This window comes from Arvicanthis niloticus, chromosome 26, assembly GCF_011762505.2.
Source record: "Arvicanthis niloticus isolate mArvNil1 chromosome 26, mArvNil1.pat.X, whole genome shotgun sequence".
NCBI lineage: Eukaryota > Metazoa > Chordata > Mammalia > Rodentia > Muridae > Arvicanthis > Arvicanthis niloticus.
The window spans coordinates 848,049-1,424,764 of NC_133434.1; the positions used below are offsets into that span (position 1 = coordinate 848,049).

The 576,716-nt window shown below is 43.0% G+C and overlaps 5 protein-coding genes, 2 long non-coding RNA genes and 3 pseudogenes across 21 annotated transcripts; 4 read left to right on the forward strand and 6 right to left on the reverse strand.

Moving 5' to 3' along the window:
• Window positions 1-9,127: 9,127 nt before the first annotated feature.
• On the reverse strand, window positions 9,128-49,179 carry St14 (ST14 transmembrane serine protease matriptase). The gene is made up of 19 exons (XM_076924567.1): window positions 48,895-49,179; window positions 25,039-25,198; window positions 24,607-24,734; window positions 24,353-24,423; window positions 23,218-23,375; window positions 23,004-23,039; window positions 22,530-22,770; window positions 19,822-19,961; window positions 19,044-19,141; window positions 17,638-17,747; window positions 17,394-17,524; window positions 14,768-14,872; window positions 14,298-14,408; window positions 14,078-14,191; window positions 13,707-13,829; window positions 12,889-13,075; window positions 11,088-11,362; window positions 10,116-10,252; window positions 9,128-9,768 (listed from the first exon to the last, which is right to left on the reverse strand). Exons 1-19 carry the CDS (start codon window positions 48,973-48,975, stop codon window positions 9,607-9,609), a joined length of 2,568 nt encoding a protein of 855 aa, XP_076780682.1. The 5' UTR covers window positions 48,976-49,179; the 3' UTR covers window positions 9,128-9,606.
• A 17,425-nt stretch (window positions 49,180-66,604) lies between these two features.
• Window positions 66,605-67,416, reverse strand: LOC143438922 (uncharacterized). The gene is made up of 2 exons (XR_013107454.1): window positions 67,278-67,416; window positions 66,605-66,755 (listed from the first exon to the last, which is right to left on the reverse strand). It is a non-coding gene; the product is annotated as an uncharacterized LOC143438922 (long non-coding RNA).
• A 118-nt stretch (window positions 67,417-67,534) lies between these two features.
• Aplp2 (amyloid beta precursor like protein 2) lies at window positions 67,535-135,781 on the reverse strand. 5 transcript variants are annotated; one of them, XM_076924573.1, is made up of 18 exons: window positions 135,543-135,776; window positions 101,708-101,881; window positions 100,833-100,956; window positions 90,348-90,460; window positions 88,807-89,003; window positions 87,357-87,565; window positions 86,200-86,367; window positions 83,400-83,530; window positions 82,202-82,276; window positions 80,791-80,949; window positions 80,280-80,408; window positions 76,761-76,860; window positions 75,967-76,119; window positions 74,465-74,500; window positions 71,798-71,883; window positions 70,891-70,965; window positions 70,416-70,571; window positions 67,535-68,949 (listed from the first exon to the last, which is right to left on the reverse strand). In XM_076924573.1, exons 1-18 carry the CDS (start codon window positions 135,645-135,647, stop codon window positions 68,848-68,850), a joined length of 2,292 nt encoding a protein of 763 aa, XP_076780688.1. In that variant the 5' UTR covers window positions 135,648-135,776; the 3' UTR covers window positions 67,535-68,847. The 5 variants fall into 5 exon arrangements, with proteins under 5 accessions (XP_076780688.1, XP_076780691.1, XP_076780689.1 ...); XM_076924576.1 differs by lacking the exon at window positions 86,200-86,367; XM_076924574.1 differs by lacking the exon at window positions 74,465-74,500.
• Window positions 135,782-154,729: 18,948 nt separating this feature from the next.
• Window positions 154,730-163,365, forward strand: LOC143438923 (uncharacterized). Its single transcript, XR_013107455.1, has 3 exons — window positions 154,730-155,023; window positions 157,665-157,718; window positions 161,856-163,365. It is a non-coding gene; the product is annotated as an uncharacterized LOC143438923 (long non-coding RNA).
• A 492-nt stretch (window positions 163,366-163,857) lies between these two features.
• Window positions 163,858-193,194, forward strand: LOC143438726 (nucleolar protein 16 pseudogene; annotated as a pseudogene). Its single transcript, XR_013107406.1, has 2 exons — window positions 163,858-164,256; window positions 192,506-193,194. The product of XR_013107406.1 is annotated as a nucleolar protein 16 pseudogene (transcript).
• Window positions 188,642-188,738, reverse strand: LOC143439455 (small nucleolar RNA U13; annotated as a pseudogene).
• A 4,837-nt stretch (window positions 193,195-198,031) lies between the features above and the next one.
• On the forward strand, window positions 198,032-304,237 carry Prdm10 (PR/SET domain 10). Of its 2 annotated transcripts, none has more exons than XM_076924579.1 (22): window positions 198,032-198,300; window positions 233,364-233,559; window positions 235,846-236,010; window positions 238,314-238,373; window positions 245,277-245,484; window positions 246,978-247,219; window positions 249,683-249,886; window positions 255,832-255,904; window positions 257,806-257,923; window positions 261,433-261,562; window positions 262,200-262,418; window positions 267,508-267,855; window positions 269,952-270,107; window positions 275,430-275,609; window positions 276,507-276,617; window positions 278,936-279,136; window positions 280,973-281,116; window positions 281,475-281,645; window positions 283,262-283,402; window positions 284,329-284,497; window positions 292,849-292,952; window positions 300,862-304,237. In XM_076924579.1, exons 2-22 carry the CDS (start codon window positions 233,491-233,493, stop codon window positions 301,063-301,065), a joined length of 3,417 nt encoding a protein of 1,138 aa, XP_076780694.1. In that variant the 5' UTR covers window positions 198,032-198,300; window positions 233,364-233,490; the 3' UTR covers window positions 301,066-304,237. The 2 variants fall into 2 exon arrangements, with proteins under 2 accessions (XP_076780694.1, XP_076780693.1); XM_076924578.1 differs by having other exon boundaries at window positions 198,033-198,300; window positions 262,176-262,418.
• Window positions 304,238-308,226: 3,989 nt separating this feature from the next.
• Nfrkb (nuclear factor related to kappaB binding protein) lies at window positions 308,227-339,584 on the forward strand. Of its 9 annotated transcripts, none has more exons than XM_076924580.1 (26): window positions 308,227-308,331; window positions 310,786-310,958; window positions 312,818-313,019; window positions 314,765-314,892; window positions 316,046-316,220; window positions 316,716-316,853; window positions 317,424-317,497; window positions 318,274-318,358; window positions 319,030-319,210; window positions 319,625-319,733; window positions 320,262-320,388; window positions 320,910-320,975; window positions 322,007-322,086; window positions 322,185-322,231; window positions 322,949-323,009; window positions 323,369-323,543; window positions 325,727-325,833; window positions 327,768-327,891; window positions 328,378-328,457; window positions 328,583-328,797; window positions 328,896-329,166; window positions 329,701-329,913; window positions 332,922-333,689; window positions 337,186-337,292; window positions 338,039-338,174; window positions 338,280-339,584. In XM_076924580.1, exons 2-26 carry the CDS (start codon window positions 310,824-310,826, stop codon window positions 338,403-338,405), a joined length of 3,930 nt encoding a protein of 1,309 aa, XP_076780695.1. In that variant the 5' UTR covers window positions 308,227-308,331; window positions 310,786-310,823; the 3' UTR covers window positions 338,406-339,584. The 9 variants fall into 9 exon arrangements, with proteins under 9 accessions (XP_076780695.1, XP_076780700.1, XP_076780698.1 ...); XM_076924585.1 differs by having other exon boundaries at window positions 316,752-316,853; XM_076924583.1 differs by having other exon boundaries at window positions 322,952-323,009; window positions 338,280-338,551.
• A 4,401-nt stretch (window positions 339,585-343,985) lies between these two features.
• On the reverse strand, window positions 343,986-381,154 carry Tmem45b (transmembrane protein 45B). The gene is made up of 6 exons (XM_076924589.1): window positions 381,049-381,154; window positions 349,334-349,533; window positions 347,158-347,367; window positions 346,444-346,628; window positions 345,864-346,009; window positions 343,986-344,267 (listed from the first exon to the last, which is right to left on the reverse strand). The coding sequence occupies exons 2-6, from the start codon at window positions 349,515-349,517 to the stop codon at window positions 344,156-344,158; spliced, it is 837 nt and encodes a 278-aa protein (XP_076780704.1). The 5' UTR covers window positions 349,518-349,533; window positions 381,049-381,154; the 3' UTR covers window positions 343,986-344,155.
• On the reverse strand, window positions 360,783-368,085 carry LOC143438925 (high mobility group protein B3 pseudogene; annotated as a pseudogene).
• Window positions 381,155-576,716: the final 195,562 nt, after the last annotated feature.

The following is a 576,716-nucleotide window of genomic DNA, read 5'->3' on the forward strand; positions in this document are numbered from 1 at the left end:
GTCTTCAGATCATTTGGGCATTTTAGAATCTGGTCCACCTAGCCACTCTTGTTGCTGCCGCCGCCACTGCTGCTACTGTTTGTCATATGTTTTGAGTACCTTATGATAGCAGTTAGCTTAGTAAGATGAGTAGCTGGTAGAATTGCCCTCATGTTGCCTGAGTCCAACATGAGAGTCATGCTCCTCCCTATGCCCACTTTCTATGTTATTTTGGAGTTCATGGCTGTACCCCAGTACTTTGGGGGGGGGAGGATCTGGTACCTGGTAAGAAATCAGTAAGTGTCTTTGAGTTGACTAAATGGGGAGATGGGAACTTGAGCCATAGTCATAGTAATCAAAAAGTCAACTAACATGGCACACGGCACAAATTTCAGTGACTTGGAAGCTGCAACATGAGCGTCACTTAAGCCCAGGAGTTCCAAGAGCAGTCTGGGCAACATAGCCAGACCCTGTCTTTGAGAGGGGCGAGGAGAGGACATTGTGACCCTCAGTATACCTCCTCCTCAGCCATTTGAACTCTCAGCAAAGGAAGACACCAGTTCAAATCTCGTCACAGAGCAGTCAGACTCCTCTCAGCTCCTGAATGTTCTTTGTAGGCTCCAGTGATGTCAAGAGATGCTTGCCTTACATGCACATGTGCCATATTCAGCTTCCTTAGTACTGTAGATGAACAGAGAGGCTAGAAAAAAGCAGGCCTAAATGTGTCAGATTTATTTAACCTTAGAGAAGTGCTTTAGGGATCGAAGGTGTCCAGATATGTTAAATAGATGAAATCCAAGACCCACCCTGACCCTAGGAACACTTCCAGGCCAGCCATAGGAAAAGGAAGAGCCCATTGAATGGCAGCAGGTAAAGGCATTTCCCATGAAGACTGACAGAGTTCTATCCCTGGGACTCACAGTGTAAAAGGAGAGAGCTGACAGGAATAGGGGTGTCTCTGATTCTTTTGCCAACTTCTTAGAGCCCTTTTCCTCCTACTCAGTTGCCTCATCCAGCCTTGATAGGTGGAGGGTTTGTGCCTAGTCTTAATTGTATCTTGTTAACGCTGTGTTCAGCTGATGCCCCTTAGAGGCCTGCTCTAAAATGTATTAAAACAACCAACCAAAAAAAAAAAAAAAGAAAGAAAGAAAATTTAAATGCCTTATTCTTCATAGCTGTGACCAAGCACCCACTTTCCTAGCCTCCCACAGACTAACTCCAACCAAGGCATCAGCATCAACGTGTATCTTTGTTTCTTTCTTTGAAGACAGGTCCTGACTATATAGACTAGGCTGGCCTCAAACACAGAGATCCACCTTCCTTTTCATGCCAAGTGCTGAAATTAAAGATCTGTATCACTTGACCCAGCGGAAGCCTGCTTCTTTAACTCTTAACTGCCTCTGTCACAGTAGTGAAGCTCCTTTACATGAACAGTGTTGGAGGTTCAGTTCAAGAGCTCAGGAAATCACTGACTGGGTCTTAAAAAGAATCTCCCAGGTTCCCTGCCCTACTGAAAAAAAAACAGGTAGCATATGATGCCTACCTCACCTGAGATGTTCACACACAAGGGCTGAATCTAGAGCATAGGAAAGCTGATAGTGCCAGTCATGGGAGACTACCTTCATAATGACATAATGTGGCCCTTGATGGAGACGCGGGTGGCCAACATCCATGGTTGCTAGAATTGCTTGGGAGGAGACTGCCCAAAGCTGCTTTCTGAACGACATTGTGCCTCACTGACTACACTTAAATACAGTGTGTGAGCACCCCCTAGTGTTCTCACCTGGAATGAACTGTAAGGTAGAAACTAAAGTGAACTTTCTGTATTTGTCTTTACAAAACATTTAAAATCCAATTAAAAATTTTCTGTTTAAGCACCTAATGAACTTGTTCAAACTGTCCAAATACCACGTGACTTTTCCCCCCCAAAATCCCTTAATAATAAAATGGAGTTGTTTGGTTCCATTACCCCAGTTCCATGAAAATTCTTGTTTCTTGCGTATAGAATAAAACCCATCCACATGGTTGGCATGTAGACCTTTGGAATCAAGAAATCTGACAAAAGGGACTGCCCTCAGTGCAGTGACACATTACTCCTGCCCCCAGCAGAGTTTCTAACCATCCTTTTCCCAGCCTGGCTGAAGGCACAAGTACCTGCATCATAGACTGCGGTCCTTTGCAGAAGCATCTCCTGAGGCCTGTTTTCCACAGAAGTTTAGGGCTCAGGGTTGGCTGGTGAGGAGCAGGGTCTAGTCCTGAACTTCAGGATGAAATGTGGTATTCTGCTGCCCATAGCCAAGGAACCATTTCTCCGTCCTCCCTGCCCCAGGCAGAGTAGTAAGAGGAAGCAGATGGTTTGGCCCCTGTGAAAGGGGAAAGCCCAGGAGCTACTGGAGGTAGCCAAAGGAACAGGAATGGGAAAGACTTGGAAACAGAGCCAATGTAGCCCAGCTAGTGAACGTTTCTTTTAGCCTTTTCTGCATGTGCCTCCACCAGTGGATTTATTACCTGACAAAAGAGTTCTGGCAATTTAGAGTCCCAGGTGGACATGGCCTAGCGTCTAGAGAGGGCCAGAACTCCACTGTTGCCCAGACAGCTGTAGAACATACTCCCCTTCCTGAAAAATCTTGAGCAGAGAACTTACAGGGCATTTCTGGGCCTGATGTTCCTGTGCAACGGGAATGGTTGATCCACTTCCTAGACATGTGGGGAATGAAGCAGGAGATATGTACAAGGTATTTGCCCTGGTTGTGCCTGTCACTCACACTGTTGAGCAGAGGAGCTCAGGTCCTGTTCATCTCTAATACCCAGCAGAGGACCCAGAGGGACATTCTAATCCCACTGGACAGGGGCAGGGGAACAGACAGAATGAAAGTACAGTGAGTCCTCCATCCAAGAAGCCTGAAATTTCACAGCTTGAAATCATTTGAAGTCCTCCCGGGAGGCTGCCTAGGGGACCTCCAGTTTAAGGTTCCTTCCTGCTGAAGTGGATGGAGGCTAGTATTCTTCCATGTCTAAAGGTTACATCAGAAAATACGTTACACTGAGAAGCTGAAAGGTTGTATAAAAGTCCCTGCAACACAGCCAGTGAGATGGCTCGGTCCATGAGGTCCAGTTGCCACCCACTGAGTTTGATGACTTAAGTTGTCCTCTAACTTCGAGTCATCCTGCATCAAGTCCCCTCAGTCCCAATCACAGTGGCCACCATGCTGAGTTAATGAACAAAAGTCTTTCCTTCTGCCGTGGCTTGCATGAATAACTCAGTGTTTCGTTATTGTTTTGCCACAGTTAAATCTTTCAAGCAGATTTCCCTTTTTCCTAAGTCTAAGTCCCTTTGTTCTATAGGCTGTCTAGGCTGTGACCCTCCATGAGGGAGAGCTAAGGTATGCTCTCCTTTATGAACTGGCCTCTGAATTTCCTTCTGTTTGAGGGAACCTCCACCCTTCCCTGGAGGAACAACTCTCATTGCCTCTACCCCTGCACACCATGTTCTTAGAGTTCCAGCTAGGTGGGACCTGAAGAATTTCCCTGGGGAGTTAAGCAGGACCACATGGAGTGGCAGAAAGCTGGCACACAGATAAGCTGTTGTGGATCCCGGGTGTGGTAGAGGAAGCTATGATAACCTCAAAGGTGAAGACGCTGTGTGGGGGGAAGCATATGAGCTAAGAGGAAGGGAAAATTGAGCCCACACCCCAGGAAAGCTGGGCGCTCCTGCTGGAAGATGCTGAGACAATGGAACAGACCGACAATGGAGCCTATCCACCTACGCCTGGAAACACCGGCTTTTTAGGAAATGAAGGGAGGTGAGTGGAAAGACATAGCATACAGCTGCAGGCACAGGATAACGGAACTAGAATGGAGGGATGGGGAACAGGGTGAGGCTCATTGAAACCCTGAGTTGAGGGTCTCTATTAGTCTCCCTGCAGGCCTACAAGTCCAGCAGCCGTTGGTGTGACATACACATCTGGTTGGAGCAGGACATTCTGTATACAGCGGGGCTGCTTGCTTCCTATTTCCCTCTTTCCACTGTCTCTGTCATGAGCTGGAAGGAATCATCTCAGAGCGGAGCTGGGTCACAGCTGTCACTAGGACTTGCTGGCAGTGGGTTCGCAAGCACCTATGTCACCTCTGCACCTGCCAGAGTCATACCTGTCCCTCTATGGAAGAGCAGCTTGAACCAACCATTCTTTATGCATTAAGATCTAAAACCAGGAGAGAAATAGTTGCTCTTACTATAGTGTTTGGTCTTATCATTCCCAGTGGTATTCAGTAGCTTCCCAGAATCCTTTGCTGATTGTCATCCCACTTGAAATAGCCTGGCTTGAGATACCTATTCATTTTATCCCACATCCACTGACCTTAATCTGAAAATTGGGGTGGCTCTAAAACTGCTGGCTTGGTAGGTGGACCCCTCTTCTACTCAGGAGGGCAAAGCCAAAGGCAGGCATGTGCATGGCTAACCTAGAGCAAGGTCCAGCCTCAAAATGAACCTCCTGGCTTAGAAAGCTCAGGGGGACTCATGTCTGGAAAAATAGTTCCCACATGCTGTTTCATGCCTTTCAGCTACCCTGAGGCAGTTTCTCCAACATACAGAAAAAAAGAAGACTCCCAAGTTAAATCATTTACAGACTTTTGTACTAGGCATATGAACACCTTCATTCACTCCAAGTGTTGGTCTCCTTTCTTTGTGGAACAGTGGTAGTTAGGTACACACACCAAGAACATGCTGGAGCAGACATTTGTGTCAGCACAGTAGATAGTGTGGGGCTTTTGAGTACAAGCCGTGGGGCTGCATCACCTGTGTTCAGATCCTATGTCCACTTTCCTCTAAGTGTGGCCTTTGGGAAGGTCGTCTAAAGTCCTAGTGCCCTGGAAAATGTGGACATAGGACTATTGTGAGGATTTAGTAAAATTGCATACATAGACCATGTAGGCCAGCATGATGTAGGGCACACTTGTAATCCCAGTACTTGTGAGGCTGAGGCAGGAGGATTAGAGATCTAGGCCAGGTACATATCAAGGCCCAAGGCCCCAACCCAAGGACAGAAAGAGAAAGGAAAAAAAAATAGGAAGTGGCATTTTTTTTATTAAATTCTGAATTCTCCCATAATTTTACAGCTTCAAGAAATTCTACTGCCTGAAGTCCATTGGCTGGAAGAACCAATTTCCCTTACACAGGTTCTAGGTGGGCAACACACAAACACCAAGCCTGGAAATGTAAAAGTTGTATGATCGATTCACATGGCACAGACTTAGAATCCATAGGCACCCTGCATGTTGCTTCAGAGGAGGTGCCCTGGGCACCTGTGCAGGTCTTCTGGCTTACTCTAATCCTAACATGCCTACCCCTATAATTTGTGTGTGTGTGTGTGTGTGTGTGTGTGTGTGTGTGTGTGTGTGTGTGTTTTCACACATGCTCATGTGTGGTAAGCACCAAGCTAAGCTGTGACAGGCCTGTTATGTCTCATGGGATACTGCTTTATCCCTGCTTCTCACCTAGACACAACATCTGACTGAAGTCACATCTGTGTTCCCAAGCTTGTCTGGTAATGAGCTGTCCGGATTCTAATGCTGAGGGTCAGCAGGTCCTCCCTGCAGACAGAAAGCTGGAAGACTGACTAGAGAAAGACAGTGCTGGGGCCCCGTGGATGCTAACCCTGAGACAGGCATCGATTCTACTGCACTGAAGGGTAATTAGAAACTGGAGGCCCCACCTCATGAGGGGTTCTCACTTCTGTGACAGCCCAATATCGCCACCATGTGGACAAAGACCTGAACGACCATTTACCAGCCAGTTCTGCGCAGTGGCTCTGAGTCTGGAGTCCTAAACCTAGATCCGGGATTTGAAACCTTCCCTTTTCTGTTAGGTTTTTGTTCTCTAACCTGTTTCCCAGTGTCTCCTGCAGGATGGAAGCAGAGGCAAACTGGATCTGAGTTTGTTAATTAAGCTTCTAAGGTTTTGATCAGTGACTAAAATAATTGAGATTCAAGGCAGTTTGTGAGGGACCAGAAAATGAATTGCTTTCAGATTCCCAGCATAAGATGGTCAGCCAAGGAACAGACTCCATTGTGTGTGCTAAGCTGATGAGGCCAGTCATAATACTGGAGTGTCTCCCAGAAGCCCAGCTGCACAGTTTTCTGTGAACAGGGAAACTACCAGCTTTGCATTGCCACTGCCTCTGCCACCTCCTCTCCTATAGATCCAGCTACAGCCAAGTAACCCCAAGCACCGGATCTTAAGGCGACTTTCATCTGTGTAATGTGACAGAAGCTATGTGGTTAGATATTAGACACCACACCACACCCGTCATGACCACTTCTTCCAGCCTGCTGGCCCCCAGTCATCTTTTATCCACACCAGGCTGCTGAGCGAATGGCACAGGATGCAAGGCTAGCTTCAGAATCCATGGAGCAAAATAAAATATATAGACCCTTGTTCAAAGGTGAGTGTGGAACATAGAACCAAGGACAGGGCACTTCTAGGCATGGAGCCCAGTGCTTTTGCAGGCACACAGGAGACAGCCCTGCATGGCTGCCTTGTGTAGAGTAGAGTAAAGGGCTCTAGATTTCAACACCTTCAGTCCAGGCTACAGTGGCAGGAAGTGGTCTCACAATGCATTATTTATCCCATGCCCTGCATGCTGGACTTGGCTATAGCTACTGCAGTCTACACTCATTAAACTGAATCTTCTGTCACACACTCGGTGCTGAGTTTGTGAATTGAAAACAAATGTGTGCAAACAGTTTGGGTCATGAGTCATGCCCTCCCCTCCCCTGCCTAGTAAAGCTAAGATGGGCCAGTACCCAATACCATTGCAGACCTATGTAGCCAACTGCTCCCCAGTGCTGTGGCACCTCTCATCTCCCTAGCTCTTTGGTGGTACTAGTGACTCCCCCCTATCAGTGATGAGTCTGCCTTTCTGCTGGCTCTAGGTTCCTAGCCTGTTTTAATCTATCAGCAGAAAGGCCAGACCTAGCTCTATAATCTTTATATAGTTTTATTTGTTGTTTTTATACATTTCTCTGTGTCTCTGCCATAGCATAAGTAAATAGTACAAAGGACAACCCGAGGGAGGCCTTCTCCTTTTTAATGTGTCCTCTTTCCTTCCACTGTGTGGAACTCAGATTGTGAGGTTTGGCAGCACACACTTTTCACCCACTGAACCATCATGCCAGCCCTCCGTAATCCTTTTTTGGGACATCACCTTTGGTTGATTTCCTAGGGATTAAATGTGACTGCAATCCAAAAAAAGGGTTTTCAGGATTCACCCAGCACTGTGGGAAACAAAAGCACCAGACCTTGCTCAGGGTACCACACGGGACCCTCAATGGCCATTAGTCCATAGCAAGCTCAAAGTAACATGGACCCCTGCTGACAGTGCTTCTCCAGCTCCAATGCATGTTGGTAACCCTCCGGAGGCCTCCAGAGTGGGCTGCTGCTGCCAGCACCTCCAAAATGAGGTCTCAGGAGCTCTATGTAAAGAGTGTTAAGTTGAGTCTGTGAATTCAGCAAAATCTCAAAGCTCCTGCCCAAGGACCACTCTTTGAGAGCCACTGAAGAGAAGGAGAGTAGCCCTGAAGGGTAGCTAGTTCCCAGGTGTAATATAGTGGAGTGACTTCATTAACCTAGGACAGTGGGGCTAGAGGAAGCAAGGTCAGGCAGCCCTGCCTATGTGTTTGCTGCTGGGGAGTCTTACTGTGGACAGAAGCTGTGGTAGACACTGAGGTGCTATGTGGGTGGCCCAGGTTGCATCATGTGTGTGAGCTGGCAATACACACATTGACACACACACAAACACACAGAATCAGCCCACACTTGTACCCTGCAACTCCTCACTTAACATAATCCCTGGCTTGAACCCCCGGAGCTCCTGGGGACTAGACCACCAACCAATGAGTACACATGAAGGGACCCATGGCTCTGGCCGCATATGTGGCAGAGGATGGCCTTGTTGGACATTATTGCAAGGAGAGGCCCTTGGGTCTGAGGGTGTTTGATGCCCCAGTGTAGGGGAATGCTGGGGTGGGAAGACGGGAATGGGGGGGGGCACCCTTACAGAAGTAGGGGGAGGGGAGATGGGAAAGGGATTTCAGAAGGGGAGACCTAGAAAGGGGAAATCATTTGAAGTAATAAACTATAAGAAAAAAATAAATACAAAAACAAAACCATAATCTCTGGCTCAATGCTTCTGTCCCATATCACTAGGAAGGAGCAGCCATGTCAGGAGGACAGGAATGCCGGTTACAGGGTGAGTTATCTTGGAGAATACTCTAGCTAAAATCAGAGACACAGCACAAATACCACACGAGCAGCAGTCAGAACGACTGTCTTGTCTTTGTGTTAACAAAGTCCATTGGTAAGTAACAGCATCGTCCAGGAGCACCATTGGGAGGCATGAGCTGGGGAAAAGTGATGGGAAGCAGAGCCAGCTTCCTTCATGACACTGACACAGTCACCTCCAAGTCTACCAGAGGCCACTCCTTCTTCATACAGGACCCCAGGAGCCTTCTAAGGGCTTTTGAAAGATCTCGAACCTTTCCCCAGATCTACAGCCCCACCTCCCTGGGCCACTCCAAGTAAAGAGAGAATATTTTATAAAGTAGAAAGAGGGACAGCACAGGAGGTATAGGCACCCATCACTAACACAGCATCGTTCCTCCATCTGGAACTCAACCACCCCCATGCTGGACCCGGTGTCCATGAGCACCCTGTGTAAGCATACATATGTGTATACACAGCATGTGTAGCCACCTCTGCACCGAAAGCAAACCCACAACACTTTGCAACTTCCTCTTTCTCTGATGTGTCACCATGACTGCCACCGCCTGTCCTCTCACCTCCAGCAGAGCAAGGCCAGGGTCAGGTCTGGACAGTCACAATGCCCGCTGTCTACATGATTCCTCTTCCCCCTAACTCCCACCTTCTGTCGCAGTCAGGGCCCTGGCTTATAAGTGAGCACGTGTTATAACCAAGGACAGACAGCCCTTGGCCTAGGGAAGACAAGGTGCTGTGTGGTCTGCACCCAGTATTGCACCAGGATCTGTGTGAAGGTAAATTTAGTTCCAGTTTAGTGCAAAGGGAACTATTTATAGAAGGGATTGGGGGTGGGGGAAGAGTATAGTAGTATAGCAAGAAAAACAAATTACCTAAAAAGAAATAAAATCTTTTACTCTCAAATACCCACCCCTGGCACCAGCAAAACAATTCAGCCTTAGATGCCACTCATTTCTGGAGTCCCTAGAGCCAAAGCTTCCTGAAAAGAGTGACCCCCGAGCCCTTCCACCCATAGGGCTCCCAAGAGCTCAAGGATAGTTTTTCTTTAGAGTCAGGAAGCAGCTCTCCAGGAAAGCATCATCTTCACCCAGCTCAGGGCTAGAGGGGAAGGCTGGCATCAAATCCTTGCCCCCGGCTGGGCCACTAGCACAGAAGCTCTCTCTCTCCAATTCCTGAGGGGTCCCACTTTGGGAACTCAGGGAAGAACTCTGAATCCTAGGGATGCAGTTCACAGTCTGTGTTGTGGGGAAGAGGGCACAGCATAAATGTCCTCAGTGCTCCTCTCCTATATCCAGGTGTGCATGTCGGGGCATCCCCTGTGGGTGTTAGTGGTCGGCTGTCTGTCCATGCTCCTATACCCCAGTGTGCTCTTTGATCCAGTCCCGAACTACAGGGATCCTTGTGTACACGCCTGGCTTGTTCCTCTGAGCGCAGCCTTCACCCCAGCTCACCACACCAGCCTGAAAGATTCGCCCATCTTTCTCCACACTGGACAAGGGGCCGCCAGAGTCACCCTATACAAAAATGAATCCAGTGCATGAGGCCCTTACCTAAACTCTTAGGAGCTACCTCAGCCAAACTGGCTTCTCCTGTGGCCAACTGACCTCTCCCTGCAGCTTGACTTCCCCTTGACTCCTGCTTACCCCTGCCCAGGCTCTTTCCAGCCCCACCTATCCCCATCTCCAGCCTAGTTAGGGCCCCCTTCTCCCCATCCCCTCCCTGCCTTTCTCTTTCCCTACCCTGCCTCTTTCCCTTTGCATTCTGCATGGCACTTCCTCTCCCTGGTCTGGCCTTTCCCCAGCTTTAGCCTTTCAAGGTCCCTTCCCCTCCAGCTCTGTCTCTCTCCTGTAAGCACACGCACCTGGCAGGAGTCCACACCCCCACTGAGGAAACCCACACACATCATTCGTGGGGTGATCTGCTGTGGTAGGAGTTCCTCGCAGGTGGTCTGGTTGATGACTCGAATCTCACCCTTCTGCAGGATCAATGCTCCAGTGCCTGGGGGAACAGTAAGCCAGGGACTGAGTGAGCCAGCTCCTGGGGCAAGCCAGTCTACATGGGGGAAAACTCACTGGAGATACTCCCCACTGGTCAAGTTCACAAGCAATGCTTGGAAATAACCCAAGAGTCTGTGGCTGACAGATAAATAGGTCAGTAGCCGATAACACATGGCAGGGTATTGTGTAGCCATTAAAAGTAACCAGACTGCACAGTGAAGCTGCTGCTGCTGGGTCAGATATACAGCAAGGCAGGGGATGGATGGAAAGCAGCAAAACACCAAAAATCTCACCAAACGCCACAAGGACTCTGCCCATAAGGGAGCACTGTAAGTCAGGGTTTTACCTTCTGTACGAATGTTCACCATGAACTATACCAATCTGGTAATGGGGTCTTTCAATCTAAAGCTTACCTATAAACTGCTTGTCCTCCACAGGGCACAAGGACGCACCATGGGTAACATCTGTGGGCCCAGCTCAAAGGCTTACCCACATAGGAAAGGAGCACCCCAGTTCACACTCACTGAACGTGTAGATGAATAGCCACAGTTGATAGATCAAGCAGCTGGCCACTCAGGCAGTTTAGCGGCAGAGTCAGGGCTTCAATCAAGAGCCCAACCTGCACATCCTACACTTTTTACTAGGAGCTTCCTTTTCTTTCCACCCCCAACAGCTTCAGCCTGCCGGGCACTGGGACATTGAGTAATCCACCAGCCCTGAAGCCAGGATGGACTCTGTGCACCCTAGACAACAAAAGGACTGCAGGTGTACAAGCACCGTGACCTTTAAGGTAAGCCTATGGTTCTCTGCAGGTCCTGGTCCAGCCTGAAGCTCACCTCCCTCTTGCGTGTGCCCCCAGCCTGTGACCCAGATGGCCTTGCCAGCAGGGAAGACATGGGTGGCATCAGGCAGGCAGATGGGGCGCACGACGGTGCTGTACTCCACCGGCTTCTCCAGCTCCAGCAACGCGATGTCATAGTCGAAGGTGAAGTCATTGAAGGAAGGGTGGCTGATGATACGCTTGAGCTTGAGCTCCTGCACCCCAGAGGCACTGCGCTTGCTCTGGTCCAGCAGACCCAGGAAGGCGGTCCACATCGTGTAGTCTGAGTACCTGGGATAGCATAGGGGAGGCAGAGCAGTCACAAGTCTGTGGGTGGCGATGGATGCACAGGCATAAAGACCCAGAAGGCTACCCACCATAAACAAGGCCTTAAGCAGCTGCCGCGGAACAGGAGGCAGAGGGAAGCTCTTACTAGTAAGAGGTGTTGGATCCCCTGGATCCAACTCCCCCGGAGCTGGTGTCACAGGTAGTTGTGAACCACCCAATATGGATGCTAGGAGTTCAACTCTGGCCCTAACCACTGAGCCGACACTGCAGCCCAAGGCCTTCCCCTTTCTAATGTCCTCCCATTCATTCTTTATTCTCATATCTCTATTCCAGTGATGCATTCATTCACCTATTTGTTCACTCATTCACTCAATCATGAATGGACATCTATGACATTCCAGAGAAAAGCCCTAGGGCCCATGTCAAGTTCAGAGTGTACCAGAGACAAGAGGCGTGAGAACCAATCAGAGTGTCCCACAGAGGAGAGGTCGGTGACAAGCACAGCATGGGAGGTAGGAGGGAATGAAGAACTCCTTGACTACATTTAGCCAGCCAAGCCCTGCAGGGTGGGAGCTGGGGTGAGCAGACATGAAGCACAAAGGGAAAGTTTCAGGAGACGAAACTGAATATGGAAATGGGCTTAAATTCTACATCCGGCTGGGAGTCTCCTCTATGCAAAATGGTGGTCACAGTAGCAAGGATCACATGCCCCTGAGCTGCCTATTGCAGAAGAGTGTGCTGCTGACAGGAAAGTCAAGGATGGGCAAGTCTTAAATTCCCCTGCGTCTGAATCCTCTTAGACCCCTGTGGCCAACGGCCAGAGCGCCTGGAGTCAGACACAAGTAGCCCCAGCGTCAAACCTACCTACCTGTTTCTGCTACTTCTCTGGCCTCAAAGACTCTGACACCCGCCTGCCTTGTCCTGAGAGACCATTCTGAGCCCTCCCTGTAGACACACACCTACTGTGTGCTGGGTACAGTGCTAGGCCACAAGTAAACTCACCTTTAGCTCTCCCAACTCTAAGGGTGAGAACTCACTGTATCAAACCAAATCATCAGGGACTAGAAAGGAAATAACCTGCCCCAAAGCCAACTGCAAGCCAGACCTTAGACTGAATCAAGGCTCACCATTAACCAACCCCAAGGAGCCATGAAAAGCAGGAAGTAACCAAATAGCTCAAGTCTGGCTCTACCACTGAGCCATGGAAACCCAGTCAAATGCCCCTTTCTCTTCAAACACTAGTATCTGTAAAGTAGAGGCACATATGGAACTGTCTAATTCGTTAGGGGTGGCACACAGTGAACCTGAGGCATGTGAGGCATGGTGCAACACGCCTTTAATCCCAGCCCTTGAAAGGCAGAGTGTGAGTTCCGGGGCCAGCCTGGTCTACATAGTGAGTACCAGAACAACCAGGGCTATGCAGAAAGTCCTATCTGGGATGCCCACTCCTCCATCACCCTGCTGTAGTGCCAGCTTACCCTGGCAAAAATTCAGACACAGGACACCTCCTTGCACACCTGGATACTTACTTGAAATTTCTTTCATCCTGAAAGCAATGAGCTGCAGAGACCAGCCAGTCAGGAGAGATGAGTGAGGCCCCACACAAGTGGCCCTGGCCCAGGGCGTGGAGGCTCACCTGCCAGGGCCACTCGCCCTCGTCCGCATTCGTGCCACCAACCACACGAGCCTGTTTGGTAAAGGATCGCAGTCCACATTCTGGAGGGGGGACAGAGAACCAAAGTGCAGCCACTCAACATCAAAGGGATGTTCCTTGTACTTGGCGAGACTCAGCTCAGGAATCTCCACTGGGTGTATTCCTTCTTCTTCCACTAGAGCAGAAGGGTCCCTAAGCCTCACAGCCTCCCCTGTCCTCTGCTCTCCCTGACCCACGCATAAGCACATCCAGGCTCCAGACACCTGCTGCTCTTGTGGGCTTGATGTGCTGTCACTAGCTAAAGGATATCACAGCTCAGAGCACAGTGCATGGAGACATGAAGGCAATCCTGCCAGCTCTTCCAGGACACACAGGCTTAATGCATGGGCAGGTGAGGATGAAGCTTGGGCAGCTGGACTCTGTCTCCTACAAGCCAGTCACCCGTGGCTATCTGTCTGTCTATGGAGCAACCAGTATGTTAGCCATGTCCCAGAGATGCTGACATGTTGGCTTCCCACAGAACTGTGTGTTTATGCCAAGGGGCGAAGCCTTTCTTTCTTCCAGACAGATGTGCCCTCTGAGTGGGTACTGGGCTGCGGGAGTGGGGTTCTAGTAAGATCTCCACCCCTGGGTGCTCTCCCAGATGCTGCACAATGAACACCCTGGCCCACCATGCACAGCCACCCTGCTTACCACAGTTTTTCTCATCTGAGCCATCGCTACAGTCCTTCTTCCCATCACATTCAGGATTGCCCTTGCTCAAACAGAGGCCATTTTGGCAGCGGTAGGTATATTTGGTGCAAGAGACGACATTCACTGTTTATGGGAGAGGACAGACATGTCACGCCACCACCAGCCACCTGTGTCCACTGTCCTTTCATCAAAGCCCTGCTCCAGGTTCTCCACCTTCTCAAAAATTCTCCCCAGACTTAATACACAGGAAACTTGGGTTTGCAATCTCTGTGAGCACTCCATAGAGCCTGAGACAGGCTCCTACCTTGGGGTGCAATTTTAGTTGGAAGAGTTACCATCCAAACAGGAAGGCAGCCAGGGCTGGGTCTTACCACTGTCACATGAGGCCTCGTCAGACCCATCTCCACAGTTGTCCTTCCCATTACACTTCTGGCTCTCAGGGAGACACTTCCCATTGGAACACTTGAAACTCCCGGCAGGACAACCTATGAAGATGCAGATTTTTTAGCAACCTCCAGCATACCCTGCCTGACTCACTGGGCTAAACGGGCACTGGGGATCCATAGCAGCCCCTCATCCCAAGGTACTCACTGCACCCCTCCTCATCACTGCCGTCCCCACAGTCATTGACATTGTCACAGACCCAGAAGAGGGGCTTGCAGAACTGGTTCTTGCACGTGAACTGGTGGGTGGTGTTGCATCCTGTTATGGGAGAGCTAGAATCAGCTGCAGGCTCCCAGGGGCAGCCTGGGCAGTCACAGTTGCCAGAGATGCCGTCTCATCTGGAAAACAGTGAGCATCTCTCCACCCTAAGCTGTCAGTGCTGATAGACACTCGCCTGCTAGCCAAGATTTCCAATGGCGTGGGGGGTAGGGGGGAATAAGGGTGAGACCAGGGTCTCATTGCCTCATGTCTTTCTGCCAGAATAGACAGTGCAGAACCAGGGAAGGAGAAGTTCATGCCACTGGACAAGAAAAGGGTAGGAGAGTAGGAGGCAGGAGGGGACAGGGCATGGTGTGAGGAATGGAGGAGGGGCTGGGGCAGGCTACAGCGGGACTCACGGCAGTGGCGCTCATCACTGTAGTCAGGGCAGTCTGCCCAGCCGTCGCAGCGCAGGTCCTTGCGGATACACCGTCCAGTCTTACACATGAACATCCCTGGGCATGCTGTAGGGATGTAGAGAGAGGGATGAAGTCCATGGCTGTCCCCTCTTTCCCTACCAGCCACCTCACAGCCCCACTAAGACATCAGCCTGCAAGCAGATGTAGACACCGAGAGCCTTTGTATCAGCAGCCAGAATGGGTAGCAGGTGGGTGGCCCTGACCACTGACTGCGCTGACTGCACAGCCATGGGGGAGAGAAGCCAGCTGCATGTGTAGTCCTCCACTGTCCTGTGTTTCTCCAGACAGAGGCCTGTGACTCGGCACACGGCCTGTGGAGTCACAGAGCAGTGCGCCTATGGGGTATGTGTCCTAGCCAAGTGGAAATGACATTAGTATTTCCTTGATGCTAACACTTCAGCGTTCATGCTAACAAGTTCAACGCTCCCAAAACAGGGAGAAACCTGACAATTATTCCTTGGGTGGAGGACAGAGCTGTTGTCACTGCCCCCACACAAACATAACTACAGTCACAAGTATGTTCTTACATCAAAGCTATCTAGTCATCCAGAAAGACTTTTGGAAGCTATCCAGTTGCATTGCGTTTTTAAGGTTTATTGATTTTCGTTTTGTGCGTATGGGTGTTTTGCCTGCATTTCATGTCTATGAAACACTTGCATGTAGTGCCCATTGAGGCCAAAAGAGAGTGGCATATCTTCTGGAACTAGAGTTAACAAGTGGGAAGCACACCTGGGTCTTCTGCAAGAGCAACAGTGCGCTTAATCACCAAGCAATCTCTGAGGGGCTCTCACAGGCCAGAGGATGGCAGACACAGGCCAGAGGATGGCAGACAGGTTTTGCCCTTTTACCCCTTTCCTTTTCCCTTGCTAAAAACCGTTACATTCCTAAAGCTAGCTCCAAATGTCCATTCCCTCATTTGGCTACTTCCTCCTCCTAAGGGTGACTACCAAGGTCCAGATATGAAAGTATTGAAGTCTAGCAATCAAAAGCCCTCTTTGGCTCACCTAATTAACATGCCCAATTAAAATTAAACACCTCTTCCTAACATGGAGTTTCCCCTTGGACTTTTATAAACCACCATTTGCCTCTGGGCCACGTCTGTCTCCTCTCAGTCTAGAGATAGCCCTTTTGTCCCTCCAAGACAAATATTCTTCCCCCCTCTCCCTTCTTCCTTTCCCCTGGTCCTCTATCTCCTGTCTTTGTCTCTTACTCCCTGCCCTTTGTCTCTCTGGGGCAAATAAATCCCTTTTGGTCTGAGAACTTGGTCTTGGGGTGTCCTGAGCCGACTCTGAGGCCCTTACAATCTCTCCAGCCCCTGAAGTTACATTTTAAATTAAATGTGAGTTTCAGTACTTAAAATGCCTTCTAAAGGATTATTCCATGATACAGGGTTGAAATTAAAAGTTGCAGCTTGAACAGCCCTCAGCCAAAACACCAAGGCCCAAAAGGCTGCAGAATCTGAGGCTTTTTCAGAGTTAACATGATGCCACAGGTGGGAAGGCACAAGCCTGACCTCATGTGACTTGAAAAAACACAGGTGTGCTGATGTGATGTTCTGATGAAGCTCACGAGAAAAATCTGAGCTTCATTTTGTATATATGTGTGCCATATGTGTACATATTCCTGTGCCTATGGGTGCACAACTGGCTGTGCACAACTGGCTGTGCACACGGAGGCAGGAAGGCAATGTCAGGTCTTCCTCAGTCACTCTCCACCTTTTGGGGTTTTTTGTTTGTCTTTGTTTTTTTTTTTAGTCAGGCCTCCTCATTGAACCTGGAGCACATCAATTCAGTTATACTGGCTGGCCAGCAGGCTCCTGTGTCTGCCTCCCGGGCTCTGAGTTATGGGCACACAACCCAGTTTCTATGTGGGTGTTGGGGATCCGAATGCAGATTCTCATGCTAGGTGGCAAGAACTCTACTATCTCAGCTCTCTCCGCAGCCCCAGATCTCATGTTTAGACTTGAGTCCCATTTTCAAGATCCACTGTGGATATGCAAAAATTTTTAAGTCCAGAGTCCACCACACTTCTAGTCCCAGGCATTTTAGATATGGGACACTGAATCAACACTCTCTAGGCCAGTGAATCACTGTTCACATAGCTAGTTGAGTTTTCTAATGTTTCAATACTCCAAATTAATCCTAAAAGTGCTAACAGATTCTCAAGGGAAGCACAGATTACCAAAGTCACTGCGACGCTGAACCAAAGAGGTATGGCCCCAGGAAGTTGGTAAGGAGGGTCCTAGGGCTCCTTTGCATCTCAGGGAAGCAGCCATGAGAAGCACAGACGTACCAGTGTTTGCTCTCATTCTCTTGTTTTGCCGGGGACCAAACTCAGAGGCTCACGATCTTTCTTAACACAGAGAGACACACACCCCTAGCCCAGCCTTTTTTTTTTTTTTTTTTTTTTTTTTTTTTTTTTTTGTAAACAGCCTTGCTTTCCTCTAAAGCTACCGGAGTGAGATGCACCTGACACTCCATCCTCTCGGAGGAAGCACATTGCAGGACAAAACAGAGAGTACTTCCTGCACCAATCCCACCAACCATCGGCAGCCCCATTCACTCACGGTCATTGGAGTCGTAGGACAGGTACTCAGCTAGGAACCCCGTGTCCGTGTACGAGTGATCAGAATGGAAGTAAACTGTAATCTTGCTGCTGTTGCTGCTCACCACAAACTGGGATCTCTCACCACAGTACCTAGAGGGCAAGAGTGGGGCTGAGGGAGATTCGGCTGGCAACCAGACAACTGGGGGTGCCTGGGGCCAGCCCTCCCAACATCCAAGATGGTGGTTGCACCCCTAGGGGCTCACTTCTCCCCGTTGATCTCCACATAGTCCTTGGTGCAGGAGCCCACTGGTACATTGGGGTCAACCAGAAAGAAGAGTTTGAAGCGCACCTTCACATTCCGGTTGTTAGGCACCTGGACAGAGAGATGCTTTGGGAACTCTGGCTTCTCTGGTACTTAACACAAAGGATATTCACAGGAGGGCAATGAAACAGGATGGAACAGAGTCCTGAATGAACCCCATTCATACTATGACTTTTCCTCCTACGTACATATGTACATACATACATATATATGATAAATGGCTCTCCTGCTTTTAAGTTTTAGTTATTTTAACTGATATATAAAACCATAAAATGATATACATTATTACTACATAATCCTTAAATCAGGTTAAATGTATTTACCTTCTTGAATATTTATGATGGTTTTTAAATAGTGAAAACCTTCCCCTGGCTTTCTGAGGTCTATAGTAGTTACCGGTACCTCTAGTCAGTGCCTCTGCAATACATGGCTGGGCCTGGCTCCTATCTAATTGAACATCATCCCCCAAACCTTAATCAGCTTCTTCCACCCCTTTTCCCTACTCTCTCAACCTCTCTGGTAACCATTACTCTCTCAATTTCTAAGAGGCCAACCTTTGGGAACTCCACCTATGAGTAAGGCCATGTGACCCTTGTCTTTCTTGTGTCCACCTTATTTCACTAACACAATGGTCCACAAGTTTTAATAACTTCAACATTTACATCTTTTCACCTGCAGGAAGGACTTTCTATCTTTTCTGTGGTCTATCCAAAGAGCTAATATTTGGGGGGCCGTTATTAAGTAAGAGTTCTTTGAATGCAAGCCCTGTGATGCACAACGGTCAGTGTGCTAGCCCGAAGGGTGTTAAGTAACTAACAGTCAAGAATCACATCCAGCGTAGGCACACTGAACAAACCCTTCTTCCCACCCATATTTATTTCTGGAGTTTCCCACCTCACATTTTCAGATCGTGACTGACCACAGGTAACTGCAACTTGGAAATGAAAACCATAAGCACATGCATGGAAATTTGTACCCCAGTACTTTGAAAAGCTAGGATGATGTCTTAGCATCTTTAAGGAAAGATCTCCAATTGGAAGGTGCGAGAGGCGCCCAGAAGCATTGCCGCTATGCGAGGGCTTGCTCTTGTCACACTTTCTGTGCGGTCATCGTGACAACACCCCTTAGGAACAGATCCTCGGCCTCACTTTATCCAGAAGTGAGCTGACCCAGAAAAGACAAATAAGTAGTCCATGTTCTCTCAGTTGCCAACCAAAGAGCTAGGGCATAAGTCTGAATGTGGCTAGTCTTTTGGGTCCCATTAACTTGGCTCTTTGAGTTGTTAATGTCATCTTCCCCTCCTGCTTTTCCTCAAGTCCTGTGGCACTCACTGCCACCCCCTCCTACCTTGATATTCCATGTGCAGTTGATGTTGGGCGGGTAGTGGCCTGGATAGTAGGGGCTGCTAAATGTCCCTTGGGCTTCACTCAAAAAACCACCACAGCCTAAGAGGAAAGGAAGGAGAGAGTGGTAAATTTAAGGACCATCTCCACCACAGGGTATAGGAAGAGCTGTACAGTCTGAGGAGAACTCAAGCTTCACACCACCAGTCTTCAAACAGAACACTGTACTTTAGCAAGGTGCTTAAAGCCAATTGCTTTTAAAAGTGGTCCCTTAGGGCTGGAGAGATGGCTCAGCAATTAAGAGCACTGGCTAATCTTCCAGAAGACTTGAGTTCAATTCCCAGCATTCACATGGTAGCTCACAACTGTAACTCCAGTTCCAGAGGATCTGGTGCCCTCACACAGACATGCAGGCAGAACACCAGTGCACACAGAAATAAATAAAACTTAAAAAAAAAAAAAAAGCGGTCCCTTAACTAGGCATAGTACATGCCTTTAATCCCAGAGGCAGGCAGATCTTTGAGTTGGGGCAGCCTCTTCTACCTAGTGAATTCCAGGACAGCCAGAGCTATACACTGAAACCCTGTCTCAACACCACCACCACCATCCCAAAATAATTTTTTTTTTTTAAAAAAAGGAGGCAAAATGCCCCTTGGTCTCAGTTTCCAACCTGTCCACAGAAAGGCCAGTCTGCCAACCTGCTGGGTTCAGGAGTTCCTCTCAGGCCTGCCCCCTGTCTGCAGCCTAAGAGCATGACCATCATTAGCCCTGACCGTTCTTACTGCTCATCTTGGGCAGCTGGAAGAAAGTGGCCTCAAAGCCAGGATGTCGCCGGTCAGTGTTGGTTATCAGCGTGACAAGGAAGACATTCTGGGAGGAGAGGAAGGTCAGGTTGTAGGAGGGCGAGAAGGTGCCACATAGCCTGCAAGGCAGAGAGATGGAGTTAGTGACAGAGACAAAACACAGACCTTTCACACACAACTTAGCTCCCAAGTAGAGAGGTCAGAGGAGTCTATTCCTAACCCCAGACCTGAACACACAAGGGCAGGGTCAAAAAGGCTTTGTATAAAAAATGAGTCATGGTGGTACACACCTGAAGCCCCATCAATGGGAGTCTGAGGTATGAAGATTTTGAGTTCAAGGCTAGCCTACTATTTTGGGAAGCAGGTCTCTCTGCATAGTGCCCAGGTTAGCTTCAAATTCTCATCCTTCTGCCTCAGTCTTCTGAGTCTGGAGTAGCAGGCATGCACCACCATGCCAAGCTAAAACTTCCTTCTCTTTATTTTATTGTTCTAAATTATTTATCAGCTATAAATTTAATCAGTATTACTTATTTTAGTGGCTACAGTGCAGATGGAGTACCTTGTGCCTACTGCAAGCTGCATAGTGAGAACCATCAGTCTAAATAGTGTTCCTGTCTCCAAAAAAAAAAAAAAAGCTATTACAGTATAATCCCTCTAAAACCATGCACACATATACCAAGTCAGGTCCAACCTAGCAGTGAGAGAAGAGGGGTCACTGATGATTAGATATCAACCTGATAAACCTAGAATCACCCAGGAGATGGACCTTTGGACCTGCAAAGGAGATGTGTCAATGGGGTGGGACAGCTGTGATGTCACTTTCTGGTGGGGACCCTGGACTGTACAAAATGGAGAGAGAGATACCAGACATTCATCACTCTCTGCTTCTTGAATGTGGATACAATGTAACCAGCCCCCTCCAGCTCTTGCCAACCTGACTTCCCTCCATGGTGGACTATGAGTCAGGTAAAGCCTTTCTCCCTTAAGTGGCTGTTCTCAAGGTGTCTTATCACAGCGACTCGAAAGAAACTAAGACAGTCATGGTCACTTACTCTCCTGCTAATATTTCCCCTCTGGGAATTTCATTATTATTATTATTATTATTATTATTATTATTATTATTATTATTATTATTGTCGTTATTAGTTCTTGTGTATGTGAGAGAAGAGAGACAGAGGCTGTTCTAGAATTCACTAGGTAGGGCTGGAGAGATGGCTCAGCGGTTAAGAGCACTGACTGCTCTTCCAGAGGTCCTGAGTTCAATTCCCAGCAACCACATGGTGGCTCACAACCATCTGTAAAGGGTGTGTCTGAGGACAGCAATGGTATACTCATATACCTTAAATAAATAAATAAATAAATAAATAAATAAATAAATAAATAAATAAATAAATAAAGTAGAAATAAAATAAATAAAAATTTAAAAAAAAAAAGAAAAAAACATTTGCTAACACCCATTCAGGCTGTTTCCAGTCAAATGCATACCAAGGCCCCCCATAAGGACAATTGTGGTGGGGCCCCCAAGCTCACACTTGTGTTTGAAAGAGTGGGATTTAAAAAAAAAAAAAAAAAAAAAAAAAGAATTCACTAGGTAGCCAAGACAATCCTCTTGTCTCAATTTTCTGAATGCTAAGACTCAGTTCAAACCACCATGCCTGGCTTTAGGCTTTTTGGGGGTAGGGGAGTACTTCTTTTTTTGTATAATTAACAGATGGGAAAATGTTTATAGAGAAATGAGGAAAGGGCTTAGTCTTGACTGTTCAGCTGTGGCCAAAGATGGTTCTGTCCTGGTTTGGGTCAAGATGGATAGAAGGCTTTGACCTGCACCAAGGAGAAGCTGAGCATCACCAACAGCTTTGAAAGGGTAAAAAGAACTCCACACCCTAACATGCAGCTTTCTGGGGCACCCATCTTGGACTACCCCCAACCCCTCCCAACAGGTATATTAATAACACCTTTATTTTCTGCAATTCTCATGCTCTGACAGCCTCGACTTTGCCTTCCTGGTACCAACCAATCCCTAGAGGCTACTACCAACTAGAGTCTCCTACCAACACCTTTCAGATGCCTGCCAGCCAGTCAGAGTCCCCAAACCCTCCCCACCAGGTTGTCACAGGTGGGGCCCAGTAGCAGACAGCTAGGGCCAACCCTGGCTCCAGAGTTCGCTGAGATGATCCCAGTGAGCCGGCCCGAGGCCTTTCCCCCATGTTGGCTTCATTTCTTAAATGAACCTTCACAATCTCCTTTACTCCCTCTGCCTCCCAGCCGACCTGGAGCTTCCAGTGTTGTCCTGCATACAGAGGTGAGCTGTGCTGTGCTGATCTGTGCTGTACCATGTTCTGTCTGCTTGGGAACTGTAGCAAAACTTTTTGATGGTAACTGTCTCCTGAACTGCAGGCCATATCTGCTTTACCATAATCCTTCCTTTCTGGCAGCAGTTAGGGAAGCCCAAGCTTCTCTGCTGGATATACATGTCTTATCACTGACAAAGCCAAGGGTCTCCTTGCCCACTCTCTGGAGCTCATGCAGGTATATCATGCCTGCCCTCCATTGTCTACTTCATAGGGCCTGTGCCCAAATGTCACCAACTATATCCCAAACCCATACTACAATCTGTCCAAATAGCTCATCCCAGCAAGGGCCAGTCTCCCTCAGCCAGCATCTCCCCTGCTTTCCGGGACACTCACCGCACCACAGCATGGGGCTCCATGGGGCTCAGGCTATCATACACTGTGACCAGGTCACTGCCATACTCATCACAGGGAGCGACATCAAAGCTTCGGAAGGTGAGGCTCAGCACAGAGTCGGCATCCCCCCGCAGGACCCAATGGCAGCGGGCATGGGCTGGGTAGGGACTGTTAGGAAAGCCAGGGGTAGTGAAGCGTGTCACCGCCCCACCACGGGCATGCAGGGCAAAACTGCAACTGTCTGCAGGAGAGACAAGACGGAAGGAAGGCGTGAACCCTGCAGGCCTAGCTCCAGCCCCAATACATCTCAAATCACTGCAAGCTCAGGTCAATACAAGGAAGAGGGTTTTGGAGGGGAAGGGACAAAGATGAGATGCTTGTTCATCAGCATCATCTGACTTCTGGGGACCCCATGGTTTAAGGGGCATCTAGCAAGACACCTTTTTCTCCACCAGAGGTCGACATGATACTTACTGTCCTGAGTCCTCTGCAGCATTCTGGGGTCAATGGCTGAAGAACAAGAAGGCAAACATTTTACCCAGACAATCTGTTTCCTTACTCTATTACCCAAAGGGAGGTGCCAGCAAGCAGAGTCCTCCAGGACACCCAGGCCTTTGAGTGTAGATATTCCAGCCACCCCTCTACAGGCTGGCCCATACATTCCCACCCTGGTCTGCCCCTTACTCACGGAAGGCCACCACAGAGGTCAGCACAAAGGACTTCAGTGCCCGTGCTCGGGGTGGCAATGTAACAACTCGCTCCACAGCCATGGCTCGATCAACCTCTTCTGCCAGGTGTGGAGGGATGCTGAACTCTGACCAGTAGTAGGCTATGACACTACCCTCACTGGGGAGAGATAGGGGAGAGCCTAAGATGGGGAGGGAGCTCCAGAGATCTACACTCTATATGACAGACAGACAGACAGACAGACACACACACACACACACGGCAGCATCATAGCCCTTGGCCCTCTGCTCTCTTGGTCTCAAACCTTGGGCTGGGGCTAGCTCAAGTTGGACTAGGCTTGAGCTCATAGCGCCTCAGTAGAACCACCCTGGCTGGCTCTGGTTGCTGATTTGAGACAGGGGTAAGAATCCACCTGTTACCCCGTATTACAGGAGCTTCAACTGAACAAGCAAAATAAAAGTACTTTGGAGCTGGGTGTGGTAGCACACACCTACAATTCCAGATACTGAGCCAAGCAGACTGCAGGTCTGAGGGCAGCCTGAGCAACTTGAGGAGGTGATGTTTCCAAAGAGAGAGAAGAGGTTGTTTGCTCAGCGGCAGAGCTCTTAGCAGCAATAAGGTCCCTTGGTCAACTCACAGGACCACACACACACATGTACACTGGGGGCCAGGCACACTGACTAAAGCTCACAGTCCCAGTTACTCAGGAGGCTGAGACAGGAGGATTACCCAAGTCCACAAGTTTGAGGCCAGTGTAGGCAACACAGTGAAAGCATGTCTCAAATATGGAGGGGAAGGGAACTAGAGTGTGGCTCATTGGTAGTTTGCCTGACATGGGTAAGGTGATGGGTTCCACCCCCAGTGCCTCAGAAAAACAATGAAAGCAAATGAAGTTTGCACATAGCCTTCCTGGATACCCCGACTCCAGCAAACCCAAATTTGGAAAATCAATGTCTTTATGAATTTAGTGCCTGGGGCAGCTCCTGTGAAAATGGTGTTTGTGGACTGCACCATCAATCCCTGCTTTGGAGACAGAAGGACCAGGTATTCTAAGTCACTTGCACAAAAGACAGACACACTGACCCTCTTCACAGACAGCCAAAGCCCATGCCATCACAGCAACCTCCAGAACCCACCTGAAGGCAGTTACAGCTGACTTCTTATGGTAGGGACCCAGGACAGGGATTTCACTGTACAGCAGCTTCAGCTGAGAGGGAAAGACAAGGCTTAAAGCTAGCCAAATAGGAAAAATGACCCCTTTCCTAGACTGCTCCCAGGCCCCAGCCCATCCCCAGACCAGGGATCTGGGAGCAGAGTTGAGCTGAGTCTTTATACATGGCAGGGTACTGGGGCAGGCAGGACAAAGGACTTCCCCTGGTACTAGACTCACCGCTTCCTTCACCTGGTTGGCCAGGCTGATAAACTCCGTGGAGGTGGAGTTCTCATATGCATCCAGAAAATTCTCATTTGTGATCCTCAGATGGCCGTTGAAGACCTTCTGGACCCGCACATTCCGGTCTGCCAGAGGTAAAGAATGATGGATGGTCACATGACTCTACCAGGCCCACCCTGCCGTCCTCAGCTGGGACAGACAAACACCAAGAGGGTGCCAGATCTGACCAGGCCCCCATCATTCACTGTCATGGTCTGAAATGGCTCAGGGAGACAATGCACTGGACCCCTCCCATATGTCCCTCTCCTCCTATTCCCCCTCATCCCTGACCTCATTCTCTCCTGTCCATCACAGGTGGCCCTTTGGCCTGCCCACTGAGGGAAGAGGGAGAGCTGCCACTATGTCGCCCTCCAAAGCCACTGTACTCACAATGAAAGTGCCACACCAGCAAGCCAGCCACGAGCGAGAGCAAGAGGAAGCTGAACAGCACGGCCACCAGCACCACCCAGCGCCTGGGGCCTCGCTTCTCCACTTTCTTGGTGTTGTTCGCAGGCAGGAACTCCACACCCTCCTCAAAGCCGTTCATGTTCTAAACGCAAAAAGTTTCCAGGACTCAGAAACGGTTTCACAATGGCTTCCCACTCAAGTTCAGTGACATCTGTGAGCTTGGGAGAACCAGAACTGCACAATGGAGAAGGGGCTTCACCCAGGAGTGCAGGACCTCTATGCCCAAGGGCTGTCACCTGTCCCAAGATACAAATCACCACCCCAGCAGAAGAAATGGAGCTGCTTCTATCCATACCCCACTGGCTGGTGAGCATGAACTGCTCCACATAACCCAGAGCAAGGTGCACTGGCATATTTCTACAAATCCAGCATTTGAGACGTGAGGGCAGAGGATTAGGAGTTCAAGACCAGCTTCAGCTACATAAGGCGTTTGAAGCCAGCCTGAGCTACATGAGACCCTGTCTCAAGATAAAACCAAACAAGTTTAAGACTTCAGGAGTCTCTACACCCAGCGCTGAGGATCTGGACTTGAGCATAATGTCTTTGGCATAAGTGGCTGCCAGGTATAAGCAGAGCAAACAGCCCAGAAACACAAGTGGCATTGTGGACCCTCTGCAGGACTTCTAAGGCCACCCTCGACTGTACCCAGCGCAGTCCTCTTGGTCACTTGGGCCAGGAACCTGTGGGCAAGATGGAACTTGCCCACCCTGCCTAGCAGCTTTACCCCTGATATTGCAAAGAAAGCAATGGCCCCACCTTGACTACCTCAGCTGCAGAACTGTTTCAGGTCTCTGAGACACACCTGCTGTCACCTCGGATCTGTACATCAAGCTCCAACAACAAACATGTCTTCTATTTTTCAAGTGTGTGTGTGTGTGTGTGTGTCTGTCTGTCTGTCTGTCTGTCTGTCTGATGTGAAGGTCAGAGGACAACTTGCAGAAGTCTACTTGCTCTTCCACTTCCACCACATGGGCTCCATTGACTAAATTCAGGTTCTTAGGCTTGGCGCCTAAAGCATTTAACTACTGGGCCACCTCAATGGCTGCTCTTCAACAATTTCATACAGGAATATGATACATTCTGATGACTCTTTTCCCACACCCTCTCTTTTCTCCCTCCCATCCATCAATCTCCCTTTGCTTCCTTACAGTCTCATTCCCAGATTTATGACTTTTCATTTTGTGACCCATTTACTCTAACCAATGCCATGTGTGTGAGTCGAGACCCTTGGATGGGAACTATCCACTGGAGACTTGGGAGTCACCAGTGGGTGTACAAATGAAGACAATGACTTCTCCTTCCCCTGAAACTATTGGGTGTATGTTCAGGAACGAGAAGTAGGGCCCATAGCCCCTCCTCCAACCACGCCTGACCACTGACTGTTGACTGTGGGGACCCACTGCAGGTAGTCACAGCCACCGTAGGATCATGATTGCAAAGGCGGTGTCTTGCCTAAAGATGGTACTTGGCATCCTCTGAATGTCTTCCAGCGCTTCTATGATTTTCATGCCCTCTTACTCAATGTTCCCTGGGTCTTGGGACTTACAGAAGAGCAGTTTTAGTGTCTTAGAGCTAAGCACTCATCCATCTCTTACTCTCAGCACCTAGAGCAGCAAGAGTCTTTGCATTCACCACTGCCTGAACCAACAACATTTGATGTGTCACGTCATCACAGTATTAACATTTATATGCATGGCCCCACCCCCTGCCACACTGGAATATTTATATCTCAAAGTCTCAAGCCTTTACACAATAGATCCCACAGATGCACGTCTCAGAGGCAGGGTCATAAAGGTATTTCATTCTACTTCTTCAAGAAGTCACTATATAGAATAGACTGACCTCAAATTCTCAGGGATACCCCTGTCTCTGCATCTCATGGGAGGTGGAATTAAACGCAAACACCTGAAAGGGGGTGATTCTGATGCTAAGGTCCTGTTCCCCAGTTGGTTCTTGATTTGTCAGTAAAGAAGGCCAGGGGCTAATTCCTGGGTGGAAGGTACAGGCAGGACTTCCTGGTCCCAGGAGGAAAAGGCAGATGTAAGAAAGGAGAGAGGTGTTTCTGCCATGCTTTGGAGGGAGAAGAACACAGCATCTATGGGAGATCTTGGGAGAGGTGGGGCCTGTGGCCACCACCACAGGGGGGTGGCCAGGGATGTTTGACAGGAGCTAGGTGGGATTAGCCACTAAAGTTTATGGCAGGTAGAGAGACAGAGATAATAAGTTGGTAAGGGCACACTTTTCCAGATGGGAGATATCAACACCTAGCAATTGTGCCAAGAAGGCAAGTTGTAAAGGAAGAAACTGTGTGTGTATGTGTTTTGTCTGAGGATTCAAGGGAAGTCAGGCGGGGGCTGGTAACACAGCAAAGGTGGTAGCTTAAAACAACACTCAACACACACACCCATACCTAGCTAATTTTTTTAAAAAGATGTATTTATTGTATGTATATAACTACAATGTCACTGTCTTCAGACACACCAGAAGAGGGCATAGGATCCCATTACAGATGGCTGTGAACCACCATGTGGTTGCTGGGAATTGAACTCAGGACCTCAGGGAGAGCACCTCTTTTTACTGCTGAGCCATCTCTCTAACTTCGCCTAGCCAACTTTTAAAAAGTTTGTGTAAGTGTGTGTATCTGTGTGTGGATATGTTCATGTGAGTGTAAGTACCCAAGGAGGCTACAAAAGGGTGTCAGATCACCTGGAGCTGGAGTTGCAAGCATTTGTGAACCACCCAAGGTGGAGTGCTGGGAGACAAATTTAGCAGCAACTGTGTCTACAGCTGAGCCCCGATTTACTAACTTGATAATGTAAATCATAACATTGTCTCTTCCTTTTTTCTCCTCCACCCTCCCAAAGCTGTAGAATCAATGTTTTTTAAAAAATTACATACAACAAGGGGGTAATGGTGAATATTTGTAACCCTAGCATTCAGCAGGCAAGGGACAGTAGGACTGCCATTTTGAAGCAAGCCCAGACTATATAGCAAACAGAAGGCCAGCCTGGACTACACATATACAAAGCAAGACCCTGTCTCAAAACAAAATAATTCTCCCAAACCACACAAACATTTAAAAAAATCCGACTAAATATATGTGTGTGTTATAAATGAGTGAATACACACACATACATACATTTTCTTGATCTTTTTATTAGACTATTCCACTCACTATTTTTTCTCTCCTATATAATAATTTGTTTATATTAATACACTCAAGTTTGAACATATTGCTAAGACCTTATAATGGTCTTCTCAACCTTCCACATATAAAATCGATCAAATAACTCACTTCATTTTCTCCCTATGAGCCTCTTTCCCAGAGCCCTCTGTCCTTTCTTATACCTATTGTGAACTGTCATTCCTCATGACCTGAGAACATCCTTTGCCTTTGTCTTGCTCTGAAGCCTCCGTTCCCTAAAGTTCCATCTTCATCTCTTATGGATCATTCTACTTTCATTTGGACTTTCTTGGTGGGGTTGTTTTTTTTTTTTTTTTTTTGGCTTTTTATTGGTTTTGTCCATAGCCAAGGCTGACCTGGAACTCACTATTTAGCCCAGGTTGGCTTGAACTCAGTGATCCTCCTGCCTCAACCTCTGAGTTCTGGGATTGCAATCATGGATCCACTCTTTCTAAAGCTTATTCCACTCTAAGAATCTTTCTGAGAAGGAAAAGTTTTGATACTTCCCATAGTTTTAAATATAGTTTTTATTTCTTCGTGTGTGTGTGTGTGTGTGTGTGTGCAACACACTTTTAATTCCAGCACTAAGGAGGCAAAGGCAGGTGGATCTCTGAGCTCAAGGCCAGCCTGGTCTACATAGTGAATTCTACAATGGTCTGGGTCTCATAGAGAGACCCTATCTCATATATATATATATATATATATATATACTTTTTCTATACTCATATTTGTTGATAGTCGGGATGGGTGTAGAACTACAGGGTTAAAATCATTTCCTTCTTGAACTTTGAAAGCACTGTGTTTCTAATTTTGCTTCTGAGAGCATAAGTCTGTTATCTTTCATTTAATGACTTGTCTTTCTCTGAAAAACCTCAAAATGAACCCTAAATTAGCTCTGAATTTCATTACACTGAAGTTGCCATATGTCCTCTGAATTTAGAAATTTCTGTGTTTCAATCTAAGAAACTTTCTTGTGATATTTATTTCTTGATTTCATTTTCCCTGATCTACTCTTTCCTCACTATATCAATCCTTTCTTATCTTTTCTCTGTATTAGCCATCTCATTCTTTAACCTTTTTTATTGTGGTTGTTCGTGTCTGCTACCAAAACTTTCATAAGGTTTCCATTCCTTCCCCTTTCACTGTATTTTGTATTTGTTTTGAGGAAGTATGCTTTTCTCTTTATATTTCTCTGAGTACCTTTTCTTTATATTGAAGTTTTTCTTCAACTGTTCAAGGATCATTCATTGTTCATTCCATTTACAGAGTGAGATCCTAAAAGCAGCTCACATTTCTGCATGCAAATGTCTAGTCAGATTTTTCTACTGGGCACTTCCAACAGTATCTTGGCCATGCTATGGTATGGTTTAATTACTCCAAGAAGACACAGCATTCTGATCTCCTGACTGGATTTATTCACAGCCCTTGACATTCAGGAACAGGTTGGGGGATAAACTTATCTTCCTTTTCCACTCCTCACTATAGCCTTTTCTGACTTTGTGTCCTGAAGTCCAGATGTCCTCTGGTTAAATTTTTCCAACTATGCTTCCCATCCACTATGGAGGTCTGGAGGGATAGATGTCTCTTTACTTGAGCAAAAGTAAAGATTTTGAGATTCTGGACTATACATTTCCTAGTCTCATTCCCATCTTCTGTAACATTTAGGCCTAGGGACTCAGTGGTCTAATACTTGCCCAACATTCATAGGGTCCTGGGAAGGAAAGAAGGAAGGAAAGGGGAGGGAAGGAAGGGAAGGGAAGGGAAGGGAAGGGAAGGGAAGGGACGGGAAGGGAAGGGAAGGGAAGGGAAGAAGGGAAGGGAAAGGAAAGGAAGGAAAGGAAGGGAAGGGAAGAAGGGAAGGGAAGAAGGAAGAAGGAAGAAGGGAAGAAAAGAGAAGGAAGGGAGGGTGGGTGTCTTAGTCACTGTTCTATTGCTATGAAGAGGCACCATGATCAAGGCAACTCCTGTAAAGGAAAGCATTCAATTGGGGCCTTGCTTAATTTCAGAGACAGTCTATTATCATCATGGCAGGGAACAGGGCAGCATGCATGGTGCTGGAGACTTAGCTGAGAACTACATCCTGACTTGAAGTCCCAGAGAGTGTGAGACAGCCTGGCAAAACCTTTTAAAAGCTCAAAGCCCACCTCCAGTTACACACTTCCTCCAACGAGGCCACACCTCCTAACCCTTACAATCCTTTCAAACAGCTCTACTCACTGGTGAGCAAGCACTCAACTATAGCAGCCAAAGGAGGGCATTGTTATTCAAACCACCACAGAGAGGAAAGAAGCTAGAGTCCAATTCTGAGCTGGCAGAGAACACATTGCCAATAAACTAACAAAAGGCCATGTCCAAGAAAAATCTGAAGATACAAACGCATCTTCAAGTTCAAAGGACTCACAAATGGTGAGCAAGATAAGGACAAAAGTATAAATAACTCAATACATCGTGATGACACTTCAGAACACCAGTGGTGAAGTGCATAGCACCTGTGTCTTGTCCTCCCTCCCTGTGTTTTATATCATTTAGCTTTTTCTGGGAGTGTTCTAAGCTTACTCCAGCAAGCCTTTTGAAACAGTTTCCCTGAGACCACATGACATACAATCAACAGCACCTGTTTAAAGCTTCTAGTTTGAAGAATTGTTATGGTTGGATCTAAAGTGTCCCCCCCCCCCGCCCCCCACAGGCTTGTGTTTCAGTGGTTGCTCCCCAGATGATAGGCTATGGGACCTTTGACAGATGGAGCCTTTCAAAGTGGATGGAAGCTCGTCATTAGGAGCTGGCTTCTGTCAGGTAGTCTGGTCACAGCAATGAAAAGCTAGCACATACAAACATGTATTTATACTTGTGAAACCAACATCACAGTAAAAAATAATGACCATGCCCCCACCTTTAAAAGTTTCCTTCTAGGCTCTCCCTCCTGTTCTTGCCTGACTCCCTCTCCTGTCTCAAGCAACCACTATTTACTATCACTGAAGATTCGTTTGCTCTTTCTAGAGTTCAACAGTTATTAATTATATTTCTAGTGCTGTCACAGAACAATGTGACTAAGGCACCTTATAGAAGGAAGGGTTTATTTGGGCTTCTGAGGGATAAGAGGAGTCTATCGCCATCGTGGCAGGGAAGCAATGTAGCAGGCAAGCATGGCAGCTAGAACTTTAAGCTAAGGATTTATATCTCCACGCATAAGCAGGAAGCAAAGCAAGAGGTAGAATTGGAAATGGCACACGGCTTTTGCTATCGCAAAATCCACTCCCCACCCCCAGTGGCATACTTCCCCCAGCAAGTCCCCACCTCCTCAGCCTCTCAAAGCAGTGCTCCCAACTGGGAAACACGCACGTGGAAATCTCTGAGAAAACAGGGGACAACTTAAACCACCACATTATGTTATTGGAATTACTCAGTAAATATATACACTGCTGTAAGAAATCTTTGTATTACACTACACATCCATCTCTGTAGGGTGATGATCTAACTGTGAAATGGTGCATCCGTACAACAGGAACGTGCTGAGTTGAGGAGCTGCCAAAGTGTTTTAGAGAGTGGTTGTGCCATTTTATACTCTCATCAGCAACTGTGGAAATTCTAGACGTTCACACCCTACCTAGTTCCTGGTGTGACCAACCGGCTGGTTGGTTTATGTCAACTGAACACAAACTAGAGCGCCGTGGGGGGGAGGGACCCTCAATAGAAAAAATGCCTTCAGCAGATTGGCCTGTGGCATGTCTGTGTGGCATTTTCTTGATTGCTGGTTGAAATGAGTGGACCCAGTGAGTGGTGCTATCCTTGGGTAGGTAGTCTTGGGTTGTATAAGAAAGCAAGCTGAGCTACCCATGAGGACAAAGCTACTAGGCAGTTTCCTTCCATAAAAAGCCATGCTCTTTGTTCCAGTTTCCTTCAGTGACAGACTGGGACTGGAATACATACACCAACTGAACCCTCTTCCCACCCACACTGCTTTGGGTTGTGGTGTTTATCACAGCAGTGGAAAGCAAGCTAGAACAGCCAGTCCTTTGAATTTTCATAGATGCATGCGGTTTATCTGTGTGGCTTTAAATGGCTTTTCTCTGATGCTTGATAACGCTGAACAACTTTTCATGTACGCCACAGCCATATGTTTGATCTTCTTGGCTGAAGTGTTCTCTCTAATCTTCTGCCTATTCTTTTAATGCCTTTCTTATGTTCCCTGTCCTTGGATTTGAGAATTCTTTACATATACTCTGGATGCAAGTTCTTTATACACTTCCCAAAGATTTTCCTCCCTTGTGGCTTATATTTTAATTTCTTAGCAAAATCTTTGATGACTGTGTGGGTTTTTTTTTTTTATTTGAGGATGACCAACTTGTCAAATATTTCCTTTACTGACTGTGGCTTGGATTTTTCCCCTATATTTTCTTCTAGAAGTTTTATGGTTTCAGGTTTTATGTTTGGGTCTATATACCCAAGAATTCCTGTGGGTCTTTGTTTTCGTGATATAAGGTATGGATAAAGTCCTTTTCATTTCATGGACAGATCTCCAATAAATCGCTCATCTTTTATTGACAAACTACCATTTCTCCCCAGTGCCACCTTTGTCAAATGTTCATGTAATTAGCTATAGCTTTATTTCCAGACTAACTAGTTCTATGAGGCTACCTGTCTGTCTTTGTGTGATTGATTACCATGCTGTTTGTGAGCCATCGAGACGTCACAGCAGGTAAAGACTCTTTGCCACCAAGACCGAGCACCTGAGTTCCAGCCCTAGAACCATGTAGTAGAAGGAGAGGACTCCTATAAGCTGTCCTTTGACCTCCACACACCACAGTGCCACGTATGCACCCCCACACCAATCAATTAATCAATATAATTTAAAATTTTTAAAGAAAAGTTACTGAAATCATTTAGCAAGAAGGCTGTAGAATTTATTAAGATCCATGGATAAAAATCTACTGTATTTCTGTATTTCAGCAAGGAACAATTGGAAAGTGATAGTGAAAGTTACCAGTTAAGGTAGTTCACAGAGACAAACTCCTCAGGGGCAAGTCTGACAAAGGATATTCATTCAAGATGTGCACACTGAAAAAACAGAACGCCAGTGGGAGGAACCCCAGAGAAGAATGAACTGGGTGATGTGTACCGTTCACCCCTGGAAGACTCAATATTGATAAGGTATCTAATTTCAAATGTATTCATAACGCAGTACAATCCTGATCAAAATACCAGTGTGCTTTCTAAAGACACTAATTGGCTGAATGTAAAATTCTTATGTAAATGCAAAGCCATTGAAAGAAAGCCAAACTGGAGGGCTCCCAGGGTATGACATCAGGGCTAACTATAAAGGCAATGTTTTGTTCCAAAAGCTGGACATTTCATTTCCAAGAATATTTTATTCCTTGAAGAGTAGCCACTTGAGCAGCTTTTGTTAATTAATCTGAAGTTACTATCTTCTTGCTCTTTCTTAGAATACAACTGTTTTTGTTTAGCTCATTTTTACTTTTCTCTTTCAGAAAATAAGCTTTCTATAGCTGTAGAACGGGTGTCGGTTGTCTAATCATGTTTATGAATGAAAAACAGGGGCTAGGGAGGAACACCAGTGGACAAAGTGCTTGCTGTGTAAGGAAGATGACCCCGTCTGGATCCCCAGCATCTGCACAAAAGCACTGGGGTGGAGATAAGACGTTGCCTTGGACTCACTGGTCAGCAAGTCTAGCAGAATTGGTGAGCTGCAGGTTCAATGAAAGAACCTGTCTCAAAAAATAGGATAGAGGGAGACTAGAGAGATGGCCCAGTGGTTAAGAGCACTTGCTGCTCTTGCAGAAGACCTAGGTTTGGTTTCTAGCACCCATAAAGAGGCTCACAACCACTCCACTACCTCCACTTTCAGGCAGAGCCGATGCCCTCTTCTGGCCTCCACAGGCACTGCATGCACATGGTACACATCTATACACGCAGGCAAAACACTCATACATACAACTAAATAATTCTTTAAATCTTAACTAAATAAATAAATACAACTAAATAGATCTTTACGTTAGAGAGAAACTGAGGAAGACACCACATATTGACCTCTGAACCTTTACGGGCATGTGCACACACATCGATGTGTACACACGTGTTCATGTGCACCTACATACATGAAGACACACAGAAATGGGGGGAAAAAACACAAAGGTTTCAGCTTCACAATCTGAAGAGACTGTGTATGAGAGACATTATTTAGAAAAGGCATTATGTTTAGATGTATTTTAAACTTACAGGTATTTTCCTACCTATTTTCCTCCCAGAACTTCACAATAATCCTAGGAACCTTTCAAGACTGGCATTGTCACCCTAATTTACAGAGAAGGCAGGGACAAACAACGCTTCTGCAAAGTTAGATAACACTTGGGGAAGATCCATAATTTAATTTCTGCCTCCCTGGGGGATCGCCTTCCAGAATTGAGGGAGCAAACAGATAGTTCTAGGGTTCTTCTCAACCCAGAAACAACTGTTTAATCAGTAACTTGCCAGCTCCCCCCCCCCCACCCTGTTTTTTATAACCATAGCTTTCTGGCTCCATTTTCAGGCATGAGAGAGGTCCTCTTACATAACTCCATCAATTTATTGAAGAGGAAACTGAGGCCACATGAGAGGGAGCGGCCCGACCAAAGGCTCAGAGATAAGTAAAGTAGAAACACTGGGGCAGGAGCCAAGCTCTTCCCAGCAGAGGCGGGATTTCCGGCAAGTGTGTGCTTGGCCCCAGAGTTCAGTGCAGAGACAAGTGGGGAGGAAGAAGGTGGACAGAGAACCCTCTACACCCTGCTGTAATTTACACATGATCTCTATACAGCCAGAGACAACAGAAGAGAAAGTATACCTGTACCTGTCTCTGTTTCTATTCCCTAGATGTAAACATACCTGCAGGTGTACAAACAACACAGGGCTGCGAAGCCAGGTGCTTGCTTACCACAAACAGAAGCCTCTTAACTATGGTGGCCTCTTCCTACCTACAGGCTCCAGTTTGGTGCGGCTGGAGTAGACTGAAACATAACATGGCCCCAGGGCACTGAGACAAAAGAGCACAGGGTAATTTCCAGGAAATCAAGAGAAATGAGTGACTTGAAGTGTGTAACCCAGTACTGATCCTGGGGGCACGAAAGGGGAAAGCCCTGGGCTCAGGTTGCAAGCATGACCTCAGAGTATCTATTCCCATTCAACTTCCTGGAGCAAGAGGGAGCCTGGTCCAGAAACCAGGAAAGGAAGAATACAGAAACCCTGAAGGAAATGGTTTCTTTCTTTCTTTGGAGTGTGTGATGTGTATATGTATGTACATGTGTGCATGCAGGTGCATATTCGAGTGGATGCATATGTATGTTCAAACATGTGAATGCCAGAAGACATCGGAAATCCTCATCACTCTCACCTTGTTTTTTAAAACAAAAATCACCAAAAGGAGCTCACTGCACTGGTCACCAAACTCCGGGGATCAGCTCATCCATCCCCTTCCCACGCAGCTGCGGGTAATGAGGATCCAAACTCAGGCACTTTTACTAAATGATTCATCTCCCTGGAAATCACATTTTCTATTATTTCAGACACACTGGTCCTCAAGACCAGGGCCTGTCAAAACAAACAACAAATAAAATCCTTATTTGTATATTTTATTTGCTTATGTAAACAAGAACTTTGCAACCACCTTACTCCATCACGTAGGGAGCAAAACACGGCTGGAAGCTGAATGCTGAACCAATAATACTGTTCAAATCGACTAAAGGATCCTCTCATTGAGAGATTCCCTCTTCTGGTTCAGACACATCGTAAGAGTACAGCCTATCTGGGGTTCACAGTATCCCATGTTCTGGGACCAGCAAGTCAAAGCCATTGTTAGCTCAGAGCGCGGTCCTTGTTAGAGTGAAAGCAACTAGTAAGTGATTTTATATTTAGAATCAACAATACTACTAACTGTAGAGAGGATACCACCATTTAGACACCAGAAAGGAATGTCCCTATCAGGGAATTTAAGTAATGTAATCTTGGTCCAGAGAGCACCCTTAACTGTGCCAAGGAAGAAATGGGAACTGGCCAGGCTAAACACGGTCAACCAAGCTAACCATGATCCTGCACTGCGGATATTACCTGTAAACCCAGACTTCCTCAAGTCAAATATCAACCAATCACGACTGTCCTCATTTGCATGTCAGGTGGTGGTTGGTGGGCTTCAGGATGGCTCTCAAACTGAAGCTACCAGCCAGTGCAACCAACTTGCCCAAGGCAGGTGCTTCTTCTGTTACTGTTTCTTTTCATTCCTGTTACATCTAGCAGTAGGTAAACTTACATTTTTCTATTCTGGTCTGATCTGGGTGAATTCGTTCACTCCCCTGCCAATTCCTCATCACACTCGACAAGGTTCAGAAGAGATTCCACCCGAATCATAAGAGGAAAACTAAATAAAATAAACCTTCACTCCAGACTCATATCTTACAAGTTGGGTGTGACATGTAGAAAAGACAGGAGTAATCAATCATGGAATCTGAAGAGGTTACTCAGACTCTCAGGGAGGGTGAAGGGCAGTCACATGATAAGGGCAATCCTGTGTCTGCTGCTGAAGATCAAGGTCAAGGGGCAGAGGTGATGATGTCATCTTTTTGGGAACACAGGTGTGTGGCTCAGATCTGGGATTGTCAAGGGTGGCTGATGCAAGCCTCTGCCAACTGTCACTGATTTGTGGCAGACAGTGTTCACTTAAATAATCTGTGACTCAGTGTATCGACTCAACAGGTGGAACAGATTTCAATTCCATGGTATCACCACCACTGTGCTGAGAACCGTAAAATATCCCTGTGATTCTCAAAGCAAGAAAGCATGACGGAGATGACCGAGCACTGGAGTGGCCAGCAAGGCAAGAAGACAGGCTACAGCACTTTGAAGACATCCGCTTGTCCAAGAAGGACCTACCCATAATCTTGCCAGCCAGCTTTGGGCATCCTGGCCAGAATCCCCAGAAATGCCACAGAGCCTGAGCCCACCTCAGTCAACAGAATAGAGAATGATCCCTGAAAGGGAACCCTGGGATTTGTTGTCTAACTGGGAAGAGCTAAACCTGGGGGACATCGGTAGCTCTGATAGACAGCAGAGGCGGAGTCAGAGAAAAGCCAAAGGTCAAGCTGCTGATTACGGGCATAGCTCATTTTATAGCACTTCACCTAAGATACGGTGCTACTTACAAACTGAAGGTAAGGTCACCTTCAATCTGTGGGCACCATTTTTACAGCCACTCAAACAATCATTTTAGCAAGAGTGTTCTTAATTAAGTTGGTACATTGGTTTTTGGTTGGTTTTGATTGGTTGGTTGGGTTTTGTCAGTTTTTTTTTTTTTTTTTTTTTCAGGGAGCTGAACTAAACTCACAATATCCTCCTAAGACTTTCCTGCCAGAATAGCTCTGCTAAGGACTTTCTCCAGTGAACCAGCAGGCTTCCAATATCAGACTTCACCCAACCATCACCGGCACAAACCGTCATCCAAAGAGGAACTTCACAACACAAGAGAAGGAAAGAAAAAGCACACAGTAGAAACCTCCCACCCAGCCATTAACCACAGCATTTGACCAACTAAAAAGCCCGCCTCTCAGCTCAGATGCCTCTGGTCCCTGTTGAACACACCAGCCAGCCCTTCCCCAGACTTGTCTAGTAAGAAGTGATTTAGAACAAACACATTGATCATTCAGCACCGGGATTCCCTGGGGCCTCTCTCCCAGTCTGCAGACCCCTGGTGTATTTCGCAGGGGCAGCGCCTGGGATCTGAAAAGGTTTTAACAAGTGCCTGGGTCACTTCGGCAGCTAAGGCTTGAGAAACTCCACCCGCACTTGCCAGTTTCCCGGCAGCCAGGTTCACTCATTTCTCATCATTGGTGAAGGAAGCAGCCTGGCTTACCAGCTCCAACCAATCTATTTTAAGCCACCCAGGATGCAAGATACCTGTGGTAATGGTTAGCTGTACTTCCTGCCAGGGGGGCCCTCCCATAATAGTTAAGGCATCATCCCCAAATTCCCTGGGGCTACCAGAAACACATACACCCCATTCACCCAGCCAGCCTCAGGCCCAGCCACATGGTGGGGGAGGGCTCCCTGGATCCTTTTGCCATTTTCCCACTCAGCACCAGCCATCTTTGCTCTCTGACCCTACCACTGGTTTCCACCGTCCCATAAGGTGTGAATGCTGGATGCACTGTCCACGTATCAACTACAGCCCATCAGAACAGAACACCAACAGAAGGCCAGTAGCTCTCACTGAGTAAAGTAAACAGAAAGTCTCCATACCTGATTTGATCATGAGGGAAAGTCCCCAGGACCTACCTGTCTCTGTCCACAACACATAGAAACAAGAATCTCTGCCAGGGAACAGCAGGCTCCTCCTATGTCTCTACTATGCCTCCCCTCTAAACTGAAGCCCACAGTGGCCGCTGCCAACACAGCCTGTGGACAGAAGCCACACATCCCAGCCACAGGACACCTTCCTTCTCAGAAGAGAAGGAACACAGTGTGGAGAGCACTGCTTGACATAAATCCTTTCCCTTTTTTTGTGGGGTGGAGTGGGTGTGACCTAGATCGGGATTCTGGGCTGAGCCCCTTCAGCTCGTGGGGCAAACATTTCTCATTGGGCCTCAGTCTCCCGCTCTTAAAACTGGGCTAATGACCCCTTAGAGAACATAATTAGCTAATTCCTGCTAATGACAGGGGCCTCTCTACTGTGTCCCTTTGATTTTACTTCCCCACCCACCTTGCATTCACCCACCCAGAAAAGACCTCACAGGCCCAGGGGGACCAAGCCCAGGTGTGGTGTGGGGTGCCACAGAAATAGGGAAGCTTCTTCTACCACCCCTCCCTCACAGCCTCCATCCTCAATGCCATCAAGACTTAACACTTGACTCTTTGATTTGGGGGGTGGGAGGGTGGAAGGAGGCAGTGGCTAGAGATTATACATGGTCCAACCACCTCACCACCCTCCCTGCTCAGCCAAGTGTAACAGCAGAGCCTGGCTGATCTAACTCACCCAACCCCACCCCAACCCTCAAAAAGCAAACTAAACAACAGAAAGGAGAGGTACGGCAAGCATCTCCTGACAATTCCTTTTCTTGACTCTTCACCGAATCTACACCCCAATTTCTCAGACTAGTGTGGTTTTTATTATTGCAATTTTTTGCTGAGATAATTTAGATTTCTGCAAAAATGTAAGAATTAATGAAACGCTTTGTAGACTTTGCCCGTGTCCCCCATAGGGTAGCACTTCAAAACACTGTAGTGGTATGCACTGATATACTCTGCAGACCTCCCCCAGGTCTCCCGCCATACTTGTACATGTGTGTCTTTCCACATGCTCTATCCCTGGGGTAGGTCCCTGTGCCCACTATAGACAAGGTTGTGTCCTGCTTCCAACACAAAGCTCCCTCACATTGTCTCCTTTTGGGGTTGTGTGGTAGGGTTGAGGCAGAGTCTCTCTACATAGTCCTGGCTGTCTGGACACTCATTATGTAGACCAGGCTAGCCTCAAACTCAAAGATCAGCCTGTCTTTATCTCATGAGTCCATTAAAGGAGTGTGCCACCACTGCCAGCCCATTGTCTTGTTATACCACACCTACCTTCTTCCTGTCCCCCAAGCTCTTCAGTCTCTCAGCCACTGAAGTATTTAAGCCCCACTGCTAGACTGTTTTTAAAATAAATGGTGTCTAAGTACACAGCATGCAGGATTTGGGGGAGTTTGGGCTTTTATTTTCCCCCACTATACAAAGTTTAGTGTATCCTTGGAGAATCATTCAAGGCCTGGTTTCTACTAAGGGATCAGTGACTCTCTTTTCTATGATTGAGGGACAATGCATGGCATATAGATACCACAGTTTGCTTGTGCCTTGGGAGGCCCCGGGGACCTGCAAACAAAACCCTCAAGCCTCTGCAAATTAGTAAGATTCACAAACATGTGCTCTGTGGCTCCCAGGCCCCTAATTAAGCTGCAGATCTGAGGATAAGTTGGAGTGAAAGGACTGAACATGCAAACAGGGAAGCCCTTTTGGCTGAGTTCATAATTACAAGCCAGACTCTCGGGAGGCAGCTCGGAGGATCTTCAGAGTTTCTTCCTCAGAGCAGGTTAGCAGATTTGAGGGGACATCTCTGCTCTCATTCGCAGAGCTATTTGCTTCTCTGGGAAATCTCGTTCTCACTGGACACCAACATTACCAGGCCTTCCTCTCTCCAGTGTTATCGGCTTAAAAAAAGACCACTTCACTATACCCAACCAGTCCGATTTCTCTGGCTCAAGGCAGTGCCTGAGTCACTCAGTGTTTGTGTGTGTTCTTGCTCTGCATTCTGTAGCTAACCATGCTTGATTCCCCCAATCAGTCAAACAGAATGTTTTCCAAACCTCTGACCACCTGACTTAACCTCCTCATCAGTCATATTCCCATGAACATGGTAGCACACAAGCCATCTGACCCAGTGGGTCTGTGGTACTGCTGGGGGTCAGGCACAACCCTCAGCCTGATCGCTGCATTTCCATTAATCATCCAAAACCACGTACAAGTTGCTCATCTAAGCAATCAAAGTTAAGAAAGAAGGATTGATACAGCACAAAGGGAAAGCTTGGGCGATGAAACAAAATATCCTTTCAACAAAGAAAAAAAAAAAGACGGACTGAAACAGAAGTCATATCCATCTGGAGTAGGTACTGGTCCCCACTCACTGAAGACAGATTCTAGGTTTCATTGGATGACAGAATCTGTAAGTCCCCAGATCAAGTCACTTGTATAAAATGAAGTACTGTTTGCATAGAACTTTTATACATTCTTCTGTATACCTCAAATCATCTCTAGATGTAAATATATGCAAACTGATGGTGTGTTATATGTTTCAGAGGATAAAAGCAAGAAAAGCCTATTACAGATGTACTTTTTTCTTCAAATATTTTCAGTCAGTGGTTGGTTAGATCTGCAGGACAGATACTTATGGCTAATTCTTATCCTTTTATAATCCATCAGATGAACTCTCTGGGGCAGATCCCGTCCTAAACTCTCAACATGACAGGAAAGAAAGGGAAATAAAGGCACTGTGGTTTAGTTCTATAATTTCCACATGATTTAAGAGACCACTGCCAAACATTAGCCAGGGAATCTTATGGAAGGGGAGGAAGGATTGATGGAGCCAAATGGGGTCAAGGACACCACAAGAAAACATACAGAATCAACTAACCTGGGCCCATGGGGGTTCACAGAGACTGAACCACCAACCAAAGAGAGTGCATGTGATAGACCTGGGCCCATGCACATGTGTAACAGCTGGTCAGCTCAGTCTTCACGTGGGACTCCTGGCAACTGGAGCAGGAGCTACCTCTGACTCTGTTGCCTGTCTTTGGACCGTTTTACTCTGGCTGGGCTGCCTTGTCTAGGTTCAGTGGAAGAGGAAGTGAAGCACCTGGTCCTACTGCAGCTTGATGTGCTGGGGGCAGGTTGAAATTCATGAGAAGCCTCTCCTCCTCTGAGAGAGGGGTGGGGGGAGGGGAGGTAGGATGGAGGAGAAACAAGGAGAAGAGCAGGGAGGGGAGTTTGCCGTTGGGATGTAGACTAGGATGTAGATTAATAAGGGGAGAAAAGTACATAAAAACAGAAGATATTTAATAAAGGCCAGTGGTGTGGCTCAGTGGATTAAGATACTTGCTGCCAAGCCTGGCAGCCTGAGTACAGTCCCTGGTACCCACGTGCTAGAAGGAAAGAACTGACTCCTGTAAATGGCCTCTCTACATCCACACGACCATAGCATCTCCCAGAAAACAACTATAGCACTACTTACAGGATTAAAACCTTAGGGAACAAGGGGCTAGAAAGATGGCTCACTGGTGAGCACCCACATCCGGCAGCTCACAAGCACCTGTAACTCCAGAGGATCTGATGCCCTCTTCTGCCTCTGAGAACATCCGCACGTACATATCTATATACACAGGGATGCACACACATACACATAAATGAAAATCATTTTGAAGTTTTTAAAATCATTACCCTGGGGAGCAAATTCCAGAAAAAAAAAATTCACTTTCTCTTCTGCTTCTTTCTATACTACCTGACTTTAAACCCCTCCCCTAACTTTTGTATTCACAAACAAACCTTAGGAGAACATAAATATCCAGTACTCTGGAAACAGAGGCAGAGGTAGATGGGTGTCTGTGAGTTCAAGGCCAGCCTGGTCTACACAGTGAGGTCCAGGATAGACAGATCTCCATAGTGAGACCATCTTAAAACAAACAAACAAATAAAACAGAGATAGGGAAGGAGAGAGAGGAAGAGAGAGATGGAACATGCATAAACAACAGAACGCTTCCTCTCATTTAAAAATTCTGACTGGCTGGAGAGACGGCTCAGCGGTTAAGAGCACCTATTGCTCTTGCAGAGGACCTGGATTCAACACCCAGCACCCACATGGCGGCTCACAACCATCTGTAATTCCTATTCCAGGGGACTCAATGCCTTCTTCTGCTCTCCACACAGAACACATACACACATACTGATGAGACACCCACACATAAACGGAATAAATCTAATTTTAAAAATAAAATTAAAATACAGACTATGGGGGTTGAGTGCATACCCTTTGAATGCATACTAAACCTTCTTAGCCTTCTGATGATATTTTACTTTTTTACTTATTAGTGTGGGGTGTGTGATGTGTGTGTGTGTGTGTGTGTGTGTAGATGTCCCTGTGTTATGTGCAGGTGTGTGTGTAGGTTAGAGAGTACAGCTTCAGGAGTCAGTTCTCTCCTTCTACCTTGCTTTGTCAGGATCTTGCTTTTTTTTTTTTTTTCTTTCCCTTTCTGCTATGTGATATGCTGAGGGTTAGCTGGCTTTCTAGCTTCTGGGCAATTTCCCTATCTCTGCATCCCATCTCACAGGAGGAATGTTAGGATTACAAGATCTGAGCTACTACATGAGTTTCAGGGATAAAACTATGACTATTAGGCTTGTTTGGCAAGTGATTTTACCTGCTGGGCTACCTCACTGGTCCTCAAAAATATTCTTTAACACATCTAGATAAATATGGTATGGAAGGGATTTAAAAAAAAAAACAACTCTCATCTTAGTTTTGGGACAGTCACTTAATAAATGGCAAGCCTGGCCTATGGTAAAATCACTGTCACCTCAAAACTCTGGATGTACTGGGGTGGAGTAGGTTCCTCACCCTGAGCCACGGAAGGAGGTGGTTTCTGTTTCCATCTGGGAGAATGGTGTCATGTGGGCAGCTTTTCCTCCAGACCCAGATGGACACGTTCTGTTTCGACAATCCACCCGGAGGGCCAGCTAGCTCCACCTGAGTCATCGTTAAACCATCAGTGGTATCGGCCTTTCCCTCCCAGCTTACTGACATCTCCAGAAGCCAAGAGGCCAATGTCCCAAGTCTGAATGTCCTGTAGGAATTGTCACTACAGAGGTAAAGGCACAGCACCCAGAAGGAAATGAGGGTGTCGTCAGAGAGACCCTCCTTAGCACAAAGCTCTATCATTCACAAGCCTACCAGACCTTAAGACTGCCAGTCCCCAGTCCTCCATGGGGCCCAGAGACAGGTTCGCTGCTATGCCTTTGCCTGCCTATTGACTTGTGCACAAAGTACTAGCTAACATTCACACACCAGCTGAAGGCTGGGACGAAGCAAAGGAAATGGACTGAGCTGATTTGTCAGCGAGGGTTGGGTGAATTGTTTTTCAGTTTAAAATTGCGCCATGATATTTACTGGTGCACATAATAAATGAAGGTACATTTCGTTGAAAGCCACGTTGCAATCACCTCTGCTGTTCTTCTGGTCAGCCCATCAAAAAAAAAAAACCAGACAGGTTTGGAGTGAGATGACTTAGGTGCACTAGGCTGGCGCCTGGTGATCACCACTTCTTTTTTTATGTGCTCACAACGCCCTAATGATGTGTTCTGGGATTTTCTGGGGATACGCATCAATCACCCCTGTCTTGGAGCCCAGTTTTATAATAGCATTGTGGTTAAGCTCATAGGCTTTGAAGTCACACAGATCAAGGTCTGAAATCTTTCTCTACCTCCCACTGCCTTTGGGCAGTTTATACAAGGCCTTTGAGCCCCAGAGTTTTCATCTGTAAACCATGCTTCTAGTTTCTCCATGTCAATGCCGTCAATGCCACGGCGAGTGAGACAACGGACTGAAGCTTCGTATTGAGGCAAGGGTAGAAAAGGAATCCTCCACCTTTTCTTCCACCACCATCTTGATAATCATTATAGACATAGGCACCACCAGCAGCAACCACAGACAGACAAAGGGATCTGAGATACCGACCAGTTAGACAACAGTCACAAAACCGCCAGAGAAAAACCTAGTGTATCCTTAAGCCCAGGCAGAAAGAGCAAAATAGGAAGACAAGCACCTGAAGGAATTTTCAGTATAGACCTGATTCTAGAAAAGTTGTCTGACGAGCCGGGCGGTGGTGGCACATGCCTTTAATTCCAGCACTTGGGAGGCAGAAGCAGGCAGATATCTGAGTTCAAGGCCAGCCTGATCTACAGAGTGAGTTCCAGGACAGCCAGGGCAACAAACACAAAATCCGAGTATTGCTCAGAGCCAGGACTGAGCCAACACTGCCTCCTGTGCACAAAGTTCTGGGTTTAATCTTTAGCACTACAAACAACTACTAACAAATAGAAATAACTAATAAGTAATTAAATAAAAACTGTATCTGTAGGAAACAAGTACAGCCATTTGTTTATGTCCAATATTACAACTATTTAACATTGTATTATATAAGTAATTTAGAGATGACCTGAGTAAGTGAGGGCTGTGTTTGGATTATATATGAATAGTCACACTCCACAAAACAAAAACCATCGCACACAACAGCATATAGCATACAGTTCCAATGTGTGACAGGCTACAACACGTCACCTTGTACAGTCGAGGTTTACAACATTGATCAGACCACCTAAGGACAAATTTCTCAGAATGTCTCCCTTCCGTGAATCCAATCAGAGCTGTACAATGTCACCTTACCTAAGGGGCATGAGTACTTTAGATTCTGAAATCCATGAAGCAATCACCCTTGGATACAGAGGAACGGTGTGACCTCTGAGACCATAGAGTAAGCTACCAAGTACTAGCAGCAAAAGCTGTACATGGTCCTGCCCAGCGGTCACCACAGGGAGCCAGATAACATCTTTAAGACCTGGCCTCTCTCCAGACTCTGTCCGGTTCTCTCTCACATTTCAGTAACACACTTCATGATCTAGGAGAGAAGAGCCAACAGCCTGGGTAGAACCACACACTAGGGAATGAACAGACACCAGGGGAACTCCAAGACTGCAACACTCTGAGGCCACTCTCCACACAGACCAGGTGAGAGAGGAAGCAAGATTGCTTCTCCTCCTGTAGCCTGTGATAATGACACCTTAGCCACAGATGGCCCTAAGCAAGCCCACTGGGAGCAGGAGACTCAGGCGGGCACACAGAAGCAATTCTCAAAGTTCAATGGTCTCCTCTGCCTCAACTTTCCAGACTCCTAAATGAGGATGGTAGGACCTGGGATAGAGGTGAAGGGTGGGTCTGCTAATACCCACTGGAGAAGAGGCCTTTCTTTCTCCTGACAGCCCCTGGTGTTCCACACCCACACAACACTCCCAGTCTCCCAGTGCCCAGTCCTTAGAGGTTTCTACAGGGGCACTTTGCCTGCTGAGAGGGAAAAGAATCTGAGGGAATCAGGGTGAGCAGGCCACTCATTTCTAGTCATAGAAGCTGGAGAGAGGGCAAAGTGAAAGGTGAAAAGGCTCAGAGAGACAGACGGGTGGGGGTGTGGCTCCCCAGCGCACCCTCTGTGGATAGAGCATTGCCCTGTGCTCAGACAGCCCAGGACTTCTGCAAAGTCAGGAACCCACTTAAAACAGAGATTCCTCCTCCCCTCCCCCCACCCCTCGCCATTTGCACTAAACTCAAAACCAAACCAAACCAAACCAAACAAACAAAAAAGAAACCTGACTGTTTGATTTGAAAACTACTATGGGTTTACAAAGGTTTCCTATGCAAAGTAATCCTTTGAATCCTAGGAATAAACCAGGGTCACACATGCCATCCCGTTTTCATAGCCTTTAAAACAGCTTTACTGGGATTGGATAACATCTCAGATCACCTGGTTAGGCAGTGGTGGCTCTGGGTCTTGGTTCCATGTTGTCCTCCCTTGTCACTGCTACATCACAGATGCCTGCAGCCCAATTCATCTGTCCTGAGGACCAGCTTGAGCTAGACAGATGTCCTTCTAAATCCCCACTCTGCGCTTGTCCATACTACCCATGGTGACACTGAAGGCACGGACTGTAACTTGGATCCTTCTCAATACCTGGCAAGTGCTTGGTCATTGGGTACTTAGTAAACACCTGCTGTGCAAATGAGTGACTGAATGAATGGGTGAGTGTTTGAGCAATTAGCAGATGACTCTAAATATTCAGGGCCGCAACCCCTAATATTGACCCCCAGCATCTATAAGTTCCCAACCTGTCTCTCTATTGTTGGGGAACCCTCAGTCTTACCTAAGGAAATCATTACTAAACATATATGAATATTTCATAAGCACACATGCAACTTCACAGCCACCGTCAAACAGTCCACAGCTTGGTTAAGTTTGACCTAACCAATCAGTGAGACAGACTTCTCCGTTCTCACTAACGGCCATTACAACTTGTATCTGCACACCTGCTCATACCTGGGCAGGGCACACACAGTCCCAGGATACATGAGACAGGGACAATAACAGTGGAATAACTCCAACCCTCTGTGGGAGCCATGAGGGACCCGCATAATCAACCTTGGGAAGGAGACAGACAAGTCACAACTCAAAAGCTGTGGTAGTGGTGCCCCTGGGACCCAGCCAGACCTCAGCCGGTCTCTGTAACAGAAGCTACCCAAGAGGCAGCAAGCAGCCACACAGACTGGTCAGAGAAAGTGTCAAGACCCCAACTGTAAACAGACATTCCTGGATGATGCAGCCAGGAACACTCAAGCCTGGGGTGAAAGTCATACTTGAAGATTTCCTGGGGGTGTGAAAGCGAGCTGCAGCTACTCTCTTGAGGACACAGTGCATCGTTCGGAACTGTGTGTGTGTGTGTGTGTGTGTGTGTGTGTTTTCACATGTCCCGAAAGACTAAGTTCCTTAAATGAACCAACTACATCCTAGTGCTCTCTGAGGGCCCCTTTGGGCAGTGAGCGCCTGGCCCAGCAGGGGTAAAGTGGTCGTTCAACCAAACTGGAAAACAAAACAGCACCACACGTGCGAAAGAAACGGGCAGAAGTGAGTAGGAGTAACCCAAGGGATGGAGACTAGATGAATGAGGACTAGGAGGAAGGCGAAGTGGAGTTACTGGTGAATAGTAATCTAGCAGGAGCCCCAGGGACCAGAGCGGTGAGCCCCACCCTGGCTCCGGTCGGGGAGAAACTTTGTGCGCCCTGCCCGGGGAGGGGGAGGTACGTAGCCTAAGCAGGAGACTGAGTTCAGTCACCAGAGGACCCACTTCCAGTATCATTATCAGTCTTCGAAAGGGAAGTCAGGAAGGGCAAACAGAGAATGAGAGAAAAACAGCCCTGAAGACCAAACACCAAACAGCAGGCTACCTGCCGAGAAGGCACGAGCCCCAAGCAGGCAATTACTAAAGACTCACAAACACCCCAATTACAGAAAGAAAGAGAAGGCGGCAGCAGGTGGCATCTCACAGCAGGGCAGAAGCACAGGTTGCGGGGACTCTGGTTACAAGCAGAGTCCTGGCTCACGGTCCCAATGAAAAAGTGGCGGAAGGGGAAGAAGCTAGGCTCCAGGAAACTGCCTCTGCCAGAGCAACCAGCCTCGTTCACCAGCCTCTTGCAGCGGTTCAGAAAAATGCCTTGCCGCTCGTCCCACCGGAGCACTGCACCATCACCACCCCGGTGCCATGTGCCCTCCCCCACTGTGTACTGCAAAGTGAAGTGCTTCTGAGGTTTTTCAAGAAACTTCTCATGCTTCTGCTTCCCGCTTACTAAAGGCTTCTTCCAGAAGGCTCAGGACACAGGCTCAACACTACCCACACAGCACCTTCTCTAGGGCCAACAAGCCCTCAGCTCCACACCCTGCGTGGACAAAGCTCTGCTCTGAGTTTACCCCTTACAAAAGATCCAAAGCGCCTTTGACCAGGAAGACTAAAACGAGTTTCTGCAGAGGCCAAGGACAGACAGGTCTCCAACTTGTCCTTGCCATAGCCCAGGTCACCCACTCGGAGCACTGGAGACCAATGGGGAGCAATGGGGACCCCCACGGAGGTTCTCTTTTCCAGCCATTGAGAGAAGCGAGAGGACAGGAGGCAGGAGGAGCGCCCCCGACGCCTCCGGGCCCTGGGGCTTCCCGCCTCCTCGGTGGCCGGCTCAGGGCAGACCTGGGGCCGAGGTCCGACCGGCCCCGCCCTGCCACCAGCGGCCAGGCACCCACCGAACAGGAAATTCCACCTGTGCACCCGCGCTCCGGCCACCCACGGGCCGTAGAGCGGAGCTCGGGCGAAACCAAGGGCCCCGCGCAGGGGACGGTGCGGGCGGATCGGGATTGTGGACGCCTGGCCCGGGGTCCCCAGCCCTCGCCCACCTCTAGCCGAGAGTTGTACTTGAGTCCCGCGCCGAAGTCCTGAGAGCCCCCTCCGGCCTTGCGGCCCCGATTGCTCCCCATGGTCTCCTCGGCTGGATCGCCGGTTTCAGACGCGGGGTCCGGGCGAGCAGCCGACTACCATGGCCCGCGGGGTGTTGGGGACACGAGGGACGAGGGGTGCGAGGAGAGGCACGGGCCAAGTTCCGGGGCAGGCCCAGCGCGCCCGGCCTGCGGCGGAGGCTCCCGTTCTCATCCTTCCTCCCCGCGCAGGTAGTTTCAGGGTGTGGCCTCCCGGGTCGCCCCGCCCCGCCCCGCCAGCCAGCCACCTGTTACGGCCAGTCCCGCCTTCCGCCATGCCCCCCAGGAAGCTCCTCCTCTCCCGCCAGAACCCCGAAAAGGAGCACCACAAAGTTCTGGCTCTTGTTCCTCTTCGTCACAGGTGGCTCTTTCTCCTGGAGCACAGCCCTTCAGCCCGGCCCTTTGATAAGGGCCATCTCTCCACCACCGCTTATACACCTTTAATCTCTCTCCCTTGGACCTTTCCCTACAATCAATCACTATATGCCTGTTATTGTCCCTCCAAAAACCCGCAGCCAGCTGCTGTAAGACCAGGTCTTCCCCGTGTGTCATGTCCCCTCCTGGGGACAGTAGCAGCCTCTTCTTCGCCCGTTGGAGCCACTGGCCCAGAGAAATGACTGCAGGTCCTCAGAGTCTTCTTCCAACTGTTTGCAGCATCAGATACTGACTGCACACCCCGTCTTGAAAAGCACCTTTTTTGTATTTTCGTAATTCTTTCTGACCACTAGACGAACCGATCGATCGTCAACCTCCTCACTTTTTTTTCTAAACTCCCTTCCTTTTTGTTGTTGTTGTTGTTGTTGTTGTTGTTGTTGTTGTTGTTGTGTTTGTTTGTGTGATTGAGAACAACTTGTAAGATGTCTGGTTTCTCCTTCCACCTTGTGGGTTCTAGGGATGGAGGATCAGTCTGGGCAGTAAGAGCCCTTACTGGTTGAGTCATCCTGCAGGGCCTACACTTTTCTTCTTTAAGGAAACCTGCCTTCCCAACACAGACATCAAAAAGTGTTCCCTCTACTTTAGCAATCACCTGGGTATTTCTCCACTGATATTCTGAGGTCTTGCATAGTGAACCAAAACTACTGAGCTCATAGTATGTGCTGTCCTAGCTATTGGGAAACAAGAATGAGCAAAATGAAAACCCCTACTTTGAAATTAACAAGCCCCAAGTTTCCACCTAGAACCCATCCCTTCTTAAATTAATATAATCCCTATGAGTCTGTGTCCTGCAGCAACTACAACAAGCAGAGCCCTATGCCGATGATGTATTCTGGACATAAGTGATGTAAACAACTCTGGGACTATTAGATCAAAGAGAGTCTACTGACATAGACTGGTCCTATCCTGATGGGCAGATGACTCTTCCTCCCTGTGAGCCAGGACTGGGTCCTCTTGTACTTCTATCGTTGCACTACTGTGCCTCACTGACCGGAGTCCTCCAAGTCTAAGTTATCACAATGCACAAGGAAATAACTCTGCCACCATACTGCATGCAAAGCATTTCAAAGCCAAATGGAGCCTATTGAAAAATAACTCCCCGATTTGGATTATCACTGGTACAAAACACCCTTTAATTAGTGAGTGACTGAAAGTCAGCCAGAATGGAGGGAGCAAAGACCAGAAGGGACTTTTGGTCCCTTCAGAAGGTTTGCCTTCCGAACCTGCTATTCTGTTGAGAAAAGAATGGCTCATTTTCTTTGCCAACTTTCTACAGTTTCATCCTTTATCTCAGAAAGCTAAGTGTGTATCTCGTCTGTGAAAGGTGCCCATCTGGTCATGTGGATGTAAGGCAATGCCACAAATCTGTTGTAAATCCATCAGAAGAGTCACCTTCCTGTGTCGTGCACATCCTATGTACGTGCCTATGACATCCCTATAACCAACAACAGGACAAAGTAAACTGTATGCTGACATCTTAAAACCTGTTAGGTTTAATCTTTATAAAGTAAGTTCATATAAGGCAGGTATGATGGCAAGCACATGGGCCAGCCTGGTCTACATAGTGAGCCCTGGCTCAATAAATAAATAAAATAAAAATATACATGATATTAAGTACTTTTGTCTCTAAATTTTCAATGAAGAACCCCAAGAACAGCCAGTCTAAAAACCCTAAACCAGAGATGGAGCTCGGTGATAAAGTATGTATCATATGAGTAGCTATGCATTGGATACCCACACACACTCATGCATACATGCATGCACATAAGTCTTCAGTCCATCTCATCTCTCACTGTACAAGGCTAACTCAGAACCAAATGAGCCAGCCTTCACCACATGCCATCCTCACTGCACGATCATGCCTCTCCTACGCTGGACCAGCTTAGTCCAAAGCTGCTATAGCATCTCTTCCTGATTTTCTCAGAACACTCTGCCTGCTGGGGAATTGAGTTCACGTTCCTAGGACCTTTCAAGGGTTTCTCTAACTCACTCATGTCCTTGGGGCAAGTCACTTAGAAGGTGGGCATATGTGGGCCTGACTCAGGCTAAAGCACCTGCGTAAACTGGTGATAATAAGGTAAGGAGGGGTCATGGCATGTAGACCTAGCTTAAGTTTAAAGACACCAAGACTCTTAAGATAGCAGGACCAGGAAGTCTGGGGGCCACTCCTTCAAGAAAGAGGAAAACCCTGCTACAGTAAAGATGTGTAGGAGAGATTTAGAATGAGCAGAACTGAGAATGTATCAGTTACAGACCCCTCATCCACGGACATCTTTGTGTCTCCTGGAATAAGAAAGGTCTATCTGACACAGTGCTCCTGGCTAACCTGTGCAAGCTGATTTGTATGGCAGGCAACACTGTACTTACAAGCGCCAACTGTGACGGACAGTGGTGGTGCACGCCTTTAATCCCAGCACTTGGGAGGCAGAGGCAGGCAGATTTCTGAGTTCGAGGCCAGCCTGGTCTACAGAGTTGAGTTCCAGGACAGCTAGGGCTACACAGAGAAACCCTGTCTCGAAAAAAAAAAAACAAAAAATAAATAAATAAAAAAATAAAATAAAATAAAAAACAAGCGCCAACTGTGCAAATACCTCCATGCTAAATGTGCTTGTCCCCTTCACAACACCCCTGCTCTGACAAGCCACTTTGTCAAACCTGTTTGTCTCCAGCTCCCCCCCCCCACCTCACCCCCCATTTATCATAACCACTTTGCCTACCCCTGGTGAAACCCAACGTCGTCATCTGACACATCACATCTGTGACATTCTCCCCTACATTCTCCCCTAGCATAACCGATCTCCTCTTCCCAAAACTACTGCACAGCTTATAGAATGTTTTTCTTTTCCTCCCAACTCTCAAACTGCTGTTGCAAAATGGAATGCCCGATGACAGTTCATGAAGCTAACTATCAGTTTATTAATAAAGCCCTTGCCTGAGCTGTGGTTGAGTTGTTTTTCAGTCACAGTTTGGAAACAAAAGCATACTGTAATTTTATGGGGATTAAGCCAAATGGGTTGAACTTAATTAGAGTTAGGCTAAACCTCTGTCATGCACAGAGTGTACTCAATATTTTGATCCCATACAGTGATCCCTAGGAAGGACTGTGGCCAACATCTGTAATGAGTGCACTGTGTTCAAGTTGCCACATGAGCGTCTTCCCTGGGTTAGACACCTATGTAGCTCTATGAGCTAAAGGAAAAAGCTCTAGAGATCTGAGGTGGGCTATGGAGTTGCTCGGCGCACAAAGAACAGCACTTCTGAGCAAAGTCTCATTGTGGGTGGCTTCGCAAGGCAGTGGCTTTGGATGGCCATCTCACCAAATGGTGTCTGTTCAGTAAGCCCGTGCTAGAAGCATTGCTCACTTCTTTCTTTACTGATCCCACCCACCTACAAACAACAAATGCACTAATCAATAGCCTGACGGTTCTACTTCCAAAATGTGCTTACAATCTATCTGCTCTGTCTTCTGCCACACCCCACCCAGGCTACCATCATCTCCTCTGTAAAAACCTAAATCAGTCCCGGAAGGCTTTCTTTATCCACTCTGCACCACTCAAATCCATTTGTTTCCTTGGTGGTGCTGGGGAATCTCAGGCTCTCTTATATTGTAGGTCAGCATTCCATCAACAGAGTCATAGTCCTTATCCCAGTTCCAATCCACTGGAATCAAAGTCCAAGACAGAGTGCATCCAGAGTGTGTTTGTGTTCTCAAAACACAAAACTCCCAAAGGCAAGGATTGGCACCGGTGTCCCCAGCACAAGCAATGAGTCATTGTTATTAAAAGGTGAGTGTGGAAAAAAACAATAAACACTTTCCAGTTTTCTGTCATCACCTAACTTTTCAGGAATAAATGTGGTTAAAGTACAGAAGACAGCATAAGACAGATATAGTCTACACCCACCGGCTAACCATAAGGCAACACCCCTGTGATGACTAGCAGAATAAGAAAATACAGGTCATTTCTCTCCCTCATCGGAAATACCTGGGCCCAGGATATTCTGGGATTTGAGAATATCTGCATACATATGATCATATCTTTTTTTTTTTTCAAGACAGGGTTTCTCTGTGTAGTCCTGGCTGTCCTGGACTCACTCTGTAGACCAGGCTGGCCTCGAACTCAGAAATCCACCTGCCTCTGCCTCCCAAGTGCTGGGATAAAGGTGTGCGCCACTACTGCCCGGCATATGATCATATCTTAAGGACAGAATTCATTGCCTTTTCATATATATCTTCTCTGCAGAGCTGAGTGTAATTTTATACACCATTCTCAGTGTATGTGCAGTCCATCCCAGGTGTGGAATTTTCCACCTGTGGCATATTGATGCTTAAAAACATATTTTTCTTTTTTAGAACAGGGTTGTATTCAACCTGGAGAGTGAGTGAGTTAGTAAGAGACAGAGTCTCACTATGTAGCTCAGGCTAGCCTGGAACTCACAGAGATTCCTCCTGCATGTTGGGATTAAAGACATGTGCCATCATGCCTGACAACCTGAGAACTCCATCACTTCCCCTCAAGCCACACACCTGTCCCCAAAGTAATCGCTTTTCTTTCCACTATGAGAGACTGCTGTACCATTTTTCTGACTACTTCTCTGGCTTTACTTAGTTTAGTAATCTGTACCTGAATATCTGTATACTAACATAGACCTTTGCCTTTTTTTTTTTTTTTAAAAAGACAGGATTTATTACAAGACAGTGTTAGTTCTGGCTGTCTTGGAACTTATTGCGTAGACCAGGCTGGCCTCGAACTCACAGAGATCCGCTTGCCTCTGCTTCATGCATGCTGGGATTAAAGGAGTGTACCACTACTGCCTGGCTTACTTGTTTTTTACCCTTCCCTTTAAAAAGGTTAACCACAGTTCCCCCATTGTTTTCTGTACAGACTCTCCTGCAGTTCCATTTTGTTTTTGCAAAATATCTTTCATGCTGGAGTCATTTCACTGGGCTCCCAGGACTGTGATTTTCCCTAAAAACCATCCTGTTCAGAAACTCACCAGACAAAGGCTTATTTTCTTTCTGTCCATATATATTTATTTACTTTTCTGTATATGTGTGGCCATGCTCTGCCTTAGTGGCACACGTGTTAAGGGCAGAGGACAACCTACTGAAATTTGTACTCTCACTAGATGTGGGTTTGAGGGATCAAATTCAGGCCACTAGGCTTGGCTGCAAGCACCCTTACTGAGTGAGCCATTTTGCATGCCCAAAGGTTTGCTTCCTTTCGTTGGAGGGAATTGATTTCACAGGGAGTGGATTGTTTTGCTTTTTTAAAATTTTTAATATGGATTCCTATCTGGTTGCCTCTTGTCTCCTAATGTAAGCTCTATACTTCAATTCTAAACTCATTAGGAAGTGGGAACAGTAATACTGAATCCATCATGCCTGCTTATTGACTTGTTGAATACTTAGAAAGTAAGACTTTACAACATCTGTTTATATTAGCGCGTGTACACACACACACACACACACACACACACACACACACACACAAGGCAGGAATGTAGGCACACACCTGACACAATCAACTTACAAAGACTTTGTTTGGCTGTTTCAACACATGCTCAATTGGCCACATTGCTTTGGGACCTGGAGTCCAGTATGGTGGAAGCACACATTGTAGACCAGAAATGCTCATCTCAAAGCCAGAAAGAAAGGCCGGAGTCCCACAATCCTTTTCAAGGGCATGCCCCCCAAGAGCCTGAAATTCTTCCTGTTGGGCCCCACCTCTTAAAAGTTCCACCACTTCTCTTTTCTTTCCTCCTTTCTTTTTATTCTCTCTCTCTCTCTCTCTCTCTCTCTCTCTCTCTCTCTCTCTCTCTCTCTCTCTCTCTCTCTCTCTCTTTTGAGACTGATTTCTCTGTGTAGCCATGGCTGTCCTAGAACTCGAGCTGTAGACCAGGCTGGACTCAAACTCAGAGATCCACCTGCCTCTGCCTCAGGAGTGCGGGGTTTAAAAGCCTGCACCACTATGTGTCCTCTCAACAGCACCAATGGAGCTCTGCCCACGTAGGGCCCTCTTTATATTCAAGCTATTGCAGACTAATTGGTTTTGGTTTGCTGAGTTTTTGTTTTGTTTTCTACAGTGTTGGGGCTGGGGCGTGAGCCCAGAGCTTCCTATTTGAGGGGCAAATGCTGCATCACTGAGCTACAACCCCAGCACAATCTGTTGCTTTTACAGGTAGGACTCTAGGGTCTCGGTTCACTGACATTGTGAAGCACATGTATGTTTTACTATCTTCTTTGTAAGCGTCGCAGCTTTCGTTTTCAGCCGCTGAGTCCTAGGCTTCTCTTTACATATGCTTACGCACACATTCCACACTCATGGATGTGAAGGTGCCTGACTCAGTCCTAAGTACCATTACATACACACTCCACATTTACAGGGTGCATTGCTCGCACTATCCATCAGCCATTTCTTTAATATATCCTGATGTCATTTAGAGAACAAAATGTCAACCTTCCCCTCAACCTCCCCTGGGGCTTCCGTGTAGCCTTGGCTGTCTTGGACCTCGATGTGTAGATCAGGCTAGCCTTGAATTTATAGAGATCCTCTGTCTCTGCTGCTCTGCCTCCCAAGTTCTGGGATTAAAGGCTTGAGTCACCACTACCCTGCTTGAAATGTCAAAGTCTATGCCTTGGTCCCTTGGTCATTGTTTTTTGGACTGTCAATAAGAAAGGTAGGGGCTTTTATGTATTTTTATATTGATGCTGGAGGCCAAACCCGGGGCCACACTCATGCTGAGCTGTGTGTTGTAACTCAGCAGTGCAATCTTGGGCTCTGGAAGCTGAAACCTTTAGAAGAAATGAGGCCCTCCACAAGTTCCAATTGAGACTTCCATTTACAGTGTAGGAGCCTATGATAGCAGTGCTCTAATTTTCTCTCCACTCAGAGAGCCCTCACGTGACTTTGTTGTTCTAGCAACACTGAGGATTAAACCTGAGGTCTCGTGCATGCTGGGTAAGTACAGCCCCAGCCCTCACTTTTTATCTTTTAAAAATTGATTTATTTATTTTATGTATATGAGTACATTATTGCTATCTTCCAGACACACCAGAAGAGGGCATTGGGTCACATTACAGGTGATTATGAGTCACCATGTGGTCGCTGGGAATTGAACTCATGACTTCTAGAAGAGCAGTCAGTGTTCTTAACCTCTAAGTCATCTCTCCAGCCCCTTGAGTATTTCTTAAACGTATGAAATGTGTTTTAGTTGGGGTCAGAGATGGCTCAGCAGTTAAAAGCACTGACTGTTCTTCCAGAGGTCCTGAGTTCAATTCCCAGTGACCACACGGTGGCTCAAAACCATCTGTAATGGAATCTGATGCCCTCTTCTGGTGTGTCAGCAACAGGGTGCTCATATACATCAAATTAACATGTTTTAGTCCCCCATTCCTTCCCTCTGATTGTTCCGCTAACTCTCCTCCCCCATATTCTCATCTCTAAATCTCATGTCCGGTTTTCTAATCCACTGAGTCCACTTCATGCTGCCAATATGTGCACAGGTATAGGAGCATTGAGCATGGGCAGACTCTGAGGCTGAAAGGAACTGCCTCTCCTTCTCCCAGGAGACATCAATTGTCAGTTAACCCCTCAGCAATGGGTGACCTCACGACCTCCCTCCTCTATACTGAGATTTTTGTCTGGTTTCATCTTCAGGAGGTCTTATGCATGCAAAATCACAACTGTTGTGAATTCATATGTGCAACAGCCCTGTTGTGTCCAGAAAACAGTTTTACAATAGCCATCTATGGGGCTCTGGCTTCTACAATCTTTATACTCCCTCTTCTACGACAATCCCAGGGCTTTAGGAGGGGTCTCTGTGTGTATGATATAGATGTCCCATTTAGAGCTGCACACTCTGAAGTCTCTCATTCTGTGCACAATGACCAGTGGTGAGTCTCCCATGTTACTCGCCATCTACTACAGAACAAGCTTCTCTGGTGAGGGTTGCGAGACTCAATAGTCGACAGCTGTAGTGATAAGCCATTAGGAGTTGGTTTAATATTATGTCCATTTAGCAATCAGTACTAGTAGCTCTTTCTAGGGCCTATGGTTTACCCTGTTAATGGTGACAGATACGAATTTCATCTTGTGCAGTGGGTCTTAAATTCAAATGAGAAAATAGTTGGTTATTTCCATAATAACCACACCACTATTGCCCTGGTGGCACTGTGCCAAGTTATTCAATTTCTAACTCACAGGATTCACAGGATCTGGGTAAGACTGTTGTTTTTTCTCCCCCAGGGGTGTACATAGTACCTATGAAAGCTGGCCAATAGGAATGAAGCTTCTAGGTCAGTACTAGTTTAATTTCTCAATGTCCTATGATGCAACTATTTGGTATCTGCAAAAATAGGATCTCCCCATCAAGTTCTGCAAGGTAAACAAGATGGCAATAGCCTATGTTTGGGGTCTACAGAACCCCATGAGCCAATAACTGGAAAATATGCAACCTATACCTGGCACTTTATTTTTGAGACAAGGTCTTAAGTAGCCTTGGCCTGAAGCTCGCTATGTAGACCAGGGCTGGTGTCCAACCAACAGAGATCCACCTGCCTCTGCCTCCCAAGTACTGTAGTGATTCCAGGTGTGAGTCACCAGCACTAGCATGCTGTGTCTTTCATTTGGTATTGTATGGTATCTAGTAAGAGACGTTGTTTTCCTGTTACAGAGTAAGGCCTTTAAGATCCACACACATATGTGTGTATTCTAGAAAGCTACAATATTCCATTTGCATATGGCGTTTTCAGGAGTCTTTAGTGTTAGTTATCCCTCCCTATACTTTCTCCTCTACCTGCCTTCCCATCTCACACTTCATTTAATTCTTCTTGTTTTGCTCTTCGGAGGTGGGAGGGGGATTATTAAATCACCCTAAAAGTTACACCCTGTCTTAAGAGAGTCAGAGAGGCAAGAAGGGCAGAACAGCCAAGAACAAGATCCATCACATTGAGAACTGCATTGAAAGCTCCTTCCACTTCTATCCTATCACTACCGTTCATCATGCAGAGTCCTGAATCTGGACCCCAGCCAGGATGCCACTGTGGGTTTCTTCCACCAGGGGTTTCTTCCTTTACTCTCAGAGCACCTGAACCTGCTCCCTCTTCAAAGTCTCTCCTGGGCATGTCTCATTGAGCCTGAGACCTACATATAGGCAAGCCATGAGTTTTTTTCTAGTCAGGACTCAGTTGGTGCAAATGCCCCAAGTCAAAGAGGGCAACTCAAAAGCCAGAATCAGTCCAAGGCTCTATAAATGCTGGTGCACCAAAGGCCCCTGGGCTGAGGTGTGTCTTTAGCCTGTGGTGCTATTAGGAGGGCTGGGACCTTCAAGGCATGTCCTTGAAGGGAATACTGGGACTCAGGCCCTGTTCTCTCTTTTACTGTCCAGTGAACAGGACCAGATTTCCTCTATCAGACACTCCCACCTTGATATATTTTGCTGCCACAGGCCATGAGCACAACAGTCAAACCACCATGGGCCAGAACAGTGGTTCTCTATCTGTAGGTCTTGACCCCTTTGGGGGTCGCCATGTCAGATATTTACACTATGATTCACAATAGAAACAAAACAGTTATGTAGTACAAGGAAATAATTTTATGGCTGGACTTCACTACCACATGAGGAACCGTGCTAAAGGGCCTAAGCATTAAGAAGGTTGAGAACCACAGGCTAGAAGTTCTGAAAACATGGACCAAAATAAGTCCTTCCTCTCTGCCACAGCGAAGAGACTGTGAATACACCTGAAGAGTGTGCTTGAGCTGCATTCAGAGCCTGTGTAGAAGCATCTCACTCTGCTGTTACCCTTCCCTGACTCGCCCTGCCCTGTCTACCTCATTAGCACACCTGAGCTCATCCTTCCTTCCAGGCAGTGTGTGTGGTTCCGGGCAACCTACTGCCTGGTCCACAGTGGCACATGGGATTTCATTAAAACCAAAGTCCACTGAATCATTCCCTCTCATGCTTCCATCAGTGCTTAGGTTAAACTGCTTATCACTCGATAAAAACATGGTCAAATCATTTCTTACATTTCTATTTACCAAACAAACACACACACGCACACACACGCCCAAAATTCACAATCATAGATGTTTTGTCTGTGTATGTCTGTGCATCAGACAGAGATGTCTGGAGCCCTGCAGAGGCCAGAAGGGCATGTTGGATACTCTGGGACTGGAGTTACAGTTATAAGCTACCAAGGCGGTGCTGGGCATTGAACCCAGGTCCCCTGGAAGAGCAACCAGTGCTTTTAGCCACTAAGCCATCTCTCCAGGTCCCAAATATTTTTTTTAAATCATAAAGACCTTGGAGCTATCTTTATAGAAGCCCCCACCTTATCCTCAATTTCACTTTCAGATGTTTCAGTTATCCTTGGTCAATTCTGGTCTGAAATAAAATAAATAAATAAATAATTATACAAACAAAAAATCATTTAAAATTGTATACCATTTTGAGTAGGTTAATGAAATTTCAAATTATTCTACTCTATCCCACCTAGGATATGACTCCTTTTATTTGTTGTAAAAATTTATTTATTCATATAGGGTTTCAGATAGCCCAGGCTAGCCTCAAATCTGCTAGACAGCTGAATGTGACCAGCTTTTCCTCTCCATACCATTCAGGGGCTGTAGTTACATATCACCACAGCTGGTTCATGTAGTGCTGGGAATTGAATCCAGGACTTCCTACACACTAGGCAGGCCCTCTACCAACCTAGCTACATTCTCAGCCAGTGACTCACAGTAGCAATGCTGTATGTATCACTTTCCCATTAAGTTACTTAGTAGCAGCTGGGCAGTGGCTCACGCCTTTAATCCCAGCACCTGGGAGGCAGAGACAGGCAGATTTCTGAGTTCAAGGCCAGCCCGGTCTACAAAGTGAGTTCCAGGACAGCCAGGGCTACGCAGAGAAACCCTGTCTCAAAAAACCAAAAAGTTACTTAGTAGCTACTGTAACTATCAGAGCAACTGTCATTTTATCTCGGGGCTTAGGTTAAAGTAACCCTTAGCCACTGTGTCTCTGATTTACCTCACCCTATCTCACCACATAGGCACTGTACTGTGTCACACTGTCTCAAGAGAAAGGGAGAGCACAGTAATGAGAGAACATTAGCATTGCTACAGCAGCTGCAACTGATCCTTTTTTTTTTTTTTTTTTTTTTTTTTTTTGGTTTTTTTTCGAGACAGGGTTTCTTTCTCTGTGTAGCCCTGGCTGTCCTGGAACTCACTCTGTAGACCAGGCTGGCCTCAAACTCAGAAATCCGCCTGCCTCTGCCTCCCAAGTGCTGGGATTAAAGGCGTGCGCCACTACCTCTCGGCGAACTGATCCATTCTTGTTAATCTCTTACTGTATGCAATTAATAGATTGAGCTTAATTATAAGTATGTTGGACAGCTTTCTAGCGCTGTAATAAATACCCGAATATCAACTTGCAAGGAAAAAAGGTAATCTACAATGGGTCAAAATTACTTACCCATGACAAGCCAGGGAGAGAAAAATGAGTAAGCCAAAGCCCCACGATCTCCTTCAGGGGCACCCCCTACTGACCTAAGTTCTTCCTACTAGACCCCTCTTAAAGATTCCATCCCCTCCCAGTACTGCCAAGCTGGGGACACATGGCCTTGGCGAGATATAAGGATCCAGACAACAGCTGGAGATCTACGTGAAAGTACTTGTAACTCATGACTCTAATGTCACTAATAAGGCTTAACAATTAAATGCTCCAGGGTGTGGTGGCCACACCTTTGATCCCAGCACTCAGAAGTAGAGTCAAACAGCTCTTGGAGGGTTCCAGGCTAGCCTGGTCTATATAGTTAAGTTCTGAAACACAAAAACAAGTGTAGAATTATTATTGTTGTGATTAGATCTGAGTTGCCCAGGGTGGCCTCCTAGTAGCCATGGCTGGCCTGGACCTCACTATGTAGACCAGGCTAGCCTCCTACTCACAGAGACCTGCTTCCTGAGAGTTCCACTGTATTTTAAAAGTAGATAGGACTTGACCAAGAAAACACTTTATAGAGTCACTTCATGATACAGTGTTTAAGGTTGTTGTCCAGGTGCTCAGCTTACTTTCCTATTGCTGTGACAAACCACCATGTCCAATCAACTTAGAAAAGAAAGTATTTCATTGGGCTTATGCTTTCAGAGGCCTGAGCCCACGATACTAGACCTCTAAGAACATGACAGCAGCCGAGAGCTCACTCTACTGGGAATTGAACATGGTTCCTCTGAATGAGAAGTTTGTGATCTTAACCACTGAGCCATTTTTCTAGTTTATCTTTGTAAAGAACATGACAGCAGCCGAGAGCTCACTCTACTGGGAATTGAACATGGTTCCTCTGAATGAGAAGTTTGTGATCTTAACCACTGAGCCATTTTTCTAGTTTATCTTTGTAAAGTACCTTTCTTCTTCTTCTTCTTCTTCTTCTTCTTCTTCTTCTTCTTCTTCTTCTTCTTCTTCTTCTTCTTCTTCCTTCTTCTTCTTCTTCCTTCTTCTTCTTCTTCTTCTCCTCCTCCTCCTCCTCCTCCTCCTCCTCCTCCTCCTTCATCATCTCCTTCTTCTTTTCTTCTTCCTCCTCCTGTGTGTCTCTCTCTCTCTCTCTCTCTCTCTCTCTCTCTCTCTCTCTCTCTCTCTCCCTCCCTCCCTCCCTCCCTCTCTCTCTCTTGTAGCCCAGGCTGCCCTCAAGCCCCCTACATAGCTGAGGATAACCTTAAAAACTCTGATCTTCCTACCTTCTCAGAGCTGGGAATACAGGCGTGTGCCTGACTTATGTGGTGCTGCCAGTGACGGAACCCAGGGTTTCATGCTAATCAGGCACTCCTCCAAGTGTGTTCTATAGAGTGTTACAGTTTAAGTATGAAATGCTCCCATGAGCTCACATGGTGGAAGATCTGGCTCCCAGTTAATGGTGCTGGGTAGAAATGTTATAGGAACATTAGGAGGCAAAGCATTGCTGAAGGAAGTATGTCATTGGGAACAAGCCTTGAGGATTTATTTTTGATACAGAGTATCACTATGTAGCTCTGGCTGGCCTTGAATTAACAGAGATGCATCTGCCTCTGCTTCCCCAGTGCCAGAATCAAAGGCATGGACCCACAAGTGGCTGAACTTTGAGGTTTCATAACCTGACTCTATCTGTCCACTCTCTACTTCCTGACTGCCCATGCCTTCCCCATCACAATGGCCTTCATCACCTCAGGAACTGTAAACCAGAACAAAGCCTTTCTCCTCCCAGTGGTTTTGTGTCTGGGTACTTTATAACAGCAACAGAGAGGCAACTAGTACACTGCAGAATCACTGTCAAAATAAGATGTGTATATGTCTGATCTAAGTCCCACATATGCTACCTGTGGGACTACTACCATAACCTAGAATGTTCTTTTAGTTTTGATGATCGCTAAGTACAATGTTGTAACAAACAGACCTTAGGACCAGGCTTTCCAACTGTTCTACTTCAAGACATCAAAATACAAGTTAAAAAAAAATAGTAAGAGAGTGCATTAGTCAGCCTGGCACCATTGTGACAAAATGCCAAGTGAACAGCTTATAAGGAGGAAGAACTATTTTTGTTGGTACTTTCAGTCCATAGTCACTTGGTCTTGTGGTGAGACAGCTCATCACATTGGAAAGCATGAGATCTGCTCACCTCCTAGAGACAAAGCGGCAGCGTGGGAAGGGAATGGGCTAAAGCCCCAATGTATCTCCCAAGGGCACTTCCCCAAGAGCCTAACTTCCTCATACTAGGTCTCAACAGTATTACATGCTGGAGGTCAAGCCTGACAAACAGGCCTTTAGGGAGACATTCGGGATCCAAATATGACACCAGTCAGGCATGAAGCTTCAAGGTTGACCTTGAAGCTATATACAAGAGTGATGGTACATACCTACAATTCTAGTACTTGGGAAATGACGGCAAGTTAAACATATAAATCCTTCTCGGCTATATAACAAATCTTAGGTCTGCCTGAGCTACATGAGACCCTGTCTCAAACCTCTCCCCTTTAAAGCTGTAACAGAGAGAGCTTAACTCCCTACTCTTTTAAGTGTAAGCTACATGTAACAGTATCTTCCAAGGACAGCACTGTGGGGGAGGGGTAGCATAACTTTTAAAGTAGATAAATCTGCCACCACGAGGCTACCCAGATAATCAAGGTCACTACCAATTGCATCATGTGGACAATGATGGGGGGGGGGGGGCTTTGTGATCATTCATATATATATGTGTGTGTGTGTACACACACACACACACACACACACACATATATATATATAAATAATGCTAGCTTGGTGAACAGCACTTGCTTAATGTGTGTGATGGTTTGACTACGCTGGGCCCAGGGAGTGGCACTATTAGGAAGTATAGCCTTGTTGGAGTAGGTGTGTCACTGTGGGTGTGGGCTTTAATACCCTTGTCCTATCTGCCTGGAAGTCAGTATTCACCTAGCAGCCTTCAGATGAAGATGTAGAATTCTCAGCTCCTTCTGTACCATGCCTGCCTGGACGCTGCCATGTTCCCACCTTGATGATAATAGACTGAACCTCTGAACCTATAAACCAGCCCCACTTAAATGTTGTCCTTCTAAGAGTTGCCTTGGTCATGGTATCTGTTCACAGCAATAAAACCCTAACTAAGATTGTATCTTGGATTTGATCCCAAAGAAATTAAAGTAAAAAACAAAACAGAAACAACAAAACAAACAAACAAAAAAACCCAGGGAGGCTTTTATAAGACAAATATCAAACACACTGTGATGTTGTAACAAGACAGCTAACCAGTACTTACCTGTCAGGACCACCAAAACAATGAAGGTCACATCCTAGGAGAAAAAAAATGGGCTGCAGATACAAAGCAAAGAAACCTGAATCAAGAATGGGCAAAGAGAGTTCGAGGCCAGCCTGGTCTGCAGAGTGAGTTCCAGGACAGCCAGGACTACACAGAGAAACCCTGTCTCGAAAAACAAAACAAAACAAAACAAAACAAAACAAAACAAAAAAACAAAACAAAACAAAAAAAAAGAATGGGCAGAGAGACGGGGAGAGCATGCACTTCAGGAATGCACAACATCACACAAGGAAGAGCAGCTAAGCAATCATTCTGGCCAGGTGTGTGCAGTGTCAGCACTATGGCTGTAATCCCAGCACTATATGGCTGTGAGCTTGAGGCTAGCCTGATTTTATATAGCTTTACACACGCACACACAGATCTTAAAGGCTTTATCGCCTCCTTATAAAATAAATTATTTGAGAAAAATTATTTCATGTCTCCCAGGTTTCCATTTTGGATTTGGTACATACCATAATTTAAAAATAACTGTAAATATCCACATAATGCTGCTTCCTTAAAAAACCAAAAAAACAAAACAAACAAACAAAAAAAAACCCACTCCAGGCCTGGGAGGTAAAGGATTCCCAGGCTTGCTGATCTGTCTAGCCAAAGGGGAGATCCAGGTTTAGTGAGAGACTAAGTGGATGGTACTAGAGCACTTGGCAATTCTAAAAGTACTTGCTGCTCTTCCAAGAGACCAGGATTCAGTGCCTAGCATCAATGTTGGACAGCTCACAAACCCTGTAACTCCAGCTCATGGGTGTCTGATGTCATCTTCAAACATACACAAATCCAGCATATACATACACAGAATCTTTAAGGTGGAGAAAGCAATTGAGGAAGACATTTGCCATCAGTTGGTAACTTCCATGTATATGTATATACACCCATCCATAAACAAATACAAAAAATATTTTTGAGACAGGGTCCTCCTCTGTAGTCCAAGTTGGTCATGAACTAAGAAAACGAGGCTGGCCTTGAGGTAGTCCTCAAGCCTCAGCCTCCCAAGTGCTGGCATTACAAGAGTACAGCGTTGTGACCCAATATTTGATTTTTTTTGTTGTTGTTGTTGTTGTTTTTGTTTTTTCGAGACAGGGTTTCTCTGTGTAGTCCTGGCTGTTCTGAAACTCACTCTGTAGACCAAGCTGGCCTCGAACTCAGAAATCCACCTGCCTCTGCCTCCCAAGTGCTGGGATTAAAGGCATGCACCACCACTGCCCAACTCAATATTTAACTTTAAACTTGTTACCCAGATTTGAATTTTCTTGGTGAGAAATCTACAGACTTTAAGTCCTCTCTAATCTATTTCAAAGGTTTTTAGGGAAAATGTAATTTACGCCTAATCCCTGGGCTGCTCAACAGAATTAATGACATCCACAACCAAGAACACAGAGGACAGACAGACATTCTTATTTCACAGGCAAAAAGGCAAGAGACATCACTGGTCTCTTCATTTTATAAATGAAGGGAAATAATTCCTTTTTGTCAAAATCAGACTCCAGCTGTGTCACTAGGTGCAGGTGACCCTGTGGTCATGTTTCAGTTATAATCAAGATGACCCCTTTACTTCTTTTTGCTCTGCCCTTGTTCATGACGTCTCCTACGAATCTGACAGTATGTTTCTGTGACTATGCCCCCTACCCCCATCCTCTGGAATCTCAGGGACTTACTGTACTTTAACCTGTGTCTTCTAAAATAAGAGTATGGATCGTCAAGCAACCGAAACCACAGCAGATTAGCTACATATATGGGTCTAGCACTGATCTCAGCCATTGGCCTTGGATATGTAATTGAGAGCAGGCAGGCAGATAGGCCCTTCACACTCAAATAGCAGCCAGCACCTTGACGTTCACTGCAAGGTGGGTAGGGCCACATTCCCCAGAGGTCACAGCTTAGTCATCCAAGCAGAAACCAGGAGATGAGTAGGTTTCTTTCTGTGCCCATGAGGGAGCCGTACTACGTGGGTGAGGTCAAAGGGCAGTTCCTGCTTTACATCTCTATGGGTGTTCCCTGACAAAACTTAATTACTATATGGCTACCATAAACACAACTACCTCTACAGTTTAAGGCAAATTCAATTAAACAAGTCAACGCCTTGCTAAGTGCAAAGCAAATCTGTACAGGGTAAGAGACACACAGGCCTGGCTGCAGTAATTCTTGTGTTCTGATCCAACCTCCACCATTACTGTGCTAATCCACTGTAGGTTATGCACTATCCTCTCACAAGCTCTAAACTCCCTCCCAGGAGTAGTCCATTGTCAACAGAGTGCTGGTGACAGTTCTGAGAGTTGACCAGTTGGATAGAATTGGATGGGGGTTGGCTTGCAAAGACGACCAAGCCACACAGTACTTGAGAATCAGTGAGCAGACAATAGGCACCAAATAAAGCTGTATTTTGAATTAGATAATAAATGGCAAAGTAGCTTCCCAGACCGCAAGAGAGGATCCAGTGATACCTCTTTAGAGTGCTCTGAGAGAAACACTTCAGATACAAAGGTCCCTCTTTGTGACTCTCTTGGGCAGCAACCTGAGGAGACATCATAAAAGAAGTTGGGCAGTGTTGACTCTTAACAGAGAATCAGACTGCTGGCAGTACCCCCACCCCAAGTTGTTTCCTGGCTTAGAAACTCATACAATATGACCCCAATAACTACATGTTTCATAACGTGTATCAACTCTTGTAGCAGAACATTTAAAACTGAGTGCCAACAGTGCTCAGGCACAAAGCCCTGGAAGCAGCTAAAAACCCAAGTCATTGAGCACAGGGGCCTCCTAGTGGCAAGTAACTTAAACTCAGACACAGCTGCTATAGACAGCTTCCTGAAAATTCAGTCATTAGCTCTATCAACATTATTCTCAACATTGGGAAGAAGTCTTGACTTAAATTTTGCAAAATGCCACAGGCAGGCTTTCCTTCGTCTTTAAGATAGGGTCTTGCTGCATGGTCAATGCTGGCCTCCAACTCAACAGTTCTGCTTCAGCAACCCCTCCCCCAAAGTGCTGAGACGAATTCCACAACACCCAGCTTCTTGGAGGTTGTGGGAGTTACCTGTATGATTGTTTAACTGCATGGAGGCCAGAAGTGGGTGCCAGATCCCCTGGAACTAGAGTTACCGATGGTTCCGAGACCCCAACCTGAGCCCTTTATACTCTTCACCAGTGAGCCGTCACTCCAGCCATGGTCTCGGTCTCCACTGTAATACAGACTAGTGACTCTTCACAGAAGGAAGATGCCCTTCATCCCCAAAAGCAAGACTAGAAAGCTCTCCATCGTCACAGATTGTTGCCATGTAGTAACACAGGTGCTCAGGGAAGTTAAAGTGTTTATTGATGTAGTTAAGTTCTGTACATTCTCCACAGATCATACTAAGGAGTTTGTAGGTGAAGTTTCAATCTGTGCATAGTGGGAAGAGGCATGGCTACGGCCAAGGGGGAAAAGGGAGGGGAGGGAAATCACAGAAAAATACAAAAAACAAAACAAAACAAAAAAACACAACAGGTTACCAGAACCTTCCGATTAAAACAAAGTAAGCAACAAGGTGCTGGGGCTGTGAGCATCGCCTCAGCTGCGCGGCTTTACAGAGTCATATGAAGGGAACAAGAGCTTCCAAAGACTTCCACAGTGTCTACAGATCCAATCCCATGTACAACCCAGGACATTGTCCTGTCATATATGAAGCCTCCCATGAACTCTCCTGGGTCCTCAGCCATGTTTATTACGGTATTCTCTGAGCAGACATCAAAGGGGCTTTAGAGCAGTGGAGGTGAGTGAGGTACAAAGGCAGGCAGAGGGTCAGTGCATGGGAAGGAGACATTCAAAGAGGAGGTGGGTGCACACCTGGATGAACCTGGTAAGGAAAGTGGATAGAAAAACGCTACTGTGAACAACTGTGGAAGAACACAGACTGACTATGGGCTGGTTGTTGTGGAAGAACTGGATCTGAAGGAAAGCACAGTGGATCTATGTTTGCATCCGGCTAGCTCAAGGTGCCTTATCCTTGCTCAGTGACAGCTGGTACAGAAGCACCCAGACACCCAGCACTGGAAACACTAGGCTTCCAAAGAGACCTATGCCTAAAACAGTCAGTAACTGTATACAATGTACTTCAGCTCCACTTACATTTCTCAGCAACCTGAAAAAGGGAAATACTGCCTTTAAACATTAAAAACAAATAATAATAAAACCAGCACAGCAAATGAGCCTGAAGAACTGACTTAACATAACGGGAACAGCCTGTGTATATAGTCTATCATCAAAAAAGAAAAAAAAAAAATCAACATTTTCCATTTTTATAGAGCATGTGTGAGACAATACAATAGAAGTGGCATTTCTAACTTAAAAAAAGAAAACTACATCCATCAGATATCTGCAATAGATTTTTTTTTCATTTCACTTAAGGTTTATATATCATATATTGTTATATTAACATCTTTTTAACCCATTTAAAAGAATGGAAATTGCAATCCTACAGTAGTACTTTATAGTCTTAACAATCCAGGAGAGCAGGATGTAGGATGAGGCCTTCTGGCACCACTGGTGGTCAGCAGTCAAGCACAGACACTGAGCCTCTTCCAGCCCACCTGCAGCAGCCTCAGCCAGGGTGTCACACATGCTGTCCTTAAATCTGCATCTGCTCCAGGTATTTGTAGGTTGGGTTTTCATAACCATGATTCTGCATCTTATTCAGGTGACGCTCTTCTGGGGTGAGCATTGGGTCAACCTGTAGGAACAAAGGCTGCAGGTCACTGTGGGATACTGAAGAGGCCTGCAGAGCATCGGGACGCCAGGCTATTCATGTCCAATCCCATGGGACTCAAAGCAGTCCAGCATCCTTTTTAACTGGACAGATCAAACAAGAGCTGGTTATCAAGGACATAGGGAAGGGAAGAAGGAGGTCAGCGAGGTAATGCTTCTCTCTGAAAGCTTGGTCGGTCCCAGTGAGAAAAACGGCCTGTTGACAAACTTGACAATTTCAGTTTGGTCCTTGGGATCCCTGTTTTTGTCTTGTTTTTTAACATAAGGTGGCAGTACTGTTCCCTTTTTCAAGTTCCTGTGAAACTGAAGCAAACTGTGACACATTTACTGGACTTTCTTTTTTTAAAGATCTATTTATGTATTTTTTACGTATGCGAGTACACAGTCGTCGTCTTCAGACACAACAGAAGAGGGCATCAGATCCCATTACAGATGGTTGTGAGCCACCATGTGGTTGTTGGGAATTGAACTCAGGACCTCTGGAAGAATAGTCAGTGCTCTTAACTGCTGAGCCATCTCTCCAGCCCTTTACTGAACCTTTAAAGGACCAGTTTCTTGGTAGCCACAGTGACAAGTGGCTTCCAACCAATTAAGCTCTGGGATAGTGGGTACATCACGTCATGTTCGCTAATAAGGAAAGGAGGCAGACAGCCTCTATTCATTTGCAGCTCAAACTCTACAGCAGAGGCCAGGTTCCAGTACTGATATGTGCACATATACAGTCCTCTTCCATAATGTATTACATTCCTTACATGTATTTATAGAACCTAGAAGCAAGAAACTAAACATTTTCCACCATCCACTAAAAACTGAGCTGCAAATACTCCAATTATGTATCAGCAGATAAAGAACACAAACAGCTTGCATTTGCTTTCTGTCTCCATCTAACTGTTATAATAGAGTGTCACAGACAACTATCTAGCATATTCAGGACTCCTGGTTCAATCCCCAGCAACATAAACAGGTGGACAGCACACACACTCACACTGCCATCAGATATCTGAGCAACCAAGTCAAACTAAAGCATACTGTAACATTTACTGAACTTTTAAAGGACAAGTTTCTTGGAAGTCACAGTGACAAGTTGCTCTCTGAAAAAACATTCCAAGAAAATACTGAAAACCCTTTTTATTTTCTGAAGGATATGACCTCCTGGCATTGACCCATTTAACTGATTAAAAGCCATGCTGAAAGTGGTTGACAGTCCCTTGAAACAAGAGCAACATAATTCAGCAATGGCTCATCTCCAAAATGTGACCTAATAATCCAATGATTAATACAAAGGACATCAGCAACATGCCCAGCACTCGGTAAGTCCAGGTCTTTGAATTACATACAGTTCAAGCCCTAACCACTCACCCCTGTTGACAGTACAGAACAAGCAAGCCCACATCCGCTTAGGCTGAAGGGAGAAGGTGGCCCAGCCCTTACCTCCACAATCCCATGGCTGATGGTCCCATACTGCCTCTTCCTCAGCATCACCAGGCTGATAACAATGACCGTAGCAATGGCCACTGCAATAACCAGCAAGCCAATAAGGGCATTGCTGCTCAAACTGAAGTCCTCTCTTAAAGGTCCCACAGATTCCTAAAACAACAAAGCACATAGGAAACAAAGTCCAGTGACTACCTGGAAACCAAAAGAGGACCATGTGCCTCTCGGCTGGTTTCAAACACTCAGGGCAACACAAAGATCCTGCTTTGTCACCGTATCAGGGAGATTGCCTACTTTTTCTAATCTACATGGACATTTTCATTTTTTGCATTCTTACTCAGAAATATGGGAAACCAGGACAAGAGCCCCTTAGTAACTGAAAATACCATGGTCTTTCCTTTCCACTTGAACTAAGATGACTGATAAGAAAAAGACATGAAGACAGCCCTTCCACTCTGGAGTGAACACATACCGGCTCTTCCTCAAGGCCCCCAACTCTCTCGGCATTGAAAATCATTTCCTTAACATCCAGAGTCTCATCAATGACCTGAAAGTCAACAAATATTAGTGAGTGGGAAGGAAATGAACATAAATGTCACTTCTTTATAATGCTATGGGGCACTGGAAAGCTGTTTTCTTCCATCACACTGATCTAAAGCCCCTTAGCAAACCTCCAAAAGGAGGGGTAAGTGTAGGCAGTCATGCTGCATGGTGGCCCCTCCAGTCTAGTGAGGCTCTGTACCTGAACTTTCCTGCAAGTAACTGTGGTGGGGACAAAGCTTAGGACAGATAACTAACAAACATTTAAACACTAAACTCAGGTCCAGCAAACACTCAGCAGGTAAAAGTGCCTGCCAGCAAACCTGACAACTTCAGTTTGGTCCTTGCGGTCTACATAGAAAGAAGAGAATGACTCCTAATCGTCCTCTGACCTGTATGCATACCACGGCACTCATGTGACAACGCACGCACGCACGCACGCACGCACGCACGCACGCACGCACGCAGAGCAACTAAAAAAAAAATCTCGTTAGCTGGAGGCAATTAAACAATCTAAATGGAGACAGCAAACACCAGGAGAACAAAAGAAGGTGTAAGAAAAACATAAAACTCAATTTTACTCAATTCTACACCTAATAAATATTTACTTACTTGAAAATAACCTCTGATATATACTTTTTGTTACAGGTATGTTTTTTCTACCATATACTAAGGAAAAAAAGCAGTTTCACTGGTCCCCTCATCTGCAACCTGTGGGCATGGCTGCTCCCCGATCATCTACTTGGAAGACTGGCACACAATGGCCTGGAAGTACTGCCTAGCATGCTTTTTGCTTCAGTGTACAGAAAGAAGTGTGCTATAAAAGACAAAAGGCTTACCATATTTTCATCCATTTTATTCTTACTGTTAATCACTTTTTCTTCTGCACCAATCAGTCCCCCATCTTGCTCTGCCATTCCAGATCCTGTGTAGAAAATGTTCACAGTTGAGTTTCTCTGCAGCCCACCTGAGGCCAGTCTCTTAAGCAGCAGCAAATCCCTGCCTGAGGGCCAGAGAGCGTCTTACCAGATACCCCCATGACTCTGTGAGCAGTCACTGTACTGGCACGTTTGAGGATGCACTGTGCTTTGCAAGGATGAATGATACAAGCATTTTCAAAAGACTGATGCGTATAATGAAGGAAGACAAAGTGCTTCCTGGTTTCCCACCTGAAGGAATGGAATGTAAGCTTTGGAGAGAAGCTGAGCCTGAGAGTGTTCCAGAATATAAAACATGTTCCATCCCTTACATATGACTCTAATAGAACTTGCTATGCAACCACACAATTCTTTGGTACCTACAGCCTACTGAATGGATGCATGTGTGCTTTGAGCATAATAGTTTACTCCAAAAGAAACTGTTTCTGCTTCAAACCCCTGCCACCTTCTACCCTTAAGTCCTATTTGCCCTTCAAGCTTCAGGTTCTCTAGGGACACATTTCTAGGTTGTAGCAGTTAACAGAAGTTTGTAATTATCTATTTCTGTCTATGTCTCCCATTGGATGTCTGATCCCTCAGACCTGATCCTAGAGTTACTCTCATATTGTAGGTAAGCCCAGGTGAACAGGAAGAAAACAGTTTATCCACATGGAGAATTTTAACTAAGGTGAAAGGAGCAAGAACAGCACCTGTCCTTTTTCCAAGGTCAGAAATGGCTTGAGCCAACATCACTCATGTGTGGCACATAGATGACAGCATCCAAATACACACCGTGTTTGGACTCAGCAAAGAAGCAGAAAGAAAAATCTGTTTTATTTTTAGCTTCAAGCATGTGATTCCTGGCTATCACAAGTTTCTTATTAATAAGAATATATATATATGATTTGAATCCTTTATAAAGAGACTTGGCAGCCAACTTGAAATGCTAAGGTAACTGCCTGCAAGTGAATGGATTCCAATGTAAGTTTACATTCAAGCACTGCTGTCCTGGAGATGTCAAAGCCAAGCAATGATACAAAGCCCAGCCACAGAGAAGTTTTTTTCGCTTCACAACTAGACTTGTTTTCTTAACACAGTCCAACAGGAGTGATTAATAATAGCCATGAGGCTGCTGAGCTTGCAGCCTAGTTAATTTATTAACTCGTTACACCATAGCCAAAGTGATGCATTTTTTTCTAAAGCATTTACTTCAAAAGAAAAGCATAACCTGATATCAGTTATTTGTGTCTCAAAGGAAACACTGCCTGACTACGATTCAAGAAAGAAGAATTTAGAAGGGTATTGATTTACTTAACACGAACGCTCATATTCAAGACTACTAAATTTTAATTCTTCCCACCTCATGCTCTCCTCAGAGTTTCAAAAAGTCATAAGGGAAGACTCTTAGAATACAAGGAAATACTGAATCAACTCATCTAAAGGCTTGCTTTGGTCCAGGCTATCCCAATACTGTTTCTGACTAAACTTACTTTGGTTTCATAATGTACAAAAATGACTTTAAGAGACCAAAGTTAGTAGCTGTCTCAAGATATTTTTTAAAGTAAGAAAGCTAGACAGTGTAGCTTAGTACCTAAGATGTATACCTGAGATGAAGATTAGCACAGTGACTTCCAAGAAGAGGAGGCACAGATAAAAGCAAACAATTTTCAAAAGAGCTAAATCACACTTTTTGATTCTAAGAATAAAATATGGTATAAATTTAAATACCAAATTCTGAGCCAGGGAATCTCACTTGGTACAGCCATGACCACACTACCAAAGCCAAGAGAGTACACTCATAAAATACACTAAGAACAGGCACTATTACCCCTGACTTAAGAGAGGGGACTGTCTAATCATCTGGGAGATTCTGTAGCTGTCACTAGCAACTCAAGCAACAGAAACCACATGGGCCGTGAAGACAGCTCTGGGCCCAGACCTTGATCCTCTAACTTCTTAACTTGCAGATTTGGGACGCAACAACATGTTCTCTCAAAGGCTTTTTTTCAACTGCCTAATCTATAAAAGTGAACCAAAAATCCTGCCCAAGAGGGAGGCTTGGTGAGTAACCAAGGTAATGCAACTGGCACAGTGCTTTCCCCACACAGTGTGTTTGAAGACTGGAGACTCATCTGTTTCTATCTCCTTCACCAACAGCATCTTGTGTTTTAGGGATGCTGCTACTCAGGAACATGAGATAGTGGCATGGACGGAAGGTAAGACAGCAAAAAGGGAAAGGCAAACAGTAATAATAGGGAAAAAAGAGAAAGGGAAATTACATTCTACCTGACTGTAAAAGTTCAGCATGTTCTTACACAGACTAGCTACAAACAACAATTTTGTTAAACTGAGCATCCTTTTTTGACATTTACCCAGACAAAGACTTAGGAAAGAAAGCATCTGCTTTTCCGACCACACTAGGAAAGCCAGGGAACTTGTTAGTAACATGGAGGCAGGCTACTCTAGCTCCACTCACAGCCACGGCTGAAGGAATGAGGTGGGGAAAGTCAAATGGTGGTATGAAACATAAAATGAGACTTCCAACACAGCGGGGAAGTGAGAAGGAATGGAGGTCTTTGACAAACCAACCTTTCTTCATTGGGTGGTACAACTCCGGTTGAGTGTCTAGCAGAAAGGAAAACAATAAAAAACAAAATAGCACAAAAGGAGATTAAGAAAGAAAATGGTTTCCTTCTAAGTTCCTCTCTATAATGTGACCAAAAGGCATTTTCCTTAAAACCATGCCTGAGATACCCATACACAAACTGACCATGATCTAGATAGCAATGGCTACATGTATTTCTGAGGAGAGAGAAGCGGGAAGTCAGGACCTGGTCATTTAAGAGACATTTGGAAGAGTCCCATACTATTTAGCTTACCCCATAAAACTATTCTTTTTTTTTTTTTTTTTTTTTTTTAAAGAAAACAGTAAAAAATGAAGTTAGTATTGTGGTTCAGAGACACAGCTTCCTTATAATGCTCCAATCCCAAACAAAGCAGAGAGAAGCTATACATGTATGGCCACCCCACAACCTCATGGAGGTTTGGAATCTGTGGAGTGGGAATTAGGAATGGGGTGACATCACTTTACCCGCTTGTTTCTTAGGTATTCAATAGAGGAAGGTCAGGTGCACGGAGTCTGAACCTCTGAGCTAACTAATTCCAAAGGGATTTCTGTTGAAGTCTAAAAGCTACCTTGCATGCACACCTTTCCACCGGTCTGGTACCTTCACTAGGCTCTGTATCTAATCAGTCATGTGACTATCCCAGAAGCTACAGGAACCCAAATGCACTTCAAATCTAAGCTAGGTGACACTCTGGACAAGTACTTAATCTGTTCAAATCTTAGATTCTCCAGATGGGACACTCACAGTATCTACCTTCAAAGAGTGTTCTGAGGATTTATTCAAAGGCATCCAAGCGCAATGCTTAACTAAAGCTGGCACAAAGTTAGGACTCCAAAGCCACAGGCCATTTTTATCCTTACCACCCTCACCATCAGAAATAGCAGGAAATAGAATCTGATTATACAAACTAGTCCTAGGGCACCAGTCTCAGCAGCTTGTTTATTTTTGGTACAGACTCATTATTTTCAGGGACACTTTTAGATAGCGAGAATCAGCAAGAAAAACATGCCTATGAATCAAAGGATACAACTTCTCACCCAACTCACTTCAGAGATGTGACCCTGAGCCAGTCAGGGCACCACTTCAGCCTCTCCCCCTAATCTGTCTCCCAAGAGTGTTAGAAAAAGACAATGATGTCATATAACCAACATGAAGGTTCTGTTCAAAGAAAAGGGATCCCCACATGTAAGAGACATCACACAAGCAGAAGGCTTGCTACAAAATGTGAGAAACATTCCTGATTTCCTAATGATATTACTTCCTCATAGTGTATTACTTCCTTATAGAATCCAGCACAATTCCTGCACGTAGGAGGTACTTAGGGAATCTATGCCTTCCCTTTCCCTGCCTCTCACAACAACACAACCTCCCCAACTCAATCAGGTTTTAAAAAACATATTCCAAGTTTCTAATTTTATGCTCTTCTTCTCTGCTCCTAGGGATGACTGTGAGGACCATACATACCTTCATTCTCAGACAAGGATGGGAAGGGATGGAAAGGGTGGAACGGCGGGATCTCCTCACTCTCCTCAGAGCTCACCCGGACATCCACAGGGTTCTCTGAGATGGAGGAGGTAAACTGGTCCATATCTGCTCGCTGTTCCTGAAGGAGCTCGTCTAACAACAGGGAGCAGATAAGCAACTTTTAGAGGCAGGTCTACGCACAGGATCAGTACTTTGAGAAAGGCCAACTCTTGTTACCCCAGACCTAAGACCTGGCAAGAGCCCTCCAGTCTGCAACCCACCTCCTGTCTATGCCTAGCTCCTCCTACTGCCTGACTTTATAGTGTATGTGGTCCACCTCTAGAGGACTCATCATATACAGCTGCAACTACACACCTTTGAATCATGTCACTATCTATCTCTACTACAGTAACAGGAATTCTAGCAGATATTGTCTATAGGTAAACCATTTTACCCTGGTGCACACAGCAGAAGACAGAATGATATATAATGACTACAGGGTAAATTGGTAACAGGAAACTTCCCAGGCCCCTGCAATTTCACACCCTAGAGTTTCTTCCGCTAATAAGAGTGAAGGTCAATGAAATTCAAGGCTCTGTGGCGCCAAGCCAGTACATCTGTCTCTGGAGACTCCTTAGCCTTGTCATGTAAACTTCTAGTCAATTCCAGGCTTTCTGAAAGCATGGTGTGCCAAGGCCCACCTCACCAGCCTTGTCTACTCCTTACATATTTCATCCTAGCCAGCCATCACTCCTTAGCCTCAGCAGTCTAGCTTGGATACAATTAGTACCCACCAATTTCCTCTTGAATTTCTTGAGCCACATAAGGAACTTTGTACAGCAGAGAAAGACTCTGGTTCCTTCTTTCTTCAATCACATGGAGGTGTGTCATCACCTAGAAGCACAATATCAGGAGAAGCCTTGTCACAGAAAACTATGAGGTCAGGAGGAAAAAAACACCTACATAGAGTTCCAGAGACCCAAAGGTTCTCTTTACTACTCAACGCAGCAGAGCAGGAAAGCCCATGACAGCACAGCACGTGAGTGATGTAGTCACTTGTCTACAGACAGGGCTACAGGCTAAAACAACATTCACTTTCAAAATATGGTCCTGAGGAGCTGGAGAGCTGCGGTCAGAGCATTTGCAGCTCTTGTAAAGGACTTATGTTAACACCCACATGGGAGTTCACAAGTGGCCATTACCACTGGGAGCAGGGGATCCTAAACAGCCTCTTTCTGGCCTCCACAGGTACCAGGCATACATGCAGGCAACACACTTATTCACATAAAGTAAATACACTTAAAAATTAAGAACAAAACACCAACAAGTCAGTTGATTTAGCTCTTATACAAGACAACTGTCACCCAAACAAACAAACAAACAAAAAACTAAAACCCCACTAAGTACTGAGCAGAAGCCCTGGTTTGGAAGTACTAGACTTTAGTAAACGTTTGCTGAGGCTGAGGAGGGAAAGTGCCGGTCACTTTTTTCAACTAGTAAGATTAGAGCAGATAGACAGACACTGAAACTATGGTGTGAAGTCATGGCTGTTCATGGACTTGGTTTAGTAAAACAACTACCTAAAATACTATGGTTAAGGTCAAGACTAATTCACTCCCTTTAAATTATGGTTCTTAAAAAAAAGATAAGGCACAAATAATTCATTTTCAAGTAAGTGTTGAAGAAAGATTTACCCATGGTAGCTCACTGCTTTTCTGAATGCAAAGGTTGTTAATCCAATGATAAGAACAAAAGCATCCAAAGTAGAAAAGGTGAAGTGAGCCAAAGACACAGGTGAGCTCTGCTGCAGCGGCTCAGCAAACTCACAGCCCCAGTACCCACTCAGGCCTAGGCCTGCACTTGCTAAGCTTCTTCTAAAGAGGGCACTCAAAACCAGTATACTGTCTGTGTGGCCTGAGGCCATTAACATGAAGGGTTGAAATGGAAGAAAAATTAAAGATGCTTTTACTGTAGACTGATGTGCTTTTGACCTTTAAAAGCAAGATGACAGTAATTTAATTTTCTATTTGCCATTCTGCCAATCAAATATACTGATGGGAAAGCACAAGTGTGAGTGCCTTGGCAAAAAATGCAAATGGAATTGCAGTGTGCTTACAGAGTCTGTGCACATGCAGATGCCATTATAGCTCCTCAGAGGAATTAGGGCTCTGTGACAGGATAAGAACAGCAGGGAGGGACAGTGGGAATTAATCATGATAGAAACAGAAACCTTAGCACTAAAGAGCCTGGGTGGCAGGGACAAAACACAGAAGTACTAAAAATATTACACAACATTAGTTTCAGACTATAAGGTAAATACGAAACATAAATCAACTTCAGGCTTAAACCTGAGTCTAGATTTTACAAGATTTACTGATTTTACTTTATATGTATGGCATTCTACCTACATGTATGTCTGTGTACCAATTTGTTTCTTGCGCCTCCTCTTAATCATCCAGCCCCCAAGAATTCCCCCCCCCCCCAGGGTTTCTCTGTGTAGACCAGGCTGGCCTCCAACTCAGAAATCCGCCCACTTCTGCCTCCCAAGTGCTGGGATTAAAGGTGTGCGCCACCACTGCCAGGCCCCCAAGAATCTTATTATGTACACAGTAAACATTTTTGAAAAGTTACCAATCAGAAACACTTCCATCCTGTTTTATTTAGGGGATACTAATCATGCAGCAAGGTGAGTGCTTACACTGAGTGCTCAGGAAGCACAGGGAACAGGCACAAGTCAGTGCAGTTCAGTGGCTCCATTTTGTTAGAATCACAAGCTGAGAACGGACTTACAGCTCCCAGCAGTCTGTCCGCAGAATGGCTAGGATTGGCTAACTAATTCTCCATTTACCTGCTGTGGATCTTTGTCTCAAGGATTTGCTAAAGTTATTTCTATACTGATCAGGCTCAGGGATGTATAGCTCATCTGTGGAGGACTTGCATGTGCAGGCCCCAGATTCTACCTTTAGCACCAAAAAAAAACCCAACCAAACAAAAAAACCCAAACAAGTCAAACCACCAAACCCAAACCCTCTCCATTACATTATTATATGTAATATATAGTATTGTTATATAAAGATAAGCTACAACACAAATATAAAGGACTTGGGTCAAGGATTCGTTTTCCCGCCTATCCTCCAGAGGCAGTCCCCGGCTCTTGGCATTTTCCTTCTTCCATCCATCTGGTGTAAAGTGAAACCTTAACTCCCCATTAGCTGCTCCCTAGGCCCCAGAAACATCCCTTCCCATGGTCCCACTCTTCACACATCAAAATTCTTTAATTCTCTCTAATATCCAACTAACTAATGTGAACTCTGTACCTTAAAGGAAAGTAAATTTATTTTAAAAGATTTATTTAAGTATTTGAGTACACTGTTGTTGTCTTCAGACATACCAGAGGACATCAGATCCCATTACAGATGGTTGTGAGCCACCATGTGGTTGCTGGGAATTGAACTCAGGACCTCTGGAAGAGCAGTCAGTGCTCTTAACTGATGAGCCATCTCTCCAGCCCCAGAAAGTAATTCTTCATCTTCACAATTAACAAAATTAATTTTCTATTACTACGTGAGCTGTACATAAGGAATCCAATTTTGCATCATGAAACTGTATGTGGAACTTCAGCACGTAGATGAAAACACATAAACTTCTGTTAGACAAAGGAGTAAACCTTAGCTGCAGGACTCCTAAGACTTCAAGTAAATTACTGTATCATCTGACTGTAAGAAGCTGGGAAGGAGGTTTCTGGAATGCACAGACCACTCACAGTCTGTGCACATTTACATTAAAACAGGAGGATAAAAGGAGGGTCATGATGCTATTACACAGCCCTCTGAAAAGCCAATAGACTATTAGAATAGACTATGTACACACAGTTCACTTTCTATGAATATATGGACAGTAGCAAAGAAACAGAAATCTTGTACAAATGACAGCAGGGTAAAGCTGGGTTCAGCCACAGGACAAACTCAGAAATGTCTGTCTGAATAAAAAAACTTCAATGGCTACAACAGGAATAAAGTATTTTGTTTTGTGGCTCTAGAGATCAAATCCTGGGACTGAAACACAATGGGCCAGTGTCTCAAGCAATGAGCCAAGATCAACTTTTAAGACCTACACGATGTATTTGCGTAGAAAAGGGAATTATACTAATTCAGGTGAAAAACTGAATCAAATGAACTGACAAAAAAAAATTTGACTTGGGAACTGGCTTGTCTCTTTTGACAAACCCCAACTCACGTATGAAATGTTGTCTTCTAACAACAAGCACAAACAGCAGCATATTTTTGTGCCCACTGGAAATCTGTCTAGTTTACCTGGGATTTCATCTGGGCAGCCTTTTCTGGGTCAACAGCCAACACATGTTGGTAATGACGAATGGTGTGCAGGCGGTCTTTGTTCTCAGCACGGACATAACGTCGAAGAGCTTGAAGAATTCGATGTGGCTGCAAGACCAGAAAATTCAAACTAGTGGGGGAGGACAGCCCACAGCATGCATGACATGTCTAGGGAATTCTGTGCTCTCTTCTTCCACCTTATGTGGGTTCTGGAGATGGAACTCTGGCTCTCAGGTTTGTGCAGCAAGTGCCTTTATCCTGTGTCATCTCACCAGCTTCCTGTCCAATACTTTCTAGGACCCTCAAAGCAAGGCAGCTTTGGTTTAAGCATTAGGAAAAGCTTGAGACCTCGTAACTCAAGAGTTCGCATATGAATTAGTTTATCTAACTCCTTCTGTTTGTTTAGTAGGGTAGCTTCATGCTTGAGACTCTCCTGCCTCTGCCTTCCAAATACACGCTTTAAGCAGGCAACACTAAGAACATAACTCACCCGAGGCGGGTCAGACTGCAGGGCAGCCAGGTAATTTTCCAGAGCTATGCGACGGCGGTCATTCAGCATGGCCTCTACTCGGGCCAAATGGGTTTCCACAAGCTGCTGCTTCTCACTGGCTGCTTCCTTCTCTAAAGCTTTAACCATAGCTTGAAAATGCTAAGCCAAGAAAGAAGAACAAATACTTTGTGGCATCTGCTGGAAGTCTAAGAAACTCTCACCCTCAGAACCCAATGCTTTTCTTTCCCTAGTGCCTCTGTGCTTCAGTTAGACAGTAACAGATTCAGTGACACAAGGGCTAGGCACACAATCTCTTATTTCTATTAAGATGCTTCCATTAATAAAAAACCAAATTACATTTCTGTGTTAGAGAGACTCTTGTGTTTCTATAGCTGACATTACTAAGTTTGAAATTTCAAACTGGTTTTTCAACGTCCACAACATCTTTTCCATGTTCCAAAAAAAACAAAAAAAAAACAAAAAAAAACAAAAACCAACTTCTAAATCCCGAAGCAGTAACCAACAGGACATGTGTTTTAAAACAAAACACAGTTCAGTAACATACTGGCTCACACGGAGTCACACCTACTAGAGCTGTGACGGGAACATCATTATCTGTGAGCTGCCTGGCCACATTCACTGGCAGCTTAAAGTTGCTCAGTTAAATATTCCTATAGATGAAATTGCTTGTTTAAGAATTAAAGGTCTGAGATTTTGACTGACTGATTAAAACAAGCCAAGGTCTTCCAGGACTCCAGGATACTTGAAGAGAGCTAACCTGACATATACCTACTTTAAAATGTGTGCTTAGACTGGGTGAGGTTTTTGTTCAATTCCCAAAACTACCCCCACTCACAAGTTAAAGGAATAACATGATTCATTTTTCAAAACCAAATCAGTCTTATAAACTGCTGTTTCTATTGCTAACCTCTCCCTTCTACAGAAGGATGTATCATCTGTTGCTATGATTTTGAGGTTATATTTTTCACAAAGCAAGGGGTAAACCTGCACTAAAGATCTTTGTTTTCTGCCTTTGCCTTGTCAGTGAGTCTGCCAGTTTCTTTTTAATCCAGTAGTGTTGAAAAACAAGCCACAGCCCATGAACAAGAGGACAGGGGCTTTGCCAAGAAAGCAGAATTAACCAACAGTTAAGCCAGGGTTACTTCCTGTACAAGTTAAGTGTTGGGTTTGGTTTCTTTCTACCACTAAAAAATACTAGTGGTGAAACTGAAATGGAGAGGAAAGGAGAAAGGAAGGGGCAGGGGCAGGAGAGAGGGAGAGAGACAACTTCCTTGTAATTTAAGTCCCTGACAAGAAGGAGGTGTTACATTCAAATTCCTCAGGAGCTCAACTCTGACTACATTTTCAGCAGGCCAGGCTGGACTCTTTGTCCCCCAAAAAAGCATCCTACCTGAATGAGAGTCTGTCTTTCTGCCTTGGGGAGGTTCTTGGCTTGAAGTTCTGCTTCTTCCCATTCCTTCTTTACCTAGAACAAAAATCAAAAACAGTCTTCAGATAATAATCCTCTGAAACAACTTCCCCATTTTCTAAAAATACTGCTGGGTGCTGAATCCAATGCCGGAAATTGTGCAAAAGGAAGCCATATCATATGATCCCTGAGTCCAGATTGTTGCTCAGAAATTTCTAGGCCTCAGTCATTCCCAGATCCCCTCGACACCATGACCTTAGGCAAGTTAATCTTTATGCTTATTCTCCCTTCACTTTAAAACTAAGGAGTAATGCCTGTTTCTATCAAAATGATATGAAAATAAAATAATGAGCATTTCACTAAGAATAAGTCCAGTGTAGAAGATACAAAGGCAGAGCACAAGTCCAGCAAGCAATCCCTGTTACTACTGCCGTTCTGAGACAGGCCTATGTAGTCTAACCTGGCCTCAGGATCTCCGTGTAGCCAAGGATGACCTTCAAGTTTTGATCTTCCTGCTGCTTCGTCCACAGTACAGGGATAACAGCTGTGTCCCTCTAACCTGGTATATGTGGTGCTTGGGACCCCGTCCAGGGCTTTATGCATGCTAAGCAAGTACTCTTAGAAGTAAGCTACATCCTAAGCCCCTAGGCAAGGCCAGCCTGGATTAGGCTAAACATGATCCTGGAGGATGAACTATGAAATCCCTCTACTTTTAGAATGCTTCCAAGTAAAGAAACATCCCTGAGACTTAAGACTCTTGCCTCTGCAATCAGAAAGTATTAATAACTGTTTTACTTCATCTAATTTACTTTTACAGTTTTATAACCCAAGTCTTCAATTTTAACAGTGACAAAAAATGGACCTTTAAAAATAAAAATTTAAAGTCAGCAACAGCAAAACAGAGTAACAAACAAGTGTCCAAAAAGTGTTCAGAAGTATCTGCAATGCCACTGAAAGCAATGTTATCACTGAGAGGCAGTAGGTGAAGAAAAGAGATTCACCTACCTAGGAGGTAGCTCTCCAGAACCTTGTGGCATTTTAGCCAACAATGTCCCTCTCTTCAACTATAAAAACATGCCTTACAGAAAGAGTACTTGCCTAGTGTGCACCAGGTCCTGGACCCAATCCCTAGCACTACAAACTGAAACTAATACAAACAGTATGAACTGGTAATGTTTACCCTGTCCATTCGGTTGCGATGTCGAATTTCCAGTTGCTCCTTAGCCTTCTGGAAGCGGGCGTGCTCATTATCATCAGCTGACGTCTCAAAATACACATCAACATCATTGGTTGGCAGGGGAGTCGGGGGAACTAAAACAAAGGCACAGAGGGAATTCTCTTTGGCAATCAGGTAAAGAGTCAAGTACAGGACCCACAGATGAATTCAGTATGTCTTGGGGCTTTGCAAGAACAAAGTACGGAGCACTCCACTGTTAGATTGCAGTGGGCAATCGTCTTTCCATAATATTCACTAACCATGTCAGTCCATGCTAGTACAGTAATTTATTGGCAGCCCAAAGCTCTAGCATCTTCAGCACTCATGAGGAGGCATTTACCTATAATTAATTGCAAGACAAAAAAAAAAAAAAAGAACTGCTTCTACAATCTTCCCTTCAGAACTTGAAACCTGAAAACCTAAAATAAGGCCACCAAGTTTATTCCTAATGGTATATATGTAATGTAAACCAGGACTGAAATTAGAACTTGTGGAGACACTTCCACAGAGGACGTGTCCATTTTTAAGGAACAGGCTCTTATCTCTCTTATGGCAATCTTCAGATCTTAATTTTGAAAAACTAGCTCAAGTGCACATTATTTGCATATAGGTTGAGTGGACAAAGTGCAAACCATGCTAGTTCAGCATCACTGAAGGACTCTTACACCTCTGTCCAGTAACAAGGCTAATGGTGGTTAAACTAAATGTCTACATTTGATGAGGACACCTTCTACTGATGGGAAGATGCCTTGGTGGTCTTGATTCATGCTGCTGACTAAAGATGCCTCCAGGTGTCCTCTGGAGCACAGATCCACTATAACAGAAACCTCTTACCTCACTGCTGGTAAGGCATGAGCTGTTATGGCTCCCAAGGCTAGTGATTATGTACAAAATGGACTGGGTGGGCAAGTTTACTTTGCATAGTTTTAACCCATTAGAATAGGTATGCAACTGATTAAAAAAAAAAAAACCTAGAAATTAGCCAACCACTCCACAAAATTATCAGATGCAACTTTCCTTGCTTCCCTTTATTTAGTGAGACTATAATTTTGTCATACTTTTTGTCTCTTTGTAATTTAAAAAGGATCTCAGTATCTAGCTTTCAGATCAACTAAATTACAGTATGTTTCTTAGGAAATTATATTCTTCTAGTGTTTACTCAAAGTTTGGTGAAATTTTCAAATCTATCTATGCCATTCTATTATACACAGTAGTCAGAAGTATAAAGCATTCATGCTGTGTGGATGGCTTTTGTGCTGGGCTAGGAAAATGCACACAAAACACTCCTAGCAACTAAGAAGGAAAGGCACACCGCTCTGGAGACTTACTTCTAGAGACACAACCCACAGATTAGAATCATGACAAGCTTAGCCTACCCACTAATCTCAGACCCCTTAAGAGACAGGATGTGATCACAGAAAACCTGGTATCTATAGGTATTTCAGGCTTTCCAGCTAAGAGCCCTGCAAGTACATCATCCTCAACAGGGCTCTCTGGGTGCACAGGAAATCTTGTTTCAAAGCACTATCTGAGCTTTAGGCAGAGACAGTATCTCCATATTCCGTGAGATAACTAAACTCCTGAAACATTAGCCCAAAACAATGTTTTGATATTCCTTAGCTAGGTCATTTTTAAAAGCAGTACATCAAAAAAATTCTTATCTCTAAATCTGTTCTAAATAAATTGTTTATGGATGGGAGTTCCAATGGCTCATTCTTTACCTTTAAGACTATTAAATAAAAATAGCTTCTCCTTAGTGTATTGAGAATGGAAGCAATAAAAGCACACCACACTAGATTAAAATCTTAAACCTCTTTGGAAGAGGAAGAAGAGTGACAGTATCTGGATAAAAAGCCATGAGAAGCTAAAGCAAACACCAGAGACAGGCAGCAACTCATTCCAGTAAGTTCCAGAGAAGAAACCAAGGCAAACTGCCTGGTCCGAGGATTTCCCTAGCACATGAATTAATACCACAAGACAGAGTCTTAACAAAGGAAGCAGTTCCTTCGTGAAAAGAAAAACTTTCTCTGTTTAACATCAATGCAACTGAAACACTGCCCTTCCTCAAACCAAATCACACACAAACAGAAATGCATTCATTTCCTAAAGCCCTGAACAACCCATGGGACCACAACACCGACAAGGCCGAGTCAAGAAGTTTAGAACACAGATTTCTTTCCACTAGAGTGCACAAAACAAGGTGTTCCAATATTCTAGAATCCCACAAGTATTCCTGTCGTCACTCCTTTTGATGGTAGGTATCCTAACAGGTAACATGTAGTACAGGGGTCAGCAAAAATTTAGGTCAAAGACAGAAACTGAGGCAAGGCCCAAAGCACATGGTCTAGCATGCTCAGTGCTATCGTGTGATGGCTCTATGGTACCTCTTACACCCTCCAACCAGAGGACATGGCTGCCTTTTCTACTGACACTAATCCCCAACCCTACAGCCTATGAACCCACAAGACCCACAAGAAAGAACAAGCCCCTGGTTGTGCTACCCACAGCACGAGAGTGGGCACACTACCACCACCAACCATCAGTAGACACACAGGGAACACAGGACACCAAAAACTGAGCTTACAACTGCTAAGAGGAAAGCAAAGCCTTGGTCTAGAAAGCACAAAGATGAGGGGAAAACGATTGACAGCAAACACCTGAGTCAGCATAAACATGACAGATGCAGTCACAAGGACGGCCAGGAGAGACAGAAGGCTGGACAGGATGGCACTGCTGTGCAGGGCCAGCACAAGGCGGGACTTACTCATCGCTTTACACACAGCCATACAATAATCCTCAGACTCAAAATTGTTCCTGTTGCCGCCGCAGCCGCCATATATAAAGCGTACGCATTTTCCCTTGGAGAGGTCGAAGTACCAACGAGGCATCACAGCCCGGCAGGGCCCCGTCATGGCCTCCTGGGAGCAGACAGCTGTGTGAAAATGGTCAGAGTGTCAGCAGGGCAGAGAGGCAGTGCTTGGGGTGCTTCACAGTGCTTCAGGCCAGCTGGGGCAAGGGTGGAACCACAACTGGCCCAGCAGGCCCTGCCTAACCTCACCAATACAGGCAAACAGAGTCACTTCCCACGTGATGAAGACATTTAGAGAAAGATAACTTTACTTTTTTGGTTTTGCACTGAGTCTAGATCAGTACCACAGACTGACATAAAGGATCTCCTTGTAAGCCTCACACTTGTGACCTGTGCAGTGGTGCCGGGTGCCTGCTTTGTTGGTTCTGATGGCTCCTAGGATCAAAGGAGTCAATGTGAGAAGAAAGGCCATTTAAATAGTATTACCTGCAGCAGGGGCTAAAGCACTTGCAAAGGATCAGTGTTTCCACTGACATAATCTCCAAATAAATCACACACTTCTACCTACACCAGCCAAGTATTTTTCCTCCAGCTGAGTCCCTACTAATTCTTCAGGTCTGACACACTTTCAAACATACAATCAGCTGTATATAATGGCTCTAAACTATTATAGCCTCTTCTTTTTCAATTTCATCTTACCCACTAGAAATGCCTGACAAGAAGGGTAGACTACAGACAGGAACACACATGGGGAAGGAAAAACCAAGCAAGTCACTGGCTCTAGAGAGCTGGTTCCTGAGCAGCACAGACATGGGAAGCACCTTGGGAGGACAGTACATCTTAAGCTGGCTGTGAGAAACCTGAAGCGTTGCTGCTGTTAATTTTCTAATTCAACCCTTATCATGCCACACCCTGCTTTCTGGCTCCACTCTGAATCTCTCCTGAATGTGCCACCTGCTCATGCTGACAGCTCCACTGCCACACTAGAGAATCTGTCTTCCTGATGGTACGGACACTGCTTTGCCTTCTGAGACTTACCCATGCTGAGTGATGAATGCAATACAAGCACCAGGTAAAGAAATGTGGATTTTAAGACCATTATACTGCGTTACCTTTAACATCGTGAGCAATCTCCTTGTCTGAAATTGTGCCATCGCTGCTGGGTTCAGTTGGGTTCTCCTCATTGTAATCATCTCCTTTAAAGGAGTCATAGTAGTAATCACGGTCTTCTACCACTTCCTCTCCTTCCTCCTCATCCTCATCTTCCTCATCTACAGCTGCTTCTGTGAAGTCTTCCAAATCTGCTTCAGTAGGAAATTCACTAGAGGCCATGAGCCAAAAAGCAAAGTTAGTAGCAACTTCTATGCACAAAGCATGATTCCCTTCCCTATTTTGTAACACAAAAACAGAGACAGGAAATAAGCTCATCTCACATGTAACTGTAGCACCAAAGCCCTTAGCCCAGCTTTATGTCAATACAGAACTGCAAAACCAGTAAAAGATAATGTGGCCCAGGCAGGCACTGCACGCTGGTTAAGAGCTCTTACTGCTCTTGCAGAGGACCTGGGTTCAATTCCCAGCACTTACATGGAGGTTCACAACCACTTCTAATTCTAGCCCCAAGGGATCCTGTGCCCTCTTCACGCTTTAAGAGCATAGGCATACACATAGCATACACACATGCATGCAGACAAAACACTCATATGTAGAATAATAAGTAATTAAAAAATAATGTGGTCCAAATTGATGGAAAGAAAAACCCACAGGTTTTTATATAGTCAGTTATAACTAAAATAAAAGGCTAGATGAAATTCAGCACAAGGGAACACTCCTGTCCTGGTGGTTGGGCTTTGTCACCTGACAACAAACTTTCTCTGGGAAGAGAAACTTCAATTGATGAACTGCCTCCTTGATCAAGTTTGCTCATAGGCAAGTCTATAGAACATTCTCTGAATGATTGATTTCAAAAGGCCTTAGTCCACTGTGGGTGGTTGTCACCCTAGACGGGTGGTCTTGGGGTACATAAAAAAGTAAACTGAGCAAACCAGTAAGCAGCGTTCCTTCATGGTCTTTCAGTCCCACCTCCAGGTCCTGCCCTCCCTCCACGAGGACTGGAAGCTGGGAGGTGAAAGCCTTTCCTTCTGGGGTTGGCTGTGGTCACTGTTGTATCACAGTAGTAGAGACCTAAGTAAGACTTCCCAGCTGGCTATCCCTTGCAGTATATTCAGTATCAATAAATTCTTTGTATTTGGGGGGGGAGGGAGAAACCTAACTATGACACTGACCTTACCTTATCCAGTAATGAGGGACCAACAGCCACTTTTACAGAGAGGCTAAAAACCAGACCTGCCATGGTGTCATTAAGCTTTAATCCCAGAACTCTGAAGACAAATGCAGGCAGATCTCTACTCCAAGAACAGCCTGGTCTGTATAAGGAGTTCCAGGCCAGCTAAGGCTACAAAGTGAGACCCCCTACATCACAAACATAGATTTAAAGGGCCCCACCCCTCCCAAATCAAATGAAACCAGATAAAATGAGTTCAACACTTTAAACAAATTTACCTTTTATCAAGATCATAGTCTTCCTCTTCATCCTCTTCATCCTCTTCCTCTTCCTCCTCTTCTTTGGACATAGTTGAGTCAGAGTCAACAATCTTTGTCTGAGGGCAGCACACATACTCGGTACCATGGAACTGGTCTACCCCACAGGGCAGCAGCATGCCATAGCTATATAAGGTCATTCCCTCAGTCAGACATGCCTACAAGAAATCCACAAATCACACCAGGACATTTTCACAAGCTCCCTCAAGCCGTAGCTTCATCCAAAAGAAATCTTTATCAGAGCACTTAGGTGGTAATGCATTATCTTCTAGACACATTAACTATTCTGTCAAAGAGTTGTCATACTATTATTTTAAAGAAGACTTGATGTTTTTCTTAATTTATAATTTCATCTTAAACAAAAACAACTGAAAGACCAAACTTAAGATCTAAGGAACAATTTAAAGAGTTTCAGGACTTAACAAGTTAAGGCTATCCTGGGGATAGCCACTACTCAAGAATCTGACAAAGGCAAATTATTGGAGGACTAATCTAACTGAAGGATCAATGTAAGAAAAGATGTCCCTCCTTACCAGAAGAATGAAATGGCACCCAAGCTTGCTTGCTAAGCTTGTGTGCCTGTACACACCCAAGCTTGCCTGCTGTGCTTGTGTGCATATGCACAGCTAGGTTTTCTGGAGTTGGCCAGTTCTGCACTGAGGAGCCAGGATGCCTTCTTGGGAGCTCTGCTGACAATGTATGTGATCCTTGATTCAACTGTCTTTAATCCCTCCTACCCAATTCTGTGATCCTAGGAATCAAACCCAAGGCTTGCACATACTAGATAATTGATCTTGTAATAAGCTCTATCCCAGCCCAAATGAAGGAAGAAATACCACTAAAGTAATTTCTGTTCCTTTTGTGGCAGTGCTAGGAATAAATTGAACCCAAGGCTTCAAACATCTTTGTAGGAGCCCTGCTACCTGTTTATATTCTTAGCTCCCTAACAGTTTTAACTCTAGAAACCAGACTTGCTCTGTTGTATCTCTGTTAAAAAAAAAAAAAAAAAGAAGAAGAAAGAAAGAAGATAGCTAGTCTTCTCCCAAGTATCTTTTTATTATCTTTACTTATGTGTCTGCCACACAGATGGAGGTGCCTGTGGATTCCAGATGAGAGCATGAGATCCAGGGACATAGAACTACAGGTAGTTGTGTGCCACACAATGTGGGTGCTGGGAAACGAACTCTGGTCCTCTGAGAGGGCAGGAAGCTCCTGTAACCACTGAGCCCTCTCTCTGGCCTCCTTCTAGGTATTTGTAACTTAATATAGACATATCTAGGTGTGGTGACACACACCTCTCTTAATTACAGCATGAGGGGGCTAAAGCTGGAAGATTGTAATGAGTCCCAGGTCAGTCTGAACTATATATATCGATCAAGTCCCAGGCCAGCTAGAGCTACACAGTTTAAAAACAATAAATAAAAATTAAATTGCTGGGGTTGGTAGAAAGAAATAATCCTCTTCTGACGACTGGTGACTGCCTGCTCCACATGAGCTCTTACCTCCTTGACTACAGTGTGCCAGCGCTGGTGCTTCTCACACACCTCCATCCGCTCTTGGTGGAAAAACTGGCAGTTTTCTGGAACTAGCAGAACATCACTTACAAATTCACCCACTGGGAGAAACAAAAAGCCTGTGTCAGAAGCAAATCTGGTTGTGATTCAGGGTGAAAACAGCCTTCAGTTCAGAGCCTCCTACTAATGTTTGCAGACAGCTGCACAGCCAGGCATACATAAGCACACATGGGCACCAGAAGAACTCCCTATCCCACCTGCAGCTTTGTCAGTAACATTTCCTAGCTAGCACCCTGTGCGGGAACTACTGCAATACAGTTCTGGAAGACTTGATAGGATCTCCCTCCGTGACCACCTCACGACCAGTATGCTGAACCTTTCTTTACAAAACTATTAGAACTGATATAGGTAAAATTTCAAGTAGATGATTAATCACAAAAGAGCGAGGAACCTTTTCAGTGGGAAACTACCAAAACTCAGTTACCAAGATAATGTTCCAATTCAGGACAAGCTGACATGTGCAATGCCCTGAGAGTATATCAGTATCATCTACAGCATGCCTGCCAAAATTAATTACTTGAATGTAATCCTAACAAAATAAATCCAAATTCCAAGATATTCTACATTTCAAAGGTTTTTTAAAAATGTGCATGTATATGTATATTTATATGCACAGGGGTGCAGGTGAGCTCAGACCCCCTGGAACTAGAGTTACAGGCGGGTTTGAGTTACCCAACATGGGTATTGGGAATCAAACTCTGGTCTTCTACCAAGAGCAGCAAGTGTTCTAAACTGTTTTGTGAATCATCTTTCCAGCCCCCGGGAACAGTTTATTAAACAAATAGTCTGGATTCAAAATATATTGTCATTTGAGATTTAAAAGACTGAGAAACTCTCCTGGTCAAATATAATGTGTGATTCTTTTTTCTTTTCTTAAAGGAAACTATAAAGATTGTTTTAACACTTAGGGAAATTTCTTAAAGTGTAGTGACTGTATTATCATTATACAGCAGATTGTCCCTCTTTTTAGAAGAAAGTTTACGTTGTTTAGAAGTGAGCTATTTCAATGCCCCAAATTTATTTTCAAATAATTTAGTAACCAAAGTGTATGTGGGAGGCGCTAAGGGGCTGGGAGAAGTCAGGCAAAAATTCAAAAATATAGATAAAAGGTAGAGGCGTTCGCTGTGTTTAGGAAGTCTGGCTTTCTTCCAATACCGTGATGGGGGTTCTTACACTGACTCACACAAACGGGAAAGATGGACGTGAAGATTAGTATCATTACTAACTTAAGTATTTAGATGTTTGTTAATTTTCCATAACTGAGAGAGAGGGAGGAAGGGAGTGAGAAAGAGAGAGGGGGGAGAGAAGGGGAGAGAAGAAGAGAGAAGGGGAGAGAGAGGGAGAGGGAGGGGGAGGGAGAGGGAGAGGGAGAGGGAGAGGGAGGGGGAGGGGGAGAGGGAGGAGAGGGAGGGGGAGGGGAGGGGGAGGGGAGGGGGAGGGGAGGGGGAGGGGGAGGGGGAGGGGGAGGGGGAGGGGGAGGGGAAGGGGGAGAGGGAGGAGAGGGAGAGGGAGGGGGAAGGGGGGAGGGGGGAGGGGAAGGGGGAGAGGGAGGAGAGGGAGGGGGAAGGGGGGGAGGGGGAGGGGAAGGGGGAGAGGGAGGAGGGGGAGAGGGAGGGGGAGGGGGGAGGGGGAGGGGAAGGGGGAGAGGGAGGAGAGAGAGAGGGAGGGGGAAGGGGGAGGGGGGAGGGGGGAGGGGGGAGAGGGAGGACAGAGGGGGAGGGGGAGAGGGAGAGGGAGAGGGAGAGGGAGGAGAGGGAGAGGGAGAGGGAGGAGAGGGAGAGACAGAGACAGACAAGCTTACTTTTAGAGATTCTGATTAAGCCTTGTATGGATAGACTCACTAACTTGTTTTCCAGGAGATTTTGATGTACCCACATGTCCACACAGGGTGTAAAGGAAAGAAAATAAAAACGGAACCATGTGTGCTTTCTTTTCTATGGCAAAGATGCAAGTAAAAAATATAGGAGAGCAAGTAAGCTAGCCTGAGGTTAGATGCAATGAATGTAACAGAAAAAAACAAAGGGGGGCCAACTTTGGTGGCACAAACCTTTAATTCCAGCACTCTGGAGGCTGAGGCAGGAGGATCTATGAGTTAAGTAAGAGGCCAACCTGGTCTACAGAGAAAGTTCCAGGATAGTCAGGGCTACACACTGAAATTTTGTCTCAAAAAAAGAAAAAAAGGAGAGAGAGTGTGTGAGAAGGTACAGGTACAATATACTAAGAAAAGATGTCTAGCTTAGTTCTGAGAAAAACTAGGTAGAACCATGACTAGTTCTGACATCCTGCCTTGAAGCCACCTTCAAGCCTCTCAGTTAAGAAAAGGGAGTCACTGATCTTATCAAGGAGGCTGTGTTGGTACAAATAAGAATGGCTCCTATAGGCTCACATATTCGAATGCTTAGTCATTAGGGAGTAGCACCACTCAAGAAAGATTAGGAGGTGTGGGCTTGGTGGGGGGACTATGTCACTGGAGGTAGGCTTTGAGGTTTCAAGAGCCCCAGCCAGGTGCTTTCTTCTTGCTGCCTGCAGATCTGGATGTACAACTCTCAGCTAGCTCCTCTTCAGCACCACGTCTGACTTTGTGCTGCCATCCTTTCTGTTATGATGATAATGGACTAAACCTCTGAAACATAAGCCAGCCTCAATTAAATGCCTCCTTTTTAAGAGTTGCCTTGGTCATGGTGTCTTTCACGATAATAGAACAAGGAGCGAAGGGAGTGCCTTTATCATACATTTCAGCAGTAAGAAGCCTCCCTATTCAGAAACAATGTTGTATATGACAACTAGGTTCACAATACTATTAAACACTTACTAGACAGAAAAGAAGAAATGTCAATCTAAGTTATACGATGGTGCTGTCTTTCAGGATCCTCAAGGCCTAGGTGAGGCTATGTACAGTAAGCTTTAATGCACTTTAATTTGTAACCTCTACCTTTTTACATACAATTGCAACATCAGAAAAAAAATTACATCAACAATTTCACTACCTCATATATATTCTATAAAAACCCTAAACAAATATATAATGGAATATTACATATCAGGTTTAACTGAACGAACTTAATCTACTTATATAACATTTTGAATAAACTCCAAAATGATGTCAAGTGCACTCTGGTAGTGGTTACTTGCCAAGAAAGAGGTAAAACAAATGAAGGGCTTTGAAATATTTCTAACCATAGGGGTGAGGAAGAGAAAGCATGGCAAAATATTAAAGACCTTAAGCAGGGATAGCAAGTCCATGAATACTGTCTTGTTTTAACTTTTCAGGATGCCTGAAATATTTCAATATTAAAATTTTATAAATATCAAGTCTTATGGTGTTATAAATTAAACAGTACCATTCTTTAGTTACTCATAAGTGAATCAAATTGAGAGAAAGAGAGGGGGGAGGGAGGGAGGAGAGATAAAGTTAAATTTCTAAATACACTAAACTCCTGTTTGGGGGAGACTGGGAGTTGAGACAGGGCCTCACTATGTATAGCCCTCGTTAGCCTGAAACTTGCTATGTAAACCAGGCTAGCCTCAAACTCAGTAATCCACTTGCCTCTGCCTCCCGGATGCTGGGATCAAAGTCATGAGCCCTGCTATAAACTAAATTCTTAAAAATGAAAATAATATGAATTGAATCAGTAATTCCAACTTAAAAATTGTACCCTAAGTAATAAAACAAATGTTTTGTATTAATAACACTGCCAGTGTTACTAATAGAGAAACAAGATAATTATCAAGGAATGAATTAAATGCTGGTACCTACGCATGATAGAATACTATGATCGTAAGAAAATCATAGTATTCAACATGGATTTTCTTCCATGGCTTAGTATAATTTTTAAAAACCCGTAAGCAGATGTTGGACACGGCAGCACACAAGCATACATCTTTTAACTCTATTTTATTTTATTTTATTTTATTTATTTTAATCTGCAAGTGGATTACTGAGTTTGAGGCTAGCCTGGTTCAGTGTGGTGCTGGCCAGGGCTACATAATGAGACCTGTCTTGGCAAAACAAATCAGTATCATTAAACAAAAGGAAAAAAAATATGGGGCTGGAGAGACGGCTCAGCCATTAAGAATACCGACTGCTCTTCCAGAGGTCCTGAGTTCAATTCCTAGCAACCACATGGTGGCTCACAACCATCTGTAATGGGATCTGATGCCCTCTTCTGATGTGTTTGAAGAGAGCAATGGTATACTCATATACATAAAATAAATAAAATCGTAAAAAAAAAACCCTACCCCTGTATTCCTATTCATTCTTCCTTCAAGTTGATTAACTTAAGGCCAGGCCTGTCTCAGGCAATGATATGCATAACCCTAAAAGTAGCATATACTAGCCATCCAAGGTCAATTTAAAAAGAATCTATGCAATCTTACCCCATTTAGAAAAAAAGATTTAAGCATATATATGTGCACTGGAAGAAAACTTGGCACTTACACAACAAAATGTTTACTATGACTAACTGAATACAGAAACTGGAATTGACCATTTTTATTTCTGGCCTCTATTGCAAGCTCCTTCTATTAATAAAATAAAATAAACTTTCCACACAGTGAACCTGGAGAAAGAGCATCTGAACTTCAGCACCAGCTCCATCATTTCGCTGCTCCTTGCCTCTCTTAGCAATTGCTACAAGACTCTATGGGGAAAACTTACCTAAGCAGACTGTTACTGGTCAAGTTTACAAACACTGAAATGCTTTGTCTTACTTTACATCAAGTTTGTAACAATGGTCAATTTACCGGCTTTCAGTATAGTACAGCAGCATATAACTTCCTAAGTCCTGTACAAACACAGACATGCACTGGCTAGGGCGCCCACACACAGCCCATGATTCAGACAGGCTGAAGCTCTGAGTTACCTTTGGAGGTAACTCAGTCTTCCTCACCACCTCAGTCCAGTCAAACTGGTGTCTTCCAAATTTCGACCCCTTTCCCTAGGTGCAGAAATCTCTTTTACAACAACAAAGGCTGTTTATCACGTGGGTAAGCCCCCAACACTACTACACACGTAAATAAATCTACAGCAGACATAGTGCCAGCTGCGAGTAAGAGGGGGGCTCCTGGAGGCTATAGCCATGTGGCAGAAAAAACAGTAGAATAAGTTCTGTCTAATAGATCCATTGGTAGACATCTTTGAGGTTAAGATGGTTCTGTGGGGTTGACTCACTACAGAAACACTGACCTTGCATAAAGACCTATTTTGGCAACAGAGAGAATGTTTAGTGGCTACAGTAAATTCAAAGGCTAAAAAGACTTGCAAAGGAATATCTGTAATGATGCACAAGCCACATAGTATCAGATATGACTAAACTTGTCCCCTACAGATAGCCTAAGGTTTACCTTTCCATTCATCATCAATTCTATTTATAATGTTGTATAGATAACCAAAAGCTCACTGTGAGGCAGGGGAAGTTTGAATTGCACCTTCTAACTAAACATACCACATACCTCTAAAGGAGTCACACTTGGTGACAGCATGCATGAGAGATGCAGTGAACAGGTATCTACAGACATTACAACACTAGACCTGATACAAATCTTGCTAGCAGCTCACCTTCAATTTGTTACCAAGACATTGTTCTTGGCACTGGAGATATAGTTGAATTAATAAAATGCTTGTTCAGCATGCAAGAAGCCCTAGGTTCAGTCTCTAGTATTGGGGGCTGGGGTGGAAAAAGAAAAACCAGGTCTATAACATGTGCCCATAATCTCAAAACAAAGGAGCTGGGAGCAAAGGATTAGAAGTTCAAGATCATCCCTGATTACACACCAAGTTTGAGGGTAGCCTAGGGTATACACCTAAAAACCCTAAAAACAAAACTAAAACAAAGGAAGAAAACGTAATTATTGTTTTCAACCTAGCAAAGCCAGTAAACAGAAAACATCACAACAGCAGGCAGGGCAGTAGACCCCTATCCTATGTAGGATACTGTATGAACTCAGATGCAGACTCAACTTTCAAATCCACAAAACAACAACAATAAAACAAAATGGGAGAGAGGGCTGGAAAGACGAAACAGCAGTGGGGAGGGCTTGCTTTTCTAGGACTCAGAGACAGTTATCAACAGGCACACAGTGGCTCACGTCTGTTTATAACTTCAGTTCCAGGGAATCTGATGCCCTCTTCTGGCTTCTGAAGAAGGAACCAGGCACAAATGTGGCAAACACACACATGCAGGCAAAACATCCCTACACATTAAACAGAGGAGGAAGGAAGGAAGAAAAGGGTTGGGTTGGAGAGATGGTCAAGAGTATATACTGCTCTTACAGAGGACCTGAGTTCAGCTCCCAGCTCCAGGCTCACAACCACCTGCAACTCAGCTCTGATGACTCTGACTTCCGCTGGCACCCACATTCATGTGTACATTATTACTCTCACCCCTAATCAAAAGTTAAATCTTAAAAAGAAAAATGGAACTAAGAACTCTAGGATATCCAAACCAATTAGCAGAGGTACCTAATAAAATATATAACTACTTTTCATTCATTTTCTTCATCTCCAATTTAGTAGGCAAAAGTTTGGGGGGATTTTTGTTTGTTTTGTTTTGAGATAGTGTTTCTCCACATAGCCCTAGCTGTCCTGGAACTAAATAAAGATCAGGTTTTCTGACAATCAAGAGATTCTCCTGTCTCTCTCTCTCATGCCAAGACCATAGTGGTGTAGCTTTTCAAAAAGTATGTATGATATATGTATTTATTATTGTGTGTGGGAGCAGATATGTGTGTGTGAGAGAGAATGAACGTGTGTAGTAGTGAGAAGACAACTTTTGGGACAACTTTCCACATACTGTATTTCCCATGTCAAGTGCTTTTACCTGAGGCCCTAGGCTCAGATATTGTAATATCTGACTTTTTTTTTTTTTTTTTAAAGATGTGGTGTCACTATGTAGCCCTGGCCTAGAACAATATAGACCAGCCTGACCTCAAATTCAGAGAGTCACCTTTTTCTGCTTTCTGAGTGCTGCCATCATGTCTGGTTCTAGGCTTTATCTAAAAGAGATTTCAGGCTAAAGCCAAACAACCTCTTTCCTATCATCTCTTTGCTCTAATATACAATATTCATCTCAGTATATGTAAAAGAACCCACTGTGACTCTTCTGGTAAGTAAGGGTATAGGAGTCTCACTTTTGACTTATAATGTAAAAAGAATTATCAAAAGGAGCCAGTGAGATGGCTCAGCAGGGGAAGGTATTTACACTGAGAAACCTTGTTGTCTGGGTTTGGACTCAGAGACACCTCCCGCCACAGTGGAGGGAGAGATCTACAAGTTGTCCTCTGACCTCCTTATATGTACTGGGGGAAAAAAATAGTAATATTATTATTATTATTATTATTTATTGATGTATAATACTGCTTCAGTATAAACCATCTAAATGAATTTTTCAAAGGGATAGATTATTTAGCAGATAAACTGGATCTTTTCAAATAATCTAAAAGAAGCAGAGACTGGTTATTTATAGGATACATAGAGTAGACTATCAGAACTGGCGCTCTCACTATGAGCACATCTGTGTTTCTGTGTGGTGAACTCACGTATGTGCACACATTCAGGCCAGAGGTCAGGTTAGAGGCCTTTCTCTATCCTCACCTACACTATGAGACAGTCTCTCACTTAAGGGAGAGGTCACTGTTTTGGTGAAGACTGGCAGTCCAGCAAGGCCTGGGGAGATCACTTATATCCCCAGTCCATTCCCAGCTGTAAGGTTACAGATACATGTTGCCATGCCTAGCTTTTATGTGGGTTTTTGCAACAACCACTTTACCCATTGAGCTCATTATTTTTAATACAGAAGTCAATATGAAAATGCAGATCTAAGTCCATGTAAGAAACACATGTTTCTTAGCTCTGTTTAATAAATGGGCCAAGAAACAGTAACAGCCTTAGTAACAACTAAGGACAACTAATGTCCATATCTCAGCTAAATACAATTACCAGTCAAAGAAACCAAGGCAAATTCCTGAAGAAATGGCTGCTTCAGAAGAGAAAAACCATAGGATGGACATTTTTTATACCAGAAAACATTTCCCTGAAGATAAAAGACATTCTAAACAGGCACAAGAAACAGCAACATAAAGGGACACACCCAGAGGCCATACCTGGGCAGCCAGCATATGATGACATGAATGCAGGCAACACCTTACCCAGCTGACAAGTTCTCAACAGCAGCTGATGTCACACAACTCCTAATAATAATGTAAGTTCTGATGTTGTTCTCAAAAATATATAAACCAGGGTTGGCAAGATGGTAACAGGTAAAGGCACTTGCCGAACAAGCCTAGTAACCTAAGTTAAATTCCAGAACCCACGTGAAGTGGAAGGAGAGAGCCAAGTTCACACAGCTTGTTCTGACTTCTACGTGTATGTGGCACTCTCTCCGCACTGTGTCACTCAGGCACACAGATAATACACTAGTATGTGTTCTCAAAAAAGCAGCAATGATAGACAAACTCAAGCTGTTCAATGCTGGCACAGTGTGAAGCAAGGGCCAGACAGTGTAGTTAAGACGGTAGGCCCGAAAGAGGATCAAATCATGGAGTTTTTTAAAGCCATGCTTAGTAAAGAGCTTCAACATTGTTTACCTGGATAAGGAATTGAAACCACAGAATTTAATGCTAGGACATAATCTGATCGTCTTATATCACGAAGGCAACAAACCGTGAACATGACTGAGAAATATGCATGAAGGTTGAGGTCACAGTCCAGACAAGACATGACAAAAAGTGAACACAGTAGCAATCGGATGAAAGGATGTGTAATCCAGAATTTCACACATTTTCTGATTCTCAATACCCTGGGTGTCTGAATGGTTGTGTTTCTTTGCTTGTTTTATCAAATCACTAAAACAACACAGCTTTTAAACATAAGTGGTTAGGTCCAATAGCAGCTTACTATCTATCAGGCCCCATCACCTTAGTACATGCTGGGCACTGGACAACCAAGCTCCACAATGCACTTAGTCAAAAGCTACCACTTTCATTTCACCTCTGGCAATGTTCAAGGGACTTACGTTTTAATCACAGAAACCATTAAAAACACAGTGATGAAGACAGAAGGTTGTTGAAAGACTCAAGACCAATCAAACTAAGCTGGGCAGTGGTGGCACAAGCATTTAACCTCAGAGCTTGTGAGGAAGGTGGATCTCTTGAGTTCTAGGCCAATCTGGTCTACACAGAGAGTTCCAGGACAGCCAGGGCTACAGTCACAGCTTCAATGCTCAAACAATCTGAAGCTGGAAACACATACACACAGAGTGGCTGTTTCAGTTACACTTGAGAATTCTACAGGTAGATTTCTCAGAACCTAATAAAAGGGGAGACCATCCTTAATCCATATCATACAAATATCTTAGCATACTCCACACTACACTGCAAGATGTCCAGATTTAAAGGAGATGGCTAAGCACACACAACGTCCCTCCTTCCTGCTGAGGAATGCTATACAGCAACACAAGAGCTGCTGCATGCTCTGCACTGCTTGGCTCTAATTCTTCCTCTTGGCAATACTTTCTCACTACATGTGAGCCTAATAAAAGCAACATACTCCATTTTGCTGCTATCTGTAGCTTAGGGGAAACTTTTAAAGGAGTAAGGGAGAGGAATAAATTTAATAGATGGCTCAAATTAGATCTAAAGGTCTCCTCAGGTTGTCAGCATTAGTGCCTTACCTATGTCAATATGACTGGACCAAGCACAATTGTTTCACCCTTACTAGCATCTGAGACTCAAGCTGTTCTTGAATCACCCAGACTATATATACTACTGTGAGTTAACCATTCACATGTCAGGCAACAAAGGGTTAAAAAGACTACATTCACTAAGTAGCAACCCCATTTCTGAGGAACACACTGTCACAGCTTTGTTCAAGCTGCCACTAAATGTTATCGCACCAGTGATTGAATGACAACATTTGTGTAAAGCCCCAGCCCTTGAGAATGGCGGGTCCACACAGCATCTGGCTCTGGCACCTGGCCACATGCTATGAGTCATGTTCCCTCTCCAGAGAACTACCCATTGCCTGATCTGACCAACAGTGCAAACGTGAACAAGATGAACTGTAGGGACAGAGGACCCTTTTCCTTGGCTGCTTTCTTAAGTGCTGCTCCTCAACTGTCTTTCATAACATTGATTTCAAATGGTTAATGTTAAGGGCAAATGTCCATTGCTTTGTAGGTAATGCTTCTTTCTATTTAGTGTCCTGGGAAAGGCTCATCCTCTAGAGGCGAAAAGAGGTTCACAATGGAGAGACAGTCTCAGAGACAAAGTCTACCACCAACACATGAAGAAGCAACCAGAACCCATAGGAAAAATCCCCCCATTAACTTTAACAGATGCAGATACTTTACTGGGATCCAAGAGCAACGTTCAAGGGGTGGGGAGGAAGACTTCTAAAAGGCAACCAAAAGCACTTACCAAGACACTTGAATGGTATAACAATGTGACTCTTGCACTGCTTTTTGTCCCTTCGGCACCAACTATCAATATTGACCGGCTGGTTTGCTTCCATCACATTTGTGATCTGCAGCTCTGGATATATCTGTTTAAGAACAACAACAATGAAATCCACACAATAAACCTGCCTGCAGACAGATAAGTACCTCCGAGACCACCCTTATGCTACATCAACCTCAAGTTCTATTACACTATTCCACATTCTAACAACAAAATAAAAACACACTGAACTACTACTTGTCTTTTGTTTCTCACTTTCATAACAGATCATCTCGAATTTCCTCCAGTTTTTTGAGACATCATCATCAGTCTTAGCCAACTGGAGAACAGAATCATCTGAGTTACCTATCTTTGATAGCATAGGTTTTAAACTGGTCATTAAACCTGCCTGTGACCTTGTCAACCTTAGCTGTATTCATCTGGATGGACATGGGATCCTTGGCACCAATGATCAGTTGTTCCTGAGCAGTTCTGCAGTGTATACAGATCCACATCGTTCTGGTTGTGGAGGCTGCACCTGATCCCTCCAGTTTCAGTGCAAGCAAACAGGGCGAAGGCTAGTTTTCTTTTGATTGCTTCTATTTCTGACTTCTCCCATAGATTATACTTAAAAATGGAGTCTATGTGTAAGGTAAATGCAGCAGGCTTTTAACCCAAAACATTTGACTGGGTATCAGGCGGCAATATCTCTGCAATATCTAAATCATACCACACGTATTTAGAAACAAAAGGGACTAGAGCTCCAGTTTTTAGTACCTGGGTCTTGGGCAGGGGAAGACAGGCAACCCTGACACAGAAAAGGGGGAAGAGGGGTAACTTTCTGGCAACACTCTTACCTCCTGGCAGTACTGAAGAACTTCTTCCTTTGTTCCAAGGCAGCTCTTGGTGCCTGTTGGGTCAGGCTCCCATTTCCCAGTCTGGATGTTCACATGCATATTCAGCTTCCCACAGAACATCGCAATCTGAGGCTCAGCAACAGCAAAACCTGTTCCAGCATTGGCTGCAAGAGCCTATCAAAAGATAAACCAGAGGTTACAGACTTATTTAAAAGATCTGCAGAGGCAGTCATTTAGTGATTCATACAGGATCAATCTCTACCTCGCTAGATTACTCAGTATAGTTGGAAGGTGCTGAGAATCCTGTAAAAATATTCTGATATAGTCTGGGGGAGATGGGGGTCACCAAGCTGGTAAGATGGTTTAGCGGGTAAAGTCACTTATTGTCAAGCCTGAGTTTGATCCCCAGGACCTACATGATGGAAGAAGAGAAATGACTTCCATGTGTGTCAAGACCCTTGCATCCACTCAACTGCCACCTACCCAAGGGGACAGAGGGACATAAAAGAACTACCCAAAACTATGCAGAATTGAAGTTCCGTCAAGTTTGAAAGTAATCATTTCCAGAAAATTAAAGGAAAATTCAAAACTTTGTATTTCCCTAAATATAAACAGGTTTATACAAGATCCACAATGAGTGTCTGTAAATTAGAGCAACTGAAAAACAAGACAGCCTTAGACCAGGCCTCTACTGGCCTGGCTCAAGCTCAATTTGTTAGGAATAGGGATAGTTCGGTATCAATGGGGGAGGGGGGCAGGGTGGGTATCTCTTTATAATCTCAGATGTCTCCTTTTTGTCTTTACCCTACTCTGGTAATGGAGAGTCAATCTAGGGTCTCACACATGCTAGGCCTGAACTCTACTACTGAGCTATATCTGTACCTCTTTTACATTTTTTATTTTGAGATAGCATCTTGCTAAGTTGCTCAGGCTTGTCTTAAAACTCACTTTGCCCAAGCGGGTCTTTAACTCTTCATGGCTCAGCTTCCTAAGTGGTTGAGATGATATGCCTGTGGTACTTTATATAAACAAACCTGTGCTGCAGAAATGCCAGAACTTGAAAATGACTTGTGGGTATATATGATGAAGGAAGGTGAGCACTAACCTTTACTGAGCACTTAGAATACCCCAAACCTGACTACCACCTAGTCTAATACAAGCCATTCATTCCTTCACACGCAAAGAATATCCCAAACCTGACTACCACCTAGTCTAATACAAGCCATTCATTCCTTCACACGCAAATCATGAGAGCAGAGACTAGCTAAAGCTCCAAATAATTTCCTTAATTCATTCATACAATTACAAAATCTCCACCAAGCAACTATAGTTAATGAGTATACTTCCTCAGTACCCCATCTAGTATCAAGTCAAAATTCACTAAAAAAGGAACTAGATTCACATTCCTAAAGAGGAAAATAACAGCACACAGCGAACATTAGGAAGACTGTGACTGCGGTTAGAGTGGAGGGCTAATAAAGGAAGCAGTAGAGCCAAGTCTACAGTCTGGCACTGGAAGAATCTCTGCCTTCATCACTGAGTGTTGAGAGATTTAAACACAGAGTTCCAGTTCCCAATGTCTCTCTGCTGATTACAGAGTAAAAGCAGGCTGTAAGTAAGTAAGGGAAGGGCTCAGAACGTAGAAGTGCATGGTCCAACAGAAAAGCAGTGGTAGCCTGGGCTAAGCTTCAGTAAGAAGAGACTCACGATCACAGAAAGAAAACAGTAAGACATGGTGATAGATTGGATATGAAGAATAGGAAGAGGCATTAAGTTAAGGTTACTTGCAGTATTCCCTGAAGGGAATATTGAAAAACCACATTTTATCTCATGCATTCACAGCAAGAGGCTCAAAAGTCACAGGGCTGAAGAAACAGAGCAGGAACTGAAGCCGCCAAACTTGTAAGGCAATATAAACACTTCTTTTTTAAAAAAAGCTGATTGTCTCACTTTGTTACAGCATAATAATACAAAAGTGGTTAACAAAGTTTGCAATATTCAGTATGTGGCAGCCTCAGTCATGGAAACAGAACACTGAAAAGGATTTTTTTTTTTTTTTTTTTTTTTTGAGACAGGGTTTCTCTGTGTAGTCCTGGCTGTCCTGGAACTCACTCTGTAGACCAGGCTGGCCTCGAACTCAGAAATCTGCCTGCCTCTGCCTCCCAAGTGCTAGGATTAAAGGCGTGCGCCACCACCGCCCGGCCTGAAAAGAATTTCATAAGTTATGTATGTGTCTATTGTCCCGACTCATCAAAAGGTTGAAGTGGAAGTCCACGAGTTTGGAACCAGTCTGCTCAACAAAGTAAGATCCTAACCTTTTCAAATAGAAAAAAAGGGATGGAAGTATTTCATAAACAAATTTATCTCATTCTGTATAAAAATTATTCCAGCCATTCTTTGGCAATATCCATGTTTTTTGACAAGACCTTAACCAGTAATGGCTCAGAAATAGTCGAGAAATAGTATTTAGTAAAGGCAAGGCTCTTTTCAAGAAATGTGCCCTTGAAGAACACAAGCATCTGTGTACATAGTGTTACAGTAGTCCTTTATCCATGGAAGTTGTGTTCCTGGACCCACAGTGAATGCCTAAAACTATGAAGTACACTGAACAGTATACATGCTTTTTTTCATGCCATAATAAAAGCTTAATGTATAAAGTAAGCATTGTAAGAAAAAAATAAACACTGAGAGGCTAGAGAGATGGACCAACAGTTAAAAGGATCAAGGTTCAACTCCCAACACCCACATAGTGGCTCACAACTATTTCTTACTTCAGTTCTCAGGAAATGGACATCATCTGGCCTCTGCAAGCACTAGACATATATGTAGTGCACAGATTTACATGCAAGCAAAACACCCATACACATAAAATTAAAATGAAATTTTAAAAAGAAAAAACAAATTTGAAAAAGTAAAAGAATTCTTAGCAATGTTTCAACTACATATGCCCTTATATGAATCTAACATTGAGGACACCTACAAAACAAATAGGATTTAGGGTATCACAACGAATCATACGGGAGGCTGCAAAGAGAGGGGAAGCGTTTGACTCTTAAGTCCTCAGCATGAACAGGGGTAAGAAGTGATTAGTTGTGTGAGCTCACTGAGCTATAACATTGAAATGGTCGACTCTAGTGCATTTATCAGCCAAGACTATGTTCCACATGTTACTCATTATGGTTTTTGGCTAGAAGACCACAGGAGTTTCAACTGTATAAATGCTCAGTTAATGGGTCAACCGCGGAGGTCAATACATCAGTGTAAGTGCATTTGATTTCTGCAGTGAGATGGTCAGTGTTATCTTCCCTAAAGAGTCTAAAATATCAAAGGTTAAAGCAACAGGAAGGAGAGCAAAACAGCCAGATCTCACATCAGTTACCACCAAGAAAGAGAGTAACTGGAATCAATCCAGACAGCTAATAGGATACAGTGATTCACTTCTGAGTTCAGAAAGATTAATCCTTGTGGTCATGAGAGACTCTCAAGACAGTATCCTCTGAAATATAAAAAGCCTCTATGGGCCACATGTAGGAATCAACTAATCAAACATACCCTGACCTCCCCTAGAGTGTGACAGGGTCACCGTTCTATGATGTTTGTACTGCTTTACTTGGAAATGCTCTTATTTAATGTGCTCTCCATTTTCTTAAGCACCGACAGCGCCTTGACCCATTACTTCAACATATAAATCAATCTGCTTCCTAAACTAACATGTTACAAATGGGACTTCACTGCCAAGTCAGCACTTCTGATATCCTGTGAACTTGGAATCCTCTACAAAAGAAAATTAATGCCCCTGCCCACATGCTGGCACTTAAGCCAGTCCCTGTAATCTCTGCACACGGCAGCACTTTCAAGGCTTTGAAAACAAACTGCATCAACTGCTTTCCTGGCCAGTGTCTCCACTTAATAATTCATTCTTAATAAGAAATCCCATTTTATTAATTTGGCTCAGAAAGAATTCAGCTATCTAAGGAAAGGAATTCAACTTAGTAGACAGTGCTCCTAATAATCTGTAGAAGCTTGAAGCATTTTCAGTCAATGTTTGAAACATGTAAGTCTGGGTCTGCAACAAGTCTGCCCTTAATATCACCTTAGGAGCCCAATCCCTGAGTGCAGCTCATAAACTGTCTCCCTTCTTAAAGCTTCTGGGACAGATGCAGCTCTCCTACCTCAGAGCTGGTATGTAGCAGTTATTTTTTTTCCTCACTGAAGCTACTGCCCCCAAATCAAATCTGGCCTTATAGTTTAATAAAGAGCCTATTGAACTGGTAGCATCTTCCCCAAGGGCAGGGTTTTCTCCTACAGCTGTGGAAGTGAGGTTTCCTTAGATGGAAAGGCACTGCTTAATGATACACTCTACCACTTTAGAGCCAACAGCTCAGTTCTCATAAAGAGTGAAACAGATCTCTGCAGCATCTAGCTAGGCTTACAGGCTAGTGATAAAAGACACTCTTATTCAAATGTTCTTATACCCTTTTCAAAAAGAAAAAAAAATTGAAGATATTATTTTATTTCTCTTCAAATATTGAATAAACCTTCATGATCACCAGGCAGTGGTGGCACACACCTTGGACAGAGGCAGCAGACAGATCTCTTTGAGTTTGAGATCAGCATGATCTATACAGAGTTCTATGACAGCCAGTGAAACCCAATCTCTAAATATAAATATAAGAATTTAAATATATGTCCACAAACTTTTCATCAAAGATTTACTTATCAAAAGAAAGTGAAATACATTCCATTCTGAGCACACTTCAATATATTTGTCTTAGGAGAAAAAACATGAAGTTGAGTTGGGAATAAATCTAGAAAGAAAAAAGAAAAGATATAATTAAACTATATTATATGCAAATTTTAAAAAATGATAAGAAAAAAATCTCTCTCAGGCTATGGCTAATCACAAAAGGAAGACAACTGGAGTGAAAACACTAATCGGACACTAGTGTAAATTTCACCAGCAACAAGACAGTAAAGGAAACAAATCAGGAAAAACAAAAACAAAAAAACCAGAACTGCTACAAATCAGGAAAGATCAGGCACAAACAACAAATCAATATGGGAGCTTGAACAGAATACTGGAACAGGAAAAGGCCATTGGTGGGGGAAACCAGAGCAATCATTTGCATAAGCTGTGTCAACACAGGCTCCTGTACTTTATCTATGGGTTATGTAAGATATAAATTCCACAGCTGGGCATAAGAGAATCCTGCAGTATTGTCAACTTTTACTTAAGGCCTAAAACACTCAAAGTCAAAGGACTGAGAGCTGATGTAGCTTGTCAAACAGCAGCCAATCAGCACACACAGTCAGTGGGCTAGATCCCAGCCCCCAATCAGCATGCACAACCAACAACACAACCAAGTGGTTTTGTTTTAATCTTGATGAAACTGCCTAGATCCCACTCTGGAGGGCATAGTTTCAATTTTACAAATCCAATCTGTCAAAAAGACAAGACAAGCTGCTGTCATGTACCTATATCCCAGCTCCTGGGAAGGCTGAGGTAGAAGGATTGCTTGAACCAAAAGCTTGAGGTAAGGGTGGGCAACACAGCTAGATCCTACCTCAAAGAAGGGGAGAGGAGTAAAAGGAGTGAGGGAAGGAAAAAGACACTCTTGTAGATCAGACAACCAGTAGCGATTATCAGAGCATACTCAACTCCTGAAAAGCAAATGTCCTAATACAGCATATGACAGATATTACACATATGGAACACTTTGGTTACTGTTAAGTGTGACTGGCTAAATCTGTCAATTTGATATTTAGATGCCAGTTCTAGGCATGTCTAGGAGGTCATACCAACCGTGTGCACATTTCAGAGGCAGGGGTGTCAGAGTTTGAACAGAGATGGCATAGCACAGCATTTACCTTTGCTTCCTGACTGAGAAGCCAATATAATCCCAAGTCCCAAAATCCTGCTGTCAACAGCGAGAGCTACTTTTTTTTTTTTTTTTTTGGTTTTTCGAGACAGGGTTTCTCTGTGTAGCCCTGGCTGTCCTGGAACTCACTCTGTAGACCAGGCTGGCCTCGAACTCAGAAATCCGCCTGCCTCTGCCTCCCAAGTGCTGGGATTAAAGGCATGCGCCACCACCGCCCGGCTACTTTTGTTTTTTTAAAACATTTATTTATATGAATGCTGTCTGCATGTACACCTGATAGCTAGTAGAGGCATCAGATCCCATTTCAGATGGTTGTGAGCCACCATGTGGTTGCTGGGAATTGAACTCAAGACTTCTGGAAGTGCAGTCAGTGCTCTTAATCACTGAGACATCTCTCCAGCTCACCTAGAGCTACTCTTAACACCACATGGTACCAATCATAATGTTCTATGCCTTCAAAACATTAACCAAAAATATACTCTTTTTTTCTTAAATTGTCTTTGTCAGGCAGGAAAGTAACCAACCGATATACTATGGTTTAGAACATTGGTTTTCAAATCTTCCTAATGCTTTCATCTTTTAATACAGTTCTTCATTTTGTGACAGCCCAACCATAAAATTATTTCATTAATAGTTCATAACTATAGTTTTACTACTATTATGAATCATAATGCAAATATCTGATATACAGGGTATCTGATATGCAACCCCTGTGAAAAGGTCATTCAACAACCCTCAAGGGGTCTTGACCTATAAATTCAAACAATTCAACTAGTTGATAAAAATTAACAGAGCTCTTAGGCAATATAAGAGGAGGGAAAAAAGACAAACTTGTCTTTAAAAATAACATTTGAAGAGGCCAGAGAGATTGCTTAATGGTTACAAACACTTGCTGCTCTCACACAGGACCTGGGTTCAGTTCCCAGCACCCATGTTGTTGCTTATAACTGCAACTTTAGGTGATCGGACGCCCTCTTATAGCCTCTGCATGTATATGGTGTACACACAAGTAGGCACACATTTATAGACATAGAAATATTTTTAATAATGGCATCACAGTTGATATTTTACATTTATTCACTGTGTGTGGAGGAGGTGTGTGCATGCACGTGCCATGGCACATATGTGGAGGTCAGAGGCCAATCTTCATGAGTTCTCTCCTACCAATGAATTAAGAGATTACCAAATTCAAAGGCCAGTGTAGGCTACAGTGTGAGATTAGGGGGGTTGGAGTGGGGGACAGCCAAATCGGGAAGGATGGCTTAGTTAACAAAGTGACTGCTTTGTAAGCATGAGGATCTGAGCTTAACAGCTAGCATGAAAAAGGCTGTGCAACAGCAAGGGGTTGTAACCCCAGCAGTGGGGAAGTAAATAGGAAGATTCCTAACAAACTGAACTGGAGAGCTCAGGTTTTAGTGAAACCCTGCTTCAAAAAGTGGGGCAGGGCACATTAATTACAGAAGAATAACACCTGAAGTGAGCCTCTGGCTTCCCTAAGAGTGCATATCCATGTTCCTATGTAAGCCTGCCCTCGACCTCCACAAGCCTCCACAAGCACATATGTTATTTAAAGCAAAACAAAATCTTATGATATTGCATGAGCTTATATATTCACCAAAGAAATATAACAGACTTTCAATAAATAGTTGTTTTAAAATAAATTTTAATACGTGTTTGAAATACTGCTTATCATACAAAAGGAGCTTGAGAATTTATAAAACTCATTATCAGGATTTAAATTTCTTCACCTGAAGAACAAGGCTACTAATATGCCTACTCCTCTCAGACCTGTTTTGGGGATTAAGATAATGTACAAAAGCACTATGTGCAATTCCTGGTGCAGAACAAGAGCCATTATCACTGTGCTCCTGAATACTTTGCTCTCTCCAGCTGCAATTACACACAACTGGGCTGAAATGAGAGACAATCAAGTGAAGAACACACGAGGGTCCCGTGTGTGTTTATCCATCTTTCCAAAACACAGGCTGGCATCAAACTGGTTTAAAAGACTTTTTTTTTATTTATTAAAGTTGGAAATGGATTTAAAAAAAAAAACAGGTTGCATTACTGCTCCATACTCTATTTTGTGGGAACTCAGTCATAAAAATATATATGAACAGCCCTGCCATTTTTAAAGAAAAGTACCAGAGCTGCTTGTTTCCTGGCTCTGAACCACTTTCCAGCTGATTCACAAGTGAGGTCAACATGAACCTGCTTCTACTACCAAGGCACATACATCTGAGACTGAGATATTACAGGGTATGGTAAGATGGCTCAATTGGCAATGCTTGCCACACAAGTGAGAAGATCCAAGTTCAATACCCAAAGCCTGTATAAGAGTCCACAAAGTTGTTCTCTGACCCCAACACAAGCACTATGGCTGCAACACCATACACACTACACACAACACACACACACACACAACTTTAACAGCAGCATTAAAAGATATGCCTTTATGCTTTAACTTTTTTTTGTAAACTTCACACATATACATGAAATACTTTGATCATATTCACCCCAATTGGTTTTCTTGATATCCTTCCGTCTACTTTTTAGCTACAAAATCTTGAAAAGTTAATCCTTCTCCATGTTCTAATTTTTTTACTTTGGTGCAATATAAGGGAATTTTTTTTTTATTAAAATAGGTAAGAAACCTACAATTTAAAGGGTAAGGCCTTTTTTCACACTATAACAGATAAAAGTCTACTTTCCCAAAACTTCCTCAAGGAATACCTCTTGGAAACTCACTGAATCACATTTCCCTATGATGACACAATGGCCATTTGCCAAACTCTGCAAAGCATGCCAGCTAGCTGCAGAGATCAGGAAGCCAACGGGCTTTTATATTAATATAGTATTATCTAAATTGTGTGGACTTGGGCTTAATCTTTTAACTCTCCAGCTAGTACTAGCATTCCTTAGGCTGTTACTAAGAGCTGCATGTGCAGGATTAGAGAGAATGTACAGGAATGAATGTACTTAAATCTTAAAGGAGAGAAATGATTTCAAGTAACAAACGCCTAGGAGATGCTATGGATTAAATATTTCATAATGCAATGTGTTCGAGATAAATTATTCTTCGCGAGTCACATTATAGAAATGATGGAGGGTTTTCTACAGAATATCCAAACACTAGCCTGGCAATCCTCTTACGTTATAAGCAGCCTCTGGATGATCTGATGCTCTAGGGTGTTTTGTTTTTATATGAATTGAATCACTAACAATCTAGTAATTGCAAGCATCTTCTAAGTTCTTATAAATCGTATTTCTTAAAATATTCCACTTATCAGATAATTCTATTGAAATGAAATTTTACCAGCATTGAGAAACTACCCAACATTCTGTTTTAGCCAAAACATATATTTACAGTGTCAAGACTTAATATGAATGGCAGTGTATCAGAGATTTGAAACTGGTTCCACATTGGTTCACTTATTAATACAGCTAGGAAGGGGTAAGAAAACTAATTCATGTGCTTTGAAACACTGAGTATTTCTCAAGAAGGATCATTTTTATATTTATTTTCACACGTGTATGCATCTTTTGCTTACATGCATGTCTGTGCACCATGCACATACATTAACTGTAAAGGCCAGAAAACGGGGGGGGGGGGGTCAGATCCCCCTGGAATTGGAGTAAAAGACCATTTTCAGCTGCCATGTGGGTGCTGGAAATTGAGTATGGTCTTCTGCAAGAGCAGCCATCTCTTCAGTCCTAGGATTAGTTTTACTGATGCTTTAAATCAAAAGTTCCCCAGACACCTACTAGGGAGATAAGGTTTACAACACATGTTTGGTGACATTCTAAAAAATGAGAAATACAGAGACATGGCAGAGCTAACTGGCAGAATGTTTGCCTAATAAACTGCATGAGGTCCTGGGTTCAACCTTCAACACTGCACCATGACTAAAAGCTGGGGTAGGGGACGCAGAACATCTTGCACCAATGTTATATACACTGTATATAAGGCGACAGTTCACTCTATACTATACTCAGTCTATAGCCTTCTCTCTAGACTGAGTGTCCAGAATTCTGAGACACCTTCTTTTCACACTTTGTTATTTAAAAGTCACAAATGACATCACTGGTAAGTAGGTAGCCCTTTTTTAAAAAAATGGTCTTTTTATAATGTGAACTGCAACCTTCTCTATCCAAACCATCCTTGTTGGCTTGTGAGGTGGTGAAAGGTAAAGTCACCTGCTGCTAAGCTTAAATTGATCCCTGAGGACCACATGATGAAAGGTTAGAACAGACTCTCAAGTGGTCCTCTGGTTGCCACATGCACACTGCTGTCGACAAAATAAATATTTTAAAAATTATAAAAAACAAATACTGGAGGCCACAAACCTAACTCTTTATTTCTAAGCATCTATGATACTGAATGGCAAGAAATTCTTGGGTGAATAATCTCTGTCTTTCTTTATAACTAAAAAAGATATTTTTTAAAATGACTAAATGATTTTCATAGTTCACTTTTTAAAAAAGAAATTAAATGTTTAAACAGTTCTGTTACATATTTCCCTAACTGCAAGCAATATTATATAGAAATCTTGATTAATAAATTTTAACTTTTAATGTCAGATTAAAACTGGGAGAATAAGAAATATATGAATGTGTTCCACCCTCTTCAAGTTCAAACAAGTCAAAAGACATCTTTCTCATGATTTATGTAGCATTTAAATTTAAAAGTAAATAGACTGCACCATCAGCATGCACCAGATCTGCTTTCAAACAATAATTCTCCCTGTCTTGGACCAACGCCCATGTGCATTACTGTAATTATCAGCAATTAAAAAAATAAAGTAATAAAGCTAATACACTCCATAAGTCTGTATGCTTGCTGCTTGCCGAATGGGCCACTAATTAGCCTTTCTTGGTACATGCCACCTAACTACTAAATAAATGCATAAAGAGGAACAGGAAAACATACATGCAATAATAAAAGGAATAAGTTAAGAATGAAGACACACATGAACACCCCTACTCGGCAGACAGTACAACACTTTAGCTCTGCTATTCAGGTGGCCACCAGGGAGCTGGTCAGTCTTTGCCCTCCAGGATCCTGTCTCCACCCAATTCTGGGTCCCAGAAACACTAGTTAGTTCCAAGAAATTAACAACATGACTATGACCTACAAGGCCCACAGGGGGACAGTCCCTGATTGAGTCCATTCCTACATGGTCCAGACCATTTTCAGTTTAGGCCCAAGCCAAGGTGCCTTGTTCCAAATCCTCACCTGTGATTCTCTTTCTCTGGTCTTCCTAAAGCAGATGTGTGTTCACTTTCAGGACTCTGCTCAGTGGATACCCTCAAACACTGTTTCAGTCCAATCCAAGGAAAGGCTCCTCCTAGCCTCTCTCATGTGCCTGCCACATCAGCACTAAACTTAAATAACTCTTTCTAATTTCTATCTAGCAATAGTACCTAGCATATAGCAGGTAATCAATTCTGTTCTGATTCCCAGAACAGAATCAGGCTCTAAGTCCAGAGCTCTTGAATTTTGTTTTATATATTTCCCTAAGCTACAGTCAGCAGTGATTTCTAAGTCAACACAGCATTAGTGTGTATATCAGCATATCCATAAATAAGACATGTGTGCTGAAAAGACATTTAACAGTACTTGATGCTCATGCAGAGTTCTAGCACCTACCTCAGGCAGCCACTGCACAACCACTGCAATTCCGACTCCAGAGGATCCAATACCCTCTCCTTACCTCCACAGACACTTGTGTGTATGTGGCACAAATTCAGACATACATACACTTTAGTTTAAGAAACATCTTTTAAAGGAAATCTATGCAAAAATAAATGACTAAATAAGTAAGAAGGAAATCTACACAGGATGACAATCTTCTTTTTTGAAAACTGTAATGTTTGCCAAATGACTTTCTTACATACATGGTTTGAGAAACAAGGTAGGATCAATATACTAGACACATACATAGTTCCCCCGGCCAACACAAGAACAACCCTCAGAGGTTGTACCTGAAGGCTGTCAGTCGTTCAGTTGCTGTTTACCTCCTCTTGTCTTAAAACACCCTTAGCATTTTTCTTGGTTTTTTAAGACTAGACAATAATTTTTTTTTTAAGTTTAAGAAGTCATGTTTTATTTGTGGAACAGGGTGTTTGTGCCATGACACATGTAGAAATCAAAGGACAACTTACAGAAGTCAGCTCCTCTACCTTTTGAGTCTCAGGGACTGAAGTGGGACTGTCAGGCTCAGCCCTTAGCATCTCTTTACCCATTGTGCCACCTCCCTGGATCTACACTTTGGTCCTCTGCAAGAGCAGCCAGTGCTCTTAACCCAAGCCATCTCTGCAGCCCCACAATTTGTTTTTAAAATTCTTTTTCTATGCATGTATGTTTTGTCTGCATGTATTTTGTGGACCACATACATGCCTGATACCCTCAGAGGCCAGAAAAGAGTGTCAAATCATCTGAACTGGAATTACAGATAATCGTAGCCACCATGTGGATACTGAGAATTGAACCTGAGTATGTTCAACCGTCTGTGATCTCAACTGCTGCAGACATTTCTCCAGCCCATACTTAGGTATATATTTCTTCCAAGATGTCTTAGTTACTGTTTTATTGCTGTGAAGAAACGTCATGATCAAGGCAATTGGGGGCTTGCTAAGAGTTTCAGAGGCTTATTCAATTATCATCATGGCAGGAACATGGCAGTATGCAGGCATCTGATGTTGGAGCAATAGCTGAGAGTTCTATATCCTGATCTGTACACAGGCAGAAAACTGGGACTGGCTTGAGCTTTTGAAACCTTAAAGCCCACCTCCAGTGACACACTTCTTCCAACAAGGCCACACCTCCTAAGCCTTCTCAAATAGTGCCACTCCCTGATGACTACACATTCAAATCTATGAGCCCTGTGCAACATTCTTATCTGTACCACCACACTGGAATTACCAATTGTATCTTTCCTTTTACCTGCTTGGTACCCAAAACAAAGACCGGAGACTGCCAGAAAGGCCCATGAATGCTCTGCAGTGCACATACTGAGGTCTCCTGCTCTTCTTTTCTCTCTTTCCTGAAGCCAACACTCCACCCTCTCTCCACAACCCTACTTCAACAGGAGCCACTATTTTCCAGCCCTGACGTAGTTAGTGTTAGTCCTCGAGAGTGCTTTTTCTGCTTTCCTCACTGTTTTGTCTTTCTTACCTGACTTCCGTTGTAGGAGCTGGCAGCTTTCTCAGAAAACACCTAAAAATTGAAAATTTCAAACATAACATCTAAACAGGCTTCTTATTCTATGTATGCACTTTATGGGTCATGTACATTAGCACTAAATTGTGGCTAGAAATTACATTTTCCCTCAGAATTTGAGGGATTTGGGCACTGCTACTGAGAAACTAAAGCCAATCTGACCCTAATGTGCTTTGCTATGGCCTTTGTGTCCATCACTAGACCTAGCTCTTAGTGGACTGAGCAATTCCCTATTTGTAATACAAATATGAATTTGTGCACACAAATTCATAAACAGCAATTCTGCTTCGTAAAGACCTTATCAGGCTTTGAGTCCATGCTTTATAGTCAATCTTTTTTTTTATTAGATATTTTATTTACACTTCAGATGCCATCCCCTTTCCCCATCCCCCCCCTTAGAAAACCCCTATCCCATGCCCCCTTTTCCCTTTTGCATTTATACATTTTTTTTTAAATAATGTTAATCATAAGCGTTATAAGTTTGGAATTGTTCAATCAGAGGTGTAACCCACTGATCAACCTAGATATAACAACTATCTATGACTGGTGGAGATACATGAATATCTGCCTCCCTGTCTCCCCCCTCTTTCTCTCTTTCATCACCTAGCTTCTCCTCTCCTCCTTCTCCTCTTCTTACTCCTTTTCTTCCTCTCAGTACTCCTCCTACCTTAACTCCTCCTACACATCACCCTTCCTGTTAAAATGAAACTTTTCTCTCAAAATACAATTAGAGCATAATTATGCCAATTTGTACCAGTGAGGTACAAGATAGTCCTAATACCCCATCCATCCTTTTGTTGACTAACCAGCACCTCTGTGATTTATCCTAACTAAAACATTTAGTTCTGAACCTGGCTTTAGGATGAATGTCAGCTGATGACCATCCACTCAAATCTTTTCTCTTATGGTAAATAGCTGTAAGTTTTCAACACCATCAGAAATCCAGAATGACTGAGTTAACTATAATTGTGGGAAGCACAAAGCATAGCTTCTAAAACTTAGCCAATTTATAGAGACCTCTTAACACCTGAAAAGCCCCTATACTACCGAATGTTGGAGCATCAAATCTTCAGCCTTCTGGCCCAGAATCATCTGACAGACCTTGGTGATGCAGGAGATTATTAAGGACTGATTACTCTGTCTAGGCAGATATAATCAGTCGACTATTCTGCATGTGTGTCCTTTTCTGGACAGTAATTTGTCTGTAGATGGAGAGAGGCAATTCTTGCCTAGTGGCTGTTACCACACAACTGGAATAACTCCAAGGATGCTCAATTTCTTCTTAGAATCCACGACAGGAAGCTGTCAGGAGCAGACAGGTCTCTAATCAATATGAACATTAATATATAAATATTTGTAGCGTCAGTTCTATGGACTTCTGATGTTTTGAAAACCAACTATCCATGTAAGGTAACCTGGACTGCTGTCTGTTCACTCCTCTCAGCTATTTCTAAATAAAATATGGGAAACACCCTAACAATAAACTCAAAAATATGAATTTGCTATAGTCCCTTAACTCATAGGTTAAGTGTCCCAAATCAGTTAAAAAGGTTAAAAAAGGGTTGGGTCTAGGCATTGTATTCCTAAATGTGTTATACAGGCACAATGCCCATGAGCATATCAATATTCATCTCATTTTTATATTAATAAGAGGCTTGTACCAATGAAAATCTTAAATTTGAGATCAAAGTAAATTTTGTACCATTTAAGAAATTATAACTTCATCTTGATAATAATTATACAGATTTCTACCAATAGGTTATGGCTATGCAATAAGTCCTAGCTAATCCCCCCTGTTCCAACAAAACCACTACTTGTCCCTAGAAAGACAGACCATTATTAACCACATTAGTCCCCAAGCTCAGGGAATAGGGGCGCTGACTCTTCTTTAACTTCTTCATGCTGATTAAGGGTGTTGAGATTTTAGAAGAGGGGTTGGGGGGAAGAGTAAGTTGATAAGCCTCTAATGCTGTGTCTTCACTGAATCCAGATGGAATTCCAGGACATCAGAGGTTTGGGCGGGTCTGCTCAGTATGCTTGATGAGTAGATACACCAAGGCTGTGTATTCTGCAATATACAATTCTCAGAACAAGTTTTAGTATCAAGAAAAAAAAAAAAATTTCCCACCCCCAGGGGGCTGACATTTTTTTTAAAGATGTTGGTTCTGAAGACTTTTTTTCCCCCCGCTTGTTAAAATTGGTTGTAGTATTTACATTTCAGATTTTATCCTCTTAGCCTACTTCCTCCCACCACCCAAAAACCTCCTATCCCATCCCCCTCCTCATGCTTCTATGAGGCAGTGACTGCACCTACCCCCCCCCACTATCCTCTCCCCACCCTCACATCATTCCCCCCCCCCACTGTGTGTTCATTTTTTTTTTTTTTTTTATGGGACCAAGAAACTCCTCTCCCACCTATGTCCGACAAGGCCATCCTCCCCTACATATACCTCTGGAGTCTTGGGTCCCTCCCTATGTGTCCATGTTTTGTTTCCCTATTTGCTCCCTTGAGCATTTTTGTTTCTCGTTCTAAGTAGAACTGAGGCATCCCCTCTTGGTCTTCCTCCTTCATGAGCTTCATGTGGTCTGTGGGTTGAGTCTTCACTAATCCAAGCTTTTGGGCTAACATCCGTGGAAATATGTTTGTGTAACTATCTTCTTTTGGGGTTTTTGGAAGATTACTTTCTTGCTTTTTCTAGGTTATAGTTTCCCTCCTTGTGTTGGAGTTTTCCACCAATTATTCTTTGAAGTGCTGGATTTGTGTTGAGATACTGTGTAAATTTGGATTTGTCATGGAATATTTTGGTTTCTCCATCAATAATGATTGACAGTTTTGCTGGGTATAGTAGTCTGGGCTGGCATTTGTGTTCTCTTAGGGTCTGTATGATATCGGTCCAGGATCTTCTGGCTTTTATGGTCTCTGGTGAGAAGTCTGTTGTAATTCTTCTTATAGGTCTGCCTTTATACGTTACTTTGCCTTTTTCCCTTACTGCTTTTAGTATTTTTTCTTTGTTTTGTACATTTGATGTTTTGACTATTATATGGCGGGAAGTATTTCTTTTCTGGTCTAAACTATTTGGAGTTCTGTAAGCTTCTTGTATATTTATGGACATCTCTTTCTTTAGGTTAGGGAAGTTTTCCTCTATAATTTTGTTGAGGATATTTACTGGTCCTTTTAGTTGGGAGTCTTCCCCCTCATCTATACCTATTATCCTTAGGTTTGGCCTTCTCATTGTGTCTTGGATTTCTTGTATATTTTGGGTTAGTAGCTTTTTGTATTTTGCATTTTCTTTGACAGTTGTGTCAATGTTTTCCATGGTATCTTCTGCACATGAGATTCTCTCTTCCATCTCTTGTATTCTGTTGGTGATACTTGTATCTATGACTCCTGATCTTTTTTTTAGGTTTTCTATCTCCAGAGTATTGTCCCTTTGTGATTTCTTTATTGTTTCTACTTCCATTTTTAGATCCTGCATGGTTCTGTTTAATTCAATTCCTTTTCCCGTTTGGTTGCATTTTCTTGCAATTCCTTAAGGGATTTTTGTGTTTCCTCTTTAAGGGTTTCTATCTGTCTACCAGTGCTCTCCTTAAGTTCTTTGAGAGCGTTATTTATATCTTTCTTAAAGCCTTCTATCATCATCATGAGAAGTGATTTTAATTCTGATTCCTGCTTTTCTGGTGTGATGGGGTGTTCAGGGCTTGCTCTGATGGGGGAGCTGGGTTCTGATGATGCCATGTAACTTTGGTTTCTGTTGCTTATGTTCTTGCTCTTGCCTTTTGCCATCTGGTTAACTCTAGTGCTGCCTGTACTTGCTGTCTCTGACTGAAGCCTGTCTTTCTAGTTATCTAGCTTGTGTCTGATCTTCTAGGGTCCAGATGTCTCTGTGATCTTTTCCAGCTGTACTGATTATAGTGGTACCTCTAGGATGCCTCAGGATATGGTGCCTCCAAGGTAGTAGTCCAGCTAGGTGTCTGCTGTTCTGGGTGCAGTGTCTCCTTTAGAATATCTCAGGATATGTTGTCTGAAGCTCTAAGTTCATTTGTTCCTCTGTGGCTCTGGATTGAGTGGACCTTCCAGTATGTCTCAGGTGGAATCCGGGGTCGACACAATGGCAGACCTGGCAGAGGTCTGATCCAGGCCTCAGATCTGGGAACTAGTTTCTAAGACACTGTCCAAGTTAGAGCGCCTGGGATCCCTGCTTCCTCTGGGTTCTTGGAGGTTGGGGACAGAGCTGCCACCCAAGATCTGCTCAGTGCTCTGGCCCAGACTGGAAGGAACCAGTGTTCAGGGCCTGGAGTGACTTCCTGGGTCCTTTTGGTTCCCAGTTACTCCCTGTTTAGGGCGGGCCCTGCTGACTGCTTACCTAAAATACTGCCTGAGTTCGAGCGCCTGGGATCCCTGCTTCCTCTGGGTTCTTGAAGGTTGGGGACAGAGCTGCCACCCAAGATCTGCTCAGTGCTCTGGCCCAGACTGGAAGGAACCAGTGTTCCGGGCCGGGAGTCTATAGTCAATCTTTTATGTCAATACTACAGATATTTTAATCTGTCCTGAGTATTATTTCTATTGCTTTAAAAAACACTAAACACCATTCAGCTTCTATGACTTTTATCAATTCATAAGAATAATCATTCAATATAATACACAAGATGTTTATTAATGTAGATCCCAAGAAAGCAAAACAAAAAAAACAAAACAAAACAAAAAAACCCTCAAATAACTTTCTCTCTAACAGTTTCTATAAAAGATAGTGGGAAAGATTTGTTCTAGTTTCCTTCTATTATGATAAAAACACTCTAACCAAAATCAACTTACAGGAGGAAACTATTTATTTGACTTACAATTCCAGATCACAGCCCATCATTGAGAAAAAAAATCAAAGCAAGAATTGAAACTAAGAACCTGAAAAAGCAGGCCTGCTTGCTATTCCGTGCAGAATTACCTTTAACCTCTGAACTCACACGCAGCCTAGGAAGTACAGCAGAAACCACGGATTACTCACGAGCACATGCTTGGCTTTTACCAAGCCCAGGACCGACTGCCTGGCTAGTGCAGTCCATTAAGGACTGGGCCCTCCCAGATCCATTAGCATCAAGAAGACAATCCCACACAAACCTGTCCACAGGCCCACTGATATGGGAAATCCCTTAGAGACTCTCTTCTCAGGTGACAGTTAAAGCTAACTACAACAAGGTTGCACTAAAGAAAAAAACAAACATGTAAAAATAAGCAGAAATATTGGTTAGAAAGGGACAAAGGAGTTAGCAAAGGCTCTGCTATAAATTATGGCTTAGGGTAGGGCACATGCCTAGCATGCTCAACAATTCAATGCACTGTGGAAGGAGAAAAATTACCAGCAGCTCATTACTCAGAGTTTCATTTTTCATGGTTTCTGTTATCTACAGAGAATTGTGGCCTAAAAAACTGAATGGGAAATTCTAGAAATAAACAATTCACATGTTCTGAATTGCTTACCATTCTAAGTTACAAAATAAAATTTCACTTTGCCCCACACCTAGGGCACAAATTATTTCTTTGTCCTATGTCACTACCCACCTAAGTCATTTAGTAGCTGTCTCAAACATCAAACTGTTCCAGCACCACAGCATGCATACTCAAGTAACATTTACTGTTCACATAACCTTTATTCCACCTAGACATGGTTGCAACTCAAGCCTGCTTTTTCTTTCTTCCTCCTCCCCTCCATCCATTCTCCCTTCATTCCTTCATTTTTTTGGGTGTACATTAAACCTAGGTTCTTCTTTCATATACTGTATTAAACTATCACAAAGGGCAAGTTCAGTTCAGTAAGATATATTCATGCCATCTTGATTACAGAATTGCTAAAACTGTCCTGCTTTATTTCTTACTAGTATAATTAGTATGCCTAATGTATTAATTATGCTGTATCATAGACACACACACAGAGGGTGTGTGTGTGTGTGTGTGTGTGTGTGTGTGTGTGTGTATTTCAGAAAAAACAGTAGAGTTAAGGGCTGAGTTCAGGAATCTAATGCACATTTTTGAACAGACTTCTCACAGGTTATAAATGTCAAGAGTGCATTTCTCAACCAGCTCTCTCCTCCTTCCTTTTTAACAAGGGTTGAAAAGCCAGATGCCTGGATACATAACAAATAGAAAACAGGATGGGTGGGCACAGCATTTCCTTGCCAACTAAGGAGCTGTTGCTACTTGGCCCCTGCTGTCAGATGTCCTCATTTCTTCAAAATCTGGTAATAACTTTATAGATTAAAACTATTACTTGAAAATGAAAATATGTACCTAAAATTTAATTACAGTTAAGTCTAACATGGTGAGGACAAAAAACAATAGGGACAGGCCACACACTATTTGCAAGCTGCATTTTTTTTTTCTTTTCTTAACCTAAATTTAACATAGTAGGCTTCAGAATAAAAAGAGATGACAATTTAAAGAACAATATTTGGCAAACCCAAAATGCAAAGTATAAGCTAAAATCTGATGGATCCTGTCAATTACAAAATTACTATAATAATTAATTTAAAGATCTTAGCACTTGTATGCTTAGACTGCATGTGGCCCTGAATTCATCCTCAAGACTGAAAAGATCTTAATACTGTTAAGATAACACCACTACCCAAAGCAATCTGCAGACTCAGTGCAATCGCCCATCACAACCTCGACAGAATAGAAAGGCCACCACAAAGGTCATTATAGAATTTCACAATCTTGGAAAGGAGCAGTTCAGAAATAAATCTTAATATATATGGCCAACTGATTTTTGACAAGATTGCCAAGACCATATAATAGGAAAAGGGCAGATTCTTTAAAACAAATGGTCTTGTGAGAATGAAATTGGATCCCTACCTTAAATTACATATAAAAATAAATTCAGCCGGGCGGTGGTGGCGAAGGCCTTTAATCCCAGCACTCAGGAGGCAGAGGCAGGCGGATTTCTGAGTTCGAGGCCAGCCTGGTATACAGAGTGAGTTCCAGGATAGCCAGGACTACACAGAGAAACCCTGTCTCAAAAAAAACAAAATAAATAAATAAATAAATATCAAAAAAAAAAAATTCAAGGGCCTGAGATGAGTCAGTGGGTGAGAGCACACACTGTGAAAGCAAAGGAACTTGTACTCTGTCTATCCCCAGCGTGGACACAGCTGCTCACACCTGTAACCCAGCTTTGGGAGGATGAGGCAGGTGGATCTCAGGAGCTCGCCAGCCAGTTTAGCTGAAACAGTGAGTCTCAGACTCATAGACCCTGTTTCTCAGAGGAAGGGACTAGACAGACAACTTCCTTTGGTTTCTTCAGGCATTCATGTATGCACACTCTCACACAAATTAACTCAAAACTATGAAAACTTAAGCTCAAAGCTACAACTCTCAGAAACCTTAAATGAAAAGCTTCATGGTATAACTTCTCAGATATGACATTAGAACAGATAACTATGGGACAGAAATAGAAAATTTTCCCTTTCTCAAATTTTAAAACATTGTACATCAAAGGACACTATGTCAATCAAGAGTGAAAAGACATGGGAGAGAGTACTTCAAATCACTGCTCTGATTCACACCCAGAAAAATAAAAAGAACTCTTGAAATTCAACAGCATAAAACTGTCTAGCTGGAAAACAATCATTTTGAAAAGACATTTCTTCAAAAAGCCAACACAGAAAGAACATTCAGCATCACTAGGTATAGGACCAATTAATGCAAACCGACACCACAGCAAGATGCTGCTCCACACAATCAGGATGCCTGCTACCAAAACCTAATCATTCTGAGGGGGAAAAAAAACTACTACCAAGGATATAGAGAACCTGGAACCTTGCACACTGCTAATGGAAATGTGAAATGTACAGTCACGGTGTAAAACAGTTTAACAATTTCTCAAAAATGAAAACACAGAATTAACAAAGACCTAGCAATCTCACATATGGCTACACAGCCAAGGGAAACCAGAACATGATCTGGAAGAGACATGCTGCTTGCTCACTGCAGAGCCAACAAGCAAGGCAGTGCACCCCACTCTGCTACAGTCACAAGGACAAGGAAACAAGAGATAACTATCAATTTAGACCTGTAATCCCATAGCTAGGTGAGTGATGGCAGGGAGACCAAGAGTAAAACCAAAAAGGGGCGGGTGGATGAGAGTGGAAGGAGGAAACTGTCCATGTAACTCAACATTAATGAGCAGGGGAAACAGTGTTCCGTAAGCATAAACCAGTCAGAACCAGTCCACTAGTGTATGTCATCCGAAATAGTAAAATTAGAGAGACAGACATCAAAATTGCAGTAACTAGAGGCTGAAAGGGAGAAAAGGTTGCTATGCAACAGGTGGAAGTTTCTTTATAGACTATTAATATATTCTAGAGATCCACTATTTAACCCTAGCCAATACTGAACAGTATATTGTGTGCTTAAAATTTTAAGAGGGTTGCTGAGAGAGCTTGGTAAGCAATGTTAATACTGCATAGAATATAGACCCAAGTGTGATCCCCAGAACTCACATAAAAAAGTGACAGGTGTGGTTAGCATACAGTATAAACCCCACAGAACAGATGTGGGGACAGACAGATCTCTGGGGCTCACTGGCCAGTCAACTTAGCCTACTTGACAAGCCAATGAGACCTTGTCTCAAAAACCAAGGTGGAAGGTGACTGAGGAACACATGCACTCACACACATATGCACCAACATATGAATATATATCCATAAACAAAACAATGAGGACCAAGCTCACTGTAAATGTTCTTGCTGACAATAAAAAGTTAAACTTTTAAAATGATACATTTTATATATATATATATATATATATACTACAAACTCAAAGATGTGGATTTTGAATTGTGTGATTTAAAAAATTTTTTTCATTTTTTGGCTGACATGTAAACTACTATGAAATAAACCTATATAACCAGTAAGAAGTGAAGATTATGATAGATTAAAACTGGCCTGGGTGATGGTGGTACATGTCTTTAATCCCAGCACTCGGGAGGTAGATGCAGCAGAACTCTAGCCTGGTCTACAGTGTGAGTTCCAGAACAACCAAGGTTACAGAGAAATCCTGTCACAGGAAGGAAAAAAAAAAAAAAAACAGAAAACAAAAAAACCCCACAAACCCCATGGACTAGGCATTGACAGAAGCATATTTTTCATTCATCTCAGGAATTACATTGTCATAATACCCTGCACAGCAATTCAACTCATTATGATTAACTATGCAGAACCTCAAATGAACCAATTACCATGCCAACACCTTCAACTTTTGAACAAGTTATATCCAGAAGTTCTTTAAATGACTGCCTAAATGTATGTCAAATGGTTACTTCAAATGAGGAAGAGTTCAGAGGATAGAGCACTTACCCAGTGTGCACCAGGCCAGAGTCATCATCAGCACTACAGAAACCAGGCACTGTGACATCCACCCAAAAGGTGGAGACAGGAGGACTCAAGCTCACTGTGCAACAAAGATGATGAGACCAGTCTGGGCTACCTGGCTTTTTGACTCAAAGAAAAAAAATTGCAACATTCAGTGGGGCAATGTTTTAAGATAACTTTAGCAATAAAACACCTAAAGGCAAGATTCAACAAACTTTTTTTTTTTAAAGAATGAAAATATTCTTGATAGAGGGTTTGGGGAGATGGCTCAGTCAATAATTGACTCATGTAAGTGATTTGAAATGTTCAATACCAGGAATAGACCATGATCTTTATGTCAAACAGTTTTACTGTATCTTTTTTAAAAAACATTTTTGCTTATGTATGTGTTATATGTATGTGGATAGATGTGCACGTGCCCTAGTACACCAGAGTCTGTTGCCTCCTACCACATGGGTCCTGCAGGTCATGAAGGCTCAGTGGCAAGAACCTTCTCCTACTAAGCTATCTTAATTTTCATTGTTGTTGTTAAAATAGGTTTGTAATAGAATTTCTATTTATCACTTTAAATTGTTGTTGTTGTACTTGTGTGGTGGAGGGTATGCACATATCATGCAAGGTCTGTGGAAATCAAATAACAACTTAATAGGGTTGGTTCTCTCCTTCCAACTTTGTGGGTTTGGGGGGATCAAATTCAGGTTGTCTAGGCTCGCATAGTAAGCACCATACCCACCAAGACATCTTGCCAGCTCCTTTACCTTATGAATCATATTTTGGAATAGGAGGGGTGACACCCTTTTAAGCACTTGGGAGGCAGAGGAATGAAGATCTCTGTAAGTTCAAGGTCAATCTGGTCTATGGAGCTAGTTCAAGGACAATCAAGTCTACACAAAGAAATTGTCTCAAGATACAAAAACAAAACAAAAAGATCCTATTTTTTTTTTTTCTGGTTAATGAAGGTTTAAGGGGGTTAGCCATTAGAATAAGATAATTCTTTGAAGAGGATCTGTGGGTCTTTTCTCTGGTCAAAGCTTTTTTCTTGAATTTTGTTTTCAAGCATGAGGAACACTTGTTGAATCATGAGACCTCATATAACACATGCTTGTAGTCCCAGCACTGAGGAGCAAAGCTAGGATTCCGAGGCCTAAGCAACTAGCCAGCCTACACTAGACTTTAAACCCAGGGCCCCAGTTAGAAGCCTATCTCAAGAGAAGGTGGACAGCTCCTAAGAAATGACACTTGAGGCTGACCTCTGGCACATGTGTGCACAGACACGTGCATGAATATGCACATACATATACGCATATGTACATGTGCAATAGATATTTCTTAAAACTGATAAAGGCAAAAATATTAATAAGTAAGCTGAGTTTTTAAATTATGAGGGAATTTTTTTTATTCCAGAAAGAGAAAGCAACACTTGTCAGAATAAAGGGGAGAGGTTAGTAAAAAAAAAAAAAAAGAAAAGAAAAAAGAAAAAGAAAAAAAAAAATCACAGAGGTGGCAGGGCTAGAGAGATGCCCCAGTGATTAAAAGTGCTTAGTATTCTTCCAGAGGGCCCAAGTTGGTTCCCAGCACCTATGTCCAACGCTCACATGTGCTTCATGACTCCAGGGGATCTAATGCTCTCTAATGGCCTCCTTGGGCACCTGTACACACATGGTGTATATACGCATACACAGAGATAAAAATAAATCTTAAATGAAAAAATTTTAAAAATATGCCTTTTTCAGTTACCCCCCCACACACATATACAGAATAATAATCCAAACGACATAAAAACAAGATTAGAACTTATATAAACAAAATGTATACCTTCTCTTTGTGAACACAAGAAAAAAATTATCATTAATAATGCATGTTTAGGGGCTGGAGCAATGGCTCAGGTCAAGAGTACGGCTACTCTTCTAGAGGACCAAGTTTTAATTCCCAACACCCACATGGCAGCTAACAACTGTCTATAATCTAGCTCCAGGGGATCCTACACCCTCCTACAGACAGACAGACATGCAGGCAAAACAGCAATGCATAAAATAAAAATAAGTAATTTTTAAAGGTGCATGTTTCAAGAAATTTCAAAGACAACAATCAAACAGACCACAAATACTCTGACAATACAATTAAGCTTAAAACAGCAAAGGCAGACAAAAAAACTCCACATAGCTGAAAATTAAGAAATATGAAGGCTCGTTTTGGTTGACTGGTTATATGTCAAACCCATTTTGGGGGCATGGAGGTGAAATCCTAAACAAATCTTTAGCAAATCAAATCCAAACTAGTAAGTAAACAAAGTAGGGGGTGAAAGGAGGACTCTGAGACATAATAGTTTGAGGGAAGAGAAATAAAAGACATTCACAGGGCTGGAGACTCAGCTCAGTTAAAAGTACTGGTTGCTCTCCTAAAGGATCCAGGTTTGATTTCCAGCAACTCCACAATGGCTCACAACCATTTATAACTCCATGCTGGGAAATGTGACACCCTCTGCTGGTCCTTGCAGGCACTGCGGTTGTGTGGGTGTGTATGCGCGCGCGCACGCACAAAAGAGAAATAACCATACACATTAAAAAAAAAACACTCATACTAAGCACTTTTGTTAAGTTTACAGCCAAAGACCTCTTATCTGATAGCAGGTGAGACCTGTAAATATCATATAAAAGGTAACCACAGCTTCATTCTGAGACCAATAATAGAAGATACTCTACCAGGCCTAACAGTTTCAACTACAGAGAACATTTACTAGAGTTCTCTAACCAGTACAATTAATAAAAAAGGAAAAAAAGAAGAAATGTTCTAATGCACTGGCCATTTAAAACAAAAACAAAAACAAAAACAAAAAAAGCAGACACCAATCATAGAATATACTACCTCCCCCCAAAAAAATTTCAAAGTTACAAGTAAATTATTTGAATTTGGACACAAGCAAAGTTGTTGGACAAAAAGACAACTTTACAATATCAAACTACAATTGAGGAAATGTCAAATTTGGTATTTCCCAAATTAATCTATAAACTCGGTGCAATCCCAAACAAATTCCAACAGGTATGTTTTTGGTGACATGTAGTAAACACACAAAGAAAGAAAGTTTAAAAAATAGAGAAAATAACCAAATTGCGAGGGCTTATTCTAGTAAGTGTAAAACTTATTACTTAGAGCAAGAGCAGAAAGGTCAATGGAACATAAGAAATTTAAAACAGATTCACAACTTAAAAAAAAATTAACAAAAGTAGCACAGTGGAGCAAAGGGAAAAGACATCTGGTGGCACAGAACTATAATTCTAGCGCTCAGGAGGCTGAGGCAGGAAAAGGCTGACTGACCTGGGTACTTTATCATCAAGACCCTGCCTCAAAATAAAAAATGAAAGGGCTGAGACTATGTCAGTCAGAAAGCCCCTGCTTAGCAGGTATAAGCCCTGGACTCAACATCCACCAGCACCACCCCAGTTAGAGATAGAAATAACAAGCCAACTCTGACAATAACAGCAGGCTCACTATCTGTATGATATGTGTTGGATACCTATGGAAAGCAGAACTTCTTAAAGAGACAGTATTAAGAGAGTAAGGGGTAGGTTGGAGAGATGGCTCAGTGGTTAAGAGCACTTGTTCTTGCAAAGGACTCAAGTCCCAGCATCACCTGCAGCTCATAACTAGCTATACCCTCTTCTGGCCTCACAAGGCACCAGGCAGAGGATGCACATACTTACATGCAGGCAAAACACTCATATACGTAAAATTTTAAAAATCCTTTGGGGGTTGTCTATTGATTAGTTCAACCATAGAGTCCGTGTTTAGCATGCTAGAGGCCTGGGTTCAATCACCAGAGCCTAAGAAAACAAAATTTTTAGTAAAGCCACAGAGAGAAAGCACATCTTAACTCCAAGTGAAAACAACTCAAGTGTCCAAGGGCAAAGTAAGTTGTGGTTTTATTCATACAGAACAGCAACAGAAATTGATGAGCCACAACTATGCTCAGTACAAACAACTCTCAAAAACAGGCTTAGTGAAAGACACCAAATAGGAATACATTGAGTAACTCTATTTACATGGATCTTAAAAAAAAAAAAAAAAGAAAAGAAAAGAAATTTTAATGAGGACATCTGTTAAGACTACAAAGAAAGGCAAAGAATAAATATGTAAAAGCTGGGGCACAGTTACTTCTGGAAAACAGAAAGAGGGTATGGCTCTGCTCTTCTTTTGACCTTGGAAGTGATTCATGACAATATGCTTGGCTACTTTCTTTTGTGGTTTGCAAACTTTAAAAGCTCAAAAATAAGCAACAGACAGCTAGGGCCATATCTCAGTTGATAGAGAATGTGTCTAGCATGGTCAAGGCCCAGGTCCATCCCCACAAAGTATAAACCAGGCCTGGTGGCATACAGTTGTAATTCTAGCAAAGAGAAATAAAAGCAAGTGGATCACAAGTTCAAGTTTGAGGCAGAGGCAGTGGCAGGTGGATCTCTGAGTTCCAGGCCAGACAGGGCTACACAGTGAGATTTGGTTTCTTCTTCAAGATTTTCTCTCCTACACTTGCTGTTGAGTGTAATCCCTAGGGATCCACATGCTGAAAGAGAACTGATTCCTGCTGCGCACGCACACACACACACACACACACACACACACACGCACACACACACACGTACGTACGTACGTAGGTACACATGCAATCTCTCTCCCTCTCCTCAAAAATGTTAAAATAACAACAAAAGGGTTATGAAAAGCCAGGTTAAGGAGGACAGCAAGTGAGTAGGCACCTTGACAGCTGAGTTTCACATTCTTACCTCATGAAATCCTCACAATAGGCTCAAATGAATGAACTAAGATTCAATCAATGAACAAAGATTACAGCTCAATGAAACTCCCAGGAAGTTTATGACAACATTAAGTGGAATGGGAATGCTAAATGATTAAGCTCAAGGAAAGAGTTATTTCTAGAAGTTCAAACAACCACTTCCTTTGTAATGCTTTATTTCTGTCTGAAACGTGTTAGTTTTAATTTTGCTGTTCATAGCCCAGGCTGGCACTGAGCCCCTAATCCTCCTGCTTCCATTCCCTAAGTCCTGGAATCACCGAGTTGTGACCTTGTGGGCTTTAACTTCCTATCCTCCTGCCTCAACCTTTGGGGTGCTGAGATTACAGGAGTATAGTACCATGCCTGGAGAATTGTTTTTAAGTCTAAAGCAAGCATTATAAATGTTAAGATAAACAAAAGCAGGTGTTGGCTACAAGTATTTTTAAAGATGCTTCACTGTGATTAATTAAAGGAGGTAAAATAAATGTTACCCTAACATTTCATCTCTCAAAATAAAAATCCTATTTCTGCCCTCCCAAGTCATAAATTTAGCATTCCAAGAGAAAAATGGTATTTGCAAACAGCTATGCTCTCATCACACTATTAAATCTTCCATTTTCTTCTCCAAGCCCATTTGTTTATATTCTTCCAACCATTCTGTCCTGGGTGATGTCTCTCAAAAATGAAGTATAATGTCAATAAAAGTCATCTGCCATGCTAGCACCAGAACCCAAGTTCTCGTCCTCAGCACCCATGTTTAAGTCAGGTAAAATAGTGAAATCTACAGTCAGCTTGGGATAGGAGAACAGAGACAGAGCCTCAAGTTTGCTGGCAAGCCAGCCAGGAAGTCTAGCTCTGGTTTAGTCAGAGTCCTTATCACAAAAATAAGGTGAACAACAACAGGAAAATTCCTGACGTTGACCTCTGGCTTCCACACCATGCACACACACACACACTCTTGTATTTAAAAGGAAATGGAACAGTGTAACATGATAAAGCTCATCAGATAACTTTTAACCCAGAATAACTCAGTAGATAGGAATTACTTGTTTCTCTTTAAACCAGCTCAGGTACAGAGCTTCCCAAGTGGAGAGTGCTTTAGTAACAGACGGGCAATGGGTTGCTACCAAAGATATCTCTGTTCAAACCAAGCCAGCCCATTTTGATTCAAGGCTGCTCCATTTTCCTCCAAAGCAGGTCCTAGAGACCCGAGACTATTCAAGTGGGACTATCCCTCCTCTATGGAGGAGCTTTGAATTGGTCAGAGTCTTGTGCCACCCAACTAGAAAATGTTTCCTCACCACAAAAGGAGACATACAAAGCAATTTCCTCTTCCTGGATATTACCATCTTCAGAAAAGTGAGTCTCAGGAGGGCCAAGTAAAAAGGTTGACAGTGAACTGCTCAATTAATAAGCTAGCCCTACTGCTGTCCCACACCAAAATCTAAGTAACTTTTTTTCTGAACCTCAATCTAGTAAGCACATAGCACACTGATGAAGATTTGTAAAATACACCTGGAGCTGGCAGCCTCTACTCTGAATAACGATATATCCCCGATTCTAACACAACTCCCGACACAGGATAATTGTTTTCTTATTAGAATACAAAGATAAGGACTAGACAAATGGCTCAGTGAGACATCAAGAGCACAATGCTTGTCTAGCATGTTTTTATATAGTCTTAATATTCACTTGTCAGCTGTAGTAGCATGCCTTCAGAGAAAGTTCTGTGAGGCCAGCGTGGTCTACATAGCAAGGTTCTAGGCTAGCCAAAGCTACATAAGTGCATAGTGAGAACCTGCCTCAAAAACAAAAACAAACAAACAAACAAACAAAAACCTCACTTCTCAAAACACGAGAATAGAAAAGTAATTATTGGTTATACTTGATATACAGGACTGGAATCCCTTCTATCTGAATGCATCTACAGAGTCTACTTTCCAATTTAAGCTATAAATCAAGGTACAGTATACTAAACTCAATTAAGTTTTGAAGTAATCTCGTTTATCTCACTAAAAAACAACATGAAAATTGAATTAGAGTCAATTTAGAATCCTCTTCTCAACTGGCCCTTCCATAGCAACTGCAATCTGCACAAAGATTAGCCCCTGCTTTTAGTCACACAGAAATGTTATTTTCTGTAAGTAGTTCATTTAAAAGAGAATTAAAAATAAGTGCTGATATTAACATCAATACACAGTGTGTGCCACATCTATAAAACTTCTACATATCCTACATCTAGAAATATGAACACCACCAAAATGTTTTCCAGGCGTCCTTGAATGATATAATTTCAAGCTATTTTTCACTTTTTTGTTACGTTTTTTAAATCTTACAATGACTATGCACCATCTATACAATTTTTCTTTTATTTGCTTTCAAAGGGAAAAAATGCAAGCCAGGTATAGTGGTGACTTGCTGGTAGTCCCAGCACACAACAGCCTGACCTAGGGGGTGGCAGTGGCAGAAGATATCATGACATTTAGCCCAATCTGGAATACAAGGCCATACATCTCAAATAAGCAAGATGTGAAATCCTGAGAACTCAGTAATAGTAAACAAAGAATCTTGAAAAGTTAAGTTTTAATTTTCCAAAGTTGAAACACTGTAAGTTAAAAATCTGACCTTTAAAATTACAGAACTTTTTACATACTAATGTCAATAGTTCAAAAGCATATTAGCTTTTTTTTTACAAAAGTGACCATATCAACTAACAGACTGATATATGTATCAATATTAAATCTCCCAGATCATAACTGTCCAGATGTAATAAAAAAGAATACCTTTGCTCTAGGTCTTCAGGGGCAAAGAGGGTGGCATACACAACTGATTTCCAGGCAGATAAGCAACAAATACAACAATAATAATGGTAACAGAACAAATGATAAATTCTATCTCCACTCCAGTGTGCTGGGCGCTCTGCCACTGAGCTACTATCAGACATGTGAGAGCCAATTCTAAATATTCAGAATGTGATACTGAGTGCAGGTAAATTCCATGAAAGTTGTTTGTGATTTTGCATTTTTGTAGGCTTGAAATCATTTCTAAAACAATTTGAACTGAAGAAAAAGGTAAGGGGGAGGGGAATATAACATTCAAAATAAAGGGAAAAAAGTCCACTGGCACTCCCCGCACCCCTCTCCCCAAACACACAAACAAAACTAGGGCTCATGTCAACAACTTGAAGCAAAACTATTGGGGTAAAACATGGCAATACACTCAAAAATTGTGCTAACAATGCATGTAGGACCGGCAGTGAGCAAATGTATGCAAGAGAAATATAAAAGGCTTATACAGGTAGTGTTTGTTCAGTTGTCTAGCAGCTACATCAGAGCACAAAGAAACTGAAAAAAATAATGTAAAGGTATGTTAGCTTATGCACTAATATAAAAATTGAGACACTTTAATTTTTTTCATACTAAATCTTCACATCCTGGTGTGTATGTAACACTTCATAGCACATCTCAATTCAGAAGCTACATTTTCATAAAAAAAAAAAAAAAAAATACATGATTGGCATTTTATCTCAAAAAATAGGCTTTTAAAAGCAGATTCTGGGCTGGTTGGTGGCGGTACATGCCTTTAATCCCCGCACTAAGGAGGCAGAGGCAGGTGGATCTCTGAGTTCGAGGCCAGCCTAGTCTACAGAGACAGCCAGGGCTATACAGAGAAACTTTGTATGGAAAACAAAACAAACAGATTCAGAAAATTCAGTTACTTCAGAGTTTGTTTCCCCAGCAGTGTGATGCCTCCATGGACAAAGACATCGTTACCATGCCTGACCAAATGAGTCTGCTCCACAGGGTCTACACAGTGGAAGGAGAGAAGTGACTCCCATACTTTATACGTTGTCCTATGACCACCACAATGGCCTGGATACACAAATAAATGAATGTATCTTTAAAGTATTTTAAAGAGGGAGCTGGAGAGACTCAGTATTTGAAAGCACTTCCCATTCTTCCAAAGTGGGACCTGAGTCTGGAGCCCATAACCTATATCAAGTGGCTCACAATCCCTTTTAGCTCCAGCTCCAGAGAATCCAAAACCTCTTTTGGCCTCCAAGGGCACACATGTGCCATACTCTTAACACAGATACACACATGCATAAATAATAAAGTACATCTTTTAAAATATTTTAAAGTCTTTCCCCCTAACTTTCAAATATAAAGGTCAATGAAGAATTTCTTCCTCAACCATTTAAGTCCCACAATGTTGACTGTTGAGATGGGAATGAAATAAATTCTTCTACAGAAGAAGGACCAGACTGATAAACTTAGTTTAGTTCCTCTGTTGCCAGCAGTGTCTTTAAAATGCACTTGTAATAGAAGCATTACCCTGATACAGCTCCACCTTTCACAAGTATCTCAGAAAGCAGTTTCCACCTCAGTTGTCATTCTTGAGTTTCCTGGACACTGCCCACCAAAGGATCACTTTCAGATGTAGCAGAGTAAATTCAAGTTCTGGCTTTCAGACGCTTAAACATCCATAGGAAAGGGAGCAATCTGGGCACACACTTGGAACTTGCACACAAGAGAATGTGCCCTGGGATTTATGAAAGGAAGTGCCCAGAGCAAAGAGGTGTTTAAAAAAAAAATAAAACAGGTGCAAAAGATTAATTTAGTCAACACCAAGCAACACTAAAGATCCGCCAATCAATAATTCTGTGCCAAGCAATTTGATCAGGGATTTGGCCAGAATCCCCTTGGCTAATCTCAATAAGGGCCTTCTCAAAGACATCATGATTTAAACCATTCTCATCTGAATTAAGGCTTTAGCAATTCTTTGCTTCACAGTAAAAAAAGAGTACACACATGAATAAAATTCTGCTAATCAGCAAAAAGACCACTTGAGACAATGACAGTGTGAACAAAAATATTATTCCAAGGAAGTGAAAAGTCCACAAAACTCCATTTCAAAAACATTCTGCAAAAAATGTCTTTTATTTTGTTTAGCCAAACTTCTCAATTGAACAATGTGGTGAACAGTCAAAATTAATCCATAACAACTAATTCTGATATTGGTACTTTTTCCCATCAAGACATTAAATATTAAATGGATTCTTTAAAACTGATGAATCCTTTGTTGTGAATTCACTAGTACCTAAAGTTTCTCACACCAATGGGAAGTGAGATGGAGTGTGAACAATGGTTTTTGACCCATTAAGACCCACCTAATAAATAAAACTCGTTTCCCCACACCCACACCCACCCCTTCTCTTCTTATCCTGCTCAATGTAGTTGTTTTCCAGTGACATCAGGGAATCACAGATACAGTCCTACCGACTGTGTGGAAGCTAAAGAATCTAAAAGTTCCTGTATATAAACATTAACTGTTTCTACTTAAGACTTATCTTTTTTCCCACCTCAGTCAAAAAGTTTCAAGCAAGATGAATACAAAGATTGTTTTGAGCAGTCCCATTCGGAGGACTTCTTTCTCATTAGATCTTTTTACCAGAAGAAATATTTACACATTCTGTAGAAATGAATTCATTCTGAGCCGGGTTTTTAATCAGAAGGTTCTCAGGCCATACCTATTAATCAAATGCAATCTCTGACACTAGCTCAACATACAGAAAGGCACGGTGGGTCTTTTTTGTTTTTGTTTTTTTAATACAACAAGCAAGCACAAGAAGAAATAAACTACACAAGAAACACACATTCCAGTCCTACAGTTCAAGCGTTATTTAGAGAAAGTAAGTAAAAATAAAGTCTCACGTCTCCCTAGGCGACAGAGGGTTCTAGCGGGGAGGCTTGGTGCAGAGCAAGCCTCAGTACCGGTTCCACACTCGACATCCTGCCTCTTCCAGCGGCCTGAACTACCGCCAACCACCTGGGACCCTAGACGACTTCACCAGGTTAACGGGGGTGGCCTCTGTGCAGAGCAATCACAGTGATCCCGATCCAAGTACCCCCTAAAAGGTTTCCAAATGTACTGGTGGATAGCTTCCCTAAAGGTTCAACGTCCTCCGGGAGCAGGAAAGCCGGGCTCCCTAGTTTGCCAGACTTGTGCAAACGGCTGGGCAGGGGAGGGCGCAGAGCGCCCCACTGCCCTGGCAGAGCCTCCTCTCCGGTCTCCCTCGGCATCTCGGCCACTCGCCAGGGCTGGAACCGTATCCCCGCTGCCAAGTCCACCTGGTCAACAACGGCTGCGCGCCGACCGTCAGGTGTGAGCCCGAAGCCCAAACTACCCGACCGCTGCGGGCACCAAGGACCCTGTGCGGGCCGCCCCATTTAGAGCGCCGTGGGGCCGCTGGGCGCACGGCCGAGGCGCGCACGGCCCCGGGGGAGGGAGGGCGCGCGGTGCGGTGTCCCCGAGGATGCGGCGGCGGCGGCGCCAGCGGGTAGGGGGCTGGGGCGGCCCCGCAGCCCCGACGCCTTTCATTTGGCCTCTGCGGCGACGGAGGCAGCCCGACCTCGGCGCTAAGCTCTGCGCAAAGCTGAGGCGCGGGGGCGGGGTGGGGTGGGGGAGGCAACCTGCCGCTGCGCCGAACCTCGCGCCGCGCCCCCGGCCACAGTCCCACACCCGCCCACAGGCCGCGCTCCCGAGCCACCGGAGGAGACGCCACTCCGGCGCTCGCCTGGTCCTCACCTCGATGTAGCCAGCCAGAGCCGCAACGGGCGCCGTAAGCCCGAGCAGCAGCAGGACAAGAAGCTTCCCGGTGGCCGCAGCGGCCGCGGTCCCGGTGGCCGCCATCCCTCTCCGGGTCGCTGTGGCGCTGGGCTCTCCCCTTTTCACGCACAGCTAGACTAGAGCGCTTCCCCACCGCGACCCAGAAGCGTCTGAAGCCCGTTCGCCGCCGCCCCGGGGGTTTTACACCGACCGGAACTGACTTCACAAAACCACGCCCTTCTTCGACAGGATCCAATAAGAACCGGCATAACTGGCCTAAGATACCGCCTCTTGTTTAGCCCAGGTCCAATCAGAGCATGGATGCACCGGCTCTTCTCCCCGCCCAGCGCGTGCCCCCCTCATGGCCCCGCCCCAAGCCACGGCCAGCCCCGCCCCCTCTCTGGACCCGAGGCTGGGGGCGCAGGAGTATTCGCGGGCTGACTGTGGGCCGCTGTTCCGAGGGCGGGAGACTCCTGTTTGGTTATCTGTTGGGGTGGCTCCACATCATCTACCTTCAGCCTCGGGACTCGAGGACGCCCTACTCCCCCAACCCTGCGGGATATTTTTCATATTCCTTTGGGTACCGCCCTCTTTGGTCTGGAAAATGTTTTAATTAAAAACAGGATGAATTGTTGGGAGTTCCGGACGGTTTGCAGAGGACCGACCCCGTCGCCCGGGAAGATGAACGCCGGCATTCTGCTCTCCCCAGCGCTGCACGGGGCGCGCTCTTCCCCCCCACCCCCCGCCCAGACCGCTGCGCCCTTGTTTCGCCCCTGAACCCCGCAGTGTCTGCACGCTGTTGACCTCTGCTCCTTAGGTCCTTTCCCAGCCCCTCCTCCTCGTCGCAACCCCTGCGGCACAGAGAGGCCTTCCGCCGAGGCCAGTGGGGCCAGGCCACTGGAACACAAGCCCCCCCACCCCACCCCCATGTTTTCAGGACAGGATTCTGGCATCATTTTTCTTCAGTTTAAGATCTCTAAGCAAAAGACACGCTTTCTCTCTCTTTTCATGCTCCCCAGCATCTTGGTTCCTGGGAAAGCAGCCTGCTGCCCCAGTTCACAACTGGCACCTTGTCCTCTCCATCACGAGGGCTCTGCTGGCTTTGTTTCCTTTCCATAGCGGGTGATTTATGTACCACCCTCTGCAGAGACCTGGACTCATTTCTTTAGCTTCAACCAAATCGAGAACCAAATTCCTCTCCACAGGAAACATCTTAGTGGAGAGAGAAAGACAGTGTCTATAGTGGGCAGAGTTGGACAGTGAGAACCCTGTATTTTACAGATGCATTCTGCAACTACACGCCAACGTGAGCAGTCGCAGTCCCGCTGTGGTCAAACTGGCTCTGCCTCATTCTCCACGGATGGCAGGCACCTTTCCATTGCACAGCCCTTCCTGCTGCCCCTGATCTATTCCCACAATTCTCCATTATCCACCTACAGGAAACACCTTGTGCAGATGTCATTTCACCCACCTCAGTCAGAACGCTGAGAGGGCTGAATCCTGTGGCGCTTTCCCCTGGCTAGGTCTCTATGTCTCTTACATCACTGACAAGACATGTATAATACTCAGTGCGTCTCCAAATGATAAATGTTACTACTCAATCCAGAGGCCCTAGAACTGGCATGAGTTTAGTGTTGAATTTACCTTTGCTCTCATACATTGAACAAATGTGGCACTTGTCAGTGGGGCCTTTGAAAGGTAACTAGGTTTGGTTGAAGTCATGGATGGGGGTGCATTTCATGACAGGATTAGTGGCCCTTAGAACAGATGAGGGCAACAAAGATCTTGCCCTCCCTTTCTATATCCTCCCCTCTCTTCTCTGTATCCCTGCCCTTATGAAGAAATAGTAAAGGCATCTAATGTGTGGGAGGGGAGAAATAAACATAGAAAATGACTTAAGGGGTCTTCAGCCTAAGGCACCTGTAGGTTTGTTCTTAACCCCCTTCCCATGATCTAACTCTGTAAAATCTCTAGTCAGTGATTCCTAGCATGCTTCATAAGTGTTCAGTTTCTACACTTTATCATACACTAAGAATTTAAACGAAAATCATATCCTCTGCTCAGCTGTTAATGCCAGGATCCATATTTCCTTCCATATGCTTTTCCCTGTTTTTAGTTTTGTTGGTTGTTTTGCTTTGTTGGGATTTTTTTTTTGGCTCGTGAATTTTATTTTTGTTTGTTGATAAAGGTAAAAATGGAAAGAATTTTAAAATTAAAAAGGGGGTGGTTAAAAAAGAAGAAGAAACAGTGCTTCAAAGTAGTGTAGTGGTTTCTCAACTCTTGGATGTGGTGGATGGGAATATCCCAGCAACAACAAGACCTAGCTACATTGTTGTTTTGTTTCTATGCAGTTCAGGCTGGTGTCAGACTTATGACTCTCCTGCTCTGCTTCCCAAATTCTGAAATTTTGCAGGCCCCTTGCTACAAACCTCAAAAAAATATTTTTTTAAATTGGGAAGTTATATTTGCTGATTTTTTTTTAGCTCTCTAGGTTGAATATTAAACCTACTAAATTATCAAACATATTAAATGATCAAACATAACTTGAACACAGAGGGGCCATTGCTTTGTATTTGCAGAAGGGTGAGTCAGGCATCCTTTGATTCTGGAATTGAAGGACAACTTCAGCAACAGATTAATACTGTTTTTTCGAATAAGATATAGCTATATTATTATCATATTTTTGTTATAGAGCAACTAACAACAAAAAGATAAGAATGACAGTTTAACATTTTACAGTTAGATAAAATGTATTTTCTGATAATTCTTACATGCCCTTGTTGTCTCAGCACAGGTCATGCTTGTGGATGCTTCCATGGAATATTCCTGTTTAACAGCCTGTGGAAACATTGGAGGAAGGGAATTAGATGGGAATGGGTTATACTCCTTGGCCAACACTGGTGGCCTTCACGCACCTGCTTCTTTCTATACATTGCCTTCTTCCTGATTATCTTTGACTGCATCAATATTTAAGATTTGGTTGGTGTATTGTTTTCTTTTGGGTAATTTGGTAATTGTCTTTTCCTTGCTGAACTTAGAACCCCTTCATGTCCACACAGAGGGCTGAAGTGTTTGTAGACAGAATATAACCATTTGTTCATACCACAAGCCTTTGAAGGGAGCTATCTCTACAGTCTAGCATAGGGATTATTACTAGTCGGTATCCCAAGACTATTTGCTAGGCCAGTGGCACAGCATTTGCTTAGCATGGATAAAGCCCTGGGTTCCATTCCAGGTACTCTTCCAATCAACCAGTTCAGACTGGTCTCAGACTTGTGACTCTCCTGCTCTGCTTCCCAAATGCTGAGACTTTATAGACCCCTTGCTAGGAACCTCAAAAAAAAAAAAAATTGTTTTAAATTGGAAACTTATACTTGCCAAATTTTTTTTGTTTGTTTGTTTAGCTTTCTAGGGTTGAACATTAAATTATCAGACATAAGTTAGGGACACATAAGTATTGTCCTGGCAGAAAGTTATTAACCATCATAAGAGGAAAACTGAAGTTTCTCAAGATGAGACTGTGAAGGAGGAAGTTAGTCACACATGTGTTGAGGATTTCAGCCAGAAATTATAAAAGAGATGGCGCATGAAATTTTCTGGGCATGTACAGCAAGCATGTACACAGGATGCACATAAGTGATGTCATGGAAGAATACGAAAGCATGGAAGAAACAATGCAAGCAAAATGTGACCCTGGGATGCCACCAAGTGTGTAAAGGAATGAGTGAGCAGCTTCCTATATTGGAGAAGAGAGTTTGTAATATAGCTAAGACAGGAGCATTGATGGGTTTACCCAAGACAGTATAGGTAAAAATGGAATAAGAGCTGGGTTGTTTCTTTTTTTAAAAAAAAATTATTTATTATTTACTTAATGTATATGAGTACACTGTAGCTATCTTCAGACACACCAAAAGAGGACATCAGATCTCATTACAGATGGTTGTGAGCCACCATGTGGTTGCTGGGAATTGAACTCAGGACCTCTAGAAGAGCAGTGGGTGCTCTTAACTGCTGAGCAGTCTCTCCAGCCCAGGTTGTTTCTTTTAGATTTATTTTATTCATGTATTTTATGTACATGGGTGCTTTGTCACCTGCACAGCAAAAGAGGGCATCAGATGCCATCATAGACAGTTGCGAGCTGCCATGTGGGTGCTGGGAATTGAACTCTGGATCTCTGGAAGAATAGCCAGTGCTCTAAACCTCTGAGCCATGTCGCCAGCCTCCAGAGTTGTTTTGTTTTTAAATCAGAACGAATGTGACAGCTACAAGAACAACCAAGTAGAGGCTGTGGGAGGGGAGGCAGACATCTACTGTAATTCTGAGGAAGGGATAAATTGGCATAGAGCCGACAGAGATGTATTGGGATTGGATGGAGACAGGTACAAAGGAAAAATTTCTTGTCTCGGCCAGTCGCCGCCTGAGAAATCATGTATACAATGGAAATAAAAGTGAGGGATAACAAGAAGTTCAAATATTCAAACATAGTAGCTAGGACAATGTGCTGCTGCTACCACCGACGCCACTGGCAGAAATAAAGTGTGATTATGGGATGGGAGAAGGTGAAGTGAAATCTCAGGGATGGTACCTATACAAGATGCCTAAGCTACTTAGAGAACAATGATCAGAGGGAAGTTGGAATCAGGGTTAGCATTGGGGGTGTTACCCACACAACATTCATCATTTAAGTCGGTAAGATAGCTAATGGGCAGAGCAACAAGAAGACCAGAAAGAAACCAGAAAGATGTCATTTTTCTATCCAATCGATATCAAGCAGGATAGCAGAGAGTTGACAACTAGACAAAGTCAAGTAGTGTGAAGACTAGGAAAGGATCACTGGCCTTGGAGGTGTGATCATTAGCTGTTTCTTTGTAAGGATAAAAGCTACTTGTAGAAAATGAAGGTATAAGTGGCTGTTCAGTGAAGAGAGTCAACAAGTACAGTCATCTCTTAGAAATGCCCCCCTGGAGCTCCCTGCCTGGTTTTTGATTTGTCAAAAGATACTCGGATAAATCCCTCAGTGGGCACATGAAAATATATCAATGGCTTGACTTTCTTTTCTCTTGCATTTTAATATGGCTTTGCAATATTCTGCAAAATCACACTTCTAATAATAAACAGAGAAACCACTATAAAGATGACTCATAGCTCTGCACTCTGACAGGATCACAGCCAATGAGGTTTCTCCCAGGAGTGATTACTGCTAATTAAAAGTGTGACTCAAGAGGCGTTAGAAAGTTATCTAGCTAGCCTATCTTTCTCTCAGGCTTAGAAGACCTCAGTGTTCCGTCTGCCACTGAGGCTAAGCAGGTGGGCTCACTCCTCCAGGAAACAATGGAAGCTGCTTGAAGCAAAACAGGTTTGGCCTCATGCGAGTCACAGCTTTACCACATGAATGGATAATTACGCTGTGAAGATTTTAATTTACAAAGCCTTTCTTCTAATTCCTGCTGGTCTAAACTAAAACAAGGATTTGTCAAACAAGACAAATATCAAATACTTTTTAACCAGGGCAGAGTCTCAAATCTGAGGTCCAAGGGTAAACAAATGAACACTGTTTTTAGAGATAACATGGCCAGAACAGGTTAGAGTCGGAGTATAATCTAGGTATGCCTGACATCAAGTGCTTGAAAATAACACTTAAAACATACTGAGAACATACTGCTTTGTTCCACTACTAAGCTGGCTTGCAGGTTTAAAGCAAACAGGTTTGGTTTGGTTTGGTTTGGTTTGGTTTGGTTTGGTTTGGTTTGGTTTGGTTTGGTTTGGTTTTCAAGGCATCTTGGGCAACTCTGCTCTAGCTCTAGCTTTTCTCTTAGTGTTGGCTAGTTCTACAGAAAAACTGCCTCCAGCTGTAAGTGATTTGAACAGGAGTGGTCCTTGTGGGTTGGCCCACCTGGTTAGCTTCCTTTATCTGCTGTTGTTCCCAAGTCTCCTTTGAAAAGAGCTATGTTATGCCTACTCTAATTGTCTAATTGGCTTAGTCAACCTCTGTGCTTTGCTTATTTTTTTCAGATGCCCATAATAATGTCCTGTGTGTATACATGTGTTTTTGTTTTTGTTTTTTTTCCTCCTTAGAATGATTCTTCAGCCTCCAGTGCAGAACTGTAAACCGCTGATGATAATCTCAATGCTATCAATGGGAGGGGAGGCCCTTGGTCCTGTGGAGGCTAAATGCCCCCAGTATAGGGGATGTTAGTGTGGTGAGGTAGGAGTGGGTGGATGGGTGAGAGAGCACCCTCATAGAAGCAGGGGGAGGAGGATGGTAAAGGGTGGTTGTGGAGGAGAAACCCGGAAGGGGAATAACATTTGGAATGTAAATAAATGAAATAACCAATTTAAAAAAAGGGAAAAAAGAAAAGAAAATCTTGATGCTAGGAGCTGCCTTCACTGTAAATTTTTATTGTTGGTGATCTTTATATGTTTCTTGCTTTTCAGAAACAGTACTGTGAAGCCACTCCATTTGAGATGCCCAGATAAAGAATATGAAAACATTTAGGGCATCTTTCTATTCTGTGCAGAAGTCCTTTCTATAATATCCATAATGAAGCTGGCATCAGAACTGAACACCGATAATCTTGTGGGAAGGGAGACTGAGAGATGAGAATCGCTTGATCCCAGAAGTTCCAGACTATCCTGGACGATGTCTCAAGACCCCAATCTAAACAGAAACAGTGAAGCTACAATATATGTAATGAAAGAATGGGAAAACTCACAGCTCTGTTGACTAAAATTTACAGAGTTGTTTTGTTTTGTTTTGTGTTTTGAGGGTTTTTTTTTTGTTGTTGTTGTTTTGTTTTTGGTTTTTTGGTTGGTTGGTTGGTTAGTTTTGATTTTTGGCTTGTTTTTGTTTTTTGAGAAAGGAACTTATTTATCTTCCCATGGCTAGAACTGACTATGTAGCTGAGAATGACCTTAAATCCTCCTGCCTCCATGTTATCTCAGTGCTGGAATTACAGGTATGTGCTACCACACCTGGTTTATGTGGTACTGGTCATTGAACCTCGGGCTTTTTGTGTTAGGCAACTATTCTATCAACAAAGCTACATGCCCAGCCTCCACATTTTAGTCTATTGAACAGATATTCCTCATACATCTGAAGGTACTGCTACTCTCCATTTGGCCTTCTCCTTCTCAGGGTCTCTCCTTTGATGTAAATATGACCCTTTCTTTAACTATTTTGACGGTGCCGTTGTTTCCAGATACTCTGGCTATCCTTACATCTCTACATACTTTCTAACCTGCTAATCATGCCTTACAGATGTGGAATTTAAAATAGAACAAAGCCATCTGTACAGACATTGACATGGGACATGAAGCAGCATGACATGAATCAAGAAGAAGAGGGGAGGAGGAATCCTTAGGGTCAAAAACGTTGCCATTTATTTCAACAGCTGTAGAAAACCATTAATGACTGCCAGATGTGCATATTAGAAAGATCACTCTGGGCCAAAGAACAGATTAGGGAGAATGTACAAGAGATTGCAGTAACCTAGGGACCACATAATAAGAATCTGAATCAGGATGGAGACGGTAGTCTTGTGAGTGACAGGAGCTAGAAAAAGCCCCTAGTGAAGAAATGCAAGGGCTAAGGGTCTAGTTGAGCTGAGAGTTGTGTAGAACACATAGTGGGACAGCAGGTGAACTTCAGATCCAGGTCAATTCAGAATCTCTGTCGCTGCTCTGTTACTCCTGGCCATGTGCATCTTCAATAAAAATCGGCATTGCCTCCACCAACACACATCAGATAGACTTTCTTTGTGTAAAAGCCCTGGAGATGTCCTGGAACTCACTTGGTAGACCAGGCTGGCTTTGAACTCACAGAGATCTGCCTGCCTCTGCCTCCTGAGTGCTGGGATTAAAGGTGTATGCCACCACTGACTATCTGACATTCTTTTTTTAAAAAAAATAGAATGTTATCATCTTTTAAACAAGGGTTTCATAAACATTAAACCTGATGATGTAGTGTGTAACTATCCTCCTAACCAAGCAACTACCGTCTTGGTGAGTTCAGCTAAATTGGTTTCAAAAGGATTATCCCAACGGGATTTGTCTGTTTACATACCATCATGGATGGGTGGGAAGGGTCCTAAGAACCTTGCTTAAGCTTTAAACATCTCCCTACTACCTGTTTATGTGACTTTGTCTTAACTGCACTTGGCCTTGGAGAGAAGTTAAGAGAGTCTCGGGGAGGAGAAGGGAAGTGTTATATGACCAACCTTTTCCTGGGGAGACCCAACACACCCCAGATAGGGAACCCACGACAGACCAAAGTACTACAGGCAGCTCCACAAGTTTAAAAGTGTCCTTTCCAGGTGCCTCAGATGATCTAAAACACTTCCAGCCAGTTTTGGTGTGAGTCTTTGTAGCTCAACTCTGCTTCCTTCTGTCTAAGAGGGACTAAATATGGCTTTTTTTTTTTTTTTTTTTTTTTTCCTTCCTCTGGCCGGAGGGGCTTAGTGAATCCGGTCACTTTCAAGGATATCCTGAAACTGTTTTAAATTGCTTAAGGAGCTTTCCTGACGGATACAACGTTTCAATCTGGGAGGAAACTGTTACCCTACAGGAGGGAAGGCTCCATCTATGCTGCTACAGCTTTTTCAGGGGAGCCTTCATCCTGCTGGGTCAAAGGTCTCCAGTTGTAGCCTGCTGGGGAAAGAACCCACACAGTAACCTCTTTCTATCCTTTGTAAGGAAGTGCTATAAACTCCCTGGGTCCCCACAGTGAACTCTGGCCTCATACCTCAGTTTATCATTGAGACTTCAGGAATGGAGGGTAGACCTTGTTTACCTCAATCCAAGGGAAGGAATTTTAGCTACATGTGTTTACCTCAGTACATAGTACTTAAGTAAGTGCTTGGTACAGAATGGTAGAAAATCATAGATCATTGTTTGGGAGAGTAGAAAGTTAGGGGCCAGAGATGGTAAGAGGACAATAATAGTTCATTCTGAGCAGTGATTTTTCAATTTACAAATGTCTTTTGTATACATTCTCATTTCATTATTCATATGTACCCTGTACAGATCAGTCACTTCATTCCTAGGACTCCAGCCTAGGAAAATAATCTAATATGAGAATAAATGTTTTAAAAATGCATTTGAGAGACTAATTATTTACTTACTTATTTTGAAGTTGAAGACAAAGCCCAGACTTGGGCAAGCACTATGCAAGTAAGTTCTCTTCATAGTCCTTGGTTTCCCTGAGACACAAGTCCTACTATGTAGCCAGGCTGAGCTTTCTATAAAACCCAAGCTGTCCTCAAACTCCTGTTTCTCCTGCTTCTGCCTCTTAGTGCTAGGATGGTAGAAGTCGTCATACTCAGGAAGATATGATAAATTATTTTAAAATGTAATGTAAATTGCATACATACAGTAATTTTAATTATGCATTTAAAGTAGACTAGAAGAAAATAAGTCAACATATTAATTTTTCTGGATAGTAAGATTATAAACAGTTGCTTTAGTCTTCTCAATATATTATATTTTCTTATAATGTGGGAACAGTGGATCCCTCCTCTTTCATTTTTGTGTGTCTTATTAACAATCCATTTTTAAGTAGATAGGGTAGTTGCTATACTCTCCACTTAAATACTAATGCTCCCATCAATGTAATAGCTTTTAAAACTTTTTAAAACTTTCTCATGCCAGCCATTACAATTTTTTTTTAGAATGAATTCCTTAAAATCATAGCTACCCCTGTCTCATTAGATGTTTCAGTATAAATAACAGAAAGGTCTACTCAAACTGACTTAAACAGGACCACATACTGAAGTGTAGCTCATTGGTTCAACCCAGGGTTCAATCCTTGGTACTGGGGAAAAATAAAAAGAAATTGTATTTATAGACTTACTTGTTGAGAAGGTCATACTTGAAGGGGAAGAAAACAGGCTTGATTCCCATCAGCATTTTTGTTTACATCTAAAACAATAAAATTATTATAGGGATTGGAGAGCTGACTGAGCAGTTCCAAGTACTGGCTGCTCTTTCAGGGGACCCAGGTTCAGTACCCAGCACCCACATCATGGCCTACAACCATCTGTAACTCTAGTTCCAGGGGATCTGATTGTGGGAAAAAACTCACAGGGGAGTCCGGTGGTGGGGACAAAGTCACAAGGGCCAGCAGCGGGGTCCCAGGTGGGCTTCCCACACCGTGGTGGAGGGTCCCACATTCACGCAGTCTCCTTGGGCTGGCTGGCGCCTGCATCAAGAAGGTTCAGGGTTCCAAAGGCTGGGAAACTGGAGGCAGGCCCAGGAGACACGTGGAGTCCAGGAATTTTCCAAAGCGTTTATTGTTCATGTCGTGGTGAATGGGTGTAGATGGTTCGAGCTCCCTGCAAAAACCAGGGAAGCCTGGCTTTTATAGGGAGGGGGAAAAGGGGAGGGAATAACTTAATTAGCTACGCCCCTCAGCCTTTAGATAACTCATTAATATTTTAATCTCTGGAGGTGAAGACCTGTTAATCATGCCCTCTACCTGTGCCCTACATGACTGAAGGGTGTAGGTTGAATGGAGATTAGACCTCGTGTCAGGAGCCTGGGTTCTGGGGGCGTGGCCGAATACCCACAACCCAAGAACCAGGATACCCTTCCACAGCCTGACATCTGATGCCATCTTTTAGCTTCCTCAGACACCAAGCAAGCACAGGTAAAACACTCACACATTAAATAAATAAACAAACAGATAAATATACTCTTGTTACATTTAGTATGTGTGCATGTGGTATGTAGGTGTGCACATGTGTGTACCTCAGAGCACATACTCATTTATGGTGGACATGTGAAGGTCGTAAAACAACTCCAGGAATGGGTCTCTCCTTCCATCATGTGAGTCCTCAGAGTTGAACTCAAACAGTCAGACTTGGCAATAAACACCTTTACCTGCTGAGCCACCGATACAGTCCATCTGCATCTATATTATGATTTTCATATCCTCCTAATGTGGCACTTCTTGGTGTGGCAGTGCCTGGTGCAGTAGGCTGTGTGCAGTTTCAGGCCCTGTTCTATATCCTCACAGGAAATAGTACACGGCTTCTTCACAGCCTTCTAAACAAGTCCTGAGATTTTTCTGGCTGAACAATTTAGGTCACATGTTCACCCCAATCAATAGCCAGGGGATAGGGTAGGAGAAAAAGGTGGAAATAAAACGTACTCCATATCTTAAGCCACCTAGGCACTCTCGGGAATTGGGGGAGACGCTGTGGGGGAAGGGTAGATAAAGGAATGAATATCAAACAGGAAAATCTCCTTGAGAAAGTAAGCAGTAGATCACATTCCTCGAGCTATCTCAATATTCTGTTTAATTTGGCACTTCCTGGTCTAACTAACATCACTCCTGCAACCCTTCTCTTTTAGTTTATTCTGTGATCATTGAATATACACGGCTTAAGTAGAGCTTATGAAATTCCTGTACTTAAATCACCTTAGTAAATCTCAACTTGAAGATAAAGCAGATTTTTTTTTTTAATTTGGCTCATATGGTCAGCAGGTTATTTGCTAGTTGTTTTTATATTAAGTCATTTTTATTGTTTATTATACTTTATATTAAAATATTTTTATTGTATGAATATGGGGTGTTTTACCTACATGTGTGTCTATATACCACGTGCATGCCTGATGCTCTTGGAGGCCAGAAGAAGGTGTCAGATTTCCTGGACCTGGAATTACAAATGGTTCTGAGCCACCATATGGGTGCTGAGAATTGAACCCAGGTCCTCTGAAAGAGCAGCCAGTGCTCTTAACTAAGTAGCCATCTATCCAGGCCAATTGTTATTTTATTTGTGAACACGTGTGCGCGTGTGTGCATGCGTGCAGGAGCTAGTGTGTGTGTGTGTTATGGAGAGGAACATGTTAGTTATCCTGGTCTACCTCCTCAGTGATCCTCCTGTTTGGGAGCTATTAAATATGATTTAGAACCAGGAATGTTGGCACATGCCTACAATGCTAGCACTTTGGCTGATTTGGGAATCATAAATCCAATGCCAGTCTGGGCTACATAGTGAGTTCCTGTTACATACATAGGTAGACTGGGAATGCAGTTCAATAGTAGAACATTCGCCTAATACTCACACATTTGATTTGCTGGTTCATTTGTTTGTTGTGACAGCATGTGGTTTGATCCCACTACCACACACGCATACATAAAAAGTACCATCTCAAGATGGGCAAGTTTATCTCAAAGAACTGTAAGACACATATCAGCTGACAGTGGAGTTACAGATTTCAGGAGCCGTAATGCTCACAAAAGCCCACAAGGAAATACCCCTTGCTCAAGGTATCTGAGAGCCTGAAATATTAACTGCCAACTTTGTTAGTAGTTTACTTAAAACCTTTTAAAAATATTTTATTCTTATTTATGTGTATGAGTGCTTTGACTGCATGTATATAGGAGCACTGCATGCATGCAGGAGACAGAACAGACTGTTGAATTTCCCAGGTACTGGTTGTTACAGATGCCTGTAAGCTATTATGTAGGTACTAGAACTAGACCAGGGTCCTTTGTAAGAACAGCCAGTGTTCTCATCCCCAAACCATCTCTCCAGCCCCCCATATTTTGATTTTTAATTAAATGTCTATGCAGGGTTTTTTTTTTTTTTTTGCATATTCATGTGTTAGTGTAGGTGCCCAAGGAGTCCAGAAGAGAATGGCAGATACCCGTGAATTGGAGTTACAAGCAATTGTTAGCAACTAGATGCCAGGGCTGGGGCCAAACTCTTTATCTTCTATGCAAGACAAGTTTAACTGCTGAGCCATCTCTCCAGACCCCTAACTGCCAAGATGTTCATAGCAAATTTCATACTTATAAAATGTTCTGAAACTTTTTTAAAAAATGAAATAATTTGCTCTGCATTACATAAAAGAGTGAGTGAAACTTGGGATTTGAACTCAGTTCTGCCTTTTTCTAGAGCTGCCTCCCGAGTATGAGTCCAGATATGTGCTGCCTATCCTAACTTGCTTCCTGTTGCCGTGACAAACATCATGATCAAAAACAACTTGGGGGAGAAACGTATATTTCAGCTCACAGGTTTTAGAGCATCATAGAGGGAGGCCAGCAGGAAGGAGCTCAAGGCAGGAACCTGGAGGCAGGAACTGAATTAGGAACCACGAAGGAATGCTGCTCAGCTAGCTTTTTAAATTGGCCAAGGCCTGTCTGCTTCTGCAGGTACCTGCAGAAGTCAGAACACATCAGAGCCCTCCTGAGTCAATCAGCAATCAAAATATCCGGAAGACCCACCCACAAGCCGATCTGATGGAAACAATTCTTTAGTAGCAGTTCCTTCTGCCCAGGTGCCAAACTGACTCTTAAGATTAACCAGGTACTACTACAAAAGCCTATTCTAAACCTCCAGATTAAACGGTGGCCTGGTTTCCCAGCTCTGGAGGGCTTCGTGTGGCTTTCTGTGTCCTGACTGCTGGGGAGAACTACTTCCGCATCATGCTTTCTGGCTCACTCCCTCAAAAGCGCAGTCAGCAGCATTCAGAACAGCCCCTGGACGCCTGCCCTGCAGGGACTTTGATGATGGCTGTTCTATTTTGAGATTTAAAAAAAAAAAAAAAAAACAGAGTTCAGCATCCAGTGGGCCAGAAACATATTCCAGCATCAGCTTTTAAAATCTCCTGGTACGTTTTACATGATGAACACTTCAGAAGGCTTGAGCTCTTTCCAGTTTGACTACGGTGAGATGGATTTCAATCCAACTGAGGAGAGGTGTAGATTAGACAAGTGTTCAATTCCCAGCACCCCACATGGCAGCTGACAACGGTCCCTAACTCCAGTTCCAGGAAATCCAACACCCTCACACAGAAACACACACAGGCAAAACACCAAGTCCCATAAAAATAAATAAATATGTATGTATGGGGTTTTTTTGTTTTTGTTTTTTTTTTTAAAAGAACAACCTTTCAAATCTGATAGAAATTATTGGCAAATGATTTGCATGGAGAGCAGTAAAGGCAGATTACGAGGCTCATGTATAAAGAACTATACATGTTTGGTGACAACACGTGAGGTTGGGATGTCTCAAGATCAAGTCAGTGTGACCAGTTAAAAAGATGCTAGCACTTCCAGGTCATAAAGTCTGACGTATAGCCAATCCTTACAAAGAGGAGCTATCCTCCCGTGTTGGTGGTTTTACCCTCCAGCTCTTGGATGCTTCTCAAGTCAACTTCAGGCTGAAGCTTTCAGTGTCTACAAGGCTGATTCTACAGTGACTTAGGCGGTGAGAGATATGAGAATTTTTGTCTTTAAAAATTGATACAGAACGGCTTGCCAATCCAGTTCTTCATCTCCATACCAGTTTGCTTCTTTGTGATAAAGTTCTCTGGCATTCAGTCGGGAGTTGTGTTCTTCGTGAATTAGGCTTTCTGTTGATTGTAACTGACTGACCATCATCACCCACCATCTACTTTATGTGTTGTCCAAGACCTCTGTCTTTGTCTCTCAGGCTACTCACCTTCTTATTAGGCATTCTCTTGAGGAAATGCCAGCACACATAATTTTTAACCCGAGTCCATTTTACTCCTGTTTGAACAGTCCTAGTAAAAGGTCATATGGGCCAGATGAATGCTCCAGCCGAAAACAGCACAGCAAGACAATTAATTATAGTGAACTTCGGAGGATGGTTGTGGTTTTCCATTATGGGAATTCTACCTGCTCATTGATTTTTGTATTTTTCAAAACAAGGTTTCTCTGCGTGGCCCCGGGCTGTCCTGGAACTCATTTTGTAGACCAGAGTGGCCTGGAACTCAGAGATCCATCCCCCTGCTTCTGCCTCCTGAGTGCTGGGATAAAAGGCAGGCACCTGCCTGACTAGAAGTTTACCTCTTACAAAAACGAATCGGTGCCATTTGTTTTGAGAGGGTCCAATAAGTCCTTTAAAATGGCCTTGGACTGTTTATTCTCCCTGACATGTAATCTCTTCCAGTCACTTGGGAGTTAATCAACTGTAAGGCAGGGCATGATACTGTACTCAGGAGACTGGAGCAAGAGGGTTATGATTTTGAGCTCAGCCTGAACAACACAGCCAGATACCATTTAAAAAAAAAAATTTAAGAACAACTGGAAATTTTTCAAAATTTCAAGCAATTGCTGATAACTTAGAGCCATGACTCTCAATCTTCCTATTGCAGTGGCCCTTTAGCACAGTTGTGGTGACCCCCCAACCATAAAATTATTTTTGTTTGCTACTTTGTAACTGTAATTTTGCTACTGTTACGAAGTGTAATGTAAATATTTTTGGAGATATAGGTTTACCAAAGGTATTACAACCTACAGGTTAAGAACCACTGCCTTAAGATGCTGGTCAATTATAGAATGTTTTGGGAGCTAAAAATATTTTCTATTGTATGTCCGATATGGTCTCATACACCTATAATCCCAGCACTTGGAAGGTAGCAGCCTGGAAAACCGGGAGTTCAAGGTCATCTTTGGAACTATATAGCAAGTTCAAGGCTAACCTGGATTAAATGAGAGCGTTTCAAAAAACAACAAATATTCTACATTTTTATTGTGATTATATTTCTTAAAGCTTAAAATTGAGACACACGATCTGATAATGAGATGAAATATTCTAAGATGCATTTATTTTAATTTTATGTGTATGAGTACCCCTTTTGTATGTAGTATGTATGTGTGCCACATGTATGCCTGGTACCTGTAGAGGCAAGAAGAGGGCATCAGATACCCTGGAACTTGAGTTACAAATGATGTATGAGCTGCTATGTGCATTCTAAGAATAGACTCTGGATCTTCTGCAAGAGCATCAAATGCTCTAACCACTGAGCCATCTCTCCAGCCACTTGAAATGAACGTTTTAAAAATACTTTAAAAAATGTTATGAGTGTTTTATCTGCATGCAGGCCTGTGTACTATGCAGTGGTCAGAGGCAGTTCAGATTTCTTGGAACTTGAGTTACAGATAGTTCTGAGACACCATGGGGATGCTGGGAATAGAACCTCGCTTCTCTCACATAGGAAGGGACCCATGGCTCCAGCTGTATATGTAGGGGAGGATGACAGTGTCAGGCATAGGTTCGTGAGAAAGTCCTTGGTCCAGTGAAGGCTGGATGCCCCAGTGTGGGGGAAATGGTGGGTGGGGAGGTGGGAGTGGGAGGATGGGTAGGGGCATATCCTCATAGAAGCAGGAGGAGGGGGAATGGAATAGGGGGCTTCTGGGTGGAGGGGAAATGGGGAAAGGGGATTACATCTGAGATGTAAATAAAATATCCAATTAAAAAAAAGAACCTAGCTTCTTTCTAGGATTATTCAGTACTCTTAACTACTGAGCCATCTCTCCAGCCTTAAATGAAATGTTTTAGATCAGAACACTTAACCACCATGCATTCTTGACAGTTAATATAATATTTCCCCATTATGCTCCTTGTTTGTAATTGCTTTTATTATTGTGTATTCAGCAACTTTGGCCTTAATCAAACACTTCCACTAAGAGGGGAATCAATAAAAAGAACATGTGTTAAAGAATAAAAGAAGTCTAAAATTTAGTGGTGCAAAATAACGGAAGATCACAGTATTCAGAAATTTAATATTCTTCCATTAACAGTAGGCCATTATTTTTAATAAGCCTTATTTTTGAAGTAGTTATTAGGCCATTTAAAAATTGCTTTACAGTTCTAGCAATTTGATTTGCAAGAACAAAAAAGACAGGAATATAATCTTGCTGTATCTGGATTATATGTATTGTGTACAGTTTTAGAAGAAAGATGTGCATAATTTTGGAATAGTCTCAAAAACACCAACTAAGAATATTCAGAGGCTAGAAAACAAGCCATGTGGACTTCATCCTACACTATACTCATACAAATGAATGCTAATGAATAAAGCTCACACACTATAACAGAAGCAAAGGATTGGAAGCCATCCATCAATGACGGCACATCTGTATAATGAACTCACCTCAAATATAATTAAAGAAAAAGACTGAGGAGTAGGGACATGTCAGTACACATCTGTATTCCTAGTAATGTCCAGAAACTGAGACAGGGATATCCAGAGTTCAAGGCCAGCCTCATCTACATATACAGACCTTACCTCAAAACATTGGGAGGTTCTAGTATGGAAAGGTTTCCAAGCTATATTGTTAAATTAAGCAAGAAAGCACAGAACCTGTGTGTAAGATGCTACCACTGAGTTAAAAAATTAAAGGCAGCAGAGGGAGGGTGGGCAGGGAGACTGTTTTGGGAGTACAAGACACTTCTTGTCAAGCCTGACAACCTGAATTTTATCCTTAGGGCCCACAGGGTAGAAGTAGAGTATCAATTGTGACAGGTTGACCTCTGACCTCAACACACTCACATACACGAACGCAAAACAAAAACAAAAGTGCAATACTTACTTTTAATGAAAAGGGGAGTCTCCGTAGTAGAGTCCTTGCTTAGCATGTGTGAGAAGAAAAATAAAAATAGAAGAATATATACATTTATATCTGTGTACAAATAAGATGAAGTCTGAAAGCATACTCATGAAATCAATAATCATGATTTTCTGTTTTAAAGGGGTGGGAACTAAACAAGGAGGTGTAGAAAGAGAAAGTGATGCTTTCTTTTAAAGCTTTGTATACTTTTTGACATCTCCTACTGTGCTACTAATTTTTTAAGACCAAATAAATAACATTAAATAAAGAGCATAAAAGAACCAATATGGAGAAAAATGAGGAGAGAGATGAGGGTTTACATTGTGTCTGTACTTATGAATGGTCCTCAGTAACTCATCTTGTGGGTATCTCCACAATCAGTGTAAATTACCACATGGTTAACTCAATTGCAAAGACAATGAATGGATTGTTCCACAGGAGAGTTCACTTGTGACTCAGACATGGTCCTAATTCACAGAGGAGAATATTGAATTTGTGGCTTTTTTTTTTTTTTTTTTATGAAAAAGCATTAGTCAGTGAAGAATAATACAATTCTCTACTCCCTAGACTTAATGGTTGTAAATTTATTGTTTATAAATGGCTTTCTTGTCTAACCCACATTTATAAAAACCATTCTGTAGTGCATAGGATAGAAATGTCTGTTTTCTGGTCTACCAAGTGAGTTTCAGGACAGCCAGGGTTATACAGAGAAATCCTGTCTCAAAAACCAAAAACAAAAACATTTTCTTCTATTTGCATATTCTAAAAAAGAAATGGACGTGAGAAGGCTGGGAGATGGCGTACATGCTTAAGAGTATTTGTTTTGCAAACACAAGGACCTGAGTTCAAATTCCCTGTACCAGTCATGTACCAGTCAGTGTAAAGTCCAGGAAGACTGTAAGTGCCTGTAACCCCAGCACTACCGGAGGAAGACAAGTGGATCTAGAGAGCTCACTGGCTAGTCTGGCTAGTCTGGCTAGTCAAACTGGGTGAGCTTCTGGTTCTCTGAGAGATCCTGGCTCAAGGCAATAAGATGGACAGAGAGAGAGGGAAACTCTCAGTGTCATACTCTGGCCTCTGCATGCAAAGGCATGCACATCTCCACATTCATGAATGCAACACACACACACACACACACACACAGGGAATAAGACATTAAAACTTACTGATGCTCCCAACTACCTGAACACAATTTTGTTCGTTTCATGGTACTAGAAATGGAACCCTAGGTCTTCTACACACTAAACAAGCTCTCTACCATTGAGCAACACCCTCAGCCCATAGAAGACATTTGAAATTGAGTCTAGCTTGAAATTAAGAGCTAAACCATCACTGAGGACTTGCCAGTTCACTGAATGCTCTAGAAGTCCTCTGAGTGTGCCTACTGCTGCTGTTTCTGGCACTGAATTATTGCATAGTAATTTTTTTTTCTTTATTCTGATCCAGAGATTTTGCTGAATTTCTAATTTGATTCTTCATAGTAAAGAACATATTTAAAAAAAAAAAAAAAACAACCTTTCATCTTGCTGGGAGCTGGTGGCCTTTAATCCCAGCACTGGAGGTGGGGTAGGATGGGACAAAAGCAGGTGGATCTCTAAGTTCTAGGCTAGCCTGGTCTACAGAGAAAGTTCCAGAACACCCAGGACTACATAGAGAAATTCAGTCTCAGAAAACAAAACAAAACCAAAATCTTCCATCTATTCAATCTTAAAATGTAATGTATCTAAGAATTACAAAGAAAGCTTATGCAGACTCCTAGGACATCTAATTATTCTGATTGACTGGGTCCTGGGTGGGGCCTGGGAATATGGTTTTTTATAAACCCACAACTGTTCTTTTTCAGGGGATCTGAGCATTGCCATAAAAAAATATATTCAACAAATGAGATTGCTTGTGGCTAGTGACTGTGCATGGCTGATTAAAATCAGCACAGCGCCTCAGAACCTCTCCCTGAGCTCATTATTGCTAATACAAAGAGGCAAAGATGAGGAGCTGGTGATGATTAGCCCCCCCGAGGGCTGAGAAGAGGCCATGGTAACTAACAGCGCATCACGCTAGTGTGTGTCTACAGTTCAGAGGAAGACACAGATTAAAACAGGCGAGTATCTCGTTTATTTCTGACACTCTGCAAGTGTGTATGTACTAAGCTGTCTTTGGAGCTTCCCGGGTAGGGGTAGGATGGTGATGGGTGGTCTGAAGTTGCCTGTTCTCTTCAAAGGACACTTGTTATATGTTGACCAAGCTAATTAGATACCTTGGTGGTTTGGGATTTCGTTACCCAGTGACTGCTGTCCTCTCCCCACCCCCAGCAGCCCTGTGCCCTCTGAGATTTGAAAGGGTACATCCACCTATGTCCTCAAGTTTCCCCTACAGAGGCCTCACTCTGGACAACCTTGTTTACGGAACTGCCTCTCCACTCCAGTCTTGTTGAAGCCCCAGCGTGGCTTCCTTTGCAGTTTGGCAGAGCCTTTCTTACTTCGTCAGTTGACCTCTCTGGCTGAGAGTATTTTGTGAAAGCAACTTTAAAATTATTTGAGATGGCTGGATGCCTAACGCACACATTTGTCATTTGCTGAAGGGTTTTACAGTTCCTGAGGATAACTTCCTGAGGGTTTTAAACTGTGCGCTTATGGTCCAAGGCAATTATTGCAAAGGACATACTTTTATTAATTGAAATCATAAATATTTTGTAGGTGTTCTAATAAAATGAGGTGATTTAGGGTTTAAATGGCATATTGAGTCATTCTAGAACAGCCCACCTTGGTAAAAGGCAATGGAAAAATACAGAAGCAGAACAAAACCATTAAACAACACCATAGGAGTCATAGGAAATATTAGAAGTTCAGTGTGGTTTGGTTTAGCTTAGGTTTTGTCAGGGAACTGGGATGGAGCCCAGGACCTTACACAAGCCAAGCAACCCTTCTAGCACTGAGTGACAACTACAGTCCCTCATTAATTTCAGAAAGATATTTTCACTGGAATTTTCATTTGCTAATTGTTTTTCCTTAATGTAAAAATTAGCAGGTGCTCTCAGCTTGTCCCATCTTTCAGGAGAGAATGCCCTTGTAGGAATGATTCTGTGCTGTCACCATTTACTGTCCTTATAAAAGGATGTAATACTTACTGGACAATCCCTGCTGTCTATACACTGCATTAATGACAGTCATTAACTTACTTTTCAAAAAGGAAATGCAGAGGCAATTTGACAATGTATAGTCCCATAACTCCAACATAAATTGAAAGTATCATTGGGGATAGGAGTATAACTGTCCATGGTGTGTGCTTCCATAGGATCTGTGAGGTCCTGGGCTTAATACCCAGAACTGGTAAACAAACAAACAAACAAAACAAAAACAAAAACAAAACACCCATAAGAGTGCAGGTAGAGAGCTGGATATGGCAGTGCACCATCTGAGTTGAGTTTGATCCTGGGAACTCACATGTTGGAAGCAAAAACTGGATGACTGAAACTTGTCGTCCGGCCTTCCCCCAGAAGCTGTCATGTGTGTGTATGTGTTTTAATGTTAAAAATTTAAAAATACTCATTTAAAGGCAGGTATGGTAGGATGTACTTATAATCCCATCCTTCAGGAGGTTCAACACTATCCTGTGCTACATAGTGAGAACTTGTCTTTAAAAAACTGCGAGACACAGCCTAGCTCAGCAGCAGGTAAACGACAGAGTTTGGCGATTTCCTCTCCTGATCTCAGGCTGACTAGGAGGTTCTCTGTGAGGCTGTTGTTCAGACTCACAAGACAAAATTATGCCTTGAATTGCTAGCTTGAGAAAAGATCAAAGTTTGGATTTCAAAGTATACACCCAGGATGTGCCTCAGCGGTACAGTACCTACCTACCTTGTTCAAGGACCTGGACTCTAGGTTTGGTGTCCTGTGTCAACAAAATAAATAAGTAAATAAATAAATAAATAAATAAGAAAACCAGAGATGAACTTACAGGGCACATGTAGCTAGTGGCTATGATAGTAGACAGGAGAGCTAATGTTTATACATGTTAAGCACTGAATCCAGACGCTGAGTATTCAAAACCTAACTTTGGATTAGCAGTCAACGTAAAGAAATTAGATTGTTAAAAACTCAAAGAATGGGGGAAAAATCCTCATCTATTATTTAGGTAGAAGAAAAACCACAGATAATTTTAAGCCAAATACATAATAAGGAAAAGTGTCGTTGATTTGGTATCTGTACAATACCAACAGATTATTCTTATCCTCCCCCACTTCCTTCCTTTCTTCCTTTCTTCAAATAAATGGAATGGAGTGAATTGGCAGATACATTTGGCACTGCGTAGCATGGTGAAATATAAATGAATAACAAACACCAGAAGGCCTAAGTGGATGTGGATTAAATTAAATATTTACACACTACACAGCAGATCTTTCGTGAAGGGCAAGTCTATGAACCAGAAGCTTCATAATAAAAGGGGGTTGGAAATTGTTTTTGTTTGTATGAAGCCTGCTGTTTGACACCTGGGCCAAAGACAGTCTAACCAGCTGCCAGCAGGTAACCCAAGTATCACAAAATAAAGTCTTCCAGCTGTTTTAAAACTACATGCGTGTGTTCAGATGAATAAAAAGATGAATAATATATATATACCAAACACATTGGTGGTGATTATTTCTGTTAAGTTGACTGGTTGTTGTTACTATTGGTAACCCTTTGTGCTTTCTCCAGGTTTTCAGTACTAAGCTGAAACTGGTTTTGTTTTATTTTTGGACACAGAGCTGCAGTATGAATTTGCAGTTGCTTCCACCCACCCGAGGGCCACTTTTCCAGGTATATACCATCTTTCCCAGCTCTGAAGCACTTCTTATAGGGGTGGGGTGAGGAAGTGGGTTTGGGGGTTGGATTGGGAAGATTGTTAAGTGGGTAAAGTGCTTGCTTTACGATCATGAGGACCAGAATTCAAATCCCCAGCACATAAAATAGATAAATACACAAACCCAGTTATGGTGACACACACCTATTATTCCAGGGATGGGGAGATGGATACAGTCTAGCCAGTTGGCGAGCTCCATGTCCAGTGCGAGACCCTATCTCAAAAAGTAAAGTGGAGAATAGAAGAAGACACAGATTGTCAACCTCTGAGTTCCATATGAGCAGACACACAAAAATAAAGTATTATCTAGAGGGGGTGGTGGGTTTGAAGACAGGGTGTCTCTGTATATCCCTGGCTGTCCTGGAACTCATTTTGTAGAGCAAGCTGGGCTCAGATTCATAGGTCTCCCTGCCTCTGTGTTCCCAGTGCTGGGATTAAAGGGATCTTCCACCAGTGTAAGGCAAAATATAAATTTCTTTAATAAAGACAAGCAGAAAAGAGACTAATACCCAGCATAACACACTCAGACTAGATTAATAATTCCTAAATTGTCTCCTTTGCTTTGAACTTTCCCTCTTCTCTCTCTCTCTCTTTTTTTTTTTTTTTTTTTTTTTTTTTTTTTTTTTTGGTTTGTCCTCTTTTTTTCCTCACTCCATCCATTCATTCTTCCTTCCTGCCCCTCCCTCTCTTCCTTCCCTCAGCTATAGCTGAAGTCTCCAGTCATCACTGCCCTTCCCTCCTGGGAGTGATTATTAACAAGAATGCCCATGCTCTCTACGTGTTTTAAGTGCTTCTTCTGATGTATGCCTGCACTTGTGAACAGTCTGTGAAACACATGTGTGCCTTAAAAATCACAATAAATTATATTGCATTGGGGGGGGGGAGCGGCTGGTTGTTTGGAGATGAGAGTCAGGGTGTATAGCCCAGGCTGGCCTCACACTCTTTAGACCTTCCCGCCCCCATTGCTGCCTCTGTCTCTTAAATAGCTGGAATTACAGATATATACCATTAGATTCCTATTATTTTCATTTAATTTTGTGTCTATGAGATGCTGAAATACATTAGGAGAGTTCTTTCTTTGTTTCTGTGTTTGTTTGCTTCTTTGTTTCATTTTCTTTTTCTTTTTCTTTTTTTTTAAGTGTTCCATCAAAACCACTATTAAACCAATGAGAAAGCTCAGTGGATAAAGGCACTTGCTGCCAAACATGACAACCCAGTTTAATCCATGGGTCCCACGTGGTAGAAGATAAGAATTCACATTTACAGGTTGTCCTCTAACCTCTACACACATGTTGGGGTGCACACATATAGTAAGTGAATAAATGTTAGAAAGACAGAGAGAGAGAGAGGGAGAGAGAGAGAGAGAGAGAGAGAGAGAGAGAGAGAAGAAGAAGAAGAAGAAGAAGAAGAAGAAGAAGAAGAAGACAGGCAGAAAGAGAAAAGAAAACAAGACAAAAGAAAAGAAAACAAAAGAACCAGAAGAACCAGGCAATGGTGGTGCACACCTTTAATTCTAGCACTTGGGAGGCAGATCTCCGAGTTCCAGGCCAGCCTGGTCTACAGAGAGAGTTCTAGGATAGCCAGAAGAAACACAGAGATACACAGAGAAACGTTGTCTCAAAACAAAACAAAATCTTGAGAATAATATAAAAACAAACCACTAGGACAATAACAAAAGGAAGCAAATGATGAGTTCTTATGGCACCATCTTGGGATTGAGAGAATAGCTGTGTGCTAGGACCCCTGGCTAGCATTTGCAAGATCCTGGTTTGATCCCCAGCACAAAGGGGGTTGAAGAGGGAGGGAGAGAGAGGCAGAGACAGAGACAGAAAGACAGAAACAGAAGGAGAGACAGAAAGAGTTCGTGTATAATATAGGTGGAGGCCAGAGGACAGCTGTCAGTTCTCCTTTTTTTAGAGGCAGGGGCTCTTCCTGGCCTGGAAGTTGCCAAGTAGGCTAGGTTGGCTGGCCAGTGAACCCCAGAGACCTTGAGCAGGATTACTTATGCATGTCACCCCAACTGGCTCGTCCTCAGGACTGCAAAGCAAAGTAAAAGTAAAGTGACTGAGCTGTCTTTGCAGCTCCTCCTGAGTTTTCATTTTACCCTTTTGCAAAAGTGCTGGCAGAATGACTCATTGCTAGACAAAGGCAAGAGTCAAGAAATGAGCTAGGAGCTTGGGCATGGTGGCACATGCCTAGCATTCTGGAAGCAGAGGCAGGCAGATTTCTGTGAGTCTGAGGCCAGTGAGAACTACATAATGAACCTCCTCCTTTTATGTTTTTTGTTTTAATAAAAATAAAATTAAAAAGAGGAGGAGAGGAAGAGATTGGCATAGCAATGTACCTGTAACCCCAACTGCTGGAGAGGCTGAAGGAGGTGACCAGCCTCCAAAACATAGCAAGAACTTGTCTGAAAAAAAGAAAGAAAGAAAGAAAGAAAGAAAGAAAGAAAGAAAGAAAGAGAGGGAGAGAGAGAGAGAGAGAGAGAGAGAGAGAGAGAGAGAAGGAGGAGGAGGAAGAGGAGGAGGAGGAGGAGGGAGAGAGGGAGGGAGGGAAAAAGGGAGGGAAGAAAAAAGAAGGAGGGAGGGAGGGAGGGAGAGAATAGTAACAGAGAAGAAAACTTGGGCTAGAGGAAAAAAATTGAAATAGAAAGAGAGTCAGGTGGTGCTGGTGCACACCTTTGATCCCAAGCACTTGGGAAGCAAAAGCAGTCAGATTTCTGTTTGAGGCCAGCCTGATCTACGGAGTGAGTTCCAGGAAAGCTGGCTATACAGAGAAACCCTGTCTTGAAAAATCAAAAACAGACAGGCAGGCAGACAGACAGACAGGTAGGCAGAAAGAAAAGGAAGGAAAGAAGGATAGAGAAGAAAGAAATGAAGGAAGAAAGGGAGAGAAAAAGGAAGAAAAAAAACCAATCTAAATGAAGAGAAAATGGCCATTTGGACCAAGCATGTGGAGGGACAGGTGTCCACAGCTTGGAAAAGACAGACCAGAGTTTATGGAGATTGAGAGGAAGCCAAGATGCTGGCCTGCTGTACCATTTCACACCCCAGCTGACAACCCCAGGGTTAGAGGATGAGGCTGTAAGCTGATCTTTCTAGCCCCTAAAACAGAGTTCTCAACACTGCAGCCACCAAAGATAATATTCATTGACTTCTGGGGTCAGAAAGTGAGATCTTTTGAAAATGTTTAATCCTTATTGATGCAGTTTAACGAATATTCAGAAGCAGGCACAGGGACAAACTGAGCCCGGGAGCCCTAGCCTCCACTGCAGCCCTCAGACTCCCTCTCTCACCTAAGAAGGAAAGATTATTTGCTTCCCATTTTTTTTTTTTCCCTATTGCTGGGATGTTACTAACTTAACAAAAGTAAATTTTTCTCAGTCACCTCTTGGGCAGAGTCTTAAATGCCAGGACAATTTTACTCAAAAGGAAAAGCCAATTGCTTGGTGTGGTTATGTGTGCCCTTAATCCCACTACTCAGGAGGCAGAGGCAGGGAATTCAGGTCAACATGATCTACATACCAAGCTCCAGGCCAGTCAAGGCTATATATAGAGAGACCTCCTCTCAACAAAACAAACAAAACAAAACAAAACGATGTTTAAGAAGAAAAGTCTGGTCATAATTATTGATGCTGTTGGCGGTGCTGGAGACTAACCCAGCGCTTTATTCCTGCTAGGAAAGTTCTACTGTTGAGTTAGAATCCCAGCTCCGCATATCCAAACTAATCCTTGCTTCTTGTTTTCTTTTGTATCTCTAGCTTCTTTTCTATGAAATGGGACAAATGTGTCCTCCCGAAATACATACTTGTACTTATAAGAGAAGTGTTGTATGGCCTTTCCTGGCTGTATGACTGTATGACGTCTCTGTCTCGCTCTCTCTCTCGCTCTCTCTCTCTCTCTCTGTCTCTCTCTCTCTGTCTCTCTCTCTCTGTGTGTGTGTGTGTGTGTGTGTCATGTGTTCATTTGGATGCAAGCATATGTGTATATGTAGGTCCATGTGCATATGTGTGTGCATATGGAGGCCAGAATTCAGTGTTACATATCTTGTATCTTCTTCTACTGTTCTCGACCTTCATTTATTTTTTGAGACAGGGTTTCTCCCTAAACCTGGAGCTCACCAATTGGCTGGATTGGCTGGAGAGCAAGCACCAGGAATCCTCCAATCATTGCATTCCCAAAGGACTTCAGGTGGACATCAATGTGAGCAAACACCTTGCCTGCTGAGATTTTCCCCTGCCCATTCCCATTAGCCTTTTTAAAAATAAGATTTATTTATTTTTATTTATGTGTATGAGGGTTTTGCCTGCACACCTAGATGTGTACCACATATAAGTCTGGTTGGTGCCTGTGGGGGCCAGAAGAGAGTATCGGATCTCCTGGAACTGCAGTTATAGATGATTGTGAACCATCATGTAGGTACTGGGTAGCTACTGGGAATTGAACCTAGGTCCTCTGCAAAAGCAGAAAATGATCTTAACTACTGAGCCATCTCTCCAGCCCCTCTTACTGGCCCTTGATGCCCTCTGGTCTTCAGTGAGATCCGTATTATTCCTTGACATGAGAGGGTTATCCCAGGTAGACCACATCAACTGTCCTAAGTTTCCATTTCCAGGTCCCACAACTAAAAATGTATACACACACACACACACACACACACACACACACGTATACACACACACACAAACTGGAGGGGCACACACTGGGCACAATGCCCCACTCTATTCCCTGGGGCAGAAGTGTTTTTTTTTTTTTTTTTTTTTTTTTTTTACTATCTTTTGTTTCAGCTCTGAACTTCCAAGCCATGCTCCCTCACACCTGTCCAGGTCTGACAAACCAGATCACTAAGTCCTCTTGGCAGACCATCTCTGGGTATCTGGGCAGTGCAATTCTCTTCTGGTACTGGTGAAAAACAGCAGAAGCAGGCTCAGGCTTTTGTGATAAGCCTTAAGTAGGCACCGTCCTCCATTGTTTGCACATCTGAAGGGAACGTGGGATTACAAGAGATCTACTGTAAGAAATTTGTCTAAGAATGGAGTCAGAGATGAGGTTCATTGTCACTTAGAGGAAGCAAGTTCTTCTTAGGCAACACCATCTAATTTCAGACTGGACCCTTTGCCTTCTGAGCGTGCTTTCACAGTGTGTAACTTCCAGCAAATGTTACTGTTTCTTTGTTACCATGGTGACACAGGTTACACTCACTTTTTCACTGAGCTAAAGATCAGATCGGAAGGCCTCACCATGAGCTCCACGATTGAGTCCAGCTTCCAGCATTTTGAACTTAGTAAGTTCAGTTATTTTGATCAAAATCAGATTAACAGCTGTACAGATGCCAGATATAGGAAAAGAGGGAAACTGGTCCCTTTTGCCTGTCCCTTCTCTTTGGGGGTGGGGTGGGGGGACACAACTCTCAAGGTGACATGGAGAAGCAGAGAGTAGCCCTCACCAGATACTGAAGCTTCATTACAGTATAATTGTATACCATAAGATCTCACCATTTTAAGGAATGATTCCTCAATGCATCTGCTATCACTCTTGGTCCCTTGTCCCCAGCCAGGACATGTTGTCTTTCCTAGGTAAATAAATGGACTCCCAAGCTGTGTGTTCTCCTTTGTCTGGCTTCTTTCACTTAGCGTATTCCTGCTGCTTAGCTATGAATAGGTATGGACATTTACACACAAGTTTTTGTGTGGATGTGTGTGTATTAGAGTGTGTGTGTGTGTGTGTACGTGTGTCAGAGAGAGACAGAGAGAGAGAGAGACAGAGTCATCTCATCTCAGAAGCTAGAAACCTGTGTCTGTAAAAGGTTAACTAACTTGCAGGCAGCCACTCTGCCCCTACAAAGCCAGCATTCAGCCTAATCTGATTCTACATCCCATCATCTTTCTACCGTGGGATGAGCTCTCGCTGGGTATTTATTTGCTTTCTTGATCAAGGATGGGTGCAGGGCACCAGGAGCTGCAGTGGCCTTTTTTTCCAGCCCAGGCTTGATCTTTGCAATAAATCAGGTGAATAATTGGGCCTCAGGCCAGGGAAAGAGTGGCTGGTCTTTTTGTCACCCAGTTCAGGATATCAAGCCCCGGAAATGACTCACATGACTCTCGTTTGCATCTTCTAGTTTGAGATGAGACTTCAGTCTAGACGTAGCAAACGCGGTGAATGAGCAAGCTGGCCACAGCAGAGGCTCCCACCACCGCGGACTTTGACAGTCTTGCAGAGTTCTTTGGGCAGTCGCAAAACTGGAGGAGAGTTTTACTTTCCCTCTTGCCTCTGAGTCAGCAAGCAGTTTCTGAAATCGCACCTGCTGACAAGTCCAGGCAGCCTCTGCGCGCATCGATCTCATTGACTTGTTTTGTATGATTTGTCATAACACCAGGGGCTGGGGTTCAGACTGATTCTAGGAAGACACAGGAAATGACATAGGTTGAAAGAATGAAGCAAAAATGTCCACTTTCTGGACATTTATGTGCCACCGTCTCAAGGGGAGGTATGCTGGGTAAGCATGCATGGCGTATGGCTTTCTCTCTCATTCATCCTTGACGCCAGGGGCTGTGTCTTGTTCAGCTTCGTCTTCCCGCAGAGCATGGCATGATGCCTTGTAACATCAGAGCTCCCTCACAGCTTTCCTAAACTAGGGCAATCAATCAGTCTCTCGGTGTCTGCTTTCCACACACCTTTCCTTGACCCAGTCTGGTTCCTATGCAACCTTAATTATCTTTCTGATGCACTGTTTTGTTTTTTGAACTTAAAGAAAAATGGCATTTTCCATTTACATTGCAAATAAGACAACAGCAATATAAGACATTTCTGTATGGTTTGTTTATTTTTGCAGGCTATGGCTCAAATTCAGGGACCACTGTGTACCATAGGGAAGTGCTCTGTTACTGAGCTACACTCCTATCTCAAACCAGTCTTTTAAAAATAGTTTTAATTAACTAGCCTATGTATTTATGCATGCATGCATGCATGCATGTATGTATGCTTTTAATGGTTTATTTATCTCTTATGTGCATTGGTGTTTTGCCTGCATGTTTGTCTGTCTGTGTGAGGGTCTTAGATCTTGGAATTACAGACAGTTGTGAGCTGCCATGTGCATGCTGGGAGTTGAATCCAGGTCCTCTAGAAAGAGCAGTCAGTGCTCTTAACTGTTGAGCCATCTCTCCAGCTCGTGTGTATGTGTTTTGAGACAGGAGCTCACTGTGTAGCCCAGGCAGTCCTTAAACTGAACCTCCTGCCTCAGCCCCCTCAGAGACAACATTATAGAAGCAGTCACTATGCCTGGTCCCAAACGCATCTTCTTTAATTATTTTACATCTGTAGTGCCAGGAGTCAAACCCCAGCTCTCACACATACTATGCTAGTGCTTTACCACTGAACTATACTTCCCCAGCCCTCTCTGTGCATTTTAAAGATGGCTACTGACTTATGGGTTGACCCACGGTAAAGAAACAAATAAGTTTAAGGCTGTCAGCTGCTGTGCAAGAAAATCCATTTTCCTTAGCAGATCCTAAGAGACCTGACTCACAACCTGTAGCTTGATGTCTCACTACTCACCTCCTCCTCAGCCTGAAAGGCCATTTACTCATTCTTACCCACTCTAGCACATGCTTCAGGCCTGAGCTGGAAGTGAGCAACAGAGACCTCCCGTTAGATTGATAGCTTCTTTGACCTGTCAAGAGCAACATTCCTTCAATAAAGCTTCCAAGACTTATTGAGGCTTCTAATTCCTCCATCTTTCTTTGTGCTGGTGGAGGTGTAAGGACGGCAAATGGATGATTATTTTTACTCTTTCCCAAGTGGAACCACTCATTCAGTCTGCCTACATCTTGACGTTTTTTAAAGGTCAGTCTTTATTTTAAGACTGTAGAAGTGTCCATGCTTCAGAACAGAAGAAATTCATTGAGAAATAACAAATCAGTGGATACTGCAGTGCACGCCTATAATCCCAGCATTTCGGAGGCTTCAGAAGTTCAGGGCTAGCCTGAGCTACACAGCAAGACCTTGGGGTTTGTTGTTGTTGTTTAAAAAATAAATAGATAAGAAAGTAAAATAAGCCGGTGGCGGTGGTGGTGTGTGCCTTTAATCCCAGCACTCAGAAGGCAGAGGTAAGTGGATTTCCTGGTTGGAGGCCAGTCTTGTCGACAGCATGAGTTCCAGGACAGCCTGGGCTATACAGACATACCCTATCAGGGGAAAAAAAACCCAAAACAAAAACCAGACAAACCCAAAAACAAACAAACAAAACAAAGCAGCAAAAAACACTGAAATAATAACTGAGTGCCAATTTTTATAATATTGGGCAGTATAGTGAATATAATTTGAAAGGGTTTGCTGTTATTGTTGTTTGTTTGTTTGTTTGTTTTTGGACAGAGTCTCCCTATATAGCCCTGGCTGTAGTGGAACTCACTATGAAGTATGAAGACCAGGCTGGCCTGGCTTTAAAGTTACAGAGCCCTGTCTGCTTCTGCATATACCACCACCCCTGCCCAGTTTAAAGGGCTTTTTTTTTTTTTTTTTTTGAAAGGTTTTATTTGTCATTCAAAGTTGAATTGCTACTGCTGGTTATTGTTTTCTGTCATTTTGGTTTTTCAAGGCAGGGTTTCTCTGTGTAGCTCTGGTTGTCCTACCAGTTATTGTTTTAAGAAAAATATAAAGAGTGGAGCTAAAGGTCTAAGTGCAGAATGGTTGCCTAGCACACCCAAGACCCTGAGTCCAACCCCCCAGTTTATAAAATAAACAAAAGAAGGGGCTGGGACAATAACTCAGTGGTAGCTCCCTTTCCTGGTGTATGCAGGGACCTGAGTTTGATAGATACTACAGAAAATAAAGTGCTAGGCTTTTGATATGCCGTTTAACCCCAAAGGTTTGTGTGCTGCATGCTGAAGCCCTCAGTTAGGTGTGCTGGAAGGAGGTGGAATCTCTCATCTGAGTAGCCTGTAGGAAGTAATGGCTCAGAGAGGATTGATGGCATTTCCTGGGGACTGGCTAGACCTGGAGAGGACTGGAATAGTTACCATGAGAGTGGATTATTGTGAAGAAGCCAGCCTACTCTCCGTTGGTCCTTCTGATGGTGCCAGTCTCAGCTCCCAACCTCACTCATGTGAAAATGCAACCCGAGGGATTGCCAACTTGATGAGACTCAGAATCGCCGCTGAAACACATCTCTAGGCTCATCTATGAAAGAGTATCTGCATTAAGTCAGCTGAGACGAGGAGGCACATCCTAAATGAGGGTGGTGCTTTTCCATGGGCAGGGGTCCTGGAGTGAACGAAAAAGGGGAAAGTGAGCTGAGCACAGATTCTCTCTCTCTGTCTCTCTCTCACATGTTCATTTGTGTGTGTGTGTGTGTGTGTGTGTGTGTGTGTGTGTGTGTGTGTATGTGTGTGTGTGTGTAAATAACATAAAACCTGCACAGTCCTTTTGGAAAGCAGTGCGGCAAAATGTCTCCCAAGGTCCAGCAGCTTACTTCTGATCCCTACACTTAGCAATGATCCTAAACAAAGAACAGATACAGTATGCTAAAGGTTATTTTATTTATTTTTTTACTTAGGTGGTTTCAAACCACCTAAATATTGGACAGCTAGAGAACACAAGAGAAAATATTAAATGTTTATTTGATGGGATATGAAGTAACAAATATGAATAGTTGACATGGGCAAGTCCCACAAGCATGCCTAGAAGGCAAGCAGAAGGATTGAAACCTGTGAATAGTATGACATAGTACTTAGAACCACATGAATATATTATGTCCTGAATGTATTTAAAATGTACTCCTGAAAAAAAAATAATAAAAAAAAATTAAAAAAGAAAAAAAAGAAAAAAAAAGAAAAAAAAAATGTACTCCTGAACAGTCACCAACTTCCAGAAAGTAAGGTTAAGTAAGACAGAGAAGGAGGGAAATGCAAGTAAGAAGGATTACACAAAAGGTAAGACTTTCCTGGTAATACCCTCCTGTCCTGCCACCCACCCACTCATCTGCCTCTGTCCCTCTCTGATGAGGACTGAATCTAGGGCCTTCTGTGTGCTGAGCACACACTCTACCATGAGCTGCCCCCCTAGACCCACAATATTTTATTTTATAATCTCAGTGCTGGTATGATGTTCATTTTATGATTATTTACAACTTTTTACATATCTGAAATATTTTGTGACAAATGCAAAACATTAAATGTTTGAAAGAAAGGATTTTTTGAGCCGGGAGGTGGTGGCGCACGCCTTTAATCCCAGCACTTGGGAGGCAGAGGCAGATGGATTTCTGAGTTTGAGGCCAGCCTGGTCTCCAGAGTGAGTTCCAGGACAGCCAGGACTACACAGAGAAACCCTGTCTCGAAAAACCAAAAAAGAAAAAAAGAAAAAGAAAGAAAGAAAGAAAAAGAAAGGATTTTTGAATGGTTTTACAATAAAGAAATGATGAATGTTTGAGAAAGTAGGTTATTTCCCCATTTGAACATTACAAAATGCACATGGATCCAAGCACCCTATAGCACACCATAAACAATGAGATTTTTTTTTTTACTGTTATAAATTGGTTTAAAGTGAACACACAAACTAGGGGGCTGGAGAGATGGCTCAGCAGTCAAGAGCTTGGTCTAGCAGAAGATCCAAGTTTGTATCCTAGTAACTATATAAGACAGTTAACAAATCCAAGGGAATAGTCAATCCCTTCTAGCCTCTGTGGGCCCCTAAACAGTTGTATGCACACAGAGACACAGACACACACATACAAGCGCACACAGATTTTTAAAAATTATTTTTTAAAAAATGGAAGGCTGTGTATGTAGCTGAATGATAATATGCTCAGGCCCAGGGTTTGATGAAGAAAAAATAAATTAAATTAAAAACTGATGCAGCTACCAAGTAGTTCCATAGAGAGCCAATGCACTAATGACGGAAAATATACATATAATGACATTCATTGTTAAGTAAATTACATATCCAAAACAATCACAACTTTGTGATGCTACCAAAAATCTTCCAAAGAAATATCCCATAGCTGGGTGTGGTGGTACACCATTTTTAGCCCCAGCACTTGGGAGGCAATGGTAGGCAGATCTCTATGAGTTTGAAGCCAGCCTGGTCTATACAGAGAGTTCCAGGGACCCTGACACTTTTCCTCTTTGCACATTCTGCTATTACTTCCTTGTTCTTTAAAAATACTTATTTTACGCTCTCCTATGACTGACCATGGTTGGTATTAATAGTTGAGAAATACTGAGCCCAACTGGACACAGTAGCCCATGCCTGTTACCCTGGCCTTTTGAAAGCTGAGCTAAAGAGTCCAAGAGCAGTGTGGGTTACACAGTAGGTGAACTTTTCTGATCTCTTCAATGATCTTTGGCCCCTGGGTCATCGGTAACAGCATCACCCTGAACTTTATTAGAAGGGTAGGTTTCCAAATCTTAGCCTAGGTGTTCTGAACCACAGTCTACATTTTAAACAGTGTGCCCACATGATGATGCTATTCAAACTAAGATGTAGAAAGCAAGCACTTGCCTAGCATGCACAGAAGCCCTGAGTCTCAACCCCAACATCACAAAAGGAATAAAAAGTGACCACAGCTCCCTGTAATCCCAGCATATGAGAGGTGAATGTGTGTGTGATCAGGGATTGAAGGTCATCCTTAACCACACAGCACGGGCCAGTATGGGTACATAAGACTTTGTCTTAAGATGAACCAACTAGTAACCCCCCCCCCAAAAAAAAAAAAAAAAAAAACAAAGAAAGAGAAAGAAAAAAAAAAGGAAAAATTACGTTGCTATATTAAGAAAGTTTAATGCTGTGTGGGCCTGGAGGCACATGCCTTTAATCTAAGAACTTGCAAGGCAGAGGGTCTCTGTGAGTTGGAGGGCAGCCTGGTCTGCAGGGTAAGTTTCAGGACTGCCAGGGCTACACAGAGAAACTCTATCTCCAAAAAGAAAACAGAAGGGGAGGGAAGGGAAGGAAATGGAGAGGGGAGGGAAGGGGAGGGGAGGAGATGGCAAGGAGATGGGGAAGAGATGGGGAGGAGATGGGACAGAAAGGGGAGGGAAGAAAGCAAACAAGTTTACAGAGCCAGGATGGTGGTACACCTTTACAAAGCAAGACTCAGGAGGCTGAGACAAGGGATTACATAGGCTTGTATATGTTACATAGGTAGACCCTTCCTGCCATGGCAAAACCAAACAGGGACTGCAAGATGGACTCAGCCTGTAAAACTGCTTGCTGTACTATCTTGATGGGAGTGAGATCTCTGAAGCCCTGTGAAGGGAAGAGAGATCTGCACCCCACCAGCCACCTTCACATACAAAGTTTTTTAAAAAAATAACAATGGTAACAAACACAACACACACACACACACACACACACACACACACACACACACACACACACAGCATCTGTGGACTGCAACACAGAAGTCTTGTCTACGGCTTTCCCTATGATAATAGTCTATAGGATCCTGGCTCCTTGGATTTAGGAGCCAATACTAGAAAATTTGAATTTACTCATTAAAAGACGAATACAAGTGACCTTGAACATAGTATTTTTCTGTAAGTTTTAGGGGGATTCATAAGCAGGAAGCTTATTTTCTTCACTTTTGAACTTAGACATATTCTTTACGGATGAATTTTATGATGAGTTGTTGAGATGTTTATGTATGTGACTTTTTTTTTTTTGTGAAGAAACAATACTAAAGATGTTTTCTCTAGAGACCTATTCCCCAGCATTGATAATACTTTTTTTTTTTTGGTGTTAATGACTAATGTTTCTTTCTGGCTAAAAATATTAATAATAAAAAATTTTAATTGTGCCATATTGGAATTTGAAAATAAAGACTTTTTTTTTTTTTTTTTTTAGCTCTCAAGCTTTATGAGAGCTATTTTAATATGATCAAGAAACATATAGTTAAGAGCATGATTGCTTTCCAGGACCACTGATGTAAAGTAAATAATAAAAGATGTTAAGGGCAAGAAGGTCTTATTTCAATTGAGATGCACAGGAGGATCTGGCTTGCTGAAGAGCAAAAAGCTTTAACAACTTAAAATCGATCCCTGAAGTGCTTCTGTGCTCTCTGGAGGCAGAGGCAGGAGGATCTCTGTGAGTTCAAGGCAGGCCTAGTCTACAGAGTAAGGCCCATGCCTGTCAGACCTGTCTAGAAAAAACAAACAAACAAACATCAAATACCCGAGTCTCTGTAGTCATTAACTCACAGTGGGTCCCTCGTTTTTTTGTCCCTTGATTTTTTTTTCCCCTTTATTTCATAATGCTGGGATGAAACCCAAGGTCTTGCACATCCTAGGCAAATACTCTCTCTGCACAGACCACACTCCCAGCCTTGCCTCCTACTCCTAATAACCAGAGAAATGTGGTTTTTGGAGCATAAGGGTTACTTCTGTAACTGATGTTGCTTTATTTCCTGTCTGTGTCCAGAACTGTGTATCCATGACCCTGCTAAAAGCGTCCTTGCTGTCTTTTTAGTCCCCACGCAGGCTTTGTTGCCATATGTGATGGAAAATTCCATCCAATCCTTTTCATCTGATTTGCAACAGTGATATCTATTCCTAAGGATTATTCAAGGATTACCCATAAATATTCAGAGCTCTATTCCTGTGGATTTTAATCTCTGCTGTATTTGGCTTAGAGTTTGGTTTTCTAAAAATCTTCTGTTTCTTTTCTATCTCTCAGCTTACTGATTCACCCTATTTAACATTTGGTCAGCCCCTACATTTGCAATTTCCTGTGGATAAAACAGATCTGTATTGCAAAGACAAGGGTGGGCAAGCTGTGGGACTTTATACAAAAACAGAGAATTACTCAAAATAGAGACAGCTTGTCCTGCACTGAGCTTCAAAAACTAAAATTTAAATAAACTTTTAAAAAGATACCTATCTATATGCTTCGTTGGTGAGAATTCCTAGAAAGTGTCTTCCCTTTCTTTCTTTTTTTCCATTAAAAATTTTTTTTGATGATTCCTTTTTATTTATTTATTTATTTATTTATTTTTATGAGCATTGGTGTTTTGCTTGTTTGTATGTCTGTGTCAGATCCCCTAGAACTGGAGCTACAGACAGCTTCGAACTGCCATGTGGGTGCTAGGTATTGAACCAGATTCCCCTAGAAGCTCTTAACCTCTTAGCTCTCTTAAACTCTGAGTCATCTCTTGAGCCCTGGATAGTTTGATTGGTCTCTGGCAGCCATCTCTGTGAAACCTGTCAATCATCTCCTCAGCCCACCCTCCTGAAGTTTCTGCTGTTTTCCGTTTGCTCCTTAGTACTGCCTTTCTACTTTGTTTGGAAAGGAAACAATCAAGCCAGGGGACCAGATCCTGCAGCTGTCTTTCCATTCTGTCCCTGTCATTTCCTTCTGTCATTTCCTTATCATTGTTCAGCTAGAGCTGACGCCAAATCAGACACAGAGGGGAAAGCTAATCACTGTTTGTTTAGGGTTTCCCCCTCTCCCAACAGGGTTTCTCTGTGCAGCCTTAACTGTCCTGGAACTGGCTCTGTAGACTAGGCTGGCCTCGAACTCACTGAGATCCACCTGTCTCTGCCTCCTGAGTGCTAGGATAAAAAATAATAATTATTTTCACTTAGTATATGTGTGTGCCTATGTGTGTGTTTCTGCGGGCACACACATGTTTCAACGTGCAAGCGGAGGACAGAGGTCAGCTTTCAGGAGCTACTGCTCTTTTTTTCCTGAGTTCTGGGCCACTAAACTAGGGTTGTCAGGCTCACGCAACAAACACTTTTACCAGCCAAGCCATCTCACCAGCTCTTGTTTTATTCTGTTTATTTTTAAGTTTTCTTCATTCGTTTATTTTGTGTGTATGACTGTCTTGTCCTCATGTTTGTTTGTTGCACCATGTGGGTGCCTGGTGCCTTCGGAGATCAGATGATAGTGTCAGATCCCCTGGAATTGAAGTTACAGGCAGTTGTGAGCTTCCATGCCCGTGCTGGGAACCAAATCTGCCTCCTCTTTCCTCTGGGAGAACAGCAGGTGCACTTAGCTGCTGAACCACCTTCTACTTCCGGACCCCTCACTCTTGTATAAAAACAAGTTTTAAATTAGTTTACATTTAACTGCACTCTGGACTTAATGGCTGAAAGGGACCTCCAAGAAACACTCAGCACCCAGCTACTCTATCGCACAAAAGCAGAAACGTGAGCCTCTGAAAGGTTCCTTAGGAGCTACCACCAAGGTCGAAAACAGAAAAGAGAAACACAGGCTGCTCATTTGCGTTTCTAGCTGTCAGTGGGGGCTGCAGAGAGGATCCCAAGTAACCTTGACAAGGGAACAGACCTCAGACAAGAACTGACACAAGCTCATCGTGCCTGGGGAAGAAATGCTAATTGCTGCTCTCTGAAGCGCAATCTTCACAACTGGGTCATCACAGAGATCCAAGTAGATTCATTGCAGACACATTTTCCCATGATTATGATCACTGTTCAGGGAACAGTTGTTCGTAGAATTCGTACTTGGTGCTCCGTTTAAATGGGAAGATGAAGGTTATCAGCTTAATTAGGAAAGAAAACTTAGTTGCGTGCTGAAGTTGCTACATTATAAACCACGCCTCTAGCTGTGGGAGGAACTAACTCCCGGGAACTCTGCTATCAGTAGGCGGCCGGTTGACCAAAGCTGCACAAAGTTCAACTACAGATAAGAGAAAGGTAGTGTGGAAGGTATGACGCAGGCTTTCTCCTTATTTGTTTTATAAAAAAAAATTGAAACAGTCATTTGTGCGAAGGGAACAAGAGAAGCATTATAGCTCTAACGGCTAATTGTGGAGAAACAAGCAGGCCTATTGGGCTATTCCATCAACTGCTTGTTTTGGTGTTACTGGGCAGGTGTTTGGATGTGATTAAAGTCAAAGTCAGTTGACTTTGAGTAAAGGGGAGTATTCTCTGGTTTCTCTGGGTCTTGAATGAGCTGAAAGATGTTGAGAGGCCTTGGGGGTGTAGTTAAGTAGCAGAATACTTGCCTAGTACACAGAGTGCCCTGGGTCTATCACAACACCCCAACACCCACCCAACTACCAGAAACAGGCAAGTCCTTAACAGCAGAACTAAGACATTTTGGGAAGAAGAAAATTTACTAGTGGAGGGATCAGCTGCCCCACCTCCAACCTATGGCCTGGCCTGTGCACTTCAGATTTGCTGTCCCACCCCCACCCCCAGCCCCAAAGTCCTTCCAGAAGTCTCTATTTAGCTCTGTTTCTCCAGCAGAGCACTTATTCATGCAATATGCTTTTCCACTCTGCCCTTTTCACTCAACAGTATCTCTTGGAAGTCATTCCTAGCCCATGGAGAAGGCAATAGTTCATTATCTTTAATCAGTGCGCAGGACTTTCTTAGCATTTTTATCATTTGGTTATCTCTAACTTCATCCATCCTGTTGCAAAAAAAAAAAAAAAAAAAAAAAAAAATTCATTAAATGCCCATGTATTGGTGCCTTCCCTGTTGCTGTTGAATTGACTGATTCTGTAGATGCAAAGGGAAAGTGCCCCCTACCTTTTCCAATGACTTGCTGAAATGAGGCAGCAATGGAAGATTAATAGGAGAGGAAGATAAACACATCTATTAACACGAGGAACAACCGCAGAAGTGCCATTACCCACATGAGGTCTAGATAATTCTGTAGCCTTCTTTGTGGGAAGAGGGAGATGGGGAAGATGACTAATTTGAGGAGAGTAATATTAGAGAACTAAGGAGCCCTAGGCCTAGACAGCAGTTAGTGAGGGATTGTGTTTGGGAATTGAATGGGCCTAAGAGATAATCAACAGCTTATGAAAAACTTGTCCAGCCGTGATTACAGTCTTTAGACTTGATTCCTGAAGATACGGGGTTAGATATAGGGAAAGAAACAAAAGTAACTTTATTCTTTGGAGAGTCTAGATTTAGACAGATAAAAAGATGTCAAAATAAAGTCTCTTCCTGGATCAGCTGTTCACAAAGGATCTCTAGTAGAAATAATTAGCTTGTTAGAATGTCATATTTCAGGATAGCATATAACATTTATATTCTTATAAGCATGGTTACTGTTAATTGATGTTACTATGTTGCTTTCCGAGGAGACTGGACTGGTTCCTACTGCTCCCAACATAAACAGAAGCACTCTACTACAGTAGATGCTGCTGGTCTTAATTTTTTTCTCTCTAGTAACTATACAATGACACCTAATTCCCTGAATTTGCATATCTATGATGCATAAAGTTTAAGCACCTTTTAATGAGAATTTGAACATTCACATTATTTGTTTTATCACTGGACAGAATGTCTAAGACATTTTAGGGAGCTGGGGCTATCAGTGGCACAGTATGTGTTCAGCATGCACAATGCCCATGGTCCAATCCATCACCATAAACATTTTTGTAAAAAAAATTATTCTTTGCCGGGCAGTGGTGGCACATGCCTTTAATCCCAGCACTTGGGATGCAGAGGCAGGCGGATTTCTGAGTTCGAGGCCAGCCTGGTCTACAGAGTGAGTTCCAGGACAGCCAGGGCTACACAGAAAAACCCTGTCTCGAAAAACCAAAAAAAAAAGAAAAACAAAAAACAAACAAACAAACAAAATTATTCTTTGATCTCTATAGCACAAATGGAAATATGTTGTTCACCAAAGTTTATGGCATACATAGTCAAAATAACTATTTACATTTAATTAAAAATATTCCCTCTGTGGACAGGCATGGTGGAGAATGCCTTTAATCCTAGCACTCAGGAGGTAGAGGCAGAAGGATTTCTGTGAGTTCCAAGCCAGCTTGGTCTACAAATCAAGTTCCAGGACAGCCATGGCTGTTACACAGATAAATCTTGTCTCAAAAAAACAGAAAACCAAACAAACAAGCAGGCAAACATACAAACAAATGTCCTTCTGTATCCAATTTAGACTCTATAACCAATTATAGTTCCTTTGCTTTAAATCTTGGTGGAAAAGGTCATTACTATATCCAGAAGAGATAATAAAACCTAGATGTCATATATATGTGTATATTTGTATGTTGTATTACATACATTATATATAACATATATCATATATCATATATTACACCAGACATCATATGTCATATATTAAATTCTCTGTGTAGCCCTGGCTCACAACCACCTATGATTCCAGCTTTAAGGGACTTTGTATCTCTGTAGGATCCAGAATTCCCCTCACATACCACCTCCCCCAATTAAAAATAAGATAGATCTAAAAACATATTTAAAGATGTTTAGTGCCATTTTTGTTGTTATAGCTTTTGGATCCAATTTCTATAATCTGATAAACTTTCTTCTTATTCAAAATATACATAGTATTTAGGGGACATGGCTTAGTGGGTAAAATGCTCACCACAGAAGCCTGAAGATTTGAGTTCAATCTCCATACCCACATTAAACAACAACAGAAACAAGTACAGCTGCAATCTCAGTCCTGGGGGTGCAGGGTAGAGGATCCCAAGAGCTCCCTGGCCAGTTGTTCTAGCCCAGTTGATGAGCTCTACGTTCACTGAGTGAAGGCAAGATGTCCCAATGGGTAAATGCTCTTGCTGCCAAACCAGCGTGTGATCCCTGTGACTTGCATGGTAGAAGAGAACCAACTCCCCAAAATTGTTCTCTGACCTCTGCATCAGCATCATGGTGTGTGTGTGTGTGTCCCTGCCCCAAATAAACAAATGTAATGATTTAAAAACAACAACAACAACAACAAAAAGTAGAAAGTAATTGAGGAAGGTACTCACTGTTGACTTCTGGCTTCCACAAGTATGAACACACACACATACACACACAAATCCTTTTGAAGATTGGGGCGTGTGTGTGTGTGTGTGTGTGCTGAGAGGGGGGTATGTTTATATGCAATATGGCATGCAGGTGCCTGTCAAAACCAGAAAAGAAAATCTGATCCCCCTGTTACTGGAGTTATAGGAAACAGTGAGCCACCCAGTCTGGGTGCTAGGAGCTGAACCCCAGGTTCTTTATAAGAGCAGCAAGTGCTTTTAACCGCAGAGTCATCTTTTCAGCTCCTAGTATCTTTTTAGTGTCTTGTAAAATTGAGGCGCAGTCTAGGACATCTTAAATCTTAATTGTATTACAAATGGAGATTTAATTCTAAACTGTTTTTATAATGGCCTTAACGTATTGTAATTCTCAGAAATCTTAAAACAGAACTCTTGTACTCTTAGGGGTAGAACATGCCTTAAACTGCACATGTTCATAGAAAGCAGCTTAACAGGGTTTGGAATATGAACACATCATGAATCTGTCACTGCAATCAAGAAAGTGAGCACACTTATCCCTAGTCAAAGTTTTCTTCTGAATTCATTTAGTCCCTTCTCTGACATCCTCACTGCTCAGGCAATCCAAGATCTGTTTTTTGGGTTTTTTTTGGGGGGGGTGGGGGTGGGGGTGGGGGCAGGGTTTCGAGACAGGGTTTCTCTGTGTAGCCCTGGCTGTCCTGGAACTCACTCTGTAGACCAGGCTGGCCTCGAACTCAGAAATTCACCTGCTTCTGCCTCCCAAGTGCTGGGATTAAAGGCATGTGCCACCACTGCCCGGGCCAAGATCTGTTTCTTATTGCTACCAATCAGTTTACATTTATTTATCTAAATAGAATCATGCTGTAAGGAACTTTTGTGGGAGTCATGCTGGTTTTAGTTAGCATAATTATTTTGAGGTTAATCTATGCTATTGCATACATAAACTACTAATTTGCCTTTATTGCTTAAAAAGCACTGTATTATATGGCTACATAATTCCCTTTTTAACTGTTAATGGGCATTCCAATTTGGAGTTATTACAAATAAGACTTTTAAATGTTTATTTATTATTTAATTTTTTATTTTTTTATTTATTTTATGTATATGATTGGTTTTGTCTGCATGTATGTCCCGCACCATGTGTGCCCGATGCCCTAAAAGACCATAAAAAGGCTCCGGATCCCCTGGGACTGGAGTTACAGATGGCTGTGAGCTGTCATGTGGGTGCTAGGAACAGAAACTAGGTTGTCTGCAAAAGCAAACAATGTTCTTAACCACTGACCCATCTCTCCAACCTGTATGTATTGAGACAGGAACTCCTCAAGTCCAGGTTGGTCTCAGCTCCAAATGTAGCCAAGGATGACCTTGACTTCCAATTCTCCTTCTACCTCCCAAGAACTGTAATTACAGGCATGTGCCACAGCACCCAGCTACAAAATAAACTTTTTATAAACATTCATGTACATGTCTTTATATGGGCGTGTACTTTTGTGTCTCTTTTGTAAATGCACAGTAGCAGGACTGAGGCACACTGGAAGTGCTGGTTTAAGAAGCTGCTAAGTGGGAGCTTGGAGAGATGGCTCTGCAGCTGAGAGTGTGTCTTGCTCTTCCATGGGACCTGAGTTTGGTTCCCAAGCACTCAAGTAGGTAGGGTGGATTCCAACTGCTTCTAACACTAGCATCAGGAGAATCTGGTCTCCCAGGATAGCTGTACTCACATGAACAATAACACACACACACACACACACACACACACACACACTCAGGCTATCTCACGTTACTTCTGGTAGGGTATTCCAGCTAACCTGCCCCTCATCTTTCTCAATATTTAATGTGACCAGTCTTTTGGACATTTAACAGGAATCTCTGTGATATTTCCCAGAGAAACAACCGGACTTTCTTAATTATTGCTGACGTAGACCATCTCTCTGTGAGAAATCTCTGTGAGCATATATTTTCTGTGGTACTGTGTCTGTCTTGTTTGCATTGTTCATACAGTCCTTGTATGATTCCTGGGACTTAGACTAGGAGTGATGAAGGGCTGAAGAAAAGGCAGACAGATGGACACATGGACAGAAAGCTGGGATCAGGTGGTCTGCACTCCCTGCTGAAGAAACCTCAGCACCCTGGAAGCTTAGTGCATTTATTATATAGAGTTGAACAGAGAGCTGGGGTTACTGCATACAGCTGAACAAGGACTGGATTATTGTATATAAACAAGGGGGCATGGTTTATGGGATGCAGCTGTATCAAGCAGACAGGTTTGGCTAATCTTGGTAGGAATACTCTCTGTAGGGGAGCAGTCTTTAGGCTATAAATACCCAGAGGAGAACACTATGGTGGACATTTTCTGAATACACTATTAATATCCACACACAGACCAGACAGGAGGGATTTGCCATTTCCTTCTGAGCCTCACACGAGGCCAGGGAAGTCTTTGTCATTTTACCATGGGTTTAATGCTCTGGGGTCCTAAACACTGGCTGGCACAGGACAACTCCATTCAATCACTCAGAACTTCACACACTCAGAGCTTCCTTGTCTCCTCCCCCCAACCCCACTGTTTATGAAAAGCCCATCTTTCTGTGGCATTCAGGCTCTCTATGTGGCCCCTGCATATCAAATATCCTCAGCCATGAATTCCCATACATGTCTCCTCAATTCAGAAAATTTGCCTATTTTTTCTCCCACCATGAACTGCAATCTCTCTCTCGTTCTCCCTTTCTCTCCGTCCTTCCTTCTCTCTCTCTCTTAAATTTATATATTTTTATTTTATGTGTATTGGTGTTTTGCCTGCATACATGTCTGTGTGAGGGTGTCAGATCTTGGAATTACAGACAGTTGTAAGCTGCCATGTGGGTGCTTGGAATTGAACTCACCCAGGTCCTCTAGAAGAACAATGGTCTTAACCGTTGAGCCATCTCGCCAGTGTTCCCTCTCTAAAACCAAGCTACATAACCAACTTCTTAAATGTCTACATTTTACCCTTGGTCAAAAGAAAACATTTTTCTTTCTTTCCTTCAGCTGTTAATGGAGTGTTCAAGTACTGGGCTGCTATAAACAAGTCTTGTGAACATCCATGTGTGAGTCTTTAAGGGACTCAGACCTTCGTCTCTCTGGTTAATACTTAAGAGTACAATGGCTGAGATAATACAAGGTGGTCAATGAATAATGATTCAAGAAGATGCCAGGCTTTCTCCAGATTGCTCATGAAATTCATATAAAGTTGAGCTGCATAGTAGAATTGTACGCCTTTATGTAATTTAATTATATGAACGGCTCTTCTCTGTGGCTTTCTGATTTGAATGGGCTCAAGGCTCCTCTTATCTCTATAGTCTCATCCTCATACTCTGTACAGATTCTTTTAGGAATTGGTTTTTATGAAATAGCGTCTGACTACATAGTCCAGGCTGGCCTCTTGCCTCAGACTCTCCAGTGCTGGAATTACAAGTATGTACCACATGTACCTCCCAATCTCTCTCTCTCTCTCTCTCTCTCTGTCTCTCTCTCTCTCTCTCTCTCTCTCTCTCTCTGTCTCTCTCTCTCTCTCTCGGGGTTAGGAAGGGGGTGCCCTTGGAGATGGTACCTGGAACCCCATACGTGCTAGGCAAGGGCTCTCCTCCACTGGCTACATCCCAGCACTTTTCAATTATTTAAGATGGAGACTCCAGATTTTAGAAGTCTGCAGAATCCTGTAATGAAGCAAGGCTTGATACACACTTATCTCTGAGGCTGTCTTCTTTGGCTTCAGACCTTTCTTCTCTCTCTTCTTTCTCTCTCTCTTTCTTTCTCTCATTCTCTCTTTCTTTCTGACAAAGTGCTGGAGGTACAAGCCCATGTACAAGCCCGTGTCACTGCACCTGGTTAATGCAAGGCTGAAGATCAGGACTCTGTGGCTTTGTGCATTCTAGGTGAAGGGACTCTGGTCAGCTCAAGCGTGGCTGAGAGCATGGCTCTGGCAAGCCTTGCCCTTCTCTCTTGCCCCATTCCCTCTGCCTTACTAAAAACCATTAGATTACATTCCTAAAGCTAGCCACTAAGGTCTAACTCCTTATTTGGCCACTTCCTCCTCCTGAGGCTGACTACTGAGAAGCTATCACAGTATTGAAGTCCAGCAATCAAAAGCCTCTTTGGCTGCCTTATTTAACATGCCCAAATAAAATTAAACACCTCATCCTAACCTGGGTTTTTTCTTCTACCTTTATATACTATCATTTGCCTATGAGCCAAATCTGTCTTCTCTCTATCCAGAGGCAGTCCTTTATCTCCTGGGACAAATACCCCTGACCCCTCTCTCTCCCTGCCCCCATCTCCTGTCTTTGTCTTTTATCCACTGCCTTTTGTACCCCTGGGGCAAATCTCCTCCCTGCTGAGAACTTGGTCTTAGGGATCCAGAATGATACTTTTCCTTTCAGCCTAAAACCTTGATTTTCTTTTCTAATCCTATGTTATTTGGATTTGTCTATTCCATTGTGCAACAGCTCTACAACTACGCGTTGTACGACAAAATTTGGGGGGAGGGGGAATGTGACATGTATGTCTATTCACCCTAGATAGGGAACCCACAACAGTCCCAAGTACAGATACCCACAAAGTTCAACTTGGTGAACCATTGAGTTTATTTGGGTTACTTACAGAAGTATGGGTGAGGGGTTAGTTACAAGAACAGAAATAATTCAAAGACAACTCTATCACCAAAGCCACATGGGTAACAGCTCACACATCGAGAAACCTGAAGTGCATTGCACAGCAGTTCAACAGGTTGGGGGCAGGCAGCTGATCTGGTCTGAGTCATCTTTGCAGGTTTTCTCCTGTGAGAATCTTCTTTGAGGTTCAGCTTACTTAAGTCCTGGCTGCTCAGCTGTCTCAGTATTCTGTGCAGCTCAGCATCTGAGGTGGACTCTCAGGTTGTATTGCTTATTCTCACAGGGAGGGACCTAGTGAATCTGGTCAGTTTCAGGGACTTCCTGAAGCTATTTTTGAGTTACGTACCTTCCTGATTAAGGAGCTTCCAGCAAGATGGAATGTTTCAATCTAGAAAGCAAAACACTGTGATAATGAACAGTAGTATGACAGGTACATCATTTGTTTATGACCTTTAAGTGGAATAATTTTAAAATTTTAGCATTAATAAAGCAGTTGTGGTGGCTGTCCCTGAAATGTTAGCATTTGGGAGGAGGGGGAGGGAAGAACATCAGAAGTCCAAGGTCATCCTTCACTACATCAACTTTGCTGTGGGGGAGGAAGATATGGTTCAGCAGTTAAGAGCACCTAGTGTTCTTGCAAAGAACCAGAGTTTGATACCCAGCACCTTGGTCAGGTAGCTCATTATCACTTGTAACTCTAGCTCCTGGGGATCCAACACCCTCTTCTGGACTTCAAGGGTATCTACACAATCATATGTGTACAAACCTACAAGTACACCATATACATGATTTTAAGTAAACATGTTTTTAAAGTTTGAGGCAGTCTGGGTTTCATAAAACTGTCTCCCCACCCCACAAATACCATTAATGATGTTTGTTGTGAAAGCTTTTCTTGCTTAGTATCTATTTTCTGAAAGAAAAAAAAAATCCCCTTATTAAAAATACATAGAGAGAAGAGAATTAGCGTTGACATGAACAAAACCGTGGTTCGATTCATAGCACCATTAAAAATCAGGGTTAGTGGCTCATATCTGTAATCTCGGCAATTGGACAGTGGAGGTAAGAGGATCAGAAGTTTCAAGTCATCTTCAACTACAGAGCAACTTTGAGCTTAGCCTGGGTTACATGAGAGTGTTACAAAGGAGAAAGAAAGAAAGAAAGAAAGAAAGAAAGAAAGAAAGAAAGAAAGAAAGAAAGAAAGAAAGAAAGAGAGAAAGAAAAAAAAGAAAGAAAGAAGTAAGTCTGTGTCTCTTATGCTATAAAATATGAATTCCTGCTGAAACATTTCATAAATCCAAAGTATTTGTAAGGTTTTAGTGGGTGTATGTTTACTTGTGTCCAATGTGGTGCAAATTCTGAGTTGTCCCACGATCAATAAAATCAGCTTTTTCTTTGTTTTCGGTACTCAAACTCAGAACACTGCCTAAAAGAAGGTTTTGCATACCTTTTACGTTCATAGAATGTGTTACATGTATGGTTTGTTCATTTCAAGACAGGTCTTACTACAAAGCTCTGGCTGTCCAAGGAACTCCTTATGCAGACCAGGCTTTCCTAGAACTTACAGAGATCCATCTGGTTTTGCCTCCCAAGGGATGGGATTAAAGGCATGGGCCACCAGGACTTTAAGGTTACTAGTATGGTTCTTGTATGCATAAGAAGCAACTAAACAACGCCTCTTGGTGCAGTTCCTCTTTTGGATGAGTGTCATACTGTTTCATGATTTCCTTATGATCATACCACATTTATTATTATGTTTTGGTTTGGTTTGGCTCATTTTGAGACAGGCAGGTAGCCCAGTCTGGCCTTGCCTTCACAATGTTCCTGACTGTACTTGCCAAGTGCTGGGATCATAGGCCCAAGATACCACACCCAAACTAAGACAAAATAAGACAAATTTTATAGGGCATACCACAAGTATGAATTTTCAAATGAGATCCAATTTGATATTGAGTGATTTCTTGCCTTCTTTACACATGCAGGGTTTGCCTCCATTATGAATTCACTGGTGTTTAACGTGTGTGTGTGTGTGTGTGTGTGTGTGTGTGTGTGTGTTGCTGATGACTGAGTAAAGGAGAGGCACACTAGACAAGCACTCTACCGTTGAGTTTTATCCCTAGCCCTACTCATGGCTTCTTTATAAAAAGCCTTTTCATGCCTATGACATTCAAAATTCTTCCTTGTATGGATTAGCTAATGAACAAAGACGTTTTTCTTTTGGCTGGAGGTTACTGCATTCACTATATGCATAGGGTTCCTTCCCAGTACAAAGGTTTTATCTTTAATGAGGTATTGCTTCTAGCTAAGGAGGCTTGACAATGAGATTGCTTTCCTGCTGTCCTAAGGCTCTTTAGATCTGCATGTGTGCACTAGAGCTGGCTTGCCTCGGTGTTTATCACTTGTCTGTGGATTCTTTCACCTAATTTTTGAGTCTGGGACTGACTGTGGGGCTCTGGCTGGCCTGAAACTCTCTATGTTCACCACATTGACCTAAAACTCACAGGAATCCCCCTGCCTCTACCTACTGAGTGTTGGGATTAGAGGCTCCCACCAACCATTCATGGCTTGTATGGATTCCTAAATATAGAGTGGGTAGTGGGATTCAAGACATTCGGTGACCTGAGGAGGTAGACCAGCTGTACGAATGCTTTTCTTGCACACCAGAGGTCTACGTTTTAATTTTCAGCCAGCCAGAGGGAGGCAAGAAAATACATAGAGAGAATATCATTTGGGGGAAGGAAAGAATACTTGGTTATATCTAGCCCACAGATGTTTTTTCTCTCTTATACATATTCCCCTCAAATCTAGGACGTATTGTCTTAGCTAAGGGGTTTTCCACATTCACTGCATTCATAAATGTCTTTTCTGTATGAGGTTTTTAAACGATGATGGCTTTATTTGAGTTAGATGTTCTCCAAAATTTCTCACAGGCTAAGGCTTTGTCACAAGGCAGCAGGAAATTCAGAGGGCTGTTGCCTGCTGGGTGTTTGAGGAATCCCCCTCAGGGATAGGGAACTCTGTTCAAGTGTAGCTGGGTTCTGAATGTCACAGAAAAGGCTCCTGGGATGACTCAGAATAAAAGAACGTTAGGGAGTTTTGAGGCTGAGCAGAAAGCAAGGTGCACTGGAAGGAGTCAAGTGCAGGTGTTAGGAGAGAAACATGCCAAAGTGTCTCAGCAATAGCTGTCCGAGTGATCTGAAAGCTTCAACGGTACTTCATCTGAGCCTAAGTTTAGGTGTTAGATGAAGTATGTACTGCCGAGTTCCTTTTTCTTATTCTGAGTTCTGTCCTTGGAAGGGCGACTATTGGAGGTGGGAAGGATAGAAAAGCTATAACACTAATCAAAGAGGTCATCACCACTTATTAGCATATCTCAGGGAGGTTGGACTCACACATTAGTTCATTAGCTGTGTTTTTAAAAAATAATTTATTTTTATTTTATGTGCACTGATTGGTGTTTTAACTGCACATGTGTCTGTGTGGGGCTGTTGGGTCCCCTGGAAGTGAAGTTACAGACAATTGTGAGATGCCATGGGGGTGCTGGGAATTGAATCTGGGTCCCCTTTAAGAACTGTTGTTTACCACTGAGCCATTTCTACAGCCTTTCATTAGCCATCTTTAACACTTATGTTTCCAGTTATTTCTCTAGAAGGAGAGTTGAGTTCTGCTGGTGGTCTGGCCCGTATTGAAGATGCCTCAGGGTCAGCTAGTCAGGGTGAGAGACCAGAGCTAGGAAAGTGGAAGGTGCTCTTTTCTTTCTTATGTCCCCTCTATTTCTTAAGTATCTTTCTTGCCTCCATTTCTCTTTTGTGTTGTTGATTCTCAGGAATCAGTGATATATTTCTGATGCAAGCTTTCCCCACAAAACCCACCTTTAAATGAGATCACTACAAATAGAAAGAATAGTTCTGAGGATTTATTGAAGAAACCTCCAAATTCAGTTTCTCCTGTTATACTCCTATATAATGCAGTAGACTTCTGTGACAAACTGTATAGGACCTTCAACATACACACCAAGCAAGCAAGCAAGCAAGCAAGCAAGCAAGCATTTCTGTAGCAGAATCCTCAAAACCAGCCCATGTCAGATGCTATCTTCCAAGAGACAAATCGGATCCCACAGACTGAGGGCTCACTCCTCCAGGCTGCTGCCCACTGAAGATGCCAGCCACAGTCCTGGGAGGGTTCACCTGCATTTCTGCAGCCGGTTCTAAGCTGGCATTCCCACAACTCCACCTTGGTTCTATTGTGTCAGTGCTGCAGCTCATAGAACTTGATGCGATACTACCAAGGATACTGGTAAGCTCCAGATGATGACCTGTAGAGGTTGGAGGATGGACCACCCTCCACAAACCTCCACATGCTCACTTATACCGGTTATCCAAATTCTATCCTTTTGGGTTTTTATGAAGGTCTCCTTATGGAGGCTTACTTGACTCAATCATTGGCTATTGGTGACCAGCTTAACCTTTAGGGGATGGGACAGAAAGTCCCATCTCTCTAATCCTTTTGAGTTTTCAGGTAACAGCCTCCATCTCAAGCTGTCTAGGACTGCCATTGCCTGTACACATAAAACTGCCAAACTTGTTAGTCTACAGAAAAAGACAGTGTCCCTCATACTGACATCTGAATTAAGGTCCAAAACTCATGCCTACCAAATCCCATCCAAAGAGGTATCTTAGTTTTGCTTTGTTTTAAAGTTGACTTTAAATTTGATTCTAGACGCAGGCAATTCTTTTGTTTCCTAAGACAGAGCAAATCTTCCCACACAGAGGTGTTTCTTGAAGTAAAATGTTTGGTGGGAAGTTCTTTTCCATGTCATGTGCTTCTTGTTTTTAAACGTTGACTCTGTCTGATGGAGAGAAGAGGCAACCTGACTGGAAATCTTTGGGGCTTCTCTCCTCTCTGCAGACTAATTTCTTAGCTTTTTTTCCAGTCTTCATAACTCTTCCCCCAACATCTATGACTGTGATGAACACGATCCAGTTTTGTGACATGCTATTATGACACAAATGTGTATCTGAGTTTTGCCTGTTTCCTGCCACATTAGTCCTAAAGCCCTTCAAGTGTGTGGGGAAGATGACAAATGTCTCAGATACCAAGGAGATAAATGGGGGATTTAGTTGCTTCAGGATGGGGACTGTCCTCTAAGAAGACCAATACTGTTGGGATACCAATACTTTCAGTCCCACTTCCCACTTCTGAAGTAATGAGAGGGACTAAATCACTCACTAAAGATTAAATTGACCACCAATGGCCAATGACATAACCATTAATCAACCCTGCCTACACCATGAAACCTCCACAAAACCCCCAAGGGAGCCAGTTCAGAGGTTTGGTTTTTCTGAATGTATGGAGATTACTGGAGGCCTGTGGGTCAAGAGAGGGTAAGCAGGCCCCGATCTTTACTCATGTCCTTTGCCTATGCATCCATTCCATGTGTGTTTCCGTCAGCTCAATTTGCAATCTTCTTTATGATAATCTAGTTAACTTTTGTTGTTATTGTTTGATGTAGGGTCTCTCACTGTAGCTCTGGCTGGCCCCGATCTTACAGTGAATCTTCTGACTCAGCCTCCTAACTGCTAAGCTAGCAATTGTAACCCTCCTGAGTTCTGTGAACCATTTTAGCAAACTGAACCCAGTGGTGACTTGTGGGAACTCTAAATGGTGTCTGAAGTGGGAGGCATCTTAGGAACTGAGCCTTCAGCCTGTGGGTTCTGACCCTACCTCCAGGTAGATTGTGCCAGAACTGAATTGGAGTGTTCTCATCTGGTATCTACTGAAAATGTGCTGGGTACATTCTGTGGTGTCAGAAGCCTTTGTATTGAATATATGGAAGTAAGAAAAACACTTTGGTTATTCCTATCTCTTACAGTGACTTTAAAAATCTCTGTTATCTGGGCACAAACAAAAGCAAACATCTCATAATAGCAGGGTGTTTTGTTTTGTTTTGTTTTGTTTTTGGCAGTCTTTTCTATTCTTGAGAATGGTGATTTTAGGGCTGGAGAGTTAGATAGCTGGTAACATGCTTGCTTTGCAATCGTGGGAACTTGAATTCAATCCCCAGAACCCACACTAAAATTTTAAAAAGCCAATGAGGGTCCTACAGAGACAGCTCAGTAGTTAAGAACACTGACTGCTCTTCCAGAGGATCTGGGTTCAGTTCCCAGTACCCACATAGGAGCTCAAGGTAACCCCAGTTCCAGACGATCAGATGCCCCTTTCTGGGCATCAGATACTCATACGGTGCACAGACATACACCCAGAGGGCAATTGAGATGGTTTAGCAGATGAAGGTACATTCTGCCAAGCCTGACAGCCTAATTGGCCAGTATCTGAGTACAATTGTAGGCAGCTCATTGTCGAGTTCAGGCTGACTCTTGTTTGTATCTGTTAGGAGAATATGTTGACAGCTGATGTGTTTTTAATCCCCGGGTCTGTTGTGAACCCTCAGTTACCACTTATGTCTTCAGAGTGAGGGCACAAAGTGGGTTTGATCCTGAAGTGGTTTTTATCTTCTCTTTTCTTTCTTCCTTCCTTTCTTCCTTTCTTTCTTTTTGGAATTTTTTGTTATTTTATTTTGTGTGCATGTGTGTGTGTGTGTGAGTGTGCAGCCACTATGGTGCATATATAGATGTTAGAGGACAATCTGTGGGAGCCATTTTGCCCCTTTCATTGTGTGGGTCCTGAGGATTCAATTCAGATCCCCAGGCTTGGCAGCAAGTGCCTTTTTTACTAAGTTATCTTACTAGCCACAATACTTACCTTGTGATGTGGAATTAATCTCTGACAACAGGCATAAAAATGTACCATAGGGCCAGACAAGATAGCACAGGCCTTTAATCGTAGCACTTGGGAGGTGGACGCAAGTGGCTCTCTGTGAATTCGAGGCCAGCCTGGTCTACACAGTGAGTTCCAAACTAAACAGTGTTACACAGTGAAGACCCATCTCATTATAAGACCCATCTAATTATAAGAAATTATGAGAAAAAAGTCACTACAGATGAGATGGGTAGAAACAACAAGAGTTTACTCTCCAAGTTCTAGAGACAGAAATGTCTGCAACATAGGCATGAGGCATGAATGTACCATGCTCTCCATTCTTGCTTGTCTCCACAGGTCCTCACCATGATCCATGTCTTCGTGTTCCCACATTCTCTCTCTCCTCTTGTATTCCAGGCCAGCCTTAAAGTCGCCGCGTAGCCAAGAATGGTCTGAGACTCCTGATACTCCTGACTACTGGGTTAGAGGTGTGCCTCACCACCCCTGGTAGATGCAGTGCTGGGTTAGAGCCCAGGACACTATACATGCTAAGCAAGTACTCTACCACTTGAACTACATTTCAGCTCCCTTGTTTTCTTTTACATCTTCTTACATTTATTTTGTGTAGACATATGCATGTATGTTTACACATGCATGTTCCTGGTCCAATCCAATTCAGAAAAATGAATTAAATTATGTATTTTTAGTCTCTTTAATCCGGAGCAGTTTCTTGGGCTTTGTCTTTTATTATCTTAATATATTTTCCGTGTCAGATGAGTCATGTTCCCACATAATAAGGCTTAAAGGAGGTCTCACATGTGGCATAAACATCCTAATCATTAAGCTTATGAGCTACAAAAGGATCCCTTCATATTTTTAAGAAGTGAGCAGGCCAGTTATTATGTAGAATGTCCCTTAGTTTGGGGTTGTCTTTTGTTTTTAATAATTAGCTTCTAGTTGCTAGTTTTGGGTAGCTGTGTCTCAGAAGTGAAGTTTGCACAGTTCTCAAAACTTACAAGCTCATGGTTGTCAGCTGCAGAAGCTCACAGAATCTATTGTCCGTCCCTGAGCATGTTAAATTAGAGGTCTTGCTATGTTGCCCAGGCTGGCCAATTCTTTTTCCTTTCATAGCTAATAAATATCTTTTATGTGGTTAGGGCACAGCTCAATGTTAGAGAGCCTGCCTACCATGCTGGAGTTTTTGTTTCTGATGCCAACCTCCCACAAGAAAAACAAATATCGTCTGTGGAGAATTTGATGTTGACTGTGTTGATACAGAAGTGTCAACATTTTACCCCATGGTGTTAGCATCCACTGATATTGTTTGGGAAAAAAAAAAAAAAAAAACTCTGCTTTGTTCTCTTGCTAAGAAAGGGTCTTGCTGTATAGCCTGGGTGAGGTCCAAACACAAGACTATGATCACGTCTCTGTCTCCTGATTGCTCCCCGAACATTATGTGACATTATGCCCAGATATATTTTTGTTTTTAAATACAGTGGTGTGTCACCATGTTGCCCTGGCTCACCTTGTGCTCAAAGTCTTCTGCCCCAACCTCCTGAATAGATTACAGGCACATGCCACCATGATTGACCAAGACTTTAACCAGGAATATGGTTGCTCCATGGTTTTCTCCAGCCGCCCCCCCACCCCCCCACCCCCCCACCCCCCCCCCCAAGTACTTTCCCTTCTCCCAGGTGGCTCTGGTGCTTTGTGTTGTTGAGGTTGCTTGTTTTGTGCTGGAGATCCTCAGAGCATCAGGCATGCTAGGCAGGCCTTCTTGTGCTAGCTTTGAAATACATTTAAAAAGAATCCTTTATAAATAGCATAGGTAGCTCCTTCTCTCCTTTCTTTCTCTCTCTGCCTCTCTCTTTCCTTTCCTCTCTCCAGCTCTTGCCTCACCAGAGGCTTGCCTGGTAGCTGACCTGGAATTCCAATTCCTCCTGCTTCCACACCTGCCCAGGTTAGTTGATTTGAGCAAAGGTGGGGGTGGGGGAGAAGGTTAGTTGATTTGCTGGTAGTGTGTTTTATCTGTCTTACAATTGGCGACAGATGTCTCTCACCATCCTTATGCTTCTCTCAGCCTTCTCCAACTGTGTTTCCTAATTCTCCCCTGAGGGTGCGATTATCCAAGGAACCAGCCTGTCTCCTTTTTATCTCTCAGTATCATTTGCTGTAGCTGACATCTCCCTGAACGTCCCCTGGTTTCTTAGACACTGTTCTCTCTTGGTTCTCTTGTTTTATTGTCCTGCTCAGCCATTTTAATTGAAATTAAAAACATTAATTATGAGCCAGGTGTGGTGGGGCACGTCTTAAAACCCAGCAACTCAACAGAGGTAGGCTGGTCTCTGTAAGTTCAAGGCCAGCTTGGTCTACATAGTGAGGCCTTGTCTTAACAACAAACACGTGTGTATTCACGTGTGTCTATATGTGGGTAAGTGCACATAAGTGCAAGTGGCAAAAGAGGCTGGAAAAGGTGGTTGGATCTCCTAAGCTGAAGTTACATTGAGCTTTCATACGTGGGTGCTAAAAAAAATTCAGGTTCATCACTGAGCCATCTCCCTGGTACCTAATGGGATTTTTGGACATAGGGATTTTGCTCTACTGCCTGGGTTGATCTTGAACCCCCAGAGCTCAAGTGATTCCTCAGTCCTATCCTGCGTTTCTGGGAGTGTAAGACATGGGGATCAATGATGCTACTAGTTACCAGGCCCCTCCCCATTTTGAGGTGGGAGCCTTCTGTTTAACCTAGACTGAACTCAAACCCGATCTTCTTGCTTCAGGCTCCTAAGTGCTGGGATTACAGAAACTGACTAGAATGGACCCACACACCCAGCCCTGTTCAGCTTCCCATCTCTAGATTCAGTAGCTCCACGGAGACCACAGAGAAAGATCAATCATGACACTCTTGTCTTCCGGCACTCCCCCCCCCCCCCCACTTCTAATCATCAGTAGATGGCTGTATCTAATAAGCTCTCATCTAATCCTGAATACTGAGACAAACACTCTACTACTGACCTACTTCTCCAGCCACGATCATATACATTTAAACACATTTTTTTTCAATTTGGCAAATGGGGCCAGGGATGTAATCCTGGTGGTAGGGAGCTTGCCCTTCATGCAGGAGAACCCTGGAGCTGCATAAATGGGGTCTGTGGGAAGTATAGGTTCAGAAGTTCAAGGTCACCCTCAGCTATACAGGGAATTAGAGGGCAGCTTGGGTTAGAGAGAATTTCTTTTTTTTTTTTTTTTTTTTTTTTTTTTTTTGGGTTTTTCGAGACAGGGTTTCTCTGTGTAGTCCTGGCTGTCCTGGAGCTCACTCTGTAGACCAGGCTGGCCTCGAACTCAGAAATCCGCCTGCCTCTGCCTCCCAAGTGCTGGGATTAAAGGCGTGCGCCACCACCGCCCGGCTAGAGAGAATTTCTAAATAAATAAATTAATCTGGTGAATACTAAAATTGTGTTTCTAAACCCAGTCTTTCCCTTGAATCTCAGCAGCTACGGTGTGTTTCCTTAATCTGAAAGACACTCATTCGGTGGTGGCACACGCCTTTAATCCCAGCACTTGGGAGGCAAAGGCAGGCAGATTTCTGAGTTCAAGGCCAGCCTGGTCTACAGAGTGAGTTCCAGGACAGCCAAGGCTATACAGAGAAACTCTGTCTCAAAAAACTAAAAAAAAAAAAAAAGAAAGAAAGAAAGAAAGAAAAACATTCATTCACTTACTTTTTTTTGAGACAGGGTCTCACCCAAGATAGGACAAAAGCTTTCAGATTTGTCCTGAACAGAAGAGGACAGTGGATTTTTCTAGCCTTTTCTCTCCTCAGCTCTCTCAGATAATGCATCCCCATTTAGTCACTCAGGTCTAACTTCATGAGTCAAGCTTGATCAGCGTCTTGTCATTAGCAGCTACCACTCCCCAGCCCCGTATCCACTAAGTCTACCCAGCCCTCCTCCCTTCACGATTCACTTTGGCCAAGATCATCAATCATTTCCTGCTTAAAGCAGGAAGAGACTCCTTGTCTCATTTCTTACTCTTACTCTCCCCTCCCCACTCCCCCGGCCCTCCCCCGACTAAAATGAGCACATGGCAGCAGCTAGATTGTCTTAAAGCCGGGGTGGGGTCGGGTAAAAGTTCATTTCCTTGTTTAAAATGCATTCAAAATGTCTAGAATAGCATCGCCTCAAAGCCCTGTATGATGTCCCTTATTTCCCCTGTTTTCCCCGACTTTGACCTTTGCCCCGTATTCCAGCGATCCTGGCCTTTCTCACTCCTCCTCAGACTGATTGAGGGGAAGCTCCAGAAAGTCGTGTGTTTTTATGCTCCATCACCAAAGGATGAATCCCAAAGCATCCAGTGCCTCCTGGCATAGATAGTGAGCCCTCAATGAACACATCTACAATGAAAGAATAGTTGAAATTATTTATTGTGGGAGCATGATAGGGTATAGGTTTTGTGTCATGCTATGCCTGCAAGAGCACACTTGTGGAAGTCAGTGGATAACTTTGTGAAGCTTGAGTCTCTCCTTCCACTTTGAGGATATGGGTACCAGGAATCGAACTCGAGTCATTGGGCTTGCATGGCAAATGTCTTTACTACTGAGCCATCTCACTGGCCTCATAATTTCTCCCCTTTAGCTTTCTGGCTATAGACTATTAACACTCGGCTCTAAGAACGCGATTCCGAGTTTGAGCTGCTGGTGCGGCAGTTTTCGTGATGCCCCAGGTTAATGGAAAGAATCAGAGGCAGAAATTCAGTTACAATGTCAACTGAAAGCGTCTGAACTGGAAAGCTCGTGAGAAGGCAGTGCCATGGATCCAGTGATCTCACATCCAACATGCCTGGGACCACACCAGATCCGTGAGGCAGAACCTGGTGGAGATGGGATTGGCCATGGACCCCAACAAGGTGGTTCCCCTCCGTAAGAGGAAGGTAAAGGCCGTGGAGGCAGACACAGAGGAGAGACCCAAGGACCTTGTACAGAAGCCCTATGTAGTAAATGACCTGGAGGCAGAAGCCAGCCTCCCAGAGAAGAAAGGAAATATCTTATCTTGGGACCTCATCGACTATGTTTATTACATGGGGGAGAATCATGGGGAGGAGGGCTGTAAGGCCATGGCCCAGGATGAGAATAATTACGGTCAATACACCCCAAAACAGATTTGGAATAAAATCAATGTCTATAAGCGCTTTTCCCCAACGGAATGGCAAGCTTCACTGATTTTTTTTTTTGCAGAGTAAGAAGATGGAGGTGGTGCACATCCCCAGACCTAGGTCTACTGGACAAATGAAACCAAACTCAGGATGTAAGGCAAGGGATGGATAGTTTCAGATGCTGGCAAAGGCCTATGGAATCAGTTTTTACATGCACACTGTCTCTGTCCCTTCTCCCACCCCAACCCCCTTCTTCCTTCAGGAGGAGGAACTCTTTTTATTTTTATTTGTTTGTTTGTTTTTGAGAGAGAGATGTTCTCTAATAGCTTTAGCTGTTCTAGAACTCTCTCTCTGTAGACCAGGTTGGCCTTGAACTCATAGAGATCCACCTGACTCTGCCTCCCAAGTACTGTGACTAAAGGCCTGAAGGAACCCTTTCTAGGCCCTGGTTTATGTTCTGTTGGGAGCCTACAGCCAGGGCCTGCTGTTCTGTGTTCAGAGGAGATGCTCTATTTCAATGTGCTCTGTATGTGATAAAAGAGTATTTTATCTGTGTGTGGGGGCACAGCTTTTAGGCTATCTTCACAGGCTGGAATGTTCCCTTGCATTTTAACATTGCTGGTCTTCTTTTTGCCTTACTCTAGTCCCTATTCTTATTAGTATTTTATGAGAACTTATTGTTAAAAGTGTGTGTGTGTGTCTCAAGTATATTTGTGTGCCATTTGTGGAGGCTGGAGGACAACCTTGGATGTCATCTTTAGGAATGCCATTTATGTCTTTTGAGACAAGGTTTCTCATTACTTTGCAGCTCATCAGAGAGTCCAAGAATCAATCCCCCTGCATTCTTGGCCCCAGAGCTGGAATTATGGTCACATGCTGCCATGTCTGGCTTTGATGGAGGTGCTAGGGATCTTTTATGTGGGAATTAAATTCAGGTCCCTGTTTTTGCAGAGAAAACCCTCTATCAACAGAGCCATTGCCCAGATGGCACAGTGGCACATACTTTTATTTCCAGCGCTAGGGAGGCAGAAACAGGAGGAGCGCTGTGAGTTTGAGGCCAACCTGGTCTACATAGTGAGTTCCAGGCCAGCTAGAGCTCTGTGCATAGCTGCCTTGTTTCAGAGGGGAAAAAAAGGTGGAACAAAACAACCAACCAAATAAAAGAAACCCAAACAACCAAACAAAAACTAAACAGCTGGGGACTTTTGGGGCGTGCATTTCAGAACAGTCGGGTTCCCTGACGCTTCCATTTCCCTGCAGTATTTTTCTTATAACACCATCACTTGGAATTAGCTGTGAAGTTTGTTCTTGCCTGCATTTCACTGGAAGCTTAATGACAGCGCTTTTCTGTTCTCTCCTATCTTTATCATTTACAACAGTGGCTGGCTCATGGCACACATTCCATGCATGCTTCCTGCACAGAAAATTTTAGTATATATAAAACAAACAAACAAACAAATAAACAAATAGGTTTTCAAGACATCAGACAGTTGAAATTTAAAAAGTCGGTAGGCTTGTGCATCATTGAAGTATTCGTGCCTATTGAAGCTTTAGAACAGGTCAGATAGCACAGGTCTCTAATTCTGGCTACTCTGAAAGTTACAGAGTGGGTTCAAGACCAGCCTGGGCAACTTAATGAGACCCTACCTGCAAATTAAAAAATCAAAAAGAGGGCTGGGCTATATGGTTCAGTGGTCAGGTACTTTCCTGTTAGGTGTGAGGCACCAACCTCAGTCTCCTGTACTGTAGGTACGTAATGTTTTAGGGCTAGGGAGATAACCCAGAATCCACATAAAAAGCATGACATGGGGTGGGGGCAGTGGAGGCACATGCCTTTAGTCCTGGCACTCAGAGGAGGCAGAGGCAGGTGGATCTCTGTGAGTTTGAGGCCAGCCTTGTCTACAGAGAGAGATAGTTCCAGGACTTCCAGGGTTACACAGAGAAACCCTACCTTGAAAAAACAAACAAACAAAGAAACAAACAAAAAACACCAGACCAAAACAAAACACAAAAGCATGACATACATGTGTCTATTTGTAATCCTCAGCATTGGGGAGACAGAGACAGGAGTGATCCTTGGGACTTACTCTCCAGACTGCCTAGCTTAAGTACCAGGTCCCAGGTAGAAAACCTACTTTAAAAAATAAGATAGCTGTGGGGCGGTGGCGCACGCCTTTAATCCCAGCACTTGGGAGGCAGAGGCAGGCAGATTTCTGAGTTCGAGGGCAGCCTGGTCTACAGAGTGAGTTCCAGGACAGCCAAGGCTAACAGAGAAATCCTGTCTTGAAAAACCAAAAAATAAAAAAATAAAAATAAATAAATAAATAAATAAATTAAAAAAAAATAAAAAATAAAAATAAAAAGATAGCTAAAATAGCTAATCTAGCTAAGATAGCTACCTATCCTGAGGAACAACAGCTGAAGCTGACCTCTGGCCTCCAAATGCACACCTGCACATACAGCTATGGAACACACATATACATACAGGTACACGAATGAAAAAAATACACAAACATGAAAGGATGTGACTGCTTCTAAGTATGTTGGAGAAAGTTTATTGTAGATAAAATGGAGAGGCAGAGACATCTGAGAGAATCCAGAGTGAACAGACTGAGCTGGGCCATGTGAGGAGGTGGGGGAAGGGAGCCACTGACCTAGACAGGTGGCCTGGGCCAGAGACTGGTCAAGAGAGTAAAAGGTGGGCCAAAAAGGGCTGGTAACCAAAATGGCTGGATTATATGGGGAAGGGCACTTGGGGTAGGGCAGCTGGGGGAAGGGCAAGAAAAGCCTCTAGATTGGAGTTTAGGATGGGGGGAGTGATATGCCAACCATACCACATAACAAGTAGGGATGCAGGCAGAACATGGTGGCCACTATTAATTATCCACTATTAATGGATATATTAATGTTGCCTCAGTTAGCCATTTGTCCTGGGTTTGAGACCTAACAGTACACACCTGTACACACATGTACGTACACAAACAGGAATGAAGACATCTGCAACTGAGACATTCCCAAGACAGACATTAGGAAAAAGAAATACACAGAAATAAAAGTTGGCTTCCTCATCTATCACAATAATCTTATATCGGTTATAAAAAAGAAGACTTTTTTTTTTTAAGTCCCTGTTAGATAGATAGTCCCCTTTCTCCTGTTGAGTTTTCTTTCTTGTCATCCCTGCTAATCTGACCTCTGGGACTCTTAATCCATCAGAGAAGATATAATATTGTTAAATCTCAAAACAGGCCATGAGTACAGGGCATGGCAGCCTTCCAAAGCCACAGAGGACCCGTCCACCTCTGACGTTTCAGACTCACGCCACTGAGCGATCATTCCAGAGAATTCTCTAGCTGTTATAAAACATTCCAGAAGCAAATGGCTTCTTGTTAATAGGCCCAAAGAGGAGAGGACAGTGCCGCACCCACGTGACAAATGCAAGTTAGCTCACCCGGCTCCCTTTCACACTTTCTTTTTTATTGGGTTCAGCAGGGCCTGCTGACTAAGGGCCTTTATTCCATGCCCAGTGCTGCTCCCAAAGGGATCTATGGAAGAACAAATCATGGATTCTTCATTAAGTCCTGATTTCCAGGGCTGTCCTGTCTTTAAACTGGCCTCAGCTTTTCATTGTTTTCAGTCATTTAAACAAAACTGTAAGCAATATCGTCAAATGGATTTTAGTTTTTCTCTCTGTGGATGTTCTCTGTTGTCTTTTGTTTCCTGGTACTTTTTTTTTTTTCTTGGCTAGCCAGTAGTTTTGTAGGGGGTTTTGTTTAAAGACTGGAATTTGTTGTATACTGGAACTGGTTGGCCTGGAACTGTGTAGGTAGGCACCATTACCCTCAAACAATTTTGCCTCGGCACTCAAGAACTGGGATTATGAGTTTGGGTTATCTAGCTGTCTCTCTGTAGGCTTTATCATTACTAACATTTCTGTTTCTTAAAGTTCCAGTCAGTGTTGGGAGAGAATTTTAAAGTATGATCTCATTTAACCTTTAGAGCAACACAGCAAAGTACAGGTCTTGGGCAATGAAAAGATTCCCTGCGGACACAAAGAGCGAAGGTCTCTGGCATTTGGTTGCCATTCCTGTTTTCAGTGGGGGAGCTCCCAGCTTGTCTCATTTCAAAGCCTGAGCTTGTTTCTACACACCTGGCTGAACTTTGAGAATGCAATCTTAAGGGACAGTATGATATGGGTGTCCTAAGCTAAGAAAGAAGAGAGTTATGTCATTTTGGTTGTTCAGTGTTGACTTCACCCGGGTCTCAAGTAGTTCAAGCTGGCTTTTAACTGCGGCTCTTACTGCCTCCATCTCCTGGGTGCACCACCACTCCAGGGTTATGTGTGCTGGGGCTTGAGCACTGGACTTAGTGTGGCAGGCAAGCACTCTACTAGGACATTCTCACCCCTATTGCTTCTGAAAATCGCCTTTTCCAGAATGGTAAATGGTGGAAAAGAGAGATGTAATGTAGGAGCACTGAAGGGACGGCAAGGTCAGGATGACCCAATCCCCTGTGTCTGGAAGGCTGAGAGGCCACTCCTGGGCCCTCGGGGCTCAGTCTGTTTAACCGGTTTCTGTAGTCCCGGAAAGGCGTGTCCCAGTCGCGCTGAGGCCCCGGGCGCGCGCGTTCTGGACAAGTCGGCTCTGGGGCGGGTAGATGTACGGTCCACACCTCCAGAGCTTCCCAGGACTCGTGTGTGTGTGTGGGAGACAGGTGGTCTGGGAACTCGGGTGTGCATTGGGTCTTTCACAGTGGACGCTCAAGCTTGCTGGACTGTGTCCCTCCACTTGCCCGCCAAGGTTCTTAGATGGCCCTTGACCCTGAATGCAAAGAGTGGGGCTTTCTGATTGGCTTAGAGTACAAACGCAGGCGAGCACCGCCAGAGACTCGCTCTTCTATTGGGTTTTACATGAACTGCAGAGCACGAAATAAAGAGGCCTTCAGTCATTGGGCCATTGTGCGAATCTCCTTTTGGCTTCTCTGTCGACTGAATTAGCGTCCCAGGATTTTCGTCATGACTCTTAAATCTGGGCTTGTCAGTTCGGCCCAGCGTTCCTGGTCTCTAGGAACAGCATGGGACTTTCAGAGTTTAACCAATCACATAACGTTGAGATCGGGTTGCCAGGCAGATTATGCTAATAAGACCCCGCCTTTTATGCTGCTCCCACTCTGCGGCGGGAAGAACCACCTGGAGGCGGCGGGGGGGGTTTGATTTCCATCACCCCTAGGGAGAGAGGATCCGGGACCCGCTGATCTTCCAGCTCCCCTCACCCAACGTCGTGTAAGTACCTAAAGGATTAAGGGAACCGGATAAACCGGGGTCCAGAGTATCCCATCGCCTGGGAGAGTGTTTCGTCTTTGCTTAGTCCCACCCAAAATGGCGCCCAGCTCTTTCTGCGTCTCAGCGCCCGGCCGGGGCCAACCGACCGCGGACCCGGGTGGGGGGGGAACTGATGGTAGTGGTGGGGGGAGCAATCCCGGCGGCACCGCCCGATGGTACAGTCCAGCCGGGGCTGGGACGAGGCACCTCGCTCGGGGTGGGGGGTCAAACCATCTGCACCTTCTACGCGGAGAGGGGAGAGTCCCCTCCGGGAAGCTCCCCGGGCCCCGCGTCCAGCGTGGGCTTCGGCGCCGCCCGCCTCGACTCCCCGGCTTGCAGCCTGCCCCGTGCCCCCCGAGCGGCTCGCATGCCCCGCCGGCCGTGCGCTCCTCTCTCCCCTCCCGCGTTGGTTGGGCCGGGACGGCGGTTGGGCTGCCTGCGCGCCGGGCGGCGGTTGGGCGGACGGATGTCCGCGGGCCGGGATCCGTGCGGGGGGTGGTGGCGCGCGTGGCCGTGGGTTCTCGTGCGTTCATCCCGGCCCGCGATCCCCAGCCACCCCGCCCGCAAAGGTGTGGGGACCGCTCCTGTGGGTCGGTCTGCAAACGCGATGGCGGGCTGTGTAGGGCGGAGGCCGAGGACCAAGAAAACTGGCGAGCGAGGCGGGTCTCTTAGGCAGTCGGGTTCTCATTGAACTATTATTAAAACGAGGAATGTCTGTAGCCAGGTTGAATAGGTACTAGGTAAAATGGCCTAGTTGCCATCTGCCTTCCCAGCACACGAAAGCTACTGAACTCGGGTGCCATTTATTTTAGCTTTGTTAGGTGGATTATTTGGATTTCAATCCATTTTCAACCAATATGTATGTATGTACACTTAAACCAGAGAGTAGGGGTTGGTTTTGTTACTGATGCAATCCACCCAGCTAAAATCCCATACCCTGAATCCATAAGAGCTTGCCTGCACATCTTTCACTAGTCTTGTGTTTAAGGCCAAGTGTATCTACTTTTCATTAAAAGCAAAAGGTACTCTGTAGTAGCCTCGCTTTCTGATTTGTTCGCGCCACTGCAGCAGTAAGCTCTTTGTGGGCCCGAGGGTGTGCAGCATTACATTGTATCCTTTTGTACCCATCCCCTCCGCTGGGGTCACTACAATACCTTCTGCACCGATGAACTGTATGTACTTAATTTGTTGCTCTAGAACTGAGAAAACGAAATAGGGATTGGTTGGGGGGCAAAGTAACATACAATGTTTGCGCAATCTGGTATATTTAGTAACTTTACTAGGTTTACTTTTTATAAACCTAGGCGAAATTGACACAAAATGAACTATTTTCACGAGAATGATTCCCTGTCATTTAGTAGGATTACATTTTTATTTTGGATAAAATAAAAAAAAAATTTTCCCACCTTGTGACTCAGTTATTCCAGTAACATCCACCTTCTGAAGTTGTTAGCTTTTCCTTAAGGGTCTTTTTTTTTTTTTTTTTTTTTTCTTTCTTTCTTTCTTCAGATTAAGTCATTTTTACATTTTGTAATGATTTGTAGCATGATCCACCAAAAGTAATTCTTGCATTATATTGCAGGCCTGGATGTATGTGAGCATGTCCAAGTGAAGCAAGGCTCTGTCTTCAAGCCTCCTAAATGCTTTTTATGGAATGTCACTCCAATATAACCTCAGATTGGCACTGGCCAATTTCTTGCCTTTTTTTTTTTTTTTTTTTTTAAACAGTAACATACGATTCTCATAGAAACAGCATAAGAAGTAAAAAGCCCTAAAATATAATGACTAGATAAAATCCTTACTAATATATTGGTATGTTTTAGATCTTTGTGTGCAAGGATAAATGTGCACAAGATATTTGTGTGAGCACCTTGTGTGTATCTGTTTTAAGTGTAGATGGGTGCTTAAAAATAACTTCACTGGTGATTTGCCACTTGAAGTCCTATGAACTAAAAGTCATTTTCTTATTCATTTTACTTAAAAAATTATTTATTTTGAGTCATGCAGTGCTCACATAAGTGGCTGGCCTTGGAACTCTCAGAGCTGCTCCTGTCTGCTGGGATTAAAGGAGATTAAAGTCAAGCCCTGCTACTCCCGGCTTTGCTTTGTTCTTTTGAGACAGAGTCTCACTGTGCAGTTTTAGCTGGCCTGAATAGATAGACCCAGGCTGGCCTGAAACTCAAAGACATCTGCCTGCTTCCACCTCCTGGGTTTAAAGGTGTATGCCAGCACATCTCGATCATTTGCTTTTTAAAAGCAAAACCTCCGTCTGGTGGCAAGTAAAGCTGCCTGGAAAGCCTGGTTCTCTGAGTTTGTTCTCAGGAACCCACATAATGGTGGAAGGAGAGAACTGACTCCACAAAGTACACCTGTACCCCCATCCCCAACAATTAAAAAGGAAAAAAAGTTTGTACACACCTATAATCTCAGCACTGGTGAGACATAAGCAGGCCGATCTACAGAGTTGAGTTCCAGGACAGCCAGGGCTATACAGAAACCAGCAAAACTTTGGGCCCAGTAAGTTGGCTTGGTGGATAGAGTGCTCTGTAAACATGAGGGACTGAATTCTAATTCTTGGTACCCTCATAAAAGCCAATTATGGCACAGCATGCCAGTGACACAGCACTTGGGAGTTGGAGACAGGCTAATCTTGAGGCCTTGGTGTTTCCTCAGCCAGGCTAACTGGGTGAGCTGCAGGTTTGTGAATGTTTCAGTTTTAGAAAGTAAGGTGTAGAGTGATTGAGGAAGATACTTGGTCTGTGGGCTCCAGGTATGCAGTCACAGGCTGGTAAAACACACACACACACACACACACACACACACACACACACACACACACACACACACACACAAATATATACCCATGAATAACAGCAAAAACAATAGAAAAGGTTAGGCTTCTGGACACCAGGTAGAACTGACTGACTGACTGAGAACTGAGAAGCACTGAGCTGTAGTTTTCATAAGTTTACATTTTATGAAGTAGTAAATACATGGTGACTAGATGATTTCATTTAGTAAAGATTATATGATGAAAACTAGTAAGCATCCTGTTGTAGTTTTTATTTTAAACTTGAATGCCAATGTTACTGCCATTTGAATACATATTCTAGAAGTGTAGACATTCCCAGGCTAGCTATCTGCTTTCCTACATACAGAACTTGTTTCTGTTTATGATAGACACTGTCAGATTAACAAGTGAAAATTAAGTCTAGTGAGTTAAGGAAAATGAAATGTTAGGGCTGGGAATATAGCTCAATGGCAGAGTGTGTCTGGGGCATGTAAGGCCTTGAGTTTAGTCCCCAGTACATGCCCCTCCCCCACCACACAAAAGCTTGGGCCAACCAGACTTTTTGTTGAGTGGTTCTACAGCACTTCTCCTGGGGCCCAGGTGGGTAGGAGTGGGAGAGTGAATAGGGTGCTTTGGTCCATACTGTAGACATTTGCCTTACTGTTTTTGTGGTTTAGTTGAATCATCACATAAGTGGTAGAAGGCTATCTGGTTTCTGTCCTTTTGAAATTCCACTGTAACCCCAAGTGAAGGCTCATTTGAGACACACTGTGCTTGTTCAACTCCACGTTACTTCTTGTAGCTTCTGTGAGTTTGCACCATGGTGTTCCTTCTAAAACATAATCCCCTCTCTTTCTGAGATCATTTGTTGTCTTCCTGTTGCTCATGCCTGGGTGACAAAAGTCTGTTCAGGTTGTAGGAGTGGCTGGAAGTTCTTCCTCCTCCTCTTCCTCCTCTTTCTCCTGCTCCTTCTTTTCCTCTTCCCCCTCTTCTAAAGATTATTATTTCTTGTGTGTTTATGAATGTATGCACCACATTCATACCTGGTGTCCCTAGAGGCTGGAAGAGGGTGTGAAGGTGGTTTTTTTTTTTTTTTTTTTTTAATGCAGGTCCTAATGGTTGTAAGTCTGTAGATGCTGGGACCCCAGGCCAGGTCCCTGTAGGAGCAGCAGGGCTCTGATTAACCCAGAGCATCTCCATAGCTCTGGGAATCATTTTTTTTTTTTTAATAACTTTAAATGGATTAGTGAATTTAGGGGGATGTGTGTGAGGAACTGGAACGGGTTAGGGAAGAAGAAAGTTATGGTTAATCTCAAGTGACAGCAAGACTAGTTAAAATGTGCTGAAAATAGTTGTTATAAAATCAATACTGTATAGGGTTTTGACTCCAAACAGTGATTGCCAGAAAGTTATGGGCAATCTGATGAAATAGCTGGTTACTGTTGGTTATTTTTAAAGTTTAACTCGTTGGCTTCAGAATCAGAGTGAGGGGACTGGAGAGATGGCTCAGCTGCTAAAGGCACCTGGTACCAAACCTGAGGCCTGCATTCAGTCCTGAAACCCAAAAGGTGGAAGGAGAAAACTCACTCCAGCTTGTCCTCCGATGCCTTCCAGCATCAGGGACTCTGAGGATGTGATTTATGCAGTGTTTCTCTGGCTATGTTCCCTTTTGGCATCATGTATAGTATCCTATTAGCCAGTAGCCCATGTCTGTTAGACTTCTGAACTATGACACATATACAGTATGCTAGTGTGAATGTGCACATCAGGTTTTTAGATTTAGTATGAAAAAATCGTTTAAATACTGAGATGATAATATGTGGGCTACAGGGTTAAATAGCAATTTCACCTGCTTCTGCCGTTAAACATCGTGGTTACTGGAAACTTCCAAATTATGTGGCTCCGATATTTTTATTGACTGACTCAGCCTTAGCCTGATGGGGTGGGGATGTTCTCAAGTAGCAATAATACTATGTGCTTATTATATTTAGGCTCTTCTAGTGTCAGCTAATAGTGCTAATTTGTAGGTGTGTTTGGTTTTTCTAGTGGTTATGATAGCTCTCACAAACCCACAAGTATTCCTTTAAAGAGTGTCTTAGTCTTCGAACCATTTCCTAACAGTTGTGTCAAATGTTACTGAATTAATGCATACTCAGCTAATTGTTTGAACTTAATATCAAAATGAGATCTATTTTGTCTGTCTTTGTGGTCTCATATGCATGAGGGCGTTGTCTGTGTGCACACGTGGAAGCTAGAGGCTGTGGACAACAACCTCAGTTACTCTCTGCCATGTATTCCTTAGATTAAAAAAAGGTGTCCTTTAATTTTATTTTATATGTATGAGTGTATGTGTGTGAACCATGTGTATGCCTGGCACTAGTGAAAGGCAGAAGAGGGTGTCTGATGCCCTAGGACTGAAGTTACAGACAATTGTGAACCACTGTGTGGGTGCTGGGAACTGAATGAACCCGGATTCTCTGCAAGAGCAGTAAGTGCTTGTAACCAGTGAGCCATTTCTCCAGCGTTCTCCATTTCTTCTTCTTTGATGTTCTCTGATCGTGTGTGTGTGTGTGTGTGTGTGTGTGTGTGTGTGTGTATGATGAGGCGGGGAAGTTGGTAGAGGGAGGGAAAGATAGAAAATGTGTATGTTAAAGATGTCCTATTTATGACTTAGCATTCAGCAATTACTTATTCTTAGCACTTCAGCCAGTTATGAATCTCTTTGGTCTCTGTTACCTCCTGCACAAACATGTTATTTTGACCAGAGCTGATAGCAGCACTAGTCTGTGGGCATAAGTATAAATATTTCAAAGGCAGTTTGATGGACATAATACATTTATTTAGCACAACACTAGTAGCTTCTTCACTACAGCCCATGATCTGATCCCTATAGCATCAGGCTTTGACCAGGTTTACAGTACCTGGCAGAAATTCTTTTCTGTGGATCAGGCCTCCAATCCAAGCACAAAGTAGTTGGTCACTCCCGTAACCGTGATACACTGTTGCACAGTGGATACATCTTGCCTGGGAGGTTGTGCCATGCAGAACCTACTACTGAGAAAGGCTGTTAATGACTTTTCTGCTCTAGTGGCCTACAAAGTACCTTGCAGCACCTTGAAAGCTAGTCACTGAAATGAAGCTTCCAGCTCAGTGCAGCCTTGACTTCTCATGTCCTGTAACCAAAGTTTGTAGTGTATCTGGCTAGCTTTTAAAAAATGTATATAAGTGTTTTGCGTGTGTGTATGTCAGCACCATGTGTAGAGGTGCCCTTGGAGGCCAGAAGAGGATGTTAGATCTCTTGGAATTAGAGTTAGGGATGGTCAAGAGGCTCCATGTGGGTGCTAGGAACCAGGCCCTGGTTCTCTGCAAGAGCAAGAAGCACTTTCTTCTTCTTTTTTCTTTTTAATGATTTATTTATTTTATGTATGTGAAGACAGCCACACCAATAGAAGGCATTGGATTTCATTATGGATGGTGTGAGCCACCATGTGGTTGCTGGAAATTGAACTCAGAACCTCTAGAAGAACAGTGAGTGCTACTAACCAATGAGCCATCTCGCCAGCCCAGTAAAGACTTTCTTTTTAAAAAAAAACAGAACAAAACCAAAAACCAAAAGTCTTTTTATTGATTCATTGTGAATTTCACATCATGTACCCCAATCCCACCTCCCTGTCTCTTCATATGTGCCCTCTGCCTCTGTAACCTTCCCCTAAAAGAAACCAAAATAAAATGAAATAAGATAAAATAACAAAACAAACAAAAGGCAGATGAGTGGCAGGGCCAGCTCTCCTGTGCTCACACCCTTGGGATGGTTCACCAGGGCCAGCTCTATTGTGCTGCCCAGGTAAGGTGGGGAGCTCTCTCCAGAGTGGTACAGCCAGCAAAGGGCAAGGCCAACTCTGTGCAGGCCTTGGACATAAACATGGCCCCAGGAGGCAGCCTAGACCAGGGATATCTGCATGGCCTTTGGTGATAAGATGGGCCATCGACATCAACATAGACCCCTGCTGTCACAGGGCCATGAACCCAGGCATTGCCCTCAGCTGCAGCATAGGCCAGGATCCCATCATGGCTTCAGGTGACATTGTAGCTATTCACATCAGGCTGTTCCTCACTACCTTTTGAGTCTTCAATTCTGCCTCCTTCATTGGGCACAAACCTCTTCTGTTTCTCTTTGTCTTCCATCTCTCCACCACATATGTACTCGTTATAGTAGCACCTGCTATGGGTGAGCCACTCGGTAGGTGGACTGGCCTCTGTGTGTCTTCTGCCTGTCTGCACCTGTGGGCCTCACAGTAAGCAGTTCTGACCCCTGAGCTGTTGCTTCATCCCCCTTTGACCAACTTTTCAACTTTACATTCAATTCCTAATGTGTGCTGGGTGCATGGTGGTGCACACTTTTTAATCCGAGTACTCAGGGCACAGAGGCAGGTGGATCTCTGTGAGTTTGAGGCCAGCCAGGTCTACAAGTGAGTTTGAGGCCAACCAGCATTACTTTGTGAGCCTCTGTCTTAAAACCAAAACCAACCAAACAAAACCCCCAAACCTTAAAACATGCCACCGATAGAATAGCGTTTAATTTTACAAAAAGCAAAAAGTGACAGATTCGGTGAACCAGACAAGAGTGGGGAGGCAGCCAATAGATAAAAGAACTTTGGGGGCTGGAGAGATGGCTTGGAGGTTAAGAGCACTGGCTGCGCTGGGCGGTGGTGGCGCACGCCTTTAATCCCAGCACTTGGGAGGCAGAGGCAGGCAGATTTCTGAGTTTGAGGCCAGCCTGGTCTACAGAGTGAGTTCCAGGACAGCAAGGGCTACACAGAGAAACCCTGTCTCGAAAAACCAAAACCAAAAAAAAAAAAAAAAAAAAAAAAAAAAAAAGCACTGGCCACTCTTCCAGAGGTCCTGATTTCAATTCCCAGCAACCACATGGTGGCTCACAACCATCTGTAATGAGATCTGATGTACTCTTCTGGTGTGTCTGAAGACAGCTACAGTATAGTCATACAAATAAAATAAATAATCTTAAAAAAAAAAAAAAGAACTCCATATTCTCAGTCCTAGACAGTGGTGTGTATATTAGTGAGTTTCAGTCTTGTCATCATTTATTCATCTCTTTTTTTTCTCATGAGGTTGATGATTGGAAAAGCATTCTGGATTTCTGTGTGTGTGCGCGCGTCTGTGCGTGCGTGCATATGCATGTGTGATGTGTGTGAGATGTTGAAGATGGAACCCAGTCTAGGAAAAGTGCTCTTCCACTGAACCATACCCCTGGCTCTCCAGCCTCTAGATTTTACTTTATTTTTATATATTCTTAAATAAAATATAATTACATCTCTTTTCCCTTTTTTTTTTAGTGTGTGGTATCTTCAGCAATACTTCAATACTGAGAGGCGATCATGCAGCTCCTGGATTTTAATTAATTCATTATTGATAAATATAAGTACCTTCAAACATTTAGGCTTAGAATACTTTGTTTTTGAGACAAGGTCTCTCTATGTAGCACTGGCTGTCCTGGAATTTACTGTAGACCGGCCTGGCCTCAAACTCATAGAGATCTGCTTCTCCTGCCTTCCCAGTGCTAGGACTAGTGGCGTGTGCCACCACACCTGGCCTTACAATGCTTTTTTTTTCTTTTTTCTTTTGGTTTCGAGATAGGGTTTTTCGGTGTGGCCTTGGCTATCCCAGAACTTGCTCTGTAGATCAGGCTGGCCTCAAACTCAGAGATTCTCCTTGCCTCTACCTCTCAATTGCTGGGATTAAAGGCATGTGCTGCCGCCACCACTTGGCTTAGAATGCTTTTTAATGTGACATTTAGGTTCTTTTAAATGTCTTCAGCAAAACAGTAATTCTAGGATTAAAATGAGATTAAATCACTGTTTTGGTAGACTTTGATTTAAAAGCTTTAGTAAAGTAATATTCATGTTTATCATAACTATCTTAAGTTCCTGCTGTGCTACCCAGCTTTTCATCCCTAGAGCACATACTAGATACAATCAAATCACAAAGAGAAAAGGATCATTTGACTAATAGTTTTGGAGTTTCCTTTCTATGACCAACTGGCCATAGCATACCACAGTGGGAGCATATTGGTAGGGCCTTATGACCAGAAAGTGAAGAAAGAGTCCAGTGTCCCATACTCTCCTTCAAGGGCACCTTCTCTCAGTGACCTTAAACTGCCCACTTCTTAATAGTCACGACCTCCCAGTAATGCTAAACTGAGGACCAAGCCTTAAACACACAGGCCTTTAGGGGACATTTTGTTGTCTCATTCTGTAGTCTTGGCAGGCCTGGAACTCTTATGTAGACCAGGCAGGCCTTGAATTTACAGAGATTCTTACCCGCCTCTACCTCTGCCTTGTTAGTGCTAGGATTAAAGGCATGTGCCACCATGCCCAACATTTCTTTAGGACACTTTTAACTAAGATGTCTTTTCCTCTTACAGAAATATTTTTTCCATACCCCACCTCCAGATCCATGGTTTTCAATAGTTATAAACTGTAACAGATATGTATATTTGTGGTGCTGTTGATCAAATGCAGACCTTAGAATGTGCCAGGCAAGATTCTCTTACTGATGTATAGTCCTACCCCTGCAGGTAAATTAAATTCAACAAAATATGTATAAGATTTTGTAGAAAAGAAAATCTAACAACTTTCTGGAGTGATTGAGTAATATGGAACCACAGAAGTTCAAGGACCTTCCGGTGCTGCAAAGATGTCAAACCTCTGGAAATGTTTTTGTGCTTTGTGTAGCCACAGCAGAAATGAAGAGGTAGACAAACTGCTTCTTAAAAGGGACAGAGTATTCTTGAAAGAAAAATTGGGAAACTTCTCTGCCAGGGATCAAGAACTGATACTTAAAACAACATAATGCTGCTTTTGACAAATTAATAATGATATATCAATTGGACACCATAAGCAGTCTGGAGACAGGCTCATACATATTCAAACACCCAGGAAGCAGGTGAAGAGCATGATGAGAAAGCTGCTGGAAGTTAATGTGGAAAAGTATGTGCATAGCCTCTGCTTAGAGAAGAGGCTCTTAAGCAAGGTGCTGCATGTGCATGTGACAGGCAGCAGTCTTCAACAGGCCTTTAGAAAATGAGAAAGAAACCCCCATATTTATGTTTGTTTAGCCTTGTGAGTAACTAAGGAAACATAAATCGCAATGACATATTCCCACACACCCAAGTTGAAGTAGGCAACTCCAAATCCTAAGGATGCTGAAGAGTAGTGATCTTCATACAAGACTGGTAGGAGTGTGTTTTTTTGGCATAGCTATCTGGAAAGCAACATTAATAGTACAGTATATAATAAAGCTAGACACTGATGGGGTTTGTAATCCCAGAGCCAAGGAGGCCAAGACAAGACCAAGACAAGAGAATCTGTGAAGCTCACTGCTGGTGAGATCCAGGCCAATGAGAAACACTTAGGAACACTAAAAAGGTGGACAGTGCCTGAGGAATGACACCTGAGATTGTCCTGTGATGTCCATCACAAGTGCATACTCTGGTACACACTCTTGGGCACACACACACACACACACACACACACCCTCTTTCTTTTCTTACCCAATGGTAACCCTTCAGTAATGGCTTTGTTGGTTACCTAGTGCTCTTGCTTTTGAGCAGCTCTCTCTTTAACAGAACAGCTAGCTTGTGCATGTTTCATGTACACACACACACACACACACACACACACACACACACACTCTTTCCTTCCTTCCCCAATGGGAACCCTTCACTTTGGCTTTGTAGTTACTTAGCTCTCTGGCTTTTGAGCAATTTGCTCAATTAAAGCTCTTTGTGGGCTGAGTAAATTACAACCTCCTCTACTTCCCTTGAGATGCAGTCTAGCTTTGTGATTGCATCATCTGGTGGAAGCTGGGAGACAGCAGCAAGTGCAAGCCATGCTGGGCCCTGGCAGCCTGTCTAGGGTAAAAGTTGCTGCAGTGGTGAGAGAGGTCTAAGCTCTGTGGTAATGGGTCTGAGCGAAGTCCCACGTAGTGTTTTGAGCTTGGACAGCAGCTGCTCTTGGTTGTGGTGAGGACTTTTTGAAAGCTGGTATTTAAAGGGCACCTCACAGCGCCTGGCACCTGCAGGCTGCTCAGTAAGGGCAGCAGCTCCATTATTACTGCCCACTCCGTGTTTACTCAGGTAACGTCGACTTTCCACAGTCTGCATTTTGAGCCAGCAGAACTGTGATTATGCTGATTGTTAAACTGAAGAGCTGCATCTGTCAAGGGATTCCAGTTTTGTGGTCTCATTTAACTCCCTCAGTGCAGGCATCAATGAGTCTAGCTTGGAGGTGCCACCCGCACAGAAGGCACACACCATGTGCAGGTCAGCCCACATGGCCTTCGCTTTCAACCATGGGGTCCTCAGGCTTGGTGGCAAGGGCTTTTGCCCACAGAGCCACTGCTTCGAGAGCTGATTTCTAAACACCTCTTCATGTAGGAAAAAAAAAATAGTAATCACATCATTTAAAAATTCTGTTATTTTGAAGTTAAACATTTTCTGGTAAAATGGATCAGGTATGAGAAAACTCATGTCTCTAGTAAAAAGACATTTATTCCCAAGTTGATTGTTTAATGATGAAGTAGGACTTTTCTGGGCAAGGCACAGTTTAGATTTAACAGAACTGAGTTGCACCACACTCTCTACTCTCAAGGTATAAAATAACAAGTATTCTGCTGTATGTTACCAATGACATTGGTGAGTTAGGAAAGATAATATTTCAGTTGTCAAGATAATGAAACCTTGCTTGTTTTCCAGTCTGTTACTTTTCCACTACTCCATGTTGAGAAAGCACTTTAAGAAATGTCCTGGTGATAACCAAGGGTTGTAGTGCTTCTCTTATGCCAGACCTCTGGAGGCTGAGGTGGAATGCTCTGGAGTTCCAGGACAGTTGGGCTGCAAAATGACAGTGTAGGGGTCGGGGTGGATCCTGGCTTCCATATCTGAACACCAGATCAGAAATGGGTGACCTACTGTAGGAGTTTATTAAGAAGGGAGTTTAGTATTAGAGACCTTAATTACATCCTGGGTGAGAGAGCTTTTTTCTATGCGCGCGCGCACACACACACACACACACACACACACACACACACACAAATGCAGGTGCCAAAGGTGAACATACATGCTTATCACTTTGCACATTTTCTGAGTCAAGGTCTCTTGCTGATCCAGGAGGACACCAATTCAACAAGACTAGTTAGCCAACAAGCTCCATTGGTCCTGTCTGCCTGCCTCTCCAGTGCTAGGATTACAGGTGTGTGCCTGGCCTCGAATTCAGGTTTTCACGCTCACTTGGTGAGCACTTCAGTAACTGAGCCATCTCGTCAGCTCCCAAGATAGAATTTTGTTTTTGTTTTTTATGTTTTTTTTTATGTTTTTTTTTTTTATTTTTTTTTTTTTTTTTTTTGTTTTTTTTTTTTTTTTTTTTTGCTGTGTTGGAGATAGAATCCAGGGCCTTGTGCATTCCAGGCAAGTGTCTACCACTGAGCTATATCCCTAACCTCAGACAAAGAGTTTTAAAAAGCAGTAAATGCATCAACATGTCATCTATCTGAATGTATCACCTTGTTATAAACTACTTTACCCCTTTCACATGCGTTGCAGAATGAAAAGCTGGCAGTGGAAAACAGGTAAAGCCCTCATTAGCCTGTCTACATGGCAGTGAATTAGCTGTGAAGGGAATGACTTCAAACCAGTACCAATTAGCTTTTTAGTCCTTAGTCAGTTTCTGAACAAGACTATATTTTTTCAGTGGTTAAGTTAGAGTGAACTTACTGAGGAAACAGTTACTACTTCAGACTGTGCCTCTGAAGACAATGTGTCTCCATTGTATAGGATTTTAGCTGAGGTGTTGGGGTTGTAATGTTTGAGGCATAGTCACCTGCAGCTTTTCAGGCTGCAGAAGACCCACTTCTATCTTTCTGACTTACTTACAGTGACTGCTACTTTATGGAAGGAGCTAGAGACAAGGGGGTTGGGGGAGGCATGTGGCAATCCATGCAGAGGCATACCCACACCACAGGTGGCATCTGCCTGCCTGCATGTTGTTTGCAAGTGGTGCTGCTGTTTAGGAGGGAGCTGGAGGGAAAGTGCTGGAGCTTTGTAAATCAGTATTAGTCACTGAGTCATTTACAGCCAGTCTTCAGATGATTTCTGTGAGTCTGTATTTACATTCAAAGTTTACTTTAGGTATCCACATAGGTGTCTGGTACTGATTTGCTTGTTGCCATGTAGTAATGGGAAGCTGGAAAGTAAACGAGAGAACAACCTGGTTGGTAAAGAGAGTTCACCCCTACTTCCTCCAGGGTTCTAAGACATAAAGACACTCAGTTAGATTAAAGAATCTGATGAGTTGCATACTTTGAAGGAAGACGTACATGTTCTTGCTAAGTTATTGTTTAGCAACATTCTCGTGTGTGTGTGTGTGTGTGTGTGTGTGTGTGTGTCCGTGTGCACATGCTCAGGTCAAAGGACAACTTGCAAGAGCTGGTTCTGTCCTTCTATTGGTGTGGGTTCCAGATACTGAACTCGGGTGATAGGCTTGGTTTCAAGTGCCTTTACCTGCTGAGCTTTTTATATAGCCCAAGTTTGTTTGTTTGTTTGTTTTTCTTTTTTCTTTCTTTCTTTTTTTAGATGGGAGCTCTGACCTTTGGAAGTTTGTATAAGAATAGTTATTCACATCATTAAGATGGCTAAGAATTCTGAGCTCTCTATACCCCGATTATCAGAAGCAGGTCTCAAGTTACTTTTTAAATGGTTGAGCATTTTTCTTTCCCTGCTGTGCTGGAGTTAGATCTGGCTTACACAAGAATCACCTGGAGATTTACAAAGCTTTCTATGCTTTTTCCTTGATGTGCAACTGATTACAAGAGATTCTTCATGGGTCAGGCCTTGAAATTCACCTTTCACTAGCTCCCTGTTTGAAGTTAGAAAAACTAGTTTAGGAACCTTGAAACTCTTGGTAGACCAGCAGGATGAGGTTTAAGATTTTTTACCTTTTAGACCAGGTTTAGACCATTCTAACCACCATTTGATGCTTTTTATTTCTTCCCTCTTTTCCCCCCTTTAGACTTACTTTATTATTTTATGTATGTGAGTATTTTACCTGCATGTATGTCTGTACATCACATGGTGCCTGCTGCCTGCAGAGGCTGGATAAGAGGGTAGGATCCCCTGGAACTGGAGTTACAGACAGTTGTGAGCTGTTGGTGCTGGGAACTGAACTGGGGTCTGTAGAAGAACAGCAGTGCTCTCGATCACTGAACTATGTCTTCAGCTCCTATTTGATGCTTAAAAAAAATCTTTGCCTGTGTGAGTACCAACATGGCGCACATGTGGTCACAGGACAACCTTGGGGTCAGTCCTTGCCAGCTAGCTGCCTTTGCTACTGAACACACCAGGCTAGTTGGCCCATAAGTGCCTGTGGATTCTCCTCCTCTTTGAGTCTTGAAGGAGCACTGGGGTTGCAGGCCTGCTCTGGGCTTCACGTGGGTTCAAGGGTTTAGTCCTTATCTTGCAAAGCAAGAGGCTTTACCCACTGAGTAATCTCCCCAGGTCTGCATGCTTTGTTTGTCCCTTCCTCCTCATGGGTACCATATCTGAGCATTGTCCTGGAACTTCACAACTTACACGTTTTCTCTTTGTAAAATTTATATTGGTTAAATTTTGATCTTTTTAATCATGAATAGACCTTGGAGTTGGTCATGTTGGTTCATGCTTATAATTCTAACACTCAAGAGGCCAAGGTTGGAGTCTTGCGTAAGTTGCAGACTAGCTTGGGCTACATACAGAGTGAGACCCTGTCTCAAACAATAACCACCACCACCACCACCACCACCACCAAACACCAAACACCAAACAACAACAACAACAAAAACAAAAATTAAAAAACCCAAAACCAAAAGGGCTTTGAGCCCTTTGTCCCTCCCCTTTTCCTTCTTTCCTCCTTCCCTTTTAATCCTTCCTTTCATTCCTAGCTTTTGGCAACCCACTGAGTTTAGTGTTGCTGTAGGAGCACGGGTAGCTGTGGTTTGTTTTTGTTTTTTTTTTAAAAGATTTATTTATTTTTATATATTTGAATATACTGTGGCTGTCTTCAGACACATCAGAGGAGGGTATGGGATCCCATTACAGATGGTTGTGAACCATCATGTGGTTGCTAGGAATTGAACTTAGGACCTTTGGAAGAGCAGCCATCGCGCTTAACAGCTGAGCCATCTCTCCAGCTTTCTGCACCCCCCTTTTTTGTTTTTGTTTTGTTTGTTGTTGTTTGTTTGTTTGTTTTCTGTTTTGAGATATGGCCTGTCCTTGAAGACCTGACTGGCCTCGAACTTGCTAGCTTTCTGCCTTAACCTCCCAATTCCCCATTCCTTTTTATGGGCATGTATATAGATATTCTACATTTTATGCATCCTGCTATTAGTTGATGGGTATTTGGATTGTTTCCAGTTTTTAGCTCTTATGACTAACACTATGAATATTTATGGACAAGTTCTTTGGGGAAATATGTTACTCCACTAGGGTTTGTTATGTCTTCATAAGGAATCAGTGTTTCATTTGATAGCTGCTTAGACTTTTGATCAATTGCCAGACTCTTTACCCAAGAGCCTACAGTATTTTAATCACCCACAGCATGTGAAGTTCTAGTTTCTCTATAGTCTCATCATTTGTTCCTATTTTCCTATATCAAAAGGTAGAATAAAGTTGAGAAAATGAAGCTATCCTACCAAAATGAGGATCATAGAAACTAGAACGTCATTAAGAGAATCACTTTTGTGTAATGCAGCAACATGGCCTGAAAAGTGTTGCCTGGCGTTAGATTAGGAGCTCACTAGATGGTGTAGTGTATCGTTATTTTGCTGAAACTGAAGTACCCACACCTATGTTCATTTTTTTTTTTTTAAGATGTCCTGGGGAGCCAAACCCAGGACCTCATACAAGCTAGGCAAGTGCTCTACTACTGGGCTACCCCAGCCCTCTGTCTTCTTGTTTTTCTGAAGCTGGGCAAACCTTTACATTTAGTGGAGAATTTATAGTTCATAGCTTGTACAGCTTGAATTTGAGGAATGTGTTGTCTATGCAAGAGCAAAAAGAATCTTTTAATCTTAGGATGAACATGAATTATTAGGTCTATCAGCAGTTTCATTAACAACCACACTGTTGACTAGGGTCCTTTGTGCAGGCTTCCATGTGTCAGTTATACACTATGTGCTTTCTATAGTTTTTTGGTTACATAATTCCATTTTAATTTACTTTTTATTTTTGGTGCTAAGGATTGAACCTTCATGCATGCTAAGCCATGGCACTGAGCCATACACACCATACAGCCTTGCTGTGTTTATTTCTTATTTCACTGTTCTACAGTAGGTACAACTGTGCTGTTAGCACTTGTACGCAAGAGGCTCAGCTGTAGTGACGTAACCCACCTGACTCCTGCCTTAGGTTCTGGCGCCTCCTCCAGCAGTGGTATATGGCAGTGACAGAGCTGAAGGAAGATCAAGTTTGGTCAGTAGCAGGCTTTGGAAAGGCTTGTTAAGGCACAAAGAATTACATAAGGACCTCCAGCTACATAAGGACAGACTTCTATTGTATGATTTCCAATAAATATCATTATCATCCTGGGTCTCTGGCCTTTCCTGTTCACTGAGCAGATTGGAGGCACTGGGTGAAGAGGCAGAAGGCCTTCATTACAATGCAGACCACACCTTGGACTTGCTCATGTTAGCTGAAGCCTGCTGTCACCACCATGGGTACAGAGGCCCCTGACGGGTTGTGGAGATGTGCAACAGACCTTGCAGTGCTGCTCTGAGAGGCACAGGTTGTGGGTGAGGAAACAGTCAAGCCAGTAGTCACCTTGTAGTGTAGCAGTCACAATTTTAAAGAATTCCTTTCTTGTGTCTGGCTTCCAGCCTATTCTTTGTATTCAAAAGAATGGATTTTTAGTTTAATTTTTCATAATAAGAGCAGCTGAACTCTCTGTACCTTTTCAGTTGTATAGATGGCAAGAATTCAAATCCTCTCAGAATAGTGCCCCCCCCTTAGTGTATTTTTACCCTTTCTAGTTTATTCAAACTCGGGTATAAATCTTGATATCATACCCATACAATTTCTTCACTGTGGTAGCAGTTATAGGTCATTTTAATAATTTTTTTTTTCTTTTTGAGGCATAGTTTCTTTACATAGCCCTGGTTGTCCTGGAACTTACTGTGTAGACCATGCTGGTGGCCTCAAACTCACAGTTTTGCCTCTGTTGGGATTAAAGGCATGCACCACCATGCTTGGCTGCCTGCCTTCCTTCCTACCTTCCCCTTCCCCTTCCCCTTCCCCTTCCCCTTCCCCTTCCCCTTCCCCTTCCCCTTCCCCTTCCCCTTCCCCTTCCCCTTCCCCTTCCCCTTCCCCTTCCCCTTCCCCTTCCCCTTCTTCCCTTTCCCCTTCTTCCCCTTCCCCTTCTTCCCCTTCCCCTTCTTCCCCTTTCCCTTCTTCCCCTTCCCCTTCTTCCCCTTCCCCTTCTTCCCCTTCTTTCTTCCCCTTCCTTCCTTCTTTTCCTTGTCTTTCCTTTCCTTTTCTTTTCTTTTCTTTTCTTTTCTTTTCTTTTCTTTCTTTCTTTCTTTTCCCTGCAATGCCAGGGATAGAACCCAGGGCCTCATACAGGATAAGTAAGTGCTTTGCCACTGAGCTACATCCCCAGATTTCTAGTCCTTTTAATTGATGGCAATACCTAACTGAGTGTTAAAGGAGAGTCAGGTGAGAGAGAGTGTGCAAAATGGCCATCCAAGGAGGTAACAGTGACTTTGGCATCTGAATGATGTAAAACAATTCATTTTTCTATAATATTGCCAAAGCATTGCTCTTGTCCTCGGGGCAGGTGAGCCTAGCCTAAAGCTACTGTGGATGGAGGGCCTGGAGAGAGCCCAAGCAACACAGCTGCAGGTAGCAGAGGGTCTGTGAAGGAGATGCTCTTGATATCGGAGAAAACCTTGAGACAGGATCAACAACAGGGCTCTAAGGAGGTTGCAGATGCTGCTGAAAGGCCCAGTGGGGTGAGGAGTGTGTTGTAGGCTTGCCTTTGGCACATGCATTTGAAAAAGTGTATTTTTGGCTGGGGATGTATTCTTAATTGGAAAAGTGTTTGCCTTACACCCAGGATTGCATAAACCTTTTGTGGCACATGCCTAAGATCTTAGCACTTGAGAAACAGAGGCATGGGGATCAGGAGCTCAGGGCCATTCTTGGCTACAAAGTGAGTTCCAAGCAAGCCTGGGATATATGAGACTTGTGTTTTTGTTTTTTTTTTAATGTATATTCTTAATGATGCAGTGGAGATGAACTATAGGTAGCTCCTCAGAGGTTTCAATACACAAGAGAAAGAGTGGACAGAAGCACGGGTGCCAGGGAAACTTTGCTCATTTTAAACATTTTATTGGAATACAATGTAAGTCTAGATATCTTCAATCTTGTTTTCCTTGTACTTAGGATCAGATCTGACCAAGGGCCTCATGTATGCTGGGCAAATGCTATATTACTGACCTAAAACCCAGCTCTCACTTCCAAATTCCCTGTGTGAGCATGTGCCTGTCTATTTGTCTGTCTGTCTGTCTGTCTGTCTGTCTGTCTGTCCTACTGAATGTTGGGAGTAGAGGTGTGTACCACAAAGCCTGCCTTTATTTTTCAATGAAAATAGGAGATTCTAATGCATATTTGCTGATGTATATGTTCCTATAGGGAAAGAAACTGATACTGTGGAAGAGACAAAGAAAAGATCATCAGGGCCCAAGAAGGCCTGACTCTGGAGCCACCTGGGTGGGTGACTAGTCTTTGGTTTGACCCAGGATGTTTCCTCCATTGTCATTGGAAGGCTTAATGAGTGTGAGTAGGGACTAAGTGTGGGCAAAACAGAGAGAGGATCTCCCCAAAGTGTCTCTTTCCCAGTTACATGTGAGATATCAGCTGGGAACTGAAATGGGAGAAAATTTGAACAAAAGGAAAGGAAGAAATGCTCCATTTTTGAAGTGAGAGCTTGGGAATTGGAAGGATGGCTCAATGGGTAAAGTACTTGAGGACCCAAGTTTAGAACAGCAGCCTGTGCCTATAACCCCAGAGTTGGGAAGAGCAGAGACAGGTGGATCTCTGAATGTCACTAGCCAGCCTATCTAGCCAACCTGTGGGCTCTGGGTTCAGTGAGAGACCCTGTCTCAAAACCTGTATGACATGGTGAATGGTTAAAGAAGGCACTGGGCGAAGTGGAGCCCAGATATACAATGTAAAATACAGGGTGGATCAGGCTTCAGCCAGCTCATCGATCTTTGGAAAGGTCACTGTTGCCCAAGGTGAGGCTCAGGTATAGGGTGAATTCTTAGCATTGCTTGAAGCAGAGTTTGGTCTCCAACACCAAAAACAAACAAAGCAAGACTAATCAGTACCCATAAAGTGTTTCCTCTTGACTGGAGAAGGCATGAAACTGACAGGGATTTATATGAGAGCTGTATAATGTTGGGGTTTGAAATGCAATCCAGTAAAAATGTCCAATTACTGCAGTGTTTTGGCTACCGCAGGACTGTTTACAGTGCAGTGTGCATCAGTTGTGTAGACACAAAGGTCTGCACAGTTTTAGCCGTTACTGTCTACTCCTTCCTAAGCTAGCCCAGCACTGAGGTGATAGAAGCAGGAGGATCAGGGTTCAGGGTCGTTCTCTGCTACATGCTCAGTTTGAGGTTAGCTTGGGGTCTTGATGGGACATTGTCATAAACCAAACAAACCCCACAAGAAACCAACCAACAAAACCCAGACTGAACACCATTAAAAAGAATTTCAAAGCTGGCCGTGGTGTTACATGCTATAACCCTGGCTCTCAAGAGGTAAAAGCAGGATTGCAAGTTCAAGGGCAGCCTGCACTCCATAGTGAGATCTGTTTCCAAAATGAAAACAGACGGAAAGGAAAAGGTTCAGAAAGTGCCTAGAGGTGTAAAGAAATTACATAATAGTCACCGTGGAGCTAGGATACAGCTCACTGGGAACACAGGCACCAGACCCTGGGTCTAAGGCCATTCCTGCTAAAAATAAATCCAAGTGAAGTGGGCTTGGGGAGATGGCCTAAGTCATGTGCTGTACAATCGTGAGAGCCTGAGTCTGATCCCTAGAACCCACATAACAGCAGGGTACTGTGATACATGCCTGTAATATCAGCACTGGTGTGATGCTGACAGGAGGGTCCCTGGATCCCTGGGCCTCCTAGCCAACTAGTTCAATTGATGAGCTGTAGGTTCAGTGAGGGACCCTGTTTCAAATAATAAGATGGGGGGGGGGGGTTGGGGACTTAGCTCAGTGGTAGAGCGCTTGCCTAGCAAGCATAAGGCCCTGGGTTCGGTCCTCAGCTCTGAAAAAAAAAAAAAAAAAAGATAGGGAACAATGAGGAAAATACCCAGCTTTGACTGCTGCCCCCCAATACCTCCCACAAACACCCCTACCAACACATACGAACATCCTCCCACCCCCCACGAACACCTGTATGCATGTGAACAATGAGCATGTGTATGGCTAATATTTTGTCTAAATTATTTTTATTTCAAAAAAATTTTTTAAGACCTGGTGCTTCCCAAGTGCTGGGACCATTGGCATGTACCACAGTGCCTGGCTTTATTTTGCATATATATTTTTATTAACCAGGCAGGGTCTCCCTATACTGTTGAAGGTGGCCACAAACTCCTGGGTTCTAGAGGTGCTTCCTTGTCAGTTTCTTGAGTAAGCTGCCCAGCTAGCTCCTCAGACATTCCTTATGTTTGAATGTATAGATGCTTTTTCTGTATCACAAATAATCCATGCATACATATTTTTAAATCTTTAAAAAAATAAGGGTAAAAATGAAGCTGGGTGGTGGCACACACCTTTAGTCCCAGTACTTGGGAGGCAGAGGCAGGCAGATCTCTGTGAGTTCGAAGCCAACCTGGTCTACAGAATGAGTTCCAGGACAGCCAAGGCTACCCAGAGAAACCCTGTCTTGAAAACATCTCCACACCCAAAAAATGAAAATACTGAGAGAGTATGTAGTTCAGTGATAGTGTGCTTGCCAGGCATTGGGGCTGACCCCTGGAATCACCACCACCGAAACATTTCCTTTGGTAGGAAGTATTTAGTATTTGAGTATGTTTTTGATATATCTACTATGTTAAAAGTGATATTTACTAAAAATACTTTTAAGTGTCTTAAAAGATGCCCACAGTATATTAAAGTGTGACTCATGCTGTATGGCTCTACTTAATGCTTAGAGACACAACTGTTTTCTGTGTGTTGGGTTTGTGTGTAACAGTGGGAGGATTCACAAGAGAATATCAACAGTAGCCATATCTAGAGATGGGGTAGGAAGGGAAAGGGTGACTTTTACTTTTTATTTAAAACAATTCTATACTATCAGAATTTTTTCTAATTCAGTGCTTACTTAAAAATATATCCGTATACATGTTCGTTTTTAGAACATTTTCATCACTTCAAAGAGACATGTACTCCTTAGCTCCTCCCTGTTCTGAATCCTGCCTGTAGCAATCACTTATCTGCATTTTGTCTGTGTACACTTAACCAGTTCTGGACTTTAAAGAATAAGCAGTCTTCTGTGGCTGGCTTTGTTCACTTACTATTTTTCTTTACTACTTTTTATTTTTGTTTTGAGACAGTTTTTATATGTGTGTGTGACACACACGCTGTCTTTGATTTCAAACTCCTGGCACCCCCCTGAGTGTTAGGACATAGGCACGTATCATCCTGTCCTGCTTACCTTGTCTTCAAAGGTTGACGTGTGTAGCATCTCTCAGCACATTATCCCTTCGGGGATTTATGGATTTATTTCCTTTGAGATACTGTGTGTTTATGTGTGTGTGTGTTGAAAATTGAATGTATGGCCTTCAGTCCTGCTGTGCCTTCAAGTTCCAGCTGTTCCACAGAACTATGCCTGCAGCTCTTAAATATCTTTCCATATGTGACTGCCCATTTGTAAATATTGGAGAAAAATGTTTACTCAGATCCTTTGTCATTTTTTCTTAGTTACTTAATTCTTTTTAAATTATGAGCATGTCTATATATGTGGGTCACTATCCAGCTTAGAGCATTTGGATCCTCCTGGAGCTGAAGTTACAGGAGTTATGAGCCACTTGATGTAGGTTGGGAACTGAACTCAGGCCTGTGACAAAAGCAGTGTGTTCTGTTGTCTTCTGAGGCCATATGTGTACTCCTGTCTTATTATTTGCTTTTTTTGTTTGTTTGCTTTCAAGTAGGCCATACTGCAATGTCACTCTTGTCAGGGATGACCTGTACTAGCATTGGTAAGTTCAAGAGTTTCTGATAAACACAGTCATAAGATAACAGAAGTGTTGACCACAGCGCACATGTTTGAAACCATGTTCACTTTCCTGCATGCTTTCTTGATGTGGGGTGGGGTGGGTGGTTGTCAGCAGGGCTGCTGAGAGGCAGAGAAGCCTACAGGTAATGTCAGCAGGTTGGGGAAGTCAGCGGTCAGAGCACAGGGGCCATCATTCCAGAGCTAGGGACCTAGCAGGAGGTCTGAACCCAGGTGACTGCAGGAATGGGATGTTTGGTAGTCTCATGTCCCTGAACACACAGAAGCTGAGGTCCAAGGTAACTCAAATACACTTTGAAATTGCCCCTTTACACTGAAAGGGTTGGCCCTAAGGTGGACCCTTGTGGGTGACAGACCAGCCATAGAACAGCTTAGGCCTTGAGGAACCATGGTTGTAGCCTGCCAGAGGACAGTGGGCCTGGAAGAAAAACAGGGATTCCTGTGCGAGGGTGCCTGTCTGTTCCAGCAGCTGCATGCATGGTGACTTTGTCCCAGCTCAGATGCTCTAGGTAGTTTGCTGCTCCGCAGGCACACACACTGCTGCTTTGAGGCTCTACCTAGCAGCTTCTGAAAGCAGAAGAGGCCCCTGACAGCTTTCTCTTTGAAATTGCCCTCACATCTTATCAGCCTAGCAGCTACTCTTTATGAACCAACCGGCAAAGGCAGACATCAAGGTTTGTCATCCCTTAGAACTCATACAGCCCTTTTGAACTCCCAAGGATTTTCATGTAGGTTTGACAGCCCAGACCCCCAACAAGTCTCATCACCTGGGTTTTTCTTTTCTTTGAGTGAATGGTAGAGATTTCTTTGAAGGACTTGATGGAGCCCTACTGCCTCATGAGCTGACTATCAAATGAGATGGGAGGAGTTACCTTTGTTTTTGGTACATGAAAAGTTCTTATTTGAACAAGAAGGGGAAAGTCCACATTCCCTGGCTAACAGGAAAGATTGGCTCGCTTCCTCCTTTGAGGCAGGAAGAAAGGAATGCTCTTATTGTAACAGGAGAAAAAGGACCTTCCTTAGAAGAAAAAGCCTTAGTTGATGATCTTAGAATCCTTTTGTGCTCAAGGAAAGCAAGGATCTGTAGCCCTGCAAGAAGGGCTTGAAGGACTCTTGCGTGGAGAGGGAGTACCCTCACCCCCAGCCTTGTTTGGTGGATTTCACACCTACCTGCCCCTGCTTCTCTTCTCTGCTTTCCAGTCTGTCTGTGTTGTTTGTTTTTAAATCATAGTTCAACTCTCTTGTTACCTATTATCTTTCTTGATGGTGGTCAGAAAAACCAATTAGGAACATTTTTTCCTTTCATTTTAAGATTTATTTTATGTGTGTAAATGTTTTGCCTACATGTATGTAAATACATCATGTATGTGCAATGCCTGCAGAAGCCAAAAGAAGGTGTAAAATCTTCTGGAATTACAAGTTACAGATGGTTGTGAGCCAGCATGTGGATGCTGGGGGCCAAACCGAGGTCCTCTACAAGAGCAAGTGTTCTTAGTCACTAAGGCATCTCTTTAGCCTGGTGATCAAGCTTCCTTCCTCCCTTTGTTTTTTCCTTCTTTTCTCCCTCCTTCCATCCTTCCTTCTCTCATTCTCTTCTTCCTTCCTTAAAGATCTCAAATCTCTTCATTTACCTTTTATTTTGTCTATGTGTGCACCAGCATGAGTTTATGTGCACCATATGTGTGCAGGTTCCTGTGGCAGCCAGAGGATATCTCATTTCCAAAACTGGAGGTATAGGTGGTTGTGAGCTGCCATATAGTTGTAGGACCTCTGCAGGAGCAACGGGTAGCCCCAGGGAACATTTCTTTAAGCTGTATTATACAACTGTTTTAGAGTTGAAACTGCTCGCTGTTATAAAAAAATCAAAAGGCTGTTTACTCCAAAATTGGTCTGCTTTCCCTTACTCACCGGTATCTGAATGCTTTTCTGAATGTCAATTCCCAACCAATGGCATAAAACTTTATTTCTGATAGGGTTTTGTTGTTTTTACAATTGGAGCAGTCATTTTTTGTTTCATTGTTGATATTTATAGATGTTGTTGTGCCTTCAGTAGATGTATCCAACAGTCCTTACTGTTGTGTTCTTAACTTTAGACATCTCTTCTTTAGACATCTCTGGTTATATAGAAATATTCCAAGCCAGGGAGTGGTGGCTAACATGTTAAGTCCAGCACTTGGAGGCAGAGGCAGGAGGATTTCTGAGTTTGAGGCCAGCCTGGTCTACAGAGGGAGTTCCAGGACAACCAGGGCTACACAGAGAAACCCTGTCTTGGAAAAAAAAAAAGAAAAAAACAGCAACTAAACAACTTTATTAGTCAAAGGCGTAATCTCTCTTCTCCCTGTAGCACTGAGGCTCAGACCCTCTATGCAAGTATTCTCTCAGTAAGCAATATCTGTCCCACCTCAGGTTTTTTGAGACAGAGTTTCTCTGTTGTAGCCCTGGCTGTCCTAGGTCTTGCTCTGCAGACCAGGCTGTCCTCGAACTCATAGAGATCCACCTGCCTCTGCCTTCCAAGTGCTGGACTTAAAGGTATGAGCTACCACTTTGTTCTGTTTTTGAATTTTCTGAAATCCTTTATGAAAGCCTTCAGCTTCTCAGGCATGTATTTCCTAGCTAAAATTGTCTATATTTTATTTTCTACTGCATTTAGAGAACCATTTTAGCCAAATATACTCCTCCCCTGCTTCTAAGTTTCCAGTAGCTCAGTAGTCGGAGTTACATTACTATCTATGGTGATAGACACGTGCTCCGCAGGTGGAGAGACTAGACTACCCTGACACACAAACAGTGGGCTGTTAGGTTACTAGAGGTGATAACCTCTCTCCGGAGTCTCACCAAGAGTAGAGTTTTTCAGCTCTTCAAGTGAAGAGCAGATGAAACAGACTATCTCAAGGCACTTGGAAAACTTCAATGGGCAATTCTGATAGTTGTTGTATATACATGTGACTACTCATTCCCACTTTTCAACAGCAGTCCCTCCCTCCCTCCCTTCTTCCCTCCCTCCCTCCTTTCCTCCCTCCCTTACTTCCTTCCTTTCTTCCTTCTTACATTCCTTCTTCCTTCCTTCCATTCTTTTTTCAAGACAAGGTTTTTCTCTGAAGCCCTGGCTGTATTGGAACTTGCTTTGTAGACCAGGCTGGCCTTCAAGACCAGGGTGGCCTTCAACACAGAGATCCACCTACCTCTGCCTCCTGAGTGTTGGGATTAAAGGGATGGGCCACCACACCCCCCTTCAGCCTGTTTTCTTACACATTTCAGAACCACCAGCCCAAGGTCCTCTCGAACCAACCATCAATCAAGAAAATGCACCACAGGCTTGCCCACAGGCCAATCTGGAGAAAGTATTTTCTCAGTTGAGGTTTCCTCTCCCAAAACGATGCTAGCTTATGTCAAGAAGCTTATGCATGAAACTAGCCAGCACATATTCAGAGCATTAAATAGGCTTGCACTTCATAGCAAGAATAAGGAATTAGTACTGAAATTTGTATTACTCTGCTATTTGTCTATTGTATTTCTGCTTCAGTTTCCTTTTACCAGTTAGAACTAAGCTCAGTACATTTTCTTTTCTGAATTCTAAAGTTATTTGTTCCAGGAATCAGTTAAAAGCTTTAACTCAAATTCCAAATATGAACAGAACAAAAGCTCTTTATGTTCATTGCACTTGGAGTCAGCTTTAATGTGGGGCTTCTTATTCATTGTCATTGTCTGCCTGGCTAGTTACTGTGTGCTAATATACATTTTCTGAGAGATTTAACCAACTTCTTTGGGTTGATGTGGGCACTAAATTAATGAGCTGAGTTTATCACTGTGAGCCCCTTGGATTCTGGCTGAGATGAATTTGAGCTATTTATCTTCACTATCTTGTCCTTGTGACTGACACTAAGCCCACTGCTTCTCTCTGGCCACTCCCACAGGGCTCTGTCCCCAGGAAAGAACTGCATTTGGTAGGAGCTGCTACTGTGACTTACTCCCCCCACCCCCCTTAGTTTGACCTGATGTCTGACAAGAAGCAACACAAAGAAAGAAGGGTTCATTTAGCTAAGGTTTCAAATGATACAATGTATCCTGGAGGGACATCACGGTGGGAAAGGCACTTTGCAGATGGCTCCATGGTGGGAAGAATGCCTGGCAATGGCTTGCTTGTATCTCAGCTGATCAAGAAACAAAGGACAAAAAACAAGGCCAATCTATAAAACCTAAGTTCTGTTCCCCACTGACCTATTTCCTTTTGCTGGGTCTCATGTTTTTTTTTTTAGATTTATTTATTGATTTTATGTATGAGTATGCCATTGCTCCGCTCTATTGCTTTTCTTTCTTTCTTTCTTTCTTTCTTTCTTTCTTTCTTTCTTTTTTTCTTTCTTCTTTTTTCTGGTTTTTCGAGACAGGGTTTTTCTGTGTAGTTCTGGCTGTCCTGGAACTCACTCTGTATACCAGGCTGGCCTTGAACTCACCGCCTGCCTCTGCCTCCCAAGTGCTGGGATTAAAGACATGTGCCACCACTGCCTGGCACGCCATTGCTTTCTTCAGACGCACCAGAAGAGGGCATCAGACCCCATTGCATATGGTTGTGAGCTACCAAGTGGTTTCTGGGAATTGAACTCAGGACCTCTAGAAGAACAGTCCGCGCTCTTAACCATATCTCTAGCCCTGGGTCGGTCCCACATTCTAAAGTTCTGAAACAGCACGGTCATCTGGGACCAAGTAATCAAACACAGGAGCCTGCTGGGGAGTGGGGTATTTCACATTCAAACTGTGACAGGGAGGTTTTGTAAATCTTGCATAAAAAAGAAACAGCTACAACAAAACCCTTGAGAATCAGGTCAGTAGTCAGAGACCCAAGAAATAAGTTCTCAGCTCCAAAGTCTGAGACTTTATGAAATAAGAAACCAGATGAGGGTGGGAGTGTGGAAGCTGGCTCCGAACTAGGTTGCCAGCATGGCCTATGCCACCACCAGTCAGCAGGACAGGAGCGTCCTTTATAGCCTCCCACTGCCTCCTTCACCTTTCTCCTCCTTTCTTCCTAAAAGGCTCTTAGTGGCAGTACCTTAGGTAACTACAGTGTTTCCTGAGACCATTGTCTTTCCCCTGACTCTGGCTCTGGTGCAGGAACGATTTTAGAAGTAGAGTGCAGCTAAGGTTGAACTTGTAGATTGCAGTGCTGTTGGCTGCCACTGCTACCCACCGTTTGCTACCGTGTGCTGAGCTTCTGGAGGGCAGTGATATTGTAGTTAGCCTGCCGCCTAAGCAGCAGATTGGATTCCAAGAATTTCAGAAGGATAGTGTTGGCCACAGTTCAAGACCTGACCCAAGAGATTGCAATGGTAGTGAGCGAACAGTGCCAATTTGGCTGGGTGGAGGAGGAGGCTTGGGAGGAGGCTTGGGAGGCGGCTTGGGAGGCAAGGGTGTTCTTGAACGTGCCAACTCTTGCTTCTTGGTAGCCATGCATTGATTCCTGGTTGTTGTGAGAAAAGAGCCCAGTGACATTCTATCTATATCACGAAGAAGTGGGATAGTGATTATTACTTGTTATCTATGAATTTTTTATTTCAATTTTTTATTATGGAAAAACATGGAAAAAGATTACCACTTAACCATTTGTAAATGTTCAGTGGCAGGATCATTGTGGACTGAGCCCTCTCTCTAAGGCCATTATCTTTTATTATTTTTCAACATGTATTTTGTTTTATGTGTACTAGTGTTTTAACTGCATGTGCATGTGTACATGACATGTGATTAGTGTCTAAGGAAGCCAAAAGAGAGCAATGGGTCCCCTGGGACTGGAGTTACAGATGGTTGTGAGCCACAAGTGGGTGCTGGGAATAGAACCCAGGTCCTCTGTAAGTGCATAAGTGTTCTTAACCACTGAGCCATCTCTTCAGCACCACCGTATTTTCTTTTTAAAAAGTGGTTGGTTTTTTTATTGTTATTGTGTGTGTGTATCTGTGAGTGTGTGTGCATGTCTGTCTGTGTGTGTATGTGTGTGTGTATACCATGGTGCAATCCTGGCAGTCAGATGACAGCAGTGTTGCTGCTCTCTTTCCACCTTTAAGTGGATTTCAAGGACTGAACTCAGGTTGTCAGGATTGCATGACAAGTGATTTTATAGTATCCTTTTTGATTCATTTTGCTTTTTAAATGATTAAAAAATTTTTATATCTAGGGAAATGGTAATATTTTATGATGTTTTGTTATAACAGAGTGTAATTGAGAACCATGAACATGGATTTTTTTTTTTTTCTTTTGAGAAAGGGTCTTATGTAGCCTAGGCTGGCCTCCTGCTCACTGTGTAGTGGAGGAGGATCTTAAACCTCTGATCCTCCTCCTCTACCCTCTGAGTGCTGTTAGTGTAGGCATGTAATACCATGCCTAGTTTTATGCAGTGTTAGGAACTGAATTTAGGACTTTGTGTGTGTATGCTGAACAAGCACTTTGCTAATTAAGTGGCATCCCCAACGCCTGGGATTTTTAAATACTAGAGCCAGTTCTGCTGTTTTACACCATAGAGTTGGATTGCTTGTAACCTTTCTGTAGCAGTTGTAGACAGTGGAAGTAGGAGCTTCTTCTGGACTCTCAGAAGGTTCTGGAGTAGTGGCATTAGCTAGGAATAGCCCAGTGATGATACAAATGAGAGGACAGATGATGAAGGATGAAACAGTGGGTGATGGCAGGATGGCAACTCAAACATGACTGAGAGGTGGAGTTAGGAGGCTGACCATTCCAGAAATGTATTTTCTCCATAGTCTCCACTACTGTCAGTTTTTATCATGTAGGTGTCCTGTGGAGTGAACAGAGAAGTTAGTTCTTAGTTCTCCCATTAGATGCTGTGTCCTATGGGGCAGAGCTAGGGACAACTTTTTCTTTTCAGTGCTTACCATATACTAAACAATGTATTCAGTGTTCATCAGAGGTGAAAAGCTTTGCGACCATTTCTTGAATGTTGCATTATGCTGAGTGATCACAAATAGTTCCATGTTTTATTGAGTTTAAGATGCTGATGCCAAGAAACACAGTCGTATATCATTAAGAAAAAAGAATGCGCATACACCTTTAATCCCAGCACTTGGGAGGCAGATGCAGGTGGATTTTTTGAGTTCAAGGCCAGCCTGGTCTACAGATGGAGTTCCAAGAAAGCTAGGGGAGAAATCCTGTCTGCGGGGGGGGGGGGGGGGGGGGGAAACAAAAAACAACTAAATGCAGTCCAGCTGGGATGCTGTCCTCCTAGAGATAGCTTAGCTCCCCCAGGTTGGTGGCTCAGTCCTGAAGGCTGCTGCCTATTTGGGATGGCAGTAACAATTGTAGGTTGTTTTACCTGTGCTTCTGATGGCCTGTTCTAAGTTGACATTCCCTATCCTGTGACTGGACTTTGATTTCTTCACTAGAGTGGCTCGTAAACCTCTGGGAATACTTGGTGTTTAGTGGCTTGTAAAGGATATTACAAAGGATGCCAGTGAACTCCAGATGATTGTATACAGAGAGCAAGAGGCAGGGGAGGGCATCCTGCCCCCTCCAGACTTCCTCTTGAAAGCTATTTTGAAGCTGGCTAAAATGTCATTTTGGAGACTTATGCTTGGTTTTTGACCTTTGGTGCTAAATTTAGTCTTTAGTCTGTTACCTGTGTCACCCCCACACACTTTTTAGGAGTTTGGGACAGGACAATGGGTGGAAGGCAGGAGGGGAACTAAAAAGTGACTGAGGAGAGGGTGTTTGAAGAGGCTGAACAGATGGCAACTTCAGAGGGCTGAATCCACAATCTTTTCGTCTTGTCTTGGCCACCAGCACCCATCATGAACCTCCCCAGCCTGCCAACATCAGCTGTGTCATTAGCACCCTTTGTAGGGGCCAGGGACTTAAGATTTACCTGCAGTTAAAGGGGACAAAAATCAAATGTGTATTTCCTGCTACCTCACGGTGCTGTGTTCGCTATCTGTGTTTGGAACTTACTGGGAGCTGCCTTGTGGACAGTGAGTCTCATCCTCATTGCTAAAGATGACTGCTGTTCTTTCCTAGAAGCTGATTGGTTGCTTCATGTCTTCCACTTGTGCACATGCTAAGAAGTGATTCTCTCCCCAGCCCTGCCCTATGTAGTTGTGGATGCTTTACTTCATGTACCGTTTCTTGATCCAGTAAGATTTAACAAAGACACTTCAGATCGGAATGATTGTCCTGCTCCTTTTGGTGTTTGCTTTCTTCCTAACATCTGTTATATTTCATCTCCTCTAGGAAGTGATCTCAGCACACCAGGAGTAGACATCCTCTCCTCTGCCCCTATTCTCACAGTAGGGTATCTACTCAAGAAAAATCACTAAGTCCTTCCTCATGTCAGCAGTTAAAGCATACTCCTTGTCTCTAAGGAACTTAGAGGCTTAAGATAAGCAGGGAGGAGACTGGAACACAATTGGATAACTTTTGAAAAGTGATTGCTTATTTGTAGCCAACCTTATGCTAAAGCACTTTTCACCCACTGCTTTATGTCGTCTGTCAGTAATCACATGGCCTCCATTTTACAGAGAAAACGGAGAAAGAGACCTTTTGAGATTTGCTCAAGGTTAGCTAACTTGCTACTAAAACCCTAGCTAGGAGCCCACACCCTTCCCACGAGTCTCTCAGCTGAGGTGGTCTCAGGTGTGTGTTAATACTCTTGAGCTCTATGCCTCAGGTGTGCTCAGAGTACTGGGTGCAGGTTAGGTGAGGACCAGTGTCATTCAGAAACAAATAATGGTCTCATTGTACACAGCACTTCAACTCTGCAGTATCTTCTTGGAAAACAGAGTAAGAGACACTAACCTCCATAACCCAGAATATGTACAGAGTTAATTGCCAGCATGACACAGTAAAATATCAGAGCAAACCTAAATGGATAGGTGGGTAGCACATGGCCTTCCCAGGACTCATCTGTGTGTGAGGGTTGACATGTATGGGGATGTATAGATGTGTACTTACTTGTGGAGGCTAGAGGGCGACCTCAGGGGTCAATCCCCAGAAACTGACTACCTGACTCAAGTCTTTCACTGGCCTAGACTTTACCAACTACAACACTGGCTTCTTATATGGTCTCTGGGGATTGGACCCTGTCTTTGTGTTTACAAGGTAAGCACCATATGGACCGAGCTATCTCACAGGTCCCAAAACCTAGACATTTTTCAACATAAGGGTGGTTGAATAAATTACAATATACTCATACAAAGGAATTATGCAGCTGGAATAAAAAATAAAGAAAATGTACGTGGATGGAACAGTACACAAGATAGATTGATAATAGAATACACATGTAGCAGAATTGTTACCTTGTAAGGAATCAGTAATTCATTTGTTTTCGGTTAGAGGGATAGAAATATATTGTATATGTATTTGTGTGTGTGTGTATATATATATATATATATGTGAATAAAATGCCGTTGGAAGGAAAAACAAGAAACAGATTTTAGGAATTGTTCCTGAAGAGTGGCTAAGAGACTCTGGGGAGGGTGACTGTCCACTGTATCTGCTTGTACTCTTATTTTTCAGGTAATTTTATTTAATACTTATTAAACTAGAAATAAATGAAAGAAATAAAACAGGCTGGGCTCAGTGTAAATTGCTTGCTTATCACCTGTGAGGTCCTGAGTTCCACCTTTCCCTCAAAGTACAGAACACTTTTTTATAAATTAAAACTAAGAAGAGGCATGTGGGGTTGTGTATAGTCTGCAAGGACATCAGTATAACTGCCTGGTCTAAGTACTACCATGGCTAGGAGCATCTGAGTATAAAAAGATTCTCAAATTCTTGTATGAGAAGGATACTACTACATATCTTTTACAATATTTTTGCTAAACATATGTGTCTCGAATCTAATCTCAGGGAAACATCAGATAAACTGAAGACCATTCTATATGTGTCAAAAGTGTCAAGGTCACTGAAGACAGATGAACAGGGAGCTGATGGAGTGAAGTAGACAGGGGGATGTAGCAGTGAGCACACACAGTGAGCTCCTACGCAGTGAGCAGCGTTTGATGCCAGATTTCATCAGAGCCAGGGAGAAAACCGTGTTCCTTTGGCTGTTAAGACAGTAAAATCAGCAGTTGATGGAATCCTAGGAAGTATATGAACAAAGTAGAATTGCTGCTCCCGTCTCACCTGCGTGATGTTGACTATGGTCTTGTGCCTCTAAGCCAGTGTTCTCAGTTTTAGAACTAGTTACTTAGGAATGTGGAGGAAGCGTGGATGACGGAGGACCTGTAATTCTAGTCATTTCATGAAACCAATACAAGAGGACCATGTGAGCCCTAGGATTTTAAGATAAATCTTGGGTAATTTTTTTTTTTTTCTAGACAGGGTTTCTCTGTGTAATAGCTCTGGCTGTCCTGGAACCCAATTTCTAGATCAGGCTGGCTTCAAACTCACAGAGTTCTGCCTGCCTTTGCCTTTGATCCCAAAGTACTGAGATCAAAGCCATGTACCGCTACCACCTAGCTTAGTCTGGGAAATAGCACAGACCACATTTTTAAAAAAGGCTAAAAAGGAGTGTTTGTAACTTACTCTAAAATGGTTGAGGTGAGAAAGGTGTGACTCTAGGCATGGTGCAGTGTAAATGCTTGCCGTATAAACATGAAGGCTGGAGTGTGGATCCTGTCTCTAATTTCCACATGCTGAGAATGCAGGCTGCCACCACCTGGGCCTGGCTTTTACGTGGGGTTTGGGGGGTTTGAAGACTCTAGCCACTTTGCCATTTCCAGTGTTTCGGGTACCACTGAATACGGTGGGGGCAGTGTGAAGCAGGGGTGAGGAAGGCAGAAACAGGCTATTCACAGGCTTTCATGAAGGTGGCTTCTGTGTAGTTTGCACGTGACAGTTCCCAAGTCCAAGTTAGGTACATGGCATTATGGTATTCTTCATTGAGTTTTGTTTTTTTTTTTTTTTTAATTTAGACATTGGAGTCTGTGATATAGGAGCATGCCTCTCATCATATTTTTATTATTAACGGAGAAGATGCTGGTAGATGCTGGCCAGCAGTCTTTCCTGTCTGACTGCTACCTTCCTCTCTCTACTTTGGAGGAAGTGACTAGAAGTGGATGAAGCATGATAAATGTTGTGTGATGCCAGTGTTTTATGTTTCTCATCAAAAGGGAAGAGCACCACCTTAAAAAGAGTCTGTTTTCCTGAGCTGAAGAGATGAATTAGTGGTTAAGATCACTTGCTGCTCTGGCAGAGGACACGTGTGTTCAGTTCCCAGCACCTATAGTGGCTTACAACTATCTGTAACTCCAATTATAGGGACTATAATGGCCACCTCTGGCCTCCTGAGGTACTAGGCACACTGTAGTATACATACAGGCAAACAATCATCCATACAAATAAGTAAGTCTTTTTTTTTAAAGTTGTTTTTAAATTTTTATTTCTTTTCATTTCATGTGCACTGGTGTTTTGACTGCATGTATGTTTTTCTGACGTGTTAGGGATCCTCTCGACAAGTATGGGTACTGGGAATTGAACCTAGGACCTCTGAAAGAGCAGCCAGTGCTTTTAACCACTAAGCCATCTGTCTAGCCCCTAAATAAACGTTTAAAGCCATGGTGGCACATGCCTTTAATCCCAGCACTTGGGAGGAAGAGAACAGGTGTATTTCTGAGGTCAGTCTGATCCATCGAGTGAGTTTCAGGACAGCCAGGGCTAAACAGAGAAATCCTGTCTTGAACCCTTTCCTGCCCAAAAGATAAAAATAATCTTTTAAAGAGTCTTATCTTGGGGCTGGAGAGATGGCTCAGTGGTTAAGAGCACTGACTGCTCTTCTATAAGTTCTGTGTTCAGTTCCCAGCAACCACAAAGTGGCTCACAACCATCTGTAATGGGATCTGATGCCCTCTTTTGGTGTATCTGAGGAGAGCAATAATGTACTCACATAAAATAAATAAATAATTTAAAAAGAGCCTTATCTTACAAAGCACAGACTTCGTGTGTTAGTGCCTGGAAAGGCTTGACTGCTCACTGTTCACTCCTGTACTGACCTGGAAGAATGGAAGCTTGATTGTAAGCTGAGAAATTCAGTTTCTTTCATGAGCAGTTTATACCTTGTTTTGCCATTTTTATTATTCTCTTTATTTTGAGTAGAAATGGGAGTGTACACGAGATCATGTCTGGACTAGCCTGGTGGCGGTGGCACACATTTTAATCGCAGCACTCAGGAGGCAGAAGCAGGTAGATCTGTCTGAGTTTCAGACTAGCCTGGTCTACTGAGTCAGTTCCAGGATAGCCAGGGAAGGATACACAGAGAAACCATGTCTCCAAAAAAAAAAAAAAACAAAAAAAACCCAAAAAAACAAAAAAACAAAAAACAACCCCCCCCCCCAAAAAAAAACAAAGAAAACAAAACAACAACAACCATAAAACCAAATTTGGACTACACATCAAACAGATTAGAGTATAAGTTTGTCATTTACCTATAGCTAATACACAGGAAAATAATTTTTTTTCAAAAGAACTGATTACTTCAATATTTATAATGAGGCTTGCATTCTATATATAGTTTTCATATATATACATACATCCAATGATTGTCCAAAATATAGCAGGTATGCAATATATTATTGCCACAAATAATACATTTTTCTTACCCTTTGTTGAGGTATGTTATCTTTTTTTTTTTTTTTTTTTTTTGGTTTTTCAAGACAGGGTTTCTCTGTGTAGCCCTGGCTGTCCTGGAACTCACTCTGTAGACCAGGCTGGCCTCGAACTCAGAAATCCGCCTGTCTCTGCCTCCCAAGTGCTGGGATTAAAGGCGTGCGCCACCACCGCCTGGCTATATGTTATCTTTTAACAAAACATTTTTTCCTTTGTGCTTGAAACTAATTTTTTAAAACAGCCATCCACTTAAAGCTTGGTCCCTTTCCTGTTTTGCTCAGGGTGCTGCAGAGACCTTCCTGCCCTCCGTGAGCACATGTGTATAGGACATACAAGACAGATGAGTGTTCTCTGTCCTGTGCTGCTGCTGTAGGTGGTCCAGACTTGGAGTTCTTCAACAAGGAGAAGATGGATCCCAAAGATGAAGGCGCTCATGTATGGCCAACGTCTGCAGACCATGAACAGAACACTGCACAGGTGAAGGATGACCTCTTCCAGCTCACTGTTGGCAGCAGTGTTTCAGTTGGGTAGATGCTGACAGCTAAGACATAGCATTATCTCTGTGGCTGGGAGGGAGTGGATGTGAGAACTTGCTTGGAGAAGCAGGAATGCATTAGCACTTAGCTTCACTGAGACGCTTTCTTGTGAGGTAGAACTCATCTACCCCGTAGGCCTCACCTCTGCACCTTACTGGTAGATGCTGCTTTACTACCCTCCTTATCTGGTATTGATGCTGAAAACCTCAAGCCTTTGCTGGCTGCTTTTGCTGGCTCCTTTTACCTTAGCCAGTGTAGGGTTTCAGTTCTCCATGAGTAATGAAACCTAAGGTATGTTTATAAAGTAAGCAACTTATCTTCTTTTTTAAGACACAGTCTTATCTAACCTGGAACTGTCTGTATAGTATAGATCGGCTCGAATGCATAGACATCTACCTGTTTCTGCTTTCTAGGAGGTAAGGTAGGCCCATAAACTCAGTTTTAAACAATATGAAAAACAGGAGGTTTTGATCCAGTTTTTCACTAAATTGTATAAATCAGAAAGTTAACCTTGAAAGATTTAAGTGTGCAAATATTACTCAATTTAAGAAATAATCAACATTGTAGTAAGTAATCATGATTATAAAATATGACTTAAAGGCTACAGTCTAAAATTTAGAAAGTGATTCCAGAGATGTTTTCAGTAGAATAACTGAGAACACTGTGTTTCTCATAGAAACTGTTTTGATGACTACTTTCATTAATTTATATGTTGCGTTTATCCAAAAGTAAGAGAAAAGCTGAGGAGTGGGGCAGTGGATCTCTTTGAGTTCAAAGACAGTCTGGTTTACTTAGTAAGTTCCAAGCAGTCAAGGCTACATAATAAGACTTTGAAAAAGAGAGAGAAGGGGTGGGGGAGGAGACAAAAGAAAATGTTTTTGTGAGGTTCTGTATTTTGATCAGGGTCCCTGCCTGTGGGAATCTGCGGTCAGAATCCCCCCTGTATTCTTTATTTCCAGTCCTTTCTGCTCCTAAGTTCTGCAAATTCTAATTATAGACTGAGTGAGAAAAGATTTAATCTTTTCTCTCTCTCTCTCTCTCTCTCTTTTTTTGAAAATGTCTGTCTCCCATTTTAAAACTTTTGTATGAATGAGAAAGTTGAAAACTGTAAGTTATAAATCTGAAGTCACAAGATTACCTTATGGCAATGAAAGCCATGGATACGCCGTGAGCCTAATTTCCCCCATGTGAATGCTTTATCTTCAGGCGTAAATTGAAAGTATATTGAAGACAGACTAATCACTTAGCAGGAAATCTGTTGTATTCCTGTGGTGCTCAATTACATTTGGCCTCTAGCATTCTTTCTGGGCATTAAGTTAGTGTATGTGTCATCTGTGAAATCTATTATTTCTCACTGGAGAAAACTGCCATAGAAACATTAGGACTTCTGGCAGGCAAGTCAATAAGAGTAAGGATGCCAACCCAGGATGTCAGCACATCAATTATTTCTGCCCCAGATGTGTGCTGTGGCTATCCACCTGCAGACATTCCTTATATGCCATGCTAGGGCCTCCACAGAGTCAGTCTTCATTGCCAGCCACTTGGAGAGGACTCTATACAACTCAGTTCTTTAGTTGTCTTAGGTCACAGACAAATACTTCCCATGGACAGCTGAATTACTTGACCAGATCCATTTAAAAGTACTTCACTTCATTAAGGTTTTCTGCTTCTTTACTTAGCTAGTGAGGAGGAATTGCACCACATCCATTGACTCAGTGACATTTCCTGATTTGCTCCATGCAGTATATCCTTCACATATGAAACAGCATGCAGGAGTGAAAGTGACCTTATTTTAATGTGTCTGAAGAAAAGTAGTATTCATTATAAAATAGAATTTTTATGATGTGTCGAAAGCAATTGCTGTTAGGCCTACATCACAAAGCAGTGTGTGTTTTGTATTTTAACAGTGGTATCATGCAGGAATCTACTGTTGCTTTTCCAGGATCAATTAATTTCCCTGTGAGTCACCAGAAGTTATCTATTTGCATTGGGTTTTTAAGGCAAAAGAATTCAAGTCAGCTCTCTGACATTAAGCAGTAAATTACTGACAAGGTCCGTGCATCCTGCCTTCTGGGCTCTAGCTCAGCATGGATGAAGGCACATTGGGCTTCTTTTCCTTGTGTTAGGGGTGTTTCAGCTCAGCTGTGCTTGGTTGGCCCTATGCCTTTGTGAGTTTGATTTTGCTTTATAAAGACAGATGCTACATACTTGACTGCTTTTTCTCCAGGTGCACTTTGTTCCGGATGCTGGAACTGTGGCTCAGATTGTATACACTGACGACCAAGTCCGTCCACCCCAGCAGGTGGTGTATACAGCAGATGGTGCCTCCTACACGTCAGTGGACGGTCCAGAGCACACACTGGTGTACATCCACCCGGTGGAAGCTGCACAGGCATGTGAAGAATTGTTTTTGACTTGTTTAATTAATATGCCGATTACTTATGTTTGATATGGGTCAGTTGCTGTCCTAGATGTTTTGATTCATTAAGCATTCAGATAAGATTTATGCTATCATGGAATGTATAACGCATTTGGCAATGAAAGAGATGGTATAATTTAAGTTAAATGCAGAAATGAATTAGAACCCCAGTCTTATGTCAGCCTTTCTCTCCAATGACCACTGAGGTGGTTGTCAATTTATTACCTTTCCTGAGTATCCAGAACCAAGCATTTGTTCTGTATATTATTACATAGTGTATAGCTAAATCAAAGTTGGCTTAATGAAAGCATACAGATCATTTAGTTAAATGTGTGAGCAAAGCATCCTACTACCAGCTTATACTGTTGTTTGTTAGTAACTTGCTGGTTTATAGGACTATAATAGAAGTTGTGACGTATATTCACAAAAGCTTTACAATATAGCTTTTAGTTTTTGACACTGACTTAAATTTTTTTTTTTTTTTTTTTTGGTTTTTTGAGACAGGGTTTCTCTGTGTAGTCCTGGCTGTCCTAGAACTCACTTTGTAGACCAGGCTGGCCTTGAACTCAGAAATCCACCTGACTCTGCCTCCCAAGTGCTGACTTGGAGTTTTTAAAAGACACAAATATTCCACAAATGTTTTTGGCACTTTTCACTGTACAAAGTGTTTATAATGTGTTATATGTATACATGTTTAATAGAGTATATATACACAGGTCCTACAGACCATGCTCACACATACTAATGAAGGCTGAGGCTATAGTCAGTATGCAGCACATTGCACTGTTGTTATTTCTTCATTTTGTGTTGCATGTTAACCCAGACCTTTATGCATGCTAGGTGCCTGCTCTACCAGTGGCCTGTAGTGTCAGACCCCAAAAAAGTTGTTTTTTTTTTTTTTTGGAGACAGGATTTTTTTTTTTTTACATAGTCCAGCTGAATTGGAACTCACAATTATGTAGATCATGCTGGCCTTGAACTCCCAGGGATCTGCCTGCCTCTGTCTCCTGAGTGCTTAGATTAAAAGCATGTGCCACCACACTTGGCTTCATTTGTTGTTTGTTTGGGATTCTTTTTTGAAGATTTGTTTTATTTATTGTATATGAACACTCTATCTTCATGTACACCTGCACATCAGAAGAGGGTATCAGATCCCACTATAGATGGTCATGAACCACCATGTGGGTCCTGGGAATTGAACTCTGAAAGAGCAACCTGTGCTCTTAACCACTGAGCCATCTCTCCAGCCCCTCATTTTTTTTAAAATGCATATTTTTATAGTAGGATCCTTGTCATAAAATTGTCCTTGTGTAATATTTCATCAAGAGGCTCACATTACTTCTAAGGAAAAATGAGATTCACCTCATGAATACATTCCAGCCTATACAGAGATGAAATTGTCAAATGTTCACGTGGTACTGTTGGAATGCCTGGGTTTAGTGTTCGGCCTCTGACTGTATTGAAGTATATCCAGAGTCTGTGTAAAGAATGGCCTGTACGTAAGTGCTAGTTTATTATAATGTTAAGTAAATGTCTGAATTTCCATAATTTTTAAAATGTCAAAGTGAAGAAATCTCAACTTCTTGCACCAGTTCCTCTGGAATTCAGACTTAACCAGTTTTTATTCCTATAGGTTTACAAAAGTCTTGAGCAAATCAAACTCTTTCAAAAGGTTTGATGGAGTGACTTTCTCTGGATTGGAGATACTGACCATGTCTTAGTTGTAACTTACAGAAATTCTCCTTTTCTAGTTGTTATGTGTTTATCATGGTTAAGCTTCTTAATTGTCATTATTGTACCCACTGGCTTTATTAAAAAAGTATCCACAGGCTATACATTCAATTTATGTTCTTTCTACTTCTCTGATGATAAACACAGGTTCCTATTGTAGTAGCTTATCAACCCAGGTTCCCCACACTCTGGTGCACTCCTACTGCTCAGTCTGTTGGGAGTGGTGCACTCCAACCATGGCATGTCCTTTTGTTAGCATGACATGCCTTTGTAATTGGCTGTGACATTCAGCCTCAAAAGGGGCTTTGCTTAAGAGTAGAATACTAAGTCTTTCAGCGTTTTGGGATGGTTACTTCTTCAATCTCTGGAGCCTTGTGAATGAAAAGCTGTACCCAGGTGCAAGCATACTCTCTTTATTTCCTGCATTAATGAAGGATTGCTAGCGGTGAGACAAGATAACTCTCCTAAGAGTTGGTGCTTAGCTGAGTCATTTTCCCCTGTGTAGGTGAGCAGTCTAATCTATTGATATGTTTGTTTTATTCTAGACTCTGTTTACAGATCCAGCCCAGGTAGCTTATGTCCAACAGGATGCCACAGCTCAACAGGTAAGGAAAAGCCCTTTGTGGCATTTGGTAGTAATATAGTGGCAGTCATCTTCCTGCAATTTCATTCTACCCCTATGCTACCTTGAGTGTTTGGTTTTTCTATGTACATTCTCTAACTTCTTTAATGGAAAGAAAGCAAAACAGAACTCAATACTAACACACTGCAGTCAGTATATTGGAATAGCCTGCTAATAAAGAGTGCATGGTTAGGGAAGTTTTAAAAGGTAAGCATATACCACTGAGGCTGATGAGACAGGAGGATTGGTTGAGTCCACCTGGTCAAAACCAGCCTGAGCAAAATAGTAGTGACTCATCGTATCAGGTACACATACACAGAAACATAAGTGGAATGTTTGTTCAAGGGGGCTGGAGAGGTGGCTCAGCGGTTAAGAGCACTAACTGCTCTTCCAGAGGTCCTGAGTTCAATTCCCAGCAACAACATGGTGGCTCACAACCATCTGTAATGAAATCCAATGCCCTCTTCTGGTATATCTGAAGAGAGTAACAGTGTAGTCATATAAATTATATATATATATAAAAAGTTTGTTCAAGTTTCCAATAAAAGAATGGTCATAGGGGTTTTTGTCGTCGTCGTCGTTGTTGACCTGGTGGCTCTATAACACTAGCACTTGGGAGGCAGAGTCTGGAGAGTCACATGCTCTAGGCCAGATTACATTACATGGCTAAGCTTTGTTTCAGGAGAAAGGCAAGATGGAAAGGGAGAGACAGACAGGAACATTCACACCATTATACCCTCAGAAAGCTGGCAAGCCTTTCATCCTGAATTTTATGCTCAGGGAGTTCCTTGACAGTTACTTGAGAGAAATTTCTTTTCCAGACAATAAACACAGCACCTTTTTCATTCCCTGATGAAGTATAGTTCTGGGTGGTTGCTGTCAATAGCAGCCTGGAAGAGACTGGTGAGGAGTGTTTTGATGGACAAACCAGTTGTAGCAAGTACCTCAGCTTTCCTGTGTTTGAAGAGGGATGGCTATTCATTATATGTCTCCTAGTGTTGTATGCTTTCTGATGTGTGGTATCGTATGGTGTTCATCCCAGAAAATCAAACCTGAGTCTGACCAAGTCTGTTGAGTGTTCTGCGCTGACAGGATGCATGGCAGACAAACTGGATGAGTCAAAAGATGTGTAAGACTTACTGGTGAAATCTAGCCTGTGGACTGCAGGAGAAATGAAGTGGCCTAGGGTTTTGAGTTTTAGCTTATTTTGATTTTGAGACAGGATCTCATGTATTCTAAGCTGCTGGGCTTGAACTCATGTCTCTTTAGATGATTTGAACTTCTGATCTTCCTGCCTTCACTTCCTATCCCCTGGGATCCTAGGCGTGTATCACCACATTTACTCTATGTGTCCTGGGACTGAGCCCAGGTCTTCTGTGCATGTGAGGCAAACTGTATGAGTGGAGCCACATCCCATCTCTGTCTGGATTTTGTTGCTGTATTGTTTTGTTTTCATTGGTACAAGCATTCTGCCATGGAGCTTTGTCCCTTGACTTTTTCCACAAATAATTGCAAGGGAAAAGAAGAGGAGGCGAACTAAGAGACTTGGATGTATCAGTCCAATAAATGCTATAGATGGTTTTCATTTGGATCCTGATTGTATTGAACCAAGTGAAAAAAATAGAGGGGAAAATTGGGAAGAATAGCAACACTAAAAGGTTTTAAATTACACTAAAACACAGTAAGTTCTTAGAAGTGATAATATGTAAACTATAAAGATCACTGTACAGAAATATGTATACACACACACACTGAACTATTTAAAGATGACAGTCTATAAAACATGTAGGTTTTGCTTCACAGCAATCTAGAGAGAAGTAAAGAGGGTGGGAGACCAGTCAGTGTTTTGAATCTAAATGACAAGGATATGAAATTTGTTTTGCTGTTCTGCTTGATTCATTTGAGATTTGTTCTTATGAATAAGAAAACTTTTTTTTTTTTTTTTTTTTCAGGTAGTGGTTTAGCATTGTAGCCTAAGCTGGCCATGAGTATGATATTCTCCTGCCTCAGCCTCTCATGGGCTGGCATTACAGGTGTGAGCCACCATGTCTTGTTTAAGAAAACCATTTTGACAATTCTTGTAGATTGCTTCTGGATATTGAAGACACTTATATGTCTGTCAACTATATGCAGATGCCATTTCAAGCCTCCACCTGTGTGCTTTCATTCCTCCCAGATCTTGGCAATCTGATGGACAAATGGCAGTTTGTTGTTTTACTATTCAGCCATGCTTTAATTGATGGTTTTGTTTCCATTTACACCTCAAACAGCCCTTCATTTTCTCCAATCTCCCAAAACAATCTGGTCCTTTTATGTTTTATATGAAAGGAAAATTGTACTTAGATAACTCTGTGAACCCTGGCATTAAAAACAGTGTGACTATAGGTGTTGGCTTAAAGCATTGCTTGAGCTTGTTCTTCCTGTTCTTCATGATGGGGTCAAGTTCAGGGCCTTGTACATGCAGAGTATACAGTACCACAGAGCTAGCTAGCTAGCTGTCTGTCTGTCTGTCTGTCTGTCTGTCTGTCTGCCTTTCTGTCTCAGTCTCTGTCTTTCTCTTTTTCTCTTTCTTTCTGCCTTAGCTGAAAGGCTTTTTTTTGTTGTTGTTACTGGTGGAAAGATGGGTTTGAAACTCTTTTTGTGTGTTCATTCCTTTGTCTTTAAGAGTGTTAGCATTGGTGTGCAGCATGGAAGCACCCACTCCTCTTTATTTCCAAAAATTAGCATGTGTGACTTCCCACTCACAGAGAGGAAAATATGCTTTCTTAATAATTGGGCTCAGTAGGAGCCACCATTCTGTCTTACTCATTGCTGTCCACTGTCATTTCCTGTTTCACTTCTCAGATGAATCGTGTCTGAAATGCATTGTGTAGATTTGGAATTAATCACAGGGTGGCGTTAAGTGGGAAGAAGAAGGTGTACAGTAAGTCTAGCAAATTCTTTTTCCTTCCAATGCGTGTACAGTGGTGAAATGCACAGGACTAGCAGCTTCCTTTTAAATTCTTTTCTTCTATGTAAACCAGGTACACACAGGTCACTTACCCACTGCCTGGCCATTACCAGGAGACAATGTATTTAGCTTGTTGCCTAGTATTCAAGGAGGGGCACAGTTGGGGGTGTTTACATCAGCTGCTGCCTACCTTGAATAGACTAAATTCCACAGGGGCTATTGTGACATAGTGGAAAAGCCAAGTAGTGGCAGAACTTGAATTTTATGTCTGCAGCTTGGGGGCTGAGCCCACATACCTCATCTCAAAGGAACTTAGATACATATCCATCTCAGTAAATGCCAGGGGAATTTGAATTAAACTAAATTGCAGAGCATCCTACTGTGTGTTCAGGTCTGTGCTGTCTACATATAGACAGGCCTTACCCAGAAATGCTCTTTGGTACTTTACCTGCTTTTCCCACAGTGCTTGTTGTGTTTTGGGTGTTCTGTGTTTACGTCTGCTTCAGCATCACTCCTCAAAGCTAACACTGAAGTATGGGACATGGGAAGGTTATCATGACTGTTCTCATGCCAGCTTTCTCAGCAGTGTGGAGAAGCCAGCAGCAACCTTGCCAAACCAGAGTTCTTGTAACCAAATCTACTGAGAAAAAGTGTCTCACTGTAGCTTTAGAGTAACTCTGAGTTGTGGGTGCATCTTTTTGGAGAGTTCTGCACAGAGACAAGCTCTATGCATTCTTCACTAACACTGGCATCGAGCTTCCTTGGCTTAGGGAAGGTGGAGGTGATGAGTGGGAATGAAGCGGCTTCTTTCCTTGCAGGATGTGCCTAGGAGGCTGAGGGGGTTGCATTGCCAGACACCCCCCCCCCTTCCCACCTTCAGGAGGCATCTAGTTTGTGTCAAGGCTGAGGCAGAGTATCTTTCTACTTCCCTCACTTAAAAAAAAAAGTTCTGAAAGGCTCAAAGGTACAGAGATAGAATGTTGTATAAAAGTATAGGTTAAATGACTGCATTTTCAAACAAACGCAGGCCAAGCATGCATCTGCATGCCTATTATCCCAGCTACTTGGGAAGTGGTGTCAAGAATCATGAGTTCAAGACCATTCTGATGGCTTCTTTGTTGTTTGAGACAAGGTCTTTCTCTATATCCCTGGCTGTCCATACTCATTGTATAGAGTAGGCTGTCCTTGAACTCACAGAGTTCTGCCAGTCTCTGCCTCCTGAGTAATGGAATTAAAGTCATGTATAAACATGCCTGGCTACATGGGGCTCTTAAAGAGTTGCCAGGTTTGGTGTCTGTGATGGTTTGTGTATACTTGGCCCAGGGACTGGCACTATTAGGAGGTGTGGCCTTTTCGGGGTAGATGTAGTCTTGTTGGAGTCACTGTGGGTGTGGGCTTTAAGACCCCCGTCCTAGCTGCCTGGAAACCAGTCTTCTCCTAGCAGCTTTGAGATGAAGATGTAGAACTCTCAGCTCCTCCTGCACCATGCCTGTCTGGACGCTGCCATGCTCCCACCTTGATGATAATGGAGTGAACATCTGAGCCTATAAGCCAGCCCCAGTTAAATGTAAGAATTATAAGAGTTAAGTCTTAGAAGAGTTGCCTTGGTCATGGTGTTTGTTCACAGCAATAAAACCCTAAATAAGATAATGGTATATGCCCATAATTCCAGATTTTAGGAGGCAGTGGCAAGAGGCTCACAAGTTAAAGGGCAGCCTGAACTACACAGCAAGACTGACTTAAAAAATCAGAGAGGAAGATGAGGGAGAAATGGTGTGTATCTATGATTCTAAGTTTACTAAATAATTTAGTCTACTAAGTTGGCAGTAGAAAGGTGGCTGTCATATGCTAGTGTGGCCTGATGCTGCATTCATAGACATGTGTAACTTACTAGGGAATAAACAGGCAAGATGACCAAGGAGCTGGAAGTTTGGCTGTATGAAAAATGATAGTATAAATTAGGAATTTTGAGTTCTTGAATATTTGTGTCATATGACAGAAACATTAGACTTTTCTACTGAACCTCAGGGAAAAAGGCCTAGGTTCTAACCAACAGAAGATGTGTATGGGCAGATGTGATAGCCTCTTCTCAAATGTTCTGGCTACCTGGAGAGGAATTGAGGCCCAGAGCTGTTGGACAAGCAGACTGTGTCTCCAGTTGCAGTAGATGTTCAGAGTATAGGGTGGTCAGGGTATCAGATGTGGCTTCCTGGCAAACATGGTTGCATTTTGAAGGGAGACAAGGGAATAGCATCCTAGCAGAGGAAACCAGTATATAGACAGATAAAGAAAAAAGGATCAGACACAGTTAAATGGTTAAATGACTAAGAAGGACATGGGTTTAATATGGTCAGAAGAGAAGATACTGACTAAAAGGAACTTAGGGTCGTATATAGCATGTAACACTAATTTTGCAGGATGCCATTTATTTTCTACATGTGTGATAAGCAACATTAATCTTGTATGTTACCTAAATGTTTGCTTCTTTGCAACACTGACTTAAGCACAGGGAATATTCACTTCTTTCATTCTTTCCAAAACACTTAAGCCTTTCAGAGTGTTTCAAAGGAGAGCTATCAGCTATGAAGTTGTCCTAACCACGTGTTATACCCTGTATTTAGTTTGAAAAGTGAAGTGGGAATGTACTTAGTGCTAAACATTTGCCTCGTATGCAGAAAGCTCTGCATTCCCTTCCCAGCACCGAAGACAAAACAAAGCAAAACAAAGCAAAGCAAAACACTAAGGGGAGTGAGTAGTCCCAGATACTCAGGAGGCAGGAGGGTCACTTGAGTCTAGGAGTTTGGAGAGCTTGTCTGGGCAACATAGTAATTCTGTCTTTGAAAAATAACAAGCTAGGCTGGAGAGATGGCTCAGTGGGACAAATGCTTGTTCTACAAGCATGGGAACCAGAGTGTGGGTTCTTAGAACCCACAGAAAAACGGCGTGGTACTGTGCCCCTGTAACCCCAGTGCTGCAGGCTCAGAAACAAGCAGATACCAGGGGCTTGTTAGCCAGTCAGTGTAGCTGAATTAAGGAGCTCAGGTCAGCAATAGACCTTTCATTGAAAAATAAAATTCGGCTGGAGAAATGGCTCAGTGGTTAAGAGCATATACCACTCCACTAAAGGTTCCAAGTTTAAATCCCAGCACTCATATCAGGTGACTCACAACTACTTATAACTCCAGCTCCAAGGGGATCCAGCACCTCTGGCCTCTGTAGGCTCCTGCATTCATGGACATATATGTAATAATGATTAAAAAATGAAAAGTGATAAAAAAATCATCAATCCAATGTTGATATCTGACTTGCATATATGCACAGAGAGGCAAGTGTACCTACTCATGCACTTACATGTGTACACATAACACAAGCACAAGTTCTTAGAAAAGCAAAGTAATTGAAAAAGCCGTATGTTTCTTTCCCTGCGTGATATAGTCACTTTTAGAAGGAAGGAGGAACCCTTGCCCCAGATTTAATTCAGATGAAAAGACTGAAGATTTCACAAGCAACCCCTGTAGGAGGCAATGGAAAGATGCTTTTCGTGCACCTGAAATCTCTTGGGAGGTAGGGCAGGTCCATTAAGCCAGTATGAAATGTCTTGGGCAAGCAAGGAGTGGAACTGGATTTGAACCTCTTACTGGTGTGTGTCAAAGTTGTCTCAGTCTGCCCAGATATGAGGCAGAAGGTGAGAAGGGAGAATTGAACTTAAAAGCATAGGGCATTAGACATCTGAAGGGAAGTTAGACTCTTGGATAAAGTTGCCTATGGATAAAAGCTATTTTTTCTAGAGCCTTGCAGGAAACTAATATAAAAAATATGTTCTATCAAGAGTGTATTTGTTGTGCATGCATGTGGGTCCTAGTTTGCTTAAAAGAGATGCCTGCTTGCTTTGTCCCTTAAGCTTCTGTCCAAGCCTCATTACCTGTACATAACCAGGTGCTGCCTTCCATTGAGAGTGTGGATGGTTCCGACCCTCTGGCAACTCTGCAGAACCCAATTGCCAGACTAGATGCAAAAGAGGAAGAGGAAGAAGAAGAGGATGAGGATGAGGATACAGAGGAAGAGGAGGAAGAGGATGCTGAAGACACGGATGTGGATGACTGGCAGCCTGACCCACCCCGGCCTTTTGACCCCCATGATTTGTGTAAGTGCAGGCACTGGACTCTGCTGGGAAGATGTGTGCAAGTGTGGTCATGTGCACAGCAGCCGTTGGTCCCACACACTGGCACATCATCTCTCTCTGTCTTCCCAGCAGCCTTAGGAGGGAGGTCCTGACTCTTGTTTTGCTTTTACTGATAAAGGATCTGAAACCCAGAAGAGGTTAATGAGTGATCAAGTGAGTGGGCAACCAGGCATTCATTCTCTGGAGGCTCTTAATGAGTTGGCCTGGATCAGGTCTCTGCACTGTGTTGCTTTGTCTCTGTCATGGAATGTTTAAGAGTACTTACAGGTTTTCAGGCATTGCTGCACAGATGTACTCTATAGCCTTTCTAGACTGGCTTCTTTCTGAAGGTCATAACTTTGAGTGCCTTGGAGAGCTGACTCCAGCTCTGGGTGGGATGTGGCACCCTGAATCGTCCTTCTACCCTGCCTGCTCAGGCTTCCGTGTTTACCTTCCAGTCCATTGTTTCTTTCTGTGGCTTTTCATGCCCACGTGGCAGACTGACCTCATTCTCCTGAGTGAGCAGGTTTGTGGCTTTGCACCACCTTCATGTCTGGTTGGAGCACTACTCAGCTCCATATCTAATCCCCATGTAACAAAGAACTTTGTTTTGTTTTTCTTTGAGCAAGTTTTCAAGGCAGCTCCTTAATCAAATGTACTGAAATTTATTTATCTTATAAATATTAATACAAAGTCACTCTGCATTATTTGAGAATTGTGGAAATTTCAAATACCTAAACCAGGTTACCACATAGCCGGAGGAGAAGGGGTGTGATGAGTCTGAACTCTGTTTGGCCTGGTTGCTTGTCTCTGATTTGTGACTCTGAGTATCTCTTCTGGGCTCCTCTTGAAAAGGGAGCGAGCATTCCTGGCTTGAGGCAAATGCAGAATTCTAGCATCAGTTGAAAATGTACATCCCACCAGGGCTGGACTAATGGTGCTGCCTGAGTAAGAAAGGCAGGATCCTGAGGAGACTCATTTAAGCATCCTCAGGCTGTGCAGCCTGAAGTGAATAGCATTCTCTGTTTGCCTTAGACTGTCCCTGTGTTATGTAGTTCTCAAACTCACTGGGAGAAAGTAGATTAAACTGTATTGTCAGAGTTGATCCCATAACAGCTTTATTAAAATAATTTTGTCTCATCAGATTTTGCAACATATAACTAACAAGCTTTTTATTTTTTTTTCTTATAATTGATTTATAAATTGTGTCCACTGTTTAGAACCATTGTCTAGCAGAGAATTGTCATGAGTTGCATATTACTTTTAGCAGGCATGATTTTAGGGGGGAAATTACAGCATTCTCACTGGGCTATGAAAGGTAATACTTTATAGTGGATTACTAGCATCCTTGTAGGAGTTAATTGAATTTGGCCTGAAAACTTAGATTTGGGATTATTTTTAAGTCAACACCCTTTTCATTGGTTCAAGAGGCTTCGAGGCATTTGACTTTTCTTTAAGCTTTCTTTCTCTTGCAGGGTGTGAGGAGTGTAACAATGCACATTCTTCTGTGTGCCCAAAGCATGGCCCCTTGCATCCAATCCCTAACCGGCCTGTGCTCACCCGGGCAAGAGCAAGTCTGCCGCTGGTCCTCTATATAGATAGGTTCCTTGGGGGAGTGTTCTCCAAAAGACGGATTCCCAAGCGCACCCAGTTTGGCCCAGTGGAGGGGCCACTGGTTAGGGGATCGGAGCTGAAAGACTGCTACATTCATCTCAAGGTAACTTGGGCTTTCTCCCACTGCACTTGTTCTGTTAAGACTTTCCAACACGCACTTATATTTTCCCCCAGTCTCTTTTTTCCAGGTCATACCAGCTATTTGTTAGTTTTGTTTTCATGCTTTAGGTTGCTTATATGGAAGCTTGCTCTGTGTTCTCAGTAAACTAGACATGGTAATGGCATCTGCTTAAGACATTGCTTAAGTTTTTGGAGGTAGGTAGTTTTGGGGAGTTATAAGCAGTATGTTGGGCTTTCAATTTAAAACAATGCAGGGTGTTTTGAGGGAGACAGAACACTGGCCATGTAAGGCAGGAGCAGAGTTCAGCTTCTCAGCACCCATATGGCAGCTCATAAGATGTAGGACTTTAGTCCCAAGTGATCCAGTGCTGCCTTCTGGGATCCACATGCACCAGGCATGCATGTGGTGCACATATATGCAGGCAAAACACTAACACATATAAAATAAATAATACTAACAGCAACAACAACCAAAAGCCTAGTAGGTGTGGTGACCCACCTGCCATTCTGTTTCGACTGGCTCTGTTCTACCTGGCTTGAGACAAAAGACTTAACAATGCCTGAATAGTTACTATGTTGCAGCCTGCTCCGCTCTGGCTTGGCCTTTCAAAGGCTGTGATTAAAGGCATATGCCACCATTGCCCAGCTTTAAACTGTCAGGTCAGGGTCTAGAGAGAGAGAGAGAGAGAGAGGAGATAAGGGGAAGAGACGCAAGGAATGGAGATAAGACAGAGGTTCTGATCAAGTCTCATTTATTGAAGGGAAATCTGGGGTATTTATACACTTTTGCCACATGCCTTGTAGATGCGTGGATATGACGTAAGCCTTACAGGCATGGATAGCACGTGCACCGTGCGCCTTGCAGGCGTAGATACCACGTGCGCCTTGCAGGCATGTATGGCATGGATAGCATGTGGATAGCTGCTTTCTAGCCGCTTTCTGCTAAAAGTCAGCTCCCAACACCATTCCAGTAATCTGAAAATGGAGCTGGAATCTTTGGAGCTGGCTAGCTAGACTGGATCAGAAAGATGCCTGAAGGAGGTACAGTGAAGAACTGCCAAGGAGGCTGGGCAGCGGCTCACACCTCTAATTCCGGCACTCAGAAGGAAGGCAGAAGTAGGCCGATTTCTGAGTTACATGGCTACACAAAGAAACCCTGTCTCGAAGGAAAAAAAAAAAAAGAAAAGATTTCCAGTTTCATGCTTTGGTCTTCGCAAACATGCACACATATGTGCATACTGCATGTACCCGTGGGTAGCTTAAATAATGGAAATGTATTTCTCAAGCTCTGAAGTCTGCCAGGCCAAGGCAAAGATGTTGGCAGGTGGTTTTTTCCCACTCATATGTTTGTGTTCATACTCCCTCTTACTGGATTACAGCTGGCCCTGATGATGCCATGTTAGCCTAATCACCCTTTAGAGGTCTTGACTCCACTCTAGTCACATCTGAGCAATTGGGGTTATAGGATTCCCACATGAATTTTTTGGGGACCAGGGAGAACATAAAGTTAATAGGGGGCTTAGTATACTTTCTCTTTTGTTTGTTTGTTTGTTTATTTATTTATTTATTTATTGAGATGGAGCCTTTTTATATAGCTCTGGCTGTACTGGAACTCTCTATGTAGACCATGCTAGCCTCAAACTTACAGAGATCCCCTGCTTTCAAGTGTTGTGATGAAAGAAAGGTGCATGCCACATGCTAACACATTTTTTCCTTCTAAACAAAATGACGGTGGGGAGAGGTAACTTTGTCAAATGCCCTGTAATCCCAGCATTCAAGAGGGAGAGACAGGAGGATCAAAAGTTAAAGGTCATCCTTGACTACATAGTGGGTTTGAGGCCATCCTGGGCTACATGAGAACCTATCTGAAAAAAAGTATTTTAGAGCTGGTGTGGTGGCACATCCCTATAATCCCAGTAACTGTTAGGCCTAGGTAGGAGGATTGTAAATTCCAGGGTAGCCTGTGCTACACATCCAGACCCTGTGTCCAAAAGAAAGACTTTAACGAGAATAGGGAGACATCTGTGGCTGTGTGTGCTGGAACAGTTGCACTTAGATATTTTTGAGTCTAGGAATGGGTCTGACCTGTGGCGTTCTTTGTGTTAAAGAATAGTTCATAGTGAATGGCAGACATGGACACAGTTCAGCAGTTAAGAGAACTTGCTGCTCTTGTAGAGGAACAGCCTTTTGTTCCCAGCACCTACATGGCAGCTCACAGCCATCTATAACTACAGTTCCAGGGGATCTGATGCTTCTTCTGACCTCTGTGGGTTCCTGTGTACATGTGATGCACAGGCAAACACTCAGGCACATTCACAAAACAAAATAAAAGTGTATTTAAAAGAAAAGCATGCTTCATCAGGGCTGGAGGGATGGCTCAGCAGTTAAGAATATGTATTGCCTTTCTCAAAGACCCCAGTTCAGTTTACCTTCTCTTTGGTTACAGGTTTCTCTTGATAAAGGAGACAGAAAAGACAGGGATCTGCATGAAGACCTGTGGTTTGAGTTGTCTGATGAGACCCTTTGTAACTGGATGATGTTTGTGCGCCCAGCCCAGAACCACCTAGAACAGAACCTGGTAGCTTATCAATATGGCCACCATGTGTATTATACAACAATAAAGAACGTGGAGCCCAAGCAGGAACTGAAGGTACAGAGCTGGATCTGCAGCTGCCTGCCAGCCAGGGTGATGACTAGGGCTCTTTCCTATAAAGGATCCTTTCCTGATAACTCCTCTATTATTGAGTGACTGCAGCCTTCCTGTTGCTTCCAGGATCCCTCCCCTTCACGGTTACAAAAATCTGTGGATGCTCAAATCTCTTACATATGTGTATGCATAGAGCCCATGCATGTCCACACTCATATTTCAGATACTTTCTAGGCTATTTATAATATCTACTGCAATATAAATTCTGTGTAAATAGTCATTATGCCTGATGTATGGGCTTCAGTACAGATGATGATGTTATTCATGTATTTTCACTCTGTTGTTGGTGGAACCCTGAACAAGCAGGGCCGACTATAATGTGCACTGTAGACTTTTAATAATCTTGTCAATGAAACAGAATGTGACTAGGCCATTTTTATGTTCATCAGGGGCCTACACCAGAGTGTGAAGCGTGGGGTGAGGCCCTTACTGTGGGGGAGACTGGTGATGGTGGTAGGGTTGTTGACATTGCCAACACCAGTGTATGTACTGAGAAAGTTACTTGTGAAATGGGAGATTTTATAAACTGAGATTCAGATGTATGCCTAAGACTTCTTTTCTTTATCTAAAAATTTAATTTTTTCAAAGAATTTTATGTGCTGGCTTCTGATTTCAGAAATATTTTTTGAGGATAATTGTTAGAATTTATGAACTCAATGACATAATAAAAAATGTGCTATGATTCTGTATGTCATGAACATTCTGGTTTTTTTGTTTTTGTTTTTGTTTTTTTTGTTTTTGTTTTTCATGGGGTGAATTTCCGTACTTTTACATGACAGTCGCCCACTCAGCTACACCCCAGGCCTGTGGATCTTCCTGCACAGCTCAGGCTGCCCTTAAATTTAAACGTACCTAGCCTAGTCTCCCTTGTACTAATATTATAGGCATGTTCCATTGTGCTCAGCTGATACAGAAGTTTTGTCTGTTTTGCGTTAGGCTCTTTAAAAGTATTTTTATTAATTCTTTGGCAACTTCATGCCATGTATTTTGGTCATAGTTACTCCCACTTCCTCCCATTAACTCATTCCAGAGCTGCCCGTATCTCCGTAACCCCCAAATTTGTATCCTTTAAAAACAATTAATAACACATTTATTCTGGTTTGTGCTGTGGGGGTGGGCATCTACTGGATTGTGGTCAGTCTGTCAGGAACCATAAGAGACAGGGCCTCCCGTAGTTCTGGCTGGCTTCTAACTCACACTGTGTAGCTAAGGAGTAACCTTGAATCCCTGGTCTCCTGCTTCTGTCTCCTAGCTGCTGGGATTACAGGTCTGTACTACCAAGTGTAGCTTCCAGTACATTTTGTAATAAAGAGAAAGACCTGAAAAGAGTGAAAAGAACGCTTCTTAGTTATGGAAAGATGTGTCACCTGCTCTCCCTCATCCCTTTCACCTGGGCCTGGGTAGAGAGCTGCTGCACTGCGTCCCCAGTTCTCTTTGTCTCTGAAACAGCAGATGGAACTGTGGGGTGATGATGGGCAGACCCAAATAAGAACAGTAAGATGTAATAAATGCCAAGGCTGGGAACCTGGCTCAGGGGTACAGAACTTGATAGGTAGTACTCTGGGCTTGATACCTAGCAGTACAAGGAACAAACCAAGGCTGGCCATAGTGGTACATGGCTTTAATCTTAGCACTGGAAGGCAGAGTTCAGTGCCAGGCTGCTCTGCATAGGTAGTTATAGGGCAGCCAGGACTACATGGTGAGACCCCTGCTTGACAGAGAGAGAGAGAAAGAGAGAGAGAGCTCAACCAACCAAACAACCAGCCAACCAGCCAACCAACCAAAAGAGATAAAAAGGAAGCAGTTGAATGGAAGAGGTCTTTGTGATTCAGTCACATATTTGGATATGAAAGCAGGAATAGTGTTTTGTATGCCCGCCCTCACTCGATGCTGGTGGAGAGCTGCAGGAATAGAGCCTAATCGGAAGAAACAAATAGTAAAGACATGTTTAAATAATTTCTCAATAATTTAAAAAATTCATAAAGGGCTCAGGACATAGCTTGGTGGAGAAGGCTTGCCTGCTGTGTGTGGCACTCTGGGGTGAATCCTCAACATTACAGAAGACAGAGATAAAAACCAGCAAAGTATGAGTTACTGTCTTTGTTGGTTTAAATTAGCAGAAAAAGAAGGTAAAGGTTATAAAACCAGAGCCTGTGAGATGGTTTGGCGGGTAGGGACAGGCACTTACCTGGTGACTTGAGTTCAGTCCCTGGATCCACAAGGTGGCAACAGAGAACCAGCTCCTGAGAGAGACTTTCTCCTAACTTGTTAGTCCACATATCCCTGCAGGTGTGCGGGTGTATACACATAACAAAAACAACAACAACAAAATAGAGCAGAGACTTTGATTACAGAATTACATTACTTTATAGAGTATGAATGTTTATGAACCAATACAAAAAATATTCAAGATCTCTTAGAGATAATCTGAGGAAACAGCTGTAAAAAAGAAAGAACTAGATATATTAGAACATGGTAATTCTGCAGTTCCTGACTCTAAGACATAACAGCTATTTAAAATGCTCCATTAAGAAAATTGCCATCAGTTTTTCTATTGTAGTTGATTCATAAAATCATAAAATGATTGTTTCATCATCATCAAACTTTACATTTGATTAGAGCTCACTTAAATATTACGCCCCACTGGTGTTTGAGTAACACAGCACAGTTATCCCCAAGTACTTTTTTTTTGAAGATAGAGTCTTACTATGTAGGCCTGGCTGGCCTGGAACTCACTATGTAGCCCAGGCTATTTTCAAACTAGCTATCTTATCTTAGCCTCCCAGTGCTGGGATTTCAGGTTATCCCACCATGCTGGACATCCTGAGTATTTTCAAAGTAAGCGTTACATTCTTGTTTCTAGGATATTTTCCCCACGTCACTGGTATTCTGTTTGCAAGTCTGGACACTGCACTGTCCTGTTGGTTTGCACTTATTCTGAAATGAGCAGCACGTGGAAATTGATGAACTTTCCGATCACATCAGCAGGAGCTTCGACAGTTCTGCTTAGTGTCTTAGCAAGACCCTGCATCTGCTCACCAACCTTCTGTTGTTTTGAAATTTCTCTTCTGGAGGGGAATGACAGGTTTTTTTTTCTCCAGTCTTCACTTGCATTGCTTAGCAATTGTTTACCAGTCTCTGAGCCCAGTAGGAGGTGGGAACAACCCACAGGGCCAGGCCAGGCCTGTGCAGATGTGAGAAGCAGGCTACTGACATTAATTTCACGAAGGCTGCTGGGTACCAGGGTGTGAGTATGATACCTTCTGATTCCTCGTCCAAGAACAGAAAAGTGCCCAATTTTAGGGGTGGGGGGGAGGTTGGTTTGGGAAGGGTTGTTTTGTTTTGTTGAGACAGGGTTTCTATGCAGCCCTGCCTTATCCTCTCCCAAGTGCTGAGGCTCTAGATGTATGTGCCACTATGCCCAGCTATATTCTGATTTGAGACGGAAAAACATATGTCTTGGAACTGATGGATTAGGACAGAATTTGTAATAGGTAAAATACAAACTTCATAAAATAATATAACCAGAGGGGCATAGTTAAGGAATTGTGGAACACAGAGTCTACAGAGCATTATTCTACAGAAGTCTTCCTATACAGCTACACTCATATATAGTTAATGCACATAAAAATTATGCATGGTTAATTTATTTAGAAGTTAATACATATTGAACTTCAGGTGTGTTTCCTACATTAAGAAAAATCAAGCTCTCTCTGTGTTTAGCAGACTTGAATCTAAGGGAGAGGTGAACAGAAAGATGTAAAACAAACAATATCAAATGAGTAAGTGTTATAGTGCAAAGAGCGCTAGTGACAGGACAGGGATCGATTTGGATATGCTGGATAGAAGGCTTGTTAAGAGGTGAAGGCCAAGGATGGCAGAATTAGAGGGACCAACACCACACTACATTCCTGGCTGGAAAGTACACTGCATACTCAGGTAGCCAAGAGCAAGCCATCTTGTCCCGTTGGTGGGTAGTGACAGGGCTGAAGTATGTAGCAATGTATTGGAGAGATTACAGAGTTCTCTGGGGATCATCATTAAGCCTTTCAGGTTTATCATAAAATGAAAAGTCAGGTGGAAACCCATACAGCAAGATTTTGTTTTAAGAAGACCTCCATGGGACTGGAGAGGCTCAGGGGTTAAGAGCACTTGCTGTTCTTGCAGAGGACCCAGGCTCAATTTCAAGCAGCCACATGATGGCTCATAACCATCATCAGTTCCAGGATTTTTGATAATCTTTTCAGGCAAGGCACATGTGACATGAAGATAAAATACTCATACACATAAAATAAATATCACAAGAAGAAGGAGGAAGAGGAAGGAGAGGAGGAGAAAGAAGAGGAGGAGGAAGAAGAGGAGAAGAAGGAGAAGGAGAAGAAAATGAAGAAGAAGAAGAAGAAGAAGAAGAAGAAGAAGAAGAAGAAGAAGAAGAAGAAGAAGAAGAAGAAGAGGAGGAGGAGGAGGAGGAGGAGGAGGAGGAGGAGGAGGAGGAGGAGGAGGAGGAGGAGGAGAAGAAAGAAGAGGAGAAGAAGAAGAAGGAGAAGAAGAAGAAGAAGAAGAAGAAGAAGCAGAAGAAGAAGAAGAAGAAGAAGAAGAAGAAGAAGAAGAAGAAGAAGAAGAAGAAAAGAAGGGCACCATACCACCACCACCACTGTGGCTGGGAATTGCAAGGAAGAAGAGAGACTAGTTAGAAGGCCAGGTGGTGATCTAGGCAAGAGATGGTGTTGTCACGAATCCGGTAGCTTAAACACTGAACAGGTAGTATGTCACATCAGAGGACAGTCCTTGCTAAAGATTACTGAAACAAATAGAGAAACAGAAGACATTTTTTAGGTTTTATATCTGAGTACCTGTTAGGAGGTAGGACATTGAAAATTTGAGATGGCAAGTTCTGGCAGTGGTAGAACAGTTTGCTAGCACATGCAGAGGGTGGCATTCCCAGCACTTCAAAATCAAAAATGACAGCAAAATAATTCTTGCCTAAATATTAGGGATGAAATCTGAGCATCGTAGTACACACCTGTAGTCATAGCTACTCAGCAGGCTGAGGCAGGAGAGTTATAAGTTGGAGGCCAGTCTGAGCAACTTAGTAAAATCTTGTCTGAAAATAAAACTTTGAAAGGGCTGAGGATACATGCACAGGTTCCTGGCCTCAACCTTCAATCCTGCATAAACATAATCCTATAATCCTAGCATTTAGGAGATAAAAAACAGGAGGACCAGAGAGTCAAGGCCATTCTCAACTACTTCCTGAGTTTGAGGTCAGCCTGGGAATATATGAGACTCTAGTGGGGAAACTAAAGAAAAAGAAAGATTTAGGAGTTAGTTATCAGCATAGAGTTGGTTGAAAATGGGTGTGACATCAGAAAGGAAATAAGAAGACTCAGGATTTAGACTAAGCTTGGAGCAGTAGCAACATATGGAAGTTTTGTAGACAGGGCTGAAGATAGCCAGGGAGAGTGAACAGAAGCAGAAGTGGGTAGGAAGACTGGGGATCAGGAACATTTGATACAGCCCTATCTGAGATCCTATCACTAACCTGAGTGACAGCATCTATGATTACAGCTGTATAAAAACCCATATTTAAATGTAGAGTTTTAAAAGGGCTGTTTTATTTAGGTAAAGATACTAATCTAAGCCTTGTGAATTTATAATGAGATCAATTTTTAAGAAGGAAGAAAGAAACAGGTGACTCATCTGGATCCTCGATGCTTTATGGGTCATCTGCCAGATGGGTATCCTGGACGCTCATAGTGTGGCCGTTGCTGTTAGTGAATATGTTAATGAAATGCCCAAATTGTTTTGTGTAAGCAGAAGTAATTTAAGCAAGCAAAGCACAGCTGGTGATATCTGTTGGTTGTTAACGATGTCCTTGGTTCTTCTAGGTGTGGTACGCTGCATCCTACGCTGAGTTCGTGAATCAGAAAATCCATGACATATCTGAAGAAGAAAGGAAAGGTGCTTGGGCTTTTGTGTGTGCCTTTTTTACACGTAGCATCTGGTTTTCCCATCTCAGTGTATCTCACACGATACGAGAGTAGGTTTCTCAGAGCTACACATCTCCATTTAATCCTAGGGTCAAATGACAGGTTTACATTGCTAGTGCTAGAGGATAGTATTTAATATAATGAAAACTTCCTGCTATCAAATTAGGACCTTACTGTCAGAGGAAGATTCCTATCTGGAATTAATCATATCTGAATATATAGCAAAGCCAGCACTGACCTTGTTTTTTTCAGTGTGAATGTGATTGAAGTATATTCTACCTACAGAGAGATACACGAATAATGAAGTGTATACAGCTTGGTTAATTTTCATAGGAACACACCTGTGCAGATCCCCAAGTATACTGTCCTGATTTCTAATATCACACACTAATTGCATATTGATGAATTGTGTATGAACAGGATGCATTTTTTTGTGTTTGGGCATCTTTTGCTTGAACATAGTGTTTTCTTTGTTTTTGGAGCTGGGAACTGAACCTATGGCCTTGGGCTTACTCAGCAAACATTCTACCACAGAGCCAAACTCCTGACCTGTAGGTGAACATAGTTTTGAGATGTATCCATGTTGTTTATAAAAATTTGTATATTATCATTGCTGTTGAGTATTCTTCTCATGACTGTATAACTGTTTGTCTATCTTGTTATAGATTTAGTTGTGTGATGTTGTTATGATGTTAAGTACCCAGAATTAGATACCATCTCATCAGTTAAAGGCATGGTCTTCCATAAGACTCACTTCAGACGGGAGATACAGAATTCTGAGATTCCCATGCCACTCATTCTAATATCCACAATTTAGGGACTCCCCATATCCCTGCAGGCTTCATAATTTATTAGAGTGATTTTTTGGGACCCAAGAAAGTACTAAAACGAGTGATTAGAGTTTTATAATAAAAGATATACATCAGAATGATCCAAGTGCAGACATACATCTTAAAATGATGTATGTGTTCTCAGGACATAAGCCTTCCTGGGGCACTGAACTACTGAACCCAAACATAGGCTCAGCTTTCTTGTCCAGAGCTTTTATTGAAGTTTTATTACATAGGCATGACTAATGGAGTGGTTGGCCATGTGATTGAACTCAGTCTCCAGCTTCTCTTCCCTCCTAATGTAAGACACATCAGAAGCTCAAAACACCAACCATCTAATCACAAGGCCATGTTTTTCTCTCCACAGCAGCTCCTACCTTAAGACATGTCAGAATAAAGTCAGGTAGGATGAAGGGCTCCCAATGAATAACAGAGAACCTCCTATCATTCAGGAAATTCCAGTGGCTTAGAGGTTACCTCCAAAGGACCAGGTGTAAAGGCTATCAGACCTTTTCCCATCATACAACTGTGGGCAAGACTGTACCTGTATATCTTCTTACGCATGTGTTTTAGGAGGCATCTGTGCACACTCTGATTGGGTGTACAGGTGGGAAAGGAATTGATGCTGGGCCATGAGGTATGCATATATTCAGCCTTTGGAGATAAGGTTGGACATTTTGTTGGATTGTATTGACCACTGACTTTTGTTGTGATGAGATATATCCTTAATTATGAAACTTGAATCTGAAACAAGAAGTGATCTAAGTAAAGATCTCCTTCAATTTTTTTATGCTTTGAGGGGGTGAGAGAGGGTGGTTTGAGAGTGTGAGTCTTTTGATGTTGTACATGAATGCTTAAAGAATAAGATCTTAAAATCCACTTCTCTGACAAATTTTAGCCTTTGTTTTTATAGCAAGAAATTAATGCAAATAGCAGCTACTGTCTACAGTGAGATAAGAGTGGAGGAAATAGCAGGCACTGCATCTTCCTTGTGTCTGTTGATCATCAGCCATAAATTATGATTTCTCTTCCCTGGCTACAGTTCTCCGAGAGCAAGAGAAGAATTGGCCGTGCTATGAGTGCAATCGGCGGTTTGTCAGCTCAGAGCAGCTGCAGCAGCATCTCAATTCTCACGATGAGAAGCTGGATGTGTTTACCAGGTGGGCACAGGAGGCAAGGACCACACACTTGGTTCTTAGTGTCTTGAAATCATTTGTGAATGTGTGAAAGTGAATGTGTGTGTGTGTGTGTGTGTGTGTGTGTGTGTGAGTGTGTGCATGTGTGTGTACGTACATACATACACAGATGCATGTATGTACAGGTAACCAGGTAGGCTGCTGAATACCTTGGGGACATGCCTTTTTTACTTGCTATTTATTTTTTTCTAGAATAACGCACATCTATATTGAAAGATCGTTTTACCCCAGTTAACTCTCCTTTAACTAGATTCTGAATTGGGATTTTTTTTTTTTTACTACTTATTATTTTTATTTCATATCAGTGGGTGGTTTGCCTGAATGCATGTCTGTGCACTGTATGTGTGCACCGGTGGAGCCCAGAAGAGGGTGTCAGATCATCTGGAATTGGAGTTATAGATCATTATTAGCAGCCACATGGGTGTTGGGGATTGAACCTGGGTCCTCTAGAAGAGCAGTCAGTGTTCTTAACCACTAAGGCATTGCTCCAGTCCCTGAATCAAAGAATCCTGAAGACAGCATATACATTTAAAGTAATATGCATCTCTGATTCTCATACTTTTCTGAACACTATGATTTTTTGTATACTTAATTCCACTATATTAAAAAGAAACAGGGACAGTCATGGAGGATGGAGGAGGCAGTGGCCAGGTCCGATAGGGTTGCTGGGAGATGGTACAAAGTTTAAATGTAATAGGTGTTCTTTAAGAAGTCCTGGTCAGAGAAAGCTGTGATGTTGATGTTTCAGAAGACCATTCTGGATAAAAATGAGAATATTACTCTAGCTAATTCTGGGGTAAGAATGAAAACCGAGTCTTGATAGAAGTTATTCAACAGGTCAAGTGGAGGATGAGACTTCCTTAGAAAAGGGCAGTAGTAATGGAACAGATCCACTTGTATAGGGTTTGGAGAAATAGGTGCTGGCATAAGGCCACATTTAAGAAGATGGGAAAGATGCTGTTGTAGGGAGGAGCCATGTAATTGCCTGCAATACTTAGTACTTGGGTTCACGGTCACAAAATAGGAAAGCGATCACAGCAAGTGTGTGTGCTGTTTTCCAGCCACTGGAAGACTGGTAGATAGAGGGCAGGGAGCTTAATGACACAGGCTATGGCTTAATTACACACCTCAACACACCGAGAATAAAGAAGTGGCAATAGGGGTGGGGACCAAAAGCAAACGTGATTATGATGATTGTCCTGCAAGAGTCTACGGAGGAGGAGGAGGAAGAAGAAAGGGCAGGATGGAAGTAGGCCCAAGAAGCTGAATCCAGGTACTAGATGGCCTGATCAGAAGAACAAAGAGATACTTTCCGGCGGATGACATATGAATTAGGGACAATGTAGCTTTATACTAAGATGACAAGGGCTAGGATAGGACCATGGGAGTGAGTGTCTTGAGAGGGGACAGTTCAATGAGATTTCAGTCTCTCATGCTTGAATATCCCTAAAAGTGTGTACATGGCTTCACTGTAGCCTTTTTATACTTCATTATGACTTTTGGTTTGCTTGCCTACAGTCTCTACCAGACCTTCGATGGTAAGAACTCTCACATGCATTGAGATGTCTTCAGTGCTTAGCATAGTGTATGATACATAGGTAAAATGTTCACTAGCTACTGTTAATCATGAGCAACTATCATATCTTTATATTTATGTAAGAGGTGTTAAGATTCAGAGATGCTTACTGAAGTATTTTCAGATAAAGGAACCTAATGGGTAATTTGTGAGGAGGTAGTGGGAATAAGTGGGAATAAAGATAAAATAAACTCGGTCACAAGTAAGTCTTAAAGTTGAGTATCAATATATTGGCTTATTATTCTTTTTCTCTCCATTTGCCTATATTCAGAATTTTCCATAAAAATGAATCTTTTAAAAGTTCCTGAAGTCCAGGTGAGGTGTTGGATACCTGTAGTCACAGGTCATTTGGAAACAGAGGCAGGATGATACCTTCAGCTCAGGAGTTTGGGCCCAGCCTGGGCAATGTAGTAAGATATCTCAGAAAAAAGCAAATAGAAAAAAAAATTCCTGGAAAATAGGTTTTTGTTAAATAACTGAATGGAAGAGTGAAACATGATCTGATAGATATTATATGCATGCCACACGTGTATTAGCTCTTCATCATCTTGTATTATTTTCTCATCTGTAAGAAAATAATACAAGGGGAAGAGGATTATTTTGTTCTTGTGGTGGAAAGGGTGTGGCAGAGCAGAGCTGCTCACCTCAGTGCCAGACAGCAGCAAATGACACCTAAAAAAAAGCCACTAGAAAGCTAGTGGCTTTCTCCTCCTTAGAACATTGAGATCCCCAATATGTGAGATGGTACTGTCTGCATTTAGGGCACTCTCTCCCACGTAGTAAACTCTCTCTGGAAACAGTCACATACACAAAGGTGTGCTTTGCTAATGTCCTGGGTGCTTCTCAGTCTAGTCAGGTTGACAGTCAAGGCAAGCCATCACACAGATCTTTCAAAATAAATGTATGATGTTCTTTCTGAGTCCACCTGCCCTGCTTCCTGCCTTAGTCAGGGCCTCATACATGTTGGACAAGTGCTCTACTACTGCTGACTGTAATTTTCTCTCTCTCTCTCTCTCTCTCTCTCTCTCTCTCTCTCTCTCTCTCTCTCTCTTCTCCTCTCCCCCTTTTCCCTTTCCCCTTTTCTCTCCCCCATCCCTCCCCCTCTTCTTGTTCCCCTCCCCTTCCCTTCCTCCTTACTCTCCCTCTCCCTCTTTCCCTCCTCTCTCAATGTTTTGCCATATGGTTTGATGTGGTCCAGGCTGGCCTCAAACTTGCTACATATGTGGCTGAGGATGATCTTGAACTTCTGATTTTCCTGCTCTCACTTCTAGAGTGTTGAAATTAGAATTGTATGCCACCACATCTGGCATATGCAGTCCTGGGGATGCCAGACAAGCACTCTACCAACTGAGCTACAACCCTAGCCCAGGAGTCTCATCTGATAGGGGTGCTTTGTGTATTTGTAATCAGTTAAAGGGGACTATTTTAATTGGTAGTTACTTGGCCTGTTATGGAACAGGTGGGGTAGAAATTTGTTTGGACTGTCTAGAGAGCTGTAGAAAACAAGAATGTTAGTTGAATTTAGTCACATTTCTGGGAAGGAGTAGGAGCTGATGAAAAGGAGAAAGTAGAATGAACTGAATGGAATCATGGGAGGGGCCATGAGGCATGCCCAGTCTGTCCTGTTTGCATTTCTCACCTCCTTTCAGAAGCAAAGAGTTATCAGTGCTTTTATTTTTATAGCTCTTATTTCCTCCCAATAATTTTATGTCTCTGTGCTGTAGAGAAAAGCTGGGCATAGTAGAAAGCGCACATTAGCATAACAGTGCTTTCTGTCAAAGAGAACCAAGGAAGTGAGAATTGAGGAGCTCAAACTTTCAAGCTTGAAAGAACTCTGAGGGAATAAAGTATGGGGTGTCAAGTGATGACTATTTGTAACTGGATCTCTTGTCCCCAGAACAAGAGGCAGAGGAAGGGGTCGAGGCAAGAGGAGATTTGGTCCTGGTCGGCGGCCTGGGCGTCCTCCGAAATTTATCCGTTTGGAAATCACCAGTGAAAATGGGGAAAAGAGTGACGACGGAACACAGGTACTGGGGGGCTCTGGAGAGCTCCTGTCTACACTCAGCTGTGATGATGTTTATAATTCTGTCTTATTAGAGTGTTGTCCTGTTAACTAAAGTGGGATTGGAACAGGACAAGGAGCACATTTTCAAGTGTTACAGTACAGATTTAACTTTACTGTGCTAAAAATTTAAAACTGACTGGAGGTATTCTAGGAAGGCTTTACTTAATTAACTGAAATCATTAGAATGATTGATACCCCAGAAAAATTGTATCAGTTTCCTTGTTCTATGACCAGGGATGCTTTACAGTTTTTGCATTCTGGACACATTCACCTGTTTGTTAACTTTCTCAGAGGGAGAGTATTATTATTTCAGCACCGTAATGCTACTTGTTTTTTTTTTTTTTTAAAGTCATAGCTGGGTTTGGTGCCATGTTCCACAGTACTAGCTACTCAGAAAGCTGATAGAAGAGGACTGCTTGAGCCTCAGAGTTTGAGGCCAGCCTAGGAAATGTAGCAAGACCCTATCTCTTAAGTAAATGAATACCACTAATTCTAAAGTTGAGTCAATAAATAGCCTCTGTATCATGGATCTTTATGTAGATAAGACGGTAATTCCTGGTGTTTGCAAAATTCAGGACTTGCTGCATTTCCCCACAAAGGAGCAGTTTGATGAGGCTGAGCCAGCTGCTCTGAACGGACTAGATCAACCAGAACAAGCGTCCATCCCAATTCCTCAGCTGCCACAAGAAACCCCGTCTTCTCTGGAGCAGGAACCAGAAACTCACACCTTGCACCTGCAGCCACAACAAGAAGAGAGCCTAGTGCCTACCCAGACTTCTTTGACAGCCGATGACATGCGCAGGGCCAAACGCATCAGAGTAAGTGGGGAGGTGCGCACACTCCCTGGCTGGCCAGTTCCCTCTCTCTTCTTGGACAGCTCTCTCAGGGCTTTGTGGCCCAGCCTGATGATCAATCACTTCGATATCTTTCATCTGGCCTTTCACCTGCCCTTTGTGTCACTTTATTTCGAAAGTGCTTTTTCTCAGTGATTCTGTTCATGACAAGCTGATGTGGTTGTCCTAGAGTCAATCAACACAGGCCTGGGTTTGGGCAGCTCATGGACTAGTGTGCTTAAAGTATGGTAGCTTCCTGTATTACTGAATTCAGAGTTTTAAAATAGGGACTTAGGTTGATTTAATTACAATAATTATTTTTTATTTGACTTAATTTTTCTTTTCTTTTTTTTTTTTTTTGGTGCTGTAGATTGAACCCAAAGGCCTTACATGGGCTAAGCAGGGTCTCTTTCCCCCAGGCTATACTTTCCAACCTAAAGTATTTATATTTCCAGACATCTTAATCTGTGACCTAATCATAGCTCTCAAGGAAATTATGGGTAACGAAATTGGTTATTTGTGGTTTCTAGGGGAAATTAGCAAGTGTCTCTGAGAAGGGACCTGTCTCTGTTAATGGGGCAGGTTCAGGGTATACACCTGGCACAGCTTAAGCAGAGTTGTGTGTTCAGGAGCTGGTTAGTGCGTTATTGTGTGGTCTGTGTCTTGGCTTTAGACTGCAAGTCTACAGAGGCTCTCAGACTTCATTTCCAACATGTTTCTTTTATTATTTTGTGGGCTGTATTTGAACCTGAGTTAGGAACTGCAGTGGGTGTATATGAAAAGTAATATGGTTTTGTGTAATGTCTGTGTCTGTTTATGGCAGCTAGTGTGTAAAAGATTTGTGGATACTTGACTTGTACATAAAACACACACATACACCCCACAACTCTCTAGCCTTTTCTAGATGGATGGTCACACTAGCTTAGGTTTGTTTGGTCTTTCCTTTCTTCTTTCTTTCTAACAGTGACTAACTAGTCGAGGCATCCAAGGGGTGCCTCAGACATAGGTGCAGCGGCTCCTGCCCTGGGATCTTGCCTTGGAGGAGAGAGATTGGGCCTGTTCTCTCTTTTGGTCTGTTTATAGGCTGGAAGGGACCTTGGAAATTTTCATTTAACAGTACATTTATACTTTTAGTCACATGATAGACTCGAAGGACTCTGAAAACTGTTTAAATATCCTTTATGAAGGTCCTGTAATCAAAATACATACAACTTTCAGATCACTCTATATAACTTCAGGAATTTCATAAATATATGCCAGAAGGAGGAGTTGTGTGAGCGGATGTTTCTGATCCATCCTATGTATCACTTCCTGGTCTGCGCTTGTCCTCCTGCCCAGCTGTTCCCATGTGTGCTTTTCCAAGCTCAGGGAAACCACTTGTTCCATTCCATTGTTTTGAAGGGGGAAAAAAAATAACAAGGCGCATACCTGTAGTCAAGTGGCTGTTTGATTACTTTGGTTCTTAAAAGAGGCGAGGTATGGTTCCAGCACAAGGTTCCTGGCATCAAAGCAAAAAGTCACGTGTTTGCTGCCTTTGGAGGTCAATCTTCAATCTTAGTTGATCTGTCTTGGTTTTTTCCTCTCACCCATTCTAAAAAGTAGGGCTATGTATTTTCTCATCTTTTTATCCAGATTGGTAATGACCAACTGCAGGGAAATCTTCTGAGCCAATTGGTAATGTAACTATTTTTCTCTCCTCTAATGCTGCCTGCTCAGTTGGAGCTGCAGGTAGGTTTGTTTCCTGTGTTTCACATTCCCAGATGTTATTTAAGTGTTTGCTGACCTGCTGTTCTTTGCACACTGTACTTACTGAATTCACATGGAAAACACAATTTGGATGCCCCTGTAAATGCAAATTAATGAATGATAAGATTTTATCTGCAAATAAATAAATTAGTAAACTGTGGGCTGTAGATTCCTGTGCAAACAAAAGCAAGGACAAAATGATCTCCAAGGCCCCTGCCAGCTCTGAAGCAATTTCTGTGATGTGTGCTATGGTGCTGGACTTGGACTGCACAGTCAGCTCTGTCTGGGCAACCAGCAGAGCTCGGGGCTCTAGGGCTTCCAGTCTTATAAGGAGCCAGTGTTAACAGAAAGTTCTCTGTTAAATATTCCAGTGCAGCCTGGGACTGCTCTAGGAACTGAGAAGAACAAAAGGCTGGATAGAGGGAAGTCAGGAAATCATTTGTAGATGAGAGGAGACAGGCGTTTGGAAAATGGTCTCTTGTGGGAGGTAGGTAACTCCATAGGAAGTCAACTATAAGATCAGAAGCTCAGGCACAGACACTCTTAGAGCTGTTGTGGGACAGTGCAGCTAGCATCATGACCCTGGCTGGGGTGTCGGGAGGAGAGAGGTGTGTTGTTAACCCACTAAAAGTTTTGAAAGCTGAGTGTGTGATAAACTGAAGAATTATTTGTTCTTTTTGGTGTGTTTTTTTTTTTTTTTTTTTTTTTTTTTTTATACAATCAAAACCCAACAAACAAGCTGATTCTTTTCTCTTTAGTCTCAGGATGAGAATAGTATTTGAAAGTGAGTTAATAGTGTAGGTTCTCTTAGCTATTAATTTCAAACTTTAGAAACATTTTACAAAAGAAGAATCTTCTCTCAGAATTCACTGTAGTGCAATAGAGTTTAGAAGGAGGCTACGACTTTGGCATCCCCAGAGCAGTTAATGTACCATGTGGTGTGGTGACACTGAGTATGGGAGCTCAGGGATTAGAAGACCCACAATGCATCTTTGCCCAGCCTCCCTGGTTGTGATGGTTTCTTATAGGAGTGGCCCAGGTGTGGCTGTGCATGAGAGAAAATGCCTTAGAGCGGAAATAGCCTGCAAGTGAGTCAAGGGTGGGGTAGCCCAGTACTCATGCCTTTGCAACATGAGAGCTGCTAGCTTAGAAAGAAGCAGGCCAGCTTTTGAGCACTTTTGTGTTCAGGGCTCCATGGAAATGACACAGATGATAAGAGTTGCAGTGGAGCTAAGGAAGGGGAGCCAGGTGGCTGCTCTGTTAAAACCAAGTGTCTGAAGGTACTCATGCTAATCAGAACTGACAGGAGACTGAGGAGCACAATGCAGCCACACAAAGCTGAGCTGTGGATTTAGCACTCAGGAGAGATGGAGCCCCCTGTGCAATTGTGCAGCCGGTCTGTCCTTGGAAACTTGACCGAGGCTCGATCAAGGAAGTGCTTCTAACACGGCAGACATGCTCTAAATCCCAAATCTTCACTGAACCTTAGAAGAGCATCTGTTTCTCTGGCATCTTCCCATAATATTCTGAAAGTAGAGGAAAATAGGAAGAGCCTTTTTGCCAAGTGTGTGTCAGGATAATGCGCCAAGCAGCTTGAGAAAATGAGAGCAACCATGGCCGATTTGGAAAAGATCGGTTCTTCAGAATCTCTGTGGATACTGTGGAAAAGAACCTAGGAATAATGTTAGTTTTACTTGAAATACAGTTTGTTAATTTTCAAGCCAATATGTGAGATTTCCTGTGACTAAGTAGTTTATTAAGGAATCTACATAGAAAAAGGAATGAAATGTGGTGCATCCCTTCCATACCTCCTGCAGCCTCAGTCAACTTAGGGAGACAACAGAATTGTTTACCACTCAAAATAAATGACTAGGTAGCACAGTAAATACCTCTTGGAGGCTTGTTGGAGGAGCCAGGAGAGACAGTTTCCTGGTATGTGAATTGGACCATATTCAGAAATTTCCATAGATCAAAAATAAATATTTTGCTTTTCCCCATAATTACTTCACATTTAATTTAATTTGCAAGGTGCTTCTGATAAGCAATTGAAAGTACACTGGCCTCTGCATTTTCTTCATTGCACAGATAATGCATGACAATCCCTATTGATCTTTCAGTGACTCTCCCCTGTAGCTGCCAGGCACAGCCATTCGCAGGCACATTCTGAAGTTTCCCCATCACAAAGCCATCTAGACCTTTGCCTCTGTGCTTTGAGGAACTTAGGAACGAGTCTTCCTTGTGGCATACGAAGTATTGATTCTGTTTTCTCTGTGTGAAAGATATTTGTGGGGCTTTGCTCTTGGTGGAGTGCCTATTGTTTGTCCAGTAGCTGTGACGATTCCACTGAGCGTCTGTCTTCTTTGGCTTGGATTCCCTGGGATAATTGTATGGGTTTACAAGATAGATAACCAGCCACAGAAGAGCAATCTCTCCTGACAAGGAAAGAGCAAAATTGACCTGTTTAGACTAGAAGTGCAACAGTGAGGTTAGCTTTGTCTAGAACTACCATGGGAACTAGTCCTTCACATTCTCTAAGAACTGAAATACATATTTTCCATTTATGATGTGTTCATGTCATGCCCCATGAACAAATACATTTACATAAATCTTCATTTCCCATTCTGCTCATTTTCTTAAATTGAGATCAGTAATATATATATATATATTGAAAACTCCACTGACTTAATGCCTTATACCCAAAGGAACCCCATGCCTATTTCTTTGTCTGCCTCCCCCCAGGGAAGGTCCTCTTACTTTACCGTGAAATGTTTTCATCTGTTTCAGATTCTTTGATGGAGGGCTTTGACTGACTGCCACCCTCTGCTCTCACCACACATGTGTCACTTACCCAAGTGTTCTCCTTCACATCTCCAGTTTCTGTTCTGTTCTGCTCTGGGTTTGGTTTCTCTCTCTCTCTCTTTCTCTCTCTGTTTTCTGTTGAAGACAAGTTTTGAGCAGGATGTAGTGGCACATGCCTTTAATCTCAACGCTTGAGATACAGAGGCAGGGGCATCTCTGTGAGTTGTAGCATAGCCAAAACTATCTATATAGTGAGATCCCATCTCAATTTAAACAAAGAAAGAAAGAAAGAAAAAAGAAAAGAAAAAAGAGAAAACATGTTTTGAAATTTACTTAAATCCTTTCAATAGGAAGTACATGCATACGGATAAAAGTGAAACCCCAAAACTGTTTCTTCACAGCAGACTTTTGGGGGCTTGCTTCAGCCTCAGCCCTTCTCATTTCACCCTGTGTCCTTGAGTTCAGCTTCTCTGAACTGCAGGAGTCACTCTGGGTCTCCTCAGCGTGCGGCCCTGTTTGTGTCTTTCAGAATGCAGCTCTTCAGCATCTGTTTATCCGGAAGTCATTCCGGCCTTTTAAATGTCTGCAGTGTGGGAAGGCCTTCCGGGAAAAGGACAAACTGGACCAACACTTGCGCTTCCATGGGCGGGAGGGGAACTGCCCGTTGACCTGTGATCTCTGTAACAAGGGCTTCATCAGCAGCGCCTCCTTGGAGAGCCACATGAAGCTCCATTCGGACCAGAAGACTTACTCTTGCATTTTTTGCCCAGAATCCTTTGACCGCCTTGATTTGTTGAAAGATCATGTGGCCATTCATGTCAATGATGGCTACTTCACCTGCCCAACTTGTAAGAAACGGTTCCCAGATTTTATCCAGGTGAGTGTCTGTGACTGACATTCCTGTCTGCTTCCATCTTTTCGTAAAAGAAACTTCAATTTTTGGAAAACTGAGACCATCCAGCTTCTGCCTTCTCATCTTTTTTTTTTAAAATAACTTTGCAATAGTTTTCAAACTACTTTTCACGTATAGAGTATTATTTTCCTTAGTTGTACAGATCAGTGTTACTTAAATGTCTTAAGTTATATTCCTAGTAATAAACACCACATCTGGTGCTGGCAAGATAGCCAAGTGGGTAAAGGTGCTTGCTGCCAAGCCGGATGATCTGAGTTCAATCCCTGGAGCCCACGTGAGAATTACCCCTGCAATAATCCTCTTATCTTCACATGTGCATTATTGTACATGTGCACTAAAAATAAATATAAAAATCATCTTGAAACATCTGGTTATTATTTTTAAAAAGTCTTTTAAAAAATCTTTGCCAAATATCCATTACTCATGAGACAGCACAGAGTCGGCAGCACATCTTCCTTCACTTCTGGATGGGAAACATCTCCCTGCCATTCTGCTTTCTCTCTTGCTTTAGTAAGGCTGTGTATTTAGAAGGAAACAGAGTTGCTCTATGATACGTTGTTGTGCCAAGCACTGACTATCTCTCCTGTAGTATTGGGGCAAAGTGGGGATAGAAAAATTTGAGAGCATCCCTGATTTAATTTTAACTGACAATATTTTTTATCCAGTAAATAATTAAACCACAATATATCATTTAAATATTCTCTAAGTTGATGGGTATTGTGGCTCATGCCTTTATTCCCGGTTCTTCAGAGGCAGAGGCAGGTGGATCTTCATAAATTCAAGGCCACCCTAGTCTACAGAGCCAGTTCCAGAACAACCACACAGGAAACCCTGTCTCATAAATATATATATATATATATATATATATATATATATATAATATTATATTTTATATAATATATTTTATATTTATATAATAAAATATAATATTTTATATTATATTTTATATAATATAAAATATATAATAATTATATAAAATATAATATAAAATATATAATAATAAATATATATATTTATATATAAATATATTTATATATTTTTTAAATTGCAAAAGCAAAAGGAGGAAGGATTTAATCTTAGCTCTCTGACAGTGAGGGTGTTGGAAAGTTTTCCTTCATACAGTTAGGAAAGTTGTTAAGGCATGATTAATGGCAAAGGGAACTCCAGCGTTGGTGAGTCCGAGTGCTTTAGTGGACTAGCTTGGATTTTCTACTTAGCTTCTGTCCATAGCTTACTTGCTTTTTTCTCTTTCACTTCAGTGCTGGCTATTGGATTCAAAGTATTGTAAAAGCTAGGCACACACTGTTCTGTTGAGCTTTGGCTTCTCCCAAAGCACTTTTTTGTTTATTATTTATAGTTAAGAGAGTTCAGAACCTGTCTTTCTCTATCCCCACTCCCACCCAACTACTGGAGTTGAATCCAGGGAGAAGCTATAGAGTTATCTGAAAGTAAAGGGAGTCCTTTCCAGCCAGGGAGGATGGCAGTCAGGACTGTGCTCATGAAGTGGTATCGACAATGTCACCTGATTTCTATCTCTCATTCTTCAGAACCTGACCCTTTTCTTCCAGAACTGAGATTGAACCTAGAGCGTGCATGGCTGCAGGCAGTTATGTTACACTGAGCTACATCCCAGACCTGCTTTAATAGGAAGGAAGAGATGAAAGCATCAGCTACTAAGGAAGCAGTTACCTCTACATGTGTAGACACACAAATGAGGACAAATGACTTTTGTTTTCTTATAGGTAATTTTTAGCAAGATTCATTTAAATTCAAAGCCATCCTGCCTTTAGCCTTAAAAAGAAGAAGATGGTACAAAAGATCAAGACAGTGCTCTTACTTCTGTGCTTTAAGTCACCTGGGAGGTTCAGATTGATGAGGCTTTCTGGCCTGTTCTGTTTCTTTGTGAGCAGGACAGTGTGTTACTGAGGGCAGTCTTCCCTTGAGACTGGATGACTGGCCAGGCCGCTGAAAGTCCTCGGTGGTGCGTGGGCTCCCTCTAGTGTCATAGCCTCCTCTTGTCCTTTCTTTTGGCCTGAGCATCTCCTGATCTTTACTGCCAGGTGAAAAAGCACGTGCGAAGCTTCCACTCTGAAAAGATCTACCAGTGTACGGAGTGTGACAAGGCCTTCTGCCGCCCCGACAAACTGAGACTGCACATGCTCCGGCATTCTGACCGCAAGGACTTCCTGTGTTCCACCTGTGGGAAGCAGTTTAAGGTAGGAAGCCATCCTGCAACCCGAGGGGACTGGCCTGCCCAGGATCAAGTGAGGCTCAGGAACAGACACCTGCTTGTTCATAGCTTTGTGCATATGTCCTAAGTGATGAAGTGATGGTTACTAGAACTAAATTGCTAATTCGGGAGTCTGAAGAGACCAGCACATTTACTTACTGCTTAAATCAAGAGGTTTTTCTCGTTGTTGAACATTTAGTCTGATCAGAGCCTGCAGGTAAGTCATCTAAGCAGCAGGATCTTCTCCAGTAGAAATGTCAGAGGGTTGGATTACTCTAGAGAATGTAATGATTTCAAGAACTCTGATGAAACATATAGCTTGGCATGGAATCCCAGTCTTCAGGAAGCTGAGGCAGGAACTTGAATTTGAGGCTAGCCTGAGCTAACTAGAAAATGGCTAGCCAGTTTGTGCTACATAGTGAACCCAAATGAGAGCAAAGTGAAACCCAAACCAGCAACCTGCCTGGAATTAAGAAGACACCAAGGGGAAGTATGCAGGAAATTCCGCATTTGTTAGTGACAGTCACTGCTAAACACTGCTGTAGTCACTGTGAGACAGACTGAAAGAGGGCCAGTGTGACAGTTCAGTGGCTAAAGGTACTTGACATACCAACCTGAGAATCTGAGTTTGATACCCAGATCCCATGGGGAACCAAGAGAACCTCCCCATAAAAGTTGTCCTTGGCCTTCATGTGTGCTTGTGGTACTTGAATGTCCTTGCCACACTAATGATCAATAAAATTAAATAAGGAAGAAGCTGAGATGGATTCTTGGGAATGGACAAGTGAGAGGTATGTCCCTATGGAATGTATACATTAAAGAAAAAAGGCTTAAGCCCTGTTGTACATCCATTATGGATTAATTATATTTGTGATGGCTTACAGTATATTATTATGATTGAAATCTCAGGAATTCCACTATGTTTGGTGGCATCTACCTGGAGTCTCTGTACTCAGGAGGCTGACACAGAGGAATTACTATGAGTTTGAGACCAGCCTAGACTATGTAGCAAACTAAGGGCCAGCCTGGGTATAGAGTGAGACCTTGTCTCAAAAACCAACATGGGCAGATGAGACTGATGCTGCAGTGGACGGTGGGACTGCTTGCCACTGCACGTAATAACTGCGTGTGATCCCTGGAGCACATGTAGTGGAGGCAGAGAGCTGAGTGCACAGGTTATCCACTCTCTGTACCTGCAAACCACGCCATGCATGTGCATGCTTGTCCACGCAAGTTTTAAAGAACTCCAATATGAACAGTATAAATTGGACTGCAGTTTTCCTATCTCCTCTTTTTCCTTCCTTTCTTCTTTCCCTCCCTCCCTCCCTCCCTCCTTCCCTTCCTCTCTTTCTCCTGTCCAAACTACTTTCCTCCCACCTTCCTTTTTCTTTGTTTTCTCTCCCAGACAATGTTTTCTATGTAGACCAGGCTGGCCTTAAAACTTATTCCTGTGCTTTTACCCTCCAAATTTTGGGATTATAGGCACACAGAACCATAGTTTCATCTCCTCCTTTTCTTTTTCTTTTTACTCCCCTCCCTCCTTTTCCCCCCTCCTTTTCCTCCCCTCTCTTCCTTTCCTCCCCTTCCCTCCTCTCCTTTTCCCTCCTGTTCTCTCTCCTCCCTTCCCTCTCCTCTTGCCTTTTCCTCCTCCCCTCCCCACCCTCCCCTTTCCTTTCCCTTCCCTCTTCTTCTCTTCCCTTTCTTCCTTTCCCTTCCCCATTTGCCCATCCCATTCCTGTGTGCCCTCTCGGCTGCTGTTAGAATTACAGCCCACGAAATCACTACGTGCTGCATGGTGGTCTAACCCACACCTTTCCCCTTCACACTATTCTGTTACATTTCATCTTTCCTCTTCGGTTCTCTCCTTTTCCCCACCCCATCTCTTCTTTTTCCCTTTCTTCCTCCTCTCCTCTTTCTCCTTGTCCCTCCACATCTTCTATGCTGAATATGGGGTTTGAACTTAGGGTTTTGTGTATGTTAGTCACAGACTCTACCAACACCTACATCTCCAACTCCATAAAACTGTCTCTCTAAAGGAGTCACTGTGCTGTGACACTAGCATAAACTGTCTCTCTAAAGGAGTCACTGTGCTGTGATACTAGCATTGCCAGTCCATCCGTTCCATCCATTCAGCACTTTGTTGCTTTTGCTGTTTTGAAAAAGGGTCTCCTTTAGCCTAGGCTGGCCTCGGTGGGATGTGTTGCTCAGGCTGGCCTTGAGCTACTGCTTCTCCTGCCCCTACTTGATTAGTGTTGGGATTATAGACATACACCATTAGACCTGACTTAATTTTTTTTGATTATTTTTTTATGCCAGTTATTATTTTAATGTTTAAAAATGTTAAAAACAGAAAGAGCTGGGCCAGCCAGATGGCTCAGTGGATAAAGGCATCTGCTGCCAAGACTGACAACCTGAGTTCAGTCCCTGGAGCCACACACTAAGAACTGACTCTTGCAAGTTGTCCTCTGGCATCCATGTGTGCACCATGACATGTGGGTTTCCTCCTACAAATAAAACAGGTGAAATGCAAACTTTAAGGGCAAAAATTGTTAAGAAGAAACCAAATCTTCCTGCTTCTGTTTTCATCTTTAATTTCATTCAACCCTGTTATGTAGGCTTGGAGCAGGGAGTCAGAGCTACTCTGATGGTTAGAGAGTAAAGTATGTCCTGGTTTGATTGAGAACTTAATTATGGGGAAAGATGTAGAAACAAGAATCTGAAAGGAGGATGTGGGGCATGAGCAGCCACTATTGCACCCACCGGAGCTCTGCTCTGCGCGGTAGAGGGGAGCTTACCTGGGAACCTAAGTCCTCTGACTACAGTGTGATCCCAGGATGGAAGGCTGGTGGAAGGCTGCATCCTTACGGCAAGTCTGGAGTTGGCCAGTAGGTCTGGCAGTCAGGAAGAGAGCTGGTAGCTGAGTGGGAGGGAAGGAGGGAGGGAAAATGTGCGGGCATCTTCCTACAAGATCCAGTTCAGCATGGCAGCCGCTCTGGCCTCACCTGCCAGACTGCTGCCAGTCCCTCCTTTGGCTGATTTCATTGTGGAGCAAAGCTTGGAGGGGGTCCATGTAATCCTCCTTTGCCTTGGTCAAGTAGGCATGCTACCATGACTACAATGCCCTTTTCATACTCACCAGGGAATAAGTCTGCTGCTGTGGCCCTTCTGAGAAAATCCTTTGCAGATCTCTATGCAGGTGGATCCCACTGTTCTCATCCCAGTATCCGGGACAACACAGGATCTGCTTCCTCCTTCCTCTCTGGTTCCTCCTTTCACTTGGCAGCCTTGCTGTGTGGAGTTACTTCAATGAGGGGTACTGTCTCTCCATTTGATCTTAGTCCTGGAATGATTTCACCTGGCTGATACCACTCATCTGAGGCATTTCTTGATCTCTGAGTGAAATGCTTATTATGAATCCCCATAGGACCTTCTGCTGGTGACACTGTGATAGCTCTTACGTAGCTAGGTTAAGTGAGAGGCAGGGAAATGCCTTTTTCCCTTGCAGTTTTTAATATTGTCTCTTTGTTTTGTACATTTAGTGTTTTGATTATTCTGTATGGAGGGGAATTTCTTTTCTGGACCTGTCTATTTGGTGTTGTTTATGCGTCTTGTACCTTGTTAGGTATCTCCTTCTTCAGATTGGAGACATTTTTGTCTTGTGATTTCATTGAATAAGTTTTCTGTGCCTTTGATCCAGGTTTCTTCTATTCCTATTATTCTTAGCCTTGGTCTTTTCATAGTGTCCTAGATTTCCCCTATGTTTGTGCTAGGAGTTTTTTAGGTTTAGCCCTTTCTTTGACTGTGGTGTCTATTTCTTCTATTGTGTGTCTTCAGTGCCTGAGACTCTCTCTTTTTGCCTTCTGTCAACAAGGCTTCCTCTGAGGTTCCTGATTGAGTTCCTAAATTTTTTATCCCAGATTTCCCTCAGTTGGGTTTTCTTTATTGATTCTGTTTCCACTTTCAGGTCTTAAACTGTTTTATTCAATTCCTTCCACTGTTTGTTTGTATTTTCATAGATTTCTTCAAGGGATTTATGATTTCCTCTTTAAGGACCTCTATTGTATTCACAAAGGCTGTTATGAATCTTTTTCTTGTGCTTCAGCTATGTTGCCGTTCTCAGGATCTGCTGAGGTAGGGTTGCTGGGCTCTAGCAGAAACACATTGTCCTGGCTGTTACTGATTATGCTTTTATGCTGGTGTCTAGGCATCTGGGTGTGGGAAGATTATAATTCTAGGTATTGGTATCTTGTCTTGATTTTGTTTAGAGGGTGTTAGTTTCTATTGTCCGTTTCTTATGGGTGGGTTACGGTGGTTGTGTGTTGCCTGTTAGGGATTTCTTCTGGGATCCTGCTAAGTGTGGCCACTGGGGGTTCCTGGTAAAATGGGTTTCTAGGTATTGGGGGCTGATGCTAGGAATGGAGATGGGCTGGAAAGTAGGGGCTGAGGGAATCCACAATGGGAGGAAAGTAGGATGTTCCACCAGTTTCTGCTTCATGCCCTGGGAATGAAGGCAAAAAGTGAAGGGAGGCCACAACGGGTAGGGTAGTCGGCTACAGAGCTGGGGGTGAGGCTGGGGGATTGGGTGTGGCGGCGAGAAGGGAGAGGGCTGATCTGAAGCTCACCTACCTGCTTTACATTCCTACTTGCTTCTCTGGCAGGCGTAGCTAGTGGGTTCCCAGGGAATGCCTGCTAAAGTTGGGGGCTGGGATAAATTGGTGAGTGGGGGGAAGGAACTTCGGAGGTGTCTTCGTTAGTTAGGATTTTATTTCTGTAAAGAGACATCATGACTGAGGTTTAGTCCATTGTCATCATGATGGGAGGCTTGGTGACACACCAGGCAGGCATAGTGCTGGAGAGGTAGCTAAGAGTTCTACATCTGGATCTGTAGGCAGCAGGAAGTGAATGAGCCACTAGGCCCATCTTGAGCTTCTGAGACCTCAGAGCTGGCCCCTAGTACCTACTTCCTCTAACAAAGCCACACCTACTCCAGCAAGCCCACACTTTCTAATTGTGTCACTTCCTGTGAACCTCTGGCCATTTTCTTTCAAACAAGTACAGAGGGAAGATCTGTGTGACCCACCTGACATGAGAGGCGGGAGCTGTAGCAGGTGATGTACTACAAAGCTGGGGGTGAGACTTGGGGAATGGGATTGCAGGATTTACACTCAGCCTGCCTGGTTCTCTGGCTGGAGTTGCCAGTGGGTTTCCAAAGGATTGGTGTTTGTTTGTTGTTGTTTTTGAAATTACTCTTCTATTAAAATTTTGCTATCCTTGTCCCATCCCTTTTTAACAAAAATTCTCCAAATAGCGAAAAGACAAACTCCGGGAGCACATGCAAAGGATGCACAACCCTGAGAGGGAGGCCAAGAAAGCTGACCGCACCAGCCGTTCCAAGGCCTTCAAACCTCGGATCACATCCACAGACTACGACAGCTTCACGTTCAAGTGCCGCCTGTGCATGATGGGCTTCCGGAGGCGAGGCATGCTGGTCAGTGCTGGCTCAGACAGGAAACTGTCTCCAGATCCACCCCTTTTGTCAGTGGCTAGGAGAGAAGAAAGGAAAGCAAGCAGCCCCTAGTTTGGGCTTCTTTTCTTTGTCTCCCTTTGCTCTTCTGAACCACTTTTTGGACAACCTTTTGAAAGAACATTTCCGTGTCGTTCCTTTCCCCATTTTGATGCTGGGAACCCAGGGCCTTACACTTGTTTGACATGTGCTCTGCCGTTGAGTCACATCCCTAGACTTCTGCACTTGTCATCATTTGTTTGTTTGTTTGTTTGTTGTTTTTTACCTTGATCTCTTAGTCTTGTCTCGTTTGGTTTTCCTCCTCTCATTTGTTGACTATTCTCTCTGGCGGGTCTTTATCTCCTTCCCAGCCCTCCTCATGAGTGCCACCATTGTTGAGTTAGGAAACTTCCCTTTAAAGCAGAGTGTGGCCCAGCTTAGGGGAATTATCGGGACAGTTCATTGATTTTAGCTGACTCTACTAAGTCTTAGTAGTTAAAGTTAGAACCTTTACTTTGTATCCATTCAGCAGTCCCAGTAAGACAGTTGAAAAATGAAAGTCACGTTTACTTTAGGATAATTCATCAGGAAACTCATGCTCAGAAAATTTTCCTTTCTCTAATGATTGTTTTTCTAGACAGAGACTGTTGATGTACCTCCAGGTGACTGGCTGCCTTCAATTATTTGCTGAATGGTTTATTGTTAACTCCCGTTGACAGGGTCTATGGACACTTTGGTGTCCACTGTCTCTGGCATAAGCCTTACTGTTTTGAGCATTTGCTTCAGAGTTTTAACCTTTAGCCATCAGTTTCAGAGTGTTTTGTTTAACTTTGGTTTGTAATAGTTCTTTCCTGTGTATCTGTCTCTCTTTTCTCTTTCCAGGTAAATCACTTATCAAAGAGGCATCCAGACATGAAGATAGAAGAGGTGCCTGAGTTAACCCTACCCATCATAAAACCCAATCGAGATTACTTCTGTCAGTATTGTGATAAGGTAAAAGCAAAGTCTTCCTTCTGGCTAGGCTGCTGGGGAGTAGGGGGATGGAGGCAGGGGTTAGGGCCACGAATGGATGCCTACCAGGGCTTTTTAGCATTTAGACCAAAAAGGCTGAAAGGAAGCCTCATTGTAAGCCAAGGGCTGTAGAGATGGCACTGTGGTCAAGAGCAAGAGCTTACAACTGTTGTCAAGGATTCTCTCCCAATACCTACACTGGGCAGCTCGACCTCTTGTAATTCCAGCTCTGAGGAACATGATGCCCTCTCCTTTCTTTCATAGGAATTACATGAACATGGTGCACTTATAGACTGGCAGAGACAGACAGACACATACATGCATGTGCATACACACATGTGCATATACACACACTTTTAAATAAAAAATAAAATTTTATGGTTCAGTGGTTGAGAGCATTTCTCTTCCAGGGGACCTGAGTTTAAGTTGCATCACCTGCACAAGATGGTTCACAAACTGCCTGTAACTCCAGCTCCAGGGATACGATACTTTCTTCTGGGCATTTGCACTTACACATGCACGTATACATGTGCACATATAATAGTTTTATAAAAATTTTTCATTAAAACATTAAATGTGGTGGGACAGTGGCGGTGCATGCCTTTAATCCTAGCAGTTGGGATATAGAGGTAGGCGGATGTCTGAGTTCAAGGCCAGCCTAGTCTTCATAGTGAGTTTCAGGACAGCCAGGGCCAAATAGAGAAATCCTGCTTCAAAAAAACCAATAGCTAGATAGATAAAGTATAATGTTAAAAAAAATAAATGTAAGCTATTTTTGAAGATTTCCTTGAATTTGTTTTCTTTTCTTTTTTTGGGGGGGGGGGGGGTTTGAGACAGGGTTTCTCTGTATAGCCTTGGCTGTCCTGGAACTTACTCGGTAGACAAGGCTGGCCTCGAACTCAGAAATCCACCCTGCCTCTGCCTCCCAAGTGCTGGGATTAAAGGCGTGCGCCACCACCGCCCGGCTGAATTTGTTTTCTTATTATCCCTTCTGTCTGTGACTTTTACAATAGATAATATTTATTACCTAGAATATGAATTCACTTGAAATGTCCAAGATGTAAAATAGTCTGTCAGCTTGCAATTTACATGGTAGATAGTGGTTCCTGGGAGACCGAGTGGGCAGTGAGAAGGTGTCTGGTAGAATTTTCTGCTTTTACAATTGCAGTTACACAAGACAGGGCTGCTGTCTGTGGTGTGTACCTTTTAAATTTTGAGTGAAGGGTGTTTTTACAGTTACTCTCTGTCTTAGAGTTTCCATTGCTGTGTAGAGATACTATGACCAACACAACTCATGTAAAAGACATTTCCCTGGGCTGGAGTTCAGAGGTTCAGTCTGTTATCATCATGGTGGGAAGCATGGCAGTGTCCAGGCAGGCATGGCGCTGGAGGAGCTGAGAGTTCTACTTCTTGTTCTGAAGGCAAACAAAAGAAGATTGTCTCCCATGTGGCTCGGGGAGGGTCTCGAAGTCAGCCCTGCTCTAGCGGTGCCACTCCCTGGGCCAAGCATATTCAAACTACCACACTTATTTATGCAGAAGATTCAAGGAAATTACCTAGCATATCTATATTTGATTCTTACTTTATTCTAATAGAGAATACTCATATATATATATATATATATATTTTTTTTTTTGTAGGACAGGGTCTTGTGTAGCTTGGGCTGGTCTTGAAATTGCAATCCATTTGTCCTTGCCTCTTGAGAACTAGGATTCTAGGTATAGAGCACCATACCCAGAATCTCTTCTTATCGACAGAGTTTCTCTGTGTAACTGAGCCCTGGGTACCTGGAACTCACTCTGTAGATCAGGCTGGCCTCTGCTTCCCCAGAGCTGGGGCTAAAGGTGTGCGTCACCATGCCTGACAGCCTTCTTATTCTTTTTTTTTTTTTTTTTTTGAGACAGGGTTTCTTTGTGTAGCCCTGGCTGTCCTGGAACTCACTCTGTAGACCAGGCTGGCCTCGAACTCAGAAATCCACCTGCCTCTGCCTCCCAAGTACTGGGATTAAAGGCATGCGCCACCACCGCCCGGCCAGCCTTCTTATTCTGAGACAGGGTTTCACTCTAGTTCACACTGGCTTAGACTCACTGGTACTTCCAAGTTGGCACTCGACTAGATGTCTCCTGCTACAGTCTCTTGAGAGCTGGGATTACAGGCATGACCCACCATATACCGTGTTTGTTGATATATTTTATTTGGGGCTACACCGATGCGTTTTTCTCTTTTTCTTAGAATGAAATTTTTTATTTTGCTTTAAGCAAGAAAGTGGAGCTTTCATGGCCAAACATTTAAACTTGCAGGTATATAAGAGTGCTAGCAAGCGCAAAGCCCACATTCTGAAGAACCATCCAGGAGCTGAACTCCCACCAAGCATTCGGAAACTTCGTCCTGCTGGCCCTGGAGAGCCCGACCCTATGCTGAGCACCCACACCCAGCTGACGGGTACCATCGCCACCCCTCCTGTCTGCTGCCCACACTGCTCCAAGCAGTATAGCAGCAAGGTACAGTGCTGGCTCTGACCAAGTCTGATGTTAGAACCTCTAACATGAGAATGTCTTAATAGATAGCCTCTCATCCAGGTGTCCTGCATGGTGAATTGATTGGCTGAAGGAGACCTGTATAACTAGGGATCACTTGGGGGAATGGAATGGTGTGTACTCCTCCAGCTGCTACTGTGCCGAGCACTCAACTGCTTTTCTCTGGCCTGTTCGCACCTTATATTTGAGTGTTCTTTGCTCATAATTTATGAGGTCATCCTGTGGCATCCCCTAAACAGGAACTGAGATGGGAGTTTTTGAAAAGGGGGTCACTTCAGTGAGTATCCCACTTCTGGTCTGATTGCATCAGGCATTCATGGGGATTGGGAGTAAGTATGGGGTTTTGGACGCTGCCTGATGGTATAGACTCACATAAGTGTTTGTGTCCCCTCTTCCTCCTGTCTTCTCCCCATATCCTGTTTTGCTTTGATGGCTTCCCAAGTGTGGTCAGTGCTGCTTTGATTTCTTTATTGCATTTAGGAGATGGGATCTCTCCGTGTTTCCCAGGTTGGCCTCAAGTCATCTTTTCTGCCTTAGCTTCCCAAGGATGTGGGCCTTATATTTACAAGCCATTGTGCCTGGCTAAAACAAACAAACAAACAAACAAACAACAAGAACCAACCAACACTCCCCAACCCTCTTGCAAGACAGAGAACATTGTTAAAGGCATCAAATGAACTACTTTCAGAACCTTTGGAGCAATTGCATGAGAGAGAGTTGCTAATTCTGGTCTGTCTTGATTAGGGTTTACATTGCTGTGAAGAGACACCATGATCAAGGCAACTCTTATAAAGGACAACATTTAATTGGGGCTGGCTTACAGTTTCAGAGAGTCAGTCCATTATCATCATGGCAGGAAGCATGGCAGCATCCAGGCAGACATGGTGCTGGAGAAGGAGCTGAGAGTTCTAACATCTGTTATGTGTAGATTCAAAGCTACACATTTTTTGCCTGGGATTGGTCATGCCACCAGCCCCTCCCAGTTTCCCTTTTGTTCTACCCAGCTTTAGCTCAGGAGGTGACTGCACTACTGGCTCCCACCTGAGGCCTTGAATCTGCCTACACACACAGAGTTAACATAGAGTTAATTTCTTTACTATATGCCTTCTTGACACAGTTGGGGGCGTAGATATCTCCCACCTGAATAAACATGCCCTTACCAATTTGTTATCTCTGTCTCTTTGCCTGCCCTAAACTTAGTGGCTAGTCCCACCTAGCTCCTGCCAAACATCCTATAGCAGAGGCCACAGGCCCAAGCTCCCCAAGACCTCACATGGTTGCTGCATTCTTCTTCCTCTAAAGCATGGCAGAAAGACCCCTCTCTTTCTTTATGTCTGCCTTTTCTTCCTGGGACCCAGAAGTCCCACCTTCATGTTTAGCCCAGCAGTTGGCCCCTGGCCTTCTTTACTGCCAAGTCAAGAACCAATTGGGGAACAGGACTTTAACATCAGAATCACCCACTTCATACATCTTGATCCCAAAGCAGGTAGAAAAAGACTGTTTTTTGCAGGTAACCAGGAGGAGGCTCTCTTCCACACTTCGTGGAGATTGAGCATAGGACCTCAAAGCTCACCTACACAGTGAGACACTTCCTCCAAAAGCCATGCCCACTCCAACACTGCCACACCTCCTAATAGTGCCACTCCCTGGGCCAGGCATATTCAAACCATCACATGGTCAGTGTTCTTTTTGCTTTGTTTTGAGACAAGGTCTTGGTATCTAGCCCAGGTTGGCCTTAAATTTATGCCTTTCCTGCTTTAGCTTCAGTGATTGTTTCCTTATTTTCCCTTTGTTTTCCAGACAAAGATGGTGCAGCACATTCGAAAGAAACACCCAGAGTACGCCCAGCTTCCCAACACCATCCACACGCCACTGACGACAGCTGTGATCAGTGCCACCCCAGCTGTCTTAACGACAGACAGTGCCACTGGAGAGACTGTGGTGGTAAGTGGGTGACTAGGAAGAGTGTCCTATTCCCTTTGCCGCCCCTCCTCTCTTTACAACAAGGCCATGCCAATTATTTATTCAAATTTTTTGCAAATAGGGCTATTCACCCTCAGCTTGCTACTTACAGCATTGTGCGCATGCTTGGGTCTCTTTGCCAAAGGAGGAGCAGGACATTTTTAATGCTTTCCTTCTCAGTGGTGAAATCAGCAGTGCTGGAGCAGATCTACTGGGTCAGAGTCAGGCCCTTAGACCAGTCTGTATTTCCTTGATGTGCCCCATGCCAAACTGAAGTGTGCCTGGATTTACATTGCTACAGTGTTGTTACTAATATGTTTTGTGATTTTTTTTTTTCTAGACAACAGACCTGCTAACTCAGGCAATGACAGAACTGTCCCAGACCTTAACAACAGATTACCGAACACCTCAGGGGGATTACCAAAGGATTCAGTATATCCCTGTGTCTCAGTCAGCATCTGGTCTGCAACAACCTCAGCACATACAGTTGCAAGTGGTGCAGGTGGCTCCGGTACTGTGACACTTCTTTTTTTTTTTTTTTTTTCTGCATGAACACCATATTGCCAGTGGTCAGCATGGTAGCAGGAGTCAAAAGCATCCTTGGCTGTATGTAGGGTGCAGCTGCATAGAAGTACTGAATCTGAGGCAGCAGGAGAATACCATCTCCACTGTTTTCTTCCTTCTGCCCCTCATGGTGACTCTGGACTCAAAAGAGTTTTTGCTGTAGATACACACGGCTCTAGTGACACCTCTTTCTGAGTTGTTCCTTTGTATCTGAGCTGACTATTTCAAAATGAGCCAGTTTGAGAAATACATGGGCATTAAATAATTTATTTCCAGGGAGAAGTTTTAGTGAGTAATTTTGATTCAGTCTTCATATCAGTCAGCTTCTTTAGTATATATTACTATATATAATATTTAATGGTATAAATTTAATTTAAATGTATGGAAATATATATAAATATATGTATGTGTATACACACACGTATATATTTTGTTGGGTGTTTGTAGAGGTCAGAAGAGGGTATTGGATCCTCTGGAGTTGTAATTACAGGCATTATAAGGTGTGAGTGCTGGGAATGGAACCTGGGTCCTCTGGAAGAACAACAAGGACTCTTATTCACTTAGCCATGTCTCCAGTCCCAGTCATCTCCTCTTGGAATAGAGCTATTACTGTGTTCCTCTACTAGACAATGTCTAACTCATGTTTGCTCATTGTGGACTAAAAGGATGTCTCCCAGAACTGATGTTCTCTTTGGTTGTGCTGTGAGGAAATGGACTTAAGACATGAGTGAGCGTGGGCTGGGCAGTGGTGGCGCAGGCCTTTAATCCCAGCACTTGGGAGGCAGAGGCAGGCGGATTTCTGAGTTCGAGGCCAGCCTGGTCTACAGAGTGAGTTCCAGGACAGCCAGGGCTACACAGAGAAACCCTGCCTAGAAAAACAAAACAAACAAAAAAGACATGAGTGAACGGTCTGGAGAGATGGATCAGTGGTTACGAGCACTGACTGCTCTTCCAGAGGTCCTGAGTTCAATTCCCAGCAACCATATGGTAGCTCACAACCATCTATAATGGGGCCTGATACTCTCTTCTGGTGTGTCTGAAGACAGCTAGAGTGTACTCATATACATAAAATAAATAAATCTTTTAAAAAAGACATGAGTGAACATTGTCACTTTCAAATTATTTAGTCTCACAAATTGAAAACCAATACAGCTTTAAATGTATGCAGATTGGTAGATATCACTGTCACCCTGGCATCCACCATTTGTTACTTGATTTATTTATTTTGGCTGTTTGTTTGTTTGTTTTAAGACGAGGTCTCACTGTGTAGCCTTGTCTGGCCTAGAGCTCACTAGTAGACCAGGCTAGCCTCAAACTCAGAGATCCACTTTCCTCTGCCTCCTGAATGCTGGATTAAAGACATGCACCACCATGCCTGACTTTGACTTATTGTTTTCACAACAGGGTCTCACTGCATAGCCCTAGCTGGCCTGAAACTCAAAACTTCTCACCAGTTTTGCCTGTCAGGGAATATTATTTTTAGGCGAACTTTCTCTCTGGGGATCAGTTCTAACTTCAGTGAATACATATCTGTTTTAGAACCTGTTCTTTTTTTCCCTCCAGGCCACTTCCCCACATCAGTCTCAGCAGTCCACAGTGGACGTTGGCCAGCTGCATGATCCTCAGACTTACACGCAGCACGCCATCCAGGTGCAGCATATCCAGGTCACAGAGCCCACCCCTGCAGCTCCGTCAGCATCCCAGGTACATTTCTGTATAGAGATGCAGAGAGCTCAGGTGACATCAGGGACTGTCAGATTAATAACAGTGCCCTCTGTCACTGAGTTATGTCACAATATTTGTACCTTATCAATTCTACTGTTGCCACCACTTTTTATGTTGTTATTGCAAACAGTCTCGCATTAGGTTACTGGCTTCTTGGTGGAGCTCCATGGTTTAAGATCCTAAAACAAAACAACACATTCTACGGCACGAGCGTTCAGTTGCTTCTGTGACTTGAACTAAGGTTGAGCCCGTCACTGGGATTTAAAGGGTGTGGAAATTCAGAGGAGGGAGCAGGGAATCAAATTAGTTCTTGAAGGGGGACTGTATGCTTGCCATGACATCAAGGGAAGGAATTATGTTCTAAATAACATTTTGAGTATAAAAGGAGATAAGAAATTATAACAAATTTATTAAAAATGTTATTCTGTTTAGGAGCAGAAAGTAAGACTTGGAAAGTAGTTAGGAGTTGGACTGTGGACGGTCCTGAGTTGCAGATGGTGGAGTGTGGATTTGTCATGGAATCAGGAGTCAGCATCTCTACCAGATGCCTGGTGTGCACCAGTGTTTAGCTTTCCTCTGGGTGGATTGGCCAAGGCTGTTCAGTGAGAACCATGACTGTGTTTTTAAACACAAATGGTTACCTTTGTGACTGGACAAGCTGTTTCACCTTCCTTGGTTTAAGCTTAGCCAGTGTAAGCAATTATAACTCCCACTCATTTGCCTTTCCAGAAATTTAATTGAAATCCATTGTTTTAATATCTTTGTAGATTGCCATTGGAAAACAATATAGAGTTTGAGAGTTATGATTGCTTTTCATTAATCCTGATCTTATTTAAAGTATTTCTTATGAGTCATAAGTCTCCTGGAATCTCAGTTTCCTCCTTTTGTTTTCTCTTTCTCCCTAGGTAGCTGGGCAGCCACTGAGCCCCTCTGCTCAGCAGGTACAGCAGGGGCTCAGCCCCTCCCATATCCAAGGCAGTTCTTCCACACAAGGGCAGGCTCTACAGCAGCAGCAGAATTCCTCTGTACAACACACATACCTCCCCAATGCTTGGAACTCCTTCCGTGGTTATTGTAAGGAGAAGGGGACAGTCGTTGGGTGGGGGAATCTCTGGCCATGTGTCTTCATTTCATCAGCTTAATGATAGGTTTTTGGATTGAAGTGTCAGTTGCTCATTTTCAGTACTCTGTGGTACGTGTATATGAATGCATTTCATGATGTCAGAGTGCCAGTGTTATATTTTCAGAGATGTTAAGTATGTTACTGGAAGATGTGAAGCAGTGAATTAAGGTATGGAATAGATGGAGAGAGGATATATTGATGGTAATGTTTTATACACACACACACACACAGAGAGAGAGAGAGAGAGAGAGAGAGAGAGAGAGAGATACACATACATGCATACATACATATACATATATATGTATATATTTGGTATTGGAAATCAAACCCAGGGTCTCATTAAATGTCCATTTATGTAATAGTCACTATGCTTGACCCTGGGTATATGTGTTTTAGTTGCTTTTCTGTTGTCATGACAAAGGCAACTTATATAAGAAAGCGTTTACTTTAGGATTACAGTTTCCAAGAGTGAGAATCCATCGTCGTCATGCAGTCAGGCACTTTGCTGGAGCAGTAGCTGAGAACTTATATATTGAAATAGCTGTACGGCAGGAAGAGATAACTGGGAATGGCATTCCCCATGATGCACCTCCTCCAACAAGGACACGTCTCCTAATTCTTCCCAAACAGTTCTACCAACTAGGGACCAAGTATTCAAATACATTAGTTTATCAGGGCCATTGTCATTTAGACCATAATATAGAAAAATTAACATTGACCTCATAGTATTTCATTAACTAACCTCATACAACTTCATTCAGATCTTCCTGTGTGGCGGGAAGGATTCTAACCCAGGTATATCAAAATTGGTATTTACAAAAATCTATGGTATAAGTACAGTGATTATTTGCATTTTATACATAAGACAATGCACATACAATAACTTGTCCAAGAGACTTAACCAGTCAACAGAAGATTGGAATCCAAGAGTTCTGGCTCCAGAGCTTACATGCTAAATCACCTCACTGTACTGTATCTCTTAAAGTCTACCATGTAACAGAGAGGTCGACATATTTGAGTAGTATGTTCTGAAATCCTGAGGTTTATGCTCGGGAAGTATGAACGGGCTGGCTGGCAGTCAGAGGTGAGAGTTGATAACTTCTTGCTTGATACTCTGTAACTTCTGCTGGGGAGACATGAACAAACTTCTATTCGCCCCAGATAGGGCACCAACAACAGCTTAAGGAAATGATTCCACCCAGCTCTGGATTAGTGAACTAATGAGTTTGTTCAGATTATCTATAGGAGGATGGCTACCTGGTTACTTACAGGGGGCTTTGAAGCATCTGCATCACCAAATGCCCATTTTAGCATGGTGGCAACTCACAAAAACTGGAGCCCTGGAACTCTCTGCCCAGTTTGTAGTCAGTTCTATTGGAGAGAGTTTCTTGCCAGCAATTTTCACTGCTTTTGTAATTTAGAGGAGAGTCTCTGTGAGCTTGTAACCACCACACTTCTTTAGCCTTGTGCGTTTCCTTGGCTTGCCAAGTCCAACAAGTCTCCCTTATGTCACCAGAAGAGAGAAAATGGCTACACATCACTCTGGCCTTTGACCAGCTCTCACGTTCTTTTTACCCGTTTTCCACCATGTTTCCTGAGTCTTGGAGAGGGTGACAGAGATGTCTGATTATTTTCTTTCATTTATTGCTGAGGCACTGCACCACTGTGACACACTAATAGTTACTTAATCTGAGGAGTTTAGATTCTCTGCAGTAACCACTAGCAACTACAAAAAAAGATTTCCCCCACATCTGAGACTGACAGCAGTAGAAATATTTGGGCAGAAACACAAATGTTTAAAAGCATTTTGACAGACACATCACATCTGTTTAGTTACTTCCTTGCTTGGGTCAGTGATCTCCCCGGTCACAGTTTTGTCCTGGATTATAATATCAGACAAGTTCCTTCCATTGTAGGGGGCTTTGCATGCAGTCAGAACAGTGAAAGCCAGCTAGTAGAGTGGGAGCTTCCAACCTTATGCCAGCCACATTTTTCTGTGCCCTAGAGGCAAGAAATACAGTATTTTAAGCAGTAGGGTCTTACCACCTACTTTTGGCATGCAAGTAACAGTAGTGGCAATACCCTTTCAGTTTATGTGTGGGTCTCTAGGAACCTTCCTGGCAAAGAACTCATACTGGGCTTTTATTCAATAATCTACAGCTCCCAGAAAATGCTCTTTTCCCACCCATACAGCTTGTCTTCATGCAGACACTTCAACTGCTCTTTTAATGTTCATTAAGATGCTTTCCAAGTCTGTGAGCTACTCCAGCTCAGCTTCATATAATATAACCCTTTTTTGGGGGGGGAGTGGGGAGGGGATACAGGAGCTCTAAGGCCTGTTACTGTTCACACCAAGAATTGCTCTTGAGTGACTAAGGGGATACTAAGAAGAAACATTATAAAGTTCTAGTGTATGAAACATTCCATCCCTGGCATCAGTTGTGGAAGAGCAGCAGTAGAGAGGAGGACATTACTCCATTTGCCTTAATAGAGTTCTACAGTGATGCCCTACCTCAGTGGAAACCCACAAAGATTTATTTCCAGCCTTCTTCTCCAGGGTTAATGCTGCTGCATGGGATCCCCAGCCCCAGCTGTCTCCGTGGTTCAGGCCTGAGTGGGGAGCAGGACCTCACTCTAACCTGCTGTGCTTGCCACTGAGCTGACTCGCCAGTCTGACAGGCCAGCACTGTGGCTGCCTGATAACCTCCTCACCCAGCATACTCTCTTTCAGGGGAACAGTTTATGTAGCATATTTTATGTAGATAATAGAGTCTTCCCCTAGAACAAACTTGATCTTTTTCACACACCCCCCCCCCCCTTTTTTTTAAATCATGTCTTCTATGAGCAACCTTCCAGGCTTGTGAACACTAATTTGAGTCACTGTCAACTTTTTCCCTAGGAATGCCACCTTGACACAAATCTTTGTGCGTTTGCATTTGAGTGACCCAACAGGGTCCTGGGTCTGCTGGACTAGGTTATTCAGATCTGCCAGAGGCTCCTTCTTCATCAGTATCATATCTCACCATGGGACACATCGAAGCCACTAAAACTCCATATCAGTCCCAGAGCCCATGCTGAATTAACTTAACTCTCTGGTGAACATGGTAGATTGTGGCCCAGTGAACTGAGCATCAAACTATACCTCTCTCACACCCAGTTTCTTTAGTAACAACTGTCCTTCCTTCTGCTATTGCCTCCTGGTCCCTGATGTTGATGGGAACCCCAATCAGTTCCATGTGTAGAGACATGGTGGCTTGTATGAGCCGGTCTGAGACACCTATTTCCTTCCTTGTCTTGGATTATTCAGCCTTTGTCTCAAGGAAGGAAGGACAGTGTTATTACTTAGCTTCTTTTTGTCTGTAGCCCTCAGATGGATCCCATCTGCCCCCACATCGCACAGTTTCATGAGCCAGACTGAGACACAGGCTCTTTCATTCCTTGTATAAAAGTCTTTCCCAGTCCATTTCAGAGGCAGAATAATTCTTGGTCATTGTAGTTTCCCGTACTGGCTATTACTAGGACTGCCTATCCACATGCTGAATCATAGATTATTTCTTCCTCTGCACTAAAAGTCAGAGCAGAGGGCTCTTCTATTGTTTTCATCCTTATCTCCTCCCGAAGTCTTAATTCTTCTCACAGGTTCTGAGGTTTTTGATTTTTTTTTTCCCACACATTCCATCAGCTGTAAGATACAGCAAGCCAACTTCACCTCCTCTCTGTCTCATCTTCCTCTTTCCCACGTTCCCATAAGACCAGAGGCGATTGCTGAGGAGAGCATGCACTTGTTTTTTTCTCCACTGTAATTCTGCCCTTATATGGGAAACTTCCTTCTGACAGACAGATCAGCCCCTGCTACATGCCTTATCATTGCCCAGAGCAAAGACTGTACAACAGCTTTCACTACCTCTTTATTCTCTTATCCCAAACATGTTACTTAAGGTCTGTAATATATTCTCTAATACATCAGCTCTTTGGGGGAGGGGGATTCCTGTATTTATGTGGAAGAACGCATTTATCAGATGTGCTACTCCAGACCATATAGGGGAAGAGGACCTTTCTGGGATCTGCTCTCCCCTCTCAAATAGCTTGGCTTTGGATATGTAGCTTTTCACCTATATACAGTTACTACTGTAGCAAAGAGGCACATCATCTCATACGTCATGGGACAAGGTAGCCATATTGGAATGGAGGCTCCCCTAAATCACCCCAGTCACACTGACCAGTGTGCTGTAGCCACTCTTCTCACCTCACCCTTTGTTCTGCCATCCCTGTTCAGGTGCCAGCTGTGCTGTGGGACTTTCCTTGAAGACATGTGAACTGTCTGTTTACCCCAGATAGGACACTAACAGACAGAAATTATTACACTCAAATTTAGCTTGGTGAGCCCATGAGTGTATTGGGGTCACTCACAGGAGCATGGATGAAAGTCACAGGTACCCCGGGTTACTTAGAGGTGACCTAGAGAACCTGGCAGAAGACTGACTCTTTGATCTATCCTCTCAGTTTAAGAACGTGAAATGACATATACACCTACCGTAATCATTTGAGGAATTAGCATTTTAACTTGAAAAAATATTCTGCAACTGAAACATTTTCTTAGGAAAAGTAGAGAGTTTTGTATAGGAACCCTCTGTGCGCTTTATTTGACTTCAGCAGTTCCTACGTCCTGCCCAGCCTTGCCTACCTTTCTTCCCCACCCCGACTAGATAAGTTCCTCATCACATCCTTTTCCTCTAAACATTTTAGTATGTATTTAAAATGAAACCACTGAGCATGCTGACGAATACCTGAAATCCGAGAACTTGGAAGGTGGAGGAGGAGACTCAGGCATTCAAGGTCATCCTCGGCTACCTAGCAAGTTTGAGGACAGCCTGGGCTACATGGACCTTGTCTCCAAAGAAAGGAGAGGAGGCTGGGAAAATGTCTTAGTGGGTGAGAGTACTTGCTATACAAGTATGAAGATCTAAGTTCAGACCCCTGATACCCAAATAAAAGCTGGGCATGGTGGCTGGTGCCTGTTATCTAAGTTAAGGGGTGAATGTAGGCAGCTTGCTGGAACACCCTGATCAGCAGCCTGGTGAAAGTGAATTCCAAGCTCAGCGAGAGACTCATTTACAAGTGATAAGTTGAAAGTAATAGAGGCCAGAGGCAGAAACCTGATGTCTTGCTCTAGCATGCATGAATGTATCGCACACACAGGGCAGACACACACAGACACACACACACACACACAAGCACACACACACAACAAGCACACACACCGTAACAACAATAACAACCAAAAACACCAAAAAGAGAACAAATGAAAAGAAAACCCCCACAAAGACCTCTTTTTGTTTATTTTTTGGCACACAAGGCTAAGTAAGTACTTGCTCTATTACTGAGCTCAAAATGTACCTAGCCCAAAACACTGGGGGGGAAAAAAAATCATGCTATTGCTATTATTCAGCCTAAAGTTAAATGGAAATAATTCTTTTTTTTTTTTTTTTTTTTTTTTTTTTTTTTTGGTTTTTCGAGACAGGGTTTCTCTGTGTTGTCCTGGAACTAACTCTGTAGACCAGGCTGGGCTCGAACTCAGAAATCTGCCTGCCTCTGCCTCCCAAGTGCTGGGATTAAAGGCGTGCGCCACCATCTTCTTTAACATCTTCAAATACAGTTTCAATACTCAGTCAGAATTTGTATTTCTTTGATCATCTGAGAAAGGTGTTTGAGTTTCTTGTTTGAACTGGGTGCTGAGCAAGGGCTATCCTTGCAGCTGACTGCATCTTCAGCTGTCTTTCCACACCTTCTCACCCTCCCCGTGCAGCTGCTGTGTCTGCTAGGGAGACCAGCTGGCCATGTGTCCTGTAGTCCTCACACTGGGTTTTGCAGGTGGTATCCCCGTGTTATCACTTGATGTACTGTCTTCTATTTGTTTCCTGTAGACTGGCAACTAGATCTAGAGGATTAATCAGGGTTCACTTCTTTTCCCCCAGGGGCCTCAGCTGGGGTGAGGGTTGGGCCACTTCTCTCTCTGTGATGTTCGACGACGCCACTAGTGTTTATTCTCTAGTTTCTTTGTCCCATTAGGACTTGCAAAGTTGTGATAATCTAATTTGGTTCTGTCATTCCTATTCATTAGGTAGAAACATTTTATAAAGAGAAAAAAAAATTGAGCCAGGTATGGTGAAGCACATACCTGTAACCTTAGCCTGTAATCTTAGTACTTGGAAAGCAGGAGGCTTGCCAGGCTATGCAAGGCTACCTAGAAAATGCTATCACAAACAAACAAGAGCATGCCTTCAGTTGCAGAGGCAGGCGTTCTCTGTGAACTTGAAACCAGTCTGGCCTACATAGTTAGCTGAGGTTAGAAAGCTATATAGTGAAACCAGATCTCAAAATAACAATGAAAGCAAAGCAAGATAAGAAAGAAAAGAAAAAAAATTATTATAATCATAAAATTAAGATACAGCTTGCATAGGAAAAGCAGAATTAAATACTTTAAATGCGAGGTTCATTACTTATTTTACTGTATCTCAAAATAGTACATCAGTTCCCTTCTGTTACACTATTCCAGATGGCTAGTGGTTGTGTGTATCTTAGTATAAGTTTGTGCTCATGATGTTTATACACACACACAACCATGATATGCTTGAACCTGCTGCATTTGTTACCTTTATGGGTGTTCAGGCCACTTCACCTTTGACTGTTTACCCTGGCACCTGCATCTTTCACCCATGACCCTCCTGTGCTGGGAAGACACAATGTCCCAGGCTTACCCTCTGTCGCTGCCTTGAGTTGGCATTAGTCAATCTCCCACTCGTCTCTCTTCTGTTTTAATGGGATATTAACACTGTGTATTCACTTGTGATCCTAGCAGCTGTAAAGACATTTTTGCCATGAATTCATATCTGAGTATAAAAGGTAAACATACCAAGCTAGAAAAAGTAAACTTTTATAACCATTTCAAAGTTTAAGAAGTTTGAGTATTTGTCTTGTGACTATTTGGAAGACACTTTTGAGGGAGGAGGCATTGGTTGTTTCTTATATGATCTTTCTCTACTAGTCTCTTCACACACATGTAATCATCGTTAGAGGTCTATTCTCATCAGGCCAGGCATGGTGGCACACACCTTTAATCCCAGCAGAGGTAGGCAGATCTCTGAGTTCAAGGCCACCCTAGTCTTCATAGCTAGTTCCAGGACAGTCATGGCTACCAAACAAACAAAAATAAAAATAACAAAAAAAAAAAAAAAAAAAAAAAAAAAAAAGAAAGAGGGAAAGAGAAAGATAGAGTAAAAGCATTCACACCATTGTAAGATTTTGCAAGTGTAGGAAACCATGAGAGCTGTCTCAGTGGGAGTGGGAGTGGGAGGTGTCTCAGTGGGAGCTTTGGCAGGTATGGATGGCCTCAAGCTTAGGACTGGGGATCTTTCTTCTTTTGGCTTTTTAGTCCCATATAGCTCAGGCAAGCCTCAAATACACTATGTAGCCCAGACTGGGGATATAGCTTAGCTGGTAGCATTCAGGACTCTCTGGGTTTAATCCATAGCACAGCATAAATTAGGCATGGCACCACATGCCCAGTAATCTCAGGAAGTGAGAGGCAGGGCAACCAGAAGTTCAAGGTGGGATACATGGGATCCTATCTTAAAAAAAAAAAAAAAAAAAGTGATCCTTCTGTGTTAGCTTCCTGTGTGCTTGGGTAATAGACCTGTGCCACCAGGCCCAGTGGATTTGAGATTTTTAGCATAGGATTACTGTTTGTGGGGCAAGAACACAACCATATACCATGTCGGTTTCTGCTTTTCAGATGGTGATCTCATTTTGTTGCTTTGGCTGTTCTGGACCATTCACCTTAAGCCTTTTCCTTAGTTCAAGTGATTGATTCACCTTTAGCCTTGAGTAGCTAGGCATATAGCTGCCTAGCACACTTTATTGGCAGGGTTGTCCTTGTAGCTAATACACAGGTTATGAATATGCCAAGGGTAGGATAGGCTAAGCTATAATGCTTGGTAATTTATATATGAAAAAAAAAAATTTTTTGAAACAGATTCTCACGTTATAGCCTTGACTGTCTTACTGTGGAGGCAAGGCTGGCCTTGAACTCAGAGACCCTCCTGCCTCTGAGTTGGGATTAAAGGTATACATTTTAATACCTGGCAATTTATGTATATTAAATGCATTCCCCTTAACTGTATTTTCAGTTTATGGTGAGTTTATTGGTATATAACCCCATAATATAGGTAGAAAAGCATGTGTTTCTTCTAGCACTTACACTAAAATCTAAGGCCACTAAATTTTGTTTATTTCCCGTTTTCAGCATCTGAAATTCAAATGATGACATTGCCTCCAGGTCAGTTTGTGATCACAGACAGTGGTGTGGCAACCCCTGTTACTTCTGGGCAAGTGAAAGCGGTGACTCCGGTAAGCCATTCTGCCAGGGCTGTGTTATAGCTTGGTTATAATGTCTTCCCTCCCTTCCTCCCTTCCTTCGCTCCCTCCCTTTGAAGTGCTGGAATTGGAACCCAGGACCTTATACATGGTGGCTTACTGGGTAGGTCATCTAACATTGAGTTACCTCCCAGGCCTCCTGTTTCTTTTAGTTGGTGACTAGGTCAGTTTTCTCACAGCTGATGATTTGAAAGCTGGATCTTTATTGCTGTATCCTTAGTGAATTTCTCAGTGAATGTCGATTTAGTTCCCAACTATAACAAACCTACCAGATCTAGCACTTCTTGTAAATATTACAAGACTTTAGTTGGGAGAGAATGATATAATGAATTATTTATAGTGTGTGTGTGTGTGTGTGTGTGTGTGTGTGTGTGTGTGTATGTATTTGAGACTTTGCCAAGTTAGGGCAAAGTCAGGAGAGGTGCCAGCTTGCACAAACATGGAGCCACAGGCTGCCTTAAGAGAGGTTCTGTATGCCAGGTGCAGGCCATGCCAGTTAGATGTCACCCACCTGCCAGCTGAACCACCCCACTCCTTAGATTTAGTTCCTAAAGACCCATTCCACTGTCTGTCCCCACCCTTCCCCACTCATCCTGTCCCACTGCTGTCCCTCCTGTTGTACTGTCCCTGGCCTCAACTTGGGTTGACTTCCACTGTCCAGGTGCAGGCTACGACAGTCAGAAGAACAGCTGCACAGGTGCAGGCCACACTAGCCAGAAAAAAATGGTGCAGGCCAAGCAAGCCAGCAAAACAGATAAGTGAATTCAGGCAGAGACTCCTTGTGGGACCAGAGACCACACCGACTGGCCACCAGAACCATAGATAGGCAGCCCAGCAGAGGACCTCCTCCACTCTCTCAGTACACCCAGTCCCCACTTCTCTCATCATCACTGAATCCCACCTCCTAAATCTGACAGAAACCCACTGCTGCACCAGTGGCCAAGCTAGCCCCCAGAAGTCCAGCCCCCAAGGTCTACAGAGACTCCCTACTGGATCAGACAGACAGAGGTCAGGCCAGTTGCCAGATATTCAGGTCACAAAGACTAGAAGACCAAAGAGGAAACAAAAACCAAGGAACAAAACACCCATCCAACAAAGGCAAACTCAGAAATCAGTACATAGACCTGTAATCACCCACAACCCAGATGCCTAAGCACCAGTGTAAGAACACAACAATAGCCAGGGCAGTATGGCACCACCAAGGCCCAGGTTTCTATAATAGTAAGACCTGGATATTCAAACACAGTTAAAGCACAAGAAATTAACCTTAAAACCAACTTTATGAAGATGATACAGGTATTTAAAGAGGAAATGAAAAAAAAAACTGTAAATAAATCAAGGAAAGGGGCTGAAGAGATGGCTTAGCAGTTAAAGCACTTACTGCTCTTCCAGAGGTCCTGAGTTCAATTCCCAGCAACCACATGGTGGCTTACAACCATCTGTAATGGGATCCAATGCCCTCTTCTGGTGTGTCTGAAGACAGTTATAGTATATTCATCTAGATAAATCGTAAAATAAATAAATAAATCAAGGAAAACATAAACAAAAATTTGGAGAAAATCAATAAATCCCTTAAAGAATGCCAAGAAAGCCAAGAAGAAACAAATAGTTGAAGGAAACCATTCAAAGCTTGAAAATGGAAAAAGAAGTAATAAAGAAAACACAAACTGAGGTGATTATGGAAATGGAAATCTAGGTAAGCTAATGGGAACAACAGATGTAAACATCATTATAGAATCTAAGAATAATAAGAATAGAAGAAGGAGGGCTGGAGAGATGGCTCAACGGTTAAGAGCACTGACTGCTCTTCTAGAGGTCCTGAGTTCAATTCCCAGCAACCACATGGTGGCTCACAACCATCTGTAATGAGATCTGATGCCCTTTTCTGGGGTGTCTGAAGAAAGTAATGGTGTACTCATATACATAAAATAAATAAATAAAATTTAAAAAAAAGAATAGAAGGAGAAGAATCTCAGATCAATAACCTAGAAATATATTTATCAAAATCACAGAAGAAAAATTTCTTAACCTAAAAAAGGTATTAGAAGCTTACAGAACACCAAATAGATTGGACCAGAAAAGAAAATTCCCTTGCCACATAAGAATCAAAACACTAAACATACAGAACAAAGATGGAATATTAAAAGCTACAAGGCCAAGAAACATAAAGGTAGACCTGTTAAAATTATACCCAACTTCTCAACAAAGACTCTAAAAGCCAGAAGGCCCTGGACAGATGTCTTGCAGACCCTAAGAGACCACAGATGCCAGGAGAGACTACTATAACCAGAAAACCTTTCAATTACCATAGATGGAGAAAACAAGATATTCCATGACAAAATCAAATTTAAATGATATCAATCCATAAATCCAGCCCTATTGAAAGTGCTAGATCGCCAACCTAAGGAAGTTAACTACACCCAAGAAAACACAAGATAAATAATTTCACACCAGCAAAAATAAAAGAAGAAAACACACACACACATAACACCACCAAGAACAACAAAACCACAGGCATTAATAGTCATTGGTCATTAATATCTCTCAATATCAATGGGTTTAATTCCTTAATAAAAAGATACAGCCTAACAAAATGGATGCAAAAACAGCATGCATTCCTGCATACAAGAAATACACCTCAACAGCAAAGATAGACATTACCTCGGAGTAAAAGGTTGGAAACAGATTCCCAAGTGAATGGACACAAGAAGCAAGCTGGTGTATAAATTATTATATCAAAATGAAGTAGACTTCCAATCAAAGTCAAAGAGATAAAGGCATTTCCTACTTATCAAAGTAAAAATCCACCAAGATGACATTTCAGTTGCTTACATCTATGCCCCATAAGGTACCCACATTATAAAAGAGACATTACTAAAGCTTAAATCACACATCAAACCCCACATGTTAATAGTGGGAGATTTCAACACTCTACTCTCACCAGTGGACAGGATATCCAGACAAAAATGAAACAGAGAGATAATGGAGCTAACAGACCTAACAATAGCTACAGTGCATTTTACCCGAACACAAAAGATTATACCTTCTTAGCACCTCATGAAATCTTCTCCAAAGTTGACAACATACATGCTCACAAAACAAGTCTCAACAGATACAAGGAAATTGAAATAACCCCGTTTCCTATCAGACCACCACAGAATAAAGCTGGATTTCAACAACAGAAACAACGGAGAGTCTACAAAAATCATGGAAACTAAACAACTCCCTACCAAACGCCTACTGGGTTAAAGCAGAAATAAAGAAGTTATAGACTTGTAGAATTCAGTGAAAATGGAAGCACAATATACCCAAACTTATGGGACACAATGAAAGCAGTGGTAAGAGGAAAGTTCGTAGTACTGAGAGATCTCATACTAGCAACTTAACAGCTCACCTGAAAGCTCTAGAACAAAAAGAAATAAACACACCCAAGAGGAATAGATGGCACAAAACAATCAAACCAAGGGCTGAAATCAATAAAATAGAAACAAAGAGAACAATACAAGCAATCAATGAAACAAAGAGTTGGTTCTTTGAGAAAACCAACAAGATAGAGAAACTCTTATCTAAACTAACTAAAAGGCAGAGAGAAAACATCCAAATTAACAAAATCAGAAGAGAAAGGGGGTATAGAACAATAGACACTAAAGAAACCCAAAGAATCATTAGGTCATACTTCAAAATTCTATGCTCCACAAAATTGGAAAATCTAAAAGAAATGGACAAATTTTTTGGTAGATACTGCTTACCAAAGTTAAATCAAAATTAGATAATCACAATTTAAATAGACCTATAAGGGAATAGAAGCAGTGATTAAAAGTCTCCCAATTAAAAAAAAAAAAAAAAAAAAAAAAAAAACCCTTGGGTCCAGATTGTTTTAGTGCAGAATTCTGCCACATTTTAAAAGAAGAGTTAATGTTAATATGCCTCAAGTCATTTTATGAGGCCACAGTCACCCTGACAACCAAACCACACAAAGATTCAACAAAGAAAGAACTACAGACCAATTTTCTTCATGAACAATGATGCAAAAAGATTCAATAAACTACTTGCAAACTGAATCCAGGAACATATCAAAAAGATCATCCACCCATGATCAAGTAGGCTTCATCCCAGAGATACAGGAATGGTTCGACATACAAAAATTTGTCAAAATAATCCACCATATAAACAAACTGAAAAAAAAAAAAAACCCTATGATTTTCTTATTAGATGCTGAAAAAGCCTTTGATAAAATTTAATATTTCTTTATGATAAAAGTCTTGGAAAGATAAGGATATAAGGGACATACCTAAACATAATAAAGACAATATATAGCAAGCTGATAGCCAACACCAAATTAAATGTCGAGAAACTCAAAGCAATTCCACTAAAATAGGAACAAGACAAGGCTGTTCACTCTCCATATCTATTCAATATAGTAGTGGAATTTCTAGCTAGAGCAATAAGACAACAAAAGGAGACCAAGAGGATACAGGTTGGAAAAGAAGTCAAAAGTATTATTTGAAGATATGATAGTATACATGAGTAACCCCCAAAATTATACCATGGTATTCCTACAGCTGATAAACACTTCAGTGAAGTGGCTGTATACAATATCAACTAAAATAAATAGATAAATAAATAAATTCCAGTAGCCCTTCTATATACAAATGGCATATAGACTGAGAAAGGAAACAGAGAAACAATACCCTTCACAATACCCACAAATAATATAAAATATCTTGATATAATTCTAACCAAGCAAGTAAAAGCCTTGTTTGATTAAAACTTTAAGTCTTTGAAGAAGGAAACTGAAGAAGATTCAGAAGAAATTCATGCTCATGGATTGTAGGATTGACACAGTAAAAATGGCCATCCTACCAAAAGCAATCTACAGATTCAGTGCAATCCCTCTTAAAATCCCAACACAATTCTTTATAGACCTTGAAAATTCATATGGTGAAACAAAAAACCCAGGATAGCTAAATCAATTCTGTTAGAACTTCCAGAGGTATCAATTTCCAGAGGAATCAAGCGATTTCAAGCTTACCACAAAGCTATAATAAAAACTGCATGGTATTGTCATAAAAACAGTTTAACCAGTGGAATTGAATCAAACACCCAGATGTAAATCCACACATCTATAGTCACCTGACTTTTTGACAAAGAAGCCAAAATTACAATGGAAAAATGAAAACATCTTCAACAAATGGTGCTGACCTAACTGTATGTTGTTATGTAGCAGAATGCAAATGGATCTATATTTATCACCTTGAGCAAAGCTCAAGTCCATGTGGCTCAGAGACCTCAATGTACACTAGATACACTGAATTTGATAGAAGAGAAAATGGAGAATAGCCTTGAACTCATTGTCCAGAGACAACTTCCTGAGCAGAACATCACTTAAGATCAATAATTAATAAGTGGAACCTCATGAAACTGACAATTCGTAAGGCAAAGGACATCATCAATAGGACAAAATGACAGTGCACAGAATGAGAAAATATTTTCACTAATCCACATCTTTCAGAGGGCTAATTTCCTGATATAAAGAACCTAAGAAAATACACATCAAAAAAAAATAATCTGATTAAAAATGGATTATATAGCTAAACAGAATTCTCAACAGAGGAATCTCAAATGACCAAGAAACAAAGAAATGCACAGTGTCCTTAGTAATCAGGGAAATGCAAATCAAAATGACTTTGAGATTCCATCTTACACCCATCAGAACAGCTAAGATCAAAACCACAAGTGACATACAGCTCATGCTGGCCCCGGTGTGCACAAGGGGAACGAGCACTCCTACACTGCTGGTGGGAGTGGAAACTTATACATTCACTTTGGAAATCAATATGGTGGTTTCTTAGGAAATTGGGAATCAATCTACCTCAAGACCCAGCTCTATCCATCCCAAAGGATGCTCCATCCTACCGTAGGGACACTTGCTCACTTATGTTCATAACAGCTTTGTTCATAATAACCAGAAACTGGAAACAACCTAGATGTTCTTCAACTGAAGAGCGGATAAAGAAAGTGGTACATTTACACAATGGAGTATTACTTAGCTGTTAAGAACAGTGACATCATGAAATTTGCAGGCAAATGGATGGAGCTAGAAAAAAATCATCCTGAGTGAGGTAACCCAGACCTCGAAAGACAAACATGGTATGTACTCATTTATAAGTGGATATTAGCTGTAAAGTAAAAGATGATAATGCTACAATCCACAGACCTAGAGAGGCTAAGTAGTGAGAAAAGCTTAAGGGAGGGGGAGGGGGAGGGGGAAGGGGGAGGGGGAGGGGGAGGGGGAGGGAGAGGACCTTCCTGGGAAGGGAAAATAGCATAGATTTTAGCTGTGGACTGAAAGTTGGTGGGGTTGGGAACAGGAAGGCTATGATGGGGGAGGGGAGAGAAAATGCTGGGAGAAACTGGAATTGGGGAACATTTTGGGAGTGAGGTAGAAACCTAATGTAGCAGGAACTCAGTGGAATCTATGAGAGTAACCCTAGCAAAGACTCCTAATAATGGGAACATGGGCTGGGCAGTGGTGGCGCACGCCTTTAATCCCAGCACTTGGGAGGCAAAGGCAGGTGGATTTCTGAGTTCAAGGCCAGCCTGGTCTACCGAGTGAGTTCCAGGACAGCCAGGACTACACAGAGAAACCCTGTCTTGAAAAACCAAAATAAATAAATAAATAAATAAATAAATAAATAATAATGGGAACATGGGACCTGAACTGGCCATCTCCTGTAATCAGGTAAGGCCTCAAGTTGATTTGGACACCAATCCAGCCCCCAACCCTCCAACCTACAGTTTGTCCTGTCTGCAATTTTGGGACTAGAGCCTAGCACAGTCGTTCTCAGAGAGACTAGCAACCAATGGGAGCAGATGCAAAGTCCTACAGCCAAGTGTTAGGCTGAGCCCAGGGAGTCTTTTGGAGGAAGGAAAGGAAGGATTAGAGATCAGGGAGCCCGTAGGGGTCTGATCCAGGTCCTCTGCTGAATAGCTGTACTTGTGGGATTCCTAACAGTGGGAGTGTGGGCGGTCCCTGACTCTTTGCCTGTCTATGGAGGATACATGCATGTAAATGCAGGTGCCTGAGGAGATCAGAAGGGGGCATCAGATCCTCTGGAGCTAGGATACAGGTGTGGGGAACATAACTCTGTTCTATGGACAGAGGACATAAGCCCTTAATTGCTGAGCCATCTCTCTAGCCTTTGCTTTAGTATATTCTAAGTGTCTTTACTTGGAAAATATAATTTAGGATTCTTTGGGAGCCAAGGATCTATTTCTGATTCCCTCCCTAACAATGGGGTACAGAACGCCTTTTGTGGGTGGGTGCAGTTCCAGGAATTGAAGAGCTCTTTATGCTTTTGTGGCAAAGACTTAACTGACAGAGTTATCTCCCCAGCCCCATTAGTATTATTTTAAATATTATTGGGCTTGAAATTCTATTATCTGGGAACCATTAATGTTGAAGACCTATCTTAGATACCAGTCTGCCCCTTTACAGAGACCTTATAAAGTTTTCAATTCATTTTGGATGAATTTTAACACTTGATTGACAAAACAAATTTCTAAAGGCTCAGGAGCAACTTTTAAAGATCATCTTTTATTTAATTTTTTAATTTAAAAAACTTTTTTTGCCCAGCAAAGTGTCACCAAGTTGCAAATATGTATACCTAAGGTTCCTTGTTGCATTATCTGATGGCACAGCAAAGGTGTTCCTTTGAATTACTTTTGTAGCCTATGACCTATCCATCCTCCACAAAGGTCATAGGTCAAACATCTGTTATAGGCACCTGTTAGGTTCACTTGTAGTGTGCTTTGTAGTAGTTTCCTCACTCTCTTCCTGACCCCAGTTTTTTTTTTCAAAGATCTTTTTCTTCTGCTCTAGGGTCATTATGTGTTATCAGAAAGCCAGCCAGAATTGGAGGAAAAGCAAGCCTCTGCTCTCTCCGGGGCAGTCCAAGTTCAGCCCTCTGCACACAGTGACTCCCTGGACTCCACAAGCCCCAGCCAGCAGCAGACCACACAGTACATCATCACAACCACCACCAACGGGAACGGGAGCAGTGAAGTGCACATCACCAAGCCGTAGCCTTCATCCCACAGCTGGACTCAGAGCTCACACCACAATTTTCATTTGGAATCTGAAGCTCCAAACACCTCGACCTCTTTTTAAAGATTTATTACTCTCTCAAGAGTTTAGAAACTGCAGTTGTTGACACACAGAGACCAAGGGTGATTTTTGCCAAGGTCATCTTTACTCAATTGATTCTTTAAACCCTTGGGATTTCTGCCATGGAATGCAGTTCTTTCAGGGGAAAGTTAACTTCCAGATGGAGAAACTTGCGCCTTGCTCTTGAGCTGGTTGTTTGTTTTGTTTTTGTTTTTGAACACACTGACAAGCCTTACTTTCCCTTCGTGGAACTACTCAGTGGCTGGTATTATGTTCATACCAAAGGTGGAGACAGGATGTACCAAGTCTGTGGCCACTGGACTTCTGAAATCCAAGTTATGGCATCAAAAGAGAAGGAACATTTATTTATTTCATGGGTGTGATTAGGTCAGGACCGCTATATCTCATGCATTTCAGTTTTCAGTAATTTTAACAAAGGCAGCTTATTGGGGGAAAAATTAAAATAAGATGAAGATTTGATGGTGGTATTCTAAACGAAAAACTATCATCTGAATTTTTCTTATTGCTGTTCCCTCTCTCTCCCTCTCCCTCTTCCCCCCTCCCCTCCCTCTCCTGTATGGGGTCTCGCTCGCTCTGCCGCCCATGAGTCCTGAACTCATGGGCTCATGGGATCCTCCTGCCTTAGCCTTAGCCTCCCAAGTAGCTGGGACTACAGTCAGGTACTATCATGGCAGTTGTTTTTAAACTATCTTGTTTTGGAAAACCTACTGGGCAGCAACGGTCCTCCCCACAGATGCTGACTCCAGGCAGATCTGGCCTCCTGATCCACAAGCACAGACTCCCTGGAAGAAAAAAGGTTGCATGATCCGAACAGGATTTGAGCCCCTTTGTTAAAGCTCTGTCTCCAGGCTTCTGATTATATATAGCTGTGTTTCAGAAGGAGATATAGTTCTACAAAAAATATATCCAAATATATACATACTTATGGAGAGAGAGAGAGAGAGAGAGAGAGAGAGAGAGAGAGAGAGAGAGAGAGAGACCGCGAACTGAAGCCTTGTCCTACCTTTCAGGATCCACATACTGCTCGCTTGTAAAGGATGAGTTCCTTACTCATACATACATAAACTCAGGTGTTTATGTATAACACTTTTGTGTGTGATGCTAGGAATCAAACCCAGGGCCTCTTGCATGCTAGGCAGGTTCCCCACCACTGAGCTACAACTCCAGCCCCCACCTCGCACTCTGGTTCACAGCGTTGAGTATATTTTAGTACTTTCGATGCTGTCTTAAAAATGAAGATTCTTTAAGGTTGGGTAGAAAGGTGGCCTTTCTTACTTCTAAGCATTTTAAACTTTAAGCCTATTGCAACTCACCCAGACCTTGATATAAGATGACCAACTTCCCACTGAGGGCAAAAATAAAAATAAAGGGACCATTGTAATAGGCTGAGGTTAAGGGATGGGTGTGAAGGAATATTAACACAGTTAGTTCTGAGAGGAACGCAGTTGTCTGTGTGATAGTGGTCTTCTGTGTGTTCCTGTTTGGGAGTCTTGTTTGTTGTGAATCTAGTGGGGAAGTGTCGCCCTTTTTTACTGCACATTCCAGTTGTACCCATAAGACATCTTCAAAGCCTGTATTTTAACAACTTTTGTGACATATATTTAAAAATAATTATTGTAGAGTGAATTTATCACTCCAGATCAGGGATACCTAAGTTCATTTCAAATGAAGTTAACTAGTTTATTTTATTTACATTTCTAAGGAAAAACGGTCTGTGGTTTAAGAAATAGAGTAACTTCTGGGTGGTAAAGATGCCTTCCTGAAAAGTAATCATTTGGTTTGAAGTCACTTTATTTATTATGTAGATCCTGCACTTTCCTCTTGGGATCTCATTCATAGACTATATCTGAAGATTTGGGCATGAAAAGAACCTGGGAAAATTATCTAAAAAAATGTGTGGAAACTGAAAATGGACTCTGTATCTTTGCCAACAAAAAGGTAACAATAATTTCAACATGAAATGTTGATGCCAGTCACAAAATGCAAGACTGTGATCCCCAAAGTCCTGTGGTGTAATAACTTGTAACCATCTTGGGTTTTCCAAAAGTCCTGTAGTAGTGTAACTATCCCAGGGTCTCATCCAGAGAAACCTGAAAGGTACAGAGCACTAGACCATCTCAAAGGTACAGTCTGAGTTTTTGTAATTTAAATTTGCCCTGCTGGAGCTGGGCATGGGAGTGCACACCTTTAATCCAGCACTTGGGAGACTGAGGTAGGCCTATCTTTGAGTTGGAGGCCACTCCTACAAAGAGTTCAAGGACAGCCAGGGCTACACACAGAGAATCCCTGACTTGAAAAAAACTACACAAGTAAATAAATAAATTTGACCTGTTGGATTCTCTTTAATGTGAGCCAGCAAGGTGTCTCCCTTCTTCTCAGGAATAACCCAGTGATTAAAATAAAGCCAATCACTGAAGGAATGTTGGTTTTATGCCAGTTATTTTTAACTTTTAAAATACACAGAGGAAAATACTGTTGAAGGACCTCTTCATCTCTTTCTCCTTTTTTGGTCCTAATATGGAATAAGTAAGTTCCAGAACATACACCATCACTGTTCTAAAATCAGGTATTTTATGAATTTATCCTGAGGAGACAAAAGAGATGGCAGAGTATAATCCCTCTGACAGCCCAATCTGGGAAACATGTGGCCAAGGTTTCTATGGTGATCTCTCCCTCCCAGACACATTGACACTGTAGACTACATTCATTACAGTGGGAATATTTTGAAGTGGGTTGGATGTAGATTGTTTTCACATTTTTATTGTTTAGTTTGTGCCCAGAAAAATGGTTATTTCATCATGTAACATTCCTATTTTTCTGGAAAGACTTTTCTGTTTTGATGTTCTTGAATTATTTTCTGACCTGGAATTATCCTTTCAAAAAAAAATTCTTAAAATATCTAGAACTAAAAAGCACCTAATGAGAAGCTGAAGCTGGCCCATTGGTTGGAAGTATTGATTCTATCTTGTTATTTAAATGTGAACATTTATTGTATATTCAGTGAGTTATAGTGTTAATAGTCTTGTGCTACCCAGCAGGTGTAAAAAATTAATAAATATTTTTTTAATAAGCATGCTTCTTACTTGCTCATGTGTACACAGGGACCACTGATAAGGTTAAATATTTTATTTTAAATATTGCACAAGCCATCCTGGTCTGCATGGTGAGTTCTAGGTTAGTCTAAGCTACAGGGTGGAGCCCTGTGTCAAAACACTCCCCTCTTCAAAATACTGCACTTTGCTTTCTGGTTCCTAATCTGGCACTTAAGAACCTTGTAGATTTTCTCCCCATCTTCCTTCTAACATGTACAAAGCCAAACAAACTGAAAACTCAACGACGTAAATCCTTTGAGTATTGAGGTAACGGGATGACAAGCTGCTGCTCTCGAAATTGGAGAGATGGACAGGCATGAAGATCACAACCTCAAGAATAGAAACCTCCAAGGGAACCAGTGCCAGCCAAGATAGGAAAACCTGAACTGTGATAGAATTGTTGGAGGCTCAGTATGGAGAAATCTGAGGACTAAAAACTCCGAGGGAGGGCTGGAGGGCTCAGCAGTTAATAGGATGCACTGCTCCTGCAAAGGACCTCTATCCTGTTCACAGTACCTTCCTCATTGGGGGACTCAGCCACTCCTTATTGGAGTTCAGGGATCTGACGCCTCTGACCTTCTCAGGCACCAGTTCTCATGTGCACACACACACATACACAATTTCAAAAACCCCAGGGAATCCAGTTATTGGGGAAAGGAAAGGTCATACATTTTTATGGGATTGATCAGGTTCTCTGAGAAAGATTCCCGGTGTCCCAGCAAGAGGTAAAGGAAAAGAAATCGTTGTGAAAGATAGCAGAGCACCTTACTTCCTAACTAGCTCAGGGGAAGCTAAGTTAACCAAAGCCTAACCTACAGAGTTTCTCAGAGCCTTGCTGACCTAGGGGAATGGAACCCTCAAATCCAGCTACTGTAGCCATTCATTGTCATATGAGGATGATGGCTGAGAAGCATTTGAGAAGGTCACTGTTGAGAAAAATCCAGACCAAATGATAGAGCCCTCAAGTACTTCCACTCCCCTGCAACTTACCCCTTTGCTAAAGGCCTGTCTCTAGAAAATGTTAACCAGTGCTCTATGTTCAGCTATAAGAAGAAACGGCATGGGCGAGTGATAGAACTCAAGGGAGGTTGCCTAGTGAAGGGACTCTGACCAGCTGGAGCATGGAGCATGGCTCTGCCAGGCCTTGCCCTTCTCCCCAATTTCCTCTGCCTTGCTAAAAACCATTAGATTACATTCCTAGAGCTAACCACCAAGGTCTAGTCCCTTATTTGGCCACTTTCTCCTCCTGAGGCTGACTACCAAGATCAAGCTATCAAGTCCAGCAATCAAAAGCCCCCTTTGGCTCACCTGATTTATGTGCCCAATTAAAATTAAACACCTCATCCTAACATGGGTTTTTCCCCTTTTTATTATTATTATTATTATTATTATTATTATTATTATTATTATTATTATTTGGTTTTTCGAGACAGGGTTTCTCTGTATAGCCCGGGCTGTCCTGGAACTCACTCTGTAGACCAGGCTGGCCTTGAACTCAGAAATCTGCCTGCCTCTGCCTCCCAAGTGCTGGGATTAAAGGCGTGCGCCACCACCGCCCGGCCCCTTTTATTTTTATAAACTACCATTTCCATTTGGGCCATGTCTGTGTCCTTTATCCAGAGGCAGTCCTTTGTCTCCCTTTGGGCCAAATATCCCTCTCCCTTGTTCCCTTTCTCCCTCATCCTCTATCTCCCGTCTTGTGTCTTATTCCCAGCCTTATATGCCTCTGTGGCAAATAATCTCCTTTGTGCTGAGAACTTTGTCTTGGGGGTCCTGAGCTGATCCTGATCTTTAGGATGGCCCCATTGCGTGCAGTGTAAAATAAAACAAAAGTTACAGGGCAGAAAACCAAACCAAATCAGCCAGCCAACCAACCAACCAACTAAAAAACAAAAACAAAAGCCCCAGAGCTTAAAGGTGTTTACCATAAGACAGAACTCAAGACAGTGAGAGCAAGAGATGGAGAGGCAGACCCAGGGGGAAAAATGTTTTCGGATGATGTGTCTGATAAAGGACTGCTAGCCAAAGTATGCAAAGAACATAACTTCAACGAGAAGAGAAACAGTCCTAGTGGAAAAAAAATGGCCCAAAGACATCTTCACAAATATACACAAATAAATGAACGTGTGAAAATATGTTCTACATCTGTTACCACCAGGGAAGTTCAAATTAATGTTAAAACAACACAAGGTTTCGGGGTGTGGCTCAGTGGCAGAGTGCCTGCATTCCAACCCCACTACCAAAAACCAGACCATATTATTTATTATCTAGTTGGAAAAAAGATTCAATCTCTGCCAAGTGTGGTGGCATTCATGATAATGCCAGTACTTGGAGGTCTAAGGCAGGAATGTGGCAAGTTTGATGGCCAAATGATGGAGACACTTAACATATCAGTGGTTGCGGGAAGGAGGGAGGGGAATTGGGTGAGTAGGTGGAGTAGGAGTGGACAGTGAAACAGTATCATGTAGATCCATCAGTTATTTAAAATATGTACCACTCATGTTGGTGAAGAGTGTGTGTTGGGGGGTGGGGTGGTGGAATTTGAGGTAAACCTGTGTTTTGTTAAGTTTTGCTATGACCCTAAAGCTAAATAAAGACAAGGGCTAATAATGAAAATGGCAGTCTGTGATGTTTTGATGCTCTCTCGTCTGGTCACCCAGAATGATACTGCACCGTCATCTCTAACTGGTGGCTTCTAACTCCAAAGGATGTACAGACATCTGTAGAGCCAGTGTGTGTGTGTGTGTGTGTGTGTGTGTGTGTGTGTGTGTGCAAAGATTTGGCTTTATTTGTAAAGCATTTTTTTTCCATTGAGGAAAGGCCATGCCTTTACACATCCTGCTCCTCTGACATGTTTATTAAACTGAAGGAATTGTGGATGATGTACGCAGGATCGGAGGGTGAAACTGTAGAATACTTGAGAAGACATTCTAAATAAGACAGTCTTAGAGAAAGGCAGGCGTTTAATGATGAGTCAGAAGAGTGAGTCTTCAGTGTTTGCACTTTTCTGGAAGTTGTGTCGACTTGGAGACATGGGCTGTGTTATTACACTTGGCCAACCTTCAAGACTGAAAGAGTTTCTCCACTGTCTGTGGTCTCAAGCAAAGCCTTAATGAGACAGTGGTGGTGTCTAACAGTTTTCTCCTGCGGGAAGCTCTTTAAACAGGAAGGTAAGCAACTCAAACGAGCTTTCAGGGAGTCCCCAAAACTGACCAGATTCTCTAGGCACCTCTGCCAGGATAAACAATAAAAGCTGAGAGACACGCCCCCCCCCCCCCCCCCCCCCAAGATGGAAACCAAGCTGAAAAGAGGATTCTGAGAGGGAAAAAGCTACAAAGTCGACTCTGAGGCCATACCAGCAATCTAGAGGCAACAGAAACCAGCTGAGCTGCCTGGAAGAGGCTTAAACTAGCTGAGGCACCTGGAACGGACCCACTGCAACCTATTGAGCTGCTTGTAGGCTGTGCAGTGTGTTCCAGGTTCCCAGCTTTTGTGAGCTATCACCCACGCTAGGGTGAGCCTTGGTTTTGCAGCTAAGTCATTTCTGTTCTTGTTAAGTAAACCCTCACCCATATTCCTGTAAGTAATCCCAATAGTATTTCACCAAGTTGGACTATGGTGGTATCCGTATTTTGGTTTGTTGTCGGATCCTATGGTGAGTATTGTGTTGAGTCTCCCTAGGAAAAACTTTGTCTGAGAATAAGTGGTTGTTAGTTAGCACAGCGTCTGGTCAGATTGTGCTCTTGCTTCGCAGCTGACAAAAAGCGACATCGCTTTGTCCTCCAAAGCTCCTGAACCAGGAGAGCCCGCACAGAATGGAACTCGCCTCCTAAGCAGCGAGGTAGACGGTGGTACCAAATAAGGCGGGGCTGTTCATCTGCTGCCATAGGCTCCGCCCCAACCCAGCCTACCCAATACGCCCCGCCCCGCCGTTAGGTTTCTCCCCACAGGTCCCGCCCCTTCCGCTGCCGGAGCCCGGAACGTGCGCGCACCCAGACGCCTTGCGGGAGCGAGCGCGTCCCGGAGCCCACGGCCGGACGAGCCCGGGTTGAGACCCGTGGACTCGGCTGAGGTGAGGGCGGACCCAGGCGTTTGGTGGGTACCGGGGGAAGGGAAGAAGCGGGAAAAAGGGGAGAAACGGGGTTTCGAGATCTCCCTCGCCGTGGGCACGCGGCGGGCCCCACGCGTGGCGTGCGGCAACCGGGTGGGCGAGGGTTAGGGTGAGGACGTGTGGGGGAGGGGCGGGGCCGCGGCGCGCTGCACGCAGGTTGGGCTGGCGACGTGGGGCTACGGTCGGAGATCCTTGCTTGCTGGTTGCTTGGGAGGGTCTGGAGGGTGGGCTAGCCCAGGTGCAGAGAAGAGGCCTTCCTGGTCTAGCGAGGAAGTCCCCGACACCCCAACACTTAGAAATCTGCAGCTTCCTGGGTTTCGGCTCTCTAGTAGCGCCCATGTTTTGTATTTTGAGTTCTTGTGCAGAATAAGTGGCAAGGCAGAGGTTGTCACTAGATACTACGTTTAGCTTAACCAACCGTCGGCATTGGAAGAAGCTTCTGAGCCAGTTGTGTACATTGTGCACCTGTCAGATGAGGTAACTGACTCTGCACGCTGTCTCTGCCACTTACAGTAAGAGGATTTTATTCTTAAGCATCAGGTTGCTTCTGTGTTTTTCTTTCTTTTTTTTTTTTTTTGAAGTTTTGTTAAGTGCCGGTGTTTTGCTCCTTTCTCACTTTAACTCAGTTATTTAGGTGCCACATGCATTCAGGATATCTTCATTTCTCAGTGTGCTGAAGATGAGAGCACAGTTACCTGGGGACCACACAGTTGTGTCCGTGCAACACCCACCATATCTTTCCTTGATCTGAAATACTGTTAGAGCTTGAAATCATTTTGCAGAAAAGAGCTTCGTTCTAGGTATATTACAGGCCTGTTCTTTATCATTTGAGAACTTGGGAAGTGGGAATTGTTATGTAAACTCATTTAGCTGGAGATTATTCCCTGTAAGACCCTAAGAGGAGAAATTATGGTGGGGAGACCCTGGTCTAGCTCCTTCTTAACTACAGGTAAGGAGCCTGACACCTGGTGAGGTAAGATGCCACAGATAAGTGACCACCCAAGGGTAGAAATCTGATTGATCTTCCCACTTTTGTGGGCTTGTTAGTCTGTTTGTCAGTAATAGTGATAAGAGTCCAGTACAAGTAGAGCAGTTGTTCCAAACTGCATCGTGACCCTTCTAAAATGGGGATGGAATGGCCTTTTCAGATTGGTCATCTAAGAACATTGGAAAACACAGATACTTACATTATGATTTATAGCAGCAAAATTGCAGTATGAAGTAGCAACAGAAGCGGTTTCAACATGGGGGGAGTGGGTCACATGAGGAACTGTGTTAAAGGGTCGCAGTATTAGGAAGGCTGACAACCACTGTGTGTTAGCACTGTTCAGAACCATGGCCTCAGCTTCGTACTTGATTCCAGCTTTGGGAGATGTTCTCTAAGTACAGTCTTGTATTTAGTTTTCTAAAAAGAATGGCCAGCCCTGTTCAGTTATTACAGGAAAGAGGAAACTTGGATTAATTTATATGGATCTGAAGGTCAGATTGGCCATTGACAATAACAGTCTGGTGATTGGAGCCCTAGGAATTTATGTGATGAATAAAGTCATATCAAGTGTTTACAATTTAAATTGAGAGTATATGCAAGAAGTATTGTATATGATGTTAACATCTGCAGGCAGGCCAGCCTAGAGTTGGGTAAGTTATTTCCAAACTTTGATCTTCAGTTATTATCTGTATAAGAGGTATAATAAGCACAGCTGTAAGAATCATGTGAAAACTGGGATACAAAATGAGACCCTACCCCCTGCTTTAAAAAACAAGACTTGAGAGATAATTTATATAAGTTAGTATCTGAGTTTTACTAATGTTTGTTGAATTCATGGCTTTTTAAAAACAATCTTATATTAAAAATACCATCAGCATGTGTGTGTATGTGTGCAAATATCCATAGCATTCCTATGGAGGTTATTTCCTTCGATGGTGGGGGTCTAGGAATCGATCAAACTCAGGTCATTAGGTTTGCGTGGCATGCACTTTTACCCACTAAGTGATCATGCACTTGATTGACTATGCCTGGTTACCACTCAGTTCCTGGGTCTTATTCTTCTATAAAATGAAAGTGTAAAAACTTAAGAATTTAGAAGTTGTTGTAAAAGCATTTTGAGAAGTCTTACTAGGTTAGGTAGTACTTGAAAATTTGATGGAAATGGAGCATTGAAAGGATACCTGTATGGTTAAAGAAAAGGACATGATGTAAAAGGAGATTGGAACCAGGCATGGTTCCTTACTCTGTAATCTACTGTAGGAATGCTGAGACAGGAGGATTGTTGTGTGTTTGAGGCCAGCCTAGTCTGAATAGTGAATTCTAGGCCATTTTGGGATACAGAACAAGACCCTGCCCCCTGCTTTTAAAAAGCAAAAGACTTGAGATTGAATATTAGCATCCACCTGATCTCTGGTTTTCTGTCTCAGGGTGTATTTTTATGTAGTATTCCTGTGGAGAAGAAACAATGGATTCCTTGGATCACATGCTGACAGACCCCTTAGAACTTGGTCCTTGTGGAGATGGTCACAGTACAGGGATCATGGAGGACTGCCTTCTGGGTGGTACCAGGGTTAGTCTGCCTGAAGACCTTCTGGAGGATGTGAGTAGTCACATTGTTGCAAGAATTTCCTTCCCTGTCTTCCAACCCCCTTTCCTCTGCCCTCTGCCTTTCTTGCTCCCTCTTATTTGTCACATTTTAGCTTCATTCCCTTACTGTGTTTAAAAATGTAGTGTAGTTAGTATTCTGATTAAGTAGGACAGGATAAGATAGAGTCTGCATGTTTGTTTGATCAGCCATTCAGAATAATACTAGCATAATATAAGTAAACCATATTATAACAAGATAATTTCCACCAATTAAAAAAAAAGGTTGGCTGGGTAGTGGTGGCGCACGCCTTTAATCCCAGCACTTGGGAGGCAGAGGCAGGCAGATTTCTGAGTTCGAGGCCAGCCTGGTCTACAGAGTGAGTTCCAGGACAGCCAGGGCTACACAGAAACCCTGTCTCAAACAAACAAACAAACAAACAAACAAAAAGTTGAATATCTTAAGAGCAGAATTGTGTTTCCCGTAAATGATTTTTCCTGTTGTGAAACATTAAACAAACCCAGATTTGTCTGTGTTCATATGGTAACCTTCTAGTTGGGAGTAGTATGTGTCTTGGGACAGAACATCAGCGTGCCTTTGATTATTACTTTCACAGGTAAGATGTCAAGCCATCATTAGTAAGGAAGCTACCATCTATTAAGAAAGGGCTTGTATGTGCTCGCTGTCCCTCCTCTTCTCTCCCTCCTCTTCTCTCCCCCCTTCCCCTTCTCTCTCTCTGCCATAGGGTCTCATAGCCTAGGTTGGCTTTGAATGTACCATGTAGCTGAAGAAAGCCTTGAATTTCTGATCCTTCTTCCTCTACTTCCCAAGCACTAGGATTAATAGATACATACCACCATGCTTTGTTTATGTGGTACTGGGAATTGAACCCATGACTTTGTGCAAGGTAGATATTCTGTCAACTAAGCTACATACCCAGCCCAGGTACAATCGTTCTGCCAGCTGAACTTCATATCCAGCCCTCATTTGTATCTTCTTTGTGTACTCTTTCAAGGAAGTTTCTTTATGAGATCTGTTCTATCATCAGGTGCTTATTTCTGTGTACTTTAACAGTTCTTAAACTACTTTGTAATTGTGTGCTAGGCTTATTATTCACCACATAGACATCCAATATGTAGCTACTGAATTAAAAATGAAGTCTGTACTGGACTTGGTTCATGCACGACTTTAATTCCAGCACTTGGGAGGCAGAGGCAGGTTGGTCTCTGTGAGTTCAAAGCTGTCTGGTCTACAGAGTGAGTTCCAGACAGCCAAAACACAGTCTCAAAAATAAAATAAACTATGTATTAATTAAAGACTGAAGTTCATCCTGCCTTCCTTCATCTTTTAGTCCTTTCTTCTTAGACACCCACTCCACCTCAGCTACTTTTTTCCTGCTGCTTACTTTAAGTTGAATTCACATGGCAGCCATTATACCCTGGTTGGCAGTGATGGCTTCCTTACAGCTTTTCTCTTGAGTAATTTCCCCTGGATTATCATGTACTGCTATATTGTAATTTGTGTTCTATCTTTAATAAGCTCTTATTTGCCAAGCAGCCCAGGCTGGACTTGAACTCACACTCCTCCTGCTTCTCCCTCCTAAGTGTGGGGAATACATGGGTACAACCGTAGCCAGTTAGTCTTTGAGTTTTGAGAATTGAGTCAAAAAATCATTAGAATTTTAATCTGTTTTAAAAACTTCAGGGTCATAGTGTTGACTGCATAAGAAATGTGAATATACTTAAAACTCCTGAACTGTATACCTAATAGTGATAAAATGGTGAAGTTTGTGTTTTGTGAAATAGACTGCATCGACACAAAAAACGTTAAATACTTACTTCATTATCTGTTGTTTTTTCTTCACGTTCTTCTAGCCTGAGATATTCTTTGACGTCGTCAGCCTCTCCACATGGCAGGAAGTACTAAGTGACTCTCAGCGTGAACATCTCCAGCGGTTTCTGCCTCAGTTTCCTACAGACAGTGTAGAGCAGCAGAGTGAGCTCATTCTTGCCCTGTTCAGTGGGGAGAACTTCCGCTTCGGAAACCCTCTGCACATCGCCCAGAAGCTCTTCCGAGGTCTGTAGCTCAGTATTTTGTTTATGTTAGAGTTGAGTACATGTTCACTTAATGTACACATGCTTTTATAGTCTTCATTTTCATGGACTGATGTGGCATCTGAGGACAGTGGTTTTCTGTATTTATTTGCAGCCTATGCTATTTTTAAAGATTAAGAGTGTATTGATTCATGATAGAAAGTATATAATAGAACTCAGCTGTGTAACCATCGTAAGAAATAAAGCATTGCCAGCACCCAAAAGATCTTTATGACTAGTTTTTAAACTTAAAAAAGAGAGAAAGACAGACAGATACTAGCTTGTTTGCTTTTTTTTTCTGCATAGAAGTGTGACATCTCATAGCTGTGTGCATCTTTCTCTTTTATTTTTGTTTTGTTTTTGTTTTTTGAGACAGGGTTTTTCTGTGTAGCCCTGGCTGTCCTGGAACTCACTCTGTGTACCAGGCTGGCCTCGAACTCAGAAATTCACCTGCCTCTGCCTCCTAAGTGCTGGGATTAAAGGCGTGTGCCATCACTGCCCAGCTTGCATCTTTCTCTTTTAAAGATGGGTCTCACTGTGTAGCCTGGGCTGGCCTTGAGTTTAATGACAGTCCTCTTGCTTTAGCTTGCCTGGGATTTTACACATAAGCCATCACTGCTGTCTTAGCATATAAATCTTTTCACAAAGGAAATCTCCCATATAATCCAGCTCTGTTAGTTGTCTGTAAAAGAATTTACACTGAGCAAGTAATACAGAATACTCCTTGAATTTGTTTTATTTATTTAGTTTAAGGCTGTCACTGTCTTCAGAAACATCAGAAGAGGGCATTAGACCTCATTACAGATGGTTGTGAGCCACCATGTGGTTGCTGGGAATTGAACTCAGGACCTCTGGAAGAGCAGCCAGTGTTCTTAACCTCTGAGCCATCTCTCTAGCCCCCACATTTATTTGCTTAGCTACTCCTGAAATATGTTTGTAAGTTGCTGTTTAAATCCATAACATACTCAGGGAACATGCAGTGTGCTTTGTCTTGTTAAACTGGAATACTTGATTGTGGCTTAAGACTGGGGAGAACAAATCTAAGAGACAGTCCTCACTTGGTTGTCCAGGGTGGATCTAAACTGGTCTTATAATCTTGCCTGACTTTATAAATAGCTGAGGTGTCAGGCAACACTACCATATACAGCTGCTTTTCTTCCTTTGATGGATTATTAGTTTAAATACAAGGTCACCTTTGGTGTTAGCAATCTGTTTGATTATGGCCCAGGACTCTGGTAGCAGTACACCTTCTCTCAGGCAAAACAGATTAGGAACCCTGGAGGATTTTGAAGGTTACATAAGGGTCCTTATAGAAATGGGTAGTATTGCTGTGCCCGCCGCACCCCCCCCCCCCCCCCAGTGTTACTGTGTGGTGAGTATATAAACAAGATGCAGAGGTGGAGCTGAAGATTCTTGTATATTTCTCTGACTTGATGCTGTATTTCAGTTCTAGTTTTGCTGAAGATAATTGTGTTACTGTGGTTACTATGAATAACCACAATTGAAGTACTATGAGTAACCTTAATTGAATTGTTTTTTTTTGTTTTGTTTTTATTTATTCATTTTTACTGTTCTTTTATTTTTGGGTCTTTCTCTTTCTTGGGTCTTATCTTTGGGGGTCTTTCCTAAATAGTCGAGTTTTCTTTCTGTGCTGCAACCACATCGGTTATATACTCTTCGCATATGTGTGGACTGATGCATATACAGTTGTTTCTCTTTGTTTTTAAGATGGACACTTTAACCCTGAGGTGGTCAAGTATCGTCAGCTCTGCTTCAAGTCACAGTACAAGCGGTATCTCAACTCCCAACAGCAGTATTTCCACCGGCTGCTAAAACAGATTCTTGCTTCCAGGAGTGTAAGTAATGCTCGGAGCTAGGTATTCAGCATGCTATACAGAGTGGGCAGTGACTTGGCAAGCATCATGGCATCATGTGGTTCTGATACAAAGACCGAAAGAACCACTAACAAAAGTTGGGCTTTGTCTTGTCCTCTTACCAGGTTTTTAGATTTCAGAGATGTTAGACCATGAAAAACAAAGCGCTTCCTAAAATCAGTATTTACAAAGAGAAGCAAAGGGCTTCAGATTCATCATAGGTTTTGAGGATATCTAGGATATTTTGGAATTGATGTTCACATCAATTCACATCCTGACCTGATTCTGTTACATATATACAGAGCACAGAATTTGGTGGCCTCAGGCTCCTTTCTGGTTTGATAATTCTCTGGGCAGAAGTTACTAGGAATTCTTAATTTTATTATATTTTTATTTGTTTCCTTTGTGTGCAAGTGAGTGCTAATGTGTAGGTGCACGTGTGCCGCAGGTGTGCACATGCCGAAGGCAGAGAAGACGAAGTGCTGGAGTCTGTTTTCCAGGCTTGGTGGCAGGTGTCTTCTGAGCCATCTCACTAGCCTCCTAATGAGTTCTTTAAGTTGTTCTTTGAGACTTTGTATACAAACACGTAGATGTTTAGTGTAAGTATTAATTCTGAGCGAAGCAGGACAATACTAAAATGGGGTATTTTTCCCATGTAACTCAGCTTCAGTGTTTCTTACTTGAAATGCTTAGAACCAGAAGTGTTCTAAGTTTCAGAATTTTTTCAGGTTTTTGGAATACTTGTGAATTTTTGGGGGATAAGACACAGTTGTAAACAAAATTAGGTTTCATATGCAACTCATGGAGCCTGAAGGTAGTTGTATGCTGTATTTTTAGTGTTCATTTATTGTGTTTGGGCTTTGGTCTGTGACACACGATACAGTGCAACATTTTTCACTTATGATGTTGTGTTGGTACTCACGAAATTTCAGAGTTTGTTTTGTTTTTTTGTATCATGAATGATCAAACTTTAGGTACTTTTTATTGTATATAATCATGTATCTGTATATTTCTATGTCATTTGGACGGGGGAGAATTGGGCTTTTTTAACATTGGAGAGAGGAAAACATGGACTTACAGACTGTCCAGAGAGCAAGATTTGATGATGACCTGGCACCTCATTTGGTCTCCATAGGATCTCTTGGAGATGGCTCGTAGGAGTGGCCCGGCTCTTCCCTTTCGACACAAGCACCGTTCACCATCCCGAAGCCCTGAGGAGCGGGAGTGGCGGACCCAACAGCGTTACCTGAAAGTCTTGAGGGAGGTGAAGGAGGAGTGTGGGGACACTGCCCTGTCCTCTGATGAGGAGGGTGAGTGTCCTTGGGTACTTCTGGGAGTCTAGGGTTTTGGAGCCAGTGGTAGCCATGTATTTTCCAGTAAAGGGGCCTCTGTCTTGTTTGGTGGGGTGGAAAATGGGGCTTACGAGCTCTTGGTGGTTGAGTTGTTGAGGCACTGTTGAGGAGTGACTCCATGCACTTTTCATTCTTGTGCTATGTGGCACTTAGAACATCTTGGACAGATCCCTGCAGTAGAGGTTCTTGGCACAGTAGGTCTCTGGTCCCATTGTGCCACTTGAGAGAACTGCTTTTCCCCTTACAGGAGAGTAGTAGTGACTATTGGCCTGCTGCAATGCGACCCCATCACTCTGTTGAAGTCTCTCTCCTGGAAGAGCCGTTTAAATGTGTGCTCCAGCTCATCTGGGGAAGGGTCAGAAAGGAATGTGGAACCCTGGCCTCCATGTTGTTGGCTTAGCCCTGTTGAACCCAAATGGCCACTTACCCAATCTCCCCTATTGGAGTCCACAGCCACGTTGGATTTACAAGAAAAATTTTCTTTTGAAGATCTCAGCTCATGGCTTCCAAGCTCTCCAGCACGTTCTCCTAGTCCTGCGGTGCCCCTGAGGGTGGTGCCCACGCTTTCCACCACAGATATGAAAACTGCAGGTGAGAACTGAGCTGACTCTACTGCAGTTCCAAGACACCATGGTGTAGAAAAGTGAGAGCTCCTTAGGGAGGTGGGGACTGCCTTGACACCAAACAGCAGTGTTGCTTAGAAGAGGGAGATGGGGAGAAGTCTGGTACTGTGCAGGCGTCCCTGCTTTCCTTTGTTTTGAAATCATTCTCAGAAACTGATCAGTTGCTATTTTTAGTTAAAGAAAGCATAATTGAGCTTGAACTAGCAGTAGAATGTATAGCCAGACCCATAGCAACTCAGGGGGCTGTAGAAATAACTTAGATTTGGAATAGGAACTGAAGGAGAGTGCCTAGCCTCTTGGGTGTGCTTACGAGTCTGCTAAGTAACTGAAACTGGTTCGTGTATTTAAACAATGGTAGAATGCTGATCCTGGGACATTATGAAGACTTGTGCCGCTTATAGCACACAGAGTCAGAAATAGCACAGTGGGACCACAGGCCTACTATGCTTTTGAATGTCTGAGTGACTAGGCAGATTTAAGTTCGAGCTTTATCATAGTGAATGACCTGGTCCTTGTGGTTTGGTTCATTTACTTTCAGATAAAATAGAACTGGGGGACAGTGACCTGAAGTTAATGTTAAAGAAGCACCATGAGAAGCGGAAACATCAACCAGTAAGTTTGTGGTGGGGGTGGCCATTTGTGATTTTCAGTGCAATGCCTCTGATTTGTCCTGAGACAGTGTTAGTCACTATCTGGGTTGTGCTTTTTTGTTTTTATCATTGTCAAAGACAGGAGCAACAAGAAAGGCAACTTAGCATCAAAGGTATGAGGAGCCAGGCTAGTGCTTTGGCTTTACAGGGCATGGTTGCTAGTGTGTGCTTCCTTCAGTCTGTGGTTACACTGGTGTGTGACCTGCCCTCCCATTCCCAGAGGCTGAGTTTATCCTTGGTCCTGCAGCCATAAGTGGCAGAGCCAAGAATCAAACTCCATGCTCTTCCATTTCGTGTGGCCTCCATTATCTTTCGGTACATTAAGGTGGAGAAATGCAGTGCAGAGGACAGACATCTGAGAGAGGTGACGTAGGAAGAGCAGGGAGAGAAATTGAATTCTGTCTTTGCTTACAGTAATAATCAAGCAAACCTCCTACATCCTCACAATCCTATTTTCAGACTTGTAAACTATAGTAGTCATAAGACTGTTGTATGAGCATGCGAAATAAGAATGTAGAGGGACATTATGAACTGCAGCTACCGTACAGCAGAAAGGGGAGCCAGGCTTTTCACCACTGTGAAGAGCAGTAAGAAGTTGTATTTTTATATATTTTAATTTAACATAATTCCCTCAGGTATCCCTGGCATACTTTATTTATTAGGTATATTGGCACAGGCACCATCAATTTTGGGTTCATTTTTAGATCTTTATAACCAGATCTTTAATGTCATATCTAGGATCACCCAGACCTTTTGACAGGGGACCTGACCCTCAGTGACATCATGACTCGAGTAAATGCCGGCAGGAAGGGCTCTTTAGCAGGTAAAAGACTATGGGTCCCAGTCCCCTCTTAGATACCTGATTTCTGATGTTAAATTGTATGACATATTGTCTGTATGTGACAAAACTAAATGGAACCCTAGCCTCCTTTATGCTGGCCACCTTTGTTTTGTAATTGCCTTCTGAATTTAAAATTAACACAGCAGGGCCTGGGAGGGGGCTCAATGGATACAGTGCTTGCTGTGCAAGGGTGAAGATCTGAGTTTGTATTCTCAGCACCCATGTAAAAATTGGGTGTCACAGCCCTCTCTAATCCCAGTGCTCTGGAGGCCAAGATAGGACCTCTTCAGCAAGTAGACTAGTTAGACTAGAGAGACTCTGTCTCAGCGGAGAGTGATTGAGAAAGATGCTCTATGTCCATATCTGATCTCCACGTGCACACACATACACACCTACACATGAATATGCATATATGCATATAGATGCACGTGTGCCATACACATGGACACTTGAATAAAATGAAATCAAATCAGCACAGCACGTTATTAGATGTTAAATTACCGGTCATGCGCTGAATTTGGATTTCAAAAGAACTAAGTCCTACTACTGAGTCTTTAGACAGGCCTTGGGGAAGGGTATGCAGCTAAGACCTCTCTCTCACTTCATGTTGCAGTTTTGTGACTTGTATGTGTGTGTGTTTTCCCCGTTCCCAGCTTTGTATGATTTGGCTGTTCTTAAAAAAAAGGTGAAGGAAAAGGAGGAGAAGAAAAAGAAGAAAATAAAGTTGATTAAGTTGGAGACAGAGGATCTGGCTGAGCCCCTAAGCAATACTGAAGGGGTTCCAACTCTCTCACAGGCCCCCTCTCCCCTGGCAATATCATCTATCAAGGAAGAGTGAGTGAGGCAGATATAACGGGCTGCACTGGGGGTTGTCAGGGAGGGAGTTAAGCATGGGCTGAGCCCAGTCTTGTGGCTTACGTGAGTTGACTATATGTGCTGAGCTCTGAGATCTTGCTGGGAAAATGTACCATGTTCTCCTTTCTTAAGCTCTTGAACTCTTGTGCTTACAGGGAGGCTCAGGCAACCTGAATCCATCTGGCATGTGTTCTTTGTCATTTTGATTGTTCCTACATTAAAAAACTGAATCTTTGTAACGTGTGTGTGTGTGTGTGTGTGTGTGTGTGTGTGTGTGTGTGTGTATTTGTTACATATGTGGAAGTTAGAAGACAGCTTGGAGGAATTGGCTCTCCCCTTCTACTGTGTGGGGCCCAGACATCAAACGCTTACATTTTCTTCCTTCCTTGTTAGACCCCTGGAAGACATCAAGCCTTGCCTTGGAATCAATGAAATATCTTCCAGTTTTTTCTCTCTTCTGTTAGAAATCTTGCTGCTGGAGAGTCAGGCTAGTCTTCCTACGGTAAGAGCTTGAGAGATGCTCTTGACTGGTCTCTAGCTTCTGGTTCTGCTTACTTTCTGATGCTGTGATAGAGATGGTAGACAAAGCAACTTGGGGGCTTACAGTCCATCCTTAAGGGACATCCAGGTAGGAACCTGGAGGAGTGCTGCTTTTACTGGCTTGCTCTCCATGGATGGCTCATCCTGCTTTCTAGATCACTCAGGATTATTTGCCCGGGGGCAGCAATACACATGATGGGCTAGGACCTCCCATAGCATTTATTATCAAGAAAATGCCTCACACAGTTGTCCACAAAAGTCGGATGGAGACAGTTCCTCCAGAAAGGCTTTCTTCCCAGATGACGTAGCTTGTGTTACCTTGACAAAACAAACAGCACTTGTAAGAAGTAGAACTCAGCTTGGGTCCTTGGACAGCATTGCAGCTAATTTAGGAATTTGGCAAACTGTATATTCTTGCCCTGCTCTGACATCTTGGAATTGCTGATATAAAAAGAAACTTAACTGTGGTCCATCTTTTCCTTTCCCTCAGCTGGAGGATCGAGTTTTGGACTGGCAGTCTTCTCCAGCCAGCTCCCTCAACAGCTGGTTCTCTGCTGCTCCCAACTGGGCTGAGTTGGTGTTGCCTGCTTTGCAGTACCTTGCTGGAGAAAGCCGAGGTGGGGTCTTCTCTGTGAAATTTTATCATGTTCCCCCCCCCCCTCTTTTTTTTTTTTTTGGTTGTTTTTTTTTTCCCACAGAGACAGGGTTTCTCTGTATAGTCCTGGCTGTCCTGGAACTCACTCTGTAGACCAGGCTGTCCTCAAACTCAGAAAACCTCCTGCCTCTGCCTATCAAGTGCTGGGATTAAAGGCGTGCGCCACCACTGCCTGGCTATGTTTTACCTCTTTTGTCTAAAGAATTCTTGCACTAAATTAGTCCAGTAATGCATTTGGATCAGATACATCCTAGGAGTCTTTCCTGACACACCAAAATAAATAGGTAGGTAGGTAGGTAAATAGGTAGGTAGATAAATAAATAGGTAGGTAGGTAGACAGACAGACAGACAGACAGACAGACAAAGCAGACAAAGCAGACAAAGCATCAGCAACAAAACCACTCAGAAGCTCTCCCAGAGCTTAGGGCTTGTGTCTGTATTAGTGTTAGGGTTATGCTTGTTCATGTGATCTATTTCTTACAGCGGTTCCTTCCAGTTTCTCTCCATTTGTTGAATTCAAAGAGAAAACCCAGCAGTGGAAATTGCTTAGTAAGTAGTCCAGGCCTCTAAGAGGTTTGTTTTGTTTTTCTTCCCTCTCCATTTTTTTTTTTTTTTTTTGAATGAGAGAAATTGGTGATGGGAAGATTGTCACAGAGAAGAGTGGTTGGAGATCCAGGCAAGCAGGGAAATGTGTCATAGCGTTTCTGAGGAGGAGCTGCGTCTCTTGTCACAGTAGGGGGAAGGAGACAGTGGCTCCACAGCAGTGGGCTCACGTCTGCTGCAATTGAAGAGGCTGGAGAGCAGGGAGACAGTGTGTGTGAACATATGTGACCTGTGAGGGCCCTTGGCCATGGCTGTGCTGGCTCTTCAGCTTGTGCTCACTGTTGTGTCCTCAGCTTGCCCATCGCTTGTTTCTTTGACACTCACCCAGTGCCTGATAGTTGGGTGTATACAAAGGCCAGAGTGCAGATCACTGAGGTAGTTTTTGATTTTGTGTTGAGGGCAGAGCTGGCCTTTCTTGACATAGCCTGCCTGTGTGGTCCTGATCACATGGTGCTTCTAGCCTGTGCAAGGGATATAAGTACCATCAGGAGCCAGGTACCCGGGAGGAGTCTGAGTACGAGGTCACAGAGGAAGTAGTCTTCTAGGCAGGTCACAGACTTAGCCTACTTTTTTCCTCTGGTCTTTTTACTGCTTTGCCAATGTGAAGAGTGGATTTTCTCACAAGAGCAGGGTCCTTCCCTGGTGTAAACCAGAATTGGTTCTACTTATATGACCTCATTATTCACTTGATGTGACCTCTCTGAGGACAGAAGGGGGATTCATTTCATGGTTCCAGCTTGATTCACATGCCTGCTGCACAGTGGCTACTCTATAAATACTTGTTGAATGAAAGATCAGAAAAAGTGACATCCTGGAGCTTATTCAGGCAGTGAGGAGAGGCATGTGCATATAGGAAGGGCCAGTGAAGGTTCTGACGGGTTCTTTCTGGCATAGGTAGAGCTGGTGAAGAGAAGGCAGGATTCTGAGTAATTCTTTACATTGCTTACTTTTTGTGTGTGCCGCACCTTCACCCATAGGTCAATCTCAAGATAATGAAAAAGAATTAGCTGCTCTATTCCACCTGTGGTTGGAAACCAAAGACCAGGCCTTCTGTAAGGTATGCCTCTTACTTTATCATTACTTGGGTTTTTAGAGACCTTAAGTGAGTGAAAATTCTCTAGCCCATTTACCTGGTAATGTTTTCCCTTTCTTCAGCAGGAAAATGAAGACAGCTCTGATGCCATGACACCTGTCCCTCGAGTGTGAGTATATTGTTCTTGTGGTGGGTGCTTTCCCGTGAAGCCATGTCATACATAACATTATTATTCTGGAGCTGCTGACATTCGTGTGTTAGAGCTGTAATGGATCTAAGGCAGAAGTCCTGACTCATATGCCTTAACATACTTGAGGAGGGCACATAAGAGTCAGTAAGAGTGGCTCCTGACTGCATTGGTCTCTAAAGATAGGTGGTCTGCCTGTAAAGAAGTCCATGACATTCATATCCTTAACTTGTAGTACTGTGTTCTTCATTCTAATGTCATCTCATTTTCTCGATTCCTACCTGGTCACACTACAGTGTAGAGGCCCAGCTTTAGTGTAACCCATTCTCTCGCCCCTCTCCCCCTACATAGCCACTCATATAATGGGGGTTCAGAACTCAAATTCTGGGTTCTTTTGAAGGCAGAAAGCTCACTCATGACTTGAAGTGCTTTGTTCCCCCAAGAGTGACTCTTGTTATTAAATTGAGTACTGAACGGCAGGTTACGATGCCACACTCTTTCTGTTTATTCCAAACACTTGAGGATCCCAAGAATGGAGAATGTGGGAAAGAAATCAGTAGGGCTTCTATGGTAAGAGTTGGAGAACAGACTGAGCAGGCGTTGAGTGTTAAAGCGCATTCTACCACACTGCCAAGGGAAAGAGAAAGGGCTAATGGTCCTTCTTGCTCTCAGAGATGATACAAATTCTTTATGTTCCAGAAGAACTGACTATGTGGTTCGGCCTAGCACAGGAGAGGAGAAACGGGTTTTTCAAGAGCAGGTAAGATCTTAGAAGTTATGAACACAGAAGCACTGAGCCTAGCTTTTCTTGATCTCACCTCCTTGGGTGTTCAGATCCTTCAGCCCAGATAGTTCGTTGGTCGAGTCTGTTTGTTGGGGTAGAAATAGTTTGGTGAAAAGGAAAGAAAACTTTTGACTGTTTTTTTTTTTTTCAGATAGCAAAATGTATTTTACTTCCTTGCCATTTCTTGGGTGACCATCTGTGAGGACCGTCTTTCCCCACTGTGGTTGGGTTCTTTGTGGGGTTGCTCATTTTTTCCTTGTATTGACATCTCAGTTCTAGGGAGAACTCCACTAATTCTGAGGTAGCAATTTTTTGCCTTTTTCTTTTTTTGGTAGGAGCGTTACAGGTATAGCCAACCCCATAAGGCATTCACCTTTCGCATGCATGGCTTTGAGTCTGTGGTGGGGCCAGTGAAGGGCGTGTTTGACAAGGAGACCTCCCTCAACAAGGCTCGTGAGCATTCACTGCTGCGCTCTGACCGGCCTGCCTATGTCACCATTCTGTCTCTTGGTATGTGGCATGTATTTATTACTAGGGCTTTCTTATTTGTCCACAAGCTCTCCTCACACCAAATCGGTACTTCCTGTACAAAGCCCCAACCCCTTACTCACTCTATCCATTGATAGGATGAAGACTGACTGATCAGTCTTAGAAGTTTTCAAAGCTGAGAGATGGCAGGGTGGAGTTTACCCTGGTAGTTGATGCCAAGAGTCACTGCTTCTTTCTGGAGTCATCTTCATTTTGATGAACTGCTCACAAGCTAGTAGTTAAATCAAGTACAGGATTTTGCTTTCTCAAAGGATGATTTTTTCTGAGAGCTGTGACACAATACCTGTGACCCCAGTTCTTAGGATGCTGAGGCTAGAGGACTGTTGCAAATTTGAGGGCTGCCTAGGCTACACAGTGAATTTGAAGCCACACAATGACATTGTCTCAGAAAATGAGAGAACAAGGAATTCTTTGTATCATGAGTCCTTTTGGTAGTGAGACCTATGGACTCCTTTCCAGAATTAGAATTATGGATTTAAAGGCTGGAAAGATGGCTCAGTGGTTAAGAGCACTGACTGCTCTTCCAGAGGTCCTGAGTTCAGTTCCCAGCAACCACATGGTGGTTCACAACCATCTGTATGGGATCTGATGCCCTCTTCATATGTGTCTGAAGGCAGCTATAGTGTACTCACATACATAAATATTTAAAAAAAAAAAGAGTGACAGTTACATTTTAGAATTAGGCATTTAACACCCTTCCCCCCCCCCCCCCCCATAGGGTTTCTCTGTGTGGCCTTGGCTGTCCTGGACTGTTCTTCAACTCAGAGATCTACCTGTATCTACCTCCTGAGAGCTAGGATTAAAGGTGTACACCACCACAGCCTACCTTCATTTAAAATTTTTTTTTTGGTAAAGAATTACTTATTTATTTTACATATACAAGTACACTGTAGCTGTCTTCAGACACACCAGATCCCATTACACCTTGTTGTGAGCCGATATGTGGTTACTGGGGATTAAACTCAGGACCTCTGGAAGAGCAATCAGTGCTCTTAACTGCTGAGCTAGCTCTCCAGCCCCTTGCATTTAAATTCTTAAAAATGCTTAGAGTTGCAGAAAAGGCCAATCATGTTTCAGTAATTATTAAGTTGTTAAAACATTTAAATGCAAAACTATGTTTCTGTTATAATAATGAATAATAAGACCCGGTAGCAAGTGTTCTAATTTCTGTAACTTCTACTGGGGGTCAGTGTAAGTGATTCTGTATGTTATACTTGTAACATGGAAAGTATTTGATTTCTATTGTAACAGCACAGTAATAGCAGCAGTATGGGTTTATGTTTGTTGATAATTGAAAGGAGTACTAATTTACTTTTCTTACCAAGTTTTATAGAACTACTGGGTCATCTTTCATCTTCCCTGTATACATGAATGCATATTTTGGTCTAATCCACTCTTTATTTCCTCCCCCACTATCTCCCTGGTCCCTTCTCCCAGACATCCTCCCAGCTTTTTTACTAAAAATGGATATTATATATGTTTGTGTGTATCCCACTAAGTCCAGTTAGTGTCATTTGCATGCATCTGGGTGTGGTATGGGTATAGGACTGTCCACGGTAGCATGGGTAATCTACCCTCCCCAAAACATAACTGACATTATCTCCAGTTTGCTGTCATGACTCCTGGAGCTTTGTAACTAGAAACGGAACCTTTCAAATTCCTCCCATCCATGCTGGAATAGTGACTAGATAGATGTTGTGCAGGTCTTGTGTAGTGACCACAGCTTTTGCGAGTTAGGAGAACAACTCCCTCTCACATCCGAAAGGTACTGTTTCCTATCAGTTCTCCTTAACCTCTGTCTCTTAAAATCTTCTCACCCTTTCTTCTATGACATTCCCCGAGCCTTGGGAGAAGGGAGTGTGATGTTCTGTTTGGGGATGAGAACCACTCTATTCAATTCTACCATATCCATGGACCTATTTTTTTGCCATAGGTGTGTTAAACGTGTAGGAAGGTGCAGTGCAGTGTTGATGGCCAGTAGAGGGCAGTGTGCCAATGACCAGTCAGGTGAGGCTCAGGAACCATAATCCTAGGGAGCTCAACCCTACCAGAACAGGGTTGAGATGTTGTACAACAGGTCAGGAGATGTTGTAATTCATTGGAAGCTTTGCTTGACTCCTGGATTTTGCATTTTCTACTGTCAGTTCGGGATGCTGCAGCTCGGCTGCCTAATGGAGAAGGCACTCGGGCAGAGATCTGTGAACTGCTCAAGGACTCGCAGTTTCTTGCTCCAGATGTCACCAGCACTCAGGTACGTTAGAGAAATAGCTTTTCTTGGCTTTTTTTCAGAATGTATATGAGAAAAACTATTAGGAAACCTAAGATACACCTTTTATTTATTTATTTATTTATTTTTATTTTTTATTATATTAATGAGGGTTGAACCCAGGGTCTTGTACATATCAAGAACATGCTTTACCAGTGAGCTGTATGTGTTTCCCTACCATAAAATCTTAAAACAAACAAACAAAAAAAAAAAAGAAGGAGTAAGTCGGGCATGGTGGTGCATGTCTTTAATCCCAGCACCTGGGAGGCAAAGGCAGGTTTGAATTTGAGGCCAGGACACGGTGAAACTTTGTCTTGAAACACCTCCACCCCACCCCACCCCACCCCACCCCCTGGGCTCACAGTCAAATGAATAAAAACTAGCTAGGCATGATGGCAGTACCTGTAATACCAACTACCATGGGAGGCTGAAGCAGGAGGATTTTGAACTTGAATCTGGGACACCATAGACTCCTGAATGTTCAGTGGGTAAAGGCACTTGCTGTGCATGCCTGATTGACCTAAGTTCAGTACCTAGAGTCCACATGTGAAGCTGGATGAGGTGGCCAATCTTTAATCCCAATACTTTAGGAGAATTGCCTAGAACCTATGGTCTAGCTAGCCTGGAATACACAGTGAGGCGGAGACATCAAGAGACTCTGCCTCTGAAACAAGGTAGATGGTAATGGTCATAGTTGGGTTCTGTTGCTGTGATGAATCATGACCAAAAAGCAAGTTGGGGAGAAAAGGCTTTGTTCAGCTTGCACTTTGACATCGTTGTTCATCACCAAAGAGAGTCAGGACAGGAGCTCAAGCAGGCTGGATACAGAAGCAGTGGAGGGGTGCTTTGACTGGCTTGCTTCCCCCGGCTTGCTCAGTCTGCTTTCTAACAGAACCCAGGACTACCAGCCCACAGACGGCACCACCTACAGTGGGCTGAGCCCTTCCCTGCTGATCACTAACTGAGAAAATGCCGTATAGATGGATCTCATGGAGGCGTTTTCTCAAGTGAGGCTCCTTCCTCTCTGATGAGTCTAGCTTGTATCATATTGACACACAAAAACATCCAGTACAGTAACAGTGAGAACCACCTGTGACCTTCTGACCTCCACACATGCACTATGGTAAATATATGCCTGTACTTACATCATGGACACAATAAGAATAATAAGCCCATTAAGAATGCTACAACTAGGTGGGTAGAGAAATGGCTCAGTGGCTAAAAACACTGTTCTTTCAGAAGACCCAGGTTTGATTCCTAGTATCCACATGGTAATTCACATCTATTTTTTTTTTAAGATTTATTTTTTAAAAATTTTGTGTGGCTGGGCAGTGGTGGCACATGCCTTTAATCCCAGCACTTGGGAGGCAGAGGCAGGCGGATTTCTGAGTTCGAGGCCAGCCTGGTCTACAGAGTGAGTTCCAGGACAGCCTGGGCTATACAGAGAAACCCTGTCTTGTAAAACCAAAAAAAAAAAAAAAAAAAAAAAAGAAAGAAAGAAAGAAAAAAAAATTGTGTGTACATGCACCTATATATTAATGTATGCTATATGAATGTAGGTGCCCATGGAGCCCAGAAGAATGCATAGGATCTCCTGGAGGTGGACTTATCAGGGGTTGAGCCATATGATATGGGACCTGGGAACCAAGCACTGGTCCTCTGGAAGAGCAGCAATTACTCTTAAATGCTGGGTCATCTCTCTAGCCCTCCTTATTCTATAACAAAGGAAAGGGTTCTACAGTTAATTAGTTCACAGGATACTTACAGTGACGATCAGGTAGTATCCTAGCTGTACACCATTCTTTTCAAAGTGATTGATGAGCCTGTGGTGTGACAGCTAGGTTGAGATCCAGTCTGTTCTCTGACTTTCACAGCTCCTGGTTGGAGTTGTTCCATATCTCCTTTTGCTCTGTTCTTAGGTGAACACAGTAGTGAGTGGTGCACTGGATCGATTGCATTATGAGAAAGACCCTTGTGTGAAATATGACATTGGTCGGAAGCTGTGGATCTATTTGCATCGTGACCGGAGTGAGGAAGAGTTTGGTATGTGAGGCCTTCAGTGTGCTAACTAGATGGAGGGCATCTGCCTTTCAGTTTCATATCTGTTATTCTGTTTGTTAGCATTTAGTTAGGATAGGGTTATGGAGTAAGAATCCAGTCCACCAACAAGGTCTGGGTTATCTTACTTTGTTTTTGAGAAAGAATCGTGCTGTTTAGCCAGCTATGGCTGTGTGTGGAACTTATTATGTGGGCCAAGCTGGCTTTGAATTTGGGAGGATCGACCTTTGTCATCCCAGTTCTGGGCTTACAGTTGTGCAAATCATGACCAACTTTTTGTTTTGTTTTGATTTGATTTGAGATAGAGTCTAAGCAGGCTGGCCTTGACCACACTGTTTTTCTGCCTCAGTTTCCTGAGAAGTGAGTGGTATTACAGCTTCTGCTTGGAGAGGCCTTGGTTTTTAACAAAACCCTTGTGATTTAGCATGCCAAAGCCAGATTTCCTAAACTTTATAACATCCTTGTTTATAGAACGGATTCATCAAGCTCAAGCGGCAGCAGCTAAAGCCAGAAAAGCTCTTCAGCAAAAACCCAAGCCGCCATCCAAGGTGGTAAGTTACCTCCGAAGAGCTTTTGTGATGAGGCAGCTCAGCATAGATACTTGGCTTTCACCTGACCCAGTGCCTCAGGAGCTTTCTTTCATGATGCCTGAGGCAGATTTTTTTTTCTTCTCTAGAAATCCAGTAATAAGGAGGGCTCCGTGAAGGGCCTTAGTGGTCCTTCCGAGCAAAGCCAGCTAAGCCTCAGTGACTCCAGTATGCCAGCTACCCCAGTTACGCCTGTAACCCCCACCACGCCAGCATTGCCCACCCCCATCTCTCCTCCACCTGTGTCAGCGGTAAACAGAAGTGTCTCTACCACTGTCTCTGAGCCAGCCAAGTCTAGTTCAGGGTAAGTACTTCTGTTTCTTCTCTTGTTCTTTCCCTCCAAAGTCTTTTGCATTTACATCCTGAGTTTTTGTTTTTTTTTTTTCTCTTGGTTTTCCTCAGTGTTCTTCTGGTGTCCTCACCAACAGTGCCACAGCTAGGAACGATGCTTTCCCCAACTTCCATCCAGACTCCACCCAGTTCTCAGGCCACTGCTCGGGTTGTCAGTCATTCCAGCTCAGCAGGACTACCCCAGGTTCGGGTGGTAGCCCAGCCCAGCCTTCCTGCTGTTTCCCAGCAGTCAGTAGGGCCAGCACAGCCACTACCCCAGATGCCAGCAGGACCACAGATTCGTGTGCCAGTCACTGCTACCCAAACCAAAGTAGTACCTCAGGTAAATGGATGCTGCATGTCATTGGGATACAGGACCGTGTGGACCTAGAGGTAGGCTAATGAGTCCAAACAGGCAGAGCTTGAAGAAGACCTGGAAGTCACATATTGCTGGTGTTGACAATGCAGACCATTAAAGTAACTCATTTAATGTTCAAAGCCTCAGGAAAAATGTTGAAAGCTGAGAAAGGACTTTTAGGTGCTCTGTTTTATATGTTGGAAACAAGACCTTCAGTCTCAGACCAAGTCTCTATATAGTGGAATAAGATTTCAAAGGTTGTGCTTCTAAGTTCCCACTATGCCATAACCATACCTGTGTGACTCAGGACAGAGTCCTGTCTTTGTCTCATTTTCCTTCCCTATATGTAAAACTGAAGAATCACATTTGTTTTCAGTATAAGGAAATGAAATAGGATGTTAAATAGAAAACACTGTACAAATATAGGAAATGCAATATCCGTTCATGTAGGGCCCCTGCTTGCTTGGCTGGAAGCATTTTGGTGTCTAATTGGTCTCTTGACTTCACATCGTTAACTAGGCAGTTATGGCAACAGTTCCAGTCAAGGGGCAAACTCCAGCGGCCTCTGTGCAACGGCCTGGACCTGGGCAGACAGGACTTACAGTGACAAATCTTCCTGCTGCAGTCAGCCCCGTGAGCAAGACAGCCATGAGTTCTCCTGGGAACTCTGCTCCAAGTGCCTCCACAACAGCTGTCATTCAGAATGTCACAGGACAGAACATCATCAAGCAGGTAGGTGAACCTGACTAAATGGTGTCCTAAAGCAAATGACTGACAGTGTGGGATGTCACTGGATAGCTTGGGTGCCTGTGGGGAAGGATTTGTTATCTTTGATCCCTGGTTTGGAGATGTATCAGGTGAGTACCCCATCCTGACCCTTCAAAGGCAGAGCAGCCTTTATGTTCTTCTCTTTCCTTGTATTTCAACATTGGGTAGCTGAGGTTTGGGTTTATATTTCCTTTTCCCTGGGTTTATGCTCTAGAACAAAAAGAAATAAACACACCCAAGAGGAATAGATGGCACAAAACAATCAAACCAAGGGCTGAAATCAATAAAATAGAAACAAAGAGAACAATACAAGCAATCAATGAAACAAAGAGTTGGTTCTTTGAGAAAACCAACAAGATAGAGAAACTCTTATCTAAACTAACTAAAAGGCAGAGAGAAAACATCCAAATTAACAAAATCAGAAGAGAAAGGGGGTATAGAACAATAGACACTAAAGAAACCCAAAGAATCATTAGGTCATACTTCAAAATTCTATACTCCACAAAATTGGAAAATCTAAAAGAAATGGACAAATTTTTTGGTAGATACTGCTTACCAAAGTTAAATCAAAATTAGATAATCAATTTAAATAGACCTATAAGGGAATAGAAGCAGTGATTAAAAGTCTCCCAATAAAAAAAAACCTTGGGTCCAGATTGTTTTAGTGCAGAATTCTGCCACATTTTTAAAGAAGAGTTAATGTTATGCAGTTAGTTCCCATGGCATACTTTACTACAGGGTTTTCAGGTTGTCATTTGTAAAGGTGGAGTATATATTGTTTTGTCCTTCACTGTGACTGCAAGTATGATCTTTGCACTTGTGAAGCCACCTGGCAGTGGTAGCTTATGCCTTTAATCCCAGGACTTGGGAGGCAGAGGCAGGTGGATCTCTTGAGTTCAAGGCCAGACTGGTTTGTAGAGTGATTTCCAGGACAGTTAGGGCTACACAGAGAAACCCTGGCTCAGGGTAAAAAAAATTGTGAAGCCAGTTGACATGTAATACTAGAGCAGTGCCTCTTGTGTACTTCACCCCACTGTGTGGTTTGTAGATTAGCCAGTCAGTCATGGCACTGTGGGTTGGGTATGCTATTACACCATTTTGTAGAGGAAGAAATAGAGCCACACGATGACAAAACAGCATTGCATTCAACAGTTACATGTTATCTTGGGGAATTGAGGTATGTGTTAGACAGACTGAAAACCCCTTTGTGGAACTCATATGTCATAGGAGAGGGAGATAATAGGTCAGCATCAGATAATAAACACTGGTGATTTGAGTGAAGATGGAAGATGGAGTGTTGTGTGTTGTTTTAGCTGTGATGATGGGAAATGGCTTCTCTGAGGAGGTGAGATTTGAAGGGGATGAATGAAGCTGCTGTGCCACATAATGATGACCTGGAGATAGTGTGTAGACCTGCAAATTAGTGTCTTACATCAGAAACACTATGGAGGAGTTTCACGCCAAGTCATTGTAGTTACAGTTAGTGCACAAGCAGTGCATGTGGGAAGGTTGACAGTGCTTACATTATGCTGAGCTTTGATTCTGACTTAAATGTGATGGCTAACACAGGCAGATTGTGGATCTGGTTTGTAGTTAATCCCTAGCTACTAGATACAGTGCACTTGGGAATAAGAATAAAACCAAGGAGAGTATGTAGAGCAGCTGCCACAGCCCGAGTGAAAGCTATGGAGGGCATTTGTCAGATGTGGTAAGAAGTAAATGTAGCTTGTGTGGTTTGCTGGTGGCTTGAATGTGACTCTAAAGAAGTATTCCTGTGGGTTCTGGATGGAATGGGTAGGTATAGTGGTATCATTTACAAGAAGGGGATGAAGTTGGAGTGTGGACAGTATGGGAGACAGAGATTAGTGTATTCCTGCAGATTGGGCAGCACCTGGGTGGGCTGTGGTACAAAGTATTGATGAGACTTAGCACTGTGTGTAGCTATTACATAGATGTGACTAGGACCAGGATATGGATTGTTAAAGGGAATGGCAGATGAATCAGAAATAAATAAAGAGTAATTTAAAAAGAAATTTTGCTACTGAAGACAGCATAGAATTTGGATTGGCATGTTGTGTGCAGGTGAATCATGAAACAATTATATTTGATGATTTTTTTTTTGAATTGCCAGTATTATTTGTACTTGTTTTCTGTAGCAGTGATCCAGTAGAAGGGACACTGGAAAAAAGGCATTGAGTAGAACAAAGGGGTAAGCTATTACTTATTGGGCACTGTGAAGCTGCTAAGTAATGAATCCAGGGAGTCTGACTCCAGAACCCCTTCTTGGAGCTGGTGCACCACACTGTTGCTCAAAATAAGTTGGGCTTGTTGTACATAGATGGATTTAAGATACCAGAGAATGGTGGGGAGATGGGGGAAGGACAGACAGGTATGTGTGTGCTGATAGTACTTGCTGCATAGTGATGGCATTGTGATTAGTGATTTTAGCTTAAGGAAAAAAAAAACCTTTGCTAAGTTACATATGTATGTGTCTTTCTCTCTAATTTTATACATACACACACACACACACACACACACACACACACACACACACACACACATATATATAATCTTGATATACTTTAAAATAACTCAGTTCTTGTGGGTGGGCTGGTAGGTGTAGCTCAGTGGTGAGGTGGCCCTCGATTGAACATCCTTTGTGAAGGCATGTCTGCTTTATTAAACCTCATGGATTACCCGTGCTGCTATTGGTAACTCTGTCAAAATTCCTGCTCAGTCTCTTCCATTGTTTCCTAAAGCCAGGAAAGGACAGGTAAGATTGACAAAGTAATGATATTTGAAGCTCGGTAAAGGGTATATGGTTTATTACTTTAGTTTGTGTTTACCATTTTTCAAAATAAAATGTTAAAAATACATGAAATGTATGCCTGTGAGTAGGCATTTGCCTAATCCTGCCACATGACCAGCTTAGAACTGTGAATCTCTTCTTTGTACTCTGTTTTCCCATCTAGGTGTCAATCACTGGGCAGCTTGGTGTGAAGCCCCAGACAGGCAACAGCATTCCACTCACAGCCACAAACTTCCGTATCCAGGGTAAAGATGTACTGCGCCTGCCGCCTTCTTCCATCACCACAGATGCCAAGGGCCAGACGGTTTTGAGAATCACTCCAGACATGATGGCCACATTGGCCAAGTCTCAGGTTACCACAGTCAAACTGACTCAGGACCTCTTTGGGGCAGGAAGTGGCACTGCAGGCAAAGGCATCTCTGCTACCTTGCATGTTACTTCTAACCCTGTCCACGCAGCTGACAGCCCTGCCAAGGCCCCTTCGGCCAGTGTTCCTTCATCAGCTCCAGCAGGTACAACCGTGGTCAAAGTAACTCCTGATCTCAAGCCAACAGAAACTTCGAATTCAGCTTTTCGCTTGATGCCAGCTCTTGGTGTGAGTGTGGCCGATCAGAAGGGAAAGAACACAGTGGCCTCTTCAGAAGCAAAACCTGCTGCCACCATCCGCATTGTGCAGGGCCTGGGTGTGATGCCTCCTAAAGCAGGCCAGACCATTACTGTTGCAGCACATGCAAAGCAAGGAGCCTCTGTTGCTGGTGGGTCTGGAACTGTCCACTCTTCAACAGTGTCCTTACCCAGTATAAATGCCACTGTGTCCAAGACTGTGGCTGTGGCTTCTGGGGCAACAAGCACTCCCATCAGCATCGGGACTGGAGCCCCCACCGTGCGACAGGTTCCTGTTAACACTACAGTTGTGTCCACATCCCAGTCTGTGAGTAATGTTGATGGTAAAGATTTTAGCTCTCTGCTCAAGAAACTATTTTCTGGGAGGAGACAGGTGTCTTAGTTAGGGGTTCTGTTGCTGTGATGAAACACCATGACCAAAAAAGCAACTTGGGGAGGACAGAGTTTATTTTATTTGGCTTATACTTCTACATTGCTATTCATAATTGAAGGAAGTTGAGACAGGAATTCAAACAGAACAGGACCCTAGAGGCTATGGAGAGGTGCTGCTTACTGGCTATTTTCTGTAGATAGAACCCAGACTACTACCAGCACAGGGATAGAACTACCCAAAATGGGCTGGGGCCTCTCCATCTATACATCATTGTCTTACAGGGTTTTACAGCTGGATCTTTGGAGGCATTTTTCTCAGATGAGGTTCTCTCCTTCAGATTATGCTTAGTTTATGATAAGTTGGTATAAAGTGGGCCAGGACAACAGGGTTCTGCTATATAGCCCAGGCTGACTTAGAATTTGCTGTGTCTAAGCTGGTCTTGATTCTTGCACCTTATTTATTGCTCTTCCTGTCTCAGTCCATCAAGTGTTGGGATTGTAGGTGTGTATTGCTAAGGCCAGCCTGGGAAAGTTGTTTAGGTTCAGCCCCTGTCCCTTAGGCAACTGAGAGCGATCTGTATCATTCCATTTGACTTACAGATTTAGGCTACTGTTTTTGAAATTCAGTTTACAAAGTGTATCATATATATACATCTATAAAGATTAGAAAGAACCAGGCTGTAGTGGCACACACCTTTAATTCCAGCATGTGGAAGGCAGAGACAGAGGCCAGCCTGGTCTACAGAATTAGTTTTAGGACAGCCAAAGATTCACAGAAAACCCTGTCTTGACAGTCTTTCCCCCCCGCTCCCCCAAAAGACAACCCCCTAAAACTAAAATATCACAAGTATAAGGTAAAGTACAAAATTTCCTTTACCTTCTGGTGTTCTGTTCTTACAAGGGCTAAAGAATAATGTATTTATCCTTCCAGGCCTTTTCCTGAGCATTCCAGGTATATACACGTAGTTAAGAAAGTCTCAGGTGTCATTGTAGGCTGTACTCTGATGTTGACCATGTCCTTTTTAGTGATGTAGTAGTACACTGAGGGGTCTGTTTCTACTGATGCTAGGGCCACAGCAGTGGTCTACTGCAAGTGTTTAAGATACTGAAAGATTGACACTCTAACTGTGCTGCCAAAAAGACTGTCAGCTACATACTGTTATGTGCATAGGAAATATTTTCTTCCAGTTTGGAACTGGGGTGTGGCTCAGTGGTAGTGTGGTTGCCTAGTGGGCTCAAGGCTTTGACTTTTAGCTCGACTACTACAGGGAAAAATATTTTCTTTTGATCTTACCTTAGGTTTGGTTTTGTTTCTTTTTCTTTCTTGGTAATTTTGGTATGTTCCTGACTGAAGTAGATCAGACCACCTTAGCTTCCTGAGTTCTAGGATTATCACCGAGCCCAGTTTGCTCTCTTACCCACTTAACCCTATATTTGGTATTCTCTGATTACTTTTATCAATATTTTTTTTTATGCATTCAAGGTTTTGTATGTGTGCCTCAATTAGGTAAGGATGAAAATATATTAACCTTTATTACTATTACCAAACCTCAGAAACTAGGCACCTAAGTGTACAGTGGCTTTGTTTCCAAGCACCTGGGGTGTTGGGCCTCTGCACTCCCACATGTCCACCTTCTCTCTGCGTCTCTCTTTCCTCTTGGACCTTATTAACTTTGGGGTTAGATTTTTTCCCCCCACTTGGCAGAGTTTGTTATTAGTGTCCCCTAACTAACCTTCCTTATCTCTGGAGAAATGTGACTTGTTTTTATCAGATAGTCCTGCTGCCTGCCCATGTGAGCGTGCATTCCACTGGGGTGCCGTCCATTTTCCCTTGTAACACTAGAGGTCCTGTCCTTCCTCACCATGTAGTTGCTGAGTGTCATCACTGTATCATGTATTATGGACACCCAGACAAATGGGATTCACCAGTCCAAGTGGCTCAGGATCTGGGACTGCCAGGTGAACATATACTTTGTGGTTCAGATACAGAGTTGTTTGTTTCTGTAATAAATATAAAATGAAAAGTCACATAAGGAAGAAGTGGGTCATTTCAGTTGACTTATTTCTCATAAATTGAGCTAATACTTTTTATAGGAAATATAACTAGTCAAGAGTTTCCATGGGTGATTCTACCAAATGTTGATGAAAGTAGTAGTGTCACAGTAGTCCAAGTTTTTTTTTTTTTTTTGTAGAAGTAGTAGAATACTTAATTTGTCTGTGAAGTCAGCATCATTTTCACGTCAGAACCAGATGTAGACTTACAATAAAGAAAAGCTGTAGACCAGCATCCTTCATGAATCTAGATAGAAAAGTTTATTCAAATCCGGCAGTATATAAAGAATTATACCCAGAGGACCCAGCATCCCCATATGGCTCATAACCATTTGTAACTAAAGTTCCAATAGATTCAGTGCCCCCTTGTGACTTTGACTGGCATTAGCCACATGTGTTGTGCACATACACACATTCAGGCAAAATAGTTACATATAAAGTAAATCTAAAAAAAAAAAAGATTTTTAAGAATTATACTCTGTCAGATTTTATACTGCTGTGACAAGTCCTGTCATAAACAACTTAGGGAGATGAATTTAGGTCATGGTCACAGAGGTTTCAGCACCAGACTTTTGCTCTGTTGATTGCGGGCCAGTGGTGAGGCAGAGCATGATAGTAGTAGGAGCATGTCTCAGAGGCTTCTCAGCTCATGAGAGGAAACATCCAATGAGGCAGCAACTGAGGGGTCAAGCTAGCCGTCAGGATCACACTCCTGCCTACTTCCTCCAGCTAGGCCTCCCCTTTCCTGAAAGTATCTATAGTCTTTCAGGTTAGTCTTACCAGCAGTCAGTATATGAGCCTGTGGGGGACATTTCATATTGAAACTATACTCTTACACCTTCTAGTTACACACATAACACAAAATGGAGTTGCCAGTATTGTTTAAAAGTCCCAGGCTATTAGCTGAGTGTGTGGTGCATTCCTATAGTCCTAGCACTGGAGAAGCTGAGGCAGGAAGACTGAATTGAGGGCCAGCCTGGGAGACAGCAGATGTGCACTTTCTCTTTCTCTCTGTCTCTCTCTGTCTCTCTCTGTCTCTCTCTGTGTCTCTCTGTGTCTGTCTCTGTCTCTCTCTCTGTCTCTCTCTGTCTCTCTCTGTCTCTCTGTCTCTCTCTCTCTCTCTCTCTCTCTCTCTCTCTCTCTCTCTCTCTCTCTCTCTCTCGTGACATTCCCCCAACTCTTAAGTCTAAAGTCCCTTCTGAGCTTTAAGGAAAACTGGAAGCTTGAGCCCCTCATGGCAGACAGTTGCTGCTCTTTAGGTGGTAGAACAAGTGAATGAGTGTTGGAGGTGTCTGTAGTACTCTTGCTTCTTCTCTCTAGACACTAGCTGTTTTGCAGTATCTCCTTCTCTCCCACAAAACTAATTGTTTCCTTTGTAGGGGAAGCTGCCTACGAGGATCACAGTTCCTCTCTCTGTGATTAGCCAGCCAATGAAGGGCAAGAGCGTGGTTACGGCCCCCATCATCAAAGGCAATCTTGGAGCCAAGTGAGTGCTGTGTGTAGAATAGCAGACACAGTTGTTACAGAATGGGAAGGTGGTTGGCACCTGACATTTTCATCAGTAATACACATTGAATCCCCAGTACTGTTTTGGATTCAATGACTAAGACACAAAAGAGCCATTCTGTGCCCAGCTTATATTGTAAAGTAGGGAGAGGAATCCAGCAGGAGTAATAAAGCAGTATGTATTGAGTGGTAGAAAATGAGGAGGTGCAGGATGCTGGCACGTGATGCTGTAAGGGATCCTCTCTGTGTTTGAGGCCAAGCTTAATGTAATTTGGCGAATGTTGGTTTTCTCTGGCCTTGACTTAAACAGGAATAAAAGACTCATGCAGTCATTCTGGCATTCCTAATCATGATAAAACTGTTTTGGGATTTGCGGTGGGCTTTTCTTTCCTAAGGGACAGTAAGGTGTCTTACTGGGATGCTGAGGCTGGCTCACACCTGCACTCTCTGTGATACTCTGAGTTATTGTCCACTGGGAGAGTTTCTTGTCAGGAATGCATGCTTCCTGGTAGTGCCTGACTCTGGGCAGAGTATAGAGTTTAGGCCATTTTATCCTCTACTCTGGAGGCTTCTGCCATGGAAGGTTAAAAGAAATGTCTTAGTATGAGATTGCATTTGAATCCAGAAGATTTTTCCTGGGCATCAGGCCTTTTCATTGTCCTTCATGCAGTCTGTAGCCTCAGTCTGAGTGATGTGGTCATACTTACTTCTGCTTCCCTTTCACAGTCTCAGTGGGCTGGGTCGCAACATCATCCTCACAACCATGCCAGCAGGTACTAAGCTCATTGCTGGCAATAAGCCAGTGAGTTTCCTCACTGCCCAGCAGTTGCAGCAGCTTCAGCAACAAGGTCAGGCTACACAGGTAAGGTCTAATGCAGACTGCTGACCAGCTCGGGCTTGTCTGTTTGCTTTTCCTAATTGATGAACTATGCAGTCCATTGATCAGACCTCCTTTCTTTGTAAGCAGGTGCGCATCCAGACCGTCCCAGCATCCCATCTGCAGCAGGGTACAGCTTCTGGCTCCTCCAAAGCAGTGTCCACTGTTGTTGTGACCACAGCTCCATCTCCTAAACAAGCACCTGAGCAACAGTGACAGAGAAGAAAGGCGGCTTCTCTTAGAGACCAGGCCCGATGTATCTCGGCTGACAGAGAGGGAGCAGGGAGGCTGCATCATTCTTCTGAACTGTCCTGCTTGAGGCAGGGTAGTGAAGAGTGATGGCAACTGTGGCCTAGATTCTGCTGCCACACTCTAGAGTGAAGCCCTGACAGGGTCCCTTCAGGGCTTCAGGGATAATCTGTCTAGTCCAGGAAGAGAGAACATCAGAGTCTTGGGAGGTCACAGTCACACAAGCCAGGGTGACCAAAGCCTGAGTGTTAGATGCCCAGGGAGCAGGCCTGCCCGTTGGTGAGTGGCCAGCAGGGAATCAGCCTCATTCTTTGTGAGGATTTTACTTTGTAGTTTCTCATCTTCTTGGTGACTTGTTGAGATGTGAGTTTTGTGTCCAGAAAATTTTTGTGTAACTTATTTTTTTAAAGAACCTACTATAAGTCTTTTATCAAATAGAAACCTGGGCTTTAGTGCCCCTAAACTGATCACTTACCCCTTCAACCAGAATGAGAGCATAGTAAGACTCTTAATAGGTTGGCGGCTTACTTGATAATGGAGAAGTTATGTAGTAAGAAAATGTAGGCCATGAGGTAACATGGACCCCTCAAGTGGAACTAGTTCAGCACTGTGTACTAAATATGGGTGTCTGAATCTTGGTTGTCCCTGTGTCTTCTCTTGTGGGCATTGTCCTCGACAAGCCTGTTCCCATGGAAGTTCAGAGCTGTTGGACAGGGGAGTAGGGGAAGCCGGTGAGATGCTGCTCTCAGTGCACTTGCTTACAGCCCAGACACTGCACATTCTCCTTGCTGTAGAACAGCCACTGCTGTTTCCTTAGAGGAACCAGACCCTTAAGCTGCCCACTTGATTGGAACATACAGGAAATGGTGGAGGTGGGGGCAGGGGTAGGCACTGCCTGGCAGTGCCAGCTTGAGGAGAAATGAGTGAGTTTGATGTTTTTATTCCTGGCCATTTCACTCTTCTCAGCCACCATCAGCCACAGATAGAGCTCAGAAGGGTACTTGACAAAGCCCAAGTACTTTATGTGCTGGTTGTATCTTACATGTCTTGCTGTGGTGCAGGGGTGGGTGTGAAAACCTTTCTGCAAGGATAGGGCTTCCCTGTCTCTTTGTGGGAGTATCCAAATTATTAAAAATGTATCTTTAATTTCTGGGCCTTTAATCATTGTCTTTTATGGGGAAACAACTAGGGGCATGTAGAATGGAAGTGCTGGCTATGTGGGAGGCGTGCTGAAACTGGTTCATTCAGCAAGCTGCTGAGAAACAGAAAAAGATTAAAGTAGTTTTGGCTACAGGGTGGCTTTACAGTTACATTTGATTCTTACAGCAATTTTGTCAGATAAACTGTCATCCCCCTTTAATGGTGAAAAGGTATAAATCTGAGGTGAATTAGAGAAAACCAAGATGAGTGTGCCTGGTCTTGGAATTCTAAGTCAGTCCCGGTGCTGAAGGTGAAATTCGGTGTCGAGAGAAAGTGCCAGCTAGCTACCACAGGCATGGGTTGGATTCCTAGCACTCCTAAAAATGAGATGGTAGAGTCACATGGGCCTGTAATGTAATCCTGCCACTCCAGAAGTGGAAGCCAGAAGATGAAGACTTCAGACTCATGCTCAGCTCATGTCAGCTGGGTGCTGTTAGACCCTGTCTCAGGTCAGCTGGGTGCTGTTAGACCCTGTCTCAGGTCAGCTGGGTGCTGTTAGACCCTGTCTCAGGTCAGCTGGGTGCTGTTAGACCCTGTCTGTCTCAGGACTGTAAAAGAAGTTAGATCCTTCCTAAGCTGCATTCCCTTTGTGCTGAACTCTCCCCACACAATATTTTTGTTGAGTCTTTGGGAATTTCACATCATGTACCCTAATTATGCTCATTTCCCAGTCCTTCCATGTCTGTTCCCCTACCCTTGTAGCCAAACCTCCCTCCCCTCCAAATAAAATAAAAAATGGGTCCAATTTGTGTTGTCCACCTGGATCACGGCCAAACTCCTGATGGCCCACGCCCTCAGAACTGGGTCCCATGAGAAGCCATTAGCTGTGGAGAGCCACACCTCAGCATCCCCCATCACAGTCCTTGAGAGTTCTTTTCAATGGCTTCCTGTTCAGGCTATCATCACCCTTTTATGGCAGGAGGGACTGGGGGTGGGTTGTCACAGGAGTCTTCCATGTCTCCTCAACTGTACATTCATAATCATTGACACCACTACAAAGGCAGTTTTCCTGCCCTTTACAGTCTGCTGGACCATGGGCTTCCACGTGGCCTCTGGTGCATGTGCTGTACTCAAGGAAAACTCACTGGGATGCCTTCTGTTATAACTTGAAGGTAGGTAGTTAGGTGGCCAGCCTAGCTCTCAAACCACAGGAGACAAGATGAGATGGAATCGCACTCTTGATGGGTGCCTGAGGACTGGTATCAGGACTGACTGATGAGGCAAGAGGACCAGAGTGGGGAATAAGAGCTGACATGGGTGTTTTATGTTTTTGGATATACTTCACACAAAAAATGATGTGATAATTTCTAGACAACAATAAAGAGAAAGCGATGTTCTCTCAGATGTATACTGTTGGCTAAACCTTTTCTGATTTTACTTAGCAAATCCCATAAAAGTAACTCATATTTAGCTTATTCTCATTATTTAGGTTTATTCCAAGCTTTTATGTACTCGATCACCTGACTGCCTGTACGTGTATGTTGGGTATGTATATCCTAGAGAGCACAGATGTAAAATACAGGTCTTTTTCAAGATGCCAGTTTGTGGGGTTGACTCCCCAGAAAAGTCTAGTTTGGGTACTTTCTAGTCTGTTGTTGAAATAATAAAGATTAGAGACCTCTTACTTAGAGTTGCCTACAGCAACAGCACTAGTATATTAGCAACGTGCACTTTCTTCATATGTAGACCTCAAAAAGTTCCAGGCAGTTGTTTGTCCTTTGAGCTTCTGGTCGATAGATTGGTAAAATAATTCAGACTATATGTCCAAGACAAGATTTATTGAAAAAGTATTCTGACTGGCTTGTACTTTAAGATTTATTTTTATCTAGTTGTATCTTCATATGTGTGTGAATATATCTATATTATATATGCACACATATATTTATATCATATATGTGCAGGGGCTGGTGGAAGCCAGAAGAGGTTGTCTAGATGTAGGTGTTGGTAACTGAGCTCTGAGGGTCCTCTGGAAGAGCAGGAAGTGCCATCTCTCCAGCCCCATAGCTTGCACTCTAAGAATGTTTTACTAGGGTTGTCATTCAGTGAAGGTATCCTAAACCACTGGTAGTGATACAAAAATAATTTATTTTTAATTTTTTATAGGATTATTTGTTTTATGTATACAAGTACACTGTAGCTGTCTTCAGACACACCAAAGGAGGGCATCAGATCCCATTACAGATTGTTGGGAGCTACCATGTGGTTGCTGGAATTGAACTCAGAACCTCTGGAAGAGCAGTCAGTGCTCTTAACTGCTGAGCCATCTTTCCAGCCCCACAAAAGTTAATTTTAATGTTTTACATTTAATAATTTTTGTCAGTCCCTCAAGAATACTGTTTCTCTGTTCTGCCAATATAAAAAGTCTCAAGTGCATCTTTGCATCTTTTTCTATGAAAATAAAACTGGAAACAGGTTCCTTTTCCAACTTGGACCTAAGGAAAGAACAAATTTTGTATTATTGCTGGTGAATGAATGAGTCTTCCAGTGTTTGTTAAATGAGTGAGTTCTTGTTCAGCTAGCAAACCAAGGGGATCCTTGAAAGGGGAGTACAGGAGTTTTCGAATACCTAGTATTTTCAGATTCTTAATCTCTGTATTGTGACTTTCTGCAAGGCCAGCTAGCTAGCCTTTTGTGAAAGTTCAATATTTCTTCCAAAAAATCTGAAGAACTTTCTGTTTGTGGGTATTTATGAAGGAACAGGGTGTGGTTTATGAGAAAGACACCAGGCTTCCAAGTCATAGTGGTGATTGGTTTTTCTACCGTGTAGCTGTTTGATTTCATTCTGACCAGCCTCAGAGGACTTCATTCACATGCTTAAATTACAGGGGATGGCGAGAGTTCACTGAGACAGTGTCCCAGTGTTTCAGAAGGCTGTAAAAGTGAAAGGTGTTACTTGGTCTTGAAGACCCTTAAGATTCAATCAGCACAGAAGCCTCTTCTCACTGGGACTAATGTGTGTGCTTAGTTTTCTATGTTCTTGGTGGCTTTGTAAATACTACTCTCTGAGTCTGGATATACCTTCTCTAAAGGGCCAACTCTTCATGTCTCCCCTGTTTCTCTGTGGTATGTGTATATTACTTTTTTTTAAAGATATGTTTTAATTTATGCATGTGAGTGTTTGCCTGTATGTATGTGCACCACATTTGCACCTGATCCCTGTGGAGGTCAGAAGAGAATAACAGATACCCAGGAACTGCAGTTAGAGACCGTAGTGAGCTGCCATGCTTGGAATCGATCCTAGGTTTTCTGAAAGAGCAGTAGGTGCTCTTCTCAGCTAAGTTGTTTCTTCAGCCCCTGCATTTTTGTTTGTTTGTTTTTTTTGAGACAGGGTTTAAAAAAAGAAAAAAACAAAAACAAAAACAAACCGTGGCTGTCCTGATGGTTAATTTGTAGGTCGCACTGGCCTTGAACTCAGAGATCAGCTGCTTCTGTTTCCCAAGTGCTGGGATTAAAGGTGTGTGATACAAACTGCCTAACTTGCCCTTGCACTTTTTTCTTTTGCCAGGTGCCCACCACACTGCCCATGATACCCTCAGGAGTTCTCTTACATCATGTTGTCAGTGCCTTGATGGACACCTCATTAATTCTCGAAGACATTTCAATGCTAGGGCAAAGTAGATGTTTAATAAATACCTGTTGAGGGAAGTTATAAAAACTAAAGAAACCACAAAAACAAAGCCTGTGCAGGGCCAACAACAGTAGCGCATCAAGTCTGTTAAGAATACAAAATCGTTATATCTTGGTTTTAGCTGTTTTAAAATTGGAAGCTTTTCATACCTAATTTTTTTTTCTGTATCTAGGAGGTACAGACTTGCTCTATAATGCCCCCCAATAGGATAATGTTGAGGAATCAGCAGAGTTTCAGTTCTCAGCTGATCTATGAACTAGCTACTTGATCTAAGGAAATTGTCTTTCACCTAATTTTATCTCTGATCAAGACTAGAATGCAGTACTCTGGTATGACTGATTAGAGGATATTTAAAAAGACAACACTGAAAATACAAAAGCTTGTGAGTTGCTTTTTTATTTAAAGTCTGTTAGAATCTTGGCTCTGAATTGAAGACACTGAGCTATTGTCATCTAGCTTTCGGTACATTCCTGAGAAGAAAGTACCTGCTTGCTTGAGAGAAGAGGGGTGGGTTATCAGAAGTTGAATGTTGATGTCCGGCTTGCTTCATCTACATGGCCACTTACTAGTGTAGGTGTTCAGAATCTTAAAGTCATTCCTCTATGGACAGGCCTGCTACAGGAAGTTGTTCATTTTTCTGTGTGGCTAGTGTTACTGTAATACAGATTTTAAGTCAAACTGTGCTTAAGTATTCCAATAACATGGTGCATAAAAACCACTCAAGGTCTTATTTCCTGTATTTGAGCCTCTGACTCTGTATTAGATGATGGATGCAGTATATGGAGCCCTAGGAGTGCATAAGGCAAGCCTTAGAGTACAGGGGACAAGCTGCATCTTTTCTAGCTATTGTTTAAAAGGATGTGAGGTCTCCACTCTGCCAGGCCTGATGTCACTCCTCATCCGAGCCACTCAAAAGGGTTGACTGGTAAGTGTGATCAGACTGTAGCTTCTGAATCCCAATGATTTCTCCTTCTGCATGTCTCTTCACCCGAGTCAGAAAGCTGTAGTAGACATACCATAAGAACCATTAGATTAGCCATGGAAGTCTTCCATTCAATAACTCCAGGATGTAAAGAATGGCAGAGCCTTTTTTTAGGTGTCTATTAAACAGTGATACAAAGACTATATATCTGGCTTCTCAGAGTTTTGTTCACAGTAGAAAGAAGGATTAAGTAGTAACCCAAATAAATATTCTTGAGACTAGATTCAGGCCTCTTGACATCTAGCTGTTTTACAGACCAGAAAGAAGAGCTAGAAGAAACTCCCCCCCCCCTTTTTTTGGTGGGGGTTCTTTCTGGATGAAGTATATCTGCTTTGGGTGTAGGGAAATAAGGACAGGTGGGGGTGGGGTGGGAGGCTGGGGCAGCTTCCACAGAAACAGACTTTTATAATAACACGTGCCAGATTTCAGCGTAGCTTTCCCTTTACTAGTTGGTTACTTTTATTGTATACATTAATCTTACCTGCTAAAGTCCCATGTCTTTCTGAGCTGCTGATAGCAAGCACAACAACTGTAGATACTTTGAGCTCTGTCTCTTATGCTCTGTGTGACCTTCCTAACCATCTCTTCCCTCTCTCTTCTCTTGACAACAAGTTCTCTTACAGTTCTTTAAAAATCTCTTTTCTCCAACCGGCCCCTCTTCCCACCCTCTCATCTCCTGAAAAAGGATTCTTAGTCACCTTAAAGATTGGGTGAACTGTACCTTCTTCAGCTCCCAAGTTGAAAGCTCTCTTTCCTGGGGCTGGGGAGCTTGCTCAGTGGTTAAGAGCACTGATGCTCTTCAGAGGACCTGGGTAAACTTATTTAGCCTTTTGAGGCCTTGCTTCCCCATTTGTTAAAACCATCACCGCCAACAAAACTGTACATAGTACAGTGATGAGGGTCAGAGAGGTCAACAAGTGTCTTAAATGTTCTGTGCTGCCTGGGACAGTAAGGAAGTGTGGGGGGTGGTCGGGGGCGGGGGTGTCAATAGTTCTTACATCTCTATTGTGCTTGGAGCTATTTAGAAAGCACTTTTTGCCCTGGTACAATTTTGATGTTGGGGGCTGGAGAGATGGCTCAGTGGTTAAGAGCACTGATTGCTCTTCCAGAGGTCCTGAGTTCAATTCCCAGCAACCACATGGTGGCTCACAACCATCTGTAATGAGATCTGATTCCCTCTTCTGGTATGTCTGAAGACAGCAACAATGTACTCACATACATAAAATAAATGAGTCATTAAAAAAAACAAAAAAAACATTTTGATGTCTGTATATTTAGGAAGTAAGCAAAACAAGTCAGGAAATAGGTGATGGGATCACTAAACTAGTGACAGTAAGGACTTTAGCCCAGACTGGTTTCTGCTTTGAGGATTTCCCTGTCATTCACTAGCTTAGAATCTTTTAGACCTGCACTTGAAACAGGTTTGCTATGACCCAATCAGGCAGTTTAATTTAGCCTTAGAGTCACTGGCAAGTAAGACTTGTGGTAACTTCCCTACAAATGAAGAGTACTCTGTGCAGTTTGGCAAGACGGTGGTCATTAAGTAATGGGAGTTACCCACCTTAGGGGACTAGGTAGGGAGAGAGAACTTGCACAAAATGTGTTTCAGACATACCAATAAACAAGGGAGTAGTTGACGGCCGTGATGCAAATAGCGACAAAATAGTGCCAGCAGAAGCACATAGTGATGAACATGATGTTGCCCATGTCCTGCTGGTCCCATTCTGGCGTTCCAAATGGCGGGTACAGGACAAATCCAATCTGGAGGAATAGAGGAAGATTTTTTCTGGTAGGTTGTCTTCATGGCCAGCAGTATGTTGTGCACTGTCTCACAGTTCCTACAATTCAGTTATGCCTATTCACACTGGAAAGTCACTCTCGGTTAAGTTTGGTTGTTGTATAGGCTGATTTAAAATTAGCTAAACTTGAGGACTTCCATTTCATATGAGTAGTTTCGTAAATACAGGTATACAGTATCTGCAAACTGTTAATGGAGAAAAGTTTCGTAGGTCAAGGAGTGGTGTGGGGATAAAATGGTCATCCAGACAGGCAATACTGCTGTTCCAGACAGACTTTTCCCCCACCTCCCCCGGAAGTATTTGCTGCATTTTCAGGCAACAAGCCACTTTCAGGATTTCTCTTGGACATCGCCAAGGGGCTTTTCAACCCACACCATATTGAGTGTGGATAATCACCTGCCAGAACCAGGTTCCCTGCAAAATAAGGAGAGTGGTTCGGAAAAGCTCCAGCACAATATTATCCCGAAAGATAACCTCCAGAGAGATACTGATAGTCGCTCCAAACAAACCGAACAGCAGCAGTGAGTGGATGTGCTGGTCCAGTGGAGGTCGGTGGTGAACGTGGAAATAGAAGAGAAAACCTGCATGAACCAATGACAGCCATCAGAAACTTGCTTAAGAACATTCACTCTGGCCCTTCCCGATCACTGGATTTTTTTTTCCCCCTTTATTTGTCTCAAATGGATTTAAGATTCTTCAGCATTTTGCTGCCATGCCATCATTGGCAGCAAGCACTTGCAGACTGTTGGTTTTATGGGTCTGTTGAGAATATAAAAGAATGTGTCTGTCTGCAGAGTCCACTGAAAGGAAAGACAGGGCAGGTGTAGTATTTTAGTCATGGTGCTGGTTTGTGAGAAGTTGAATGAGTGAACATGCATGCACGCACGCGCACACACACACATTTTCAGGTGGGACCTCAAGATTTCTTGCCTTCATTATGGACCATGCTATCCAGACCACCCAGAGCATAGGACCCAACCCTGTTTAGGCTTTGAAAGTCTTGAGAATTGATTTTCTGAGGAAGTCTATATGTTAGTGTTTCTTGTCTTTTAAGTTTTGATCTCTTGTGAGGTCAACTTTTCTATCTTTCCATTTCTCCAGCCAAGTTACCTTCAATGAATACGGCCATAGCCAAAACCACTCTGTCTAACCCCAGGGGCACGATATTGGAGTAAAGGTAGGTGAGCATGTCGATGATTCCTGAGACACCAAAGAAGAGGTACATAGTACTATGCTGCCAGTTCATCAGCTTCGTCCATTCATTTTCATTGTAGAGGTGCAGGTGAGGTCCATCTGGAACAAACTGCTCTGCCAGGATGCCTGCCAGGAAGTGAAAATGAAACCTGAGGTGGGAGAGGTGATGACAATGGCAAACATGAGATAGCCTAGAAATAGGGACCAGGTCCAGGGATGAATGACAGCTGCCTGCAGGTCAGCGGACCAACTTGAAAACTACTTCCGTACAGAATTTTTTCTTTGAAGTGTATGGAAACAGCTGTCCCTCGGTGCTCCTTTAGGGGCCGAGGATGGGGCAGAAGCCATGATGAAAATGGAACATACTGGTCTCCAGGGACTCTGCCCCTGCAGTAGAGATAAGCAGAGCATTTTCCCTCCGTTGCTGGTGTGGCTGAGACATTCCGAGGACAGCAGCTCCTGGATGTGTCTTAGGGCTGCCATAGAGTGGGTGCCCTCCCTCAGCACAGCACTCTTTAAAACACTGGTGAACAACATGAGGCCTCACACTGTGGCCATGGTGTCTAAAGAGAGACAAAAATGAGGCCAGACTGACCAAGCTGTGCTTTTTTGGGTAGCTTGTGGATCTTGTCACTTTATCTTTTTGCTTTGTTTAGTTTCTGCTTTTTGAGATAATCTCACTACCAGGCTGGCTTTCAACTATCCTCTTGACTCTGGGATTGCAAGCCTGTACTATGCGTGGCTTTTGTCCCTTCTACTTTTTAATCATGTTTGAAAGGCAGATTTGCCTTTACGCTTAGTACCTAAAATATTTTGGGGGAATCCTGGAAGTCATTCAAATTTGCATTCACTTGTAAGGGACCAGGAAGTTTGTGGAATGATCCAGAAGAAGTGCCACTGATACTAGAATGGAAGCCCTGTGAAGTGGGGACTGTGTGTGCTTCCTACAGTTTTCTAGTTCTCGGAACACTGAGTGGCTGGCATCTGGTAGAACCAGTACAAGAGTGGTACTGACATTGACCCAGCCAGGATGACAAATATATTAGCTTTTTTATTTTTTATCTTTTTTTTTTAAGACAGTGTCTCCTTACCTGTAAGTTATATGGTACCCATGAGCTCCACAAAAGAGCTGTCTGGTGCATGCAAGAAGTCTTGGCTGAATCTGGCAGGTGTTTTACGTCTTGCTTTCTGGAGAGTCTTATGTCACTGCTTCACACCCAGATGGGGTGGTAGGCTAAGGACAAGTGGCAGGCAACCTGAGGGTGAGTTTCCCCTGCAGTGCTCTCAGCAGGTATGGCTCCAGGAGGAGCTCACTGCCAGTCCCTGATGCACTGCTGCAGAAAGCAGTTGGGTGGTAGGGGATTTGATGAGAAAGAGGCAGGGCTAAAATCCCTCACAGCTCCTCTGAGGGCTTTCTCAGCCTTTCTGTTGCCTGCCTTGTTGGCTGCCCTGTGGGTACCCCTCCTGGTAATGCTTGAGACTTTTGTGTGAAGGATATGCCAATGAGTGGTTGTTAATTACCCTGAGATCTAGATAAAGACTATTTGGGGAGCAATGATTTAAACTAAACCCTATTTAGAACTTGGAATTGCTTTTATAAAAAAAAAAATCCCCCCATTCTTATTTGCATTTTTTGTTTTTCACATAGTATTTGTTCTGTTCCTATAACTTTGTAGGGCAAAAACTAGTTTACTTGGTAGTTATTCATAGTGTATACAATAAAAGTGTCTATTCACGGCTGGGCGGTGGTGGCACATACCTTTAATCCCAGCACTTGGGAGGCAGAGGCAGGCAGATTTCTGAGTTGGAGGGCAGCCTGGTCTATAGAGTGAGTTCCAGGATAGCCAGGGCTACACAGAGAAACCCTGTCTCGAAAAACCAAAAAAAAAAAAAAAAAAAAAAAGGTGTCTATTAACTATTAATTTAAAGATTTGTATACATGGATATTAAAATAAAACAGACTAGCACTCATCTAAGACCTTGTTGTATTATCTCTGCTAGTAAGACATCTGTTTCACAGGATCAAGGGGATTAGTTGAAGGTTCTGGATGTGAAGAGGAGATACCATAGACAGAATGACCTCTGTTCTTACCAATGATTGCAAACAAAGTCTTCATTGCACCTTCAATGATCTCAATACGCTGTTGCTGATAGCTCAGTCTGTTCTTCTTCAAGCCCTTTTGGTGAAAGTACTTCAGTGGGTACTTCACTGACCACCACAGTCCAAATATTAGAAAGAAGCTCCCTGGGAGCGCATGGCCCTTGAAGTTTGCCATCAGTGTTCCAGGATACCTAAAAGATGAGAACTGCAATTAGGTGACTGAATGATGAAGATATATATGTACATATAGACACATATAGGTGTGTATGTATGTGTGTACATTCAACAGAGGCAGAGACAGAAGCAGGTATGTGTGTAGAGGCTAGAGGACAACCTCAGGTATTACTTCTGAGGGATACTATCTACCTTACTCTAACACAGGGCTTCTCATTGGCCTGGAACCCACTAAATATGCTTTTCTGGCTGGCCTGCCAGTGAGCTATATGAATCTGCCTGTCTCCCTGAGACACTGAGATCACAAGGATACACAACATACTTAGCTGTTTTTTTTTTTTTTTTTTTTTTTTAAGGATTTATTTATTTCATTTATATGAGTGCACTGTAGCTGTCTTCAGACACACCAGAAGAGGGCATCGGATCTCATTACAGATGGTTGTGAGCCACCATGTGGTTTCTGGGAATTGAACTCAGGACTCTGGAAGAGCAGTCAGTGCTCTTAACCTCTGAGCCATCTCTCCAGCCCCCATACCTAGCTGTTTTACATGATAGAAAGTAAGTCTTTCCACTCTATATTTTGAGCCAGGCATAGTGGTGCATTGCATGCCTAAAGTCCTAGCACTTGGGAGGTAGAAGCCAGAAGATCAGGAGTTCAAGGTCATTCTCACCTTCCTGGTAAAGAAAAGGCCAGCCTAGGCTACCTGAAACCCTGCCTCAAAAACATCATCCCCGCCACACTTTGGCAAGAAGCAGAACTGATCCCAAATCATAAGCCACACCAACAAGGATCAAGTCTTTTTATGTGAGAAGCCTTTAAATCACTATAATATTATTGTCTGCCATGTAACTTAGGGATGAGGAGAAAACTGCCAGCCCCCAGGGCTGTGAAAATAAATAAAATTGGTGGGAAGAAATGGAGAACAGGTAAGTATCCCTTTCTAGGCATGGATGTGAAGAAGAGAATTAGAGAAAAGAAAGTTTATTATGTAGTCATTAAAAAAAACTTTTTATTGATTCTTTGTGAATTTCACATCATGCACTCCAATCCCACTCATCTCCCTGCCCCTTTGTATCTGCCCTCTGCCCTTGCAACCCCCAAGCCCTGCAAAAGAAAAAAAAAAAAAGCAAAAATCTCATCATGGAAGCTGTGCTGTGTCACAGTGTGTCATACAACTTTTTTGTCCAAACATCTTTACTTATAAATATTCATGGTAATGAGTCACAGGTCTGGTTCAAGGCTTCTGCTTTACTACCAGTACCGGATTTTCACCAGAACTCCTCTTGGATATCTTGTTGTTGATATCATAGAGATCCTGCAACTTTGTATCTGGAGGACTGGCCTCTTCACATGCCCCAGTAGTTCTTAGATAGGGTCGGCCAACGCAAAGCCCTGGATCTGTGCTTGGGTGGTAGCTGAGTTGGTCAGCCTGCCAGCTCTCCCATACCCACATCACTAGGGCCAGCTCTCCAACACTGTCCCGGCTAGTTTACCCAAGTGCCAGGATTGGGGGTGGGGCTGATGACTCATGGGGCCTCTTCCTCATTTCTTGTTGCTGGACTCCCTGTCTTGATCTTATATTTACTTCTGATTTACTAGTCTGCTCTCTTGTAACTTGCCTTGCTTCCTTAAAGCAGTCACTTGGAAGTGTGCTCTGGTAATTTGTAGCTCTTCATTTCTTTGCAATGGTTTTGGTGTGTTATTCTGTTGCTTAGCGTGTGTTTCTTTGTTCATGTTAAATTTTCTTTCTCCTGCTTGTCTACATTTGAAGAAGCAGTCACCTGCTCTAGGCTTCATTGCCTGTCTTTGGGAGATGAATGTCTTCACCAGTCAGTCTAGCTTCTTCAGATATTGATTGATTGATTGATTCATTCATTCATTCATTCATTCATATTCTCTCAGTCCCATCTCTCTTCCTCTCCACTCCCCCTCTTCCCTTTCTGTGCATGATATATGCACATGGGTATACATAGACCAGAGGTCAATGTTGGGTCTCTCTGTCTCTGTCTCTCTCTGTCTCTCTGTCTCTCTCTGTCTCTCTCTCTCTCTGTCTCTTTCTGTCTCTCTCTGTCTCTGTCTCTCTCTGTCTCTCTGTCTCTCTGTCTCTCTGTCTCTCTGTCTCTCTGTCTCTCTGTCTCTCTGTCTCTGTCTCTCTGTCTCTGTCTCTGTCTCTCTCTCTCTCTCTCTCTCTCTCTCTCGCTAGGGCATGGGACATCTTGCAAAAAGAGTAAATAAATAGCCTTAGGAGTGACCTTTACTAGCTCAAAAATTCATCTCCCATTAGCAGTGAGGACTCAGGCTCAGGCATCACCCTATATTGCCATTTTTGTTACTCGTAAGTTTACGGGTATCCTCTCCTGGCTTTTTGAGAGAGGCTCTCTCTTTGAACCTGAAGTTCACAATTTTGGCTAAGCTTCTTGGGTCTATAAGGTAAAGTTTTTCATCAGATTTGGAAGGTTTTTTAGTCAGCATTTCTTTGTTCTTCCCTTTTTTCTTTTGGAGCTTATGCTACATGTGTGTGGGGAAATGTAATATTTTCCCATGATTTGCCAGCTCTGTTACTTGTCTTTGTTCTTTTTCACACCTGCTCTTCAAGCTAGATCTTTTTCAAGTTACTTGATTATTTGTTCCCTTTCTTTCCTCCCTTCATCTTTCCCCTTATCCCTTTTTATTTCTCTCCATCTGTCTTCCTTCTCCTTCTGCCTTTGAGACAGGTCTCACTTTATAGTCCAGGCTGGTTTTGAACTTATCATCCTTCTGCCTCAGCTTGCCAAGTTCTACCATCACAGGTGTGCATTACCATAGTGCCCTGCTCTAAGGAGTTCTTAACTTCGGTGATTGTACTTTTTTCAGTGTTAGGATTTCTACTCTTTTTGAAGTTTGCCTTTCTCTATTTAGGTATCTTATTTGCTGAGTTATGTTAATTGTATTCTCTTTTAATCCTTTGAACAGTTTTAGTTCTCTGAACAGATTTAAAATAACTGCATTGAAGTCTTTGTCTATTAAATACAGCATTCAAGCTATTTAGAGTTTTCCTACTTCTTGTGTCTCTGTAAAGCAATTCATACTTTACTGTTTTTATGTCTTGTCCATTTTAATTGTAGCAGCTCTGGGCTCTATGGTGGCTCGCATAGACTATGAAGACCTGCATGATGTACAGATTCTCCTTTATTTAGCTACAATTCTTGTTCTTTATTAGTTTGATTTTGTAAAGGTTGCATCTTTATTTTCATAACAAATTATTAGAGATTATTAGCCAATTATTTGAGCAGAGGTTTGCTTCAGTCCCTTAATTCTTCATGGCATCCAGTCTGTGTCAAGGCATCTGTTTATGGGTTGGAGAAGGCCAGCTTTCACATCTTCCTTGACCATCACTTGTTGCTGGGAGTTCCCAGGACTGTGTTGAGAGGCTATCAAAGCTGATTTTTTCTATTTCTCATTTCTGAGTATTCATTACATGTTCATTTCTCATGGGCAGCAAAGCCAAGGATTTTTCATACTTGGAATTTAGTCTTTATGTACTAATGTTTCCATGATTAACTGATCTTACTTAAAAGCCATCAACTGAGTAAGGGGGTGATGGGAGCATCTGTGGGCAAAATGTTCTTACCCAAAGATAGAAGCTTTCCCAGAATAAATGCTTCTCACTTTGTTGCTTACATTAAGTTAGTTTTCAGTTCCATGAAGTGATTGGTTTTGAGAGATTTGTCTAGTTTTATATGTTATCCTTTCCCCCTCTGTTTTACAGAAGGAAATTACCTGCTATAATCTTCATTCCGATACAACTGCAAAGCTTCCTTTTTTCCTCTTGCTTAACTCAGATTCTTGTTATTATCAAACCTGCTGTACTCCATTTTATTGGTTTAACCAGCTTTGCAAATGCATGCCAGAGTCTTGTAGATTGACTGCCATCTCCTTTCCCCTGGCCTTCCAGAATTCCCCCTAATAGATTATGTTTAGGTGGAGTCCTTATCTGTGTCTGTGTACTTGGTACCAGATGCCAAGCCCTGCCCTTGCCTTTTACTTGGTCTAAAGTTCACACCTGTGCACAGCAGGCCTGGAGCATATATACTACATAGAAGGCTGAGCACCTTGACCTGACCGTGGATAGAGATGGAGGAGGAAGATTTCTTCCATTCACAGATGAATGGATGACTTCCCTGGGTGAACTACATCGTGGAACAGGTGGTAGAATTTGTAGGATGAGTCAGTTTTAGTAAAGAAGAAACCAGACAACGAGTGACTTAACTAGAAAGAAAAGATCTCTAATAATTTGGATCACCAATAGGTTAAGGCTGAGTGGTTCAGGCTCCAGCTGAGGTTTCCCTTTTCCACTGTGTTCTGTCATCCTCTAAAATAAGAGGGGATGGCTGCTTCATTAATCTTTTGATTAGTAAATTTTGTTTTTTTCCCTCAATATCATGTATACTTTTTTTTTTTTAAATAAGTACTAAATAAATACTCCAGCAATGTGCCCGGCAATACACATGGGAAGAGTGACCAGTGCACAACAGAACAGAAAGAAAACTCCACCAGCAGGAAAACATGAGAAAATGCTTTCACAGAGGAACACCCTCAACATTCTCATCTCAATGCATGTGCTATCTTTTCATAGTCATGAACCATATGGCAGGAGCAGGAGGGATGCACACATCCAAGGGGCAGCGGTGGGAACCTGCTCCATGGTTCAGGCAGCTGTCTCTCTGTTTCATTATCTAGGGAGAGCATTGGGAGAAGAGCACAGCTGGGGTGGTGGGGTTGGCTTGATTGCCATGTTCTTTTTTTTTTTTTTTTTTTTTTTAACCCTTCCTCAATCTACAATCTTAAACTCCATGCATAAAAAGGTAGAAGACGTGAGAGAGAAAAGGACTCCTGGTAGGATTTGGTCCAGGATTTCCTCACTGTGCCCACCCCGTGCCTCCTTTTTAGAATGGTACTGAATAGTCTTATGTTGTGAAGTATATCATTTCCTTTTTTATATTTTTCCTTTTTTTTTTTTTTTCCCCCGAGACGGGGTTTCTCTGTATAGCCCTGGCTATCCTGGAACTCACTCTGTAGACCAGGTTGGCCTTGAACTTCCTTTTTGATTTTAACCAAACCACAGTTACGAGATCACTGTGAGTCTCAGAAGAGACATTGGGCCTTCAAACAATTCTGAGACTCTGGAAGGCTTTTGAAGCTGAACTAAATGCATCTTGCACTATGACATAGGCCTGTGGGGCCAGGGAGTGGAATTTGGAGGGTTGAACCAGAAATGCTCTCCATAAGCTCCAGTATTTGGACACTTGGTCCCCAGTTGTCCCAATTGGTTGCACTGCTTGGGGAAGGTTTAGGGGGTATAGCCTGGCTAGCGGGGGGGGGGGGGGAGGGTAAGTGTCATTGGAGGTAGGCTTTGGGAGTTTATAGCCTCACCCACTTCCTTCTGCCTCATGTCTGTGGCTGAAGTTCTGATCTCTCGGTTCCTGCTGCAGCTGCTTGCTCTCCTGCCTTTATGAACTCTCCCTCTGGAACCACAAGCCCAAAGAAACTCTTGCCCCCTCCCCCCCCAATTGCTTTTGATCATGGTATTTTATCGCAACAACAGAAAACTAACTAATACAGTTATGAATAATTCTGTCTCTACCACCACCACCCCTCACCCAGGTTGGGGATGAAATTCAGGTCTTTGCACAGGATAGGCAAGCACTTTACTGCTGAGCTACATCCCCAACCCCCAAAATTCCCTTTTACTGTGGAATGTTTCACTATATGAAATTAAACTGGTTGTCTACTCTGCTAGACCTGCCATGACGAAGTACTACAGTCAAGAGGTCAGCAAACAGTAGACATATGTTTTTTTACAGTTGTGAAGACTAAAACCCAAATGAAAGTCTTGATTCTGTTTGGGACCTCTTTCATTAGCTTACAGATACACATCTTTCTCCTGTGTCTTTATCACATGTTCTTCCTTCTGTTTGCCCCTAGCTTCAAACATTCCTGTTGAACAGACTCTAATTATATTAGTTGAGAGCTCATCCCAATGACCTCAGTGTATTAAATAGTGCATTCTAAGGTACTAGGAATCAGGATGTCAGCACAAGAATTTGAAGGAAGATCTTTATCTTATCACACCCCCGACCAATTCTCCCCTCAGATTCCTTTTTAGGTCTTCTAACATGCAAAGTGTGTTCACTGCGCCCCAACTTTGTTGAAGTCTTAACTGTTGTGGTTTGAATAAGAACGGCCCCCTTAGGCTCATAGATTTGAATACTTGGTCACCATGGAGTGACATAGTTTGAAAGGATTAGGGGGTGTGGCCCTGTTGGAGGAAGTGTGTCACTGGGGGTGGTGGACTTTGAGGATTCAGAAAGCCTATCCCATGCTCAGAGATTCTTCCTGCTGCCTACAGATCCAGATAAAGAACATCCAGCTACTTCTCCAGTGCCATGTCTGCCTGCGAGCCACTGTGTTTCCCACCACCATGATGATAACAGAATAAACCTCTGAAACAGTAAATCAGCCCCAATGAAATACTTTCTTAGTCTATGAGAGTTGTTTTGGTTTGGGTGTCTCTTCACAGCAACAGAACACTGGCTAAGCCACAGGTAATCATCTCAAGAGACTGTGAGCAGTCACGGTAGGACTCTTTCTGAGGCAAAGCCTTCCTTTATCAGTGATACTTAAAAACAAGAAGGTATCTGCTTCTGAAATAGGCATGGACATTACCATCACCACAGGAGGAACCATAAGGAAGAAAGCTGTGGGTCTCAAGCAAGTCTGAAGTTCAGCAGGGCAAACGCAATTAGATTTTATGGCTTGAGAGTGATTCTTTTTTGCTTGATGATGTGGTTTGGGCCCTAGACTGGCTCTTCCCTTTGGTCATTGGCCGGGGGATCCTGGCCTTCTGAAACTGAGATAGTTTCGTCTTCTAAAATGGTGGAAGCAGCTTTGCCAGTTAGAAAATCCTGAACTTCCAGGTAACTTGTAGGCCTTGAGCAAACCAGACTGTGAATAGGATAGGAAACAAAACTAGGCCTCTGCCAGACAGGGTCTGAGGCAGCTGAACTGCAATTACATTTCAGCGGGCATTCTGATCCATGTCAGTCATGTGTGTCCGTAGCGCAGATCACAGGTTAACCAGGCCTGCTTCACCTCCCATTCCTTCAGAATCGTTGTAAGTAGACACCTGAGAGGGCTAGGCTGACTCCATGATAGGTTTCAAATCAGCAGTTCAGGAGACTAGGCCTAAATCTCTGTTCCCAAGAACTGGGCAAGTCCAGGTCTCAGAAGCTGCCCTACCCTGAGGCAAGCACAACTAGTCAGCAGTTTCCTCGGCAAGAGTTCCAGCCCCTCCCACCCCCTACCCCCAGGTCCCAGCAATGGTTCTGAAATGAGAGCCAAGATTAAGATAGAGGTCACTTTGCCCTCCCTGGAATTCCCTTAATGTGCTTTAAATCAGGCCTGTGAGCTCACTTTGGGGTCTCTCCATCTTTGCTGGGCTTCTGCAGAATAAAACACTCTTTGCATTTACATACTATTTGAAACCAGGGTGTCATTCTTCCATGAATCACAAACCCTTACACACCTTGCTTTTTCTGGCAGAACTGAAGTCTCTTGCTTTGGATCTGAGCCGTGTTAGCTGTAGTGTTACTGCATCTCTTACCGGAAGGGCCGTTTGACTCTTGAGTCCCCCATTTCTTCTCCCCCTTCCCCAAACCAAATTCAGTCAAGCCCTATGGGATGCTTGCACTTGCTGTGTTCCCTGAATCCATTTCCAGGGTTGTCTGGACAAGAGCTTGAGGGGTTAAACTCAATGGGTCTTCCTGAGCAGAGGCTTCCCCACCCTCACTGCTGGGTGCATCCTCACATGGGCTTCTTGCCCTTTCAGCCAAGACTTAGTGCTTGTCCTCATTGGGGTTCCTGCCTATCCCAAGACCTGCAAATCATGGCCATAGTTAGTCTGCCATTTTCTCTCCCTGCTCTGGACTCTTCCCGATGCCTCTGGCTGTGCTCTCCCTCGTATCTGCAATAAAAACCCCAGATTTCTTGGAGGGGTCATGTCCTCCCTTTATACATCCTCCAGCAGTCTTCTCTATGGCCAACAGAAATGCCTTCAGCCACCTCTTTCTCCTTCTCCTCCCTTCTCTGGGAGAAGTGTGAAACCAACAGCTATATTGTTAAGGAGCCACACAGTGTCACACATTGTTATTAAGTCTCCATACCTTAGGAGAATAACTTTGTTTCCTAAACCTACTGTATCCTGCAAATCATGTTTTTCAGCTTGTGCTGAACTTGTATCCCCATGAGGTGTATCCACCCCTTTGCCTTGTTAAACTCATGAACACTCATGATGACTCCCCTTCCACAGGATGTATTCTTGCACTTACCCACCCCACAGGCAGCCTTGAGGCCTGAGCCCTCCAGGTGCTAACAGGCAATGACCTCAACAGCTGTTTTCTGCCAACCCTGACCCTTCCCCATGAAAGAGACCTCAAAAGCCAGGGAGGGGTTGTTCTCTGAAACTCTGACTGAGGGGGAGGTAGTCTTCTGGCCAGACCCTCCTGCACTACTACTGCATACAGCTTGCTTTAATCAGACAGCCATGAAAATGTATTTCCCCCTCTGGTTTAACAGAAGCTTTCCACGAATGCTTACGTGGACTTCTTAAATAAACTCATCTTTCATGATTACTGAGGAATCCCATACAGAGAATTCAACAATGAAAATGTATCCCTTCTTTTAAACATAATCGTCTTAAATATAATAAATATAAACTTCTTGACACACCATTCACAGTTGTTAATGTATTATTTTCTTTGCAGATGAGCTGTTATATCTGTGGCAATTGTCTTCATGTAAATATCTCTATATTCATTTTATATCCTAAGGGGGGAAAATAACCAAATATGTGGCCCCTTTAAAAATTTAATTTTTTTTAAATTTGGTTATTTATTTTATGTATATGAGTACACTGTAGCTGTCTTCAGACACACCAGAAGAGTGTATTAGATCCCATTAGAGATGGTTATGAGCCACCATGTGGTTGCTGGGAATTGAACTCAGGACCTCCGGAAGAACAGTCAATGCTCCTGATGAGCCATCTCTCCAGCCCCCAAATTTAAAAATTTTGTTGAGCAGTATTGTCAGCATATGTTTAATTTTAAGGTGTGTACGTGTGTGTGGTGTGTGGTGTGTGAGTGTGTGTGTGTGTGTGTATGGGCATTTTGAGATGATTTTTGACTGTTAAAAGCAGGTTTTACCAAGCCCTTATTTTTGTCAATCCAGGATACAATAAAACTAAAAAAATTTTTAAAACTTAAAAATTTACATTTATTTGTGTGTGTGTGTGTGTGTGTGTGTGTGTGTGTGTGTTATGAAATCTCTCCAGATTTGTCCACTAATAAAGATAGGGCACAGGATGTTATGGGAGGAAGTAATCATTTTCTGATGGAGTCTGCTCCACGAGATGGAATCTATATCTGATAGTGTTAACAGGGTCAAGAACTTGTCGCTAATTAAGGCCCTAGGGGGGAAACTAATGCTATAATTGCTAAAGTGGATATAGTATTAAGACTTAATGACACACTGCTTTACCCAAGTGCTGGGATTAAAGGCATCGACACCACTGCCCAGTGAGAAAGATATTTTTAAAAGGCAGAAAGGAACCGCCATTGTGTAAGAGAAGTAGATCTAAAGCCATAGGTATGAAATGTACTGTTGATAAGAAAGGCTAATGAAAAAAAGGGAAATGTTTTTGGATGAGAGTGAATTTTTTTTTTTCCTTTTTTTTTGGTTTTTCGAGACAGGGTGAGAGTGAATTTTATATAGTAAAATAAGGTTTTGCGTCAAAAGGTCATTTAGAACGAAAATATATTATGACAAAATTAGAGTTTTTGTGTGTGGCAGAAAAGGTTGAGTTAGGGTGTAAATAAAGAAAGGTCATATGAAATAATAAGATGATATTTAAGATTATTGAATTTGCTAATGGGGCAGTGTGCACAGGTTTAAGTTAGATGGGGTCCTGCTGTTGAGGGGAAGTAGCACTGATATTTTAGCAGACTTTGTGCCTCATATTGCTTTGTTGGAGCATTTTTTTTTTTTTTTGTCATACTGGTATTTTGCATGTATATTCTGGTTTCTGATTTTGTGTTTTTATAGTTTTTTGTGTGTACGTGTGCATTTCTCTTTTTAAAAAAACTTTTATTTTTGTTGCCGTTATTTTTTTTTAAAGTGAGAAAGGGCATAGAGTTGGGTGGGTGGGTAGGGAGGATCTGGGAGGAGTTGGAGGAGAAACTGATTAAAATATATTGCATGACTTTTTTTTTTTTGGTTTTTCGAGACAGGGTTTCTCTGTGTAGTCCTGGCTGTCCTGGAACTCACTCTGTAGACCAAGCTGGCCTCAAACTCAGAAATCCACCTACCTCTGCCTCCCAAGTGCTGGGATTAAGGGCATGCACCACCACCGCCCTTCGACAATTTTTTTCAATTAGGAAAACAACTTAAAAATACAATATCCTAAAATAAAACTGTTGCATAAATAACATTTTTGGTAGATTAACAAACAGACAAAAAAACCCAAAAAAAAACAAAAAAAGCAAAACCTGTTTCCCTCAGCTACCACTTTTAGTTCTTAAAAAAAAAAAAAAAAAAAACCCAAAACCAAACTTTATTCTTTCACAATTTTGTATATACCTCTATAATCTCTTTACTTCCTTAGACCACACTGAGTTCTTAATTAACTTTAGGAATAATACTTCTGTTATATGTCACATGTAAACATTATGTCAGATAGAGAAGACAAAGGAGGAAGACCAGATCTACATCGGTGGTGGTTTAATGTGGTCCAGGAATTTTTTCCCCCTTAATTAATTGCTTTGCCAACCTCTTCTCCTTCCTGAAGGTTTCTTTCCCACCTACTCAGTTCTACCTAAATCAAATCCTAGGAATAAGCTTTCTTCACATTGGGGGACCATGCAATGATGTTTGTTCTCTGCACTCGTAAAATGTGATGTTTGGTTAACAGGATTGTAAATTAAAGTTCCCAGAAAGAAGGGCTGTGTCAAGCATTCCACACCGATTCTATATGTTTGGTTGTTTTTTTTTTTGAGGTAAGGTCTTCTCACTGTGTATCCCTGGCTGTTCTGGAACTATGTAGATCAGACTGACCTCAAACTCACAGAGATCTATCTACCTGTTGTGCTCTCAGAGTGCTGAGACTAAAGGTGTGTGGCACTATGCCTGGCTGATTTAGTCTCTTAAACAGAGCCAGTCTCTCCCTCTCCCTTTCCCTCTTCCCTTCCTCTCTCTGCTTGCCTCCCCTCTCTGTGTGACTTAATGTTCCTTGTGACAGGAACTCCTGTGGTGAAAGAGTTTAGCAGCTTGTCCGAGACAGTCCACTTCTGTCAACCAGTAAAAGTTTTGAGATTCCTTTCAGAAGATACCCAGAACAACCAGATAGATAATGACAGACGGGGATGCTCTGATCGGCTCCTGTTCGGGGTTATAGTCTTTGAGCCACACTCCTTCCACAAGACTTACACAAGAGAGTTTGCCTACTTCTCAGGGGTGGAATCATTCTTTTGTTTGCCAGGGTTTACCTTGTCTGCATTTGGACAACAGGAATACCTTAAAAATCTTTCTTTGACTTTTTGTTTTTAAGTTTCAAAAATGTAATACTGTTTATTTGACTTCAAAGACATTTCAGCATTCTAAACATACAAAAAATAACAATGTTGCAAATTGTGTTTAGGTACAGAGGGTTCTGGAACTTCCATTGATGCCTGTGGTTCTTCACTTTCCTGACAATGATGAGTTCAAATGTTTCTTTTAAAAATTTAAAATCTACTCCACTTAACTAAGGAAAAACCTCCAAACACTTCTCATGCCTGCCGATCCCTCTCCCCTTTCCACAGCTAAGACTGTCAGCAGAATGCTATGCCATTATATACAAAAACAAGACGGCTTGAAGCTAAATGGATGCCCACCACAGTATCAACAGGTCCAGCCTCACAATGCACGTCCTGAGCTATGGCCCCCTCCAAAAGGCATCTTCCCCTCACAGCCTCCACGCCAAACAAGGAGCATCAAGAATCTGGCTGGGTTGTTTTGTTCTCTTTACAAACTATAGATATGTACAGTTGACAACTCAGGATTTCTAGCCAATAACCATATAGTTAACACTACCTTATGAGCTGAGAACAAAATGCCAGAAACATCTTCAAATGCCTTGTCACACCAACAGCAAAGTGCACTGAGTGAGGAGGACGTGGGAGTGCCTGTTCATTTTCAAAATGTTTGGAGGTGTGTACCACTTTGATACGGTTTCAAAGACCCCCCCCCCCCCACTTCATGTAAACCACTGACACTTTGAGAAGCTACATTATGATCGTGATCAAATTTTGTAATTAACCCTAACAAGGGCAATAGACATGACTCAAATAAGAGATGTGTCAATCACAGTGCTCTCCTACTCTAAGGTATTCATAAGGAGACAGTTTTTATTCATCTTCCTCCTCCTCCTCCTTGTCCTCTTCCTCCTCCTCCTTGCCTTCCTCCTCCTCCTCCTCTTCCACTTTTTTCTGAGCAACTTTAGCAGGACCCTTGGCACCATCTAACTTCTCTTTAGGCTTATAGTCAGCAACACCCTTCTCATACTTCTCCTTCAGCTTTGCTGCCTTGGTAATGTAAGGCTGCTTTTCACTGTCACTTAAGTTATTCCACATCTCACCCAGCTTTTTTGCTACATCTCCAATGGAGATGCCAGGGTTTGTGGATTTGATCTTGGGGCAGAATTCAGAGCAGAATAAGAAAAATCCAGATGGAGGTCTTTTGGGGGCATTCAGGTCCTTCTTCTTCTTGCCTCCTTTAGCTGGTCCATAATCTTTCATCTCCCGATCATAGCATACTTTATCTGACTTTGCTGTTTCATCAAACTTTGATTTCTCTTTCTAGACATTGTCTTCCACCTCTCAGAACACTTCTTGGAAAACTCTGCAAATTTGACTGGAACCTCTGGGTTTTTCTTCTTATGTTCTTCCTGGCATGTCTGCATGAAGAAGTCATAAGCAAACATCTTGCCCTTTGGTTTTTTGGGGTCACTGTTAGCCATCCTGACTGTATTATTCACTAGTCTCTTCTTTGACTTTTTTGTATTCCTTCCCACATTAGAATAACTCAAGGAACCCAACACTTAGGATCTAACCAACTAACACACTTCTCTTTTAAAATTTTATCTGCCTTTGCAGCCTATGTGGATCCCAAGGCTGAGGCTGTATACAACTGACATCAAGTCAAGAATAGACTTTGGAAGACACCTATTCACAAGGAAGCATGCAAAACCAGTAGTTCTAGTCCTCTGCTTAAAGGAAGAAAGAAAGAAAGAAAGAAAGAAAGAAAGAAAGAAAGAAAGACTGAAATAGTACCTAAAAATGTAGAAATGTAGTCCTTTTAAAAACTGAGCACAGAGATTTATTATGAAATGGAAGAGGCTGTCACCTGTAGGAAAAGAACTTGTCTCCTAATCCCTGCAAATCAGAATTCCTGACATGAACTCTAAAGCTACTATGCCAATCAACTAGGATTAACTTTAAAGAAAATCACAACCCTAATAAAACAAACTTTACAACATGAAGTTGAGTGGGTAGAGAGGTAGGGGGAGGATCTGGGAGGAGTTGCAGCTGGGGGAGGAGAAAGAATATGATCAAAATGTGTTATATGAAATTCTCAAATTAATAGAATTAGTTACTTTAAAAAAATTCTTTACTAACTGGGCGTGGTGACACACCTTAAATTCCAGCATGTGGGAGGCATCTCTGAGTTTGAGTCCAGCCTGGTCTACAGAGCAAGTTCCAGGACAGCCAGGACTACACAAAGAAACCCTGTCTTGAAAATAATAATGAATAATAATAATAATAATGATAATTAATAATTAATAATTCTTTACTCTGATGCTTTTTATGAATATTCTCCTCTAATATATAAATGGTTTATCTTGTTAGGTCCCAATGCTCTTTCTCTGACAATGCTTGTTTTCCCTAACTCCTTGAATTATCTGCTCGCACCCCTGTAACTCCAAATGATAACTCTTTAATTTTGTTTCCTTTCTTGTGTTAGGGTGCCTGAGGCTTTAAGATGCCACCACTCCACTAAATCCTCACCTTTTACATTTTGGGGAACTGTCAGGCTTTTTCCAAGTGGCCTCCCCAGTTTCCAGTCCCACCAGCAATGTCCAAGGTCCCCAGCCTTTTTTTTTTTTTTTTTTTTTTTTTTTTATAATGTGCTTCTCATGTGTTTCTGTCTTCTGTGGAGAGATCTTTCAGCTGCATTCTCCATTTGTGATTGGGTTGTCACTTATTGTTGAATTTGAATATGTATTTTGGATACATACAAGTATCAGAGAAATGATTTGATAGATATTTTCTTCACTATGTAAGTTATGTTTTCTCTTTCTTTCTTTTCTTTTCTTCTTTTCAGACAGGGTTTCTCTGTATGGCCCTAGCTGTCCTAGAAGACAGGACTCTGTAGATCAGGCTGGCCTTGAACTCAGAGACCCACTGGCCTCTGCCTCTGAGTGCTGGGATTAAAGGTGTGAGCTATCACCACCGGGCTATGCTTTCACTTTCTTAATGGCATCCTTGATAATACAGAAAATTTCATTTAATTTTTTTGAGACAGGGTCTATGTAACCTCTACTGACCTGGAACTCACTATGAAGTCCAGACTGGACTTGAACTCACAGAGATATGCTTGCCTCTGCCTAATGAGTTCTGGGGTAAAGGCTTGAGCTACCACACATGGACATTTTTACTTTTTATGGTTAAATTTTGCTTTTTTTTTTTTTTTTTTTTTGGCTTTACTTTTGGTGTCATATCTCCAAAACCCACCATTTAACCAGAGGTCATAAAAGTTCACACCTATGCTTTCTTCTAAGAGGTTTATATTTCAGTGCCTATATCACATGAATGATTTATTTTAAATTAACTTTTGTATGTGTTAATAAACTAGAGTTCCAGTTTCATTCTTTCACAGCAATGGCATGTGTCTCCGCCATCTGTTGAAGATTCTTACCCACAATGAAGTGTTTTGATACCTTGTTTTCTTATTAAACCTCTCTGTCTCTCTGTCTCCTTTCTCCTCTCTTTGTGCATGTGTGTGTGTATGAGAGAGACAACATTATGTTTCATTTTTTTTTTTTTTTTACCTTTTTTGAGAAAGGTTTTTTGTTTCCTTATGTGCACACCAGGCTAGCTGGTCCTCCAGTTTCTGGGGACTCTCCTGTCTTCACCCCCCATGTCACCATAAGAGCCCCTGGATTACAGGTGCATGCTATCATGTGTGAATTTCTTTATTATTTATTTATTTATTGTTTTTTTGAGACAGGGTTTCTCTGTGTAGCCCTGGCTGTCCTGGAACTCACTCTGTAGACCAGGCTGGTCCCGAACTCAGAAATCTGCCTGCCTCTGCGTCCCAAGTGCTGGGATTAAGGGCGTGTGCCACCGCTGCCCGGCGTATGTGTGAATTTCTGTGTATTTAAGGGCTATGAACTCAGACCCTCAAGTTTGCATGTCCAGCCCTCTACTCTTTTCTTTCTTTTCTTTTTTTTTTTTTTTTTTTTTTTTTTGGTTTTTCGAGACAGGGTTTCTCTGTGTAGTCCTGGCTGTCCTGGAACTCACTCTGTAGACCAGGCCTGCCTCTGCCTCCCAAGTGCTGGGATTAAAGGCGTGCACCACCACTGCCCTGCCTCAGCCCTCTACTCTTGAAGTAGAGTCTGACTCTTCGAGGGAGGACCTTGCTTTCAACCTGTTCTAGCTGTGGTGATAAGTGCTTAGTCCTCTCAGCATGATAAATGTAATAAAAGCCTTTTTAGTCTAGAGAGTATGAAAATAATGGGAGAGAATGCCTGTCACTCAGGGGAAATGACTCAAAAACTTTCTTGAAAAACAAGAAACATTAGTCAGTTAATAAAGGTGGAGTTCCAGGAAGGGCTCATGCCATTAAAGCTAGGCAGACACTAGCAGCTGTTCACGGATAGGACAGATCAGTGCAGGAATAAGATTGCCTATTTTCGTCATCCTTGCTCTCTCACCTCATTTAGCAAGAAAGATCATGAGTCATTATCTCCCATGGGCCCACCAGGTAGTACACCTTGAAATTTGGGACTTGACAAAAAGAGTATACTGGAATGTCAAATCAAACAGACTTTGTGACCCTAGATGCCCAAGAATCTCTGATAAAGTATATACACCACCTTACACATGGTGGAGAAAGCCTGAGATAAAAAGGATTCAAGTGAAACTTTGAGTCAGAATGGGTGCATCCTATTTCCTGAAGGCAGCTGAGTTCCCAAGGAGTATGCTGAGTAGAGTGTCAGACATGCACTCGGTCTTGGTTTTGCCGCTTCTGCCATCAAAACCTTTGGTCAAGTTCCCTAGATTTCTGCTTCGCTTCTCAGCATTCTTAAAACTGGGCTGGAAACTCCCACTGTATGAGCTTTCTCGATGATGAAACAGAATGTCTGTCATAGCCAGCTTAGGGGAGGGAGGGTTATTTTGCAAAGGTGCTTCAGAGCAGAGCAGAGCAGGTTAAGGTATGGTCAGGCAGAAAGCAGAGAAGAATAATGACAGTGCTCTCTGGGTATCTTTACCCATTTCATGTAGCTCTGGCCATGGGCTGGTGCCTTGCACATTCAGGATGACTGTGTTCCTGTCAGTTAACCTGATAGAGCTGCCCTCAAAGAAGCACACTTTGAATGCCTAGGTAATTCTAAATTGGATCTACTAATCAGTGAAGAGTAGCTAGGCATCTCACCCCATCTTTGGGGGGAGTCTTGTGAGTACTAGCTGAAAATAACTAAGAATTAACTAGAGCAAGTGTTTTAATTAATGGGCCTTTCCTCTTTAATCTGGTGATTTTAAACCTGGTCCTTGTATCGACGGGGAGAAACCTGGATTTCTATGCTCAGAGAGGTATACTTGTTTAGCTAAAATTGCTGTCTGTTGCTGAACTCATGAAAGGGAACAAATACAGTTTCATATCATCAAATGCTGAGAGAGTGGAGGCTGAGCATACTTTTGTAATGGGCATGGAGTAAGTGTCTGTTTGGTTTGTTTGGTAAAGTACATACATACATACATACATACATACATACATACATGTGATTTATTAACTAATTAATTTTTAAGTCTATCCATTTTTGCAGGAACCCAATGGTTTCTGTCCAAGTTTCAATCTGAGATACATCTAGCCCTGCTGGTTGTTACCTGGCCCTGTTCTGGGAGAGGTACTTAGTAAGAGTGCAGGTGTGGTGTGGATAATTGCTGCTCACTGCTCACTGGATGATGTGCATATATGGCCATGGTTGTAAAGTCCATCAAGGCCCATCCCTGCTCTTAATAGTGTGACCCATAGAAGTATGTCTAGAGTGCCCTGCCCTCTAAAACTTGGCAGCCGTTACCGTCATTGCCTTATCCCTTCAAGAACAACACACTGGGAGTAAGACCAGACTAATGGACCTGCTTATTATCACTTAGAACAAAACTTCTATGAAAAAGGAGGGCTCAGTTCCTGCCTAGCTTGATAGTTTGATCTTGGTGTCTTGGACTCTCTCAATCTCTCTCTCTCTCTCTCTCTCTCTCTCTCTCTCTCTCTCTCTCTCTCTCTCTCACACACACACACACACACAATACTACCTTGAATGTAGAAAGGGCAGTGATAATGGAAAGACCTCTCTAAAGTCATCAAGTCAAATTCCTAGGCTGTTTAATATATATGTCTCTGAGACCCTAAACTGTCTAGTTCATTTGTCATTTATTGACTGTATACCATTATTATTTTTGTCTGTTTTTTTTAAAAAATAATTTATTTACTTTACATCCGAATTGCAGCTTCTTCTCCCTCCTCTCCTCCCATCTCCCTCCCATTCCTCCTCAGAGAAGGAGAGGACTCCCCTGGATACCCACTTGCCTTGGAATATCAAGTTGCAGTAGGACTAGGCACATCTTCTCTCATTGAGCCTAGACAATGTAGGTCTGGTTTTGTCTGCTTTGAGACAGGATATTATTATGTAGTCCAGAAGGTCTGGAACTCACTATGTGGCTTTGACATCACTACATCTTCCTATTTCTCTCTCCTAAGTGCTGGGGTTACAGGCATGTGCCGGCAGGCTTGACCAGTCTTTGTTCTTTCGGTGTTAGCTTTTTGGAGTTCTTTGTTTTATTCTGTATATTAATCCCTTGTTGGATGAATAGCTGGAAAGTTTCTCTCTCGTTCTTCAGGTTGCTCTAACTCTTTTCCCCCTCAACGGTCATTTGTTATATGCAAGCATACTTCCATTTTCTATTCCCTTGCAAGAATGGATAGCTATAGATTGACATTTCCATGTTGATGATTCCTGCAACTTTGTTTTTAGCCTGACTTCATCAGATTCATAATCCAATGCTCTACTAATGTGACTGGTACACAAAAGATGTTTCTTTGACCCTTCAGAATTGATATGTCCCAGACCAAGTTCACCATCTTCCCTGGCACCAGGCTGGCTTCTCTCTCTCTCTCTCTCTCTCTCTCTCTCTCTCTCTCTCTTTTTTTTTTTTTTTTTTTTTTTGTTGTTGTTTTTTGGGACAGGGTTTCTCTGTGTAGCCCTGGCTGTCCTGGAGCTCACTCTGTAGACCAAGCTAGACTCAGAAATCCGCCTGCCTCTGCCATCCAAGCGCTGGGATTAAAAGCGTGTGTCACCACTGCCTGGCCAGGCTGGCTTCTCTATTCATATCCCAAACTTGAGGATGCAAGAAGCCAGGGTCCCGGGAGTTCTTATTTTACAACATTTCCCTACACTCAACTGCTGCTGATTTGTTTCCCTGCATATTCTAGCATTCTCTTTCCTTCCTATCATTAACAATAGCCTCGTTTCACTACTCAGTTCTTTTTTTGTCTTGACTACTTTGCAATGCCTTAAGTCCTGTCCTGCCTCCATCAAACTTCCTTCTGTCTAGTCACGACCTATAATAAATCTGACTGTACTACAATCAAGGGTAACACATTTCATGCACTGCCTACCACATGAGGTGGTCTGTATCAATTTATACTGCATGGAATTTATTCAGGATGGAATTCTTTCCATTCCCTGTCCTGTTCTCTCTACCATGAACCTCCCGGATACCTTGTTATTCTTGCTGTCGTGTGTGTTCTTTCCATTTGTTTCCACAAGACTCACTGGAACTCAGTTTTTTGGTTTTGGGTTTTTTTTTGTTTGTTTGTTTGTTTTGTTTTTTAAAGGAAAGAGGTTTATTTAGCTCACAGTCTTTTTTAAAAAAAGATTTATTTATTTATCTTTTTAAAAAAAGATTTATTTATTTTATTTATATGAGTACACCATTGCTTTCCTCAGACACATCAGAAGCGGGTATCAGATCCCACCACAGATGGCCGTGAGCCACCATGTGGTTGCTGGGAATTGAACTCAGGACCTCTAGAAGAGCAGTCAGTGCTCTTAACCATTGAGCCATCTCTCCAGCACCTTATTTATTTATCTTATGTATGTGAGCACACTGTTAATCTCTTCAGACACACCAGAAGGCATCAGATCCCATTACAGATGGTTGTGAGTCATCATATGGTTGCTAGGAATTGAACTCAGGACCTTTGGAAGAGCAGTCAGTGCTCTTAACCACTAAGCCATCTCTCCAGCCCTGGAACTCAGTTTTTAAAACTCAGACCTTGCTTCCTCTAGAAAGTCTTCTGAAAGCTGGCCAAATGCCCCACCTCTAATTATGTCTTTCCATTTAATATGCTCTTCCTTTGGCATACTGTTTAATATCTCCAAAGGTCTTAATTTATTCAGGATTAGTACCTGTTGCCCATTAATTATTAGTACTTCTTTTATACTTGAGTAACACGTTTTATTTATCCATTTTATGTACATTTATTTTACCTATGTGTACTATACTTACATCACTTTCCTCTTTTCTTCCAACTCCTCCCCCATCACCTCCACTCCCTCTGAAACAGATGACCTCTTTCTTTCTATTATTGCTGTATATATGTAAGCAAATTGGTACATAAATGTCAACCTACCGAATCCATTCAGTGTTAACAAGTGTTTACCCTAAAGTAGTTAGTTGTTCATGTGTGTTTAAAGAAATTTCACTGCTCTGAAATCTTGCTTTTAAATATAAGCTCTTATTTTTCAATAGAAAAGAAAACACACAGAAACCTTTCAGCAGCTTTACAGTAGGAACAGAGCCAGGTGGTGGTGGGAGCACATGCCGTTAATCCCAGCACTCAGGAGAAAGAGGCAGGCCTCTGTGAGTTTGAGGTCAGTCTGGTTTACAGAGTGAATTCCAGGACAGCCATGGATAACCAGGACAGAAAAACCCTGTCTCAAAAAAACTAACTAACTAACTAACTAACTAACTAACAAAAAGTAGGATCAGAGTCAAGAACAGAATACAGCTTTAAAGGTTGGAACACTATGTGCCTGCCTGTGTCTGCTACAGTTAGGAATCTACAATGTTCTCGAGGCCCATGTGTTAAAGACTGGTTTCACAGGGTGGTGGTATTGAGAGGACATTTGAGATACACTCTTTAAGGGGATAGATATCCTGGCCCCTTCTTCCTTTCTGTCCCATCCTAACATGCCAAAAGGAGCAATAGTGTCCACACCGGGGGTAGAGGGGTTGTCTTAATTGCTGTTTTTTTAAGAAATAGATTTGAGGAAGCATTGTGAGGAATTTAATTCTCCCCAAACTTAGTTTTCATCTTTGAAAAGTGAGATTAGATTTAGCAATCTTTAAGACCATATGAAGCTCTAAATTATTCTTCCTAAGACACCAAGTAATGCTGGGAATAAAATGGGATAAGCAAAATATCTATAAATTAGCTTCCATGAGTTTAAATCAAGAGTAAGTGTTCAGTGTCTGTCTTACAGTTTTATATCATCATTACTTCCGACAACTGATTTTATGTTACGTTGAATAATTTTATGTTTTTGTATGATTCAGTTTTATTAAGAATTTCAAAATGATTAATTTCTCCCAGTTGGGAGGCTGAGCCAGGAGGATTGAAAGTGTTAGCCTGGGCTACATAGTGAGACTTCTGGGTAAGATGGAAGATTTTTCAGGAGGTTGCAAGGAGTGGCTGATTATTCTTGGGGAAACCAGAGACCTGGAATATTTTAGAGTTCCATTAGCGCTGCCCACTCTCTAGGAACCACTTGAGCAGCTCTTTAGTACATTTCTCTACCACTGAGGGACCTGCTGGGACAACAGCCAACTCAGAGGCCACGAATGGGCAGACTCTGAAGTTGGTTACACACCGGGCTACCAGACTTCTCCTAGAAAATCCACAAAAGCTACATTTTTATACAGGGGGTCCCCAGCAACTGCCACTGGGACCACCATGAACACCCCAGTGGGGAACCTTGAAACTGGGAGGCACAGACAACCTCTTAAACAATGTTTTCACTCGCTGCCACCACTGCCAGCAAGGGGGTGGGGGCGGTCACAGCAACTGCAGCTGAGCAGAGAGATTGTGTGAATGTTACAGCTCTAGAGGGAAAGGCTACCCCAACACAAGTGTTACTTACAGTTCTACCCTGGTAGGGGAGGGTTTCCCCCAGTGCAAGTAAAATAGCTCTGCTCCAAGAGGTATCCTGGCAATTGGGAGCCCATGAATACCATGAAGTCACACCACACAACAAACCTCACACAAGAAATTTACTGGGAGGAAAAAAAAAAAAAAACCCAGGAGGGTGGCTGTCTCCAGATGGTTGAGAAAGAGCAGCAAACTGAACAGAAAGCAGGCTTTATATAAGGTTTCCTTCCGGGGAGAGGTGAGCTTTTCAGGGTGGCCTAGGATTGATGGGATTTTGTGGGCGATCTTGGGGCAAAGTCAGAGATTAGTGGGATTCTTTTTCTTGGCTCTGCTTTTGGCTTGGGGTCAAGTCAAGGTCAGGGTGTTCTTTCCCTGGCCCTTGGACCCTATAGATTGCCTTATCTATCACTGAAAACTGCCAAGTAGATGAGGTGAGAATACATAAGAGAACAGAGCTAGTTAAAAATCAATGAGTTTAGCCTGGAGCAGAAAGACTGAAAAATCAACACCCATGCAAGAGATTTCATTGTATATTTTGTATCTCCACTCATCCATAACTTATACTGCGGGCCAGGGAACTAATGATTTCCCCTCGTGGTCAAATGCTGTCTTAAAAAAAACCAAAAAACAAAAAACCCCCCAAAAACTAGTATTGCCCTCATACCAAAAAAGAATTATTAGCAAATAATTCCCTGATGAACATAGACACAAAAATTCTCAATCTAATGCTTACATGCTATTCAAGAATACATCAAAAGGGCATTCCCCATGACTAATTTTCCTGTAGTTGATGGATTCAGAGATCAATAAATGTAACCTATTAATATGTGTAATCCATCACATAAGTGAACTAAAAACAAATCACACGATCATCTCAGTATATTCAGAAAAGACCTTTGACAAAATTCAACATAACCTCTAGAGAAAAACCCCTGAAAGACTAGTGGGGGAGGGAACATATCTCATCCTACTAAAAGTCACATACATCAAACCTATAGCCATCACCATGTTAAACAGAGAGAAACTGAAAAGCATTTCCACTGAGATTGGGATAGGACAAGGGTGCTCACACTCACCATATCTATTCAATACATATTCAAGTCTGTGGCCTTCTTGGTACATGTACTTCACGAATGGGAGCAGCTTCATCCAGAATGGAATCCCGTATGCAGGGGTGGCAGTGGTGGACCTGCAACTGCTTTGCTGCCAGGAACTTCAGCCCAGAAAGCTGAAATAAAGGCTCTAACCCAGGCTTTAAAACTGGCAAAAGGAGGCATAGCTAACATTTACACTGACAGCAGATGGGATTACTGACTACTGAAGGAAAAACCAGCAAAAAATAAGGAAGGAATATTTGCTTTATTGGGGGCATCGTGGCTTCCTCTCAGAGTGGCCATAATTCATTGCTCTGGGCATCAGAAAGGGACACCAGAAATAGCCTGAGAGAACAGGCTAGCAGATAAAGCCAAAAGGGAGTCTGCCCAAGTGTCCACTGACAACATTCTGGTAGCTTTGCCACCCCGTGTTTCCAGCCATCCCTGAATATACTGCTGAAGACAAACAAGATCAGGCAAAATGCCAAAAAGTTTACAGAAGAGGCAGATAGTTGCTGACCTCTGAAGGCTGCACCATCCGACCTAAGAAGTTTGCTAAGCGACTCCTCCATTAGATTCATCAAGGTTCACACCTAGGTCACCAAAAACTGAAGGAATTGCTGTGAGGGGCAAGGCACAAAATATTTGACTTAGGATAGTTGGTTGATCAGGTAATCTCAGACTGTGCCACCTGCCAGCTATGAACTTCTCAGGTCCCAATCAAGGAGTCATTCCAGGAACTGGAATCAGGGGTCAACGGCCAGGGGCTAATTGGGAAATAAATTATACAGAAATAAAACCAGAAACATATGGATACATGTATTTTAGTGTTTATAGATATCTTTTCAAAATGGGTAGAAGCCTACCCTACAGAGAAAGAGACTGTCAACTCAGTGGCAAAGAAGCTTCTGGAAGACATCATACCTAGGTATGGTTTGTCTACCCTGCTTGGGTCTGACAGTGGACCAGCATTCATCTCTCAGGCAACTCAATCTCTAGCACAGGTTCTGGGGACCAACTGGAAATTACATTGTATAATGTACATACAGACTCCAGAGTTCAGGGCAAGTGGAGAGGATGAATTGAACCCTGAAGGAGCCTTAACCAAATTAATCCTTGAAACTGTCTGTGACAGTTTATAAGTTTAAGCCTTATATAGGGCTAGGAACACCCCCTATACTTTAGGTCCTCTCACCTTGTTTTTGAGATCCTATACAGGAGGCCCGCTCCCATGCTGCCTAACCTCCAGTCTGATATCTTAGCTGAATATGACCAACATAAGTTTTGAAAGTCTGCTCCTCCCCCTAATCCCCATTGCTTTGAACCAGATGACAAAGTCTGGATTAAGAGACATAACCACAAGACTCCGGAACCTTGCTGGAAAGGGCCACATACCTTGATCCCGACCACACCTATGGCTGTTAAGGTGGACAGGATCAGGATGCAGATACACCACTCCTATGTTAAGCCTGCTAGGAGAGACCATTCAGCAGTTGAGGTCCCATGGTGAACTGCCACAAAAAAAAATGATGGAAGGTCACCCCACACCCTGTCGATCCTCTGAAGCTGCAACTCCAGTGCTCCTGATCCTGATTGCTTCCTGCTCAGCTTTGCTGCACCAGCCACTAGCCCCCTTACTATCTGGGTACCCCCAGGGGGCAATGCAACAACCTTGTCATCAAGTTCACAGTGGCTGGCAGGAAGGCTGATTGGACAGCAGGTTCTTAACGCCGCTCTCCCCAGACTTCACCCAGAACTGTTGGTTACCAGACAGAGACTCTGCATTGGAGTTAAGGTACCCATAGCCTATTCTCACCTCTGTAACCACACTGTAACCCCTACTACCCCCAAGAGAATGGTCGGTGGGCTTGTACCTTGGGGCTTACCCCATGCATTTATAGAAACATGGCTGAGGATTTTTATGTTCTAGTATAGCTTGTACCTAGAATGACTTATTTCTCTGGGGAGGATGTCACCAACCAGTTAGCAACTCCAAACAATTGAGTTAAAAGGGTATCCATTTCTGCTGTGTTACTAGGTTCTTTCTTTGGCATAGGGCTGACCAGAGCCGCTAGTGTAGGGTCCCTCAGCCCTAATACTCCAAGATGAAAATTACAAAGCCCTATGAATGGTGATACATGCAGATATACAGGAGATGGAAAAGTCCATCATAGCCCTGCAGGATTCCCTATCCTCCCTGGCAGAAGTAGTCTTACACAACAGAAGATGCCTAGACTTGCTGTTCCTGTAGCAGGGAGGACTCTATGCAACCTTAGATGAGAAAACTTGTTTCTATGTTGACCACTCAGGGGTGGCCAAAGAATCCATGGTCTTAGTCCAGAAAGAGTCTACAAGACAAATCATACTGGTGTTAGCTTTGACTTGTGGCCCCTACATAGTCAATGCTTTAGTTAGGTTTGTTAAGGAATGGATTTATTAAACATCTCAAGGATTTGAGATGACTCAAAACTGAAGGGGGAAATGACAAGGCTAGGCTGACTCCATGACAGGCTTCAAACTGGCAGTTTAGGAGACTAGGCCTAAGAACTGGGCAAGTCTAGTCAAGCCCAGGCAAGTCAATTACTAATAGAAAAACCCCAGACCCCAGCCTCCATGCCCCAGTAATGGTTCCGGAATCTAGAGACAGAGCAAGGTAAGCCCACCTACCCTGGGCTTCCTCAACAGCAGTTTCCAACCCCTATGCCCCACAATGGTTCCAGAATACCTAGAGATAGAGTAAGATAAAGCTCATCCCCTCCACTCCCCGGAACTCCAATGTGCTTTAAGTTGAGCCTGCAAGCTCACTTGATTGTCTCTCTATCTTGGTAATGGGAGACCCTAGCAGGTTGAACTTCTGCAGAATAAAAGACTCTGCACTTACATACTATTTGAGTCTGGAGTGTCATTTTTTGGTGGATCGTGGACCCTTATAGTGCCACAGTGATAAAAACAGCCAAACACTGCCATCAAATAGACAAATTGGTTAAAGGAACTGACTAAAGACCCAGACATTAGTCTAAATGGCCACCCAGTTTTTGACAAAGTTAACAAAAATACACATTGAAGAAAATATAGTCTCTTCCAAAAAATGGTTCTGGAAAAATTGGATGTCTACCTGTAGAAGTTGATTCTGCTAAATTTTTGGTAAAGAATTATTTTATGTGTATTAGTGTTTTGCCTTTAGGTATGTGCATCGCATACATGCATTGTCTGCAGAGGCCAGAAGGAAGCACTGTATCCCCAGGAACTGGGATTATGAATGGTTGTGAACCACCCTGTGAGTGCTGTGAACCAAACCAGACTCCTCTACAAGAGCAACAAGTGCTCTTAACTTCTGAGCCATCTCTCCAGCCCTGAAAGTTTGTTATTTCTTATCATGTAGAAAAATGAATCCCATGTGTATCAAAGACTTGAGTACTATACCCAAAACTCTAAAACTTCTAGAAGAAAAAGAAAAAAAAGCAAGTCTACTTCAGGATATAGACTCAGGCAAGACCTTTCTGAATAGGATCCTGGCCTTGCAGTAAATAAGACTACCAACCAACAAGTGGGGCTTAATGAAATTGAAAGTTTCCTGTACTACGGAGTCAACTGTTAATCAACTAAAGAGATAGCCTACAGAATGGGCAAAAGAATCTTTGCCAGCTATACATCTGACAGGCAATTAATATGTAGAATGTAAAATAAATAAACAAACATAAAACAATCCAATTTAAAAAGTGGATTATGGAACTAAACAAGAGTTCTTAAAAGAATAAGTGTAAATGACTAATAAACATTTTTAAAGCATCTCTAGCAATCAGAGAAATGAAAATTAAAACTGTATTGAGATTTCATCTTATCCCATTCAGAATAGCCAAGATCAAGAAAACAAAACAAAATAAAAAATGACAGCAAGGCAGTGGGGAAAGGGGAAAGCTTACACTGTTGGTAGAGTGTAAATTGGTGAAGCCACTTTGGAAGTCAGTGTTCAGGCTCCTCAGAAAACTTGAGCAAGATATATCATATGATATAGCTATACCACTCCAAGGCATATACCCAAAGGCTCTTCCAAACTAGTATGGGGTTACTTGCTTATCCATGTTCCTTGCTGTTCTAATCACAATAGCTAGAGAATGAACTCACCTAGATGGTCATTGACTAATGAATTGTATAATGAAAATATGTATATATTCACTGCCCTGTCCATCAGGGCAATGAACAGGGTACAGGGGGATCACCTGAAAGAGAGAATGGGGAAACAGGGGAACGCAAAGAATGACGGCTTGTCTATAGGCTGATCAAACGGTAATTTTTACTTTTTCACACAGGAGTTATAAATACATAAAGGCAGGATGTGGGGAAGGGGGTGACCCAGAAGCATAGATGTTCTCAGGGGGAGTACAGATATCTTCCAGAACAGGGTATCAGCTGGGTGAAGAAGCAGGGAACAGGTCACTATGACTTTGTTTATGATTCATTTGTTTCTTATCTAAGCTGGTACTTTCTACCAGGGCTACCTATCCACAAGGTCTATGACTACTAGTTCTTATAGTTCTTATCCAGGCTGGTAAATTTCCACCAAGGCTGCCTGTTTACAAGACCTTATAGCTATCTGTTTTAGGGTCAGTGTTTTTCCACAGAGACCAAGACTGTGTGTTAACAAGCATGTGTGTCTGACTTAGGCCTATAGCTGACTTTAGGCCTTCAGTGTATAAGCAAGGCTGCTCCTGACAATTCACAATGGAGTTTTATCCATCTGTAAAGAAAAATGAAATTATAAAACATGTGGGAAAATTTATGAAACTGGAAAATACTAGATTAAGTGAGGTGACTCAGGCCTAGAAGGACAAATGTTACATGCTTGCTCTCATGTAGATTCAGTTAGACTTAGATTTTCGTATATAACTTGGGGTGCTTGCAAACGCCAGGATACTAGCAATGGACAATTGCAGAGGGGTTTGGGAAGATCCTAAAGTAGAACACAGGTGATATGAAGGGAAAAGGAAAATAAAATAATGGGAAGTGTTAATTAATGGGGATGGGATGCAGAGGGAAGGGTTGTGGCAGAGGTAACTAACACTACAGAGGTTTGGAAAAGGCATATGGAAACCTACTATTTTATAAGTTCATTGAAAAAAAAAAGTTTGACTAGAAGTACCCTAGATGGAGGGGTGATGCTTCTAGGAGCAATAAGTTATTAAACAAAAATCCCAGTGCCTATGTGGGATACCTTGTGTTGTTAGGAACATCCCAGCAGTCATCCCTAAAACAATACAAGCTATGCCATTGCTCTTGATCGTCCATCAGAGAATGGTGGTAAGACCTTATTGCTGGAGACACCACACGCTTTGGTTGTATGGTATTCAAGTCAATACTGGACTGGATGTTTTCTCCTTGCTGGCTAGCTTTCACAGTGCTGGAAAATTCTATGCATTCTCTCAGGGGAAAAAAGTCATCAACAGTTTTATTCAGCTGTGAACTCTTGAGAACAACAATAGTGATTGACCTGGAAGGATATTACTGAATGTTACAATAGGGGCATGGATGTTATGGATTATGGAGGTCACTGGCTGCTTTTCATTGACTATAAGGATCACTCCATAGTGAGGAGTTCATGCTTGGTATCACAATCCTGGTCAGAAATCTGCATTCGTAGAGGTCATAAACCCTAGGGGAGAGCCTACTGCTATTATTATGTTAAATATAGTATCAACTGCCTTCTAAATATTTTTACTCATACCCATAAATTAGTGCAGCTCTCAGCTGTCATCTGAGAAGCTTTTTTTTTTTTTTTTTTTTTTGGCAGTGGGCAGTAATTAGTGAAGAGACACACAGTTGTTAAGATCTAAAGAATAAATGGCCACGCAGTTCTCAACATTAAATGTGTATCTGTATAACCTCTCTCCCCACCCAGGGTACAGGAGACATTGTAGAAGAAACGGCAGAAAGTTTGTAAGAGCCCAAGGTTAGGGAGAGCTCTGAGAACTGATTTTTTTTTTTTTTTAATGGCTGCTACTCATGAATTCACAGTAACTTGTTATCTGTGTAAGACTTGAAGACCTGCACAAGGTCAAGACAATCAGCATTCTGGGATAGACAGCAGAGGGACACATGAGATACTATCCTTAGCTGAGGAGCTATTGGCAGTCAGTGGCTACTGGGCTACTCTTGGGGAGAGACAGTTATTTTTTCCTTCAGGGCTGTGGCTGTGGGTAGATTTCTCATACTCTTGTGGTTGGCGCCACTGTCATGGGAATAGTTGGAATGCTGATTTGATTTAGTGAGTTGTTTTTTTTTTTTGAGATAAGAGATGAGATTGGGAGGGAAATTGTGTGTGTGTGTGTGTGTGTGTGTATGTGTATGTGTATGTGTATGTGTATGTGTGTGTTGTAGTGCAGGATGAGACGGAGGGAGGAAATTGTAGAGTGGATATGACGAAAATACATTGTACATATTTGTGAAATTCTCAAAGAATAAACGATATAGAAAAACGATATAGAAAAAATAAACGTGAATGTTTAGGAGAAACAAATTATAATCTGTCATAAAACTTAAAAAAAATAATAATACAAAATTATCTAGTATGAACTGGAAAACATTCTGGTTGGAGCCACGGCTCTACCATTTCATAACTGGACAGCACTGTCCAGGTACAAAATGGCTTGATTTCAGTTTCTTTGCATATGGAATAGAGACCTTACTTTTATCTCCCAGTACATAAATTACTCCGTGGTCTATAAATTGCCATTTCGCTGTCCCACCCACAAGATACTGATGATGCTATATGAAATCCAACTCCTGGCAGCAGAACACTGTGACTTGCCATGACACTACCAGTATAACTCTGCACCACATACAGGTGACTGATAGACCTTTTATATTTTCTTCTGGCCTCTAAATATGGACCTTGTGCTCATCTACCTTTAAAGGATGTCAGTAAAAGAAACCCAAAAGAGTTAAACTTTAATCTGTTTTTATTTCCAGTTCTAGAGAAGGCTAGGGAGAGACAGCTGGCTGGTGGAAAGGGTGGAAAAGTTCAGAGTTCAGTATGTGTGTGTGGCCTCTGATTGTTCACTGAAGTATGGTGTAATGTTGTAAGTAATTGTTTGTCTCATGACCATCTGTAAAAAAACATATGGAAATGAAATGTTTTTATATAGCTACTTATTTTTTTTTTGTTAACATACCAGTGACTTTAATTTCCCTATAATTAAAAAGTTTTGCAACTTCAGGTACTTCAGTTATAAAGGTAGCTTTCCCAATGATAAAGCTGTCCTTACCCACTGTGTTCAACAAGCAAAAGAGTGATGAGTTTTGATTGACCCTTGATCATGCTTAACACTTAACGTACATGGTGTCTGTACTTTGTACAATTGAGCATGCAGCTGATACCATCCTGAAGTAATGGGAAGTATCAGAAATCCTCTTTAATCTTTCTCCTTTCCAGTGCTCACCTCAAAGTGACATTTGCCAAGATTAAGTCATAGCTATAGCTAAGAGCATTTCAGGGAAGACCCCAGATAAAGTTAACTGGTGCACCCTGTGAGATTCAACAGTTTCACCTTGGCCATCAGAGGCAGCACCTCTGAAAGGCAGGGGAAAGGACCACAGAATACAGAGGAAAGTGCAGCCATGGTACCTGTTTCCACCTTCCTAAAGGAGAGCAAATTTGAAGTTCTTTGGTAAGAAGAAAGAACATTTGGTTTCTATAATACTATTACAGATACTGTGCAAACAGATAATACCTTGCTTGCTGCTCATCCTTTGTAAAAAACAATGGTTTCTATTCAGTGCAGTCGTGGGCTCTCCTGTCTTTTCCAGAGACCATAGAACAGCAGGTGACCACATCATTATTAAGCTAACAAACTGTCATAAAGAGCGGCTTCGTTGGGGTTCAAAATCCAATCTCTGCTTAGTAGAAAGCAAGTATTGACAAAAACCCGAAAGCGCAGGTTGCTTGTGAACAATAAACCATAGTAGCTATTTAGATAGGTGTGTAGTTAGATAAAAGGTATCTGCCTTCCCAGCTTTGATGGCTATGCTAATCCCAAAGTCAAATAGAACCTAGGGAATGGCTACAGGGGAAGCAGTGTGGGGAAAAGAGGCTCCAAAGAGAACCGAATGGAACGAAGCAGCCCAGCCGTTGCTGAGACCTTTGGCGAGGCAACTGCTCTTAGGCTTTTAAAATTCAATTTCACGAAGCCCCACCTTTCCCTGCTGAAGTACAGATCTTTTTTCCCACTAGGGTGGGCCTTGTCTCCACTCAGTCCCTCTGGATTCAGACAGGTCTCCCCACTTTCAGGCTCTCCTTACTAAGGCCAAGGCTTTAGAAGGCTCTTTGCTTTTAGAAGCTGAGGCCAAATGATGGCTGAAGGACCTGTTGTCAACCGTCTCTCATTGTCAGACTTCCTGGCTTAAGAAATGCATCTGGTTCCTGTATTTGTGGATCCTTAGCCAACAAGCAGCAACAGATGGTGTGCAAGTGAGCGTGAGCCAGTCTGGCATCCTGAAAACGACTCCGAGGTCTCCTTAATAGGCATGCCACCTAAGGTGGCTCCCCTGCTCCACCAAGACGGTATGAATGCGGGGCTTCGCACCTGGCCGCGGTAACGCTGTGGGACTGGAATCATTCCAGGACCCCGGGGACAGTGCAGAGGAGCAACTCCCGCGGAGGCTGGCGACGAGGATTATTCCTAGCTCCGAAGGAACTAACCAACGGCTTCCTAGGCACTAGGTTTCCTCCGGACCCCAGCACCCTCCCTCCATCTGAGTGAGCACTTATTCGGTTCCTTCTCCTTCCTGAGGATCCTACTCCGGATCCGCGCCTCCCTTCCCAGGTGGTGCCTCCCTTTCTCCCGGCCCTGAGCCCCTGACCTAGCCGGGCATCCTACCTTTTCGGAGCCTCAGAGGTATCCCCACTTGCCAGTTTCGGTCACACATGTGACCGTGGGTGCCCAGGAGGTACAAGCGTCCGCACCCCGCCCCGCCTGGCCCCACCTAGCCCCGCCCGCTGCAGGAGCTGGCAACCCCAAGACAGCCCTAACCCCGCTGCTAGCACGACCTCAGGTGGCTCAATACTGCACTCTTCTTCCAAGCGCCTTTTCCCTGCTTCAGAGCGTCCCCTGCTTCGATGAGGCTTTCAGGGGCCACAGGCACTCCCTAAAAAGTGTGATCCTGAAGCCCAGGTTCCTGGCTCATCCAGGTGTACTACTTATGCATAACTTCCTGTTATGTAAAGTGATTCCTGGCTTGGGAGGAAGGGAATGCTCTGAGAGGGAAGAAGCTCTGAATTTCTCCAGCCAGGGGAACCACAGCCAACACAAGGGACAAGTAGCCACTGAACGCTCACCTGCCAAGGAAGGCTCCGGTGGACGATGCATGAGCTGCTTCTTTTGTATTCTATTCTTTTCTTTCCTAAATCCATCCATCCATCCATCCACCCATCCATCCATCCATCCATCCATCCAGTCTGCTTTGTGCACATTTGACAAAAATTTGTCAGGTGGGCACAGTTCTGGATTGGTGTGAGAAGAGTTCCCTCTCTACTTTGGACTAGGGTTTCATTGTGGTGTTCAAGATGCTACAACTTTTGCTGCTATCTGTAGCACTTGTAGCTAAGAGGCTGACCTTATTTTGCACGGTTGCTGCTCCTTGTACTCCCTAAAGACATGACGAGAATGCCAGCACTGAAGTTCTCTTCACACACAGGGAAGAACCAGGGAGAGAGGTACTAGCAGGCGAACCTATAAAAAGCTGCTCTTTTTTTTTTTTTTTTTTTTTTAAAGGGATTATAAAAAGTCTATATCTCAGCCTGGGGACTAGTATTCAGAGGAAAGTATCAGGTCCCATCCTGGAGTGCGCCCAAACCTGCAGATTTTGAAATAGAAGAAAGGGAGTAGCTCTACACAACCATCAGCCTAGGAGAGGCTGCTCTTGGTCACCAGATCCTTCTGACAGACAGCTTTCTGCTCAGCAATGTTTTCCTCATAGGCTAAGATCCTGAGACAAAAGTGTGCAGTTTTATTGATATAGCTACTGTTTGGCAAAGATGATTTGAAAGTTCCGTTTATGTTTCTGAGGCAGGGTCTTATGTAGCCCAGGCATGCCTCTCTCTACTTTGCTGTGTAATCAATGACCTTTGGTTTCTGATCCTCCTGCTTCTACCTCACAAGCACTGGGATTATAGGTGTGTACCCTTATGTCTGGTTTATATAGTTCTAGTGGTTGAATACAGGGTTTGTATGAGCTTGGAAAATACCAATTGAAATGCATCCTCAGCCCAGAGATATGCTGTGTGTGTGTGTAATGTGTACATGTGTGTATGTACATTCGGAGGCAGAAGTCCATGTTGGGTGTCTTCTCTCACCCTCCACCTAATTTTTGAGATGAAGTCACTCACCGACCCTGGAGCTTGTTCACCTATTCAGTTAGATTAGAGGCCAAGCAAACCCCAGGAAATCCTCCTTTCTCTGCAGCGAGATTACAGGGATGAGCAGCCCCCTTCATGCCCAGCATTTTACATGAATTCTGGGGATCTGAACTCAGGCCCTCATTTTTGCCCCATAAACACTTTATCAATGGAGCTACCTCTCCAGCCCTGAGATTCTTTTTTTTTTTTTTTGAGACAGGGTTTTTCTGTGTAGTCCTGGAACTCACTCTGTAGACCAGGCTGGCCTCGAACTCAGAAATCTGCCTGCCTCTGCCTCCCAAGTGCTGGGATTAAAGGTGTGCGCCACCACCGCCCGGCGACACACCAGTTTTTAAAATATACCTTTGATTGTCCTTAACTTCATTGATCAACAGTTTTAATAAAAATCAAACAAATATCAAACAGTTTCAATGGCTACCGACTGGTAACAAGTATCAGGAAATCAACTTTGAAATAATACAATCATATGAATTATTATCAAATTGTTTTCTGATAAAAAAAAAGGAAATGCCAGGTGGTGACACATATTTGCATTATCTCTCCATTCAGGGGCCAGAGGCAAAGGTTTCAAGTTCACGGGCAATCTGGGCTTCAGGAACTCTCAAAAAACAAAAGTAGGGATGAAGGGGTGGCACAGCAGTTAGAAGCACTGGCTACTCTTCCTGAAGACCTGGGTTCAGTTCCCAGCACCCACATGGCAGCTCACAACTGCTTATAACTCCCATACATGTAAAGTAAAAATAAGCAATAATTTTAAAAACCCTAAATAAAACAAAGAAATATAACAGATTAGTATCTGGAGTGTCCCTTTGTGAACTTTAACAATTGAAGGATGGTCTTTTCAGTCTCAGGACAAATGATGTGAATGTTTCCTCAGATTTAGAATTTAAATAAATAAGCAAAAAAGCCATATGAAGCCCATTTATTTTATGTTCTAATTAAAAACAAAATAGAAGAACGGCATGGGAAATGGTTGATTTGTGTAGATGTTGCTTAGTATAACTGTGCTAGTTCTTTAAAAAGCTTGTAACACTGGGGCTGGAGAAGCAGGTCTGCAGTCGAGTGCTGGCTGCTGTTCTAGAAGCTTGGTTTCCAGCATCCAACGGCAGAGCTCACAACTGCCTGTAACCACAGCTCCAGTGAGGCAGAGCCATTGTCTAGCCTCTGTAGGCACATGGACATACATGGCAAACACACACACACACACACACACACACACACACACCACACACCACACTCTCACACACACACTCCACACACACACCACAATCACACATACACACACCACACTCACACACACACCACACTCACATATACACATACACACACACCACAATCACACATACACACACCACACACACACCACACACACACCACACACACACCACACTCACATACACACATACACACACACCACAATCACACATACGCACACCACACACACACCACACACACACACCCCACACACACACTCCACACACACACCACAATCACACACACACCACACACACACACCATACTCACACACATACACACCACACTCACACACACACACACACACACAGAGACCACACTCACACACACACACCACACTCACACACACACACACCATACTCACACACATACACACCACACTCACACACACACACACAGACCACACTCACACACACACACACCACACACACACACACACACCACACTCACACACACACCACACTCACACATACACACACCACACCCACACCACAAACACACACCACACTCTCACACACACACACCACACACACACCACACTCACACATACACACACCACACTCACACACACACACCACACTTACACATACACACACCACACTCACACACAGACACACACCACACTCTCACACACACACACACCACACACACACCACACTCATACACACACACACTCACACACACACACACACCACACTCACACACACACCACACACACACCACACTCACACACACACACACTCACACACACATACCACACTCATACACACACACACCACACTCACACACACACTACACTCACACACACACACCACTCACACACACACCACACTCACACAAACACACACCATACACACCACACACACACCACAATCACACATACACACACCACACACACACACCACACACACACCACACACACACCACACACACACCACACTCACACACACACATCACACACACACCTTACTCACACATACACACCACACACATACACACACCACACTCACACAAACACACACCATACACACCACACACACACCACACTCACATACACCACATACACACCACAATCACACATACACACACCACACACATACCACACACACACACACACACACACCACACTCACACCACACTCACACACACCACACTCACACACACCACACACATACCACACTCACAGACACACACACCACACTCACAGACACACACCACACACACACCACACACATACCACACTCACACACACACACACACCACACACCATACACACACACACCACACACAAGTAGATTGCTATCCAGTCTCCCCTTGGTCATCATGCCACTAGCTGGGTACATGGCCACCCACAAGTACCATTTTTTCCCAAGGAGGAGTCAGATAACTAAGTTCAGGTCATTAAACTGAAGTTAGAAGATGGAACATATGACAAATGTCCTGAAGGAAAGGGATGAGTTCATCCTCATTCCTTTCTCTCACTGGTGACAAGGTAGTGGGCTAACCTTGGACCAGGAGCTATGGATAGTCAAGAGTATAGCAGTGTAGGAGGGAATCTTCTGACGAACTTATGGACTGGTCTGTGTGAGTCTCTCAGGTGACCATCTCCAGACTGTTATGTGGAAGAAAAAGAAAATGATCTGTGTAAGTCTTGGCTAGTTGAGGTTTTTTTGTTAAGTGCAGCTAAATCTCTATCCCAATGAGGGCAAAACAACTTCCCTCTCGGTTTATAATATCAACAAAGCAAACTTGAAGGTGAGCTGAAAAAAAAAAATCTATAATATTCACTTTGCCTGTTAATCTGGTAACCACAGCTTTGGGATGTCCAACTGTAAGGAACTAATGGATAATAATTGTCTTTTCGAAACAAGGTTTCATATAGCCTGAGCTAAGCCTTCAATTTGTTAGGATCTTAAAGCCTTTACTCCTCTCTCAGTCATGGTGATCCGAGATGACAAATGTGCACCACCATATCTGGCTTGATAAGAGTAAACTTAATCTTTTTTAAGGTCTGTCTTTATTTTTAAGTGTGTGTGTGTGTGTGTGTGTTGCTATGTATTGCTCTCAGAGGCCAGAAGTGGACATCAAATCCTCTGAAGCTGGAGTTACAGCTTGTTGTAAGTCATCTTAAACATGGGTACTGGGAACCATGCTTGGGTCTTCTGCAAGAGCAGGGTTTGTGTTATTAACTGCTGAGCCCTCTCTGCCGCCTCAAGAACCTTAAAATGGTACGATAGCATTGTTTATAACAGCAAATGTGCCAGTGTTGGACTAAACATATCACAGTATGCTCTTCCTGTGACGTCTTTATTTCTTGTTAAAATTAATTAATTTGCTTTACATCCTAATCTTCATCCCCCCCCCTTTCCTCCCAGTGTTTCCTCACAACACCCCCTCCCACCTGCTCCCACCCGCTCTTCCTCTCTTTCTCTTCAGTAAAGGAGAGGCTTTCTGCGGCTATCAACCAGTCCTAACACATCAACTTGCTCTATGACTAGGGACATCTACTAGACTTAGGCAGCCCAGTAGGGGAAAAGGGTCCCAAAGGCAGGGAACAGAATTAGTGGAAGCCTCTACTCCAATGTTAGGAGTCCCACATGAAGACCAAGCTATACAACTGTTACATGTGTGCAGAGGGCCTAGGTCAGTCTATGCAGACTCTCTGGTTGGCCTTTCAGTCTCTGTGAACCTCTGTGGGCCCAAGTTAATTGATTCTGTAGGGGTGTGTGTGTGTGTGTGTGTGTGTGTGTGTGCACGCTTGACCTCTCTGGCTCCTACATCCTATATTTCTTCTCCCTCTTCCACAGGATTCCCCAAGCTTTGCCTAATGCTTGGCTATGGGACTCTGCATCTGATTCCATCAGTTGCTGGGTGAAGCCTCTCTGATGGCGGTTATGCTAGGCTCCTTTCTGCAAGTATAGCAGAGAATCATTAATAGTTGTCAGTGCTGGACAATGGTTATGCATAATGTTTATTTCTGTAATGTATAGCACTGCAAAAAATGAATTGATATCTATTGAAAAGGGAAATAGTTATGGTGTATTATTAAATTAGAAGGTTTGCAGACTAGCGAGAGATTTTGTTTTCTTTTTTAAATTATAGTAGAATATATATACACATATATACATATACATACATATATACATATATATGTATATATATACACATACATACATATATACATATATATGTATATATACATATATATATATATACACATATATATATATGTAACATATACTATTTAGGCTACTGTTTGATCAGAGTTCAGTGACGTTATGTATCTTCACTATGCTGTGCAACCACTCACTATCAATCTTCATGATATCATGGCCAAATTCAACCATCAGCCAGGAACTTGTCTGTCCTGCTTCCTGTCTCTGTGAGTTTGATGACTGGAGGTACCCATGTAATTGTAGTTCTATATTACTTGTCTTTGTGTGTCTGGCTTGTTTCATTTAGCATAACGTTTTCAGATTTTATTCCTATTGTATCATGTATCAGATTATCATTCTCTTGCTTGGCATTGTTTTATTATATATTTATAAAACACTTAATTTATGCATTCATCTTATGGTAAAACTTTGGATTGTTGGTACATTTTGGCTATGAACATTTGAGTGCAAATATCTGAGTCTCTGCTTTCAGTTTTTGTTAATATACCCCAAATCAATCTCTCCCTCTCTTTCTGTCTGTCTGTCTGTCTGTCTGTCTGTCTGTGTCTCTGTCTCTCTGTCTCTCTCTCTCCTCTCTCCCTCCTCTTTCTCTTCTCTCCCATTTCCCCAGCAACCTGCTCCAAGGCTGGGCATTCAAATCCCTAACTGTTTCCAACCACACTAGCCCCACGTTCAGGCGCCAAAAAATGTTGAGGCCCGAGCTGCCCCACTTTGGGCAGCCAAAAATGTTGCAGCCCTCTCCACTCCATGCTTGGCAGCCACTGTTTCCCGGCCCAAGCTGCTCCAGTCTGCGGGTTGGGGTTCAGCAAGAGAGAGAGTGAGGACGGACTCGAAGAATGGAGACCAGACAGAGTGTGATTCAATCCCGTTTATTCTTCAGTCTCTCTTCCTAGTCCAAGTCCCAAGTCTTGAGTTCCTAGTTCCCAGTTGTACTCCTTCTAGTTCCCAGTTGTACTCCTTTTGTTCTCTTCCGAGTGTCTAATGTCTACTCCTACTCCTGGTGTCTGAATCTCTGTTACTCCAAATTGTTCTGCCTTGTACTGTCCTAATTGTTCTGAACTCTCCTGTCTGCCTCTCGGCCTTTTATATGTCTTACTTCTAAGCCGTGCCTTTAGGTCACACCTTTAATTCATGCCCTTAGGTCTTGTCTCTAAATCTGATCTCTAAATCACACCTTTAAGTCACACACCTTTAAATCTCACACACCCAAGGTATCTAAACCAAGATCATCAGAGTGTGCTCAGCTGTTGTAGGCTATTGTAATCACATCTCTTATCAGGGTATATGACTCAAGATGGCTGAAAGGATGATAGCCGCTTTCTGCTCAAAGTTGGCTCCCAACACCTAGCTAAAGATCCTCCTGCCTCTGCAGCCTGAGTTCTAGATTTACAGATGATTTCTATCATGTCTATTTTACACAGTGCTGAGGATTGTACCCAGGGCTTCATACCTACTGAGCTACATCCTTCGCGCAACTGTTCTCCTCTCCCCTCCCCCTCCTCTTTCCCTCTTCCTCTTACTAACCTCCTCTCCTAGATCACAAATATATTTCTAGGTATTTGAGGAATAGCATTCCTCCGGATACTATTTTAAGACCTTAAAAACATTTTTTTTTTTTTTTTTTTTTTTTTTTTTTTTTTTTTTTTAGGAGGCTGGGGAGAGAGCTCAGTTGGTAAGAGGCTTACCATGTTACTGCTGTGAACAGACACCATGACCAAGGCAAGTCTTATAAATGACAACATTTAATTGGGGCTGGCTTACAAGTTCACAGGTTCAGTCCATTATCCTCAAGACAGGAACATGGCAACATCCAGGCAGGCATGGTGCAGGAGGAACTGAGAGTTCTACATCTTCATTTGAAGGCTACTAGTAGAAGACTGACTTCCAGGTAGCTAGGGTGAGGGTATTAAGCCCATACCCACAGTGACACACCTACTCCAACAAGGCCACACCTCCTAATAGTGCCACTCCCTGGGCCAAGCATATACAAACCATCCCACCTTGAAACTCAAGGATCTGAGTTTGATCCTCAGAACCCTGTAAAAAGGTTTAGTGTAATCAGGGAGTAGTGGCACATGCTTTTAGTCCCAGCACTCAGGAGGCAGAGTTAGGCTGATCTCTATGAGTTTGATGCCTGGTCTACTTAGTGACTTCCAGGCTAATCAAGGCAATATAGTGAGACCCTGTTTCAAAAAACACATCTCCTCAATGTGGTAGCATACGCTAGTTATCACAGCACTGTGGAGGCAGAGAGAGGGAGGATCCTTGAGGCTCGATGGCCAACTGGTCTAGTTTAATTGCTGAGTTCCAGGGCAATAAGACATGGCTGATGATTATGTTTTTTTTTTTTTTTTTAATTTTATTTTAATGTATGAGTGTTCTGCTGTGTATATATCTGCCTGCCTGAATAGAGTACCAGATCCCCCTATAGATGGTTGTAAGCCACCATGTGGTTGCTGGGAATTGAACTCATGACCTTTGGAAGAGCAGCCAGTGCTCTTAACCACTGAGCCATCTCACCAGCCCCAGCTGGTTCTGAAGGTGACACTCAAGATTGTCTTTCAGCTGGTGCACACCCCTTCCTAAGACATACATATTCATACACACGCATAAAAACAGGTGCAGGAATTCCTCTCAGGTTGATAATTGCTAATGAACAGAAACACAAGTGATATTTGAGTATTAATTTTTCTATCCTGATACTTTGCAGAATACACGTTACTTTTAATAGTTTTCTTCCCCTGGCCCCTGTAGAACAGTTTAGTGTTTTCTAAACTCTTTAAAAAAAAATCATGTCATCTGTGATCAAAGATAATTTGCTTTCTCCCTTTCAAATGTGGACACACTCCTTCACCTCCATTTACCCTATTGTGGTAGAATAATATTCTATGTTGAGGAGGGTTAGCAAAACTGGACACTTCTGTCTTATGCCTGATCTCAGTGCAGAAGCTCCCATTTTTTTCAGAAACCACTGAGTTCGAGGTCAGTTGTGAACTTTTCAGATACAGATTTTGTTATGTTGAGGTATTTCTCTTCTAGTTCTAATTTGTTGAAAATTCTTATTATTGTGGGATCCTGTCTTTTGTTCTGCTGCTTTTGTTTTCTTCATAAAGAAGAATAAAAAGAATTGTTTAGAATTCCCAGCATATAGGATCTCCGAGTTCCCGGAGGAGCATGCAATCTTAAAATACTAAAACCAGTTCATCTTGTCTTACCCAGAGCTGATTCACTAACATAACCATAAAACCTATAAAAATAATTGGCTCAAAGATAAAACTATGTTGGGCAAATAATTCTTACATCATTGAAAAAACAAAGAAATAAACAAAGCTGTATCAGAGAACTAAAGAGGTCCCAGTCCCCAAGTAAGACTGTAGACTGGCTCCTTAGTTCTATCCCTCTTGCAGGGTACTTCCTCTGTAGGCTGGATCCTTAAGCTTCAGCTCATATTTGAAGCCCTGTCCTTTTGGGCTTTAGCTCTGATTTTTATTCTCTGCTGGCTGCATCTGAGTCCTAAACATCAATCCATGTTTTTGATCAGGTTAATCTATGGATTTCCCCACTCACCACCCTCCAGCACTTTAAGTCTCTTTCAAAAGCCTAAAAGCAGATACCTCCCTACATTTTTTTTTTTTTTTTTTGGCTTTCTTTTTCCTAACTTAATTGGTTATAAATTCTTGCCAGAACTTCTCTGTGCTGGTTTGAATGAGAACAGGCTGTACTCCTCTGATTCCTTTCAGATAAGGGCAGACCTCTCTCCCATGGAAGTCAACCGACCACGACATACCAAGTTGCAGTAAGACTAGGCACCTCCCCTGTATTGAAGCTAGTCTAGGCAATCCAGCAAGAGGAAAGGGTTCCATAAGCAGGCAAAAGAGTCAGAGACAGCCCCTGCTTCCACAGTTAGGAGTCCCACAATAACATCAAGCATCACAGCTGTTTTGCATATGCAGAGGACCTAGGTCTGTCCCATGTAGGCTCCTGGTTGGCAGTTCAGTCTCTGTGAGCTCCTTTGAGCCCAGGTTATGGTTCTGTGGATTTTCTTGTGGTGTTCTTGACCCCTCTGGCTCCTACAGTTCTTGTCCCCTCTTCCGAAGGATTCTCAGAACTCCACCTAATGTTTGGTTGTGGGTTTCTGCATCTGTTCCCATCAGTTGCTGGGTGAAGCCTTTCTAATGACCACTGGGCTAGGCAACAACTATGAGTATAGCAGAATATCATTAGGAATCATTTTCTATCCTAGGTCTCTGAGTTATCCATCCTCTGGGTCCTGGCCCTCTCAGGGGTAGGCTCCCCCTCATGGCATGGTTCTTAAGCTGGGCCAGTTATTGGTTGGCAACTACCACAATTTCTACACTACCTTTATACATTTATTTATTTATTTATTTATTATTTATTTATTTATTTATTTATCTCTGAGACATGGCTTCTCTGAGTAGCCCTGGCTGTCCTGGAATTTGCTCTGTAGACTAGGCTGGCCTTGAAATCAGAGATTTATCTGCCTCTGTCTTCTGAGTGCTTGGATTAAAGATGTGTGTCACTACCACTCAGCCAACCCCAGCACATCTTGTAAGCAGGGCAAATTGTAGGTCAAAGGTTTTATGGTCAGTGTCCCAACCCTCCACTGGAAGTCTTTCTTACCTGGTTTCAGGAGATGGCCAGTTTGGGCTCAATATCCCATGTTGCTAGGAGTCTTAGCACAGATTCCTGAGAGTTTTCATTATACTAGGTTTCTATCTTGCCCTAGAGATGTTTCCCAATTCCAGTTGTCTCTTCCAGTTCTCTCTCCCTCTATCCACCCATCCTTCCTGTTCCCATACCCAACCCTCCCAGATACCCCCAGCCCTGTCCACCCACAATGTCCATTCTATTTTTCTCTTCTCAGATTCATGTACCCTCTTACCCTGATCCCTCCTTGCTGCTTAGCTTCTTTGAGTCTGTAGATTATAGTATAGTTATTCCTTAATTTATAGTTAATATCCACTTATAAGTTGAATACACACCATGTTTGTCTTTCTGGGTCTGGGTTACCTCACTCAGGATGATTTTTTTTTCTAGTTTCATCCATTCGCCTGCAAATTTTATGATGCCATTGTTTTTAACAGCTGAGTAATACTCCATTGTACAAATGTACTATATTTTCTTTATACATTCTTCAGTTGAGGGACATCTAGGTTGTCTTCAGTTTCTGGCTATTACAAATAAAGCTGCTATGAACATAGTTGAGCAAATGTCCTTGTGGTATGGTGGAATATTCTTTGGCTATATGCCCAGGAGAGGCATAGGTGGGTCTTGAGGTAGATGAATTCTCAATTTTCTGAGAAACCACCATAATGATTTCCAAAGTAGCTATACAAATTTCCACTCTCACAAGCAATAGAGAAGTGTTCCTCTTGTTGCACATTCTTACCAGCATGAGTTGTCACTTATGATATTGATCTTAGTGTTTCTGACGTGTATAAGATAGAATCTCAGTGTTGTTATGATTTGCATTTCCCTGATGGCTAAAAATGTTGAACATTTCTTTAAGTGCCTCTCAGCCAGCTGTTGAGAATTCTCTGTTTAGACGCATGCCCTACTTTTAAATTGGATTATTTGGTTTGTTGTTGTATAGTTTCATGAGTTCTTTATATATTTTGGAAATTAGCCCTCTGTCAAATGTGGGCTGGGTGAAGATATTTTCCCATTCTGTAGACTGCTATTTTGTCCTTTTGACAGTGTCCTTTGCTTTATAGAAGCTTTTTGGTTTCATGAAATCCCATTTATTAATTGTTGATCTTAGTGCCTGAGCTGTTGACCTTCTGTTCAGGAAGTTGTCTCCTGTACCAATTCATTGAAGGGTACTCCTCAATTTCTCTTCTGTCAGGTTCAGTGTATCTGGTTTAATGTTGAGGTCTATTATCCACTAGGACTTGCGTTTTGTACAGGGTGGCAAACATAGATCTATTCACATTCTTTACATGCCAACATTCAGTTAGACCAACACTATTGGTTGAAGTTTTTTTCTTTGTATAGTACATACAGACAATCCAAAATCTGTCTGTTTTTATGCCAATACCATGCTTTTTAAAAATTACTATTTCTCTGCAGTACAGCTTGAGGTCAGGGATAGTGATAACTCCAGAAGTTCTCCTATTGTGTAGGATGGTTTTTAGCTATCCTGGTTTTGTTTGTTTTTCCATATGAAGTTGAGAATTGCTTTTTCAAGATCTATAAAGAATTGTGTTGGGATTTTAATGGGGATTGTGTTGAATCTGTAGATTGCTTTTGGTAAGATGGCCATTTTTTTCTATGTTAATCCTACCAACCTATGAGGATGGGAGATCTTTCCATCTTCTGATATCTTCTTCCATTTCTTTCTTCAAAGACTTGAAGTTCTTGTCATACTGGCGTTTCACCTGCTTTCATAGAGTCACATCAAGATATTTTATATTATTTGCAGCTATTGTGAAGGATGTTGTGTCCATAATTTCTTTCTCAGCCCTTTTATCATTTGTATTTAGGAGGGCTACTGATTTTTTTGAGTTAGTCTTGTATCCAGCCACTTTGCTGAAGGTGCTTATCAGCTGTAGGAGTTCCCTGGTAGATTTTTTTGGGATCACTTATGTATATATTGCAGATAGGGATACTTTGACTTCTTCCTTTTTAATCTCTGTCCCCTTGATCTCCTTCAGTTGTCTTATTGCTCTAGCTAGAACTTCAAGTACTACACTGAATAGATATGGAGAGAAGAGACAGCCCTGATTTTTAGTGGAATTGCTTTAGAATTTCTCTTGAAAGGAGTGAATTGGCCTGAGACAGGCTGACACCATGACAGGCTGCAAACTAGCAGCTCAGGAGACCAGGCCTGAGTTTCTACTTCCAGAACTGGGCCAGTCAGTTACTGGAACAACTGCAGGCTTATGTAAAAGGGACCCCTCCCCAGCTTGTAAGAGGACAGTTAGCCAAACTTGTAGCCAAGAGGTCAAGAGCTTCCTTTCCTTGGCGTGAAGCAAGAATAGTTAGTCTTAATCATAGCATCACCCAGACCCACCAATCAAGATACAGATCATCTACCCCTCCCTACTGTTTCTCTTTTTGGCTTTAAAACCGAATCTTCAAATTCAGTCAGGTTCCTTCCATTCTGATGGAATTGGGCTCATCATGCATGCAGGAATAAATTCTTTGCTTTTGCATACTATTTGAGTCTGGGGTATCATTCTTCAGTGATTCACGGACCCTGAAATTCAGCAGGTTTGCCCAGAAATTGCTGAAGGTGCCCACTCAAATAGCTGAGCATTTTGGGGAGCTTCTCCGCCCCACTGACTGCTAAGTTTGAGAGTGCTCATTCTGTGTCTGTGTTTATGTTTGTTTTCTGCCTATGCCACCCTGGAGGCTAGGAGGGGCAAAGCAGACGCCACACAGATGCTGGGGAATAAAGGGGACACCCCTGAAACCCTACCTGAAATCCCATCTGGAAACTGCCCTTTCCCGCCTAGTGCTCTCATCTGGAATCTGGAGAACCTGAGAGTTCTCACCTGGTTTCTGGAGAATCTGAGTATTTTTACCTGGTTTCTGAACCAGCCATAGGTCTCCCTTAGGCTTGTGCATGGAGGGCGAGATCCTTTGAAAATCTGTTCCTTGTTTTGCTTTTGTTTTCCCAGGAACATCCTTCTGTGCTGGTCTCTGTGTTCTGTTAGTGACTGTTGTCATTCTGTACCAGTTTTTAGGATATCATCTTGATTTTTAAAATGGGACAATCACAGAACACCCCTCTGATTCTGGTTCTGGGCCATTTTAGGGACTGGCCAGGTTGTGGAGGATTCAGGGTTGATTGTCTGATTCAGTAAGTTCAGCAGCTTTTGCAGGAACGAATGGCCCACAGTTAAAGTTGGGTGGCCCCAGGAGGGGACTTTCCATCATCATTTACCCAGTAAAGACTGTGTAAGGCCTCGGATCACTCAGATCAGGGGCCTTATATCACCACATGGCAGTATTTAGTGGAGAGACTCCATGTTTCAATGGAGCCCTTTTTGCTATTGGCTGCACCATGCCCTGTTCTTCTCCTGAAGGAGGGCAGGCCCCAGTGCAGCTAGCCTCATTTCCTCCTTTAGATCCCAGGAAGATCTTTGCCCCCACCCCCACCCCCTTTTGTTACAGCCTCAGCTCTTGCCCAGCAGGTGCAGGTAGAAGAGGAAGTTTCAGACTCAGCATGGAGTCTGCCCCATACTCTAGCCAACCGAAGAGCTAACTCAGCTTCTCATCAGGCTAACTGGACCACCACCCTACCTCTCAGGGCGCCACAGAACTCCCAGATCCCCTGGGGAGACAGTTTATGACCTATTTGCCTTTTGCCAGTAATGATCTGTATAATTGAAACCCCCCACCCCCACCCCCATTTTCAGAAAGGCCATCAGCTCTTATTGCTCTTCCAGACTCAATCATGCTGACTCACCGGCCCAACTGGGATGATTGTCAGCAACTGTGGCAGATCCTCTTCACCACCAAAAAGAGGATTGTGGTTGTCAGTTGGGGGTGGGGGAGCAAATGGAACCCCTACCCAGGTTCAGGCTGATATTGATGGGAACTTTCTCTTGATTTTACCTGCCTGGGATTACTGATGGAGATAAAGAGATACACCAGGCTTGCTGCCAGATTTTAATAGCGGTCCTCTGAGAGAGGCTGTCAAATGGCCTACATATTTATACCAAGGTAAACCAGGTTACACAAGGATAAGATGAGAGCCCTAGGCGGTTTCTAGAAAGACTCATAGAGGCCTATAGAAGCTATACCCCCTTTGTTCTTGAAGCTAGAAAAAAAAAAAAAACAGTCAGCTGTGAACATGGCTTTTGTTAACCAGGCAGCCCTTAACATTTGGCAAAACTTCCAATGCTTGGAGGGCTTTGAGGATAAACAATTGACAGAGCTGGAAGCCATAGCAGAGAAAGTCTATAACAGTAGAGAAACCTCCCAGGAGCTGCAAAACAGGGGACTGGCCAAAATCTGCCAACCAAGATATGCAACTGAGGAACACCATTCAGAAAAGAGGAAGGGGTAAGCAGGTATGGCTGGTGGGGAATCCCGGTGTCTAGTGACACTGAAGAAAAACCAATGTGCCTGCTGCAAAGAAGAGCGCCACTGGAAAAAATGTATGCCCCAACAGAAAACCCAAGATCCCAGAATTAGAGGAAGTCAGTGACTGAGGACAAAGGAGCTCAAGCCTCCTCCATGAGCCCTGGATAACTCCAAAGGTGGAGGAGAAACCAATAGATTTTCTGATGAACACTGACAGACCCATTCTATTTTATAGCAACCATTGGGGCCATCATCAGATTGAAAAACATGGGTACATGGGACAATAGGCACTAAGCCCCATCTATGGACTACCTGAAGAAAGGTAGACTTAGGAATGGAGTGGCTAACACACTCTTTTATGGTCATCCCAGGATGCCCATACCTTCTGCTGGGGAGAGATCTCCTCACCAATATGGGAGCTGTAATCCATTTTGGCTAAGAGAAAATGGAAATGCTGGATAAGAATGCCCCTATTCATGTTTTGACCCTGGCCCTAGAAGAATACAAGTTGTTCCCTCAGCCAATGCTCTCACCAAGCCCACTGCTCTAGAAGTTTCTACTGACAATGGTCTGTTTCCGGACATCTGACAACATATATTGACTCGACCCCCACCCCTTAAGTATGTACCTCCCCCCACCCCTGACAGGTGACATCAGGTTGTCAGAGCTGGGCCTTTTTAACAGACACTCTGTAGCCCAGTTGATTGTAGCAGTTCAGTAAAGGTCCTTGAAGTTTGGACAGAGAGACATCTAACTGGATTGTCTGTCACAGGACCTCAATCATAATTCAATTAAAAGTTGGGGCATCAGAAAATATCCAATGCCAAAAGAGGCCTAGGTGGGGATAAACTCACACATGAACTGACTCTAGGAAGCTGGGATCCTGATCCCTTGCCAATCAGCATGGAATACCCCTCTTCTTCCAGTCAAGTTTCATTACTGTCACTACTGACCTGTGCTGGACTTGAGGGAAGTAAACAAGCAGGAGAATATTCAACCCCCAATTCTAAATCCTTACACTATGCTGAGCAGCCTCCCTCCTGAGCACACAACAAACACTGTGCTCGATCGGAAGGATGCCTTCTTCAGCCTGCCTCTGGCACCCAAAAGCCAACCCTTGTTTGCCCTTGAATGGCAAGACTTGGAAAGGGGCTTTAACAGACAGCTGACTTGGACACACCTGCCTCAGGGATTCAAGAACTCACCACCCATCTTCAATGACACACTGCATGAGGACTTGGGTGAGTACCGGCAAGCCCACCCCCAAATAACTCTACTCCAATATGTAGATGACCTCCTGATAGTGGCCCCTGATACAGAGACCTACCAAGAAGCAACACAGGACCTGCTACAAGAACTGAATCAACTGGGCTACTGAGTGTCTGCTCAAAAGGCCCAGCTCTGACAACCTGATGTCACCTGTTGGGGCTGGGGGGAGGTACATACTTAAGGGGTGGGGGTTGAGTCAATATATGTTGTCAGATGTCCGGAAACAGACCATTATCAGTATCCCAGTTCTATCTACCCAAAGGTAAGTACGGGAATTTTTGGGGAGATCTGCTGGGTTTTGTAGACTCTGGGTGCCAGGATTTATTAAAATAGCCCAGCCACTATATGAGGCTACTAGAGGGTAAGAAGACAAACTAGAATGGACCCCTGAAATGGACATGGCCTTTAAGATTTTAAGGAAGGCCTTGTTAGAGGCATTTGTCCTGGCCCTCCCAGACATTCACAAACCTTTCCATTTATATGTGGATGAGAGAAAAAGCATAACAAAGGAAATGCTCACTCAAACCAGGGAAAAGACCTGTGGCCTATTTATTCAAGTAGGTAGATTCAGTGGCTCAGGAATGGCCAGTCTGTGTAAGGGTTGTAACTGCCACAGCCCGGATGGTTAAGGATGCTAACAAGATAACCACGGGGCAGGAACCTATAATTACAACCCCTCATGCTATTGAGGGGACCCTGGAGAGCCCACCCAGCTGCCAGCTGTCCAATGCCAGGCTAACACATTTTCAAGCTCTGCTTATAAATCCATCTTGCATAAGGTATAATCCGTCATCCGCCCTGAACCCTGCAACCCTGCTATCTGATTTGTTTTCAGATACACAAACATGAGTGCTCTGTAGTTTGGGGGTAGGTTCAGAACATTAGACCAGACCTGACTGACATACCCTGGACAGATGTTGAATATCTACTTCCCAGAAGGGAGAAGTTTCATTCAGAATGGAACCAGGTTTGGGCTCAGTGGGCAGGGGTGGGGGGTCACAGCAGCAGTAGTAAACTTGGCCCAGGACTCTGTTGTTTGGGCAGCTGCTCTACAACCAGGAACACTGACCCAAAAAGCTGAGCTGATAGCCTTGACTCAGGCTCTGAAGATGGCAGAGGGAGCCAAAGTCAACATCTATACTGATAGCAGGCGTGCATTTGCCACTGCACATGTGCATGGGTCCATATACCAACAGACGGGGGATTATTGACCGCAGAAGGGAAAATAATTAAAAATAAGGAAGAGATGTTGGCTCTACTGGAAGCACGATCATTCCCCTTCAACATCAAAAGGGACTATTAGAGAGAGCTTAGGGGGGAGGGGATAGGATGGCTGGTGAGGCTGCCAGGAGAGCCACCATGGCTTCCACAGCTCACATTCTGGGAGCCTCGCCACTCCCTGCAATCTTGACTGACCCTGACTATACTGCAGCAGACAAAAAGTATCAGGCTCGATGCAAAGGAATCCACAGAAAAGATGGATGGTTGTACAGCAAGGAAGGCCATAGCATCCTACCCAAGGAATTTGCCAGATAGCTCATCCACCAAATCCACCAAGCCTCACGTTTGGGCCACTAAAACTGAAAGAATTGCTAAGAGGGCCAAAATACAAAATATTTGAGATAGGACACTGACCAGGCAATCTCAAATTGCCCCACCTGCCAAGCTATAAATCCTTCTAACCCCAGCCAAGAAACTTCAGGTGAAAGATAGAAAAATCATAAGTTGATCCCCTGAACCCTACTCTTAAAAGCAAAGACATAAAAACCTGTAAATCAAACACTGTGTTGCCTCAGTCCCAGGAAATTAGCTGACCATTTGAACAAATGGCCCTAACTAAACAAACCTTAAAATTCATGGTGTCAGGATGCTATGGGCCCGAGATTGGCCTGGCTGGGCTTTGAACTAACAGCCCTGAGACAGTTGGTGCCAGGATGCTAAAAGTTTGAGATAAGCTTGACCCCCTTGAACTGGAGCTCATGATATATAGTGTGAAACTAGTTCGAAATAGCCAATTATAAAGTGACACACCATCCATCTTAGGAATTTGAGATCAAATATATTGATGACCTAGTGACCTGTTCCCCTCCCTCCCCCTTCCCTAACTCCACTCTCAGCCTTCCCCCTTCCCTAACTCCACCCCCACCTGGTTTGTAGATTCCCCCTTAAAAGCTGTAAACTTCTTTTGTTCTGGGCTGAATTCCGCTGCCCCTGCGGGGGCTTGAAGGAAAGACAGCCCTGGCTAGCCAGTAAACCTCTTGCGATTTGCATCAAGTTGTGTTTCTCTTGAGTGATTTGGGGTGCGTCTGCAGTTCTCCACGGATCGGTGAGGTCCTTTTCATTTGGGTTTTACACAGGATCTAGAATCAGAGGCCAATGGCCTGGAGCCAGCTGGGAAATAGATTACACAGAGGTAAAACCAGGAAAGTATGGATATAAATATCTGTTAGTCTTTATAGATACCTTCTCAAGATGAGCAGAAGCCTACCCAACAAAGGAGACTGCCAATGTGGTGGTGAAGATTTTAAAAGAAATCATCCCAAGGTATGGCCTGGCTACCCTTGCTTGGGTCAGACAATGGACCAGCATTCATTTCTCAGGTAGCCTAATCTTCAGTACAGGCCTTGAGGACTAAATGGAAATTACATTGTGCATATAGACCCCCAAGTTCAGGTCAGGCAGAGAGGATGAATTGGACCCTGAATTAACTCTTCAAACTGGTGGTGACTGGGAGTCTCTCCTACTGTAGAGTGAAAAATTATAAAGGCCATTTTATGAAATATGTGTAGATTTTTTGCCTTACAGAACTGAAAATAAGATTTCAGGCCTTCACATTCCAGGTGAAGGACACTTGCTGGATTACATTCCTCAAGCCTCGCCCAAGGCAGGAAGGCATTCCTGATTACAGATAAAGATGCTACCACCTAGGTGGGGCCCTAGCCCTATAGCCGGAAAAAGTAAAGATAGCAATCTGAAATGGCCGGATAGGGCACAATGGCATGGTAAAAACCACATTTTTGAGAAGAATGCAGGGCGATTTCCACATGACACTAATCATTTAGAGTGAATACCTCTGAATTGTTCCACTGTTTTCATGTTTTGTATCTTTAACAACCCCATCCCACTCCCCTGGTTTGTGGTTTTTCCCTTTAAAACCCTCCAAGGACTGGCCGAGGGGGTCGGACCTTGACTCCAGCGCGAGTACCTGGTCAGACCGCTGGCTGCCAGCTCTTTCCCTAATAAACCTCTGCTGATTGCATCCAGGTATGGTTTCTTGTGATCTTTGGGTGGTCGCGATTCCGGAGGCTTGAGGAAGGGTCTCCCGAGTATGGGGGTCTTCATTTGGGGGCTCGTCCTGGATATGCGACCACCTTAATCCAAGAACCACGCTGGGAGGTAAAGGGACACCGCGGTTTTTTTCTGTCTGATTGTTGTGTGACCTTTTGTATAAATTGCCTGGTTTTTCATGTACTGATTTCTGGTTTTTCATGTGCGGGTTTGCCTAAATCGTCTGATTTCTCGTGTGCTAGGGTTGCCTAAATCGTGTGCTGTTTTGTCTAGGTTTGTTTAAGTTATTTGGTTTCTAAGTTGTTTGTGCCCGTCTATCTGGATTATTTGGTTTCTGAAAAGTGCACTTCGGTTTGGACTGGCAGCTGTTTCTGTCTCGTGAGGGGCAGTAAACCATTTTTGTTTCGAGAGGGGACAAATGAGTGATTAGCAGACGTGCTGGAGAGTCACTAGCTGCTGCACCCCCAGAGACGTTTGGGGGTTCATCTAGGTGCCGGGGAGGACGTGGAATCCCTCTAGGCTGGCACAGGTTTGCATCTAGGTGCAGGAGAGGACGTGGAATCCCTCTTGGCTGGCACTGGCGATTGAGACGGTTTTTTTTTTTGTTAGTCTTTTTGTGTGTTAACAATGAAAACTAGAGAGAAAAGGTCAGAAATGGCCACCGTGGTTGTTATGCTCTCATGGCAGTGTGTCTATTTTTGGGTTGTTCATTGCTGGTATGTTAGAAATCTGTTAGACTTGGTCCAGCATAGGCTGACCAAGCTGTCTGAATCTGTTAAATCTGAATCTGTGAAGACTGACCGCGTTGTCTGGTTATTGGAGTCTTACTTGGAAGGCGAGAGGCCTTCCAGAGGGTCAGGGAATCTGACCGTCAGGTTTCAAGAGCCTGAGCGCTCCTACTTGGGGAGAAGACGCGGAATCCTTCTCCACCTGGGGTCGTAACCAAATGTGGTTAAGTGTTATTTGTGCCACCCGTGGCAGGGGTGAGCTATCTGTGTTTTATGTACCACCCGTGAGAGGGGTGAGCTATTTGTGTTGTTTTTTTTTATATGTGTGTGTCTTTTCTTGGCAAATCATCTGTGTGTTAGCTGTTAATCTACTGTCTTAAACATCTTGAGTTAAAAATAGGTAACATGATTGCCGGCAGAGAGAGAAATGAAGCCGCCGGTACAAGAATACAACTGCAGAAAGGCGGGCAGGTCCTTTAATAAGGGGCAGCTACCTCGGTTCGTGCTCGCGGTTCCTGTTCCTACAGCCCGCCTACCTCATGTAGGGTATGCTTCAGGTAACAGCACATGGAGGGTGCCCTCACCCAGCCCGCTCACCCAGCCCCGCACTTGGCGGGCGACAACTCGTGGTTACCCCGCACAGCAACAGCGTGTAACGGCTACCTAGTTTGGTATTCCTGGCTGTACTGGGTACCTTGAGGTCACTAGTGCAACAAATGGCGGTTTTCCACCTGCCGCCTATGAAGATAGATGAGAACCCAGGTGATAAAAAAGAAAACAGCCGCAGCAAGATTGTTCACCTGAGAGTTACTTAATTTAGTTTAAAACTTACTTGTGAGGCAGTCTTGATTTACACAAGAAAAACTGATAATTCGCCCTGCTCTGTGGCTAGGAGAAGGACACCAGCAGTAGAAAAAAAAAGGGGGCCAGCAGTTTTTTAGCTTCTGTAATAAGGAAGTTGATAATGATTTTTCCAGTTTAATACGTAAAGGAGTGCTTTTTTCTAAAATTACAGCTTAAAAGTTATAGGCTGCCCTGAGTCAGAAATATATATATGAGTCAGAAATATATATATATATATATCCTTCAGTTTTGATAAATTTTCTAGCCATTACTGTTTGAGTCAATTTCATTATTTGTATGAGATTTTCATTAAGATTTGGTTCAAAGATGAGAGTTCTGACAAGATAAAATTAAAGAAGTGGTAGAGACTTGTGCTACTTTGTTGTTCTTGTTGTATATCACTTCTACCAAAGTTTCTATTTTGTTAAAAGTTAAATTCAAATAAGTGTCAAATGTAACTCAAGTTGCCTTTTAAAAATTGTTAATACTGTGTAAACCTTTAACATTGTAATAATCCTTGCTGTGAAATGCTATAGATAAGGCTATTCATTCTGATTTGATTTCTTTCTTAGAGCTTCAGAGGTGAGCTCACATTACACCTGTGGACAAGGTTTACAGACTGAATTAGGTTGTGGTTTCTAGTGTGATGTGAACAGCAGTCATGCAGCCTCACAAATGCATCAGTCTACACAGAGTTCAAAGCAATAAATAAGGTAAAAGCCTTGCTTTCACAAGACCTTTGCAGGTTCTGGTCTTCAGATTGGGGGCCCCGTCAATTGATCAGGCCGTGGTCAGCAGCAGGCCAATTTGGAGCAGATTTGACTGAGACCTCCATGTGACAGAAGGTAAGGGACACCCAGAGGCCCACGCCAGATTCCGCTGATAGGTCTTGAGAGAGAAGATTATATGAGACCCCACTAAGTTTGATCAGGACACATGAGGTTAAGCAGAGATCAGATAAGTTACCCACAGCCTTTCTAGACTAGCTCATAGAGACATTCTGTCAGTGTAGACAAGGCTCCAGAGGCTACAGAGACTACAAGATAAGTCATTGAAAGATTTAGGAAGTATAATACATATTAAAATGATTGATGGTAATAGCAAGTGAGAGAAGATTTAAAAGAAAGGAATAGAGAAGAGGAATAGAGAAGGTTTAGTGTAAGTCTAGAAGAAAAGAGTAGAGAAGAAGAATAGAGATCAGTTGCTGTGAGTCCACAGGAATAGAGAGGAATAGAGGAGACTAGAGAGAGGTGAAGAAAGAGAAAGGTGACAGGAAAGAATTTACAGAAAGCAGAAAAAAGGGACTCCAATCAAAGAGAGATAAAACTCTTTGAAAAAGACCAGTGTGTGCATCGCAAGTAAAGGAGCCAGCTTCAGGGTCCAAGAGGGGCCTAACAAATAGAAGCCAGGGCCAAGAAATCCCAGGCCTTGAAAAACATCCCAGATGGTGAAGATATTAGCTCTGTGTGAAGACAGTGATTAAGATAGACAGGGTCCTCCTCCAGGCCAATGGGCCAAAATATATTTATGGACTACCCGAAAATGGTGGACTAAGAGATGGGCTGGGTATCCCATTCATTTATGGTCATCCTAGACTGTTCCTACCCTCTGTCGGGTTGAGACTTACTCCCCAGGATTGGGATCCAGACAGGCTGCAACTAACTGACAAGAACTCACGGGTAGAGGAAAGGCTCCTCCTACTGACTCCAGCCGGGAGCCGAGGTAACGTGCTTTACAGACGGGAGCAGTTTTCTCCATGCTGGTCAGAGACAAGCCAGCGCTACTGTGGTGGACACAAATGTCATCTGGACTGACTCCCTACCCCTGAGATCATCGGTGCAGAGAACAACCTTGGAACTTGGGGCTGACAAGAAGACCAACATCTGCATGGACAACAGGTATGCTTTTGCCACAGTCCATGCCTGCAAGGCTATATGCCAAGAGAGGAAACACTGATGAAGCCAGCAACTGTGAGTACTCGTTGCCCAGGACACCAAAAGGGAGGAGACTCAGTGGCCTGAGGCAATAACCGGACAGATCAAGTGTCTTGATACGGCAGCCTGTTCCAGTTGTGGGCCTAAGAGATGGCCTCACTTAAAGCACAGAGTAAGAAAAAGAACTCAGATTGCTAGCCATCCTGCCAGATACTACCTAGAGAAAAATAGACAATGGCGGACACAAGAAGGGAGAACTATACTCCCCAGAAAGCAAAGGATTTACCAGGCTAAACACACAGATGGACTCTTAAGATATGAGTGCAACCAAGCAGCCAAGAGACTTAAAGCGTATAAGGGACCTTAGGTTCTGAGCCAGAGAAATAATAAGACTTAGAATAGATAAGAAATGCCTAGGAGAAAACAGCCTAGAATAGGGACCTTCTCGAGGTTTAAAGTGTCCTAGGTAATTAGATCAGATAGCAATTTTAAGGTAAGTCAGGAATTGTCAGAGATTATAGAAGCTCCATTGTTTATACTGTCTCCAAAGCTCAGGACAGGTAGAGAGAATATACAGGACCCTAAAATTAAACTACCCTTGGGAACTGGCGCTGGCTAGAGTGTCCCTTGTTCTTGCTCCATACCCAGAATGCCCATTTTGTGTGAGAAATGATTTTTCAGGCTACTAAAAGACTGTTCCTGGTGCTGTGGACTATCCGACCTCCTTGAAGTTCACCATCACCACCTGTGACTGATGCCAACTGGAGAAGATCCAGATGCCTGAACAACCCCCTACTCTTTGGCTCCAGGTCTTCTGCTATTCTACAAGGCTAAAGAAGCAGCAGGCCTTGACTCCTGAGACCACCCCAGAGGCACAGGGAAAATGCTGCCTTGGAGGGTGGGACTTAGTGTGTGTACACCCAAGGTTAAATGACAGCTTGTGATTACAAGATTGAAGTTGAAATGTGAATCTAGAGTTATATAGATTTGTTCCTTTTGCAATTTCTCTTTATTATATATGTGATTTTATGTATATGTAGACAGCTATGTGCCACAAAATGTGGAAAAGTCAGAAGACAACTTTGAAAGTGTGCTACAAAGAAAAGGAAATGTTTTGAAACCCCTAGTCAATAGAATAGAGCCCAAGAACCCCTGCTAACAGATACCTATTGCCTAAAATTGATAAATGGTAGACTTACAGCTCCGGGTTAACACCATGTGTTTCCACTGCTATCTTTGATGAAAACAAAGATTATTGTGTACTTGTCCATCTAGATCCCGCAGGTACTCTTGAACTGAGTTTGAGATACACCCTAGATGATTCTGCAAAGAGCCTATTTTCCTTGACTCTAGCTGTTACATTGTGACTAGGAGTGGCCATAGGTATAGAGACAGGTGTAACTACATTGATACAGACACCTCATTATTTTCATCAGCTGAGAGCTGCCACTGATGTGGATTTGAGAGCCCTAGAACAGTCAGTAACAAAGTTAAGTTGTTACTAGACTTGCTGTTTCTTAAAGGAGAAAGTCTGTGTGCTGCTCTAAGAAAAAATGTTACTATTATGTAGACCATTCAAGAGTGACCAGAGAGTAAATTCAGAAAAAAGTTAGACCAGAGACAAGATAGAGAGGCACAGCAACGTTGATTCGAGAGTTGGTTCAATCCTCCCTTGCTGGACCCCTTGTGATTTTACTTTTGCTCTTAACCATAGGCCCCTACATTTAAAATAGATTAGTAACTTTTGTTAGAGAAAGGATAAATGCTGTTCAGCTTTTTGTGTTGCGCCACCAATATAAGACTTTGGGTCAAGAAAATGGTAATTATGATGACACTGGAGTTTAAACTTTTCTAAAGATCCTAATCGGAAAAAGTGGGGTGAGAATAGACTTATTAATAATTGAGTTTTTATGATTAAAAACATAGCCAAATCGGAAAAAGTGAGGAATGTAGAGTGAAAAATTATAAAGGCCATTTTATGAAATATGTGTAGATTTTTTGCCTTACAGAACTGAAAATAAGATTTCAGGCCTTCACATTCCAGGTGAAGGACACTTGCTGGATTACATTCCTCAAGCCTCGCCCAAGGCAGGAAGGCATTCCTGATTACAGATAAAGATGCTACCACCTAGGTGGGGCCCTAGCCCTATAGCCGGAAAAAGTAAAGATAGCAATCTGAAATGGCCGGATAGGGCACAATGGCATGGTAAAAACCACATTTTTGAGAAGAATGCAGGGCGATTTCCACATGACACTAATCATTTAGAGTGAATACCTCTGAATTGTTCCACTGTTTTCATGTTTTGTATCTTTAACAACCCCATCCCACTCCCCTGGTTTGTGGTTTTTCCCTTTAAAACCCTCCAAGGACTGGCCGAGGGGGTCGGACCTTGACTCCAGCGCGAGTACCTGGTCAGACCGCTGGCTGCCAGCTCTTTCCCTAATAAACCTCTGCTGATTGCATCCAGGTATGGTTTCTTGTGATCTTTGGGTGGTCGCGATTCCGGAGGCTTGAGGAAGGGTCTCCCGAGTATGGGGGTCTTCACTACCTTATGCCTTATATAAGGTTAGGAATACTTCCTATACTTTGTGTCTTACCCCCTTTGTGATACTATATGGGAGGTCTCCTCCCATGTTACCTAATCTCCAATCTGATACTATAGCTGAATATGATCAATACATTTTTTTTTTTTTGAATCTCTGGAAGCCCTCCACAGGGTTCAAAAACAACTCTGGTTTACCATTCGCCAGACTTATGAATCTACTTCTCCCCATAAACCCCATTGTTCTGAACAAAGGGACAAAGTCTGTGTCAAGAGGCATCACCGTAAGACTCTGGAGCCTTGATGGAAGGGACCTTACACTGTCATCCTGACCATGCCAATGGTTGTAAAGGTGGATGGGATTTGGACATGGATGAATCACTTCCACATTAAGCCTGCCAGGAAAGAAACTATCCAGCAGCTGCAGTCCCACAAGAAAATACTCCAGATGATTCACCTCAGGAACAATGGAGGGCAACTCCAAATCCCTCTTTAACTGGTCTCCTTGGTTCACCACCCTTGTCTCAGCCATAACTGGCCCCACCATTATATTACTATTAGTTCTGGCATGTGGACCCTATATAGTTAATGCTTTAGTCAGGTTTGTCAAATAACACATTTCCACTGTTCAACTAATGATTCTCAGACAATATCAGCCTGTAGAAACATCTCAGGGATTTGAGATGGATCCTTACTCTAGGGGGAATAAAAGGAGTGAATTGGCCGGAGAGAGGCTGATTCCATGTCAAGCTGCAAACTAGCAGTCCAGGAGACAAGGCCTGAGTTTCTACTTCCAGAACTGGGCAAGTCAGTTACTGGAACAACCACAGGCTTATGTAAAAGGGACCCCTCCCCAGCTGATAAGAGGACAGTTAGCCAAATTTGTGGCCAAGAGGTCAAGAGTTTCCTTTCCTTGGTGTGTAGCAAGAATAGTTAGTCTTAATCATAGCATCACCCAGATCCCCAGAGATAAAACCTACCAGTCAAGATAGGTTGCTTTTGATAAGATGGCTATTTTTACTGTATTAATTCTACCAATCCATGAGCATGGAAGATCTTTCCATATTCTGAGGTCTTCTTCAGTTTCTTTCTTCAGAGACTTGAAGTTTTTGTCATACAGGTCTTTCACTTGTTTAACTAGAGCTATACCAAGATATTTTATATTACTTATGACTGTTGTGAAGGATGTTGTTTCCCTATTTTTTCTCAGCCCATTTATCATTTGTATGAAGAAAGGCTTCTGATGTTTTGAGTTAATTTTATATACAGTCACTTTTCTGAAGTTGTTTATCAGCTGTACAATTTCTTTGGTAGAATTTTTGGGGGTTTCTTATGTATACTATTATATCATCCACAAATACTGATACCTTGACTTCTTTCTTTCCAATTTGTATCCTCTTGATCTTCTTTTGTTTTCTTATTGCTCTAACTAGAACTTTGAGTATTATATTGCATAGATAGGGAGAGAGTGGACAGCCTTGTCGTGTCCCTGATTTTAGTGGGATTGCTTCAAGTTTCTCTCCATTTAATTTGATATTGGCTGTTGGCTTGCTATATATTTCTTTTATTATGTTTAGGAATGAGCCTTGAGTTCCTGATCTCTCTAAGATTTTTAACATGAAGGGGTGTTGGATTTTGTCAAAGGCTTTTTTTTTTTTTCAGCATATAATGAGATGATCATGTGATTTATTTCCTTTGAGTTTGTTTATACAGTGGATTATGTTGATGGATTCTTGTATATTGAACCATTCCTGGATCCCTGGGATGAAGCCTACTTGATTGTGACGAATGATGGTTTTAAAGTGTTCTTGGATTCAGTTTGTGAGAATTTTGAGTATTTTTTTTTTTTTTTTGCATCAATGTTTATAAGTGAGATTTGTCTGAAGTTCCTTTTTTTGTTGGGTCTTTGTGGGGTTTAGGTATCAAAGTAACTGTGGTTTCATTAAGTGAATTAGGTAGTGTTCTTTCTGTCTCTATTTTGTGGAATAGTTTGAGGAGTATTGATTTTTGGTTAGGAGGTTATTATGACTATTTCTATTTCCTTAGGGGTTATGAGACTGCTTAGATAGTTTACTTGTTCTTGATTTAACTTTGGTATGTGATATCTGTCTAGAAAATCATCCATTTCATCTAGATTTCCCAGTTTTGTTGCATAAGTTTTGTAGTAAGATCTGATTTTTTAAAAAAAAATGTCCTCAGTTTCTGTTGTTATGATTTCCTTTTAATTTCTGATTTTGTTAATTTAGATACTGTCTCTGTGTCTTTTAGTTAGTTTGGCTAAGGGTTTATTTATCTAGTTGATTTTCTCAAAGAACTATCTCTTGGTTTTGTTGATTCTTTATATTGTTCTTTTTGTTTCTAATTGGTTGGTTTCAGCCCTGTGTTTATTTCCTGACATATACTCCTCTTGGGTGTGTTTGTTTCTTTTCAGTCTAGAGCTTTCAAGTGTGCTGTTAAGTTGCTAGTGTAGGATCTCTCCAATTCCTTTATGAAGGCACTTAGTGCTATGAATTTTCCTTTTAGCACTACTTTCATTGTATCCCATAAGTTTGGGTATGCTATGTCTTCATTTTCATTGAATTCTAGAAAGTCTTTAATTTCTTTTCTTTATTTCTTCCCTGAACAAGTTATCATTGAGTAGAGAATTGTTCAGTTTCTAATGAATATGTGGGCTTTCTATTGTTTTTGTTCTTATTGAAGTCCAGCAAAATAACAAGAACCAACATCAATATCTGTCAACATCAATGAACTCAGTTCCCCAATAAAAAGACATAGGCTAACAGACTGGATATGCAAGCGGGATCTAGCATTTTGCTGCATACAAGAAACACACCTCAGTGACAAAGACAGTTACTACCTCAGAGTTTTCCAAGCAAATGGTCTCAAGAAAGAAGCTGGAGAATCCATTCCAAGAAAAAAGACCAAAATAACCAAAATTTATCAAAAGAGATGGGGAATGGCACTTTATACTCATCAAAGGAAAAATACACCAAAAGGAAGTCTCAATTCTGAACTCTATGCTCCAAATGCAAGGGCACCCACATTCATAAAGGAAACTTTACTAAAGCTCAAAGCACACATTGCACCTCACGCATTAATAGTGGGAGACTTCAATACCCACTCACTTCAATGGATGGATCATGGAAACACAAACTAAACAGAGACACAGTGAAACTAACAGAAGTTATGGACCAAATGGATTTAACAGGTATTTATAGAACATTTCATCCTAAAACAAAAGAATATACCTTTTTCTCAGCACCTCATGTTACCTTCTCCAAAATTGACCATGTCATAAAACAAGCCTCAACAAATACAAGAAGATTGCAATAATCCCATGCATCCTATCAGATCACAACAAATTTCAGATGTCCTTTACTTGTTAGACTTATTCTAAGATATTTTGTGGTCCTTGATATTATAAATTGGAGTATTACCATAATCTCTCCCTCAGTGTGTTTGATATATACAAAGGCTACTGATTTTTTTTTAAAGTTGATTTTGAAACTCACTTTTTGCTAAAATAGTCATTTCCAGACATTTTCTGGTATAATTTGAGCAATCTCCTATGTATCATATCATCTAAAAATAGGAGATTATTTGGCCTCTTTTAGAATGTTACTGGATTTAGTTTGCCAGTATCTGGGTAAGAACTTGGTAATAGTATTTACAAGGAATATTTGTCTATAGCTTTTTTGTGCTGCCTTGTCTTTGGTAGTAGGCCTCATGGGAATGACTTAGGGAACATCTTCTTCTTTTCCATTTTTCTTTAAAGAGCTTGAGACAGATTGGTGTTAATTATTCAACCATCTGATAGAACTTATTGATGATGTAATTTAAGTGAAGGCCTTTGTAGAGTGAAAAATTATAAAGGCCATTTTATGAAATATGTGTAGATTTTTTGCCTTACAGAACTGAAAATAAGATTTCAGGCCTTCACACTCCAGGTGAAGGACACTTGCTGGATTACATTCCTCAAGCCTCGCCCAAGGCAGGAAGACATTCCTGATTACAGATAAAGATGCTACCACCTAGGTGGGGCCCTAGCCCTATAGCCGGAAAAAGTAAAGATAGCAATCTGAAATGGCCGGATAGGGCACAATGGCATGGTAAAAACCACATTTTTGAGAAGAATGCAGGGCGATTTCCACATGACACTAATCATTTAGAGTGAATACCTCTGAATTGTTCCACTGTTTTCATGTTTTGTATCTTTAACAACCCCTTGTGGTTTTTCCCTTTAAAACCCTCCAAGGACTGGCCGAGGGGGTCGGACCTTGACTCCAGCGCGAGTACCTGGTCAGACCGCTGGCTGCCAGCTCTTTCCCTAATAAACCTCTGCTGATTGCATCCAGGTATGGTTTCTTGTGATCTTTGGGTGGTCGCGATTCCGGAGGCTTGAGGAAGGGTCTCCCGAGTATGGGGGTCTTCACCTTCTTTTTATTGGGAAATTATTGAATTTATTTTTGATTATTAAGTCAAACTTACTGAGTATAAGTCTTCAGAGTTTTCTATTTCTTCATGATTAAGTTTTGGCAGATTATCTCTTCCCAGGAATTTGTTCATTTATCCAGTTTATTGTCGTGAACTATATGTGATGCTATAACAGAACACCTGAACCTAATAAGAGTGTTACATACCTATTATGGTATAGTAAGACTGAGTGGCCTATGAACAGAAGGATATGGCTTACAATTTTGGAGGCCGGATTGGTTAAGATCAAGCAATACTGAAGTGAAGTAAGTGAAGCCGGCGGTGGTGGCGCACGCCTTTAACCCCAGCACTTGGGAGGCAGAGGCAGGCGGATTTCTGAGTTCAAGGCCAGCCTGGTCTACAAAGTGAGTTCCAGGACTACACTGAGAAACCCTGTCTCAAAAAACAAAAAACAAACAAACAAACAAAAAACAAAAACAAAAACAAAAAAACAACCCCCCCCCCCCCAAATACTGAGTAAGTGTGATGTGTGGTAAGAAGCCCAGTTTCTCCTCCAAAGGAGGAATACACAGCATCTTCATGTGGCAGAAGGACTGGAAGAAGAGAGGTAATGGTTCCTGTAATAAAGGTGTCTAATCATATGAAGCTGAATCATTATGACTCAGTGACCTCCTAAGGGCTGATTCATGATGTCTTTGCTTTCGGTATTCAATGTTTGTGTGAACTTTGGAAGGGACAGACACATTAAAGCTGTATCAGTTACCCAATTTGTTGGGAGTAAAATGTTTCCCCAAACTCCCTCACAACCCTCTTTACTTATATAAAATCTATAGCAATATTTCCTCTTTTATTTATTACTTCAGGATTTTCTTTCATTTCTTAGTCAATCCAAGCATTGTCAATTGAATTAATCTTATACTCGTGGATTTCCTCCACACTTTTCTCCTATTTGCTTATATCTAGTCTAGCATTTGTTACTTTTCTTTCTTCTGCTAAGTTGAGTTTAGTTTGTTGTTGTGGTTGCTGTTGTTGTTGCTGTTGTGTTGTTTTGATTTTCCCATTTTCTTGAAGTGTCATGTTAGATTATTGATTTGAGATCTTTCTGGGTAAGTGTTCTCAGCTGGAGCTTCCCCCCTCTTCCCTGCGTGCGCCCAGTCCTGCTTTTGCTGTAGCCCATGAGTTTTGACAGCTTATATTTTCTTGCTGGAGTGTAGTGCAAAGGTAGAATACTTGTCAACCTTGCAGGTATGTGCGTATGTGGGGGAGGGGAGGTTCTCATTTTCTTCACATTTAAATATCTTCTAACCTCCCTGTAGTTGTGTGTGTGTTGTATATATGTGTGTTGTAAAGATATGTGTGTGTGCAAGTATGTGCACACATACACATGAGGAGACCAGAGGAGGGTCCTATCACTCTCCTACCTGTGGGGCAGATTGTCTTGCTGAACCCTGGGCTCTTATTTTCTGCCTAGTCTGGGAGCTCCAGTAATCCTCCTGTATCTGTTTCTCTTAGTGCTAGAGTGACAGGTGTAGGTGAGATCTCCTCAGGCATGTTGTGGCTGCTGATATTCAGGCACAGCAAACATCCTAAACCATCCATCCATCCATCTCTCTCTAGCCCCATGTCAACTTCTGTGAACATCTTGTCTGTGGGACCTTGTATCTTAGGACCTGAAGAATGGGGCAGATTATAATCTGATGCTGTAGAGAATCTGACTTCAGTTTTAGTGTTCTTTAATACATGAACAAAGCAAAGAAAGCAACAATCCAAGGAAGGTTGTTTGAGTTCAGAAGACCATGATTAGGAAAACATGCAAATAAGTGCCAGTAAGCACATACTAAATATGAACAGTCCTTTGCCAGAACTTTCTAGGGATAGTCTAATAAAACATAATTTCCTGGCACTTAGCATCGATTATATCTAGGAAAATACGAAAGCAAGGCAGAAGGTCATATCCAGATCAGCTTCTATAGCTATGATCTGGCATCCAACAAGAATAAACATGTATTATAAATTAAAAGTAAAGTTTAACACTGGAGGCATGAAATCAGGTCCAACAACAATCCAGAGAACTAAAAACCTCACCAGAGGTAAAAGACTCTCCGCCTTTTCCCTGGATCCTCTCTCACGGTGCCCCAGGCATTGTTCACCAAGGACCATTCTCTCGACCTGTTTTGTTTTTTAAATTTTAGGGTATTTATTCTTGTTTGGAGCCATTGAAATCCTAAAAGAAGGTACAAAAAACAGATAATAAGCCCAACGCTAGAGTGCGAGGTGCTTCCCTATCAGGAGTGTCCATGCCTTGTCAGACATCAGCAATTTCTTTTGTTATTCCCTGTCCTGAGATTCCAAGCAACTTATTAGAAAATGTCTGAAAAATTTCATCCTGGTACCCAGTGGTCTAGTTCTTTATACTCTATGGGACAGGACAGTGGCTACATGTAGGGCTGAGCATCCTGAAAATGTTGGGAAGCTTGGGTAATAAGGTTAGGGTTAATAATAAATAGTAATAAATAGGGTTGGGGCAAATTTTAAAAAATTAAATAATAGTGAGACTATCTCAGGGAGATGATCAAGCTATTTTTCTTTTTTTGAAAGTTGCTTTCTTAAGAGTGGAGTATGCACATTCTACAACTGTCTTACCTGTAGGTTGTAACGGAGTCTAGTGATGTGTTCTCAATTTGCCACTCATAACAGAATTCTTAAAATTCCTATTAGTAAAAGATGGATTATTATCAGTTGTTAACTGTGTGGGAATACCCATAACAGGGGGTGTCTGTAATAAGAGCTTTGGGGGAGGGTGATTTTTCTAATTTCGAATGTTGAATGGTTAATATTTTATTGTGCAGGACCTGAGCATTAATACTTAAATTGTCATCTGACTATCTTTGTTTAGGGAACATTATGATTAGTCATGGGAGGCATCCAAGATCTCAGAGTTGTCATTAACGTAAACAGGGATGTTATTCCTAGTTAACAGAGTGAAGCACATGCATTCAACAGAGACTAGCTAGAGGAATCATCAGTTCTGCAACCACACCCTTCCCCTGAGACTTCCCCAACTCTTCCCCCTCAGTGAGCCATCACTGATGGGAGGGCCCTGTCCTTTGGGTTTTGGTTCATTGCTCCATACTTTTTCCCAATCCACCTTCCACTGGTTAAGTCAGTCTTTCAGGTATCCACACCTGGTTTTTCAGCACCCTGAGGGAGAAAACCCACACACAGCCTCAGCTCCAGTAGGAGCCCAGCCATTCAACTGGTCCAGACATAACATCTCTCCAAAGAACAGTGGCTCTGGATTGTTTTGGAGGGGCCCCAAACATTTTTTTTTTTTTTTTTTTTTGGCACTTAGGCCAACTTTGCCCACATTTAAAGAAAATCTAAGTATATAAAATGGACGATAAAATATTGTGAGTAGTCATTCTATGCTACTCCCCCTACTTTATTTTTAAGGAACATTTAAGCTGTCTATTAGCTCTTTCCACAAAGGATTGACTGCAGGTTATATGGAATGCCTGTGCTGTGGGTTATATCAAACTGTTGGCAAAATTCCTGAAAAGGCTTGTCAATGTATGTAGGAACATTGCTAGTTTTAAAATATTTTACAGGGCATAAAATAGCAGAAGCCAATGTTAAGCCATCCAAAGTATTTAACAAAAATTTTAGTTTTTTAAAATGAAAAATATAAATTCAAAGTGTTGATCTAATTTTTATTTTTGTAAACAGATCTTTTAGTACTATAATAACTATTATTATTATTATTAGGAAAGCAGAATATCATCCATAAAATGTATAATAAAGGCAAGAGGAAAGAGCTCTTTAGTTCTTTTTAAAGCAGTATTAAGTAACTATTGACATCAAGTTGGGATATTTGTCATTATTCATTTATTTTTCCTTTTGAATGACTGCCAATCGTTGAGGCATTGTCTCTCCTGGAGGGCCAAAGCCAGAGTTAACCCTTGTGTATGTGAAGTCCTAATATCAGCACAGAGCTGGATATAATCATTAATAATCAAAATTTTCCTGAAAGGGGTGGATGGCGGTCTGGCATGTAGCATTGACACTCTCATATGCAAGATGGTTAACAATAAGTACTTTTGCTTTTTTTACTCCATCAATCATAAGACAATTGATCACCTGTAAAAGATGGGAAAGAAAAATCTTGATATGTTTTACCAGGCCACTGTTTAGTTCTAGGAAGTTCCTCTGTCTTTTTTCCAAGAATCTGGTAACTCATGTTGCATGTTCTCACTCTCAGAAAACAAAGATGTTCCTTTCTGAAACAGCCAGCAGTCCAAGAATCTGGTAACTCATGTTGCATGTTCTCACTCTCAGAAAACAAAGATGTTCCTTTCTGAAACAGCCAGCAGCACATCATCTTCTCCATCCCCTGACACATTCTAACCATCATTATAGTCCTAAGGTAGAGGAGGCTACCACATTTCAGGTGAAGGACCAGATGGCCAGGAGTGCTCATCCTCAAATGGAGCCAATGTTTTTACTTTAAACAAACAACTCCTTTAAATGTGTCATTCCAAAAATTAAAAAAATTACTGTTAGTCAACTTTAAAAAATATTTATTCATTTTTCTTTTTTTTGATTCCAATTTTATTGGATATTTTATTTATTTACAATATAGATGTCATTCCCTTTCCCTTTTTCCCCTCCCTAGAACCCCCTATCCTATACCTCCTCTTCCTTTATGCTTTTATACCATTTTAATTACATGCATGTATTAAGGTCAGTTCTAGGTTGAGGGTCTAGCAATACAATAGATGCAAATAGTCAAGGAACAAACAAGACAATAAACACAAATAGTCAAAGAAAAAACAAGGCATTAAACCCTATTATGTGAACACTCCTGTGATCATTGTTTCTAAGGGCTTATCAGAATGACCAAAGTATCTGAGCCTACTTCCCTATCTGAGCCCAAAGTCATTTTCATGTCTGAAGCCTACTTCCTTGTTCTAGCCTAAAATTTAGATTCCTGTCTGAAATTACTTCTTTGTTCCAGACTAAGATTAGATTCCTGCCTGAAATTACTTCTTTGTTCTAGCCTAATGTTGCTAATTTGCATTTTCATGAAGTCATATGACACAAGCATCTTCCCTGTCTAGCCATTGTCTTCAGTAAGGTCTCTACCAAGGCTTTTGCCCCACATACAAAACCAGACTTTTAAAATAATCTTTGAAGGGCCACAGAGACAGATCAAGTAAGAGTACTTGCTGCTCTTGCAGAGGACAGAGTCTGGTTGTCAGAACCTACACTCACAGCTATCTGGAACTCCAGCTTCAGGGAGAACCAGTGCCCCTTTGGACACCAGCCTTCATGTGCACATACCCACAAACAGACACAAAGACATATACTTTAGAAATTAAATCTTAGACTATTAAAGCATTTTTTGAGTTCTAAAAATTCTGTTTGTGTGTTTTATAGGCATTCTTTTTGGATATGTCATTTTGTTGTTGTTTAAGACAGTGTTTGACTCTGTAGTCTGGATAGGACATAGAAGACAACAAAAGGTCATTCATCATGATCAAGTTGGTCATTCTAGACATGTAAAGTAGCTCAATCTACAAAAATCAATAAATGTAATTCACCACATGAATGGACTCAAAACTAGTAATCTCATAATCACCTCAAGAGATACAGAAAAGGCATTTGATGAAAACCAACAGCCTTCATGAAAGAAGTCATGGAGAAGCTAGGGATAGAAGTAGCACACCTCAACACAATAAAGGCTATATATGGTAAATCTATAACCAACATCATGATAATCACAGAAAACACAAAACATTACCATTAAAATCAGGAACAAGACAAAAGTAGACACTCTCACTAGTCCTATTCAATAAGGTTCCTGAAGTCTTAGAGCAATAAGACCAGAGAAACAAAAATGATAAAACTAGAAAAAAAATCAAAGTGTCCCTACTCACAGATGGTATGATTCTATACATAAGAACTCCTAATAACTATATATATATATATATATATATATATATATATATATATAAAACAAAAACCCAAACCTTCAGCAAAGTATCAGAATACAGAATTAATATGTGAAAATTAGTAGCCTTCCTACAGACCAATGACAAACGCATTGACAAATCAAGAAACCAATCTCATTCACAGTATGAGAGTGGGGTGGTTGAGAGGGAGAAGGAGGAAGAAGGAGAGCAAGAGAGTGAAAGAGTGAGCAAGCACCCTGGGAGTAAGCCTAACACTAGAAGCGAAAGACCTTTGCAATGAGAAGGCCAAGGAAAGAAACAGAGGAAGACACTTGAGGAGGAGACATTCCTCATGCTGATGAATTGGAAGAATTCATAGTTGAAACTGCTATCTTATTAAAGGCAATCTATAGATTTAGTGAGACTACAGGCTATAATTCTTATTGAAGATATTTTTCTGTCCTTTAGTATGAAATTCTCTCTTTTTTTTTAAAGAAGACTTGAAGTGTTTTTATTAATATGTGTTTATGTTGAGCGTTTGCCTCTCTGGAGAAGGAGTTACCGGTAGTGGTGAGTTGCCCAATGTGGGTCCTGGGAACTGAATCCAGGTCTTCTGCAAGAGCCTTGCGTGTCCTTAACTGTTAAGCTATCTCTCCAGGCTCTCTTTTCCCTTTATGTCCATGCTTCATATATTTGATCTTTTCATTGATCTCAAATGGTACATTAAAAAAAACATTTATTTTTACTTTTATTTATGTGAATGCATGTATGCCTGTGTGGGTGTATGTGCTCATAAATGTGGGTGCAGATCGAGGCCAGGACACCAGAGGTCCTAGACCTGGAGTTACATCTGTCTGTGAGCCAACCAGTATGGGTACTGGAAACTGAACTTAGGCTCTCAAGAACCCTGTGTGCTGTCACCTGCTGGGCCAGTTCTTTGGTTTCTAAATGGTATATTTGCACCTTCTAATAAACCCTTGTTATTGATTCTAGTTCCTTTTCCTTGCCTTAAAGACCTTATATTATGTCATCTCCATGGTATAATATCCATTCTTCCTATGAGGGTTTCCATGGGGGCTATTTGTTTGGCTTCTTGAAAATGTCATGTTCTGGACATGCCTTTGTGAGTCAGGTCATAGTTGCTGGTTAGTCACACCCCTGGGTGGGCCTTTTCTTTACGAGTCATGTTGACAGGCTGTTCTTTCTTCCTTTGGCAGATTTAGTGGCAGATGCTGCTCACAACCTTGAGAATTCTTGGAAGTTAAGCTGTGAAGGCACGTTCCACCTCTATGTCTGGCTTGCTGTTTGGAGCCAGTATCTGTTTTTTTCCTGCACACCCTGACTCTGACCTGGTTCTGATCTCAGTGACTACTATGTACTCCTGTGCCTCAGTTTCTCTATGTGTAAAATGGAAGTGCTATTATCTACCACATAGGGTTGATTTGATAATCCAAGCACTCAAATTTAAATGAGAGCAGGTAAATATTTACATTACACTGTGCTTGGAAACATGTAGGAAATGAATATATTAGAAAGAATATATATATATATATATATATATATATATATATATATATATATATATATTTGTTGTTGTTGTTTTTTGAGACAGGGTTTCTCTGTGTAGCCCTGGCTGTCCTGAAACTCACTCTGTAGACCAGGCTGTCCTCGAACTCAGAAATCCACCTGCCTCTGCCTCCCAAGTGCTGTGATTAAAGGCGTGTGCCACCACTGCCTGGCAAATATAATTTTTTTATTGGAAAATATAATATTAATGTTAAAATGGAAAAATGGTAACATCTTTGTTAGTGGATATGCACACATTGTCTGACAATGCATTATGGTTAAAAAAGAAAACAAACAAAAAACTTCTTACAGTCTCAAAGACTAGAACTTTTGTTAAACATCATAGCCAAAGTCAATAATATACCTTGAAGTCACTTAATCTTCATGATTTTTTATCATGAGCTCAGTCTGTTTGTTTAGCCTGCTTTTAAGAGAACAATGTCAATCAGAAAACACACTCAAACCACACGAATTACTTTTGGATCAGGGTGTGGTAGGGTACATAGCTTGAGATTTCAGTATGCGTTAGCCCTTCACTCCTCCTGATGTCTTACCTCTTTCTTCTACAAGTACCCCCCATTCTACTTTCAAGTCTTTAAAAACTTTACTATTATTTTCATTAGTGTGTGTATGTGTGCGCGTGAGTGTACTTGCACACATCCTGTGACATCCCATACATGCGTGGAAGTCCAAGAATACTTGGGAATTAGTTCTCTCCTTTCATTATGAGTTCTGAACATTGAAGTCAGGTTGGGTCATCAGGCATCAGCAAGTGCTTTTTTATCCAATGAGCCATCTCACCAGCATCTTTTTTTTTTAAATGATTCAGTGAGCTTTACTAGAACTACTTACTTGAGCGTGGATGAGGGTTTGTTTACTGGAATATAGGTACCTCTTATTATTATGTTCCTACCTCCCTCATTAACAATTAATTGCACATAAATCTTCAGGGCAAGGTGCTCCTTAAACCTAACTTTAATCTAACCCCAACCTTCACCTGGGATTCTAAACCCAAGCCTAACCCCCTAACCTTAACTCCTTTACCAACTCCCACATGCATGCTTCCTTTGGCCTTTTCCGGTTTTCTTTCCCTTCCTTCTTAATGTTTCTTGAGCCTTGGATATATATATATATATATATATATATATATATATATATATATATCTCCCATTTCTGGCTGAATATCCAACAATCTTTCATCCTAAGTATTTTTGACTGGTTATGAATCACTGCAGTTACCACTAATCATTGTAAAAGGAAAATTATTTCACTAAAGTCGACAGCAGAGTTGATTTATGAGTATAAACCAGTTTGATAGGGACAGCTTGTGCACTTAGCAGAACAATTTCGAGAAGTTTCCTCATAGCAGCAACAATTTGAGAAGTTTCCTCACTAGGGCTAGTCACCTCCTCAGTTACAGGTTTCTGAACTGATTTATGATACTCCACATGAACTCTCTCTTGAAGAATGTGTCTCGTTGCCAATCAGAAAGCAGTTAGTTTTGCCCATAAGAGACTTGCCACAATTGCTCCAGTGGATACACCTTCCTGGGCTGGTTGGTGTTACTCAGTTGTGGTCGGGTCCACAGCTGAGTAAGCATATTGAGGACAATCTTTTACCAGTAGCCTTCAGAGAATCTTCCAGTTTGATTTCTCTATGTCCTGTGACCAGGGCATGTAGTACCTTCAGCAATTAGGTCTTACCCTGTGGTTCTGCTTGACAACCAACATTAGTGGCATTTGTGGTCTTTTTTGGGGGGATCTCTTGGCCCTCTCATATCAAGAACTCATAGGAAGGTAGCACACCTCTGGTACTGAGATTTATATTTAATCAAACTCTTAATTTTTTATTAGGTTATCATGTGTCTTAGGGTTTTAAATCAATCACTACTAAAGAATATACCCACAAGCTTGCCTACAGCCCATTTTATAAAGGCATTTTCTCAATTGAGGCTGCTTCCTCTCTGATGACCCTAGCTTGTGTCAAGTTGGCCAGGACAGCTAACCCCTTGTCAGCTTTACACACAAGCACATAACCGTTAACCTTTCCTTTCTTGTTCATTCCCAAGATTACACATTAATAAAGACACCATAATAGAAAACATTTTACAAACTTTAAAAAGTCTCACAACCTTACAAATTCAAACATTTTAAAAGTTGTCTCTTGCTGGCCCTGTGCCTTGCCTGGGCAGCACAGTAGAGCTGGCTCCGGACGTGGGAGTTGTGGGTGAGCCGGAGACAAGGACATGAGTACAAGAGAGCTTGGTGACCTAATCAATCTTGTCTGCTGGGTGGTGGCTGGGATGATGTCCTCCTCCTCTCCCTTGCCCCTTGGCAGCAGGGAGAGCTGGCTTCAGGCTCATGAGAGTGGGAGAACTTGCCATATCCCTCAGCAGCTGCACCACGTTGGAGAGTGCCTTGCCTGGGCAGGCAGGGTAGACTTGTTCCTAGTTGTTGCCAGTGTTGCTGGTGAGCTGGCCCTAGACTGAGAGCAGGAGAGTTCATGGACTGACCAGCTCAGATACATGTCAGGCCCAGATCCAGGGCTTTGAATTGGCTCACCCCAACATCTATGATGAACTTCTGGAGTGCATAAGAGGGCGGTTTCTACAAATCCAAAATTACAGGATCTGTAATTTTAATTACAGGATCCAAAATTACATGACACTGGACAACAATAGGAGTCCTTCCCAGGGAGGTTCCAGTATTGATAGAGTAGCAGAAGCCAGAGGCCTCGAACCAGACAACAATTCATTGCAATGAACCTTTGCAAACAAAGAAGTATGGACAAAGGGGTATACTGTGGGACACACCGACACACTACAGCTTCCACATTGTTGGGAGCTGACTCCTAGCAGAAAGTGGCTATCATCTTTGCATCCATCTTGGACCATATACCCTGACAAGAGACTTGTTTTCAACAGCCTACAACACCTGAGCACACTCTGATAAACATCTTGTTTTTCCCACATATCTTGTTTTGTTGTTTAGTGCCCCCAGCTGCAAGGTGCATGTGGTAAAGTGTCTTCAGCTGGGTTCCCCTGCTTGTGCTTATAAATACCCAAGATTTCCTTTCAATAAAGGAGACTTGAGACAAGACTAGAGAAATGAGACTTGACCACACACCCTGTCTTGTCTCCATTCTTTGAGTCTCTTGCCCCTCCATCCCCACTCTTTCTCTCTTGCTAGACCCTGACCCGCAGACCAGAGCAGCAGCTCGGGTGGGACACAGTGGCCCCTAAGCTGGGCAGTGTGGGCCAAGACATAGTGGCTCCCAAGGCGGTGCAGAACTGTCTGCAACACCACATGAGATGTTTTTTTCCCTCTGTTGGTAATGGGAGGTTACAAGGGTGGAGGGTAGGTACAAGGGGAGGGTTGAAATAAGTGGTGTAGCCACCAGCAACCATGGATGAACTGGGTTCACCTGAAAGGAGGGCTGGAAATGAAAAAGAGACCAAGGGTATGAAAGAAACATGGAGCCAAGACAAAGTTCTCTGATCAAGGCTCAAAGTTTAATATTCAGTTCTTGTATATATAGGGGAAGCCCCACCTAACCCATCCATTGTTTCAGCTGGATTATGTCAAGGTCAGCCAGCAGTCTATTCTTCTAAGTTCCTGTAGGAATTTGCACGTGCAGCCAGGGTGGATGACTCTACCAAGGTCCTATTGTAGCAAGGTCAAATTCTTTCTGGCCTGCTCAAGGCTGGGGAAAGGCACAAAGTGCGATTTGGGTTGCATGATGTGAAATTCTTAAAGAACTAATAAAAAGTTTTTAAAAAGTTGTCTCTTCAAAAATATTCAGTTTAATAACTTTAAATCACTTACATTATGAAATATTTTGAATATATTAAGTTAAATAAATTAAATTACATTAAAAGAGAATGCTTATTTGAGTGTTATGTGAGGTAAATTTTTTTTAAACTTTTGTATTATGATCTAAATGTATCTAGAAATTCTGCCTTTTCAGATATTATATAAACTTCCAGATGCTTTGATATATGTCATTAATAAACATTTATTGACAAAAATATTCAGTTTCTTATAAAATCCAAATTCTCTGTAAAACCCCCCAAATCTCTTTTTTTTCAAGAGGTTTCAAGGCTTTCAACCATGGACTTCTATAAAATAAAAAATAAATTAAGTACTTTCTTACTTCAAGAGGGAAGAACCAGGGCACAGCCATAACCTGCACAAAGCAAACTCAAACTCCAACAGTGTAAGTAATGCAATGTTAATTCGATTCAGTCATGGTCTTTTGGTCTTCTCCAAAGGGCATGGGTCACTTCTCCCACCCCACTCTGCAATACACACAGTTTGTCTTTTAGGCTCAGGCTGACTCCTCTCTATACCTGCTGCTGTTCTTGGTGGGCATCCCATGATACTGACATCTCCAAAGTACTGGGGTCCCTTCCTGCAACCAGGCTACACTTTCACCAGTAGCTTCTCTTGGGCTCTCTTCAGGGACGCCAGGCCTGCCACACAGTGCGGAGTCTCAGCTATTCTCCATGACCTTGTGATGCTTTCAAAACCAATCCCACCTTGGCGACTCTTCTCGAACTACCAAGTCAGGCTGCCAACAGGAGGTACAACTTTGACCACTTCCAACTCTCCTGTACCTTTATATTTTCACTACCATGCCAATCCCACACTTCCAAATTCCCAAATTTTGGGGTGCACTTTTTGTAAAGTCACTCTTTGCCTCTGTACCTTTCTGTCTGTGCAGGGGGCCAGCCCTGGCTTGGTGGGGAATCGTCCTCTTCCTCTTCCTCTTCCTCTTCCTCCTCCTCCTCTCCTCTTCCTCCTCCTCCTCCTCCTCCTCCTCCTCCTCCTCCTCCTCCTCTTCTTCTTCTTCTTCTTCTTCTTCTTCTTCTTCTTCTTCTTCTTCTTCTTCTTCTTCTTCTTCTTCTTCTTCTTCTCCTCTTCCCCCTCCTCCTCCTCTTCCTCCTCCTCCTCCTCCTCCTCCTCTTCCTCCTCCTCCTTCTCCTTCTTTTCTCTTCTTCCTTCTTTGAGGCAGTGGAGGGGGAAGAGCATAGGCAGGGGGTAAGACTTGGTCTTACGAGATATTTAGGGTTGCTGTATATAGTAAAGGTTTAGTTATCTAAGTTACTATGCTACTGTAGCTGACCTGCCTTCTGTGATCCCCTGAGGCCAGAAACTGCAGGTTTTGGCACTTAGCACCTCATCCTAAAAACAGCAAAGGAACCTTTGTTCTATCTCAGCAGGAACTGCTGGGCTCTAACTTATGACTGCTGGTTTGAGGTCGAAGAAAAGACACTTAGAGAAGTTATTATAGAGTTTATTACTAAGTGTAAAAAAGTTTCCCATGAAAGCTATCTAAGGGGAAAAGCAGAAAGGTCCTAAGTGGGGAAAAGGAAAACTATCTGGGAAAAGGGGAAAATTCTATTCTATATACTACTCTAAATGGGGAAAAGTAAAAATTTCTATTCTATCTCTCTATTCTGCTTCTCATCTCTTTGTCCTCAGTACTTATACATCTTTCAGAATACATGATCACATGTTACAAAGTTCATCACAAGTTCACACCAAAAATCAAATCATAAATTGAAATAGAAGTTTACTACAGAGAACGTTTACATGCATATCCATCAGGAGTAATTATCTGGCTAAACATTCATCACCTGTCTCAGTTCCACAGGTTCACTGAAGGTTTAAAACTATAACTAAGAAATTAGTGAAGTTTTGTATAGAAAAACCCAGACAATATTTTATCTTCTGTCCCAGCACCTATAATAAATCATTAGTCCCCTATTAGTGACTTTTGGTTAATTGTTTTACAACCTCTTGGAATGTGCTCTGAGTAGGAGAACGTCTGGTTACTATCTAAGGGCAATAGACTGATGACACTTGGGAGACTGGCAGAGTTCTCATTGCAGTTTTGACTATCAGAAAGGGACCTAAAGCAGTCTCACTATAAAAGAGTTTAATAATCATTGTTATAATTTTAGGAATTCTTATAGGATCATCATTAACACTGAAGAAGTCATCTATTTGTCTACATAGCATCACTACAAGACAGTACATCTTCGTGGATTTGCAGAGATCTGCTCCAAAGGGGTGTGCTATTGCTTAGTGATTGTTATATATGTTTAATAATAATAGGAGAAGCATATTAATAGCAGGAATCTTTCCTAAAATAAGTCCCTTACAGCCTTGCTGATAAGGGCTCACTTGTCACAGATTATATAATAATCCAAGGGAGGCCATTTCAGGATGATCACCTGCTAATTATTAGCTTGTCCCATTATGGCTCCTGACATCTCTGGAACCCAGTTGAGCTGCAGTGTGAAGGAACACACCACAGAAACTTAGTTTAGAATCAATGGTAATTCAATCACTGGGCACAACAACTAACATCCTAATTTATAAGCCATTCTAAGTTAAATCCTCCAGTAGTAGATCCAAAGGGATCTGTCACCTGTAATGGGGTCTCTACTATCTACATTTTCACTTTATCTCCAGTACTCCAGCCTACTCTCTTCTCTTCCACTGTCCCTCTGTCCGACCCAGAAGTCCCGCCTACTCATCCAGTGATTGGTTTCTTTATTTATTAGAAGGGTCACATGAAGTCCTGAATAAGAGATTTACTCCTCCTTCCAGGCAGCTCCTCTGAGGGAAGCTGAATCAGCATTAAAATACAAACAGCACCAGGGCTATCAACAACATGTGTGTGTGTGTGTGTGTGTGTGTGTGTGTGTATAAATATAATTTATTCATTTACATTCATTTGCATGTATGTATGTTTGTGTGTGTGTCACATATGTTTGGGCGGAGACATGATTCCTTGGAGCTGGAGTTACAGATGGTTGGCTTCAAGCACCCAATGTGGATGCTAGGAACCAACTTCTACTCCTCTAGGAGATCTGGGAATACTTTTTAAATCATGGAGCCCTCTCTATTGGCCCTCACTTCTGAGATATTGCATTTTTCTTTGAGACCATATTCTGGAAAGATAAACTCCACATGTTCCATATGGGCAGTCTGAAGTGGAAACTTAAGGGTTCTTTGGGGTCAGTTGTGTTGGATGGTGTTTTGGGGCAAAAGAAGGAGTGTTTTCCTGAAGTGAACACAGGTGAAAGGCTAAGGCCGACTCATGAAGGAACGTTTTTTTTGCTGAAACATAGACAGGAGAAAGGATGTTCTGCTAAAGCAAACATGTGAAAGGACACATGATGTGGGATTCTTTGCTAACAACAGGCATGTATTGGTCTGCCTTACATTGTGTAGTTGAACTCCATTTGTCGGGACTCCGTAGAGATAAACGCACCAAAAAAAAAACTGGCGGTGTGCTGCAGTTTCTTGCTGCTTGTGCTGACTCGGGCTGATTGGCAGAGTGATGTCAGCTGAAGCAAACGCACTAATGAGGCAAGATTTATGGAGGACATGTGTTATTTAGAAGGTGTAAATAGTACTTGTCGGGCAGTGACAGAAGCCGAGCTAGGCTTGCTTATAGAGCTAGCTGTGCAATGCTTGTAAGTCTCGAAACTTCACAGATCTCCGATTGAGAACTGGCATTCCTCCCGGTCCCTGATTCGCCCCAAGGCTGAGGCCTGGCTGTCTCTGCTGCAGATTCTTGTTTGATGTCCTGACTCTGCCAAACTGAACTGCTGATGTATCTGTGAAGTGTCTGTGAGTGGATTGAGCTGCCAATTTCCAGACAACATAGATGGGAATTGCTCCAAAGAACCTTTCTAAACAGGCCCACTTCCCCCACCCTATCCCCTGCCCCCAGTAGCCTTTCTTTCCCACTCTCTCTGGTGGGTGGTGGGATAAAAGGGAGGTTAAAGTATTTAAGAACCATTCTTAGAAACAGGCATTTGAAAAAAACTAAAGTTGTGTCAGTCAGTGCGGCGAGTCCTGCAGATGGACCCAGTGTTTCAATAATGTGTTTGCCATCCTCTTTACTGTGGTCTTTACTGCAGCTGTAACAAGATCATCTGGAGGAACCTGACCAGCAGCCTGTGGGAGACTTTGAACTCAATTTATCTGGTTCAGAACAGCAGATTTTTTTTTTTTTTTTTTTTTTTTTTTTGTCTACTTCTTCACTATGTTTCTACAACCAGCAAGATCTGCTTGCTGAAAGTGTTTGCTTGTAAATAGGAAACTGAGGACAACTTAAAGCAATTTACCCCCTTAACCCTACTCCTGGGATTCCCTGGGACTAGTATATCACCTGCCAGAAATTTCTGAGAGTCAGGGATGCTAGTGGAGATGGATGGTTCCTGTTTCCCCGCGCTTTGATACTCTGGACATGGTACTCTTTGATACATGTAGTTTGGTCCAGACAAGCTCACTTAAGTAAGGAATCCCCACATTTGATTACAATCTTAAACACAATATTTGTTAAAAGTGAAAGGAAACTGTACATAAGATAATCATCTGCCTTATGGCAAGAGTATCAAAGCAGCCTCCTCTCCCTTGCAGTGATTTGTAAAAATTCCTTTTCCCTTCCCCTCCCTCGAATGTCCCGAATTTAGAAAGCTTAAAGTGGTCAGTAGAAAAGGAAAGAGGTGACCTGGCTCCCTCTTAACCTTTGTAAATAAGATAGGACCAAATAGAAATGAAGAAAAGAGGAGAGAGGGAGCTGGTTCAGTTGGTAAAGTTGTAGCTATGCACATAGGGAGAACTGTGTCAGTACCCAAACAACCACAGAAAAAAACCCCGGGCACCTGTGATCCCAGAGCTGGGGAGGCAGATAGAAGGATCCATGGCTCTTACTAGCCACCCAGTCCAGCTGAGTCAGCAAGCTCCAGGTTCAGGGAAAGAGACCCTGTTCCAAAAAAACAAGGAAAGGAAAGTGATTGAGAAAGACACTTAGTGTTGGCCTCTACTCCATAAGCAAACGCAAGCATGCATCTTCATGTGCATCTTCTCAAAAGAAATGGTGTGTGTGCGTGTGCGTGTGCATGTGCGTGTGCATGTGGGGGCAGTTCAACAGGTAAAGTTGCTTGCTATACAGACCTGGTGACCTGAGTCAGAGCCCTAGACACCATGTCCTCTAGTTTCACTTCTTTCCTTGTGATGAAACGCCTTGACTAGGGGCTGAAGAGATGGCTGAACAGTTAAGAGCACCAACTGCTCTTTCAGAGGATCTGAGTTTGCTGTAGTAAATATTTAATCTCAATTGGGGGTTTCCATCTTGCCTTAGGTCATTCAATTCCCAGATCAAAGACACAAAACCTTTATATTTATAATAAGCATTTAAAGCCCCAGAGCTGGGCAGATAGCCACCCTCCATACTATTATGTCGACTTTCCTGACAATAACTCTGAGATATGACTTGCCATGTTCCACATAGGCCCCTCTTACTCCAATTGGCCTGTCCTCATGGCCAGTTCTCATAAGGTACCTCATCAGTTCTCATGGGGTACCATGGTGTCTTTTCCTCTCTCTACCTTTTCTCTCTTTTTCTGCTCCTGCCTCAGACCCCAAGCCTGGTAACCAAAAACTCAGTCTACCTCTCTTCTGCCCACCTATAGACTGTAGGCATCTTTAGTCAACCAATAGTTCTAAATTAAAAACCAAGGTTACATAACATCTTGGGTTTTGGGAAGATGTACTTGTTCCTGGAGGCAACCAGACCTTGGGGTCAGTATTTGGCATTACAATCATAGCCGAAGACCAAATTTCAACATGGGTTCAATTCCCAGCACCCATATGACAGCTCACCACTGTCTGTAACTCCAAGATCTGAGACCCTCATAGGCATTAAAATAAAAATTAAATGCAAAAAAATGGTTTCTTGCATATTAGCATATAACTGAGTGGTTAGTACATTTATAATTTAATCAGAATTACCTATGTCCTTATTTGGTTTTACTGGGTTGTTGCCTGTTTCCATTCCTCACATTTGTCCCTTGGTTCTCTTTGCCCTTTCTCTCTAGGTCTTTCAGGTAAGTGTCTGACTTTGAGTCAGCTCATTTTGTGTGTTTGTGTATTATTATTATTATTTTATTGAGATGGGTTTACTATGCTGTCCAGGCTGACCTAGAGTTCCTGGGCTCATTCATTCCTCTCAGCTCAGCCTCCAGTGTAGCTGTGACTACAGACTGATGGTCCACACATTTTCATGTCTTTGGCTGCACTTGGTGGAATTTACCAGTTTGAGCTCTGTTCTACTCTAATGACATAGAAACACAGAGTGATGGTGGACTGCATTTGTTTCTTTTCAATGTCATCAGTAGGGACATGTAGCTCTGGCTTCTGGCTATACCTATTATTTAAATATAAAAATTACAGTTACTGTGCTAGCTGACTTTAACTTGAGTCATCTGAAAAAAAAAAGAAAAGAAAAGAAAAGAAGAAAAAGAAACCTCAATTGAGAAGATGATTCCATAAGATTCAGCTTCAGGGCATTTTCTTGATTAGTGATTGATGGGGGAGGGTCCAGTATGGATGGTGTTGTTCCTGGGTTGATGGTACTGGGCTCTATAAGAAAGCAGGCTAAGCAAGCCATGTTGAGCAAGCCAGTAAGGAGCAGCCCTCCATGGCCTCTGCTTCAGCTCTTGCTTCCAGGTTTCTGCTCTGTTGAATTTCTATCCTAGCTTCCTTTGGTGATGAACAGCTATGTGAAAGTGTGAGCCAAATAAACCCTTTCCTCTCCAAGTTGCTTCGGTCATGGTGTTTTGTTACAGCAACAGAAACCCTAACCAGGACAGGTACAATGTGTTTCTACAACGTGTTTAATTTATTTATCACAACGTTACTTCACGGGTTAGTATGGTGCCTCATTTGCAGTGCCAAAGCTTCACTTCTTTTCCTTGTTCCCTGGCCTGTGAGTTATTTTTGAGTATTACATGTATAAAATAAACTTTAAAAGTCATTGTTATTGGTGTCTTTCAGATACAACAGTGATGATGCTCATATGAACTCACAGAGACTGTGGCAGCACTCCCAAGACCTGCAGAGGTTAAAGCCAGACAGGGGCTCAACTAAAAGGGAGGAGTGGACATAGAATCCCATGACTAACCAAGAAGTTATCTACTATTGATACTCATTGAACAAAGGGAAAACCCATTTTCATCAATGAAGTCTTACCAGCTATATCAATTCCATCCCTTGCCAGGCCCCATGTACAGGAGTAGAGCTGATCAACACAAAACAAACTTATTATTTCTGTGGACTTTTTTTTTTTGGCCTTTTTTTTTTTTTGTGGGGAAGGGGTCTTATTTGTCTTTTACTTGTTTGTTTTGATTTTCATTTTTTTGTGTGTCTTTTTTTCATTTCTCCTCCTCTTCTTCCTCCTCCTCCTTCTTCTTCTTGTTTTTTATTTTGAAAGAGAGAAAAGAGCACCAATTTAGGTGGGTAGGAAGGCAAGGAGTGTCTGGAGGAGTTGGGGGTGGGGAACATGATCAAAATACACTGCCATTTTTTTTTTCAATTAAAAAGTCATTGCTATTATTTTTGCTTTAATTACTGAATTACTTGAAAAAAACAGAATTCATTTTTAGAGGCACTTTTGATTGACATCTAAATTAAGCAAAAGCTACAGAGATTTAACCATAGCCCCTTCCTCCCACAGTCTCCACCACCCCTTTGATCAAACATTTTTCCCCAGCATGAACATTTAGCTCAACTGATGAATCTATAGTGAGCCCCCATTCTCCCTAGAACTCTCACAGTATACGCCAGGACTTGCTGTTAGAGCCAATTGTTCTGTAGTATGATAGTTAGCCTCAATGTCAGGTGAGGTCAACCCTCCAAATTCTGTGATCTGACATTTGGGGCTGACTATCAACTACCTGAGACTGTATGAAATTGATATTAATGACAGACTTTTATACCTTGTTAGATTTGATTTGCTAATTTTTAAAAATGATTTCTAAACCCATGTTCATATGTTACAAGGTCATTGGTTTTGACATGAGACTGGCCACGGAACGAGTTAGTCAACAGTTATCTCAAATTAATCTGATTTCCTGAGTAAATATTTGGAATAACTCATCCATGAGCCCATATGGCCTGGCTATTTCTGTAGTGGAAACCTGTCCCTTACTTACGAATTTTTAATAGTCACCTTTACAAACAGTGATGGGAAATTCAGTAAGTACAGACAGAAGAGCAAAGCTGTACTCTTACCATACATGCAACTCACATGGATTAAGGACGTAAATGGGAGACCTGAAACCATATAATTCTGAGGAGGAAACACAGTGATACATTTCAATGTCAATGGCTTACTGACATTGGTTTGAGGAATTTTTTGATTGGCCATGACACCAAGCCCACAAGCAACAAAAGCAAATACAGACACTGGGGACTGACAGTTGGGACTGCATTAAGCTAACAAGCTTCTGTACAAAAAAGGAAATGGGCAATGTTATGTGGAAGGTAATCCACATAACGGTAGAAAATGTTTGAGATTATATAGCTGTAAGATGTTGACAGATAGAAAAAAGAAATTAAGAATTTTCTTCTCCTTTGATCTTTTATAATAAAATAGTATGCTTAGGTGCCAGACTTCAGACCTGTTTTCTCAGGTTACGTGTGACAGGTTTAAATGCGTTTGGCATTACTTTGGGGGAAATTCTCAGTTATGATTATTTTGCTGGGTTTTTCCCCCTCTGATTTTATTCTCATTCTGGTATTACCATTGTGCAGTAGAGACTCCCAAAGTCCACTTGGCTCCACCAAAGTTCACATTGAGAGTCTGTAGACTGTAGTCTGGAGAGAAACACTTCTCACAGTCCAATATCATCCAACAATGGCTGTTTCCCCAGGAAAAGGCCAAGAATTCTATAGTTGTTGAGCTCAAAAGACTGGATGTCTAATCTGGTCTTTGGTCTATGTTAGGGTCCTGAAGAAGTAGATTCTAATACCATCGAAAAAAAGCCTCAGCAAGAGGATAAAATTTGCCACCCAGAGTGAGAGGAGGAAGGCCAAAACCAGCTTCTCACATGTCCTTCTGTGCAGGCTGCTGTCTTAGGGTTTTGGTTGTTACAACAAAACACCATGACCAAAAAACAAGTTGGGGAGAAAAAAGTTGATTTGGCTTTTCACTTCTAGATCACAGCCCATCTTTGGATGAAGTCAGGGTTAAAAACTCAAAAAAAAAAAAAAAAAAAAAAAAAAAAAAAAAAAAAAAAAAAAAAAAAACAGGAAGGCAGTGGTGGCGCACGCCTTTAATCCCAGCACTTGGGAGGCAGAGGCAGGCGGATTTCTGAGTTCAAGGCCAGCCTGGTCTACAGAGTGAGTTCCAGGACAGCCAGGGCTATACAGAGAAACCCTGTCTTGAAAAACCAAAAAAAAAAAAAAAAAAGGAGCAGGAACCTGGAGGCAGGCGCAGATACAGAGGTCATGGAGGGTTGTTGTGATGCAAAATTTGTAAGCTGAAATAGACCTTTTTCTTCCCAAGTTGCTTTTGCTCATGGTGTTTATCACAGCAAGACCGTAGTTAACAGTTATGCAAGTCTATAATAAAAGAATAAAAAGTGGGAAAGAAAGAAATGTACAGTTGGGCAGTGGTGGCGCACGCCTTTAGTCCCAGCACTTGGGAGAGGCAGGCAGATTTCTGAGTCGGAAGCCAGCCTGATCTACAGAGTGAGTTCCAGGACAGCCAGGGTTACACAGAGAAACCCTGTCTCGAAAAACCTAAAAAGAGAAAAGAAAAGAAAAGAAAAGAAAAGAAAAGAAAAGAAAAAGAAATGTACAGTTGGAAGAGAAGAAAAGGCACTAGGAAGCTCAATGTTCAGCCAAGGCACGTGCTAAAAGTCGGGCTTTTATTAGCCGGATTAACACAGTTTAGGGAGAGCCATCCTGCTCCATACTGGGTTAAAGGAAGGGTGCCTCCTGGTAAGACCTCACCCAGCTAAACCTTCAATTTGTGAAAGAGAGCCTAAGAAGTTGTCTGTTCCTGGAAAGCAACCAAATTAAAGGAAGGGGAAAAAAGCTGCTGCTAATGATTAAAGGAGGTCAGATTCCATCCCAAGCGCTCCACACAAGTCTCCTATGATGCTCGCGTTAGAGACATGAAGATGCAAGGACGGATGAAGGGTTTCAGAGAGCAGTGAGGATAGGCAATATGTGTCAGGGAAGTCTCTACAGGAAGACCCCGAATTTGTTCTGTAGATCAGGCTGGCCTCAAAGTCAGAGATCCTCTTGCTGCTTCCTCCCCAGTGCTGGGATTAAAGGCATGTGCTGCCACCACTACCTGGGTTAGAATAAAATCTTAATCCAGTATATCTGGTGTCTAGCTAAAGGAACGATGTAGACACACACAGAGGGAGAATGCCAAAGGAGCCTGAAGGATGAAGGTAATGTAATGCAGCCCAGGCTGGAGAATTCCAACGCTGACCAGCAAACCACCAAAAACTAATGGAAGGGTCTGCAACATGATTTACTTCAGAGCTCCCCAGAGACCTTGGACTTCTAATTCGAGAACAGCCAGACAATGGTTTTCTGTAGAGAGTATGACTATAAATATAGGATTAACTCATGACTCTCCACAATGTGAAGATAGTGTTTTGAGTATAAAAGTCATATTCTGATTGTACATAAAATAACCTGAGGACCTAGGATGTTGGATGTTCATGGTCACCAAAGATCCACTGTTGTGTGTAGCTTTTGCTACCCTGCCTAAGCTTCAGAACAGGCAATACTACCAGCCCCCATTCAGAGAATATTAGATCCCTGGATGAAAAATACAGGCACACACATGTTCGGTTTCACCTTGCCTTATTGGCTCAATTGCTGGGTGCTACTAATCTATTGTGTCTAGTGTGCCCTTCCTAATACTCTTAGCTTATCACTTGTCAACCTTTCCTAGCTTCAGTTGCTCAATTCCCTTTAGTCTCAGCTCACCACACCAACCTCCGACCTCGAGTAGTGGCCTATGTTCACCCCACAGTCTCACATGACTGGTTGGCTTTTCTCCCTCTGAAGCATGTCCGAAAAAACTCCTTTCCTCTGTCTCCTGCATCTGCTAGCCCGACTGTGGGGACCCAGAAGTCCCGCCTGTTCCTTCCTCCTAGCAATTGGCCTGTGGCATCTTTACAGGTAGATCAAGAACCAATTGGGGAACAGGACCTTAGCATCAGAACCATCCCTACAATCCACCTGAGACAGTGGCTCCAAGTTTGTTGTCTCAAGTCAGTGAAGATTAAAGCTGTGGACCAAGCAGAAACACACTTTATCAAAAAGGAAAGACGAATGAGAAAATGAGAAATGAAATGAAACGTGGTCTAAAAAAGTGGTCTCCAGGAGAATAGAGAGCCATGGAACTTCCTCTTCTGGTGGGTTTTCTTGTATGCATGTCCCTCTGGCCCAAGCAGGGCATTAATCACCCATGGTTCCTGGATTTCCTACTCAGTTATGGATGGTTAGATGTGGTTGAGGCTCCTTCCCACTCCACTCCCATATCTATCTTTCATTCTTGGTTTGTTAGCTGCTAATCCTGTTAGCTGTTAATCACTGCTGTTGCTACTGTTTCAACTTTGTGGTGGCTCAAGGAATCTTAATTATACCAGGCCGGTCTTTGTGCTTACAGTTTCCAAATAGCTGTACTTGTTCTCAGCTAACTGTATCTGTGGGATGGTCTGGGATCTCTTTCCCAAAGTTTTCTTAGAAGCTAACTTGCAAAAGTTTATTCTTACTAGAATTAGTTCTTATTCTAAAGATGGTTTTGCTTTTTTTAAAGATTTTTTTTTAATGTGGTACTTTCCCCCAAACTACCATCTGTGGATCTCCAAAATGATCGCCCATTGTCATAGTACTCTACGCAGCAATGTTTTTGATAAAGGAATTAATTTTACATAAAACAGAGTGCTACAGAGGATTTTGGCTAATCGTATCCCTGGATTTTATCATGTTCCTCACCATCTTGAAGCAACTGGCTTTAGATGAAGGTTTAATGACCTTTTGGACATTTTTAGGAAGTTGTTGATTTAAATCTAGGTACCCAACCTTGGCAAGCTATCTGAGAGGCAAACCTGGGGCAATGTTGGGAAGGTAGGTAGCCGTACTGTGAAGTAGGGCTAGTGTAGGAGGAGCTAAGGGTGAGACGAAGAATGAGAGAGGGGGACATGGAGGCTGATGTTTGTTTGTCTGTAGCAGTCAAAGGTAGTTGGTATATCTAGGTTGGGTATTGGGTTACATTTCTGATTGTAAGGGTATCTTGTTATTGATCATTACTAAATATATAAGCCTTTGGATAATCTAAGCATTGGAGTCTCATTTGTACCGAGCCAGCATGGATGGCAGGATGGTCTGGGCAATGCCTAGCCTTGCAGAGACAGAGTAGAAGATTGGCAGAGCCATCTCCCATGCTGGCATCTTATGGGTGTCAGGGCTGGTGTTTCTGGCTGGCCATTTCTAGCTGCGGTGCACACGTGGTTTCTGGCCACGCTGAGCTAGGCAGAGACGCCGCAGCTTAGATAGTCGGTTTTGCTAGCGGCCGCTTTTTAAATAATTACTACAACAGTCTAGGGCAAGATATTCTATGGCTGCTACTTGGGTTCTGAGTGGGCATTCAGTATATGATGCCATTTTCACCACTGTCAACATTCATGAGTTCAGGGATCAAAGATCCCTCCCATAACTTCTAATGACCCACAAAATTTATGCTTGTTTTTGTGACTTCATGCTCTGTTGATCTAGATGTTAAATATGGCCATTTGCTTGTAAATCTCCTTCATTTTAATTGAACCATGACAATCCTCAAGCTGAAAGTTACTTGGTTCCTAGAACGAAAGCAACCTGTTTCTCTGGATTCTTGTCCTACCCACTCCATTGTGGCCTCCTCTCCCAACCTGGCTGCTGCTAATGACCAGCCATGATTGATGCCTCTAGTTGACTCATTGATTACCTCCACCCCTCCCCCAACAGACAGACAGACAGACAGACAGACAGACACACACACACACACACACACACACACAGACACACAGACACACACACACACACACACTCTGAACAATTGCAGACCATAAAAGGAAAATTTTCAGACTCTCTCCCCAATTTTGTCTCTGTCCTATATGGAACTCAGCCTGTAAGCAAATGGCAGGCAGGCATTGGTTTCTAGGTCAGAGCTGCCCTCTGCCACCCCTGAGTGCCTCACCTGGTTTCCAGCTTTCCCACTGCTATGACACTGATGGCCTGCACAGGGAGTTGAGTATGGGCTCTCCAGTGTCATCCCCCTCTGCTCTTTTGTCCTTCCTGTTGACTATATGAACTCATTTTACCCCTTCCTTCTTAAGAAACTCTTACAGGGCCATTTAACCACCACCAGGTGACAAAACCGCTTTCTGACTGTCCACCAAGCAGACTCCGAGAAACCCTGGCACTGGGTACAGAGTTCATTCAAATTCTTGCTCCTTTCCTTTTGACCTCTCCCCTCTGAGAAATTCTCTGTCAAATCTTCCTACTTCTCCATGCTTTCCACTCTTCGCCCTGGTCTAGCCCTAACATTTACCAGGAGGCCTTTCCTTTACCCTTTACTCTGCTTGGATCTGCCAGGCTCCAGTGGTTTCAACGGCCACCACTGAATGAAAGAAAGAAAGAAAAAGGGAAAAGGACTTGGCTGCTCCTAGGTATTGTAAGGTGGAGGAGAAACTTTATTGTACATGTGGGAGAACATAGCCAGGGGCAGACTTATCTGAGAGAGTCCAGAGTGGTCATGAACCTGAACTGTGTCGGGAGAGGGGGAGGGAAAGGGAGAGAGGGAAACCAAATACAGCAGTCTATGAGGCCAGAAGTACAAAAGGAGCAAAAGAGGGGAAGAGAGGGGCAGAGAGAGCAGGTAACCAAAAGGTCTGGATTATATAGGAAAGAGCCTCCGGGGGAAAGAGAAGCCCAGTCACTTGGGCTGGAAAGTTCAGAGTAAGGGGATGGGTATTCCAGCCATAACCTGTAACAGGTAGGAATGCTGGGAGAACCTGGAGGCCAGGCCTGCTTTGCTGTGTTAAAAAGGCATCTCAGCAGTCTCTCTGGCCACCTCTTTCTCCACTCTGCCTCTACCCACAAATAATTCCTCAGAAATGTCAAGTCACCTCAGGCACAGAGCCGTTGCTGATTTGTGGCCAGTGTACTGTTTTGCATAGTACAATAGCCAAACTAGTATGTAAAGCTTCCCTTTTCGTCTAGCCAACCACCACCTGAATTGACCCTATTTACATAAAATTAAAAAAAAAAAAACCTGTGTTTAATCTACATTTCCAAATTGCTTACGCAGCTTACAAAAATTCCTTCGGTTCTCTCCCTCCCTCTCCCTCTCTCTTTTTCTCTTTCCCCTTATCTAGAAACCACACCCCTGAGATTCCTCTGATCCCACTCTCTCATTCCCAACCCAGTACAGCTCTTAGCCAAATGACACAAGACAAGAAGTTTGTTTCCCCGTATTTTTATTACTTCTTGGATAATTTTGTACAGTGTATTTTGATTAATCCACCTCTTCCTGATCTACTCCACCCCTCACTTCTTCACCCACTCAACTTTATGTCCTTCTCTTTTTAAAAAGTCCATTAAGTCCAATTTGTTCTAACTATGTACACTTGGGTGTGTGGCTGTCCACTGGAGTATGGTGGCCACACCCTTAAAATAACCCGACTCTCCCTGTCCTAGCAGCTGTCAGTTGCCAATAGCCCCACAGCCAAGGATGGGGTTTCATCCTCATCTCCCCTCTCCATTCTGAGAGTTGGTTCAGTTTGAGCTTGTAAATACTGTCAAAACTGCTGTGAATTCATATGTGCAACTGCCCTGTTGGGTCTGGAAAACATTGTTTCCTTGTGTTAGGGATAAATTTGGACTAGGCAGAGCCTGGAGAGCCCCACAGAAGAGGGACAGGAAGGATTATAGGAGGCAGAGGGGTCAAGGACACCGTGAGAACATGGCCCACAGAATCAATTAAGTAGGATTTTTTTTTTTTTTCCCCACAAGACGCGGGAAACGGGACAAGGCGACGGCGTAAGTAGGACTCTTAGGGCTCACAGAGACTTAAGAGACAAGCACATACCCTGTTTGGGTCTCAGCTAGGTCTTCTGCATATACGTTATGGTTGTATATAGCTTGGTGTTCTTGTAGAACTCCTAACAGTGGGAGTGAGGATATCTGACTCTCTTATCTGCCCTTGTGACCCTTTTCCTCCTCCTGGGTTGCCTCGTCCATCCAGCCTTGACGTGGGGGTTTGCACCTAGTTTTATTGTAACTTCTTACACTGTGTTCAGTTGATACCACTGAGATGGCTACTCTTTCTGAAGGGAAGCAGAGGAGGAGTGGATCTGGGGGAGAGATGTGGCAGGAACTGGGAGGAGTGGAGGGATGGAGGGAGGGATGTAAGGTATGAGAGAATAAAAGAAAAGTTAATGCTAATAAAAAATAAGTTTGGGGTTTAAAAAAAAAAAGCATCACTCCAATTGAAGTGTCTTGGTCAGGCAAAGCTTTACTGTAAGTAAGAGCTAAAGAATAAGCATGGGGGCGGGGTGGGCTTGGTGCAAGGTGGTGGCAGGAAATGTTCTTGAGTATTATTCTAATGTAGGTGGAAACTGTCTTTTTCCCGGTTGGCTGGGATCTGATCTCATAGTCTTTCAAAACTGGTTAGACATAAGAAAGAGTCAGCACATGAAAATAATGGTGTGTGGAAAGGGTTGGTTCAAGGAAGCTCCCTTCAGAGAAGGCTGAGAGCCTCTGCATGAACAAGGTTGTTTTTTTTTTTTTTTTTTTTTCCAGGTTTTAATTGCAGGTGGATTGAAACATTTACATAAAAGTCTTAGAAAAGATAAAAAAATCTGAATTTTTTTTTTTGAGACAGGGTTTCTCTGTGTAGCCCTGGTTGTTCTGGAACTCACTCTGTAGACCAGGCTGGCCTCAAACCCAGAAATCCTCCTGCCTCTGCCTCCCAACTGCTGGGATTAAAGGCGTGTGCCACCACCGCCTGGCTTGAACTTCTTGTCATAAACAACTTTTGCACTGCTTGACAGAGAAGACTAATATTAACCTGCTGCATCTGTCCCTTCACAGTCTTTGAAGCCCTTCCTCGGCGTTGACGCCGCTGTCCCTGCGTTGATGCCGCTGTCCCATTTTGGGCTGAGCACCTTGACCAACTGGGTTTCTGTGTTGTCACCATTGAGAACAGAAAGAAGCTTCTCTGCTGAAGACTCGGAGGCGAGGCGCACTAATTAACGCATCACTAGCAGCCAAGTAAATACTGCATCCAGTTAGCAGAGAAATAGCTGTAGCTTCTCTCCTAGGAATCCGTGAGATGAAATAGCTGTCTCCTCCCTCCGGCTGCCTTTGGTTTATTTTGGCATTTATTACAGCACCAGAAAAACAACTAGGACACTGACATGATTTTTAGATATTTATGAAAAAGATATTTCTAAGTGTGAATTTATCTAGAAGAGTCTTTGCGGTCCAGACTACAGATCACTGTGAAATTAGAAATGAACTCTCCGTGTCTGAAACAATCGTTTTTCCTTGAAATGTTGCTCTGCCCTTACATTTGTAAAAATAATTGGCTTAGAAGACAGATTTTCTGCTTTTTACTTTCTTTGAGATGGGGGGGGTCGTACTGTGTAGCCCTGCGTGGCCTGGCTTTGAACTCACTGAGATCTGCCTGCTTCTGGCTCCTAAGTGCTGAGATTAAAGGCACATGCCATACCCAGCTTCTAGATTTTATGTCAGATGAAGCTAATTGCTTGTGTTTTCTGCTGCTTTTGTCAAGTTTTAACTACTTAGGAAACTCAGTCTTAACAAAGTCAAGGCCTGTTTAGGTATGTTTATGTCAAAACACTGTAAGGACCATTTTATAAACCATTATTATTTTAAGGTGATCTAGTGTATTCAATAGTTACTTATGCCTGTCTTTGACTGGAAATGTACAGAGCTATATATTTACATTTTATTTGTAAATTATGAAAATGTTGGCAGAGCCAGGGTATGTAAGTTGAATATATGCAAAGTTACCAGAAGTGTTCTTTTTCATACAATATTACATCTAGACTTTCAACATAGAATGACTATTTTTTTCCACATCTTTGTTATTTTCATCAGTTATCTTTCAAAAGAAAAACCTGCTGTTTTTTTTTTTCTTTTTCAAATGAAAAAAAAATTGGCTGTAGCTAATTACTGGAGGGATTAGTAGGTGATGGGTGGGTTTGGAGTGACCTGTTTGGAGGAAAAAGATGGGACGGGGAGGGGAGAAGAAGGAAGAACGAGAGAGAGAGAGATAGAGAGAGAAAGAGAGAGGCAGACAGAGACAGAGAAACAGACAGAGAGAAAGAGAGAGATATATAGAGAGAGATAGAGAGAGAGAAAGAGAGAGAGACAGAGAGAGAGACACAGAGAGAGGTAGAGAGAGAGAAAGACAGACAGACAGAGACAGAGATAGACACAGAGCAGTCTTGGTATTGAAAGCCCAGGTCTACATCTATTTGCTTTGACTAAGTGTTTTGTTATTGTACATATAAAATACACTTTGTACATCATTAAATGAATCTATTTGCAGTCACTATCACCGGTCTAAATCTTTAAGAAGTCTAAAATTCGGGACCAGTGAGATGACTCAGTAGATGGAGGTGCTTACTGCCAAGCTACATAGTAAGACCTATGTTTAATCTTTGGGATCCACATGTTGGAAGGCGAGAACTGACTTCTGCAAGTTGTCCTTTGAGCTCCACATACTCATCCTGGCACTAATTTATACACACACACACACACACACACACACACACACACACACACACACACAGAGCTAATGTTTTTGTTTTTGCTGTTGTTACAAGTTGTTGTTATTTTAAGAAGCTAAGAATTCTAAATTTTTCTGCAAGAGCAAAATAAAGTAGAATTAATTCTCTGTGTTAATTGTTGCTGGCTTCTTTGCATACTGAATGCATTTATATTCATTGAGTATGTAAGCCTTCTAGACTATAAAGCTTAAAAGAACACATTACCAAGCTGTGCCCTCTAAACAGGAGTTATTGGCAATGCAAACCTTCTTCTGACTGGTGTTCATAAGACCCTAATTGTCGCCGGGCGGTGGTGGCGCATGCCTTTAATCCCAGCACTTGGGAGGCAGAGGCAGGGGGATTTCTGAGTTCAAGGCCAGCCTGGTCTACAGAGTGAGTTCCAGGACAGCCAGGACTTCACAGAGAAACCCTGTCAAAAAACAAAACAACAACAACAACAAAACAATAAAAAAAGAACCTAATTGTCTCATGACCAGAATATTTATTTATATTTACTTATTTATTTTCTTGTTTATTTATCGTGTATTCTTATTTACTATTTAATGTGTATGGGTGTTTTGCCTGCATGTATATCTAAGTACCACTGTATTTTTACAGGTCAAAGTAGGGCATCCCTGGAATTGGATGGTTGTGAGCCATCATGTGGGTACTAGGATCAGAACCTGCATCCTCTGAGAAAGAGCCAGTGCTCTTAACCACTGAGACGTTCCTCCAGCCCTTGTGACCAGAATCTCTAGGCAAAGATAATGAGACTGTTTCGCCAACTGCTAAGCTTTCTGTGACATTCTGATCAAGAGAAGTCTAAGGCATTCACCACCTCCATTTTTGTCTTCTCTAAAGAATTTACAACTGAACTCTTGAAAACAATCGTGATTTCCAACTCAGTAGTCAGCTAGATTTCTTTAGTGATTTGCTCTTGTCGGCTACATTTGGATCCAGTTGTCTATCTGGTATCCCTAAGACTTACAACTTAGACAGGGTTTCTCTGTGTAGCCTTGGCTGTCCTGGAACTTACTCGGTAGACCAGGCTGGCCTTGAACTCAGAAATCTGCCTGCCTCTGCCTCCCAAGTGCTGGGATTAAAGGCGTGCGCCACCACTGCCCATCGACTTACAACTTCTAACACAAGCCTGAGTAGTATGTTTCGTCATGTCAAGATATTATCCACAGACAAGCAGAACACATCTTTAGGGTGGGAGCAGACTTTTGAAATTTTTACATGCAGCTCACCCTGTCACTCAAATCTCTCAAGACAGAGGCCTAAACACAAGGACGTGTAACTTCTCGGGCAGAAGCCCTCTCCCTCTGGCTACCATTGAAATGATGGGCTCCAACAAATTTAAAAAATCCCCCAGGATTCCCAATCTGAAGGACAGAAGGGCTGAAGATCCAGTGCCAGCCAGAGATAGGGCTCGCTTCTCGGAAGAGGTTTTCTGCAGTCAAGCAGTTCTGACAAGGGAATGTGTGCATGGTTCTGGCTTTTGTTTAGTCTTCACTGTAAAAATACTGCTCTAGAAAAGGTGGAGATAAATCAGGGCTCGATCCTTCCCAAGCTGGATTACATTGTAATAAATTCATTTTCCTTCATCAATTGGTCTCCTAATTTCTTTTAAGAAACCCTGTGTTGGGGGTAAGGTTGGGTAGGGCTGGAGAGATGGCTCACTGGTTAAGAGCATCTTTCTTTCTTTCTTTCTTTCTTTCTTTCTTTCTTTCTTTCTTTAAGCAGAGAAATCACAAAAATTTCTTTAGCTAAAAGTCAGAGAAAACAAGAATTACGTGGATGCCAGAACATGAGAATGTAATTTGTAGACAAAGATGACTGGGGGAATAAGCAGTGGCAAACAGGTCTCCAGAGTCTGTGCTGTCCAGCACCTGCCCAGCATGAGTAACGGTGCTACTATGATTGGCATCAGAAACACAGCTAAATCGCAGACACAGAAATGCCAGAACATCCAGTCTACCTGACTTAGGGACCAAAAAAAAAAAAAACAAAAAAACAAAAAAACCCAGAAATGTGAAGCCCTAGCCAGGGACACTACCAGGAGGGAGATCAGACAGCCCTCAGTACTTTCTCTATATTCTGCTGGCAGATAGCTGGAGAGATTTGCTTGCCTTGCTCTCTACCACTCCTGACCTTCCAGGATGACCCTGTCAATACCAAACCAAGCCCAATGGCTCCACAGTCCCAGGGCTTTAGCTTCAGATCTCATGCCAGGTGAGACCAAAGGGTGCTGGCCAGCCCTGCCACACGATAACCTATCAACAAGCGTTCTGTCCACAGGGCCAAAGATGCGGAAGGAAGCATGGGTGCATTCTACTAAAGTGACACACATGACTCCCAGCAGTCCACAGTTGGCATGCCTTTCCCAGGATGAAGGACAGTTGACTTAGCTCTCATTAAGGCAACGAGGCATCAAGATATCCATATCTTACCTGGGTAAGGGCTGTCACAACACAGCCACACAGGACCCTCAGAGACTGTTTCTATCTGCCTCACAGTGGTCACATGGGCACCCTTTCTAGGCTTTCTCAACTGCCACAGCACTGTGCAAGAAGGCCATAGTGTAGGGACTCACTGGGTAAAGAAACAGAAGAGCATATTTCTGTTCAGTGGACCCGAGCTCAACTTTCAGCATCTTCAGGATGCTCACAACCACCTGTACCTCCAGTTCCAGGGTATCTTACCCACACATACCACCCTCCAAAGCACATAACAAAAGGAGCTGGAGAGATGGCTTTGTGGTTAAGAGGTTCTTCCAGAGGTCCTGAGTTCAATTCCCAGCAACCACATGGTGGCTCGCAACCATCTGTAATGGGATCTGATGTTTTCTTCTGGTGTGTCTGAAGCGTACTCGTATACATACAGTCAATCTTTAAAAAAATAAAAATAAAAATGAAATCTAAAAGCAGAAGCAATGGGTTTATGAATCTAAATGACCTCTAGTGGCGCCTTCAGGAGTGGAGATTTATTTATGTCACCTCTTCAGGCAAAAGCCGTGCCTTGCTGAGATGCCTGTTGAAGCTAAAGACAGTAGAGAATGCATAGGGAAGGAAGGTAGCTGTAAATATCAGCCATGACCCTGTGGCCAACTACAGAGGAAAGGATGGTGATTGTTTTGAGTGATTCTTTTGAGTGAGTATTTTTTACTATGAGTGTGTGTATATGTGTGTGTGTATCTTTGTTTTCTTTCCTCTTGTTCCCTCAGCACAAGATATAACGGGTCACATGATGATTTTCTATGCTAATATGTTGCTATGGGAACTTTCAAGGAGAAAGTATAAGCCATCACTCAAGGACTGTAACCTTTTATCCTAGTGAAGAGGTTAGCACAACCCGTAGCAGGTTTTGTAGAATTATAAGGTCATTATTCTCTTTCTTGGAGTCTATGCTTGCTGTTAGGGAGGTTAGACAGATGTCAAGGTAACAAGTAGGTTTGTGATGGTTAATTCTTGGTTCTCATGTGCCCAGTGTATGTGTGTGCACGTATGTGCAGGTGAGTCACCCTGAGCATGTGTGTGGAGTCCAGAGGTTGATGTTTCCTTCATTGCTTTCCACCTTTTTTTTTTTTTTACACAAGATCTCTCACCAAGCCTGGAGCTCAGTCAGACTGGTTGACCAGCAATCTCAGGGGATCTGCTCGTCCTTGCCTCCCCAACAACCCCCACCCCACCCCAGCACTGAGATTACAAGCACAGAGCACTGTGCCTGGCTTTGATGTAGCTCTGGAGATCTGAGCTTCAGTCCTCATGCAGCAGGGATCTATTGAGCCCAGCCCTGCAATGCGTCATCTGTGGACGTGACTAGGCTAGATTAAACATTAAACATTCTGGGTGTGAGCACTTCCTGATGAGATTAGCAACCGGACTGGTGAACTCTGTAAAACCTTTATGAAAGTGGCCATCTGCCCATCTGTTATTCCAGCACTAGGAGAGGGCCAGGGGGGTGGGAACAGGAGGACTGGGAGTTTGAGGCCAGCCTGGGCTACAGAGAGACCTTGTGCAAAATTTAAAAAAAAAAATGTAATGCCCATAGTTCACTGGTGACATCTGCTAAAGCATCAAAAATAACAAATCAGGACACAAAATGAATATAATTTCTTTTTTGGAGGAAAAAACATAATTGATTTTATTGTAAATCCTCTAGTTTTTGTTAACACCTGAAATTTTCCCCACTGGCCTAACAGCATGAAAAGTTGCCCATTAATCTTCCCTTGGGCCAATAAGAAAATGGTCTCACAGGATGCAACAGGAGCCAGAAGTGAGGACTAAGGGGCAGGGTGAGGATAGTGCATACCTATACTGTACATGTATGTTAAAAACTGAATATCCCATCATCCTCTTATATGTATAGTTGAGTTCTCAGATTTGTAAGTTTTTATACATCCTTTCATTGAATAAACATTTAATTAAATGGGGAAAAAAAGAGATGAAAGTGGCCATCGTTTAGTCTGTCAAGCAAGTACTTGGATAGATCAAAGATCAAAGGAAGGAGCCATTCTGTTCCCCCTTTTCAGATTAGGACTTCTGCCATGGGCTCCCCTGGCTCTCAGACTCTCAGACAAGATCAGACTCATGGCTCTTTTTGGGTCTTTAGCTTGCAAATGGCAGGTCATGGTACTTCCCACTCTGTGACTGCATGAGTCAGTTTCTCAGATTGACAAATCTCTCTCCGTTTTTCTACACGTTTCAATCATTTATATACTTATTGTTGAGTCAGTATCTCACACATGTATTCCTGAGCTAGCCTTAATTAGTTACATGGCCCAATTCCACCTCTTCTCTCAGCCTCCCAATCACTGAGATGGCAGGCCTGAGTCTCCATACCCAGCTCTCCACACATAAAATGTGCATATTATAAATGTATTTATGCTAGGTTTACATTAGTAATATAAAACATTAATTTTGCTTCTCTCAAGAACCCTGTATAATATATTCTGATTAACAATTTTCAATGAATTTGAAAAACTAGAGTCATTCTTTTTTGTTGTTGTTTTTTGTTTTGTTTTGCTGTTTTTTTGTTTTAAGAAACAGGGTTTCTCTGGTAGTCCTGGCTACCTGGCCGTCCTGGAGTTCATTCTATAGACCAGGCTGGCTTCAAACTCACAGAGGCCCAACTGCTTCTGCCTCCTGAGTCCTGGGATTAAAGGCACGCACCACCACGCCCAACTCATTCTCACATCTTTATGTATGTGTTTGTAGATGTTTATGTGCATGTGGGTATACTTGTATCTATGTATGCATGTATGTGGAGATGTTTCTCATGTGCTGTCCACTTTTCTTTTTCTTCTTCTTCTTCTTTTTTTTTAAGACAAGGTCTTTTCTGGCCTAGAACTCACCAAATAGGGTAGGGCCAGTAAGTCCTAGGGATTGGCCTCTCTCTACTTCCCCAGTACCTGTATTATAAGCTTGTGTAACCGTATCTGAATTTTTTTTAAAATTTGAATCCTGGGGCGTGAACTCAGGTCCTCATGCTTTTCTAGGCAAGCATTTTACTCAACGACCTGTTCTACTGCCTGATAGCCTGTTCATCCTTCCTCCCTTCCTGCCTTCATTTCTATCTTTCTTTTGTGTGTGTATGTATGTATGTATGTATGTATGTATGTATGTATGCATGCATGTATATATGTATATGTGTGTGTAAGGGTGCATGTGTGTGTGTAGATCAGAGGTCAACCTTAGGTGCTGGACCTTAGGCCAGAGCAGGCTAAGCTGGTTAGCAAGCCCAAGTTAACAGTCTGGATCCAGCTTCCCAGTGCTGATTCTACAAGTGACTCTACAAGCACACCTGGCTTTCTTATGCAGAAGCAGGATCAAACTCATGTCATCTGACTTGCATGACAAGCATCACTGACCCAGCCATCTTCTCAGTCCACCATTTAACTGTCTTTCTCAGGGCTGGAGAGATGACTCAGTGGTTACTTAACCACACAAAACAGCAAACGGTCATTATTAAACAGGTAAAATGTAGGAAAATCTCTGGGATTGGAGAGGTGGCTCAGCAGTTGAGTGCTTACTGTTCTGGTGGAGGATGAGGGTCCAGTTACCAGCAGTTATCAATCTATAATTCCAGTTCCAGGGGATGTGATGCCTTCTTCTGGCTCCACAAACTTATGCAGTCATAAACCCACACAAACAAGTACACAAGTGTGCAAATAAACAATTAAAAACAACTTCTTCTCCTTCTCCTTCTCCTTCTTCCTCGTCCTCCTCCACCTCCTCCTCTTCCTCCTCTTCTTCTTCTCCTCCTCCTCCTCTTCCTCCTCTTCTCCTTCTCCTTCTCCTTCTCCTTCTCCTTCTCCTTCTCCTTCTCCTTCTCCTTCTCCTTCTCCTTCTCCTTCTCCTTCTCCTCCTCCTCCTCCTCCTCCTCCTCCTCCTCCTCCTCCTCCTCCTCCTCCTCCTCCTTCTCCTTCTTCTTCTTCCAAACTGGGAAGGCTTTCCTAAGTCTGTGGGGCTTAAGGGCCACAAGGTAAGAAAAGACACATCAAAGCTGAAGAGACACGTTCTCTTCTTCATGTAAAAGATAGTTTAATAAACTGTCTAAATCTTTTGGTACATCTCGACAATTTTTCAAACATCCCGTGAAAGTCATGTTCCTCCATAGTTTCTCTCCCTGCAGGATGGCTGCAGTCTTGGATTTCTGAGGCTCACTTTTATGCCTGAATCCAGCAGATCTAAGGCAACTTATTCTCAAGGGCTAACTTAGCCACGTGGAAGCAACACGCTTGGAGAACTGCTTCAACACCTCACAGGTACCACAGCAGTGGGTCACAACCTTCCCAATACTGCTGCCCTTTAATAAGGTTCCTCATTTTGTGTGGACCCCCAGACATAGAATTATTTCCGTTGGTACTTCATAACTGTAATTTTGCTACATTTATAAATCATAATGTAAATATTTTTGGAGCTGGAGGTTTGCCAAGGGGGTTGTCACCCATGGATTGAGAACCACTGTACTAGAGGGTCTGGGCAGTCTAGCTTGTGAGAATCCTCTTTCTGGCCCTGTGTGAACTAAGACAGCTTTGCCCATCCTTCTCCAGTTCCTCCCAGACTTTGTGGCTTCTTTGTGCACATCCCAGTGTTCAGCCAAGGGCTGGGGGACCTCTCTGGGTCCCAGGAGACTTCCCTCCTTGAATACTTGGCTTACTTCCTTTGCTCTGCTGGAGCCCTGACCTTTGTCTCCTTATCTGGGGAGTCTGTTTGGCTACGTATGATTCCTTTTTCTTTTTTTTTAATGGTTGGCTGGAAGTTCTCCAGGCTGTGAGGTGGCACTGGTGTTGCCCAGGTCACCTGTTTTTTCCTCTCAGTGACCACTGTTCTGCACTGCCATGTCATATACTTTGCTCCACTTTTAGTTTTGAGAGAGGGAAAGGTACATCCAGACTCTGATGTTCCATCATGCCGGCAAACAGCATTCTGTCTGGTCAACAGTTTTCATCTCTTCTTAGTTGTCTCTGTTCTTGTTTTAGTGTTTTTATTGGAAGACTATTACACATGAAGAAAGATTACAGCCATAAGGTTAGATAGATTTTCATAATTTGTGGGTATTACAATTTATATGGACAGAATTCCCATTCTGGAATGACCCTTACATTTTGGGAAGGAACGCCTCTGCGTCAGGACTAATTTTGCATGATTAAAAAAATACTGGTGGAGTCTGGTGGCACACACCTGCAATCCAGGCTCTCTGGAGAATAGGGCAGGAAGATGGCAAGTTCAAGGCCAGCCAAGGGATACATAGCAAAACCTAGAAGCAGCTTGTCTGGATTGACGGCATCTAATGAACTCACAAAGGTTTACATTCAGCTTTTGTAGTCTTTTCTCTGACTTCTTGAATATAGAGCATATGACTGTTGTAATGACCTTGTCTCCTAATTCCAACCTGCTAATCGTAAGTCTGTGCCATTTTCTCGGTCACTTTTCATAATTGCTTCTCTCTCCCAGCCATGTTTTTCCTGTAATTTTTGCCTTCTTTTTAACCTTTTTAAATTGGGTTCATGACATCACGGATTTACCTGGCTAGGCTATACAGCTGCCGCTATGCCTGCAGAATTGTCACAGAGCTCCCTCTTGTGGCTGCAGCATGGAAAACACGCAAGCTGGCTCTTGGCTTCGGGTCCGTGACTCAGAACTGCAGTGATGGTTCTAGGAGAGCCATCTGGACAGCTGTGGAGCCAGTCTCCGGCACAGCAGAGCTTGTAAGAATTAGGTGTAACGTTCAAGAGTTAGGTAAGCCATAAAAAGGCTGGAGAGCAGCCTTATCAGAGAAAGGACCGGATTTAGTAACTCTACGGATATTTTAAAAACCATAATACAGTTTATAACAGATAATGTAATTATAACCCACAATCACAATGATACAGACACGCGGACCCCATCACCACCGACCGGGACCTGAGCTGGACTTCTTTATATTCTCACCAGGGGCGTATAGTAAAGATTCCCTTTTGTTCAAATCCCCACTAGCATTTGTTATTTGTTTCTTAACGGTTCTCATCCTGACTCCGGTAAGGCAGAACCCCACTAAAGGGCACGTTTTCCTGATGGCTAGTGAAGTTGGATGTTTTCCTCTGGGTTTTTTTTTTTTTTCCCATTTGTATTTTACCTTCAGAGAACTGCCTGTTCATTTAGCCCATAGATTGATTGGGTTGTTTGGTTTTTTTGTTTAAGTTTCTGAGTTCTTCATATATTTCAGGAACTGATTCTTTGTCAGATGTATAGCTAGGGCAGATTTTTCTCTCCTTCTGTAACGCATCTCTTCACCCAAGTAGGAAGTCACACTTGCCATTTGTTGGCTCATTTCCTGAAGCTCGGAGTCCTACTGAGAAAGCCTTTTGCTGTGCCTGCATCTCCACGTGTTTTCTTCACTCTTTCTTCCAAAAGTTTAGAGTTTCAGGCTTTACATTAAAGTCCTTGACCCATTTGGAGTTTATTTGTGTGTGTGTGTGTGTGTGTGTGTGTGTGTGTGTGTGTGTGTGTGCGCGCGCGCGCAGGCAGTGAGAGCTAATCCAGTCTCTCCACACGATTTGTTGAAGAGGTTGTCTTTTCTTCAGTATGTATTTATAAAATGTGTGTCAAAAAGCAGGTGGCTCTAGCTTTGAGGGTTTGTATCTGGGTCCTCTATTCTGTTTCTCTGGTGGGTGAGTCTGTTACTGTGCCAGCACCTGGCTGTTTTTGTCACCGTGACTCCGAAGTTTAACCTGTGATATCTACAGCAATGTTCTGTCTGCTGAGTTTTGCTTTGGCTGTTCGTGGTCTTTGGTGTTCCCAGATAAATTTTGGGTTTTTTTTTTTTTTTTTTTTTTTTTTGATTGCTTTTTCTAGTTAGTTCTGTAATGAATGTCGTTGGAAGGTTGAGGGGGGTTAAATTGAACCTGTAGGTAACCTTTTTGATGTAGCCATTTTCACAATTTTAACTCTTCTGGTCTACGAGTATGTCTGGTGTGTGATTTCCCATCTCAGTATCTTCATGTTTCCCCTGTAGAGGTGAACTCAATGTTTTATTAAGACTGCCCCTGGGTTCACTGTAAAATTTTATTTGTTATCCACTTTGGCATCAGAGCAGCACTGGCTTCATAAAAGAGGTTTGGTAACATTTCTTCTTCTTCTGTTTTGTGAACTAATGTGACCATAGTTCTTCAAAAATACAAAAGAATTTAGCCTTAATTCTTCTGGGCCTGGACTATTTTAGCTGGGGCTTGTTTCTTTCTTTCTCCCCATCCCCCTCTTCTTCTTCCTCCTCCTCTTCCTCCTCCTCCTCTTCCTCCTCCTCTTTCTCCTCCTCTTCTTTTTTTTGGGGCAGGGTTTCTTTGTGTACCCCCAGCTGTCCTGGAACTCACACTGTAGACCAGGCTGGCCTCAAACTCACAGAGATCCACCTGTCTCTGACTCCAGAGTGTTGGGATTAAAAAGGCATGTGCCACTACTACCTTGTGGGGAGCGGAACTCAAGATGGCTCCTGACTGGGTGCCAGATGCCCCTGGCATGTTGGCTCACCATTTCAGGAAGCCTGGGTGGCACGTAGGCTAGGTTTTACTGCGCATGCATTTTGCTTGTTCATCGTTAAGATCGGGCCATGTGACGTATGTGCTCAGCACCAATCGAGAATGACTGCATGGCAGGTTCTGATTGGAGAGGACACAGAGATTTAAGGGCTGGGAGCTAGCGCTGTGTGTGTGTGTGTGTGGGGGGGGGGTGCTTTCACGATACTTCAAGGTTCCTGAATAAACCGTGTTGGGAAGGAGTGTCTGCTGGTCAGTTCAGGAGGCAACACTACCTGTCTGTCTTTCTTTCTTCTTTCTTTCTTCTTTCTTTCTTTCTTTCTTTCTTTCTTTCTTTCTTTCTTTCTTCTCTCTTTCTCTCCTTCCTTCTTTCCTTCCTTCCTTCCTTCCTTCCTTCCTTCCTTCCTTCCTTCCTTCCTTCCTTCTGTCAGCTTCAGAGACCACTTCTGTGTGCTTTAGAGCATGTTGTTTAGATGTCAGGAAATTTATCAGCCTGTTTATATCTTTATGCTCAAATTATGAAATTATGATATAATTTTGCTGGGTAGAGTAGTCTGGGCTGACAGCTATCATCTTTCAGAACTTGAATTGTAGCACTTTCTGTCCCTTGGCTTTTAAAGTATACGCTGAGAAACCTGATGGGTCTGTCTTTCTATGTGAGTTGATGGTCTCTCTTGCAGCTTTCTATGTACTTTCTTTGTTTAACTATACTATGGGCCAGGGATGTTATTTTCTAGTCTTATTTCTTTGGTGTCATATATTCTTTCTGTATCTGAGTGGGCATTTTAAAATCAATATTTGGAAAATTATCTGCTATGATTTTGTTGAAAATGTTTTCTATTATTTCTTTAGCATGACATTATTTTTCACTTATGCCCATGGCTTACACATTTGGTTTTTCATATTGTCCCATAGACCTTGAATGTTCCATTTGAACCTTCTTATTAATTTGTCTTTGTCATTGACTTACTGTTCCAGTTCCCTCAACTTGTCCCCAAGGCCTGCTGTTCTGCTTCCCCTGTCACCCATTCTGTGGGAGAGGCTTTTGTGAGCTTTTTATTTGACTTGTTGAATTTTTATTTCCAGTATCTGCTTAATTATGCTTTCATATCTTATTTTGTAAATTTCTTTATTTCATTCAGCCCTGCCTGAGAGAAAGAGAGAGAGAGAGAGAGAGAGAGAGAGAGAGAGAGAGAGAGAGGAAGAAGAGAGATTGAGAAAGAGGAGAGATGAGAGAGAAGGAGGTGAGTGGAGAGAGAGGGAAGAGAAGGAAGAAGAAAGGAGAGAGGAGAGAGGAGAGAGGAGAGAGGGGAGAGGGGAGAGGGGGAGAGGGGAGAGGGGAGAGGGGAGAGGGGAGAGGGGAGAGGGGAGAGGGGAGAGGGGAGAGGGGAGAGAAGAGAAACAGACAGGAGAGGAGAGGTTGAGATAGAGTAGAGATTGAGAGAGAGGTAGGAGGGGAAGAGAAGAGAGAGGAAGGAAAGGAGAGAGAGGAGAGAGAGGAGAGGGTGAGAGGGTGGAAAGAAGAGAAGAGAAGAGAGGAGAGAGAGAGAGAGAGGAGAGAGGAGAGAAGAGAGAAGAGAGAAGAGAGAAGAGAGAGAGAGAGAGAGAGAGAGAGAGAGAGAGAGAGAGAGAGAGAGAGGAGAGTTCTCTTATTTAACTGGAAGCTCTCCATTTCAGCTAGACTGAGCCTCCCAAGCCTCTCAGTCAGATACACCTCCAGTGCTGGACTTAGAGGCAGATGCTGACACTCCTGCCCTTGTAGAGTTCTAGGAATCCAAACACAGACTCTCATGCTTCTACAGCAAGCACCTCTCTCAGAAACATGCCACATTCCCACGCCCTGAATTTTTTTTTTAAAGTTGTTTTTCTTTCAGTAGGCGTGGTTTGCTATGTCCAAGAGGGACAGGGTAGTAGTGGAGTTTCGGCATCCTCCTCCTCTGCTAGCTTGATGTTTGGTACCACAATCTATTCCTCTCACAGCAGAGCACTGGCCAGGATCCCAGATGCCTATCACTGCCCTGGACGTTCCTTTGTGATGTTGGATCATGAATGCTGGCCACACCTTGGGTGGTTCTTGGCTGTGCTGCAAACACCATTCTTGCCGGCAGGCTTTCCTTTGTGAGGCTTGATTACAGAAGGTGGTCTGTCTGGTCATTGGGAGGTGCTCACACCCCTGAAATGTTCTTCAAAAGAAGGGGTCCAGTTCTGAATCCCAACCCAGACCTTGTGAAATCCTTTCTAGTATGTGGTGCGCTGCTTGGAACCTGTGTTTATGTCCTCCGCAGATTCTGGTTATGATTACATTTCCGCGTCTCTGAATACTGTAATTCTGATTCAAAGTTTCATCCCTATAGTCTAGAGGTATGGTGTTGGCTGAATTTCAGAATATGGGCCCTTGACAGTCTGAATTTCCCAAGAGTGTGGTTCACAGAGGTTCTTATGCCACTAAGCCAGCAGCAAATCAGTGGCTTTGCTGTTGCTGTTTGTTTCTTGAGGCAGGGTGGTCCCGCCATATAACTCTAGCTGGCCTGGAACTAGCTATATAGATCTGGCTGGCTTTGAACTCATACAGAGATCTGCCTCAGCAGGTGTCTTTAAAAAGCTACTATGATTAAAGCTGGGCATAGTGGTACCCGTCTTTAATCCCATCATTGAGATTAAAGGCAGATCTCTGTGAGTTCGAGGTCAGCCTGGTCTATAAATCAAGTCCAGGACAGCCAGGACTCTGTTACACAGAGAAACCCAGTTGCTATGAGAACATAGAGCAGCCATGTCTTGTGCAGAGGCTAGTCTGTCTCAGCACTCAGTCCTTCACTTTGTTTCTGTTCCCTTTTCTTAGACATTCCCTGAGCCTGCTGTGGATAGAGCTTATACGACTGTTCCATCTAGGGCTGAGTACTGGAAATAGCTTAGTCTCAACCCTTTGAACAACTAGTTAAAAGTCTTTGCATTAACCACCACCCTGTGCAACAAGAATCCCCTCAGACCAAGGTTGAGAGCAGTAGTAGTCTATGGATAGAAACGTAAATATTCAGAAGACACCTCGACGACATCATCATTTAGCAAAACAGCATCAACAGATGCTCCCCTGGGGCCTGTAACTTCCCTAGTTATAGATTTTGATCATGTTTACAATATCAGGTATGGATTCCCTCCTGTGGATCCCCTCAAAATCAATCAAGAAAGCAGGTGGTTGCCACCATCAACAGTCATACCATACCATACTGGCAGAACATCTCAGCTGGCAGGTCATTATTGTAGCTTGAAGGATTCAGTGCTGGGTAAAGTCACTGCTGCTTTCCTCCCCCAGGAAGCCTGTCTAACTTTCCATCGCTATAAAAGCAGGGCAGCAAGGAGAGAGTTTTCCTGGCCAGTTCAAGATTTTTTTTTTCTTGAAGTGTATGATGTCTTCAGTAATAGTCTCACTAGCTAGTGGTTATGCTGGGTAAACACAAGCAATGGTAACAATGTCTCTGGGCCTCCCTGACCACTAACTCAAACAGATACAACCTGTGCACGGTACTGAGATTTTCCTTGAATAGCCGTGTCTTCTGGGAGCAACACTGTTCACTCATATTGGAGCTCTCCCTTCAAACTTCTTTAAAAATACATCAGCTTATGAACCTGTGGGGTTTCACAAGGTTTCTTCCTTCCCAGTATTCTGCACCCACTGTCTTTCATATCATGTGATCCAATATCACCTTTTATTATATTTCTAACTTGAGTTGAAGATGACAGATTTCCAGGTAGCTTCTTCATGAACCCATCATTTTGGTTAAGCCTTTCCCTATCCTTATCACTCCACTACCTGCTTGAGCTTTCCTGTTCCCAACATTCTCCCTCACTTGCTGCCACCTCACCTGTAATCTACTATCCCTACACCCTGAACTTACCCCACCAGCTCATTACTTGTTTCCTAATTTTCACACGTATTCCAGGCTAAACACACAAGAGCTGGGTCTTTCAGGAGCTTGGGGCAGGTGGGAAGCCATGAGGGATTGAGTTGCAGGAGTTTAGAGGGCCCAAGACCTGAGTTGTTTCTGGTGTGTACTCAGTGTTGGTGCAGGGAACCCCGGAGGAGGGAGAAGAGAGGAGAAAGGATGGGAGGTGAGCATATGTTGGAGGGAAGCCTTGGGGGTGGCGTGAGGGAAGGAATATGAAGTAGATGAGAGGGGGGAGGAAGAGGCAGGGGAGGGGTAGGCAAAGGCGTGGGTTATTGGGAGTATTAGTGGTGTTTTGATATGTTGTTTAAAGAGCATTTTCTTAGGGTTGGAGGGATGGCTCTGTAGCTAAGAGAACAGGTTGCTGTTTCAGAGGAACCTGGGTTTGATTCCCAACACCCACATGGTGGCTGACAAAATGCTTCATAACTCAAGTCTCAGGGATCTGGTGCTCTCTCTGGCCTCTTGCTGGCACTTCATGCACACAGCCCACAGACATAGATGCAAGCAAGCAAACATCTACACACATCAAATACAAATGAAAGTTAGACTTGTTTTTAAAGATCAATGTAGCCTGGAAGGATTTGGAACTAGCTGTTTGGAGCCTTTGATGAGATGGCAGACAAGTATAAGGAGTGAGGGACTTGGTGATCTGGATCCCAACTCATCAGGTGACACCCTACCACTGTTACCAGCTTCATAGGTGCTCACAGTGTCACAGTTTCACTGTCTTTTATATCCTGTTCTCTCACAGAGTCTGGAGCCTATCTGAAGTCTTTAAGCAGTGTTTCTGGGAGCCCTGGGGGGGGGGGCATTTTTCATGCTGTGTGTCAGAATTCACAGCTCTTGAGCACCAGTGCTGTGGGGGAGCATCTGTCTTGCTGAGGTTTCAGTCTGTGAGTGGAGTTCCCAGGAAGGGGTATGTCTGTCCTGGAAGGCTACAGACAAGTTGAGGCTTCCTTCCTGCATGTGGGCTCTGCATGTGGCCAACTTGTGTTTGAGTTCTTATTTCCCCTTAAAGATCTCTAGCCAGAACATCCCCTGACGCCCCAAGCAGAGACACAAAGCTTATCACCAACATGCCATACCTGGAATTCCTGCATGGGATCCAGCCTCAATTTAACTGCAGATTCCTGCTTCAGCTGAATCCTCCCCCTCCTGGGAAATGAACTAGCCTCTCTCTAGCCCTTGTTTGTTTACCTGCTTTTTACCTCACTGCCTAGGCCTGTCCTTGCCAGCCAGTAGTGCTAATCACTGTCTTATCAGATGACTAAGAAGACCTGTTTCAAGTTTCCTCCTCTTAGGAGCTATGCTTTTCAAAAGGTCTAGGACAAAAGGTGTCTCTGAAGTTCCAAAGCTAATAAGGGAAAAGCAGCCCCGTCTCCCTAGGCCACGGACCCTGCCCAGATTCACCAGTTCCCATTCCCAGAGAGCAAGTTATCTGCCCAGAATCCTAGGTGTTTCTAGTTTGATTTCTGCTGCTGTGACAAATACCATGGCCAAAAATAACATAGGGAAGGAAGAATCTATTTGGCTTACACTTCCAGTTTATAGTCCCATCATTGAGGAAAGTTGGGGCGGGGGCTGGAGCTGAAACATGGAGGAACATGCTTGCTGGCTCGTTCACATGCGGTGCTTCAGTTTCTTTAAAGAAATATTAATTTGTTTTCATTGTGTGTATGTGTGTATGTATATATATATGTGTGTGTGTATGTGTGTATGTATATATATATGTGTGTGTGTGTGTTGTGTGTATATATATATGTGTGTGTGTGTATTGTGTGTATGTGTGTATATATGTGTGTATTGTGTGTATATATATATGTGTGTGTGTATTGTGTGTATGTGTGTATATATGTGTGTATTGTGTGTATATATATATGTGTGTGTGTATTGTGTGTATTGTGTGTATATATGTGTGTATTGTGTGTATATATGTGTGTGTGTATTGTGTGTATGTATATATATGTGTGTGTATTGTGTATATATATGTATGTGTATATGTGTGTATTATGTGTATATATGTGTGTATTGTGTGTATGTGTGTGTATTATGTGTATATATATATGTGTGTGTATTGTGTGTATGTGTATATGTGTGTGTATTGTGTGTATGTGTATATGTATGTGTGTATTGTGTGTGTGTATGTGTATATGTGTGTGTGCATGTGTGTATGTGTATATGTATGTATGTATACCACATGAGTGCCTGGTTACTGTAGAGGCCAGAAAAAGTCATTAGATCCCCTGAAGCTGGAGTTGAGGGCAGTTGTGAGCCATTCAATAAGGGTCCTAGACCCCAAACTCAGGTCTTGTTTAAGAGTAGCAAGTAGCCTTAAACTTTAAGCCATGTCTTCAGTTCCCTAGTTAGCTTTCTTGTCACTCCCAGGGCCACCCTCCTAGGGGTGTAGTTGTTTATAATGGACCAGGCATCCTGTATCAATTTGTAATTAGGACGACCCTCATCCCCCAGATGTGCTCACAGACCATTCTGATCTATTTAATTCCTCCACTGAGCCTTTCTTCTCAGATGAATTTAGCTTGTGTCAAGTTGACAATCAAAGTGAACGAGGGCACCGGGAGTCAATGCCCCACCCCCTAGACTGGTGTGTTGAACAAGGATGCAGGATAGAAGGTCGGTATACACACAGAGACAGAATCAGTAAAGCATCTATGTATATGTATTCAGTTGCCTCTTTGCTTCTGTGGGTCTGCATTCATGGAGTCAATGAACCATAGACTCAAACATATTTGAAATAAATCACATTTGTATTGAACACATACAGGCTGCTTTCCTTGCTCTTATTCTCTAAACAATACAGTATAAAAACTACCTAATAGCATTTACACTGTAGTAGGTGTTGTATCACAGTACAAAAAATTATTTAATAGTATTTACATTGCATGAGATAATTCAGAGATGAAGTTCATGGGAAAGCAGGCACAGGCCGCATACAACCAACAGAAGGGACTTGAGCGTCTCTGGATTTGGGTACCTTACTAGCAGAGGGTTCTGGAACTAATTCCTCCCTCATATTGATGGATGGCTCTGTGGAGTGTGTGTGGTGGGGCAAGAAATATTTTGAGAACTTGGCTTTCAAATTCTTTAGGCCATAGAGGAGGGCTGCTCTTGCAGAGGGAGTCTGAAGGCTATCTGGGAGGAGAATACTCTTCCTTGAGGAATGACCTTCTAATGAGGCCTTCAGCTGTTCTTGCAGAAGACCAGGGTTTATATCCACTCCCACATGGTAGCTCACAACCATCCTTAACTCCGGTTCCAGGGTATCATATGCCCTCCTCTGACCTCTGCAGGCACCAGCCACACATGCAGTGTACATACATACATGCAGGCAAGACACTCATGTACATAAACCAAGAATAATTAACATTTTAAAATATTATTTACAGTTCTGTAATGGCCTGTAGGTCCTCACTAAGGGGAGGTCAACCATCCATAGTTTGTGCAGCAACTCTATGTGCTGATCCCACACTGCAGCGTCTCATCTCTGATGCCTGTGTGTTTGATTTGCTTTGTCACTTTAGCTACCTTTGGCTGGACAAAATGGCTATTCAGTGCTGGAGATGGAACATAGGGTCTTCAGGAAAGCAGGCTGAAGGCTGTCTTTGTCTTAGTTTTTTTTTTTTTTTTTTTTTTTTTTAAAGCCTACAGCACCCAGTATTCCCAGGCGGTCTCCCATTCAAGGACTAACCAGGCCCGACCCTGCTTAGCTTCCAAGATCAGACGATGTCTTAGTATTTTTATTGCTGTGATAAAATATCATGGCCAAAGCAACTTAACAAGGAAAGGATTTATTTTAGCTTATAGTTCCATATTGGAGTCCATTGTTGAAGGAACTCAGGGCAGGAATTCAAGGCAAGAACCTGGAGGCAGGAAATGAATCATAAACCAGGGAGGAATGGGTCACTCCTTAGGGCTTGTTCAGTCTGTTTTCTTATGTGTCCCAGGACCACTTGCCTAGGGGTAGCATCACTCACAGTAGGCTGGACCCTTATACAACAACCACTAAAGTGCCTACAGGCTTGCATATAACCCAGTCTTAAGGAGGCATTTTCTCAGGTGTGGTCTCCCCTTCTTGGACAACTCTAGCTTGTGTCAAGTTGACAGCAAACTATCCAGGACAGTGTCTGAGGCTTTAGTTTTCTGTTTCAGAAATGAGCGGTTCAATTTCTCTTAAGTAATGGCTCAGTACTGGGTGGCCAGCTGCATTCTGCAAACTTTGAAAACAAGAGACATATTTTTTTGAGGTGTAATTCGTTGGGATGCAGTTTTCATACAGCGATATACAATAGAGCTTGTGTCATAGGTAGCTTTGATGAGCGTATTGAGGGTTGTTTATATTAACTATTTGGTTCTCTGGTGGGATGAAGAAGCCCTACTTGATAGTGTTTGTCAGTTTCTGTGGTGTAAAAACTTCCACCATGGTGGTTCTATGACTCTGACTTGAACCAATTTGCAAATGTCTTGGAATTGTAAAAAAAACTAATTTCAGAAGGTCTAATGGGCTCAGGAAAACCCGGATTGTTTACTTCTGTGTGACCAACCTCCAGGCCAGGATTCAGGCCAGTTTCACCCCCAGCCCCCACCCTTCTAGTGTCCTCTGCACTCCATACTCACACACAAGCTGGGCTAACTTCTACCACCATACAGAAAGTCTTGTTGTCCTAAGAAGAGCGGTTTCCCAGCCTGTCTTTCACGACCCTCCCAACCATTGGAAAACAGGTGTTTACATTATGATTTATAACAGCAAACTTGATTGTATGAAACAGCAACAAAAATAATTTAATAATGCTGGGATCATCACAACACGATGAGCTGTGTTAGAGCGTGGAAGTGTTAAGAAGTTGAGAACCACTGTTCTAGACCATTATGGCAATGCGGCATTTACAGTTTAAGTCTGAACCCCACCCCCATCCTGTGGTCCACACTCACTCAAACTGTGCTTGCTCTCCTTGGCTGTTTCTCCCCCTCCCTGCTCAGTACTATATTTTGCTATATACCACAAAACCTTCCCCTGCTAGGGAGCACACATTTCCCAGTGTTGAGATTTTTCTGGACAATCTCAAAAGTGCCTGAGAAACTACAAGAGAAGATGCTCTCATACCATTAACAAAACCATTTCCAGTGGAGCTTTAGATTTCCCCATGATAATGAAATGAGAACTTCTGGGGGCATCTAGCACAGGTCAGATACTCAGTCCATGTCGTGGAACCTCTGTTGGGAGAAGTTTGTTTCCAGGCCTTGTGCCCAAGGAGTAGACCGTCTGTTGGAGAAGGATCAGACTCAATCATTCTAGAGAGCGGAAAGGCTGCTCTTAAAAAACAACAGCAAAAATCTTACAGAGTTCTTGTTTTTCATTTGACAAACCCATTTCAGAAATAGTTCACAGCTTCAACAATGCCCCCCCCCCCCATTTTTAGGTGAATTTTTTTTTTGTAATTTAAAGCCTATTTATTATACCCTCGAATTTACTTTATACACATTTGATTTTATCTTATGTGCATTATTTTATTTAAACTTTGGTTCAGTATTGAAAGTAAACACAAAACCTTCTTTACAGATTAAGACAAAACCCCCAAAACCAAACCAACCAACTAAACAAACAAAATCCCAAAGTTTTGCGGTATTAACTTTCCTACGCTCAAAAAGTTTATGACCAGATTTCAGTCGTTTAATGTGAGAATCCACACTTTGTTAGTGGCCATGCAAGGCCCGACGTTAATGCCTCAGTATGAAACGGAACACACATTTATTAGAGAGTTGCATTTTATTTTCACTTTCTTGTTTCACAAGTACCTAATGAAAGGACGCAAAGTGAACTTTGTTGGCAAGGCAGCATGTTATGAACTGTAGATGGTGCTGTTTCCATACTTTTGTACTGGAAAATACCTCATATGACCACCAGGGGGTGCTTGTTGCGCCTGGATAATTAGCTGCCCGATCCTGACTGACCAAGAAATGAAAGCCAGCATATTTCTTTCCTCGGTACAACTTCATCTCTCGGAACTCTTAATAGCTAGGATCCTAGCGGGTAGGTTTAGTCTACGAGGCACTTCCTACAGCCTGTGCTTGGCTCTCCTGTAGCAGCCAGTGGGAAGAGCCCTGTCATCCCTTGATCCACCTGGTCCTCTGTGGTATGTCTTTGATCCCACACAGCCCAGTTCGAGATCATTTCACAATGGTATCATATACTAGCTTCTTAGTCTTTTTCCATTCTCAGAGGTGAGAGAGGGTGCCAGACCTTGGAAAAGCAGGCATGAAGGGCGTTCCAAAGAAGCTAAGCACAATGACCAATGGGGGCGTCCACGTTCTACCCTGGGATTTGTCTGTCAGCACAAGACTGCAGCTGAGATGTGGAGATGCAGTCTCTGAACATGCCATCCAGGGCTAGCGTGAATTGCTCACATTGTTTAGATAGATAGACGTGGGAAACATTATGCTAAGTGAAGTAAATTAGCAATAGAAGTCACAGCCTGCGTGAATCCACTTACCTCACTGAGGTGTAGGCTGCACTGGCCTCAATGGAAACCTGTGAAACAAAACATAAAATTCAGGACATTTCCCCTAAAACTGTCTTCCATCTGGCCTTGGGTGGAGACAGGCTGACAGCAACCTCTTCGTTCAAGCCTTACTAGCTAGGTAGGAGCCAGAAGTATCTAAGAGGTCCTCTGTTTACCTCCATAGGGTTTTGACTGGGAAGCTCATTCCTCGAGGGCAGGAAAGAAGAGGGAAAATTTCTTCAAACAAGAATAGATGTGAACTGGGTCAGAGTAAGTCCATTTGAATGCTAGAGAAGGATTGCAGAATGGAGAAGGGTCTAAGAAAATGCTACCTTTAAAACAGGCTCATTGCTATGTAACTGATATAAAAACTGCACGTTTAATGCTCGTAGTTCTGTGAGTTTGATTTGTTACATATGAACCATCTCCATAGTCAAGGTAAATGTCATGCTCGCTATCTCCCCAAACTTCCTTATGCTTGTTATTTTTGTGTGTATGATAAAAACACTAAGATGAGATCCACCCTCTTGACATGTTTTTGAGTGCACAAGGCCACATCTTAAAACCTTAGGCGTTACAGGTGGACAGATATCCAGTACTTACCCACCTTCTGTAACAGTATACAACCTTACGTCTGCTGGCAAGTCCCCACTTCCCTTTTCTAAAGCCTTCAGTGGCCACCATTTTGTTTTCTGCTTTCACCAAATTGACAGCCAGAGATACTTTCTGTGAGCAGAGCCACACAGCCATATAGCAGAGTGTTTTTCAGGTGGATATGTGTGTCATACATGATAGGATTTCCTTCTAGAACATGCCTTACCCAAGTCTCCGCTCCTTTTGTAGGGAGATAGAGGAAGGGCAGGAAGGAGGGAAATACAATACACACAGACTCATCCTCTGACAGCTTTTGAAGTGTGCATGGGCCCGGACAACAGCCTGGGCTGTAGAGTGAGAAGAGCTGAGTACTGGCAGGTTCGGTGCTCACTGGGGCTGCTTCTCAGTCATGGAGTGTGGGCAGGAAAGCCAACTCTGAAAGTTTATTGCAAATACCTTACCATACTGTATATAGAGATATATGCCTTCACTGCAAAGTCCCTTTATAGACGTCCGTCCCATGCATCTGAAACTTATACTGTATGCAATTATTTTTCTAGATCTACCTATAAATTCTCTTTTTTTCCCAAGGGCTCACTCACTTTAATGTTTGTCTTCAGGATACAGCCTAAAGAGCAAAACCTAGCACACAGCAGACACACTCCACTCCACAGGTATCTGCTGAGTGGGTACAAATGCACATAATTTTATATTTTTCAGTTGTATTCACATCTTATTAGAACAAAGCAGTTGGTCTGATGCCTTTCCATTACACAGACACAGTTGCTATTTAATAAAACCGTCTCTCCTTTCCCCACCGGAAGTTCTACTGGAGTTGTGTGTTGCAAACTCTCTGCCTCCCATCCTTTCTTTTCCCCACTATTACTTTTTTTTTTTTTTTTTCTACTTTTGTCTGGGTCTTGTTATATGGTCCAGGCTTGTCTTGAACTCATGACCCTCCCCAGTGCTGGGATTATAGATATGTCCCACCACACCTGCCAACAGGTTAATTCTTGCAGAGTGGTGAATTCAGGTGACCTGTGTTTGCATCTTATAGGTCCAAGATTCTGCTACCTCAGATATCTTCTTCTAAGTTAACATTGCAAAATGTCAAAACAAGCTTTCAGTGAGAAGGGACACGTACAGTGGGATATTTGACTTGGGGTGCTTAGTTTGCCTAGGTCACAATGAAGTCTCTTGTCAAGTGGGTTCACAGCTTGCCTGGGGGTCCACCCCAACAAGCAATTCGAAAGCTCAGGCTTTCTCTTCTGGGGATAATCTCCATGGGGACATGCGCACTTTCCATCTGTCTCACATTCTTTTCCAATTCATGCAGATGCAGGCTATACCTCCAAGAGGATGGAGAGCATGGGGTATTGCAGGCGGTGTGGCAGAGGAAAAGTTGTACTAACTTGTCAGTTACTGGGGGGCAGAGCGGGGCTCAGTGGCCAGGCGTACTGTTCTTTGCTGGGCCATGAGAATAGAGTTGAGTAAAGAGTCTTTTTTTTTTTTTTCTTTTTTTTAAAAGTAAGTGTACACATTCTTTCCTCTGTTCCTCTGTCCTCATTACTTTTTCCTACTCACAAGGGACAGTTTTTTCCCCCTGCAGCAGTAGGACACATGGTAGAACATGGGCTGGGGACTTCCTGGATTCAAATCCTGACTTTGACTTCTGGCTGAAGCACGACAGTTTAAGAAGTTCACTTTATGCCCGCAGTTAAATCACCTCTTTTGTAACACAGATCACCTCAAAAGACAGTTGTGAAATGAGATGAATAGCTCAGGTGCTTCCAACAGCACTTGGCACTTAAGCAAGAACTCAGCCATCAAGAGGTTGCTGGTCACCCTCTGCCCCTCCTCTCCCAGCCTCTGATATAGTTCCTGTTCATTTCAAAAGCACTCATGGGTACATGGAGAGCTGCTGCTGTGACATGTGACACCCAGGGAGATACTGACCAAGATGAGGTATGGTCTCTGTTCTCAAGGATTGGTGATAAGATGTGGAGCTAGGGTGCAAATGCTTAAACTAAAGAAGAAGGTCGGCTGGGGCATGCAATGCTGCATCAGCACCATTAGAGCAGGGCGAGCAGCAGCCAGCTGGAGAAGGAAGGCATCATGAAAAATTCGGAACTTGATTTGCCGCCAGAAGGAGGCAGAATGTGGAGAACAGATTTATGACTTTTTCACCCTGACAATGATAACTCCCTGGCCTGCTTTTACTTCTGTGTTAATATGGCAAGCACAACCTCTACCACTGAGCTCCGGGGCGTGCCTCAAAGGTAGATCATGTGTGAGCTTAGGCCATCATTAGGAAAGAGGCCAAGGTTCAGGGGCTGTCTCATTCTACTGAATAAATATTCCCAAAGCAAATGTGGGATAGCTTCTCCTTCCCCAAGTCTGCAATGACTCTTCTGTACCATAGCTGCAGAGGACTTGAGTTGTGGTCAGTAAACTCCACCCATCCGAGCTGTCCTTGCCCTCTCAGAAGTCTATGAAGTACAAGGCACTGTACATATGCCAGCCTAATAGCAAATAGCCACTCGTCTCCACACCTGAGAGAGGACTGGCACTTCAGAGGATACACCACTGTTGTATGAGACTTTCTCTGGGGAGACTCAACACACCGGTTTACTTACCCAAATAGGGAGCTAATGACATGCCAAAGTGCTGAAGCCCGGCTTGGTCAACCAATGAGTTTTATTTGGGTTACTTGGAGAAGTATGGGCAAGGGGTTACTTACAGGGAGCAGAAATGACTCAGACAGCTGCATTACTAAGGCCCACCCCAGCATGGATGACAGCTCACAAAAGCTGGGAACCTGGACCACACTGAGTATTCAGGCAGCTCAACAGGTTGGAGAGGATCCTTTTTAGGTGCTTCAGCTGGTCTGAGACTCTTCCAGGAAGACCTGGCCCTGGTCTCTTCTTGAAAGTTGGGCTGGTCTCTGTTTCTTCCAGGTGGGGTTGGGATTGGCTGAGAGTGGCTCTCAGTAGTCTTTACCGTTTATATACCTAGGTAAGGGTAGTGAATCCGGTCAGTTTCAGGGACTTCCTGAAGCTGTTTTGAGATGTTTACTGTTAGTCTTAAAAAACGTCCCTTTAGACTGAGTGTTTCAATCTTGGGAGAAACTGCTGCAGGGTATGTACCCCAAAGCCATAAACACACAGTCCTGGAATTTTCTTCTCCTGGCTCTGTCTTTAGCTTTAAAGTGAGCTCAAGCAAAGCAGAGTGAATTTAGACGCCCCTTGTAGGTTTTGGCCTCACTGGTGCAGTATGGACCTAGGGCAGGGCCTCTGTGAGCTCCCTCCTCGATGGCTTGATCTGAGAAATTAGAGGAGTCCTGGGATAGGATCTTGTACTTGGCAGTTCCGAGCCAGCAGGTTTTGAAAGGGACATCTTGACAAGCAAGTGGGCGATTTCAATGAGAAAGTGAAGGAGAGACAGGAGCCAAGGATGATAGCTGTCCCATGACTTTCCTAGGGAGATGTGAAAAGGCATCTATTTGCCTCAGATAGGAGGGTACTGACAGACTAAAGAACTGACTAAAAAAAGCCCAGCTTAGTGAACCAGTGAGTTTGTTGGGATTGCTTCTGAGAGGATGGGTGTCTCAAAGCCACCATATGGGTATCAACCATTGAAGAATCTTCTGTGTGGCATATGGGTAGCCAGCTATACAACTAGAGTCCTCCTGGGTGATGTCTGGGCGGTTACCCTACTGGAGAGTTCCATCATAGTGTTTGTCTGCCTCTTTGTAACCTAGGAGAGGGAAGGAGTATGTGGGAATTTTGTGAAGGCTTTGGAGTCCCAACTCTGATCTCACGAGAGACCTGTGCAGGTGATCTAAGTTGCTCTGATTCAAGAAGGCCGTGATCAAGTCCTTCCTAGAGGAAACCGCTACCCAACAGCACCTGAAGCAGGGGTGAGTGGGTGGTTGTGACTCGCTCATGATCTTACCGGGGTGGATATAAAATTGAGGAAACCCATTGCTACCACAGGCTCACAAATGCCTAGGCAGGGAATGTAAGCTCGGCCCACAGGGGACTTCCAACCCAATGTAGGATGTTGAAGCTTGGATCCTGAGGAAAGATAACATGGAATAAACCTGTTCTACTCAGACTGTGTTCATTTTGATTGAGATTTGGGATGCTGTGTATAATTCTATCAGAAAGTTGGCTACTTTTAAAGGAAGCTGGTGAAAGTCGCTAACCCAGAGACAAAGCCTCAGATTTTGGCAGCTCTCAGTCTCCCCTGGGAGTGGGTGTGCACTGAGCTGTGTCTGTAAGCAGTCAGTCAGCCTATGCATTCCCTTTGGCTCTCCGTGTCCCTTTCTCACTTTAAGCCTGCTGGTCTCTCAGTTTTGATTCAGATCCATTTGAAACTTGGAACTTGAAACTTTGAAGATTTCTTTGCAAAAGTGTACAGAGGCACATTCAATCTCAGTGGAGGTCACAGCCTGAGAGATCCACCTGGACACTTGGTGGTTGCTCCTGTCTCTTTTTAAATTTGTTGTTGTTGTTGTTGAACTCTCTGATGTTATTCTTTCAACACCCCCCAGCTAGACTCTAAGCAGCTTGAGTGTTGTGAGTGGAATGTAGATTTTCTATTCATTTTCATTATCTGCTCCCCTGTATCTTTGTAATATTGCTGTGTCAGCAACGTTTACACAATTTAGGCATTCTTTGCTTGTGGATGCTGAAGCTTCCTGATAAGAACACATGAGGTCGGTGTTGGTTTTCCACTGGGGTGTCAGGTTTGGGATTATCGAGCATTCTATATTTTGGAATTTTGGGTTGGGGGCAGTTCTCAGCATCCCATTATCCAACAAATTAACCATTGCAATCGGGGCCACTCTGTTGCATATTTAGAATTGCTAATTCTAAATATATTCACATCCCTAGCTCATGCTACTGCTGAGGAACCTGGCTGGCCAGCTCTGGAAAAGATACCCTATAGACAACGCACAGCCTCATTTTAGACTTTCTTCTCCATTAGGTGGAGCGGGTGTCTCACCTGTCCTAGAGCTCTGGCTACAGTGTGTAGCTTGTGTTGATTCACAATTTGACAACTGTTAACGGCTACAGCTTAGATCAGAGGAGATGTGAGGAAGGTAATGGAGACAGCGGGCCGGAAAGGAGAGGTATCCCAAGACGTTTGTCGATACCGACTTAATCTCACAAGACACCAAAATAAAGTTCTGAGGAAAAATTAACAGACTGGCAAGAGAACATCTTGCCTGCAAAGGACTTTTTAGCCACGTGAGGCTTCAAACCCCCCACCCCCGGAGTGTTTCTCAGAGCAACTGCCAGACAGGACCAGTCTCTCGGCAGCTGTCGCCCACTTATTAGTGGGACTCTGCAGAGGCCAAGAGGAAAGGAGGGGCACTAAAAATGGGAAAATAAATTTGTGCTCAGAGTCGGTGCATTTCCGTGATGCCAAGGTGACCGGCCTACGTCTCCCTCCCGGGCTGGTGTTGGGTGGCTCTGACAAGTGTCCAGAGTGCTCCTGGCCCAGCATCTGCTGCCCGATTGCCATGGAGATGGCAGCTGCAGCGAAGTCCCCTTTGAGAACACGCCGAGGAGATTTCTAGAACCATTTTGGAAGCATTTGTCTCCACAGTGCTCACTAATCTCCCTTTCATTTGTAATTATTTTATCGCCTTGATTCTGTGCATTGGCACAGGGCCCACGGCTGATGGTGCTCCTTGCCGGGGTCCACCGGGAGGTGCCCGCGCCCCGCCGTCTGCGTGGAGATGAAAAGGGTGGAAAGAAGACGAACCCAGTGCCCTGGCTTCAAACAGGCCCTGTCTCCCGTGGGCAGCCCGGGGAGGGCCTGGCTGATTGAAGTAGCCGGAATTATGAAGCTCATAGCCTTTGAGGCCAGCCGCCTCATCCCGGCCAAGAATAATTGAACAAATAGTTTATCTGGTGCACCAACAGCTGTAGAGCCAGGCGATTTGAGAGGATTAGGGGAGAGTAGTGAACGGATACTCCCACAGCGCCTCCAAATCCTAACCCTGAGTCTGACCAGCCAAGAACACATGGTGAAGCCCTGACATCACCTTTTAAAGGCCATTTCTCTCCCTTTCCAAGTGACTATTCTCAGTGCTTTCAAGAATTTTAAGTGGACAAGACAACTACCTTTGGGGGTCCCCACCGCTGGATCGCATTCAGTGGTTCCTTGTAATTACCCCAAAACTCATTTCATCTCAGACAGCTCAGATTCACAGGGGTTGGGGGTGGATTCTGGTAGGTCTGGGAGGCAGAGGCCGCTCTCCTTTCCTGAAGTCTGCGCTGCCGGCAGCTGTTGTGATGTCTAAGCAGGGCCAGGACAAGTTCAGGGTAGGATGAAAGGGACATTATTTAGGAGGGTGATGTGTAATGGCAGAGGAAGAGGAAACAGGAATCCTCCTCCCCGAGGGAGAGAAAAAGTAGCAACTCCAAATGAGCCAAAGGTTTATTTCTTTATTTATTAAAGCATATTTAATATAACCTAGTTAGATCAACGGGAAACGAAGGCATATTGTTTACAATTATACAGAATTATGCTGGGATGTGTGGCTCAGCAGTACAGTATTTTCCCAGAATGCACAAGGGCCTCAGGTTCCATCTCCAGTGCCATGAAACAAACATGTCCAACTATCCATTTCTTAAAGAGATACGCGCAAATGTAAAGCTAACAGAAGTCCCATGTCTTGTAAAAACAAACAAACAAAAAACAAGACAAAACAAAAACCCCAAACAAATAAAAAAAAAAGTTAATGTTAGGAGGAAAACAGCAACTTGAAGCTCAGAACATCTTTCCTTAGTTCTTTTTATAGACTTCAAATTTATACTCAAGGCCATTTCTGGACCTCAAAGAAGACACTCGGTATTGTGAGAGGTTTATATCTCCCAAAATAAATTTCTGGGGGAAAAAAGTGTTACTTTCAGATTCCTGTATGATCTTGTCACAATCTGAGGTGACTTGGCTGATATCACTCCCTTGTAAACAGAACTACCTCTGACTGTCCAAACATGTCTAATTTATTTGCTAATTCTTTTTTTTCAGTAAGTTTTAAGCCACTGCCTGGACTTTGGGCAAGAAAATGAGCTCCTTGTGGTGGTTTCTCGAGTCCTCTACTGAGAACGATGTTAATTCGTTCTCCCAAAGGTTCATTCTTCTCAGGAATGAAGAGCCAGATTTCCCACCCCAAAATCACCAGGTCCTGTTTACTTTCCATTGAAGAGATTGTGGTCCTGTGAGCAGAGATCAGACAAGTCTCCATTCTTCCCATTGCTCATGTTCTGGGACACCATAAGGGTACAGTTCTGGGATGGACTACGATGGCAGAGATCACTTCCTTTCAAGCCCAGAGGCCAGGATTCCCCCCATGGACCCTTACTGAGTCCTGATTTCTATGGGTATTCTAAATGAAACCCATATAGGATGAATAGAGAAAGCTAATATCCACATTTGAGAGAAAACAACACAGTGCTTGTCATTCTGGGTTTGGGTTACCTTCCTCAGAAGGATTGTTTTCAGCTCCATTTATCTTCAAATGTCACAATTTTGTTTTCCTTAGTGATTGAATAATGTTCCATCATATAAATATACTGTGTTTTCATTACTCACTTATTGGTGGTTGATGGACATCTAGACTGTTTCCCAGCTATTATGAATAGAGCAGCAATGAGCATTGATGAACATGTATCTCTGTGGTGGGGTATAGGGCTCTGTGGGTATGTGCTCATGAATAATTGCAATAGCTGGATCATGAACCCCTGCACTGATTTCTATAGTGGCTGCACAAGTGGCTGCGCAAGTGGCTGGCATGTCAGCTATTTTCACTCAGCCCTGCACCCTTAGCAATGGGTATCCACTAAACACGGATGTTGTAAAGTGCCTTAGGAAATCAAGCCACTTGTTTTTCTTTTCTTCTTGATGGGAAGGCATCTTTCTGTGCACAGGGTACTTTGCTGGGAGCTGAGAGAAGCAGAGTTGGCACTCACTCTGTCATGACTGAAACGCCTGGAACAGCCATGGAATTATGAAGACATTTTCCTTCATTCATTTTCATGTGTGTGTGTGTGTGTGTGTGTGTGTTCGTATACATGCATGTAGACACACACATGTGTGTATATGTGTGCATGAGTGTACATGGAAGCCAGAAGCTGATATTGGGAATCATCCTCACTTTGCCACTATATTCGTCAAATCGAGGGCTTTACGTGAAACTCAGATGGTACTAATCTGGCTAGTCTTGCAGCCAGCTGACTCCAGACAGTCTCATTTCCATTCTCTGAGGCTGGAGCTACAGATGGGCACCATGTTCGCTGGCATTACCTGGAACTTGGGGATTCAAACTCAGGTTCTCATGCATTTAGGGCAAACACTTTAACCACTTGAGCAACCGTCCTGGTTCCCTAAAAGAATTCTTAACAAAACCTCCACAATTCATGGCAAGTGCTACTTGTACCTCCTGAGTCACCTTGCTCACCCTGGAGGCCTTTTTAGAGGGTCCTTGCTATGTCTGTATCTTAAAGTGCCTTTTCCTAACAGTTTTGGAGATTTGGATCTTACATTAAGGTCTATGATCCATTTTGAATTGTCCTTTATACAGGAAGGGGGGGATCTAGCTTCATCCCTTTACATGTGAATGTCTAGTTGTTTCAGGACTATTTGCTGAAGAGCTTGTCTTTGGTATCTGTTAAAATCAGGTGTCTATTACCTTATGGGTTTATTTCTGGATCTTCTCTTGCTTTTTTTTTTTTTTTTTTTTTTTTTTTTTTTTTTTTTTTTTTTGGTTTTTTCGAGACAGGGTTTCTCTCTGTAGCCCTGGCTGTCCTGGAACTCACTCTGTAGACCAGGCTGGCCTCGAACTCAGAAATCCACCTGCCTCTGCCTCCCAAGTGCTCGGATTAAAGGCGTGAGCCACAACCGCCCGGCTATTGCATTTTAAAAAATATTCAATTAATATGTCTGATTAAAAACAAAAACAAAAACAAATGATGACGATGGCTCTGTAGGATAATGTGAAGCTTCCAGCCCCCCCCCCCTTTTTTTTTTGGTCTGGGACTGCCTTGGCCATCCAGGTCTTTTGTGATTCCATATGAATTTTAGGATTGTCTTTTTCTGTTTCTGTAAAGAATGCTATTGAAATTTTAAATTTTAAATTAATTACTCTGTTTTTGTTGTTTTTCAAAATAGTTTTTAAAAAAGGTTTATTTAGGGCTGGAGAGATGGCTCAGTGGTTAAGAGCACTGATTGCTTTTCCAGAGGTCCTGAGTTCAATTCCCAGCAATGACATGGTGGCTCACAACCATCTGTAATGGGATCCGATGCCCTCTTCTGGTGTGTCTGAAGACAGCTACAGTCTACTCATAAATAAAATAAATAAATCTTTAAAAATAAAAAGGTTTATTTATTTTATGTATATGAGTACATTGTAGCTGTCTTCAGACACACCAGAAGATGGCATCGGATCCCATTACAGATGGTTGTGAGCCACCATGTGGTTGCTGGGAATTGAACTCAGGATCTCTAGAAGATCAGTCAGTGCTCTTAACCACTGAGACATCTCTCCAGCCCCAAGACATGTGTGTGTGTGTGTGTATGAAATTGATGAATTACCATAAAGAGACTCTCTGGTACTGAATGCTAAATTTACACTGTAGATATCTTTCACTTCCTTGGTTATTACTTTTGAAGTGATTGAAAATAAGATTCTTTTCCTGATTTATTTCTTAGAATGTTTGTTATTGGTATGTATAAAAACTACAGGTTTTTGTTTATTGATTTCTTCACACTGCTATTTTGTTGAAATTATCAGTCTAACAGGTTTTTTTTTTTTTTTTGGTTACTTATATTGTCTTGGTTTAAATTTGGTAGATCATACATGTCTAGAAATTTATTCATTTCTTCTACATTTTCCAATGTATCTAAATATATGGTTTCAAAATGCCCTGACCTTGATTGGTGCCTGTTGCAATGTCTCCATTTTTTTGTTTCTAATTATATTTTATCAATTATGTTAACCTCTTCTTTCTTTCTTTTGGCTTGTTTGGCTAAGGGCTTGTAGACCTTATCCTTTTGAAGAAATGATTATTTGTGTCTCTGATTGTGCTGTCCCATGTTGTTCCCACTTCATCAAATTCCTCCCGATTGTTCTGCCCCCTGAGAATGGGGTATGGGAGTCATCTATTGTTACTGTGTTGAGATCATCAGTCTTTGTATCTGTCCCATTTATAATGCTGTTGTACCAGCAACCAATGGATGTGCTAACAACTGTTCCTGTTGCGGTGACTGAAAACCTGATGAGAAGCAACTTCAGGAAAGAAAGTTTTATCTTGGCTTACAGTTCAAGGGGGTACAGTCCACTCTGGCGGGGGGGGGGGGGGGGCAAGGGAATGACAGGACAGCAGGCATGGCTAGGGAGGCAGCTGATCGCATCGTTCATGCAGTCAGGAGCTTGTAGTGATGGATGAGAGTGCTCAACTCGTTCAGTCTGGCATTCCAGCCCACGTTTAGGGCACGTCTTGTCTTCTCACCTCAGTTAACCTCCGGGAGTCTAGAAGCTCCCTTGCAGACATGCCTACAGATGCGTATCCACGGTGATTCTAAACTCCCACCATCTGACAATCAAGATTAATCATCACAGAACATATCAGTTTAGAAGTGTAAACTTCTACTTTGAGAGTAAAAGCAACCACAACTGATAATTAAGCCTACTATGAAAATACAGCAATACGCAATAAAATAATCACTCCTTCAAGTCCAATAATTGGGGAAAAGAAAAAAAAAGCCAGCATGGTATGCAGGTACTAAAATGTTAGTCAACAAGTGTAGAAATGGAAAAGAAATACACATAGTAAGACTCATCACTGGTGTCACAGCAACAAAGCATTAAAAAATAGGGGAAAGCAAATGGAAAGGGGCAACAGGAAAGGTGAAGCCAAGACCAGGTGGCTCCTGCCAAAAGTAGAAGAAAAAGAGGAAGATATAAAGAAATGTGATCAGACTGCAAAGAAACAGCATAGGACCAAGCCAGCAGACTTAACTGAAATCAGGCATTGAAGGGCAAACGGAGCAAGCGGGAGGAGACATCGCTCCATGGTGATGGAGCGCTTGCCTCAAATGCACAGGGACACAACGCGAGTTCAGTGAAAAAACGAAAACCGAAGGAAAGAGAACTTAGTACTGGAGCACACGGTTTGTCTATGGTCTCTTACATGGCCTCACTCTTGTGTATCACTGTAAAGGAAAAACACTTAGTAGGCAATTGTGCGTATCATGAGAGACTGAAAACAGCAATTTCTTTTTCTTAAAAAACTTTAAAAAAAAAATTTACTTCTTGCCGGGCAGTGGTGGCGCATGCCTTTAATCCCAGCACTTGGGAGGCAGAGGCAGGCGGATTTCTGAGTTCGAGGCCAGCCTGGTCTACAGAGTGAGTTCCAGGACAGCCAGGGCTACACAGAGAAACCCTGTCTTGTAAACCCCCCACCCCACCAAAAAAAAGTACTTCTTTTTAAGATTGACTCTCATATGTAGCATAGGCTGACTTTGAGCTTGTGATCTTGCACTGGTGTGACACTAAGCCCAGTAACAGTTTTCTTTATTTAATTTTTTATCTTTTAGGTGCTAGGGATCAAACTCTGAGGCTTCTGTTTGCTGGATAAGTGCTCTGTCACTGAGTGACACTCCCTTTACTTTGTAGTTTAACTTTACTCTTTTATGTCAATGGAATGACAATATGTTTGTCTGTAGCTTTTTTTTTCTTCAGTGCTGTGATTTGAACTCAGAACCGTAGGCATGGTGGGTAAAAACTCTATCCCTGAGGTATATCCCCAGTCAATATAACACGGATTTTTAAAATATATATATATATAGTTTTAATGTGGGGTCTGAAGTCAATCACCCTGATTCATCTCCACTTTTGCTCAGAGGATTAGAGACAGGTATTTCCAGAAAGCATAGAGAGGGTTACTTGGCTGTCTTTGTTAGTCGGGTGGAACTAGTCTGTCACTGATGACAGGAAGGTGCCCAGGTCCAGAATGAGGTTGCACAGTCTCTCAGCATATAACCCATTAATGAATGTAATCTACGTGAACCACTTGGAGCAATCTATGTGGTAAACTTTCCTCGTGCGCGTGGAAAGTCTGAATCCAAGTACATGGCAGGCATTCCAAGACTCTGGATGTCTGGGAGTAAGACAACTGGGAGGGTTAGGGTTCCTAACATTTTGTCGAAAGGTTCTTGGTGTGTCATTTTATGTCACCTGGAAAGGTCTTGATGGAACTTTGTAAGGAAGAGAATTTTCCATTCCAACATCTATTGTGGTCGGCAGTAAAATGCTCTCATCAGAAGTGGATGCTTCTGTGAAAGCTGTGTATGGGAGGAATTTTGAAAGAAAAGAAAAATTAGCAAGACATCAGCAAACATGGAATAGAAATGATGTCAATTAAACTTCACACATTAAATTCTCTCTCTCTCTCTCTCTCTCTCTCTCTCTCTCTCTCTCTCTCTCTCTGTGCCTTTCCCTCTGTCTCTCCCTCCCTCCCTCCTTCCCTCCTTCCTCTCCCTCTTCCTCCTGTCTCCGTTTCTGCCTCTGTCTCTCTGTGTTGCTGTTTGTGTGAAGAGCATAAGATAACCTTGGGTTCATCTCCAGCAACACCTTAGGAGACAGGGTCTCTCACTGGCCTGGAGCTCACCAACTAGGCCATTAAGCGCCAGGGATCCTCCAGTCTCTGCCTCCCTGGCGCTGGTATTACAAATACACACCACTATGCTTAATATTTTTAGGTAGGTTCTGAGACTTGAACTTGGGTCCTCATGTTTTCAATATAATTTAACCTTATAGATTTAGTCATCTTCCCAGCCCTATATTAAATTCCTGGTGATTTGGTTGCATTCAAGTGTAACTTGTTTGCAATGGTCATTTGAAAATTAGTTAAGCAGGTTTTTCAAATGTTTACAAGTCATTTTCAAATATAACAAGCAGTCCCAGTTTTAAATAATGCCACTGATAACCCCGAGGAGGTCTTATTTAAAGGTTGGAAGTTGTCACATTTACAGTGGTAGAAACTAGTTTTACAAATGTACTTTTTGCCTGGAAGCTTGAGTTTTGTCATTGGCAACAAACATTGCTAATTGTTTTCATCAAAGTGGCAATCTCGTTTTATTTATTTAAAGAAAAGCCACAAAACCCCTCTAAGTATCCATGTTCAAGTGAAATAATTGCTAATTTAGCTTGCAACTGGTGACACTCTGCCCACTCTCAAGACAGCCATTGTACTGTGTGTGGTAATTTGTGTGTGTGTGTGATTTGTGACTTATGTGCTTATTTATTTAAAATGGACTCCCTGTGCAGCTCAAGCTGGCTTTGAACTTGTGATCTTTCTATCTCTGCCTCCTGTGTTCTGAGATTACAAACATGAACCACTGTAAGATATATAAAGGACTAAGATTTAAGAAGATGAATATTTTTTTACACCTTTATCGAGGACAGTCTTAAGTGAAAGTGGTATTTTCACTTTAGCTGAGAAAGCATGGCTAGAGAGAAGGCAGTGGTTACTGGTAATTCCTTGATTTGTACTAAGGGAGAAGCATTTCCTCCTATCTTTTCTTTTGCCCTGTCAGTGCAAATTGCAAATATGGCAGAGAGAGAGAGAGAGAGAGAGAGAGAGAGAGAGAGAGAGAGAGAAAGAGAGAGAGAGAGACCATGTTAGTATTATTTTGAAAACACTTATACAGTTCTGGAAAACTCCTTGTGATCTGTAGATCAGCTTAAAAACATGACTATAGAATCCTGAGTGTTCTCAAGTGCAAAACCCATAAACATTGATTGTCTTGGCCAAACTGTTCCATTTTTAGAAAAATCCAAGTAGATGCATTTGGCATGTAAGGATATTGATCGGTTGCTCCCGAGTGACCATATCTTGTCTGCACTCAGCATTTCATGATATACAGAAAATCCAGGGCCCTTTCTTCACCCTTCAAACCCTAAAATTCCCCAGGGTCCTGATGCTGAAATAGATCTACCTTACTTTTAGACTCAACAAGAGTGGAACAGAGATGTGCCTGGCTTACAACACTGAGAACGTGAGTAGTTTCGTTCTGCAGGTGTCACACAAATGTCTGTTGTCAATGCTTCTGATTCCCTGTGATTACTAAGTTTAGATAGAATGTTCTAGGTGTTCTATCAGGGATTAATATATGAGAAAAATAAAGTTTTATAATACTGTTTTACAGAGATAGACTCAGGACTAGTGTTTCTGAATGTTCCCATAAAAATGAGCCCAGATGGCATTGCTTACCCTAGATCTTTGCTTCTCTGACTGTAAAATGAACTCACACGATGAAAGTCACATTTTTCCACCCCTGTTAGGAAAGAAAAGTCCACCTCATGTGCTGGGGTCCACCCCAGGAGCTTGAGTTGGTTGGCTCTCTTTCAATCTACGGTGGGGTGGATTTAGAATACCAGGAATGGCTGGAAGGACCAGCGACAGTGTGGGGTCAGGGCCAGTACTTTTACCATTGCTTCTATTCAAGATCATCTTGAAGTTTGTGAGCCCCACACACATGCTCTGCACGGGCTGTCACATCAGAAAGCAGGACTAAAGAGCATTGGTAGTCTGTAGAGATGGGGGAGCTTCTAAAATCAGGAGGTCATTTACGATTGGCAGGAACACAGGGAAGCTGGGTTGTGTTCCAGACCTCTGTACAACTGTTTTCAATTCACATTACATGTTGGGGTGCCTTTGGGGATTTCTTCTGTGAATTCGAGCATCCACGACCTTTCTAAATTTGCTGGCTATTATTTCTTGGAATGTTGGTGATTGAAGGGAGAATTTTTTTTTCTTTATAAAAGAACTTTGCCATCATAACCTCTAGGGGGCATGCCAGGACTCCTGATGGCTTAAAAAAGTTAACTGGGCAATTCCCCACTCCTAATGTCTCTGGGGACCTGAGTTCTAAGAAGAGAATTTACTATCTAGGGAAAGAACCCAAGGCTGAGCTCCTAAGTGATTAAGAAAGAGATGGTAGCAGCTACTTCAGGGGAGAAAAGGAAGGATCCAGGTGTGTAATTAACGCAATGCTGAAGGCTAGACTAGGGGACAAGCACAGAGGGAACTTTGTAGCTATTCTGAAAATGAGCCCAGTTTTTCCATCCAGTGAACACTCCGGGAATAATCCGGGACCACACCAGGTATTGGTAAAGAAGATAAACGGGTACAGACGGGCTGTCAGGTCCATGGGCAGCTGGCCATCACAAAGCTGTTCTGGGAATTAAGATCAGCTGATTTCAGATAGAGGACAATATATATCAGGGACAGACAACTTGGTCTAGGGGTCAGAAGAGAGTCAAAGGCAGCAGATTGTAAGCGTAAGTAGGAATTAATGTGTGAAGAGAGAAGTCGAAGGCAGTGGATGCGACATCACTGATGAGGAAGCAGGGTGTAGGGGTGGGGCCTGTGATGTGTAGGGGTGGGGCTTGTTATGTGAGATGGTAAGGCAGAGATGGCTGCTTTCCTGGAGGATGGAGGAGTGGTTAGAAATAGGTTGCAGGGATCAGAAGGGCACAGGCTGTATCAGGAGTCTGAATACAACACCAAGGACCACAGAGCCTTTGGAAGACTTCGGGAGATACACATATAGGGGAGAGATGATGTGAACTCATGCTCTAGAGAGCGGCGTTTAGTAGGTGGCCAGACTAGATTTTCAAACTCAAGGCTTCATCAACAAGTGAGCAAAACTGATAATATTGTGTTCCCTCAAGCAAGACGGATAACGTGAAGAAATATTCCTTCCACTGTGACCTCCTTCCTCACTTAATCCGACTGCAGTACCTGTGTGGACAGGTAACTGCAGAGACCTACCACTCCACCTTGGGGGCTCTGTTTGCCACACAGCTAAAATACCCTGGCACCTTAAGCATCATTGTGGAAAGAGATAAAACTTTAGTTGGCCTCTAACCAGAGACCTAGATTAATGCGATGCTATCTATTACCAGGAATGGTTGCAAGAGTTTCTCCACTCCATTGAAGAAACACTTTCTTCTGGGATCTGTTGAGCTTCTGTAGGCCAGCTGCTTTCAGCAGAGGCAGTGGCAGAGCACACTTTGTACTTGGAGCCTTCCATTGGAAGGCTGGAATGCTCTCGTAGCTGAGAACTGGCTTCACCACCTTCCGTAGCAACGTACAGTCTCAGAAGTGGGTCACAACCCTTCAGAAGAACAAGGACTGGAACCAGTGACAGGGCTTTCAATGGAAGCAGGAAGACGTGCTGTTCACTGCATACCTGGAATACAAGGTTAGCTGGCCCATGTTCTGAGGTCAATCTGAGCGTGCTGGAAATGTGCTCTGGGACCCTCAGGGGAGGTGTGAGGGTCTGGTCTATGACTTTAGGACTGCTCAGAGCTTGGGACAACCGTAAACTCAAGTCTGTCTATTCTTATCTCCTCACAGGTGCTGGCAAGTTCACAAGCACACCAGGGCCTCTCAGAAGCTCAGATTACATCCAGCCTGTGTGGTCACCTGCTGCAGGAGCTCCAGTGCACTCTGGAGTTCACACTCTCCTGCTTCTCCGTGGTTCCCACTGCACCAAGCACAACAGTGATACAGAAACAGAAAGGGCAATGCCATTGTAGCACTCACCAAAATGATACAAAGTTTACAGAGTGTATCGTCTTACAATTTACTCAAGGGGATGTTTATTTGTTGTCCACTACATGTCAGGTGCTACTCTAGGTTCACAGACTATCTTGGTAAATTAAACAAAGACCTCTCCACCCCGGGGGAGCTTTTGTTACAGTGGAGCAGGGCAGGGAAACATTTAGTTTCTTGTGGATATTGTGGACTCACAATTCAGCCTGATCTATTTGGGTGGGAACATCACATTCCTTCTCAAACGAGGTGTGGCAAGGAAGCCCTGGCTGTCACCAAGCCTCTCCTCATGGGGCCCGATGTTCTACTGCAGAGCTCTGTTATGTTGTGAACTAGGATAGAGAAACAGCAGGACCATGAAGTGATCGCTGCACATGTTGGAAACCAAGTCAAGGAAAAATGTGGAGGTAACTGAGAAGATGCCAGAACTGAATCTTCAGGTCCATGTGGGTCCTACTGTTGTTTTAACAACATCAAACTGTCTAGTCCAAGGCATCTTTCCATTTATCTAGGCAGTCTTCTTGTTTCTTTCAAAATTATTTTAGAGATTTTTTTTTTAGTTCAGAGTACAAACATTACATAACTTTTGATAAGTTCATTCCTAGGTATTTTCTTATTTCCACATTAGTATAGATGAAGATTTTGTTTTCTTTCATTTTCTGGTGTTTATTACCTTGTGTTTAAGGCTTGAAGGCCAATTCTATGACTTTATACAACTCTCAATTCTGGTAGCTTTCCAGTTGACTTCTGTGAGTTCTGGTTGACTTCTGTGGGTTCCCTTGAGGCCACACAATGAACCAATGGGGAGTGTTGCTCTTCTCTTTCCAATCTGCATGCTGATCGCTTGGGATAGATCTTCTAAAATAATGTAGAATACGTACTGTGCAAGTGGAAAAAAAGATGAGACTAGCTACAGTGTTTCCAGTCACTTACAAATTTTGGTCCAGACAAATGTGGCTCTTTGTCCCCACTGGATGTCACCTGGAGTGACGAGTGCTCATTAAGATTCATGAAGGCACAAGTTGAAGCAGTGTTTGACTATTACAGGGTCAAGGTCCTTTGTTTTTTAAAATTTATATATATATTTTTTTCATAAAAAGCATTAGAAGCCCATGATTGTACCTGTGGAGGGCTGGAATTCTAACTCATAGGGAGATAGAAATGCTAAAAACTTCTCAACTGGATGGAATGATCAGAGAAAGAACTGAGTCAGGCTGTCTCTAGGTGTCTCAACCATGTGGGTGAAGTCCTGTGGATGGGTGGGCTCGGCCCTGCAATGCTGTTTGTGTAGGGGTGGGCTGAGCCCTGCAAAGAAAGCTCTGTTCCTTTCTGACCTTTGACACATGGGATTTCAGGGCTTAGTTCACTGCCAATGAAGCAGGAGGCAGGGGCACTTACTCAACCTCTTCCTGTGTTTGCGAATAATTATCACCCAGTTCATAATGGGCCTTGCAATGCTCCCACTTCCTTTAATTAATTTGCTCTTATTAATTATTGGAGTATTTTGTTTTATAAAGGTGATGACTAACCCAGCCAGCAGGTTCAGAACTGCCCTGTTGGCGTTTGACTGACAAGGGCTTGGTCTCCCTATTCAGCTGAGTCCATTCAGGAGCATGCATCATTCATTCTCTCTTGATATCAGGTGTGGCAAAAAGAGCTGGGCTTGCCAGGGAGCCTAACCTCCTGGGGCCGAGATCTTGTCAGGACCTCTGAGTCAGGGAGGTCAGTTCTGTTCATAACCACATGGAACTAAGTAGAGCCAGCGTCTGCTCAAAACATGGTGGAGCTGGGGACCTGCAGGACAGAAGCTGCCAGCCAGTTGATTTAAGGCTGGAGGCCAGAGGCCTGGAAAATTCAGCTGCTTGGAGAGCCCTAAAGTATTCTCCCAGGATACAGGGCAAAGCCCTTCATAGAATGAAGGGATATTGCTTCCCTGTTTTTCTTTAAAGGTTCCCCCCTTCCTTCCTCTCTGCTTTCTTTCTTCCTTCTTCTCCTTTGCTAGTGATTGAACCTAGGACCGTTCGCACTCTAAGCAAGCAGTTTACCACTCAGCTCCATCACCAGTTCTTTCCTAAAGTCGATTTTTATCTTTCTGTGTTTCTCCCTCTTGTAGAAGCTGATTCTCTGGCCCCCCCACCTCGTAACTGCATTTCCACACCAATTTTATTCCACTATCCTGATAGAAACCTTGTGAAGATTAAGGTTAGACTCACATTTCTGTGTGATGGACACCAAAGGTGTGTGAGCCAGGCCACTGTAGAAAAGATCCCAGCGCACAGGCTTCACTTACGGCAGTTGCCCCTTAACGTCTCCCCTGCCTACTGTGTAGAGCTGCTCCTCTCCTGTCTATACCTGGGATGGTTTCCACAGGACTCAGGGCTCTTGCCACCCTGTCCTTAAGTCTACCACATGGGTCTCTGTCACCTGTAAACAAATCTGTTTCAGTAATTCAGTAGCTTGGTACCCAGGTTCTCCAAGTTGCTACCTTTCTCATTCCAGGGGCAGCTGTCAGCACTCCCTCACAGCTACTCAGAAATAGTTGTTTGGGGAAACTCTGGGTACCTGTTGATGCTTCAGCCATCATGCTTTTGCATGGTTTGTTTGCTTCCTTGTTGGCTTGTTTTTAAGGTCCCTTCATTTTGAGCTCCCGTGAGTCTCCTGACTCATGCTAGGACCACTCCCTCCATCTTCTTCCCGTAGCTCTCTCTGTAGCAGAACCAACCCCATGTGAGAATGACTTATCACTCCCTCTCATGCCAGCTCCCAACTGCTGGATTATGCCTTTCTCAGGGCTGGGGACTAGGGTTATTTATCTTCGTAATCCCAGGCCTCTCAGAGAGATTTTCCCACAAAGGGAAAAGAATGCCTACTGCTTACTGGGGTGAATAATGAAGAGGCCAATAAAGCGTTTAGCTCAATGCAAGCCTTTGCTTCAGTAAAGATGTATGTTATCTAAGAACAAAGTTGCACAATTTTTCAAAAAGCCACCCCCTTTTGAGATTAAACATAAGACTCTTTTCTTTTTCCCCTAATGCTTTTGAAATTTCAGGACAAATCAAATCTTGATATTAAGCCAACTCAAAGCAATTGGGCTCACACACGCTTATTCAGTCTCCCAACACTGCAATCCTCCTGCTTCAGGAGTTGTCAGCCTGCTTAGGTTTTTGATGTAGGGCTCTTGGCCAACCTCTGACTTTAGTTTGCTAAGAGTCAGTTTGTACTTTCACCATTTGGCAATTGTCTTTCTGTAAGGTAGCTCCCTGCCACATCTTAGAAGGGCCCCGGAAGTGGGGAAGATAACGCCCTGACCCATGCTTCCGTAAGCAATGCCCTGACAAAACTTTTCCATAATTGGAAAACCTCCGCCATTGCCAGAGACTCGCTTTCAGAGCCTCTTTAAGCCCAGACTATGCAACTTCAGAGGCTGGAATCTATGTCTCATAGTGACCTCTGTTCCTTCATACTGTGCTTTGAAAGTCATTTTCCTACTCCCTGCCTCAGAAGATGGAACAAAACTAGCGCCATCTTGTGCCCAGTGGCTTAGGGCTTCAACGAAGGAATCCCACAGAACGATTTGCTTTTTAACGTGTTCAAATTCCAACTACATGTGTGTAGGGTTGGAGTGGGGTATGGTGGCAGAGAAGGATTCAATCTACCTGTTTGCTCTCAAATCTTCCAGAGTTGAGAGAGAGAGAGAGAGAGAGAGAGAGAGAGAGAGAGAGAGAGAGACAGACAGACTATGGCGGGAAGGAGGGGCGAGCTGTGATACCAAAGATGATTTGAAGAGTGTTAAGGGATCGGGATCATGGCTCAACATCAGCGCGGTTGGGGGGAATTGCAGGTGGAAGAGGGCGGTGACAGGTGGAGTCGCTGAGGGCGGAATTGGTGAGCTCAGCAGAGATGGGCTGAGCCCTCCAGAGTGGGCGGCAGAGGTTGCTACTCACCAGGAGCAGCCATGGATATTAGCCCTGGAGCAGAGCCTCAAGTTCTGGGAATCTGGGGGGGAGGAGATGAAGACAAATGGACCTGGGTAGGTCTGCCAAAATCCTGAGAAGAAAACAACCTCAACCGGAGATGTTCTGCCTCGGGCTGTGTTTGAAGGTACCATTCAGTCTCAGTGGGTCTTAAATTCTGTAGTCTTTGTGTTCCAAAATAACCGTTCTTCCTTAGTTCAAATATTTTGTTACAGACCCTTTCATATCCTCTCAACATCTCACTCCTCCTCAGGATGGCTTCTGAGGTACCATCCTTAGGGCGAGCTTCTATCTCCTTCTCCCGGAATTATTTTTGCCTGATTTCCTCTTGTTGCCCAAAGAATAGTTTAGGGCGCAGGACAAAGCAGGAGGAGCCAGATGCCCTGGACCTTTTCTCTGTACTGAGATGTCCTGTCTCAGTCTTGGATCTTGAACACCCCTCCTTGTCCCCTTCTGTAATGTAGGCAACAGGCAAGTTCACTACCCCAAGCTGCCTCGTTAATCCCCATTCCGAGTTCCCAGGGAGTGCAGTGCCCTGAAGCTCTCCAGGATGCAAATTGGTAATTTTTATTTTTCTGCCAAGCCTCTCACATCAGCTCCAGTTTCATAACCTCAGTCACCCTTCCCTTCCCCTCCCTTGCTGCACGTACGGAACCCTCCCCTGTAGCCCAGATGCACACCTGCAGGAAAAATTGGCATAGTCTTCTTCCCATCTGTCACCGCTTCAAACAGCTCGAGTGTGCTGATGACAGATAAAGTAATTGCAGAGCGTACAAATGACTTAATATCTGATGTGCTAAAATAATTTTTTAATGCCATGTGTTTGTATAATTTATAGCTGGAATCCATGGTTTTCGTCTTGCTTCCATTGGTACCTGGCTACCCTTCCAGGAGAATGGTGGGAATCTTTGTTCTGAGGTGCAAGTCTTTGCTCACAAGGAGAGACAGACATTGGGCAGCCTCAACAATACCAATTGATTTCTAAATCTCCAGGGCCCCATCCAGCGCTTTGCATGTCGAGGAGCTTAGAAATGTTTGATGAATGCATTAGTAAGTAGCATTTTGAGAGTCATCTAACAAATATTTATCGAGTGCTCCTGTGTGCCAAGCACCATCTCAGGCACAATGAACAAGACAGACAAGGCCCATACCCTCAGGGAGTTTAGCATTTGGTAGGAAAGACAGAGGACTCAGAAAGGGATGGGAGAAACTTCTGCTTCAAGCAGAAGAGAGACATGATTAAAGATTCCCACTAGAAAAAGTCCTGTACTGACACCAGTGTCAGGCCCCTGATAGAGATGGAGGTCTGTCAGTCACGCTGGCTCAGACTTGGAATAAGGGGCAGGCAAGACAATAGAAAAAAAATGGGCCCATTCTCTTAAAAAAACCAAAAACTGGCATCTGTCCACTGTAGATAGTACTGGATTACATAAGGATGTTTTTTAATCCACGTATGTAAGGTAACCTTGTCCACGCTGACTGCCCACTTCCCTGCTCTTCCCACCCATTCCTGTCCTAGGTTAGTTCCTTTCATTCCTCAGACATTTGCATTTCTACCTTTGTGCCATTTGAAACACATACATGAGTTTACACATCTGTGAAAATCCAGAATCCACAAATCAGAGAAAACAGCAAGCTTTTTTTTTTTTTTTTTTTTTTTTTTGGTCTGAGTCTGACTTAATTCATTTAATATGGTGATGTCTGATGATGTCTGTTTTCCTGCAAATGACACAATTTCATTATTCTTCCTGGCTAAATAAAAGTCCACTGTGTATAACTCACATTTGCTTTTTGTATGTGTGTATGTGTGTGGTAGTGGTGGTGTGTGTGTCTATGTGTGTGTGTGTGTCTGTTTGTGTGTGTGTGGTGTGTGCATGGTGTGTGTGTATAGTGGTGCATGTGTGTGTGGTATATGTATGTGTGTGTTGTGTATGTGTGTGTGTGTGTGGTGTGTGCATGGTGTGTGTGTATAGTGGTGCATGTGTGTGTGGTATATGTATGTGTGTGTTGTGTATGTGTGTGTGTGTGTGGTGTGTGTGTGTGTGTTGTGTGTGTATGTGGTGGTAGTGTGTGTATATGTGTGTGTGGTGTGATATGTGGCATGTGCATTTGTATGTGTGTGTGGTGTGATATGTGGCATGTGCGTTTGTATGTGTGTGTTGTGTGTATGTTTTGTATGTGTGTGGTGTGGTGTGGTATGGTGGTGGTGGTGTATGTGTGTGGTGTATGTATGTGTGTGTGTGTGGTATGGTGATGGTGGTGTATGTGTGTGGTGTATGTATGTGTGTGTGTGGTGTATGTGTGTGTGTTGTGTGTGTATGTGGTGGTAGTGTGTGTATATGTGTGTGTGGTGTGATATGTGGCATGTGCATTTGTATGTGTGTGTGGTGTGATATGTGGCATGTGCGTTTGTATGTGTGTGTTGTGTGTATGTTTTGTATGTGTGTGGTGTGGTGTGTGGTGCAAAAGCATGTAGATTTCCAAGGCACTGATCACTCTTTACTTTATTCACAGAAGCAAAGTCTCTCATATGAACCCAGAGCTCAGCAATCCAACTAGCCTAGCTTTCCAGCTTGCTCCAGGGAGCCCTCATCTTTGCCTTCTGAATGCTGGTATTACAGCTAGACTACTATGTCCACCCAGCATTTACATGGATGCTGAGAATCAGAACTCTCATCCTCACCCTTGCATGGCAAGTGCTTTACCTGAAGAGACCATCTTCTAAGTCCCATCCCATCCTCCTTATCCATCCCCTTGATAACGCATATCTAGGTTGATTTCATAACATAGCTACTGTGAATAGGGATGCAATTAACACTGATGTATAATTGCCTCTGTGGCACATTGACTTAGTGCACCTCTGGTGAATAGATACCCAGGAGTGAGACAGCTGGCTCATATAATAGATGTACAGTTAGTTTTTGTGGAGACCACCATACTGATCTCTATAGTGGTTATATAAAGGTGACCTTGTTTCTATATCTTTATCAGTGTTTATTGTTATTTTATTTCTAAAGGGTTCTTACTAGATTAAGATAGAATCTCATTGTATTAACAGTTTTAATTTGCATTTCCTTGCTGTGCACAAGAGTCAGTTTCTAATGGATTAAAGTGCCTGAATGTAAGACCTGAAGTTGTGAAATCAGTAGAAGAGAAACCAGGAAGAACAATGCAAGATCTAGGCTAGACGAGGACTTTCTGGGGAGGACTCTATCCCTCAAGAAGTGATGATACCAACAACCGACACATGGAATTTCGTGACATTAAAATGCTTCTGGACAGCAGAAGAAACAACCAAGCCCAAAGAGTGGGAGAAAATGCTAATTATATACATTTGGCATGAGATTAATATCTCGAATATACAAATAACTAAAAAAAAAAATAAATAAAAAAAAAAAAAAAAAAAAGAAACCCGAAGCACCAATAAATCAAAGAGTAAGTGGGTTAATGAGTAGAAGTACTCTCTGAAGACGAAGTACAAACTGGGTATGGTGATATCTTGTATATAAGACAGGTACTGTATCGACCACTGAGCTATAGGCATAGTCCAGGGCATTGTCAAAACAGATCAAAACAGATGAAGTACAACTAGTCGATTTCAAAAGAACTTTTATGAAACAGAGAAGACTATCAGATGAAACTTTTGTCCCCTTATACTTTATTTCTTAAATGCCACCCACAGTTCTGTGTACAAAGGACAGACAACAAGAATGTAGCTGGCAAAGTCTCATCCAAGATTTCTATTTCTCCCTCCTGTAGTGCCGAGCTTCTTCCTTTGTCTGAGGACCTCTCAGATCTCCAACGCTACAGGTGGCATCCTGGTACCAGTGCTCGCCATTGATATCATCCTGGAGGTTGAGAATGACCACGGAAGTCATATTTGTACCATGGAAATTAAGGAAACGCCCACAAACTCAGGGATTTTATTTTTCTTGAAGAGCAGATAATTAAACATTGCCTTCCACACCATGACCTGCCATTCCACAATGAAGCAAGAGACTAGCAGCCTAAGGCCCTCATGGATTGTGAAGGACATTTGTTTTACCCCGGCACCTAATTCCTGGCTCACAGAGACATGCTGTATCTCCCAGTCTTTGGATGGCTGGCTCCTCTGACTCTGATTCAGCTAATATTTTTCTGGCTATCTTAGTTTAGTATATTGTCAGTTCCAAAGGCAACAGAGACAGAGATGCTCAAATGATAAGAGCGTGTCCCTCTTTTGGAGAGGGAGGGATAACTTATTTTTAGTCCTTTGTCCCATCTGAAAGTCAACGTTCTGTATTACCACCGGTATACATCCTTTGGGACAGGCTGTACTTGAGCCCATGAGATGATTTACTGTCTGTCTTCCAATGCCTTCTCCCTTGCCCACTTGAGACATTTGTGTATTAGAACAAAAAGAAAAAGCAAGACAAATTAGTTTTGCTCATTAACAGCCTCCATGAAAGACAGTAAACAGATTATGTAATCAATGTGGTGTGTTCTGGACATAGAGGAACTGGGCTCTCCTGCCCACTCACCATGAGACCTCTCTGTGTCCCCTGATGGCATGGGGAGGTAATTATACCAAACACACAAGCTTGGCCTAGGGATTGAGCATGGAAGTTCATCAGCCTCCTTAGATACATTCTAAAACTCTGTGACTTCACTTTCTTTTGTTCTCCCTCTCCCTTTCTCCCTTTCTCCCTCTCTCCCTCTCTCCCTCTTTCCCTCTCTCCCTCTCTCCCTCTCCCTTTCTCCCTTTCTCCCTCTCTCCCTCTCTCCCTCTTTCCCTCTCTCCCTCTCTCCCTCTCTCCCTCTCCCTCCCCCCCTCCCCCCCTTCCTCCTCTTTCGATTGAACCCAGGGCTTGTGCAGGCAATCACTCTGCCGCTGAGTCACCTCCCTAGCCTACATTAAACTTTAATGTGTGACATTTGCGTATTTGCTCTGAAGAGATAACAGAGGTCACCTGTGAGGACACACAGCCTAACCTTGCCCATACTGACCCAGCAGCAATGCCAAGGTTCAAGCATTTAGGGACTTTTGAGTAAGGTGGTAGACTTGAAGCTGCCTCTGTGCACTTGGTGTGAGAGAGAATAGTCAGAAGAAGAGAAAGTAGACTCTATACTAAAAAAGAAGGAAAGGAGTGGAGCAAAAGGAAGGAGAGAGAGTGAGAGGGAGAGTGAGAGAGAGCGATAGAGAGAGCAAGAAAGAGAGCAAGAGAGAGAGGGGGGGAGAGAGAGCATATTGGAAATTCACAAAGATACAGGAAACATGGAAGAGGTCATCCAGTCTGGACACAGTTCTGATCAGTTCTGACCTGAACAGGGAGGGGAAACAAAGGATCCACCCCAAATCCCCCCCCCCTTCTATAAGTGGTACTGGATGTGGAACCCTTAAAATTGAGCTTTTTAATAAGAGTCCCCAATAAAACCAGAAGAGATAAGCAAATCACCCACACATTTCTGCTACAATCTAAAAACAGTTGCTTGTTTAATCCAAGAGCCGATCTCCAAAATGTCCTGAGGAGACAACACGGAAGAGAACCAGGCTAAGCTCTCAAATATTACAGACTGAGACAATGTGTCAAGGCCGGGGCACTTTCTTATGACTCTGTTTTTGTTTTATCTTCATGTAACAATAATGATACAACTTGAAGAGCAGAGTGCTTTCTCCTGGAGGTTGTCTTTCATGAAACAGGGAAGCAAGAGCGAATGGAGCTTCAGTTTCAAGTTGTCTTTGCTTCAGGGGAAGGGTGATGCTTGCTCAGGTGTGGTCCAGTATAGCCTCCATATCCCAACAGCACCATGTGCATCTTTCCCTAATCAGGTGCATCACTTCCCAGTGGTTTCTAGAAGCTTTGCAAAGCAGCACAACATCAGAGAATTAGGACCAGTGTTGCTGTTCTGCTCACTGACCACCCTTAACCACTCAGTGCAGGGAAGGACAAGAGATGGGGTCTATAAATCATGCCAGGACAAGACTCTTCCACAATGGTCACCACTAATGTCTCTACAATCCCTGTGATGTTCCTCCGTGGCCCCTCCTGAGACCCTTATGACATACTCTTTGAACTTTCCAGATATGTCACTTGCACCATTACCTGGATGACGTGGAGGACTCATATAGTCCTCTTTATGTGAATTCTTTCTTCTCTGGGCTGAGCTGATCCAATGTGATCAGAATTGCGGTAGCTGTGGATAAAGCTTTCTAGAAGTGAAGGCAGTGTTCAGTTTCACCATACATGTCTAAATTGGCAGACCTTGGAGGAGGAAGAAAGAAATTCACAGGAGTAAGTGGGTACAGTAAGGGGGCCTGAAATCCCAGGACTAGGGAAGTTGATGCAGAATAATTTTGGATCTAGGTCAGCCTGGGCCATATATGTCTAAAACAAATCATAGAAAAAAATGCAAGGAACTGGTCACTAGATAGAAAAATAACCAACCACATTTTTAATTTTCAAATTAAAACAGGTTGTAAGAATTCCAGAAACTCATTCATGAGCAAACACCAGGACAAAAATATGTGTCAAAAGTTGTTTACTGCAGTGCTGTTAGAGGTGAGTGGCTGGAAAGTTTAAATTGCAGTAGTAAGAAAGTGATTAAGGCATCTGTCATACAGTTAGCGTTATATTTTCTGAAAAGGAGAAAAGATATCTTTGCTATCTTAGGAAAAAGCAAGATTCAGGGCAATCTGTCTGTTTCCATGTGAAAAAGAATTCTATGTGGAGTGGAGTGGTGTGTGTGTGTGTGTGTGTATGTGTGTGTGTGTGTAAACACTCTCAACTGTTAAGACTGGACTCTCCAGGGCAGTGAGATTAAGACAGAGGAACATCAGGGAGAATTCTGTAGTAAAACTTAATGAAACAAAGGTATTTACAAAGCAGAATGCACAATTCCATTTCCACTCCACTTTCAAGAGCTAGGAAATCTTAACTCACGTGGAGCTCAGGCATGGTCTGTTAGGGACCAGTTGGCCATGACCAGTTGGACGAAATGCAAGACAGGATCTACTTAGTTCTTGTAGGGAGGCTGGAGAAGGATGGCAGATATGTTTTATAGTTTGAGGATGAACTTCTTTCTAGCAGGATAGAGCATGACCTTAGCGGGGAGTCCTTTGCACAGTCACCTTTGGGTGGCACTGGATGCAGTTCAGGGAGCCATCATGAGAAGCAACTTCATTGTAAGGCCTAGACAGGTAGGCAGTCAGCAGATAGAAGCTTGTCAGAATGTTGTAGTCTTCAGGTCCACCGACAAGGTTGATACATAGTGTCAGTGCTTGCTTATTTTACTATTAACATTGTGTCAATGGCAGGACTTAGGGTCTTGTATTTGCAAAGCATATTCTCCACTAGTGAGCTGTACTCTGAACCTACCTGCACATACGGTTTTGTAGAAGGAATGGGAGGAAAATCTGGAAAGACAAAGACTAGCTGTCAGCCTTCGGGAAATGGAGATCCCTTAGAGGGTTCAGCAAGTTCTAAAGAGCCAGTAGTCAAAGCACATGTGGGAGGAAGATAGCAGACATTGTTTAGAAGGAAGTAGGGCCTATATCCAGGGTGACTCAGTTAATTACGGTGACCAGGTCAGGCCCTGAAGAAAACTCACAATCAGATAGCCTTAGCCTCATGGCAGCAGTTGATAGTCCTCTGTTACAGTTAAAATTTAAAAACTGCAGGACCCAATCTGGCTTGTTGTTATTGGGACACCATGTTCCCGACTAGGCAAGGCCTGAGGCCAGCGTGCTCTTGCCACTGCTTGCTGCTTGGCTCAGACCAGCCAGAAGCACCCTGGCACCCATGAGATGCCAGCATGGGAAATGGCTCTGCCAATCTACCATGCTGTCTCCACAGTGCTTGGCTGAGCCCAGACCATCCTGCCATCCATGTGGTACCTGGTAGAAACGAGACTCTAATGTTTAAAGATTATCCAAAGGCTTTATATATTTGATAATGCTCAATTAACAAGATGCCCACACAATTGGAGTGTTACCCAATTAAGTAACCTAGATATAAATTGTTACCCAGGACTGTTCTTGATACCTATGTGTTTCTCCATGGCTTCTTCATCTCTCCCTCCTTGCTCTCCCTCTTCCTTTTCCTTCTGACTCCTCACTCCGCCTACCTCTCATACAGCCCAATCACTGAACTTTATACAAATATAGTGGGAAGATATCCCACTACAGTCCTCAGAGCAGAGCCCTTCATGATGGCCACTGTGGCTTGGGATGGAAAAGACGCCCATACTGGTTTTTAATTCTGTTGAGACCCTGCACACAGAACAGGGTGTACCTGAGGTCTGTTCCTTCCATGTTTGCCTGGTTGGCTGGGTAGAGCCTGGCTAGTGTCACAGGACTTGAATGGTAGCACCCTGCCTGGTGCCTCCAGTCTTGATCACTTATGGCTCTGCTGAGGCTGGGATGAGGCAGGGGGCCAGAGCTACCTCTATGTTGCTCTAGTTCATTTTTTGTCCAACCACAGGCCTGGAGGAATAAGCTGTGTGGACAGTCTGTGAAGCAGGCTAGTGTTTCTCTTCTGTATCCTGACAGACAGGACACCTCAGGAACCTTTAGTGTGAGACTGGCTTGGCTCCGAAGGACAAGGCAACCTCCTGACCCCCGTCCTGCTGTCAGCTGCCCAATGGTTCCCTGGGAAGAAGCTGTTCTCTGAGCCGAAAGAATCACAGCTTCTCTGAGGACCAGCTCTTCCTCCAGGGCAGCTGGTCTCTCCTAGCTCACAGAAGGAGGGAAACCCATAGGAAGCATTCCATAAGGAGTCAGAAGTTAGTTCTGAGGCTTGGCTTCTGCCACCTGCGTGTCTCTGACCAGATCTTTCACTTTCTGTGCTGTGGATGCTTACCTGTGAAATGCAGGCTATATGCATGTGTGCCTCAGAGATTGCTAGAGGCAGAAACAGTACCAGCGGAGGCTTGGTGCTTCTGAGGTGCTGGATACCTTGTCTCTGTAACACAACAGGGTATATTTTCTGTGTGTGGTGGTTTGAATAGGTTTGGCACCTGTAGAGTCATGTGTTTGAATGCTTGGCCATAGGGAGTGGCACTGATGGGAGATGTGGCCTTATTGGAGAGGGTGTGGCCTTTTTGGAAAAAAAATATGTCACTGTGTAGGTGGGCTTTGAGGTTTGCTATGTTCAGGCTCTGCCCAGTGCAGAAGAGAGTCTCCTCCTGGCTGCGTTCCGATCAAGATGTAGAACTTTCAGCTCCTCCAGCACCAGGTCTGCCTGCACGCTGCCATGCTTCCCACCATGATGAAAATGGGCTAAATCTCTGGAACTGTAAAGCAGCCCTAATGAAATGTTTTCCTTTATAAGAGTTGCCTTGGTTATGGTGTCGCTTCACAGCGATAAAACTCTAACTAAGACCCCTTCTCAATGCTGCTAAATGAATGGGTGAGTATCTTACTTAGTCTTCATGTCGGCGTCCCTGTCGTATAGAGGGTAACACTGAGACTCAGGGTGGCTACCGTTTCGTACATTCTCAGAAGAGCAGGAAGTGGTCCTGGCCAGCAAATGAGGCACTTAACTCAGCACATGCTGCACAGGGCATGGTGAATGCAGAAGCTCTGGGTACTTCTGGATGTACTGCGTAAATGTAAGATGTCATACTAACCATGTCTCCATTCACCTGACCCTCAAACATGGGCTTCACTCCTGATCTATGTCTCACCACCCCAGGCCCCCTTTCTCAGCTTTGGGCTTTCTAGTTTTTTGACAGAAAAGTCAACTGTCAGGGTTTTGTCCATGCTCCTTTTGTATATGACCCTCAACTAATCTTTAATCCAAGACTGATCCTCTGGGACCCCCCAACATATTCTCTGACCCTCCCTCCACTCTATGCTGGAAAAAGTGGGCACCACCACACTTTTCTGGACATCACCACAGGTGGGAAGTCCTGTAACAGAAAAGCTGAATCTCAAAGCCAGTGTCTTTAGGTCTGACTTCCTTCCTTCCTTCCTTCCTTCCTTCCTTCCTTCCTTCCTTCCTTCCTTCCTTCTTCCCTCCCTCCCTTCCTCCCTCCTTTCCTTTCTCTCATCCTTCTGTACAAGAGAAGGTTTCTTTGTACAGTCTATTCTCTCTGTAGATGAGGCTGCCCTAAAACTCAGTGATCACCTGCCTCTGCCTCCTGCGTGCTGGGATTAAAGGCCTGGGTCATCACAGCTCGGCAGGTGTCTGTTCCTGAGATATGTCCCTTCTTCTTTCCCTCCTTATACTTGCCTTTTTTGCCTGTTTGTTGATTTTTTTTTTCTGTGTAGCCCACATTGGCCTGCAATGTACTACATAGGTCAGTCTTGAACTCTTTGAATTCTTCCATCTTTCTGTCTTTACTTTTTAGTGCTGGGATTGTAGGTATGAACCATCACTTAGACACACCCTCACACACACACACACACACACACACCCTCGTACACACACTTACACATACCCTCACACACACCCTCACACACACATACACACTCACACACACTTACACATATACCCACACCCACACTCACACTCATACACCCTCACACATGCACACACTCACACACACACACACACTTACAAATACACATTCACACATACTCACACACATTCACACACACATACACACTCACACACACACTCACAACCCCCCCCCCCCCCTACACCATATTTTCTGGGATTGAACTCAGGGCATTACACGTGCTAGGCAAGCATTATACTACTGAGCCACGTACCTAGCCCAGTTGGCAGACCTATGTTTGACTTTTATAACTTACTCTCTGCTGCTTCCTATCTCGTTCCTTGCTTTTTGTCTTTTTATCCATTTACCAGTCAGGGGATGTATATGCTTGCAACTGATGGTGTTGAAGGAGGAGGAGGTAGGGGATGAGATTGGATACAAAGTTACAAATACAGCAGGGAGAACAATTGGAGAGCATAAGGGGTCATTTCCAACACCAACTTTGTTAAGCAGCAGTGCCCTTCTCTTCCAGAGAAAGAGTCTCTAAGATCCGATGATTCCTTGGTGATCAGGTTTCTGTCTTGATGTACAGGCAACAGCTTCCTGGGTGCAGAGGCTCCTCAGGACCAGCCCTCATGAGCTCTTCAGTATCAGATAGAGGGACAGCCTGGTCAGTGTGCAATGCTGGTGACATTTCTGAGCTTCAGTTTCCCCCATCTGTAAAGTTGCACTTCTCAGAGTTGCTGTGACCAGTGAATGATGGCCGACAGAAAACACACCCCATTAGTCACCCCATTAACAGTGGGGAAACATGGTGCACCATTGTTTGCGTTGGGAGAAAAAGATTTGTTGGAGAAAGACTTTGATCAGTGCTTCGGATCAGAAGGCAAAGTGTAAAGGAGCCGTTGGCAGAGACAGGTTGTTATGAGGAGAAAGATTGCCCATTCTTCCATTAAAGGTCAGAGCAGAGCATTTGTCTAGCATGCTTGAGCCACAGGTTCCATCCTCAGAACACAAACAAAAACAAACAGGAAAAACCAAAGTCATACAGTGGAGGTCTTAGAGGCGAACCAGCAGGAAGTCAAAAGTCTTCAAGGTGCCTGAAGCGACTTCCTCTCCCAGCACTTTCCCCCATTTGATTTCTAGGAATTCATTTGTGTAGAAGTTATTTTTCTTTTTGGGTGGTGGTCATTGAGGCTGAGGGTGAGTCATAACATTAGCATCATATATAGATAAGCTCTAAAAGAGACATACTCACCAGAGATTGTTGGAAGACTGGATTCTCAAACACCAATGAGCTTGTGCTCATATCAGATTTAATAGTTTTAAAAAAGAGAACATGTCTGTCTGTCTGTCTGTCTGTCTGTCTCTATATAGGTACATTTGTGTGTCTATGTAGCGGGGTTATTTTTCCTGAAAGTTGGGAGGAGCTAAGGTGGGAGGGAGTAAGGGAAGGAAGAGGAATGAGGAGATGAAGAGGAGGAGCTAGGGGAGAGAGCATGTGAGAGACAAGCACAGAGAGAGAGAGAGAGAGAGAGAGAGAGAGAGAGAGAGAGAGAAAGAGAGAGACAGAGAGAGACAGAGAGAGACAGAGAGAAACATGGAAGCGGACGTGTGCCTGTCTCTAGCAGTCAAAGGTAGTTGATATATCTAGGTTGGGTATTGGGTTACACCTCTGATTGTGTGGGCATCTTGTTATTGAGCATTACCAAATATATAAAGCCTTTGGATAATCTAAGCATTAGAGTCTCATTCCTACTGTGCCCACGTGTATGGTGGGATGGTCTGGGCCCAGCCAAGCACTGTGGAGTCAGCGTCATCTCCCATGCTGGCATCTTGTGGGTGGCAGGGCTGGTGTCTCTGACCGCCTGAGTGGATGGCTTGAGCTGAGCAGTGGCGGTACACTGCAGCCGCTCCTGGCCACAGGCCTTGGCTAGTGGGGAACATGGCAGCTGATTAAAAAAGCCAGATTGGATTCGGAGGATTTAAATATCTCCCAAAACATGTCTATCTATGTATCTTTGTATCTATGTATCTATCTATCATCTATCTATCTATCATCTATCTATCTATCTATCTATCTATCTATCTATCTATCTATCTAATCTATTTGTGTGTACATACTGGTGCTTGCCTTGATGTGCAAGTGTAGATCAGAGGACAACTGACATCTCATTATATGATCATTCAGGTTGGGCAGCAAGTGCCTCCACCTGCTGAGCCATCTTGCTAGCCCCAATGGAAGTTTTAGAGCAAGAGAACTTCAATAGTTATGATGCAATGTTCTAATCCTCCTCTTCCTCCTCTTCTTCCAGCATCCATATTAATCAGGGTGAGAGAAACAGGTTCAAGTGAAGTACTTTTCTTAGTCAAGGTCACATGGCATCAATGGAGACAAGACTGGTTTTAAATTCCTTGTTGTCTGCTTCTAGCCCATGGCTGTTCTCTCAGAGCCAGACCACCTGTCCATCATGAAAAGCTTGTGGTCTCAGGTAACAGATGAGGAAATTAATCTCACAGGGCTTGTGCAATCTGCCTGAGGTCAGATCGGGCTTCATGCATGGCACTTACAGGGGGCAGCCACTGACGAGGCCTTCGGGGCTGAGGAGAGCTGCTTCTCTTTTAGACAAATAACTTCTCTGGCATGAACACCCCTGCTAATCCTGGTTACTAATTATGCTAAAGTGTCCCTTCTGTGAAGGCAGATTAAGGATTACAGGGGCAGAACTGGGCACAGGAGCCAGGAGTCTTGCCCTCACACCCCTGCTTTGACTTCAGGGCAGCACCTGTTTGATTCTTGTGGTTCCAAGTTTCATTTGGTCACACTTCAAAGCATAATCTCACATAAAAAGGCTAAATTTAGTGCCGGTCACAGAATTGCTGAGCAGCAAGTCACCAGGCAATCATTACGGACTCCAATTAAGAAAAAAGATGTTCTAGGAAGAGGACAATCGGCTATATAGTTGAGCCCCATGAAGGTTTTAAAAGATACTCCCATGTTCGTCCAATTGTCTTATTAATTCAGAAAGCTCAGCACCTGTATCAGATGCACTGGTATGAGCCGGAGAAGCCCCATTAGCTATAAGTGTAGGGGTAACCCCTAGAATAGCTGGAGTGGCGGTGAGCCAAGGGATTTAGGGGCCAGAGGAAGAGACTGTTTAGGGGGATGAAGATTGTCCTAATCCTGTGCCTCTTATTTCAATATTTCTCTATCTTGATTATACTTGTGCTAGCCAAGCATGGTGGCACTCATCCGTATTCCCGACACTCTGTAGGCAAGGAAGGAGAATCACAAGTTCGAGGCCAGCATGTATTAGATAAATAAATGGACTTCCAAATGGTCACCAACTAAATTCTTTACCTAGGACAAGAGAAACATGGAAAAGCAAGGGAGAAAAGGGAATGGTGCCCTCCAGTTGCAACAAGAATAATAACGGGAAAGGCACGAGTGGCAGGCTTTATTCTCAGGGTATAGGCCAGTTCATAGGACTTGTGGAAACGTTACCAGGGCACTGACACATCGAGCTGCTTGCACAGTTCCTACAGAAAGCATGTGGATCCTTCATTGAGCCATCTAGTCCACAATACCTAGGGAAGTCCTTTAATACATGACATTAAGAAGCCAGTGAAGGGTGTTAACAATGTATTGAGTAGTGGGGGGCGGGGGAAGAATGATTCCCACATAGAAATAGCTTTGCATTCAGAGACATCACAATAACTGTTTGAAATTGGCTGTAGTGGGAGGTTTTTATTTTTAATTAGAATTTTCTGTTATAACAAGCTACAACTGACGAACAGCAATGTATATATTCAGGTGTGTAATACAATATTTTCATAAACAAATGTAAAATGCCCTGAAAAATGATGACCTCAGCTAAGTTGACACACCTGTCAGCACAACCTCACTATCCCTTTGATATGAGAATACTGATGGTCTGCTCTTCTCGTAAAGTATATGATACAACACTACTCACTACCGTACTTTGTTAGATCTCTAGAGCTCACTGGTAATTGAAAGCTAATACCCTGCGGCCAACATCTTATCGTCTCCCCATGTCTATAATGTAGGTCCCTACTACTCTCTCTGTTCCTTGGAGTTTGACTTTTTCTTTAAAGATTCTACCTGTGAGATCAGGCAGCATTTGTCTTCCGGTGTCTGGCGTAATTTGTTTGGCATAATGTTCTCTGGCACAATGTTGTCTCAGATGGCAGAGTTTTCATCTCTTGAAAGGCTGAGTGATGTTTCATTGTATAGCAAATATAGTGTGGCTTGTTTAAATGTTGCAGGAAGGGAAAGGCTCCCCCACAGAAGTGTTATAGCTCTGCTCGGCTGCTTCTGGGAGAGGTGTCCCCGGCCAAAGTGTAACAAGTTCTGCTCTGGCAGGGGAAGGGTTCCCTAGTGAAAACTCTGCTCCAAGAGGTATCCTAGCAATCTGGAGCCAAGGAATACTATAAAATCACACTGCACGACAAACCTCGCACAAGAGATTTATTGAGAAGGGAAAACCCGGGGAGGATGACTGCCTCTGCTCAGATGAGAAGCAACAGGAGACTGAGCAGGGTTTGTAAGGGGTTTCTTGGAGGGAGGTGGGGGGGGGCGGTGAGCTTTTCAGGGTGGAGATTTCTAGGGTGAGGATTGGTGAGATTTCAATTCCTGAGCTTGGATCAATTCAGGGATTGGTGAGTTTTCCTGTTCCGGGATTGGTGGATTTCTGTGACAGGCTCAGGGATTGGTGGGATTTTGATTCTCGGCCCTGGTATTGGTCTTGAGATCAAGTCAGGGTGAGGGTGTTTTTCCATTGCCCTTTTTATCCTACAACTTGTGTCTCATTATGTACAGTGTGCATCACATTTTCTTCATCTGTTAATGGACACTTAGGTGACATCCCTATCTTGGCTTTTGTGAATAAAGCTGCAATGAACATTGACGTTGTATATCCAGACATAGGACTACCTGATACGCTGGTTAGTTTTTGTTAGCAGAACACAAACTGGAGTCACTTGGGAAGAAGGAACTTCAACTTACTTCAAATTACCTTCAACGGACCGTCTTGTGGGCATGTCTGTGGGACATTTTCTTGATTAATGATTGATGTGAGATGACCCAGCTTACTTGGGGCAGTGGTAACCCCAGGTAGTGGTCCTCAAAGTTATACGAAAGCAGGTTGAGCAGGCTACATGGCCTCTGCTTCAGTTCCTGCCTCTAGGTTCCTGATGAGCACTTGACCTGGCTTCTCTCTTCTATAGACTGTGATCCGTAAGCTACAACAAACCCTTTACTGTCCAAGACACTTTTGGTCAGTATTTTATCATAGCACCAGAAAGCAAACTAGACACTGGATCATACGACAGTCCTATTTTTTGTTTTCTCTAGAACCTCGACAGTTTCTCACAATGGCTATACTGTTTACATCTCTACAATGAGACTATTTACATCATAAAAATTCACGAATAAAACAACCTTTTCCATTTTCTGAAGAATTGGTTTAAAATACACATAAGTAAAACAACAAAGGAGATACTGCTGCCCATTTATGAGAGCGGCTAAGATACAGTTCCAGCAACATCAAGTGCTGGTAAGAATACAGAATAACAAAGGCTCTCATTCAGTGCTGGCAGGAGTGTAGAATGGTTTGGTTATTTTGGAAGGTAGTTTCATGTAAAACTAAACATACTCCTGTCATAATCTCCAGCAATCACGTTCCTAGGTATTCATTTAAAGGACTTGAAAACTTATGTTTACCCCAAAATGTAAGTGAATGCTTATAATAGCTTTATTTATTATTGCCCTACTGGAAGTAACTAAAATGTCTTGCAGTAGATGAATGGATAAACTAAAGCTCATCCATCTAATGGAATAATATTCACTGGTAAAAGGAAATGAATCTCAAGAGGCAACAAGATGCACAGAAGTTGAAATGCATTATCACCAAGTAATAAAAGCCAGTCTGGAAAGGCTACATAATGTGTGGTTTCCAACTGTCCAACATTCTGGGGAAAGCAACACTTGTGGAAAACAGAAATGTCAGTCATTTCTTTTCTAGTACTAGGTGGGGGTGGGGAGGGTCCAGTGGGTAGAGCACATGGATTTTTAGGACTTTTAATGACCCTACCATGCATGACCCTATAAGGGCAGGTGTGACATGTATGTTGTCAAAACCCAGAAGCTGCATTCAGAGAGTAACAACCCCTAATACAGACATGATACATTGGTACTGGCTCACCAGTGTCTTAAAAATACAGTATGTTGATAACAGAAAAAATTGTGGGTGGTGAGGGACATAGGGAATGTATAGAAGCTATATATTTTCTATAAGGTTAAAACTGTTCAATTAAAAAGCCTATTAATTGCCAGGCAGTGGTGGCGGAGGCCTTTAATCCCAGCACTTGGGAGGCAGAGGCAGGTGGATTTCTGAGTTCGAGGCCAGCCTGGTCTACAGAGTGAGTTCCAGGACAGCCAGGACTACACAGAGAAACCCTGTCTCAAAAAACTAAAAACCAAAAACCAAAAAAAGCCTATTAATTAAAAAAAAAGTATGTCATTACTGCATATATTTATATGTAATGGCTTAGTCAATGAGTATACTAACATACTCACAGAGAAACTCCATTTTTAAAAACTTGCCTTGTCTGAGTCTTAAGACAGTGTCTTGCTCTGTAGCATAGACTGGCCTGCAACTGCTTGTTTGTCTGACTTTCTTTTTTTGCTATAATTGATATCATTGGCAGAAACTTCCCTGGTCCTCATAAATATTAAATTTCATAATCTTACAGTTTTTGGATTATTATATGCTCAAGTTATTTGAACTATTTAAACACCTCTGATCTCTTACTTTTGTCTAACATGGAACAAAAACAAATTACTGTGCTTCATGAAAAATGATGAACACTTGGCCCCACTTGGCTGGAAAAATAATGGCCGAGTCCTTACTTTCCAAACACAGCTTTACCCTTGTCCATTTCTACTCTCTACAGATAAGATTAATTATATAATCGTTTATAGAAAAGTCAGGCCTTTACCACGTATGTTTTAGAGATCAGATCTTACTCTGTAGCCCACAGTCCAATGTCAAGTGAGTCCTTACTTCCTTAGTCCCCACCCCCAGTCACACATAAGCTCCTTCTTCCTAATGCTCTTTGTTGCCGAGTCCCACGGATTTTCCATGGTGGGTGTCCCCCTCAAGTGTTGAGACAAGCATTTATTTTCTGGTGGCCTTCACTGACAGAAACCACAGCAGAAGTCACACATTAACTTCTTATCATGTGGCTTTTTTGCTCTGCATTCTTCCAGACTTCTCTACTCTTGTCAGATAAGGAACACTGCCATCTTTTTTTTTTTTTTTTTTACAGCTTTATTGAGGTCTGATTTGCATATGATTTGCATACTTAGAATGTAACTTGATAAATTTTAACTTATGTACTTTCAGCAACTATTAATCTACTTTCATTTTAAACAGTATTGTGTGTGTGTGTGTGTGTGTGTGTGTGTGTGTGTATTTTCATCCCAGAGAGGACTGGGGGGTGGGGGTGCTATCCCAACAGTGATAAGCAGGCTTAATGCTTACATCTGAGCTTCTAAATCCCTTTCTTCACTAAGGGGAGCCTGAACTCCTTGAAGTAATGATCAGGTTGTGGCTGACAAGATATTTGGTTGCACTAGAAAGTCAGGAAGTATTTATTCAAAGAATGATTGAAAGTGGAGGAAGAACAAAGGAGCTATCTCGAGGGGACTTCCAATGACCAAGTATGCCATCTCGTGCCATGAGAAGGAACATTAGTAATGGTTTCTGTACAAGTGGATAAAATGGAATCTGTGAGTCAGACAGATAAATATAAATGAATGCACCTGGAAGAAATGGCAAAACGGGGACATCGGCAGTTGGCAGCACCCATGGTAGTTAATTCACCCAAGAAACAATGTCAAGGATGTTGAGAAGGGGCAGGAGTGAGTGATGAAGGTTAGATGAGAGTGGATTTTCTTAGTACCTGGCTAGAGAAAAAGAGCAGCTTTTTCAGTGGAGAACTTAGAAAAACACCTTAGTGAAGTGATACAAGTTCATACCAGCTGACAGAAGGTCAACCGTAATGACATTCACCCAAGAGAATGTAATAAGAACAGGTGTGACATCTTGTCCCCAAAGCATTAACCAAATTAGTCACAAGGAAAGGTCTACAAAGCATCTTTCACACAGTCTCAGAGGTATTAACCATCATGAAAGTCAGGAACAGATGGAGAAAACCAAGGAGGGTCTGCAGAGATGGCTCGGCAGTTAAGAGCACTGGCTGCTCTTGCAGAGGACCTGGTTTGATTCTCAGCACCTACATGGTGTCTCTCAGCCATTGTAATTCCAGATTCATGGGATCCACCAGCCTCTTTTGGCTTATAGGTCAAAGAGATTTCATGTGGTGTATACACACACACACACACACACACACACACACACACACACACACACCACGTACATGTATACAAAATTTAAAAAGGCTTTGTGGAACACAACCACCCACAGTATGGCTTCTAGCATCATTGAATCAGTCAATACAACCTTAATGGGTAAGATGATTAGATTACAGGAATGGAGGCACTTTACTCCCTTGGGAGTACCTACATTCAAGTATTTGTGCTAATCTTGGAACTGAAGTAACCAAGTGTCTGATTCAGTCCCTTTGATCCTAGTCTTGAGGACCACCAAGCTCCATCCTTTCCACTCTACATGAGGTGTTCCCAGGGGGCCTCTGCAGAAGGCCTATGTTCTCCGGATGTTGATGCCAAGAAATAATTGTCAAGGCGAGGGGGAAGTAGTGCGGGATGAACTTTGTTCTGCGCCTGGGACTTTCCCTGTTTTTTTTGCTGCAGTGTTGAAACCAGGAAACTTACTAATGATATCTATAGCATATCAGCATACGCATTAATATTAATGTCTGATGAGGAGGCTTGGAGCAGCGGGGAATTCCCCCGCCATAGGCACTGTCCCCAGAAAGATATGGCTGGCAAAGTGATATTGTGCACAGGTAAATAGTTTTTCCTGGCCAGAACTTTGCCTCTCAAATTTTGTCTGATCGAATTGTATCCGTGCTGTCTTTATAAGTTTTTTTTTTTTTAATTTTTTAAAAAATATTTTATAAAACTGTAGTTTGCTGTAACCCGACACTCTTCAGGTAGGGGAGATGGAACTCTTCCCTTAGTTGTTGAAATCCCCCAGAGCTTCAGCCTGGAAGCCAGGTGACTCTGTTCTCTATGGGCTTTATGCCCCTTTCACGATTATGGTACAGATTATTGATGTTTACATGAACTGATCACATCTTTCCATCATTCTGGCTTTGCTGAATCTTCTCATATTCCTTTCCCAATCCTAAGTAATCTCTCTCTGTCTCTCCGACTGTCCTTGTCTCTGTCTCTGACTCTGTCGCTGTCACTGTCTCTATCTCTGTCTCTTGGTTTTTTGAAGCTGGGTTTCTCTGTGTAGTCCTTGCTATCCTGGAACTTGCTCTATAGACCAGGCTGGGCTTGAATCTTCATTCAGCTTTTAAATCTTGTCTCTTGGCATCTAGCTACTTTTGATTAATTTTTGTCCCAAGTTCTACCCATATCGCTGTAAATGATACGCTTTGGTTCTTCTTTTAGGGATTAAAAAAGTCATGTTTTTTTTTTTTTTTTTCCCCCTCCAACTCTACAAGGGTCTTAGAACAGACTACCAGCCTCATGCTATAAACCCAATCAGGATAAAAATGTGCCCTCTGCTGTTGTGGTTTAGAGATTCTTTGACTTGGACGGTGATCCAAGTGCGGTCTCGGCCCGTCTCATGTTTAGCTGTGCATATCACGGACACTCCCGACCCACACAAATTTCTCAAAGCCCAAGCTGCCGCTGAGCCTCAAAGCCACAGACAAGAGGGGTGGTGATCTCATTTCTGAGGCTCATTCCTCTCTTCAAGTTTCTAGATGTTCAATTCCAGGCCACAGCAACTGGTCCCTATGCTAGTTAGTTAGCCACCCATTGTGCTGGTTTTCTCTCAAATCAACCGAAGATTGATTCCCACCTCCCATCATCCTTTGTGACTGCTTCTCCCCACCTTCACCTCAACCGTTCCTTGCAGTCTGATAGTACTTCTGTTCGACTGCAATGAACTGATGACTCCAGCATGTTTTAGATTCTTTCCCCCCTGCCTCAAAGACACTGTGTCTAACTGAATCAGGCAGACATACAGACAGCTCAATCTTTTTAGTTTATTTCTTCAATGGCATGCTGGTACCGTGCCTAGAGTCGGTACACAACCTGCTATTTCATGATGGAACTCAGACTGCTATCCTTCCTTTTCCATCACACCTACGTCTCCTGGTTGAATTGATCCATAACAGGGTGCCCAGGCTGAATGCTTATGTTACAGAGAGATACATTGCTTTTGTTCCCGCCTTGAGGGCGCTTACCCCCAGCAAAGCTTTACAAAATGTGACAAACACCAACTTAGTAAATTGCATGTCAAAAATCCTTCCTGGTGAGTAAAAGGATATTGGTGAGGGGCACAGACTGGGGAAAGCTCAGAGCCTCAGGCTGGGGAAGAACCCCTTTACTAATGTTAGATAATTGGGAGGCAGGAGGCATAAATGGGGGATTGTGCATTTCTGGGCTATAACCCCTCCTCCCATCTCCATCTCTCTATAAAAAGTGATCTGGGATAATTGCTGGAAAACAGCCTGCATGTACTTGGGGAAAGAAACTTTTCATGACATAATGGTTTTGGATACAATCCCGCTAAGCTGGTGCCCTGTGGCTGTTTTTCCATCACGGTATTTCACAACCTGTGATCTCCTCTTTGGAGAAAGAGGGAAACTCAGGCATGGGGCCTGCAAGGGGAGATGGATGAGAACAGGCTCTCTGTTCTCCTTTCGGCATGTAGGACGTAGGGTTGGTTCTCCCTGGATCCAGGAGGTCTGTGGCTTGGCCCCGCTGACTTTAGCAGATCTAGGCTCTGGGCAAGTTTGTTCTGGATAAAATACGAAGAAAGCACGTTCCAGAAGACAACTTCAATACATTGGGTAAACAATATCACGATAGACTGTACAGCAGAATGAAAATTTCCAGGCAGGACTATGTTCTCCTTACAATTGGTTATCCCTAAGGTTTGAGGCAAGAGGAAGATATGAAAGATAGATCAAGTCTTCTATATGACCTGGGGAGGCCCAAAGGGCGCGACTCATGTGTTCTGGGCCAGAGAACCGAGATGAGAATCAAATATGTCTCTCAATGGTTGACTCACACCAATTAGGAAAGAGCCAGCACTGAAGAGGAGAGAGAGGGACCATGAATAGGAGAGGTAGCCAGCCTGCAAAAGGCAAAGAGGCAGAGGAGACCTACGCTTGCCTACCTAGAAGAAAAACAACAACTCATTGTGCTTCACTAGGGCTTTCTCCTTGACAAAGCACACTATGCATTGCCTCATCCACAGAAGCCTCTAAGCTAAGTAGGGTGGATGCTATGATCTTCAGTTCACAGAAGAGCAATTCCAGGTTCACAGAAGTTAACTGGTCTTCTAAAACCTTACGTTAAAAATCGACAGAGCCGGGCTGGATGTCAGCTCTCTTGTTCTCATGGTTGGTGGGATTGCCAAGTGTTCGGAGAACACGATAGTACCCACAGGTGCTAAAGGGCTGCCCTGCCTCATGCTGAAGCTCCATTTCCAGCAGAGCATCCCCAAAAAGCAAAGTGGAAGTTCTGAAAGTGTGACATTCATGAGTGTTTGGTCTGTTGTAATGTCATAATTTTTATGCCGAGTTGCTGTAGCAGAATCTTCCGGAGGCACAAACATGGATGTGCCTCTCAGCTTCTTGAGCCCATACTCTTCTCTCTCGGGGTACAGACGCAAATCCTGTGTCACGCCCTGCTCTTTGGCCAGCATGTATCATCTATCTACTTTTTGGATGCACCCTCTCAAGCTCAGTTCTTTGGTTCTGTTGGAAAGCTTTCTTGACTTCTGGGCCACGCACTTAATCTTTGTCTAATGTTAAAGGTATAATGTGAATGCTCCATAAGACACAAAGGGCCACCTTAAAATTGTATATTTTTACTAGTCTGTGTGTAGTTGTTGGAGATAGCGGTGACTGCAGATTGCTGGTAGAAAATTTGACGGGATCCATTGGAGAAGGTTCCATCCATTTTGGAATAACCAATTAGACTGTAGCAGTCCTAAGACATCGGTGACTTTCTTGGGGAGGTGGGGAGGGTAGGTGAATATTTTAGGTTATGGATAGAGCTGGAGTCTGCTGATGGTGTGGAATGACTGTATGATATCTCCAAAGGTTCTGTGGAGGTTCCATATATCTCTACTTTCTCTGCATCTGAACCATATGATGTTAAAGCCTGCAGCCATCCTACTGCTTGGGGCTTACCTATGCACACTGAGGTCCTGAGGTTGGTGGAAATGGAATTTAGTCAGGTTACTGCCAAGGAGGCTTCAAAGGGGCATGCCCTGCTCATGTTGAGCTTCAGTTCTTTCTTTCCCCCCTTTCTTCAGCAGTACAAAAGCTATGAAGCATCCACAACATTGTCCAGGCTGGTGGTTTCCAATATTACCCCAGAAATGAACTAGATCATTCCAAGTATGGCTTCCTAAGTTCATGGAGATGCTGGAGGCTCTAGGGTGGATCCAGGAGTCCTGTTAAGGGTAAATCAGATGCAGGCATTACTGGATGATCACATTCAGGGTAAGTCAGATAGATTCAGGCATTACTGGATGATCACATTCAGGGTAAGTCAGATAGATTCAGGCATTACTGGATGATCACATTCAGGGTATGTCAGATAGATTCAGGCATTACTGGATGATTACATTCATATGCAACCTAAGGAAGCTGATCTCAGAGAACTTGAGAGTGGAACAGTGCTCATATTTATACATATGTTGACTTCACCTTTGCTTTTTCTCTCCAACCCTTCAAAGATGTGTTGTTGTTGTTGCTGCTGCTGTTGCTAACCCTCAATGTTACTCCAGCATGGATGTTGTAAGCACATATCCCCTCCCCCACATACAGGTTCCCTCCTCAGTTTTGTGCTAAAACCCCCTTCTCATTGTCCCCAGCACCCTGGCTGTGTATGAAGGGGCCAGATTCTATGTCCTGTGGTCTTCTCTCACCAAACTTCCTGAAAAAGCCAGAGAGGGGATAGCAGTTAGAGAACTGGAATTTGGACTGCACTCGAGATGGACACAGACTGTCTGTGGATGGTTCCAGAGCAAGAGGGCCCACAGGCTCTGGGACAGAGAGCTCTGGGGTTTACTCAGTGCCCTGCAGCCTGCAATGGGTAACACTCATCTTCGAATGTGACCCACCAGCAGTCTAGGCAGAGAGGAATCTTCTCAGAGGCAACCCTGAGGCTGAAGAAAGTCAAGCAATACAACACATTGAAGCAAGAAAAGACACAGATGTGCTTGACCTTTGGATCTGCAGGATAGCTGCCTGGATTTCCTGAGCGGGACAGATAGGAACAATGTCTTTCTCAGAGCTTTGATTCTAACATGAGGAAACCATGGGGACAAACTAGCCATGGATGGAACTTTGTCACTGAGGGTGAAGGGCAAGTTGGGTATTGAGTTTATCTAAGAGGCCTTCCCATAGACTGTGTTATAGTTGGTTTTTGGTTTCCTATGAAGACATAGTAGTTGGCCTGCAGGAATGATGAGGGGGTCTTCTTTCTTCTTATTCTGACCCTCCCCATCACACATCCTAGGAATCTGATAGTCTGCCCCACAAAACAAGGCAAAACTGAGAAAGATGCCTTGAGACCTCTGCTCTTTCCAGCTGAGGATCTGGAGAGAGATGTTGTCTCCTTCCTCCTTCATCGGTCCTATCTTATTTTTTAACAGCATGAGCTTCAGGCCAGAAGGAGGGAGCAAGTATTCATAAACTACCCAGGTGACCTGAAGAAAGAGGCAATGTTTTTGTGAGGTTCTACTGAGGATCCTGCCACACAGTTGTATACTCCTATTCATGCCTTGAACCTGGAGGCTTCATTTGCCTGCCAAGTGTCACTGACATACACCAGAGAGTACCAGGAGGGGCATGTTACGGCAGAGTGGTGGACTGAGGCCAAATGCCTCCAGGTTACAATGCAATAGATGATGGAAGACCAATTAATTTTTTTACAGTGGGAGAAATAGCTAAAAGATTAACAAGCATTAATTATTTATTGAATTGCTGCCTGTGCAAAAAAATTTTTTTTTAAAAGAGGAAGAAAAAATGCTTTGTATGGAGGAATTAATCTCTTCAGTAATGTCATCTCTGAGCTGCTATCTGCCTTTGCTTGGAGGTCATGTCCCTCATCTCCAGGCGAAGGGGTGAGATCACTTAGCAAGCCCAGTATAACTTTCCAGTCTCTTCCAGCAAGCTGGTGAGAAATCTACAGGGTTTCACTGTCTGTCTCTCAAGCTTTTCAGCTCCACCCCTGTCTCAGGCTTACAGTCATCCCAAGGGATCCTGGGCAGCTGGCAATGCTCGGGCATGTAGGTGGGCTCAGAGCAGTGGAGAAGGCATGTGAGGGGCTCCTTTCTGGATCTGTCAGTCAGAACTCATTCTAGAAGAAACTATAACGAAGTCTTTCATGGTCTCCCTCGTCTGCTCACTCCCTAACTCCCTGGTTTAGTTTTCCTGGCCCTGCCCCTCCAACAGCATTTCAGGTGAGATCATCCAGTTCTGACTGGATTCTACACAAATCTCTTTCTTTTGGAAGGAGTCACTGAAATATGTGTAGCCTGACTGTGTGCTGTGCTAGGACTCTGTTCTCTGAGGGTGTAAGGATTATGGAAAAGGTGGTAGGAGAAAGATCTCCTCACAGGTGTCTCTGTCTTTCAGTGTTCTCCCCATATCCCCTATAAGTGCCAAATCCTTTCTCTGTAATACTTCCTGAACCTTCTCTCCCTGCTCTAGCCTCAGTGTGGGGTCCTCTTGAAGATCCCCCTTGTCCTTCACTTGAGCTTTGCCTACAGACTCCTCTTGACTTCCTGCTTCCAGACTTTTCCTCTTAAATCCTCACAACACTGTCAAAGGAATTCTTTTAGAAAAACAGCCAGAGGGTCATGCACCCACTTAAAGGCCACCGACACACAGTCATCATTCCAACCAGTCAGTTGATATTCTAAACCAGTCAGTCAGCCTGTCCTCCCATTCTCTCCTTTTCTCTGGCCAGCTCTTACCCTGGCTCCAGCTATATCAACACTGCTCACCCTCTAGAGCATCAGCTTTGTTTCTTCCCAGTGTGGACATTTTGTATCTTTTTTGTATATGTGTGGAACTCTGCCTGGAGATTCTGCGAACTGTCTCGTGGAGGAGCCTTCCCTGACGAGCATACCTGTGACTATTTTATCCCATGCTGACGACATACCTGTGGCTATTTTATCCCATGCTTCAGTGAAGCAATTCTACAGCAGATTTCACTGTCTTGTAATAATTGCTATCTCTCTAACTTGGCTTTCAACTCCACATGGCGAGAGACAACATTTCATTCAGTTTGGTGTCCTCAGCCATTAAATGGGGTCTGAGATTCATTCATTTGCTCTTTGCTAACTTCCTTCTTGTTTGCTATCCACCCCAAGTCCAGTTTCTTTTAACCACCACGGGATAGCAGGCTATCCAATGTGCCTCTTCAAGAGGGTGTGGTGGGAGAGCCTGGCTGGCAGGCAGCAGGAGAGGTGTGGGAGAGTGTAGGCAGGGGCGGGAGCTGGCACTGCCCTGCACACCTGCAGAGCTCTGAGCCAGGCCCAGTGACAGCCTTATGCACCCAGCCAGCAGAGGAAAGAGCCTGAGGGTTAGTCAAGCTAGGTGCTCCTGTTGTTGGCCACACTGAATCTCCTGAGGTAGAGAAGTATCAGTGCAGAGAGACTGGGAGACCTGGGCTCTAGATGCAGCATTCTGAGACTTCACAGTGTCATTGACCCTATGACACTAGAGGAGCAATGAGTCCTTGGAGTTCTTCAAGGGCATGGTCTTGGAAGGCGACCTTCCAGTAACTCTGGTGACAGTTGGGACAGGTGCTGGGATGTCTAGCAAATAGGCCTTGACAAAGTCCAGAAGCTGAAACCTGGAGCAGGCTTTTCAGGGGAGAGTTGGTATCATTGGGCCTTCATGTCCTTCTAAGTCCATGTTCAAGTTTCCCATAGGAGTTCATTCCAGTTCCAAACCCAACTGTCCTGCAGCAATCCCTCTAACCACAAGGGGGCCTGGTTGACAGGGTCCTGGCTGGGCACTTCCAAGTGCATAGGTTGTCTTGGGGTCTTGAGCAGCCAGCACTGTCACACAGGCTAAGGCTGGTCTTGAGGGTACAATGCCTGGACATTTGGCAGACAGAAGTGAGAAGCGAGCAATCCAAGTGGACTTGTGTTCTGTTAGTGGAGCATTCACTATGTCCAAAGCCCAGAACTTGCCGAGCTGACCTGGCAGAGCCCTGGGTAACTCTGCTCTGCACCTCCATCTCTCCCTAGGGGTTCCAAGGACCCTGATTTCTTTCTCTTTTAAGTTTGTTATACTACTATTTAATATGAGCATGTACTCACTGTTCTGAGTAGGCCATGTCTTCTCTCTAAGGCCCCTTGGCAAGTTACTCACAGCAGCTCGCCTGTCCTTGTTACTGAGTAGCTACAGAGCACTTCTGCTCTGTCTGTGTCTGTTCTGTGTGTCGAGTGACAGGAGAATCTCCCGGCAGTTAATATTCACCTTACTCATGAGGGGCTGGAAGTCTTGGCTGAGACCATCAGCAATCAGTGCCTCATCTTCTGCCCTATCTCCTTTGTTTAGCATCCTTTCTGTGGTCTATGGTTGTCACCACTCAGGCAACCCAATGGAAGGAGTCACCAGATCACAGGGCTTTGTGACACTAATGCTGAACAGGCAGCAGCAGCGGCAGCAGCAGTGGCAGCAGTGGCAGCGGCAACGGTAGGACCAAGCTGACCATAGGAAAAGAGCTGAGGGCTGATTCAGTGAAGTTAGGAAGGTCCCCAGTGGAAGGAAAGCCTAGCTTCCCTCCATGCCAGGTGGCCTGTATCCCTCGGATGACCACCGTTTTTGTTCATTCCTTCTTTGGACTTGGTAACAGGTGGACATATTTCAAATAGTTTCCCAGGCTATAGTTCACAAGCTATGAGAGTGTTGCTTCATACTGCTCAGGGGATGGTCTGGTGACCCTTCAGGCTGGACAGCTCAGTTCTCTCTTCCTCAGCCAAGTGGCATGCCAGGAACCCATGGTTCCTTTCTGAGCTGCTCCTGGCAGGAACTGGCTCCCCACTGAGCAGCAAGATGTTCCTAGAACTCCCTAAGCAGGGTGAGGGAAAGAAAGCTGCCCTTGAGTCTTGCTATAGAGGTCTGAGATACCAGGTTTCACAGCTGCTGCCTTGTGGACCATCAGCACAGATGCTCCAGGCATGGTCAGCCAGACTGGGGCCTCAAAAAATCTCCTATAGGACTATGTTCTCCAGAAGGTGAAAACAGTGAAGAGGCTTAGTTCTATTCCTAACCTCCACTTATCTGCCCTCCCAAATGCTGGTGCTATTTAACTTTGCAACAAGGCAGTGAGAGTGGTTGTCTCTATATTTAAGGGCAGGTGACAATATCAGGCATGGGGGGGGGGGACTTCTTAAGGATTTGAATGGTACCCCAGGTTTCCCATTACATTGGGTATGTGGTCTTGGCCTTAGAGAAACTTAGTTCTTCCATCTGTGATGTGGGAACGTTAGCAACATTCCTCAAGGAATGCTGTGAACCTATAAGGAGAAAATACACCGAAGCATCTCAGAGTCACAGTGCTCATGGGAGCTGAAAGGCCACACTGCAGAGCACCAAGCGATGTGCTTAGTGCAGAGGCTAAAGGAACAGGGTGAGGAGGGAACTACAGCTCCGCCATGCCTCCCCTCTTAATTCTCCATCTGCCCATTCTTAGCATCTCTTACCAGTCTCCTCTGTGACATGACAAACATTTCAGTATAAATGTTCATTTTCATTAGAGACCTGTCTGCTCCTGACAGCTTCCGATATTGAATTCTAAGAAGAAATTGAGCATCCTTGGAATTACTCCAGTTGTGGTGAGACAGCCACTAGGTAAGAATTGCCACTTTCCTTCTACAGACAAATTACTGTCCAGAAAAAGACACACTTGCAGAATAGTCGACTGATTATATCTGCCTAGACAGAGTAATCAGCCCTTAATAATTCTGCAGCACTAAGGTTTGTCAGAAGATCCTGGGCCAGAAGGCAGAAGAACAGATGCTCCAACGTTTTGAAGTAGAGCGAGTGTCCAGGTGTTCAGAGGTCTCTATAAATTGGCTAAGTTTTAGAAACTACGATTTGTGCTTCCCACAATTATAGTTAACTCAGTCATTCTGGATTTCTGATGGGGTTGAAAACATATAGCTATTGACCTTAAGAGAAAAGATTTGCGTGTCTTAAATAGACCCCCCCTGCCATACACAGTGATCTTTATTTCACCCCTTAAAAATTTTACACTCTTAAAACTTGTATATTGCTGGTGCAGTCCTTTATCTTGTCATGTGTACTTCCACGTATTTGTTCTTATCATAAGCATTTGTTGACTGCCCTGCAGAAGGAAACCTGGTATCATAGGAAGAATGTGAAATTTAATCTTGAGTTTTGTCCTTGTTGAGTCACTCGACCAGAGGCCAGTCCCTTGCCTTTTCTGGACTTCAGTTTCCTACAATAGCCTACGGAGATAACACCTCCGTACCTACGGAGATGTAGGGTTTTCGGGAGGATGAAGGGGCAGTAATGGACTTGAAAATCAAAGTTTGGGCTTCGGGAAATTTAACTGTGCTCTGCCTGCTGCCGGCTGTCAATCAGATAACTCCACAAAATATCAATGGTCAATCAGCAGACAGGGACTTATGTCCCCCCCCCCCCCACACACACACACATGGTTTTAATCCTTGATCCTTGGAACCACCACAAATCCTGGCCTGATCATTATGACTGAGCCACCAAATCTGGCTCCAAAGGAAATGAGAGGGAGGTGTTCCTGGCTGTACAGCAAGGCCACCTGGACTTAGCCTGTGTGACAGAGTGAAGCTAGTCTTAGCTGCTGTAAAATATTACATCCCTTTATGTAACCAAGGTCCTGGAGAGGGGTTTAGATTTTAAACACCCTTGTTGTCTGGGATCAATTTTGAAGGCAGATGTGTCCTAGGAGTGCTTGATATCAGGCCTCTGGAGGGAAACTAGACAGACAAGCAAAGATGCAGCCCATACACATTTTAAAGAGGCTCCTCTGCTGGGTGTGGCAGTGCACACTTGTAATTCCAGCACTCAAGAGGCTGAGGCAGGAGGATCATGAGTGTTGGAGGCCACACTGAGCTATACAGTGATGCCCAGAAAACACAAAGAACCACAACTCACACCCTCCAAAAAAGACGATCCTTTCATCTTGAATTCAGCAAACACCCAGTCTTCTCTCAATGAAGCAGACACAGCTAAGAATAAACAGAATCCTTGCCCTTCCAGAGCCAAAAAACCCACAAGAGGTAGATAAGCCAGAAACACCATAAATAAGAGAAGTAGAAACTGTTAACCAGCAGTAAATACCCAGAGAAAAAAAGATGGGTCATGGTGAGGAGCATAGACTTGCCAAAGGGGAGGGCTGATGTCTTAGAAGTGACATTTTAATCAAGACTTGAAGGAGGGGAGAGAGCTGAGGATGCTGAGGTCAGGACCAATAGATGGGTGTATCAGTCAGGTTTCTGTTACCACTCTCAAATTTTGGAAGTTGAACACTTTAAAAAGTAAACTTTAGTTAGCTTACTGTTCTGGAGGCTCGAAGGCAGGATGACAGCCACTCAGCTCTGGTGAAGGAAGGCCTCAGGTCTAATGAAGCCACATAAGTAGGAGCCACCATATCACTACAGTCATAAAAGTTGCTGTCTTAGTATCACTGTTATGAATTAACTCAGGGTCCTTTAAGAACTATGTCAGTCCCCCCAAGTGCATCCCTTTCCCTGCTTGCTGATTCTTAAAGGTGCTACCAGCTCTTAATGTCATGCCAGTGGGGACCAAGCTTTCAACACATAAACATCTGAAGGAAATCGAATTTTCCTGGTGTTCTTGGTGACCCATGCTCAGGGACTCCTTGCTGCCCAAGGGCTGAGGTAGAGAAGGCAAGAGGAGAAGGAAGGAAGGGAGGTCATCAGGTTCTGAGGTAGAAGGCAGATTGTATGGGTCTTTGTAGGCCACCATAAACACATTCAGTGGGTCCCCTTTACTCCCAGAGGGAAAGCTGTAGTGTCTGAAGGAGGGAATTCGATATTTGAGGAGAATACATTCCATATTGACTCTGCTAGGCTTCAGCTACAACACAATTAGTTCACCTCCTTGAACTGTTCTTACATCATGGGTCAGATGAGATGGTTGGCTTGGTCACCTTTAAACCCCATGGTTAGGTAGGCATCAGTTTCTCTGTCTATCACAGAGAGCACCATGTTCTCTGGTAACTCATCTCACTCCCTGCCCTTTTCTTGTTTTCCAGAGGCAAAGTTAGGTCCCCACAGGTATCTGGGGGTGGGAAATCATCCTCACTGGGAGAGATGGCCACACACACAGGGAGCTGAGAGCGACGCCTTCTAAGGAAATTAATTCTATTGCCTGGGACCAGGGGCTGTGCAATTTCCCATGGCAGCATGAGCCCAAGGCCTACCCCCAGCACCCCTTCTGGGCTGGCAGGATTAGGATCAGGAGAGGAAAGAAGTGACAGGCCTGAACTGGTCCCTTGTGGGAGGGAAGCAAGATGCGGCAGGCGGTGCTTTTTGCACAGCAGCAAGGTAGGATTCGGATTTAGCATCAGGGTGGCCACAAAGGGAAGGCTTATAGTTCCAGAACTGAACCCATTTATTAGGAGGTGTCAGGGCAGGCAATTTCACTGTGAAAGCAGTGCAAGTGGGCACTGCAGTCTTGTCATGCTGGCGAGTCCTGAAGGAGGGAGGAATGGCTGCCGCTTTTCCAGGAGACTCAAGACAGTGAGTGTAGAGGAGAGAACAGGACATGCTGGGCTCTGCTCTATCTTGCCCAGCACCAACAAGGCATTGCTGCCATCAGTTTGGTGCAATGCCCAAACCACGATCTCCACTCCTCCTTCAGCCACCAAGTGGGTCCTCATTAGACACAATTCTGGAGGCAGAGATGTCCTCTGCAATTCTGCAAATCCAGACTCCTGGAGCCAGGGTTCCTGCAACAGAAGTTGAGCTTTCTGCAAGTGTTATTTTTTTTTAAATTAAAAGTTACATGGAGTCAATGTCATTGTTTTAAAAGGATGTGTGAATTAATGAATTTTGACAAATGCAAAGAGTGAGACTCACACAACCAGGTTGTGGGGCATAGCTGGGTGATGGATACAGTCACCACCAGAGCAAGACCCAGCCATTTTCACCACCCTAAGCAGCTGCCTGCTGGCCTCTGCATTCAATTCTATTTCATCTCAACTTCTCCCAGAGTATCTTTCTTTAGGAATAGTCTACCCTCTCTCTGCATGTCCTCTTGTCTGTCTTTCATTTGGCATCAGGACTGGGGGCTTACCCAGGATGTTATGCCTTTGTAATTTCTCTTTCATTGTTGTGATGGAGGATTGCTTTCCTTTTTATTAATCTATCACTGTGGTTTTATATGAACTAACATTAACTCCGTGTTCAGAAATCTGGGCTTCGTGATAAGCATTGAGTTTCTTGACCATCATTCCTCTCTACTCCCAAGGCGTCCACCACTCTGAAGAGAAGCAGCAGTTCCCCTCTCCCCAGCCTCTGGTTCCTACTAATCTGTTTCCCTTTCACACACACTCCTACAAGTAAAATCATATAGTATCTGTTCTTTTGTGCCTGGCTTATTTCAATTATTTCCAGCCATTCATGTTGTAGTATATGTCAGAGCTGCATGCTTGTCATGGCTGAATAATATTCCCTGGTTTGTATATAACAGCTTTATTTACCCAGTTAGTGCTCGGTAGCCATTCAGATTGTTGCCAGCATTTGGTAAATAATGTTGCTATGAACATTGGCATAAATCTTTGGATCCCTTCAGTCATTTTGAGTCCAGGAGAGGAATTGCAAGTTCATACAGTAATCCTATGCTTAACTTCGAAGGAGCTGTCATTCTGATTTCTGCCAAGGTTGTACCACTGTCTCAGCACCCATGCCCATGTTCTACTTTCTGTCCTTGACAACATTTCTTTCCTTTCCTTTCCTTTCCTTTCCTTTCCTTTCCTTTCCTTTCCTTTCCTTTCCTTTCCCTTTCTTTCTTTCTTTCTTTCTTTCTTTCTTTCTTTCTTTCTTTCTTTCTTTCCTTCCTTCCTTCCTTCCTTCCTTCCTTCCTTCCTTCCTTTCTTTCTTTCTTTCTTTCTTTCTTTCTTTCTTTCTTTCTTTCTTTCTTTCTTTTAAGAAGTAGAGCTGAGATTCTCTAGGACTTATTGTGGTTTTGATTGCATCATAATGACTAATGATGTTAAACATCTTTTCTTTGTGTATCTTATTTGGGAACATGTTTGTTCAAGCCATTTGCTCATTTGTGAGGTTTTGTTATTGAGTTGTACAAGTTCTTTATATATTATGGATATTAACTCCTTATCACATAAGATTTACAACACAGATTTTGGAGTGAAATAATTATCCTTTCATTTATTTATGCCCTTTGACACACAAAATGTTTTAATTCTGAGGGAGTTCATTTCACTATTTTTTTCTTCTGTCACCTATGCTTTTAGTATCGTACCTAAGACATTTTTGCAAAATCCAGCATTACAGAGTTTTCCCCCTCAAAGTATTCTAGTTTTAACTCTTTTGGCTAGCTCTATCCATTTTTAATTCATGTGTATGTGTTGTCAGGCAAAGTTGCAATTTCATTATTTTTGTGATGTCCAGTTTTCCTAACACCATTTGTTGCAACGAATTCCTTTTTTTGGTCAGGGCTGGAGAGATGGCTCAGTGGTTAAGAGCATTGGCTGTTCTTCCAGAGGACCTGGGTTCAATTCCCAGCACTCACAGAGAAGCTCTTAGTTTTCTTCACTGAATGGCTTTGGCATTCTGGTTCTCCATTGTTCTATATGTATATATCGTTTTATGTCAGCATCATATTTTTGTTCTAATTTTGTGTTAAAATTAGGAAAATGAGACCAAATTTCTTCTTCTGCTTCTTTTCTTCCTTCTCTCCTTTCTCCTCCTCTTCTTCCTCCTCCTCCTCCTTCTCTCCCTTCTCCTCCTCCCCCTCCTCCTCCTCCCTTTTCTTCTTTTTTCAGATGGCATTGACAATTAGGGCTCCCTTTAGATTACATATCAATTTATGTATTAGTTTTTTTTTGAGGTGGGGCTTGCTAGGTAGCCCAGGCTGTCCTTGAACTTGCTACATTGTCCAGGAGAGCCTCAAGTTCCTGATTTTCTTCTATCACCTCAGTACTGCTGGGGTTTCAGATGCAAATCACATGCCTGTGATGGATTTTCTATTGCTGCAAACATGTCATTAGGATAGGCATCACCCTAACTCTACATCACTTTGGGTAGGACTGACTTATGAACATTCCATTCTGTGAACACAGACCGCATTAGTCAGACCTTTTACTGCCTTGATGAAGTACCCATCAGAACAACTTAAGAGAGTAATTATTTATGTTTATCTCTTAGCATCAGAGAGCTTGGTTTGTCATGGTGGGAAAGGTATGCCAAGGTGGGGAGAGAGAGTGAGAGTGAGAGTGAGCGAGCAAGAGAGAGAGAAAGAGAGAGGGAGAGGGAGGGAGGGAGGAAGAGAGAGGGGGAGAGGGAAGGAGGGAGGGAGGAAGGGAGGGAGGGAGGAAGAGAGAGGGGGAGAGGGAAGGAGGGAGGGAGGGAGGGAAGGAGAGAGAGAGAGAGAGAGAGAGAGAGAGAGAGAGAGAGAGAGAGAGAGAGAGAATGAATTTCCTCCAGCTTGTGTAACAGTGTTACCCATGTTCAGGCTCTGTTGGCCTTTCTTCTTAGTTAATCCTCTCTGTAAACTCTCTTGCTGACACACCCGGAGATGTACTTTCCTAATCTCTCAGGCACCTCTCAATCCAATCAACCTGACAAGGTAAACCTATGCTCTGATGGCTTCTATTTGTTCTTGTCTCTTATCCTTCAATGATGCTTTATAGATTTGAACACAGACAGCAAGTCTTTCTTGGCTAGGCTTAGTCCTCAAAATTTTACTCTTGCAAATGGAAACTTCTTCCTAATCTTACTTCAGATTATTTATAATGTATATAAATTAAATTTTGTTTTAAAGCACTTTGTTTTTGACAACTTCATACTGTATATAATGGTTTTGGTCACCCTCCTAACCCCAGTATTTTCTGTTTTTACCCTTCCTCTGGAAACCCTCCTTTTCAATGGCCTCCCTCCAACTTTCATGTCTTCTTTACTGTGCTTTTCTGTGACACACTGAGTTTAACTGTAGTCGCATGGACATGGATGGGTGAGAGGTTATTTACTGGGTCTGGGGCAACTTATCAGTGGCAATGATACCAAAGAAAATGACACTGTCCTGCCCTTGGCAACCATGGGGAGGGAGAAGGTCTTAGGAGCCCTTGTTCTATCCATGATGGACGGTTGCTGGGCCCCATCTTGTTCAGGGTACCACAGCTGCTGTGAGATCCTGAGTGTAGAGATAGTGATATACTGACCTGTTCAGGACAGAGCAATTGCTCACAGCAAGCAGAATGTTCTTTGACCAAGTCTGAGAGCAGCGCTACTCTACAGGTATAAAATGTAAAAAGAAGACAGTTGGACACTATGTCCTATCGCCAGAGTAATAGACACCCTTAAACTTATTTTTACGTTTTAATATTTGTAACATGCAATTATGCCTCATTTGTTAACTTTATCAGATTTATTCTCCTTTGTTTGGAGAGCTGTGATTCTCTAAGTACACGATCCTGTCAGCTATGAATAGAAAAAATGGAAAACTTTTCTGTCTGAAAGTCCTTTTGAACTTGCTTGCCTTTTTATTTATTTTTCTTGTCTAATTGTTCTGTCCAGAACTTTGGATACTGTATAGAATAAAGTGACAAAATTTATCATCTCAGTCTTAATCCAGATCTTAGAAGAAAAATGTTCTGTTTTTTCATTGAGCGGCAATGGAAAACCTCAGGGTTTTTAATATGCATTCTGAATTATATCGGAGCGTTTTTTATTCTTAGTTTGTTGAGTGTTTTTTTTTTTTTTCCTGATAAGGGGACATTGAGTTTTGTCAAATGCCTTTTCTGTATCATTCAAGATGATCATGGGTTTCCATCCCTTATCTACTGTGACGTTGTGTACTGATTAATTCTTACACATCGAACCTGTCTTACGCTGGGAAGGAGCTCCCCGGTGTGCAGTCCTAACATGCAGGTGAACTGCCATGCTAGTGTATTTGTTGAAAATTTTGCATCCATGTTATAACAGATATTGGTGGAGATTTTTTTTTACAGTAATCTTGATAAGACATACTGGCATAAAGTTTTTATTTATAATATCTTTGCCTTTAGTATTAGAGCAACACTGGATTTAGAATAAGTTACGAACTCATTCAGTTTTTGGAAGAGTTGAGAATTACTGTTAGTTCTTCCATGCTTGGGAGGACTTACCAGCAAGCCTCATAGCTTTTGGTGTGCTGTGTTTCTGTTTCCTTTTGTTGTAAGCTATTTTCTCATTTCCCAGGGAGTTTTTTTCTTTTTCTTGTTGATCCTTCTATTACTGTTTTTCAAATTTCATTTCGTTGTGATCAGAAAGATGGTTTGTATGGGTTCGGCCCCTCTCCCTCACTTCTTCCTCCTCCTCCTCTCCCCCCTCTTCCCCTTTCTCCTTCTCCTCCTCCCTTGTCCTCCTCCAGGGTTCCATGGTGTAGCCCTGGCTGGCATGGAACTTGTTTTGTAGACCAGGGTGGCCTTGAACTCACAGACATAAGCCTGCTTCTGCCTTCTTAGTGCTGGTACTAAAGGTGTACACCAACCACACCCAGATTCAGCCTTTTAAATACTTATTACTACTTGTTTTGTGGCCTAAATATAATTTACCTTAGAAAATATTCTTCATGTACTTGAGGAAATGATGCACTTCACTGTTGTTGGGTGTCATTCTGCCTGTGTCTGTTGGATTAAGGGTGAGTAGTGTTGTCTTCTATAGCTTGTTGCAGGTTCTGTTCCTTATGGGAAGTGTGGGCAGCAAACCTTCCAATTGTGTTTACAGCTTTATGTTTCTCTCTTTGATTCTGCCTTTTTTTTGGGGGGGGGGTACATATGTGTTCATAAGTATTATATCTTCTTCACAAATTATCTTCCCTATCAATAAATTTTGTTTTGATCTAAATTCTGTTTTGTTTGGTGTTATTGTGCCCACTCCAGCACTCTCCGGGTTACTGTTTATATGCAATATTTTTTCTTCTTTTTCTTTTAAAACCTAGTTATGTATTTAAACTGTCCTACATATAGTATATAGCTGATTTACTTAAGAAGTCCATTCTGCCAATCTATGCTATTAATATACTTATATCTGGATGATAATTTTAAAAGAACTCACTTCTGACATCCAGCTCTATTTTCTGTATGTGTTAAGTGGCCCTCAACTTCTTCATTAATGCCCTGGTTTTAGTATTTAGAGGTGATGCTCTTGCAGAGCAAATCACCTGCTCTTCGGCTTATTACAATCTAGTTAGAAACATACTGATGTAATGCCAACAGTATACACACTGTCACCTGCCATGGTGGCGTCTGTCTCCATGATTCATATTGCTGTTGTCATATTTGCTATCTTTGCGTGTCCTGTGCCAGTTGATGTATACTTGTGACTGTTGCTTTATGTGTTTCACTTTTCAGTCTTTTGTACCTAGAACGAGAAGCTATAACACTGACTTCCATGGTTATTTATGCTGTCACATTGGAAGCCTCCTGGTTTTCTGCCCATGGCCTTGTGACTGCCAGATGGGCTTTCATTATAGCCCAATGACTTTCCAGGCCGACGGGTTTTGCTCATCTGGGGAGGTCTGAATTTCCCCTCTATTCTAGAAGGTTTTGGATGACCTGGGATTCCCAGTTGAGTGTCATTTTGTCTTGCTAGTCTTTAAGTATTTTCTTAGTTTTAGGTGAGGATCTTCCACCTTGGAACCCTTTCTTCCCACCCCTCTCTAGCTTCCTTCTGTCTGTCTTTGAACAAGCTGACCACACTGGTCTTGTGAAGATCTTTTTAAATCTGTCTGGCTTGTAGTTCAGCCATCTTCTTGGTCGCATAGACAGGTGTTCATGAGTTCTCACGCACGATTTCTTCTGATACACCTTGCCTTCCTCTCTTCTTCTGGAACTCTCATAGCATATTAGTTTGATTACAGTCTTCCACAACTTCTCTGGGGTCTATTTTTTTTTTAAAGATTTATTTATTTTATTTATATGAGTACACTGTAGCTATCTTCAGATACATCAAAAGAACGCATCAGATCCCATTACAGATGGCTGTGAGCCACCATGTGGTTGCTGGGAATTAAACTCAGGACCTCTGGAAGAGCAGTCAGTCTCCATCTCCAGGAATCTGGTTTTTGACAGTTTTATTTTTTACCTCTTGGATTTGGTTCTTTCAATTGCCTTAATTTCCATTAGTCTTCTGTTGGGGGCCGACTTTTAGCAGAAAGCAGCTATCAGCTTTGCAGCCATCTTGAGCCATATACCCTGACATGAGACTTGGATTACAATAGCCTACAACAGCTGAGCACACTCCGATAATCTTGGTTTAGATACCTTGGGTGTGTGAGATTAAAGGTGTGTGAGATTAAAGGTGTGTGACTTAAGAGTATGACTTAGAAGTATAGAGATCAGAGTTAGAGACAAGACCTAAGGGCATGATTAAAGGTGTAACTTAGAGGCGTGGCTTAGAAGTAAGACATATAAAAGGCAGAGGCAGACAGTAGAGATTCAGACTATAGAGGGAGAATCAGACAGGAGACACTTAGAGGAAGAGAGACTGAAGAATAAACGGGATTGAATCACACCCTGTCTGGTCTCCATTCTTTGAGTCTGCCCTCACCCTCGCTCTTGCTGAACCCCGACCCGCAGACCGGAGCAGCAGCTTGGGCTGGGATACAGTGGCCGCCCAAACATGGGTCGGCCCGGGCCTCAACATTTTGCCTGGGCTGCAACATTTATTTTGGCTGCCCCAACGTGGGGCTAGTGTGGACCCCAACATTATTTTGGCACCCGAACAGGGACTCGAGCCTGAGCCTCAACAGTCTCCTTTTGCCCACTTGCTCAAATCTGCCATGGTATCACTCAAGTGAGGTTTATTTCACCTATTGTAATTTCCAGCTTCAGACCTCTGGATGTCCTTCAATAATTTATACCACTTTGCTACCTATCTGTTTACACACTGTCAGCGTGCTATCCCTTAGCTTCCTGCTTATGGCCCCTTTACTTCCTTGAACACACTTAGAACACTCGATTTAACATCTTTTACTAATAAGCCAGATGTGAGGATTTCCTTAGATACAGTTTCTGTCAAATATTATTTTCTGTGAATGGGCCATATTTTTCTACTTCTTGGTATGTTTTGTACATGACTGGGCAATTCTATAGGAAAAAAATAAGTCCACATGTTTTCCTGAGGCTACATTTTGCACATGACAGGATGATAATTCTGGTCTCTCCTCTGGAATTGCTTTTATAGGTGTCACTGTAGATTCTGATGGTCGATTTTCCTAACAGTGGCAAACTCTGCATCCCCTGTGTGTGATCATTGTTCCATGATCTCTGCCATCAACCTGATCCTGGCAGGGATTTCCTTAAGTGCCACAATTCAGCAACCTCTATCTCCACCAGTCACTGTTCTGATTATGTGGACTTGCCACGATTATTTATATAAGTTACTCATATGTAGAGGAGCAAGTCAAGAATGTACTCATAATTTAACTGCATTAGATGCTGACAAATTTCTTTCTAAAATATTTTCACTGGCTTAGTAAATACCAATAAACTGTGAAGACCCGTTTTCCCAGCTGATCACCAATATCAAATTTTAACCTTCCAATCTTTGCTAATTTGAAATATTAAAATGTTTTTTTTTTTCGTTTCAGGTTTATTACTATTTATTAGTGAGTTTGTCCATGTTCTTTTGCATTTGGAATTCACTTGGTGGTGTTATCACTTGCATCTTTGGCCAATTTGGGGGATATCTTTTTAAAAAATCTTTTAGCCATTTATAAGTAGGTAATAGTTACACTAAAAGGAGCAAAGTTTCTTTAGAAGGCTTGACTTAAATTAATATTTTACATCACTCAGGAAAATAAAGGATTTATGTGAGATAAACATCTAAATACTAACGTAAAAAATACAAAGCTAATACAAAGACATTTGGAAGAATTTCTTTTTGACACTTGAGTGTATTAAGAACTTTCTCAACAATACATAAAGGGAAAACTTGGTTTATCTGAATACATTAAAGTGAAATATCTCTGTTTAATAATGCATGCTATGAAATGTTGACAGAAAGCTGAGGAAATAGAACGGATTTACAACAGGCATGAAAAAAAAAAAAAAAACCCAGAGGCTTAATCAAATACCATCTAGGCCATAAGCAAGAAATATGTGAATTCCTAATTGAAAATTGGTAAAAACCATATGAACAGGCAACAGACAGAAAGAAATTGGGAGTAGTCAATAAGTGTGTGAAAAAGTGCTTACTATTATAAATTATCAAATTATATAAACAAACAAACAGAAGAAGAAAACCTTTTCTAATGAACAACTCACATTTTTTCTGCTCATGCATGCATGCGTGTCTGTTTTGACCCCAAGTGTCTAGATAAAGATTAGGAAAAGTCATATGACTAAATTAACTATGGGCAAAGATGGGGGGAAGTGTGAACCCTTGCCCACTGCCCCCTCTGACTACGAGTATGTGTTGGTGCAGACAGTTTTGAAAGCTAGATTTATTGCATTCCTGTATAAATACCTCATGATCAGGTTATTCCACAGCAGAAAAGTTCACACAGCAAACAAGCAGACATCATGAATGTTTATCATTTTGACTGTGGTGGTATCAAGGAGATGGAGGTGTCTTAGGGGTTTGTCCTGAGAAATATAGTGGCGAAATATATTTTATAATATATATGTATATATATATATACATATATGTATATATATATACATATATGTATATATATATACAATGAAATATTGACTAGAATTTTGAAGAAATAAAGTATAATAATGTAGCTAAGTATTTAAAATGTTGAATAAAAAAATAGAATAAGACATATAGAGGTCTTACAGGCCTTTCAGGAAGTGTTGGGTTTTATAAAAAAGAATAAGAGAGCCAGGATGTGTTTAGTAGAGGTGTGGTGTGGTGAGATGGAAGGGGTGTCCATGCTGAGACGTTCCTTCCCCCAGAGGTACTACCAGTCATACAACTGATGTAGTGTGGAATATTATTAAGGGCATAGGAAAGGGAGTTGATAGGGTAAGAGAGAGAGAGAGAGAGAGAGAGAGAGAGAGAGAGAGAGAGAGAGAGAGAGAGAGAAGACCAGGAACATGTGGAGAGAGAAGGGGGATGGGAATGGGTAAAGGGACAGAGGGAAGAGAGCAAGAGAGTAGGAGTGTGTGTGTGTGTGTGAGAGAGAGAGAGGGTGGTGGTGGCAAATAGCCCCTTTTGTAGTGAGTCAGGCTTATCTAGTTTTTGCCAGGTAACTGTGGGGCAGAGCCTAGAAGAAATACTAACAGGAAGAAAATCGTCTACTTTCACCTAGACACTTGATGTAAAAACGGACATACATGTATGGATATGAAAGTATGTGAATATGTGTGCATGAACAGGAAGAAGTTGCTTTGTGCATTAAGCAGGGTTCTCTAGAACACCCAAGGATACAGGTACATTTCACCTGCCCTAAATAATTTCAATCTTCCTTGCTACAACCCTTTAATATAATTCTCATGTTGTGTTGACCCCCAACCATATTTTTTCTTTGCTAAATCATAACTGTAATTTCACCACTGTTATGTATTATAATATAAATATCTGATATGCAGGATGCCCAATATGTGACCTTCCAAAGGAGTCATGACCCACAGGTTGAGAACCACTTCTCTCAAGGAATAGAACCAATATAATGTGTGTCTATACATGCATATACACACATATGAGAAGATATGGGTCATCTGCAAGCAGTTACACACACTGAGCTATGTATAAAGGCTGAAAAAGCTGCAGTCTGATGCCAGCATCAGGATAGATACACTTAGAAAGAGGAAAGGCTTGCAAGGATGCACAATGATTTTTCAAATGAACTTCTTGTTCAGGCAACCGACCATTGAAAGGTGCTACCCACACTTAGTACAGATCTTTCTTTACTAGTCACATGTCAGTCTTCTCTGGAATAGATCTTCCATACCCCAAACACACCCAAGGATACATTTCATCTGCCCTAAATATCTCTAAGTGCCAGCAAGTTAACAAACATAACTATTGCAAGTAAAGGATAGTCTATATGGGTATGTGTTTATAATAACTTGACATAAGATTTACGGGCAAATCCAAGGTTTCCTATTACAGAAACCTAAATAATTTCAAAAGGCATATCTGATCATCCATGTATTTAATGCTTTTATTGGGGATTTCATCCTGTTAAGTTGCTATGCTAATTGCTCACCTGTCTTCTTGTCTTACACGGGCTTAAGCATGACCCCTTGGAAGATGTGATCAGGTTCTAGACCTGGTAGAAACTATGAGTGTGACCTTACTGGGAAGAAGGGCCTCTGTAGACACAACAAAGTCAATGATCTTCAGATGGATCATCTAGAGTTAGAGTGGGCTCAGATTTAGGAAGAAGTGGATGACACCAGAGGAGAAGCTGGGAAGAAGCAGAAGGCCACACATACATGCCACAACCAAGGACACCTGCAGGTGGAAGGAGTCATAGAAGCATCGTCCCACATGGCCTTGGATATGTGGGGAGGACATAGCCATGACAACAGTTAACACTTTGAACTTCTGACCTCTAAGTCTAAGAGAGACTCTGCTTCTGCTGTTCAAAGGCATGATGTTTGTGGAAACTTCTTACAGAAGGCCCAGGGAATGGGACTACGGTTCTTCCTCTTTTCCTATGGTGTGGCTGCCCATCTTTCTCTTAGGAAGAACAAAACTACTCCCTTCATTGCTCCTTGAAAGATTATTTCTCATTTGCTGTGTTCACAGACTCATTTTTCCTCTGTTTTCCCTCACCTCACATTTGAGCAACTATGACAGCCTGGGTAGCTAACAAACAATAGACATTTATCCTTTGTAATTCTGGAGGCTGCAAGTTTTATGGCCAAGTTTTGGCAGGTTCTGTGTCAGGGAAGGTCTCAATTTCTTGTCCTCACTGTATAGCACACGCTGGAAGGTCAAGAGGGTTTTGAACATCCCTAGAGACATTTATAAGGGCACTAACCCATTTGTGAGGGCTTTACCTTCACAAGCAAACCACCTTCCAATGTCCTCACCTCTCAGCACTATGCTTGGGTGTTAAGGTTTCAGTTTTCGAATTTGGAACAGATGCAATTTATTCAGCTTGTATCACTCAAGTAAGAGATCAAAGGCAGTGCTAGGACTGGCTCAGCCTTAACTAAATCAAATCACACGCTATACTATTACCAGAGCTAATTAGTCAAACAGTTGGAGGAATATGCATATGACATCTAGCATTTTCTCATCTCTTTTATCAAAGAGAGCACAGTTTGCAGCCTTGCCTGTTGGAAAGAAAGCTGGCAACAGTATCTGGCTATTGTTTAATTAACTAATTAATTAATTAACTTGGCTACTCAGGTTTTAAGTGATGCCACTTTTTCTTTTAGGCTTATCACAACAACATTCCTTGTAAAGTAAATGAACATAAATCAAAAGATAAGTTATTTTAAATGATAAATAATAAGCAAATAGACATAGAGATAAAGATAATGTAAGGACGCAGAAGTCTATAAGCAGGAGAAACAGGATTTCTAGTCCTAAAAGCTGATCAAGATGTTTTTCCTAAGGGAAGGTTCATAAATAACACTAGGCATATTTAAAAAGGCCACAGGAAACATTAATTTAAAAGTTTATACATGCATACACATATACATATATGTTCCCCCAAGAGCCCAAAACTAACAAAAGCCTCTATGTCAGACAGGTGAAACATTCCTTTGTGTTACTGGTTATGCAGGGAGGTGTCCAATAAGCTCCCTAAACAGTATAGCCTTAGCTGTTATTCTTGGATGCTTCCTGGAACTTGAAGTTAAGACCCTATTGCTGAAAGACACTACACATGGGATACAGAACTTGGAGAAATTGATCTGGAACTGACCAGAAGCCTTTTTTTTTTTTTTTGGTGCATACCTCTCATGGGATCTGAAAGTGCTGTACAAGTTGCCATAGGAGATAATCAATCAATAGTTCAACCGGGTGGCAAAGCCTACAAACTGTACCAAGGTGAGTCTGACAAAGTATCCCCATTGAAGCAACAGTGGTACTTTTCTCTTGTCAGTAACCAACAGCTGTCTAACTGGCCTTTAGGCCTTCTCAGTAGGTGGAAATTCATGCCTGAAACTATAAACTTACCAGACTACCAATGGGTGGAGAGGTCATAGACCCTAGAGGAGCACCTATTGAGGAAGTGGAAGGTAGGCAGACTGTCTGCTAGGCAGAAAGATAGGGAGATGACTAGGTCATGACTAGGTAATGAAGTTGGCCAATTTCCAGCTTCTTCCCAAACCTCTTGATTTGAGACAAAACCCTGACAGCCTTTGTCTCCCAACAGCAGGCCCTCTGCTGATGGATTGGGTCAGAGTTCAGGACTTGATCAGAACATGTCATACAACAGTTGTGGGCCAATCAAATATCATATCTGTCTTCAAACTGTTCGATCCTAAAGTAGGGGACGAAAGTGCTTCAGAGTCTTTAAAACCTCCGGTCCTCAAGAAGAGATTGGATTTCAGTCCCTCTCCACTGCCCCTTCCCCACTTTGGGTCTTTTTCTCTGTGTCTGTTGCGTGAGTATGTCCCTCCCACCCCCCAGTAAATATCCTTCTTCAACTGCTGATTGTCTGAGGTATTTGAGATTTCTCTGCTGCTCCCTATTGCACTTCAGGATTTTCCTGCCTTTTAATTCTTTAACTGGCAGAAAAAAACAAACCCAGTCAAGACCCTTGGTCTGTACCATTTCAGTACCCACTGCCAAATTCAGCACTGCTATCATTTTCCTAAATTAATACAATTCCAATTGCATTTTAAATAATTATCCTTATATCCACAGATAAGTAAAGCTTTCATTCCTCATCAAAAAAATTAAAAAAAATTTTTTTGTAATAGAGACTTTACAAAGATCCACAATTCAGGGAAATGCAGGGAGTAAGTGACTGGGGTTTTCCTATCCCAACTGCTGTATCAGCAATGAAATCCCTACATGTAAGGTTCAAGAAACATCACAGAAGAGGGAGTGGGAATATTTTAAGAGCCAGAGGAGCAGGACACCTGCTTCAAAATAATGTCTTCTAGACATGGCAGGGAGCCCCACCCATGGAATTGCAACAGGAGAGTTGCTTAAGACCTGAATAATGACGGTGCCAGTTAATGCCAATGAGGATGAGGGAAATTTCAATCTTCTCTAGGGACAAAGCGCTGTTAGGCTAACACACTTTAGCCTAACACACTTTAGTTAGTCCTAAACACACATCTATGTGAGCAACAGGACGTGGACTCAGTAGGGCTTCTTTTGCTATATGTATGAATGTATAGCAATAATGGTTAAAGAAGTAAGCATTATGATTGGAAAGGGGATGGGGAGGGGTAAAGGAGGGGCTGGCAGGATGTGTAGAAATTATGTAAATACACTATCATGTATGTAATCCTCCAAAAATTTAAATTAAAATAAAAAGAATTCTGGGTGTGGAACCCAGATGAGCAGATAAAGATAAATACATAAATGGGGTTATATATAGCCCAGTGGATGAAAAGGCCTGCCGTCCAAACATGAAGACCTGAATCTGGATCCTGGCATCTACGTAAAAAGCTGGGTGTGGCTGTTGCAGGCCTGCGACCCAGTGCTGAGACACCTTGTTTTATGCTTACAAACTTGTTAATGTATGGTAGAGTTGCTTCCAGTTTTGCCTAAAAGTGATGATAATTGATTTTACTTTGTCTTCTTCTCAGTATATTTGAATATTTTAAACTTTCATTGTTCCTATTTTTGTGTACATGCAGGAGCCCATGGAAGCCAGAAGAGAGTGTAAGATCCCTTGGCATCACAAGCAGTTGTGAACCACCTGCCATGGATGCTGGGAACTGAATTCAGGTCCTCTGGAAAGAGTGATTTAGCCTAACATGACTCTGGCAGTTTCGATTCTATTGTCTTCCCGTTGATATTTATTTTTGCTCTTACAATTTTTCTTACACTTAGCAAATCCCTTAAACTTATGACGCACATGCAGGTTCAGCGCTGAGTGAGCCACAGGGTCTAAGTGCCTATGAGTCCTGACGAGTCTGATGCTCTTGTCTCTCCAACTTGGAGTGTCAGTTGCCCAGGGACTCAGGCCTCAGACTTGTATATGTGCTCTTGTGTGTGTGTATGTGCTCAGACTTCTTTGGTGACCTCATCTATTGCTTTGGTATTATGTCACCTGTGAACTCCTGCTATCCAATTGTCTACTCAGCATTTCCACCACAATCTCTCATGTGCACATGTTCTCCCTCACCTGAACACATAACACCTCTGGGCTCAGAATGAGCATGTATTTTTTCTTTCCCTCACATCAGACAGTTCTCCAGCGGCACCAGGTATCCTGTGGTTGAAATCAGTTCCCACACTAACTAGTGCTGATGTGGATCACAGAGATTAGGGACCAAGGCTGGAAGAATGGCCTGCACCCCGGCTTCAGGTAGCAATCACCAGCCCTAAGGTTGTTGTTGCCTATATTTCTGAATCACGAGCTGCAAGCTGGGGTTCCCATGAGCCCCTTCTCGGGGCCCATAATTTGCAGAGATGACTCATGAAACTCAGGCAACAAAATTTCTAATTGTTACCTAATAACAGATATGATAAAGGATACACATGAAGAGTTAGATATAGGGAAAGTCTAGAAGAACCTTAAGTATACAAGATGGCAGTCCTGCCCCAGTATGTGGGTGTCTGCCAGCCTAGAAACTGTGAATATGGAGCTTTGAGGGCTGGTGGAGATTTTAATCAAGCAGGAACAACCAGTTGCTAACTCACTTGCAGAAGACTGGTACAACCAACATTCTCAAGCTTCTCATCATGACTTGGTCTTTTTGATGACCCCCATCAAAGATGCTATCAAAAGTCACCTCATTAGAATAAGTGATAGTTGTATAACTCAGGATATTTCAAAGGATTTGGAGCTTGGTGTCAGGAATCAGAGTCACAGACCACATATTGAACAAAAGATTCATCAGTAGCATCTATATTAGTCAAAAAAAATTTTTTTTTTACAAAGGTTTAAAGAGTTGTGTTTTGTTTATGATAAATAAGTTTGAAACTATTCTTTTATCCATTAGAGACTATTTATTTTTATTTATTTCATCTTACTTTATCGATGTGGATGTTTTGCCCACATACATGTGTGTGCACTTGCATGCAGTGCTGCTAGAAGGCAGAAGACTCAGTTAGATGGGAGCAATAGCATCTTTTTCCGGATATTTCTATTGGTGCATTTACATAGTATTGTGCTTCAAAGAAACAATTTCCTTCAAGTATATAATGTACTTGACCATTCCTCATCCCTCCCATTCTTTCCTTTCACCATACTCCTCTCCCCTTCACTAGTTTCTTGTGTCACACACACACACACACACACACACACACACACACACACACACACGTCAGACCCTGTTCCAGATGGGTCCCACAAAGTCTCCGGCTTGTCAGAGGATAGGGTGCAAACAGCTGTTGTCTCTGTCACTGTCGCTGTTGCTGCCTCTGCCCACAGGTGGTCCAGGGTAGAGTGTCAGCAGGGAAGGTCTGCTGCTGCCTGTTGCTCTCTCTGCAGCAGAGAGAGGAGAACCCCGAAGGTGCTCCGGGAGAGCCGGTGTCTTCTGAAGTGTTACAGCTCTTTTCTAAGCTGAGAAGTACGGCTAGGTAGCAGGGAAAGAGAGCAGATCTCTTGCCCAGTGTTAACAGCTCTGGAGCCAGTAAGAGGCCCCCGGCTAGCTGGCGAAGAGGGGAGGGTCCACGACAGAAGCTCTCGAACAACACAGGATGATTCTTGCGCGCATGCCTTTACTTCTCAATTAAGCTCAATATATACAGTTTGGGGTGGGTGAAGGTTTTAGCAGCAGGTGATCCTATTGGCTTGGTTTGAGGTTTTGGGGATGCCTCATATGCATGAGGAGAGCCTGGGGCACTATTCCTATGTGACCCAATGGCCATAAATCTCTCTCTGTGAGAGGGGCTGTGAAGGGTGGAAGCTGAGAGAGCCAGGGGCCCAGGAACAGAGCTGAACGACTTCTGTCCCAAAGGGTCTCCGGGGTTCAAAAACTCGTTCGACCAGGCGCCTGGTTGTCTCTCATAGCTCAGCGCCCCCCTGCCTCACAGACATGCACATGCACACACACACACACACACACACACACACACACACACACACACGCAAGCAAGTATGCATGCATGCACACATACGCACACACACATACACACATGCACATGCACACGCACACACACATGCACACACACAAAGGCATATACATGCACAACATGTACTCACACACAGAGTTTGTTTAAACAAATTATTTGTGTGCATGTAGTGCCGGAAGAGGCCAGAAGATTCCCTAGAACTGTAGTTGCTGTTGGTTGGGAGCTGTTACAGGTGGGTGCTGGGAAAACAAACCTTGGTCCTCTTCATGAGCAGCCTGTGCCCTTAACAGCTGAGGCATCTCTCCAGTTCTGGATTCATTCATTTTTGTAGAATTCAATAAAGAATTTTAGGACCCACAAATGAGAGAGCATGCTCTGTCATTTCATGTCTGACTTATTTCACTTAATATAGTCACCTGGGGTATCCATTTTCCAGGAAATGACGTAATAATGCCTTGCTTCTTTATGGCCGACTAAAGCTCCATGTACGTATTTCACATGTTCTTTATCCATCAATCCACTTTGGACCCTGTGCTCTTCTGTAAGTTGGCTGATGTGAACAGAGCTGCAATAAACATGGACATGGATCTATCTCTGTGTATGCTGACTTACAGTCCTTCAGTTATATGGTCAGACGTGGTATAGCTGCCTCATGTGGAAAATCAATTTTAATTTCTAGAATAACCTCCATATTGAGTAGCAGAATGGCTGGACCAATTTATATCCCCGCCGGCAGTGTATAAGGATCCCTATATCCTCACCAGCATTTGTTTTGGTTTATTTGTGTTCTGACTAGAATGTAGTAGAATCCCAGTACAGTCTCAATTTACAGGTCCCTTATTTCTGAGGATGTTGAACAGTTTTTAATGTATTTATTGACCATCTTTATGCCATCTTCTGAGAGCTGTCTATTCATTTCATTAGCTTACTTATTGCCTGGGTTGTTTGGTGTTTTGCTATTTGTTTTTAACTTCTATATAAATTGTATTCATTTTTGAGACAAGGTCTCATTATGTAGACCAGGCTGGCTTCAAACTCAGAGTCTGCCTCTGTCTCTCAAGTGCTAGAATTGAAGGTGTACACCCTCAGACCCAATTTGAGTTACACATATATTTTGTCTGATATATAGATGGCAAAGACCTTCTCCCATCCTGTAGTTTATCCCTTCACTCTGCTGACTTTTTCTAATTATGTGCAATTTCCACTTGTTCAATTCTTCTTCTTCTTTTTGTTTATTTTGGTTTTATTGCCTGTAATCTTTGTGTAAGAGCTATCTAGCATTAGCTTAATCATTAACAATTTTCAGGTTCTTTTTTTATTGTATTTTTTCTTTGTTTGCATTTCAATTGTTTCCCCCTTTCTAGGTCTCCCCTTTGGAAACCCCCTATCCCCTCCCTCTGCCTCTATGAGGGTGCTTCCCCACCCACCCACCCACTCCCATCTTCTGCCCTGGCATTCCCCTACACTGGGGCATGGATCACCCTCAGGCCCAAGGGCTGCTCCTCCCACTGATGTCCAAAGGTTATCTTCTGCCACATATATGGCCAGAGCCATGGGTCCCTCCATGTGTACTCTTTAGTTGGTGGTCCAGTCCCTGGGAACTCTGGGGGTCTGGTCGGTTGACACTATAGCTCCCCCTATGGGGCTGCAAACCCCCTCTGTTCCTCCAGTTCCTTCTCCAATTCCACTATCGGTGACCCTGCTCTCAGTCTAGTAGTTGGCTGTGAGCATCAGCCTCTGTATTTGTCAGGCTCTGGAAGAGCCTATTAGGAGACAGCCATATCAGGCTCCTGTTAGCAAGCACTTCTCAGCATCCACAATAGCATCTTGGTTTGGTGAATATATACATATATATTCACCAAATATATATTCATCATATATAATTCATCAAATATATTCTATATATGTATATGATGGATCCCAAGCTGGGGCAGTCTCTGGATGGCCTTTTCTTCAGTCTGTGCACCACACTTTGTTTCCATATTTCCTCCTGTGAGTATTTTGTTCCTCCTTCTAAGAAGTACTGAAGCATCCACACTTTGGTCTTCCTTCTTCTTGGGCTTCATGTTGTCTGTGAATTGAATCTTGAGTATTCCAAATTTTTGGGCTAATATCCACTTATCAGTAAGTGCATCCCATGTGTGTTCTTTTGTGATCCAGTTACCTCACTCAGGATGATATTTTCAAGTTCCATCCATTTGCCTGCAAATTTCATGACGGCATTGTTTTTAATAGCTCAGCAGTATTCCACTGTGTAAATGTACCACATTTTTTGTATCCATTCCTCTGTTGAAGGACATTTGGGTTGTTTCCAGCTTCTGGCTAATATAAATATGGCTGTTATAAACATAGTGGAGCATGTGTCCTTATTACATGTTGGAACATTTTCTGGGTATATGCCCAGGAGTGGTATAGTTGGGTCCTCAGGTAGTACTATGTCCAATTTTCTGAGGAACCGCCAGACTGATTTGCAGAGTGGTTGTATCAGCTTGCAATCTCACCAACAATGGAGGAGTGTTCCTCTTTCTCTACATCCTCACCAGCATCTGCTGTCACCTGAGTTTTTGATCTTAGCCATTCTATCTGGTGTGAGGTAGAATCTCAGGGTTGTTTTGACTTGCATTTCCCTGATGACTAAGGATGTTGGTCATTTCTTTAGGTGCTTCTCGGCCATTCGAGTTTCCTCAGTTGAGAATTCTCTCTTTGTCTCTGTTCCCCATTTTTAAAAGAGTTATTTAGTTCTCTGGAGTCTAATTTCTTGAGTTATTTGTATATATTGGCTATCAGCCCTCTATTGGATGTAGAATTGGTAAAGATCTTTTCCCAATCTGTAGGTTGCCGTTTTGTCTTATAGACAGTGTCCTTTGCCTTACAGAAGCTTTGCAATTTTATGAGGTCCCATTTGTCAATTCTTAATCTTAGAGCATAAGCCATTGGTGTCCTGTTCAAGAACTTTCCCCCTGTGCTTATGTGTTTCTCTTCTATTAGATTCAGTGTATCTGGTTTTATGTGGAGGTCCTTGATCCACTTGGATTTGAATTTTGTACAGGAAGATAAGAATGGATCAATTTGTGTTCTTCTGCCTGTTGACCTCCAGTTGAACCAGCACCATTTGTTGAAAATGCTGTCTTTTTCCACTGGATGGTTTTAGCTCCCTTGTCAAAGATCAAGTGACCATAGGTGTGTGGGTTCATTTTTGGGTCTTCAATTCTATTCAATTGATCTACCTGCCTGTCACTGTACCAATACCATGCAGTTTTTATCACTATTGCTCTGTAGTACAGCTTGAGGTCAGGGATGGTGATTCCCCCAGAAGTTCTTTTATTGTTGAGAATAGTTTTCCCTATCCTGGGTTTTTTGTTATTCCAAATGAATTTGAGAATTGCTCTTTCTAACTCTGTGAAGAATTGATTTGGAATTTTGATGGGGATTGCATTGAATCTGTAGATTGCTTTTGGCAAGATGACCATTTTTACTATATTAATCCTGCCAATCCATGAGCGTGGGAGATCTTTCTATCTTCTGAGGTCTGCTTCAATTTCTTTCTTCAGAGACTTGAAGTTCTTGCACAGATCTTTCACTTGTTTGGTTAGAGTCACACCAAAGTACTTTATATTGTTTGTGACTATTGTGAAGGGTGTTGTTTCCCTAATTTCTTTCTCAGCCCATTTATCCTTTGAGTAGAGGAAGGCTACTGCTTTGTTTGAGTTAATTTTATATCTGGCCACTTTGCTGAAGTTGTTTATCAGTTTTAGGAGTTCTCTGGTAGAATTTTTGGGGTCACTTAAGTATACTGTCATATCATCTGCAAATAGCAATATTTTGACTTCTTCCTTTCCAATTTGTATCCCTTTAACCTCCTTTTATTGTCTGATTGCTCTGGCTAGGACTTCCAGTACTATATTGAATAGGTCGGGAGAGAATGGGCAGCCTTGTCTAGTCCCTGATTTTAATGGGATTGCTTCAAGTTTCTCTCTATTTAGTTTGATATTGCCTACTGGTTTGCTATATATTGCTTTTACTATGTTTAGGTATGGGCCTTGAATTCCTGATCTTTCCAAGACTTTTAACATGAAGGGATGTTGAATTTTGTCAAATGCTTTTTCAACATATAATGAAATGATCACACAGTTTTTTTTTCTTTGAGTTTGTTTATGTAGTGGATTATATTGATGGATTTTCATATATTGAACCATCCCTGCATCCCTGGGATGAAGCCTACTTGATCGTGGTGAATGATCGTTTGGAGGTGTTGTTGGATTTGGTTTGCAAGAATTTTATTGAGTATTTTTGCAAGAATTTTATTGAGTATTTTTGCATTGATATTCATAAGGAAAATTGGTCTGAAGTTCTCTCTCTTTGTTGGGTTTGTTGCATGGTTTTTGTATCAGCATAACTGTAGCTTCATAGAACAAATTTGGTAGTGTGCCTTCTGTTTCTATTTTGTGAAATAGTTTGAAGAGTATTTGTATTAGGTCCTCTTTGAAGGTCTGGTCCTGAGCTTTTTTTGGGGGGGGGGTTGGGAGACTTTTAATGACTGCTTCTATTTCTTTAGGGGTTATGGGACTGTATAGATAGTTTATCTGATCCTGATTTAACTTTGGTACCTGATATCTGTCTAGAAATTGTCAATTTCACCCAGATTTTCCAGTTTTGTTGAATATAAGCTTTTGTAGTAGGATCTGATGACTTTTTAAATTTCCTCAGTTTCTGTTGTTATGTCTCCCTTTTAATTTCTGATTTTGTTAATGTGTATACTGTCTCTGTGCTCTGTTTAGTCTGGCTAAGGGTTTATCTATCATGTTGATTTTTTTTTAAGGAACCTGCGCCTGGTTTTGTTGATTCTTTGTATAGTTCTTTTTGTTTCTACTTGGTTGATTTCAGCCCTGAGTTTGATTACTTCCTGCCATCTACTCCTCTTCTTTTTGTTCTAGAGTTTTCAGGTGTGTTGTTAAGCTGCTAGGATATGTTCTCTCCAGTTTCTTTTTGCAGGCACTCAGAGCTATGAATTTTCCTTTTAGCACTGCTTTCATTGTATCCCATAAGTTTGGGTATGTTGTGCCTTCATTTTTATGCAATTCTAAAAACGTCTTTAATTTCTTTATTTCTTCATTGACTAAGTTATCATGGAGTAGGGCATTGTTCAACTTCCATGTGTATGTGGGCTTTCTGTTGTTTTTGTTGCTATTGAAGACCAGCTTTAGTTCATGGTGATCTGATAGGATGCATGGGATTATTTCAATCTTCTTGTATGGTTAAAGCCTGTTTTGTGACTGATTATATGGTCAGTTTTGGAGAAGGTATCATGAGATGCTGAGAAAAAGGTATATTCCTTTTTTTTTTAGGATGAAATATTCTATAGACATCTGTTAAATCCATTTGGTCTATAACTTCTGTTAGTTTCACTGTCTCTTTATAGTTTGTGTTTCCATGATCTATTCATTGATGAAAGTGGGTTGTTGAAGTTGCCTACTATTATTGTGTGAGGTGCAATGTGTGCTTTGGGCTTTAGTAAAGTTTCTTTTATGAATGTGGGTGCCCTTGCATTTGGAGCATAGATGTTCAGAATTGAGAGTTCTTCTTGGAAGATCTTTTCTTTGATGAGTGTAAAGTGTCCTTCCTTATCCTTTCCGATAACTTTTGGTTGAAAGTTGACTTTATTCAATATTAGAATGGCTACTCCAGCTGTTTCTTGGGATCATTTGCTTGGGAAATTGTTTTCCAGTCCTTTACTCTGAGGTAGTGTCTGTCTTTGACACTGAGGTGAGTTTCCTGTATGCAGCAAAATGCTGGGTCCTGTTTACAGATCCAGTCTGCTATTCTATGTCTTTTTTATTGGGGAATTGAGTCCATTGATGTTAAGAGATATTAAGGAATAGTGATTGTTGCTTCCTGTTATTTTTGTTGTTAGAGGTGAAATTATGTTTGTGTGACTATCTTCTTTTGGGTTTGTTGAAAGATTACTTTTTTTTTTTTTTCATTTTCTAGGGTGTAGTTTCCCTCCTTGTGATGGAGTTTTCCATCTATTATCCTTTGCAGGTCCAGATTTGTGGAAAGATATTGTGTAAATTTGATTTTGTCATGGAATATCTTGGTTTCCCCATCTATTGTAATTTAGAGTTTTGCTGAGTATAGTGGCCTGGGCTGGCATTTGTGTTCTCTTAGGGTCTGTATGACATCTGCCCAGGATCTTCTAGCTTTTAAGAAATCTGGTATAATTCTGATAAGTCTGCCTTTATATGTTACTTGACATTTTTCCCTTACTGCTTTTAATATTCTTTGTTTTGTGCGCTTGATGTTTTGATTATTATGTGACAGGAGGAATTTCTTTTCTAGTCCAATCTATTTGGTGTTCTTTGGTAGGCTTCTTGTATGTTTATGGGCATTTCTTTCTTTAGGCCAGGGAAGTTTTCTTCTATAATTTTCTTGAAGATGTTTACTGGCCCTTTAAGTTGGGCATCTTCGCTCTCTTCTATACCTATTATCCTTAGGTTTGGTCTTCTCATTATGACCTGGATTTTCTGATGTTTTGGGTTAGGAGCTTTTTGCATGTTGCAATTTCTTTGACTATTGTGTCAATGTTTTCTATAGTATCTTCTGCATCTGAGATTCTCTCTTCTCTCTTGTATTCTGTTGGTGATGAGTCCTGATCTCTTTATGACCCAGCTTGTGCAGGTCAGTCAACAGAGTCTAGCACGAGAGAGAGTGGGGATGGAGATAAGACAGGATGTCTGATCAAGTCCCCTTTATTGAAAGGAAATCATGGGTATTTATAAGCACAAGCAGGGGAATGCAGCTGAAGACACTTTACCACATGTGCCTTGCAGCTGGGAGCACTAAACAACAAAACAAGATATATGAGAAAAACAAGATGTTTATCAGGGTGTGCTCAGCTGTTGTGGGCTGTTGAAAAATAAGTCTCTGTCAGGGTATATGACCCGAGATGGCTGCAAAGATGATAGCCGTTTTCTGCTAGGACTTTGGCTCCCAACATCTTTCTTAGGTTTTCCATCCCCAAGATTGTCTCCCTTTGTGTTTTCTTCATTGTTTCTGTTTCCATTTTTAGATCCTGGATGGTTTTGTTCAATTCCTTCACCTGTTTGGTTGTGTTTTCCTGTAATCCCTTTAAGGGATTTTTCTGTTTCTTCTTTAAGGGGTCCTACCTGTTTACCTGTGTTCTGCATTTCTTTACGGGATTTATTTATGTCCCTTTTAATTTAAGTCCTCTATCATCATTATGAGATGTGATTTTAAATCATAGTCTTGCTTTTCTGGTGCGTTGGGGTATCCAGGGCTCACTGTGGTGCACACCAATGCACATAGAATAAAAATAAACAGCAAATCATTTAAAAAGAAAACAAATTGGGCATCTAAATTAAGTAAAATAAGTGCAAATAGGACAAAACAAACAAAAGAAAAAGAATTTTAAAAAAGCACAAGAAATTAATACAGACTCAGAGACAGACACATTCACACTCACAGAAATCCCATAAAAACACAAAATTGGAAGTCATAATATATAAGCAAAAGACATGAAAGTCTTTTTAAAACACGCCCCAAGCAATCATTACGAGACAAAACACTTCCCAGAATGCCCTCGAGTTCATTTTGTGTTGGCTGTCTACTGCTGGATATGGAGCCTGTCCTTAAGTATGGTTTGTGAACCTGGTGAGACTCTTTTTTTTTTTTCTTTTGTGAGCAGTTATCAATTGAAGACAGCTTCCGAGTTAAGGCAGGGGACATGTGTTCCCTTCCCTTCTCAGTGCTGGGATCTCATCTGGATTAGACCTGTGCAGGTACCACACAGCTGCCACCATCTCTGAGTTCACGTGTACATCAGTCTACTGTGTCTGGAAGACACTATTTCCTCAAGCTCTCCCATCTGCTCTGGCTCCTACAATCTCTCCACCTCCTCTTCCACAGTGTTCTCTGATCCCTGAAGGGAGAGCTTTTGATGAAGGCATCCCATTTAGGACTGAGAACTTACTTTAATAACTTAAAAATTATTCAAATGTATTAATGGCCAGGAACGTCATGACAAATATTGTTTAAAAGACTGTGCTTTTTGTTGTGGGAGGTGTATTCTAGGAAAGCTGTGTAGCTCAAATTTAGTGGACAGTCACTCAAATCTCCCATATTTTCTGTTTTGGTGGTTTTGTTTGACACAGGCTTGCACTATCAGTTGTTGACAGGCATTGGAATCTTCAAGTTTAGTGGTGGATTCACTTAGTTGTCTTGCAATTTCTCTGAGTATCTGTTCTTAGGGCAATAGGTTCTATGTCATTCTTATAAACAAACCACTTTACCACTGGGAAGTGATCCTTCTTATCCCTGATAATATTTCTTGTTTTAAGACCTCTCTTGTCTGATAGTAATGTAACGACTTCAAGTTCATTTGGAGCACTCTTAACACGGCTTATGATTTGATCACCTATTTATGATACAATTTCATAGTGCAGCATAGGCTGCCCCCAAACTCATGGCAATCCTCCTGTCTTAGCCTTTTGAGAGTGCTGGGATCACTGGTGCCAGGCCCAACTTTACACTGACTTATTTGTGTCTTTATGTTTAAGGTGGGTTGTTGTGGGCAGGCTATCATTGTCTCTTTATTTTTTACCCAGTCAGATGGTGTCTGTCGACTAGCTGGGTCATTTATCCTACTTGAAATTTGCTGTACTAACTGGTCTGCTTGGGTTTAAGTCTGTGGTATCACTGTTTTTTTTTTTTTTTTTTTTTTTTTTTTTGATCTACATCCCTGTTTCTTTTTTCTAGTATTCCATTATGTCCTGTCTTCTATGGATGATTTAAAACATTTTAAACATTACACACACACACACACACAGTGTGTGTAGCTATGACCATATGTTTAAAAGTCTTCAAGGCTCCTCCTACTTACCCCATAATGTTAGGATGAAGTTAAAAGCACTTGGCACATCCTGCAAAGCCCTCCACACCTGACTCTTCTATATTCTTCTAACGTCATCTTCCACTCCAACATTTGTGGCTCCAAACCGACACCTGGGTCTTTTACTCTGGCCTTTACTGTGTGACATCTCCAATATGTTCCCTTCAGTCCCACACTTTCTTCTGATGTGTTACGTGTTGTTCTGAGGCTGCCACAATGAAGTCAAAAGCTGGTGAGCAGAAGAACCCTTAAATCCTGGAATGTCCGTCCATGACTTCTATGCCTGATGAACACTTAGTTATCTTTGAGCCCCAGCCAGAATATTACAGTAGCCTAAGAGGCTTGTCTGCATGTGCCAAGACCAAATTATTCCCTTGTTTCCATACTATTTATTCAGCCCCTATATACTACGGAATAAGGAACTTGGCCTCAGTTCTAGCCACACTGCCTCTTATCAAAACAGGCCTTAGTTTAAAAAAAAAAAATGATGATGTTTGGACTAACCGGCGTGATTGATGGTGGTAGCCCAAAACGTTTTGCAGATTGACATTGGGCCTCAAGATCAAGGAAGTAATAAAAAGAGTGAAAGAGATAGAAAATTTGAATACATAATGATGAGATAAGCTACAGGTAGTAAATCAATAAAGAAAATATATCTTTAAAAATCACCCATTCGGAGCTGGTGAGATGGCTCAGTGAACAAAGGTCACAGTGGCCAAGCCTAATGACCTAAGTCCAGTTCCCAAACCCCACATGGTAGAAAGGGGAAAACCAATTTCCTTACATTATCCTCTGACCTCCACATGTGTACATGACATTGCGTGCGTGCGTGCGTGCCTGCCTGCGTGCGTATGTACATTAGGCTGTTCCTCAGGCCTAGGGGCAGAGACAAATATCCCAGGAGTTAAGCAGTATTGAGCTCAGTGGTTTTTCTTCTTCATATGTCAGCCACAGAACAATGTGTGACACATGCTTGTCTGTGTCGTGACACTACAGCCAACATATTGGAGACATCATATTAATAAAGGCTTTGTAGGATATGTCAAGGATCTTTACTCTATCCTAAAATTCTGGGGTGGGGCATTACCTCAACAGTTTCAAGCACATGATAACATTGGCATTTTGGAAAATCCTTCTGGGTATTGTGTGGTTCAGAGCAGGTCAACCCAGTGACAGGGAGAGCCACAGGAGGCTCTGAACATGGTTCCCAGAAAACGTGCTAAGATTGGTTTCTTATCAATGAGCTATTTCTCCCACCCATGGCCCAGTTTCTGTGGAAATCCCTGAAAGGATTCTCAGTGGTATTAGGTAGAAACCTGTTCTTCTCTTTCTTTTTCCAGACTTGGAAGCCCTCACTTGCTACATGCCATAGAGAAGTGACTGGAATCTTACAGGGCTCTGAGGAGGGAATGGGGTAAGCTAACTACATATTACTGCCATTCCTGATTACTGGGATAATACACAATCCCAAAGCCAGGGCCTGGACAAATGAGAGACAGATGACATTTCTGATGGAAAAAGTTTTCTCTGGACTTTCCCTCCAGAGAATTAGAAGCTGTTCTTCCTACCCAAACTCCCTTAGAGAGCTCCCTCACCCCAATCACCCACACACTCAATGTTTATAACACTTCATGGGGCCAATATAACTCACAAATTTCTTTCCTGTTATTAATGAACCAGCTTCTGTGTGAGGGAAACAAGAGTCTGGTTCACAAAGTCTTTAGGAGACAGAAAGCGAAGGGGGAATAATTAGTAACAATAATATAGAAATCCAGCCAGAGGGAGATTGCCTAACATTGATATATACCAGACAATTAGGTGTGTGTGTGTGTGTGTGTGTGTGTGTGTGTGTGTGATTTCAACAAAGGTGGGAAAGCTATATCTGTGCACAGGCGTTTTGCAACTCATTGTCTAAATAAACAACTGACTCATGGCCCTGTTTCCCTGTCATGAAAAACAAACAAACCCAGTACCTAAATACATACTCTCTAACCTTCTGTGTTCTGTTATCACTTTCCCTAAGGATTCCCAATGATTTAGAAAGAGAAAAGAGAACGAATGGGAGAAGGAGAGAGAAGAAAAAAAAAAACAACCACAAAAATACTAGTTTTGTCTCAAGTGTTTAAAAAAACTCTGTGGGAAGAGGGCCCAATAGGCTGTCTAAAGTTACATACTGGGTTGTGAGCATGTAAGCATAGAGGGCTCCTCCTTGGTGTGTGGGTTTGCTACTGTCACCAAAAGGTATGAACTTATATGACTCTAGAGGACAGAGGCACACAGTGAGTCATATTCATAACTTTACACTGTCTAATAGGCCCATTGAAGAAGTAAAAAAAAAAAAAAACCCAAGTGAATTTAATTCTGTGCTTTGTTCAACCAAAATGCATTAAAATTATCATCTCAATATGTCTCAACATAAACACTGTTCCATCATTAAAATATTTACTTTGTATTTTTTTTACACTTTGCCTTATAGCTTATGGCACATCTCAATGAGGACGAGCTAATTCTGGGACCCATGTGACAAGTGGCTGCCATGCAGGAGAATGCAGTTCTAGAGTTTCTTGGGCAATGTGACTTTTTCATGATGCTCTTAGCCATATCCCCAAGAATTAATATTGCTTTTATATGGCTTTTTTTCATCAAGGGTACCTGTTACTCTAATGGAACAAGGGCAAAACAAGATATAATGAAAAGATGAAGGGGCTCTGTGCCCAGTCCACCCAACCCCCAGTGGTGTGCTAGCCTCTACTTCAGACTAACTTGGTAAGGATCCGTTGTCACTAACACCACTGAGCCAGTATCATGGGAGATGGGAGGGGAGGTTGCAATGAAGCAGATGGGCCCCTCTGGTAGCTCTCTATCATCTTGCATATCTGGTTCTCAGAACCTGTATAGTTCATGTTCCCAAGTGTTTCCAATAGTGATAGTGAAGAACAATGAACAGCACAGAGGATGTTGGTGGTACAAGAGGCCTCAGAGGCCTTTGCACAGCCTTCTGATTTTCATAGATCCGAGGACCATGATATCTAGAATGTCAGTTTTTTTAAGGTTGCCCATAGGTGTAAAGAGGCCAAATCTTTCCAAGCTTTGAGAATTCCAGGCCAGCATCTGCAGAAGATGAGATGCGTTTGGCTAGAGAAACCTACAACTGATGTTCTCTAGTACATCCAGGGCTCAGGGTATTTCAGAAGAGAAGATTCAGTTATTAGTGCAGATTGTGCTAGCAGGTCTAGAAATGTGAGGAGAAAGCCTCAGGAGAAAAGCAGATTCATTTCTGGCATCCTCTGAGATACATCTCGCAGAGCTTGGTGAACCCAGAGACGACTGGGTGCTTTGTGAGACCCAGAGATAGGGGCTACTTTGTATGAGACTATGGACCCAGGGTAGCCAGAGTGGAATGCCCTTTCTTCAACTGTAATGCTCTTTTGAGATGCCATGCAGGCAACTTTTCAATTGCTTGAAACCTACAGATTTCATTTTTTTTTTTTTTTTGGAAGAGAAAATGGAGGATGACTGGCAGGCAGAGACAATCAGTAGGACCTTGCCAGAATCACTCCTGGCAATTGGGAGCTTAAAATTTCTTCTCCAAGATTAATCTCAGTGCTGAGAACCATCAAATACTTCTAGAATGCTGGAAACAGCCTTCCAGCCATTGGGCGTGGCACCTACTCAGATCCTAAATCTACTCCTACGGAAACTTTGTATCAGTGAAAGAGGCCACTGACATGGGGTCTTCTCTCTCATTCAGGACAGTGAGCCTGGTAATTCTACAGATGTGCACACAAGTAATGAAGTTGCCGTGGGACACTTTATGCTTAACTTATATATTTTGTCATAGGGACAGAAAATTAATCACCAAAATATACTTTTTGTCATTTCTTCACACATAGCCTTCTTGTGCTTGTCCATTCACTAATAACGTACAAAACAATGGGATGAGAATATTCTGAGTTACTTCTATCCATCCATGTCCTTGTCCTTCCTGATAGACACTTGGAGCTTTGTGTTTATTACCACTTAGCTTTAAAGAACATCTGTGTTCCTAAAATGTGTGGATTCCTAAAAAGCACCTTGCTTAGTTCTAGCGTTTTAACTTTGCAACACTTTGTCACATTGTGAAAAATGGTGGAATGAACCACTTGGGTGTATTTCTTCCCGTCACAGTGATACCAGGATTCCTTCTAATTGTGGTCTGGGTCTGTAACCGGTTTGTCTTGACTGGACTATAATGTTCTTTTGTGTCACCATGGGACTGGGTCACAGTTTGTCTGACTTCTCCACTCTCCTGTCAACGGAGACTTGGCGTGCTTCCAAGTGTTTGCTTCCTGACAGCGCCACTGTAAACATTATCAATGCCACTTTGTTTCTCTTGATTTTGTGCCAAGAAGCACAAATGTTGAGACACAGACTATAGGAGCGATCAGCTTCTTAGAATACCACTGCTGGTTTTGTTACGCCTGATGACTCTGCTATCTTAAGTTTTATGTCTATACTAATTTGCTTTCACTTTCCCCAAATGACTCCTGTTGTGATTGCCTCTCTAATCCCTTTGTTCATTTGTTTAATTCGTTTGACTATCCATAGATCAGAGTTCTTATTGCCAACTCCAGTTTTCAAGATCCTATGTCCTCTTCCGGCCTTTCATGACATACTCCTTCACCCCACAAATACCCCTTCAGACAGTTCACAAGTTTGTCCTCAGCCCCCTTTCCCACTTGGGGAGTCTGCATATTTTGGCATAAATTTACTCAGGTACTGAAGAACACCTTTGTTTCTTCCAAGTTTGGACAATTATATATAAAGATGCTACAAATATCTGCCCCTAAGCTGTGGACATAAGTTTTTCAGCTTCGCCAGGTATTTACTAAGGAGCATCATTGCTGGATTGTACAGTCCGAGTTCAGGGGAAAAAAAAAAACAAACAAAACCATCTTACAAAGTGTTTCTGTCATTTCCTTTCAGCAATGGTGGGTGAGAGTTCCCATTGCTTCAGGTCTCTGTGAGCTTCTGGTGGTGTTAGTTCTGGATTTGGGCTGTTCTAACAGGTGCGTGGTTTCACTTGTGGTTGCAGTCTTCAGTTCACTAATGACATATGATGCAGGACAGCTTTCATGTGCTATTTACCGTTGTATATTTTCTTTGGTGATGTGCCTGTTACCACTGTTCCATTTTTAAGTTGGGTTCCTTGTTTCCTTATTGTTGAATTTTTAGGTGACATTTTTAATAGTTGTTCTTTATTAGATATATATTGTATTGTGACAATATTTTCTCCCAGCCTATGCTTTGTGTTTTTATTTCATTTTCTTAAATTGTTTTACAGTACATGAAGATTTAACTTTAATGAAGCCCAGGTGATTGTTTGGTTTACAACTAACACATTACTGCCAAACTCAAGGTCACCTAGGTTTTTGTTCTATCTTTTAGGAGTCTTATAGTTTCATATTTCATATTTATATCTTTGATCTATTTTGTATTGATTCTGTGAGGTTTAAAATTTATATTCATATCACTTTTTTGAACATATATGTCCAATAATTCCAGTACCATTTGTTGAGAATCTATCTTTTCTCAGTGGTTTGCATTTGCAATTTCTTGTTAAAGAGCAGTTGACTTTCTTTATGTTGGTCAATTTGTGAACTCTGTGCTTGGTCTCACAGGTTTGTCTGTTCTTCTGCCAGCACCACAGTGTCCTGATTTTTAACAGCTTTATGATCCTTAAGCCTGATAATGTCAGTCCTTCACCTTTATGGTTCCATTAAAAAAATTGTTGATTTTTATAGGTCTTTTGTTGTTCAACATGAATTTTAGAGTTAATTCGTTGATATCAACTAATACCTGGTGGGATTTTGATCTTTATTACATTGATCTTTCCCTGTTCAAGTTAGGAAGACCTGATGTCTTGACAATATCAAGTCTTACCATCTGTGACTATGACTGTGCATCCATTTAACTCTTTTTATTTCTTTTATGTGGGTTTTATGGTTTTCTTCATAAAGCACGGGTTTGTCAGACATATGCCAAAGTACTTCATTATCACATGGGGTGATGTGACTAGTGTCTCGTAATGAGTGCAGGTATATATGGATGTATATAATGTATATGAGGATAATAATATGTATTATTGTGACAACCAACTTTCTTTACTAAATTATACTCAATTTTTCTGTAACTGCCTATGAGTTACAGAAGCTTTTGTCAGTTGCTTAGGATTTCTATACAGTAAATCATTGGGATTGAGAAAAACTAGTTTTATTTCTTCCTTACCAATAGGTACAAACTTAATTTCCTTTTCTTATCTTATTGCATTAGCCAGGACATTCAGTGCAATGTTAAAAAAGAACAGTGAAACAAGACATCTTTGCTTTGTTCCTAATCTGCACATGAGATCTTCTGACTTCATGACTTCACATGTATCAGGTGTGGAACTTTGTGTATGTGTGTATATGTATAGTCCTTAAGTTGAGGAATTTTTTTCTGTTCCTAGTTCACAGAGACCTATTCTTATGAACGAGTGGAGAATTCTGTCCAATATTTGTCTGAATTCTATTTTGTGGTTATGTGATTTCAGGTGAACCAGACTTTTATATTTTAACTAAATCTACTCTTCAATATTGGATATACATCTTGTTATATATTGCTGAATTCAACCTAATTATTTTGTTGAGAAGTTTTGCATCTTTGTTAGCAAGAGATATCAGACTTCACTGTTCTTATCGTACCCTTTATCTCATGTGTGTGAGGGTGATACTGGCCTCAAAGAGTAAGTTAGAGAGGATTTGCTCATATCCATGTTCTGAAAGAGGTTGTAAAGAACCGGACTCCCTGTTCTATAAGTGTTTTGTAGAATTCAGCAATGGCTCACCAGGCTCTCCTGGCTCTCCTGGCTCTCCTGGCTCTCCTGGCTCTCCTGGCTCTCCTGGCTCTCCTGGCTTGGTGCTTTCTGTTTTCCAGTCTATATTTTGCTTACCTGTATTCATGCCATCAGCTGGACCTATTCAGACCGTTTGTTTCTTCCAATTTAAGTTTGGACCTTTTTTCTGTTTGTTTTATGAATTAATTCATTTCATTTAAGCAATCAAGTTTGTAGGCACAGTAGTTTATAACAATCCTTTGCTGTCTCTTCTTTTATTTACAAATAAACAACTTATGTCCTCTGTTTTGCCTTAGATACTTTGACTAAGGTTTTATTGATCTTTTCTATGAATCACAGTTTTCTTGTTATTTTGTAATTTTCTACTTCTATGTATTGTCATGTACTTGTTTAGGATTTAACCCCTTCCTGTTTATTCTAGTTCCCAAGGGTACAATGTAATAGTTAAAAAAAAAAAAAACCAACCAAAACCCCAAATCTTTCTTATTTTCTAATTACTGTAAACTTTCCTCTACAGATTAATTTCAGCACATCTGGCTTTGGTAGGTCACTTTTTTGTTCTTGCTTACTTGAAAAGGTTTTCCATTTCCCCGGGGATGTTTTCTTTTCTTAGTTCACTAGTTTGGTGGTTCTGTGCCTCTGTACTGGGAACTCACAATGTCTCTCCATTCCTCTCTGCTTAGGTGGTACATTGGGGTGATTATATACCGGGACCCCCCCCCCCCTTTTTTTCTTCCCCACCAGCCAGGTGGACTCTGGCAATATCTCTGTAGGTTTGCCAATCTGTTTCTCGTTGAGTATCAGCCTTGTGTTTCAGAGTGGTTCTTTTTCAGTACCTTCCTAGTGGAAGCAGGAGGAGACTATTTCCTCCAAAATTTCCCATGAGAAACTGGTTGGGGCTCCACGTGCCTGAGGTTCTACTCTTGGGCATACCTGTGCTGAGCCTCTAGCTACCTGCAGCTACAGTTTGTGTAACTGGGAGCCAGCTGCTGGCTCCCAGGGGAGCTTTCGGCTCTAGTAAGTTGTGATTCTCTGTACTGTGGGACAGGTTTTGGTTTGTTTGTTCAGTGTGGTGACTCACTTCTCTTATATATTTTAGAAGAGCTAATTTTTCTTTCTTTCCTTTTTAAAAAATTACTTCTCTTTGCTAGGCTAGAAGGACTGCCTCTGAACTCCCCACAGGTGCAGAACCAAAATTTAAAATTTAAAATCCCGATACATTTTATTTAAATGTTAGTCTCAATCTTTCATGAATTTTTAATTAGGTAACTCTTCTACTAAGGCAAATTCCTCAAACTGAATGCATTCCCTCTTTGTCTTTGGCACATACATAATTTTTGCCAAACAATGAACCCTAGATTAGCCAGTTTTCTAATACTGTCACAAACACTGGTGTAAATAAACAACTAGCTTTTGAGGTTACAGGCCTCAGTGCCTTTGTTTCTGTGGTTAGACAGCACATGACAGTGGCAATCTAAGTCAGAACACAACTCTTTTCTCATGGCTAGGACACAAAAAAGAAAGAGTAAGAAACTATGGTCCTACAGTTCTATTTTAAGTGATGACCCCCAACCACCTAAGAATTACCAGCATCACCTCCTAAAGTTCTTACTACTTCCCAATAGTGCCACAGACCATGGAGCAAGTCTTCAACTCGTAAGTCTTTGGTGGGACATACCAGATCCAAACCACAGAGAGCAAAATCCAAATGTAACTGTGAAGTGCAGGCAGGACGAATGAATAAATTGGTGAATGAATACCACCCAGATGAAGCATTCTGATAATCCCCAAAGTAATCTCCCAGTAAATCAAATTTCTATATCTCATTCAAAGAATTTCTGAGGTATAGAAAGTCAGAGGTGCGTTCAGAGTCATAGAAGGTCAGTCAAGGTGCTGGACAGAGAATGTGGGAATCCTGAGATGTGGTTAGTTGACATTTTCTCTGTTCCCCAGACAGTGTGACAGTGGGCAGCGCGTATGCAGAGGCCAGGTGCTGTGTCTTTTCAACACTCGCTTTCTGTTTCATGTTGAATGAGTCAGGGCTTGCAAAGCTTCAATGAGTGAAAGCCCCCCTTGTAAGTGGCCGGGCAAAGAGCACTTCTGCAAAGGTTTCCAATCAGGTGTTTGGGCTCCCTTTTCCTCACTTCAAATAGTGCAGTGATCCCAGCCACAAAAGGAGATCTCTAATGATACTGAACCTGTATTCGAGAGTAAGCGTGTATATATGTTACAGGCCACTCTGTGCTAGCACCTAACGGATTGTATCAAAGCTAATTATGTGTCTGCTCCCTTTCAAGTTGTGAGGTTCCTAAAGGCGAGACCTATGGCTCCCATTTTGTGTCTCAGTGCCAACAGATTAAATGGCTGCTGGATCAGTTGATGGAAAAGAAAGCATGAAATGTGATGGATGAACAAACGTCTTTTTCTGAAGTAAGATTCATTTCTCGCATTGGCCCAAGTCTCTAAAGATGTAGGGTCTTCCTAATGCCTCATCTCACCAAAAAGAACAGACACCCAACCAGCCGCTTCCCTCTGTGCTTGGCTTAACTCTCTGCCAACTTTGCATGTAGGCTTGTTCACATCTCGGAGTGCTAGAACCAGTTTGAGGCCTCTTCGTGAAGTGTGTGGCAATGGTGTCCCCAAATGGCTTGAGGTGATGAAAGAAATCAACCTGGGAGAGACACCTCCCTGTTTGTCTTCTCAGCCTTGGGAGTGGACCTAGTAAGGTTTTGCCCCAACTCTGGCCTCTTTCTCGGCCCAGGGCTATGAGGGACTCAGAGTAGCTGCATTCTGAGTGTGTGAAAAAATCGAGGGGACTATGAGTCAGAGAAATAACTCCTAGGGCCAACCTCACCCTAGAATTGTTTCATCAAAATGGGAAGCTGCAGAGGGGGGAACAAACCCGATGCCAAGGTCTCCTCGCTGTTCCAACTTGCCTTCTTGGACTTGAGGACTCAGCAAACACTGACACAGGTTGACAAACCAAGACAGGTTTGATTTACAGAGCACTCCTCTGTTCCAGAGAGAAATCAAACATTGTAAATCACCAGGGGATGGCCTGGGCTCTAGAGTGCTTATAAGCCATTCAAGCAGGCCTTGCCTCTTCCCTCACTGGGAGTAACTTTCCACCGGGCAGTGTGCCCTTCTCAGAGGCAAGACGGAAAAGGGTTGTGTGCACCCAGGGTGAGGTGAGTCACAGGAAGAGCTCAGCAGTAGCTGCTTCTCCTAGCCAGGCATCTTGTGATCACTGGAAAGCTTGCTTAGTAGTTCCTGCTCTGTCACCAGGCTTTAGAGAGATGTCCATGGGCACCAGGGGCTGTCCTCCTTGATGGTGCAAGGAGGGAGAGATGTTCCAGCTCTTAAGCTGCTATGTGTGTTTTCTGGATGGTCTGCCCAATGGATATCTTCTAGAACCTAGGCGCATATCACATGCTTCTGACAGTGATGCTCAAGGCTTCCTATGAAAGAGGCCTGAGTGGTATCAATGTGAGAAACAGACACTGGACACTTGCCTTAAATCTGAGCTTCTATGAAATGTGTCATCAGCTGAGTAGAGGAGAAGTAAACAGGAACATGACTAGTGAAAAAGAGAAATATTTAGTATATTTTATTGTCAGTGATATACTTATCTGAACTTTGAGGGCAGAGAATCCAGAATCCAGGGTTTTATTCCTTCCTTCCATGTAACCAATCCATTATTCGATTTGCATTTTGTAGCATTTTCTTATGCTTTGTCTCTTCCTTTTAGGTTATCCTATGAGCTAATTAGCCTTTGAATGGAAAACACCTGCCTCGTGCTTTTTGCTTTTCTTTTTGCTTACATCATTTGTTGGGACTCGATATGGGGTTTGTATAGTTGAGTGTGAAGCAGAGAACACTAGTATTGCCCACTGTCTCTTGGCTTTTAGAATCCCTGACCAAAGGCCATCATTGAGAATTAACCTAGCTCTATGTTTGGTAAAAGTATAAGGGATCAAACTGAACCCAAACAGTAAGATTTCCTATAACATAAGGGAGCAAGTTATGACTTTTCTCTGAATTTCAGTTTTTGGTAAAGAAGGGGTTGGGTACATGGCTGCGGTCCTTTGCTGCTGGCTTGCTCTATCCATCCCCAACATGTTGGGGCTATGGGCCTAGCATTTCAAGTTATTTCCTGCTCTCCCAACTGGTTACTATTGGCTAAGTGTAAGTTATTTTGTACATGCTGGACTCATCTCTTCCAGTTGCAAGGGAGGGACCCCCACACTGGCCCCTTTCCTATCTGCAAGACACAGGTGGGGACAGGTTGATCAAGCCTTCCTTCTTGAAGGGTCTGAGTGTAACCAAATCTAGGAAGGAAATCCTTCCACCCAAGAGGGCACATCTTATCTCAGGAAGGTGAAAATAGAGAAAACCAGGAGAATTGTTTCACTGGCACAAGCTGGACCAGTGTTGAACTCACTCTGGGGCAGTGAGATCCTGCAGTATATTTTTCTCCATCCCTTTTACACTTACAGCATTAAATGAGCAGAGTTTATAGAGATCACCTTGACAACCGTAATGTTGGAAGGTGTATGAAATGTGGTCAGCTGTTAATATACCCAAGGCTGTCTGGTTCCCTCAGCAGTTAAGCCAGTGTTAAACTCACTAATTGGGAGCGAACTTGTATAAAGTATACACTTACATAAGTTCTTCCTTTTAAATGTTTATAATCTTTGCTGGATAACACAAACTCAACACAGAGAAACAAATCCCAGTTAGCTTTAAAAATAATTGAATTAGGTCCTTGTCCTGGCTGTAGGTGAAGTCCCAGGCAAGGGTCTCAGCTAGAAGAAACCCTCATTCTTTCCCAATTGTTGGAGGGAAGACTCAGAAGCCAACAAGGAGACATGGATGACATCGAGAGGTCCCAGGCAAGATGGAGGAGCTCCTGTAACTAGGGCCAGCATTATTTTCAGGGCCTCAAAGTATTTATTTGGTCAGTTGTATTGAGACCCCACCAAGCTGCACCTCTTTCTCACATTGTTCAACTGTCTCTGGAGATTCCATCTCCCCCATGAGAATTTCTTTACATCTAATCAGACCCAAGTGGCCACCTCCCTGTCTTCTGGAGGTGTCAGAATTCAAGTGGATGTGTGAAGTGTGTTCGTTTCACCTAAACTCCCATTGCTCTCCCACACCTAGTTCCAGTTCTGCAGTTTAGTGAGTGACACCAACTGTGTTTCTTATGCAAAGCCGACATACTCATCTTACTGATGAGACAACGAGAGGACAGAGAAAGTAAGCTACCCGCAAGAATTCAGTTCACGGACGGCAACACCAAAGTTCCCAGACACTTGGTAAAACCTACATCCTTGGAGTCTCATGGAACAGAGAGGCCATGCTTCCCAGCATAGTACTAAGGAATTCCTTGCCTCCTTGGCATGCTCTGCCACCTCCCTGACATGCTCTATTTGTGCTCCTTTCTTGTCTGGCAGCTTCAGTCTGGTGCTATTGCACAGCTCTGTTCCTGGGACTCACCTGCAGTACCTACAGAGGCCTTCCTACTTGGTTCCAAAAAGGAAGGCAACTCAGTAGAAGACAACTCATGTCAACAGGCAAAAGGGGAAGAGGAGGGAGACAGTGGAAGAAGAGAAGACAGCAGACAAAGGAAATTTAGACCGTAAAGCAAACAACATCCATCGGCTAAATCGCACTGACTCAAAAGGCAATTCACAAGGAGGAATTGTGGACTGGGTATGATGAGGTCGTGGCTATTAGATATGAGATCGTAGTTCATAAAGTAAAACCAAGAATTCAAGTAGCCACTTATGTGATGCTTTCCAGATAGACTGGCTATAAGCAGTCTCATACTAACAAACATGATTATCATTAACATTATCAAAACCATATTACAATTTCCTAAGTTTCTTCTGTCAGAACCTACCCAAAGATTTTCTGGATAAATACAACTTCTGGACAAATACACCCTGTAATCATTGTGGTAAACTGAATCAAAAACACATCAGAAAGATAATAGCACATAGTGGATGGAGAGATGGTTCAATGGTTAAGAGCACTTCCTGCTCTTGCAGAGGCTCAGTTCCCAGAACCTACACTGCAGTCCACAACCATCTGTAACTTCAGTCCCAGGAAACCCAACCCCTTCTGGCCTCCATGGGTACCAGGCACACACACGGTACACACACACGGTACACACACACACACACACACACACACACACACACACAGGCAAAGCATTCATAGATATAAAATAAAGCTAAACAAACCATTAAAAACACATTAGCAGTTTAACTATCAAACCCTAGTTTTGGATTTCATGTTGCCTGTTTGGAAGCTGTACGCTTTCTGAAGCATGACATTAATTTGTGCAGAGATAACTCTTTGCTTTTTAGCTGATTGTGGGGTATGGTCATTTTAAATAAAGAGTTGGTCTTTGGACTGTTGAGCATGGCTCATGTGCTACTGGAAAAATCTGATTCTGTCGACACTTTTTGATTTATAGCACCTTTACTAGGTAGGAAATCTAACAGTATAAGACAGCCCTATTTTATTTTATTTTATTTTTTTGCATGTCTGCAGAGGCTTGTTGCTTTTAATGGGTATGAGTAGGACATAAGCATGTGACTCATGTATCCAGTAAAGAGTCATAGTGTGTAATGAGAACAGCTCAGCTGTGACTGGAACGCTCCGTCTACGGACTGCACTAAAGGCACTTCAGCTCCTGTGATTTTATAGAGAAGTGGGTGGGTGAGGAATCCGCTTTCTTACTGTTATTTGTGGAGCCGCTTTTTAGTGAGTGCAGGCTGTCTAGTCATAATGAACATCACTGGCGCCCCTTCAAAAGCAGCTCTGTTTGTAGAAGGGAAGCCAGTCGCAGTATTTCCCAGAATCCTCTTCTCTGGGAGTGTCCAGGAGAGACCATCCAAGCAGAGAACTGAGTTGAAAGGAGAAGAGGTGAGGAGACCAGCGTTCTCCAGAACGCTGCAGGCAGAAGGCCTCAGAGATGTGGGGATTACAGTGGTTTTCAGGAGATCTCTTTGAGATTTGTCTATGCTGTGTTACAGGCTGATAGGCGGGTGCAGCTTCAGGATTCATGAGCTTTTCAGTTTCCCGGTGAGATCCTAAGTCACGTGCTTCCTCTCGCCAGGCTGACGGAGTCAGCGATCTCTTTCTCCAACTTTGCTTCCAATTTCTTCAGAAGTTTTAATGTCCTGTCTTAAAATTCTTCACGCTTGGAAGACTGAGTGATTTTTATTCTCCTATTAAAATCCTGCTCGACACAGTAATTATTAAAGCATTAATGTAAAACTAGAAACAATATGTAAAAAAAATTGATTAAAATCAGCTGCCAACGTCATTTGCTATAAAAATAAGATATTTAAGTGGAAGAATAAAGGGTATAGATTCCCCCAGTAGACAAAATGTGATAATTAGCTAATAGGAGGAACCATGACCGAAACTTCTGTAAAGAAGACATACCACAGGCCATTAGGACTTTGAGTGTTGGGAGGTTGGAATGTTGCAAGTCCAGGCCCTAATTGCAAATTATCTTGACCCTTTAGTAACCATTTATTATTCATATTTGTATGTGACCCAATATCTCTGTGGCTGTTGGGTAAATTCTGTGGAATGTATAAACAGATCACGAGCCTCCAACCAACCAAAAGGCCAAGAATGCCATCAGATAGTGTCCGTGGCCTAGAGCTGAGATTTCTCCATTCTGTTGTAACCTGCCTACCTGATGTTTTCACCAATGTATTTGAAAAGAATAATGACTTATGTTTTTCTTTGTTTGGATATTAAACTGTTGTTATGCTGAAACATGGAATGTGGGATAATGAATCTATGTTTCCAAGCCATGGTCAATAAACACCTCAACCCCTTTAAAAATATATATCAATTATTTAACCATAAAACAATTAAGTGCATAACTACTTACGTGTATGTAAGTATATAGTTATTAAATAGACAAAGCTATCCAATACACATGTATGTTCTTAGACAGGTATAATTATTAAATAGATGAGTTTATAGTAAATATTTATTATATTTACATAAACAAGTACTGTGATGCTATCGCATAATTTGTCATGAGGTACTGCTTTACCTAGGGACCACAGTTAGAAAACATGCAGGGTTTATATTCTATCACTGTCTGCTGTAAGTCCAAAATCACTTACATGAGATCAGCATGAATCAGGGATGTTAAGCAGCAGAAAGCAAAGCCTGCTTGAGACACCATATCAAGTTTGGAAGCCCAGGCTAGCAGAAATTTGATTCATGTACTTGTTCATGCAGCACATTTTGTGAGCACTTACCGTCTCCTCAGGACTATGTTAATGTGAAAGATGCAGACGTGAACAGAGTGGATTTGGTGACTGACTACTCCTAAGGTGCCTAAACGTCCCGTTAGAGATACAGACAAGGAAGCAGCCAGATTCAACCAGGAGCGAGGTACATCGGGATAATGGAAGCGTACTATTACATGAGCACCTACAAAGAGTACCTTACCCAGAATCTGGGAACAGGGGCCCAGGGATGAGGCGGCTTCTTGCAAAAGCTCAGAGACTAAAGCTGAAAAGAGGCGATCAGAATGAATGGAGCAGAGGAGACGGAAGATGTCTTCAACCCGGAAGGAGACCGGGAGCCAGAGGAGGCCCAGAGATTTGTCTCCTCTATGGGATGGTAGTTGTCACAGTGAATTCTGATGGCTTTGCAGAAGATCCTATCGCCGTTTAAACAGCAGAGAGACATAATCTGGTTCGAGATGTCAAGCCACTCCACTGACTAAGGGCGAAGAACAGATTTCAAGAGATTAATGTGGGGAGACCGTCAGAGTGGTCCGCATAAGCGATGGCCACACCCTTGTGTACCGCGATGCAGAGGAGTTAAGAGCTACAAAAAAATGCCTAGTGTGTCGCTGGAGGAGGTAAGGGGATGGGAGAAGTCGAAGGTGACTCATCCTTTACTTACGGAAACTGAAGCTTAGATGGATTACACGGCTCACCCAAGGTCACAGAGCTGCAAAGGAGTGGGATCAAGAGGCAAACGTCCATGTATCTGACTATGCAGTTTTTGGCCTTGACTGTATGATACACACATCAGTATATGGCCTCTGACTTCCAACACTTAAATAAACTAGATGAGGTCCTTGTACTACAGAGATTCTCTGCTTTGTACTGACAACGCAGTTTGTCAGCCTTTGTCTCCTTCGTGCCGTGTTATTTCCCTAGATGATTAAACTTATTTCTACAGACTCTCCCTCCGTGTTTATATAAACTGTGATTGAAGAAAACGGAGGAAAAGAAAAATAACTAGTACCTATTCCTCACTAAAATTTTGATTTAAATTTAAAGTAAAACCAAACGGGTGAGCTGGAGAGCTGGCCAGGTGGCTAAGGGTACTTACTGCTCTGTTAGGGATTCTGCGTGCAGTTACTGACACCCACATGGCAATCCACAACCATCTGTTACTCCAGTTCCAGGGAATTCGATGCCCTCTTCTGGTGTCTGCAGGCACCAGGCACACATGTGTTGTACAGACATGTATGTAGCCAGAACATCTATACCCATGAAAAAAAAAACCTTTAAAAATGACATTTCTCCTTTCCTTTCTACAGACTATAAATCTGTCACTCTGGTACCTCTCGGGCTAAAAGCCACAACCAGCTGTCATGGTTTGTTTGCCAAAATGACTAAGGTAAGGTAAGGCTGAGAAAGCGGTAAAACAACCATCCCGTATTCCTTCCAATTTACCTCTTCTGTTATATCTGAGATTAAACAAGTCTGAAATAGTTGGGACCACGGACATGCCCATGGTTGTAACTCTCATGTTTGCTGGTGTGTCTTAGCCCTCCTTCCTTCCCCAGAGTGAACCCGTCTGCCAGCTCCAGACACTTGAGCACAGCTCACTACTCCATTCCTAGTGCTTTACGTGTTCTCAGCAGCTCCACTCAGTGAGGCTCTGAGCTGCTGCATCCCCTCTATAGCCTTTATCAACCAACCCCACAGGTCCGCACGCAAGAAGCATTCTAGGCTCTTCTTTCTCTCCTATTATTTACACCAAATCAGCGATCCATCCTGATACTACTGCCTTCCTAGAACCTCTCTAATCTCATCTTTCTTTGACATTTTTTTCACTGCAGATGGCATCAGAGAACACAGTAGGGCTTCCAAACTCCTGACAGATACTGATGACTCTCATCATGGAAAAGCAAGACTATAGACTCCCAAACTCATAGGTAATCAATATTTTTCATAGCACTTTACTCACACGCATCTCAATCATAATCGTTGGTCATAATAATAAATAGCAAATAATTATTTTCAACAGGGCTCTACTTAAAATTGAGGTTTTTCCTGTAGAGGAAGAAAGAGATATAATAGCAAATGCCTAGCCATTACTATTTAAAGTAAACCAAAACACTGTGGTAAAATCACACATTTTAACTATATATTCCCATATATATATATATATATATATATATATATATATATATATATATATTTCAATAACAATTTAGTGGTCTTCACCTGAAATGTAACTTTATAAAAAGAAAGCATTAGAATGTAATACTACCTCACAGAAAATGGCAAATAGAGCTAATTTTAAAATGGAGAAATAAGCTGTGTGTGTGGTACTTGTGTTGTCTGTAGTTCCAGATACTCAGGAGGCTGAGGCAGGAGCATTGCTTGAAACTGCAAGTTTGAGAGCAGTTTGGTCAACATTGTGAGACTTTGTCTCAAGACTTCTCTTAAAAAGAAAATATTACAAAGTATTCAATACATAAATGACATTCAAGATAAAATTTATAAAGATATTGAGATGTAAAGTAAACAGATAAATAAATTAAATTAAATAAAACATGTATGGATGGATGTCATTGTTGAAGAGATTTGATCTTTGGGAGGGGTCTACATTTTAGTTACAGAAAAGTGTCTTTCATGTCTTGGTATTAGTTGAATTGGTTGGGTGAAAACGTGTTCAAAAACATCTTTGAGTTGGATGTTAGGGAATGTATTGCTTCAACTAAGTGCATTTCCCTTTTTATCAATGAAACTATTTTGTCTGTTTGCCTTCATGTTCATATGGCTAGTGAAGTAGATGTTATTTTGATTAATTCACATTTCATCATTCTCTGTTTTTTTTTTACTAGAATGTTGTATTCTTCCATCAAAATATTTGCAGATGAACCCAGTGCCTAATACAGATTTAGATGCTAGAAAATGCCAAGGAACATTGGGCAATGCTCAAGTAACATAATGTTCAGATCTTCTAACAAGGTTGTTGGCACCCATTGGGTATGTGTGACAACATTGCCCATTTGGGGGTTCAGTTTGCTTCCAAAATGTGTTCTTTCTTGGCAAGCATTCTTGGGATTTGTATAATGTATACTTCATACAGAATTACTGATATTTATTTCATTTGCAAGAATGACTTATTACCAGCAGACAGGGACACAGAATACCTTTCACACCACGGAAATAGCCCTAAGCGATGACTGACTAGCTCATAGCTGCCTCTTCCTTTTGCAGTTTGGCCCTAGATTCCAGTCTTAGTCATATCTGCAGCTCAGAATCCCCGCCTTTACTTTTATCTTGGTGTCCGAGAATTCTCTTGAGTAAGCAGTGTCTCTGTGTTCTTTACTAAGCTAATTCTTGTCTCATTAAAACAATTCAATTGTATTTTAAGATGAGCTTAGAAAGGCATGTATGCTTCTCTATAAATGTTAGGCATCTCTCCTGGAAGCACTAGTGCAACTCACTTCCCAACTCACTGGCCCCATGTCTTAGTCAAGTTCGATCGCTTTCCTGGTCTCTGACAAATTGAATGACACGTTTAAAAAAAAGTTTTGTTTATCTTATGCATGAGAGCTCTATTGGCATGTACACCTGCATGCCAGAAAAGTGCATCAGATCACATAATAGATGGTTGTGGGCCACCATGTGCTTGCTGGGAATTGAACTCAGGACCTCTGGATTCTGAGCAGACAATGCTTTTAACCTCTAAGGCATCTCTCCAGCCCTTGAGTTAAACTTTTAACAATAACTACCTTTCCAACTCTACTTTCTTACAAACAGGAACTGATTGATTCTCATAGGCACACTAAAGAGATCAACAGGTATGAATGCAGTTGGTGTTACCCTGAAACAGAACATGAATGAACAAGGCATTCCTTCTGCTTCCAGGACACTGGGCAGACTGAAACAGCAAGGCAGCTCTCCCAGTGAAAATTACTAGAATTTCTAGAAATCTTAACATATTGCTATGAAGATTTAAAAATAGAGCTGAGCTCAGAAGAATAAACAAGGAAGTTTCAGGCCACACAAAGGAACAAAATCCCCAATAGCTTGCTGCCACAGCACTGTAGCTGAGTGCAGCCAGGATGGTGTGTGCACCATGGGAGCTAGTACAGTGAGGGACCAGGAATTAAGCCGGATTTGCTGTGGCCATGCAGAGGTAAAAAGATGTCCACAAGGAAGTGTCATGTGCTCAATGGGTCAGTCTTTTATTCACTCACTCGTTCATTCATTCATCTAACATTTTTTGTTTTTTGTTTTGTTTTTCAAGACAGGGTTTCTCTGTGTAGCCCTGGCTGTCCTAGAACTTACTCTGAAGACCAGGCTGGCCTCGAACTCAGAAATCTACCTGCATCTGCCTCCCAAGTGCTGTGATTAAAGGCCTGCGCCACCACTGCCTGGCCATTCAACTTTTTATTATTGATTTTTTTGTGTGTGTGAATTTCACATTGTGCACCTCAATCCCACTCATTTCCTGTTCCCTTAGTATCCACCCTCTGCCCTTGCAACCTCCTCTGCAAAAGAAAAAAAATATCTCATTGTGGAAGCTGTGGTGTGTCACAGTGTGATCTATAGTATACCCTTTTGTTCACACTTCATTACTTGCAAGTGTTCATTGCAACAACGAGTCACATTTTTCTGGTTCAGACCTCTGGCTTCTGCTATACTATCAGTGCTGCATCCTCTCGGGAACTCATTTAGGACATCCTCTTGTTGAAGCGGGTCAGCCTTAAACCAAGCTCACCGAGGGTGAGATTTCCAGCAACAAATGGGACGTCATTTCTTCCCATAAGCTTTTTCCTCTTCCTCTTTCTGCTGATGCTGTGTGAAGGGCAGAGCTGCACCTAAAACTACAGGATGCCACCAGTTTGGGCTGCAGTTAGCAATGTCTAACGAGTTCAGTGCATGAGCGAAAGAAATGCTGTCTTACATACGTTTAAGCTATTGAATTCTGAATGGTAAATTTAACATGATAAGAAAACCCATAGCTGGGTAAACTTGTACGTGAGGTCACCACGAATGATGTGCAGTAACAGATTCTGAGAGAACCATTGGCAGCCTGAGGAATGAAGCAAAGTCATGGGCAATGGTATAATTAGCACTCATCAATAATGGTTCTGGGAAACCGTGGAGGTCAGACAACTCGTATTGTTTCCATGTTACTGGATTGCATACCTACACGTATAACAAAGTATTTCAAATCACACATAACTGTGAATTTTGCAATGCATTCTAAGTTGAATTGTTTATGTAACAAAGCCCTATCAAATTATTATTACTAACTATGAACATTTAAATAGTCTGTTGTGTATATGGGCCGTATTTCATTATCCACTCATCAGCTGGCGGACATCTAAGCTGCTTCCACTTCCTGTTCATTGTGAGCCGGGCAGCAATGAGCAGGGCTGAACAAATATTTCTGTAATAAGATATAGAGTCGCTTGGGTACATGCCCTGGAGTGGTATAGCTGGATTACATCTCTGTGTTTTTAAGGAATCAGCCCATTTGTTTGCACAGGACCTGCACCAGTTTGCAGTGAATGTGTTTTCCTTTCTCTACATCCACACCTGCATTTGTTGTTTCTGATCTTAGCCATTCTGACTGGAGTGGCTTCTTTTGATAGCAGATTGTAATTAATGCAGAGATGTATAACTGGTCAAAATGCAGAGAATAAGAGACTGTAGAGCACGAAGCCTTAAATGAGACATCTATGTTACATTATTATCCTCCCAGGCTCAGGGACCATCTCAGAAGAGGATGTGGAAAGAGTTTGTAGATCACAGCAGTGAAACAGTGTTTTCTGGATACAACAGGGCTGTTGCATCCATGAACTCAAGCTGCCATGACTGTGTGCACAAGACATGCATAACATCAAGCCACCCAACCACAGCACAGACTGGGGAGGGGCTTATGAAGTTCCCCAATCCTAGCTGATGAGCTATTGGCAATTGATATTAGCTGGGAGGGAAAGGGCTGGTTTTACTCAAGGATGTGGCTTCAGTAAATATCCTTATATCATGCATATACTTGGAAGCATACAACTGGTCTCAGTGAGTTGTTTCAAAAACAAAACTAACAATAACAAGACAATAACAATGACAGAAGCAGGGCACATGAAGCAGGAAGGGAAAGGTATAGAGAACATAGAGGAAACTGAACTGAAGGGTGGATTTGATCTAAATACAATATATACATGTATGAAACCCTCACATTAAAAAAAAAAGAAGTTGTGCAGGTAAAAAAGCCTTCCCAGGACACTATATACCTTTATGGTGGCTGTGCCTTGGCTTCTCTCTGCTGGTTTAGTTTTGAGTGTTTCCTTCTAAGAAGAATGTACAGGAATAGAATCTGAAGCTGTGGTATCTAGGGAGAGAGAAGATTAAAATGGGCTGAATTTATTGTCATTGGAGCAGTTACCTGGCATTCTAGATTCAACATATATTGACTGAGATACCAGAAACAGTATTTGCCAGAGTCTGGTCTCAGTGATAGTTCAACAGTTTCTCAAAATTTTCTGTATAGAAGAACCACCTGTTGATCTTGTTATAAATGCAGATTCTGAATTTTGTAGGCCTGGTATGTGCCTGGAGTTACACATTTCAGACAGATTCTAAATCACAGATCCTACTCAAATATCAGATACCTGAAATCAATCACATAGAGAAAACATCGTAAGGTCTGGGACAAGAGGTGGAATAGACCTAACACAAGCCACTCAGTCATTACCAGAAATGTCCCAGAGAATAGTAGTTTGGTAAGGTATAAAAAAATGGCATCGCTCAGAAAAGAGCAAAAACAACTGAAAACGTGTTGTGGCTGTGGGCTGTGGTGTCTGGTATTGTGATGGAATTAGTTTCTCTGATTTTAGCAGAAATTGTGTATTAGAACATGGTAGGGGACCAGTGGTGACAGTGCTTAGGTGTCAAACATGGGGAGGGGGAGTAAATAACCTTTAAAGGTGGCTAGGAGGGCAGAGCTATAGTCTAAATACCTGTGCCATCCCAAAGTCTATATGTTGGAGTCCCTAGAGTGGTGCTATTAAGAGGTGTGGACTTTGACATATGGTTAGATCATGACAGTACAGGCCTGAGGAATGTGACCATCCTTATGAGGCCCTAGGAGCAGTGCTGCTGTGAAATGAGGTCTTCCGGATGTGCCCTAGATGTTGTATTCATGAGCTTACGTGCAGTAGAGCCACATAAAACCAAACCAGTCGATCATTCCAGCACAGATGTGGGAGGGGCTCATGGGGTCCTCCCCTAGCCGAGGCGTTATTGGCAGTTGATGGCTGCTGCAGGTGAGAGGAGCCATTTTTCTTAAAGGATGTGAATGCTGGGAGATTGCCCATGTGATGGATCCATACCCATGCACGTGCAGGCAGCACTAATCAGGCTCTGTGGATTATGTAAGAAGAGGACCTGAAGGTGAGAAGGTATATATTGAAGGTTGCCAGGTCCTAGAAGTAGGAAGTAGGAGTTGGGGGTGGATAAGATCAAAACACATTATATATGTGTGTATATGTGTGTATATGTATATATGTATATGATGTATATGTATATATATGTATATACATATATATGTGTGTGTATGAGTGTGTGTGTGTATGAAATTACCAAATCATAAATTTAAAAGTTTCCCTTAAAAAGTAAATAAGAAGAGGTTGTCCTTTCCTTCCATATGTGAAGACAATGAGAAAGTGTTATCTGGGACTCTGGCCTTCTCCAGATACTCCTGTGCTTTGATTTTGGCTTCTCAGCCTCTATGACAATGAGATAGAAATTTCTGGTTCTTGTAAATCACCCAGTCTAAGGTATTCCATTAGACTATTCCAGACAGACCAAGGCAGATGTACAATGTTTTCAGTCATAGGAATCCATATGATGACAAACTGATCATCCCCCAAAATACAGTGGCCAGTCAGCCTACAGAAGTACTGATGACGTGAGTAAGAGGAAGGGTTATATAGATCTGGAGAGCAGAAATATGATGATCATTGTCACTATAGTAGGGGTGTCACAGCTTCATACCAAATCTCAGACACGTCAGTCCAAAAATCATGACCCTTTTAGATTGAGGAGAGGCCCCTCCAATACGTGTTCTCTCTCTCTCTCTCTCTCTCTCTCTCTCTCTCTCTCTCTCTCTCTCTCTCTCTCTCTCTCCATCTCTCTCTCATGCACACACGTGCACACACACAACCCCCACACACAGAGAGTGAATATTTTCTCAAACATTGACAACTCAGGCTTATCAGAACAACTGAGAACTAATGGTTGTGCCATTGAGCACTGAGCTGATTCTTATCTTTAAGTTGTTAAGATGTTTCAGACCCAAAGTTCCGAGTGGAGGGAATCCAGTTTGGGTAATGAATGGACTCATGATGCAAACTTGTTTCACTGTGGGGCTTATGAGTGAGAGAAGCTAGCCTGTCATCACTGCCCTGCCAAGGAACTGAGGCATGTGTCATTACATGGATATTGACTCTCTGATCCAAGGGATGTGAGCTTATTAGGTTAGGATGGACCAAAAAGAAGTCCTTAGAGTTGACTTCATAAGGACATTTAACATGCATTTCTTCCATCAGGAACTTTTAAAGGCAGGGGGTGGATGATTCATATTTTATCTTACTTTAAATCTCGTTCTGTTGATTGTTGGTAATAAATATTTAGTCTCAGGGGTTTCTACCCCACCATGATCATTCAGTTCCCAGATAAAAGACACATAACCTTTATATTTATTTATGATAATCATCGATCTGCACTAGAGCTTGGCAGATGTCTTCCTTCTGAGCTATTAGAATCTATTTCTTCATCAATAACCTGAGTTATAACTTGCCATGTTCTATCTGGGTTGCTCTTAACTCTAATTGGCCAGTTCTCATGACCATACTTTCATGACTCACCTTCCCCATGGCATTTTCTTCCATCTCCACCTTCTTCTCTCTCCCCTGGTCCTTTGCCTCAGACCCCAAGCCCAGGAACCAAAACTCCACCTATCTCTCTCCTGCCCAGCTATAGACTGTAGGCATCTTTATTCACCAATCAGTTCACTTGGGGAGAGGGCAAGGTTCCATAGAATCACTTGGGTCTACATGAGAATTCCCTCATCCCTGGGGGCAACCAGGGCCGGTATTTAGCATTGCGATACATAGCAGCAGACCAAACCTCGACAGCTGATGAAAAAGATTTACTGGTCCATGAGAGGAACTGTGGGTTATCTCAGAGTTAATCAGGGGGAAACTTCAGTCTGAACTGCTATTCTGATAAGACTGAGTTCTAGCAGGTGTTTTCTTTTAGTTCTAATTTTAATTTTTTATATGCATAAGTTAATATACTCTTCTCATAAATTTCTATCAATGGTCACCCTCTGTGTCCTTGTCATCTTCCTGTATAGTGTGGACTCCACGTATAAGTGAAAGCCTACTTACTGTACTGTCTTCTCTCCTTACTCTTCTTTACTTCCTTCTCCTTCCTTTCCCATCACAGTTCCCCCTTTACTCTCATGCCATACATATAAAAATATTTAAATATAAGTCCCTCATATGAGAAACAAGCAGGTAATACTTGCTTTTCTGAGCTTAGGTTATTTACTTAGCATGGTGGTTTTCTAGTACCATCTATTTTCTTGTACATGGCAGGTTAATTCTTCCTTACTCCTGAATAAAATTCCATTTTGTACAAATACTTTTCTTTATCAATTATTTTGTTGATAGGCATCTAGACTGGCTCCATTGTGATTAGGGCAGCGATAACTATGAACATTTAAGGATCTCTGAAGTGGGATAAACCCCATTCCCTTCAGGTGTATTCCCAGGCGTGGAATATATGCTAAAGATATGCTAGTTCAATTTTCAGTTTTTGTTTTTGTTTTTGTTTTTGTTTTTGTTTTGAGGAACATCTATACTAATTTCCATGGTGTCTGGAATAATTTAAATTCTTGCTATAAGTATATAAAGCATTCTTTTCTTGCCACATCTTTTTAGAAAATTATTTTATTTATTTACATTCCAGTCATTGCCCTCCTCTTCAGTCGCCCCTTCCACAGTTCCAAATCCCATTCTTCCTCCCCTTGCCTCTGAGAGGATGCTCCCCCTACAGTCCTCCCCCTTTCCTGGGGCCTCAAGTCTTCTCCCACGTAGGCCAGACCAGGCAGACCTCTGCTATGTATGTGCTAGGGGCCTCTAATCTGCCTGTGTATGCTTCTGGTTGGTGGCTCAGTCTCTGGGAGTCTCAGTCCCTGAGGTCTGAGTTAGTTGAGACCATGGGGTAGCCCTCCCCTTTAGTTTCTTCAATCCTTCCCCCAATTCAACCATAGGGGTCCCTGAGTTCAGTCCAATGGTTGGATGCAAGTATCTGTGTCTGTCTCAGTCAGCTGCTGGTAGGGCCTTTCAGAGGGCAGCCATGCCAGGCTCAACTGTAAGAACATCATAACATCAGTAATAGTGTCAGGCCTTGGTGCCCCACTCCCCCGTGAAATGGATCCCAAGTAGGGACAGTCATTGGAACACCCTTTTCTCAGTCTCTTCTCCATTTTTTGTCCCTGCAGTTCTTTTAGACAGGAACAATTCTGGGCCAGAAATGTTTACTTTGAGTTGGTAACCCAGTTCCTCCACTTGAGGCCCTGCCTATCTACTGGAGGTGGATTCTTCAAGTTCCTTCTCTCCAATGTTGGGCATTTTGGCTAAGGTCACCCCCAGTGAGCCCTGAAAGTCTCCTTTCTCCTTGGGTCTCTGGTACTTTCCAGAGGGTGCACACACACAGGTTATAGTGTGTGGGTGGGTGGGTATTGGGCTGATGATCTGGGCCAGGTAGGAAGCGAACTGGAACGAGGTGGAGCTGATGGGGGTGGGGGTAGGTCCTGAGTCAGCCTGGCTCCATGGTTGTCCCAGCTGGCATGGGTATTTAGGTGAGATTCTCACCTGTGTCTTTGGTTCCTGCAGACTTCCTGGAGGCAGGCAGACTGTAGCTTGTGGGCAGGTAATGGGCCAATTATTTTCTCCCCACATCCTCATTGGCATTTTCTTTCATTTTTTTTCTTGATGACAAGCTGAAATATTTTAATTCACATTTTCCTAACACCTAAAGATTTTAAACATTTTTTTCATGTACCTATCAGCCATTTATATTTCTTCTCTTGAGAACTGTCCATGTATCAACTGGATGGTTGTAACAGAGGTTTTCTATTGTATTTCCAACAACAAAGACACTCAGATGTAGACCTGAAACAGTTTGCTTTCATAGAGCAGGGTCAGCAGGTCACCTTCACTGTCGTTCCTCAGAGGCATGCCAGTCTCTCTTTGTCATAATTTATACTGAGGGATCTTGAGAAACTTGATATTCCACAACGCCCAATTCTGCAACATTACAATGATGACAGTAAGCTAATTATATCTGGTAAGCAGGTTGTATCACAGAGCATAAGTGTCCTAATAATACACACATACACACACATGCACACACACATACACATACATATTCACACATGCACACACACATATACATATACCCATATACACATACACACATAAACACATACACACACACACACACACACACACACACGTGCCTGCTTGCCAGGAGATAGGAGATAAGCATAGTGAGGCAGATACTCATAGCTAACCATTGAACTGATCATGGGGTTCACAATGGAGGAGTGAGAGAGAAGACTGAAGGAGAAGAAAGGGTTTGTGGCCCAATGGGGAAAGCAACAATACCAACCAACCAGAGCTCCCAGGGTTTAAACCACCAGCCTGGGAGCACATAGAGAGGGACCCATGGCTCCAGCTGTATATGTAGGGGAGGATGGCCTTGTCGGGCATAGGTGGGAGAGGAGGTCCTTGGTCCAGTGAAAGCTGGATGCCCCAGTATGGAGGAATTCAAGCGTAGGAAGGTGGGACTGGGGTGGTGGTGGTGGAGCACATCCTCATAGAAGCAGGAGGAGGGGGGATGGGATAGGGGGTTCCTGGGTGCCGGGGGGGGGGGATGGGGAAAGGGAATCACATCTGAAATGTAAATAAAATATCCAATAAAAAAAAAGAAAAATAAGTTGAAAAGGCTATGAGCATATACAAAGTGAGGAGACACTTTGTACCACCCACCATGAAGACAAAGGCATTAGCACCGAGGAACCGCTTGAGATTTCAAAGGTCAACATAACTTCATTAAATGTGCCAGGATCTGTCTACCAGCTAATTGATAAATGTATCAGTTTTTAATGAGTCCTGGAGTAAAGGACTCCAAAGCTTATCCACTTCATAATGTGTAAGCTATGCTGCCATTTGGCTTTGTGACCTTCCGGTCCCAATGGTAACTGAAGTGTCTCTCACAGACAGATTTTAAGGGTCCTTTAGTAAGAACCAATAAAGATCACAGAAGAGACCCCCAGGGGTATGAAGTAATGCCATCCATCTTCTGCTAATAAGTACAAGAAGCAGTTCTGGTTACTACTACACCCCAGTGGAAGCAAAGTGTCTGACAAAAATAACTGATTGGAAACATCCAGTATAGTATAAGAAGGATATTTCTTGAGTCCTTTACATTGTAAAACTGGATACACAGAGTATGTTACATAGATAGGGCATGTCCAGAATACACAATGAGGTGACTTAGGCTGTCTCCTGTGGTATCATCACTGACTCCTTTAACAACGTACTCTCAATGCACAGCTAGGACCTTGTGGAACATTTTTATTACTTACTAATGAAGAAGAAATATTCATAGGCCCATCATTAAAGCAAATCTGTGAGGTACCTGGGGTAGAAGGATAAGGAATCTACATGGTAATCACACCCAGGAAGACAATTTCGAGAAGTCACTCTAATCAACAGTGTCTAGAAGTGGATATGCTTTTCTTTTCTGTGAGGAAGAAGAGAGAGCTTGAGGAATGGATGTAGAACTGGTCTGGGGGCAGTCACTAACAGGTTGGCTAGCTGATCAGAGACTTGGAAAAGAAAGGATTAGAGGATCGATCACAAAGAGATAAATGAGAGATGAAGATGATGGATCTTCCTTTACTTGAAAAAATGTGTAGTTGAGGGCATCCAGCTGTGGAAGGGACATTCAGTAACCGAATAGAAGGTGACTGTCTTAGTCACTCTTCTGTTGCTGTGAAGAGACATGATGACCACAGCAACTCTTAGAAAAGAAACATTTAATTGAGGGATTGTTTATAGTATAAGAGGCTAAGTTTATTATTATGGTGGGGAGCATGGTGGCATGCATGGCACTGGAGCAGTAGCTGAGAGCTACATTCTGATCTATGGGCTGAGAGCTAGAGATAGAGAAAGCGGGGGAGGGGGAGGGAGAGAGGGAGAGGGGATGGGGAGAGGGAGGGGAACAGGGGAGGGGGAGGAGGTAGAGGGGGAGGGGGAGGGAGTAGAGGGGGAGAGGGGGGAGAAAGGGGAGAGGGGGGAGAGGGAGAGAGGGGGGGAGGGGAGAGGGGAGAGGGGGGAGGGGGAGGGGGGAGGAGGGAAGGGGAGAGAGGGGAGGGGGGAGGGGGGAAGGGGAGAGAGGGGAGGGGAGAGAGGGGGAAAGGGAGGGGGAGAAGAGAGGGGGGAAGGGCAGAGGGGGAGATGGGGAGAGAGGGAGAAAGGGGGAGAGGGGGAGAGGGAGAGAGGTACGGAGGGGGGTAGGGGGAGGGGGAGAGGGAGAGGGGGTAGGGGTAGGGGGAGTGGGGAGGGAAGGAGGGAGAGAGGGAGAGAGGGAGGGGAGGGGGAGGGGGAGGGGGGGAGAGGGAGAGGGGGTAGGGGTAGGGGAAGTGGGGAGGGAAGGAGGGAGAGAGGGAGAGAGGGAGGGGAGGGGGAGGGGGAGGGGGGAGAGGGAGAGGGGGGTAGGGGGAGGGGGAGGGGGAGGGAGAGGGAGAGGGAGGAGAGGGAGGGAGAGGGAGAGGGAGGAGAGGGAGGGAGAGGGAGAGGGAGAGGGGGGAGGGAGGGAGAGGGAGAGGGGGAGGGGGAGGGGGAGGGAGAGGGAGAGGGAGGAGAGGGAGGGAGAGGGAGAGGGAGAGGGAGGAGAGGGAGGGAGAGGGAGAGGGAGAGGGGGGAGGGGGGGAGGGGGAGGGGGAGGGGGAGGGGGGAGGGGGAGGGGGAGGGGGAGGGGGAGGGGGAGAGGGAGAGGGAGAGGGAGAGAGGGAGAGGGAGAGGGAGAGGGAGAGGGAGAGGGAGAGGGAGAGGGAGAGGGAGAGGGGGAGGGGGAGGGAGAGGGGAGGAGCCAGCCCAACCCCAGTGATATGCTTCTTCCACTCTTCCTAGTCCTTCTCAACTAGCTACTCTCTCTCTGGTGACTAAGCATTCAAATCTATGGCCTGTGGGGAGCCATCTGTGACCCATCCTGACAGTGTCACTCGTCTATCAGTCACCTTGTGGATTCAGGGGTCAGATTAATAGGTACAACAACATGTGCTCCCGGCCACTATTGGAGCCGTGGCCATCTCCACTCAGAATGATATGATACCTACCAACAGCAAGGCAGCAATGAGACCTCTGAGCAGCACCATGATCCAGGGACAACAGCCAATCCAATGGCAGGTTGATGAAATCAAACATGAACAAACATGAAGGAGAGTAATGATTTGTTTTCATAGCAGTAGGTATACAGTAGGTCATGAGAACAGGTAAGTTTTTTTTGTTACGATGATGATGATGATGATGATGATGATGATGATGATGATGAGTCAACATTACTGGAAAAGATTGTAAGTCCATGTCTGAAATACCTATCTATGTTATGAAGTTGATTAATACTTTTGAACAAATTATTTTGAACAAAGGCGTTTCAGTGAGGGAAAGAAATGTCTTTTTAAAACAGTGCTATAACAACTAGAACTCCATTATGGGCTAAATAAATATCAACCTTTACATCATATTGTACAAAAATAACTTTCAAATTCATCACATGTCTAAATAGAGAATCTGAGCTTTGCTTTCTATTGCTGTGATAATACCATGATCAAAAGCAACTCAGGGAAGAAAGGGTTCATTTCTGTGTACAGCTGAGTCAGTCCATCATTAAAGGAAGTCGAGGTAGAAACTCGAGTCAGAAACTGAAGTAAAGACCATGGAAGGATGTGATTTATTAGCTTGCTTTCCATGGCTTGCACACCATTACTTGCTCTGCTCGCTTTCTTATATGACCCAGGACCATCTATCCAGTGTTATCACTGCCCACAGTAAGCTGGGCAAACCTATGTCAGTTATTAACATAAAAAAAAGGCCACAGACCTGCCTACAGTGCAATCTGACGGAGGCAACTCATTAGCTGTAAGTCTCTCTTTCCAGTTATGCCTAGCTTTTGTGTCAAGTTGACAAAAATGAACCAGCCTGCCTCCTAAAAGAAAACACAGGAGCTGGGAATGGTGACTCATGCCTTTAATTCCAGCACACAGAATGCAAAGGAAAACAGATCTCTATGAGTTCAAGGCCAGCTTGTACCTATAGTGAGTTCAGGCCAGCCAAGGCTACATAGTGAGATCATGTCTAAAACTATGATATACTATAATGTAATGTAATATAACAAATAATAAGCAAGCAAGCAAACAAGCAAACAAAAATCTCTGTACTTGCAGATCATTCAAGTATTTCTTATGCTACTAAAGGTACAAAGTATAAAAGAAAAAAATTAACTAATTGACTTTATAAAAATAAACTCCCCATTGTAAAAGATAAAGTTCAGTGAATAAGAATAAAAGCCAGGGAAAGATAAAGTATTTCATCTGTGTGTGTGTGTGTGTGTGTATGTGTATGACATATATATATATGTACATGTATATATGTATATATGTGTATATATGTATGTGTATATATATGTATGTATATATATGTATATTATATATATGATAATGGATTTACCTATAAACAAGATGTGATAATATGGGTGGGAATTTCACAAGTTAATGAATAATAGGCACAAGTTAATAAAAAGCAGCTGAAAGATTTGAACAGACATATTACCAATAAAGATATATTACGGCTGATCACATAAAAGGTTTTCAAACCTATTACTCATCATAAATATAAAGCAAAACCACAATTATACATCACTTATACCCATTAGCATGTCTACCATCAACAAGACCGACCACACCAAGTATTGGCATGCATATGAGGCAATTAGGAGATGTAAAATGACATATGCACAGTAGGAAAGTGTGGAGATTCTTAAAAATAAACATACCAAGTGTATGACCCAGTCGTCCCACCCCATGGCTTTATCCCAAGAGAAACAAAAAGCATACATGAAGACAAAGGCTCATACAAGAATACTCATAACATCTCATAGCCTCAAACCAAAAAACAACCCAAATGCTCACCACCAGGTGAATCAAACAAATCCAGAATGTGCACTGTACTGCAGGAGAGCAGCTCTCATCTTTGCAGAGGATTCCACGGAATGGGAAAAAGACAAAGAATATATCTGGGGTGGGGAATCAAGGACACAGTGTCCACCTCGAATGCTTAGACTCTCCATGGGTCCTACATGGAGGAGGAAAACACAGAACACATGTGTCTGAGAAAATGTGAACACACACAGGATATCGCCAGACAGTGGATGGTGCTGCCCTTCCAAGGCATGGTGGGTGCCAGGGATATGGATGTATAAGACATGCTTTTTGTTCTCTGGAGATGTGTGTTGAAATATTGAAGGACGAAGTGTCATAATGTGCGTAGACTATTTTCAGAAAATAAAAGTGAAGTGTGAGCTGGGCCTGGTGACACATACCTTTAATCCCAGCACTAGGGAGGCAGAGGTAGACAGATCTCGGTGATTGTGAGGCTAGAGTGTACTCATAGCAAGTTCTAGGACGGCCAGGGCTACAAAAAGAGACTTTGTCTCAAAGGAGGCAGGGAGAGGTATGTGTGCAAGCAATGAAGAGGTGGTGAGGAAAATAAGGGATGGAGGCGAGAGGTAGGGGAAGATGGGTAGAGAGAGAGAGACAAAAATTACATGACTTAATAAGTTTTAATTTGCATCTTCCTGAAGGCTAAGGATGTTGAATAATTTTAAAGTGTTCACATCAGCTGGTGTTCCATCTATTGAGAACTATTTATTTCTATACTTCATTTTCAAGTAGGGTTTCTCTTCCTGATGTTCGGGTTTTAAAATTCGTTATGTATTTGAGATATTATCCTTTATTAGATGTATAATAGATAAGTATTTTTTGTCATTCCGTAGGCTGCTTTTTTGCTTGAATGATAGTGTCCTTTGCTGTGCAGAAGCTTTTCAGCTTCATGGGGTCCCATTTATCAATTGCTGGGCTTAATACCTGTGCTATTGGGATCCTTTCCTGGGCCAGTGAATTCGAGTCTATCCCCCAATTTCTCTTCTTTCAGATTCAGGGTATCTTGTTTTATGTTGAGGTCTTTGATCCCTTTGGAGGTCAGTTTTATGCAGATATGGATCTACTTACATTCTTCTACACACAGCTGCCCAGTGTGAATAATACCATTTCTTGACAATGTTGTCTTTTCTCCAGTGTGGATTTTTGGCTTCCTTGTAAAAAAAATAAAAATCATGTGACCATAGGTATATGGAGTTATATCTGGGTCTTCAAATTGATCCATTGACGAGCATGTCTGTTTTTATGCCAATATCATGTTCTTGTTATTATAGCTCTACAGTACAACTTGAAATATCAGGTAGTGATACCTCCACAGTTCCTTTATTACTCAGGATCGTTTTAGCTATTCTGGATATTTTGTGTTTCCAGATGAAGTTGAAGGTTGTTTTGTTTTGTTTTGTTTCAATTTCTGTGAAGAACTGTATTGGAAGTTTGATAGGACTGCATCGAATCTGTAGGGTTTTGTCTTTTTTTTTTTTTTTTTTAGGATGCCCATTTTCTCAATATTAATCATACAGATCCATGAGCATGGGAGATCTTGCTGTCTTCTCTAATTTCTTTCTTCAATGGTTTAAATTTTTATGTAAGAATTTCACTTACTTCATTGGGGTTATACTAAGATTTTTTTGAGACTATTGTAAAAGGTACTTTTTCTGATTTCTCTTTCTCCATATATGTCAAATTATACCTGTTTTATAAGTAAAATTTTATTTGCACACTGCTTCTCTCTCCCAGTAGGTGTTGATTTTGTTTTTGTTTTTGTTTTGTTTTGCATTGCAGTAAGTGAAGTGGTTGTCACAGATTCTAGGGTTCATAGAACATAAATGACTATCCAGCTCTAAACATAAAAAAAGTTTATTAACCCTTAAAATAAACTAATAAAATAAAGGTTCAGACAAAGGTCAAAGACTAAATGCACAGAAATGACATGCCAAATGAAGGATGGAATATTTAGTGTATTTGCCACAATGAGAAGAGATAAAAGTAGGTCTTCTTTATATCTTGCTACAAAGAATATTATATACATTATATATAAAGTATATTCAGCAGAATTAAAGTTTTAGAAATTAAAACTCACTGTTTTAGATAAAGCTATATGCAACAACTTATCAATGGATCTTCTTGGAAATTTGTATACACAAAAAGTAAAGGGCTAAAAAAAAAGATAAACCATGATTCGTTAAATAATATACAAAAAGCTTACACAAAAGGACTGCTAGATTTGACTGAATTAACGTTTAAAACCCTATACAATGAAAAAGACCATAGATTGTATAGATGCAGAAAGAGATTTGCAAAAAATGCAGAAGAGGGTCAGGTTTAATATACAGAATTTAGAAGGAATTAGAGGTTAATGGGAGGGGGAGACAGCACAAGGAAAAACAGTAAAAGGATAAGTCACAAAAGACAACCCACAGAAAAGGTAACATGAATGAGTTGTTGAAAGATGTTTACCTTTATTATTAGAAAAATAATAATTAAAACTTCACAGCTACCAATTTAATGCAAATAATCAGTGTGATATTAGTGCTAGCATGAATGAGGGAAGACCAGGTCTGACTTGTTGCTCTTCGTAGATATATCCTTGCAATCACTTTAAAAGGTAACATAGCAACACTTAGTAACAATGAAGATGGTAAACCCTGCGACCTAATATTCCTTCAAGGAATTTTCTCTTGACAACTGTGTACACAAGTGCCCAAAGAGACCTGTGTGTGCCTGTCCAAGGTGAATGTGTTGGTGACAGCAATAAGCCAGGTAAAATCCATTCATTTATCATTCAGGATGTGTCCAGTTCTGCCCATGGTGAGGCCTGGAGCTTACACAGGAATGCTGTGATTATACATGTCAGTCTGTCTTCAGACTGCTATTTTCCTCAAGGTTAGCTGCAATGTGAACATAAAGCCACACTCATGAAGATTTCAGATTCTGTGGCATTAAAACAAGCCTGATAGGTCATTTGTACATATGCACATTTTAGTCTTCTAAAAATTGATCATTTAGAAAATATTAGCTCACTGAGTCACGTGAATCTTCTAAACACATGCCCATCTCATTATACAATGTCTCAAACAAAGCCACCAGTCTCCCCTAGAAAATTGTCATGGGTTGGGGTGCCATCATGCTCAAGGTGACAGATGTGTGCTTCCCAAATTTCTGTTTTATCACTGGCATCAAACATTGTTGGTTGATTTCCTTAAAGCGACACATACCCACTTCATTAACTTTGGAACCCTGACAGCCAAGTGCATAAGCCTGAATAAGCACAGGTTATATTTTCGGACCTGTTGCTATAGGAGATGCAGAATATTGAAGAGGTCCCTGGCCAAATTTGCAGCATAGGAAGAACACTCTGCCAGGAGCATCACTGCTGAGGTGGGCAGGAGCAATCTGGAGGCAGGAGACTATGCTGGAGTTCCAAGAAGGACATGCTGAATGAAAACAAAGGCCTGGGCACAGAGGACACACTTGTAGAAAACAATGAGTCCAAGCTGACTCCCAGTGTCTACCAACCACTACATGACAGCATTCAGGACGATGGAGAACTCAGAATGAATAACTTAGGGGTATAGTAAAAAATATGTAAAAAAAAAAAAAATCCTGGTGTGTGTTTCTTCCCACCTTAGACCATTTATGTTCCTGGATGAAAGACACACACACACACACACACACACACACACACACACAGCCTTTATATCTTTAAATATGCCGTAAGCAGCATAATAGTTGGGTAATTGCCTACCCTCCATGTTGTTAGAATACACTATTTATTAATTTACTAATTTCTATGTTTCATCTGGGCTCTTCTTAACTCCAGTTGGCCAGCCTGCATGATGTTTTCATGGATCAGCTATCCCATTGGGGCTCTCCTTCTCCTTCCTGCACATTCTTCCCCTTCCATGGTCACTCCTTGTAGCAGTGAATTAGTTAAAAGCCTTTGGCTCCTAGCAGGTTGCTCTTCCAGCCACCTGCCAGAGCCCTTTGGATTTGTGAATGAAACACACACATACACACACACACACACACACACACACACACACACCAGCTAATTTTGATATGTCTTGACTAGCTCAATGGCTGGGCATTTCTAACCCTCCCCAAGGCTAACAAACAGTCACCTCTGGTATTCCTGAGTTAATATCTTTTAAAATCTATATTTCATCTCTGCTACCCCAGACCCAACTGGAGAAGTGGCCTCTAGGGCCACTTTCTTAGATTCTTACATGCCAGTGGGCCTTTAAGTTTCATCTTTTTCCTCCACCTTCATGGTGTTCCTTTGTCTTTCCTCTCTCTCCTGGCCCCTTGCCTACGTAATCTAAAAGTCCCGCCTCCATCTTTCTGCACAGCCATTGGCTGTATGGCAATTATTTATTATCAATCAAAGCCAGCTGGGGGTAGGGACCCTCAGGTCTGGAAGTATGGCCTTTTGGGATCTGAAATCAGACAAAGCATTAGAACTAATCCTTGACAGCTCCTTTCTTTCCCTCTTTTTTCTCCTTGTGGTCCCATACCTGGGAAACCTAAACCCCTGCTATATCTTTTCCCCCCAGCTATCATCTGCTGGCATCTTTATTAACTAATCAGAATTAACTGGGGGCAGGGTCCCCCATGGTCTTACATGTGGACTCTCTCATCTTTGAGGCAGTTTTGGGAGACCCAAAGTATCAGTAGAATATAAGCAGCATTAGGCTAACCCACTACATAGGGGTGAAACACATGAAGCTCCCCTTCGGCTATGTTCATCTTAAGGGCTGCACATAAGCAAAGACCAGAAGTAGCTGCTTACATGGATACTAAGAGGTGTGTGTGTGTGTGTGTGTGTGTGTGTGTGTGTATGTGTGTGTGCGTGTAACTCAAAGCCAGGGGATTTTGGAGAATTAGCCTAGAACCTAGAGCTTAGCATACTTTAGTATCAGGGTTTAGAGGGGTGATAGAGGAAAAGGAGTCTACAAAGAAGACAGTAAAGGAAAAATTATAAAACACAGAAAGGAACATGGCACATGGTATCGTGGGATGCAGAGTATTCCCAGAACATAAAGATCCATGCCAGCAAATGTGGCTGAGGCTTAAGAACTAGAAGTCCACACAAATGTGGGCTCTGAGAAAGCCTTTCTCCCCTATTAAATCCCTGTTCTTGGAAGCTGCCTGGTACAGTGAGGAAACACACTTAAGTCTTATTGCATGAATAGGCCCGTTGAATGTGGCGACAGAGGATACTGGGAACTTTTATCATGGCAGCTTTGTCATATCAGGTGCATACACAAGCCTGACAGCGGTGTATGGAGAAAGAATGAATGGAAAGCTGAGTATGATGTCCCCCCCCCCCCCCCGAGGAACTCCTGGGCCATCTAAAGAAATAAGGAGATAAATCATGACCTTGCAAGGACAATGAGACTCTAAGGCACCCACCCAGATACAGTTGCTAGGGCATCCCTGCAGATCTGGCAACAGACGTCTTCAGAAGTATGTTGTCCCTTCTTATCTATATGTCCTGTCTACACTAGTCTTTCCTCTGACTGGCTGAGTACCCCTTGCCATGAGTGTTCTGAAGACATCTGTACATCCCCCAGCTTCCTCTGTTACAGACTCACTACCCCAGTTGCAACCCCCAACCCGCAAGAGTCTAAAAGCTCTAAGGTGGGAGGTGCCATGTCTTTTCCTGTATGCCACTTGTACCTCAGTCCTAGCAAAGCTCATGAATTGTGTGGAAACTAATGAGAAGTGGATGTATTCTAGATGACTTTCATGCCAACCCTGCCTGGAGAAAGACGACTCAGAAGGTGCAGAAATGGAATCAGAAGTCACATTAGGTTACTTACAGGTTCCCTGTGGAGTTGAATTTTCTCTAGGTGCTGGCAGGCTGCAAGCAGCCTGCAGCCTTGGAGGCTGTGCAGACTCCTTCATAATAACCATCTATTAAAACTTCAAAGGAAGAAAAATTAAAAACATGACTTGAGCTAATTGCCGGCTGCCACAAATTGGTTCCTGGGTATTATAAATGGTTTAATAGTTGGTCTAGATACCATTGCGATAGGTTGGTGCCATATATAAATAGGAACTCAAGAGATTCAGAGATAACTGAGACCAGGTTGTGACCTCACCAAGTCATATCTTCATGGCCCAAAGGGGAGAATTTGACATGTCTGTGTGTTTGGCACAATTATCTGTCACAAAGTAGGCAAATAAAAGACTCGTTTAACAATTCTATCACCAAAGGTGAAGGACTCTGGGTGAAATAAACCCATACTGACTATCCTGAGCAAGAATCAGGATGCCTGGGAGCAAAACCTGGTTCCAAAGCAGCAGCTCTGTGCCCACAGGGAAGCTAAG

What these genes read in the sequence shown, in the direction of transcription:
- Prdm10 (XM_076924578.1), top strand. Translation starts at nt 233,491, where the DNA reads ATGGATCCCAAAGATGAAGGCGCTCATGTATGGCCAACGTCTGCAGAC. An exon ending in AAGCTGGATGTGTTTACCAG is followed by an intron (nt 257,924 to 261,432) that starts GTGGGCACAGGA and finishes TCTTGTCCCCAG; the next exon opens with AACAAGAGGCAGAGGAAGGG. An exon ending in TCTGTCAGTATTGTGATAAG is followed by an intron (nt 276,618 to 278,935) that starts GTAAAAGCAAAG and finishes TTAAACTTGCAG; the next exon opens with GTATATAAGAGTGCTAGCAA.
- St14 (XM_076924567.1), bottom strand. Translation starts at nt 48,975, where the DNA reads ATGGGGAGCAATCGGGGCCGCAAGGCCGGAGGGGGCTCTCAGGACTTC. An exon ending in CAGTGATGAGGAGGGGTGCA is followed by an intron (nt 14,192 to 14,297) that starts GTGAGTACCTTG and finishes GCATCTTCATAG; the next exon opens with GTTGTCCTGCCGGGAGTTTC. An exon ending in CGAGGCCTCATGTGACAGTG is followed by an intron (nt 13,830 to 14,077) that starts GTAAGACCCAGC and finishes TCCCATAAACAG; the next exon opens with TGAATGTCGTCTCTTGCACC.
- Tmem45b (XM_076924589.1), bottom strand. Translation starts at nt 349,517, where the DNA reads ATGGCAAACTTCAAGGGCCATGCGCTCCCAGGGAGCTTCTTTCTAATA. An exon ending in GACTTTGTTTGCAATCATTG is followed by an intron (nt 347,368 to 349,333) that starts GTAAGAACAGAG and finishes ACTTCCTGGCAG; the next exon opens with GCATCCTGGCAGAGCAGTTT. An exon ending in AACTACTCCCTTGTTTATTG is followed by an intron (nt 344,268 to 345,863) that starts GTATGTCTGAAA and finishes TGTCTACTACAG; the next exon opens with CTTTCTGACTCGGGTGAAGA.
- Nfrkb (XM_076924580.1), top strand. Translation starts at nt 310,824, where the DNA reads ATGGATTCCTTGGATCACATGCTGACAGACCCCTTAGAACTTGGTCCT. An exon ending in CCAAGCCGCCATCCAAGGTG is followed by an intron (nt 328,458 to 328,582) that starts GTAAGTTACCTC and finishes TTTCTTCTCTAG; the next exon opens with AAATCCAGTAATAAGGAGGG. An exon ending in AACAAGGTCAGGCTACACAG is followed by an intron (nt 338,175 to 338,279) that starts GTAAGGTCTAAT and finishes CTTTGTAAGCAG; the next exon opens with GTGCGCATCCAGACCGTCCC.
- Aplp2 (XM_076924573.1), bottom strand. Translation starts at nt 135,647, where the DNA reads ATGGCGGCCACCGGGACCGCGGCCGCTGCGGCCACCGGGAAGCTTCTT. An exon ending in GTACCACCCAATGAAGAAAG is followed by an intron (nt 71,884 to 74,464) that starts GTTGGTTTGTCA and finishes TTTTCTACACAG; the next exon opens with GATCTGGAATGGCAGAGCAA. An exon ending in ATAAAATGGATGAAAATATG is followed by an intron (nt 70,966 to 71,797) that starts GTAAGCCTTTTG and finishes GTTGACTTTCAG; the next exon opens with GTCATTGATGAGACTCTGGA.